Raw genomic sequence first — 576716 nt, 5'->3', positions numbered from 1 at the left:
CACTGGTCGGGATGGCAGGGGCGGGAGGGTGGGGGGAACGGGGTGCAGTGTCAGATCTTCACAGCTCCCCGGGATGCGCCTGAGGCTGGTCGGAGATTGCGCGCCAGGACCCGAGTCCTAAATGGCGTGGGGGAATGGTGGCGTCCCAGACCTTCACCGCCCCGCGTCCCTACCAAAGAAATCCCATATGAAATCTGAGTTGTGAAAGGAGGGTCCTGGTGGTCTAGTATTAGTTGGGAAGGTTCTTTCAATGGAGAGACTGTGAGTGGGATAATGAATGATTGCTGCTCTAGAAGTGTGGGGTGGGGGCGGGAGAGAGAAATTCTTGAGAAAAAAGCCTAGGAGGTGCTTCCTCTGGAGCATATTGAGTTGGAAGAAGGGGGTGTGTGCTAAGATCATATTTCTTCCCAGATTCATTCAAGTGTAGAATTCCTTTACGATGTACTTATGAAATTATATGTGCAGTGTAAAAATCAGTTTAGATGATACAGTGAAAGGATGTGCAGTACAACACTTAAACCTTCCACGATGTAACTTAAACACTAAGAAAAGTGTTTCTTTGCAGCAGCAGCAGGCTGAACACTAGGGATAGTTTTAGTTAGTTGAATATAAAACCTAGTGTTCCCAAAGTGTGCCTGTTTAGTTATTTGCTTTTTAAGAAGTGGATGACCTTTTATTTTAGGAGACAGAACAGATTTTGAATGTCTGTCAATCTGGAAATAGAAGGAGTCTCCCGGGAGTTAAAATTGCGGAGAGGGCAAAACATTTAGTCTCGGAATCTCAAGGATTGTTTTCTAGAGACAGATTTGGACCACTTTGCTGGTTAACTCTTTATCTAGTGAAAACAGTGGCTTCAATTCAGTCGTAAAAAATAATTTATCCGTTTCAATCTATAGATACAAGCTTTCTGATAATTTTTCTCACTATCTTTTGTAGCTATAAATTTGCAAGGGATAACCTCTCTTTTGATTATGTAACTGGATTTTTCCATGTTAAGCGTCACAAATTCCTTAATTAGAATAATGGATTTTAAATCCTTCTAGAGCCAGCCTTGATGTAGTTAGTCATTGAACCTCTTTATTTGATATGTGTTAGACTAAAACTGTTAATTCGTAATGTCAGTAGCTAAACTTTAAAGTATAAGTGCTTTTCTGAGGCAAGATAAAGCTTTATGTGGTTGGGTCCAAAAGATTTCTGCATGAATTTATTAATGAGCTTTACTGAGTTCTTATTATGTGTAGAGTACTGTGTAAGGCGTTGCAGCGGGGAAAAAAGATTAATTTATTTATCCATTCAACAAACATTTATTGAGACCTACTTTGTGTCTGATTGCTAAGCCTTCAGGATACAAATACAAGTAAGTCTTGCTCTCTACTTTGGAATTGCTCAGAGCCTAGGAAGGAAGAGTGATAGAGAAACAAATAATTACAATATAATAAGCACAATATATAAACATAGGCTTATGAAACAAGGTTCTGGCCCTGAGGAGTTTACATAGTAGTTGACAAGACTAAAAAGGAAATAAATTTTTTTCTCCCAAAGGAAGTAATTTAAAAAATTACAAAATATTTAGCAAGTTCTAAACTGTATGCTGGATCAATAAAACATGTATTAAATTTCTCAGAAGATATAAAAGTTAGAATGGAAGCCTGAGGAGAAAATTCACGGGTCAGTTCATAATTTAATAGTCTTTTTTTTGTACTTTTTTTTTATGAGGAAGATTCACTCCGAGCTCACATCCATTGCCAATCCTCCTCTTTTTTTGCTTGAGGAAGATTAGCCCTGAGCTACCATGTGTACCAGTCTTCCTCTATTTTGTATATGGGATGCCTCATCAGCATGGCTGATGAGTGGAGTAAGTCCATGCCTGGGATCAGAACCCACAAACCTGGCCGCCAAAGCGGAGCACGTGGAACTTTAATCACTTGGCCACTGGGCCGGCCTCCTTTAGTACTCTTTTAAAATGAATATCACTGGACATTCTTAGCTCAATATTAGTAATAAGCATAATAGCTAACATTCATTGGGTGATTATTAATGTGACAGGCACATATTATCTCACTTTATCTTCCCAACATTCTGCTCTTCAGCTGGTACTAGTACTTCAAATTTAAAGATAAGAAATGGATGACTGAAGCTTAAAAACTGAAGGAAGTTGCCAAAGATCCCAGAGCTAGTAAATGGTAGATTAGGGATTGTAGTTGGAAATACATGTGATTGGAAAAACCTAAGCAGGTTTCCTTTCTTTCGCAGGGGTGGAGTCCTGGGATGGGGGTAAGGGGATCAGAGATTAAAGGTGCAATTGGCCAGAAGACCAGAATTCAAACTGTATTTTTATTTGTAGATTTTTTCCCCCTCAAATATTTACACTATGTATAGGGAACTAATTTGAATATTAGCATGATGGTAAGTGTGTGGTTTGTACTGTTATATAGAGAACCGAGTAAATTACCATATTCATGTATATAATTGTATAGGGAGCTATGCTTGGGAAAATAATTGTAACAAGCAATTGTTAACATCTGTAAGCTTCCAGAAAGTGATCATTTTAATAGTAGAAATAGTTATCTATATTCGTATATAGGGCAAATGTTATTACAATGGCCTTTAAGGGATTGAGTCAGGCTTTTGTACTGTAGTTTTTGTATTGAGAAAAAAATATATACGTGTCCCATGTATTTACATGTTTGCTTTTGGATTTTTTAAATTCTATATTCCAAAATCCAAAATCTGATTTTCTGGTTGAAATTCAAATTTTATCTTAGTTCATGATTTCTTTAAAAATCTAAGTGAGGGGCCTGCCCCATGCCTGAGTGGTTAACTTTGCATGCTCCCCTTCGGCGGCCCAGGGTTTCGCCGTTTCGGATCCTGGGCACGGACATGGCACCGCTCATCAAGCCATTCTGAGGAGGCATCCCACATGCCACAACTAGAAGGACCCACAACTAAAAATACACAACTATGTACCAGGGGGCTTTGGGGAGACAAAGGAAAATTAAAATCTTCAAAAAAAAAATCTAAGTGAGAATTGTAAATACCCTCAGTGAAGTGTTGATGCTTAGTTGAATGCTTAGAGGTCAACTAGTTTAATACATTCCTTTTATACTGAGGAAACTAGAGCCTAGAGAACTTTTAAATGACTTGCCCAAAGTCACACAGATGCAATATACCAGGTGTCCTGATTTCCAATTAAGTGTTCCTTCCACTGTACCACATTGCCAAATTATGTTTAATAATTGCTATATGTAGAGTTATAGATGCTCTCAGCTAACTTTAGGAAACCAGTGTTAGGAGACTACTGATAGAAGACAGAACAAACTGATTACTTGTTTCCCTTCCTTCTTATACTTCCTACTTAGGATAAGTACATTTGGATAATTTATTCAAAATCGTCCTATATTCGGTTTATTATATTACTGTTTCATTTTTCTGTGTCCGGCTGCATTGCTGGCCCATTTTAATAAATGTTTTTGTGTCTTAAAAAAAGTGGATGGCTACGACTCTGTTGTAATACATAATATTCTTAAGAAATACATGCAGATTTGAAGGTAAGTCAATGATGTAGTTTTTTTCATTGAGTTGACTTTCTGCAGCAGTCCCTCATCTGTATAGATTTTAGCAGGAATAGCACATGGTTGTGAATGAGATTCTTGTATTTTCTAACACCTTTTAACTAAGTGGGTTGGGTGCCCGTGTTTTTTGTGTGCATTATTTTTGAGGCATTGAGATGTTTTTCCAGGAAGGGTCTAGAGCAAGAGAATGAGAGGAGAGGAAGAACCTTGAGAGCAGAGAATGAAACTTCTCCACCAAAAGGGTTGAAAACTGAAAAAGTAGTTGAGGATGTGTAAAGAAGATAAGGGCCTAAAAGTATTCCTTAACTCTCACCCTCCACGGGAGAGCCTGAAGAACTTTTCTTTGATACAGATACCCTCTGGAAAGGTTCTATCCATTTACACTACTCCAGGGATGAGTGGGAGAAAGTATTAGTTTCCCAGCGCTTACAGTAGCAATAGTAAACAGACATTGAACAAACCAAAAACAATTTATTCTACATGATAGGTGAAAAGTTAGATCTCATTTTAAATTTCCATTTCTTTGATTTCCTGTGAAGTTGAATATTTTCCCATATTTAGTATTTTTCTTTCTTTTTTTTTATTTAAAGATTTTATTTTTTTCCTTTTTCTCCCCAAAGCCCCCCAGTACATAGTTGTGTATTCTTCGTTGTGGGTCCTTCTAGTTGTGGCATGTGGGACGCTGCCTCAGCGTGGCCTGACGAGCAGTGCCACGTCTGCGCCCAGGACTCAAACCAACGAAACACTGGGCTGTCTACAGGGGAGCGCGCGAACTTAACCACTGGGCCACGGGGCCAGCCCCAGTATTTTTCTTTCTTGACTTCCCTGGTTGTCTTTTTTTAAAACACTTAAAAATTTTATAAATATTTAAATTGTATGCTTAATTTAAAGAAAGAGAAAAAAACAGTCTTTTAAAAAAATAATACTGTATTTAGAGGCTAAGAAGCAAAGATTCCCTTCTGTTTTGTTTTTTTTTCCCTTTTTCTCCCAAAGCCCCCTGGTAAGTAGTTGTATATTTTTAGTTGTGGGTCCTTCCAGTTGTGCTATATGGGACGCTGCCTCAGCATGGCTTAATGAGCGGTGCCATGTCCGCGCCCAGGATCCGAACTGGCGAAACCCTGGGCCGCTGAAGCAGAGCGAGTGAACTTAACCACTCTGCCACAGGGCTGGCCCCTCCCCTGTTTGATGGGTTTTCTTCTAGTCTTTTTTCTATGCAATATATGCAGTTTCTATTTATAATCTATATATCTATGTGTAACGTTTTAAAATCAGTGGAATGATAATATATTTTTTCTCTACCTCTTTTTTTAAAACTTAGCAATGTGCCTTTGAGATCTCATCCTGTCAGTACATACTTTTTAACAGCTGATTGTATTTCAGTTTGAATTACTGTAATTTATTTAACAGTTCCTTTATTGATTAACATCTAAGTTGTCTCAGTTTTTGCAAATTACTAACAACACTCAAATGAACATCAGTTATTCTTGTCTCTTGTGCAAATATTCTAGAATACCGCTAGAATAGGTGCCTAGAATTGTTGCTTAAAGGGTATGCATATTTTCAGCTTTGAAAGATACTGCCAATCTGCCCTTCAGATCGTCTGTGTATCATTCTGCATTGCACCAGCACTTATGAAAGTGCCTATATCCTTACATACTTGCCAACACTTGATATTATCAATCTTGTACATTTTTACTAATATAATGGGCAAAAAATTTTGTTTTAATTTGCAGTTGCCAGATTACTTGTGAGTTTGAACATCTTTTATTTCTTTATTGGCTGTTTATATTTCTGGGAAATTGCTTATTCTGTTCTTTGCCTATTTTTTAACTGGGTTGTTTTATTTTTTAAAGATTTTTTTTTAAAGATTTTATTTTTCCTTTTTCTCCCCAAAGCCCCCCGGTACATAGTTGTATAGTTTTAGTTGTGGGTCCTTCTAGTTGTGTCATGTGGGACGCCGCCTCAGTATGGCTTGATGAGCGGTGCCATGTCTGCACCCAGGATCCGAACTGAGGAAACCCTGGGACACCGAGCGGAGCGCATGAACTTAACCACTCGGCCACGGGGCCCGCCCTAAAGATTTTATTATTATTATTTGTCTCTCCCCAAAGCCCTCAGGTACATAGTTGTATATTCTTAGTTGTGTGTCCTTCTACTTGTGGCATGTGGGATGCTGCCTCAGCATGGCCTGATGAGCGGTGCCATGTCCATGCCCGGGGTCTGAACCAGTGAAACCCTGGGCTGCCAAAGCAGAGCGTGTGAACTTAACCGCTCAGCCATGGGGCCGGCCCCTGGGTTGTTTTCTTTCACCTGTTGATTAACAAGAACTCTTTATATGTATGTAGATACACTACAACTCTGTGTTTTTAAAATATATTGCACATATTTTCTTCAGTCTGTTGCATTATCTATACTGTCTGTTGGTGTACTAAAATTTTTATATTTCATCTAGTCATATCTATCTTTTTCTTCATGGCTTCTGGACTTTGAGACTTGCTTAAGAAGTCTCTCCCCGTCCCAAAATTATAAAAATATTTTACTATAACACTTTACTAGCTAAAAAATATTTAGCTCTTTAACCAATCTGGAATTTATTTTTGTAAGTTTTATGAGGTAATTTTTCCTCCAAAAATATATAATTGATTCAACCCTTTTTATTGAATATCCTATTTTTTCTTCACTAATGTGAAATCTTATCTTTATCATGCTCTAAATTGCGATATATACATATGAATGTGTGTTTGTTCCTGACTCTGTTCTTTTCAGTTGATCTGTCTGTTTATTTCTGGGCCAATACCACTCAGTTTTGATTATTGCTAATTTATGGTATGTTTAAAGGTCAGGTCCCCTCTCAGTCTTAGAATATGTATAAGAACGGATTTTTTTTTCTTTTGGGTTTTATTACAAACAAAAATTATTTTAGAATTGTAATTGGGATCGATTGCAACAAATAGAAAGATTACTTTGTGAGAGAATTTATATCTTTATATTATTGAGTGAGATTTCTCATTTAGAAATAGGATAGTTTCTTTATTCAGGTTTGAAAAAATCTTTTAGAAACGTTTATAGTTCTCTTCATATTGGTCTTGTGTATGTCTAATTTCTAGGTATTTTATAGTTATTTAAAGTTGCTATGGTAATTGGGATCTTTTACTTCATGACATTTAAAAAACTGGTTATTGCTGACATGTAGGAAAGCTATTGATTCTTCTATGTTGATCTTGAATTGGATTATCTTACTAAATACTTTTATTAAATATTATTTTTCATTTGATTCTTTTGGATTTTCTAGATAGTCATGTTTTCTGGCTGTTCATATTTTTGCCAATTTTCATTTTGGCATATACAATTTTTTCTTATTTGACATGTTTTAAAGCTCTTTATAGTAAAAATGTTAATCCTTTATCTTAAAGTTTGCAATTTTTTTTAGTTTGCCATTTGTTTTTATGGGAAGCCTCTTCATCATCAGTGAGTAAAACACTAGAATGGGCTATTGCAATGCTTTGAAGTTATCTTTTTTTTTAAATTTTTTTCCTTTTTCTCCCCAGAGCCCCCTGGTACATAGTTGTATATTCTTCATCATGGGTCCATCTAGTTTTGGCATGTGGGATGCTGCCTCAGCGTGGTTTGATGAACAGTGCCACGTCCACGCCCAGGATTCGAACCAACGAAACACTGGGCCGCTTGCAGCAGAGCGCGAGAACTTAACCACTCAGCCACGGGGCCAGCCCCTGAAGTTATCTTGACACTAGGAAAATTCTAAGAGGGTTAGAATTCTTTAAACAAGTCTGGTGGCTAAAACTGTGAATTAAAATGAGGGATACAAATGTGATTTGGTTATAAAATTCAGAAACTCATTTAATCTTATTTATAGTGATGTGCCATCTGAGTTAAAGGAGTTGAATTTAAAGTTGGGGAGAAGATAGCTGAATAAAATTGATCAGATTGCAAATCCACAACAGAATATATAGATAATAACTATATCTAGTATTTAATGATACATATAGAATAAACTGGTTTTTCTGATTATTCTTACGCTTGGGGAAAAACAAAGTTCTTTAGGAGCAATATACCCTCCACAGCTCTCTTATGAAGGGAAACCCTGACATGTGGACATTCCTGAATTTAGCATTGAGAAGGAGGTTGGCATAGTACAAAGAACATGGGCATTGGAATCAAACAAACCTGGTTCCTGTTTTAGTTGTCAGTTACTAGCATTGTGATCTTTAGCTCATTAAGTCATATCTTCCTCTGTCTAATAGGATATTCAAATATAGTAGCTATTATTAATTTTCAAACTATGATATATCATACCGAATAACATCATCGATTGCTCAGAATTCATATTGCCTTAGAGCTCCATTACATGGTGCAAATATTTGATGAAAGAGAAAGGCATGCTATAAGTTAAGGAGTCTGAATTCATATGTTTGCTGCTGAGCCATCAGTAATGTGGATCCGGTCAGATTAGGGGTTAGGAGAACCAAGAATCTAGGATTAGGACCACCTAAAACATGTTAGAAATGCAGAATTAGAATCTTCATTTTAACAAGATACCCAGATGATTCATATACACCTTAACGTCCGAGAAGCAGTGATCTAATGTGCAGTATCTAAAGGAATGTGGTAACTTCAAGCTCAAAAAGTTCAACTTAGCAGTTGGAACAAAGCAGCAGGAGTTGAGATGATAGGAGTCACAGAAAATTAGACAAATAATCACCTTGTGCTTCCAAATGACTCGTTTATTCACTGTAAGACCCTCTCAACAAGCTGGGGGATACAAGGAACATCTCCCAGGAGAAAGGGCTGGCAAGATCCTAGTTGGGTATCTGGTCACCAGCCAAGGGGTTTGGCGTCAAGTATGGACATTTTAACTGTGTTAATTCTTCCAATCCAAGAGCACAGAATATCTTTCCATTTCTTTGTGTCTTCTGGGGTTTGGCATCAAGAACAACAGCTTTAGTTGCTGCAGGAATCAAGACTAGCTGTGGTGTTAAATACAGAGGCCACTAGCCATATGTGGCTATTAAAATTAAAGTTATGTAAAGGTAAAAATTCAGTTCCTCAGTTGTACTATCCTCATTTAAAGTACACAGTAGTCACATGTGGCTACTATATTGGACAGATATCAAACATTTCCATCAGTCCGAAAAGTTCTATTGGACAGCACTGAGGAATAGGCAGAGACACCAAGATAGAATGTCTGCCTTAAAGGCTGTGTTATAACGGCCAAGTATAGAAGGTGGGAAAAATCCATGACGTGCTGGTCACACATGTACCTCCCCACCCCATTCCAGATCCTTTCCATTGCTGATAGCTGCTGATACATTCCCTGTCCTGTTTAGGTTTGGATGGGTCTGCAAGTGAAAGGCATCAACTAAAAGGAAAGGGAAGGCACAGGCTGACGAGGAAAACATTCTGGGAACTGTGAGTGTTAAGTAAAGAGATTTTCCAGGCATAAAAGAAATTGTTGAGCATTGGGAAGAGTAGCCAAGGTTGGGTATGGAGTTGGGAAAATAATATGAAATACTGAAAGGAACATTTAGCTGCTAGAGAAACAATATTGCTTCTAGAAGAAACAATACTGAAAATGAATTCCAATGTCCAGGTTAATGCCGAGCCACTCACCAACTTGATCATGTCTTCACTAAAGTTTTTAAGTTGGTCTGTAAATATTAAAAACATGGGTGCTGGCCCGGTGGTGCAGCAGTTAAGTTCGCATGTTCTGCTTCAGCGGCCTGGGGTTCGCCAGTTCGGATCCCGGGTGCGGACACGGCACCGCTTGGCAAGCCATGCTGTGATAGGCATCCCACATATAAAGTAGAGGAAGATGGGCGCGGATGTTAGCTCAGGGCCAGTCTTCCTCAGCAAAAAGAGGAGGATTAGCAGCAGATGTTAGCTCAGGACTAATCTTCCTCAAAAAAAAAAGCACACTTTTTTTATGTTTAGTGAGAATTGGTGGGAAAGTGGAATTCACTTTGAGCTTCACTTTTCAGTCATTCTCCCCCACAGAATACATCTATGGAAAAGGCTTATCCAAATTCTATTTAGTTTTGTTTTGGGGACAGTGGTGTATAATAAATTTGTGAATTATTTCTTTCTCTCTTTCTTTATTGATGGTTTATATCAGACACATACATGAATATTTATGTAATTGTAGTATGTACAAAAATGTTTTTAGGGTCTGGCCTAGTGACATAGTGGTTAAGTTTGTGCACTCTGCTTCAGTGGCCCAGGATTTGCTAGTTCGGATCCCCGGTGCCGACCTGCACACTGCTTATCAAGCCATGCTGTGGCAGGTGTCCCACATATAAAGTAGAGGAAGATGGGCACGGATGTTAGCTCAGGGCCAATCTTTCTCAAGAAAAAAAAATGTTTTTAATCTTCTATTACTCTTCTGGAGTGTTTCTTATTTCTTTCAGTTTGGCTATATAAATGTTCGTTATAGACCAGTGGCTTTTAAGAAAAAGCTATTACATTAATTACTTAGCTTTTTGCAAAAAGGAAATATAGCCCTGTCGTTGCTGGTATTGCAACTAATGAACTTTTCTGAAATCCATGGTTCAGTATTTTAGCGCTTTCTGTTAACAATACCTTTCTGTACTATGCTGAAAGTAGAAAACATGTTCTACAAAATACATTTTTCAAATAGCATTTGAGTTTTTGCATGAAAACAAAAGCTGAGGATAAGACTATATTGGACTCTTGCAAAATATATTTTTCTTGGTCTTATTTTGACCTGTGTGTAGGTTCATTGTTTCCTAAGACATGAAAGTAGGTTTTTAGTATAAAGCTGGCAGGAAGTCAATGACTTGTTTGCAATTCCCAGAAGAAAAAATTTTTGTTTGCTCCTAAGAAGAAATTTCTGAATAAGTATCTTTTAGATAACGTAGTAGTTTCATAGTCAGGCTTGTAGCAAAATTCATTCACTATAAAACAGAACTTTCTTGGGGCTGGCCCTGTGGCTGAATGGTTAAGTTCACACGCTCTGCTTCAGCAGCTCAGGGTTTTGCCAGTTCGAATCCTGGGCATGGACATGGCACTGCTCATCAAGCCATGCTGAGGTGGCATCCCACATGCCACAACTAGAAGGACCCACAGCTACAAATACACAACTATATACCGGGGGGCTTTGGGGAGAAAAAGGAAAAATAAGATCTTTAAAAAACAACAACAACAGAACTTTCTCCTTGTTTGTGTACCATTGTCTTATTTCTGACCTGGGCTCAGCTCTTGCTTCTCTGTGCAGATCCATTTCCTTTGTTGGTACATCCTGTCCTGGATGTTGACCCCCAGTGAAAGCTTTATAGTGGCAAAAGAAAGTAAGTTTCTTGATCCTCTTTTGCCATTTCTTTCAGCCTCTTATTTATCTTTACTCATGGTCATTGAAGACAAGAAAGGTGCTTGTGAACAACTGAGAATTCCATCATGTGTTCCTTCAGTGTTGGGGAACCTCAGAGGGAGGGAATATCATTTTAGTCTTGGGTTTTCATTCTTCCTGGAGCCTCCAGCTCTAAGGAAACTTCTAGTTATTTCACAGAATTGAAATAAGAAACTTTGTATTTACAAAGGTAAATTTTAGACACCTCAGAGCTTTAGCATATTTACTGATATTGAGAATACCATTTATATTATTCATGCTTTATCAATCAAGACCAATGTTTAAACCACAAATTGCCACATAGCAGCTTATTTTGAGTAGGAAATCTGTATGAACCAAACTCTGGCCATGATTTTAATTGGGCAAAGTAAAGAAATCTGATTTAGAGTTGTCTTTTCCTATGCCTCCTCTAAAAATCCATGAAAAGAAATAATAACTCCCTTTCTACATTCAGTTTGCAGTCCTTATTCCACAATGACTTTTATCCTTTTTATTCCTCCTTTCAATGGATAGTTACTAAGCACCTGTTTTTAAAATAACAGTTTTATTGAGATATAATTCATATACCATACACTTTACCCATTTAAAATGTACAATTCAAAAGTTTTTAGTGTATTTACAGTTGTTACAATTGTCACTACAATCAATCTTATTACATTTTTGTCACCCCGAAAAGAAATTGTATATCCATTAGCAGTCACCCACTAGTTCCACTCCAAACTCTAGCTCTTGGCAACCACTAATGTACTTCTCTCTCTTTAGATTTCTCTGTTCTGGACATTTCATATAAATGGAATCATAAAATATCAATATGTGGTCTTTTGTGACTGGCTTCTTTCACTTGGCATAATATTTTCAAGGTTCAACTATGTTGTGGTATGTGTCAATATTTCATTCCTTTTTACGGCCAAAAAATATTTCATATTCCACTGTATGAATATAACACATTTTATGTATCCATTCGTGCATTGATAGGCATTTGGATTGTTTCCACTTTTTGGCTATTATAGATGAGGAAAATCAAGTGCTTAGCCTGCAAATAAGGATACTAAGGGTTGTGCAAATCCAGAATTTAAGGAGGCACTCACTCTCAGGGTCAATCAAGTGATGCTGTGTATGCACAATCCTGAGAGTGCGTGCCTCTTTAAGTTTTGCACCTGGGAGCCTTATGTGTCCCACCATAGTCCTGCCTGTGTATTGGCTCTAATAATACTCTCCTTGAGCTCCAGTAAAGACCAGCGACTTTTGAAAACTGAGTAAAACGGTACACTTTGCTCTTTTTCACTTTCCTGTTGATCTTCCATTGATTATCAAAGACTGACCAGTGATTCTGGCTTTATTTCTAGTTAGATTCCCACTATTTTATTCTTTCAGCCGGTCTAAATTACTTTCTATTCCCTAAACAAATCAAAAGTTTTCCCTTTATCCTGACTTCACCTGTGCCGTTTTTCATTTGGAACTGATAGAATGAACAAAATCTGTTTGTGTTGGCATTGATCAAAGTGAACCAACTGTTTGAGCCTATGGCACTAATCTTGTTCATACTGTAGTTCCCAAGTATTAGAAGTAGATTGCTTTCTCTCTGGATCACAGATATTTTCCAGGAAACTAGTTAGGAACTTTCTAAGTAAATTTCTTACTCAGAGTGCTGAAAGACATAAGTGTCCCTAGTCAGGACAAATTCCATAGTTATTGGTTCAAATTGTTCTTTTTCTTACCATTTCCTCAAAGTGCTTTGCTCAGCTGTTGCCTAGCAGTGCCCAAGGGGATTACTAACATTATGCAGCTGATTTGTTTGTGCCAACCTCAGAGAGAAAGCCACGCAAATCTGAAGCTATTAAAAAATAAAATCAGGGCCAGCCCGGTGGCACAGCAGTTAAGTTTGCACGTTCTGCTTCTTGGTGGCCCGGGGTTCGCCGGTTCAGATCCCAGGTATGGACATGGGACCGCTTGGCACGCCATGCTGTGGTAGGTGTCCCACATATAAAGTAGAGGAAGATGGGCACAGATGTTAGCTCAGGGCCAGTCTTTCTCAGCAAAAAGAGGAGGATTGGTGGCAGATGTTAGCTCAGGGCTAATCTTCTTCAAAAAACAAATAATTAAACATACATAAAATGCCATAGATGATGAGTTTTTGGCTCTTTTAAATGCATATACGTCTTGTCCCTTATAGTCTCAATATAGTTATGTAATTTGGGGGGTTAAATCATTTTATGTTATACAAATATTGAACCTGAGCTGCATAATGTACAGTGATTATAATTCTTTTCTTATACAACTTTTTATTTTCCTTAGGCATAATAATTGCCTTGCTTTTTTCATTTGCTCAGCTTTTAAAGTTCTGATCATTAAATCATTCCCAGACTCTTAGCCAGGCCCATAAAACTCTGCTCCGTTCTTCAAATCCAGCAGATAATTTATCAGTCTTTTTTTTTTTTCACCCTTTAGAGACCTACCTTGTATGTCCTTCTACATTCTGCTCTAGTATGGCTTGATTGTTACCTAGGCCTGCTCTATATCTGTCAACCTGGGATTGTCTCTCTCTGTCATCCTGGGAACTCTGTTTCCTGAATTACATGTCATCTTCTTTCTTGGTTTACTCCCTCATTTTCATGAAGTACATATCCTCTAGAAGCTTTCTGAGAGTTAACATTTACAGGGGATAAAATTTTTGAAACCTTGCATATATTAAAATGTTTTTATTTTGCCCTCAAAATTAAATAATACTGTATTTGGGAATAGAATTTTTTGTTGAAATCCTTTTCTCTTCTAATTTTGAAGATATTGTTATTTTCTTTCTTCCTGTGTTGCTGATGAAAAGTCTGATGTGATTCTTTGTATTTTATTTTTATAAGAACAAATGGTAGTTTATTAATAAATAAATAAAGATATGTAATTTCTAGTAAAACAGAGACTGAGTGACATTTGCAATGCATACATTTACTTCAGAATTCTACAGAAAATATAGTGTTTTCATATGGCCTGATTCTTGTCTAGGAGTTGGGATCTGACCAGTGAAGTGATCCATCATTCTTTTTTAAAAATATTTTTTTTTTGTTAAATATACGTAACATAAAGCGTACCATTTTAGCCATTTTTAAGTGTATAGTTCAGTGGTATTAACTACATTTACATTGTTGTGCGATCTGACGCTGTTTCTGATTTCCATTCCTTTGTATAGTTCTTTTTTTTTCCTCTTTCTAGAAACTTACAGAATTTTCTCTTTATCCCTAGTGTTCTGCAGTTATCTGTGCTTAGTGTGGGTTTTTTAAATTTGTTGTGCTGGGGACTTTGTGGTTCTTTTAAACTTGAAAACTTATGATCTTAAAATCTGGGATACTTTTTGTATTTTTTCTCAGATTCTTTCCTCTTCTCTTTTTCTGGAAAGCCTGGACAGATTCTCTGATTTTTAAATCTGTTATCTTTTCTCTGCTATTTCTGTCTTTTAATTTTGCTTTTTGGGGGATTTCCTTACATTTTTTTTTCTGCTTTTTCTCCCCAAGTCCGCCCAGAACATAGTTGTATATTTTAGTTGTGAGTCCTTCTAGTTGTGGCATGCAGGACGCTGCCTCAGTGTGGCCTGACGAGTGGTGCTGTGTCTGCGCCCAGGATCTGAACCAGCGAAACCCTGGGATGCCAAAGCAGAGCGCGAGAACTTAACCACTCAGCCACAGGCCGGCCCCAGGACTTCCTTAAATTTGTCTTTCAAACCTTCTATTGAATTTTTAATTTCTTGTTTTATAGATGCAAAATCTTACCTGTCTGAGAAATACGTTTTATATTTTCGTTTTCTTGGATTCCCTGGATTGTCTGTTTCCTTCCAGCTTTCTCTCTCTCCCTCTCTCTCTCTTTTTTTTTTCTGTTTGAGGTACCATCAGCTGTCAGTATCTATAGGTATTCTTTTGGACTGGTCAATTTTCCCAGATGGAAATCCTCCAATCTCCTGCCTGGAGAGTATAGAGTCTGACTGCCAGTGGTTTGGTGCTGAGAGGGAGAAGGGGGACTGGGGATCTCCCCATTTAGTATATAGACTTTTACTTAATCTCCCCATTCTTTTTCAAGTTTTCACTTTTTATTACAGTAAAAGTTTTCTATTTTAAATAAGGCATCTCACCCAATTTAGTTGTGCCTGGTGTCCCAGAATTATACCGTCTCTGGCTCTTACTCTTCAGAAAGTAGCCTACATTCTTCAGCTGTAGTGGGAGGGCATTTGCCTGGCTGTATTGGGTTGAAAGAGAGAATCTGAAGCATCTAACTGCTTCTTAAACTCATTTTTTAATTGCTGTTCCATTTTTAAGTCCCATCTTAAAATTCCACCTGCAATGGTTTCCAATTCCTGAGCCTTTCCTGGGTTCTGTAGTGGGAGTATGAATGCTTCTGGTTGCCACCATTTACCTTCCAGTTCTTTCTCTGGTATGTTAATCAACTACCACATATTCATCTGCTTTTGTTTCCAAAATTTTGTGTAAAATCTACCTCTGCAGTCTTTTCCCAAGTGATATTAGTGTCTTTGTTATTCATTGTGAGTCCTTCCAGCCACACTGAGTTTATGCTAACCAGGTGACTCCTAGTGTACTCCTGGATAATTTCAAGATAGGGGCTGGTCATGCTGGAAAGACCAACCATGTGATTAGAGGGTTGGGGCTTTGAGCCACGTGATATCAGCCTGACCTCTGGGAAGTAGAGGGAGGCTGGAGACAGAGTTCAGTCACATAGCAATGATCCAATCATTCGTGTCTACATAATGAAGCCCCAGTAAAAACTCTGAACATTGGCAGTCAGTGAGCTTCCCTGGTTGGTGATACACATTGATGTGCTGGGAGGGTGACACATCCTAAGGACACAGAAGCTTTGCTTTTAGGGCCCTCCAGACTTTGCCCTATGCATTTCTCCCTTTTGCTGGTTCAGATTTATAAATTTTTGCTATAATAAAACTGGAATTGTGCGTACTACACATATCACTTGGGAAATTCCAAAAGTTTAGAGGCTTTCCTCCCAGGAACCAGGGACAAAGACAAGTCAAATTCTTTACTATACAATAGTGTTGAAACCCAATTCAGATATGACTTTTTCTAGAAAGCCTTTAAAAAAATCCCAAGAGACTTTGTTCATATTTCTGTTATAGTTTTTCTTTCTCCCTCATTAGATGCTGAACACTTTGAATGTCCCCTGATTTTAGTCATCTTTGCATCTCAAATATTAGCACTGTGGCTGTCTGGCTTACAGTAGATGCTCAGTAAGTATTTAATACATTAAGATATTTAAGATATAACTCATGAGTAGGTGGGAAGTACAGTGTAGAACTGTCTTATCAGACTTGTTTTAAGATCAAATAGAATCAATGGTCTTGCTTCATTCCGTCTTGTTCCATCCATCCTCATGTGCTCTTCTTTAAATATTTTTATTTTATGTGGACATAAAATTTACAAAAGAAATAAAAAGGATGTTTTGCTTTTTAAAATAATTTAACAATCCTTTAAATAGCAACCTTTTCTAATGCATTTAAAATATACCAAATTTCCACTTACACACAGATGGTAGGGACTGCGTTATTATATAATCACATAAACGTTCTCAGGCCTAACCTCTTGGAACCTTAGAGACTCTTTATAGTTCCTTCTTCTGATTCTAAGGGTGAATAGGTTCTAATGCCATCTTGTTTGTCTTGTCTGTGCAAAGGAAATAGTGAGTACTTAATAAAAATGTAGTAGTATTCCCTAAACCATTTTCTTTGTGTTAAGATTTAAAAAAAATATTCTGGATATTTTTATCATGATTTGGGCTAGTTCCTATGAAACCATATTTCACTGGAATGTATCCTTTTTGGAGTAGTAGATACACCAGAAGTTATTTGATGTGATTTGTTTTTCCTTTGTTATGTAATTTTCCCACTTGTATGTGATTTTGTACTACTGATTTTTATTAAGTTCCTATCTTTTCTGTAAACTTTAAAGTAGGTTTTATTTTTAAAAACAGTTTTAGACTTACAGAAAAATTGAGATGATGGCACAGAGAGTTCCCATATACTTCCTCACTTAGTTTCCCTTACTATTAAGCATCTTAAATTAGGGTACATTTATTGCTATTAGTGAACCAGTGTTGATGCATGATTATTAACTGAAGTTCAGATTTCCTCAGGTTTTACCTAATGTCCTTTCTTTGTTCCAGGATTCCATCTGGGATACTACATTACATTTGCTCATAATGTCTCCTTTGGCTCCTCTGGGCTGTGACAGTTTCTCAGTTTTGATGACTTTGACAGTTTTGAGGAGTATTGGTCAAGTATTTTGTAGGTTGCCCCTCCATTGGAATTTATCTGATGGTTTTTCTTATGATTAGACTGGGGTTATGGGTTTTTGGGTGGAAGATCACAGAGATACAGTGTCATTCTCATCACATCATGTCAAGGATACATATTATCAACATGATTTCTCCTTGTTGATAATAACCTTGATCACCTGGCTGAGGTTGTCAGGTTTCTCCACTGAAGTTACTCTTCCCCTTCCCCATTTCCATACTGTACTCTCTGGAGGGAAGTCTCTATGCGCGGTCCTCCCTTAAGTAGTGGGATTTATGCTCCTCATCTTTGCAGGTGGAGTATCTGTATAAATTATTTGGAATTCTTTTGCAAGGGAGATTTGTTCTTCCCCATTTATTTATTCTTTTCTTTATATCAGTATGGACTCATAGATATTTATTTTATACTTTAGGTTATAATCAAACATTATTTTTTTGCTCAAATTGTTTCAGATTTAGCCATTGGGAGCTCCTTTGGTTGTCTCCTGTGTCCTTTGACATGCCTCCATCAATTCAGGATTTTTGTTTTGTTTTGTTTTGAGTATTTCCTTACTTTCTGACATTACAAGATTCTCCAGGCTCATCTTGTATATTTTCTGTCCCAGTCCTAGAATCAGCCATTTCTCCAAGGAACCTTCCTTCCTTTTATTGAAGAGTGATATTAGAAAGTAGGATCTCGGGGAAGCCCGGTGGCGCAGTGGTTCAGTGTGCACGTTCTGCTTCTCAGCGGCCCAGGGTTCCCCGGTTCGGATCGCTGGTGCGGACATGGCACCGCTTGGCAAAAGTGATGCTGTGGTAGGCGTCCCGTGTGTAAAGTAGAGGAAGATGGGCATGGATGTGAGCTCAGGGCCAGTCTTCCTCAGCAAAAAGAGGAGGACTGGCAGTAGTTCGCTCAGGGCTAATCTTCCTAAAAAAAAAAGAAACTAGGATCTCTGCTCTAGGTGTGCTTGTTGCAACGGGGGTGTCATTGATTCTAAGTACTTTTCAGCTGACAGAGCAAGTAAATATACATGTGTATACATATACACATATCTATAAATATTTCTAGATGTAACATCTGTATCTTCATTAAGCTGAACACAAGTTCATATTCCAACTCTAATCCATTACCACATTGATCATTTTAGCTTTTTCCCTGGCTTATCTGTAACCTCCCATTCCGAAAGTCAGAAACCTTCCACCATCTGCCATTCATTTACTTAATTGTTCAATTCCAGTATACATGTATAGTGGTTTCAGAATTGTTAAGCTGTACACCTGTGGGAAATAGCTTTACTAGCTGGAGTATGGTGCTAATATAAAGTTTCTTGTGTCTTTAGTCTTAACAGATTCCAGTCATCTCGAAAGTTACTTAGGTCAGTACCTTTATCCACTACCCCCTTCAGTGAAGTTGTTTCATACGTTTGTATCTTTTTATTATGGGAAATGTCAAATTATACAAAAGTGGGGCCGGCTGGTGGTGCAGTGGTTAAGTTCACATGTTCTGCTCCTGCAGCCCGGGGTTCACCGGTTCGGATCCCGGGTGCAGACATGGCACTGCTTGGCAAGCTCGTGCTGTGGCAAGTGTCCCACATATAAAGTAGAGGAAGATGGGCGTGGGTGTTAGCTCAGGGCCAGTCTTCCTTAGCAAAAAGAGGAGGATTGGCAACAGATGTTAGCTCAGGGCTAATCTTCCTCGAAAAAAAAAAGACTTATACAAAAGTAAGGAGAAGAGTGTAATGAACCCACATGTACCCATCACCAGCTTCATGAATTATTAAATACGTGATCAATCGTGTTTCATCTATACTCCCCTCTAGTCAACCCATAATTATTTTGAAGTAAATCCTATATATATTATTCATCTGTAAATATTCCCAAATGAGACCTACCATAATTTAACCAGTCCATTATTGACAGACACTTAGTTTTTATTTATTACAAACAGTACAGCTATAAATATCCTTGTACATTTATCTGTGCAAACTATAGGATAAATTTCTAGAAGTTGAATTGTTGAAATAAAAGGTATAAGACATTTAAAATTGAAAAATGCTGCCAAATTTATTTTATTCCTATCAAGAGTAAATGAGAATTTACCCTTCTCCACACCCTCACCTATACTGGTTTTATCCAATTTTTAAATATTTGGCAGTCTGAGATATGAAAAATGGTATGGATTTTTCTTTTGCATTTCTTTAATATGAATGAAATAGGACATTTTTTCTATCTTTATTGGTCATCTATTTTTTCTTTCTGTGAACTGCACATTTACATTTTTTCCTTTCTTTATGAGGATTTAATTTTTTTGTGAGGAAGATTTGCCCTGACCCAACATCCGTTGCCAATCCTCCTCTTTTTTTTTGCTTGAGGAAGATTAGCCCTGAGCTGATATCTATGCCAGTGTTCCCCTACTTTGTCCGTGGGGTGCCTCCACAGCATGGTTGATGAGTGGACTAGATCTGCACCTGGAATCTGAACCCTGCAAAGCCTGGGTTGCCAAAGTGGAGCATGTGCAACTTTAACCACTTGGCCACAGGGCTGGCCCCTAAATTGTTTGCTTGTTTAAGAAAAGAAATTAAATTGGCACAAAGGGCCAATTTCCTTTCCCAAACTGTTAATGCTATGCTGTCATGTCTCTCTTTTCCCCTATTCCCAGTTCAGATCACCAACTCAGGAGTGGTGCTTAAATCTTTTTAATAAAGGTAAATACCTGCCCATTTTTTTCCTTTCCTTCAGACCCCTTTTCACTCATCAAAGGTTCATTAACTCTCTGTTTTCTGTGCACCCTGGGTACAGTCAGATTGTCAAACAAATGGTTTTAAATCAGCTTCTGAGTGAGTACTCTAGGGAAACATGCCCAAAAAGCAACAGGAAGGATGTCTATAGGCACGTGGGGGGAATGTTTGTAATTCGTTAGCAAAGAGTGTGCGCAGCAACTACTACTTCAGTCTGCCCTGTTTATCTGTTCTGTCTTTCCACCCAGACACCAAACAGGTACTGTGACTTTTGCTGCTGTGCTATTTTGGTGGCATTTTCAGCCTTATTTTTTTCAGCGTGGATTATCTGTCTCCATCCACTTTGGACATATATGTAATTAATAGTAACACTGTTGTCTTCTTTTTCTTTTCTTTTTTTTTTTGAGGAAGATTAGCCCTGAGCTAACTACTGCCAATCCTCCTCTTTTTGCTGAGGAAGACTAGCCTTGAGCTAACATCCATGCCCATCTTCCTCTACTTTATACACGGGACGCCTACCGCAGCATGGCTTTTGCCAAGTGGTGCTGTGTCTGCACCCGGGATCCGAACCAGCGAACCCCGGGCCACCGAGAAGCAGAACGTGTGCACTTAACTGCTGTGCCACTGGGCCGGCCCAACACTGTTGTCTTCTTGATTAGGGAAACGGTAATCGCATTCTGTCCTGAATTAAATGACAGTGTCAGAGAGTAAGAATGCACTGACAGCCTGATTTTCTTTGCCTATATATTCTTTGAAAACAACTCTTCAACATCTCATACACACAGAAGTTGTTTGCCAAGCACTTGAAGCCATCTAGTTTTACCAGGTGGCAGCTGCTGTTGTTTATGGGGACCTAATTTAAACTACAGACATGAAACAGAGTGTCCTTGTTTTGCAAAAAAGGAACTGTGGGGGCCAACCCCGGGGCCTGATGGTTAAGCTTGGCTTGCTCTACTTTGGTTGCCTGGGTTTTGTTCCCAGGCATGGACCTACACCACTCATTGGCAGCCATGCTGTGGTGGTGACCCACATACCAAATAGAGCAGGATTGGCGTAGATGTTAGCTCAAGCAAAAAGAGGAAGATTGGGAACAGATGTTAGCTTGGGGCAAATCTTCCTCAGCAAAAAAAAGAAAAAAAATGAAAAGGAAACTGTGATTTTTTAAGTAACAGCTTTATTGAGATATAATTTACATACCATGCAATTCACCCATTTAATAAAAGTGTACAATTCAATAGTTTTTAATATATTCACAGAGTTGAACAAACATTATCACAATCAATTTTAGAACATTTTTATCACCCCGAAAAGAAATGCTATACTTGTTAACAGTCACTTTCCATTTCCTTTACACCTTCTCTCAGCCCTAGGCAACCACTAATCTGCTTTCTGTCTCTATAATTTGCCATTTTTGGACATTTCATATATTTGGAATCATATAGTAGGTGGCCTTTTGTGACTGACTTAATGTTTTCTAGATTTGTACATGTATTAGTACTTCATTCTTACAATGGCTGAATAATATTCCATTATATGAGTATACTACATTTTATTTATCCATTCATCAGTTGATGTACATTTGAGTTGTTTCCACTTTTTGGCTGTTATGAATAATGCTGCTATGAACATTCATGTACGAGTTTTTGAGTGACCATATGTTGTAGTTTTTCTTGGGTATATAGACCTAGGAATAGAATTGCTAGGTCATATAGTAACTCTGTGTTTAATCTTTTGAGGATCTGCCAGACCGTTTTCTAAAGTGGTTGCAACATTTTACATTTCCACCAGCAGTGTAGGAGGGTTAAGGTTTTTCCACATCTTGTTAACACTTGTTATTATCTGTCTTTTTGATTATAGCCATCATATTGGAGGAAAAGAGGTATCTCATTGTGGTTTTGTTTTTCATTTCATTGTTTTAATTTACCTAACCTGTGTTTGTTTGATTATTATTACTAATAGACTTTATTTTTTAGAACAGTTTTAGATTTACAGAAAAATTGAGCAAATAGTAGAGAGAGTTCCCATATGGTCCCCTCTGCCCCAAGACGCACACAATTTCCCCTATTATTAACATCTTACATTAGTATGGTACCTTTATTTCAATTAATGAAGCAATATTGATATGTTATTATTAACTAGAGCCCATATTTTATTCATATTTCTTCAGTTTTTATCTAATGTCTTTTTTCTGTTCTAAGTTCCCATCTAAAATTCCACATTACATTTCTTGTCATGTCTCCTTAGGCTCCTCTTGGCTACAGTGGTTTTGCACTCTGTTTTTGTTTTCCCCTGAGGAAGATTTGCCCTGAGCTAACATCCATTGCCAATCTTCCTCTTTCTTTTTTGCTTGAGGAAGATTAGCCCTGAGCTAACACTTGTGGCAATCTTTCCTCTATTTTGTATATGGGTCGCTGCCACAGCATGGCATGATGAGTAGTGTGGGTCCATGCCTGGGATCTGAACCCGCAAACCTGGACCACTGAAGCAGAGTAGGCCAAACTCAACCACTATGCCATGGGGCCAGCCCCTGCAAACTTTGTTTTTGATGACCTTGACAGTTTTGAGGAGTACTGGTCAAATATTTTGTAGGATGCCCTTCTATTGGAATTTATCTGATTCTTTTCTTGTGAGTTGACTGGGGTTATGGGTTTTGGGGAGAAAGATCACAGAGATACAGTGCCATTCTATATATCATATCATGGGTACATATTATTGACATGATTTTTTGTGTCCATATGCCGAAGCACTGTTTGTCAGGTTTCTCCTCTGCAAAGTTACTCCTCCCTCTTTCTATACTCTATCGTTGAGCAGCTTTTCATGGGCTTATTATCCATTTGCATATCTTCTTTGGGGAAATGTCTATTCAGATACTTTTTAAATTGGGGTTTTAAAAAATAGCCATTTTTATTTTTTTGCTGAGGAAGATTTGCCCTGAGCTAACATCTGTGTCAATCTTCCTCTTTATGCTTGAGGAAGATTCACCTTGAGCTAACATCTGTGCCAGTCTTCCTCCATTTTGTATGTGGGTCACTGCCCTAGCATGGCCACTGACGAGTGGTGTAGCCCTATGCTGAGGAACAGAACCTGGGCTGCCAAAGTGGAATGCACCAAACTTAACCATTAGGCCACAGGGCCAGCCCCCTAAAATACCCAATTTAAAATGAGTTGTTTTTATTATCAGTTGTAAGAATTCTTTATATATTCTAGATACAAAAGCCTTATCAGATATGTAATATGAAAATACTTTCTCTCGTTCTTTGGGTGGTCTTATTACTTTCTTGATGGTGTCCATTGAAGCATAGAAGTTTTCATTTTGATGACATCAAATTTAGCTATTTTTCCTTTTTGCTGCCTTGTCTTATCTAAGAAGACTTTTGCCTAATCAAGGATCTTGAAGATATATGCTTATATTTTCTCCTAAAAGTTTTATAGTTTTGGTCATTCATTTAGATGTTTGATCTATTTTGAGTTAATTTTTACAGAAGGTGTGAGATAGGAGTCTAGCTTCATTCTCTTACATACAGATAGCCAGTTGTCTCAACACCATTGGTTAAAAAGACTATTCTTTCCCCCATTGAATTGTCCTTGGCACAACTGTGTGATTTTTAGGGTTCGGTTAAACGTGGGGAAAAATATTGCACGTCTATCTTCATACATTATTAGTAGCTCTACCCAAAATCGGTTGTAGTTTGCTGAAGTGTGTCGGGGCAAACTACACTTTGCTCCAACAAAGGCTTTCACTACAGAAGCTTTCGCTACAGTTAGAGAAGACCAAAAATGATTCAGGAAACAATATTGCCAAAAATATGAATTACTTTGCTGAAAGCTTACCACAATTGTAGACTCACTTTGGTTCTTATGAAATCTTTTAAGGAGTTTTTGCCTTTAGAATCTTGTATTTTAGCACACATAATCAATTCAGTGACAAAGGGAGGTGGTTATCAGAACTGGGAGCAAATTGCTCTTCAGTTTATTCCTGATTTTAGTTTGTGGCCATCCTGGACTTTTGGCACTGTCATCATTTGTCCCTTACTCCTCTCACTTATGCCTGTCCCAAATCTTTATAGATTTGGAGTTAGAGTACTAGTAGAAAGAGCTCTAGAAGTAGTGGTGGGCTCTAAGAGTTTGAAGAGGTTTAGGATAACAGCTATAAGGATACAGCAGGTGAAAATGAGAAAAATAATACATTAGGGGTCATACATGGTATGAGAAAATTGGAGGGATGGTGTCAGATATAGAAGTAGGATAGGGGCAGGCCCTGTGGCGCAGCGGTTAAGTGCTCACATTCCGCTTTGGGGGCCCAGGGTTCGCTGGTTTCGATCCTGGGTGTGGATATGGCACCACTTGGCATACCATGCTGTGGTAGGCGTCCCACATATAAAGTAGAGGAAGATGGGCATGGATGTTAGCTCAGGGCCAGTCTTCCTCAGCAAAAAGAGGAAGATTGGCAGTAGTTAGCTCAGAGCTAATCTTCCTCAAAAAAAAAAAAAAAAACCCAGCATAACTGGGGCTCAATGGCTTCCTCTATTTACAGGAAGTAGTAAATTCAAACTCTGTGTGGTCTCATGAGATCACCTTGACAAGGTTTGTCTGAAATTGTTTGTTCTGGAGTCTATAGAATAGGAATAGGCTGCCAACATAATTTTTACTGCCACTCGATATTTGGTCAGCTTCTCCCCTCCTCATCATTTTCTTCTTTCTTCTTTTTTTTTTAATAGGCATGTCTCTCTTCTTTTTTGATTCTGCCTTAAACTTTCAGGCTTACAGTTTAAAAGAGAATGAGAGATTCATATTTTTGACCACTTTCTGTGAAATTAGCATTTAGGTGGTCCTGTGGAGCACTTTGGAAATATTTCATATTCTTACTGCTCTCTAGGAGCTTTCAGTCTATTTGAAGAAATTTTAAACCCTTGATCTAGAGATATGTTGGCTAATGTTCATAATGACATAATGCTATTTCAAATAATTTTTAGGATGATACAAGATGTAATTGAATGTATAAATTTAAGTAATAATGATATTATAACATTGGAAACCAAAATAAGTGGCTCCTGACTGCCTTTCCTCTATTTCAGAGTCCATTTGTGTGAGAAAAACAACGGAAGTTTTCTTGGATGGTTTTGCTGCTTAGGTCTGTGGTTAACAGCCAATTTCTCCAAAATGTGTCCTTAGGATCGTAGTTTTTTTCCTTCTTTTTTCTTCCTTTCCTGCAATATATGTCTTAGTAATATGCACTTGAGTGAAACAACCAGCTATTTAAGGTACACACACTATTTACCAACAGTGTGAATAAATCTCGGAATCAGAACTAGATACAAATTAGCTATATAGTTTTATTGTTTTCCATTGACTTTCCAGTATATTCTTCCTTACAATCTAGAGTCAAAGGCTAGAATATTTTCTCTTGATTTCCTTGTTTACTAAGATCAAGTCCATATCTTAGTTTCATTTTCCAAAACTACAGTTTAACAGCTCTGAATTAAGCTTTTTTTTTCCTTCCTCTGAGCATATAGCCCAGGGATCAAATGCTACTATTCTATGGGCTTCCACTTGATATAAGGCAGTTTCTACCCTATCCCTCCCTCACCTCAATCCTCCATAGTTTATTTAAAAGTCCCCAGATTTCCTAATTATTCTCTCGGGTGCTAGAATCAAGAGGCTTTTTTTTTTTCCTATCTGCCTCCTACTCTGGAGCCACTCAGATCCTGCCTTTACTGCCAACATCAGTATTACATTAGCATCTCAGAAATAAAAACCAGCAAAAATGATTTTGCTTTGGGGTTACTCCAGGAGGGAGTCACCTTGGTTTTTCTTAGGAAAATTCTCTAAGAAATTAGAGAATTTCTCTTTTGTGGTTTTAAGAGAAGCAAAATGTTCTTTCATTAAATCGAGCATTCTGCTGTACCCTACCCCACTTGCTAGTGGAGACTAATAATGAAAGGTTGTGGGATCTGACCAAGTAGGACTTTTCAGTCTATGTTCTCCCCTCCCCTGGGTTTCTCTTGATTGTTTTTTTCAAGTCTTAGAGGTAGTTTCTCCCTGCTAATAATATTTTTTCAGAGGTCTTTGTCTGTTATGGTCAAAGGTGGGCTATTATGCTATAACATTCCCAGCAAAGTACTTGAAAAACATGACAAGTTTTGTTGAGGCCTGGTTTTACAAAGTACTGTTGTAACCGGTCATCCAACTTTAGGATCCCAGGACATTTAAACCGGACATCTAAATATGTACATCTATAAATATGTAGATATATATTTCATCATATATGTCACTCTCCCTCTTGGCCTGGCAATCATGCCCACAAAAACTCTCCTATAGGCAATTTGGCACTTACCTAACACAAACCTATAATTACTCAATTTATTTTGAGTGGAGAGGCCACCAGTGTTTGACATAGGGTTCTCAATCTATATGAGACAGAATCTCCTGTACAGTCTTAAAAAGTAAATAAGAAATGTCCCCAAATAACTTATACAAAGTGGAATTTGAGTATGTAGAAGAGTTTTATGTGAAATATTTTCTGAGGGGCTTTCAAAAGAGATTATAATATATTAGGGTGAGTTTTCCCTGTGGATCACCTCCCTTGCCTGGCTGGGATATGAAAAATCCTGTTTCTAGTTGCACTGAACCAGGGTTGAAGCTGTGTAACTCTGCCCCAGTACTCTAGTTTTATTTGAGTAGGTCTACAGTGAATATATAACCATCTCTTAACAACTTGATTGGAGAGCTTGACCTAGATATTTACTCATTGTTTCTTTGCTTTTAGCACTGATCAGTAGAAATCCAGTGTTTCACACTGAAATAGCACTAACATCCCCACCCCCACCCAGCACTAAAAGACCTGAGTTAGAATGCTAATGGTTAGCAAAAGAAAAGCAATTATATATATATATATATATATATTTTAATTTTGGCACTTCCCTTGTTGCCAAAGAACCACTTTAGTTTAGCATATTGTTAAAATGTAAGAACATAATTAGTTTTAGGCAATGCCTGCATCTGTTTAATTTTACCAATAAATCTTAACTAAGTCTTTTTAAAAAATCAACTCATTTATTTTCTTTCAACCTATAGAAACACAACAGACCTTCATATTTGGCAAGGATCCTGCTGATGAGTTTTTTCATCAGTCTGCTTATAAAACAACTCCTTTTAATAAAGTTGTTTTATAACTGGGACTAATACATAGATGGGTGTGTGTTGGTCCTCTGGGGCCTTTTTGCCCTGCTTACAGATGTAAGTTCTGGGCTGACTGATCACATGTTTGGGGGCAGGACCCTGCCTGCTGTTTGTTCTTGGTGATATAACTTGGTTTCTTCCTGAAAGAAGGGTGGAGATCTTTCACTGTCCTTGCCTTTGGGGTTGGTAACCTTTGAGATCCCATGCATTTTAAAATTGATTCTTGAATCCAACAGCTCAGTTTACACAATAATTTTCTTTAAGAGTGTGTCTTGTTTAGGACAATTGGAGGAGTTTTGCCTGTTAAAATGATTTAATTTAAGTCTAGACAGTCTTGGAATTCTGAATTAAGGATTCAATGACGTTGTTTTGGTTTTTATCCAAAGCACTAGGAAAGTGTCTTCTAGTGCTCCTTTTGACTGTAGCGGGAACGACTGTTTCTTAGGACTGGCCCTCTGGGAGCAGCTGCCACCCTGCAAACTTTATTGTTACACTGCTGACCTTTGTCATCAGGAATGCCCCTGGAGGAAATAGCCTCCTAATTGTTTTTCTTAAGCCTCTATGAAGTTTGTGATATGTCCTTTCAAGTTACTTTTGATTAGTTTCTTAAGTTTACTTTTTTGCATTTACATGGAGACTCCCTCCATCTTTTTAGCTTTATAGTGAATTGTCAGTGCCCAGTTCCTAGTAGATGGTAAAAAGAATTGCCCTTTCCCTGTTATCCTGTCCTGTGGGAAGCCTTTGTGGTTAGATTCAGTCTCCCATTGTTGCTAGTTGCAGTTGTCTCCTCCCTCCATGCCCTTCCCGCCCCACAACTCTGGCTCTTCCCCTGTCCCTCCCATTCTTGTATCACTTGCCCCACAGATGCCCTTGTGATTGCTGGAGGTTGAGTATGCTGTCTGGTAAGTGTTGTGCTTGTGGTAAAACTGAGTCGATGCGGGGATGTAGGGGACTAGTCAGTCTTTGTGAAGTGTTGCTTTTAACAGCAATAGTTTAAACTTTGAAATTGAGGGTTTAGGACTGTCTTAACATTTAGGAGGCTTCTTTCATGCTGACCTGTTGTTTCTGCTCTTCTCTCTGTTTCGAATATTAAGGCTTTGGAAATCTGATTTTTTATTATTGGTTTAAAAAACTATTCTCCTAGATTTTCTTGAGCTCGTTGGAATTAAAGGTAAGGGTTGTGGGTTTGGTATTTTAAATTTCCTTCAAATAGAGGTTATTTGTAATTTCTTTGTACTTATTTTCAGTATTAACATACTGATAAAAGTAATAATGAAAATATCTTATTTTTTGGCTAAGCTGGAAAGTAGCTTTTACTTCCAGAATCAAAATGATTCTTTTTTCCTCTCACAGACTATTGTTGGCAAAATTAACTAAAATTTTGGCAATTTGTTGTCAATTCTGGGAAATGGTTTGCTAAGTACTTCAGGATAACAGATCCTTCTGGGAATTATTTTTGGGAAGTTAGATAGATTTGTTTATTAGCACCTGCTCCCTTGAAGTGTGAGATCTGTAATCCTTTTCACAGTAAATTATTTAATATTGGGTATTCAGATTGAGTCAAATATCACTTTCTTAATGGGTTTTCTAGTTCCTTGGATTGTTTGTTTTGATCCTGAATAAAGAAACTGTGTGTGTGTTTGACACTGATGGATGTGGACTACCATTTTTATGGTAGACGATGTGAGGGAAAACTTGTTCGTGGGATTTTATTACTGTTCATTTGAGTCACTTAGTCAAGTGGTAGTTGCAGTTGTACAGTAATGATTTCTTGAGCTCCTACTGTGTGGCGGATGCTAGTTTCTATGCTAAGTGCTTTGCATTTACTTCTAATTCCCAGCACAACCGTGCCAGGTAGATAGTATTATCCCTCGGGGAAGTTGTCATACATAGGTAGAAAGATCATGGATTTTTATTTTCTGCAAAATAAGGAAAATAATCCCTACTTGGTAGATTAATTGTGAGAATTAAAGGACATACCATGTATCTGGTGCTTAGCACAGAGTTGGTGTTCACTATGTGGTGGCTGCTATTATTATAATTTTACAGCTGAAAGAGCCAGAGAGGCTAAGTAACTTGCTGAAGGTTTCAGTTGTAAGTGGTAGAACTGGGATTTGACCTGGCCCAAAACCTGGAGTCTCCTAGCACGTTTTTGTTTGAGTACTGTGAAGGCTTTTAGAGTAGATTTCAGTGGATCCCTGCCCATCCTTCCAGCTCCTGCCCCCACAGAGGAGGGGTTCTTTAGAGATGCCCTTCTTTCCTTGGTATCCTCTGTCACCTTCCCAGTCATGTGCTTGGTCTCTCACACTGGAGTTGCTTGTGCCATTCAGTACCAGTGTTCTCCCAGCAGAAATGAGTCAGGCCAGTGCAGTTAGTCTCTTCCCTTCCTATTTTCCTCTTGTTGATACAGCCATCATGCTTTCATTATTGTTTGTGCTGAAATAATTTGGGTAGTGGTGTATTTATAACGATTCATAAATAGTACATAGTTGCAATCAAGCATTTACATTTAAAAAGCCTTAGTGGTTTAAAAAATTAGGGAAAAAGATCTCTGGTTCTAAGTTATTGAACTAGAGGAGAATACTGTATAGGGCAACTTTATGGAACTCATAGTTTTCATTTTGCTATCCTGGGGCCTAAAGTAATTGCTATTGATTCTCTTTCCCTTAACTACCGCTGTTACTGGTTTGGTGTTAATTAGTGGGATGTCTGAGAAAGAATGCTGTGTTTGTCCTACTGGTCATAGAGTGCAGTTGGCCCTTCTTATCTGCGGATGCAGAGGGCCAACTGTAAGAACTTGAGCATCTGCATGTTTTGGTACCTGTGGTGGGTCCTGGAACCAGTCTTCTCCTGCCATCCCATCCACCCTCTACCCCGATACTGAGGGAGGACTGTATCTTTCTTCCATAGACCTTTTGGAAACACAAGGTATGATATAGGTGTGATATGATTGAGGCAATCGATTCAGGGAAAAGAGAGAGAGAGAGATGACTGGTCATGTTTATAACTGAGTTATCTCTAAACTGAAAAATGTGTTTCACAAAACTTAACTCTTCGTTTTTTCTTTTATTTAACAAGTATTAAGCATTTGTTGAGTTTAAGGCAGTGTAACTTTCTACATTGTATTCTAATAAAGTACTAATGTACTGGTTAAGTACTGATTAATGAAGTTCCTGGTGGAAGAGATTAAGCCCCAGTTGATGGGGAGCAGTATTTAGACAGTCCTTTGGGAAAAGAATTAATATAAATGATTACTCCTTCCTGATAATAGGGTGTGACTATCATTAGTCTCTATTACTGTAAGTTGCCAGCAGAATGGCTTCTTCAAACAGGTTTGCTGAGTGGAAAGCGTTACTAGTATTGGGTAGGACTGGGAAGATGGGAGTGAGGAAGAGGGTAATATTCCTTATTGAGCAAAATGCTGGGCGTATACACAGAACAAATCTTTTTTTGTGTTTTAAGGGGAGTAGGGGTGGATGGAGTTGGAAATGTGCATGAGTTGATTGTGGAAGGCCATTTAAAGCCACGGAGTTTTAACTGTATTTTGTCACTGAAGTTTTCTGAGCTAGTAGTGATCAGAGTTCGTTTTTGGCAATATTTTATAGATAGAATTAGAAGAGGAATAATAGTTTGGAAGTTATTACAGTAGTCTAGGTGAATTGTATTGAGAATGTATTATTTTTAGAATACATTTTCCCTCATTTTGATATGGCTTTGGGTTTGTACTATCAATTTTAGTTTAATCTCATAGAATTTTTACTGTGTGTGTGTTTGCTTATGTAAGAGAAAGGGAGAAAGAGGGAGAGAGGAGGATGGGTATAGGGGATGGTCAGTCATCATAATCATAGCTACTATGGAACTGCTATTTTGTACCTATCCCTAAGTATTTTGCATACATAATTTTGTTGAATATTCTCAACAAATTGCATTTATTACAGGAGTAAATGACCTGAAAGTGGTGGAGCAGGATTGGAATGTAGTTTCATTTTCTTCCTCTTCATCATCATCATAATTAAAATATTTATGCCTCACTTACTAAATACCAGGGACTGGGCTAATTATACATCTATGCATTATTTCATTTAATCCTCATAACAGTCCTATGAGATAGATGTTATTTATTAACCTCGTTTTACTGATGAGGTACCTGAGACTTCAATAACTGATTCAATAACTTGGTCAAGATGACACAATTGTTAGGTGGTGCCGTTCATATCTGTTCTACTTTGCTAACTCTGGGTCCCTAAGTTGTATAATTCACGTTGTGTTCTCTGGGAATGGTACCTCTTGGATCTCTACTATGAGTGTGGTGTTTCCTGAAGTTATGCAATGTGGTTTGCCCTGCAGAGGCTGCACTTTGAACCACTATGTTCTTTCCACTATCATGCTGCCTCCCTTAGAAGACAGTAAATTATCTATACACCTCTGGATCTTTATAAGGAGGGGCTAAGTAGCCTGCAATTTTCATTTTTTAGTTCTTAAAGTTTGTAGTTATAACAAAGTGAAACATGTCTTCTTGTCTTTTTATTTTCTTTCCAACTGGTTTTGGACAAATTTGTTGTAAATGACAGTTTCTCTTCTAAGTTCTTATGAAAGAAAAATTGAGCCTTTCTGTCCTTTATTAGCTTACAACTCTTGTTGTACATGATGTAATAATTTGAAGCTGCCAAAGTCCAACCCTCAGGAAATTGTTTGAGTTGAGTAACTGTATTCACTGGGGAGTTGGAGATAACCAGCCCATAAGTCAACAAATAGCTTAGCCTTTTTATGGTTGTAGATGTTTATCTCTCTTTATTTTCAAGCCTGAATCAGAAGCAAATATTGAGTCAATTGACATAGTCTCCATTAGAAAAAGTTGTCTGCAGTATCTCAAGCTAGATATGGACATTTTGGGGGCTCTTTCAGTTAAAGAGAGTCAGAATTTATCATGATGTTAGATTTGGTTGTTCTAGGTACTTATCCCGTCAAACAAAAGGTTTTCTCTTTCAATTAAACTTTCAATGGTTCAATGTCTATTATATTCAACCTCTTTGTGGAATAAAAAGATGTCCTTAAGGAATATATAATGTAGTCCATGTACACAGATAACTGTAACATGGAGGAGGATGGGAATACTGTAATCCAAGCCCCACCTGCAGTGAGAGCACAGAGGAGAATGAAATAAATGAAGACAATGGAAAGGTGAGAGAGGGAGAGGCTTTGATGCAGCTGTTCCTTGAAGGATAGTTGAGTTTTAACAAGAAGAAATGAGAGAAAAGGCACTCCAGGTGGAGGAAATATTAGAGGCAAGGCACTGAGGGAGTACAGAGCATATTCATTATACAGAAAAGAGTCCAGTTTACCTTGAGTGGAGGATGTGAGGAGCACATAATAGGTATTCAGTGAAATGTCTGATCAAAGAATGAGTGAGTAGAAGATGTAGCTAGAAATGGTGGTTAGGTCTAATGATTCTCAAACTTTGTGCAGGTGCCAGACATTTAATTCAATCTTATAAATTAGTAATTAATTTTACTGGCAGAATATGTAAATATAAAAATATGCAATATGAAAATCGCAATCATGAATATGAGTCAATAAGAAAAATGCTATCAAAATAGGTCTGAATGGGGCCAGCCCCATGGCTGAGTGGTTAAGTTTGCAGCTCTTGGCTTCGGCAGCCCAGGGTTTCACCAGTTTGGATCCTGGGTGTGGACCAAGCTCCGCTCATCAAGCCATGCTGAGGTGGTGTCCGGCGTCCCACAGCTAGAAGGACCCACAAGTAAAAATATACAACTATGTACTGGGGGGCTTTGGGGAGAAGAAGGAAAAATAAAATCTTGAAAAGAAAAAAAATAGGTCTGATTGATTGCTTTGGGTTTTTTTCTTTCTTTCTTTTTTTTTTGAGGAAGATTAGCCCTGAGCTAACTACTACCAAATCCTCCTCTTTTTGCTGAGGAAGACTGGCCCTGAGCTAACCTTCATGCCCATCTTCCTCTATTTTGTATGTGGGATGCCTACCACAGCATGGTGTGCCAAGCAGTGCCATGTCCACACTAGGGATCTGAACCAGTGAACCCCAGGCTGCTGAGAAGCGGAACGTGCACACTTAACTGCTGTACCACTGGGCCGGCCCCTCTTTTTTTTCCTTAAAGATTTTATTTTCCCTTTTTTCCTCCCAAAGCCCCCTGCTACATAGTTGTGTGTTTTTAGTTGTGGGTCCTTCTAGTTGTGGCATGTGGGATGCCCCCTCAGCATGGCTTGATGACCGGTTCCATGTCCGCACCCAGGATTCGAACTGGCGAAACCCTGGCCTGTCAAAGCAGAGCCCACGAACTTAACCACTTAGCCACGGGGCTGGCCCCATGTTTTTTTCTTTAAGTTTGCTATTTGTTCATGTTTTCTGTGTTACCAGTAGAATAAGTGGACAAGAAAAAATTACAAGAGAGAAACTTGTGAAAAATCCATCCATTAATTTTCCCCCTTGAGAATTAGAAAAATAGCATTTTTCTCTAGCCAAAAGAACACCCTTCTCTGGGAGGCACTAAAGATTTTTGAAAGGAGGAGTAACCTGGTGGTTTAGGAGTCCTCTGGTAGTCATGTAGAAATGGAGGCCTGGCAATGAGTCAGTACTGTGGTGCAGTAGTCCAGAGGTGAGTATCTGAGCCTTAGCAGCAGCAGCAATGAGAATAGAGTGAAAGGCAATAGATATGCAAATTTGTTATCCTGTTTCTAAATAGGAAATAGTACAGTTATTAAACAACCTTCATACTGTTAGAATATTAGGTGTCTCAATGATTGATTACCTCTGCTCCAGAGTCCTTTCATTCTATTTTTAGGGAAAATGAGTTTAAATACTGATTTTAGTTTTTCTTTAAGTAAGGAAATGATGAATTATGGATAATTTACCTCTGAATTATAAGAAATTTAGAAAATAGAAAAAAGGGGAAAAAATCACCCTATCAAGACTCTTATTTTTTACATTTACTTTTCCTTGATCTTGTAGATTTAAAAACTTTCTAATAGTTCATTCTAATTAAATCAAGCTCTGAGAAACAGGTTCCTGAACTAATAAAACTTAACCCATTAAGTTATGCTGCTATACTGTGATGTTAAACATAGTAAACCCAGAGATTTCACATGAAGACTTCATTGGACTCTAATTTACCAGGATCACAAACTATTTCAATGTGTCTTCTTTTCCTGTAAATCTGTCTTAGTCCACCTACCTTTATATGTACAGATATTAATCCCCCAAATGGCTTTATTCCTGGATGGGCCCAAGGTTCCATCTCCTTCTATGAATTATTTGCAAAATTTAAAAAGTTTTTTGGGGCCAGCCTGGTAGCATAATAGTTAAGTTCACACACTCCACTTTGGTGGCCTGGGGTTTGCGGATTCAGATCCTGGGCATGGACCTGCATGCCACTTGTCAAGCCCATGCTGTGGTGGCGTCCCACATACAAAATAGAGGAAGATGGACACAGATGTTAGCTCAGGGCCAACCTTCCTCACCAAAAAAAAAGTTACTTAATAAAATAAAAAGTTTTTTATTTTGAACCAATTTTGGATTTATAGAAATGTTGCAAAAATGGTACAGAGTTTTCATATATCCCTTACATGGCTTCCTCTAACGTTATCATCTTATATAACCATAGTACAATGATCAGAACCAGGAAGTTAACATTAGTACAACACTACTAACTAAAGCCTTTTTTCAAACTTCACCAGTTTGTCCACCATTGTTTTTGTTCCAGGATCCTGTCAAGGATCTCACATTGTATTTTAGATGTTTTTCTTCCTTAGTTTCCTGTGTACTGTAAAATTTTCTCAGTCTTTCTTTGAAATCTTTTGTAATCTTGACATTTTTGGACAGTATTGATCAGTTGTTTTGTCAGATGGCCTTCAATTTGGATTTGCCTGATATTTTCTCATGATTGGGCTGAGATTATATGGTTTAGCCAAGAATACCACATAGATAATGTTGTGTCCTTCTCAGTGCATTATTACCATGGGATTCATGATGTCAATATGTATTATTGCTGGTGATGTCGACCTTGATCACTTGGTTAAGGTGGTTTCTGCCAGGTTTCTATACAGTAAAGTTACAGTCTTTCCTTTGTAGTTAATAAATACCTCAGTGAAGATAGTTTGATACTGTTATTTGCATAAATGTCATGGAGTTCTCTACAGGTGGAATTAGTAGTGTTTACTTAAAGACCTCACTGAACTTTATTTAATTATTATGAAATGAATTCCCTTAAGAGATCTATCCCCCTCTAAGCTTCCTGCACCTTACACCTGGTGTCATCAAAGGGCGCTCAGGGTCTGCAGGAACAAATCTTTTCTAGTTAATCTTCATTGGTCTCAGTCCCATTCATGTTCCATTCATAATGAAGTCTTCCAATGTTAATAACCTGTAGCTCTCTGAACCTCATTTACCCCCCTGTCTGTTAGGGTGACAGGCTCTTCCTAGCCCAGTGCCCTTCCAGGCCTTCTCTCTCTTTATGCATAAGCCAGTTTCATTTTAGCAAACAATTGAATGACTACTACATTTTTTTTCAGAAACAGAATGACTACTCCAGTAGGGGATAATTAGGGTGGTTGCAGCTGTAGCCTAGGTTATTACTTCGGCCTGAGAAAAATGGCAGCATATTATGCTGTACTGTGTATATTTGTTGTGAAGTAAGACTGTATTTCATTAATACAGAGACATAAAATGTTTTTTCTAAAAGTTGTCAGCTTCTAGAGCTGTACCCCTAATGCTGTAAGTCTTGAGCTATGATCTTTTAAATTTAGCCCTGTCATTTCTACTCTGTCAACTGTGGATCCCTGGTAGAATTATTACAGTAGGCCCAAGAATGCAAAATCCAAATGTGCACCAAAGAGTATAATTTAGATCTGTTTAGGGGTAGCAAAATTATATAATGAATAACGTATTAGATACTGCTTTGATTAATAAAATACAAATTTATTAGTATTACTGAATTTAAAGTAGCTTTTTGAATTATGTAGTTTCTCAAGTAGTATATCCTATAAAAGTCCAGTTTCTGTAATATGATTCAGATTCTATGGGGGTCTGGAGCTTGTATAATTCAGGGGGTGCTCTTTAAGGAAAACTTTTTTCTTTCTTTTTTTTTTTTTGCTGAGGAAGATTTGTCCTGAGCTAACATCTGTTGCTAGTCTTCCTTTTTTTCTTTTTTTTGCTTGAGGAACGTTGTGCCTGAGCTAACATCTGTGCCAGTCTTCCTGTATTTTGTATGTGGGTCACCACTACAGCAAGGCTACTGACAAGAGGTGTAGGTCTGTGCCTGAGAACTAAACCCGGGCCACTGAAGCATAGTGCACCAAACTTAACCACTAGGTTGTGGGTCCAGCCCCAGGAAAACATTTTCTTTAAGGTAAAAATTAGATATTGAGCCTTGAGAGTCTGTTCAAGAGAGGGGCCCTGAAGCTTAATCTTCATTAGTTTCTTCTTAAATCTGCCTCTAGATGTAGGGGTCTTCAAAAAGGTTGGAACCCAGTGTTTTCCATCATCTCACATGTGGAAAGGTTTTTAGCTTGCCCGCAAGATGTTAGTGTGTTGTGATTGGAAACAATGTGGAACATACAACTAAGTAACCCTGCTACCCAAGGAAATAGGTAATAGATGATAAGATGATAGACTTCTTTCCCAGTTTTGGCTTCTGGCTTCCTAGAAGTTAACCTGATGTTAGAGACAACAAAGTAATGCAGACTGTTTTGACTTAGTTAATCCCAGGCGCTAGGTAGTAAAGATAATTAAATAAGTATAAAGAAGGTTAAAGATTTAAAAAAAAATTTTTACTTAAAAAAATTTTATTTTTATTTTTTGAGGAAGATTAGCCCTGAGCTAACATCTGCCACCAATCCTCCTCTTTTTTGCCAAGGAAGACTGGCCCTGAGCTAACATCCATACCCATCTTCCTCTACTTTATACGTGGGACGCCTGCCACAGCATGGCTTGACAAGCAGTGCATAGGTCTGCACCCGGGATCCGAACCAGTGAACCTTGGGCCGCCAAAGCCGAACGTGCGAACTTAACCGCTGTGCCACCGGGCCGGCCCTAAAGATTAAATAAATATAAGAATTTATGTTTAGAATGATGTCAGCATCACGGTGGAGTGAGCTGTTGCCTTAGTCTCTCCCCCTAAGATACAATGAAAAAGACATTTATTAACCAACAGAGGACATCCACACAACAATGAACTAACAGAAAGAGAACTCAAGAATAGAATCCCATTTACAATCGCAACAAAAAGAATTAAATATCTAGGAATAAATTTAACCAAAGAGGTGAAACACCCATACACTGAAAACTAGGAGACATTATTGAAAGAAATCAACGATGACATAAAGAAATGGAAAGATATTCCATGCTCACAGATTGGAAGAATAAACATAGTTAAAATGTCCACATTACCTAAAGCAATCTACAGATTCAGTGTAATCTGAATCAGAATCACAATGACATTCTTCGTGGAAATAAAACAAAGAATCCTAAATTTATATGGAACAATAGAAGACTCCAAATAGTGAAAGCAATCCTAAGAAAAAAGAACAAAGCTGGAGGCATCACAAGCCCTGCTTTCAAAATATACTACAAAGCTGTAGTAATCAAAACAGTATGGTAGTGGTACAAAAACAGACACAGAGATCAATGGAACAGAATTAAAAGCCCAGAAATAAAACCACACATCTAAGGACAGCTAATCTTTTTTTTTTTTTTCTGCTTTATCTCCCCAAATCCCCCCTGTACACAGTTGCATATCTTAGTTGCAGGTCCTTCTAGTTGTGGGATGTGGGACGCCGCTTCAACGTGGCCTGATGAGCGGTGCCATGTCCGCGCCCAGGATCTGAGCCCTGGGCCGCCGCAGCGGAGCACGCGAACTTAACCACTCGGCCACGGAGCCGGCCCCTAGGGACAGCTAATCTTTGACAAAGGAGCCAAGAACATACAATGGAGAAAGGAGAGTCTCTTCAATAAATAGTGTTGGGAAAACTGGACAGCCACCTGCAAAACAATGAAAGTAAACTATTATCTTATGCCATACGCAAAAATTAACTCAAAATGAATTAAAGACTTGAAGGTGAGACTCTGAAATCGTAAAACTCCTAGAAGAAAGTATAGACAGTACACTCTCTGACATTGGTCTTAGCAGCATCTTTTCAAATACTGTGTCTACATGGACAAGGGAAACAATAGAAAAAATAAACAAAAATGGGACTACATCAGACTAAAGATCGTCTGCAGGGCAAAGGAAACCAGGAGCAAAATGAAATGACAACCCACTAACTGGGAGAAAATATTTGCGAATCATATATCCGAAGGGATTAATCTCCAAAATATGTAAAGAACTCACACAACTCAACAACAAAAAAACAGACAACTCAATCAAAAAATGGGCAGAGGATATGAACAGTTTTCCAAAGAAGATATACAGATTTTCAATAAGCCCATGAAAAGATGTTCAACATCACTAATCATTAGGGAAATGAAGATCAAAACTACAATGAGATATCACCTTATACCTGTTAGAATGGCTATAATTACCGAGACAAAAAATAATAAATGTTGGAGAGGATGTGGAGAAAAGGGAACCTTCATCCACTGCTGGTGGGAATGCAAACTGGTGCAGCCACTATGGAAAACAGTATGGAGATTTCTCAAAAAATTAAAAATAGGAATACCATATGACCCAGCTATCCCACTACTGGGTATTTATCCAAAGAACTTGAAACCAACAATTCAAAGAGACTTATGCACCCCTACGTTCATTTCAGCATTATTCACAATAGCCAAGATGTGGAAGCAACCTAAGTGCCCATTGACTGATGAATGGATAAAGAAAATGTGGTGTCTGTGTGTGTGTGTGTGTGTGTGTGTGTGTGTGTATGCAATGGAATACTACTCGGTCATAAAAAAAGACAAAATCATCCCATTTGCAGCAACATGGATGGACCTTGAGGGTATTATGCTAAGCAAAGTAAGCCAGACAGAGAAAGACAAACACTGCATGATTTCACTCATATGTGGAAGATAAACACATGGACAAAGAGAACAGATTAGTGGTTACCAGAGGGGAAGGGGGTTGGGAAGTGGGCAAAAGGGGTAAATGGGCGCATATATATGGCAACAGATAAAAATTAGACAGTTGTTGGTGAGCACAATGCAGTCTATATGGAAATAGATCAATAATAATGTACATGTGCAATTTCACAATGTTATAAACCATTATGACCTCAATAAAAAAAAGATTAAAAATCAAAAAAAAAAAAAGAAGAGTGAGAGAGAGATCTCTCTGTGTGCATGCACCGAGGAGAGGCCATGTGAGGACACAGTGAGAAGGCGGCTGTCTACAAGCCAAGAAGAGAGCCCTCAGCAGAAGCCAAATCTGCTTCCCCCTTGATCTTGAACTTGCCAGCCTCCAAACTGTAGGAAATATTCACTGTTTATTTTTTTAAAACAAAGAATTTATGTTTAGATTTTTTATTTCTTCATGATTCAGTCTTGGTAGGTTATATATTTCTAGGAACTTACCATTTTTTCTAGATTATCTAATTTGTTGGCATATAATCGTTCATAGTTTTTTTTATGATCCTTAGCATTTCTGTGTTATCAGTTGTAATGTCTCCTCTTTCATTTCTGATTTTATTTGAGTCTTCTCTCCTTTTTTTCTTAGTTAGTCTAGATAGTGATTTGTTAATTTTGTTTGTCTTTTAAAAAAACCAGTTCTTAAGTCTATTGATTTTTTCTATTACCTTTCTAGTATGGGTTAATTAACTTGATTATGGGAATCCTTTCACAACATATGCGTATATCAAATCATCACTTACACTTTAAATATATTACAATTTTATTTGTCAATTATACCTCAATAAAGCTGGAGAAAAAAGGAATTTATGAACAAACTTATTTGGCGCTCCTCAGAATCTATTCAGCATTAGTAAAATCTATGTGGCTTTGTCTTTTTCAGAGTTGAGAGCAACACAGTAATAAGATTCTTATCTGCTCTGTCTCTTCCTTCCACCTTTGACTGATTACTGCATAATTTTAGAACTTGGCCAGAAACTAGTAAATGTTAGTAAAGATGATGGTACATTTTCTACAAAGAGTTTGGGAATAAACGGCTGCCAAGTAGCCTGCTGCTTGTGAGTTTATTGTAATCTAGGACTATTCTCTGCATGATGTTGTGAGCCCTTTGCTGCTGCCAGAGGGGCAAAATCAATCAGATAGGAGTAGTACTAGGGTATGAAGCAGTTTTAATTTAAATTTGAATAAATTTGCATACAGGACTTAGTTGCCTTTATCAAGTGGTGGTTGTTTTAGTCATCATCTAACTGACTGTCATTAAAATTAAGCAAGATTCTGTATTTTTTTGAGAAGATTAGCCCTGAGCTAACATCTGCCACCAGTCCTCCTCTTTTTGCTGAGGAAGATTGGCCCTGAACTAACATCTGTGCCCAGCTTCCTCTATTTTATATGTGGGATACCTGCCACAGCATGACTTGATAAGCGGTGCATAATTCTGTGCTCAGGATCCACCCCGTGAACCCTGAGCTGCCAAAGCAGAGCATGCAAACTTAACTGCTGTGCCCACCAGGCTTGCTCCAAGATTCTATATTGAAAACTGTATGTGGACCACTTGTTTGAAACAGATTGCCACTGAACAAATAATGCATGCTCACCAGGTGTTTTTTTCCTTTTTTTAAAATTAAGTATATAAGGATGCATTTGTGCAGAACTACCTCGCTAGGATCTCATCAGTGTTTATATTGATACTCATTATATAAACACTCATCAGTGCCTATATTGACAGTGAGAAAAGCTTAAAGTTTCAACTGAGTCACATTAATATAAAAATATCTTGCTTTTATAAGATGTAGCAATTGTATAGAACGTTAAAAAATACATATTTAGAATCATACTTTTTAGTTAGAATTACAATTTATAAATAGAAAGGTGGATTATCTGACAAAAGAAACTATAGTAAAAATCCCATGATAACGTGTCCCACAATAACAGATGTTTGGATATAATATAAGTGGCTTCTGACCTCCATCCATTCCCCATCCTGAATAGAGTAGGGTAAAGTCCCTTATCCTCTAGGGATGGAAAGGAAGATGAAGGAAGGAGGACTTCAGAAATATTGGCCTATTAGAAACATTAATTGCCCTTAAAATTATAGAAAATTTATATAAGAGCTCAGAAATGGGGAAGATTCCTTCAGGCTTGGGGTGGGCAAGGAATGTTTTACAAAGAGGCTGGGTTACATATAGAGGGGAAGAAGGATATTGAGTATCCTATGTAGGTAAAATGGAATTAATAAGATCACAGAAATGGGAAAACCTTTGTTTGGGAACAAGGTTAATGTAGGGAAATAGAAGGAGATAAATATAAAAGGTAAATTAAGGTCAGATTATGTTATTAAGAATTACGCTAAGAAGTTTGGACATTATTCTCCAGGAAAGACCTGGGAAAATTCTTTGTTTTTTTAGATTGATATTTTAGAACATGCTTTTAAAAATGATTTTTAAAATCTTTGGTAATTTACATAAAATTACCAAAATTTGCATAAAAATACCAAAATCTTTTTGATATAGCTCTCGAATTTTGCTAAATGCATAGAGGTAGTGTAACTACCACCACAATCAAGATATAGAACAGCTTCATCGTCCTAGTACTTCCCTACCCTCATCCCCAACTGTTGGCAACCACTCATCTATTTGACTTTGAATTTTCCAAAATGTTATGTAAGTGAAATCATATATTATTACATAACCTTTTGAGTCTGCTTATGTCACTTAGCATGATGTATTTGAGATTCATCCATATTTTTGTGTATGTCAGTATTCCTTTCTTTTTATTGTTGAGTCTGTTATATGGATGTACAATTTACCAGTAGAAGAACATTTGGGTTGTTTCCAGTTTTTGGTGATTATGTGTAAAGCCACTTAAACACTTGTGTACAGGTTTTTATGTGAGCATAAGCTTTCATTTCTTTTGGGTAAAATACCTAGGAATGGGATTGCTAGGTCATATGGTAAAAAGTGTATTTAACGTCACATGTAACTGCCTACTGCGTTCTGTATTTCCATCAGCAATTTAGGAGAGTTCCAGCTGCTCTGATTCTTCCTCATTAGCAGTTGTTATTGTCAGGTTTTAAATATTTTGTTTGTTTGGTTTTGTGTTTAGCTATTGTAATAGGCATGTAGTATGGTTTTAATTTCCATTTCCCTAATGACTAATAAAATTTAAAATCTTTCTGTATGTTTATTTGCCATCTGTATATCTTCTTTAGTGAACTGTCTGTTTAAATCTTTTGCCCATTTAAGAAAATTGGGAAATTTTTTTTATTATTGATTTTAGAAGATTCTCTATATATTTTGGATACAAGTCATTTATATGATTTGAAAATATTTTCTTCCAATCTTTGGCTTGTCTTTTCATTCTCTTAACAGTGTCTTTCAAACAATAGAAATTCTTGATTATGATGAAGTCCAGTTCTATAATTTTTTTTCTTTTATGAATTGTGCTTTTGTTGTTGTATCTAAGGGTCTTTGCTTAATCAAGGGTCACAAAGTTTTGTTCTGTCTTCTTGAATTTTTATAGTTTTCATTTAGGACTATGACCCATTTTGAGTCATTTTTGTGTAAGGTATAAAGTATGCATCAAGGTTCAGTTTTTTCCAAGTGAGTGATCAGTTGTTCCAACATCATTTGTTGAAAAGACTGTTCTTTCTTCATTGAGTTGCCTTTGCACTTCTATTAAAAATCAATTGACCACATATGTGTAGGCCTGTTTCCAGGCTCTCTGTTCTGTTCCACTGATCTATGAGTCTGTCCTTTCACCAATACCATATGGTGTTGACTTCTGAGTCTTCCAATTTTGTTTTTCTGTTTCAAAATTATTTTGGTTACTGTAATTCCTTTGCCTTTCCATATAACTTTTAGAATCAGCTAGTCAATTTCTATAAAAAGAAGTCCTTCTGGGATTTTGATTTGAAATTGCATTGAATCTATCAATTTGGAGTGAATTGACATCTTAACAAAATTGAGACTTCCAGTTTATGAACATGGCATACCTGTCCACTTATTTAGGTCACCTTTGATTTCTTTCACCAGTGTTTTATAGTTTTCAGCATATAGATCTTACATATATTTTGTTACGTTTATACCTAAGTGTTTCATATTTTGTGGTATTATTGTAAGTGGTACTTTAAAAGAATTTTAATTTCTGATTGTTCATTGCTAGTATATAAAAACACAATTGATTTTTTTTTTTTAATATTCACTCTGTATTTTGGGGCCCTACCAACCTCACTTATTAGTTCTTAGAGGTTTTTTTTGTAGATTCCTTGGGATTTTTTAAATGTAGAACATCATGTTGTCTGTGAATGAAAGTTTTATTTCTTCTCTTCCAATCTGTATATTTTTCATTTCTTTTTCTTTCCTTATTGCACAGGCTAGGACCTCTAGTATGATGTTGAATAGGAGTGGTAAGAGTAGTCATCTTTGCCTTTCTTGGGACCTGAAAATGGTGGGAGTGGTTCTATCAAAAACTTCCTTTGGCTGGCAACTGACATTGCTCTGCTGGTAAGGAACAATTCAAGATTTCTGCCTCTTTGTATAAAATGAGCAGAAATAAGTATTGAGACATGTTAAAGAGAAATATTAATAAAAAAGCTAATTATATAAATGAATTGGAATGGCAAGAGACAGGAGACCAGAAAGACTTATCTATTGTAATAGTTTAAATGGGAGGTAATTGTGGTGTAAAGTAAGGTGATGACAATGGAAGTGAAAAAGAAGGATCAATATAAGAGATTTTGAAGGGAGAATTGACAAACCTTTGTGATGTGAATAGGGAAGGAGGAGGAGGGATTGAAAGGAGACAAAAACTACAGAGATTTTGAACCAGGGTAATTGGAAATGCCATTAGTCAAAAAAAGAGGTGGGGCGGGGAGGGAATCAGAGGAGGAACTGCTTTTGCGGGGAAGGCGATCTGGACATGTTGAACTTGTTCTGAAAGTGGGGCAGTGTGCACCTCATTGGTAATCTGGTTTTAGAGTTCATGAGATTTGTGATTTATCAAACCAGAAGTGATAGTTGAAGTTCCGACAGAGAAGAGCATGAGAACACCATGGGAAGTACTATGGAGAGAAGCAAGAAGGTCTGATTTAAACTTTAGTGTATGCCCACTTTTAAGAAACCAACAAAGGAGAGAGAAAATGAACTGTCTGAACAGTAGGAGAACCAATAATATTCATTTGTCATTCTTTCATTTTATTCCTTCTGTCATTTTCTTATTAATTTACTCAATGAATCCAAGACTGTGTAGCATTAAGGCAGCCAGTATTAGGTACTACAAGAAAGTTAAGAAAAATGAGGCCCATGGAAAAGTCAGTAGGTTTTTAAATTAGGAGATTGCTTTAGAAAACGAATGTTCCATGAAGTAAAATTGTGGCGGTGGAGTGAAGGAGCAGTACCAAGTTCTGAAAAGATTGGTGGTGAACAAGGAGAGGCAGCAGTTGTAAAATATTAATTGTGGAGATATTTAGTAGTAAAAGGTTGAAAAAAATTTAGGACAGGGGCTGGCCCTGTGGCATAGTGGTTAGGTTCAGTGCACTCCACTTTGGCAGCCTGGATTTGCAGGTTTGGATCCTGGGCATGGACCTATACCACTTGTCAGCCATGCTGTGGCGGTGACCTACATACAAAGTAGAGGAAGACTGGCACAGATGTTAGCTCAGGGCTAATCTTCCTCAAGCAAAAAAAGAGGAAGATTGGCAATAGATGTTAGCTCAGGGCTAATTTTCCTCAGGGAAAAAAAAATTTAGGACTGTAGGCATAGAGTTAATAGGTAGCCTTTGTTGTTGCTGTTTTTTTTCTTTAAAGAGTATAGGATATCTGTGTGTGGTTATTTTTAAAGTGGAAAGAGCTAATGAGGAAGGAATGTTTGAAAGGTAATAATAACAACAACAGTCATTTATATAGCAATTGCTTTATGCCAGATGTTGATATTAGCACTTTGCATGTATTAACTAACTTTAATCCTCATAATAACCAACAAGATACTACAGATATGGCTGGGAATTATTGACATGTGGAGTGTACCGAGGAATTGAGGTAATTGCATATTGATTTATTTGTTGAAATATAGTTTCTTAACTAAATTACAAGTAAACTGCGATATAGAAGAACAGAAACTAGAAACGTGATCAACTTTCCTGGCTGAACTGTTTGGATATCTCAATGTAGTACAGTTTGACTTCCTAATGTTTGGGTTACTTTTTATTTTAATCACTAGGGGCTACTGTTCCTTCATTAGAAACTGAGATGCTCTTCATGGTTTTTCCATTTGAATCATTGATCAGTTGAACGTGGTCATTCTTTGCAGACCTTCTAAAATGTTAGTGTATTCCTTGTGAATAGGTTCAGTTGTTTTCCTTTCTAAGTTAAACTTTGTATTTTTAAAATAATTGTAAAATTTAAATGTTTCTCCAGGCACATAGCTAAATTATACTGACATATCACTTATCCTGTGTGAGGCCTGTTGTTCTTTTTATACAACTAGATTTATTCCTGGTGGCTTACAACTTTCTAGTATCCTGAGGTCCCCAAACCAGAGTTTACTTTTTTTCTTTTAGGTATGGCAGTTCACTCATTCAGTGAACTCATTATTCATTCCTTGTATTAAAAACTTGCTGGTTCTTTCACATGACTGTCTCATTAAATCTCAGCCATTGTCTGAAATAGGTATTGTGTCACCATTTTACAGACCCAGACAACAAAGTTCGAGATACCTAAGTAGTTTGGGATTATACAAAGTAGTAAAAATGTGGGAATTGAACACATGTCTTCTAACTCCAAGTCTAGTCCCAGTCTTTATAATATCACAATTACTCTACATTACTTGCTCCTTACAAATTTGACATTATACTGTATTTTGAGCTCTGCTTTTCATAGAAATAGTATTCAAGCTTTATTCCATTTTATTTTGTCGTCATATCACTACTTTTTTGTGTTTGTCTTTCTCTCCCTTTTTTTTTTTTGGTTTGGGATTGCCAGTATGATGTAGCATGGTTAGTATCTAGCTCAATGCTTTTAGTCATGATTTTGCATTGAATCACAAATACTACATACAGTAAAAGGTAATTTTTACATAATTTTAAATTCTTTTTTTATTTTGCAGATATCAGTTTCTTTCAACTTAAAAAAAAATTTAAAACTTACAGAGAAGTTGCAAGAACTAGTACAAAGAATTTCCATATACCCTTCATCTAGATTTACCTATTTTTAACATTTTGCTATAATTTACCATTTTCACTCTTTCCCTCTTTCCATATATATATAAAGATATACACACACACAGATACATACATACATATATGATTTTTTTCTTCTGAATCATTTCAGAGTAAGTTGCTAATTTTATGCTCTTTTGCCCCTAAATACTTATGTATTGCTTAAGAAGTTATTTTCTTCTTTAAAATAGGTTGTTAGAGCCTGTGGGTAGAACTCTTAATTGACTTTCTCATATATCTTTAGTAGATGGCATTGGAGAAGGATTATGTTGTTTTGGTGCTAGACCTGCAACTTAAGGTCTATTTTATCATCAATATTTCTTTGGACCATTTGTTACTGCCTCTCTTGGCTTTGCTCTTTTTGTCTCTCACCTCTAGTTTCTGACACACCTAGAGCAAGTGTGAGAGCTTATTGCCTTACTCTATGTGATGCTGCCATTCAGAGCCTGAGAATCTTTTTTTTCTGCCGCTGCCTTTTTTCCCTTTGCTCCCTGAACTCAGGGGTGTGTATCATAGGGCAGACTGAGTTTCAGTAAGCTTCTATTGTGTATACTGGAAACCCTGCTGCCTGCCAAGTCCTTTTGGCTGTGAGCAAAGTGGAGGCTTGGTACTTGTCATTACTTTGCAGCAGTTGAGCTGAAGGAATGCTGTATAGCTTGTTGGAAGTTGCTTCATGGGCTTGAGTGGGGTGTGTATGAGGGTGTGTGTAGAGAGTTGAGGGTCTTGTAGTCTGTGTGGGAGACATGGGATCCTTGCTGATGTCATGCTAATCATCAGGCAGTATTTATTGAGTGCCTCCTTAAGCTTAGCACTGTGATAGGAGCTTTTGGAATAGTATAATACAATTCATAATTAAGTCAAAGTATAACAGTCAAACAGTTCTAGCTCTGCCACTTATTAGCTTTGATTTGGGCAAGTTAGTGTCTTTAAGCCTCCCTTTACTCTTCTGTGAATGGAACTATGAATACGTACAGGATAGGGCTGTTGTGAAGATCAAATAAAGACTGCAAATAAATAGTGTTTAGCACATGTCTGGCACTAGTTAGTATTTCATTTCCTACAGTCATATTCAGAATATATGACTATCATATAAAATAAGTAGAGTAACATGATACTACCGTGTATAACCAAATATTTTAACTGTGACATGTAGTCTGGGAATTTAGAAAAGGGAAAGAATTTAGAGAAGGGAAAGAGCATCTCCCTTTAGAGGAGGAAAATGGTCTTGTGCAACCATGTAATGTTTCTGTACCTCAGTTTTTCCACTGGACACACTGTGGATAATGCTAAGTGATCTCCCGGAGAATGATTAAGATGTTATAACATTTTCGCTTTTTTAGGTGGTCTATATGATGGTGGGAAGGAAGGGAGAAGCTTGGGGAACTGTTAGAAACCAATTTAACACTTAATATTCTTAATTTTTTCCTGGTGTGGACATGGCAGCCTTATAAGAAAACTTAAAGTTGGAGATTAGAAGCGTTTCCTTCCAAGGAAGATGCTTGCTTTGGTATTTCTCTGTCACCTCACTGGCATTTTAATTAGTTGAAAACTAATGTTGGTCAATTGATGGCCTCTGATTGTGAGTGCCTCAGATATAATCTGAGGATTAAGTGATTTGTAACCTAAATTATCTCTGTGATCCTCTGTATAAATATAATATACAAACAAACAGGGCAGGAGAAGATTTAGTTCTTTTGGACTGAATGTTAAAGACGTATGGTTTACTCACCATGAATGTATCTCTGGGTTGGGACATGTTTACTCATAACTGAGTCCAGACTGATGACTTGGCCTTCTTCCCTTTAAATAAGCTTTGAAAGCCATGCACATGTGAAACACCTTTAAAAATTTCTTTACTTACAACATCCAAAAGAAACTGTTTCAATTCCTAGCTTGGTATGTTGCTTATTTGGTAATTTTTTTGTTAGCCTGATTTTAGAAAGTGTATTGGGTTTTTATTTTTGTCCAGATCAACTTTCTTCTCCTTCTAGAAAATTTCAGAGAAGTTTCCCACGAAAGTTAAGCTTCACACACCTTTTTCTTCCCCCTCTTTCGTTTGATTGTTTCTCCTTTTTGTTGTTGTTAAGGTAGTTTTGGGTTTTTTTGGGGGGGGAGGCATTGTTTGCCAAGGTTTCAAGTTTATAGTAAGAGGTGAGGCAACGTTGATCTTGGCAGAACAGCACAAAGCCAGTAGAGTCATTAAGTGACGCAAGCTTTTGATTTTTTTTTTTCTTTTTGTTAAAGCTCTCTGGCACAGCTGGCTATTCTAGTCACAGGGGAAAAGAGAAGAGAGTTACTGAAGTTCTGGATGGAATGATAGAAGATGTTTGAGACATATTAAAAAAATAGCAGCTGCAACAACAACAGAAGTACCGTATAATTCAAACAAGCTTCTTAGTTTTGTGGGATCCATGTTAGTTGCTTAGAACCTGAGTTTTTACTTCAGAGGATGATGGGACAAGGAAATAGAAGGCAAGAAGGTTGCGTTGGATTCTTGCTTATCTGTCTGCCTCTCCTTCCAGTTGGAAGAATCTTCAATCCACAAGAAGCATTGTAAACAAGCCTAACGAACACGTCCTACCCTGATCTGGATACTGTTGGAGTTGAGGATTACAGCCAGTTCACCAGGATTTTATGGAGGCAGTTCAAGAAAAATAGAAGGAAGCAATAACTTAAGGATTTTTCTGTTTGTATTAGTCCTGTGCTATGTTAAATTGTGGACATTATTTGGAACAAGTAGGAGACGGCTCTGTCATGTGGATCTAAGAAGATACCTGAGTTCCTTGAGCTACATATATGATGTTTGGAAGGTTATAAACTCAAAATCTTTCAACATAAATTCATTAAATTCTGGATTATCTTTCTATTAAGGACTTCACCAGACAGAAACTCCCTCCCCAAAAGATACAAAACCTTCTCTGTGTTTTCAGACTAAATGTGAACAATAATGTCTTGGAAGAGAAATTATTTTTCAGGAGGCCGTGGTAGTGTCCAAGGGATGTTTGCACCTCGAAGCTCAACCTCCATAGCCCCTAGCAAAGGCCTCAGCAATGAGCCAGGGCAAAACAGCTGCTTCCTCAACAGTGCCTTGCAGGTAAGGGTAATTTCTTTCCTTTTGGTGGACTTTGACTTTTAGTTGCTGATGCTGTATTTCTGATAACTTTTTTTTTCTTTCTTTTTTTTTTTTGGTCAGGAAGATTGGCCCTGAGCTAACATCTGTTGCCAATCTTCCTCTTTTTGCTTGAGGAAGATTGTCACTGAGCTAACATCTGTGCCAATCTTCCTCTATTTTGTATGTGGGATGCTGCCACAGCATGGCTTGATGAGTAGTGTTCAGGTCTGCCCCCCGGGATCTGAACCAGCAAACCCTGGACTACCAAAGCAGAGCATGCAAACTTAATCATTATGCCACCAGGCCAACCCCTGGTAACTCTTTTAAATATAATACTTGGCAGTCTGTTTGAGGTTAGCAGCTTGAGATCCTTTTTTAAGTTTATCCGTGTGATCTTAGGCAAGTCACTTTATCTCTTTGAGTGTCAATTACCTCATTTATAACAAAAGGGATTAATTATGATAGTAGAAGTAATAACTGTAACTGCTACTACTTACCTGCCTAAAGGGAGGTGCATGGACTAGATGATCTTACTACTTTTTTATTTACTTTTTTCCTGAACAGTCTCTATTGTTTCCTTTTTTTCTTTTTGAGACCAATGTCTTATCACCCTGATTGTTTTTCTCTAGTATAAAAAGCAAAATTCTTTCAATGAGTCAAAGACCTTCAGGTTTATCATTCTTGTCTCATAATATTCAGGCTCTTAGCACACACACTGAATGGAGTTCACTTTTTGACTGTCTACTTCTTCATCTCCTTCCTCTAAGCTCTCCTCCAGTGGCTCATGATTGGTGTCTGGTCAGACATGCTTGAACAGAGCAAGTGGAAAGTAAAGTCCCCTAAGGTGATTATCTACTCCAGATTTTTCCCTTTTGGTGTTGCTTACCATCTTAGTGGTCTCAGAATCCCAAAGCTTCCTTTCTGTCTGCCCGTTCTGCCTAGTGAGGCTTGTAAGAGTGTTAGGTTCATCCCTCTTGGCCTAACTTTCAAGTAATTACTTTCTCCTCTTTTCTGCTTTTCAGAGTAAAAGTAAATGAAATTTGCCATCCAAGATAATTATGCTTGGGTGAAATACTAGTTTACCCTCACATGTAATGAGAAAATAAGTTGCCGTGAGAGAAGAAGAGATAAGAAATGTATTTAGTGTAAAAGCACCGGACTTAGGGCTGAGGAGACCTGGTTCTATTTCTAGCCCTTCTGTAGACTAGCCTTGTGATCTTGTGCAGGTAATAGTGTTTCAGTTTCTTCGTTCATAATGCAAGAATCTTGTCAAGATTATTTATGTAGTAGAAGTTTCATACTCTCTCTCACTTTTCAAAATTTCTATTTGAAAACATTAAAAAAAATCCTATGCTGTCAAGCCTATAAGAAGAGTTTAAGTACTTTCCCTAGTTACTAGTACAAATTTCATGCAGTTGGATGGGCTTAGTTAGGTTTTTTTTTCCCCAGATGATGCATATTAGGTTTTTGAGTGACTTTGTGTAGACAAATAATACTTTTATAATTTAGAAGCAGGCAAGATAGGGTATTGATGTAGGTGTGTGTGTGTTTACCTTCTACCTCACCATAGTCCTGTTTTTATAATTCTGTTTCTTTCTATATGTTTTATTATACTGTCAGTTGAAACAATGATATTTATGACTTTCTGTTCTAATTTCCAGTGCCATATGGAAGACATACTATACATACATACATACATATATATGTTTCTTTATCCATATTTAAACATTGAGTCATTGATGGTTTTGGAGTACCTATTATAATCATGTTACAAGTTGAAAATAATTGTTTCTATGAGCTAATATTCTAACTTTTGATATGAAAGTTGTGTTTACCACAGATATGTTAAACCCATTACATTTATTATAAAAAGGTGTGACTTGTTTGGGAGCATAGTGTGTTTCAAAGAACTTTTGGAATATATACCTTGAGATACCTAAGTAAGAAGAAGCTCCAGAGGTGTACTGTGAATCTGGGGCTCCAGAGTGTAGTGCCTTTTCCTATATGATGGCATTTAAATGTTTTCCAGGCAACAGGACCTTTGTAAGGCATTATGCTATATATTATGCCGTTTCTTTTTTAACTAAAGCCCATAGTCTATTCAGATTCCCTTAGTTTTTACCTAGTGTCTTTTTCTATTCCAGGATATCACATTTACATTTACTTGTCATGTCTGCTTAGGCTCCTCTTGGCTGTGACAGTTTCTCAAAATTTCCTGGTTTTTGGTGATCTTGACAATTTTGAAGAGTACTAGTCAAGTATTTTGTAGAATGTCCTACTATTGGACTTTTTCTGATGTTTTTCTCATGATTAGACTGGGGTTATGGGTTTTTGAGAAGAAGACCATAAAAGTAAAGTTCCATTCTCATTACATCATATCAGGATTACATGCTATGAGCATGATTTATCACTGTTGATATCACCATTTTTTAAATTCTGTTAACTTAAGGACATCATACCACTCTCAGAAAGGTCCAAAAATTGAGAAATCTGGCAAAGATAAAATTCCACACTGCAATTAAAGCTTCTGAATAAGTTTTAAAATATTCTTGCTTTTCTTATGTGGACCATTAAAATAAACGCTTACTCTGCAGCTTTTAACCCATAAATTTCCTCTTCAGGATCACATTGGATGTATGTCGTACCATATTTTCTCTTGTGACCTTCATTCATGTTCAGATCAATGTCTTTTTCAGAATATGATCATCTCTCCCTCTTGTTAGATACCTTACTTTTTTGACATTTGTTTTAATATACTAGAATGAACTTTTCTCTTGGGAATAAAGATATCTTCTGCAGTCATCATCTGTGTTTGCTTGAACTCTTGAATTTAGAATTAAATGGTGGCTTTTTATAGAGTAAGGAAGTATTTTCCCTTTTCCACCAGGTTTTATGGCACTTGGACATCTTCCGACGTAGCTTTAGGCAGCTTACAACTCACAAATGCATGGGAGATTCCTGTATCTTTTGTGCTCTCAAGGTAAGTACTTCAAATTTGTTTCTTCTCACTACCATTAGGTTGCCAAATGATCAATATTGAGGTGGTTTGGTTAATCAGAGTGGTGCTAAGGAGTTTATTACTGAGTCCTCTGCCTGTGTTTTAGTGCAAAGGATGAGTATGATTAGTTTTGCTTGCTTTAGAGAATTACTACTTGGCTTGGGCAGAATGTTTTTCTCAACCTTTTTGCCCATACACAGCTCTATTTCATGTGATAGGATATGATTCAAATATGCTTAGATTTTGAGTATTTACCTGAAAAACTAATTCTAAATTTTCATTTTGAAAGAATAAACAACCAACTGTTTTTAATGGAATTAGCTATTATCTATTAAAGTTAAATTTAGCAACAAACTCTTCCTGAGAAAAGCCAGTACTAAAATTTTCCTATTCCCTAATGTTTCCCATGATTACATTTAACAGATTATTTATAGCAGTTCTCTACCTCGTAATCTGACTCCATGTTTTTCATTTTTTAATAAAATGAAACTGAAGATTCATGTGGAGACACAGAAAACGGCCTAAAGTGAGAGATTTCTGACTCAGAGATTTTAGATATACTGCTAAAGAGGAAGAACTAGGATGTATATAGGGTCTTGCATTACTTTATTTGCTTTTCCAACATGTAGCTTCTCCATGTGTTCTTGGTCCGGATATACAATGGATTATATGTGGTTGGATGAGTCTGCTTGAGTTCTGAGTAAGCTTCCAGAGTCGTTTATCAGTCTCATGAAGTCTGAATTCTTGGTTTGTCACAGACGTGCTTGGATGTGATCGTTATATGTTTAGTTGCTTTTACATATTAGAGTAAGAATTGTGACCAAAAATTCGAGGAGAATTTTCTAGTTATGTTGGTTATTTGCAACAACTGACTCAAAACGATTTTTTGACGGGCATCACTTTGGAATTTTAAGTCCATGAATGGCAGATATCTTTTTATTTTATTTATTTTTTTTGTGAGGAAGATTGGCCCTGAGCTAACATCTGGACCAGTCCTCCTCTACTTTATGTGGGACACCGCCTCAGCATGGCTTGATGAGTGGCACTAGGTCTGTGCCCAGGATCCAAACCTGTGAACCCAGGGCTGCTGAAGCAGAGCTTCGGAACTTAACTACTATGCCACTGCGCTGGCCCCTGGGCAGATATATTTATTTTTTAATTTAATTTTATTTTTTTTGAGGAAGATCAGCCCTGAGCTAAATCTGCTGCCAATCCTCCTCTCTCTCTCTCTCTTTTTTTTGCTGAAGAAGACTGGTCCTGAGCTAACACGCATGCCCATCTTCCTCTACTTTATATGTGGGACACCTACCACAGCATGGCTGGCCAAGCAGTGCCATGTCCACACCCGGGATCCGAACTGGTGAACCCTGAGCCACCGAAGTGGAATGTGCACACTTAACCGCTGCGCCACTGGGCCGGCCCCTAGGCAGATATCTTTAGAAAGAGATAACTGAGTCTTCTGAACTTTTTGCCACTTGGGTCACAAACATCTTTTTTCTCCACTCTTTCTTTGGAACCATTATAACTTTTAGCAAAATATAGAATATAAATTGTTGATTAATTGGAGAGTTTAAATATGAAAGTTTATTAAAACCAGATCTTTTACAAGATGTAACATTTCTGACTATGCCCATTCAGACAGAAGTCCATCCAAAAGAGTATTTGGCTTGATTCTGAAAGGTACATTGCTATTAAGTATCTAATTTTAGATAAACAAGAAATATAATAGTCCTTTGGTCATCAAGTTTGAGGGAAGTCTGGTTCGTGGCATTAAAACCAAAAAACTAAGGCAAGATACTTGCTAGAGAGATTTGAATCCTACAGAAATTTCTGGTAGAAGAATCTCCTGAAACTGGAAATTCTTAGCTGTACCAGGGAGGGATGATAGAACTTATATGACCCCCTGACATGCCTTTTATTAGTCAGGATTGTGCCATACTCTTTATCAACCCAGGTGGGACTCTGGAGAACTAGCTGTCACAATCTTTTTCTGTTTCCTTTTCCAAAGGGACAAATTGTTATTTTAATGTAAATCAGTATCGTTATATAAGCCAGAGAGATGAAGAAAACCAACCACCAGACTTTATGGGACATCCTCTGAGACACCCAAGTACAGAAAATAAGTCGTTTTTTAACCTGTAGGTACTGAGGATGTATCTTGGGACTCTTTCAGAGAAGCAATTGCTTATGATAGATAGGTAAATGGGCTTAGGGGATCAAAGGCTGTATTCTGGGTCTTCATAACTCTGAAGTTGTGTTGGAATTCTGATATCTTTACTTATCACATCACCGCTTGATCTATTCATTAGATTTCTTTTCCTTCACTGACTCTTTTATTACATTGGGAGTATATTAAAAATTTGATTTTTTCCTCAAGTGCTTTTCAATCCCTCAGCACTATATAAATATAAATAATTAGGCATAGGTTACACAAAGTTCATGTTTTAGGTGGCACTGTTAGCAGTCTTCTAATTATGGTGTGCTTAATTTAAAAATTATAAATAGACTTATAATGCAGATGGATTAATTTGACAGTACGGATGAGCTGAACTTGGTTCTAATAGCTGAGAAATTTAAATTTCTAGAATGGCCATAGTTTCTAAGAGACATTCCTTTCATCCAGACTGGAGGGCTTTATTTTCTGAGAGAACACAGGGATGATGAGTGTATGGAAGAGTAAACCTGGGATGGACCAGCAGCACCTGGACCTTCCCATAGGATATCTCTTTTGTTCCCTATTTTAAAAATATTTTTATAAATATGAAAATAATACAATTCATCATTGAGCTAGGTTCTAGTCAGTATAATAAGATAAGAAAAACAAAGGAAAGATAAAGATTAGAAAGGAAGCAACAAAGTTGTCATTATTTGCGGGTGATGTGATTGGCTATTTGGATAAATCCCAAAGAGGGGCTGGCCTGGTGGTGCAGCGATTAAGTGCACACATTCCACTTTGGCGGCCCAGTTCTCTGATTCGGATCCCGGGTGTGGACATGGCACCGCTTGGCAAGCCATGCTCTGGTAGGCGTCCCACATATAAAATAGAGGAAGATGGGAGGAAGATGGGCACGGATGTTAGCTCAGGGCCAGTCTTCCTCAGCAAAAGGAGGAGGATTGCCAGCAGATGTTAGCTCAGGGCTAATCTTCCTCAAAAACAAAAACAAAAACAAATAATCTACTGATAATTTCAAAATCAGTAAGAGAATTTAGCAGGTTGTTGCCAATAAGATCAAGATATAACGTTCAATTGCATTTAGCAGCTAACAGAAAGCACAATTTAAAAAGAGCTTTTTATAATAGCAACAAAGTATATAAAGTAGATATAAATAAATCTTACAAAAAAGATGTAAGACATTTGTGTAAAACCCCCACAGAGATTCCGTATAATAAGTAATCATCAAGTGAACATCCTTGTAGCAGCTCTTGAGGTGAAAATAGAACACTACCAGTACCATAGACATTCTCCTTCCCGCCTTTCTCAGTGACATCTCCTGCCTTCTCCCAGGGGTTACCACTTTCCTAATGTTTGTGGCAATCACTTCCTTATTTTAGCTGATAGTTTTACTACCTATGTATCCATATTTAAACAATCTAATTTAAAAATGACCTGTTTTTGAAACTTTGTTGTAAATGGAATCACTCTGCATAAACTTGTGTGTATGTGTGTCTTTAGCTCAGCAATATGTTTATAAGATCATCATGTTGTGTGTGGGTTGAGTTTGTTCATTTTCATTATTTTATGGTATTTCATTGTGTAAATAAAGGACTCTTTATCCATTCTGCTGCTGGTAATCATTTGGATTATTTCCAATTTTTTATTTAATTTAATTATTTTTTTATTTTTTCATTGTTTTTTAAGATTGGCACCTGAGCTAACATCTGTTGCCAATCTTTGTTTTTTTTTTTTCTTCTTCTTCTCCCCAAAGCTCCCCACTACATAATTGTATATTCTAGTTGTAGGTCCCTCTGGCTGTGCTGTGTGGGATGCCGCCTCAGCATGGCCTGATGAGCAATGCTAGGTCTGTGCCTAGGATCCAAACCAGTGAAACGCTGGGCCGCCGAAGTGGAACGTGCAAACTTAACCATTTGGCCACGGGGCCGGCTCCATCCAGTTTTTTATTTTTTATGAACAATATTGCCAAGAACATTGTTGTACATATCTACATATGTGTATACATTTCTTTTGCATACATGCCCAGGAATGGATGTACTGGATTGTAGGATATTTATATCTTCAACTTTTTTAGGTAATGCCAACTGTTTTCCAGTATATCCACATGTTTTCCAATGTGGCAGTATTAATGTATACTCTGACCAGCAGATTTTTCCTGAAAGTTGAGAAAATTCAATTCTGAACTTTATATTACAAACAGTGAAGAACAGACAGAACATTCTTGAAGAAGAATAACAAAATGAGCAACTTGCCTTTTGTGTTAGAGTAGGCTAAGTTATGTTGTGGTAACAAACTAAAATCTCAGTGATAAATATATAAAAGATTTATTCTCATGCACATTACTTGTCCACTGTAGGTTAGTAGGAAAACCCTACTTATAGTCACTCAGGAACTTAGGTGCCAAAGCTACAAGCAAGTTGAATATTACTAAGCCAGAGAGAAAAAGAGCTCTGGAGGGTTTTGCACAAGCAATTAAATGTTCAGCAGGTCACTTCTGTTCACAACTCATTGACCAGAGCTAATCATATGGTGCTAATCACAAGGGGGCCAGAAAGTGTGATCCTGTCATAATCCTTGGGAGAGGGAAGAACCAGAAATATTTGGGAAACAGTACTAGTGGTTACCATACTTTATCAGATATCAAGGCTTATTATAAAACTGTAGTAATTAAGACAAAGTGAGGGGTCGGCTCCGTGGCCGAGTGGTTAAGTTCACACGCTCCCCTGCGGCGGCCCAGGGTGTGGATCCTGGGCGCGGACATGGCACCACTCGTCAGGCCACGTTGAGGTGGCGTCCCACATCCCACAACTAGAAGGACCTGCAACTAAGATATACAACTATGTATTGGGGGGCGGGCGGTTTGGGAAATAAAGCAGGAAGAAAAAAAAAGATTGGCAACAGTTGTTAGCCCAGGTGCCACTCCTTAATAAAAAGGAAGATTGGCAACAGTTGTTAGCCTAGGTGCCAATCTTTAAGAAAAAAAAAAAAGACAATGTGGTATCAACACAGTATGACTACTCAATGGAATAAAATCAAGAGTTCAGAAACAGACATGTGGAAACTTGCCTTTTGCCCTGTGAATCAAAGGAGTAAGTGGTGCTTAGATGATTGGTTATCCATATAGAAAAAAGAGGAAATTAGATCTCTACCTCATATTATACCAAAAGTAAGAATTTCACATGGATTAGGAACTAAATTGTGAAAGATAAAATGTTTACAGTATTAGAAGAAAATGTGAGAGAATATCATGACATCAGGGATAGAGAAGATTCATTAAATAAGACATGAAACATACAAAGTTAAAAAATTGATATGTTTTACTATAGAAAACTCAAGAACTACTTTTCATCAGAAGACTCCATAAAGAGAGTAAAGGACCCAGCCCCGTGGCCAAGTGGTTAAAGTTCTGCGTGCCTCACCTTGGCAGCTCAGGTTTGTCGGTTCACATCCTGGGTGCAGACCTGCTCTACTCACCAGCTGTGCTGTGGAGGTGTCCCATATATAAAAAAATGGAGGAGGATTGGCATAGCTGTTAGCTCAGGGCGAATCTTCCTCACCAGAAAAAAATAAAAAAGAGTAAAGACACAAGGCTACAAACTGGAAGAAAATACCTACAATATATATAACCAAAAAAGGATTGGTAATCAGCATAGAACTCCAGAGAAGAACTCCTATAAAGAAAAAGTAAAAGATAAAGGAGTCAACAGGAAAATGGGAAGAAGACATAAACAGACATTTCTCAGAAAAAGAAACCCAAATGACCTTTAAACATGTGAGCGATGCTTACCCTCTTTAGCAATCTAAGAAATGTAAATTAAACCATACCCCTCAAATTAGTAGAAATTTAAAAATTGGGTAAAATTGGGGGCTGGCCCCATGGCCGAGTGGTTAAGTTTGCACGCTCTGCTTTGGTGGCCCAGGGTTTCACCGGTTCGGATCCTGGGCATGGACATGGCACTGCTCATTAGGCCATGTTGAGATGGTGTCCCACATACCACAGCTAGAAGGACCCACAACTAAAATATACAACTATGTACTGGGGGGATTTAGGAAGAAAAATCAGGGAAAAAAAAGAAGATTGGCAACAGTTGTTAGCTCAGGTGCCAATCTTTAAAAAAAAAAAAAAAAAGATTAAAAAAATTGTGTAAAATTGTTACCTAAAAGGTAGAATAATGAGAACGAACTTACATGCTAGTTGGAATATAAACTGATGCCACTACTTAGAAAAACAGTTTGTCATTACGTTTGTCAAGTAAAATTGAACTAGCATATACCTTGTCACTCAGTAATTCTACTCCTAGATATACACTGTAGAAAACTTCCTTGTGCATACATACCAGAAGATATATTTGAGAATCTTTAAAGTAGCATTTTTTGTGATTATGGGAAAATGGAAACAACCCATTCCAACTATAGCAGCATGGATTCAAAAAACTATGGTTTATTCCCAGAGTAAAATACTATATAGTAGTGAAAATGAATAGGCTGCAGCTACATATATCAGCTTGGATTAATGACAAAAATATTACATTGAATGAAAAAAGCAAGTCACAGAAGATTACATAAACTGTGATTTCATTTATATACAAATCAGAAACAGGCAAAACTAAACAACATTTTTCAGGGATACATACATGTGATAAAACTGTAGAGGAAAAGGGAATGATTTTCACAAAATTCAGGATAGTGGTTGCCTCTGAAGGGTGAAGAGGGGAAGATATAATCAATTGAAGAGTCTCAAACTCATTATTAATTTTTCCATTTCTTGGGGCTGGCCCAGTGGCATAGTGGTTAAGTCTGCATCCTCTACTTCAGTGGCCCGCGGTTCGCCGATTTGGATCCCAGGCACAGACCTAGCACCGCTCGTCAAGCCATGCTGTGGCAGCACCCCACATAAAATAGAGGAAGATTGGCTTGGATGTTAGCTCAGTGACAATCTTCCTCAAGCAAAAAGGGGAAGATTGGCAACAGATGTTAGCTCAGGACCAATCTTCCTCATATACACACATATAAAAAAAATAAGTAAATAATTTTTTAAAAACCCTGTAATTAAAAAAAATAATTTTTCCATTTCTTAAATTGTGTCGTGGGCACATGGCATTTATTTATTATTCTTTGGGTGTATGTACACATCATGTTTGTTCTTTTTTTGAAGGATGACTTTTATTATAAATATGGAAAAATACTGCAATCATTCTGGAAACTACACTGAAGTGTAAAGAGTAAAACTGAAAAACTGCCTGAATTCCACCACAGAGATTGTCATTTCTCTTTATGCCTCTACTCTGGTCTATGATAGTTCTAGTAATAAGTGTTTTTGCTCACTGTTTTAGCAAAAAGAGTATTTTTTTTTGCAGACCTGTAAATTGCCTCTCTATCTCTAGTATCTTCCTATTTTATTTGTTCTAACCTAAGAATACCCTGGAATGCTATTTTGAAGTTACTCTCTTCTTATAACCTTTAAGTGGCTCCCAATTGTCTCTTAAATCATTAAAAAAATGCATGATTATAGACATTTAAAAAACTAATTTCACACTTTCTTTTCCCTTCCTTTCCTTCCCCAGGCACTCTCCATTTCAGCTGTGATAGCAGATGGTGCACTTGCTATGCTGGCCTCTTAGATATTGCAGATGTCATTCACTTTGCCTGGATTCTTTGGCACCCAAAACAATAACAACAATAAACAAAACAATAACACATCCCTTTTAAACCAAACCACATCCACCTTTCAAAACTCCACTTAAGAAATTTATCTTCTGATAAATTTGATTTTTTAAAATGAAGTTTTAAAAATACTTTCTCTATCTGGATCCATGATGGTTCAACTTAGAAGTGTTTATCATGGCTGGGTGAATTTTTAGGAAGGTGGCTCAACCTTTTTTCCTTCTTGGTGTTCCTCATAGTACCTGGACCACAGTATAAATACTTAACTTTTCTGAGTTCATATATCCTTTTAGTAGTTCCTGGATTTTAGTTTATGGAGTTTTGGATACTTGCCTTTTCCTTCTCTTTTTCTTTTTGTCTTTTATGCTCTCTCTCACTCTAGTCCTGTTTAATATTTTCATATTGTGACTTTTGGTTTCACACGTTTTTTTAGTAGGTGTACTAATCTAGGCCTTTCTGCTTTATTTAGTAAGAGAAGAGTGAGATATGAGTGTGTATTTGCGGGGGCGGTGTGAGTTTATGGTGGGAAAGATCTTCTGAAGGAAGAGTGAAAGCCTGGGATTCTGTCAGCAGAGCAGTCATCTGGTATCCTGTAGTTAAGTTACATGTTAAGTTTGTGGCATCCCAGTGTGGATGTAATTCTATATATTTGTTTTTCTGTGAGTGTAATTATATATATTTTTCTCTCTTTTTTTTTTGCTGCCTCCTATTTAAAAATTAGAGGAATGTTAAGTGAAGCTAATAGCTCATTTTTGCTCATACTTCGTGTCTGTTTGTATTCTTTAATGCTGAGTTTGATATGTAAAATTATTTCATAGGTTTTTTTTCGAAACAGGAAACTCCACAATTCCTGAATTTGAAGTACTCTATAAAACCTTGCCAATTCTATAAAGTCAGAATTCTTTATGTTGGAGCATAATTGTTTAGTTCTAGAACCCACTATTAAGGACAAAAGGAAACACAAACATCTTGCTAAATGAATCAGAAACTAGCCAACTTTCCCTTAAGCTGATGTTTGGATGAAGGGTTTGCCCTTCTAAGTCTAGCTGAAAGATATGTATCCCTGCTCTTCAGTTTTTTACTTTACCTTGCACCAACCCTTAAAATGCATTTGCTATTGGCCTTACACGAACACTTTTTGGTTCATGTCTTTGTTTAATATTTTTGCTTTTTTCTTCTGCTCTGTGAACAGCTATCAGTATTCCTGTGCCTCGTGATCTTCACCAGGTACCATAGTATATGTTTTATCCAGTCCTTATAATTGCTTTTTGGTGGTTTGTACACAATATTTATGATAATCCATTTCTTTTGGTCCTGCAAAACGTACTGGTTTTTTTTCTGTTACTTGATACAAAGTCCCTAAAGTAATTTCAGCCTCAAAATCTTGCATGCAAATTATTAATGATGGCTTTCATTAAAAAGAATTTGTGTCAGTGTATCTTTCTGCTTACTTTGAACCACAATGCCTTTCAACTCTGACTTAGCAAACAGAAGAGATTTGTGTGCTAATTTCCCCGTTCCTTCTAAAACCCGAAATTTATTCCTATGTGGTGTTACTCAAATATTTTCCAAACCTAAACTATTGTCGTGCTTATAGTCCAGAACTCTTATTTATTATTCATCTTGAATTTGCTCTTACACCCCGAGCCCCCAGAGTATAACTTTACTGTGGAGTTGGCTTATTTATCTCTGTCCAGGGGAGGAAATCCGTCCACTGTACTTAGTATGCCACAAAGATTTTGTTCTCCTTCCAGGGATTGTACTAGAGGCTTTGGAGTGCCAAGATGTAGGACAGAGTGTTTTTTGTTATAGGCAAAGAAGAATGCTGCATTGATTGATTAAATTCAACAAATCTTCTCAGTTAGTAATTTTTCTTTTAAGAATGCTAGTATAAGACTTAAAAGCTGGGAGTGGTGGTGGTGGGGGTGGGTGGGAGGAAACAGGGTTTTGTAGGTAAGGTGTGCTGAAATGTAAGTCTGTATTGTTAGAGCAGTAAGACTGTGCTAAAGGAGCAAGAAAGTCTGTGTTCTGCTGGTAGCCCACTTGTTAATTAAGGGGAAATTTGAGAGTTCAAGGAACAGATACCTCAATATATATATATTTTTTTGGTTGAGGAAGATTGTCGCTGAGCTGACATCTGTGCCAATCTTCCTTTGTTTTGTAAGTGAGACACTGCCACAGCATGGCTTTATGAGCAATATGGAGGTCTGTGCCTTGGATCCGAACCCGTGAACCCTGGGCTGCCAAAGCAGAATGTGTGAACTTAGCCAGTACAGCACCGGGTCAGCCCCTCACTATTTTTTGACTGTGTACCAGTTAGCTGTTCCTGTATTGGGTACTGTAGCTTAAGTTTAGGGAGTAAAACATATAGGAAATTACTCATCATTCATTATCAATCCTGTCCTTTTTTTTGTAGATTATAGGAATGGAAGGATCTTCATTGTCTTGTAGTCATGGCCAGTATCAGAGACGAGTAAATCAATTATCCTGGACTGACTATTTAAATCAAGAAATTAGATTTCTAGTTTATTTCCTGGAAATTTAAGCTAGTAATAAACAGCCCTCATGTAAGGAAGGTGTGTCCTTATGTCTAATGCACATATCATCTACTTGAGTTGAACTTCCTTGTTTTGCTTACCTATGGGACATGAACATATTTGTGTGGTCTTTTGGTTAACCTTTCTTACTCTTGAAGTCCTATTAGGCTGTACCTAAATATTCTCAACTAATTTAACTATTGACATAACTTGAATAGTATAAAATTGAGTCTTTTGTCCTTTTTAAAATTTTACATGATATTCAAATAGAAGGGTATGACGGCAAGGAAAAATATAGTAGATCATCATGATTCTTTCCTTTCCAGAGTTTATGGCAGAACCTGAAATTTATACAATCTCAAAATCTTTGTGCATGTCCAGAAGGGTCCCCCTTTTCATTTCCCCTGTGGGGTAAGTGGTTATAGTATTGATTCTCAAAATTTGATTTGAATACTGGTGGTAATATATAAGGTCCTACATTTTTTTTAACGATTGGCACCTGAACTAACATCTGTTGCCAACCTTACTTTTTCCTTTTTTCTTTTCTTCTTCTCCCCAAAGGCCCCAGGTACATAGTTGTATATTCTAGCTGTAGGTCCTTCTGGTTTTGCTATGTGGGATGCCACCTCAGCATGGCTTGATGAGCAGTGCCATGTCCATGCCCAGGATCCAAACTGGTGAAACCCTTGACCGCTGAAGTGAAATGCGTGAACTTAACCACTGGGCCACGGGGCCAGCCCCCTGCTACATTTTTTATCTTGGCAAAAAGTAGCAAATTGACTATTATATTTTGTAAAATTTAAACATTAGTTTATGGTTTCCCACTAAAAGTAGTATCATTCTCTGGTGAATTTGGCTTGTGTCTGCCTCTGTGTCTCTGTCCAGTGTCTTGAAGTCTTGATGTTTCTCTTTATCTGTGTCCCTGTTTGTGTGTATGTGGATGTCTGTCTGTTTTATAAAGGTAGCAGGAATGACTGTCTTAGATAGCTTATGATAGTCTTTAACTTCACCACTGCAAGTCCAAAGTATTGGATTATGAACTGAGTGCAAATAAAGCCCTAAACAGATGGGGAGATATGATATTGATAACTGAATTTAATTTTAAAAGACTGATATAGGATATGTGGATAATTTTCTAATCAGGAAGTCCAGAAGGTAGCTATTTTCAGACATAAGGTTATGTCTGAAACTAGGGAGAAACTAGCCAGCTATTCTCTGCCTTCCCCAATGTTGTAGCAAGAGTTTCTATTAAACTGACTGGATATTTGATGTTATTAAGGAATTATCGTTATCTTTTTCTGGGTGTGGTAATGATATTATGGTTATGCTCTAAACAAAAAGAATTTTTTTAGAGCCATATCCTGAAATATTTACAGATGAATAACATCTGTCATTTGCTTCAAAATGATCTGGGAGTGGGGTAAGTGGGTGGGTGGTACATAGGAAATGAGATTGATCACAGACTGATAATTGTTGAAGATGGATTATAGGTACTTGGGAGTTTATGTGGTATTTTGTCTACTCCTGTACATTTGAAATTTTCTGCAATAAAATGTTAAAAATCCAATGTTGTTGTTTGGGCTGCCCAAATGGTAAACATTTAGATATTCTTTCCCGTCTTGAAAGAGAACATTCAGCATTCTTTTGAACACAGAAAACTAGTGTGAAAGTTCTCTTTTCCAATGGTCAGCGACCTTCAAGGACTAGCTCCTTTATCTTCCTTTGAGAGAGCTGTGTTTACAAACAGGCTCAATTGGCCACATTTAGGTTTACAGTTTATTTAGGTTTATGGTTTCCAGGAGGTGTGGAGAAAAAGAGCGATTATGAGAGTTAAAATGATGAGCGATTTGGGAAGCCCAGATCAAGAGGAGAAACCGCTAAGAATTGAATTAGTAGCAGTGCATAAAGTGTGTCAGGCCTTTGCAGAGGTGTTGCTGGAGACATCTTAGGGATGAGTTGGACTCATGACTGGGGCACTTTCCAAAGACTTAAGGCCCATAAAACATGAAGTTTAGTGACAGCCCTTCTCCTTGACCCCTATCTTCTCTACTTATGACTTCTTTTAGATGCACGATTAGGAAATCCTGAAAGATAAACAAACAGCTGTTCCCTGCCTAAAGACAAGAGCTATGTTTTAGAGGGAAAAAACTTAAGCAACAGCTGCATTTGTAAATGCCAAAGCACAAAGACTTTCTGTCTTTATGGCACTTCTATCTTATTTACATGGTGTTTTACTAATCCAAATAATTATGTGTTCATCGGGGTAGAATTATTTGCTACTTGATCCAAGAGAAATGGGTGGGGAAGCACCTGCTTTTAGTTATTAAAGTCGTGTTGCTTTTGCACTACATCCAAGAAAACAGCAAACAGACAAAAAGTCACTTGCCTTTTCCTGAAAATGAAAAGGAATACCTTTGGTTTCACCCTGTGAAGAAGAGCAGAGAGAACCCTCAAAGGTGGGTTTTCTCTGTTTATTGAAATGAAACCATCAGAGACCCCACAGGGAAAAGTGATTCCTAGGTTTCGGTTCTTCCTGCCCTTTCTCCCTCCCTGCCATAGAACTCAGCAATTGGAAGAATACCAGTTTTTGTTCCTTATTGGTGCTACCACCTGTTCTTATTGCTGAACTAAATGTTCTTGGCTTTCTTTGCTGTGAACAGGATCTCCCTCTGGGAAAGGTGGGAGGAGGGTGAAAAAGGGAACAGGAGGAGGCCCGTTCCAGCCCTGTGCTCATGTGAGAGGGATACACAGAGGTTAGTGTGCTGCCCTAACAGAGGGGCTTTGTGCTACAGCTTCTTCCAGAGCTGCGGCTCCACAGATGCATGCTGGGCTAGCTCAGCCTGCTTCATCCCTGATACACTTGCTTCTTCCTGACAATAGCAGAGCGAGACCAATAACAATAATTAAAATAAGAAAATAAAGAAGATGCAGGCAGAGGCCATTCTGAATGCATTCAGATAGTCAGTATGCCTGGAGAAAGCTGCCTGTAATTAAGAGGTGAGAAAAGAGTATATCATGGGGAGGTTGGTGCTACTGAACGCAAGTGCCAGATCTGTTGTTGCATATCCACTGTGGATGCAAGCAGAGCTCTGACTAGGTCTTTCCCTTTCTGCGCTAAACCTTTGTTATTTAGGTCAGGAGAAATCTTCCTCTCTTGAATAGGAGCAACAGAATAGAGAAGAGTTTTGTCCTTCCTACCCAGATCTGAGAGACTGGGAAGATAGCTCAAGGTAGAAACATTTCTGACTCAAGGCCCTTCTTCAGCGTAGGTCAGTGGCAGATAGGCTCCTTAGAAACCTAAAATGCTCCCAAATAGAATAATAACAATAGCTAACACTTAGATAGCACTTATCATGCTGCCAGGCATTAGTCTAAGATATATAGATAGACAGTTGGATAGAGATAGAGATAACTTGTTTAATTCTTAAATAACCCTAAGAGGTAAATACTATTCTTAATCCTCTTTTAAAAGAGGAAACTGAAGCCTAGAGAAGTAAAGTAACTTGACCAAAATTATGTAGATCATAGGTAACAGGGCTGGGATTTTGAACCCAGATAGTGTGGTTCCAGAGTCCACGCTAACTATTACTCTATGCCATCTCTCAGTGGAGCCCTGTCCTTTCTCAAATGGGGTCATCTGAATTGCAGAACACAGAAAGTGATTTGAGTGACTATTTTCTTAATTCTGTCTCAAGGATGGTAACAACTAGTGCTATGCATAGAACAGAAGTTAATTCATTAGGAATGTTGATGCCTTAGAGTATTAAGGCTTAATTTTTGAGGAAAACCAGTTGAGAAAGACTAAAGGGGCTGTAGTTTGCAAATATCATATTTGTACAGTATAATCCTGGAACTAATTTCCTGTTGGTTTGTTTTGGGGAACCAGTTTTGGACTCTGGACAAAGGACCAAACCTCCTCCATCCATTGCTCTAGAGATGTAGAGCCTTTGTCAGCAGTAATGTCTTACCATTAACAATTGAGAAGAGCAGCAGTTTGGGATATGATAGTGAGGTGACTTTCTTTCAGCAAATCATCAAGTGGTTAGACTACCATTATTTGCAGAAGCAGTCACTGCTGCTTTTCCCACCTTCATTGTCTTTTGTTTCTCCACATTCCAAGTTTCAGAATCCCATAGGTCACTTGGCAGGTATCCATTTGCCCTCTGGGAGTGTTTAACTATGGACCTAGGCCTTTCCTTTTCTTTTCTTTTCTTTTTTTTTTTTTTTTTTGCTTAAGGAAGATTAGCCCTGAGCTAACATCTGAGCCAGTTTACTTCCACTTTATATGTGTGTGGCTGCCATAGCATGGCTGACGAGTGGTGTAGGTACCCACCTGGAAACTGAACTCACAAACCTGGGCCACCAAACCAGAACATGCCAAACTTAACCACTGTGCCACAGGGCCAGTCCCCTAGGCCTTTCCTTTTGATCTAGTTGAAGAGGTCATTGATAGACATTCTTCCACTTTCAGCAACAAATTATGGAAGGTCGTGCCCTGCCTTTATCTGATCTTATAATAGGCTTGTGAAGAATTTCTAGGTTAGCTCAAAATAACATCGAGTAATTATAATAGATTCCCCCCCATCTCCTAGCTTATTAAATAATACTAAATATGTATTGCTGGTACTGCCTCCTCCACATCATATAGAATCATTTTTAGGGAAATAATAGCAAGTTACGTAGTAAGTTTTTCTTGAGCTGCTGTGGGGATAGATGTTTAATATGTATGAAGAAAAACGATGCTAATGAGAGTAGAATGAGGAAAGCAGTTCTGACTTTAAATTAGTAGAATGAGATTTAGTACAATTTTGCTCTAACCAGTTATATTACCTTAAGAAAAATTTTCATCGTTTCTAGGTAATTCTTTATCTGCTTAAAAAAGGATAGGGGACTTAATAATATCTTCCCTTAGTAAGATCTGCCCATATCACACGATTCATTCCTTTAAAACTAGTTATTGGCTGCCCTCTATATGCCAGCACCATTCTAGGTGTTGGGAGTAAAGCAGAGAAGTAAAAGACAAAAAGTTCTGTCCTCATACTTATATTCTAGAGAGTGTAGTCAGACAATGAATAAGTAAAATATCTGGTATGATAGATGGTGGTAAGTGACACAGGGAAAAATAAAACAGATAAGCCTGGGAGGTTTGGAGAAGAGGTGGTGGAACTTGCAATTTTAAATAAAATAATCAGGAAATACTATATTGAGAAGGTAATATTTGGATAAAAACGTGAAGAGAATGAGTTACTGAGCTGTTGGTAGGTCAAGTAAGATGACCATTCTTGATCTATGACTAGGTTGATGGGGCCTCCTATTCTTAGATCACATAGGTAAGTTTAAAAAGTTAGGAAGTTAAAAAGTTCATTTCTGGTCTTATTTGTAAGTCTGAAAAATAACCCTGGGATTTTTACATATGAAGAAATTACTAACAAGAATTTCAAGCGAGTGACATTCTTTGGCATGTTGACAATGGCATGTAACTCATTGTTGAGTGAGTTGTTTATCTGATTGGTTTAGTGAGGATCTGGGCCACATGAGGTCAAGGAGTACATCCTGACCTCTGTGGGGAAGGTCCGATACCACTTGAGAAGGACTCATCGAGTCAGGTTTGTTTCCATTCTCTGGACATCACATTCAGCATTGCTTTAGATGTAAGTAAAGATGGAGAAGATAGGTATGCTTAATTACTCCAAAATAAAAAACTGCTGCGCGTAAAAGACACCAGAAGACTGGAAAAAGATACTTGCCACAGGACAAGACCGGTAAAAACTAAATGTAGTTATAAAGACTAAAATTAACCAGCCTGCCTTATCCCCATGGTAAGGATTTCGGGAAATTTATTTATTTTCATGCACTGGTGGAAGTATAAGTTGGCATAGCCTCTTTACAATAGCAAAAAATTGGAGACTGCCAAAATGTCTGTCAATAAAGAAATGGATAAATAGATGTGGTATAATCACCTGATAAAATACCATACAGTAGGGAAAAGGAATGAACCAGGTCTCTCTCTCTATATATATGTATATCATTATGGGTAGATCTCAAAAACAATGCTGAATTTAAAAAAAATTAAAAGTCAGTGTGATACTTTTTACATAAACAAAACACACACACAAAAGTGTATTATGTATTATTTAGGGATATATACATACATACATATGTAAAAGTATTAAAAACAGAAGATTATGCAACAAACTCATAAGAGTGAGTGGCTGGTGAAGAGTGGGCAGTCTTAAGCAAGACTTTAGCTTTATGTGTGCATTAGAAGTAAGCATGATAGAAGGTTTATTTCTGGGTGTTAGACATGTAGGTGTTTGTTATATTATTCTTTGTACTTTGGGGCAATTTTAAACTAGCTGAACAGTTTAAAAGAAGGGGCCAAGTTTCATAGGATGAGCCCCCAGAGAATAATTTTCATCCATTTACATATAATTTATACTTGTTGACTATAGACCACCTACCTCTATCTGTATCAGAAGAAATGAGGTAACTGCATTACATTAACACGTGAGGTTAATTGTCTCTCCTAATGTGTTCTTGATGGTGTCACATTCGGGTGGAAGAGCAAGGATTCTTATTAGCACAGAACGTGCCCTTTACTCTGACTCTTGATTTTTTCCTTTTTTATTACTAATTGCAAGCATATCAACTCACGGGAAGTACATTTGGTTCCATAGCTATAAGCATGGAGATGCTAGCATGACAGATGGGGATGTGTGGAAGCTTCATAACAGCACTGTGCTCATTCCCTTGTCTAACCTCTTCCCTACAGGGAATCTTTAACCAGTTTCAGTGTAGTAGTGAAAAAGTGCTTCCATCTGACACTGTTCGCAGTGCTCTGGCAAAGACATTCCAGGATGAACAGCGTTTCCAGCTGGGAATTATGGATGATGCTGCGGAGTGCTTTGTAAGTGCTGGCCTCTGGCACTCTTTGATGTGGAGTGGAACTGCTGATAGTCTCCATCAGGGACTGGCTACTTTCCTGTGGTATTTACTGTGCCCCTTGTCTCTACAGTTACAATTAGGAATTTCCCTGGTTTCTCAGAGCTCTAGGGTGTCTCTTCTAATGCAGTATGAATTGCCTAGTGGGTTTATTCTTTTTTCTTCAAGCTTAGGGTAATTTTGTGCTTGCCATTGCATAAAACAGTGGCTCTCACCTTCAGAGGAGACAGGACTCATTGAAATATAAATTGCTGGGCCCCATCCCCTTGGGTTTCTGATTAAATAGGTCTAGAGTGAAGTCCAAGAATATCTAGCTCTAACAAGTTCCCAGGTGATGCTAATACTGATGCTGCAGGTCTGGGGACTGCACTTTGAGAACTCTTGCATTACTAAGGATAATTAAACAGAGAATAGCTGAATCCCTAGCACAAGTGTGATGTACTATTTAGATGGCTACATTGTTCCCTGGGACTTTTAGTAGAAGACCCTAACTCTTCTGAACTTGGTTCTATCCATCAATCTTCAAAAGACTCTCTGTGCATCATTAAAAACATCTGAGAGTCATATACGTCCCATTACAGGGTAAAGTGTACACCAAAATCAGAGGTACTCCTGAGAAACTGGATCATTGATATATTGCTGGTGGGAATGCAAAATGGTATAGCCACTCTGGAAAACAGTTTGGCAATTTCTTAAAAAACTATACTTGCAAACTACCATACAATTAAGCAGTTGCATTCCTGGACATGTATCCCAGAGAAATGAAAACTTATGTTCGTACAAAAACTTATACATGAATGCTCGTAGAAGCTTTATTTGTAGTAGCCAAAAATTGGAAACAACCCAAATGCCTTTGATGGGTAGATGATGAAACAAACTGTGGTACTTAGATACCATGAATACTGTGCAGCAACAAAAAGGAATGAACTGTTGATTTACACAATAACTTGAATGGATCCAAAGGGATATACTGAGTGAAAAATGTAATATCAAAAGATTATATACTATATACTATCCCATTTATATAACATTCTTGAAATAAAATTATGGAAATCAGAGAACAGATTAGTGGTTGCTAGGGGTTAGGGTTGGGTTTGGGTGGGTAAGGCTATAAAGGGCTAGCATGAGGGAGCCTTGTGGTGATGGAATAATTTTATATCTTGGTAGTGATTCCATGACTCTCTATATGGGTAAAATTGCATGGAGCTATACACACAAATGAGTGTGTGTAAAATTGGTGAAATCTGAAAACTCTGTATTGTATTGATGTCCATTTCCTGGTTTGGATATTCTACTATACTTATGCAAGATGTTATCATTGGGGGAAACTGAGTGAAAGGTACATGGACCTCCTGTATAATTTTTTTGAGACTTCCTATGAATTTATAATCATTTCAAATTAAAAAGTTAAAAAAAGTCAGGGTATTCCTACATTCTAAGAGAATTGCTGTTTCTCTGAGTAAACTGCCAACCAATTTGTACAATACATTTGTATTGTGATTTACTGCTTTTGTTCTTTGCCTATTAGGAAAATCTCCTGATGAGAATTCACTTCCACATTGCTGATGAAACCAAAGAGGATATATGTACTGCCCAACACTGCATCTCCCACCAGAAATTTGCAATGACTTTGTTTGAGCAGGTGAACCTTATCTCTATCTCCATCACTTCTTAGATTTGGGTACGAAAACAGTTAATGACTGTGGCTGCTTGGTTTTGCTTTTTTCTCCCTGGGCCTAGTGTGTATGTACTAGCTGTGGCGCCACTTCTGATCCACTGCCTTTCATCCAGATGGTGCATTACATCTCCACCACTTCCCTTTGGTGAGTCTTACAGGGTTCCCTGATGGTACTCTTAGGCGCTCCTTTAGTTTGGGTTTTAACTGAAGGCATCCAGATAGCTTATATCCTTATTGCTGAGTCTATGCTATATGGTAGGAACCCAGAACAGTAGTTTTAACATAACCTGTATTCTCCTTCTTTCTCCTTCCGTCCCTCACCTTTTCTTTGGCTCAGTTCTGGCCAGCAAAGTGGGAGGAGGAATGGAGATTCTATGAGCTTTGGACTTGGGGACAGGCAGAGGTACCCAGTGTGTTTGTGGGACACTGAGGCTTGTTAGAACAAGGGGCTTTGGTATAGTGGGCAGAGGAAGTCAAACATGTGAGTTAGGAGTGAGCATGAATGATTTATTTGATTTAGATATATAACTCTATACAATTCCCACCATCATCCCACTTCCATTCCCCATCTTGAAGCAATCAGGCTATTTGTATGCTGGAAAGACGAGAAAAACCCTCACCAAGCATGTTTGGTGAGCTGCTGCAGAATGCCAGCACCATGGGGGATCTGCGGAACTGTCCGGTGAGTCAAGTCAGGGGTGGGGATTGGAGTGGTGAGGGGAACCCTAGAATTAGTAGAATTGAGGCAGAGCCAGTGGGAAACATGTCAAACTACCCTTATATATGTATTTCAGAGCAACTGTGGAGAGAGGATTCGGATTCGCCGTGTGTTGATGAACGCTCCACAGATTATCACGATTGGACTGGTGTGGGACTCAGACCACTCAGACTTGGCAGAGGATGTCATCCACAGCCTGGGCACTTGCCTTAAACTGGGTGATGTGAGTGTTAGTTACCTTTATCTCTGACTTAGAGTTCTTGTGTCTTAGTATTGCTCAAGAGCAGTGAACACTGAACACAAAGGTATATCCTAGATGACAAACATTATAGAGCTTTGGACAAATTATACTAGTGTATATGTGTCCACATACAGATGCATGCATGTATATGCTCACATACCTTCTTTGGGTAGGTGGCAAAGACTTTAGAAGAAAAGGGATGACCTTGGCCTTGAAAAACATGATGGGCAGAGCTTAGCTACTGATAAAAATCAAACAGTTTATAGAGTTGTGTGCTCTACTCATTGCTGGTTTATATCAGTCTAGAGTAGGGAGGTGTATTCAACCATGGGAGGTAGTAAGGTCAAAGAAGTGAGCAATGTTGACTACAGCTGCTATGGGAGGTGAAGGAGGTAAAAGTTGGTGACCTTAGCCCTAGAATACGAAATTCACAGTGAAGAACCAGTGTCTGTTGAGAAAGTAATAAAATCACTTGGAAGAGAATTTAGTGGTTTAGAGATTTTCCATGTATCTGTTTAGGGAAATAGGGAAACAGACTTCAGATGTGATGGGGTCTTGACTTTATCAGGTCTGTGCCCTGGTGTAGGTACAGCCAGGGTTTTCCTTCAGTTCAAGAGAAGAACCAGAAACTCTGTGGTTTTCTTTCTACTGGTTATTCTCTGGGATAGTTTTGTGACTAAGAAGATCTCCTGTTGTTTTTTAATGTCATTAAGCCACTAATGAAAATAAATGAACTATCTGAAATCTTGTTTTAGGTCTCCTTCCCAAGTAATCTCTGACATGAGTAGGCTATGCACAATAGAATCTCTTTTTTATAGATTTCTGTAGCCTACATATTCTGTACTGTTCTAGTTTTATTTTTATGATTGTTTTCTCAATCAGATAAGTTCCTCAAGGCAAGAATCTTTTTCTTCAAATTCTTTTTGTATGTCTCTTAGCACCTAGGACAGTCCTGGACATCTAGGAATTGAAATGCTGGTAATCAGCATGGCAGCATTGCTCCTCCTAAGGGCTTTCTTACCCACTACTTAGGGTATCAGCAGGAAATTTATATTTGTGGTGCTAGGTGATAAATAACTTTTGAGACTTGAGAGTTGTTTTGTTTTATTTTTTCAACTTTCCTGCCTCCTCCTATGATAGGACCCAGCCAGAAAATATTATTGAAAGGTATGAAGAAATATCACCACCTTACCAGTTTACTGGCCCTATCTGTCTTGCTTTTCCCTACATTTTGCCTTTTTAGGTTCATTTCTGATGATTAATATGGACTAGCAAAAAAATTGTAGACTGAAGGGTGGAGAAGCAAGTCAGTACCTTAATTAAGAAATGATGGAGTCTGCTGAGAGAAGATGTGAGAGGGTTGAGTATGTGACTGTTCCTTTTCTCTTCTTTCCCAACAGCTGTTTTTCAGAGTGACAGATGACCGGGCCAAACAGTCTGAACTGTACTTAGTAGGAATGATCTGTTACTATGGCAAACATTATTCTACATTCTTTTTCCAAACAAAGATCCGCAAATGGATGTATTTTGATGATGCTCATGTCAAGGAGGTAGGAATATTCAAGCCCTTGTTGAAGTGTTCGGTGACTAAAACAAAAAACTGAGGATAATTATTTGTCTTCAGTGTTTCATTTTTATAATTTTGATGTCTGCCTGCTTATTTTTTGAATTTATGAGAGTATCAGTCTTGTCTTCCCCAATAGACAGCACGTTCCTTGAGGACAGCCTCAATATATCTTCTATTATTTTCTCTGAAGTGCATCACAGTTCTGTATTTATAGTTGACGAAGTATTTTTTTAATGTGTTAATTGGTTGATTTGAGTGAGAACAGTCTAATGCCTTGAAGTAGGTTATAAGGTTAGCACAAAGTTCAGAATTCCAAATCTTGGAATTATCAGTGGGTAATACTTTGTCTCAGGGTGGCTATAAAGTATTCTCTGATTGTTAGCTCCCTAAGGTGCTCTATTACAGCTTAACGTGTTTTGGGATAATATAGAGAAAATAGGGCTATGGTGATGTTTAAAGCTGGAAACTTGGTATTATCTAAACCACAGAGTCTTTGCTGAAGTAATTTAAGTGATCTGCGTGAGTTAGGAAGCCTCTTGTGGTAAAGTTAGCAGCTAGGAGACTGCTGACTATAAGCTACACCAATCCATGGGCCTCAAAACCGTGTGTTCCACAAATAGGAAAGTCTCTGTCAAATTCCCTGACTCTCTTCATCTTCTTCTCTTTTTTTTGCTCTTATAATTTTGGGCAACTTATATAAATTCTTTGAGCTTCAGGTTTTTTATTGAAAAATAATACCTGCCTTATGAGATATTAAATAAGATTTGTATGTAAAAAGCATATGTTTTAGTTAAAATAGTGAAAACTCAGTTACAAATTTACTGAACATCTATTATGAAATGAGCGTTTTGCTAATTGTCTGACTCCGACTAAGAATGTGACCTGGTTCAAGCTTAAGAGAGGATGAGTTTGGGGATTTGATTGAATTGTTGTTCCCATGGCTATTCTGTCACTCTTTTCCACTGCCATGACAACACAGAATCCAACACAAACCTAAGGCCAGGAAGTTCAGCTGTCAATTCTAAGCATTTTGACATTTTATGTCCTGCCATGTGTAAACTCTGAAAAGGAACGTCATTGATTCTAAGGCAGTCTGTGAAAGAGTTTCTGTCTGCTCTTTAGCTTTATAAAAGTGATTTTAATATTTAGGAGAAAATTATAGAAATGCAAACTTCAAGCAAGGGCCTTAATTTGGTGTTTGTAAAAAGAAATTGATCACCAAGACAGCTGAAGCTCCCTCACATAACCTATTCACCTTTGAAAACTTTTATTTATGTTTTACAATTGAATTGATGTAATAAAAGTAATTTTATTCAGCATTCCTATCTCTTACAGGGTTTTAATAAAAGTAATTTTTATTACTTTTTACAGGGTTTTAATTACAGGGTTTTAATGCTTTCTAAAAGGATTTAACAAAAAATTTATTAAGTTTAGTTCTAAGATCTCTTTCGTTGTCTCTTTACCCAGTTCTTTTTTTTTCTTCTCCCAAAGCTCCCCAGTACATAGTTGTATATTCTAGTTGTGAGTGCCTCTGGTTGTGCTATGTGGGACGTTGCCTCAGCATGGCCTGAGGAGTGGTGCCATGTCTGCAACCGGGATCTGAAGCGGCGAAACTCCGGGCCGCCGAGGTGGAGCGTAGAACTTAACCACCTGACCATGGGGCTGACCCCTCTTTACCCCATTCTTGTCTTTTCATCTCTTTTATTTTCTTTAGAAAAACAGAACATGGAGGTATGTTTTGAATTGTGGATATGAAGTATAATTGTCATGTTGTTCTGTTTTTTTCTGATTCAGATTGGACCCAAATGGAAGGATGTGGTGACCAAATGCATCAAGGGTCATTATCAGCCTTTGCTACTGCTTTATGCAGACCCTCAGGGTACCCCAGTGTCTACCCAGGACCTGCCTCCCCAGGTTGAGTTCCAGTCGTACAGCAGGATGTGCTACGATAGTGAAGATTCAGGTGAGCAGCCCAGCTCTTTGCCTTCCCCTTCTCCCCTCCAATGTGATCACTGGACATTTGGGACTCATACTTAATCATGAGCCTAGTATATAACCTAGCTTGGAGAAAGAGGCTCCATTAAAGATAGGAAAGAAGTGCCAACTTATGCTGAAGCCCAAGTTGTGCCAGGCTTTGTTTCCTTCAGCCTTCAAGAATGTGTTGCCTAAATCACCTGGCCCCAGTTCAAAAGTGAGAAGGAAATTATGTTGATTTAGACTGAGATAGTAAGTTTGTGAGGGAAATCTCAGTATTTAACTTCTAATACTGGTAGAGATGACTGATTCTTAACAGTGACTTAAGTGAGTTGTTAAGACCAAGAAAAATGATATATGTTAGTACAAAGCTAGCCATTTTGTTTGAGATAAGAGATTTTTTTTGGTTTTAAAATGCCAAGTGCAATAGCAATATGAATCAGTTGTTCACTTCTAATTCAATTGTTTGGAACTTGTTATGCTTTCCTGTAGAAACAATTTGCTAGCCCACAGAGGCTCATAATATATTAGAAATATAACCCTAAAGGTTTTGGCTTGATTCCTGAAAAGGAGGAAAAAGAATTGTTCTTTTCCTCTGCTAGAACTGGCCCTGAGTATAATTTTGAAAGACAAGACACTTGTCTTTAGAATCTTTGTCGCTCCCTTTTGTGCCTCCCTCCTGCTTGGTACCTGGTGTTCTTCCCATCCTTGTACCTCACCCAGACCTGCCCTACTTCTCCTTCAGTCAAACACTCATTTCCATTCTTGTGCATATTTCAGCTAGGTGTTCAGAAGAGAGTAGTCTGATTGAACTAATTCACACTAAAGTATAAATAACAGCTCCATAATTTCTCAGAGAGATTAAAAATGCTTATAATGTCAATTAAAATCTTTAAAGTGACATTTCTGGCAGTATAGGAGAAAAATTATGGGACAGGGGAACAACTGGTTATGTATGCCAGGTCGGCCTGGGACTCTCCATCTAAGTAGATCTTACTTTTCACAACTTTTTCCTTTCTTCCGCTTCCCTCCCCCCCCCCCCCATAGGTTTTCTAAAAACCCCACAGTTTTTCACAGTGGCAGGCAAAGTGAGGGCTTCAGTAAGGTAGGGGCAGGAATGGGAAGAATTGTTTGTGTGTCTGGGTTATCTGGAAGCTGGGTGTTGGGAAGAATGGCTCTAGTATATCCTTCTCACCCTTCCATCTAGGAAGTTCTTGCCTTATGGACCTTTGTTACCATCCAACTCTTTTCCCCCTCTCTATCACTGTCCTTCTCTCTTACCTCACTTTTGCATATATGTCTCCTCCTTCCCTCAGGGAGGGAGCCCTCCATCTCAAGTGATACTCGAACAGATTCCTCAACGGAGAGCTATCCCTACAAAAACTCCCACCATGAGTCTGTGGTCAGTCACTTCTCTTCTGATTCTCAGGGGACAGTCATCTATAATGTGGAGAATGATTCCACGTCTCAGAGCAGTCGGGACACAGGTAGGGACTTATACAGTGGACCCAGCTAGCCTGATTCAGTTCCTACATAGAGGGTCTCTCAAGAAAAAGAAACTGGGGCAAGTCAGAAATATTTGTCATGCAAAGGGGGAAAGGCACAGAACTTGGGTAATTGAATGGGATGAAAAGAAGCAATGCAATTCTGAATAAATGATAATGTTCCATTCCACATATTCCTGTCAACAGCAGCATATCAGTAAGAACCATTGTGATGTGATTATTGATGTGATTGTTTATTCTGAAATCTACTTTTCTCCTGCTATGCTCATGATCCCTGTCCTTCTCATAGTGCTCCATTAAACCCTTGCGGTCTTGCACCTCATCATATTCTCATGCCAGGCTTTGTACCAAGTGAAGGACTTTGGGAGAAGGAGTATATTTATGGGCAGGGGATACTTGCTGATCGCCTTACAAAAAGCAAAAGAAGGAAAGCTAGCCTGTTTGCTATTGTGGTTCCAAGCAGAGAATGTTCTTGAATTGTTCTGTTAATCTATAGAAGACTGCACCTGTATCATGGAAGAAATCAATATAGGGCATAGGAGGAAGAACAGCAGGTGACTGACTGCTGAGATGAAAAGTTCGTCACTTAAGGCATAGAACAGTGCCCATACTCTTAGAGACTTAGGAATTAGTGAGCACATGGCTTCAGATTGGTGGTTTATACTCTGTGTGTGGCCTTTTTTTTTAAATAGAGAGTTTCAAACATATTCACAATTATACAGAGTAGTATACTGCCCCTCCAGGTGCCCATCACCTAATTTCATAATTATAATTCATGGCCAAACTACTTTTATCTGTACTTTAACCCACTTCCCCACTCCTAGATTGTTTTGAAACAAATCTCAGATGTTATATCACTTTTTCCATAAATATTTTAGTGTGTATCTCAAAAACATAAGAAATCATTTTTTTTTTTAAGGATTGACACCTGGGCTAACAGCTGTTGCCAATCTTTTTTTTTTTTTTTCTGCTTTATCTCCCCAAACCCCCCCATACACAGTTGTATATCTCTTACTTGCAGGTCCTTCTAGTTGTGGGATGTGGGACGCCGCCTCAACGTGGCCTGATGAGTGGTGCCATGTCCGCGCCCAGGATCCGAACCCTGGGCCGCCGCAGCGAGCGCATGAACTTAACCACTCGGCCACAGAGCCGGCCCCATAGAAATCATTTTTTAATATACCATTATCATATTTAAAAATATTAACAATACTTCCTTAAAACCACTAAATAACCAGTGAGTATTCAAATACACAATTATCTTACAAGTGTCATAAGTTTTTAATGGTTTGACTCAGAATCCAAATGAGGTCTACACATTGCAATGAGTTGATAAGTCTTTTATGTTTCTTTTAATCTGTAGGTTTTCCCTCTGTATTTTTCCTTGCAATTTATTGCTGAAGAACTAGGTAGTTTGTCTTGTAGATTCCCCTGATTCTAAATTTTGGTAATTGTATTCCTACGGCACACTTCAGCTTTTTTTTTTCTGTGCTCTGTATTTCTTGTAAATTGGTAGTTGGATTGAGAGATTTGGTCAGATTCATGTTGGATTTCTTTTGGTGACTATTGCATAGATGACTACTGCAAAGTGTGATTTTTTTTTGACCATATTTCTCAAACTGCAAACCAGGGAGAAGCCAAGTCACAGGATAAATAAGGGATATTTTCTGGGAGAGTCAGGTTTATGTTAAGGGTTTGTGAACAGCTGAGAGTAGGGTAGCATACCCCCATTGCTTTAACATTTGTAGATTTAGTTGCTTCAAGTGATTTCCTCCTGTCTTTCTTATGGGCTCAGAGGTAGCAAAGGATCAGATAAAAGTAATAAAAGATTGCATGGGTAATTGATTGAAAATATGTAGCCATATCACTACACTGCTGATACCTGAATATGTACAAGGATTTTCACATACTAACATATGAAAACAAAATTCTCTTAGCTCTCAGTGCATTTGAGAATCTAGATTTTCTCTAAGCCTGCCTTCTAATTTAATTTGCCTCTGACTTCTGCAGCTTAGATGATTGTATCCTTTGAAATCTGACCTTTGCTTTTATCAAAACATACTCATATATTTACATACTGTGGGCATAAAGCAGGGCAAGTTACATGAAAGAGCCCAGATCTCCTGGATTTCCCAGTGATTAGTATTGAGGGACAGTGAAGTGTAATCTCTGGGTGGAGCCGAATTTGGGAAAGCATGGGTTGGGGCCAGGAATGAGAATTATTCAAATTTCAAATGTCTTTTTAAGTGATTCATATTTAAGGTAGGTTTAGAACTGTGGGCAAAGGCTAGGGCACTTGGGATAATACCAGATGTAATAAAAATTAGGCTTTATTGGTATGTATTGCTAAAGAAGTGAAAGGAAAGCTCTGTCTTCTATTTATGAGAGTGAAAATGTATTGGTACATGACATTTTTATACAATCTTTAAAACTTTTGCCTTTTAAGATTACCAAGTGATGTTCCTTCTGGGTCACTGGGAAAGATTATGAGCAGATTGAGACTGCTAATTGCTCAGGAAACACTTTAAATTGGAAAGTTCCCAATAAATACTTGAGTTTCTCTGCATTTATCTATTGAGAGATTGCTGCTACACTTAAAGCAGATAGCCTTGGCCCCTACAGCTTCTGATACATGAATACACTAAATTTGTGGTACCTCCGTGAATCCCAAAGGGAGGCAAGGTTCCCAAGAGGTGGAGATTAGTCTCAGATACCAGCTTACCCCATTTCCTTGTTCTTCCAGGGCACCTGACTGATACTGAATGTAATCAGAAACTCACATCCAAGAAAGGGTCATTGATCGAGCGCAAGAGGAGCTCTGGCAGGGTTAGGAAGAAAGGCGATGAGCCACAGGCCTCAGGGTACCACAGTGAAGGCAAGCCACTCTGCATTGCTTCTCTTTCTTCATTCACTCTATCAAACTTTTGTCACACACCAGACTGGTTTCTCCTTTCTGCTCAAAGGGCTTTCCTTGTTTCTTCAACTTTAGGGTCTGGGTATCCATAATTATTTTAAATATTTATATTTGTTTCATTCTTTGTGTTTTTAGGAGAAACATTGAAAGAGAAGCAAGCTCCTAGGAATGCCTCTAAACCATCCAGCAGCACGAACAGACTGAGGGATTTTAAAGAAACAGTCAGCAATATGATCCACAACAGACCATCCCTGGCTTCTCATACCAATCTAGGATCTCCCTATGGGGGGAGGGGAGGAGACCAGACTGACAAAAAACCCCCTAGGAACCTGCCTCTACACTCTCATGACTGGGAAGTAGAGAGTACCAGCAGTGAGTCAAAATCCAGTTCTTCTAGCAAGTATCGTTCAACATGGAGACCCAAACGAGAGTCTCTAAATATTGACAGTATCTTTAGTAAGGACAAAAGAAAGCACTGTGGCTATACCCAGCTTAGCCCCTTTTCTGAGGATTCAGGTGAGAAGATAATTAGGGAAGAATTGGGCTTTTAAATAAAGTTGATTTGTGTAATTTAAAAAGCTGGGTTTTCTGGTAGACCTGGCAAAGTGCCTTTTTACCCTTTTGGGGATATGAGTTCAGTGAATGAGTAGCTGGAGGGAGGGGTTAATTATGTCTTGATTTGAGGCAGATGCTAAATCTACCTCCTTTTCCATACTTGTCCTTTGATCGGGATAGCTAAAGAATTTACACAAGATGAACGAAGCAAGCCACCTGCTTACGACGTTAAACCTGGTGGACCAAGCCCCCAGCACAAGCCCTGGGGCCCAGCACGGCCAGGCTCTCACCTTTTAGAGCAGCACCCTCGCCTAATTCAGCGAATGGAATCAGGCTATGAGAGCAGTGAGAGGAACAGCAGCAGCCCTGTCAGCCTGGATGCAGCCCTTCCTGAGAGCTCCAGTGTCTGCAGGTATTGTTTGGCCTTTGAATAGCGGCATTGTCCCTTGCAGCAATGTGAGCCACCAGGAGGCTTTTCAACTCAGACAAGTGGAGAGATGGACTTTATTACCATTGTGTGGGCAAGCAAAGTATTGTGCTCTATCAAATTTCTGTGGCAACAGCACCCTCTGCTGGGAGAAAGAGCAAAGGCATTTGAGAAAGGAGATAACTTTTAATTAAATATTATATGTAAAATAATTGTTTAGTAAATTACTTTTAATGAAAGAATGAATTAGTGCAGCAAAACTTATATAGTCCTATGATCAGAGAGAAAACTCAATTGCTATTTATTCTTGCCTTTCATTTTATGATAGGTTCTTTTTTTTCAGGGTCACTGGGGATTCTGTGTTTAATGAAGCCAATGATATTCATAATTCCATAAGATGATGACAGTTTAATAAAGCTCATTGTACCCTGTACATAGGGCCCATTTTGCTATAAATTTCATATCTTCATACATTGTTTTTACTGAGTTGCCACAGAGGCAAGTTTCCTAACTGTACAGCTGCTTTGGAAGGAGTGATTACACCTTCAAGGGTGGCAACCACATCCTCATACTTTCCCATTGTTCTTCCCTGGCCACAGGACCCTATTCAGTTTTATACATGAGAAGATGCTACAAAGGTGTAAGGAAGGAAGGCAATCCATATGAGAGCATTTGTTTATTAATTCATTAAGTAAACTTTGTGCCAGAAACTGTGCTAGATGCACAAAATGTGAATGAGGTGAGATAAGATGAGGGACTGAATGGATATTTCAATTTTTCAGAGGTAGTATAGTGGATACTTTAATTATATTAGTTTGATGTTTTGTTGTTTTTTTGAGGGAATTTAGTCCCAGGAATGTTGCTAGTTTATCACCCTTCTGTTTCTTTTACTGGACCCTGGTTCTCTTTTGAAGGGATCCAAGTGCTAAGAGATCAGCTGGATTGGCACCTTCCTGGCATCACATCCCAAAGTCTCACAGCAGTAGCATCCTGGAGGCGGACTCCACAGCATCCAGGAGTGGTTGGACAAAGAATCAGCCCATTGCAGGTAAGCAAAAGGACCCTGGATTTGGAGTATTGAATTTGACTGCCATTGCTATTTGGGAAACAGCCTTAGCTGAGCACATTTGAAATTAGAGGACAGTTGCACTTTGAATATTCCATCAGAATGTAAATGTACAGGCATGTGGGCTGCTCCATTTTTGGATTTATTTATTTTTTGTTCTCCATCACAGCTTGCCTGATTGTTTTTTTCTACCTTGGAGAGAGCCCTTGTGGGAGCAAGAAGGAACAGAAATATAGTGAACAGTGTCAGCAGCACCTGAATTCCATAGAAGAATAAGTCCTAGGGCTTTCCTTGATATAGAGGCAGCTTCTTGGGAATGGATTTCTTTCTTTCTTTTTTTTTTTTTTATTATGGTCTAAATAGTTTTTTAACATTGTGAAATTTCAGTTGTACATTAAGATTTGTCAAACACCATATAAATGTGCCCCTGCACCCCTTGTGCCCACTCTCTCCCCTCCCCTTCCCCCTGGTAATCACTAAGTTGTTCTCTTTGTCCATAAGTTTGCTTATATTCCACATATGAGTGAAATCATACAGTGTTTGACTTTCTCTGTCTGGCTTATTTTGCTTAACATGATGCCCTCAAGGTCCATCCATGTGACTGTGAGTGGGACAATTATGTCTTTCTTTTATGGCTGAGTAGTATTCCATTGTATATATATACACCACATCTTCTTTATCTAATCATCAGTCGCTGGTTACTTGGGTTGCTTCCATGTCTTGGCTGTTGTGAGTAATGCTGCAATGAACATAGGGGTGCATAAGTCTCTTTGTATTGTTGATTTCAAGTTCTTTGGATAAATACCCAGTAGTGGGATAGCTGGGTCATATGGTAATTCTATTTTTAATTTTTTGAGAAATCTCCATACTGTTTTCCAAAGTGGCTGTACCAGTTTGCATTCCGACCAGAGTGCATGGGGGTTCCCTTTTCTCCACAACCTCTCCACCATTTATTATTTTTTGTCTTGGTGATTATAGCCATTCTAACAGGTGTAAGATGATATCTAATGTAGTTTTGATTGGCATCTCCATGATTATTAGTGATATTGAGCATCTTTTCACATGCCTGTTGGCCATCTGTATATCTTCTTTGGAAAAATGTCTGTTCATATCCTCTGCCCACTTTTTGATTGGGTTGTTTATTTTTTTGTAGTTCAGTTGTGTGAGTTCTTTATATATTATGGAGATTAACCCCTTATTGGATATATGACTTGCAAATATTTTCTCCCAGTTCGTGGGTTGTTTTTTCATTTTGATCTTGGTTTCCTTTGCCTTCCAGAGCTCTTTAGTCTGATGAAGTCCCACTTGTTTATTTTTTCTTTTGTTTCCCTTGTCTGAGTTGACATCGTATTTGTAAAGATCCTTTTAAGACTGATGTCAAAGAGTATACTGCCTATATTTTCTTCCAGAAGTTTTATGGTTTCAGGTCTTACCTTCAAATGTTTGATCCATTTTAAGTCTATTTGTGTGTATGGAGGAAGATAATGATTTACTTTCATTCTTTTGCGTGTGGCTATCTAGTTTTCCCAACACCATTTATTGAAGAGGCTTTCCTTTCTCCATTGTATGTTCTTGGCTCCTTTGTCAAAGATTAGCTGTCCATAGATGTGTGGTTTTGTTTCTGGGCTTTCAATTCTGTTCCATTGGTCTGTATACCTGTTTTTGTACCAGTACCATGCTGTTTTGATTACTACAGCTTTCTAATATGTTTTGAAGTCAGGGATTGTGATGCCACCAGCTTTGTTCTTGTTTCTCAGGATTGCTTTGCCTATTTGGGGTCTTTGGTTGCCCAATGTGAATTTTAAGATTCTTTGTTTTATTTCTGTGAAGAATATCGTTGGAATTCTGATTGGGATTGCATTGAATCTGTAGATTGCTTTAGGTAGTATGCACATTTTAAGTATGTTTATTTTTCCAATCCATGTACGTGGAATGTCTTTCCGTTTCTTTATGTCATTCTCAATTTCTTTCAGTAATTTCTTATAGTTTTCTTTCTATAGGTCTTTCACCTCTTTGATTAAATTTATCCCTGGATATTTTATTCTTTTTGTTGTGATTGTAAATAGGGTTGTATTCTTGAGTTCTTGTTCTGTTAGTTCATTATTAGAGTATAGAAATGCCACTGATTTTTGTACATTGACTTTGTATCCTGCAACTTTGCTGTAGTTTTTAATTATTTCTAATAGCTTTCCAATGGATTCTTTAGGGTTTTCTATATATAAAATCATGTTGTCTGCAAACAGCAAGAGTTTCACTTCTTCATTGCCTATTTGGATTCCTTTTATTTCTTTTTCCTGCCTGATTACTCTGGCCAAAACTTCTAGTACTATGTTAATTAAGAGTGGTGAGTGTGGGCACCCTTGTCTTGTTCCTCTTGTCAGCGGGATGGCTTTCAGTTTTCCCCCATTGAGTATGATGTTGGCCTTGGGTTTGTCATATATGGCCTTTATTATGTTGAGGTATTTTCCTTCTATACCTGTTTTATTGAAAGTTTTTATCATGAACAGATGTTGTACCCTGTCAAATGCTTTCTCTGCATCTATGGAGATGATCATGTGGTTTTTATTCCTCCTTTTGTTAATATGGTGTATCACATTGATTGATTTGAGGATGTTGAACCATCCCTGTGTCCCCGGTATGAATCCCACTTGATCATGGTGTATGCTCTTTTTAATGTATTGCTGTATTTGGTTTGCCAATATTTTGTTGAAGATTTTTGCATCTATGTTCATCAGTGTTATTTGCCCGTAATTTTCCTTCTTTGTGTTGTCCTTGTCTGGCTTTGGGATCAGGGTGATGTTGGCCTCGTAGAATGTGTTAGGGATATTTCCGTCTCCCTCAATTTTTTGGAATAGTTTGAGAAGTTTGGTAGAATTCTCCAGAGAAGCCATCTGATCCTGGACTTTTAATTTGGGGGAGGTTTTTGGCTACTGTTTCAATCTCTTTATTTGTGATTGGTCTACTCAGATTCTCTATTTCTTCTTGATTCAGTTTTGGGAGATTGTAAGAGTCTAAGAATTTACCCACTTCTTCTAGGTTGTCCATTTTGTTGGAATATGGTTTTTCATAATATTCTCTTATAATCTTTTGTGGTTCTCTGGTATCTGTTGTAATTTCTCCTCTTTCATTTCTAATTTTATTTATTTGAGCCTTCTCTCTTTTTCTCTTAGTCAGTCTGGCTAAGGGTTTGTCAATTTTGTATATCCTCTCAAAGAACCAGCTTCTTGTTTCATTGACCCTTTTTACAGTCTTTTTTGTTTCAATTTCATTTATTTTTGCTCTAATTTTTATTATTTTCCTCCTTCTGCTGAGTTTGGGCTTTGTTTGTTCTTTTTCTAATTCTGTTAGGTGTAGTTTAAGATTATTTGAGCTTTTTCTTGTTTGTTAACATGGGCTTGTATTGCTATAAATTTCCCTCTTAGGACTGCTTTTGCTGCATCTCATAAGAATTGGAATGATGTGTTTTCATTCTCATGTGTCTCCAAATATTTTTTGGCTTCTCCCTTTATTTCTTTGATGACCCATTGGTTATTGAGTAGCATGTTGTATAGTCTCTACATTTTTGTTCCTTTTCCAGATTTTTTCTTGTAGTTGGTTTCTAATTTCACCGCATTATGGTCAGAAAAGATAGTAGATGTGATTTCAATCTTCCTAAATTTATTGGGGTTTGCCTTGTTTCCCAATATATGGACTGTCCTTGAGAATGTTCCATGTGCACTTGAGAAGAATGTCTATTCTGCTGTTTTTGGATGGAGTGCTCTCTATATATCTGTTAAGTTCATCTGGTCTAGGTTTTCATTTAAGTCCACTTTCTGCCTGTTGACTTTTTGTCTGGATGATCTATCCATTGATGTAAGTGGGGTGTTGAGGTCCCCTACTATTACTGTGTTGTCATTGATATCTGCTTTTAGGTTTGTTAATAGTTGCTTTATGTACTTTGGTGATCCTGTGTTGGGTGAAGACATGTTTATAAGTGTTATGTCTTCTTGGTGGAAAGTCCGTTTTATCATTATATACTGCCCCTCTGTGTCTCTCTTTACCAGTTTATCCTGAAGTCTACTTTGTCTGATATAAGTATGGCAACACCTGCTTTCTTTTGTTTGCCATTAGCTTGGAGTATTGTCTTCCATCCCTTCACTCTGAGCCTGTATTTGTTTCTAGAGCTGAGAGGTGTTTCCTGGAGGCAGCATATTGTTGAATCTTGTTCTTTAATCCATCCTGCCACTCTGTCTTTTGATTGGAGAATTCAATCCATTTACATTTAGAGTGATTATTGATATATGAGGGCTTAATGTTGTCATCTTATCACATGTTTCCTTGTTCTTCTGCATTTCCTTTGTTTCTTGTCCTGTGTATTTCAGACTACCAATTTGATTAGGTAGTTTTCTCTGTTGGTTTTCTTCATTTTCTTCTTGTTTATCATAAATATCTCTATTCTAATTATTTGTTTAGTGGTTATCCTTAGGTTTGTATAAAAAATCTCACAGTTGAGATAGTCCATTTTTCTGATAGCCTCTTATTTCCTTAGGCTATACTGATTCCATCCCTTTCCTCTTCCCTTCTAAGTTATTTTTCTCCTACCTTTTTCCATCTTGTGTGTTGTGAGTTTGTGGTTAAAATGATGAGATCATTTTTGTTTTGGTGTTTTCTTTTTCTTTATCCTTGATGTTAAAATTAAGTGTTTACTAAGCTGATCTGATAGAGAGCTGTCACTTTCTGATTATTGCCTACCCATTCATCTCCTTGCTCAGGGCTTTGTAGCCCCTTTCTTTCTTTCTTTTTTTTTTCAGGTGTGAGGGCCTTCTTGAGGATTTCTTGTAGGGGGGATCTTGTGGCAATGAACTTCCTTAGCTTTTGTTTATTTGGGAAACTTTTTATTTCCCTGTCATATCGGAAGGAGATTTTTGCTGGATAGAGTATTCTTGGCTGAAAGTTTTTGTCTTTCAGGATTTTGAATATATCATTCCACTCCTAGCCTGTAAGGTTTCTGCTGAGAAATCTACTAAAAGCCTGATAGGGGTTCCTTTGTAAGTTATTTTCTTCTGCTTTGCTGCCCTTAGTATATTTTCTTTGTCCTTGACTCTTGCCAGCTTCACTACTATAGGCCTTGGAGTGGGTCTTTTTACATTGACAATGTTAGGAGATCTGGAGGCCTCTTTCACATGGATTTCCAGCTCCCTCCCCAGGTTTGGGAAGTTCTCAGCTATTATTTCTTTCAACAAGCTCTCTGCTCCATTCTCTTTCTCTTCCCCCTCTAGAATACCTATAATACTTATGTTCCATTTCCTGATTGAGTCAGATATTTCTCTGAGAGCTTCCTCATTTCTTTTTAGTCTTAGTTCTCTCTTCTCCTCCCTCTGAAGCATTCCTATAGCACTATCCTCTAACTGGCTGATTCTCTCCTCCATATTGTGAGCTCTGTTGTTTAGGGAATCCGGATTTTTCTTTATTTCATCCATTATGGTTTTCATCTCTAACAATTCTGCTTTGCGGTTTCAATCTTCTTTGTGAAGAAGCTCCTGAATTTGTTAATTTGTCTTTCTGTGTTTTCTTGTAACTCGTTGAGGTTTTTTAACGATAGCTGTTTTGAATTCTTTGTCATTTAGGTTGTGGATTTCTCTGCCTTCAGGGTTGGTTTCTGGGTACTTGTCACTTTCCTTCTGGTCTGGAGATTTAGTATATCTACTCATACTGCTTGATGGAGTGGATTTTTGCTTCCTCATGGTGCTCTTATCTGATCGTAGCTGCCACGTATCACCACTGGGTGGGGATCAGGTGCTGTGTATTCTGGGTCCAGCACAAGCAGGGGCTCCTCAGCTCTGGCCACTGACTGCTTTTCTCTCTGAGCAACTGATCAATAGCAGATCTGGAGCACTGGACAGGGGGAGGGATACTCCCCAGTGCTTCCCCCAGCCCCTGCTTGTCTCTCTGTTTGGAGCTCTGGGCGATTGTAGGACTGTGCACTTTCCTTTTTCTTAGCTGCTGCTCCCTTGCTCACTACTCTGTGCACCAGGTGATAGTGGAGCTGGGGTGCTGGGTGGGGACAGGGTGCCTCTCCTCACCTGCACACTTTCCCTGCTGCTGCCACCAAGCTCTCTGGGCTGTGCTGTGGGTGATCCTAGGGCTGGAGTGTTGGGCAGGGATGGGGCACCTCCCTCTTCTGTGCACTTTCCCCTACACTGCTGCCACACCCTCTGCACTGTGCTTCAGATGATTCTGGGACTGCACACTTTCCCTGCTGCCCTTTTCACCTGTGTACTTCCTGCTGCCACAGCCTGTCTCTCTCCATGGAGCTCCTGCAGATCAGTTTCCACTTCCTCTGGAGGACCCAGCCCCATGACCACCTTGAGGCGTATGGCTGCCTGGGTCTCTCACACGTCTTTTGTGATATGTATATGTCCTCTGTTGGTGTATGAATGTCCTTTTGGTTGTATCTTCAAGGGGAGAGGCCAAGGGAGAGGCTCACTCCACCACGATGCTGACGTCACTCTCCTCCAATGCTTAATTTCTCAATAAATCAGACATTAACTCAGGAACGGCCAGATGGAAGAGATGCATAGGGCAAGGTGTGAGGAAAGGACGCAGAGCTTCCATGCCCTTTCCAAGTGTGCCACTGTCCCTGAATCTCTCCATGTGTTCACCAACCCGGAAGCTCTGGGAATGGATTTCTTATTGTTTAGTACTACGAATTGAGAGACAAGGTGGAATATGTAGGCTATGGGCAAAACTGGGAAATAAGCAGGTCAAGCCTACCCTTGCCTCTACATCCTGTCCAGTATCCCTGTTTTGTTTTCCATTCTTCAGAGTGCCTTGTGTCTCATACTCCCTCCTTCTCAAAGCAAACTCTCAAGGAATGATCTGACTCCTTCACACTAAATGTGAGTGATGGAAAACAGTTTAAAGAATGCTTTCTCTAAGAGGAACTAGCATTTTAACAAGTCAAAGTCTGAAGATAAAGGGATACTGGAATTTCAGGTGTGAAACACCAAGGGTAGATATTTGAGGTAGTCGTAAGGTTTAGCTACCTTTTACGTTCCTCTCACAACACACATATATACTTACAGTGCATGTTCTACTTAAGTGAAGATGCAGTCCAAATGGTTCAAAATAAATCTTTTATTTAGAACTGAAAATTGAGGTGCTAGCTAGGTAGTGTCCCCAGCATGGAGACTTTTTGCAATGACTGAGGGAAGGTGGTGAGTATACAATATCGTTTAGCCTGCTGAGGAGTTCTGGGAGCTACTTGTCTAAGTTAGAGGTCAAGCTTCTCTGAAAGATACGTTTCATCTTCTTTTCTGCTCTGTTAGATCAATTGGAATAGTGTGTGTGGGCAGAAATCTAACTATGGTCTGATTTGATAAGATTCTCGGTGTAGATCTGTGGCCAGCTTACTAGGGAATGAGGACAGAATACTGTGTGCAGGCCTGTAGAGATGAGACCAGGAACATTATTGGTATGACCAAAAATTCTCAAGATAACTATTGAAAGTTCTTAGAGGTGGCTGGAAGGGAGGTATGCAGCAGTAGTAAAACGTCATGAACTCTTTTAGGCTTGCATGCTATAGGTTGTTGACATCTAGCAGAGCAGAACAATACCTGTAGAAGCAGGTATCTCTGAAATCCTGGGCTGGAGTAGGTTATAGTTAGAAACTTGTGGAAGAAATTCATGCTTCCTAATGAAATTATGCATTTAGTTTATTTCCCACATTTTAATTTATTTCATATTGACTAACATTGCTTTGGGAAACTGTGATCATGCATGAGCCTATTCACCCTTCTCTTTTCTTGAGATAGCTAATACCTTTTCAACACATTAAAAACAGAATCTGATGATTTCTCTAATAGCCCTAATTCCAGACCAGCTGGGTAGATTCCTCAACTGGTAAAAGATATTTAGCAAGGAGTTATAACAAATTCCTCACACGTCATACCACCCCAACATCCTCTTTATAAAGTGAACCCTACCTATGCCCCACAATTTGATCCAGTTATTTTAGTCTGGCACAAAACAAATATTTTTATGTGGTGACTTTGATCACTCTTTTAAAAAATTACAGAAGTAAAATAAGTCCAACAATTCAGTAACCTGCCCTTTGCCTCTTCAAATTGAACGAACCAATGTTACCATTATGGTATATATCTTTCTACATCTTTTTCTATGCTTATACAATTATATAGATAAGTTTATTACTACCATTTTTTAAAAAATAAAATGAAGGGGCTGGCCCTGTGGCCGAGTGGTTAAGTTTGCGTGCTCTGCTGCAGGCGGCCCAGTGTTTCGTTGGTTCGAATCCTGGGCGCTGACATGGCACTGCTCATCAGACCATGCTGAGGCAGCATCCCACATGCCACAACTAAAAGGACCCACAACGAAGAATATACAACTATGTACTGAGGGGCTTTGGGGAGAACAAGAAAAATAAATAAATAAATAAATAAATAAGTAAATAAAAATAAAATGAAGTCATACTATACATATTATTCTGTCACTATTTTTTGCTTAATATATCATGGACATCCTTTTAGATCTATTTGGTTCCATCTGTGAACACTGATAAAATTAAGTTTTTACTACTATAGGTATTTTACAAACTCATTAAAGAGATGGTAGAAATTATGAGTGAGAAATTGACTTGCTTGAAGCTTCCCAGTAAGTCAGTGGCAGCATGTGGCAGAGAATGCTCCCTGATGATTAAGAGCATGGGTTGTGAATTTAACCTATTTGACTTTAATTCAGCTCCACTATTACCATCTGCGTTATCTTGGGCAAGTTATTTATCCTCTTTGTGACTCAGTTTCCTCATTCCTGAAATGTGGGCAGTAATAATATCTACCTCACAGGTTGTGAGAATTAAATAAAATAATATATGTAAAAGAGTTAAAACTATGCCCGTCACATAGTAAATGCTCAACAAATGTTAGTTGTCATGTTATTAAGCATTCAATAAATATTCATTATTATTATTATCATTCACAGTCCAGGTCTCATGCTGAATCTGATATGGAAAATGCTATCCAAAATATGAACTCCAAATTGAAGCCAAGAGTTCCAAAGGAAAAGCAGTGCAGTGGCCATAAATGCAGCAGGTGCTTAATCTTGGTTGTGGAATGCTGGCAACTTCTCTTCTCCCTTGCTTCTATTCCAGGTGGGGAGATATCTTCCAAAAGCGAACTGGATGAATTGCAGGAAGAGGTGGCCAGGAGGGCCCAGGAACAGGAACTTCGAAGGAAACAGGAGAAGGAATTAGAGGCAGCTAAAGGGTTTAACCCTCATCCCAGCCGCTTCCTGGACTTGGATGAACTGCAGAATCAGGGTAATTCTTGGGAGATTAGGTTGCAGGTGGTGGGGACAGAGAGAGGGGGGGAAGAAAAAAAGCGTTAAAGCTTGTAAATTCCCTGTCTTTTTAGCAAAGTTATATTTTATTATAATTCAGCCATTTTAGTGAGAGCTAAAGTAGAAGGTGACAAGCCTGTTGACTGCAGACAGTCACTGATTTGGGGCCCATCTATTAAAAGCCTATAGCCTAGAAATAGTATATTGTTCACAAAAAATATTTCTCATGAACATCTATAGAAGGTGTAAATAAAACTAGTCACAATTCAGAAACAGAAGAAAGGGCAGTGAACAAGCCACTCTGACAGTGAGGGGAATCCTAGTTGCTGGGCAGAAACATACCCTTGAGATTTCCCACCTGTAACTTCAGGAATGTGGATCTGCCAAACAGGTTCTAAGAAACACAGAGCCTGATTGCCTTTTGCTCCTCTGATGATTCATTTCCCAATCTCATACGATTTTCATGGACTTTACTTAAGCTTCCTCAGATGCCCCACATTAGTCACATTTTTTTCTTCAATTGCTTTAGGACATCACTTTGTATCATAAGAGACTAGCCTTCAAAATGTGAGTTCAAAAGGCTGAGGTATTTAACCTTAAATAGGCTCTGAAAACTGTATCTCCATTTTTCTTTCTATAAAATGAATTTATTACTCTATTATTCAGAACCCCCAGTTATCACAAATTGTGCTAAAGAAGTGTAAATAATAGGAGTCAATACTATTTTGGGTGATGACTTTCTACTGATCAATTCCCTCTTTTTATCAACACTTAGAGAAGCTTCCTGGGTTAATTTGGGGCCCTATTTGGGGGCCACTTTTCTCTTCTAATCCTATTGTCTTTTAATTCAAGGCAATTGTTGCCTTATATTTCCCAAGGCGTTATATTTGTTTCCAAATTAGTTTTAAATTCCTAATTCATTCGCTGTCCCTATGTTTGGATAGTCTTTTCTTACTTTTTGTCCTCAAGCTATATCACATTGGTATCTCAAGTTTATATTGCTTCTGAAAGAGGGATCTTGTCATCTCCCTCCCTCGCCTTTATTTCCCCCTCTGTCAGTTGGGTAGTACATTAAAGTTGAAAGGGAATCCTTCTGGCTATATTTCATTGTCAATTCTCCATACTTTGGTTCAGCATCTCCTGGAGGAGCAAGGAATAGAGTGCTAAAATTCTAGAGGGTAAGATAAAATCTAGTATAGTGATTGATCAATTGTAGTTCACCCATATCTCTGTAGGGAACTTTGTTTTAATGGCTCTAGCCACTACCTCAAATTATAAAGGTTGTTTATAGATTAAGTTGATAGATTAAATTGATTTCAATATGAGAAAACTTCAGGCCTGGAGAGTGGGGGACCAAATCTCTGGAGGTGGGCTAGAACCTGAATGCCTAGTTCTTCAGAACCGACTTGCTGCTTCCACTGCCTTCCCATTGCTCTCCAAAAGCCATGGTGAGTTAGGGAGTGAATGTTAGGGATGCGGAAGAACCGTTACTTGGCTCTGTTACCTGGAGGTAAGTGGAGGATGGAGACATTGTCAGAGAAATGACTCTGACATTTTGATTTGTTTTTCTTGTGAGCTTGTGAAAACTCACTGTTAAGCCCAATTGTAGGTCAACTTACATTACAGCTTACTACCAATTTACGGTTAGGAGTGAGTAAAAGGCGGTGGGGGGGGGGGTACATAAACCTGAGGATTCTTTTGCAAAAGTTGCTCTTATGGTACTTTCTCATTTGTTCACTTGGACTCTCCTGCTCCTGCTTTGGCACACATTCACTTTCAGAGGTGTGAATATCTCCACTTTCAGATATTCAGAGGAGGAATATCTCATGCTCACTGTATGGGAAGTTGACTTTTTTTGCAGTAGATTTGGTGAGCAAGGGCATGATAAAAGTAAATACTTAGCAGTGTTGATGAAAGGTATGTGTGTGCAAACCAACAACAAAGACGGTTCAACTGGCCTGGTAGATATATTGAGGTTAGGAACTGTAGATCACCTGTGCCCAAGAAGTGTACTGATTTTTCAGTTGAGGGTAGTGCAGAGTGGACTGTGAATTGATGTAGGAAAGAAGTGTTACAGATGGCTTTCCACAGAGTAGTAAAGCCACTTTTGCCTTAACACAGCAGTGGAGGTCTCAGCAGACATTCTGACACTGGTTGGCAAGATGTGTCTTATTGTGGGAAAGCAGGTCAGTTCCAGGCATAGGAACCCGCCTTTATGGTGTAGACAATAGTTTGTTCTTTCTTTGAAGGACCCCCTACGAGGTCTTGAAGTTGGAATCTGTAGGACAATGACATGCTTCTCTTTCATGACCTTGGTAAGATCTCAGTTAAGGCAAAAATGGGTGTCTTGTGTATTTCAGAGAATTCTTAATAGCAGTGGACAGTTGGAATAAGGGTAGACCAAAGGCTCAGCAGCAAGAATCTATGTGTACTGAAGGGAAACAACAGTACATAGAAAAAATTGGAATGAATTGTAATGAAAATGAAAAGTGCTGGCCCTTTCAGGGAGGAGTAACGGCTTTGAGAGGTCCCTGCAAGAGGCAGATTCAGTGTTTGAAGAGTCGCTGCATCTGGAACAGAAGGGAGACTATGCTGCAGCTTTGGCTGTCTGTAATGAAGCTATCTGTAAGTAACTCTAACTGCTATGGCTATGGCACTTTTAACTAACTTCACAGTAGGTATTATTAGTGTCATCACTCAGATGGGATAAAAACAGCTTTTATGTCTCCTCACTCTCACTCTCCCAAACTGAGGCCCTTTAGCTATATTTGCCCTTGAGATTTCTAAGTGTGCCACGCACTGTCACTGTGGCCTATGGATATGTACTGGAATAACCTCAGCAGGAGTCCACAGATGAACTATCCAGCTGTGCCTGCCTTCTCATCCCAAGATAAAGTTAGACCTCAGGTGTGAGGTTAGTCTACTCTTTCTCTAGTTACTGACTAGTGAGGTGGAGCTTATGGTAGGAAGAAATGAATAAGTTGGCTGTGACTTCCCAGGCCCGTGACTTTGCACTGCATATTTGATTCTTTGTTTCTCCCCTGCTTTCCTGGTATGGCGCACCCTAAGGTTACAGCAAGGGACTAAGGCTTAGAATTTGTATCTGGTTCTTAAATGTGACCCATAAGAGGCTGTGTTCTATAAAGACAGATACAGGTTTGGATCTTATTTCTGCTGTTGGCTGTCAGGAAGAGGGAGTTGGGAGCAGAGAGTGGAGACTAGAGTCGGACAGGTCAGTTGCAAAGGACAATGAGAGTGGCAACCTCTAAGACGGAATCACCAGTTTCTTCCAGACTCATTTTAGTTTAGTTGTTTTCTTTTCATTTGTTTTTTTAAATTTGAATTAACCTCTTTGGCCTCCATGGCTTCTATGAATGTTCTTTATAGCCAGAGCCTGTTCTGTGCCCTGGACAGCATAAGCATGGTCCACGCCTTGCATTCCTGCTGCATATTTTGAGTTTTACTGCATATCTTTGCTCATTTTTGGTTCAATTTTATTCTTTTTATTTTTGTTTGTATTTTGTGTTCTGTTTCTGCTGTATTTTCTTTTGCATTTTAGCTAAACTAAGACTTGCCCTGCATGGTGCCAGCTCTAGCACGCACAGCAGAGCCCTAGTCGATAAGAAGTTGCAAATCAGTATTCGAAAAGCGCGGAGCCTGCAGGATCGCATGCAGCAGCAGCAAGCATCGCAGCAGCCGTCGCAGCCCTCAGCCTGCCTCCTCACACAGGGGGAGGCCCTCCCTCAGACAACAAGGTAGTGCCTGGGAACCACTGTAGTTTATGGATGCCAGGGGAGGAAGTGACCATGGGTGCTCCACAGCCAGAGCTCTCATTGTCTTGGCGCTACAGGGGAGATAGAAGAGTCCTCTGAAAAGATTTCTTCTCTCAGGTCAGACATACAGTGAAAAACTCTTCTCACTGCTGGTCCTTTTCTTTTTTTTTTATTTTGAGTAAGATTAGCCTTAAGCTAACTGCTGCCAATCCTCTTCTTTTCGCTGAGGAAGACTGGCCCTGAGCTAACATCCGTGCCCGTCTTCTTCTACTTTATATGTGGGATGCCTACCATAGCATGGCATGCCAAGTGGTGCCATGTCTGCAGTTGGGATCCAAACCGGCGAACCCTGGGCCGCCGAAGCAGAACGTGCGCACTTAACTGCTGCGCCACTGGGCTGGCCCCTGCTGGTCCTTTTCTTAAGAGTTCCTAGAAAGATGCAGAAAGTATAGCATAATAAGTAGACCACTTGTCCATATTTCCTGTGGGTGAGTTTGTGCCTGGATTATGTAATAACATGATTATTAAGTTTGTATGTATTATATTCTTAGACATGGCAATCTGAGCTACATTTCATATTGCAGGAGAAACTATATGATTTATTTTGGTATTTCAGTGTTTCCTATCACTCGTGGAAGCAGAGAAAGCAGTCTTCCTTGTTCTCTTGAACCAGAAAGAAGAGACACAATGCTTCCCTTTGTTTTGCTTCCCTATAGCAAGGACTAGGAAAAAAGTCCCTGTGGCCATTGGTGTAGTTCCCCCATTTTAGCCCTTGAATTTGGCTGTTACTTAGAATAGATAGATTTAAGTAAAAATTATTTTTGGCTGTTAACAAGCCTGAGCAGCTTTCATAAAATAAATATTATAAAAGCAGCTAAGAGGTTTTTTAACATTTATTTATGCCTTGGCACTAAGCTAGACACTTTATGTTTTATTTTATTTAATTCTCACAATAACCTTAGGAGATAGGGACTATTATTTAGCAATGTTTTATAAATAAGGAAACTCAGGCTCAGAAAGGATAATATAAATAAAGTACCCAGGATTACTCAGCTGGTAAGTGGTAGAAGCATGGAATCCAAACCCACATCTGTTTGACTCCCATTAGTTTCCCATATAAGTATAATATCATATTCTTCATAATGTGGTAAGGGTGACTGGGTGACTATACCCATAAAAGTTTATGGTATATTATCATTCAAATTTAGTGCTTGTAGCTAGGATCTTCCTTTTTCTTCTTTTCTCCTGTTTTATATTCCACTATTGAATGCTGATCCAAGAATCCCATCAGAGATGTGTTTTGAATTTAGGCAACTAAACTCTCCAGAAAACTTATGCCATTTGATGTATGTGAGTGATTGAAGTTTTTTTTTAAGTGCTTCTAATACTGAGTTTTTTAGTTCAGAAGTACAAAGCAATTAGTGAGAAACCAGCTAAATGCAGTTAATCCCTACTTCCACTCCCAAATCTCAAGAGAGTTACAGTGCATTACTTTGGGGAAACATCTCAGTATGTAATACAACCAAATCCAGATTATGAAAACACACTTGAAATGGTTGATTTCTATATAATCTATGAGCCAAAATCACCCTGTCCTGTAAATGTGGCCTTTTGGTGCTTTTGGCTGGTCTGCCTCTCAGGACCCCAGGTATGAGTGATTTCTAGGCTTTGCTTACCTTCCATGTCATCTGCATGTGGGACTAGCAATTTTTGTTTTCTAATCTGTGAGTAGAATAAGATGGGAACAGGACTTCACAGGTAGTGAGGAATATTGGTGAGGGCTTCATGTAATAATATTGTGTGCAACTGTGGTGAGGGCATTCAATAAAGAGGATTAATACTACCTGTTGTTTGGGTGTGAGCTGACCATATGCCTTCTCTTGTAAACCTCTGAATTATTGGCTCTACTTATGCTTTTCTTTTCATTTATTTTCACCATTCCCTCTGTGGATAGCTAGAAATGAGAACTGAGTGAACAGTTCTTTTTGCAAGTGGAATCAAGGCAGCTTATGACTGGCTCTCTCCATTTCTTTCAGTGAACAGCCTATCCCGCTCCAAGTATTGTTAAACCGGGAGGCCCAACTGGAACCCTGCACAACTACAGAGTTTGGGGCCAGTTCTTTCGTCCGCTCACCTGCTTCCTGCCATGAGTTGCGCTCATCACTATTCCCAGAGTCATCTGCCCTGTCTGCTCCACAGCACAATTCCCCCAATAAGTCTGCCTCAAACCTTCTGACTTCAGCTGAGGTGGATAGCACTGACCCCTCTGCATTCCATAGGTCGGGCTTACCTAAAACACTAGGGAGGACTGAGAAGAATTCTCATCATGGTTGGGAACCACTGGTTGTACCAGAGGGTAAGCTGCAAGGCTGCAGGGGTGACAACAGCAGTTGCATCAGGTACCCCCCACAAGAAGGAAGAGGCATTGATCAAGAACAGCTATTCCAAGACAAGAGGGATCCTGCTGACTCATCCCAGGTGATGCCTTGGTCACATCCAACTGGAACAACCACCTCTGAGAGAGGAGATGCACACAGCCTAGGCTGTAGTCCTTCAAGTTCATCAGTTCAGCCCAAACTTCCCCTGTACAGAGGCTGCCACCCCATAATGCCTGCTGCTTACTCATCTGTGCTTCACTCTCCTGATACTGTACAGAAAACTAACCAGTGCTTCCAAACCAAAAGCCTGAAAACTTTGACTTCAAAAGTGGATGGAGGCAATGAGGAGCCCTATAGGCCAGAGTTTCCCAGCACAAAGGGGCTTGTCCGCTCTCTGGCAGAGCAGTTTCAGAGAATGCAGGGTGCCTCCACAAAGGATGGTACAGGTTCCCAGGATAGAAGTTTGCCAAATAGTCTAAGGAAGAACTCTTCTTCTGACTCTAAGCCTCCTTTCCTACAGGGTCAAGGGAAAGGCCATTGGCCTTGGGCAAAACAGCAATCCTCTGTGGACGGTAGGGGCAGACTGCCTTCCTGGGAAAAGCCTGTTGATCATCCTTCTCTTGGCATGAACTCTGGGCTACCTAATGGTGAAACTTCTAGGGGAGGACAGCTCAGGTTGGCAGAGCCAGGTATGTACCAAGGAAAGCCGTCTCAAGTGAGCAATGCTAGGCCTAAGGAGCTGGACAGTGGCATTGACTTGGGGACTTCCTTGCCTTTGGATTCCTGGGTGAATGTCACAAGGCTCTGTGATTCTCAGCTTAAACATGGGGTCCCTGTGCCAGGAATGAAGTCCTCCCCCTACGATTCCCATATCTGTGTAGCCTATCCAGAAATAAACCACATCCATTTGCATCCACATTGGAACCAAGACACAGAGCAGGAGACCTCAGAATTGGAGTCTCTCTACCAGGCCAGTCTTCAGGCTTCTCAAGCTGGCTGTTCTGGATGGGGGCAGCAAGATGTGACCTGGCATCCACTTAGTCTAACAGGTAAGAATGCAACAGGGGCAGGGGGAGCGGGGGACATATGAAAGCTAAAAACAGGGGGGAAAGATCAGAAGGGGGGGTGGTGGTCTGTTCAAATAATATCCCTAGCTTAAGAGGTGGTAGTAGAACTGACTTTATTCATAAAGAATTCAGGACAAGGGCTAGATACTTTTCTAGCTGGAGTGAAGAATGGGGACAGAATCATCGCTCACAGTCTGGTTCCCTCCTTCTAAAGAAAGAGACCAATGAGTATATGCCCAGAGATTCTGTAGTATGCAGTATTAAGGAATGGTTCATAGGTCTTTGAGAGTGACTCAGGATAAGGTGGGGGAGGCTGAGAGGAAAAGTCATCCTTCTGTGGCTTAAAAGCTGAACTAATCCCAAGATCTAGCTTTCAGATCTAACTTGCAACAAGGATGTCTACATTGAGCCAAGTCTCCAATGTGGTATTTCCAGATCATTACTGAACCAGCAATATCAATAGTTTTCCTTGATCCCTTCAGGAACTGCCAGGTTTAGAATTTTCAAGGTGATATGCCTATAGGGTACCTGTTCACTGACTCTCCATGAGATTATATGATGTGAAGAGTGATGTCAACACCTTAAATGCACATCACAGACTTAGTTCTGGAAATTGAAGATATGAAGAATATTTATAACTTAGATTGATGCACTTAAGAACTCCAAAGCCTGGAATATTGTCCTGGCTCCATCATTGACTCTCAGTATAAATTTGGACAAGTCACTAAAATCCCAGGGCCAAGTTTTTACCTGTAAAATGAAAGAATTGATTGAATAATTCTTTTAAAGATACCTTCCAGCTCTTAAAATGATACGTATGATTCTGGGAAATTGAACTCGGAGAATGTTATCTTTAGCTCAGGTATGACAGTTTCCATAAAATGGTACAGGTTGCTTGCATACTGCCAACCACTGTTTAATTACAGCCAAACAACAAGTGTTTATTGAGTACCTACTATGTTCCCAGAGCTGGCAGGGTAGGGGGGATATCACATAAATATAAGATTTGATATTAAGTTTTTTAAAAAATCTGCATCTTAGGGTAGACTTTGCAATAACATTTATAAGTGATCCTTAGGTACATGGGACAGGGCAGTGTGGGAATATTCTAAAAAATGAGGAAGAACTGGAGTCATCCTCAATTAGCTTTCTGTTTAATATAAGGGAGAAAGAAGACACAAATGTCAAGTGTTTTAAGAATAATAATAAACACATATAAAAGAATATATTGCAATTAAAATTGAACTAAGTGAATGTCAAATATTATATTACCCCCCAAAAAACCCCTTATATCACCCAAAATAGCAACATTTTTCATTGTAGACAGTTTTGAAAATATATCAAGTAACAAAAATCATTGATAATCCCACTCTTAATAATTTCATGAGTTTTCTTGTGGCTTCGTTTTTATGCACATATATATTTATTTCATTTTGATTTTACAGAAAGTAGGATCATTACAATATATGTATATAGTTTAGTCCTGTGATTTTCTTACATTATATCCATGAGCATTTTCCCTTTGAAAAAAATTACTTTCAATGACTATAATGTGCTACATATGAATGTTCCATAATATATTCAACCATTCCACTGTGGTTGGAAACTTAGGTTACTTCCAATTTTTTGATAATATAGCACTGTGATGAATATCTATATTCTTAAGTGTTTGGCTACATTTCTGATAAGCTCCTTAGAATAAACTTTTAGAAGGGTATTAACTAGTTGAAGGTTATAAACTTTTAAAAATCTCTTAATACATACTTGCAAATTAGCCTTTAGGAAGATTATACTTCTGGAAACAATATGAAAGAGTACCTACCAACCATTAATTTTGTACTTGATAGTGAACAAGAACTAATTTTAAAAACCCATTTAATAAGTCAGTTCTTAAAATACTTGTCAAACCAAACACATTTTGGTTAGAGTCTCTGTTTTAAATTGAGTCTTTAAGAAGTGACATGAGATAGAATAAGAAGTGATCAGGAGAAATAAATCAGGAAGTAGATGATGAAGGAGAATGCCAAGTAGCGTCCATATATGACAGGATATATCTTTGGGGGGGAGTCCTTTATCTTATTGTAAGCCATGCATTAAGCACCAAATTAGTTTTTCCTGCAGCTTTATTGACATAATTTACAAATAACATTGTGTAAGTTTAAGGTGTACAATGTGATGGTTTGATACCTGTATACTCTATTGTGAAGTGATTATTACAATAAGGTTAGTTAACATGACCAACACCACAGATAATTACAATTTTTTTGTGGTGAGAACATTTAAGATCTACTCTCTTAGCAACTTTGATGTATATAATACAATATTGTTAACTATAGTCATTATACTGTACGTTAGATTCCCAGAACTTATTCATCTTATAACTGGAAGTTTCTACCCTTTGACCAATATCTCCCCATTTCCCCCACCCCCCAGCCCCTGGTAACTACTGTTTTATTCTCTATTTCTGAGTTTGGCTTTTTTTAGATTCCACTTATAAGTGAGATCATACAGTATTTGTCTTTCTCTATCTGACTTTTTACTTTAAAAAAAAAAAAAAGCTTGGGGCTGGCCCTGTGGCAGAGTGGTTAAGTTCGCACGCTCTGCTTCAGTGGCCCAGGGTTTCACTGGTTCGAATCCTGGGTGCGGACATGGCATGGCTCATCAGGCCATGCTGAGGCGACCTCCCACATGCCACAACTAGAAGGACCCACAACTGAAATATATACAACTATGTACTGGGGGCTTTCAGGAGAAAAAGGAAAAAATAAAATCTTTCTTTTAAAAAAAGCTTTATTGATATATAATCTACATACCATACAGTTCACCTATTTAAAGTGTACAACTCTGGGGCTGCCCCGTGGCCCAGTGGTTAAGTTCACGTGCTCCGCTTTGACGGCCCAGGGTTTCGCCGTTTGGGATCCCGGATGCGGACATGGCACTGCTCATGAAGCCCTGCTGAGGCGGCATCCCACATGCCACGACCAGAAGGACCCACAACTAAAATATACAACTATATACCAGGGGGCTTGGGGGAGAAAAAGGAAAAATAAAATCTTTAAAAAGTAAAAATAAAATAAAGTGTACTATTCAATGATTTTTTAGTATATTGACAGAGTTGTCCATCTAGCACCACAATCAGTTTTAAAGTGTCTTCACCCCAAAAAGAAACCGTGTTACCCATTAGTAGTCACTTGTTATTTCCCCCTCCCCTCTATCCACTAGCCCCAGGCAACCTCTAATCTATTTTCTGTCTATAGATTTGCTTATTTTGAACATTTCATATAAATAGATTCATATAGTAGATGGTGTTTTGTGACCAGATTAATTTTGACATGATTATAATTTCTAAAGAGTTATATAAACACTGCCTTTGACTTATATTCTAAATTTTATAATATTTTGAAGCTGGGTAGACATCAGCTTAAAAATACAAAATAACTTTGTTATGGAAAATTTCAAGTATATTCAAAAGTAAAGAGTAAGAGTAAATGTTGTAATAGCCCCCCTGTACTTACCTCTGGCTTCCATAGTGATTATCTTGGCTAGTTATCAACATGTGGCCAATTTTGATTTAGCTGTAGTGCACTTCCCTTCCCCACTGAATTATTTTAAAGCAAATCCCAGAGATTATATCATATATTGTTATATCATTTCATTCATAAATAGTTTGGAATGTATCTCAAATAAGGACTCTTTTTTAAAAGGCAAAACTATAATATTATTACACCTAAAAAATTAACAATTTCCTTTTTTTTTCTTTTTCTCCCCAAATCCCCCAGTACATAGTTGTATATTTCATTTGTGGGTCCTTCTATTTGTGGCATATGGGATGCCGCCTCAAGATGGACTGATGAGCGGTGCCATGTCTGCACCCAGGATCTGAACCGTGGAAACCCTGGGCCACCGAAGCAGAGCATGGGAACTTAACCGCTCAGCCATGGGGCCAGCCCCAACAATTTCTTAATACAGTAACTAGTCAGTATTCAGATTTTCTCAATTGTTCCACTGATGTCTTTTCACAGTTGGTTTATTTCAAATCAGGATCCAAATCCACACATTACATTTTGTGGATATGTCTCAAGGCTTTTTTTTAGCCTGTAAGATTCTTGTCTCTTTTTTCCCCTTGCCAATTATTTATTGAGAAATTTGGTCATTTGTCTTCCACATTCTAGATTTTGCTGATTATATTCTAGTAGAATTTTTCCTTTTTTTAAACATGTTCTTCTAGCCCGTTTTTCCTGTAACCTGGTACTTAGGACTAGAGGCTTGATTAAAATCAGGTTCAATTTTTTTTTCCATTAGGAAGATTGGTCCTGAGCTAACATCTGTGCCAGTCTTCCTCTATTTTGTATGTGGGATGCCACCACACTGTGGCTTGACCAGTGATGCCAGGTCCACACAGGGATCCGAACCTGCAAATCCTGGGCTGCTGAAGCAGAACCTGTGAACTTAACTGCTATGCTACTGGGCTGGCCCCTCAATTTTTTTAATAAGAATATTTCATAGGTAGTGCTTTGTACTTCTTACATCATATCAGGAAGTACATAATGTCTGGTAGTCTTTCTTCTTGTTACTATTGATCAGTGAGTAGACATGTTAACCCTACCTTCTATCAAATCCAGTAATCCCCTCAACAGTACTACTTATGGATGGTCACCTCCAACTCTGCTTAAATATCTTTAAAGGAATCATAGTCTATTCCCTTCAGGAGGTTCCAATGGCCACATCTTTGTCTAGCAATCACACTTGATTAGGGGAGCACCAAATTTTAACCATTACAGCTATGATTCTTAAATCTGGCTCCCCATCATAGTCACCTGAGGAGTGGCTTTTAAAAAAAATAGAGAAATAATTTTATGTAAATAGGATCATATAGCACACATGCTGTTTTTATTATAGACAGTTTTCCTGTTTATCTCTCCTCCCCTTATATCAGTCTCTACTTTTTATCCCCCGCTTTCCAGGTAACAATCTAAACGCATATTTCTGTATTTTTCTGTTCATATAATACTATATAGACCTACATATACTGTGTTTTTTTGTTTGGGGATAATATTACAGATTTCTTTTTTCTTTTTAAATCAACAGTACTTCATGAAAATCCCCCCAGGTCATCTAGTTTTACTCAATTCATTCTTTTTAGTAGCTGGGCAATATTTGATATTGAGGATACCATAATGTTTTTAGCCATTTTGCTATAGATGGATATTACATTATTTCTAGTTCTTGGTGACTACAAACAATGCCACAATATACTGGTATTTTTGCTTCTTATTCCCAGGAGTAGAATTGTTGGGTAAGAGGGTAAGTATATTTTTAATTTTAATGGCTATTTCTAGATTGCTTTTTAGAAAGACTATAACATTTCACATTTCCTCCAACAATGTTTGAGGATATTCTCCCACACTTTTTGGGGAAGCCTCTTAAAAATAAATATTCCAGCCTCTAACCACAAAGATTCTGATTCAGTACATCTGTGGAGAGGTACAAGAAGCTATGTTTTTAAAAGAATCTGAGTGGTATTGGAACCACTACATTTAAGCACCAGGAAACATTAAAAATAACTGGTCAAAGCAGAAAAAACAAAAAAAGAAGATTTGCTGGGCCGGCCCCATGGCCGAGTGGTTAACTTTGTGCACTCCGCTGCAGTGGCCCAGGGTTTCGCCAGTTCGGATCCTGGGTGCGGACATGGCGCCGCTCATCTAGGTCATGTTGAGGTGGTGTCCCACATGCCACAACTAGAAGGACCCACAACTGAAAAATAGACAATGTATACTGGGGGGATTTGGGGAGAAAAAGCAGAAAAAAAAAAAAGAAGAAGATTGGCAACACTTGTTAGCTTAAGTGCCAATCAAAAAAAAAAAAACAAAAATAACTGGTCTCCTAGCTTAGTATCAGCAATATCATGCTTTAGTCAGATACGTATATTAGAATCAAAATATCAAATCAAGATGAATTGGTGATAGACATATATATCAAATGTCAAAGGCACGTGCATTTTCAGAATGGAAGGCTTAATTAGTTGTGTTGGGGCAAGCGCCTTGGGAATCACATATCCAGTTTGGAGCAGCTCTTGTATTAACAGTCTAGCAAGATTTGGAAGAAGAGATAAGCATTGAATGATTGTTTAGAATTTAAGTGATTGAGAGAAGCTAATGCAGGAAATAAAAGAGCATCACATATAAGTAATGTTGTTGAAGAGCTCCTGCTCATAGTAATAGGAAGGTGTGAAAATCAAGAGACTTGAATTTTGATATTGGTCAAGCTACTTACTATCTACCTGTCAGACCCTGGAACTCATTTTCCTGTTATGTAAAATGAGGAGGTTTTATAGATGATTACTATGGTCATTTCAATTCTTAACTAGACTGGAGATAATAGCTCCCTTTGTCATCACAGATACTTTAGAGAATCACCATGTCAGACAATTTCCTCTGTATATTATAAGTCTTGGGCCCAAGTCTGACAAGCAAAGCTGATTGTATTTACAAAAATGAAATGAAGCAAGATGGGAACATTCAGCTATCTGTTCACAGAGCCCCCTCTCTACAAGGTTCTTCAAGGCCCGTATCTGAGACCCATGTGGCCTGTAGGAAACTATCTATATTCTGAAACTCGTGTTTCTACATTCCAGGAACACTTCCTTCATTGGGTTAAGGGATGCATTTTTGTTATTTAATGAAATAAGAACTCCTGAGTTTTGTGTTGCCAGGCTCAGGGTTTAGGATCCAGAAGAAGAGATGGCTTCAACTTGTATTTATGTTTTTCTTCTTAGGCTCTGCAGATGGTATGGGGAGGAGGTTGCACTCAGCCCCTGGCCTTGGTCTCTCAAAGACCCCAACAGCAGAAATGGAGCACAGTCTCCATGGAGCCAGCACAGTGCCTGCTTCTCAGGTAGTAGCCTCAGATGCTAAAGTGATGGGCCTGGGAATGGTGTATTGGGGAAGGAATCGTGGAGAGATATGAATAGTAGGGCTGGTAGTAAGTCAGGGGTATGGTAATATTGGGCTATTAGAAGAGAACAGGTTTATGAGTGGGCTTCTTTTGAGTGAGAGGAAATTGCCACATGGCCAGTACTTTTCAAATATATCTGATTCAGGTCTCTGCTAGTGAGTTTATCCTGTTCTCTCCCATATCCTTGGGGACAGGGTCTGTGGGAAAACCACAAGTCTGGTATTATGTGTCTGCCTGTATGTCTTGTGTGTTTGAAGGCTGCACATTGCCGAGGCCGCAGCAGAGGGTGTGGGAAGGATGATCAGTATGGTGCAGAGAACTTTCGCCGCATCTCACGCAGTCTCAGTGGCACTGTTGTCTCAGAGAGGGAAGAGGCTCCAGTTTCTTCCCACAGTTTTGTAAGTAGGATCAGGGTCTGTCTATTCAGAGTACCCTCTTTTCTTGCTGGGTAAAAATATAGTGCAGGTGAAGGGGCAGGAGAAACTGAGATTGTAATTTGGGGGAAAGCCATGTGCAATCAGCAAAAATGAGGGTACCTAGCCTTTGTTTTATTGACACACATTAAGATTGAGCCCAGAGGAATGTCCTTTCCTTGTAGCAGTTCTGGAAGGTATATCGTTGGGTTCCCCAGGGTGAGAAGAGTCCTAGTAGTCTTGAGAAGAGTCTCCAAGAAGCAGTGGCTGCTGATTGGGTCAGAACCCATTGCACTAATCAAAGGAAGAAGAGGTGGAATAGAGTATTGTTTTGCCTTTTCCTCCCCACCCCAGTAGATGATTGAGTGGGGTCGAGTGTACTTTCAAGCTAAAATGAAGCATGTGCATTAGCAAGTAAAGGAAAATGATTTAAAATCCTCCTCCTTGAGGCTTTTCATATGGAATTAATGCAGTAATCTATAGGCGAAAGGGACTGGGACACTCAAGTCAGCAGAGGTCAACAAACTCAAATAGTTTCAGTGGCTGGGTTTATAAATCTTTCCTTTTGAGAATTTCACACACTTGCCCAAGGTAAGTTGAGTTTTCAATAGAGGTCAGATGCAAAGTACCAGTGCACTGAAGCTTGTTCATCAGGTCAGTTAATAAAAATTTAAAAACAGGTTTTAAATACATGGTACAAAAGTAAAAAGGTATAAAAGGATAAACAATGAAAACTAAACCTGTTCTACCAGTCCTTCAGATCCAGTTTCCCTTCCAAGAGGCTGTCATTTTTTTCCAATTTATTGTTTGTAAGTTCCTAAACACCTTTGAGCAGGTTGCCATTCCTTTTGGAAAAAAGTGGTGTTTTCTGCTCAGCATTTGTTCTCATACACATTTAATGGCAAATTGTTATTTTCCTAGGAGAATTGGCTTTCTTTCTCCTGACCTCTGTTTCATTCATTTATTCATTGATTGCTTCTTTTAAACGAATGCTTATTGAGCTTATGTTCTAGGTATTGTGCCAGGTGCTGGTGATACAGTGGTGAGTGAGTCAGATATAGTCCCTGCTCTCATGGACTTTACAGCCTACCTGGTGAGACAGATAAATAAACAAACAATTACAATATAATATGTTAGAATTTAATGCTATGGGAGCATAATAGAAGGGACATCTAAACCAGGCTTGAGGGGATTAATGAAGGCTTCCTGGAGGAAGTGAAAAGAATACAGCAGGTAAATAGACCTGAAGTAGATATTAACTAAATTAAAAGAAGCTCATTTGGTATGGCAGGATTAGAGTCTGGTGAGGGCAGGATGGAGAGTGTTGACAAGTGAGACTGGAAAGAATATAAACAAGGGTCATATCATGAACCACAGTAAATAGTTTGGGAATATAGAGAGAAGTAGACATATTGGAGAACCAATTAGGAAGTAAAAGTCAATGAGGTTTGGTGTCTGCCTACATGGATTTGAGGAGAGTAGAATCAAGGATGATACCCAGGAATTAGGGTTCAATATGATATATTTGAAGGAAGAGAAGTGTGCAATTTTGGATATATTAAGCTTGAGTGAAGATATCTGGTAGGCCTTTGGATGTGAGACATAGCTTGAAATTGAGATTTGAGAATTGAAAAACCATTAAAAAGAAGAAAAGAGTACTGCAAAAAGAGGCGAGGAGTCAGAACATCTCCCTGAAGAGTATCAGTTTAAGATGGTTCTTCTGAAGAACTCTAAAAGGAGACTTAGTAGAAGAGACCAGAGAGATAGAAGGGAAACCAGGGAAGTGTGGTGTCACTTTCTTTTGTCCGGAAAAAAAAGACTAGTTGGCTGTGTCACTGCTCAGAGGACTGGCACCTGGTCCTTAGGCTGTATGGTAAATGCTTACTATGTGCCAGGGTGTAGGAGGAGTTATGAGCTAACACTGATGAAACAGCACAAATTCTGCCCTTGAATAGCTTACAATTTAGTAAAGGAAATACGATATTCTGGCATATAGATTATTTTATTTAATATATTATTTATTTAGTGCCTATAATGTTCCAGATGCTGTTTAAGGTGCTGGGGTTACTGGAGTGAAAAGAAATGTATTCTACTAGGAGAGAAAGACAATAAATAAGTAAACAAACCCCAGACAATGTGTGATAAAGAAGAATAAAACAAAGCAAGAGGATAAGGAGTTATGAGGTAATAGTAGTTATTCTCAGGGCTATTTTTGATAGAGTAGTGAGGAAAATCAGCTCTAAGGAAGTAACATTTGATCAGAGACCTCACTGATATGAAGGTGTGAGCCATGGGAAGCACATTCCGGGTAACAGAAACAGTAAAGGCCTTGAGGTGGAATGAGCTTGGGGTGTTTGAGGAACTTTAAGAAGAGTGTTAAAAGACACAGGAATGGTAGGAGATAAAGTGAGAAAGATCGGTATTGCCATATCACATAGGAACTCGCAGGCCACAGTAAGGAGGAGTGGGCTAGAGGTAGGAAGATCAGATTGGAAGCTGTTGCAGTGGTCCAGTTGAGTTTAAATATGAAGCCTATAGGTAGAAATGACTGTATTTGGCAAAGGCAACTAACAGAATTGTGGATGAGAAGTACAAAATTAAGGGCAATGTCAACATTTGAGTCTAAGTGACTTAGGAATATGTGGTACCAGGAGGAGGAGTTTGGAAAGACGTTGGTTAGATTTTGGACATATTAACGTTTTAGATGTTGAAGGGGTTATTTCTGAGATTTGCCACAAAAGTGAATGACTAATGGTGTATAGAGCAGGACATAGGGATTAGCGGTACAACCTTGACAGGCAAGAGAGGAGACTGGAATGTAGCAGTGACAGGAGAGAAGATGGCCTAGTAGAGTTCTTCTCGACTGTACATTTAAGGAGATATAGTTTAGTTCCCAATATTTAGAGAATACATAGAATTTTCTTTCTCAATCTCTCAGATTTTTTGAATTTTTCTCTCTCATTTCTTCTATTTTTTAATTTTGATCTCAATCTTTCTAATTCTACTGTTAGAGTTACAGAGTTTGCTAAAGACCTAAATGATAGGGTTGGGAAGGTGAGGGCTATGAGGAAGACAGGTTAAGGGAAGAGGATGTGCAGTTTGGTGTCTCCAGTTCATAGTGGTCAGGATGTTTCCTAGAGAGGCTGATGGGGAGAGTGACTGAGTAAACTGGGTCCCTCTCCAGAACAAGGCATGTTTGTATTCTAGTTCCTTCCATCTCCCTCTGCTTGCCTCACTGTGTTTACCCAACCATATCCTGCTGTGTGTTAATCCTCATCTCTATGGTTTTTTTTGTCTTGTCTCATTATAAGGATTCATCAAACTTGAGGAAAAAGCCTTTGGAAACCGGGCACCGTTGTTCCAGCTCCTCTTCCCTCCCTGTCATCCATGACCCTCCTGTGTTTCTCCTTGATCCCCAACTCTACCCACCCAAACCACAGTTCCTGTCCCCAGATGTCTTGATGCCCAGCGTGGCAGGGGAGCCTTATAGACCCCCAGGTAACTGTCCCCAAATCTAATATCATGTGCCAGAAATGTGGTACCTTTCCAGGGACCTAGAAGGATCAAATCAGTACACTTTTTGGGGGGGAGGGTGTTCCAAGGTGGGATTGTAAAGGGATATGAATTACTGCTTTAAGGTCAAGCATTGATCTAGATGAATTGTGATTGCATCATTTCTTGGGCAACATGGTTCTTACAGTAACCCAACTAAGGATCTAGGTTCTAACACTAAGGGTCTAGACCAAAGCTCCCAGAATCTAACTACCCATGAAAATGAACTGCTTCAGTCATGATAGGATAAGCTTTTAAGTGACCAAGGGGAGTTAATGCCCAGTCTTTAGGATTCTCCCCAACAAGGAGTGAATGGAAGACTTGGAAAGACCCTGTACATGGAATGCCCATGCTATGTGTACAAACCCAGACAATCTTGGGGAAGGTGGGCAGCATCCTCTGGCTTTCTTTGACCCTCCACAGCAAGATTTGCTCCTTTTCCTCCTCATAGGCCGAATCTATGGTTTAAGGCAGTAATTCTCAGTGGGAAAGGGGAGGTGCTACTGACATTTAGTAGGTAAAGGCCAGGGATGCTACTAAACATCCTACAGTGCACAGGGCAATTTCCCCACACCTGCCCCTGCAAACAAAGAATTATCAGCCCAAAATATCAGAAGTGCCAAGGTTGAGAAGCCTTGGCTTACGGATATAAATGCCCTGGGGTTAGGGGGAGGGGATTGTGGTTCTAGAACAGAAGATAATGTAGTATTGTTGATATTTGTGTCCAGATTTTAGGGAGCTTTGGATAAACAGACCTTCTGGATAGATGGACTTCCTATTACACAGTGGAGCAGCCAGGTAGCCAGCCTCCTTTGACAGTTGTTACGGGCATCTGATCAGTCAGCAGCATTTATTACAGCCTGTTCTGCACCAAATGCTGCAGTGAATACAGAGGAGAAAGAAGGCGGCTCCCTGCTCTAAAGAGCTGAGTTTAAATAGTAAATATATATACATATATACAAGAGTATAATGCAGATGTTAATGGGTTATAAAATAAACAATGGAAAGTATTTTTTAGAAGTGACTTTTGAAAAATTAGTTATTTTGTTTCTTTCAAGGGGAATTAATGTATAGAATCTCAGAGAATAAGCAAGAATATAAGCAGAGACAGCTTAACTGGAGTGAAGGTACTATGTTAAGAAAAGCTGAGTTATGTTTTGGAGTGGTGGTTCTAGGAGTAGAGTTGTCACAATGAGAGTATACATTTGCAATATTAAGGAGCCATTCATGAGCATGTGTGTATGTGTTGGAGGAAGGATTATGGTGGAGTAAGGTAGAAGTATGGCAACATCCAGGAGACTGTTTCATTTGCCCAGGTTGGAAGTAAGAGACTTGATTTTGATGTATATTAAGAATTTTAAAAAATGAAATTAAAAGCAAAGCTAGGCTCTTTCCCTCTTTGTGTGTGTATGCTGTTGGAGGGGTGGGGAGTTGGGAAGAACAGCCAGGAATGGTCTTCTGGGAGGAGAATGATTTACTGAAAATGCTCAATCTTTGGGTTTCTTTTCTCTTCCCAGGAACTTCGAGGAGTGTCCAGCAGTTTCTGGCTATGTGTGACAGGGGTGAAACTCCCCAAGGGGTCAAGTACACAGGAAGGACTTTGAACTACCGCAGTCTCCCCCATCATTCCAGAACAGATGCCTCCTGGGGACCATGGTCAGAGACCCACCAGCACATTGGGGCCAGATTCCTGACTACTCCAGGATGCAAGCCTCAGCTAATGCACACTGCCACACTACCAGAAAGACGCCACGGCCTTCAGGTTCCTCATGCTCAGTCCTGGGAGGATCTTTTCCATTCACCCTCCCACCCTCCCATTGTTCACTCCATGTCTCCACCATCAAGCAGTCTTCATGTACCCCTAAGGTCTGCTTGGAATTTGGGTCCTGTTCCAGGGTCTCGAGCCCCTGGTCCTCGAAGAGTAGATATGCCCCCAGATGATGACTGGAGGCAAAGCAGTTATGTCCCGCAGTCTGGGCACAGGAGGACAGAGGGAGAAGAGTTTCCGTTTGTTCTAGCAGATGCCCCTGAAAGAGAGCAGATCAGGGCTAGAGCCCTGCAGCACAGCAGGTGGTAACGGTCACCCCTGTCCTTTCCTGGAGCCACAGCTTTCTCTGTTAAACCGATGTGGCAGAGTTGGTACCCTGCATCTCTACCAGGATTGTGCTAGTCTCATCTCAACATAGAGTTGGCAGTTTCTCCTAGGGGTGCCAGGAACATCTAACAGGACTTGGCTCTTTGAGAGGGAATATTTGAAATTCCAATTTCCATTCACCTAGCAAAAGGAAGCAGCTGCTGTTTAGGGCTTATTTGATCCACTTTAAAGATGAATTCATATTCCTCTGGATACTAGCCATTCCTTAGGATCTTAGGGTTACCATTTTATTCCTGGATACTTTAGGCCTTCACCTGCACCTGATCCCTTATCTAATTTTCCCTGCTATATTACCTACTTCTAGTCTTTGTTTTATCCATCTATCCCTGTTATCTGACCTTCTGTCTTCCCCATACCCCATCCTTTGAGGGACATGTAGTCCCGTGGTCATGGTCCTGACCACATCATTCAGGGCAGCCTACCTGCCCAGGTATTATGGACTGTCAGTCTTCCCTGTGTCCCCAAACCTTAGGTGTAGAATGCAGAGGTGCCAACATAACATTTGCCCCTCTGAACAGATGGAGTCAGGCACACTAACACACCCTCCTGTTCTTAGCAGCAGAGCCATTACTGCTACTTGCTCAGTCGCCATTATAAACCCTCAAAGTCAGCTGAACTGTTTTAGGGTCAAACATACTGTTTTTGTAAAGTATTTTTCATGAATAAATCTGTAAGATAGTTCTGTTTAATTCCTTGTCATTTGTCTATTTAATTCCTTTTGTATGCTCTTGCTCTTTTGTATTGGGGTGGGGAGACCTTAATAAGCAAGAAATACTAATTCGCAGTGGCCTGGGGCTCCCAAAGCCAGAGCCACGGCACAAACATATATATGTATGTGTGTGTGTATATATATATGTATATATATATTTATAGTCGAGAGAGAGAGAGAGAGAGAAAGAGAGAGAGAGACTGAGTGAAAGTGAAGAGCCAAAAAGGATTAGAAGGATATATACTCAAGGTAGGAGTCAATGGGCCCTAAAATGGAGTGACTTTCCTTGTTGTTACTGTCGCTAGTATATTTCCTACCCCTTTCCTGCCAAGAGGCACTCAATACATTACACACTTTCTCCATCCTCCCTTAGGGAGATTTTCTGGGCATTCACACTCCTCTTACAAACTTAGTTCTGTTCTATGTACTCTTGGTGCCCTCCCTCTACAAGTTTGTGATGGGTCTCCTATCCTTTCCTTGTTCTCTTCCCATAGCTGGCCCTCCCCTTCCCTTCCCCTGTGGAATTATTGCACTTCTATGCCAGAAAGATACATTTTCACCCCTGCCTCACTCCCAAATTCTCCTCCCTCTAAAAGATATTTTGTGGGCTCCGTTGGCAAAGAATACCCATTGGGCATTTCCCTCCTCTCTTACCCCAGGTCTCAGAATCATTGAGATTGACAAAAAGAAAGGGTAGAAAGGTACTCTTTGAGACCTTTGGACCAGAGCTTAACCTAATTATCACCATCCTTTATGAACAGATTCTGAGCACGTGTAGTATTGAGCAGGAGGATGGGGAGGAATTTCTCACTTCATCCCACTTGGATCCTATGCTATCACGATAAAGAGATCTTAGTGGTTACACTGGTGGTCCCTGACTCAGTACATCTGGTGTCATACACACTCTCTCTTCTAATAATTATTGATTAATCAGTCAGTTCTTCTCCCACTACCCCCTTCCCCATGAATGTCCATCCCTATAAAGGTTCTATAAGTCACCTGGGCCCAGATTCTGTATGTGCACAGAAATATTTATGAGGAACTAATTTCCAATTCTCCATTTACTCCTCTGCCTTCCAAATCTCTATTTTCTGAGTGAATCAAGAGGGAGGCTGTGTCCTTTTCAGGTGAATTCTGTAGACTCTTTGAACATCTCTTGGTGTCATCCTTTCTCCTTACCTGTTTTGATTCTTAACCCTTGGAGCTAGTCTGCTCTTTCTGCATTCTTATACTGTGCCTTCAGACTCTTGACAATTCCACGCTCTTAAAACAAGGGCCAGATTCTCAAACTCCATTTCGAATGATCACTTCTGCTCTAGAACCTACAATGCCTTCTCTATTCTCCTGTCCCTTACCAACCAAATTACCCAGGTCTGGTAGCCAAATTGTTATACACTTGTTTCTCTATTAGTAGGAGATTCTGAGGTTTGATCACGTCTCCCCATCTTACTGAGAGCTCCAGGAGAGCCGGTGTCGTGTTTAGCACTCCTTCACAGACAGCCCTCTCTCCTCACTCTCTTTTTTTCTGCCTGCTCAGAATTTCAACCTGATCCCTTGGCCTCGTCCTGTTTCTCTCCCAGCCTTAGTAATTTTGCCCAAGTCCCTAGAGCCTGCTCCGCCCCCGCCCCCGCACGCGCGGTGCATGCCGGTCTTAGCCCCTCTGTAGGGAAAGAGGGTCCGCCATGTTCCCCGGCGGCGCCGCCGCTTGGCTCTGGTAGCCGCCGCCCCCGCCCCCAACCCCGCCCGGCCCAGCGCCTAGCCGAGCCCCGGGCCCAGCATGGCCGCCCCGGAGCCGGCCCGGGCTGCACCGCCCCCACCCCCGCCCCCGCCGCCCCCTCCCGGGGCTGACCGCGTCGTCAAAGGTGAGAGGTGGACGAAGCCCTGGGGGCCTGGCCTGAGGAGCTGTGTGTGAGGGCGGGCGGGAGACCGTCCCCTCCGGAGCGGGCCCGGAAGGGCGGGCGAGTGACTGGCTGCCTCCCTTGGGGAGTGGCCCCTGGGCGGGCCCCTGCTGGGCTGGGCCGAGTCGGTGGCAGCGGCTCCGCGGTCTCTCGCTTGCCTTCAGGCCGGGGCGGGGGTTTCGTTCTTGTGGTCTCCTAGCCGAAGGGGTGAGGCTATTGGCCGCAGTGAGCCACTTTCTTTTCCTCCTCGGCCTGTCGAAGCGGCCCAGAGGCCGCGATTAGCTTCCTGCTCCGTGACAGCTGCACGCCTGGCTCGCCGGAGCGGACCGAGGGGCTCGGAGACCTTCAGCCACGCGAGGCCGGGCGTTGAGCAGTCAGAAATCACCTCGGCTTTGGCCCACGCCTGCTCCCCAGTGACAGCCGTTCGCCCTATTCGCGCCTAGTTAGCGCCAGCCCCAGGAGTTCGCGCCCGGCCCTCAGGTGTCACCCCCCGCGGAAATTGGGGGAACCATATGGGATTGGACAAGGGTGAAGGGACGAGGCAGGATTTGGGGGCCCCGGCTTTAATTCCAGAGTAGATGGAGAAAAGCAGTATAAAAGAAGAAAAAAAAAGCCTCGTGGATAGGAAGAAGCATTTACTTACAAAACTGTCAACACTGTTTGGTCAAAGGCCAAAAAGAGTTACCGTTCCCTTGCAAATACACACCCACACACTCCTCCTTGAATAAAAAGTTAAATATTTCTCAGCTGGGGCAGAATTTATGGATGTTTACCGACAGTAGGTCAACAGATTAATTTAAAAGAGAAATTGAGAGTTGCCTAAGATTTCCGTGCTCTGTGGGAGGGCCCATCAACTTCAAACACTGCTGTGGAGGTGAAAAACAGAATTTGGAATGATTTTTCTTTGCTATGTAGCTTGGTTAATAAATTGAACTCATTTTAGAATAAAGCTTTCTTTATTGTATTACGTTTATTTTGGAAAGATAGAACTTTTATTTGTTTTATTTTTTTTCATTCACCTCAAATCTACTGGCACAATGTTTAAACACGGTTAGCCCAGTTTTTGAAATCTGACCAGATATGTTTCCATTAAAATATTTAAAAACAAGAAAAACTTTTCCCTTTGTGTTTTTCAGTTTTAATTTTTCACTTTGAGCCTCCTTTAATAACACTAATTTGTATCCAGGCTTCTGTAGATAATCTTTAAAAGTTAGTAGTCTGTCTGGTTGGGCTAGGTGTTGGAATGAGCTGAATAAAGAGCTATGGAATTCTTGCCCTGAGAAGTCTTTTTAAAAAGAAAAAAATTAGTAGTTCAGGCATTCATCCTATCATGAAATCCTGGAGTTTTGTGGAGGTGGGAACAGGAGACACAGGCTGCTTCTTCATTTTCTGACTATATATCTGTGTTGTATGTTCATTTCCTTGGGCACTTTCCACCCTACTATTAGATGGGACACCAATCACATTCCTGAACAATGGGTCTGTGCTATCCTTACACTTGTGAATCTTCTTGTTTCTTGTCATATATATGGTAATGTTTTCCCTGTACTGATTTAATACATTAAAAATAAGATTCCCAGCATAAGGCATATTCCTTAGGGGTGTGTTGTGAATCCAAGACATAGGCATGTTTGCAGCTTATTGGTAGAATAAAAGTGATTTGATTTAGGTAAATAGGAAAGGAGCTTGTTGGTATAGAAAATTATGGTTAAATAGAGCTTACGGATATAAGATCTCATGTCAAATAATATATTCTTCATCAAGACAAGAAATTTCATTTCTTTATGGAATTTGTTACACATTTAGAATGCCTGATATGGATTACATGTTTAGAGATGGTGTGCAAGAGACTAGTTTGCGCTGCTAGTGGAGTCTCATCTCTGGCTTCCTAGAAAGTTACTGGGAAGTTCCCCTTTCATCTGGAAATCCACTTTTAGATTTCATCTTCAGGCCTCTTTCTTGGCTTCTTCATTCAATAATCGTACTGTAATGTTACATTTGATGACAGAAAACACCATTGCCTGAAGATATATGACCACAGTGCTAGTTCAACTTAAGTTTAAATTGTTAAAATCCAGATTTCTTTTAAGTCCAGTATGTGCTAGTTTTGCATCTGTACGATTTTATAGTAGTAATATTATGGAGACCATTGTTGACATTGAATACAAGTGGTCTTTTACTGCCTGAAACTTTTCCTTGTTGTCTCTAAATTTTATACTCTTATACTCCTAGTCAGAGGCCTATATTTTATGGTGACTTAGGTTTTGAAGGGTGTATAGATCTTTCTGTGTTTAATATCAGATGCCTGAAATTCGCTTCATGTGAAGTTTGAGATCTTGGAATAGTGTAGGTGATTCATGTATAAATGTGATGGTAGCTCTTCATTGAAATTATTAGTGATAATTCCATATCGTTGATTATGAGTGATTAGGTTCCATCATTAGTTAAAGCAAATTCTGTTCTGACTCTTCTCCAGCTGCTGGCTTGGGTCAAATTCTCTTGTTTGAAAGTTGATGTAGCCCAGGTGGTGTAGGTGAGATAGTATGCCCTTTTAACTATTTTCTGTTAAGCATTTTTCTATTTCTTAATTAAGATAAGAAGTTGGAAATAAGAAAATAGAAACAAACTAGGGAAAACAGCTAACTGTATCTGCTTGAGTGTCTTACTGCCACATAAGCAAAATTGGTGTGGGTAATTTAAGCATAAAACCCTGAATTTATGTGTATTGATCTCCACCGCCCCTGAAAATTACTTGACCTGAATTGTCCAGGTATTTCTTTTCTTTCCAGATACTTTAAAAATGTACTTTTTGCTGTATAGGTGAGGTCCCAGATTTGTAAAATTAGATTGTACCCTCGGATTATTAAATCTGTTAGTCTTGGTATAAAAATTCACCTGTATCACTTAAAGGGCATTGTCTATGTTGTGTATATGTTCATTTTAGTACCCACAATGTGACTCACTTTCTTTTGCCTTCAATATATTTTCTTTATTTCCTAGGTTATAGTAACCCTATGTCTTAAATTATCAGACTTTCAGATTGAACCAAAATGCTGAAGTGTATGTGTGTTTTAGGTTTTTAAGGTGATATGTTTCTGATGGGCAGCCTTATGATTCACTTAGGTTCTGTTGCCAGCTGCTCTGCTTATAAATCCGAGGTCATTTGGCTAAAGTGTTTTCCAGTACCTTAGCTTTATTAGGATTGCTTATTTCATTACAGATTTTTAGATGACCCACATAGGTCTTGGGGTCGCATTGCTACTTCAGTGTTTCTTACTAGTTCTATTTCATGTTTTAAAGCAACTTGAATTTTAATTTTTGTTTATAAAACCTGTTTTGTGGACCTAGCTATTTAAAAAGATAACTATTGAAAATGATTTTTCTTTTTCGTTGCACCCCTATTAAAGTATTAAGCAAACTAAAATAAATCTTCAGTACCATGTGTCCTAGAGAAAGCAAAGGAACAGAATATAGTGTGTGTGTGTGTGTGAGAGAGAGAAGAGAAGAGAGAACATTGGTAACAAGTCATCTTAGAAGGAAAATGCCAAGGAGGAAATACACCTCCTCAGTTATGAGGCAAAAGCTTCAGGTTCCAGAGCTATTGAATGAATTGGTAAGAGTTGTAAGGAAAAGTTTGGTGAAAAGAACCTTGGTTTATTAAGTGAGGTGTGTTTTAGTGCCAATTATATGACTTCATTTCATTATAAAAATGTTTACACAGAGATGAAATAAGCTGACGCTACTTGGGCATTTTTTATGGTATGTAAAATTTATTTTGGAACATGAAAGTAATAAAATAGCAAATGTTTATTAAGTACCTGCTGTATGCTAAAAACTGTAGGGAGACAACAGACTTTATAAAAGATGAAATACAGTCTTGGTCCTTGGGGAGATAAGTACTCATTCAAAGTTATTATATATGTCATAAGGATGGATGTGATTAATAATTGCCAGATAAGTGGCAGAGCCGGTGAGTTGTTCGAGTTCGTAGGAGGTCGTAATGACTCTGGACTGAAATGGTCTAGCAAGGGTTTGTATAGGAGGAAAGAGGCTTTGAAGGGTGGGTAGGATTCAAATAGGCAGAGGATTGGGCCATTTATTTGTGCAACATTTATTGAGTACCTACTTTGTACCAGGTGTTATACGAGGCATTCGGGATACAGAATTGAATTACATACATTAAGTAAGACAAATTCTCTTGGAGTGCTGGCACTCGAATGGGGGAGACATTATTGCAAATAAATAATATATTGAATTAGGTACAAAGTGCTTTTGGAGCTATAAAGAAGGAATTGACTATCTGACTTGGAGAGAAAGCATCACTGAGAGGATTATGTTTTGAGGTGGGCCTTGAAGGATGAGAATTTTTCCAGAAATATATTGTCTAAATATATTGTCATTGCTGTGTAAATTAGTGTCAATATGTACAAGTATTTTAGAAACTATAATATATCATTCAGTAAACATTCATTAGTACCTGAGTTCTAATCACTAGGTACGTAGAGATGAAAAACATAGCCCCCTCCCTTCAAGGAGCTCATAAGCTTGTGGGGGAGATGGATATTTATATTGCAGTTGCTAAGTGCCATGGTATAGGTGTGCATCGTATGCAATGCTATGGGATCACAAAGGAGGAGGCACTGTTTACCTAGTCTGTGAAAATCAGGAAAAGTTTTCAAGAATTGGAACACTGAAATGAGGCTTAAGGACAAGGAGAAGTTAGGCAAAAGATGGAAATAGTGTACCCCCAAATGATAGGGCATGCAAAGTACAGAGATTTTAAAAAGTGATGTAATTAAAAATGAAAAAGTGTTTGGAGTGTAGGATGTGTCTGGAATGTGGGGTAGTGGCAAAAGTTGAGGGTTGGAAATGTAGGCAAGGGTCAGATCACAAGGGGTCTTGTATGCCATGTTAAGATAAAGAATTTGGATTTTATATAAAAATGAAGTCAGTCTTGAAAAAGAGTTTTGAGATTTGAATTTTAGAGTGTTTTGAGTATTGTGGAGCATGGTAAAAATTGAAAAGATCGTAATAATTTTAGAAAAAAAAAATCTTTATTCAGACAAACAGTTCAGAGAATTATTTAGGACCTATTGGCCGTGTAGGGTGAGGAAGAAAGAGACTTCTGAGATAACTCCCAGATGGATAACTATTGGTAATGGTTTAGAGGGGAAGAGCATACATTAAATTTTGGACATACTAAGTTTGAGATATCTAAGGACCATCCGAGTGGAGATACTTGATATTTTAATAAGGATCTGGAATTTAGGGGTGGGGTCTGGACTGAGCGATCTGCATATTTGGGAGTCCTCAAAATGTAGATTTTAGTTGAAGCTGTGTTTATGAATGAGATGACTAATTCAGAGTGGTGTGATAGAGGCCAATAACAGAATCCTAGGACACATACTGACATTTAAGGGTCAGGAAAAGGACTAGAAGTCCATGGAAATAGGCCAATCAGATATGACCAGAGAAGTAAGAGAAAAACCAGGTGAGTGATTTCAAGAACCCAAGAGAGAGTTACACTGTGGAGGAATAGAACAGAAGCCAGATAAAGGGATCGAGGAAAATAGACAAAAAATGAGAAAATGAAGTTATCCATTATAGATTACTCTTTCAAGAAGCTTACTTGTCAAAATAAGGGATATATATGGTAGAAACAAGGATAAGGAGTAAAAGAGAGTTACTTGTTTGGGTTCTTTTTAAGATCATAGAGACTTATGTATGTTTATCTGCTCAAAGGAAAGATCCAGTGGAGAATCAGAGGCAGAAGAAACAGAATAGGGCCATGGTGGGGTGGGGAGGGTGATTGAAGTTAAGAGGCTGGGGGAGAGGGATTCAGCACAGGTAGAGCACAGTTTTGGATGGAAGGAATACATCTTCCCTGAGAAAGGAAGAAATGTAAAGATCCATACTGGCATAGGTATGGATAGAGAGAAAATGAAGTTTGGTCTGAAGGCCTCAGTTTTCCCTGAAGTTAGATCCAAAGTTGATTACTGAGTAAGGGATAAAGTGAGTAATGGGTTCAAGGAAGAGGTGACCATTTGAAATCTCCGCTGAGGAGACTGGGAGAGGGCACAGACTAGAATGTTCAGTAGGATTGCTGGGAAGTACCAGTGACTGATTAAGTTGGAGACTATGAATTTGTAGTAGCACTGGGCCATTTTGATGATTTTATACTTAGCACCCAAGTTTAGAAGCTCATCCATCTAAGAATTGGAGAAGGTGTGTGAGCCAGGAACCTGAGTTTCATGTGAGACATGACTAGATGTTTAGTGGATGGAAGGGACCTCAAAGGAGGCATTTTTTCCTCATTGGAATGATTACGTTGGAAGTGGTAATCGGGAGCTAAAAGAAGACTGAAGCCTTCTCTGCTGGGAGCAGTGGAGTGTGGGAAAACTAGCAGTGTCCACTTGGAAAAAAGTATTTGAGAAGTGTTATCCTTCAGGGCAACTACGGTCTAATTAAGCTAGAGAGATGAAGACAACATTCTGTGAAGAGCTAAAGTGTGTGGGGGGGGGGGGCAGAGGGGTGGATTTCTTTTTTTTTTCTAATAATGGGAGTTCTGGAGGCCTCAATGAAAAAGATTGGTAGGGAGAACAGACAGAGGATGGAAAAGAAAGCCTCTAGAGAGTAAAAGAAAGAGAAAAAAGTATAGATGACAAGAGAGACTTTATTTTGGACAGTTGCCAATAGGGCAACAATGAGAAGCACAGGCATCTGAATGATAACTTTGTAGTAAAGTTGTTCAGTTGGCACAGGCTGCACCTCAGTTGGTGTTGGAGTCCTCACAGGGCTAATAGTTGCAGCCTTTGCTTAGAGTTGCACAACAGGATTAGTTAGTTCCCAGAATTCCTTACCCAGTAGTAGAAAAAGTAAGATCTCTGCCCCTCCTGCCATCCTTGTGATCAATTTGGGTCCCTAGTTTATTTTTCCAACCTCCCAAATGAGAGCTTTTCAGGGTCCTTGTTTTTTTAGCCACTCTGTATTAAATCTGAATGAAAATACCTTGTGAATGTTACTGATTACTGTATGCATATGCTCCTCATGCCAAAATTTGGGTTAAAGGAAGTTTTTCAACAAAACAGTTTGGTCAAAATGAATACTACCAAATCAGGTTTTCTAGTGTTGGAAACTTGGTGATTTGAGGTGATTTTGTAGCTCTATAGGTTGTTCCAGTTAATCCTCCATTTTAGCCATTTCAGTTATTTGCCATTTACATTACATTTTACGTACTTTATGTTCTGGTTTTTCCCTATTACAGATATGGAAGAGTAGGAGAAATAGTCTGAAAATAATAAGAAAAAATATATAGGAAGAAAATCCTAGACGAGCAGGAATAATTGGCTGAAGATGAATTAGAAATAAAAAAGAAAACCTTTTAAAAGCCTGAAAATAGATGGAAGCACTTTAAAATGCCTTAGGAGTTGCAAAACAAAGTAGTATCTGAGAATATTAATTTTTTTATTGAGTTCATAATAGTTTACATCAATGTGAGATTTCAGTTGTACATTATTTCTTGACTTGAGAATATTAATTTTTGGTGAAAAAAATTGAACCCTCTATTGACCAACAGGGTCAATAAGCAGCCCCCTGTTAGGCCAAATGCTATTTGGTCAGTTTTCTTTTGCCTGGTCAGATCACCTGCTACGGCTCCTTTCTCTAGCTGGCAAAGAACACATGCCATTTTCCTCTTATTTTCTTATTTACTGATAGATTGAAACGTATTCTTTTGAAACTTCCTATTTTCCACTTTCAGTGTCATGTTAGAATGACACCAATCTCTAGTTTTCATCTACTTTTATCTATGGTAGATGGAGGCATACTTGGTTATAACATATGTAATGGTTTGTTTAATCTTTGGAGAAAAATGTACTTTAACAGAGGTTTTTATTTTATTGGAATCTAGATGTACTATATTTGGGAGAACAAAATGTATTTTAATGCCTTATTCTAGATGTAGGAAAACGTAATGGACATAAATGTGATCTAGTGAAGGGAAAATAAGCAAGTTCAGGTTTTGTTTTACTATGTATCAAAAAAGAAAAAGAAGAAAGCAAGAAGGATTGGTGATTTCAAAGTCTTTTAGAAATGGTTGCCATCCCTCTGCTTTAGTTCTTATCTCACTTCTAAAGGATTGTGTTCTTACTAAATGTTTTTTCCTGCTACAAGGACATGGTTATTTATTATTCTTTCTTAGGTAATACAATTCTAATCCAGCCCCTTGTTTTGAATTACTTTAAGTTGAAATGTGAAGAAACAATTGGTCCTATACATTTCCAGTCTTCTTTATAATAGTTGATAAAGTGATGACCCTGAAACATCAAAAAAATACTGTATACTGTATACTTGAATATAAAGTGAGTTTTTTCTAAAAAAGTTTTATTTCAGGAAAGAGGGAGCTGCCTTGCATTTGAGTCTGTATGTAGACTTACTGTAAATTTCTCTCTTGCCATCTTATTTTGAAAAACAAAGTACTGTTTGGTAAAGAGCCTAAAACTACTTCAATCCAAGCAGATTTTGAATCCATAAAGAGGTCGCTTGTTGGATTCAGTAAAAAAGGAATCAAATAAATTTAACAGATGTATAGTCATTTTTCCTAGGTGTATGACCTCAAAATTGTGCTAGATACCATTGAAAATAGACCTTCTTGTTTCCCATAACGTTTAACAAATACCAGTTTAAAACAGTACAGTTGGTGATTACCTGTGGAAATCATAAATATATACTACAGGAGTATAAAGGCCAACTATTTCGGTAGTTAGAAAAATGGGAACTGTAGCTTAGGATGCATTTATAGTGATAGCATTTTACATCTATTCGAAAAGTGCTGCGTCTCAAACAACTTATGGAGGTGAAGATGATTTGCTTTTGAAAAGTGTTAGATGACTCAAAAAGTAGCTTTATTGATAAGGAATACACTGATGTTGAAGATATGCATAATGATTTTGAATGAAAGTGTTTTGTGAAACAAGAAAGTTGGAGTAAAAGCAGTATTCAAAATTGTCATGATTTGTTAATGTTATTTTAAATCTATATGTGCATCTCAATTAATTTAAATTTCATAAGTAAGCATTTGTGTGTTTTATCTGTATCCCTAAAAGTTTTTGTTCCAGTTGGCCAGAAAGCATTGTTTTTATATTCTTTTTAGGAACATGTGGATCACCTTATATTTGAGATTTCTTTTTATTCAGGCTTATATGGTATTAAGTTATATTTGTTATACTTCATTTAAGGTGAAGAGTATAATGTTTTAAGAGTTCTGCCAAAAAATGTTTTGGCTTAAAGAAAAATGCTTTAGTTATTTTGAAGAAACTTTTAATTTTGTGAGACAATTCATTCCCTAATAATTCTCAACAAAAGAGATGTTATATATAGATTAACAAAAAGTATAATTTGATTACTCTTTTTTTTAAAAAAAGCTTTTTAGAAATTAACTCCTTATCTAATAAATGAAGAAACAAAAACTCCAGCTGTTCAGTTTTTACTCTTATTTACGTAGGTCCACTGATTAGTTTTTATGTTAATGTATTAATAGTGATTTTTTTTATTAATTAAAAAAATGCAGCAGTACCTTTCCCCCCAACACATCGCTTGACATCTGAAGAAGTATTTGATATGGATGGGATACCCAGGGTTGATGTTCTGAAGAACCACTTAGTAAAAGAAGGTCGAGTAGATGAAGAAATTGCGCTTAGAATTATCAATGAGGGTGCTGCCATCCTTCGGAGAGAGAAAACTATGATAGAAGTAGAAGCTCCAATTACAGGTACACTTATGTATGTTTTGGATATTAGTTCTTTATTACACCATTATTTAATTGCCTGGATATAAAGCTGTTTTCTCTTCGTATTGTATACTAAATTAGTATTACATGGACGTTGTCTTGAATTTCCAAATTGTTTTCTGTAATTTTTTTTAGTTTTTGCCTGTTTTCAGTGAATAAATTTGATCCTGAATAATTTGAGTGTAGAAATTAGTATAATATGCTTTTGTGAAGCTTTCATGAGTTGTGTTGGCCACAATTCAATTTGGTTCAACAAATACTTATTTACTTTGCTTTTGATCATTAGGGGCAAACACCTCAATGTCACATCATGTACCAAAGATGATCATTTAGAAGTCAACAGAAAGTATTGAGTTAGAATGGAGATTTTACCACCACCATTATAATTTTGTCATCCTGAGACAAACATGCTTGGCTTCCTAAAGAGGAGCTTCATAAATTTAGATGAAAATTTTGTCACTGACTACAGATTTCATTATTTTTGTTATATCTTGTTCTAAATCTTGAGCACATGAACACTTGGGTACACATCATCCCTATCATGACTCTTCATAGATGACTTCCTTCTCAGACATTTCTTGATAGAATTTATACTCTCTCTTATGTAAAAGAAAGTAGAATTTAAGTAAAATTTATTGTTTTAGAGGGTTTTTTTTCATATCTAATAATTTTCTTGTTTCAGTGTGTGGTGACATCCATGGCCAGTTTTTTGATCTGATGAAACTTTTTGAAGTAGGAGGATCACCTGCTAATACACGATACCTTTTTCTTGGTGATTATGTGGACAGAGGTTATTTTAGTATAGAGGTAATAATCATATACTGTCACTTGATTTGCTTTTAAGTGTTATCATATGATTTCCATTAATTTCTAGTAAAATAAGTTCCTTAAAGTCTGTATATTGGATTCTTTTTAATACTTATCATATTCTGAAGTTTTTAGGTAAAGCTATTATTTATTCTTCTTCTGTCTTTCACACTATTAATTTTCTTGTATTACTCTGTTTATATAATTATAACTGCCGTTTTTCCCAGTGAAAATTATGAGCAAACTGAGGGGTCTTCATTGCTCTGTTATCTAGTGGCTCCAAGAAGCTAGTGCTGTTTCTCTCTCTTGCCCCTAAAACCATTAACCATATGTCAAAAGATTAATTGAATTTTCTCTGATTAAATAAAGCATATTATAATGCTTTTATTGCTTAAACCCTAGTGCCTCTATCCCTCCTGTGGCTATTAAGACCTAAGTATATCATATGGAATCTTTGTGTATTCTGAAAGTATTCATTTGTTTTAAAAAACTTGAGAGGCATTAAAATGACCTGTAGATCATCACCTAACAGTAGATGGTTCTTTTTACTCCTTTTACTTTTTCTAATTATATAAATAAAATAAGATAAATAGAGAAAAATTTGTATTTTCTAATATATTCATTTCTCTTTCTTCCTTTTTAAAATGAAAATGGGACCATCTTATAATATTGTTCTTTAACTTGCTTTTTTCATACATCTCTATACTGTGATGTCTTTCCAGGTCAGTAAATATAAATTTACAGCATTATTTTTAATAGCTGCATTGTATTCCATTGAATAAACAAAGCACAATTAATTTAGTCAGTTCCTTATTGTTAGACACTTAAGTGTTCCCAGTTTTTTGCCATTACAAATGATGCTTCAATGAGACATGTTGCTTGTACATCTTTGCATACTTGCCCAATTATTTCTGTAGCACATATTCCTAGGTAAAATTTCGGGGTAAAAGCTCTACCAATAGATACTTGTGTTGAGCATTTAATATGTTCCAAGCCTGTTCTAAGCACTTAACACACCTTGATTAGTTTAATCCTCACAACAATGTTGTGAGGTAAGTACTGTTATTTTATCCATTTTATAGATGAGGAACCTGAGGCCTGGAGAGGTTAAGTGACTTGCCTGAGGTCACATTGTTAGTAAGTGGTGCAGCCATGCACTCTGACTCCAAGCCTATGCTCTTGAACCACCCTCTCACAGTTTTGAAGCCTTAGCTGGTAAATGTTCATGCTGGTTATTGTTTATATCCCCTTCTCTAGTGTTTTCAACCTCCTTTCTGACGTATGCTAGGATTCCTAGTGGGGAAGCAAGTTCAGGGCTCTGTCCACCCAAATTCCCTAAGGAATTTTCTTATCCTGAGTTGTTCTTCCTTCCATTCATAGTTTCATCATCAGCCCTCTCAGCCTTCCTCAAGACTTTGAGAAAACCAGAAAATGGCACTTCTTCACAAAAAGTTTGGGGACTTTGACAAAAACAAAAAATAAATAATTTTAGGAGGCTTGGTTGGTAATTGAGCATATTGGTTTGTATGTCCTTGTATTGGCGTGTTTTGTGGCTGACTTTCTTCATACCTTTTATTCTTATAAAAGGAAAATAACAAAGAATCAAAATAAGCAAAAAGGACTGGTAGAGTTTAATAGGTAGAATAAGTTTAATTTTTTCTTGTAAATAAAGTGAAGCTGTGAATAGTTACACATTTCAATATACCTTAACTTGTTAAAAAGTTTGTTTTTACTTTTTGTATTTCCATATGAAGTAGTCCTTCCTTTCTTCTTAAGCAAATAAGTAAAATGTGAGTCTTTTTCTTCTAAGTCTATTTAGAGAAAAGCTTCTGCTATACTGTTTGTTTTAATATTCTTTTTAAAAAAATTGCACTTTCTTTGAATCAGTTTGAATAATAAGCACTTACGTTATGTAAAGCAGCAGTTATAACCAACAAAATAAACATAAAACATGACTGTTCCCTTCATGAGGCAGTGTGGGGTAATGCTTAAGATTAGAGGATCAGAATCCTGTCTCCATTACTTACAAGTTTTGTAATTTGCGACAAGTTACTTAAGGTCTTTGCTTCAGTTTCCTCATTTGTAAAATAGAGATTTTATTGCATATTTCATAGGGTTGTTTGAGGAATAAATGAGAGGGGATTAATTATATAGTGCTTGACACATTGTAAGTACTCAGTAAATGTTAGCTGCCTTTATTTTTGACATTGTTATTTTATTTATTGATATAGCTAAGGAGGAGACCAGTCTGCTAATTGTTTTTACAGTAAACAATCTGCAAATCTAAAGTAATTAAACAGATTATTTGACTCATCCATTCCATAAATATTTGTTGCTCTTGTACTATTTGCTGGGTAATTTTCTAGGAGTGGAGAATCAGAAGTGAATAAGATGACAAAGTGCCTGATTTCATGGAGCTTATATTTTAGTAAGGGATGAAGAGAAAAAGATAGTAAAGAGTAATAGAGATTATAAGGATAATAAAGTTAGAGGAAAAAGAGCAAAGATCAAACAACTTAGTTAAACAAAAATATAAAATAAATTCACTGGAAACATTTTCTTTTGCAGTGTGTCTTATATTTATGGGTCCTGAAGATTCTATACCCAAGCACATTATTTCTTCTGAGAGGCAACCATGAATGCAGACACCTTACTGAATATTTTACCTTTAAGCAGGAATGTGAGTACTGCTATGAGAAATATTTTTACTTCCTCAGTGATCTTTTGGAGTGATGTGGGTAGTAGGAGTTTGAAGACTTTACAGTGCAACACGTAAGAACAGATTTTGTGTCCAAACATACAGAGCTCTGAGGAAGATTGTTCAGAGCTCTCTAATGTTTAATGACATTTTATTCAGATGTTTTCATTTCACTGTTTCCTATTAAGTTTGATTTTTACGTATGTATTTAGGAACAGCTTTGAGTTTTGTATATAGTCTTTTGTTTTGTTTTGCTTTGGTAAGGAAGATTGGTCCTGAGCTAACACCTCTTGCCAATCTTCCTCTTTTTGCTTGAGGAAGAGTGGCCTGAAGCTAACATCTGTGACCACTTCCTCTATTTTGTATCTGTGCCACCACAGCATGGCTTGATGAGTGGTGTAGGTCTGCGCCCAGGATCTGAACCCATGAACCTGGGCTGCCAAAACGGAGGGTACCAAACCGAGCCACTACACCACCGGGCAGGGCCCCATGTATATAGTTTTTATGTTAAAGTTTTTTTTTTCTAACAGGAAGAATAAATACCAAAAGCAAAAACAGTTGTTGTTGCTATTACATTGGAGATTTTTGTCCCGCAATATTGAGGCATTCCCATGAAGATTCTTAACAAATTATTCATCCTATCATCATTGCAGATCATTGCAAACACACCGTTAAAGAATTGAAAGTCTTAACCTACAATGTTTATGCCTTTTCTCTCTTAAACTATTATAGCAGTGGTAATCTTAATAGCTGTAAGCAACCATATGATAGAGAGCAGTGTTTGGCCTTTTTTCACACCCTATAGCTCTGTGCTTGTTAATATTCATGACTATATTAAGTCTTACTGCTAAGTTCTAAAAATGGAAATAATTTCAGTGGGGCTGGCCCCGTGGCCGAGTGGTTAAGTTCGCGCGCTCCGCTGCAGGCGGCCCAGTGTTTCGTTGGTTTGAATCCTGGGCGCGGACATGGCACTGCTCATCAGACCGCGCTGAGGCAGCGTCCCACATGCCACAACTAGAAGGACCCACAACGAAGAATACACAACTATGTACCGGGGGGCTTTGGGGAGAAAAAGGAAAAAATAAAATCTTAAAAAAAAAAAAATGGAAATAATTTCAGAATTATCGAGACTCAAAACATGACCCAATAAAGATCATAATAATAAAGACTTCCAGTAAAAGGAGAAAAAATATAGTGATGGGTAATGAAAGAGGTGGCAAACTCATAACTTCAAGGATAAGGTGGGTAACCTAAATGAATATAAGATGAAACCTGAAAAGTGCATGCTTGACCTAAAAGCAATCAAAGTAAAATTTTTATTAAACCACAGTGCTGGAAAACAGGTCTGTTAGTACACTACCAATTTAGAAGCTCTGGTTGCTGGGTATAGATTTTCTCATATTTGAATGCTACAATATTAAAAAGGGAAATAGGAGCTGAGCTCTTTTTTTTTTTCCAGATAGTTAACAAACCACCCACCAAAATCCCAAAAACATAAAATATCCAGAAATTTAAAGATATAAAGAGTAAAGCAATGTATCTGATATATCCTTAAAAGTAAATGAGTTTCATTTGGTGAAGTTTTGTCTTTCTTGTGTTGTATTACCTTCCGGCTTCACTGTCCATTTTAAACGGGCTTTGTAGATGAGAGGAACTCTACTCTTCCGACATATGAATAAGATATTTTCTTTTCCTTTTTTTAATTGGATGGACCTTGAGTTTTGTTGTGGTGATGTGGTGGTCTTGCATGTAACAATGAAGTTGTTACTGACTTTTAGAATATTAAAACTATTTTAGTTTTAAATATAGTTCTAATTTTGTTTACTTGGCTGATAAAGGTGAAGAGTTGAGCTGTTTTTAGATATTTGACTTACTTATTTTTAGTGGTATTTTATGACTATCTGCTGCATACCCAAAATAAATTTAGAGAGAGCAAATATTTTGTCTTCATAAACCCAACAATGTTGCTTATCTTTGTTAATTCTTATAGGGCAAAGATGCTTGCCTTTTGAAAAAAAAAATTGTATACAGTAAAATTCACTCTTTGTGGTGTTTAGTTCTGAGTTTGACAAATGCTTAGAGCTGTCCACCACCACAGTCATGATACAGAAAAGTTTCATCATCCCATGAATTTCCTCTTGCTGCCTTTTTATAGTTATCCCTTCACCCATTCTCAACCCCTGGCTACCACTTGGCTGTTTTCCCTGTCTGTAGTTTTCTTGCCTTGGTTTTAATAGTCAATTTTATATGTATGTTTTCAAAATGATCAACTAGTAATATAATTTTTAATAATTTAATTTTTCGTTTTCTAGGTAAAATTAAATATTCAGAAAGAGTCTATGAAGCTTGTATGGAAGCTTTTGATAGCCTGCCTCTTGCTGCACTTTTAAACCAACAATTTCTTTGTGTTCATGGTGGACTTTCACCAGAAATACACACACTGGATGATATTAGGAGAGTGAGTATATATTTTAGTTTCAAGGGTTGATTCCTATTTATAGTACTTTGTAGGGTAGGGAGTAGAAGCTTCAGACTTCTTCACTGCCAAGATTAGGTAATGGCAAAAATTTATGCACTGATATTTTAGGGAGATATCTTCTAACCATTCAGAACAATGTAGTATGAACAGTATTTAAAGTTGGTACCACTTTCCTATGTCCATTCTATTCTTGCTTTTTGACAAGTTATTTCTCTTCTTTGTTTCTTTCCTTTTCTTTCTTTCACAGTTAGATAGATTCAAAGAGCCACCTGCATTTGGACCAATGTGTGACTTGCTATGGTCCGATCCTTCTGAAGATTTTGGAAATGAAAAATCACAGGAACATTTTAGTCACAATACAGTTCGAGGATGTTCTTATTTTTATAAGTAAGGAAAAATATCCAAGATTAATCACATTTTAGTTGTTAAAATAGCATAAACTTCATATAGAAAACCGTTTTTTTACCTAATCTACTCTTTTTCCCCCACAGCTATCCAGCAGTGTGTGAATTTTTGCAAAACAATAATTTGTTATCGATTATTAGAGCTCATGAAGCTCAAGATGCAGGGTAAGAATTCTGTTTCCCTGACCCAAATTAACACCTTATGTACAAATCAAACTTAGTAACCATGATTGATGCTTTACGATGCATATTAAGCTATTTGTTTTGCAGCTATAGAATGTACAGAAAAAGTCAAACTACAGGGTTCCCTTCATTAATAACAATTTTTTCGGCACCTAATTACTTAGATGTCTACAATAATAAAGGTAAGATGTTGTTGATAAAAAAACTGTTAAACAACTTAGCATTTTAATTGACTTACTTTTTTGAAAATATAATAGAAAAGGGGCATTATTTGAAACTGTGACTATCCAAATCTCATTATAAAAAAGTATAAGATATAAGGGAGGGGAGAGAACAAGAAATAAAAATCCAAAATGTGAAACTTAAGTCATATGTAACCATTCCACAACTTGTCACTCACAAAAGCTGTCTTATAAAAATGCTCTGAGTTAAATACATCAAGCAAAACTAAACATGATTTTCTCAAACTCCCCTTTCTTAAATCTTTTCCCTTATAATCAGGACAATGTTTTCTTGTTTGCATAAAGCTGCTGCTGCTGCTTTGACCGTTTCGTGTATTTGCAGTGTATAGTTGTTTAGTTTATCGTGTTTCTTGTTTTATGTTCACTGACCTTTCCCTTTCTTATTCCCTACTTTTACCTCCACAGTCTTATCACTGCCCCATGAAGATTTATAGTTGAACCTTCTTTGATTAATTCACTGACCTCCTTTCAGGGATCCATTCTTCCCTTTCCTTTCTTTTTACTGCTCTTTCTTCATTTTTTCTTAACCTTCTGTTCCAGTGGTTTCCATTCCCCCTTCTTCCCTCCAAATTTGATCTGTCTATAATAATTGGGTTTCATTTAACTTTGAACATAGCTGATTGACAGATATTACCAAAGAAGCTTAATCTGGTTGTGTGTGTGCCAAGGACATTGAAGATGAGCTTGGATATATTTACGTAGTTCACATTTGAAGGAGAGGAAATTAAGAAGCCAGCTCCTATTCTGTCTTGACGTGTCTGGAATTCAGTTGACTATGCCATAGTTTCCAGGGTCAGATTGGTGTGGATGTGCCAAGAGGAAAGAACAGAAGGTTAAAGACTTTTAAAAGTACCTTTAGAGAGATAATTCAATAATTTGTGGTGTGAGTTCAAAAGAGGAGCAGAATAAGAGTTTTTTGAATAATTGGAGGTGACGGTTAAAAGATTAAAACATTTGCCTGAGATCAAACAGTACCATGCAGTATAATAGCTTTGATACGGAATATGCTACAAGAACTTAATACTGTATTAATTACCAAAACAACTATACCATTGGCGTTAATTGAGTTGCTAATCTTTAGAAGCTAGTATCACTGCAGACTCTAAGGATTATGCCAGGGCTAAAATATTCTTTTAAATTATCTTTTGATTTATAAATTCTGAAACTTCTATAAAGATGCCTAATAAAGTGTGGCTTCCATTTTTGAGGAGAAGCATATCTAAGTTTTGACTCCATTCTCAAGAACAGAATGGAGTGCTACGTTTAACTTTCTACCAGTGTTCTAATTCCTCAACTATGACCTCCCCCTTGTCGATATTAAAGGAGCTAGTGTTCAGTGCTCAGTTGATTACTGTCTTACTGTTTGTCCTTTGTTAGTTTGACTCAGGAGGTTAAGGGATCACTTTTCTTGGTGCTCAGAAAATAAATTCAAACCATTGAATCTGTCTTGTCAAAATCAAATGTCTCTTGATAGTTCTGAGTCTGTACATAGTGTTAATGATTTGAGTGCTTACATGGTATAGGTATGTTTGTAATGTTTCATTCCATCCATAAGGCAATTTTCTAGATTCTCTCCCTTTTTTTCTTTTTTAAAGCTGAAAGCTTAGTATCAGCCCTTAATTTCTCAGGCTAAATTTATAATACTTTTATTTCATGGGAATTTCGTAAAGGAAACAAACAATACTTGTGACTCTGTATTAGCCAGAATTCCAAATCTTGGAATTTAACATCTGCAATTGAATGTTTTTCATTAATTGGAAAGAAAAAAAGTAACTACATAGTTATTATAATATCTACAAAGCATTTTATACTTTTATTTACTTTCATGTGAAATGCGTTCTCTGATCTTAAAACAAACTTCTGAGGTAGGCAAGGTAGATGTTTTAATCCTATTTTATAAATGAGAAGCAGACTAGTTAAATAATTTACCAAGCATTGCACAACTAGTACATGCTGTAGCTTAGATTAGAAATCTAGCCCGTATAACCCAGTGTTCCATAAAATAATATAATCAGTGACTGAAATCTGTATTAGTTAATTTAAGGTATTATTTATATCAACATAGTGAAGCATTAGAAAGATACCTGCAATTGACATGAGTATGTTACCTTTGGGTTATTTGGTTATAATATTTTCTCTTTTAGTATTTTAATAGAATTTTTTTCTAAATGAAGTAAAATATTTCTTTGTGGTAGTTTCACTTGATTTCTCATATTAAATGAAATAAATACATTTATACACTTATAAATAAAATGTTCCAAATTGGTTTTGTTCTGGTTTTTGTTGTTTTTTTTTGTTTGTTTGTTTTCTTTTTGCTTTATTACCATTCAGCTATCCTTTTCAGGTTGCCTGCAACTGAAAAGACTCTCTTAAATTCCTCCAACTTGTATAAACTTTTAAACCTAGAAAATTGCTCTTTGCCATTCTGTGTTTCCTCTAAAAATTGAGTTTTCACAATTTTGGATTTAGTAAAAGTGCATGTTTATCATTGGATTATAAAGTACAACAAACATTCTAGAAAGAATCTGGAAATTTCGTTAATAATAAGTGAAGATTGACTATGGTGTACATAGAAGTGGGTTAAAAACAAAAAGTGAGTTATTACTAAAAATTAGTTCCTACCTCCCTCTGTTAGCACTCATTCCACTCACCCCTTGATTTCCCACCCCCTTAAAAAGATATTTTTCTGCTTTTATGTGTTTTAGACTTTGGAGCTAAAAAACAAGTTGTTACATTGACATTCAAACTTATCTTGCAGCTGCTGTATTAAAGTATGAAAATAATGTGATGAATATTCGACAGTTTAACTGTTCTCCACATCCTTACTGGTTGCCCAATTTTATGGATGTCTTCACATGGTCTTTACCATTTGTTGGAGAAAAAGGTATGATTTTTATTTTAAAAAAATAATTGTTTTATTACTGTTACATTTACTCCAGTTTACTATTGCAGGCACATACTTGCTAAAGGAAGCTGAAGTCTAGTTTCACTGTGGGTACAGCTCTGCTTGTGTCAGTGGGTGTGAATATGAGAGCCTCAAAGATATTTTAGTGAGCTGTTTACAGCCCCCATGTGAGGGTGTCTCGGGGCCTGGGAGAAGACTTATAAATAGCCTGATGTTGTCTTCAGCTGTTGGGTTTTCTTTCTTTTTTTCCTTAGCTTAAATCTTTTATGAAGGAATGGAGGGATAGCTTTGCTTTGGAATGGATACTTTTGCCTATTTTATCACCACTTTTGGGGATGTCTCTGCAATTCATGGTAGAATTTAACAGCCCTTATTTTGGGCAATGTTAGTCATTTTATAGCAGTCCTGCACTCTGAGAAAAATGATAGAGAAATTCAGGTTCTAACCTATATAAAAAATATGTATACAATTTTAGTGGTAGTGCTTTTCTGATAATTTATAAGGATACCCATTAGTATATACCTTATAGGCTTTTTAAGAGAACATAAATGCTATTTAAGAAATTTTCTTTCTGTGTTTTGTTTTGGTTCTATAGAATTCTTAGGATTTCCTTACTTTATCACAGTCGTCTTTTCCATTTTCGTGTTAATTTTTCCATAAGGCAATGCCTCAGTTTCCATATGTGGAAAATGACAGTGTGAGAGTACAGACATGATTGTAAAACATTTTGTTCTATATTCCTCTCTATTTTTTCTCACCTCTTCCGTGTTACAAAATGTTCCTTTCTGTTTAAGACGTTACTTCTGCCAAGGCAATTTTTGGTTCTAAAATTTAGAGTTACTACTTAAACTGCGTATGTTAAAGAGATTTTTGCAGATTGCCTTAGGTCTTTGTCAGTTACTCAATAGGTCAACATTAAGTTATTATGGAGATAGAATTACACACTTTAGCATTTGAGAAGGGGGCCAGTAAAGGGCTTAGGTGCAAGGGATGCATTACACTTATAACCTTCTATCTTTGGTATATGAGAAATAGTTCAATCATAGCATCATCAGGCTAAACGGGAATTTAAGAATTCATCTTGCTCATTCTCCTGCCTCCAGGCTAGACTGCAGCTCAACTATTTTAATGTAATATGAGTGGAGAGGAGGGTGGAGAGAGCAGGGAGGATAGGGTAGGAGGAAAATAGACGTTTCATAGATTCTAATTTGATTCTCTGATGCCTCCACAATAAGAAATATTTCCCTATATCTAATCTAAAGGTTTTTTCTGTGAGTGTTTAAACAAGGAAAGAAATAGAGATAATAGGTTTTCTCACCTAATGTGCCTATCAAAAACTATGACATAGTATTTTAGAACTCATAGTGAGCTTAACAGTTATGCAGTCTAACTCCTTTTGAGAGGTGAGAAAATTTAATCTAGTTTCTGTGGATCTCTTATAAGTGAAGATGAGGAACAGTAGGTTTCTATCAGTGTTCTTGCATTTGAAGTCTGCCCCTGAGTGATCTTTTGTTCTTTTGCTACTTTAAATCATCTTATCTATTATAAGATGAAGAACTATTCAAACCTTTTGACCATTTTTGTTGTTTTTCTGTGGATCGTCTCTAAATTATTCACATCTTCCTAAAAAAAGATGAACCTCAGATTTGACCATTATATGCAAATAGAATTCTAACCAATGTTGAGCACAGTAAGAAAATTTTCTCAAACTCTGCATATTTTTCCATTTTAATACATGTTAGCTGGTTAGATAGCCTAACTACTTCTTGATTCTAATGAAAATTTTCTTTTGGTGTGAAAAGCGGCATATGACATCTCATTTGTTCCACTTAGAAAAAGCCAGTTTTACCCTGATCTAGTCCCTGGAAAGCAGCTAACCTAAGCCAGAGGCTTCCTCAGAAGCTGGTTTAATCCTAAATTTAGATGAAAACTTTTTAACCTTTTTAACCTTTTTGGGGCTTTTTTTCATTTTTTAAAAAAAATCTAACATTGGAAAATTTGTAACATATACAAAGGTAGAGTGAATAATATGATGAATTCCTATGTACCAGTTACTCAGCTTTGACAATTATCAAATCATGGCCAATAATGTGTCATTTATGTCCCCAACCACTACTCCCCACCTCACATCTCAATTATTTTGAATCAAATCTCAGCTATTATTTTTGTTTGTTTTTTTGAGGAAGATTAGCCCTGAGCTAACTGCTGCCTATCCTCCTCTTTTTGCTGAGGAAGACTGGCCCTGAGCTCACATCATGCCCATCTTCCTCTGCTTTATATGTGGGACACCTACCACAGCATGGCTTGCCAAGCAGTGCCATGTCCACATCTGGGATCTGAACTGGCGAACCCTGGGCTGCCGAAGCAGAACGTGCGCACTTAACTGCTGCACCACCAGGCTGGCCCCTATTTTTTTTTGTATCTATAAATATTTTAGAATGAATCTCTAAAAAGTAAAGACTTTTTTTAAATTATTAAACTGCACAAAAATGTTTATTAATTTTCTAATACAAAACACTTTTGAGAATCTGATGAAGGTTACAGACTTTTACCCCAGAAAAATTCGTGTACAAATATATGTATATCTGTACATACACATAACATTTTCAGGATGCTCATAGATCTGACGTGAATTAGTAACCCCCCTCACGTTTATTGGCCCCAATTTAAGAACTTCTGTTCTAGAGGGTCCACTGTGGTGTGATCTGCCATGGAAGGTCAGACATGTAAGATTTATTCATTTACTAGATTTTTTTTGAAAGTCTCTTTTACTCAAGATATTAAGGATACAAAAATACAAGTAAGATATGCGCCTTTGTAGATTAATAAGGGACTTAAAATACATAAATAATGATAAAATGTAATATGGTAAGCACTCCAAGACAAGCATAGTTTTATAGCAATTAAGAGGAGAGAGGACATGTTTGTCAGAGGGATTAAAATAACATTTGAACTGGGGCTTGAAGAATGGTGGAATTGTGCTTGTAGATATGGGCAAAAGAATTTTAGGTAAGAGAACTTCCAAAGACTGAGTCTGAAAGCAAAGAAAGCACTGGTCACTGAGAAATGTTGAGGGCTTCAATCTGATTAGTGAGTAAGATGCATGAAGGACAGTAGTAGAAAAAGAATGAAAAGTTAAGTCAGGGCTAAATCATGAGGATCTTGATCACCACACAAGAGGATTTGGAACTTGATAAATGCTGGGAAGCACCTAAAACAGAATATGACCATGAGAGTCATTTAGAAAATTACTCGGGTGAAAGAGCCTGGAAGGCAGACTAGGGTTTGGGAGACCTGTTATGAAGTTACATCGAGTCAAGGGGAAACATAATGAAGCCCGGTAGCATTAGGAATGGAGAGCACGGGAGAACCCAAGAACTGTTGAAGTAGAATCGGTGAGATTCTTGTTAACAAGAATGTTTAAGGGGCGGGAATGATTAAAGGTGACTTGGATGTTTTGAGTCTGGTAGTGATAGTTCTGTTAAAACTCTCTGATGAGGGACTGGCCCCATGGCCGAGTGGTTAAGTTTGCGTGTTCCGCTGCAGGCGGCCCAGTGTTTTGTCGGTTGGAATCCTGGGTGCGGGCATGGCACTGCTCATCAGGCCATGCTGAGGCAGCGTCCCACATGCCACAACTGGGAGGACCCACAACTAAGAATATACAGCTATGTACTGGGGGGCTTTGGGGAGGAAAAGAAAAAAACTCTCTGATGAAAACCCCTGTTATTCTAGCAAACCTTCACAGCAATTACAGCTGCTCTTCATCTTTGTTAAGATTGCTAGCTTTGACCGTGTAATTTTCTTAGTCAGATCACTCCTTGCCTCTCTTCCTTTTTAACACACCCTCAAACTCCTTTCTCTCTTGCTTTTCTACTTTGTTTCTTCTAAAAATCTTGGCCCCAGTAAAGTCCAGCCATCCATTTTTTCCATTCTTACAGCCAGGGTGTAGAGCGCTGCTGGAGATATTTATACAGCCTTCCGAATTGGTACCACTCTTTGATTTCTAGCATTAGCTGGGCTCTCGATAGTACCCAGACATCCTTTATGTCACTAGTCTGCTTCCTCTTGCATTTCCCTTGGGATATAGTCTAAATTTTCTTTTTTTTTTTCTTAAACTTTCTTTTTCCAGCCGTTTTGCTCACTCTCAGAGAAAAAACATACCGCTAATGAGAGCTTTGTCTACTTACTGTTCCCCTGCTTTATAAACTGCACTCATCTTGAATTCTTGTCTTATTGGAGAGGTGATCCCTCCATCCAGAGCTACCCCTTCTAAGTTGTTCCTAGATTCCGTTGTGCTTCTGCTTTTTCAGGAAACTTGCTTCATCAGTTAGGTCCTCTGTATCTTTAAACTCTCTCTACTAAGCTCTTTCATAAATTGTTCCAATCTGTCTAATCTTTAAATAAAAAATAAATAACATTTTCCCAATCTGATACCTTTCTTTGGCTATTACCATACTGTGACTGTCTTGCCTTTCCTTCCTTCTTAAGTTTCTGGATGAAAAGTACTATGTGCTTAAAAGCTACTATTTAGTATCCATAAATGGCTTCTGGTAGGTTCTAAGATAAATTTTCACCTGTCACACAAGGTCTTTGGACCTTCCCTACTGTCTCTTCAGCCTAATTTCTTGCCTTTCTCTTTCGCATTCTCTATGTTCCAGCTAAAACACAGCACAGCCAATTTCCTGAAAGTGCTCTGCCCTTTAAGTTTCATGCCTTATATTTTTTATTTTTTCATAACAACTTTATTGAGATATAATTCACATCCCTTACAATTAACCTATTTAAGTTGTATAATTCAGTGGTTTTTTTTAGTATATTCCCAGAATTTTGCAACTATGACCACAATCAATTTTGAAACATTGTCGTCATCCTCTCAAAGAAACTAGTGTGTCCATTATCAGTCACTCTCCATTTTCCCCCACCTCTCTTTGCCAACCCTAGGAAAGCACTAATCTACTTTCTGTCTCCATAGATTTGCCTGTTCTGAACATTTCATATAAATGGAATCGTACAATATGTGGTCTTTTGGAACTGGCTTCTTTCTATAATGTTTTCAAGGTTCTTCCATGTTGTAGCATGAATCAGTACTACTTCATTTCTTTCTATGAGCAAATAATATTCTATTATACGGATGTACCACATTTTGTGTATCCATTCATCAGTTGATGGGCATTTGGTTGTTTCTACTTTTTGAGCATTATTAATAATGCTGTGATGAACGTTCATGTTCAAGTTTTTATGTGGACCTATGTTTTCATTTTTCTTAGGTATAGAACTGAGAGTAGAATTGCTTGTTCATATGGTAACTCTCTGTTTGGCCTTTTGAGGATCTGCCAAACCGTTGTCCAAAGCAGCTATACCGTTTCACAATCCCACAGCAGTGTGTAATCGTTTAATTTTTCCATATCCTTGCTGACCCTTACTATGTATCTTTTTCTATTTTAGGTATTGGATATCAAGTAGTTTCTCATTGTGGGTTTGTTTTACATTTTCCTATTGAATAATGATATTGAGTATATTTTCATGTGCTTATTGCCTATTTGCATATCTCCTTTGAAGAAGTATTTATTTAAATTCTTTTTTCATTTTTAAATGGGTTTTCTTTTTGTTACTGAGTTGTAAGAGTTCTTTTTATATTCTAGATGCAAGTCCCTTATCAGATATATGATTTGCAAATGTTTTCTCCTGTTCTGTGGGTTGTCTTTTCACTTTCTTGATGGTGTCCTTTGAAGCACAAGAGTTTTTAATTTTGGTGAAATCGTATTTATTTTTTCTTTTTGTTGCTCATGCTTTTGGTGTCACGTTTTAAGAAACCATTGCCTAATCCAAGTTAGGCATGAAGAATTACCCCTATGTTTTCTTCTAAGAGTTTATAGTTTTAGCTCTTAGATTTAGGTCTTTGATCCACTTTGAGTTAATTTTTATTTATGATGTGAAGTGGGGGGGTCCAACTTCATTCTTTTGCATGTAGATATCTGGTTGTCCCAGCACCGTTTTGTTGGAAAGACTCTTCTTTCTCCACTGAATTGTTTTGGCACCCTTGTCGAAAAGCAGTTGACCTTAAATGTGAGGTTTTATTTCTGAACTCTCACTTCTGTTCCATTGATCTGTATGGCTACTTCATACTTTTTCTAACTTCTGTTTAGAGTACTTTGTCTGCCCTCTCCAACTGGCAAACTCCTACTTCATGATTCCTCTACCAAAGCCTTCCTTTCCTCAGCAGGTCTTTTGTATACCTCTGCATACTTATAGCATATGCTCATCACTCTTGTGATATATGTATTTATCTATCCTTCAGTAGTTAGTAAGCTTTTGGAGGATAGTGACTAGACCTTTTGTATTTGAATCCCAGAGCTTCAGCACAGTGCCTGGCATGTGATGTACTATTCATCTATTTATAGGAGGAATAATAGGGACAGTATTGAATTTTGTTTCGATGTATTCATTTCTAAGTGCTGTCAGGACATCCAGGGGCTAATATTCAATAGCTATTTTTATTAATTGAAATTTGCTTATATCTTTTTTTTAATTTACTCATTTCTAAGGTATTTATTGGATGACTGTCATATGCCAAGCACTGTAGTAGGCTACGGGGATACAGTGGTAAACGAAACAATGCCCTGTACTCATGCTTTCATTCTAGTAGGGAAAACAGACAATATATAAATAGTTTAAGACAGTTGGCAATACAACCAGCAAGGAAATCCAGAGCCTGATTGAGAGGTCAGACATACTGGTGATATAGACTTTGGAATCATCTTCAAAAAGTTGATACTTGAAACTATATAGTAATGGATGGAATCACCAAGAGATTGAGCATATAAAAAAGAACAGGACTGCAGAGAGAATTTTGAGAATATCCAAATTTTGGGAAAAATGGTCTACAAGGTAGGAAAACTAGAAGAGTGGACTCCTGGAAACCAAGGGAAAAAATATAGAGATGGTAAAGGAGAATTAAGCCTAAGAAAGAACCATGGCTTCAGGATGTTAGATAGTCATTACTAATCTTAAGAATTAAGTTTCAGGGGAGTTGCTGGAGCCAGTTGTTTGAGTTTTTTCTTTTCTGTTTTTTCTCCCCAAATCCTCCCACTACATAGTTGCATGTTTTAGTTGTGGGTCCTTCTAGTTGTGACATGTAGGACACTGCCTCAGCATGGCCTGATCCATGTCTGTGCCCAGGATTCGAACCAGTGAAACCCTGGGCTGCCGAATTGGAGTGCACAAACTTAACCACTCGGCCACAGGGCTGGCCCCTGGAGCCAGTTTTTAAAAGATTGAGTCCTGGGACTTCTTTGAAACAGTGGAACTGTGCCGTGATTTTTTTTCTTACTCCTTCATGCTGTATCCATAAATGAAGATTTGAAATGTATACATTTAGATGTTCTACATCTCTATGCCTATCTCTGTGGAACTTTATGTTTTTTTTGAGAGACCTGAAAATTTATTCTATAAAGAATCTCTCTCAGACCTCTTATCTATTGAGTTTCTTTCCTTTGGAAAGCTTTTATCTCTTTTAATTCCATCATTCCTGTTATCAGAATGTGTTAGTCTTCTTGGGTTAAAAATCATTTGACCATTTATATAAATAATTGTTGTGTATACATATAGACAGTTGAATATGGTCAGCTAACATACTTTTTTTTTTGAATAGTGACAGAAATGTTGGTAAATGTTCTGAGTATTTGCTCTGATGATGAACTAATGACTGAAGGTGAAGACCAATTTGATGGTATGATTATTCATTTTACTATTTTTTATTGTGAAATGGTTTCTTTTAACTGCCCAACTTTAATATACACTCTTTAGCAAAATGTAGTCATTGTTCTCAAATGGCTATGCTATTTGATAAGTGACAAGTCACTTTTTCAGGTATTGTTTATTTTAAAATTTTAAAATAATTTTAGTGATTTTTTTTTTCTGTTGGTGTGGGGAAGAAGATGAATTTTGGGAAAGGGGATATTTGGAAGAAAGATCAGAAGAAAAGAAAATTGAAAAGTACTAAAAGGATGTGGTTCTTCATGAATATTGACACTTAGAAAAGGGAGGATAAAAATGCTTTTTTGTTTCATTGGTGGAATATTCCTAGTCCATCAGAAACATACCTGAACCCCCAATGTCATTATGACTTCTTTCTTCCGAAAACCAAAGTAGACTGTTCCCAACTTATAAGTAGTTCTGTTCTAAGGCACCACTTGTTATTTTAGTTTTGAGATTCAGAAAGCATTTTTTCCATAGAAGCAAGGCTATACATGGTTGTTAGTTCTTGTGTAAGGCAATCAGCCTATGTATCTAATGTGCATTTATAGTATACATTAATATCATAGAAACAAAATTCCTTTTATTTTCATTTTGAAATTTTTATTTAAAACTTTTCAAATATTTCCTTAAATTAACTGAGTGAACAAAAATGTAAACAACTTGTAAGCTGAAAACTCTTTATTTCCTTCCATAGTCCTCTCACATCTTTGTTGTAGCATGCTTTTCATAAGTGAAACCAGTATATAAATGTTTCCATATATTCAATGTGGTCTACATATTGGTAAAACTTAATAGCTACATATTTCTAGGTATATTTATATACCAAAATTTTCATAGTTAAGCTCATATTGTTTGACCTTTTGGTTGCTTTAAATTATCCTTATTATGACTAGCATGCAAGAAACATTTGTACAATAGTTTTTATTTTCCTTCTTAGAATAAATTTCTTGACAAGAACTATAGAGTTAAAGAATATAAAGAGTTTTAGCTTCACTATTTTAGCTATAAACTGCCAAATTGATTTGCAGAAGAATTGCACCAATATGAAGTACTTCCAGCAATGAATTCATAGACCTATTTCTCTACAGGCCCATCTCATTGGGTTTTGGTCATTTTTACTTATTTTGCTTGGTGGCTATATAGTAGTAAGTTGGTTTAATTTACATTTCTTTAACTTCTAATGATGCAGAGGAAGAAAAATTACTGTCTGCTTTTCCAGCTGTGTAAACTGTCCATCTCAATCGACCACTTATTAAGTAAAATCTGAATAAAAACTATTTAGAAATTTCTCTACTTACAAATAGGATTGATTCTTAAACACTGTTGTAGCCCATTTGTTGAAAGTACAAAGTGTCTTCTATTGCCGTATGTTGGTAACAGGCAGAGATGTGCTTTTACTCTGACTTGTAATTTGGTTCACTGAAATAAATCATTTATATCAGTTCTTTTTTGGTTTGGATAATAAGCTTTAATGAGTAATATTCTTCCTTATTTTAATTATCTCTCCTTTTGATTTTTCTGTAGAAGTTTTTAGCTCTAACATTTTATCATATCTGTCTTTTCCATAAAATTTTTAAATAGTTTTAATTAAGTATTTCTTTTCCTTGTTCTGCTACCACTTTGTAAGACTAGGTCTGGGTTCAGATTCTAGTTACTCACAAATGGCTATATGGCCTCAGGCGAATTACTTAACCTTTCTGAGCCTGTTTTCTTATTTTCAAAATGAAGATAATAGTACCTACTTCATTACATTATAGGTATTAATATAATGACTAAAATAATTTTTGGTGCATAGTCCACTAATTTTTTCAGATAAAGTTTTTTGTTAATTTGTCAAATGCTATGAAATATCTAGTAGGAGTTTTAATTGATAGTATATTAAATTTTCTCTGAATCTAGGAAATTTTTAAAAAAATAGTTTCCTAAATTTAGATCAAGATCTCTTACTTTATATAATTAGTTCATGTACTATAATTACTCCACTTAATATATTTAATATATGATTATTCCACTTAAAATTACATAGTTTTTATTTGAAAATATGTATTATTAGCAAGTTAAGTTAGTACTTCAGTATTTTGTATTCTTATTACTGTTACAACTGGTATCTCTCTTAACGTATTTTCTGTGTATAAAGGAATTATATCTTTGTGGGTTTATTTTATGTTCAATAACTTTGATTAGCAGAATTATTTCTTATGGTAATTTTAATTTTGTTTTCCTTAACTTTTAAAAATATGTCATTTGCATAAGGCTGATACTGTTATTTCTTTTCAACTTTTTAACCTTTTATTTCTTTTTATTCTTCAAAAATTTGTATCAAAGTGGAGGAAGATTGGCACAGATGTTAGCTCAGGGCTAATCTTCTTCACCCCAAAAAGAAAAGAAAAAAAAATTGTATCAATATCGCTGAGTGTATTAAATAGGAGTAATGATAGATGATGCTTTAGTCCTCTTCCTATGATAAGAAGGAAAAAAGTTTCCCTGTTAAGTTTAATATAGTACTTGGTTTAGAAACTTATGTGAAGATAGACAATCATTTTTTGGGATTCAACCAGGAATAGATAGAAAGTTTTATTATGTTTCTTCAAATGAGATTTATGTACCTCATCAACATTTTCCCTATTAATGGTAAATTATGCTTATTTATCCACTTATTATATCATTCTGGTATTCCAGGAATGAATCAAATTTGATCATTAAAGAGGCAGTATAGTTTAGTGAAAAGGATCAATGGTTTAGGTGTCTTGGCACTACAGTTATACTAGTTGTGTAATCTTGGAAAAGTCACCTAACTTCTCAGGATCTTCTCATCCATAAATTGAGGGAATAGAGAGGATGAAAATTCTTTCCCACTCTTCAGTAATTTAAAAAATTGATAAGCACCGCTTATGACAATGTTTCTATGGGAAAATATACTGAGTTCCAGCTTTAAATACTAGAAATAGATCTCTGTTCATTGCCAACATGGCAGGTGCAATTGCTCCTCATTTCTTCACCCTTTCACTATCAAGTATTAGGAGCAGGGATTCCAAGAAAATTTTAAGAATATGGGTCTGGGAGTTTTCACGGAGAAATGAGAGTGATGTTGGGGAGAAAGAACATTGAGGAATGGAGGAAAGGGGAGGAGATCTAGCATAGGGTAGGGAAAAGAGCTGCTGGAACTAGGTTCATTTCCCTTCCTTATTCACATTCCCGTATTTCTTCTCTTTAACTCCGTTCATCTTTTCTCCTTTCCTTTCACCATGATAGCACGCCTTCTGTTCTCTCCTTCCCCTTTTCCCACTCAGCAGTGGGCCTGGGGAGAAATCTGATTTAGAAAGAAAACTTGGTGGGGTGGGGATTACTGTCGAGGCAGATAAGGATTTAGCTTTTCTGTGGGGATTTCTGTGGGGAAAGAGAGCGGGCAGCATTATAGATTTCCCAGTCGCAGGTAGGAAAGAGTAGTTTTTGCATATTCAAGGCAATGGTCTTTGGTATTCTGTATTGTTTAATGTATGTGAGGGGTTATTTTTAAAGGCAGAGATTTGCATACACATATGGCATGTATAAATGCACATAGCATTTGTAAAGAGGCATTGTTTAATCATTAAAGAGATTTTTTTTAAAGAGAATTTTTGAACTCTGATTTCTGTGATATTTAGAATGCATACTGTTTCTTTCAGATGTTTATCTTTTGTTTTGAGTTTGGTAAAGGAAATACATAATCCATATGTGTTACAGTTTTACTAAATTAAAATTTTACATTTCCTACAATTGAATCATGTGTTTCACCATTCGAATGGAAGATATGGAAAGCTCAAATGAAACATCTCTGCTGCCTACTCTTAGAGCTATTACTTGCTTTGAAACAATCTGTTACTATTTCTGCAAAAAGATGTCCCTCAAACTTCCAGATTGGATTGGGAACAGACAGCACATATTGTTGATCCTGAGTATGTGCAAAAGTTCTATAATTGAGATTCAAGAAATTGTACGCACTTGTTATTATGAAGTGTGGGAGGCTTAGCCTTTCCTTTATTGGGGTGGGTAAGATTTTTCACTGAGGTAGTTTATAAAGTTATCTACATTTCTCTGTATATACTACAGATTTTGCAGACGTTGGTGTCCTTGAAGAACCACATGAGTTTGTATCTCATTTGTGTTATTACCTTTCACTTAACATAGTTCCATGGGTGACACATTTCCTTAGGGGTATCAATATAAATGTGCAATTGTTGTTAGCACAGTCTTTTATGTGTTTTCACGTGTTTTTTTTCCTGTCCCTAATTTGTCTACTTTCATCAAATACTGTAGTCATTCTGTCCATAATTTCTTCTGAACATGTATCTTTTAAGAAATCTTCCCTTTAGAGCTTTACCCAGTGGCATCCCTCTTTCACTTGCCAGTTGCTACAGTACTGCATTTTTCAAATTTCAAATATGAAGGCCTTCATTTTTCTCCCTTTCTCTACATTCATTCTTCAGTACCACTGCCAAGTTAAATCTCTATCTTTTTATTTGTCTCAACCACCTTTTCTCCATCATTCACTTCCTTTTTTCTGGACTCTCCATCTGAAGAACGGCTCATATATGGCAGTAAAAAAGGTACAGACCAGACAGAGTAACATTGTTTTGAAATATGACTTCATAAGTTATCCTCATGTTCATGTAAGTTAGCACATTCATTGAGTAACTATTTATGCAGAGTCCTCTTGGGCCTTGTGCAAATTTAGTTTAAGTTTTATCTAAGTTAGAATTTGATGTTTTTAGAAGTCATATTCCAAGATATCTGTCTTTCTGTGCATGGAAATATTTTTCCCTCTTTTTCATTCCTCTTGTTTTTAAATTTCATTCTTTTGCTTATTTGTAATGTTTTGTACTTTTCCCTGCATGATTAGGGGTGTTTGATTGTCTGTCTTATTCCCCAAAGTAATTTTACTGTGGACATTTACTTTAATATTATGCATGATGTGTTTGTAGACTGATTTAAAATCCTGATTTGTACAGTGTTTTTATATTCCAGTGAATTTTAAAATTTGAAATCAGCATAGTTTACATATCATTCAGTTTTATAGATATATAAATTAAGGCTGAAAATATGAATGTACCTCATTACAGCCATCCTCTCCCATCCCCATACCTTTCCCCCAGTCTAGCTGTTTTAAAAATTCTGTCAATTTTAAAATGAAATGTCTATATTAGTTTGTTTGAAGAGAATTAGACTTACCTTATGTCCTTGAACAAGACACTTAGTAAACTTAGTTTCTTTGTCTATAAAATTAGGAGATTAAATTTTGCAAGATCTCTAATGTCTCTTCAAATTCTAATATTCTATGATTCTGAGACTTATAATTTTTTTGGCATTTTAAAAATACCTGTGTAGTGCCATGATACCTACGCAGTTTTGGACTTGTAAAAACTGTAGCTTCAGTGCTCAAAATATTACCCTTTAGAGTATCATAAATATGGTCATGGAGCCTATTTTCTCTAAAATATATCTTTTGTTTTCATTTTGAAATTGGATTTCTTTTTCTGTTTCTTTGCAGTAAGATCCAGTCATAATCTTAGTTTTTAATTATATGTGTTTGTGAGCTGCTTGAATTTTAAATGAGAAGCTCTAGACCAGAAGACTTAGAGTTGTTCAGACCTCTATATACCTAAGACCCCTTTTGGTCTAGTGTCTTTAGCTTTTCCTTAACCTTCTCCTCAACCATGGTGCTTCCATATGTGTGTTTTCATCATGTTGAAGCACAGTTCTAAGGAACCACACTCTTGGGTCCAGAGTGATTCTAGTTGCTATATATGAGATAACAGGACTGAGATTGTTGTTCTTTCTGGAGGCCAAGGGAAGGAAGATAAAACCTTTGAGGCTTTCTTCACCCAAAGATTCAGTTATTTTGGTATATTCTCTTCTGTATCAGTGATAGGCAGCACAGCTAACCCTTCAGAGATGAAGCATTAGTTATCTTTTAGTCATGTTTTTTTAGGGAGTCTTTTCTCATTGCTCACTCTCCTTGTGTCATACTCACCTAGGGATGTAAGGGTTTTGCATGACCTTAGAGGACACCTGGTTCATGAGGTTGAGATGTACATTGTTGAAATGCTGGTATTGTCCTTAGTTTGGGGTTGCCTGAACAGTAGTCGCTTTGTACCATTGTTTTTAGACCAACTTAGAACAAGGAAGCTCATTTTGTCTTGGTATGATGGGATATTTCCAGCCTGCATGTCAAAGGCTTTTATGATAGTTAAACAGAAGACTATAGGCTATTACCAGTTCTTGTCAATCTGCATGCCAAGGCTCTCATGAGAATTAAACAAAGACCGTAAGATTGTTACCATTTTTTTTGTCCTCTGGTTTATGATACAGGTTGGGCTCTAGTTTCTTTCCCATAGCTATTTGACTGATTAGTCAGTACTGTAAGAGTCATAAAGTTTGTGGATTACTTTTCATTTGTATCTGTATGAGACCCTAGTATTAGCCCAGTGCTGAGCTAAACATTGAAGGAGTGAAAAGCTTTTTGGCATGAGTTCATCTAGTCTCCTCCATGTGAGCTGGTGGCAGGGGGCTTGGTGTTGATTCTGATGAGCGTGGAACAGGCTAATAGAATGGTGCATGTGTGGATACCCTAAACTTGAGTCTTTCTTTCTATTTATTGCATTGAAAGTAGGTTCAGCTGCAGCCCGGAAAGAAATCATAAGAAACAAAATTCGAGCAATTGGCAAGATGGCAAGGGTCTTCTCTGTTCTCAGGTAATGATGTATTTTCCTGATTATTTGTTTTACAGAAATTACTTTTGTTGTATTTTGTGAGAAGTAGTGGCCTGTTTGACATCTAAAAGCAATGTAGTAGTATTCTTCCTATAAAGAAGTTGGTTGTACATTTACCTATTGAAGAAGGGAACGCAAATCCCTTTGAAACTAGGATTTTTGACCCTTGTGATTAATATTGTTCACCTTTTGTATTTCTTGTCCTTCTGTGATGAAAGTACTAGTCTGCACCTTGAAAATTAGAGCAGGATAAGAAGGAAGGGTTACTTTTTAGAATATTCCTGATGAACTTGCTTATCCCTGTAGGAAGTCCCTTTTGCTGGAGCCAGAAATTGTCTTCCAGGGGTTAATTCAGGAAGACCAAGTTTAAGGGTACACATGAAAGGGTCAGTCCTTAAAAATTTGTTCGCAAAACTGATTATATCAGACATTTGAACTTAAAAGCATGTGAAATACCATATTTTCTCAATTGTATAATGCCCGTTGATGATGAATCTCATCACATATTCAATAAAACTTTTCAGGAAAAACAATTTATACCTCAGTTGTAAGGCACAACTTCATGTCTGAAACATTTAGAATACAGAAAAATGTGTATCGTGGCATTGAGGAGAATATAGTAATAACAATGAATGTCATAAATTATATGCATGGCCTATATCTGGGCGCCATCTCCTTTTTTAAACTAAGTACTTGGTGGAAGTCTCTGATGTTTATTATATCTCTCTGCTATAGGGAGGAGAGTGAAAGTGTGCTGACACTCAAGGGCCTGACTCCCACAGGGATGTTGCCTAGTGGAGTGTTGGCTGGAGGACGGCAGACCCTGCAAAGTGGTAATGATGTTATGCAACTTGCTGTGCCTCAGATGGACTGGGGCACACCTCACTCTTTTGCTAACAATACACACAGTGCATGCAGAGAATTCCTTCTGCTTTTTAGTTCCTGTCTCAGCAGCTGACACAGGCAGAATTCTATCTGATAGGTAGTGTCTGATTAATAATCTGACCATGGCAGAAAATTGATAGAGTGGGTATTCCTTTCAATTGAAAATAATGGTCGGTCTCTCAGCTTTTCATGAAATGATATGGGAGAGGCTCATATTATAATGTCTGAAATATTTATTCATTTGTCTAAAGCACCTTTTTCTTTTAAAAACCCTTTTCTTTTAAAGTTTCAGAACGTGAATCAAGGATATCCATATTACTAAAATGGAAATGTAATTCCAAGTTTCCTATTTTTTATTTTTTTAACTTATGTAATTGTATTAGACTATGCTTATATTTTCAGATACTTAATTTTAGAGTTAGCAATCTGCTTGGGCCCCAGAACATTACTTATTCACTTCACTTGCCAAAAGATTTGTGCAAGGTTTTGTACCGTGGTAAATGATGCCAAAGTTTGTTTTCTGTGGTGTTTGTCAAATGTTCTATGTATAATTGACTGTCTGTAACATGCTGTTTCCTTCCTCTGCAGATGTAGCTGCTTTCCTAAACTGTCTGTCTTTCTTTAGGTTAGCTGTATGTCTGTAAAAGTATGTTAAATTAAATTACTCTATCAGACACTTGTCTGTCTTTTGATGTAGAAGCAACTTCGTAGCACCTTGTTTTGAGGTTTGCTGCATTTGTTGCTGCACTTTGTGCATTCTGAACATGAATGTAACATTAGATATTAAGTCATTGTTATAAGGGGTTGAATTTAAATCCTGTAAGTCAAAATTGAAAGGGTGTTATTAAGTGTGCCTTTATTTTGCATGAAAATAAAAAGAATTATACGTAAAGCATTCCTGTAATCTGGCTCATTGAATATTTTACATTTTGAAAAACCTAACTTTTTTTGGCGTAAATATCTGTGTAAATACTGGGTTAACTTTTTGAAAGCCCATTACAGATTAAATAGAAGAGAGTGATGTGAATGTTATAGATTATACACAGTAACCCAAACTCTAGATTTCTTTCCCTTGTGATTGGAAAGCAAAAAATGTGATATGGAAAGCCTTAATTTATATGTTTTCTTGTAGTCACTTTTGACAGCCCTCCAAGGGTCATTGCTTTATTAAAACAGGCAGCAACAGATCTGATGTTTTCCTTAGTCATGATTAACAATTTCTTTTTGGTGTTATAATTAGAGAATTTTTTAAAACAAAAAAAATTAGGAAATTTTAATTTAAATTTTTGAATAAATTTCAATTAGATCAACTTTTCACAATTTCATTTCACTCAGTCTCTTAATAAATGCTTAAATAAATTTGAAAAAGGAATTTTTCCTGTAGACAAATAATTTCAACTTGTAGCCTATACGTGTTCTATTTTATATGTTATTGTGTTGTCTGCTACCACCACTGGTATGTGTGAAAGTACAACTATGTTTTGAAATTATAGCTTCACATTTTCATTCTGAATGAGGTTTCTTTTTTTGATTTTACAAAAAACAAACTGCTTTGATTCTCTTTATGTTTCCTACCCTCCATTTTTCTTGTTATATTGTAAACATTAGAAAAGTGAACTAAAAAGAATTTCATGAAAACAAATTAAGATTTTAAACATTCAATAAAATTAGGAAAAATGTTAATAGGAAAGAATGAATTTTAATAGCTTGAAAAATGTTATCCATTTCCTGCTCTTTGTTCAGAAGAAAATAAAGAAAACCACAAGGATCTCATACTTAAATAAATCTACACTACAGTTGTCTCTCAGTTATCCTTGGATATATTATGACTTTTACGTTATATCCACAGCAGATCTTTCTTTCAGATTTCACAATTAGCACCCGCTAGTTACATGCTTTGTTGACAGCTCGGCTCTTCTATTTATTCTTAATTTGCATGCAGCCTGAAGCTCAGTCTTCCAACTTTGAAATCACCCCCAACCACAGGAAAGGTTTGAAAGACAGGTTTACTGATGGGACTGTCTATTTCCATCATAGAGTGAGTTATTGGATGGTGCTGAGCTTAAGGGGTCTAATCTGGGAAACTAGGTAGCTCCCTAGCTCTACCAGTGATGGGTCTTGATAATATGGTTTGAGCATTTGGTTGAAGTGATTTCCCTAGCATAAGATAAACCCATTTTGAAACAAATAACTCATACAAAAGCTGTATCTGCGTGATTTTTAAAAACTTATCTAACATTTAAAATTTTAGGAGACATGTTCCCCGATGTGAATAACTGAGAGTTGAGTATTGCCAAAAGAAAGTTTTTAAATTCTAAAACCTCAGTCCTATTGTCAGAAAATAAAAATTGTCCTCTCAGTAATTTTAAAGTTAATTTATGATATTTCTCAAGTGTTTTTACAAACTGCACAACTCTCTTTGAGTAGGATTTGATATTATATTTTATGTGAGTTTGTTTTCTTCATAGAAATTTGATTGGGAGCTAGTCCTATAATGCTACCTTCACCAGGACCTATATGGGAAAATATGTGGCCATTTCTGTTTTAGTAATGTCAAATTCCTCTTGATCTGTTATCCTGTGTAGTATTGAGGAACACAGTTTGAGACAGCATTATACTCAAACTTATTAAGGCCATGCCAAAATACATAATAAAACTGAAAACAAATAGAGGAAAAATAGTGCCTTTCAGATAGAATTTGCAATTATCAGATCTCTTTCTTTCCAGCTTAATGTTTAAGCCTCAAATGACCTTTCAATTCTAAGCATTCAAGCCTGACATGGTATGCAGTTTTGAGTGTGATATCTAGTTTTTATTCTGAAAAGGATAAAAGCCTTTAGAGGTCTCAGGAAAGAGCAGAGAATATAATTGACCTAGAAAATGCTTTTACACGTAGAACTAAAAGCCCATAGAATGATTTCAAAAGTATATTGTCACATTTCATAATTTGAAAAACGTATTAATAGACATTTTTTTTTTCTGAGGAAGATTAGCCCTGAGCTAACATCTGCTGCCAATCCTCCTCTTTTTGCTGAGGAAGACTGGCCCTGAGCTCACATCTGTGCCCATCTTCCTCCACTTTATATATGGGATACCTACCACAGCATGGCTTGCCAAGCCGTGCCATGTCCATACCCGGGATCCGAACCGGCGAACCCCAGGCTGCTGAAGCAGAATGTGCGCACTTAACCGCTGCGCCACCGGGCCAGTTCCATTAATAGACTTTTAAACTGTTGATACACTCAAATAGATACAAATTCTTATAGTGATACCAGTTTTATTTTTAATTTATTACCCTATATGATACAAGTTATGAAATATTTCATATAAAATCACTTCTGTTACCACAAGCTCTTTAAAACGTATTCTGATAGGCATTTTATTTTTTCCTCATTCCATTTCTAAATTATAAAGAAAATAGTTCACATTTTGAAGAATAGGAATTCCGGGGCTAATCAAGTAGAGGTGAGTCATTTATCCCATAGTTTTCTGTCTGGGCAAATTCCAAGAGTGTTTTCCAAGTGTACAGGGCTGGATTTTGTTAAATGATGATATGTACAGTGGGTATACAATAAGTATGTCTGCTTTGATTTGTGGTATAATTTAACAGTTAAGGAAAATTAATTTTTCCTTCATTCAGTGTTCATCCTACTTCTTTTGGCTCCCCAATTCACTTTACTGTCTGGTTAAGGTCAACAAACTTGTCTAATTTAGTCTACTTTAATTCCTTGATTCATCAGAGTCCTTCCACATTAATAACTGCTTTGGATAAAATTTATCATTTCTAAATCATTTGTGCTGTTAAAAAGTCATTTCAGGAATGATTATTCTATTTGGCCTTATTGTAGAAGAAGTGAAATAGAAGGGATGGGGCATTATTGGTATAAATAATTCTGAGTGTGTGCACTTTAGATAAAGTGGAGAATTGGCATTATTATCAGGCAATATTGTCCTCTGCAATCTTTGGTCTTGGTCCTGAATGTCAGTGCCTTATACAGTTTGAACCCAGAAATGAGCCAAAGAATCTTTGACTATAAAATGTATGACTAAACATGTTGGGATTCTCTAACTGGAGCAGAGACAAACTATACCAAGAATGCATTTCTCATTTATATGACCTGTATGTATGTCCATATCATGAAATAATTAGGATTTATTGCCTGTAAGAAGTTAATTCTCTCTCTTCATTCCTTTCTAGTTAGTGGATGGGCTTGAAAAGATGCTCAGTAACCTTTCTATCTTCGCTTGAGAATGCGGGCTGTTACTACCTGAGGCAGATTTGAGTTCATGATAAACAACATAAGTGGATTTTTTTTTAGGGCTATAGATGTTAATATCTTTAGATATTTGGAACGTCAATGTTGGAATAGAAAGGAAGTACCTAGTAGACAAGAGGAGTCCTTTTAGGTTACCCACAAAGAAGAGAACTATAGAACTTTTCTACTTAGAGTAACTTACCATGTTTACTGCCCTTAAATTTCACTGTAGCCATACCAACTTTTGCAGCTTATGTTTTGCCCTATGAATTAGAAGTGACAGGAAAGCACTGTTGACCCCTTCTAGTTTATATCTCAGGGAATCAACTGATGATGAGTATTATTTCAATTAGACATGAAGGAAAACAGTCTCCTGTTTGCTCTTCTGCCACAAATCTACCATCATAATTTCACCTTAGAGAACTTCCTTGTGATTGTGATATAATAAGCCTGTTGGAAAATTCTAAGGCCATCAAAATACTGAATTCAAGATGGGTAATTAATATTGGAGTGCATTTGCATGGGTGCTGAGGTGTTTGTGTTTACAATAGGTCTGTGTGTTCTGTGCTCTGAGCGATGTTGTCATAGTGCTGTGTGTAAACTGTGCTGTGTCAGGATTTGGGGAATTGGATGGGACTCTCTAATATGGGTAATATTTATGTTAAATTGTAAATGATGATGTAGTATGGGGTATTGTGATATTTTAAGTGATCATTGCCTTTTCTGCTGTACAATATGACCCTTCTCATCTCTCTCATTCATTTTGCATGCCTCTGCTCACTTCTGTACAGCCACAGTTGAGGCTATTGAGGCTGAAAAAGGTATGATCAGAGTCCTTGCACTGGGCAGAGATCTGTGGTGTGTGGGTGGGCATCAGAGAATGTCCTGTGGGTTTGTCTTATTCCTAGCTTGCACAGGCCATGAATTAGACTCACTGACTCATCAAGTTTAACAGTCACATTCCTCCTTTTTTTTTTTTTTTAAATCACAAGGGCTGATTTCCATAGTGACAATCTGGTTTTTTCCTTTTTCTAGTATAGTATGCAATCAGCAGTTAATGTTCCTGAATTCTTTAAAATTGTTTAGAGTACAGCATGATGTTGTGCTATGATTTAGCATTTAAAGTTGCAAATAAAGATCTATTCCATATTTTGCATGATTCTATGCTATGCAGATAATTTTTTCCTAAGTGAAACCCTCTCTAAATATAGGTTTGAGTTTGTTTTTATTCATTTCCTGTAATTCACTTAAGAGTGCAGGAGCTGTCACTATGATTTTTTTTTTTTTTTTGCTGCAATTTGGGATAGTGTTTGCTGATAATATTATATTTATGTATATAATGTGTTGGCTTGATATATTACACATCACTGAATGCTTTGCTGCCCCAGCCATTTATTTGGTTCACATGCACAGACTCTGAGTCCCAAGGATTGCATATATTAAAGCAAGCAGATTATAACCAGTAGGGTGGAAATTGTTTCTATGCATATTTTAATAATGGAGGATGCATCATTCCGGATGAAGTGAATGAGAAACCATAACAATTAGAGGAGAATTGCCATTTATTTTGATTTTGGTTTCCAAAGAACATGCAGTGAATAGCCAGTGAATTAAGGAAGACAACTCCTAAAATATGGAACTATAAATACTTTTTGCTGTCAGCCAAACACACATCTAACTCCTGGAGGCATTTCCCACCTTTTTCATTTCATATTGGTGGTGATGGCATGATGATACCTTGACCTCCAAGAAAGTTCTCATCTGCTAAATTTTAACTTAACTTTATGTCTTTCTCCTCCCAAGCTCTTGGAACAGATTTGTATGTCGAGGATTAACCTTATTTAGCCTCCTCACTTGCCCCTACTCTTGTTGCCGCCTTACTATGATAGTCATTGGTGATCTTAGAGTCCGAGGTAGGAGATAATTGATGTAGTAGAAGTTAGACTGAGGCCCTGAGACCATTGCTTGGAGGTTGATTGTGGGGGCAAGGGAAGGTTATTTTTGTGTTTTGTTTTTTTTTAAAAGGTTATGTTAACCTTATCGTCTTTGAAGTTATCATGTTTATATTTAGGTTTAAACATTTCACATTTTAAAAGGGAAGTCTGGAATGGGGATAGGATTCAGTAAAGTAAGATTTAAATGTTGCTACATACAGCTAATTTCTTTCTTCTTAAAAATCATTAATTATGTTTTTGAAATCTCAGAAATGTTTTTCAATTACTGACTTATCAAATTTGCATTTTGTTAAGCAATACGAGGATTCTCTCCACCACATAGAATCTGCAGTTTTGAAGAGGCAAAGGGTTTGGATAGGATCAATGAGAGAATGCCACCCCGGAAAGATGCTGTACAGCAAGATGGTTTCAATTCTCTGAACACCGCACATGCCACTGAGAACCACGGGACTGGCAACCATAGTGCCCAGTGACCCACGGCTTCCCAGGGACTCTCACATCTCGGGCCCCAAATGGACAGATCACCCGAGGAGCTGGAGGGGTTGGCCAAGCTGACTGTAAATGTCACAGTCCCTCCGGAGAAACCATTGTGCTTTTGAGACCCCGGCCCCTTCCTAGATGGAGGCTTGAGGGCCCTGGGACATGTTGTGCTATCTGATAAGACTGGGTCATCGCTGCCAATGTGGAGAGCAGTGAGCAAGGGGCTTGGGGCAATTTCCAGTGGAGGGCAACTACACCTCCATTTATGCTTGTGGTTCACACATTTAAGTTTACAAATGAGATTTCTTTTTCCCCTCGGTAGAATTAGATTTTGTTTTTCAACCCTGACTTCAAATGCAATCGTAGTAGCTCATGTGGACTTTTCCCCCCCATGAAATGTCTTTAAAGGATGAATTAGCATGGTCTTAAAATACATTTCTGAGGTTACTAAGCTGTATTTTGAGTTATGGGCAAAATGCTGAGAAACCCAGTTGGCATTTATACAAAATGCTGACGTCAGGTTTATAGTTCTTAAATGTGGCTAATTCTGTAATATAGTCTTGGTATTTTTGAATTATGAATGCATAACCTATTTCTAGGCAGACTCTGTTACTTGAACACAAATCCAAAAACCAATTTAGAATCTTTTTTTGCCCACATCTTTTGAGATTTACACCCCAGAGATTTAAGAAGAAAACCTCTAAATTTCAAAATTATAAAGAATTACAGAATTAATCATTTAAGGTACTTTAAAAGAAGTTTGTACATTGTCAAAGTAAATTTTAATTCAAATCATGTCTGTAAAACTTGACGTATTTTGTGTATGCATGTTTTCATTTTGAAAATATTTAATATATAGACCTATGATGTACAGGTACGACATGTATAGGTTACCTAGATGTTATGAGAAATTTTAGTTTATTGTGAGTACTCAAGTTGCTTCAATAGCCACCAGGGTGATTTGCTGCTGGCTTTCTATCATTTTTATGTTTCGATGCAAAGGAAATTTTAAAATGTTCTGGAAGTGTTTTTGGTTAAGCAATGCAGCATAGAACCAATGGTTCTGTTCAATCATTCAAATGTTAGTGGAAGCATAAAAGTCAAGACTGCATGTTGAACATTTTCTTTTGATAGTTACAGAACTGCTTGGTTAAACTAAATGGAATCATGTGCTAATTTTTCACAATTATTGATCTGTATTGATTACCACTGTAGTTTGGTATTTCCCTTTACTTTGGTGGCCTGCTTCCCTCATGCCCTGGAATACAACTCAGAGCTCCAGGCAGCGGAACCATCTATTGTTTTGTTTGCCAGAAAGTGCACCCTGTATGGTCTCCTGTCTAAGTTGGAAATATTATGCATGTGCAGGACTATTCAAATATTTTATAAACAGTAGCACACAATAAATTCCATGCATGGGCCGCTGCTCCTATCTCTGTCTTGGGTTTTATTTGGAAGATGTAGTCTAACTGGACCTTCTTATGCAAATCAGAAAATCCTGTTGATGGAACTGGGATGCATCCTTCAGAGAAGATTACCTCATGGATAGTTCATGGTAATTTGATGAATTAAATTCTTTTATTTTTTTTCCTCCCAAAGCCCCAGTACGTAGTTGCATATTCTGGTTGTAAGTCCTGCTAGTTCTTCTTTGTGAGCTGCCGCCACACCATGGCTACTGATAGATGAGGGGTGTGGTTCCACACCTGGGAACCAAACCTGGGCTGCTGAAGCAGTGAGAGTGAGCAGCTTTAACCACTAGGCCATCAGGACTGGCTTGATGAATTAAATTCTTCTAAATTTTGCACCTTTTTTTCTAACTTTCGTCGCACTTCTTTTAGATGAGCATTGGTAACTGAGCATGAGAGAACTTTGGGTGCCTATTATAGGCCTCCTAAATTGAATAATTAAAATCACTGTTTCACTTGAGTTTTAATTGAAAGAAAATGTTTTGGCTAGAATTTTGTTACTCAGCAACAAGATGTTAGCTCAGCAACAATCTTCCTCAAGCAAAAAGAGAAAGATTGGCAATGGATGTTAACTCAGGGCCAGTCTTCCTCACACATACACAAAAAAGATTCTTCTTAATGTTATTGTTTTATGAAAACTATGCATGTCTAAATTAAGAGTTTAGTATATCAGGTACCAGGAACTTCTTTACCTCTTAGGTCCTTCACTGGAGTTGTATAATGTTTGTGGGAATCATGGGCAAACTTAAAGCATCATTGGCAAACTAGAAGAATTATGAGTTGATGGTAAAGTTTAAAAAGAAGAAGTAAAAGAAAGGAACGGAACTCAGAAAAAGTGGCACATGTGAAGGGTGGTAGCAGTGCCTCATAGACCGCTTCCTCCTTGTTGAATAGAAACCTCTTTGTAGGCTTTCTTCATAACTGGTTTCGCAATCAACTATAAAAGTATTTTTTAAGGTTTTTTTTCAGTGTAACTCATGATGAATGCAAATTGTGAGAAGTTCAGATCTTTCTAAATTGTAAATTTAAATGTCTGCCAGACAAGTAGTAGTGATGGGAAAATGTAAATTAATATTCAGTATCAAATTTTTTTCTATGTATTATCTCCTCTTATATTCAAAGGTGACACTCTTCAGTTAGAAAAGATAATCTCTGACTTCTTATACCTTCTGCAGTTCAGCCATTATTAACAGAAATCATAACCTTTACATGTTCTGCCAGTTAAATTTGAAATTGGCGTGAAGCCTTTGCTTAAATGAATCACCCCTATTTTATTCAGGAATTTTGTCTGTTGCAAGTGATTTTCCTTTGTCCACAGCTATTCTACATAATGTTATCTAATGTTTTGTTGCATCCTTAACACTTTCCTTTCACCTTCCCTGCTTGTAGCTTGTGCTTTCTACAATTTGGGGTTCCTTTGAAATCCATTCTCTGCATCTGTTCATATGTAGATTTGATTTGTCACATTCCAGGACCTCTTTGCAAGTGGTTCTGTTCCCCAGTTTGAGGATGTTCACAGAAGCAGGTAAGTGACATAGCTGGGGCCCGATGTAAGCAAAAAGTCAGGTCTTGCAGCCATATGGAACCACTACCCTAACAACTTCTGATAGGTTCTGGAGCTTGACAGTTCTAAGTGAAAAGGAGCCTGGAATGTGGATGGATCACATCTATTACAGGAAGAAATGAGAAGGTGTTTGGGTTGATTCTTTTCTATTTTCTGTTCCTAGAAATAGTATGCATTTTTAGTCCTTAATATTTTGGTCTTGTTTACTTTAATATTCCAGAAATATTTATTCCTCTTTTGAAATACACAGACAAGTGGAGTGCCCCTGATTATAATGACTCAGAAAGTATCTTGCTCTCCTTTCAGGGAAAGTGAAATTTACAAATTAATTCTGGATGTTTCCCCTAAAATTGATTTCCTTCTATACCATTAAGTAACCATTTCTATTTTCCTTTCCTGGTTATTATATTTGTGCTTAAGCCTAGATTGGTCATTGTTGAGTTGTGTTTGAGCAGTGTTTATTATGCTAAAAAGGACTTTGAGCTTGGGGGAACTCATCCTGGGTCTAGATTGACATCCAGAACTCCAGGGGTTCCTGTTCCTCTGAGCTAGTGCCTACTAATCCCAAGGGTTTTTTCCTGATGCTCTGGCCTGAAAATAGAAATACTGCCTTAATGAGAGGGGTTCAGGAAACAGTAGGCTTCATTTTTCCTCAGCCTGCCTGGTCTTGGGTGAGTTCAGGAGTGTTGAGAGAGTTCTGAGCCTTCCTGGCAGAGAAGGAAGGTCAGAAAGAGACAAGTCCACAGGCAGGGGGCCAGGTCCCTACTTGCCTCGTTAGGGAGAATTCAGCGTAGTCTGTCTGGTTGGCAGGGCACACCTAATGACAGAGACTCAGCATTTCAGCAGTTTACAAAGGAAAGTGATATGAAAGGACAGCTGCAAGTCAGCCACAACCTAGACCTGAGAAGATCAAGCATTCACTTCACTTGGAAGAACGAGCAGGAAGGAAGCCGAGGGCTTAGCAGGGTAAGTTACTTTTCCATCATTCGTCTGCTTGCTTAGTTTATAGTTGAGTAAAGCATTTATCACCCTAGGGAGTGTTAATCACTGATTAAGCAGCTGAATGTGCTCGTAATAGCAATGTTCCTAATATATTTCTCCTTTTCTCTTTCTCTTTCCCAACCCCTTTTGAGAATCCCCAATGACTAACTTCGCTTCACCTTCTCTTCCCCACCTCCCCAAAGATGTTTTGTGTTTGCTGGTGAGTTAGAGAAAATTAGATGGACCTTCCTGATCTGGAGATGGTGAGAAGATGACTGTGGTTTAGGTGAAACTTGAGGCTTTTGGTGGTAAGGAGGAAGAAATATGAGAGACCCAGGTCTGGGACTAGGCTAATATTTTAGGGAATTTGGAGATGAAGGATAAGAATTTTTCTAGGCATCCAGTTCATGTCTCCTCTCCTCTCCAGTCCTTGGTGTTGGTGTTCTCTGTCTTAGTCACTGGGAATGGTTAGAAAAAAGTTAAAGCGATTCCCTTTCGAGGTGGGGTAGACTCTGAACTCTGGAAAATTCTGAAAGTTTTCTAATTCTTTCCAACTTCTCCCTTGTCCCGTCAGTTTTTTGCCTTTGTATCTCTTCAGTTTCCCATGCCCCACCCCTGCCTTGAATTTAGAGGATCTTGGGGCTCACTGCAGGAAAGTTAGGACCAGGGAACCTGCCTCTGGGCCTGGGATATACAAAGTCAGACATGAGCCTGATGATATATGTAGATGCAAATGCAAAGACCTGGCTCCTCATTCCCACCTTCTTACCTTACTGTCAGAAATTTAGTTCATTTGTATTGTGAGCTTGCTGTAGACACAAGAAACTATGACATCAGAGATTTTACCAGCACTACTCGTCTCCAAGCTGTGTGATCTGTTGAATTTTAGCGAGTTGAACCAGCCCCCAGAGAGCCAAGAGTTAATCTTCCCTTGGAGGAAGACCTCTCTTTGGAAAGGCAGCTAAGTGAGGCAGTACCTTTCTGGTCTTAATTGGCTTCCATTACAGCATAAAGGCTTTTGGTTAAACATCAGGAAGATATTTATTGTTACATCTGGTTAAGACTCTTGAGTTGTCTTGAATCCGGATACTTTTCCTCCATACCTAAAAAGAAAAGATGAGTCCATTCTTTCAGTTTAAGAAGGTCTTATCTTGCCTGAGGGAGCTGGGTAGACAGAGCAGATAAATGCTGCTTCTAGAATCACAGTGATTCTGGAAATGTGATGAGAATGTATGGTGTCAGGTCAGTTTTAGGAAAAGGAGTCCTAAGGTGTGAAGGCACCCTTTAATAAAGAGACATGACCCTTAAATCCTAAAATAATCTACTGACTTTAGGTCTAATTTCTTCTTTATTGGTGGGAACAAAAAAGATATGGTATGCAGATGAGCTTAGCTATCTCTGTTCTGCTGGCTCCGAAACCATCCATTCATCAGTGGGACAAGGGGAGAGATTAAAGGGGTAGAATGAAAGGATAAGGAGAAAGAAAGTATAAAGGAAAATATAAATTAGTTCCTCCATTAACCTGAGCACAGGGGTTTGCAAGAGCCATGGTATAAAATAATAGATATTAGCTGGATGATTCTTGCAGGTTTTTTCCTAACAGATCTGGTCCAGAAGGATTAAATATCAGACTATTTTTGTAACAAAACATGATCCCTGATTTGAACTTTTTAATAGTTAACTTCATTCACAGTAAAACCAACCACTGTCAGCATTTTTATCCTCTGTCATTTACCTATCCCTGGAGGCAGTTAAGCTGGGGGTTAATTTTTTAGCTTTTCAGTCTCTATTGGTACCTTTCTTTCTTTCCTTTGTTTCAACTGAAGGAAAATTAACATAAAATTAATCCTTTTAAGTAGGCAATTAAATAATATTTGTTACATTCACATTGTTGTGCATCCACCACGTCTATCTAGTTTCAAAACATTCTCATCACCCCAGAAGAAAATCCCATAACCATTAAGCAGTTATTCTCCATTCCCCCTTCCACCCAGCCCCATGAATCTGTTTTCTGTCTCTGGATTTACCTATTCTCAATATTTCATTTAAATGGAATCATATAATGTGACCTTTTGTGTCTGGCTTCTTTCACTTAGCATAATGTTTTTGAGGTTCATCCACGTTGTAGTGTATCTCAGTACTTTATTTCTTTTTATGGCTGAATAATTACATTATATATATATTTTGTTGTTGTTGTTGTTTATTACTTCATCTGTTGATGGACCTTTGGGTTGTTTCTACCTTTTGGCTCTTGTGAATAGTACTGCTAATGAACATTTGTTTTAAGCATTTGTTTGGGTACCTGTTTTCAGTTATTTTGAGTCTATACCTAAGAGTGAAATTGCTAGGTCTTATGGTAATTCTACATTTAACTTTTTGTGGAACCAGTATACTGTTTTCCATAGCAGCTGCACCATTTTACATTCCTACATCAGTACCTGAAGGTTCCAGTTTTTCCACAATCTTGTCAACACTTGTTGTTTTCTGTTTTTTTAATTATGGCCATCCTAATGGATGTGAAGTGGTATCTCATGGCTTTGATGTGCATTTTCCTAATGCTTAGTGATGTTGAGCATCTTTTCATGTGCTTATTGACAATTTGTCTATATTCTTTGGAGAAATATTTATTTAAGTTCTTTGCTCATTTTTTAATTGGGTGGTTTGTTGTTGAGTTGTAGGAGTACTTCACATATTCGATGTTATTAATCTCTTAACAGATATGATTTGCAAGTATTTTCTCCCATTCTGTGGGTTGCCATTTCACTCTGTCCTTTAGGGCACAAAATTTTTTGATTTTGATGTAATCCAATTTATCTATTTTCTCTTTTGTTGCCTGTGCTTTTGGTGTCATATCCAAGAAATTGCCAAATCCAATTGGAAGCTTTTCCCCTATGTGTTCCTCTAAGACTTTATAGTTTTAGCTCTTACATTTAGGTCTTTAGACTTAATAATCATACCCAAACCATTCTATTTCATTAATTCCCAGAATGTTCCCAACTACATTACTTTCTTTCTTTTTTTTTTGAGGAAGATCAGCTCTGAGCTAACCACTGCCAATCTTCCTCTTTTTGCTGAGGAAGACCGGCCCTGAGCTAACATCCATGCTTATCTTCCTCTACTTTATACATGAGACGCCTACCACAGCATGGCTTTTTGCCAAGCGATGCCATGTCCACACCAGGGATCTGAACCGGTGAACCCTGGGCTGCCTAGAAGCGGAACATGGGAACTTAACTGCTGCGCCACCGGGCTGGCCCCCCAGCTACATTTCTATTCTCATGCTCTTCTCTGTGCTTAGAATTCCTTTTTCCTTATCTTTATGTATTCAAAAGTATTAGCATCTTTCATGGTCTATTCCTACTGCTTCCTGCTTGATAAAGTCTTCCTGTACCTCACCAACTAAAGAGACTCTCTTCTTCTGATCTTTCATTAGTGTTTCAGTTTCACTTTTCTTATAGGATTTATATACTACCTTCTATTATAATTTATAATTTTTATAATTTTTATATTTGTAATTTTAATTCCTCTATAAGACATTTAGATGTTAAGTATATTTTTCATATTTGTTTCCATTGTAGTATTTTGCAAATGATTTTATCTGTTTATCAATAAATATTTGTTGAATGAATGTATTTTTTATTGTTTCCAATATCGTCCCTTTTGTTTACTCAGTCCTTGTGGAAAGAATGGGAGAAGTCAAGCCAGGGAAAGAGGACATCATAGAGTTCCTGCTAGGTAGTGGGTGGGTGTGGGCTTAGTTCTACTTCAAAACTCACTACTTTAGGAAATTTTCCTCATAATTTGCGTAACTTGCTTTGACTATGCAACTCAGCATTGTGGTGCTCATTTTGTCTTGCATTTAATTTCTACTTCTTGGTTTATTGCTTATAAATGTGACGATAGGTCTTTTAAAATGAATGTTTTACTTCCCCAATTAGATTAGATTGACTAATTCTCCAACTAGATGGTAGTTTTGGACAGCCAAAACTTCTGTTGCTTTTTCTTCTCTTTCAAGTTGATTTTTAAAATACACTAATAATATGTGAATCTATTCTTTGTATAAAAAAGTCAGACATTACAGATAAATCTAAAGTCCACTTTAATCAACCCAGTTCTCATCCCAGTGCCTCTTCCTCTCCTCAGAGTTAATCACTGTTATTGGTTTTATATGGTCCCTACAGAACTTTTTATATGCATTTATTTACTTATATATTTATATTATATATGGAACTTCATATGTAACACATATATGTATAATTATATATAATTATTCCTCACTATTTTTCACAACTGCCTGTGGTGATCAATTCTAGTCAGTAGATACTAAATAAATCTTACTGATACTGGGATCTGAGAGACTGGAATGAGAAGTAAAAGGTCAAACATATGAAAACACATATCCAGCTTGTGAAATTCCATTCCATATCTGTTCTATATATAGTCCCCAGATATCAGTGGACAGGCCATGGCTCCACGGTCCCGGCGACGAAGGCACAAGAAACCTCCCTCATCAGTGACTCCCATGGTTGTGACCCCACCCACAGTTGTGACCTCTGTGCCTGTGACCCTCTCAAAACCTGGCCCTAGCATTGATGCACTTGGCTTCTTCTCCTTGGAGAATAATGTTCCTGGCCTATCCCAGCTGATCCTTCAAAAGCTGAACATGAAAAGCTATGAAGAATACAAGTGAGTGACTAGCTCTATGAGAGAGTGATATATTATCTCCGGTAGAAGTGATTTCAGAAGGTAGGGAGGGAGTAACTTGGAGAATATACAAATGAGGGGTTCTTGGAGTGAGGGATTTTCTCATCCTAACTTTTGCTAGTTTTATTACTATAGAACAAATATAATTTGCTTAAGTGAGAAATGATGGGAGTAGGTTACATGGGAGTAGGTAGAAATATATAGGAGGCAAGGTAGGGTTCATGAGAGATTTTGGAGATATTCTTTTTCCTATTATCACTCCTTCTCCATGCTGTCTTTTGCAGGTTGGTGGTAGATGGGGGTACTCCTGTGTCAGGCTTTGGATTTCGATGCCCTCAAGAAATGTTCCAGAAGATGGAGGACACATTCCGATTCTGTGCTTACTGTAGAGCACTCCCTAGTGGCCTCTCAGACTCCAAGGTCCTCCGGCAGTGCAAGAGGTGACTAGTTGGGGGCTAATAGGGGAGATATCCAGAAATGATCCTGTTCTAAGACCTCATTGCTGGAGGAAAGTTCTGAGAGTTTTCAGAATAACTTAAGGCCAACTCCTCATTTTGTGTGATTCAGGCCACAGAGAGATTAGAAAAGGGTTGGGCTCCTCATTTTTCATGTTATGGAAAGGTCAGACAGAGACCACAGTACAATCTTCTCTACCTCCCTCCTCTTGAGTACTCAATGGGTAAAACCATATCTATTCTAGGGAGGTTGGGGTTGAGCCATACCTGTGATAAGAGGGCAGCTACAAACTCCTGATTTTGTTGTTGTTGTTGTTGTTTTTTCCGTCAGGGATGTAAAAAATAAGTTGTTCCAGAAAGAGACTGAGTTGTCACTCTGACCCAAGAAGATAATTACATTCCCAGTCTCTATTGCGTCACCTACCCAATAATAGTCCCCAAATTTCGTGCATCAGCTATTATTCCTCTCCCTACCTTCCTTACTCAGTGATCTTTCTTCCTAGGTGCAGGAATATTAATTCCCTCCCAAAGACTCTCCCAATCACCTTTGAGGTATAGGAACATTATTTCTGGGACTCATTCTCTCAGGTGCAGAAATGTCTATTACTGTGGTCCAGAGTGCCAGAGGTCAGACCAGCCAGCACACAGGAGGGTTTGTCAAGAGCTGCGTCTTGTAGCTGTGGATCGTCTCATGGAATGGCTTTTGGTCACAGGTGGAGTGGTGGTTTTGGGGAACTTTGTCATAATGGTCATAGTTAGTCATACTAGGGGAAAGATAGGAAAGCATATTGTTATGAGGAACTGGGTAGGGCAGGGGAGTGGGGCACTCCTGGTCACACGTTGGGAGAGTGGACATGGAGGGAATATTGAAGCCAGGGAAGGATTAGGTCATTACTTATTCTTTCTTTCCTGCAGGTGATTTTGTCCTACCCTCAGGACCTTGGCCATGGCTGGCTGAAGTTGTACAGGGCTGGGACACCTGGTTTTCTATGCGGCATTTACAACTAGATGCTGCACTGGATGCTGTGCTACGTAGTCATGCCATGACCACCCTCTGGGCCAGTGTAGGACGGCCAAGGCCAGACCCAGATGTCCTGCAGAGCTCTTTGAAGCGGCTGCTGACAGATGCCCTGTCACGGCCCTTGACACTGGGCCTTGGGCTTCGGGCCTTGGGGATAGATGTTAGGAAGATTGGGGGAAGCACAGTGCATGTGGTTGGTGCTTCCCATGTGGAGACATTCCTCACTCGCCCTGGGGACTATGATGAGCTTAGCTACATGTTTCCTGGACACCTTGGCCTCCATGTAATCATGGTGGGTGTAGACATAGCTGCTGGCTTTTTACAGAGCACCTCAACTTCACCCTTGGAACCTGGCACAGTTCAGCTTAGTGGCCATAAGGGCCTCTATCATGACTTCTGGGAGGAGCAGGTAGAGACTGGGCAGATAGCCCGTCCAGATTTGGTGGTGGCATTCCATCCAGGTAAGAGGCATTGGTTCAAGGGAACACTGGGTGGCTTCTCTGGGAATTTTCTGTCCTGACTCTTGTGTCTTCTATCTTTGGAACCTCATTCATTTGGTCATGTAAAACAATATAATGATGACCTTGGTTGGTCATTAGCCGTATGTGCTACACCTATGTTCAGAATTTTCCATTGAAGAACCTGGGGTGGGTGATGGTGGTAAACAAGGTGAGGAGTGGGGTGGACACAAAGAAGTATCTTGCTTAGGGTCTACCTAAGCCTTTCCTCTCTCTATTCCCATTGCCATTTTTGTTCCATAGGTTTCCATGCTTCCCCAGACTTGATGGAGGCTTGGCTGCCCACCCTCCTGCTACTTCGTGATTATGAGATCCCTACGTTGATTACTGTTTACAGGTTTTGACCTCTTCCTATTTGTGATACCTCCCTGATTCACTCACACCTATCTTTATATAGATGAGCTCATTTCTCTCCCCTTTGCTCATCTGCCTTCTGGTGAAGATTTTCTTCCTTCTCCTAGTTGACATTCTCATCCCCTTGGAACAAAGTACTGTGCTAGTTAATTGGATAATTAGTGAGACATTTGGAAGGGAGGGTTAGCTCTTGCCTAGTCTAGCCTGAGGTAGTTTTTGGGATCGCTGAGTTTAGAAATGTCAAGTTCTGAGCAGTTTCTCTCCTCTCTCTCTCATAATCAGCAGGCCAATTTTTCTTATCTGTCTCTTATAGCCATCAGGAGTTGGCAGCCTCTTTGCAGATTCTAGTGGACCTGGATACACACATCACTGCCTATGGAGCTAACCCTTTTGCATCTCTCAAACCTGAACAGGTCTATTCCAATCCCAACAAGCAGCCCGTATACTGCAGTGCCTACTATATCATGTTTCTTGGAAGCTCCTGCCAGCTGGATAAAAGGCAATTGGAAGAGAAAGTAGATGGTGGGGTTTAAATAGCTTAACCAGATCCTGACTGGATGTCTAGAAAATGGAGAGATTGTGATGAAATTACCCTGCTGATGCCAGGTTGTTGCCAACTTTGAAACCCACTATTTTCTAAACCTTTTCACTTGTCCAGGTAAAGATTCTAAGCTGAATGGGAGCTCCTGTATTATGTGACTCATTTCTAAGAAGTTAGCCACAAGTGCCTTCTAGAGACAGCATTCTAGATTTATTGCATGGCAAGAGGCCCTGATGTCAGTCTTTCCAAAGCGTAGAGTTCTAACTGTTTCCTTTATGAGAAAGTTATACCTTTTGACTTGAACCAGATGGCACCAAGGAGAAGAATAGCACCTTATTCTTCTGAAAAAGACTTTCTTCTTATCCAGCAGTTTGGGCTAAAAAATGGAGAAGTGTTAATGACTTGAAGTGGTGTGAGAATGGGCAAGTCAGAGAAATGGTTGGGAACAGGGAGGAGGTTGTGAGGATTGGCACACTGTTCTATTTCCTGGCTTTTTTGAGATAAATGTCTCAATTTCCTATTTTCTCCTGGGGACTTCTGACCCTAGAGCAGCTTTTTGTCCTGGTGTTGTATTTTAGATATCCCAGGGTATATCAGACTTGACTTTACTATACTGGAGTTACTTGTTATCACCTGATCTATACTGCAGTAAGCTCAATTTGGGGCTGCTTAAGTCACTTGTTTTATCTTATTTCCTATTCACTGGCATGTATTACTTGTCTACACACAACACCTGAAGAATGAAAGTTTCTCTCTTGCCAAAGGAGTGATAAACATCAGCTCTCTGTTTGGGCCTCCACTTTACCATACCCTATTTCCACGTCATCCTTCTTTTGTCATAGTCTCAGGATTAGGATATTCCCTAGGTATTCTTTCCTGCAACCTTCCATGACCTCAAGCCTCCACCTCCAACCCTAATACATATATACATTCTTATTGCCCATTCTGATAGGGATAATGTTAGAATTCATTTATTCATTCAAGACAGTTAGTACCTACTATGTCAAAGGTACTGTATTAGGGCTTTGAGGAGATACAAAGGTGAATAAGATATGGTCCTTATTCTTAACCTAGGAGGAGAAATAATATGTATACATAGTTACCTTTATTACAAGATGTAATGTGGAATAAGAACCATGAGAGAGGCTTGTAGTACTAAGGGAATAGCGTGAAAAGAGAGATCACTTTGCTAAGTGATGGTGAAGGTTTTGTGAGTTAGAATTTTATGCAACAGATGGAGGGCAGAGCATTTCAGATGGAAAGAACAACAGGAGCAGAAGTTCAGAGGCAGAAAAGCATGGAAATATTTTAGAGTACATTGGGGGATTAGTATAAATTAAGTCTGAAACGTAGATTGGGACCAGATTATAGAAGAAGCATAGCCTACTGGTTACCTTTAGATTTATATAGTTCTGAATATGAATCCTAGGACAACCACCAAATATTTTTGTGCCCATAGGAAAGCTAAACTTCTCCAAGTTTCCTTAGTTTCCTCATCTGTAAAATGTGAATAATGCCTAGTACCCAGAGTTACATTAAGCATTAAATGAGAATGTTTGCAAAGTGGGAGGACTGACACATCCCAATTTCAAAATTTGCTACAAAGCAACAGTAATCAAGACAATGTGGTACTGGCATAGGATAGACATATAGATCAATGAAATAGAATTGAGAATCAAGAAATAAATCCTTACATTTATGGTCAATTGATCTTCGACAAGTGTGCCAAAACATTTCAATGTGAAAAGAACAGACTTTTCAACAGATGCTGCTGGGACAACTGGATATCCACATGCAAATGAATAAAGGTGGACTCTCACCTCATACAATACACAAAAATTAACTCAAAATGTATCAAATACCTAACAAGCTAAAACTATACACTCTTAGAGGAAAACATAAGGGTAAATCTTAATGAAGTTGGATTGGGCAATGGTTTCTTAGATATGATACCAAAAGCATAAGCAACCAAAATAAAAACAGGTAAATTAGACTTTATCAAAATTAAAAAATTGGGGGCTAGCCTCGTGGCTGAGTGGTTAAGTTCACACGCTCTGCTTCTGTGGCCCAGGGTTTTGCAGGTTCGGATCCTAGGTGCGGACATGGCACCACTCATCAAGCCATGCTGAGGCAGCGTCCCACGTGCCACAACTAGAAGGACTCACAACTAAAAATACACAATTATGTACCGGGGGCTTTGGGAAGAAAAAGGAAAAATAAAATCTTTTAAAAAAAATTTAAAAGCTTTCTGCTTCAAAGGACATCATCAAGAAAGTGAAAAGAATGGGAGAAAATATTCATAAATCATATATCTGATAAGGGACTTGTATCCAGAATATATGTAAAGAACAGTTACAACTCAATAAAAAAAAGGAACAATAACCCAATTTAAAAAATGGGCAAAGGATTGAATAGATGTTTCTCCAAAGAAGATATGCAATTGATCAATAAGCACATGAAAAGATGCTCAACATCATTAGTCATCAGGAAATACAAATCAAAACTATAGTGAAATAGCATTTCACCCACTAGCATGACAATAGTCAAAAAGATAATAACAGATGTTAATGAGGATGTAGAGAAATTGCAACCCTCCATACACTGCTAGTGGGGACATAGAGTGGTACAACTATTTTGGAAAACAGTCTAGCATTTCCTCAAGAAGTTAAACATTGAGTTACCCATTTGATCCAGAGATTCTGCTCCTCAGTATGTACCCATGAGAAATGAGAATATGTACACACGTATTTATAGCAGAATTATTTCTAATAGCCAAAAGGTGAAAAAAAAAAACACCAATGTCCATCAACTTGATGGATAGACAAAATGTGGTATATCCACTGTAATGAAATATTTGGTCATAAAAAGGAATGAAGTAGTGATTCATGCTACAACATGGGTGAACCTTGAAAACATGTTCACCTATGTTCATGTTAAGTGAAAGAAGCCAGTCACAAAAGACCACATATTGTATAAGTGCACTTACATGAAATGTCCAGAATAAGCAAATCTATGGCGACAGAAAGTAGATTAGTAGCAGCATAATGATGAGGAGGGTGAAGGTTTTGGGGGTGATGGCTTAATGGTATGGGCTTTATTTTTGGGGTGATGTTCTAAAATTGATTGTGGTGATGGTACAACTCTGTGAATGTATTAGAAACCATTGAATTGTACACTTTGTATGAGTGGATTATATCAATAAAGCTATTGCCAAAAAAATTTTTTCAATCTTAGAGAACATATAAAATGAGAATATTAATTGCTTAACATACTGCCTAGCACATAGTATGTACTTAATAAATGGTAGCTGTTATTGAATACATACCACTTTGAATTTTACTTAGCAACATAAACAGATGGAACTGGCAGTACTGTGTAAGATGGTTTGATGATGGAAAAATAGTTGGGACGCTATTGTCATAGTTCAGGCATGATAATCGGATGTCAGCTAAGGTGATAGTAGTGGGCATGGAAAGGAGGTAATTTCTAGCTATAACAAAGTAAATAAGTAGGTAGTGACATTTTATAGGTAGAACATGAAAGTAAAATCTCTTGAGTTTGGTTACTGATTGTGATGGATTAAGGGTGACATATCTATCAGACCCTTATCAAGAGACAGAAACCACGCAGTAACAGGTGACACAAAAATTTCCACCTTAGTAGAAGAGTAATGGTAGTACCTGAAAGTCTAAATGCCTAGCTTCATGCTAAATGCTGAGGATTCTAAGATGGCTTCTGCCCTTAAAGTATTTACAGTTTAATAGAAGACTGACGTAAGCAAGAGCAATGTAATGGAGTTATATTTTTAAAGTAAGCAAATGAAGTGAAAAAAATTGTATTTTCAAAACTACATTGAAAATCTCTTAGGATAGCACTACATTAGATTCCAACATATCCTCCTCTCAACAGGTCTATTAGAGTTTGTTTTTCCTCCAGTATTCAAAACAAATCTTTGTTTATTTAGTTGATCACCAGATGAAATAGTTGGCTTGGGTTTTGGGGGCTGTGTTGTAGTCAATCAGATATTTATTGAGCATTTATTACTAGACTCTAGGGATATGCTTGTTCTCAAGGAGCTCACATTCTAGTGAGGGAGACAAACAGTAAACACAGAATCTCAGATGCTTTTAAGTGTTATAAAGAAAATTAAGTAGGGGAATGAGTGTGTATAACTGGTAGTGGTGGTGGTGGCAGTGGCAGCTACTAATGCTACAATGTTCAGGGAATACCTACCTCTCTGAGGAGATGGATGACATTTGAGATGATACATACAGTGAAGAACATAGTAGAAGGAACAACAAGTGCAAAGATCTGAGAATCTCTGGTGTATTTGGTCACAAGCTTGGTATGTTTGCACAGAAAGCCACTTTGACCAGAGTAGTGATTGAGAAGGAAGGTGAGGAGGGATGAGATCAGAGAGGTAGGCAGGGCCTAATAGACTATGACCAGGAGTTTGGACTTTATTCTGGTTCCAGTGGGAAGCTATTGGAGGAGTTTAATCAAGGGAATGACGTGACCTTTATTTATTCTTTAGAAAGATCACTCTAACTCAGGGTTTCTTAACCTTAGCACTATTGACGTTTTGGAGTGAGTAATTCTTTGTTATAGGGAGCTGTCCAGTGCACTGTAGAACATTTAGTAGCATCCCTGGCCTCTACCCATTAGATTCTTGTAACACTCTCCCCCCATGTTGTGACAACCAAAAATGTCTCCAGACATTGCCAAATGTCCCCTGGGGCACAAAATTACTGCTATAACTGTACAAAAAGTATATTTAAATACTAGACTCTGACACAATGGGATATTCACATTGGGAAAAGCATAATGACTCCTACTTTACATGAACATATGATGACCTTCATAGGTGTTTTGTTTTTGCTAAGTTTATGTGGTTGAATGCAGGGAAGTTAAATGCTCATGTGTTATGACTCCACTGTTAAATGTGCTACAGTGGACATCTATAAAATGTGTAGTTGGGCGCAAAAAGAGAGTAAGTCTATCCAAGGGAAGGTAAGGGAAAGGAGGAGGTCAGGAAAAGTTTCTTGAACCAGGAAGGAGATGGGCAATCTTTGAATTGAGTCTTTTTTATTTTAGTTATTTTATTGAGGTCTTATTGGTTTATAACACTGTGTAATTTCAGGTGTACATTATTATATATCAGTTTCTGTATAGATTGCATCATGCTTACCACCAGTAGTCTAGTTTTTATTCATCACCATATATATGTGCCCCTTTACCCCTTTTACTCACCCTTTCCCACCCTCTTCCCCTCCAGTAATGAGTTGAGTCTTAATAGATGAATAATTGTTCAAAGGTGGGAAGTACTTTCTAGGCAGAGGAAGCATGAGGAAAGGGCCTCTGATCCTGGAGGGCCTTGTATGTCAGGAAAGAAGGGCAAGTTGAAAGAATGAAGGGGGAAATCTAGTGGTAGTGTTTGAACAACAGACTTGGATATTTGGGCCAAAGCTCAGGAAAGTGGGCTGGAAATAGGAGGTGTGGAAAATAGCCGCTTATGGTGATAGTTAAGGCCATAACTAGAGAGGGAGAGAGGTGGGGATGAAATCACCAAGGGAGTAGTGTGAAGAGGGGACAGGCTTCTTAGGGAATGCTTAAATTCTGGAGGTCTCTAGGGAAGAATGTACTGAAAGGCCCCTTATTTGCCAGGTGGACAGACTGGCAGGAGCTGGGAAATGAATGCTGGGTACCCAGAGTGTTGTGCAGTTTTGTTTAAATTTGTTAGTGACCTTCCTCAAGTACCTTCCACTTCACTCCTGTTTTGGGGCCATGTATATCTTACTCTTCCCATTTAAAATTTAATTCACCCTATCCCACCCCCATGAGGAAGCTTTTGGGTGGAAAAGCATGCAGAGTAATAGATTAATGGTTCTCAAACTTTAGTGTGCCTCAGAACCACCACAGATTGCTGAGCTCCACCCCTAGAGCTTGATTCAGTAGGTCTAAGGTGGAGCCCAAGTATTTGCCTTTCTGAAAAGTTTCCAGGTGGTGTTGCTGCTGCCGGGCTCGGGACCACTGTAAACGGTAGCTAACAGGTTTTTGCTCGGGAATACAAATTTCTTAATGAGTTTAAGATATTGGTCTGGGCCCTTGAAATTGCTTCAAATGTTTAATGCTAGTATGAGGAGAGCCTAGAATCACCTAACTCCCTGTGGAGTGGTTTTGGTTAGTATATTTCAAGTTCCGACTATCCGACTAAATATTAATTCATTTCATAGGGGGCTAATAAAAGACACTGTCCTTGTCCTTATAAGATACCAGGGAGGACGGCATATTAGAGGCGGAGAGGCTGCACCTGGCCTCCCAGTCTCAGCCTTTCTCTGCCGCCCACCACTGAAGGGGCTCTGGAATTCCTTAGAACCGCCGCAACTTCCCAAGTGACGTGAGAGAGCCCAAACGGGATTGGAGCATGGTCCTTGAGACCGAAAAATGTGGTAAAACTGGCTGGTCCACCGAAGGGAGAGTCTTTTGCGGTAGGTGGAGCTGCGGGGCGGGGACGAAGGGAAAGCCTAGCTCGGGTCCTGCTGGCCGCCTGGGCCTGCCGGGCCCCGCCCCCTTCTGTCCAGGGACGTTCCCGGCTACGAAGGCAACCTAACGGGCTTGGGCGGTGGCCCCCGGCGCCCCGCCCTCTCTGAGCCCGCCCCCGGCTCCATCTTGCCGGAAACCTGGTTGGGCTGTGACGCTGCTCCCCGGGGTGAGGTGAGGAGCGGAGCCCCCTACCCTTCCCGCCCCTCGTCTCCCTGGGTCATGTCGCCCCGGTGCGCTCTGAGGCCGGACGTTCAGGAGATGGCGGGGCCTCGCGTGTGTCCTCGCGTTAGGGTGCGGTGGAGGGGCCTCTGGGCCTCCGGGTGGTGGGCGACTCGCTGTGCGCGTCTTGGGACCCGGGCAGCCCGGCGGGGGCGTTAGGACGGAGGCACGTTGGGATGGGGTAGGTGCAGCGGCCAGCCGGCCGGCTGGGATCATAGAAAATATGTTTGCTGATCCTCTATGCCCTTGGGCTGTCCGGAGATCTGAGGGAGCAGTGACGCCCCGCGCGGAGGCAGTTGGACTACAGGTGGAGGGAGAGGCCGGAGAATGGCTCTGCTGAAGCGACCTCAAGGAGGACTGAGTAGGGAAACCAGCGAGCAGCGCCGAAAGCTACGTCTGGATGATGACTAGACTTTCCGGTGACATAGCAAATTTAGGGGAAATTGGGAAATTTATTCTGTGCTTAGTGAACTGTTGGAGAGAATGCGTAAGCCTAAAATTGTACACTGGCTCAGGTTTATAACTCTTAGAAACTAGGAAATAGGATTCCGGATTTGATTCCTATTCTCTGAACAGCAGCAAACGTGCGGGTATCAGCCCATCCTGTGGGAATACTTCTTGTACAGAGGGAGATGATTGATGTCCACCGTAAGCTGACAGAAATGAGAAGTTGCACAATGTTTTTTAAAAAAATGTTTTCTTCTTCCCAAAGCCTCCCAGTACATGGCTGTATATTTTAGTTGTGGGTCCTTCTAATTGTGGCATGTGGGACCCTGCCTCAGCGTGGCCTGATGAGTGGTGCGAGGTCCATGCCTGGGATCTAAACCTGCGAAACCCTGAGTGAAGTTCCGGGGGGGAACTTAACTGCTGGGCCTTGGGGCTGTCCCCCTAACTCCGTAATTTCTGCCAGCTGTTAGGGAGCTGATCTGATAATCTGTCCTAATTAGATAATGAGTTACCACTCAGAGAAGGAGTTTTAAGCACCAGATAGGTAGGAAAGTAGAGAATTTTGGCCACTGGAAATTTAGGCCTCTTTTCAGTTCTCACCGTGGTGGCTGCCTACTCTGTCCAAGCAGAGGCTCTCTGTGCCTCTTGTTCTTTATCCAAGGACCCTGCTGACTGATTTAAGTGGTCCTTCCTAACCAAGAGACAGGTTTTAGAAAATTGTAGTATCTGCTTTGGCCGTCTTCAGTCACTTTTCCTGTTCCATATTTGTTTCATAAATTTGCAACAGTTGGCTTCTTGTGTTACTGGGCTTCTTGCCATCTTGATACTCCCCTAGTGAGACTCACCCTTTTAGTAACTGACTCACTGGGTGGAGATGGTTTGGAAAACCAAGGATGATTTTTTTAACGTTTAAAAAATCTTTTAAAAGCAGTCTTTTAAATCTTTTAAAAGAAAATAAAAGCTCTGGTTCACCAGTATAGTCTGTTGTTCCGTGGATAAAGTGAGTAATTTGTTGAGTCGCCCTGAGGTGTGTTTTGCTTTTGACAAAAACTTTTTTTTTTTGGCGTGAGGAAGACTGGCCCTGAGCCAACATCTGTTGCCAGTCTTCCTCTGTTTTGTATGTGGGATGCGGCCACAGCATGGCTTGATGAGCGGTGTGTAGGTCTGCACCCAGGATACCAACCGTGAACTGCTCCACTGCTGAAGTGGAGCCTGAGAACTTAACCACTACACCACTAGGCTGGCCCCTACAAAAACTTGTTTAATCTACCTTTTGAATTGATGATACGTGCACAATTCCAAAAGGTTCATTGAAAAGTATGTCTCCTCCTCATTATGCCCCAGCTCTCCTCCCTGGAGGGAGCCACTGTTTCATACTTCCTTGAGTATATTTTCAGGGATATTCTCTACATATACAAGGAAATAAATGTATTTTTTACGTGTATGGTTGCAAATGATCTATGCAGTTTTTCACCTTACTTTTTTTTACTCTTAGTGATTTAGAGATGGTTTCACATATGAGTAAAAGAAGGGCTGGCACCTGAGCTAACAACTGTTGCCAATCTTTTCTTTTCTTCTTTTCTCCCCAAATCCCTCCAGTACATAGTTGTATACTTTAGTTGTGGGTCCTTCTAGTTGTGGCATATGGGACGCCACCTCAGCATAGCCTGATGAGTGTTGCTATCTCTGCGCCCAGGATCCAAACCAGCGAAACCCTGGGCCACCAAAGCAGAGCACAGGAACTTAACCACTCGGGCACAGGGCCACCCCCAAGATGCTCATTTTTAATAGCTGCATAACATTTCATTGTATGGCTATCCATAATCTATTTCACCTGTCCCTTATCGATGGACTTTTAGGTTGTTTTTAACCTTTTTCTATTACAAATAGTGCTGCAATGAATAGCCTTGTACAGACATAATTTTGCATTTGTGCAAGTATTTCTGTAAGGTACATCCCTGAAAATGGAATTATGTTCCAGTCCTTTATATAATTACATTCTTCAAAATGCACTCACATTCACTTTCTTAAAATTGCTTTAAGTTTTCTCATATACAGAGAATATTTACTTCATTTTCATTCTGTTTTGAAACTCTTGTTGACATAATTCTTCTAGGCCCTTAAAGGTAAGATTTAATATAGTAGCTAAAGAATGTAGAAGTAGGACTTTGTCACTAAACAATTCCTGAGATTTAGAAATTTAAATTGCTTATGTAGCCTTTGGTACTGTAATTACTTGTTGCCTTTAAAATTATTCTTAATTTCTCTCATGAATTATTTTCAGATTTTTTTCCCTTTCTTTTGACCCCAGCCTCTTTTGCTGTTGGACCATCTGACTGTTCTTAGGTACTCTTGTCCTTCCTTTACTCCTTACACCAACCAGGTTTAGAAAAGAAGAAAGCGAAAGCGATATAGCCTGTTTCTGTTTTTACATCCATGACTTTGGATCCCAAATGATTATTTTAGAACTGACTGGAACAGTTTTCTTATTATTATCTTTCTTATAAACTTATAACTTTGACTCAATATATGCCCATTCATTTTCAGTTTAGCAAGTTTTTAGCTTCTATCCTTTGATTATGTCATAGGGACACTAAAAGAACTTAACTTTATCATCTCATTTTCCTATACGTACTCAAAAGGCAGGATGCTTTTCCCCCTGTACCTAGGACAGTGCTTAATACATAATGGGTTTTCATAAATGTTGAATTGGATTTGTTTGAGGTCTTGATATAAAAGATATACAAATCATTTACAGCTGTTTTGGGGAGATGAGCCAAAACATTTATTGAAAAATTTAGCAAATTATATGGTAGATCCAGAGATGCCAAAATATTTTGATACTAAAATATGATTCACGGACCAGCGTTATTAGCGTCTCCTGTAAGCTTAGTTAGAAATGCGGAATCTCAGGCCCCATCTCAGAACTACTGAATGAGTCTGCATTTTAACAAGATCCCCAGGTGATTAACATGCATATTAAAGTTTCAGAGGTACTCTTTTGTCTAGTACATTGTTCAAAAGAGGGAGAGAGAAGATTTGAGCTGAATAGGTTGGGAGGGGTGAGTGAGCTCAGGCTTGAGGACCAACTCAGTTAATGATAGCAGTGGCGGAAGCAAAGGCATGTTGGGAATGGTTCAGAGATAGAGATTTTGCATTGGAGGTTAGGTATTGGTAAGAGATAAATTGAATAGATAAATTGGAGCCAGTACTAAGGAAACCTGAATGTCGGGCTGATGAATTTTCATTTGATATTCCAGCAGTAGTCACTGAGGAGTTTTGACCTAAAGAGTAATGTGTTGAAAGAGCAGCATTTTAGGAAAGTTTATCTAATGATGGTGTCCAAGAAAACTGAAAGTGTGAGAGCATAAGCAAGGATATGAATAGAGAAGTAATTTTAGTAAAATAGGCATCAAGTAATGACAGCCTGATCTAAGGGGTATGGCCATGAGAATTGAAATGACAGGAAGGAGAGGCATTTCAAAGGAAGAAAAGAAAAATACTGGGTTACTTAACTATACTGGAGTAATAGTAACTGAAATTGTGGTAAATACCCTGCCCCTTCTTTTTCTGTTTTGATGACCATCTTACAGTTCTGTCCCACCTTTTGCTTACACCTGACATTCTTCTTCTACTTCCTTGTCAATGTGTCCAGCACCTTAAAACCTGGTTTAAACTTTTGGTAGTTTCTTTACTTTCCGGACTCAGTACAGTGTTTTATGGCAGATGCTAAACAAAAGATTGTTGACTTTATATAGATATATTAGCCAGGTATATTACATTTGATCACTAGTAGTCTTTTAGATTTGATAAAGCTATAGAAGAGTATTCTTTTGAGCGTTTTTGTCTCTTGTTTATTTGCATTTGCTTTAGCTTAGTAGTGTTTTCTTCAAATGCAAAAGGCATATATCTACAGGTAGATTTGTTTGTGGTTTTTTGGTTCACCCTAGCTCCATTTGTTTTATATGAGCAGTCTTTTAAAAAAAAAAAAAAAAACTTTTTAAGTTTAAACATGCAAAAGTGGACAGAAGAGTGTGATGAATCCCTATGTACTCATCACCCAGGGTAAACGAGTATCAACTCATGACTGATCTAGTTTCAACTATACTCCCACACAACCCCTTCATGTTATTTTGAAGTGATTCCCAGCCATCATATCATTTTATCTGTAAATATTCAGTGTGTAGCTCTAAAAGATCATGGTTCTTTATGAAAATCACAATACCATTATTACACCTAAAAATATAATAATTTCTTAACATCACCAGATGTCCAGGTGATTGTTTGCAAAATCTGGTGCAGACTGTGGTTCCCAAAAGATATTTCCAGTGTTATGTTTGCTGATCAGAATACTATCAAATCTTCATCACTATGCATTATCACAGAATAGATAATCAATGTGTGAGTGCCTCTTTAATCCCAGGTAAACTGTACTATACTACCATACTTTCTTTTCCTGTCAATCAGAGAACGTACACAAATTTAAAAATTAGTCTAAGACTATTAAAATTGGGAATGCATTAGCAAATATTGGTAATATATGTAGAGTGGTATCTGTACAAGGCTATTCATAGCAGCACTGTTTTTAAGAGTAATGTCTTTAAAACACAGTAATTTGACCACACATTCATAGTGGGATATATTCCAGTATAATAATCTGAATGTTTGTGTCCCCCCCCCAAATTCATGTGTGAAATCCTAACCCCCAAAGATGATATTATTAGGAGGTGGGGCCTTTGGGAAGTGCTAAGGTCATGAAGGCAGAGCCCTCATGAATGGGATTAGTGCCTTATAAAAGAGGCTCCAGAGGGATTCCTTCCCCTTCTGCTGTGTGAGGACGCAGGGAGAAGGCACCAGCTATGAACCAGGAAGAGGGCCCTCACCAGAAAATTTGACTATGCTAGTACCTGGTCTTGGACATCCTAGCCTCCAGAACTATGAGCAATGAATTTGTTGTTTATAAGCCACCCAGTTTATGAAATACTGTTATAGTAGCCCTTATGGACTAAGACACCCAGGGACCAAAAACAAATTGCAAAAAAGGATTTTTAATTGTTTTTTAGTAAATGTGTTGTTAGTAACAATATGGGTATTTGTACTAATTTCCTATGGCTGCTGTAACAAATTATCACAAACTTGAAGGCTTAAAACAACACAGGTTTATTCTTCCAGAGTTCTGGAGGCCATAAATCCAAAATCAGCATCACTGGGCTAAAATCAAGGTTTTGCCAGGGTTGTACTCTCCCAGGAGGCTCTGGGGGAGCAGCTGTCCCTTGCCTCTTCCAGTTTCTGGTGGCTCCCAGCATTCTCCAATATCTGTCTCCATGGCCACATTACTTTCTTCTCTTTACTAAATCCCCCTCTGCCTCCCCTTTATAAGGATACATAATGTGACTGCATTTAGGACTCACCTGGATAAGATAATCTCCCCAGTTCAAGATCCTTAACTTAAGCACATTATTTTTGCAAGATAAGGTAATATTCACAGGTTCCAGGGATTAGGATATCTATTGGGAGGCCATTATTCAGCCTACTAGAGTATTACTATTCTGAAACTCAGAGTAGAATAAAGCAGGTGGTTGTGTTAAGGCATTAGGAAGTAAGAAGTTCAGTGTAAGGGAAAATATACATAAATATAAAATCAAATCAGTTAAATAAAAAAAACTTGTAATCCTAATTTTGAATTGGAAATATCAGTATGAATGTTTTCTTTGGAGAAAAAAAAAAGTATTACTAGCCCTGTTTCACACTGAAAAGGCCTAGAAGCAATGATCAATTAGTAGTAGTGAGCACCCCTATTACCCAAGTTGTAATTTTTAAAACATTTATCATTTCCCAAGAAAAGTGAAGAAGGCTCCTTCTTCAGAGAGTAGACTGATTCCAGGTCTGGGGCAAGAAAAGTACAGGATAAGCCTGGAATATCTTGTCCTATAAAATGGCAGGGAAACTATCCAAGAGATCTGAAGTTGTGTCAAAACAACTCATTAGGCAATGTAAAGAGCCTTCTCTTGGCCAAAGATGGGAGAAATTGAGCAATAATAAGAAGAATAAGTGGATTGAAATATATCAAATATGTTTACATCTTTGAATTAAAATTGATAAAAAAATTAGTCATCTTGTATGCTATGGAACCAACTCATTTTGAAAACTGGAAAGGAAAAGAAAAAAAAGCAAATATCATGTCTTTCCTATATAGACTATTTCAGGAAAACCGTATAGTTGATAAGGGGAAATTTCTCAAGAAGTATTCCAGATAATGAAGAATGATAGAATTAGATCTAGGCATCAATCATCAGCCACAAAAAAGAGTGACAGCTGGTCATTATGTGTTTCCTGATGGAAGTACAGAAAACACCTGTTGAGTATTCTTGCCAGAAAAATTAACCTGAATATGACCAAGCTTCTAGATCTGACTACTAATTTATAGGAAATAACTGTTAAAGAATATTATGGAGATTCAGTCAGCAAAATCTAGATGTGAGAGATTTCAGAACAAACTGCCTAGTTTCTTCAACAAACTGTAAGGAAAAAGGAGAAGGGAGGCTTATCGATTAAAAGAGACCTCCAAGAGACACGTCAATTGATTAGAATATGTGGACCTTATTTGTATACTGATTTGAACAAACAAACTATAAAAAATATTTTGAGACAGTTGGGGAAATTTGAACATTGACTGTATATTTGATGATACTAGGAAATTGTTAAATTTTTAAGGTACGATTTGGTAAATGGCTATGGTTTAAAAGAGTCCTTGTCTTTTTACATATACTGTATTGAAGTTCTTATGAGTAAAAGGATATGATGTCTGGGGATTTGCTTTAAGATTATCTAGGAAAGGGTAGTTGTTGGGGTACAAATGAAATAGGATTAATCATGATTTGATAATTGTTGAAACTGAACATGAAGGTTACGTGGACATTCATTATATTAGGTTGAAACAAGAATTTTTTTTGTATGTTAAAAACAGTTGAATCTCAGTAATGCTGTGTAGTTCAAGCTAATACTGTTCTCTCTACTTTTAAATGTTTGAAATTTTCTATAATAAATTAAACAAATATAAAAAACAAATATTTAAAAGATAATTGGAAATTTTAACACTGACACATTGATGATATTATGATTATATTTTTAAAACAGCCCTGTTAATTAAAAAAAAGTTATGTTTTTAGTGATATGTACTTAAGCATATATAGGTTAAAATGATAGATTGTCTAGTGTTTGCTTCAGAATAACCAGTGAAGTGATGGGGAGTGAGTGAGAGTATTGAAAAAACAAGACTGGCCATGAATTGGTAACTACTGCGGCTGGGTGATGAGTCCATGGAGTTTCTTATACTGTTATCTTTACTTTTGAATAAGTTTGAAATTCTCCATAATCAAAAGTTTATACAAAGAAAGAAAGCCAGGGTTTAATCCAGGTATATATGACTACAGATTGTTAACTCTTAACCATTATATCATTGTTACCTATGATATGGTTGTATCACCATGTAAGGAGATTTCTATGGCACCTAGGAAGCATTTATTTTAATATTTATAGATTCATTTTAATGTTACCTTGTCTTTGTGGAAGAAACTGTTGCAGGTTTTCCATTTATGGAAGTGATATATAGCAAACTTTTAAAATAGATTTAAGTGAAAAATTAATTGACTTGAAGAAAAATATTCCATAAATAATAGTACCAGTAGTATTCAGATATGACAAAAATTGTGTGGTATGAGGAAAATGAATTACCGCACTATACTGCCTCCATTGGTACGAATAGTGAAATGAAGAAACATAGTATAAGCTTTGCTTATACCCCTAATATCTATATTTGAATGCCTGTCACTCTTGAAAGGTGTATTTTGTATAGAACTCCATGATAATATATATCTTCAGAGGCTTTAACCCTTATAAGAAATTACAGAAGACATTTTTTATTTTTGTTACAGAATGTCATACCCAGGGTATCCCCCTACAGGCTACCCACCTTTCCCAGGATATCCTGTAAGTATTGCCACTTATAATACTAAAATAGCTCATATCCTTGGAATAGGTGTTGTGTAGGACTAGCCCATGACAGATCTTACAGATATGATACAGCAGGGGTCATAAACTCAAATGCCCGGAGATCCTGAGTAGAATAAGTAACTGAAGGCAGTTGTTGTGGGGAACTAGAGGGCATTTGCCTTACCCATGGAAAGCCAGCAGCTACTCAGCTGTAGCCTGATGTGGCCATGCCAGGAGGCCAACCAAAGTTGCTAGATATTCCATTTCTTCAGGTAAAGCCAGAACTGTGGATTTTATGTGATATTGCCCCAATTTTTTAAATTGGGAAATTAATTTTTAAAATGTTAAATGCAGGCCAGCTCCAGTGGCCTAGTGGTTAAGTTCAGGGCGCACTGCTTTGGTGTCCCGGGTTCAGTTCCCCAGCACAGACCTACACTGCTCTGTTAGTGGCCATGCTGTGCTGGTGGCCCACATACTAAAAAATAGAAGAAGATTGGTACAGAAGTTAGCTCAGGGTGAATCTTCCTCAGCAAAAAACTAAAAATAAATAAAATGTTAAATGCTGTATGAGCCAATAAAACATATATGTGAGCTAAATCCATCTCATGAGTCACTGTTTTTTAATCTTTGTGTTAGCACGTTTAAAATAATTAAGAAGGACTTGATTCAGAGATAACAAGTTGTAGCGGATTTGTAGTTTGAATATTTTTAGTATTTGGAGTGCATTTTATAAATGTGCTACCAAGTTCTGCCTTGTTGATGTCTATCTGAGGACTAAACTCACAGCTGAAGCATAAGTGAGAATTATGCATTTCAATTTTATATTCATAAGTATGTAGGGCATCTTTCTAACTCAGTGAGAATAGAAAGAGGGGCCTATATAGATTAATGGTAATGTGTGTATCCTATGTGAAGTGAATATGTAGCTCTCCTGAATTTATCATAGGAGAGATGAGAGTTATGAATATGTTCCCAGGTCCCTATGTACTAACGGGATTCTGGCAATCATTTCAGTCAGTGTAAGCTAATTGCTGAAATACAACTCCAACATCCCAATGACTTAACACAATAAAAACTCATTTCTTGCTTACTTTAGTCTCCTGGAAGTCAGTGGCAGGGGCGGGGGTTGGGGAGTGGGCAGTCGGCAAAGCGGCTTTATTCCATGTAGTCAGGTTCCAGGCTCCTTCTGTGTATTGGCTCTACCATCCTCTAGTGCCTTGGAGTCGTCCACTGGATCCTGTGCTTCTGACTGGCAGATGAAGGAAGAGAGAGGGTAGAGGACTGGGCAGGAGGTGTTTAAGGGCCAGGCTGGAAGTGATTTACGTTTCTTCTGTCCACATTCATTCACCAGTATTCAGTCATGTGGTCCTACCTAACTGCAAGGGGATCTGGGAAATGTACTCTAGCTTTGTGGCCAGGGAAGAAAGTTCAGTGAACAAGTGACAGTTTCTGCCACACTTAGACATAGTTCTGAACTGAGGTCCAAAATATCACACCCCATGTGTGACACAGGTCACCTTTTTTTTTCCCAACTATGCAAAGATCCAGGTGTGTTGCAAGAGAGCCATGAATTCCTCTCTTTAGGGTAGGGAGGCGGGTCTTTCTCATGTTTCCAGGTGCTAGGAAAGTGAAGGAACTAATGAGCTTTGTGAGTTGTTCCTGAAGCCTTGAGGTTTGGAAAGAGCCTGGGTCTTACTCCTGAGTAGAGAAACAGACCCCTCTTGCCTGACACAGGTAGAATTAAATTTAACTGAGTTCTGACAAACTTGTGTCCTGACAAGCTAGTACTGTATACTTGTAAACTGGTATAAGATACCAAGACTTCTAATGAGACTTTTAATATGTAAAAGAACAAGTTAGACCTTAACCGTTGCCTCTGTTCCTTTTTTTAGACGGCTCATATTCCTCTATGATCATTTGAAAATTTTTCTGGTTTTTCAGCCTGCAGGTCAGGAGTCATCTTTTCCCCCTCCGGGTCAGTATCCTTATTCTAGTGGCTTTCCTCCAGTGGGAGGAGGTGCCTACCCACCAGCACCAAGTGGTGGCTACCCAGGATCTGGAGGCTACCCTGCCCCTGGAGGTTATCCAGCCCCTGGAGGCTATCCTGGTGCTCCACAGCCAGGGGGAGCTCCATCCTATCCCGCAGGTGAGTTATGGGTTGTGGTCAGTCGTGGTTTGGAATTGCTGTAGCACTTTTTCCTTCTCAGCTTTATTCTCATCATTCCTGCTTGTTTTGTGTGAGGTCAGAGTTGCTCTTAGCCTATTCTCTCCCTTAGATAGTAAGGACTAGCTGGCGAGATAGAAGCATAAAGGTTCTCAGGGGGCGTGAAAGGTGGGAGCAGTCTCAAAAATTCTGTTGTGAAAGGAATTGGAATAAATCTTATGGTAATAAAGAACCAATATATAAAACTTTGCTTGATTATTTGTAATCTTAAGAACTGACTAAGACACATTTCAATTAGCATGATTGTGACCTTTAGGACAGCTTTCTCCGAAGGTTAAAAAAAAAAAATTACCACTTTTGTATTGTACGTTAGTAAGGCAGATGAATGAAGTAAAAAAATTTCAATTTCTTTTTTAATGGGGAAGGAATTGGTGAGAAGTTGAATTTAGATGAAAAGGGACAGCTATTATAGCATTAATAGCATATTTTTTTACACTGTTAATAGTAGATAATTTTCTAAAGTTTTCTCTTCAGTCATGAGAACTGTCACTATAGTTTGTTTATTCTTTTCTCTAGTTCCTCCAGGCCAAGGGTTTGGAGCTCCACCAGGTGGAGCAGGCTTTTCTGGCTATCCACAGCCGTCCTCACAGTCTTATGGTGGTGGCCCAGCACAGGTCCCCCTACCTGGTAGGTACCAGCTGTCCAGAGAAAAGCAATCGCAAATTATTTTGAATTTTTCACTTGTCATTAAGACAACTTAGTTTATGTTTGGGATAGTCTTCCGTAAACGTTTATACTAAGTACTTCTATAAGTAATTTTAAATACGTGAATGGTTTCATGAAATGTATTAATTTTATGGAAAAGTTTAATCAGTAAGTTGGAAATAAGGACCCGCTTTTTCAATGAAAAAAGGAAAAATCTGTCCCAAAGCCATAAAGCAAAACCTTCAGGAGCTTCTCTGTTCATTTCTGTACCAGAAATAAAACAACCCCCAGAACTGTATCCTGATATCCTTTCCAGATGGAATCAGAATTTAATCTGGTACAAGTGTTTAAATTAAAAAGAGGTATTATTCGTTAGGAAATTATGTAGGACATGGATATTTAAAAGATTCTTAAGACCAAAGTTGGTTTTAGATCCAGTAAATTATATTGAAAAATTACCCTAGTGATAATATAGTGTGAATATTCTCATATGTTTCCATATTCATAATAATCAATGCTGTTTTGAAAAATTAAATCATATAAGACCTGTTTGTATTTTTTTTAACACGTAGGTGGCTTTCCTGGAGGACAGATACCTTCTCAGTATCCTGGAGGTCAAGCTCCTTACCCTAGTCAGGTATTTTTGCTCCTACCTTTTAAATTTAGTCTGGGTAACTGGATAATGCCAAGAAGGGCACCACTCCTTTGCTGCCGTTAGAGGTTTCCATGAAGCAGAGGAGATGGTCTATAATAGTCACTTAAGAATTTAATCTTTGCTTCTGAAAGACTCCATGCTATCTTTGGTCCATCTGCTTTAAGTAGTGTCCTGATGACTTTTATCAGAGAAGCATAGGTCCCTTCTTGAGGATGATGATCTCATAACTTTTTCATAGAGATTCACTTGGGTTCTTGGCATTGGTTTTAGTTCTTTTTCCTCTTCCTTTGTTGCCAGTTATAACTATGAGCTTGGGTGACTGAGTGATTGGTATTTCCAGCAGTGTTTTATGAAGTGAAGTTTCATTTTCTATTTTTACCTTTATAACTTTCCACTCTTCTTTCAGATCAATACAGAATCCTTTCCTTCTTATCCTGTTTTCTCTCCTGTTTTTTTGGATTATAGCAGTGAAGTGAGTAAGGTTTTCTAATGTTCACTAATCACTAGGTCCCCTATATGTGTTTTCATTTGTTTCTGATTTCTCCTGTATTTGTCTTTCACCACTTCCTTGAGGGCTCAACTGTGTCTGTTTTATCTTTATGTCTGTGTAGTGCTTGGCACAGCTTTAAACGTGGTAGCCAATTAATGTCCATCAAATTAATTTCTCAATGGCCCTAGAAAGTCTCCCATTTATCAAATCTTTGCCCCATCTCTGTATGGCTCCTTATTTTAATATTAAGTTTTATTCTTTAATTGCCTTGTTAATTCTGTTATATTCTGTGCAAGTTACTAGGAACATAAGCAGTATACTTTCATGCTTATCTTTATCTTGATTTTCTCATTTATTTCCATACTGTCTATTCATAAAGATCTAGCATTTTCAAGTTTCTTTTAGGCTTGGATGGAAGAGGGATTACAGTCTTGGAAGAGAAACACCTTAGCCATTTTTTGGCTTATTTCCCTCATTTGATGAATTTGAGCTCCAGAGAGATTAAGAAACTTGTTCAGGGTCCCACAACTAGTGAAAGACAAAGCTGAAACTAGATCCTACGTCTTCTGACCCCCAGACCTGTGTCTCTGTTATACAATGCTTCTTTGCAGATACAGTAAACAATATTCCTCCAAAGCACATAGTAAATTGCTTTCAATCCTCTTTTTTATTGTTGAAGTTGATTTTTAATTATGTTATAAATCTGTGGCTATTTTAATCATTTGTTAAGAGAATTTTGATTTTAGTTTAAGCATGCATATAATTTGAGACATCATTTTATGGCTGAATATAAAAGATTTTTAAACATAAAACACTAAAAGTAAAACACACATACAGTGCAACTTCTTTTGTGTAACAATTACCACCTTAAGATAGAACTAAAACCAGTAGGGGGAAGTTAACAGAGTGTTAGATTTTGAAAGGGGTTTTAGATGGAAGTGGAGGAATAGGCTCCCTTGTGAGGAGTAAGCTCCCTGTCACTGGAAACCCTCTGGTAGAGGCTGGTTGTGCATGTATGTGTCAAGGAAGATGTAAAGAAAATTTGTGTCTTGGTTGGGCAAGTGGGCCAGGTGACCTCTCCTGGTTGAGCCAATTCTAGTTCTATGGCAAATTTTCAAGAGGAAAGTTGGAATCAAGTGGGTGTCAAAGGATGGAACTTTTGGTGGCAGGTAGTGTGGGCTTTACTGTGCTGAGAAATCTCCCCTAGTTAGAGTTTTGACCTCAAGAATGTGGACCCTGATTTCTTTGAATTCAGTATAATGCCTGGAGGATGATAGTATTCTTGATGAAGATTCACTTCAAACTCAGACTTTTAACAAAGAACAAAACAAAACGATTTTCCCCTACAGATGAAAAATGGGGGGCCTGCTGCATGGCTGAGTGGTTAAGTTTGCCCGCTCTGCTTTGGCAGCCCGGGGTTTCGCCAATTCAGATCCTGGGCGCAGACCTGGCACCGCTCATCAAGCCAGGGTGAGGGGCATCCCACATGCCACAACTAGAGGCTCTCACAACTAGAATCTACAACTGTGTACTGGGGGGCTTTGGGGAGAAGAAGAAAAGAAAAAGATAAAAAAGAAAAGTGGAATAGGTTTGTTTTTTAGGAAAGAAAAGGATGACAGAAAATGAGAATCATCAAACAGTACATGATGAGGGTTAGTTTCTCTTACTATCTAGTTCAGTGTATTATAAACAAAGGTTTATGCCCTGCTTAGATTTTAGCGACAGTGGTTATATCAAAGGAAACTTTCTTAGTTTCTCACTACAGTAAGGCTCATGTAAAGACAGTATGTTGAAAATATTTTTATTCTTGAATGTTTGCTACAAGTAGAATAATTTTAGTTTTTCCTTAAAACCGTATACAAATATTTCTTGTTAGTTCTCTGCTTACATTTCTAGCTTAGAAACTAGCAAAGGATAGTTGTTAAGGCTTATTGGGGGCCGGCCGGGTGGCATAGTGGTTAAGTTCGCATGTTCCACTTTTCAGCGGCCCAGGGTTCACCAGTTTGGATCCCGGGTGCGGACATGGCACCGCTTGGCAAGCCATGCTGTGGTAGCCATCCCACATATAAAGTAGAGGAAGATGGGCATGGATGTTAGCTCAGGGCCAGTCTTCCTCAGCAAAAAGAGGAGGATTGGCAGTAGTTAGCTCAGGGCTAATCTTCCTCAAAAAAAAAAAAAAATAAAGAGAAATGGTAAAAAATGAAAAAGAAAGGCTTATTGGTAGAAGAAAATGTTAGCATAAGAGTATAGATGAGTGGGAGGAATTGTTGATCATAAAACTGTTTGCTGGAAGGTGGTCCCGCCCCCTTTTCCCCATTTACTTCGACCTCACAGGTGCTGGCATATTGCTATATTCAATGTGTGTAACTCTAGGACAGTTTCAGTTGCCTGAAAAGCAGTTGCATCTTTTTTTTCCCTTGAGGAAGATTAGCCCTGAGCTAACATCCACTGCCAATCCTCCTCTTTTTGCTGAGGAAGATTGGCCCTTAGCTAATATCTATGCCTATCTTTATCTATTTTATATGTGTGTGTCGGTCCGCACCCAAGATCCAAACTGGCAAACCCCGGGCTGCTGAAGCAGAGCATGTGTGAACTTAACTGCTATGCCACCAGGCTGGCCCCTGAATCATTTTATATTTTGAAATGATTTTGATTGCATGTTTAAATGATATTATAGAGATACTGGGTTAAATAAAACATATTACTAAAATTAAATTTTTGAAAAATGTAGTGAGATATCATCTTGCTTCATTTCATCCCTCTTACGCCCTGATTTGAATATTTTAGGAAAATTATTAAATTGTTTCGTAGCTTTGTAATTTTAAATTTTTTTAACTTTTAATTTTGAAATAATTTCAGACTTAGAAAAACGTTGGAAAAATTGTACATAGAATTCCTGTACCCTTTACTCGGATTCTCCAAATGTTAACTTCTTATATAAACACAATACAATGATCAAAATCAGGAAATAACATTGATATGCTATTACCCAACCTGTAGACCTTATTCAGACTTCACCAGTTGTCCCAGTATTGTCTTTCTCTGGTTCAGGATCAAATCCAGGATGAAACATTACATTTATTGTCATGTCTCTTAAGTTTTCTTTAATATGAAATAATTCTTCAGTCTTTGTCATTCATGACCTTGACACTTTTGAAGAGTACCACCAGTTATTTTGTAGAATATTCCTTAGTTTGGGTCTTATATTTTCTCATGAATTTGGGTCTTATATTTTCTCATGAATTTGGGTTATGACATTTGGCAGGAATACCACAGAATTAATGTAGTGTCCCCAGTGCATCTTAACAGGAGGGACTTATTGTTGACTTATTCCATTTCTAGTGATAATTGGTTCTGATCACTTGTTTAAGATGGTGTCTGCCAGGCTTTTGCTTTCTGGTTTATTTTCTTACAAAATCAATGGATATTGTACCTCCTGGAATCTCTAATCATCATTTTCATTTTGTGCTTTTCTTATTTTAAACTGTTTTATTTCATGTTTAATAATCAGGGCCCATAGAGGAAATGAAGAGCTATTACCAAAATTGTATTGCTTGTTCGGAACTTCATTGGGCAACTCATATTCTACTTCACTAAAGCCATTATGATAGTCTTTAAATCAAACACTGACTCATCTTCACTATCCAGGGATCAATCTTTTTTTTTCTCCTATTTTACCAAGAAGGAGCCCAAGGCATAGGAAGATTGTGACTAATTTCACAAGCTTGACTATCTTATCTCCTGAAAGTTTGGTGTTTGGTTGTCTATCAACAGGAGGGAGATAGGTCTTTTCTGCCTGTTCCAGAATGAACCCTGATAATAAAATGTTCATATTCTTGTCCTAAAACCCAAACACTGGCTTCCTTGCCTAAGAGTGATAACTGGGGAAATCTTAAGTTGTCTTCTTGTCAGCAGGGAATCCTGATTTGGATTTTTTTTAAATTTGTATTTCTTTTATTAAAGAAGTTGAACATCTTTTTCATATTATTTCTTTTTTTCTCCAGTTTTATTGAGATATAATTGACGTATAACATTGTATTAGTTTTAAGTATTCAACATGATGATTTGACACATGTATATATTGTGAAAAGATTACCACAAGAACTGACTTGGATTTTATGCCTCTTGTCCTCAGGCTGCTGCGATGACTCAGGGCTCTCAAGGAACAATCCGACCAGCTGCCAACTTCGATGCCATGAGAGATGCAGAAATTCTTCGTAAAGCAATGAAGGGTTTTGGTAAGGGAAACAAATTTTTGTCTTATTTATAATAAGTTCAAGTGATTGAATCTAAAATAAAAAAAATAAGCTTTATATTGTAAACCAAGTTTATTTGAGAGCCTGTATGCACGTACCTCAGTTTAATCTGGCACCAGGTACCTTGTAAGCATCCAAGAGATGTCCTCAAGGCGAACCCAGCACAGACTTCATCCTTACTTAAACATGTATGGTTCTTTCAGGGACAGACGAGCAGGCAATTGTGGACATTGTAGCCAACCGTTCCAACGATCAAAGGCAAAAAATTAAAGCAGCTTTTAAGACCATGTATGGCAAGGTATGTTTGTTTGTTTTCTTTTTCTTTGCTGGGGTCAGCATGAACAGTGGCCTGTAGTCCCTGCATTCTTGTCAGGTTGGATACTATCTTTTTATTAGTACTGGTAGTACAAAGTAGAGACAACTAGACTTGAGAGACTCCAAGGGAGGTGTATTCACTATTTATTTCTCATAAGAGCCTTTCTAATTCTAGAGTAGTCTTTGATCTCATAGTCATACCTTATACTATATCTGGTATGTGATAGATGTTCAGTAGAAAATAGATTATGACCACAATCATGATCAGTACCTCGGTTCTCAATCTTCTTCTTACAGTGGGATTCAAGGACTTATTATATAGCCCCTGCTTATTCTTGGTCCTTGGCATCATCTCCCACTACTCTCCCTGCCTCTAAACATATCCTATATTAGAATTGTATGCAACTTCTTGCCATTCCCTGCACACACCATGATCTTTTATATTTCTGTGCTTGGTTTATGTTGTTCTCTTAGCGTAGAACACTTTTCCCTCTTTTTCTGCGTGGGATGCAACTTCTCCAGGTTTTGGCTTAAATAGCTGCTCTGTGAAGTTTCTCTCATTGCTCTGGGCAGAATTTAGCTGCTGTTTCCACTGTGGTCCCGTAGCACTTTGTAAAACCTCCGCTATAACTAATCTCACTGGCCGCCTCCGGAAACTGAGCTCCTCTCATGCAAACCATGTCATATTCATCTTTGTATTTATAGCACCAAGTATAGGAACAATAACAATAGCCACGTGTAATGTTTGTTGAATGGATGATCAGGACTAAATCCAGCAAGATTCCATGGCTAAAAAGTACTTCTCAGATATAAAGGGAAAAGCTGAGTAGCATTGGTTTGCCATTTAGATAGGAATCCCCAAAATTTCCTAACATCATCTGGATCCAGTTTACTTTTCTCCGAGTGGGAGTAGAGATCCCTCAGTTGGTCCCAGCTTGCCTATTCTACTCTGCTTTTCCCTCTCCGCCTAGCGTGGATCCACTTCTTTAACCTTAAGGCTGATTAAGCAACACAAACTCTAGATTTCCCATGACTCACTCTCTCCCCAAAATATTTACCATATTATGAATTTCTTTAGTTCATATATAGTCTGTGCTATACTGTCCTGCATTTTCTCATATATTGCTTTAGAATTAAAACTAAATTCACAGCCTATTTTCCTTACCCTGAGCCACGTTTTCTCTTGACTTCCTAATAATTAATAAAAATACTATTCTTCTAGCCTAGGGTGGAGTCTTCTTTGATTCCACATTCTTCTTTATCAGTCAGTCAGTTAGTATTTACTCAGTGCTTACTGTATACCACGCACTGCTTTGTCCTAGCAATTGATTATTGACTATGTCTTGTTGATCTAATCTGTAAAAGGGCTCTTTAAAAATGTGTCTTCTATCTCCTTTTTTTCTTTCCATTTCCATTGCCACCACTCAAGTTCAAGCCTTTATTACTTCTTACCTAAATATTTCAGTAGCCTAAATGTTCTCATGTGTACCCTCTTTGTCATCATGGTCCATACTGCCTACTGTTGCTACATCGATGTCATTTTCTTGCATAAAAGTTTCCAGTAACTCCTCCTAGCATGTAAAATCAAATCTACATTCTTTAGCTTGGTATTCAGGGTAACAGTCCAAGCATATAGTTACAACTTAGTTTTACTAATCTGTGAAAACATTCCCACCTAACAAAATTGGTTATCTTACTGTACCATTGAACAAGATTCTCTCATTCTTGTCTCTATACTAGTGATTCTCAACCATAGCTGAACATCATAATCTCCTTTAGAACTTAAAATCACGTGCAGAATCTTAGTATTTGTCCTTGACATGATATTTTTTTTCTTTTCTTTTTTTCTTCTTAAGATTTTATTTTTTCCCTTTTTCTCCCAAAGCCCCCCGATACATAGTTGTATATTCTTAGTTGTGGGTGCTTCTAGTTGTGGCATGTGGGACGCCACCTCAGCGTGGCTTGATGAGCAGTGCCATGTCTCTGCCCAGGATTCGAACCGATGAAACACTGGGCCGCCTGCAGCAGAGTGCATGAACTTAACCACTCAGCCACGGGGCCGGCCCGATATTTTTTTTTCTTAAGAAAAATTCCGCAGATGATTTGAATGCATAGCAAAGGCTGGGAACCACTTTTCTGTTCCTTTTTTGTGTTCCTTCTTCTTGCCTAAAATACCTTTCTCTTTTTCCCTCTTTACCTGCTAATTTTTACATGCTCTAAAAGATAGGAACTGAAAGCTTTCTTTGAGCTCTCTAGCCCACTTTAACTTTTCCTGTTTCAACTTTCTGTTATTTATTTCTGTATTACTTACTTGTCTGGTGCTGGAGTGCAGGCTGCCTTATATTATCTCTTTTTAGATGTTTGTCTTATTTTTATAAATAAGAACCTGATGATGATGCTTTCTGCTTCCTCATAGAACAAGAACAATTTCTTATACTAAGTAAATATCTGCTTATCATTTTGTTAATTTGAATTATTCTTTGTTTCATGTATCTTTTGTCTTTGTACCTGGGACAGTGGTACAGCTATAGTAAGAATTATTGTTAACTGTTTATTGATAGAATGAATAAAATTCATCTGCTTGAGTGTAACAAACTTCAAATGTATATTTTGTTATTTCTTAGTCTATAATATTCAGATTTGAAATTTAGGTTTTCCTAAAGCAATTCAATTCCATTTTTCTGTTAAAAAAATTAAGCAACAAAATTTGGAGAGCACATATACCTAGTTTGTATTTGTAATCAAACAGGATTTAATCAAAGATCTCAAATCAGAGCTAAGTGGAAATATGGAAGAACTGATCCTTGCTCTGTTCATGCCTGCTACGTATTATGATGCCTGGAGTTTACGGAATGCAATGAAGGTACTATATGTCATTTATTTTGAATATTCATCCTATTTCAAATGTCAAACCCCATAAATTATGGCAGTTCTGAATTTACAGTGACAGCTAAATCAATACATTATTTCATAACATTTGAATATATAGAGCTTTTCAGGTCTGGAGGCCAAAGAAATATTTGATGGAACTGTAAGATTTATATACTTTAAGAGATTCCGTTTTCCTTTGTATAATTCTCCCTTTCCTCATTTCACACAGGGAGCAGGAACTCAGGAACGTGTATTGATTGAAATTTTATGCACAAGAACAAATCAGGAAATTCGAGAAATTGTCAGATGTTATCAATCAGAATTTGGAAGAGACCTTGAAAAGGACATTAGGTCAGATACATCAGGCCATTTTGAACGTTTACTTGTATCCATGTGCCAGGTGAGTATAGCATCAATGTGTGTTGTTGGAGGGAACGTTCTTTACTGCCCATTGCCAGTTACCATTCTTTATTCTTTGTAATATTTAGCTATCTTGGAATCTTGCCTTCTTTAAGAGGGTTAACACAGAATCCAGTGTGTAAATTTCTTTGTAGTCATTATTGAGGTTTATTTCTACAGATCTGGCTTTTGTCAGGAATCAGAAATTAACCTCTTTAAGGTTATATAGAATCAGAAATCAGCTGGAGGGTCTGTCTTAGAATGGGGATGAATCTACACTTAAGCTTAGCATTGTACTGCCAGTTAAGTTGGACCGTCAATGAAGATATGCAGGACTGCTGTTGAAATGCTATGGGAGGTGAGAACTGTGTGAAGAGAGCCAGAAATGCAGAAAAACATTTCAGGGTTCACAGTAATATTGTGATTAGCACTTTCCTCATTCTGATTCCCGCCAGATGTGCTGGAGAAGTGACAGAAAATTCTCCAAATAGGGTATTTGGAATGATATTATAAACACACGTAGAATGGGATGATGAGGGTATATTTATTTGAAAAAGATGATGCCAAAGACTAGCACACTGCTTCAGTATCTGGAGTTATCGGCTATTCTGTTAGTGCACAAGGTTGGACAGTCTTGAGGGTTCTAAAAGTAGAGGAGAGGCTCTTCAGAGCAAAGGGAGGTAGTTGCAGAAAAGATAGTTTGCCAAAGTGAGTGGATGTGTAAATGAGAAAAGAAAGTAATAGGTGGGAGGAAATTAAATTTACCTACAACAGAGTTATAAGCAGGAGAGTAGGTTAGCATTTAAAAAGAAGAAGAAGAAGAAAACAGGCAGGCACAGAGATTTAATGCTAAAAAGTTATTATTAAGACTTTATATGAGGTGCTGAGTATCTCTGTATGCAGGGTTCAAGGCCCAGCCATTTTATAGAGTAAAGGGTCCTCTTCCGGGGAGTGAGCAGAGGAATGGCTTCCTAGGAAAATGGGGCTGTATTGTGTGTTTGGCTCCAAAGACAATAATCTGGGAAGATTTTCCTGCGCACCTTTTTCTATGCTATATTCAGTCACCCATTTAGAATATGCTTCTATATATTCCCTGTGCCCAGTGCCCTTCAGAAGACAGTTTCTCACCTTCAGGAAACACCTCTCCATTTTGTTCGCCAGACACTGAGACTCTAGAAGGCGGCCTTTGCTTCATTTGTGTTTGTGTTTCTATTTTGGGGAGAAAATAACTGCCCCTCTAAGCTTCAGTCTTGCTCAGGCCCAGAGCTTTCTCTCTCCCTCTCTCCTTCCTTCTCTCTCCTCCTAGGGAAGGGTTTGGTATACAAATTGGCACAGATGAGCAGAACTTGAGTTATTTATAGCTTCTTCTAAAGAGCTCATGTGGCATATTTATGTATTCATTTATAATAAATACTTATATATTAAGATTACACTTGGATGAGGGAAAGGAAGTTCTTGAAGCCTCCATATTATATGTTCCCTTCCTTGACTTCAATCCCTTGAAGGTAGGGACCTTGTCTTTCTTGTGTCCCCACCACCTAGTACATCCTGTTGGTTTTGTTTCTCTGGAGAACCCTGACTAATACAGCCTGGCACAAAGCAAGTGCTCCATACCTTTTGGATGCATGAATGAATACAAAGTGGAACTCTGCACAATGCATATTAATCTTAAATTCCGGCTAAGGAGAATTATAATTTCTTATTTGAGTGGTAGTTTATATCTCTTAATAGAGATATTTTTCTATATGTGCTTATGTATAATTTCTTATGGAAACCTTGTATGGTTTAATTTATCTCTCAAAGCCCTGAAAACCTGTCATTTTAACATAACCTCACTAAACCATGATCATATATTATAAAATCCAACGTTGGTAGTGTAATAAAGTACTAGTTACACTAGTACAGTTTCTTTGGAAATGAAAGATATGCATGATAAACTTTATGCATTAATCTTTAACAAATTGTCCCTTAAAATCCAAAAGTGACTAGATTGCAAAAAAATTTTTTATTGAACTTGTATCTCTTCCTTCCAATTTCTGCCTTTCTCTTTTGCAGGGAAATCGTGAGGAGAACCAGAATGTTAACCACCAGTTGGCTCAGGAAGATGCTCAGCGTCTTTATCAAGCTGGTGAGGGGAGACTAGGGACAGATGAGTCTTGCTTTAACATGATTCTTGCCACAAGAAGCTTTCCTCAGCTGAAAGCTACCATGGAGGCTTATTCCAGGGTATGAGCTTTTCTTTTCAAGATTTGGCTTCTTTTTTAAGGTATGAAAATATTTTAACCACTGTACTTTTTGTTTGCAGATGGCTAATCGAGATTTGTTAAGCAGTGTTGGCCGTGAGTTTTCTGGAAATGTTGAAAGTGGTTTGAAGACCATCTGTAAGATACTTTTGTATTTTGCTTTGTTTTGTTTATAAATGAGTGAGAATTTAGATAGTTGTTCCCATTAAGTAACGATAATTGATACAGCCTCCCTGGAATCTGCTTAGGCAGAGGCAGAGCTAAACCTTTGTTTTTACGTGCAATTCCCTATGAATGGCTGGGGGTGTGATCAGTTCGGGTTGTTTGGGAATTATTTGGACTTTGAGGACTATGTAAGAGATAAGTTGTAGCATTTCCATTAAGGTGAATGGGAAAGCATTGAGGAACTACAAGTACCACCACACAAAGTATCATTTTGAGCCCCCCAAAAAATACCTCTCAACTACTCAGCCCACTGAGACTCTTCCCTTTTGAAATTAAAAACTCAATTTCTGGTGTCCTGGTGTTCAGATGTCTAGTGAAATAGAAATTTCTTTCTCATGGAGAGTGTAGCACTAAAGAGAGTATTAGTAACGCATTGGTATTAGCAATTGAATGTCTTACAAATATTACTATAGTAATTGTAGCTAAAGTAATAATGTAAAGTTAGTATATCTCTACCATCTACAGGAAGAGACTTAGCTAAGTAATTTTTTTTAATAGAAAATGTGACAGATTTCTTATTCTCAAATCTTTGCTCAGATCTGTGTTTTCTTTTTTATATTGGAGTGTATCTCATATCCTTCTCTCAGCCAAATGAGATATTTGACCTCTAGAATTCAGATTTTAGTCATTATTCCTTTTAAGTAAGACTTTATGAGGGCACAGTTGCTACGGATCTTCCCACTGAAAGGGGTAAAATGTAAAGAATCTAAGCTACTGCATCTGTGGAGAGAAAATGGTTTTTTTCAGCCAGAGAGAATCTAGAATTGAAAGTAGCCTGTCTGATGCAGCTACAAAGAAAGATGGATGCTGAGAAAAATCAAGGGGGAGAATACCTTTCAACTCACCTCATGTGTTTCTGAGATGATTACATAGAAAATGATCAAAGAGAGGGTAGACGTGCTAAATGAAGCTGGAGCGAGGACATTTGTCAAGTCATGATTCCATGTCTGAAGCATCTCTAACTTGCAGTGCAGTGTGCCCTTAACCGCCCTGCCTTCTTTGCTGAGAGGCTCTACTACTCTATGAAAGGTGCTGGCACAGATGACTCCACCCTGGTCAGGATTGTGGTCACTCGAAGTGAGGTGAGGCTTTATCTTGTTGTCCGACCTTACTTGATTTTGAGTGTTGATTTATTTTTTTTTCCCCTCCCCCCTGAATGTTGATTTCTTGAAAGTTCCTCAGTTGGTTGTCAGTCCCTCAGGAATGATGTTAAGAAAGAGCTCTCGGGGGCTGTCCCCGTGGCCGAGTGGTTAAGTTCACACGCTCCACTGCGATGGCCCAGGGTTTCGCCAGTTCGGATCCTGGGTGCAGACATGGCACCACTCATCAGGCCACGTTGAGGCAGCGTCCCACATGCCACAACTAGAAGGACCTGCAACCAAGATATACAACTATGTACTGGGGGGATTCGGGGAGATAAACCAGGAAAGAAAAAGAAAGATTGGCAACAGTTGTTAGCTGAGCTGCCAATCTTTAATTAAAAAAAAAAACAAAAGAAAGAGCTCTCTTTGTCGCTGCTGGTAGAGGTTGTATAGTTCACTTTTCTCATGTCATGAGAGAGGCTTGCTGTAGTGAAACAGACCACTGTACCTCAATGAAGCCGGTGCCAAGAGATTTTCCTACTTGAGAAGGTCTGTGGAGAATACTAGTTTATGGCAAGCTGGAAGATATTTAACTTTTGGTTTTCATTTTGCTTATGTAAAAAATTGTATGAAAGACCTATGCAGATTAATCCTTTTTATTGTTAGTGCTGTTGAGTCGATTCTGACTCCTAGTGACCCTGTGTATAGCAGAGTGGAACTCTACCCAGTCTTTTTGTCCCATCCTCTTACCTTCTGGTGCTGTATCACACAGAAGTTCCTTTGCTATTGATAGGGTTTTCATGACCAGTTTTTTAGAAGTGGGTGACCAGGTCCTTCTTCCTAGTCTGTCTTAGTCTGGAAGCTCTGTTGAAACCTGTGAAACCTGTAAACCTCCACTGGTATTTGAAATACTGGTGGCATAGTTTTCAGCATCACAGCAACACGCAGCTGCCACAGTATGACAACTGACAGATGGGTAGTGTGGTTCCCCATCTGGGAAATGAACCCCGGCAGCATTGGTGAGTGTGGCAAATCCTAACCACTAGACCACCAGGGCTGGCTAGATTAATCCTATTGGATATAAAAATTCTTGAAAGTTAACCTACCTTGTTAATTATAGAACAATTTTTAAAGGAAATTCATCTTTATCTCAGTACCTAAATATAGCCTCAAATGTTTTCCTTTCTTTGATTGTGTGTATTTATTGGACTGTTTTTTAATTGAAAGAAAACATACATTACTACATTATACTAAAGAAGGCAAATCATTTTTAAAAAGGAAACCAGAAAATGATGTTTTAAAAAAACTTTTTGTATGTTTGTTCTTAGACCTAAATTTTCTAAGCAGGATTTTTTTTAATTGTAATAAAATATACATAACGTAAAACTTACTGTTTTAACCATTTTTAAGATTACACTTCAGTGGCATTAAGTACATTCACATAGTTGTGCAGCCATCCACCACCAGAACATTTTCACCTTGCAAAACTCAAAATCCATACTCATTAAACAGTAACTCACCGTTTTCCTCTCTCCCCTGCCAGTACCTGGCAACTACCATTCTACTTTCTGTACCTGTGAATTTGGCTACTCTGGGCACCTCATATAAGTGGAATCATATAGTGTTTGTCCTTTAGTGACTTCTTTTACTTAGCATAACATCTTGAAGTTTCATCCATGTTGTAGCATGTGTCAGAATTTTCTCCCTTTTTAAGACTGAATAATATTCCATTTTATGTATATATCACATTTTGTTTATTCATTCTGCCATGAGTGGACACTTGGTTTTCTTCCACCTTTTGGCTGTTGAGAACATTGCTGCTCTGTGCATGGGTGTACAAATATTTGAGTCCCTTCTTTCGCTTTTGTGCATAAACCCCGAAGAGGAATTGCTGTATCATATATTAATTCTATTTTTTTTTTTTTGAGGAATCATGATACCATTTTCCACAGTGGCTGCACCATTTTACATTCCTATCAGCAAGGCATAAGAGTTCCAGCTTCTCCACATCCTTGCCAACACTTGTTGTTTTCTCTGTTTCTCATAATAGCTATCCTATCAAATGGTTTTTAAATGACTAATATTTTTGGAATAATAGATGAAACTAGTACCATTCTTATCCAACGTTTTTACAGAACAGTGAATCAGACCTTCATTGGGTGATGCTAGCACTAGTCTGAAAGCTAGCTGTAAAATGTCAATCATGTGGGTGTTTTCCCCCTCTGCTTTGATTATAATTAGGATCTTTTCACTATTAAGAATAATTCTAATGAATACCAGTTTTCTTTTAACAGCTTTTTTCTAACATCAAAATATCATCTCTTGCATGCAGATTGATCTTGTACAAATAAAGCAGATTTTCAGTCAGATGTATCAGAAGACCCTGGGCACAATGATTGCAAGTGACACGAGTGGAGATTACCGAAGGCTTCTTCTGGCCATTGTGGGCCAGTAGGGGGGATTTTTTAAATGAATGAAGCTATTCAAAGCTTATCCTTCAACACAATGACCTGCATGCAGCAATATCAACCATCAACCATCGCCTAACCAAAAGAGCTTTTTACCAAGGAGTGTGTCAGGGTATTGTGCTTGGTTTGCACATGGGGTTATTGCCTTAATTCCAATGTTATTTTTTCTCTATACAATTACTGTAAAGCCATATCATAATGATATAGTAATAATGCAATGTTTTTAAAGCACAATTCTCACTGTTCTTATTCTAATCAGGATACAAAATTGAATAAAAATGACAACAATCTCTAATTCTGTGTAATAATATTGAATTAAAAAAGGTTGCTGAAAACTCTGCCTTCCAAAGTCTTACTCGGTCCATTGGACAGGTATAGTTGGTAGAATGTCAAAACTGTATTACTTGAAAAAGAAAATTCAGCTCTTTGACCTAGAAGAGTATTTCACATCTTATTTTACATAAATTGGTATTTTATCTTCAAAAACACTAAACTTTCCACATTTTCCACATAGTATTGCTTGTAACAACTTTTTAAAAGGGGTCAGATGTTTATATGTATAAAATATATAGCCTACTTTTATGTCTACTAAAACTCGCTAAAGATTTTTATTGGCCCTTGATTTAAAAAAGATATTTATGAAAGACTTTAAAATTAATTGCAATTTAATCATGATTCAAGAAAGTGAAGCTTGACACATAAGAGGTGCTCAATTAATGAGTGAATGAGGCTTAAAAGCATCTCCCTGGGAGAACTGAATGTTAGCTCTTTGGAGAAATAGTGCAGGACGTCAGTTAGTGGTACAGCAGGGTGATTTCAAAACCCACTGGTTTATCCCCAGTACTGAGCAATTACTTACTGAGTATGTTGAGCATTACTATAGGTAGTCAGGGAAAGGAAGGAGATTAGTAATCCAGTGGGAGTTCTAAACAAACATTTAGGATGCAAAGAAATAGTGTTAGACAGTAAATTCTGCTGAGTGTAAGAACCCTATTCGTTCTTTGTGCCAAGCTCCCTGGCACATAGCGGATATTTAATATAGATTTGATGAATGATTGTACTAAAAATTGAGAGGAAGAATACTAAATATCAATTATAATTCAGTGAATATTTGTATAAGTACCAAGTCGCATACAATGCGATATAAGACACAACCTTACTCTTAGAAAGATAGACCCATGTACAATTGTAGTATGAGGCAAAAGCAAGATACACGGGTAGAAGGACAGTGGGCTAAGATAGGTGTAATTACTTTTTAAAAGTTTCACTGAAAAATTTTGGTTTTGATCTAGGTTTTGAAAAAGTAACAGTGGTGGAATTTGGAAAAGATGAGAAAGGAGGGTAGGGTATTAGGGAAAGAAAAGATATGAGCAATATATTTTTAAACTTTTGAAAAATCGAGATATAATTCATATACCATTCACCCTTTTAAAGTATGCAATTCAGTGGCTTTTAGCATTTTCACAAATTTGTGTAGCTATCACCACAATCAACTTTTGAACATTTTTATCGCCCAAAAAGAAACCTTATACCCTTTAGCCATCACTCCTGATTGTCCCTGCTCCAGCCTAGTCCCTGGCAATCCCTAATATATTTTCTGTCTCTATGGATTTGCCTATTTGGGGCTTTTCGTATGAATGGAATCATACAATATGTGGCCCTTTGTTTCTGGCTTCTTTCAGTTAGCATACTGTGTTTAAGGTTCATCCGTATTGAAGCATGAATCAATACTTCATTCTGTTTTGTGACTGAATAATCCATTGTATGGATATACATTTTGTTTGTCCATTCATCAGTTGATGGACATTTGGATCATTTTCACCTTCTGGATATTGTGAATAATGCTGCTATGAACATTCGTATACAAGTTTTTGGGTGGACACATGTTTTCAGTTCCTTTGGCTATTGAACTAGGAGTGGAATTGCTGGGTCATATATCTTTAACTTTTTGAGGATCTGCCAAACTGTTCTCCAAAGCACCTGCACCATTTTACAATCGTACCAGCAATGAATGAGCCTTCCAGTTTCTCCTTATCCTCACCAACACTATCATTGTCTATATTTTTGATTGTAGTCATCCTAGTGGATGTGAAGTGACATCTCATTGTGATTTTGATCTGCACTTCCCTAATGACAAATGAGCATATTTGCTGTGGTTATTGTCCATTTGCATACTTAAAAAATGTCTATTCAAATACTTTTCCCATTTTTAAATTGGGTTGTCTTTCTTTTGTTGAGTTGTAAGGGTTATCCATGTATTTTGGATAGTAAACCCTTATCAGATATGATTTTGTTTTGTATTCTTTTATTAAGTAGTCAGTCAGGGGTGGCTACAAGAGGAGACACAGGAGAGGCTCAGGAAAACAATTTATTATACTCAAACCTCCTAGAGACAGGAGGCACTGCACACACACAGCCACATGGAAAAGACACCAGAGAGGTCAGGAGGCTGGGGGGAGTGCTTAGGCCATGGGCTTTATTGGAGTTTCCAAAGGAAAGGCAAGGCAGGACAGGGCAAAGAGTTTAGGACTGCCTAGTTTGAATAATTTAGGCAGGCTTTGGGCTATATGTGTGGTTTCTAGTTACCTGGTCCCTGGCCCTGGGATGATTAAGGTAGAAGAATATTGCCTCCTGGGGTGCAGGGACAGATACAGGAGGTATGGCTCTAGATTGTTTAGTTTGTATATCAAAGGCATCCTCCTGGCTGGGCCTTTTGCTATCACTAAGAATTGGCTACCCAGGGAAGTGCAGTCTCTCCCAGCTAGAAGGTTTTTTTAAGATGTAAAAACAGCATAATATACAGACAATTATACACATACACAGTACAGTTTTACAAATATTTTCTCCCATTCTGTGGGTTGTCCTTTTCTACTTTCTTTCTTTCTTTTTTTTTTTTTTTTTTGAGGAATATTAGCCCTGAGCTAACATCTGCCGCCAATCCTCCTCTTTTTTGCTGAGGAAGACTGGCCCTGAGCTAACACCCATGCCCATCTTCCTCTGCTTTGTATGTGGGACACCTGCCACAGCATGGCTTGACAAGCGGTGCGTAGGTCCGCATCTGGGATCCAAACTGGCGAACCCCAGGCTGCTGAAGTAGAAGGTGTGAACTTAACTGCTGTGCCACCTGGCCGGCCCCATCTTTTTACTTTCTTGATGGTGTCCTTTGATGCACAAAACTTCTTAAATTTTTATGAAGTCCAATTTCTCTTTTCTTCTTTGATTGCTTATGCTTTTGGTGTCATGTCTAAGAAACCTGCCTAATGCAAGCTCACAATGATTTACCTCTATGTTTTCTTCTAAGACTTTTATAGTTTCAGCTCTTAGATTTAGATTTGTTGACATTTTTGGTTAATTTTTATATATGGTGTGAGGTAGGTATTCACCTTTTGCTTTTGGATATCCAGTTGTCCCAGCATTGTTTGTTGAAAAGGCTATTCTTTCCCCATTGAGTTGTCTTGGCACTCTTATAAAAAATCAATTGACCATAAATATAAAGATTTATTTCTGAACTCTCAATTCTATTCCATTTATCTATATGTTTATCCTTAAGCCTTGATTACTGTACTTGATTACTTGATAACTGTAGCTTTGTAAGACTGTAAGAGGAAGTCTGAGTCCTCCAACTATGTTCTTTTTCAAGATTGTGTGGGCTGTTTGGTCCCTTCCATTTCCATATGAATTTTGGAATCAGCTGTCAATTTCTACAAAAAAGCCCTCTAGGATGTTGATAGTGATTGCTCTGAATCTGTGGATAAATTTGAGGGTGAGCAATATATTTGATAGTATATTGGATGTTGTCAAAAATAAATTGACTTTGGAAATAACCACAGATTAGCTAATTAGAAACAAATCTTTAGGAGTAATGAGATGGGAGTTTGTTGAGATATTAGTGAAGGTCTTTGAAACCCAGACTAAGGAGTTTGAATTTTATTAGATTTTATAGCTTGTTTTGCCCCCAAATTGGTTTGTATATGTAGATGATTTAATTCTGATTCTCAGTCCTGCTGTATTTTCTATAGCACTAAGGAGGGCCTTTTTTATGTTTCCATATGCAAATTGATACTTTAAATCAGTCAAAAAACATTTGAATGCCTTTCCTCATAAAGACTATGGGAAATGCAAACAGGGTTGTCATGGCTAAGCCCTGTAGGAGAATAAAAGAGTATAACGAGAGGTTTTGCCCTCCAGTACCCTATAGTCTAATGAGGATTAATTATGTTAAGGAAGTGACACCTGTTACTTATCATTGCTTGCCTAGGCCTTGAAACAAAAATACTAAGTAGACCAAGATCATGAGTGTTCTAAAACAGTTCCCTAGAAAGACTTGGCCCTAATCTGAGCTTATTTTGTAGAAGAAGTATGTCATCCGCAAGGTAGGATGGCTGTCTGAGTGCAAATTCACTCACAGTCCTCACTTGAGAAAAATCCAGAGAGAAATGCCTTAAGTCAGTAGTTCCATAGTCTTATTTTGAGAAACCTTTTATTACTTATAACACTGCAACTTTTAAAAATCTTTTTTCTTAATTTTTATAATTTTAATGTTTATTAGCAGAAATAAAATTTATTTTTTAAATTTGGCTCTGGTAACTCCACGTCCTAAGCAAGGAGTTTCCATGGAGAGTGGTGTGTGCGTGTGTGTTTAATCATTTGTTTTGAAATAATTCCAAGTCCGTAGAAAAGTTGCCAAAACGATGCAAAGAACTCTCATGTCCTCTTCTCCCAGATTCTCAAATAGTTAACATTTTCTTGCTTCATTGCTTACTCTGTGTGTGTGTGTGCGCGCGCGCCCGCATGCAAGTGCATATATCGCTTGTTATTAGTCTTTTTCTGGGCCTTATGAAGGTTGAGAGTGATGGGGTTCAGGGCAGGCCACCCCAAGATGTGCCACTCTGGTGATGTGCCACAATAAAGGCTCAAAAGACTCAGGAAGAGCATCCAACCTTCCCCCCCAAAACTGCCTACAGGACTTTAACATAGAAGGCCTGTTCCAGGAAGGAGCTCATATCATGTGATAGCTATAGTATGATGGAAAATAGGTGTGAAAAAAGGACACCAATAAACCCAGTTTTTGGGCCCAGCAAAACCTGTTTAACAAACATTTGCATTTCATCTCTCTGTAAATTGTCTTCCTCCCCTTTGAAGTCCCAGATCACTAACCCCAATGTCCTCCTTGTCTGTAACTGAGGTTACTTAAACAGGTGGACTCAGCCAGATGGCTGAGTTACTCAGTTTCTCCTGGGTTTCTCCCATGTGTACATGCTATTAAATTCTGTTTGATTTTCTCTTGCTAACCTGCCTCTTTGATTATTTAACCAGCCATAAGAACCTTAAGGAAAAGCAGGGAGGAATTCTCCCACTTCCCCGACAAGAGCAAACTGTGGATATGATGTCCCATCACTCCCAAGCACTCCAGTGTGTATTTTCCCCCAAACAGGGACACTCTCCTACCTAATGGCAGACAACCTTCCACATCAGGAAACAATATTGGTGCAACACTACCATCCAATCCACTGAGCCCATTCAAATTTCACCCACTATCCCAACAATGTCTCTTTTCCTCTTTGGTCCAAAATGCTATACAGGAATATACATTGCATTTAGTTGTCACGCATCTTCACACTCCTTTCATCTGGAACAGTTCCCAGTCTTTTGTGTCCTGGACAGTTTTAAAGAGTACAGGCCTTTCTATAGGATGGCATGCAAGCTGGGTCCTTCTAATGGCAGGAATACCACAAAATGATCCTTTGCTTCTCCCAGTGAGTCTCATCAGGAGGCATGAAATGTAGACTCCTCCCAACACTGGCGATGTTAAGTTTGATCACCTGATCATGTTGGTTCCCTCAGTTCACTGTTTTCCCCTTTGTAATTGATTAGTATTCCAAAATCATGCCAATATTCTCCTCTTCATCAAACCTTCACCAACCAACCTTAGCATCCATTGAAGATTCCTGCCTGAATCATCCATCTCTATAGCAGGATGACAAATGGTAATTCTCTATTTCCATCATTTCTTATCCATTATTGGATTGGCATTCTAGAAACAGCTTTCCTTTCTATTTATTTATATCAATGTGAACTTGTGTATTCCTATTTTATTCAATGGATTGTAATCCATTATTACCATTGTTTATTTTGATGCTCGAATAGTCTAATTTGGCCAGTGGGAGTCCCTTCTGATGCGGGCTTGGTGAGTCAAGGAGTCGAAAGAAAGATTTCTTGGACTCTCAAGGTCTGGCAGTAGTGCTCTTTTATTCAGAGAATAGTACGGAATAGCATGAGGACAGGACCCATGGGCAATAAAGAGCTGCTGCATGGGGACAGGACCCATGGGCGGTGAAGAGCTGCAGGCATGGGGACAGGACCCATGGGCGGTGAAGAGTTGCTGCAATGTGTTGAGCGTTAGGGCTACATTTATAAGGCATGGGTACGTTGACTTATTTTTACTAGAAAAAGAAAAGATGATGTAAAAAGTCATTAAATGGTTTGAGTGCAGATGGGGTCTGGTTATTGTGTGGTCGTATAACTTTAGATATGAATCTGGTCATATAGATCAGCATGTAGGTAAGGATGCCCTGGGCTTCTCTCCCTGGGGCAGCCCTAATCCACACCATAAAATCCATCGGGTCATATAGATCAGCATGTAGGCCAGGACACTTTGGGCTTCTCTACCTGGGGCAGCCTCGATCCACATCACCTTCAAGCTGGGTCTTCACATTGCAACATTTTAAAGTACGTATATTGCTAAGATTCATCCATGTTGTGAGTAGCTGGAGTGCATTCATTTTGACTGCTTTGTAATATGCTGTTTTGTGACTATGTATCACTTTATTCATCCACTCTTCCTTGGATGGGCACTTGGGTTGTTTCCAGGTTTTTGCTATTGTATTTTGCTATTCCAACTCTAAAGTAATGTTGAATTTCAAATGTATTAAAATTTTGCATTAACATCATATACTTCGTCTGTTTATGCTATAAACATTGAGTACTAGAAGCATCACTGTTTTGCCCTCTCACCAACAGTGTGTGAAAGTCAATAAAATACTGTCTTATCTCCATCTTTGACGGAGAAAGATTTAAATGATCTATTTTCAAAACCGTTTAATAAAGGCTTTTATTTTGTATTTAAATTTCCTTTTGGTTTTTCTTCTCCTATTTGTGGAGGGCTACTTAAAGAAAAGGGTCGAGACAGTAAAATCGAAAGGTAGAAAATCCTGCCCTTAAAAATAATTTTTGCCAAGGAAAACTAGCACCTGCGGAAACAGAAGACACCCCAAGGGCGGAGGCAGACACTCAACGGGCACCGTTCCGCAGCGCAGGCGCAGAAACTCACCCTGCGACCCGCTCCTTGTTTCCCTCCCCGAAAATGTTATCGCGATTCTGGAGAGAAACCTGTGGTGACTGCAAAAACTAAGTTCTCGCGAGAGATAGTTGGTTGCTATAGTTGCGAAAAACACGACTGTGGCTGCCGGAGGTAAGACAGTTATCATTCCTTAGAGAACCTTCTCTTCCTCGTCTCTCCACCACGGCCCTGCGGCCATCCCCTGTCACTTTAATCTATGCTCCCTCAGCTACGGCCAGGCTGAAAGGCACAAACCGCATCCCTTGCACCGCTGCACTCCGGCACAGACCTAGTCGCCATCGACCCCGCTAGGCGTGGACGCTCCCGCCAACCCCAGGCATCCCACCCGAAGCCAGACGTAGACTTCCTTCCCACTTTGCGCCAAGATCCTCCGGAGTAAGCGCAGACTGCGCATCTAGCCCCAGATCTCACCCCGTCACAGCGTCTCCATCTAACCTGTTCCTAATTTGACTCTGCCCCTGCATCTTCTTCTGAACAGATGACAAGAAATGTGTGCCTGTTGGGGGCAACAGTAGCTCGCACCTGACTGCCCTGACCATAACTTGTAACTCGCCAGAGTTTTTGCGCTCGTTATTCAACAAATACGCTGTCAGTGCCTCTTGAAGACAGGTGTGGTGCCAGGCATTCAGAGGCTGTAAGTATGAATGACAGATTACTTGTCTTTAAGGGGTAATTGAGCATTCAGGAAAAGCAGTGCATATTAATAATACCATTTATACAGTGCTTCATACGTTAAGTAGTTTTATTATTTTAGTGGATATTCACAACAAATATGAAACAGGTCAGAAATTGTATTATCCTTTATACAGAAGGTAAAACTGAGGCTCAGAGAAGTTAGGCATTTGCCTAGGATCGGTCAGGCTAGTGAAGGCCTAATTCATGTGGTCCTATTATTGAAAAGGAAAGAAGGAGACTGATGCAAAAGGTCATTTCAAATGTAAACTTGATAAGAAAGTTGTCAGGGCCACTTAGGCCCTAAATGAGCCTGGAGACTTGGTGTTACACAAGTGATCTGAGACTTTTACGTGACTGAGAAAATAAGAGAGTCGGTGGAAAGAGGCAGAATAACCATAAAGTCTGGGGGCAGCAAAATATCTTTTTTGTTTTTGTACCACCAGTCCTGGACACACTTAGAATAGTTGCATTTAGTTCTACTTTGAATTGAGTCATAAAGCATGACCTTTTAAAAAAAATAGATATCCAATTTATTTTTGAAATTGTGTCCTTAATGTTGCAAAATAATTAGAAAGTATCTTTGACTAAATAAGACATATGTCAGAACTTTTTCCAGTGGATTAACTTCCATGTGGCTGCTTCTTTCCTGTTATCAAAATATATTTTTGTAAAACTGAGAGATTAAATAACCCTGAGGGGAGCTTTGCACATCAAAAAAAGCTACCAAAGAACACTACGAAAGATGTAGGGGATGGGAGGCGGGGAGATGGCATTCCTACCCTCTTTGTCTTGTGATAATTTGTGCTTAATGGATTAGTTACCTGTATAAGGATCTTTTTAGCAGTAGTGCTCAACTTTTTAGCACTAACCAGTGGAATCATCCTTGTGACCAGCTCCCTAAAGCACTGCCTATCACTGCGAAGATTAGAAAGGGCACAAAACGATGTGAGACTGTGGCATTTCCCTAGGTTCTCCCCTGGTATTGGTTATGATGTAATGTGGGTACTTGTAAGGGGACAGGTTCACTCTTTATGTTTACAGAGACCAAAGAAGACTTTGCCCAAGTGCCAGTATGGAGCAGGTGTCATCAACAGGCAAACCCGTGCAGATCACTGTGACAGATGGATATGACTTGGTAAAGTTATTTTTGGAAATCCGAAAAGTCCCTAGTTTATTCATTCTTCTTTAAAGTACGTTTGCCTTTGGGCTCAGGTCTCCCTGTCAAACATCTACCTGCGGGTGAGGCTAAGATGTGTTGGGAGCACCAGTGGGAGGAATGCAGTTTTGCATCATCCGATACCACCAAACCTGCTGGCTTACATAGTTGCTTTCCAATGTTCCTTATTGTTAGTCTGTAATCAGCAAGTCACATTACTATATGTATAAAATACCTGGCAATTTGAATACTAAATTTAACAGGGGTGAAACAAGAAGTGGTTTTCATTTTCGTAGATAGCAATTTCTTTCTCCTGAAGGATCTGAATTCTTCTAGAGTTTCTCTTGTGATTAATTTCATTTCACGAATTTAAATAATAAAACTATAATATGATGTAACTATTAAAAATTATGAGAATAATGATATTGCAAAATATTTGTTCACTATTATGAAACCAAAAAGCCCATTCCAAAACAGGTTTTAATAAATGATCTCTACTTCGTTTTAAAAGGTATATATTAAAAAGTATAAATAAATGCATGTGCGTATACACACACACACACACATACTTGTGTGTATACACAGCAAAACACTAGAAAATATATTCTACAGTGTTAATACTGCTTGCATATTACAGTGAGATTACAGGTAATTTGTTAGGAATGTGCTTTTCCCACTTTTTCAAATGTACCATAATATAATTTTATAATCAGGTAAACACAATAAATGTTATTTTTCAAAACTCCAACATAATGGCATTTAACTAGAATGTTGCATTCGGTTTGTTTAATGACTTTCTACGTACCCCTTTTGTATTTGTGATATAGCTTGTTAGGAAAACATAGAAAATGCTATTTAGTCCAAGTCAAAATGGGTTGCCAGATGGGTAGGAAAATCCTCTATTTGAGTATATTTGTAAAGTGGTATGTTTCTGTCAACAGAAAGGTTTTAAAGGAGATACTCCAGTTACCTTTGTTCGTGCAGAATTCAATCAGGTGGTTCTGGGAGACTCTGCAAAGATTACTGTTTCCCCAGAAGGAACTGCAAAATACAACTTCACTAGCAGTTTTGAGTTCAATCCTGAAGGAGGAATCACTTTAGATGACCTCGCCCACAAACCTGTGTTCTGTAAGTCCTTGTGGTTCTAAAAATCTTAATTCTATAAGTGTGTTATGAGGAGATTCTGCGCTATTTAGTAGCTGTTGTTGGGACAGATGAACACACCTTACCTTCTGAATCTAGGAATAATGCAGTATACTTTGAGTCCTACCTGCTTCTGGCAGCAGTCACCATGGCCTACTAATTTTAGTCTTTTTGTATCAAAGACCTTTTGACATATGACTGAACTTCACAGCCCTTATTTCCTAGACTGAGTTGGAAACTTTTCCTTGCTATTCTTGTATTTAGGGTTGCCAGATTTAGAAAAAACAACAACAAACCCCACAAAATTGGGGACATACTTATTCTAAAAAAGTATTCATTGTTTTTATCTGAAATTCAAATTTAATTAGGCATCTTGTATTTTACCTGGCAACCCTATCTGTACTTCTGTATACTCACCATACTGTATAGCAATTATTAATTTGCCTCCCTTGCTAAAGAAGGCACTTTTTGAAATCAGGGCTGTATCTTATTTATTTCAAAATTTCTAGTGCCCAGAAATATCTGGAACATAAAAGAGCTCATAAAGTGTTTGTTGATTGAATGGATGGATAAATGGATGGATGGTTTCTGTATCCACACTTTTACAGTTTCTAACTACACAGTATTATTTTTTTTTTAGTGGCACATCTCCTAGGGTATTTGCCAAAAACCATAGATTCCAAGATCCTAAATCCAGAGAGGTGGGACCTGGGAATCTATACGGTATTCTAGAGCAGTGCTTTCCAAACCTTTTTTCCCTTAAGAGTTACCAGAGGCTCTGGGAGAAAATAGTCTTCAGGTTCCCACCCCAGACCACTAAATTTGCAATTGCCAGGGAAGGGCCCTGGGGAGCTGCACCTTGGAACAAAAGTCTCAAGTGCCTCCTAGGAAACACTGCTCCAGAACAGTGATTCCTAGCTCTGGCCTAGCTGAGAATCAGTCACCCGTGGAGGCATCTGTCTGATCCACACTCTCTGACCACTCCCTTCTACTTCTTTCCTCTTTGCTCTGTGCTTCTCTGTCACCCCAAAATAGAAGAATGTCCTGATTGCCTTCCTCCCTAACATGTTGAATGGGAAAGGCAGAACTGGAACGTTCTTTTAAATGTGTTCACTGAACTCATGAGAAAGAAAGGGCAATCTCTTTGTCCAGAAAGCAAAGCAAGGATTGAAACCTGGAACTCTTGAACAGCTGCCATTGGTGTGTGGTGGTGTGAGGGGACAGGGCAGTAGTCCAAAACCTAGGGGCTTGGGTTTTAATGCTCTTAAAGGGACAGAGACCTTGGGCTGCTGTAGATGGGGAGTTGAGACTGAGACCACCACCCTCACCACAAGCCAAGACTCTCAAAAAGAATGGATAGAAAAAAAAAATCCACTGATCATATCTGTCTAGACCTTAGGTAAAGGAAAAAGTCTTCCCTAAGAATTACTAATTATAGGCTTATGCCAATCATTAATATATTTTTTCTTAAAACAGACAAAGAACATTTATGTAATAAAAACTAGCCACATACTAGGCCATAAATCAAGTCCTGTCATATACCAAAGAATCAATAGCATACAGACCAAGTTTTATGACCAAAATACAACAGTCAACAAAATTAGAAATCAATAGCAAAAAAAGAATCCTTTTGAAAATTTTAAGACACACTTTTGACTATTTCATGAGACAAAGAAGAAATAATAATAAAGACTGAAAAACATTTAGAATGAATCAACAGTAAACACCAAATATCAAAACTTGTGGAATTTAGTTATAGTAGTACTTAGAGATACACTTATAATCTTAAGTGCAGTCTTTGGAAATCAAAAATGATTTAAAACAGAACTTCTGCTTCCAAGAAGATGGAGTAGATATACTTTTCTCTATTCCTCTTACTAAGTTCAACTACAAACCCTGGACATTACATATGAAACAAACATAAAAGACTCTGACAGGTAGAGAAAATAAGGAAACTTGAGACATGAGGAATGACATAGTAGTGAGTTCCTTGGGTTTTCTTTTTGCCTCATATATCCCAGACTTGATGCTGAAGAAGCTAGCAACCTGGAAACACTAAGGAGTGCAGATCCAAAAAAAAAAAAGAAGAAAGAAAGAAAGCCCATCAAAAGTCTAACCAAACGACCAGGAAAGGGGCAGCCTAGCAAGACAGAAAACTTTTAGACAGTAACTACTCCTCCAGCCAAACACCACAGAAAAAATTGTGGCCCCACCCACACCCAGGTGGAGTGGGGAACCTAGACTTCTACTCTCACAAAGCTGAAATTAATTGCCCCAACACCCTGGCTAGGTGGTGTCAGAGAAGACCAAGTAGGGAACCAAGACTTTTATGCCTTCTGGGAATGAGCCCCTCTCTTACGGTGTGGTTTTAGTGGAAACCACATGGGGAGCCTAGACTTCTGTCCCAATATGGCAGTAACAAAGTGCCCCTCCACTCCCACTGGGGTGGTGTTGGAGGAGGCCTAGTATAGGGTAGAGACTTTCACCATCACCTGGTGGTAATGAGTCTACACCCATTTGTGGTATATCAGTGGAGAATAAGTAAGGAGCCAGAAGTCCTATTCCTCCTTAGCAGTGAAAAGGAGCTTTCCCCCTCAGGTATCAATGGAGGCTGAGTGGGGAACCTAGATTTCTGCCTTCACCTGGCAATAATGAGGCATCACCCTTCCCTTTCCTCTGTTGGAGTGATGTCAAAAAAAGCCAGCTAAAATAAGGTTTAAGGAAGATTCAGAGTTTCATAACATCATACAAAATGTCCAGGTTTCACTTGAAAATGCCTCATCATATCAAGAACAAGAAGATCTCAAACTGAATTTAGAAAGGCAGTTGTACTTGTCAACACCAAGACAATAGATGTGTTGGAGTTATTAGAAAAAGGTCTTGAAGAAGCCCTGATAAAAATGCTTTAATGAGCAATTGCAAACAAATGAAAAAATGGAAAGACTTAGAAGAGAAAGTCTCAGAAAGAAATTGAGGATATAAAGAAGAACCTAATATAAATTTTAGAACTGAAAACTACAACTACTAAGAAAAGCTTAGTGAATGGGCTCAACAGCAGGATGGAGGAGACAGAGGAAAGAATCAGTGAACTGGAAGATGGAACAATAGAAATTACCCACTATAAGTAGTATAGAGGAAATAGACTAAAAAAAAAGAACAGAGCCTCAGAAGCCTGTGAGACTATGACAAAAGATCTAACAGTGTCATCAGAGCCTCAGAAGGAGAGGAGAAAGACAGTGGGGCTGAAAAGATATTCAAAGAAGTAAAACCTAAAAATTCCCCAAATTTGGCAAGAGACATAAACCTACAGATTCAAGAAGCTGAGCAAACTCCCAACAGGATAAACCCAAAGATATCCATGCTAAGAAGCATCATAATTAAACTTCTGAAAACTAAGGACACAGAAAAAAATCTGAAAGCAAGGGAAAACAATTAGAATGACAGCAATTTCTCATCAGAAACCATGGAGGCCCAAAGAAAATGGCATAATATTTTCAAAGTGATAAAAGAACTGTCCACCTAGAATCCAATACCCAGAAATTAAGGAAATCAAGACATTCTCAGAGGAAAGAAAACTAAGAATCCATCGCCAGCAGACCTACCCTTAAAGAATGGCTGAAGGAAGTTCTAACAGAAAGGAAATGACAAAAGAAAGAACCTAGAAATATCAAGAAAGAATATGGCAATCAAAAATTTGGATAAAGTAAGCTTTCCTACTCCTTGAGTTTTCTAAATTGTGTTTGACATTTGAAACAAAATATAACACTATTTAATGCAGTTCTAAATGTATATTGAGAAAATATTTCAGGCAATTATAAACAGAGAGGGCAAAGGGACATAAAGGGGTTAGATTTCTGTACTTCACTCAAACTAGCGAAATGATGACACCAGTAGGCTGTAATAAGTAATGTATATATAATGCAATACCTAGAGCAATGACTAAAAAATCTATACAAAGAGATACATACATTCAAAAGTATTATAGATAAGTCAAAATGGAATTCTAAAAAACATTCAAGTAATCCACAGGAAGGCAGAAGAAAGAAAACAGAGAAATGAAAAAGAGAGGACAAACAAAAAAACCCCAGCAGACTTAAGCCCTAATATACTAATAGTTACAATAAATATATCAAGAGACAGAGAAATTGCAGAATGGATTAAAAAACATGACCCAACCATATGCTGTCTACAAGAAACTCGAAATATAACCGTGTAGTCAGGTAAAAAGTTAAAAGAAAAAATATATCATGCACACATAGATCAAAACAAGGTAGAAGTGACCATATTAACATCAGATAAAGTAGACTTAGCAAAGAAAATAAACACAGACAGAGAAGTTTCTTATATAATGATGAAAGAACAATCCACCAAGAAGGCACAGCAATCCTAAATACAGATGCGCCAAACAGAGTTTCAAAATATGTGAAGCAAAAATTGATAAAACTGAAAAGTGGACTAGAAAAATCCACAATTGTAATTAGATACGTAGACACCCCTCTCTCAACAATTTATAGAATAACTAGATAGAAAATCAGCAAAGGTATAGGAAAACTCAATACCATCAATCAACAAAATCTAATCAATATTTATAGAATGCCCAACAATAGCAGAAAACTCATTATTTTCAAAAGCCCACAGACTGTATACCAAAACCATATTCTAGGTCATAAACCTAACCTCAACACATTTAAATGAATTAAAATAATACAGAATGTGTTCTCTGACAATAGTATCAAAGTCGAAATCAATATTAGAAAGATAACAGGAAACTGTCCAAACACTTGAAAACTAAAAGACACACTTCTAAATAATCCATGGATCAAAGAGGAAATCTCAAAGGAAATTAAAAATACATTGAACTGAATGGGAATAAAAAGTACAGTATATCACATTTGTGGGACATAGCTAAAGCACTGATGAGAAAATTTATAGCGCTAAATACATACATTAGAAAAGAGGAAAAGTCTCAAATCAGTAAGCTCTCACTTCAAGAATCTAGAAAAAGATGAGCAAAAGAAACCCAAAGCTTCCCAAACAGAGGGAAGAAAATTATAATGATGAAAGAAGAAACCAATGAAATGCAAAACAGAAAAACAATCGGGAAAATCGATAAAACAGCAGGCTATTTGAAAACATCAAAATCAACAAACCTCTAGAAAGAATAACCGAGAGAGAGAGAAGACACCACAAATTATCGATATTAGGAATGAAATGGAATAACACCACCGATGCTGCAGACATTAAACGGATAATAAAGAAATATGAACAACTCTACAAACATAAATTTGACAACAAAATCGACCAATTCCTTCAAAAATACAAACCACAGCTCATCCTATATTAAATAAAGTTGCTCTATAACTATTAAGGAAATCAAATTCATAATTTGGAATCTCCAGCACCAGATAGTTTTCACTGCAGAATTCTACCAAAAGTTAAAATAATAACTAGCACTAATTCTACACAATCTTCCAGGAAATAGAAGAAGAGGAAACACTTCATTTTATGAACACTTCATTTATTCCCTGATACCAAAACCAAACAGTACAAAAAAAGAAAGTATAGGCCAATATCAGTCATGAATATGGACATAAAAATTCTAACAAAATATTAGCAAATAGAATTCAGCAATGTATAAAAGGAATTATACTCCATTATGAAGTGGGGTTGATTCTGGGGTTTCAAGCTAGTTCAGCATTAATCAATGGATTCCACCATATTGATAGTCTAAAGATAAAGCACATGATCATATTGATCAAAACAGCAAAAGCGTTTCACAAAATTCAGCACCAATTCATGATAAAAACCCTCAGAAAAATATGAATAGAGGGAACTTACCTAATAAAGGCTAACATTATGCTTAATGGTGAAAGATGGAATGCTTTCCCCCTAAGACTGGAAACAAGTCAAGGAGGTCTGCTCTCACCACTCTTATGAACATAGAACTGGAAGTTCTAGACAGTGCGATAAGGTAGGAAAAGGAAATAAAGTTCATATAGATGTGAAAGGAAGAGATAAATCTGCCTCTGTTTGCAAATGACATATTAGTCTATGTAGAAAATGTCAAGGAATACACAAAACTTCTAGAAAGAAAAAGTAAGTTGAACAAGATCACAGGATGCAAGGTAAATATATAAAAAATTATATTTCTAGAGGCCAGCCCCGTGGCCGAGTGGTTAAGTTCGTGCAGTCTGCTTCTGCAGTCCAGGGTTTCGCTGGTTCAGATCCTGGGCGTGGACATGGCACCGCTCATTGGGCCATGCTGAGGTGGCGTCCCACATACCACAACTAGAGGGACCCACAAATAAAAATATACAGCTATGTTCCGGAGGGCTTTGGGGAGAAAAAGGAAAAATAAAATCTTTTAAAAAATTAATTATATTTCTATATACTAGTGATAAATATATGGACACCAATATTAAAAATCAATACTATATACTATTGCTTTTTAAAGTGAAATGCTTAATGTAAATCTAACAAAACACATATAGGGCTTATGTGCTGAAAACTAGATACTGTCGATGAATGAAATAGAAAAAAATCTTTGTAAATGGAGAGACATACTGTGTTCATGGACTGTAAGACTTAGCAATTAAGATGTCACTTCTTCCCAGATTGATATAAAGGTTGAATGTAATTCCTATAAAAATCCAAGAAAAACTTTCTGTAGATATGGATAAGATTATTCTAAAATTTACATGGAAAGGCAAAGGAACTAGAATAGCTAAAACAATTTTGGAAGTGAATAAAATGGGAAGAATCAATATACATGATTTCAAGACTCATATGGCTACATTAATCAAAATTGTGTGGTGTTGGTAGAAGGATAGACACATAGATCAATGGAATGGAATAGAGAACCCAGAAATAGATCCATCCAAATATGCCTAACTGATTTTTGACAAAAGTGCAGAATCAATTCATTGGAGGAAAGGTAGTCTTTTCAACAAATGATGTTAGAGCAACTGGACATCCATAGGCAAAAAAGTGAACCTCAACTTAAGGCTCATGCCTTATACAAAAATTAACTCAAAATGGATCACAGACTTAAACATAAAATGTAAAGCTACAAAACATTAAGAAAAAAATAGAAGATCTGTAGGATCTAAGGTTAGGCAAAGAGTTCTTAAATTTAACACCAAAAACATGAGCCATAAAAGAAAAAAAAACTGATGAATTGGACTTCATCAAAATTAAACTCTTGGTCTGTAAAAGACCTCATTAAGAGGATGAAAAGGCAAGCTACAGAGTGAGAGAAAATATTTGCAAACACAATCTGACAGAGTACTAGCATCTAAAATATATAAAGAACTCTCAAAACTCAACCATAAAAAAATTCCAAACAATCCACTTCGAAAATGGGCAAAAGACATGAAGAGACATTTCACCAAAGAGAATATACAGATGGCCTATAAGCATATGAAAAAGTGTTCAATATCATTAGCCACTGGGGAAATGCAAATGAAAACCACAGTGAGATATTACTGCACACCTATCAGAATGGCTAAGATAAAAAATAATGAAAAGACCAAACACTGGCGAGGTTGCAAAGAATCTGGATCACTGATGATACATTGCTGGTGGGAATGTCAAGTGTCAAAATTTCTGGTGGGCATTTTGAATCACACTCTAGAAAGCAGTTTGGTAATTTCTTTAAAAACTAAGCACACAAACCACCATATGATCCAGCAGTTGCACTCCTGGGCATTTATCTCAGAAAAATGAAGACTTACCAACACAAAATCAGTACATGATTGTTTTTAGGAGCATTATAGTAAAAAAAAACTGGAAACAACAGGGGCTGGCCCTTTGGCTGAGTGGTTAAGGTTCTGCACACTCTGCTTCGGTGGCCCGGGTTTGTGGGTTCGGATTCTGGGCACAGACTGACACCAGTCATCAAGCCATGCTGTGGTGGCAACACACAAGATAGAGGAAGATTGGCACAGATGTTAGCTCAGGGCTAATCTTCAAGCAAAAAAAACTCCAAAACACTGGAAACAACACAGATGTTCTTCCGTGTGTTAAACAAACAGTGCTACATCCATACCATTAAATGCTACTCAGCAATACAAATGATCAAACCACTGGTACACACAACAGTCTCAATGCATCTCTAGAGAATTATGCTGAATGAAAATGCCAATCCTAAAAGGTTACAAACTGATTCATTTATATAACATTTTTGAAATGACAAAGATTAGAAATGGAGATCAGATTAGTGGTTGCCAGGTGTTAAGGAGCGGGGAAGGTAGTGGAGATGGCTGTAAAAGAGTGAGATGGGTTGAAAGGGTAACAGCATCCTTGTGGTGATGAAAATGTTCTGTATCTTGACAGTAGCAAAGTCTATCCTGGTTGTGATATCTTACTATGTAATTATGCAGTGTGTTACTATTAGGAAAAACTGGCATACAAGATAGTTCTCTGTATTCTCACAAGTGCATGTGAATCTGAAATTATCTCAAAATAAAAATTTTAATTTGAGACATTAAATTTATTTTAAAGGGCAAAAAACATCTTTGGTACTGAGAAGAGTCACAAAACCCAACACCACTAGGTTGCTCAGTGCTGTAATGATAGAGCATCACTGTCTGCTCAAGAGGGAAAGAAAGTACACAAATTAATGTCAGCCTCAAACCACCCCTCCTCTGCATAGAGCCCACAAATTAGACTGAAAGCTATGAAAACGGAAACAAATTATTTCTGGAAACGATGGATGCGCTGCAATATAGAGTCTGTCATCTTTCCCTTGGATTCTTCTTGAGAGAGACCACTTCATGCCGAGAACTTCATCTAGCCAATTTATTGAGTTAAACTGTATAAAAGAAAGTTTCTGCTTTGCTAGTCGGAGTTTGTTAACAGTGCATAAGTCTTATCAGAAGGTGAAAGAGGACTTGGACGACTTCATTTTTGAAACTCTGAGTGTATTAAAAAATGAACACATGCCCGAATGATTACAAAAATGTTTGATTATGGCATATTTTAAAAGTCTGTCTTTATGGGGCCGGCCCGGTGGCGCAGCGGTTAAGTGTGCACATTCCACTTCAGTGGCCCAGGGTTCTCTGGTTTGGATCCTGGGTGTGGACATGGCACCGCTTGGCAAGCCATGCTGTGGTAGGCGTCCTACATATAAAGTAGAGGAAGATGGGCATGGATGTTAGCTCAGGGCCAGTCTTCCTCAGCAAAAAGAGGAGGATTGGCAGCGGATGTTGGCTCAGGGCTAATCTTCCTCAAAAAAAAAAATTTTTTTAAAAAGTCTGTCTTTAATAAATTGATTCCCTTGATGAACATAAAAATATTAAGAGCAAAGGAATTAAATGTTCAACTCAAGAAGCTAGAGAAATAACAGAGAACCCCCAAGAATGTAAAAAGGAAGAAATAATTCAGGACAAAAATTAATGAAGTGGAAAATAACCACTAGAAAGGATCAACAAAACAAAAACCACTTCTTTAAAAGACTAACCAAATAGACAAACTTATGGCATGATTGAGGCAAAACAAAACAAAGAAGACAGTGTTAGGAAGAAAATGGAACTTTACTATACGTAGAGAATAGTTTAAAAAATTATAAAAAGAATATTCTTGAAGATTCTGGAAAGATAGTGGAATGGGAAGCACCCCTACCTAGGCAACAATTACACTGACAGAATCTGTCTGATAGAACTATTTGGGACTCTCAAGTCTGTTGATGGCTTGCAACTTCCAGGGGAGGATGTGGATGGCAAATTGTGATTAATTTTGGTCAATTTCGGATCTTAGCACACTAGCAACTACACATCCCCCACCTTCCAGGCATGTGGCAGGGAGCTGTGTATGTGTTCCTGTGGCAGCTTGCACACCGCTTGCAGGAGTAAGAGTGGGCAAAAAGGACCCTGTCCTCCAAACATCAGGGATCTGTGCTCTGATTGCTGCTTCTGATCACAGAGGTGCAGACAAAGAGGTGATCAGCCATTGTTATTGCACCTCCTTCCATTGTTGCAAGCCCTTTAGCCTCTGGTTGAAGAGGCTACCAGGGAATTTAAAGGAAATATAGGTATCTTTTTGATATCTTGATTTCATTTCCTTTGGATAAATATCCAAAATTGGGATTGCTGGGTCATATTTTAATTTTATTTTTAATTTTTTGAGGAACCTTCATACTGTTTTCCATAGTGGCTTTACCAATTTACCATTCCCACCACCAACAGTGCACGAGGGTTCCTTTTTCTCCATATCCTCACTAAGACTTGTTCTGTCTTGTCTTTTTGATGATTAGCCATTCTGATAGGTGTGAGGTGATATCTCATGTGGTTTTAGTTTGCGTTTCTCTGATGATTCATGATGCTGAGCATCTTTTCATGTACCCATTGGCCACTTGTATGTCTTCTTTGGGAAAATGTCTATTCAGTTCCTCTCTGCCTTTTTAAAATTGGATTGTTTGGTCTTTTCCTATTGAGTAGTATGAGTTCCTTATATATCTGGGATATTAACCCCTTATCAGATAGATGGTTTGTAAACATCTTCTTTCATTTTCTAGGTTGCCTTTTCATTTTGTTGATTGTTTCTTTTGCTGTGAAGAAGTTTCTTATTTTAATGTAGTCCCACTTATTTATTTTTGCTTTTGTTGTTGTGTTTTTGATGTTGTAAAACTAATGTATAGGAGCTTTTCCCCTGTTTTCTTCTAGGAGTTTTATAATTTCAAATCTTATGTTTTAAGTCTTTAATCCATTTTGAGTTAATTTTTGTGAGTGGTATAAGATAAGGGTTCAATTCCATTTTTATGCATGTGATTATCCTGTTTTCCCAGCACCGTTTATTGAAGAGACTGTCCTTTCCCCATTGAGTATTCTTGTCTCCCTTGTCAAATATTGGCTGACTATATATGCAAGGATTTATTTCTGGGCTGTTCAATCTGTTCCATTGGTCCATGTATCTATTTTTATGCCAGTACCATACTGTTTATTGTATTGTTGTCTATTTCTCTTTTCAGATCTGTTAGATCTGTTAGATCACATTTGCTTAATATGTTTAGGTGCTCCAATGTTGGGTGCATATATATTTATGATTGTTATATCTTTTTGATGACTTGACCTTTTTATCATTATGTAATGAACTTTTTGTCTCTTGTTACTATTTTTGGCTTAAAGTCTATTTTTTCTGATACTCCTGCTCTCTTTTAGTTTCCACTTGCATGGCATATCTTTTTCCATCCCTTTGATTTGACCCTTTGTGTGTCCTTAATGCTGAAGTGATTCACTTGGAGGTAGCACATATTGTGTCTTTTTCTTTTTAAATCCATCCAGCCACTCTATACCTTTTTTGGAATATTTAATCCTTTCACGTTTGTAGTAATTATTGGTAGGTAAAGGCTTACTAATGCTATTATTGCTTTCTGGTTTTTTGTAGTTCCTGTTCCTTTCTCCCTCTCTTGCTGCCTTACTTTGTGAATTGACGATATTCCATAGTGGCATGCTTTGATTCCCTTCCCTTTATCTTTTGTGAATCTACTGAAGGTTTTTATTTTGTGGTTACTTGGAGGCTTACATAAAATATCTTATATATTTAACAGTCTATTTTACGCTGAAACGACTTGACTTTGATCACATACAAAAACTCTACCTTTTTACTTTCCCCTTTTATGTTTTTGATGTCACAATTTATCTCTTTTTATATTGTGTACTCATGAAGTTATTGTAGCTATAGTTACTTTTTATACTCTGTCCTTTAACTTTTATACTAGAGTTAAATGGTTAACACACCACCACATTATGCTATTAGAGTATTCTGAATTTGACTATATATTTACCTTTACCAGTATGTTGTATATTTTCGTGTTAATAATTGGAGTCCTGTCATTTCAGCTTGGAGAACTCATTTCATCATTTTCTTTTAAGTGAGTCTGGTGGTGATTAACTCCCTCAGCTTTTTTTTTTTTTTTTTTTTTGCATAGAAAAGTCTTTGTTTCTCCTTCAATTCTGAAGTACAGCTTTTCTGGATAAAGTCTTCTTGGTTGGCAGGTTTTCAGCACTTTGAATATGTCATCTCACTGTCTCCTGGCCTGTAAGGTTTCTGCTGAGAAATTTGATCATAGCTTTATAGGGGTTCCTTTGTAAATTACAAGCTTCCTTTCTCGTGCTGCTTTTCAGATTTTGTGGGCAGGGGGTCTTTGATTATTGAAGATTTTATTGTGGTGTGCCTTGGAGAGAATATTTTTAAGTTGAGTTTATTTAGTGACATGTGAGGTTGATCAACTTGGATATCCAAATCTTTTCCCAAATTTGGGAAATCCTCAGCCATGTTTTTTTCTTTTGCTTTCTTTTTTTTTTTCCTGAGGAAGATTTTCCCTGAGCTAGCATCTGTGCCAATCTCCCTCTATTTTATATGTGGGTCACCGCCACAGCATGGCCACCAATGAGTGGTGTAGGTCCAAGACTAGGAACCAAACCCAGGCCACCAAAGCAGAGAGCACCAAACTTAACCACTAGGCCATGGGGCCAGCCTCAGCCATTATTTCTTTACATAAGGTATCTGCCTCCTTCCCCCCTCTTCTTCTTCTGTAACGCAAATATTTCATAAATGTATATCTTTTGATGGTAACATATAGATCACATGACTTTCTTCACTGTTTTTCATTCTTTTATCTTTGTTCTCCTCTAACTGGATAGTTTCAAAGTTCCTGTCTTCTTTTTTTTAATTAATTAATTTTTTTATTGCAGTAACATTAGTTTATAACATTATATAGCTTTCAGATGTACATAGTAATATATTTTGAATTCTATGTAGATTACATCATGTTTACGACCAAAAGACTAATTACAATCCACCCCCACACATATATGCCTAACCACCCCTTTCACCCTTCTCCCTCCCCGCTTCCCCTCTGGTAACCACTAATCCAATCTCTGTTGCTGTGTGTTTGTTTGTCATTGTTTCTATCTTCTACTTATGAGTGAGATCATGCAGTATTTGACTTTCTCTCTCTGACATATTTCACTTAGCATAGTACCCTCAAGGTCCATCCATGTTGTCACAAATGGCTATATTTCATCATTTCTTATGGCTGAGTAGTGTTCCCTTGTGTACATATACCACATCTTCTTTATCCATTCATCCCTTGATGGGCACCTAGGTTGCTTCCAAGTCTTGGCTATTGTGAATAATGCTGCAGTGAATATAGGGGTGCATGTATCTTTATGCTTTTGCATTTTCAAGTTCTTTGGATATATACCCAGCAGTGGAATAGCTGGATCATATGGTAGATCTAATCTTAATTTTCTGAGGAAACTCCATACTGCGTTCCTTAGTGACTGCACCAGTTTGCACTCCCACCCGCAATGTATGAGGGTTCCCTTCTCTCCACATCCTCTCCAACACTTATTGTTTCCTTGTTAATTATAGCCATTGTGATGGGAGTGAGATGATATTTCATTGTAGTTTTGATTTGCATATCCCTGATAGTTAATGATGTTGAGCATCTTTTCATGTGCCTGTTGGCCATCTGTATATTTTCTTTGGAAAAATCTCTGTTCAGATATTTTGCCCATTTTTAAATTGGGTCATTAGGGGGTTTTTTGTTGAGATGTATGAGTTCTTTGTATATTTTGGATATTAACCCCTCATCTGATATATGGTTTGCAAATATCTTCTCCCAGTTATTAGGTTGTCTTTTTGTTTTGTTTATGGTTTCCTTTGCTGTGCAGAACCTTTTTAGTTTGATGTAGTCCCATTTGTTTGTTTTCTCTATGGTTTCTCTTGCTGGGTGTGACATGGTATTTGATTTTTTTTTTGAGGAAGATTAGCCCTGAGCTAACTGCTGCCAATCCTCCTCTTTTTGCTGAGGAAGACTGGCCCTAAGCTAACATCCATGCCCATCTTCCTCTACTTTATATGTGGGACACCTACCACAGCATCACTTTTGCCAAGTGGTGCCATGTCCGCACCTGGGATCCAAACCGGTGAACCCCAGGCCATTGAGAAGCGGAACGTGCGCCCTTAACCGCTGTGCCACTGGGCCAGCCCCTGACATGGTATTTGAAAAAAATGCTGCTAAGACCGATGTTGAAGAGTATACTGCATGTGTTTTCTTCTAGTTGTTTCCTGGTTTCAGGTCTTACATTCAAGTCTAATCCATTTTGAGTTGATTTTTGTGCACAGTGTAAGATAATGGTCTGCTTTCTTTCTTTTGCAGGTGGTTGTCCAGTTTTCCCAATGCCATTTATTGAAGAGACTCTCCTTTCTCTATTGTATGTTCTTGGCCCCCTTGTCAAAAATTAGTTGTCCATAAATGTGTGGGTTTATTTCCGGGCTCTCAGTTCTGTTCCATTGATCTGTGTGTCTGTTTTTGTGCCAGTACCATGCTGTTTTGGTTACTATGGCTTTGTAGTATATTTTGAAATCAGGGAGTGTGATACCTCCATCTTTGTTCTTTTTTCTCGGATTCCTTTGGTTATTCAGGGTCTTTGGTTGTTCCTTATGAATTTTAGGATTCTTTGTTCTATTTCTGTGAAAATTGTTGTTGGAACTTTGATAGGGATTGCATTGACTCTATAGATTTCTTTAGAAACTATGGACATTTTTAATATGTTCATTCTTCCAATCCAAGAGCTTGGAATATCTTTCCATTTCTTTGTGTCTTCTTTAATTTCTTTCAACAATGTTTTATAGTTTTCAGTGTACAGATCTTTCACCTCTTTGGTTAAGTTTATTCCTAGGTATTTTATTCTTTTTGTTGCACTTGTAAATGGGATGTATTCTTAATTTCTTTTCCTGCCAGTTTGTTGTTAGTGTATAGAAACACAACTTATTTTTGTATGTTGATTTTATATCCTGCAAATTGACTGTAGTCATTTATTATTTCTAAAAGTTTTTTAGTGGATTCTTTAGGGTTATCTATATATAAAATCATACCGTCTGCAAATAGTGACAGTTTCACTTCTTCCTTTCCAATGTGGATCCCTTTTATTTCTTTTTCTTGTCTGATTGCTCTGGTTAGGGTTTCCAATACTATGTTAAATAAGAGTGGTGACAGTGGGCATCCTTGTCTGGTTCCTGTTCTTAGAGGGATGGCTTTCAGTTTTTCTCCATTGAGAATGATATTAGCTGTGGATTTGTCATATATGACCTTTATTATATTGAGGTATTTTCCTTCTATACCCATTTTATTTAGAGTTTTTATCATAAGTGGATGCTGTATCTTGTCAAATGCTTTCTCTGCATTCATTGAGATGATCATCTGATTTTTTTTATTCTTAATTTTCTTAGTGTGATATATCACGCTGATTCATTTGTGGATGTTGAACCATCCCTGCATCCCTGGAATAAATCCCACTTGATCCTGGTGTATGATCTTTTTAATGTATTGTTATATTCAATTTGCTAGTATTTTGTTGAGGATTTTTGCATTGATATTCATCAGTGATATTGGCCTGTAATTTTCTTTTTTTGTGTTGTCCTTGTCTGGTTTTGGTATCAGGATAATGTTGGCTTCGTGGAATGAGTTAGTAAGCTTCCCATCCTCTTCAATTTTTGGAAGAGTTTGAGAAGGATAGGTATTAAGGCTTCTTTGAATATTTGGTAGAATTCACCAGGGAAGCTGTCTGGTCTGGGAGGTTTTTGATTAGTGGTTCAATCTCCTTGCTGGTGATTGGTCTATTCAAATTCTTTATTTCTTCTTGATTCAGTTTTGGAAAGTTGTATGATTCTAAGAATTTATCCATTTCTTCTAGATTATCCAATTTGTTGGTGTATAGCTTTTCATAGTATTCTGTTATAATCTTTTGTATTTCTCAGGTGTCCATTGTAATTTCTCCTCTTTCATTTCTGATTTTATTTGTTTGGGCCTTCTCTCTTTTTTTCTTGGTGTGTCTACCTAAAGGTTTGTCAATTTTGTTTATCTTTTCAAAGAACTAGCTCTTGGTTTCATTGATTTTTTTCTATTTTTTTTTTAAGTCTGTATTTCATTTATTTCTGCCCTGATTTTTATTGTTTCCTTCCTTCTGCTGATTTGGGGCTTTGTTTGTTCTTCTTTTTCCAGTTCCTTTAGGTGCACTGTTAGATTTTTTTATTTGGGATTTTTCTTGTTTGTTTAGGTAGGCCTGAATTGCTATAAACTTCCCTCTTAGAACCACTTTTGCTGTATCCCATAAATTTTGACGTGTCATATTTTCATTTTCATTTGTCTCCAGGTATTTTTTTATTTCTCCTTTGTTTTCTTTATTGGTCCAATCATTGTTCAGTAGCATTTTGTTTAACCCCCACATATTTTTGGCTTTTCTGATTTTCTTCCTGTAGTTAATTTCTAGTTTCATACCTTTGTGGTCAGAAAAGATGCTTGGTATTATTTCCATTTTCTTAAATTTATTGAGACTTGTTTTTTGGCCTAGTATGTGATCAATCCTGGAGAATGTTCAATGAATATTTGAAAAGAATATGTATTCAATGGTTTTTGGATGGAATGTTCTATATATATCTACTGAGTCCATCTATTCTAATGTGTCATTTAAGGCCAATGTTTCCTTGTTGATTTTCTGTTTGGATGATCTATCCATTGGTGTAAGTGGAGTGTTAAAGTCCTCTACTATTATTCTGTTACTGCCTATTTCTCCTTTCATGTCTGTTAACAATTGCTTTATATATTTAGGTGCTCCTATGTTGGGTGCATAGATATTTACAAGTGTTATATCCTCTTGTTGGATTGTTCCCTTTATCATTATGTAGTACCCTATTTGTCTCTGGTTACAGTTTTTGTTTTAAAGTAATTTTGTCTGATATAAGTATTGCTACCCCAGCTTTCTTTTCTTTGTCTTTTGCATTTTGTATCTTTTTCCATCCCTTCATTTTCAGTTTGTAAATGTCTTTAGGTCTGAAGTGTGTCTCTTGTGTGCAGCGTATATATGGATCTTGATTTCAGTATCTGATCGGCCACCCTCTTGATTGGAGCCTTTAGTCCATTGAAATTTAAAATAGCTATTGATAAATATGTATTTATTGCCATCTTGTTACTTTTTTTCTGGGTGTTTTAGTACTTCTTCTCTGTTCTTTTCTTCTTCTCTTGCGATTTGATTGATTTCCTTTCTTTTGTGTATTTATTATAGATTTTTGATTGCTATGAGGTTCATATATAATAATCTCCATATATAGCAATCTACATGGGGTTGATAGTCTCTTTAGTTTAACCTCTTTCTAAAAACTACTCTTTTACTCCCCTCCTCCCACATTTTATGTTTTTGAAATCATATCTAATCTCTTATTTTGTGTGTGTCTATCCATTACCCTCTTATCATTGAAATGGGTAATTTTAGTACTTTTGTCTTTTAACGTTCATGTTATCTTCATAGGTGGTTGATCTGCTACCTTTACTGTACTTTTGCCTTTACCAGTGATTGTATTGCCTTTTGCTTCTGATAATTTTTCTTATTCCTATTTTTGGTCTTCTCTTTCCCACTTAAATAAGTCTCTTTAGCATTTCTTGTAGAACTGGTGTATTGGTGATAAACTCCTTTAATTTTTGCTTGTCTGGGGAACTCTTTACCTCTCCTTCCATTCTGAATGATAACCTTGCCAGGTAGAGTATTCTTGGCTGTACGTTTTTTCCTTTCAGCACTTTAAAGATTTTATTTTTCTTTTTCTCCCCCAAGCCCCCCAGTACATAGGTGTGTATTTTTAGTTGTGAGTCCTTCTAGTTGTGGCATGTGAGATGCTGCCTCAGCACGGCTTCACAAGTGGTACCATGTCCATGCCCAGGATCCGAACTGATGAAACCCCAGGCTGCCAAAGCAGAGTGCATGAATCCAACCACTTGGCCACGGGGCTGGCTCTGTCAGCACTTTAAGTATATCATGCTACTCTTCTAACCTGTAGGGTTTCTGCTGAGAAGTCAACTGGTAGCCTTATGGAGTTTCCTTTGTATGTCACTTGTTGCCTTTCTGTTGCTGCTTTTAGGATTCTCTCTTTATTTTTAATTTTGAACATTTTAATTATAATGTGTTTTGGTGTGGGCCTCTTTGGGTTTATCTTGTTTTGTGCTCTCTGTGCTTCCTGTACTTGGATGTCTGTCTCCTTCCTTAGGTTGGGAAAGTTTTCAGCTATTATTTCTTCAAGTAGATTCTCTGCCCCTTTGTCTCTCTCTTCTTCTGGGGCATGTATAATGTGAATGTTAGTGTGCTTGATGTTTTCCCAGAGTTCCCTTAGATTGTTCTCATTCTTTTTAATTCTTTTTTTCTTTTATCTGTTCAGCTTGGGTGATTTCCTCTAGTCTTTTGTCTAGCTTGCTGACCCATTCTGCTGTTTCGTCTACTCTGCTATTGAGCCCCTCTAGTGAATTTTTCATTTCCAGTATTCTTCATTTCTAATTGGTTCTTTTTTATATTTTCTAGTTCTCTGTTGATGTTCTCACTGTATTCATCCAGTCTTCTCCCAAGATCAGTATGCATCTTTATGACTTTTTGTTTGAACTCTTTGTCAGGTAGACTGCTTATTTCTGCTTCATGTAGTTCTTTTTCTGGGGTTATGTCCTGTTCCCTTGCTTGGGACGTATTCCTTTGCCTCCTCATTATGCCTCTTTCTCTATGCTTTTATCTATGTATTAGATGAGTCAGCTATGTCTCCTGAACTCGGAGAAGTGGTCTTATGTAAGAGATGCCTTTTGAGGCCCAGCAGTGTGCTTCCCTCTCATCACCAGTCCAAATGTTAAGGAGTGACCCCCCCCCCCCATGTGGGCTATGTGTGTCCTTTTGCTGTGGCCAGGTTGCTCTTACTGCAGGTACCCAGAGAGTTGAGGCTTTCACCCCCAGTTGGCTGTTTTGTAAATTGGGTTTGGGGAGCCCCAGTGCAGTTGGCTACAATGTCTAATAGCACACTCCAGTTGCAGTTTTTCTGTTAAGTGAGTAGCCACGCCCTGTGGCTGGCTGCTGGGCTCAGGGGCTTACACTTGCTGTAGGCCTCATGCCTGCAAGGCTGTTGTGAGCTCTCTTAGGATTGCAGCTGAGTGGGGCTGGCCCCAGGCATGGGAGCACCCAATTGTTTCAGGCTTTGGAAGGCAAGGCCAATCCCCTTTGTGGCTGTTTGTGAAGCACAAGTCTTCTGCCCCTGATAAGCCCCTCACCCCATAGGTCCACACACACCATCAACACAGTCCTGGCCTGTGTACACTTCCCAACCCCTGGGAGCACACCCAGTCACCCCAATACACAGGCCCCCACACTCTCCACCAATGACCTCCACACGTCACCTGCTCCTTATACAGGCCCTGCCCCACAGAGGTGAACACACTCACCTGCCTGCAGAGGATCCAGGCATCCAGTCTATGCAGGCAGACAAATAACCTGAGGGCTTGCTGTTGGGTGGGACCAGTCCCTAGGGTGGGCTGCCTGTCCTGGCTGAGCTGGATTAAATTGGCACTCTAGTGGGTGTGGCAGAGCCCTTGGCTAACAGGCTATGGGAAGAAGTCCAATGGTGTCTTCCAGTGTCTGTGTCAGCACGCCTGTACTAGGTCACAACAATGGCTGCTGTCAATGTCTCAGTCTCAGGAGAGGTCTCATCTCTCACCGAGATGCACCCTTAGCCTACCAGGTGAGTCTCCTTTCACCAAAGGACTGTGCACCTTTCTTTCTGGTGATTTTAGGTTGCTTTCTGAGATGAGTGAATTTGTGCATGGGCCCTTTTAGAGCTGGGTTTGTCTGCTTATGTCTGATAGCTTTTCTAGGGGTATTCCCCATTGTAGTTAATAGCCAACAAAACCAGATATTGTGACTCTTGACTCAGTTGTGCTGAGTCGGAAGTATGCTTGTGGCTGTAACACACCCCTGCTCAGGTCCCTGCTCCTCTAGGGATAGCTGTGTATCTTAGGGCTGCTCCTACCTGTCTCTGAAACTCTGTGGCTCACAAAGGTGGCTTTTCTCTCCAAAGAGGAATTTTTGCCTACTGCCTCAGTCAGGTCTGTTCCTTGTTGTGGGAGGTCTTTTTATCCAGTTTTCAGTTCTGTCTCCAGGATAGTTGTTCCAAGAATAGTTGTAACTTGGTTGTGTTTGTGGGAGGAGGTGAGTTCAGAGTCTGCCTATAGTGCCATCTTAATGAGATGCCCCCAATTTCCTGTCTTCTAACTCACAGGTTCTTTCTTCTGCTTGATCCGTCCCTCTGTTGATGCTCCCTATTGCATTTTTTTTCATTTTATTCATTGTATTCTTCAGTTCCAGAATTTCTATTTGTTTTTTTTTTGTGCTTTCTATCTCTGTTAAATTTCTGATTTTGCTTGTGGATTGTTTTCCTAATTTCCTTGAATTGTCTTTCTCTGTTTTCTTGTAGCTCTTTGAGTTTCCTTAAAATAGGTATTTTGAATTCTTTATTGGGTAATATACAGAACTGCGTGTCTTTGGGATCGGTTACTGGGAGATTATTGTGATCCTTTTGTGGTGTCATTTTCCTTGATTTTTCATGTTCCTTGAGATTTTGTGTTGCAGGCTTCGCATTTGAACTAGCAGTCACCTCCTCCAGTCTTTACTAACTGCCTTCCAGAGAATAATACCTTCCATTTGCCCTGCTAGGGATTCTGAGGTTTTCTCAGACCGTCTATGGATACATATACTCCATACTTCTTGCTTTCTTGTGGCAGAATTCTTAAGCTTGTATGCATTCTCTCAATCCTGCAAACTACCAGACTGAGAGCTGATAGCCTCCTTTTTGTTTTCTCAAGGGTAGCACTAAAGTTCAAGCTTGTGGTATGTCCCTGGCCCACAGATTCAGGCAAGCTTTTTGCATGTACTCACCAGCCATCTGCCAAAGCTCACTCTTGCAGGTGCTGTTGAAGGTATGTGCAGGAAGCCAGCCACTGGATGGGAATGTGTTTGGGTGAGGCATGTGGAGTGCTGGGAGTGCCTGTGAGCCAGTTGGGGTGATCCACAGGCAAGGCATCCTCTGTGGATGGTGTGTGGGCTTCTTGATGGAATCTGTGACACAATTAGTAGGATCCACATAACTTTATTGTTCTCTGAGAATCCTATCTACTGCTTTCCCTGATTCTTCCTGCCGCCAGGCATGCAGCTCATGTGTCAGTACTCAAAATTGGCCTGTTTGGCCTCATCCTGCACAGCTGGGGAAACAGGTGCTCATTCACACACTTTCACTTTTCCCCACAGGAGAAATCACAGGCCAAGAAGATCTCTCTTGTCCCTGAGCAGTGCTGCCCTGGGGGATGCAAGTAAAGTCAAACTGTTCCTATTCCCTCTCCACTGCATCCAAACTCATGTATTTTTGCTCCAACAATGTGCTGGAACTTCTATGCAGGAGTCCTGTACTTCCACAAAGGATCACTCATCTGTAGATGATTGTCTAAGACAGTGTTTTCCAGGTGCACTTGGACTTCAGCTGAGAGTGGCTACAGCTGGCTCATGTGTGAGTGCAGGGTTCACAGCTGGGACCTAAGTCTGTATGCCTAATACTTGACACAGGGTGTGTGATACTCCTCCTGGGTCCTTTTGCATATGGTGCTGGATCCTAGAGCTCCCACAGAGGGACTTTTGTGTGTATATGGATGCTAAATTGTTGTTGTTGAGACAGGGACACCATAAGGGATGTCTTATTCAATAATTTTGCTGATGTCACTCCTCTCACTTTCTCAAAATCTCAGTAAAGGTAAATATGTAGGCAATTATAAAAGCTAGTATTATTTTAAGATGATTTATAACTGCAATTTTTGTTTTCTACATGATTTAAGAGACTAATACGTTAAAAGAAAAAATTATTATTAGTGTAAAAGCTAGTATTACTGTAACTTTGATTTGTGCTTCCAAATCTTATGTTCTACATAATTTAAGAAACTAATGCACTTAAAAGAATTATTAGTTTGTGTTTTGAGGCACATAATGTGTAAAGATGTAATTTTGTGACATAAGCAACTGAAAGGGTTGGGGATGGAGGTGTAAAGCAGCAGAGTTTTTGTATATTCTTGAAATTAAGCTGCTATAAATTCAAATTACACTTTAGCGTGGTCATTGTAATCCTTATGGTAACCACAAAGAAAATAGTTATAGAATCTACACAAAGGAAAATGAAAAAGGAATTTAAGCATGTCACTACAAAAAAGCAACTAAACACAAAAGAAGACAGTAATACAAGAAATGAGGAACAAAAAAGCCATAAGGCATATAGAAAACAAATAGCACAGTGATGGAAGTATGTCTCTCATTATCAGTAATTGCTTTAAATTTAAATTGATTAAACTCTTTAATCAAAAGACAGATTGGCAGAATGGACAAAGATACAGGATCCAACTATATGCTATCTAGATGAGACTTACCTTAGATCCAAAGACAGAAACAGGTTGAAAGTGAAAGGATGGAAAAATATTTCATGCAAATTGTAACCAAAGAAAGCAGGAGTGGCTCTACTAATATCAGACAGAATGGGCTTTAGATCAAAAAAAGATTACAAGAGACAAAGAAGAACATTATATATTAATAAAGGTTCAATACAGCAAGAAGGTATAATGATTATAAACTTTTACTTACCCAATGGCAGTCCAAGAAAATATACAAAGCAAAAACTGACAGAATTGAAGGGAGAAATAGATAGTTCTACAATAATAGTTGGAGACTTCAATACCCTACTCACAATAATGGATAGAACAACCAGACAGAGGATGAGTAAAGAAATAGAGGACTTGGGGCCAGCCCCATGGCTGAGTGGTTAAGTTTGTATGCTCTGCTTTGGTGGCCCATGGTTTTACTGGCTCAGATCCTGGGCGCAGACATGGCACCACTCATCAGGCCACACTGAGGTGGGGTCCCACATGCCACAACTGGAAGGACTCACAACTAAAATATACATCTATGAACTGGAGGGATTTGGGGAGAAAAAGCAGAAAAAGGAAAAAAAAAATTGGCAACAGTTGTTAGCTAAGGTGCCAGTCTTAAAAAAAAAAAAACAGAAATAGAGGACTTAAACAACACAATAAACCAACTAGATCTAAATGACATATACAGAACACTTTACCAAACAACAACAGAATACACATTCTTCTCAAGTGCACATGGAATATTTTCCAGGTTAGGCCAATATATTAGGCCACACATTAAGTCTCAATAGATTTAAAAAAATAGATATCTTGCAAAGTATCTTCTACAAATACAGTCGGATGAAGTTAGAAATAAATAACAGAAGGAAAACTGGAAAATTCACAAAATTGTGGAAATTAAACAGCACACTTTTAAATAACCAATGGATCAAAGAAGAAATCACAGGGGAAGTTAGACAGTGAAAACAGCGTACCAAAACTTGGGAGATGCAGTGAAAGTGGTGCTAAGGGGGAAATTTATAGCTGTAAATGCTAACACTAAAAAACTAGGATGATCTCAAATGAATAATCTAATTTTGCAACTTAAGAAACTAGAAAAAGAAGAACAAACTAAATGCAAAGCTCACAGAGGGAAGGTAATAATAAATACTAGAGCAGAGATAAACTAAATACATAATAGAAAAATGATAGAGGAGTGACATCAGCAACATGGCAGGGTGAGCTGTTCCCTTTATGAGAGACCCATGCAGCTACACATCTGAAGGTGGATGGACTGACCTCTGGAACGTGGAGGATATAGGTGAGCCCTCCCCTGCCCTTCCCTGGCAGCCCTGTGCATGTTTGCAAACAATTTCCTGGCTGATGCGAGCACCCCTAATGCCACTGCACCTCAAAAGTGAGAATGCCCCTTGGCACAACTGTAGGAAGAGGTGGTGGCAGCTGTTAGCCCTCTTGTGATCACTTTCCTGGTGGTGATAGAGCCTGCCATGCTGGTGTGGCCCCAGGGAGAGGCCCAGCCTCGGATCCTATGAGGAAGCCCCACCTACCAAGCGCAGTGGCTGGTGTGACTGCAAGAAGAGGCAGCAGCAGATCTACACACACGTCCGAACACTCTCCTGGCTAGTGCAAGTGCTCACAATACCTCCACAACTTCCAGCAAGCAGGGTGGGATCAGAAACACAGCTCCTGCTTCCCTCTAGTGGTAGCAGGTGAAATCTGTGACCTAATACTACCACAAATGATCTGACAAAGATTAATTTATCAAACACCATAAGAAACTACAGCAACAATTCAGAACAGAAGGAAAATGACAGTTCTCCAGAAACCAACGCAGAAGGCACAGAAATTTGCAATCTAAATGACAGAGAATTCAAAATAACTGTCATAATGAAACTCAAGAAGTTACAAGAAAACTCAGACAGTTCAGTGAGCTCAGGAATAAAATCAGTGAGAAGGAATACTTCACAAAGAGACTGAAACTGTTTAAAAAAAAAACAAACAGGGACTGGCCTGGTGGCATAGTGGTTAAATTTCACACTCTGCTTTGGTGGCCTGGTGTTTTCTGGTTTGGGTTCTGGGCACAGACCTATGCACTGCTCATGAAGGCATGCTGTGGCAGCATCCCACATAGATGAACTCAAAGGACTTACAACTAAGATAGACAGCTATGCACTGGGGCTTTGGGGAGAAAAAAAATTTAAAAGAGGAAGATGGGCAACAGATGTTAGCTTAGGGCCAATCTTCCTCACCAAAAAAAAAAAAAAAAACCAAAGAAAAAAAAAACAAGCAGAAATTCTGGATATGAAGAACACAATTAATGAGATAAAAAATAATCTAGAATCCTTAAAAAATAGAACTCATGTTATGGAGGAAAGAGTTAGTGATTTAGAGGATACAAATATAGAAATGTTACAAGTGGAGGAGGAGAGAGAACTAACATTTTTTTAAAAATGAAGGAATTCTTCAAGAAATATCTGACTCAATTAGGAAAAGCAACATAAGGATTATAGGTATTCCAGAGGGAGAAAGGAGCAGAGAGCTGGTTGAGAGAAATAATAAATGAGAACTTCTTAAACCTGGGAAAAGAACCAGGTTTACAAATACATGAAGCTAATAGAAGGCCTAGTTACATCAATGCTAAAAGACCCTCTCCAATGCATGGAATAATAAAACTGGCAAAAGCCAATGACGAAGAAAAATATTAAGGGCAGCAAAATAGAAAATAACCTACAAAGGAACCCCTATCATGCTTTCAGCAGATTTCTCAGCAGAAGCCTTACAGATTAGGAGAGAATGGTATGGTATATTCAAAGTAGTGAAAGACAAAACTTTCAGCCAAGAATTCTCTATCCAGCAAAACTATCCTTCAGATATGAAAAGCTTTCTCAAATAAACAAAAGCTGAAGGAGTACATTGCCACAAGACCTCCCTTACAAGAAATGATCAAAGATGCCTTCATACCTGAAATAAAAAGGCAAAGGTCTACAAAGCTTTGAGCAATGAGATAAATAGACAAAATCAGAAAACCACAGCTCTCTTTCAGAACAGGGAAGCCAATACTCAATTGTAACTTAAAGGGAAGAAAAGCATCAAAAGTAACCATAAACACTTCAACTTGGTCACAAACACAAGATGAAACAGAATAATTTGGGCCTGGCCCCTTGGCTGAGTGGTTAAAGTTCCACGAGCTCTGCTTCAGTGGCTGGGAGTTGCCAGTTTGGATCCTGGCGGAGACCTGCTCCACTCATCAGCCACGCTGTGGAGGCATCCCACATACAAAAAATAGAGGAAGTTTGGCACAGATGTTAGCTTAGGGCTAATCTTCCTCAAGCAAAAAAAGAGGAGGATTGGCTATGGATGTTAATTCAGGATGACTCTTTCTCACACAAAAACAAAAACAGAATAATTTGTGACAACAATAACTCAGAAGGGGAAGAGGAAAGGAATGGAACCTGCTTAGGCTAATGGAGATAAGAGGATATCAGAAAATTGACTGTCTCACTTATGAAATCTTTTATACAAACCTCACAGTAAACACTAATCAAAAAATAAGAGCAGAGCCACAATTCATTAAAAAAGAGAAAACTGAGAAGATCTGCACAGAAAACCACCAACATGAAATGGCAGTCAGAAATACACAGGAAGAGAAACAATGGAACAGAGAACAACTGGAAAACAAGAGATAAAATGGCAGCATTAAGCCCTCATAGATCAATAATCACTCTAAGTGTAAATGGATTGAAATCTCCAATAAAAAGATACAGAGTGGAGGCCTACCCAGTGGTGTAGTGGTTACGTTTGTGTACTCTGCTTCAGCGGCCCAGGGTTCGTGGGTTTGGATCCTCGGTATGGACCTACACACCACTCATTAAGCCATGCTGTGGCGGCATCCCACATACAAAGTAGAGGAAGATTGCCACAGATGTTAGCTCAGGGACAATCTTCCTCACACACACAAACACGCATACACAAAAGACACAGAGTAGATAGATGAATTAAAAAACAAGACCCAGGGGCTGGCCCCGTGGCCGGGTGGTTAAGTTTGCGCGCTCTGCTGCAGGCGGCCCAGTGTTTCATTGGTTCGAATCCTGGGCACGGACATGACACTGCTCATCAAATCACGCTGAGGCAGTGTCCCACATGCCACAACTGGAAGGACCCACAGCGGAGAATATACAACTATGTACCAAGGGGGGCTTTGGGGAGAAAAAAAAAAATTAAAAAATTAAAAAAATAAAAAACAAGACCTAACAACATACTGCCTGCAGGAAAAGCATCTTAGCATCTCAGCTCTAAAGACAAATATAGGCTCAGAGTGAAGGGGTGGAAGACAATACACTAAGCAAATGGCAAGCAAAGGAAAGCAGTTGTTGCCATAATTATATAGACAAAGCAGATTTCATGATGAAAAAGACAATGAGAAACAAAGAGGGGCAGTGTGTAATGATAAAAAGGACCATCTACCAAGAGGACATAACACTTATAAATATATATGCACCCAACACAGGACCACCAATATATAAAGCAACTATTAACAGACCTAAAGGAGAAAATAACAGCAACACAATAATAGCAGGGGACCTCAACACCCCACAGCCATCAAGGGACAGATCATTCAGACAGAAAGTCAACAAGGAAATAGTGGATTTAAATGAAACACTTGATCAGATGGACTTAATGGATATAGACAGAGCATTCCATCCCAAAACAACAGAATACACATTCTTCTCATGTGCACATGGATCATTCTCAAAGATATACCATATGTTGTGAAACAAGGCCAGCCTCAATAAATTTAAGAGGATTGAAATCATATCAAGCATCTTTTCTGACCACAATGCTGTGAAACTAGAAATCAACTACAAGAAAAAAGCTGGGAAAGTCACAAATATGTGAGACTGAACCACATGCTGCTGAACAACTGTTGGATCAATGAAGAAATCAAAGGATACATTAAAGAATACCTGAAGACAAATGAAAATGAAAACAACATACCAACTCTTATGGGATGCAGCAAATGGTTATAAGGGAAATTCATAGCAGTACAGGCCCACCTCAACAAACAAGAAAAATCTCAAATAAGTAATCTTAAACTGCATCTAACAGAACTAGAAAAAGAAGAACAAACAAAGCCCAAAGTCAGCAGAAGGAGGGAAATAATAAAAATTAGAGCAGAAATAAATGAAATAGAGACTTAAAAAACAGTAGAAAGGATCAATGGAACAAAGACCTGGTTCTTTGAGAAGATAAACAAAATTAATCAAGCCTTAGCCAGATTCACCAAGATAAAAGAAGAGAAGACTCAAATAAATAACATTAGAAATGAAAGAGGAGAAATTACAATGGATACCGCAGAAATACAAAGGATTATAAGAGAATATATGAAAAACTATATGTCCACAAACTATAACCTAGAAGAAATGGATATTTAGACTCATACAACCTGCCAAAACTGAATCAGGAAGAAATAGAGAATCTGAATAGACCAATAACAAGTAAAGAGATTGAAATGGTAATCAAAAACCTCCCAAAAAATGAAAGTCCAGGACCAGATGGCTTCTCAGGAGAATTCTACTGAACATTCAAAGAAGATTTAATACTTATCCTCCTAAACTATTCCAAAAAATTGAAGAAGACAGAATGCTTCCTCAGTCATTGTATGAGGCCAACATTACCATGATACCAAAACCATACAAGGACAAAACAAAGAAGGAAAATTATGGGCCAATATTGTTAATGAACATAGATGCAAAAATCCTCAACAAAATACTGGCAAACTGAATATATCAATACAAAAACATCATACACCATAATCAAGTGGGATTTATTCCAGGGACGCAGGGATGGTTCAGCATCTGCAAATCAATCAACGTGATACCCCACTTTAAAAATGGAGAATACAAATCACGTGATCATCTCAATAAATGCAGAGAAAGCATTTGACAAGATCCAACATTCAGTTACGATAAAAATTCTTTATGAAATGGGTATAGAAGGAAAGTACCTCAACATAATAAAGGCCATATATGACAAACCCACAACCAACATCATACTCAACGGTGAAAAACTGAAAGCCATCCCTCTGAGAAAAGGAACAAGACATGAGTGCCCACTCCTACCACTCTTATTCAACATAGTACTGGAGGTTTTGGCCAGAGAAATTAGGCAAGAAGAAGAAGAAAAAGGAATCCAAATTGTAAAGGAAAAATGAAACTCTCACTGTTTGCAGATCACATGATTCTATATATAGAAAAACCTAAAGAATCCATCAGAAAACTATTAGAAATAATTAACAACTACAGCAAAATTGAAGGGTACAAAATCAACTTACAAAAATCAGTTGCATTTCTATACACTAACAACAAACTAGCAGAAAGAGAACTCAAGAATATAATCCCATTTACAATCATAACAAAAAAAATAAAATATCTGGGAATAAATTTAACCAAAGAAGTGAAAGATCTATACACTGAAAATGGTAAGAAATTATTGAAAGAAATTGAAGAAGACATAAAGAAATGGAAAGATATTCCATGCTCATGGATTGTAAGAAAAAACATAGTTAAAATGTCCATACTATTTAAAGCAATCTACAGGTTCAGTGCAATCCCAATCAGAATCCTAATAACATTATTCAAGGAAATAGAACAAAGAATTCTAAAACTTATATGGGACAGCAAAAGACCTCGAATAGCCAAAGCAATCCTGAGAAAAAAGAACAAAGCTGAAGGCATCACAATACTTGACTTCAAAATATACTACAAAGCTATAGTAATCAACACAGCATGGTACAGGTACAAAAACAGACACATAGATCAATGGAACAAAATTGAAAGTCCAGAAATAAATCCACACATCTTTGGACAGTTAATCTTTGACAAAGGAGCAAGAACATACAATGGAGAAAGGAAAGTCTCTTCAATAAATGGTGCTAGGGGGCTAGCCTGTTGGCTCAGTGATTAAGTTTGCTTGCATGTTCTGGTTCGGTGACCCGGGGTTCACCAGTTCAAATCCTGGGTGTGGACCTATTCACCGCTTGTCAAGCCATGCAGTGGCAGGCATCCAACATATAAAGTAGAAGAAGATAGTCACAGATGTTAGCTCAGGGCCAATCTTCCTCAGCAAAAAAAGAGGAGGATTTGTGGCAGATGTTAGCTCAGGGCTAATCTTCCTCAAAAAAAAAAAAAAAACTGATAAAAAAATAAAATAAATGGTGCTGAGAAAACTGGACAGCCACATGCAAAAGAATGAAAATAGACCATTATCTGACACCATACACAAAAATTAACTCAAAATGGATTAAAGACTTGAATGTTAAGACCTGAAACTGTAAAACTTCTAGAAGAAAATATAGGCAGTACACTCTTTGACATTAGTCTTAGAAGCTACTTTTCGAATACCATGTCTACTTGGATAAGGGAAACAAATGAAAAAATAAACAAGTGGGACTTCATCAGACTAAAGAGCTTCTGCAAGGCAGAGCAAAACAAAAAGACAACCCACCATCTTGGAGAAAGTATTTGCAATCATATTTCCTACAAGGGGTTAATCTCCCAAATATATAAAGAACTCACACAACTCAAGAACAAAAAAACAAACAACCTGATTGAAAAATGGACAGAGGATATGAACAGACATTTTTCCAAAGAATATATGCAGATGGTCAATAGCCCCATGAAAGGATGTTCAACATCACTAATAATTAAGAACATGCAAATCAAAACTACAAGGAGATATCAATTTACACCCATTAGAATGGCTGTCATTACCAAGACAAAAAGTAACAAATGTTGGAGAAGATCGGGAGAAAAGGGAACCTTCATTCACTGCTAGTGGGAATGGAAACTGGTGCAGCCTCTATGGAAAACAGTATGGAGATTTCTCAAAAAATTAAAAATAGAAATACCATATGACCCAGCTATCCCACTCCTGGGCATTTGTCCAAAGAACTAAAAATCAACAATTCAAAGAGATTTCAGCATTATTCACAATAGCCAAGACGTGGAAGAAACCCAAATGCCCTTCAACTGATAAATGGATAAAGAAGATGTGGTAGATATATACACAATGGAATACTACTTAGCCATAAAAAGACAAAATTGTCCCATTTGCAACAACATGGATGGACCTTGAGGGTATTATGTTAAGCAAAATAAGCCAGACAGAGGAAGACAAACACCACACGATTTCACTCATATGTGGAATATAAACAAACACATGGACAAAGAGAACAGACTAGTGGTTACCAGAGGGGAAGGGGGTTGGTGGTTGGCTTAAGGGGTAAAGCAGCACATATGGTGACTGACAAATAATAATGTACAACTGAAATTTCACAATGTTATAAACTATTATACCTCCATAAAAAAAAGACAGAATCATCCCTTTTGCAACAACATGAATGAATCTTGAGGGTATGATGTTAAGCAAAATAAGCCAGACAGAGAAAGGCAGATACTGTGTGATTTCACTCATATGTGGAAGATAAACAAATACATTAAAAAAGAGAAGAGATTAGTGGTTACCAGAGGAAAGGGGGTTGGGGGGGTGGGCGAAAGGGATAAAGGGGCACTTATGTAAGATAAAAATTAGACTACTGGTGGTGAGCATGATGAAGTCTTTACAGAAATGGATAAATAATAATGTAATGATTTCATTAAAATAATTGAAAAAAAGAAAAACAATAGGGACAATCAATAAAAGGAAAAGTTGGTTCTTTGAAAAGTTCAACAAAATTGACAAATCTTTAGATACATGGACTAAGAAAAAAAAGGAGAGAACACTTGAATTACTAAAGTCAGAAATTAAATTGGGGACATTACTACTAATTCTGCAGAAAATACCAGCAAACCAAGTTGAACAGCACATTAAAAGGATTATAGGGGCCAGCCCCATGGCTGAATGGTTACATTTGTGCACTCTGCTTCAGTGGCCCAGAGTTTTGCCAGTTTGGGTCCTGGGCATGGACCTACTACTGCTCATCAGGCCATGCTGAGGCAGCATCCCACTTAACAGAACCAGCAGGACCTACAGCTAGAACATACAACTATGTACTGGGGATCTTTGGGGAGAAGAAGGGAAAAGAAGAAGAAGAAGAAGAAGATTGGCAACAGATCTTAGTTCAGGTGCCAATCTTAAAAAAAAAAAGAATTATAGACCATGACCAAGTGGGATTTATTCTTCAAATGCAAGGATGCTTCAACATATGACTCTGTCAGTTTCATACACCAAACCAACAGAATGAAGAAGAAAACCCCGTATGATCATCTCACTTGATGCAAAAAACGTATTTGACAAAATTCAATACTCTTTCATGAAAAAATCACTCAACAAACTAGGAATAGATGGAAACTACCTCAACATGATAAAAGACACTATCCACAGCGTAAAAAGGCAACCCACAGGATGGGAGAAAATATTTTCAAATCATATATCTGATAAGGGATTAATATCCAGAATATATAGAAAACTCCTAAAACTCAACAACAAAAAAACCTGTTTCAAAAATGGGCAAAGCAGGGCTGGCCCCATCGTGTAATGGTTAAGTTTGGCATGCTCTGCTTCGGCAGCCCAGCTTTGCGGGTTCAGATCCCAGGTGCAGACCTATGCCACTTGTCAACCATGCTGTGGTGGTGACCCACATATAAAGTGAAAGAAGAATGGCTCAGGGCTAATATTCCTCAGCAAAAAAAAAAAATGGGCAAAGGATTTGAATAGACATTCCTCCAAAGTTCTACAAATGGCTGATAAGCACATGAAAAAATGCTCAACATCATTAATCATTAGGGAAATGCAAACCCAAACTACAATGAGATACCACTTCGTACTATTAGGATGGCCTCTATCCAAAAAACAAAACAGGGACCAGCCCTGTGGCTGAGTGGTTAAGTTCATGGGCTCCATTTCAGCAGCCTGGGGTTTGCTGGTTCGGTTCCTGGGCACAGACCCGTGCACCACTCATCAAGCAATGCTGTGGAGGCATCCCACCTAGAACTAGAATGACCTACAACTAGGATATACAACTATGTGCTGGGGCTTTGAGAAGGGGAAAAAAAGGAAGATTTGCATTAGCACAGGGCCAATCTTCCTCAAAAAGTAAAAATAAAACAAGTGTTGGCAAAGATGCAGACAAATTGGAACCCGTGTGTACTTTTGGTGAGAATGTAGAACGGTACAGTCACTGGGGAAACTAGTGGTTCCTCAAAAAATTAAAAATAGAATTATGATATGACCCAGCAATTCTACTTCTGGGTATATACCCAAAGTATGGAAGGCAGAGTCTCAAAGAGATATTTGTACACCCAAGTTCATCACAGCATTATTGACAATAGCTAAAATGTGGAAGCAACCCAAGTATTCATCAATGGATGAATGGATAAGTAAAATGTGGTATATACATAGGCTGGATTATTATTTAGCCTTAAAAAGGAAGGAAATTCTGACATATATTACAACATGGATGAAATCTGAGGATATTATGCTAAATGAAATAAGCCAGTCACAAAAAGACACCGTGTGATTCCACTTTTATGAGGTGCCCAGAATAGTCAACTACATAAGGACAGAAAGTATTCTTGTGGTTGCCAGGGGAAGGGGAGAACGGCGAGTTATTATTTAATGTGTAGAGAGTTTCAATTTTAGAAGATGAAAAGTGTTATGGAGATAGATGGTGGTGATGTTTGCATGAAAATATGAATGTATTTAATACCACTGAACTGTACACTTAAACATGAATTAGGATAGTAAATTTTATGTAATGTGTGTTTTACCACAATTTTAAAAAGACATAAGAAAGGATTTTCTGCCATTTCTTATGATAATTTAGATAAAATGGACAATTTCTTAGAAAAATAAAAATGGGAAAAATCTAAAGAAATGGAAGGAGAACCTACAGAGTAAAAGAGATTTAAGAGACATTAACTAAGCACAATGTGTAGACGTTATTTGTATCCTGATTCAAATAAACAAAAGAAAATGATGTTGAGAGACACGAGGTTGAACAAAAGGAAAGGCATACCATGTTCTTATAAAGGAATGCTCAACATTATAAAGATGTCATTTTCCCTAAGCTTGTCTATAAATTTAATGTGAACTCTATAAATCTGCCAACATTTTTTAAATTAGACTCTTACAGAAAAAACTTTTTAAGGTAAGTATAATCAGGAATTTCTGAAAAGGAGGTTAGTGAGGGGTTATTAGTCCTTCATGATAGTAAAATGTAATATAAAATCACAATAAAACAATGTGGTACTTGGGCATGCATAGACTTACAGATCATTGGGACAGACTAGAAGGTCCAAATATAGTCACCAGTACTTCTAATAAGTTAGCATAGTGATTGAGATGACATTTCACATCAGTAGGGAAAAGATAGACTATGTAATCAATGATGTGAGGACATGTAGGTAGCTATCTGGAAAAAAATGTAACTAACATCTCAAAATTATACCAAAATAAATTCTATATGGATAAAATATGTGTACAAAATTAACCATGTAAGTACCATAAGAATTCATGGAATTAAATAATCAGAGTAGTGAAGACTTTCTAAGTATTTCACAAATGCAGAAGCCACAGAATAAAAAAAATTAATACATTTTACATAAGTAACTATAGAAGATGAGTCACAAACTAGGGCATAATTTGCAATTCATTTCTACACAAAAGGCAAATTTCCCTTTAAAGAACTCCTGTATATCAATAAGAAAAATACTAAGACTCTAACGGATGAATGTACAAAACGTAGGAAAGAGATATGAAAATTCCACAGAAAAGAAACTATAACTGGTCCTTAAATGTATGGAAAAATGTTCAACCTCACTTTAATAAGATAAATAAAATTATGCTGAGATGCCATTTTCATGATTACAAAGATCACAGAGTTTGATAACATACCATGTAGGTAAGTATGTTATCAAATTGTATTATCTTTGCCAGAAATGGTGAAGGTGAATCTAAGTGTACAGGAAACAAGGATTGAGAAACAAATTAAACAGCATAAGAAAAAAAAAACAAGACAAATCCAGAGGATGAGACAGTCTATATAACAACTGGCCTGATGATTTTAACAAATCAGTGTCATAGAAAAAAAAGCATATGGGAGGAGGGACTGTTCTAAATGGAAAAGAAACATAAGAAACATAACAACTGAATGCAACATGTGGTCTTTGATTGGATCCTAGTTTGAACAAACCAGCTACAAAATAAATTTTGGGATAATTGAGAAATGTTCAGTGTAGACTTGGCATTAGATGAATTAAGGAATTATATATAATGCTATTATCACAACTTGCTAGATGTGATAAAAGTATTGTGAGTTTGGAGGAAAATGCCATATTTGGGGTTTGTATACTTTAGTATTTAGGGGTAAAATGTCATGATGTCTGTAATTTACTTGAAAGTGTTTCAGCAAATAAGAATAGATGAAGTAAATATGATGTTAACTTTTGTTAAATCTAGGTGATGGTTATATGGATATTCATCGTACTATCTCTCTACTTTTTTGTGTATTTGAAATTTTCATAATAAATTTTAAGCACATACGCAGAGTAATGTTGCAGGGAAAAACCTGCTGCATACCTTGCGTGCTCTGTAAATGACTCCAAGGTCTGCTAAGCCCTATGCTAGGCAATGTGCAAAGATCTAGAAGGTGTTTTTCAAACTGCAGATTGTGACTTTAGTCATTCCTAAAACTGAGGAAGATCATGACCAGTAATTTTTTATACATAAAATAGAATAGAAAATATGTAAGGGTTTTAAGCTAGTAAGGATGAATACTATATGAAACTTTGTTCTAATTATATGTATCAGTTACTTTTATACAAATATGTGTACGTGATTATGATGTAAAATACATTGTTGATAACTTGCATGCAAAAGTTTCAATAGATCACTGAGGTGCTCCAGTATTTTGTATCAGAGTCACCAAAATTGATACCTTCTTGGGTTTCAAATTCATTTCTCTTAAATTTCTTTAACAGTGCTTTGCTTGGTTTTCTGATAGATGAGCGAGGCACGTTCTCATTTGTTTGTTCTGATTCTTTCAGTAACCGTGACTGAGGTTTTACCAAAGGAAAAGAAACAGAGAGATGAGAAGACCTCAATTCTCGGGCAAGCCGTGGTGGACCTTCTTCCTTTACTGGAAGGTCAGATGTGTGATTTGCTCGAAAGCAGAAATAGAAAAGCTCACAAAATTTAGCTCCAGAGAAGTGCAAAACTCAGCCTCAATGAATTTGAGGAATTTGATGAAAAGATGAGCACATTTATCTCTGCTTAACCCTTCCTTTGGCTTGACTTGGCCTTCTTTTCGCAGGGGAGAGTTCATTTGAAACAGTGGTCCCATTGCACCCTGTGCCGGGCTCGCCTTTAGAACCTCTTCGATCAGGTGTTAAGGTAATCAGAGTTTTAACCCTTAACACTGCAGCCTGCCATTCAGTCTAACAAGTCTGTCTGCTATTAAGGTTCAATTCAGTTGAGTCCATTCGTCAGGCGCCTTCTTTTCACAGGCACACATAGTGCTAGGTTCTGGGAAACAAAGATAAATAAGGCAGAATCCTACTTTAGGAGTCCATAATCTACATATTATGGATTAAAATCCAGTGTGATTAAATGGTGGGGTGGGGCACATAGTAGGTATTGGTTACTTTGCCCAGGAGTAGATGTAGGAAAGGCTTAACCATGGAAATGTCTCTTGAGCTGTGTCCTGCTGGATTAAATTCAATAGTACATGAATGTACCTAACACAATTTCAGGCATGGTAGCCTGCTTCTGGTAGTTGGAGGAGGGGAAGTATGAATTGGTAGGCTCTGTCACTGTTTGTTTTCTGGGCTGTTTCCCAATTCTTCTGGGGATCAGGAGCTTCTTGGGGCACTGCTTTGCCACTCTGGTGCAAGTGCACTCACTCTCAGCAGATACCACAGCTGCCTTCTGTTTTGCACAAGTAAAGGAGAGAGGAAGGCCCAACTGACCCAGCTATTCCAAATGCTGTTCCCTAGTTAACCATCGCTGTAGGCCCCTTCCTGCTTCTTGTTAATCCTGAGCTTGGAGCTGCCACAATCCATTATTTTAGGATGTGGTTGGTTTCTTCTAGTTTTTTTTTTTTTTTTTGTAGATCTGATTTAATTTGCTTCCTATCTTTCAAAGATTCCTAAAAATATATAGTCCAGTGATGGCATTTCTTGTTTTCTAGGGCCATTATAGCATTATCTTTTTATTGGATATAAATATATCATTTAATATCTTTCTGTCATTCCATGTAATTTGCTCTGGAAAGAGCTATATATTTGAGCTCAGTCTGCCTTCCTTGGTCCAGTCTGCTAGCCTATGTATTGTTGATTTTCCTTAGATACCTATAGAAGAAAAGTTAGTCAAATGGATCTCATGATCTTTGCTCTTAATATTCCTCCTCAGTCCTCATGATTAGTCCTCATGATCTTTGCTCATAATATTCTTGTACTTACTTATTTTACGTACTCAAGGAAAAAATATATGACAATTAATGTCCATTTGCTTGAGAGTTCTCACTAATTTTATATTTAAGCAAGTACACTGGTTTATTCTCAAAACTCAGAGACTAAAATGACATAAACCTGTACTTGGAAAGGAGATTCCAATTCATCTTCCAGTATTCCCTGTCTTGATGGAGTAATATAAGTTAGAAACCTTACGGACATTTTCCTTATCCTCTCAGAGACATATTGACCAGAGGTGTCACATTCTTCCATGCTTCTCTTTCTCAAAACCTTTTCTCCCTTTTGTGTTCTATTTCCTGCTTATTGACTGTACTTTCTCAGGTTCCCGAACCAGATCTCTTTCCTTTGCCTGTCCCTTAAGTATGAAGCTTCTAACCTTGGCTAACTTTCTTTGTCTGTGTTCATACTCGTGGTGACGGGAGGTAGGGAGGTATGGTGGGGGAAGGGGGTTGGGGATCATCCATGATTTTGACAGTTACCAGTATGTTGAAGACTTCTAATTCAACAGCTCCTGCCCAAACTCCTCTCCTGAATTCCGGAATGTCAAATGTCAATGTCAGCATTCCAAAACTGAACTCAGCATCCTCCCTCAAACCTATTCTTCCTTTTATCTTAGTTATTTTCACTAATGGCATCACACCTCTGTGAGATCATAGGACATACATAGAACCTACGTTACATCCATGACTGCTCCCTCAGACCCTAACTGCAACTAATACCTAAATCTGCCTTTCACCCAATCCAGCCTTTTCTATCTTCTAAGTGCCTTTGGGCTGTCTCTTCTTAGCTTCATTCCTATTCTTTATTGCCTTATAATCTCACCTGGAACCTTACAAGTAGCTCTGTAACTCCCCTTGCCTCCTTCCAGTTCAGCCTTCCCATTGCTTGCAGAGTGACTTAAAAGTAAATATGATCACCTCTCTTCCCTTATTTAGTACTGTGTGGTTCCTAGATTCACCACTGCTTACATCCTAAAGTCCAGATCCTTTAGCAGGCACACAACAACTTTTATGATAGCAGCCTGTCCCTTGTCCAAGCTCATCTCTCAGGACTGCCTCCTTGTGCATTGTGTTCTAAAATACCTGAACTGAATATACCGTGCTATTTCAATCCCCTTTTACATAAACTCTTCTTTTCGTCTAGAATTATTTTCTCTTTTCTTTCTCTGCTTATCCAGATTGCAAACTCCTATTTATCTTGTAAAAGTCAATTCAGATGTCACCATCTCTTATTCCTCCTCACCCCGGTAATTAGTTATTCACTTCCTCTTGGGTGCCCCTTGACTAGGGCATTTTGTACAAATCTCTATTATAGCATTTATCATAAATAGTGGAATTATAATATGAATTCCATGATGAAAGGGGCCATGTCATCTTCATCTTTATAGTCCTGGTGCTGTAGTAAGGTGCCTAGCATATAATTAGCAATCAATACACATTGTAAACCTACTTTTTCAATGTATCCTGTGTGAAAATGTCTATAGATTTGTCTATATCTCTATATATGGGTATATATGTATATATTTGAAAAAGCATTTTCAAATTTCTATTGGAGACATAATTTGGGAATTTCTCATTAGTAGGATACTTAATTCTTTAACAATAATGTTAATTATTCTTATTAATGTTGATTCCTAAGAAATAAAATGAAAATGAACAAATTCTTTTTTTCTCTCTAATTAAAAAAACACTAGCTGTCTTGACTACTCTACTTGGATACATTGCTAACATCAAAGCTTTTGCAGCTCTTCTAAAAAATTTGTTTCTAGAGCTTGTTCATGCTGTCAAAAATATTTTCTCGCCTTTGCAAAATAGAAATATATTGAGGAATATGATTTTCAAATATTTAATAACAAACCTAAAAGTTTTTTTAAAAAATCACATTTAAATTACAAAAATAATAATAAAATATAGGCTAGCAAAAAGGCACCCCAATCTCACTCACTCACTTGTAACTACTATTAACATTTCAGTATAGAACCCTCCAATTCCTCTCCTGTTTGTGTTTGTAAACATACTTGACCTCAGTATGTTAGAGGGGAAGGGCTCTAGCTTAGGGGTAAAGTTTTCTTCTTGGCTTTGTCTCTAACATGTGGGACCTAAAGAAAGTTATTTGAATCTCCTGTATGGAAATAATTAAACTTGACTTTTTTTTTTTTTTTTTTTTTTGCTGAAGAAGATCTGCCCTGAGCTAACATCTGTGCCAGTCTTCCTCTATTTTGTATGTGGGTCATTGCCATAGCATAGCTGCCAACAAGTGGTGTAGGTCCACACCTGGGAATCAAACCTGGGCCACCAAAGCAGAGCATGCCAAAGTTAACCACTAGGCCATGTGGCTGACCCTAAACTTGACTTTCTTACCTTGAACAGTCATGTGAGATTAAAATGAGATAATGCAAAAAAAGGGAGGCCTCTGGCATTTCCAAAATGCTGTATAATTTTGTTCTTTTCCAGCAATGCAGTCTTGAAGTTAAAGTATTTGTGTCGGAACCCTTATTGACCCCAGCCCAGATCTCAGGAGGCAGTCTACTGAAAGTCACATTGGAGGCTGCCTACTCTGTGCCTGAATCCTTCATTCCGATAGGGCCCCTGCAGAACTACATGGTTGGTCTGCAAGTTCCATCTGTTGGAGAGGTAAAGCGCCACAGCCAGATATTTATATGGATTTAGACACTCATATGGCCATCTCTTCCTTACCTGCTAAGATTTCATTCAAAGCAAGCTTTATTAATGGCTGAGATTTATTTTAGGTTTAAAAAAATAAAGTTTACTTCTGTTTTATATATAGATGTTTATATTTATAGTTTATATATTATATATAATATACATTACATATAATTTATATCAATAAATGCATATTTATGGTGGAAAACGTAAAACATTTTAAACTTAACAATTTTTTAATGTATTTCTGCACAGATTACTTTTATGCACATATTTTATCGATTTTGTATAGTGTACTTTATTATATAAAACTTTATCTTAATTCCAGGTTTTTTTCTTAGTTCAAATTTCTATAGAATGATTGTATATGGGTCTTTTGAGCCTCTTGATAGAGATTTCCAAATTGCCATTTTACATTTTCGGTGTAGAACCCTCCAATTCCTCTTTGCCACTTTATATTCTCACCACAGTGCACCAGGGTTCTAATTTCTCCATACCCTCGCCAACACTTATTTTCTGTTTTTTGTTGTTTTTTGATAATAGCCATCCTAATATATGTGAAGTGGCATCTCCTTGTGTTTTTGATTTGCATTTCCTTGAAGACTAATGATGTTGAGTATCTTTTCATGTGCTTATTGGCCACTTGTACATCTTCTTTAGGGAAATGTCTATTCAACTCCTTTGCCCATTTTCCCATCAGGTGGTGTGTTTTTTTTGTTGTTGAATTTTAGGAGTTCTCTTTATATTCTAGCTATTAATCTCTTATCAGATATGTGATTTGCAAATATTTTCTCCAGTTCCATGGGTTGCCTTTTTTTACTGTGTTAGCGTCTTTTGATGCACAAAATTTTTAATTATGATCAAGTCTAATTTGCCCATTTTACTTTTGTGTTGTGTGTCTTTGGTGTCATAACCAAGAAATCACTGCCAAATCCAATGTCATGAGGCTTTCCGCCTGTATTTTCTTCTAAGAGTTTTATGGTTTTAGCTTTTACATTTAGGTCTTTGATCCATTTTGAGTTAATTTTTGTGTATGGTGTCAGATAAGTGTCCAACTTCATTCTTTTGCATGTGGATAACTAATTTTCTCAGCACTCTTTGTTGAAAACACTGTTCTGTCCCCATTGAATGGTCTTGAAACGCTTAATTTTGACAATTTTTGCCAGCATTCTTGTTGTTTTTATGGAGGAACAGATTTTTAGAAGTCCTTACTATGCCAATCCAGAAACGCCCCTCCTTCATGAAAGGTTTTAAACTTAACCCACAGAACTAGAATAGGTGAGTTATAGGGTATACCAATTTTAAATTTTACTAGAGACTGCAAAATTGCTTTCCATAGTTGTACCAGTTTACATTTCCAGCAACTAAGTGTAAGAATACCATTCCCTTCACAATATTGTCAATACTTGATATTTTCAGACTTTGACTTTCCAATCTATGGTTTAAAATGGTATCTTATTGTTTTAATGTGTATTTCATTTATTATTAATTATATCTAGCTTGTTTTTATTCAATTGTTGGATTTTCTAATTTCTTTTTCTATAAATTGCCTATTTATATCTTAACCAATTTTCTATTGCAAGTATATTTTATATAAATTATAGATATGAAATTGCCTATATTTTTAGCTCTTTGTCAGATTTGAGTTTGTTTTTTAAAAGGTACATCATGACTCTCAAATAAATATAAAATGACAAAAAGGGTTTAAACCAGTTCAAAGGAGAATCTGAAGAAATGACCCATTGTCTGTTCGACAGTACCCAGCATTTCATTGAAAAGACACTTCTGTAGTCTTTTTTGTCCATTTCAAAGTCTTTTACAAAATTTTCTGATGTATGGTGTTTATTTCTGTAGAAGGACTATCCCATTTTGTTTAAGAATGGAACTCTGAAGCTTGGAGGGGAAAGAGAACCTGTTCCCCGGCCCAAAAAATGGCCTATTGCCAACATTCTGGCTCCAGGAGCTAATAACATTCCTGATGCATTCATCGTCGGTGGGCCCTATGAGGAAGAAGAAGGGGAACTCAACCACCCTGAGGTGAGAGAATTATGCAGTTTTTGTGATAAACTCAGTGTACTGACATATGACAAAACATTTTGTGGATCACTGTGATTTATATACATCCATCACCTATTAAAATAAAACAATTACATGTCAAAATAAAAGTTATCTAATTCTGATTAAAATGTTCTCCTGATGTCTTAAGTCCAGCAAACAACATAATTGATTTAATTCAAATTTACTCTTTATTTTGTTTTAAAGGTAATAATACAGTCACAGGTCAAAAGAAAAAATTAAGAGATATGCAGTTAAAGTCTCCCTCCTACTCCATGTCTCTTCCTCCTAATTCCTTCCCAGGTTATCATCCTAGTAGTCACCTTTGTTATAATTTCTTGTGTTTCCTTCCAGCTACTTTTTTATGCATATAAAAACAAATATATATAGTCAAAGGGAGACTCAGAAACAAAAACATTTAGAAAAGTAAAGTTTTCTTGCAAATAATGCAAGGGAGTCAGATTTCAGAAAGACTGGCCCACATACATAGCGTAGTAAAAGTCAGGAATAAAATTGTTTTTCTTTAGGGAGTCCAGATTTATAGGCAATATTCAAAGTCTTGTTATTTTCAGAACTAGAACACGTCAGGAAGATACTGCTATTTTTGCCTTATCTCAGGGTATAAAGTTTTATTTATTTTTAACTGAGTGTATAAAGTGCTTAATCATATTGGAAGCAGGGAAAAATATCAGTTTTTGCTTCATATATACACACAAATATATACATACACATATTCTTTCCCTATCATGTTTTACACAAATGGTGGCATACTCACACACACTGTTCTGCAACTTGATTTTTTTGCATTATGCTATATCTTAGAGATTTTCCCACATCACTGCATAAAGAGTATTCTCATTCTTTTTCTTTATTTACCTGCACTTGCTGTATGATATGACATTGTATGGACCTACTTTAATTTAATTAACCAGTCTCCTATTTTTAGGTTGTTGAAATTCTTCTTTTTTTTTTTCTCCTTCCCTCCTCCTTCCCCTTTTCCTTCTTTCTTTCTTTCCCTCCTCCCTTTTCCCTTCTCTCTCCCCTTCACTCCCTCCCTCCCTCCTTTCTTCCTTTCTTTCTAACATGTTTTATTACAACTTATATTTGTCAAGAGTATAGAAAATGCTATAAACACATTTGCAAATGTTTCTTGAATGAGCTGATAGTCATTAGTGGAAACATTTGATCACATAGTTTGTAAAACAAGGATGGTTGAATTCTTTCAGTATCTGACTCTAGAGATTTTAAGTAATAGAGATAAGGCTAGCAATATTTGAAAAACATTGCGCAGTGTCTTTCTCATCATTGAGATTAGTGAAAATTTATACTGTTCTTAGATTTATATTTTCATTTAGATCAGATATTTTATTTCAGGTAAAAGATTTTATTTCATATTTTAAAAAACTATATGTGTGTGTGTGTGTGTTTGGTGAGGAAGATTGGCTCTGAGCTAACATCCGTTGCTAATCTTCTTCTTTTTGCTTGAGGAAGATTGTCCCTGAGCTAATGTCTGTGCTAGTCTTCCTCTATTTTTTATGTGGGATGCCGCCACGGCATGGCTTGATGAGCAGTGTACATGTCCGTAGTGTACATGTAGGGATCAGAACCTGTGAAGCCCGGACTGCCAAAGAGGGATGCACACACTTAACCACTATACCACGGAGCCAGCCCCTAAAACAACATTTTTTAAAACAATAACAATGGCCAAGCCCTAACCCAGATCAATTACATGAGAATTTACTTTTAAAATAGTACTAATGCCCTTCTTTTTTGAAGCACTCAGATAATTCTAATATGCATCCAGGGTTGAAAATCACTCATTGAGGTTATGTGAGTAAATATTTGGCAGTTAGTACTGGATTGATGGTAAGGATAATGTAAGTAATTTATCCTATGTACTTTATTAATAGTAAAGTACCCTAAAATTTAAGATGGTGGTAGTATTTACAATAGTACTTCTACTTATAGTAGTAGTAATAAAAGTATTGTGATCAAATCCATTAAAAATGCCCTACAGATTAAGCAGGATAAAGCCATGGCACACTGAGAGAACAACAGTCTCTATCTTATTATTTTATAGGACAGAGAATTTAGGAACCAAGCAGAGTGCATAAAGAAAAGAATTATTTGGGACTTGGAAAGCCGCTGCTACCTTGATCCTCCTGCAGTGGTCAGGTAGGAAAAGAAAGGGAATGTGTTTAACCAACAAAGACTGTAGGTGGGAGGAAATGTTACTTTTGTTAATTTTATCCATGTTTGAGTTAAGGTAATCTGAGACTCTCTACCACCACATCTGCTAGTAACGGAGGCTTCTAGTGATGGTAGCTTAACCAAGGTGGGTTCTTATTTTTCTTTCATATAAAAGAAGTCCAGAGCTGGTGTGTATGGTGGCTACACAATGTTATCAAGTATCAAGGCTCAATCTTTCTTTTTGCTCTACTTTCTTTAACATGTGTCTTCCATCCACAAGGTTGTCTCATGGGCCAGGATGGCTATTGAAGTTCCAGCCTGCACATTCACATATTCCTGGTGGAAAGTTGGAAGAGGGCAGTGTTTATGGATTAAAAAAAGGACACATGCTGGCTGTCTTAGCCCCTCTTTTTTTTTTTCTTTTTTTCTCTGAAAACATCTTTATTCTACCCACATACTTAATTGATATTTGGGTTAGCTATAGATTCATAGATTGGGACCCATACTCCCTCCGAAGTTGTTTTTTTTTTTTAAATTTGAGTTCATAATAGTTTACATCATTGCAAAATTTTAGTTGTATATTATTTCTTGTCTGTCACCACTTAAGTGCTCCCCTTCACCTCCCTTCCCCTGGTAACCACTGAACTGATTTCTTTGTCAATGTGTTTGTTTATATTCCACATATGAGTGAAATCATCTGGTGTTTATCTTTCTCAGGCTGACTTATTTTACTTAGCATAATTCCCTCCAGGTCTTTCCATGTTGTTGCAAATGGGATGATTTTGTCTTTTTATGGCTAATTAGTATTCCATTGTGTATATATATATATATATATATATATATATATATATATATATATACCACATCTTCTTTATCCAATCATCAGTTAATGGATCCTTGGATTGTTTCCATGTCTTGGCTATTGTGAATAGTGCTGTAATGAACATAGGCGTGCATATGTTACTTTGGATTGTTGATTTCAAGTTGTTTGGGTAGATACCCAATAGTGGGATAGCTCGGTCATATGGTAGTTCTATTTTTAGTTTTTTGAGGCATCTCCATACTGTTTCCCATAGTGGCTGCACCAGTTTGCATTCCTACCAGCAGTGTATGAGGGTTCCCTTTTGTCCACACCCTCTCCAACATTTGTTATTTTTAGTCTTAGTGATTATAGCCATTTTAACAGGTGTAAGGTGGTATCTTAGTGTAGTTGTGATTTGCATTTCCCTGATGATTAGTGATGTTGAACATCTTTTCATGTGTTTATTGGCCATCTGTATATGTTCTTTGGAAAAATGTCTGTTCATATCCTCTGCCCATATTTTGATTGGGCTGTTTGTTTTTTTGTTGTTCGGTTGTGTGAGTTCCTTATATATTATGGAGATTAACCCCTTACCAGATATATGATTTGCAAATATTTTCTCCCAGTTGGTGGGTTGTCTTTTTGTTTTAATCCTAGTTTCTTTTGCCTTGCAGAAGCTCTTTAATCTGATGAACTCCTACTTGTTTATTTTTTCTTTTGTTCCCTTGTCTGGGAAGACATGGTATTCGAAAAGATCCTTGTAAGCTTGATGTCAAAGAGTGTACTACCTATATTATCTTCCAGAAGTTTTATGGTTTCAGGACTTATCTTCAAGTCATTGATCCATTTTGAGTTTATTTTTGTGTATGGCGTGAGATAATGGTCTACTTTCACTCTTTTTGCATGTGGCTTTTCAGTTTTCCCAACACCATTTATTGAAGAGACTCTTTTCTCCTTTGTACGTTCGTGGCACCTTTGTCGAAGATTAGCTGTCCGTAGATGTGTGGTTTTATTCCAAAATCTGTGTCATATCTGAGTCTAGTTCTTAGGTAGCTTTGTCTCTTGAGATTGTTTTTTTCCTTGCCTTTTAGCATTCCTAGTAATTTATCATTGAAAGCTGGACATTATGTATTGGGTAATAAGAAATGAGGTAATTCAGTTTTTTAGTGTGAGGTTTTATCTTAATCTGGTTGGGAGCTGGGCTGAGTTTAATGTTTGCTCTAGCTATAGATGCTAGAAGCTTCAGTTTCCTTTTTTCACTCCTCCCTAGTTGTCTTTGGGTTTTGCTAGGAACTCTTTCTGAAATAGGGTTTCTATTCTGCAGCCTCTCAGTTATAATCCATCCACTCTTATTGTACTGGAACCCTATTGATGTGTTAGTAAGGTATTGTGGAGGGGAAGTATTATATAATCCTGTGATTAAATCTCAGTATTTTAGTGAGTTTGAGTCCCTGGGGCTGTGACCTTCAGAAGTGTTTACTAGCCTTTTTTCCTTCCTCTCCTTATGTGAGACAGGAACGCTAGACAAGACTGGAGTTGTCTAATTGTCCTTTCCCTGGGTCACATAAGGCTCTGGTAAAGTACTTTACCTTAAAGGATGGGCCTTTGCTATGGAGAACACTCTGGGCATTTTTCAGAATGGTTACTTTTCCCTTCTTCCTGCCTAAGTGGATTTTTCTCCTATATTCACCATGAAAGTCTGATAGAGCCCCTTGATTTAAAACTCAAGAAAGTATGGGGACCCCTAATACAAGGCCCCCAGGAACTTTTAACTCTCTGGCTAGTTCACATTCAGCTTCCAGCAGTTTGTCAAAATTACCATTAAAGTGTTTCTTCTGGTTACTGGCTCCAGTGATTTCTGCTGCCTGTAAGCTAATCTCAGTCGTGATTCTCTGTATGTGCCTGTCTCTCCATATTTCAGGGTGGCAATTTGCCCTATGAAATTAATTCTTACATGGATCTAAGGAAAGTCATTGATTTTCAGTTTCATCAGCTTTTTCTTGTTATGAGGACAGGAGTCACAACTCCTAAGTTCTTTACATATGGGAGCTGATAATGGAAGTCCTACTCTATTTTCACAGTAGAAATAAATATATTTTATACTATTTTATAGTCTGATTATTTCTTTAGAATAAATCACTAGAAGTGGAATTTCTGGGTCAAAGATTATGAACATTTTAAGGCTTTTGATTCATATTGCCAAATTGCTCTTAAAATTTTACAATTTGCCTCTGTTAGCAGTACACTAGATTTATTTTGGGAATTTTATAGATTTGAGAAAGTTTAAAAAACCCATCTTCCTAATACAAATTTTTATATATATGTATTCCATTACTTTTTAAAAGAGAGGAATACTTCCCTTTAACTTAGATTATACTAACCCCATTTTTGGATATAATGCTAATAGGCTGACTCTTGATTTGTAGTTTTCAGAAGCGAATTGCTGATTGCCGATTTTGGCCTGTAGAGATCACGAGAGTTCCTCTGATTATTGCACCCAAAGGGAAAGCTGCCAAATTTGATAAGGTAGATTTGTTCACTTAAAAATATTTATGTGAGAAATGCTGGATCAGACCCAACTTGTCATTCTGCTTCTAATTCTGATACCAAAGGAAAATGTAAACTGATGTTGCTGCTCTCTAGGGTGACCAACTCATCCTGATTTGCTAAATAGTTTCCTGGTTTTAGCACTGAAAGTCTCATGTCCCAGGAAACTCCCTTGTCCCTCGCGAATTAGGATGACTGGTCACCCTTGCTCCCTATTGTTCACTAAAAATTATTTAGCCTTTATTTCCAGATATCCTATTTCCATTTAACCCTTCATTACAGTTTTACTGTAGGTAAAACTGTACAAAATAGCCATTTTTATAGGTCATAGAAGTTAAATATTGGTAATATGGTTCAACCTAATACATCTTTCTGAATTTCTTTTAGACTTACCTACTTGAAATGTTTTAGCCTGCTAATTAGAGCAACAGGGTTCATAGATGTGCTGCTCTTCTGAAAACATACAGCTTTGATGAGCCTAGAACATGTTCTCTATTGTTTTACTTGTGTGTGTCTGGTCTTCTCTGCTTTTTTTTAAACTCCCTGAGGGTGAGGACCCTATAGCAGACTGCTTTGTATCCTCCACAGTACCTAGCATGATTCATGGCATAGAGCAGATACTTAACAAGTACCTAAGTTGTTTTATTGATTTTTAAAATAGGCTTTTTTTGCATAATAAAAATAGTACTATGGTGTAACCACTTCTCCCTTTGCAATATATAATATGCATTGGCTAACTTTCCTTATGTTTCTAAACAGAAGTGTTATCACATGAGCATAGGACTTTTTAATCTAATTTCTAATTATTATAATAGGTGAAATCAAAGAGATTACTTTTAATTTTGTAGGAGTTAAATGTATTTTCTTTTACTAAATTGATTTTTTCTTATAAAAGTTTTCTATGAGACACCATACAGCTATTAAAAATAATGTGAATGGGGCCTGCCCAGTGGTCCAGTGGTTAAGTGTGCATGTTCCACTTCAGTGGCCCAGGGTTCGCCAGTTCAGATCCCAGGTGTGGACATGGCACCGCTTGGCAAGCCATGCTGTGGTAGCCATCCCACATATAAAGTAGAGGAAGATGGGCATGGTTGTTAGCTCAGGGCCAGTCTTCCTCAGCAAAAAGAGGAGGATTGGCAGTGGATGTTAGCTCAGGGCTAGACTTCCTAAAAAAAAAAAAAACTGATGTTAAGGGGCTGGCCTGGTGGTGTAGTGGTTAAGTTCATGTGCTCCACTTCGGCAGCCTGGGGTTCACAGGTTTGGATCATGGGCACGGACGTAGCACTACTCATCAAGCCATGCTGTGGCAGCATCCCACATAAAATACAGGAAGATTGACACAGATATTAGCTCAGCTACAATCTTCCTCACACACACACACACACACACACACACACACACACACACATAAAATGATGGTAAGATATATTTATTGACATAGTCTTTTTCTTTGTAATGGGAGTTCAGATGAGATTAGGGATAGCAAGTACATGATGACAGACTGTCATTCACCCGCCTTCATCCACGGCAGATAGTACCAGTCAATCAAAGCACTCTTTCCTTCTGAACCCAGATAAGACATAGACTCTTTCTCAACATAGTACTCTAAAACACCTCCACCAATTGATTAGAATTTAGGCATAAGTTAAAACCTGTTTGTCATCACTGGTCCAGATGACTTGGAAGGCCCCTCTCATTCATACAAATCTGTGAACTAAAGCTAAAAGTTACAGCTTCTGATTTCTTTTAAGTTTTTGTTGTTGTTATTATTATTGTTTTTTTACAAAGCTTCACTTTTTCCTAAGAAGCAACATGATGAAATTGATTTTTTATTTGAATATATATAATCAATTAATTTGAGTATGTGTTGATTCAGCTACTGCCTTTACTATTCATTAACACTGTTTATGTGCATTATCTCAATGATCATGGTATGATTAAACCCATTTTGAAAATAAAGAAAAGGAGACCCAAAATGTCTTTGTAACTGGCCCACAGTCAACTGGTTAAGTAGTATAGCTAGTTCCTAAAACCTGGTCTTTGAACTGCTACATTGCTCTATAGCACTAACAGCTCTCTGGTTTTATTCCCTTAGACTGATGATGAAAGTCAACTTTCATTTCATGGTGTGGCTTATGTTAATATGGTCCCATTGCTGTATCCAGGTGTGAAGAGGATTCGGGGAGCTTTTCATGTTTACCCTTACATAGACAGTTCAGTCTATGAAAAGGTAAAAAGAAATTGTTTAGAAGACATAATCCTAATTTATCCTTTATATATGTGTTTACTTACATCTTTAGCATACACATGTTTGCAATTGATATTTGGAACCAGTTGATACACTTGGATGTTAAATATAGAGCCTTGCAGGCATTCTGCTATTGAGCCTTAAAAACCTCAGAATAATAAAAAGCCAAAAACTAGAAACAACCCAAATTCCCAACAGGTTAACAGAAAAACAAATTGTGTGGTATGTCTATACAATAGAATAATGCTCAGCAATCAAAAGGAATGAACTATTGATATATGCAACATGGATGAATCTCAAATGCATAATGCCACATGAAAGAAGCCAGACAAAAGAGAGTACATACTGTATGATTCCATTTAAATATAATTCTAGGAAAGTAATCTATAGGGACAGAAAGCAGATGAGTGGTTGCTTGGGAACAGGAGAAAAGAAGGGATGGATTACAAAAGAATGTGAGGAAAGTATTAGGGATGATGGAAATGTTGCTTATCTTGATTGTGGTGATGGTTTCACATGTGTATAAATATGTCAAAATTGATCAAATTATATACTTTAAATATGTAATTTCTTATATTTCAATTTTACCTCAATAAAGTTGGATACAATATCTTTAGGATAATGAAAGAAGTCTTTTGTTTTAATTACGCAAAAACTGGGGGGAGGGCAAAAGGAGGGATTAGGCATATATGTGTGATGATGGATTATAATTAGTTTTGGGTAATGAACATGATGTAATCTACACAGAAATTGAAATATATTACTATGTACATCTGAAAGCTATATAGTGTTATAATCCAATGTTAATGCAATAAAAAATAAAAATTAAAAAAAGTTTTTCTAAAAGTATGTGAAAACTTAAATCCATATGCCGATTAATGAGCTACAATACGGTTCTTTCAATTTTCAGGTGTTAAAATCATCAATGTATCTATCTATCTATAGAGAGAATATATACATATATGTATATATTCAAGCAAAAAGTCAATTTATCATATTGCTTCTTAGGAGAAAGTAAAGCTTTATAAAACACAATAATAGTAAGAAGAAAAAAAAATATGACTATTTTGTCATCATCAGGACAGCTATTTTTCAAAAAGACCCCTCATCTATTTGCAAACCAGTTGAGTAGTAAACTCTTTCTATATAAGTGTCCTTTGAATCAGAAATTGCACTTATAAGGATTTATCTTAAGGAAACAATTTAATAGCATCAAAACTGCCATATTTGTGAAAACTTTTTGGGATCTATAATAGCAAAAAACTAAAAATAAGGTTAAATGTCTAATAATAGAGACAGACTTAGTAAATTATTGTAAAGAATACTGATGGAATATGCATCCATTAAAAAAGATAATTATTAATGCTCTGTAGATAGTTAAATGGCAAAAAGAATGCAAAAATCTTACATATAGTATAGATCAAAATAAATTTCAAATGAGTTTATTAAAATAAGTTAAATGTGAAGACCATAAAAAACAGAAGTGGCTATTAATTAAATATATGAATTAAAAGAAGACTTCCTAGTCTTGAAAGAAATAAAAGATATAAAAGATTTAGATTACAGGGGGCCAGCCCTGTGGTGCAGCAGTTAAGTTTGCGTGTCCCACTTTGGTGGCCCGGGGTTTGCCAGTTTGGATCCCAGGTGCGGACCTATGCACCGCTTGTCAAGCCATGCTGTGGCAGGTGTCCCACATATAAAGTAGAGGAAGATGGGCATAGATGTTAGCTCAGGGCCAGTCTTCCTCAGCAAAAAGAGGAGGATTGGCAGCAGATGTTAGCTTATCAAAAAATGGAAATCATCTCTATATGAAAGAAACCATCATAAACAAAATTACCATGTAACTGAAAAAGTGGGGAAAATATTTGAATACATATCAGAAAGATGGCTACCGTTCCTAAAATATAAAGCACTTCATCAAATCAATAGGAAAAATACATGTTTTTTTTTAATGGGCAAAGTACATGAAGTATCAGTTTGCAAAAGAAGAAATGCCAATGGCCAATAAATATAAGAAGAAACATTTGGCCTTATTTATAGTCAAAGAAATTCAAATTTAAATAACAATAAAATATTTTATTTTACCTGTAAAATCAGACAATTCTTTAAAATATGATAATACCCACTGGTGGCAAAGATAGGTAAAACAACTTTCATTCACTGCCAGTAGAAGCATAAATTAGTACCAAGTGTCTGCAAAAAAATTTTCTGTCAGTATGTATTAAGAAGCTTAAAATACTTATATCCTTTCCCATAGTACTCCTACTTCTAGGAATCTATTTTAAGGAAATAAGTAGAATAGTATCCAAACTTTACTGCATGAAAATATTCCGGTGAATCTGAGGGAAACAGTATATTGTAATTGAAAGGTTATGGGCTTTGATGTCAGGCAGCCTCTAGTTTGAATTCTGGAGCTGCCATTTACTGACTGAGTGACTTTGGCCAAGTGACTAAATTTCTCTTTAGTTTGTCAGTAAAATGGAGACAGTGCTTGTTTCCCAGAATTGTTTTACATATTGAATGAGATAAAATATGTAAAGCACTAGGGATATAGTTGGCACACAGACATTTTTACCATTACTTTTTTTATACTCATATGATAGGAGCGATTTCTTTGTGTGTACATTAAAAATTATCCTGATGCAAAATTTAAAAACATGAGAGGATGCATGTGATAGTCTGTTAAGTGAAAAATCAGGATTTAAAATTATATTCAATATGATCTCAACTTTTAAAAAAATATATAATCATAATTTTTAAAATATATAGGAAATATTGGAGAGGAAATATTTCTGGCTATGTCTGAATGATGAGGTTGTCAAATTTTCTCCCCCTAATCAGCTATAAAGCTGGACAAATCGACAAAAAGCCATTTCAGCGCTCTGGAAATTGACCAAAGGCATCAACAAAATTAGAAGTATTAGTGCATGAAAAACTATGGAGTTTGAGGCATTCTTGCCTAGGGCTGCTCCTGAACCACTCCTCATCCCCCACTCCATTCCTTTAGCTTCATCAGAGCAGTGATTCTACTAGGGCAGGCTAGGCTGTGAGGACCAGCAACTTTGTTTCCACAGAGAGGGCTCACACGATTTGGAGCAGTGGATGAAGCACCCATGCCCAGTGATGCTGTTGGTTAAAATGGAGATCTTTGTGGAGAGCGACCAACATAATTGTAATGAGAGTCCCTAGAGAGAAGAGATAGAAAGGGGCAGAAAAGATAAATGAAGAAATAGTGTCTGAAAACATCCCATGTTTGATGAAAACATTAATTTACGTATCCAAGAAGTTCAGAGAATGCCAAATAGGGTAAACATACAGAGATCTACAATATACACATCATAGTGAACTGTTGAAAGACAAAGAGAAAATCATGAATTCAAAAGGAGAAAAACAGCTCATCATTTACAGGGGAGCACTGATATGGTTAACAGCTGATTTTTCATCTGAAATAATGAAATCTAGAAGCCAATCGTATAATATATTCAAAGTGATGAATGAAAAGATTATCAACCAAAAACAAAGGCAAAATAAAGACATTGCCAAATAAACAAATATTGAAAGAATTTGTTGCTAGCAAACCTGTCTTGCAAGAAATACTAAAGGAAGTTCTTTCAGCTTGAAAGATTATGACACCAATTGCTAACTTGAATCTACAAGAAGAAATGAAGAACATTAGAAATGGTTGAATGTAACAATATAAAAGATTTTAGAAATATATTTTTTCTCATTTTATTCTTAAATTATTTGAAAGACATGATTGTACACAGCATTAATTATATTATTGGATTTATAACATATATAGATTTAGTTTATATGATAGTAGTAGCATGAAGGGGAAATGATAGAATGGAACTATAGTGCAGTGAAGTTTCTACATTTTACCAGAATTGTTAATATCAATGTGAAATAGATAGTGATTAGTTAAGATGCATATTATAATCCCTAAAGCAACCACTAAGAAAATTGTGTGTATACATATACATACACACAAATATATATGTGTCTATATGTATATAAACATATATATATATATATACACATCTTCAGGTACACATATATACACATATACATAAACAAAGGAATTAAATGAGATATCACAAATATTTAACATAAAAGAAGACATTTAAAGGGGGAACAGAGAAACAAAAAAGACAGAAGATATATAGAAAACAAATAGCAAAATGGCAAACATAAATGTTAATTTCAACAATAACATTATATGTGAGTAGTCTAAACATTCCCAATGAAAGGACAGAGATTATGAGACTGGATTAAAAAAATCTAGACTCAGTGATATGCTCTCTAAAGCAGATATACCTTAGATTCAGACACACATAAGTTGAACTAAAAGGATGGAAAAGGGGGTTGGCCCTGTGGCATAGTGCTTAAGTCCAGCACACTCCACGTCAGTGGCCTGGGTCAATGAGTTTGGATCCTGGGCATGGACCTACATCACTTGTCAAACTGTGTTGTGGCAGTGACCCACATACAAAATAGAGGAAGATTGGCAACAGATGTTAGCTCAGAGAAAATCTTCTTCACCAAAAAAAAGAGAAAAAAAGGATGGAAAAAATAAACTATGCAAATAGAAAAACAGAGCTGAGTGGCTATCTTATATCAGACAAAACAGACTTCAAGACAAGAAATATTACTAAGATTTAGCGTGACATGTTATAATGATTAAAGTGTCAATTAATCAGGAATATAGAGTTTATAAATTATTATAAATAATATTTATATAAATTATAATGCATACACACCTAACAACAGAATCTCATAATGCATGAAGCAAAATCCAACAGAACTGAAAGGAGAAATAGATAATTTGACAGTAACACTTAGAAATTTCAATATTCTACTCTCAGTAGTTGGTAGAACAACTATGCAGAAAATCTTTGTTAAACATAAACTTATCACACACCCCAGTAAATCATACTTAGGAACCTACCCAGGAGAATTGAAAACTTGCATTCACACAAAGACGTGTATGTGAATGTTTATAGCAGCATTATTCATAATAGCCAAAAACTCACAACAGTCCAAATGTCCACAACTGGTGACTCAGTAAACAAAATGTGGTGTATCTATACAAGGAAATACTATTTAGTAGTGAAAAGGAATGAGTTACAAATAATGTGATATGCCAAATCATTGAATTTTGGGTACACTTTCAATGAGTGAATTATATGGAATTTGAATTATACGGTCATGTGCCACATAATGACGTTTCAGTCAATGACAGACTACATATATGATGGTGGTCCCATAAGATTAGTACCACATGGCCTAGGTGTGTAGTGGGGTATACTGTCTAGGTGTGTGTAAGTACACTCTGTGATGTTCATACAGTGACAAAATCACCTTATGACACATCTCTCAGAACGTATCCCTATTGTTAAGTGAAGCCTGACTGTATCTCAATAAAGCTGTTTTAAAAAAGGAATGAACTACTGATACATGCTATAACGTGGATGAACCTAAAAAACATGCTAAGTGAAAGAAGGTGGACACAAATAACTACATATTGTACATATTGTTCATATAAGTGTATATGAAACGTTCTTGTTTCCTACAGATGTTAAAATTTGAGAAAGTTTGTATCTTAAAATCTATGAAATACAGTAATTATGGTAAAGGTGGTAGAATTGCGAGTGATATTTGGTATTTACAATTTTTTCTTCAGTATTGTTAGACTCTCTTTTTAGCAGTTTTATTGAGCATAACCAACATATAATAAACTGCATACAGTGTACAATTTAAAACTTTTGACATAGGTTATATCTGTGAAACTGTCACCATAATCAAGATAATGAAAACATCCATTGGCCCCCAAGTTTTCTCGTGTCCCCTGTTATCCTTCTATCCCACCTCTGTCCACTCCTCACCTTTGTTTTTTTTCTTTTTGGTCTGGCTGATTTCACTCAGCATAAATTATATTTAGATTCATCTATGTTGTTTAATTAAAAATTGTTATAAGAATCTTTTCCAGTCATTTATCTATAGTTTGAATTTTCCCATACAAAGTTTTTACTTTGAACTTTAAACCTGTGTTAGTCTCCCAGTTATAATTGATGGGCCAAGTAGTAATTAGACAGGTAATATTTCTTGTACAGAAATAAATTCTACCACTTAAAGTTAATTTGGAACTATGTGTCAGAAATTAAAAGCTTTCTGGTAACAAGTTCTGAGACACCAAAATCAAGCCAGGTTGAAAGGTCTCCTCTTAATAATTTAAGTAATAGTGCAGGCAGCTAATTTTCTGTGATGGTTTCATCTGTTATTTTTTTGTTTCTTTTCAGACCAAGTGTTTATTTAGCTTGTTCCGGGATACTGGCCATCATTTGATTCAGAATAATAAAGTAGGAGGTGTTAATTCCCCATTGTCCAAACCAGTTATTTCTAAGAACCTGAAAGAAGATAAAACAGTCAAAGAAAAGGACATAGAAGGAAAGCCTAAGCCTGGGGATGTGGTAGGTTTTTGAGAAGGTGATGATTTTGCTGGTTTTGCTACATTCCAGAAGCTTGCACTGATTTCTCCTTTGGTGAATTGCCTCAAGTTCATTTGCATTTTGATGCAACATAATGATCATTGTTCCTGCCCTTGTGAAGACCATGTAAGAATTCAGTTTTTGAGGTGTGCTCATTTTCTTTCAGCAAGCACCTAGTATAAAATCTCAGAGCTCAGATACTCCTTTGGAAGTTGAACCCTCTCTATGCCACAATCCAGAAGGACAGGTAACTATGCAAAAAGAATTGAAAATTAAGTTTAAATTCATCAGTCCTTTACTGAGCAAGATAGTATGGTATAGTTGAAAATTCTTAGGAAAATGCTCATTATCTGAGTTACCATTCCACACTTGCCATGACTAGTTTATGACCTTGGGTAAATTTCTTTGTCTCGTTGAGACTCTCTAAAATGAGTGGGTACCAGATTAACTTTAAGGTTCTTTCCAGGATTAAAGATTTATGTCTTTTATTAATTCTACCATATTAAACACTAGGAGGGATGCAAAGATGCATTATCTGCAGCATTTATTCATCTGCCCTCTGGACACTCAATAGTCTGGGTGTAAAACAGACTGGCACACAGCTAACTGTGATACAGAATGTTGATGAGTGCTATAGGAGAGGTACAAATAAAAGTGCTGTGGGGCTCAAAGGAGACAGATTAATAGCTACTAGGATGGGGCAGTCTCAGGAGGCTTCACGAAAGAGGGCATCTGAGCTGAGTAGTGAAAGATGAAGAGAACTCTGCCAGATGAAGATGGAAAGAGGCCAGGGAACAGCTTGAGTCAAGGCACAAAGAAGGTAGCAGAACTCGGGGTGCATCAATTAGTTCAGTGCATGGTACAGAGAAATGAAAAGAAAAGAAGAGGTTCTAAAGAAAAGAAAGGAGAGGTTCTAAAAGGAGTTGAGAAAGAAGAGAGAGGCTGAGTCCGGTTGTAGAAAGACTTTGCAAGCCTTGTTAAAAAGCTTGGGCGTCATTCTATAGGTGATGAGGGACTCATAATAAAATGACTCATAATAAAAGTTTTTAAGTCGAGGAGAAACCATGCCTCGTGTGTGCTTCAGGGTAGAACTCTTGCAAAGATGTGAAAAAGATTTCTGGGGTAGGGGCTTCAGATGTCAGTTTATAGGTTTTTCTTGTAGTACAGATGAGTGTTGATGACAGTTTGATTTAGGGAAGGGCTTGTCATAAAGTCAGAAACCTGCAGAGGCAAAGCGTAGAATTGGGAAGTTTTGGGAGTGGTGAGGAAGAAAATTAAAGATAACTCAAGTTTCAAGCCTCACTTTCTGGAAGGATGGCAAAATCATTAAGAGAAAAGCCAAAAGAGAGGTTGATACAGAGGAAAAAAGTTCAATTTTGGACACATATTTAGGATGCTGGCGAAAATCTGGGTAGAAATGACCTTCAGTTTGCAATTGGTAGATGGTGGTAGGAAGCTGTGAGTGGGAACATCAGAAGGGTGTGAGAATATTTCTGCAGGACTCATGAAAGGTTCGGTGGGAGAAAGAATGGCATTCACTTAAAACAGTCCAAGAAAAGTATTAAACAAGTTAAACAGCGCTTCAGCTGTGGTACAAGTTTCGAAGAATAAAATCCCTTTTCTGAAAAAGATAACCACTGTTGCTATTTTTCTTTCCAGTTGTTTTACTATGTAAAAAATGTTTTAATAGTTGAGATCACACTATATATGTAGTTGTATATGCAGTTTTCTCACTTATTAATATTGTGAGCATTATCTTATGTTGCTAAAATTTTTTAATAAATATGTTCTTCTGGAAAGAATAAATTAGAGAAAAATGTCTTTACAGCAATATGTAGAAGCAGGAACGTACATTGTATTGGAGATTCAGTTGGACAAAGCTTTGGTTCCAAAGCGAATGCCTGAGGAGCTAGCCAGAAGGTATGTAGCAATGGTTCTCATACTTGTTTTGCAAAAACAATTTAGATATTAATAGAAGGAAGTCATTTTGTCCCCATAAATGTAATTTCCCCCGGGCTAAGCAGCAGACAGTTTTCCATTTTTTTCCAGATGAAGTTTCTTTTGTTAATTGTTGTTTTCTTATTACAAAGGCAGTTTGTGCCCATTACAAAAAATTTGAGAAAATTGAGATCAGCAAGAAAGCACATAAAAACGCTCAGATTTATGGGGCCAGCCCTATGGCATAGTGGTTAAGTTTAGCATGCTCTGCGTTAGCAGCCCGGGTTCCTGGATTCGGATCCCAGGCACAGATCTAAACCACTGATTGTCCATGCTGTAGTGGACATGCTTTATATGTGGGGGACATGCTTCCTGCACATATAAGGTGGAGGAAGATTGGCACAGATGTTGGCTCAGGGCTAATCTTCCTCAGCAAAACAAAACAAAACAAAACAAAAACACTCAGATTTCTACTCACCCGGTGATAACCACTTTTACCACCTTAGTATTTATCCTTCTGTAATGTTGTAATGCCTCTATATTACACACACACACCACATTATGTCTAAATATATGTAATTTTTAAAAAACTATTTTTATATTGTACCATAGTGCTTTGATTGTGTTTCTGGGAAGTTGTCCACTTCATCTAGCTTATCCAATTTGTTGATGTACAATTGTTTATGGTATTCTCTTACTATCCTTTTTGTCTCTGTAAAATGGGGAGTAATGTTCCCACTTTCCTTTCTGATTTTAGTAATTTGAGTCTTCGTTCTTTTTTTCTTGGTCCATCTACCTAAAGATGTATCAATTTTGTTGATCTTTTCAAAGAACCAGCTTTTTGGTTTTGTTGATTTTCTCTTCTCTGTTTTATTTATATTTAATCTAATCTTTATTGTATCCTTACTTCTTCTAGTTTTTGGTTTAGTTTGTTCTCCTTTTCTAGTTCCTTACAATGTACAGTTAGGTTATTGATTTGAGAGCTTTCTCTTTTTTAATCTATGTGTTTAGAGCTATAAATTTCCCTCTGAGCCCTTCTTTCATTGCATCCCATAAGTTTTGGTATGTTGTGTTTTTGTTTTTATTCATCTCCAGGTATTTTCTAATCTCCCTTCTGATATCTTCTTTGATATTTAGGTTATTTAAAACTGTGTTGCTTAATTTCCACATATTCGTGAATCTTCCAGTTTTCCAATTTCCTTCAATTATTGATTTCTAGTTTAATTCCATTGTGATTAGAAAAGATACAGTCATGTACCACATAAGATGTTTTGGTCAATGACAGAGTGTATATACAATGGTGGTCCCATAAGATTATAATGGAGCTGGAAAATTTCTATTGCCTAGTGACATTGTAGCCATTGTAATATTGTAGCCCAATGCATTACTCACGTGTTTGTGGTGATCTGGTGTAAACAAACCTACTACTCTACCAGTCATATAAAAGTATAATATTTACAATTATGTACAGTACATAATACTTGATAATGATCAGCAACTGTGTTATTGGTTTATGTATTTACTATATTATACTTTTAATTGTAATTTTAGAGTACAGTTTTGCTACTTATAAAAAAATGTTTACTGTAAAACAGTATACCATGTTATGCTGGCAGCAGCCTCATACATCTCATGTTTACTGTGTCTCTTGATTGTGTCATTTTTCTCTTATGCTTGGTTTAATTTGATGTCGTTTTGTTCATCATGGCCCCCAAGAATACAAAATCCACTGCTAATGTTGCCAGTAAGGGGCTACATTGAGTGATTGACCCGGAAATGAAATGAAAAGTGATTAAGGACTACGAAGGTGGAAAATCAGTGATGATTATTGGTCATCAGTCAGGCATGTCCCATTCCACCACAGTTACAATCTTGAAGAACAAGAACAAAGTGATGGAAGCTGTTAAAGGATCGGCTTCATCAAAGGCAACAAGATTAATAAAACTTTGAGAAGGGCCTTGATCAGGCATGTAGAAACTTCCAATGACCTGGATTGAAGACCTGTCACAGAAGTGTATCCATTTCAGCACCACGATGATCACAGCCAAAGCAAAAAGTTTATTTGTGATGTTGAAAGAAAAGGCTGGCCCTGACTATGGTGTTGAATTTACTGCTAGCTCTGGGTGGCTTAAACAATGCAAGAATCGTTATTCATTACATAATGTGAAAGTGATTGGTGAGTCTGCAAGTACTGTTGTAAAGGCAGGTGAAGAATTTTTGGAAACTCTAGATAAGCTGATTGTGGAAGAAAATTACCTGCCAGAGCAAGTATTCAACATAGATGAAACCTCCTTGTTCTGGAAACTGATGCCTGAAAGGGCTTTTATCTGTAAGGAGGCCAAGTAAATGCTAGGTTTCAAGGCTTTTAAGGACAGGATAATAGTCTTCCTTTGGGGTAATGTTGCAGGCTACAAATTGAAATCCTTTGTGATCTGGCACAGTGAGAGCCCCAGGTCTGTCAAGCATATCAATAAGCACACACTACCAGTGTACTACAGGAACAATAAGAAGTCATGGATAACCCAGTTCCTCTTCCAAGATGCCCTCCTGAATTGCTGTGCCAGCGAAATGGAGAAGTATTGTTTGGAGAATAACATCCCGTTCGAGATTTTTCTTATTGTTGATAATGGTCCTGGACATCCTCCTTTTATTGGTGATCTTCATCCCTACATCAAAGCAGTGCTTCTTCCTTCAAACTCCACATCTTTAATCCAACCAATGGATCCAGAAGTTATAGCAGCTTTTAAGGCCCTACTACTTGAGGATTACCTTTTCCCAGGCTATTGCTGCAACTGAGAAAGACACTGAGAAGACACTGATGCAATTCTGGAAGGATTCTAACATCTGTGACTGCATCAAGAACCTTGCTTGGGTTTTGGGTGATGTCACCAAGGAGTGTATGAGCAGCATCTGGAAGAAGACACTCAAGAGGTTCATCCATGACTTCTAAGGATTTGCCAAGGATGAGGAGGTTGCGCAACTCAACAAGGCTGTGGTTGAGATGGCAGACAACTTTACACTGGGTGTGGATGAGGATGACATTGAGGAGCTCCTAGAAGTAGTTCATGAGGAATTGACTAATGAGGAGTTCTTAAACTAAAATAGAAGCACATAGCTGAAGAAGAGGCAAGAGAAAAGGAAACTTCAGGAGAAGAAAAAGAAGAACCCCTAAGAAAATTCACACTGAAGGGCTTAGCAGAAGCTTTTGCAGACTTCAACAAGCTCCTTAAAAAGTTTGAAAACATTGTCCCCAACACCAAAAGGTTTTCATTAATAGAGAAGAATGTTCATGGTGCATTATCTGCTTACAAGCAAATCTATGATAAAAAAAAAAAAGAAAGAAAGAAACCAAGCAAACCACCATGGACATATTTCTGAAAAGAGTGACACTCCTCAAGAAGAGCCTCAGGCAGGTCTTTCAGGAGATATTCCAGAAGAAGTCATTGTTATCATAGGAGATGACAGCTCCAAGCATATTATTGCTACTGAAGACCTTCTGGTGGGACAAGATGTGGAGGTGGAAGACGGTGATAGCTATGATCCTGACCCTGTGTAGGCCTAGGCTAATGTGTGTGTTAGTGTCTTAATTTTTAACAAAAATTTTAAAAAGTGAAAAAAAAATTAATAGAAAAAAGCTTACAGAATAAGGATATAAAGAAACAATATTTTTGTACAGCTGTTGGTGTTTTAAGTTAAATGTTATTACAAAAGTCAAAAACTTAAAAAAATTAAAAGTTTATAAAGTGGAAAAGTTACAGTAAGCTAGGTTTAATTTATTATGGAAGAAAGAAACTTTTAAAATAAATTTAGTGTAGCCTAAGTGTACAATGTTTATAAAGTCTGCAGTAGTGTACAGTAATGTCCTAGGCCTTCACATTCACTCATTACTAACTCACTGACTCACCCAGAGCAACTTCCAGTCCTGCAGGCTCCATTCCTGTGAAGTGTCCTATACAGATGTACCATTTTTTATCTTTGACCATGTTTTTACTTTACCTTTTGTGTTTATATATGTTTAGATACACACATACTTATAATTGTGTTACAGGTGCCTACAGTATTCAGTACAGTAACATGCTGTACAGGTTTGTAGCCTAGGAGCAATAGGCTATACCATATAGCCAGGGTGTGTTGTAGGCTATACCATCTAGGTTTGTGTAAGTACACTCTGATGTTCGCACAATGACAAAATTGCCTAACAATACATTTCTCAGATTGTATCCCCATTGTTAAGTGACACATGACTACTTTGTATGACTTCAGTTTTTAAAACTTTATTGACTTTTTTTGTGACCTAATATATGGTTGTCCTGCAGAATGTTTCATGTGCATTTGAGAAGAATGTGTATTCTGTGGTTGTTGGGTAGAGTGTTGTGTATATGTCTGTTAGGTCTAATTGGTTTATACTGTTGTGTGAGTCCTCTGTTTCTTTATTGATCTTCTCTCTGGTTGACCTATCCATTATTGAAAGTGGGGTATCGAAGTCTCTATTCTTGAAGAACTGTCTTGTTCTCCCTTCAATTGTCTCAACTTTTGCCTCATATATTTTGGGATTCTGTTGTTACGTACGTATTTATTTGTGATTGTTATGTTTTATTGCTGTCTGGAAACTTTTTTCTATAAATAATGTTCTTCTTTGTCTCTTATAATCCTTTTTGATTTAAAGTCTATTTTGTCTGACAGTAATATAGCCTCCTCAGCTCTATTTTGGTTACTAGTTACATGGAATATCTTTTTCTATCCTCCTAGTTTCAACCTCTTTGTGTCCATATGTCTAAAGGGAATATCTTGTTGACAGCAGTTAGATGAATGCTGTACTTTTTTTTTTAATCTGATCTGCCAAGCTTTGCCTTTTAATAGGAAAGTTTAACCCATCTACATTTAATGTGATTACTAATGAAGGATTTACTTCTACCACATATCTATTTGTTATCTGCATGACCTATATGTTTTCTGTTCTTGAATTACTTCATTATTGCCTTTTTTATATTTGATTTTTTTTTACAATATACCACTTAGATTCCCTTCTTCTTTCCTTCTCTTTATATTTTTTTAGCTATTTTTTTAGTGGTTACCTTGGGGATTACAATTAACAGCTTAAACCTATAACAACCTGGTTTTAATACTATCAGCTAGATTTAATACTATATACCCTGCTCCTCTATGTCTCCATTCCTCCCTCTTTATATTATTATTGTCACAGGTTATATTTTTATACATTGTGTTCCTATTAACAAAGATTTATAATTTTTTTTGCATTTTCCTTCTAAAAAAAGAGATAAGGAGGAGTTACAAATCAAAAGTACAATAATACTGGCTTTCATATTTACTTTTGCCAGTGTTCTTTATTCTTCATTTACCTTCCAGTTGCTGACAAGTGTCCTTTCATTTCAGCTTGAAGGGCTCCCTTTAGCATTTCTTATGGGGTAGATCTCAGTAACAGACTGTCTTAGCTTTTGTATATCTGGGATTGTCTTAATTTCTCCTTCATTCTTGAAAGATAGTTTGCCAGATACAGAATTCGTGGTTGGCATTTTTTTTCTTTCAGAACTTTAAAGATGTTACCCCAGTGCCTTCTGACCTCCATGCTTTCTGATAGGAAATTATCTGTTAATCTTATTGACATTATTGAAATTATCTGTTAATCTTATGTGACAAGTCACTCCTCTCACTGCTTTTGAGATTTTCTTTTGCCTTTGGCTTCTGACAATTTGATTCTAATGTGTTGTATGTAGATCTCTCTGAGGTTATCTTGCTTGGAGTTTGTCAAGCTTCTCGTATGTGTACTCCTCATCAAATTTGAGGAGGTTTTGGCCATTATTTATTCAAAATTCTTTCTGTCCCTTTCCCTGTCTCTTCTGTTGGAATTCCCATAATGTGTATGTTGGTTATGCGTATGTGTATGTTGATGGCATCCTGCAGATTTTAGCCTCTGTTCACTTTTTTTCATTTTTTTTTCCTTTCTGTTCCTTAGACTGGATAATTTCAGTTGTCCTATCTTCGGGTTTTCTGGTTGTTCCTTCTGTTGATCAATCTTGAACCCTCTAGTGACTTTTTCATTTCAGTTATTGTACTTTTCAACTCCAGACTTTCTATTTATAATTTTTATAATTCTTGTTTCTTTACTGATATTCTCATTTTGTTAATACATCATTTTCCTGGTTTCTCTTAGTACTTTGTGGTTTCCTTTAGCTCTTTGAGCATGTTTAAATTGGTTTATTTAACATCTTTTTGTTGCACGTCCAATGTCTGGGCTTCTTCAGGGACGGTTTCTGTCAGTTTCTTTTTTATTTTGAAAGAGCCATACTTTTATGTTTTTTTGTACATGTTATTTTTTTTGTTTAAAACTGACCATTTGGGTACTATAATGTGGGAACTTTGGAAATCAGATTTTCCTGATCCCCGGGGTTGGCTGTTCTTGATTGTTGAAGTTGTAGCTTGTGCTCAGCCAGTGTTTTGACTGAGACTTTGTTGAATGCTAGTATCTTAACGTAAACAAACTAGTAAACAAAATCTCTTTTTCTGTCTTTGCAGATGGCTCTGTGCCATGCCATTCTTTTAACTCTTAACCAGGCTGTTTATAATTCTGCCTTAGCTTTTACTTTCTGCTTGCACTGAGACTATAGATCAGCTTAGGGTCTTCTCAGGTCTTTTCTGAGCATATATCCTGTCTTGGGCATGTATGTGGCTTTCTAAATTTCCCAGTGTATGCAAGTACTTTTGAATACCCTAATCTTCCAAAAAAACTCTCTGGCTTTTCCCCCTAGGCCTTAAGTGGTTGTTGTGTGTTTTAACCATAATCTTTTGTCCCACAGAGCTATGGGTTTTTGATAACCTTAAAATGTTTTTGAGTAGTGCCCACCCACTGCTTTTCTACACTGAATGGGTTTTAAGTTAGGAGAAATAGAATCAAATGCCTTATGTCAGTCCTTCAGGTAGTCCAAGATAGGTTAGAACAAACATGGTAACTTGCAAATAAGGTCTCCTTTGCTCTTCCAGAATCAGGGACTGGTGTGCCACACTCGAGATGTGGGCTGCCATCTTCAAGACTGCCACTGAGTTGGGGATGGGGGCAGTGGGGCAAGGGCAAGTAAAAATACTGCTAAGCTTTCCTGCTATTTTTTAATTGTGTTTTTCTTGATTTGGTATTCACTTGGTTGCCGTAAACCTTTACCTGTCTTCCAGAGTTCTGACAAAGTTGGTTCTGACAGTTTCTGGTTGGTTTTTCAATGTTTCTGTGGAGGGATAGGAGTATGGAGTTCTCTACTCTGCCATTTTGCTGATGTCTAGACCTCACCTCTTGATGTGACTTGCACCATGCTCAATGAAGGATGAAAGGAAATAAAAGCTTCCATGTTGAAGACTATTTATTACAGATATTTTTAAGGCTTTTGATAAATATCCCCAAATTGCCTTCCAAAAGGTTTGCAGTTCCACAAGCAATATATGAGACTGCTGTTTCTTCATACATTCACCAACACAATAGTTTTTTATTTTTGCTATTTTGACAGGAAAAGAAAGTTTCTAATTTTAACTTTAATCCACATTACAAATGTTTTAGTGAGATTAAACATTTTTTTTCACATATTCATTAGTCATTTGGAAGTCTCCTTTTGAGAATTACCTGCTTGTAGTGGCACATTCATCTTTTATACCAGAGAGTTCTTAAACTTTTTAAAACTTTTCAGTTAGTCCCTTTCCAGAAATAACTTGAGACTATTTACCATAAATGATATATATAAAATAAGGTTGATAATCTAGAAATAGAAAGTTAAGAACTTAAGCCATGGAAACAAAAAGGAAGCAAGTGTTAAATAGAGCTGGCAGGAATAATCATCAAATCTGAGTTGTCTAACAAAAAGGGAATCCCTGTAAGTTATGCAATTCTAATCATAGAGGAGGATGCACACTAGACCCAAAAGAGAACAGATTTTTTTTCTTGGCATTAAATTCTAAAACAAATTTCTCTTTTGAGCTCTCACATAGGGAATACTGAGTGACAGAATAATAGCATTGTTAATGAAAGTTTTATAGCAAATGCAGAAGCAATATTTTATTGAAGTATAATTTACATATAACATATTAGTTTCAGGTGTACAACATAATGATTTGATATTCATATGCATTGTAAAATTATCACCATAATAAGTCTAATTAACATAGTTACCATACATTGTTACAAAAATTTTGTTTTTCGTGTGATAAGAACTTTTAAGATCTATACCTTAGCAACTTTCAAGTATATAGTACAGTATTATTATCTATAGTCACCATGCTGTATATTGTATCCTCATGACTTATTTATTTTATAACTGAAAGTTTGTACCATTTGACACTCTTCACCCATTTTACCCACTCCACACCCATAGGTCTAGCAACCACTGATCTGTTCTCCATCACTGAGCTCTTTTTTTAATCATTGTTTTTATCTCTGACTTTTTATCAATTTAGCTTGACTATATATAGTACTTTTTAAATTATGCTATATCAACTTTTAAATATTCTTAGACTTTTTTAGTGAGAAATAGTTATTAGCTGTAAGTTTTTTCTTTGGCTGTAAGGAGGTAGAAGGCAGATTTCTCCTCCAATATATAGTGTAAATATGAAGATATAAATATATATAGTGACAATATATAGTGCAAAGGCCGATTAGAATGACTAGTTAGTGATAGAAAATAGGACCCAATATTCATAAGAGATTATTTGCCTTTGGTCTCTGGCTGAGGCATGTGTGTACCAAACTGCTGAATCTATGTCAATGTATAATAATACATATAAATTTAATTCATTCTTAAACATGAAACGAAGTGCAATTACTTTCATAATAAAAGAAATGCAAATTAAAACTACTCTGAAATACCTTGTTTTTTTTTAATTGCAGAAGATCAAAAAGGCTTGATAACTCATTATGTTGTTGATAAGAATATTTAGAAACAGGTCCTCTCATACGAGCTAGTGAGAGCATAAATTGGTGGTACAACTCCTGTGGAGGGCAATTTGGTAGTAGCTATTAAAATACAAATGCATGCATCTTTGAACCTAGTAATTCACTTCCAATAACTTGTCTCTGGGTAATAGTCTCAGCAAGGCTGTTAATGACCACCACATTGTTAAATCCAATGGTCTGCTCTCAGGGTCATCGTGACCTGTCATCAGCATTTAACTACTCAATCCTTCTTGAAGCACTTTCTTTACCTGGCTTTCAGGACACTATACTCTTCTGGTTTTTTCCCTCTCTCTCTGGCCTTCTTTATCTTTCCGTCCTCTAAATAGTGGAGTCCCTCAGAGCTCAGTCCCTGGACTTCTTTTCAATCTACACTCACTCCCTCGGTTTCCATCCAGTCTCGTGGCTCTAAATACCATCTATATGCTGATCGCTCCCAAATTTATATATCAAGCCTGGACCTGTCTCCTGAACTCTGGATTTGTATATCTAATTTTCATAAACTTTCTGCTCAGGGCCATAGTAATCTCTCACCTGGTGTCCCTGCATCTACTATTCCACCCTTCAGTTTATTATTTTTTTCTAAAATAACAGCTTTATTGAGATATAATTCACATAGCATTCAGTTCACCCGTTTAAAGTATACAATCCAATGGCTTTTAGTATACTCACAGAGTTGCACAGCCATCACCACAGTCAGCTTTGTAACATTTTTGTTACCCCTAATAGAAACATGTACGTTAGCAGTCACTTTATGCTTCCTCCCAACCCTTATGCCAATCCCCCAGCCCTAGGCAAGGGCTTATCTACTTTTTGTCTGTATAGATTGGCCAACTCTGGACATTTCATATAAATGGAATCATAAAAATATGTGGTCTTTGTGACTGGCTTCTTTCATTTAAGATAATGTTGTCAAGGTTCATCCATACTGTAGCATGTATCAGTACTTCATTTCTTTATTGTTGAATAATATTTCATCACATGGATATACCATATTTTGTTTTCCTGTTCTTCAGTTGATGAATATTTGGGCAGTTTATTCTTAATACAGCATTCTATAATGGTTGTATTGAAATGGAAGTCAACTCATGTAACTCCTCTGCTCAGAAACTACCAGTGACTCCCCATCATACTCTGAGTAAAAGTCAAAGTCCTTACAAGGACTTTGTCCTTATATATTCTGCATGTACTTTGCTCTCACTTTTTCAGTCCAGCCAAACTGGCCTCCCTGCTGTTCTGCACACATGCCAGGCACACTCTTGCAGCAAGGCCTTTATGCTTGCTGTTCCTTTTGCCTGTTATTTCCTTATCCCAGATATCTACATGACTTGCTTCCTTACTTCCCTCAGGTCTTTACTCAAATGTTATCATCTCAGGGAGGCTTTCCTTGGTGAAATATGCTCTCCCAGTCCACCACCTCCAGCCCCCAGCATAGTCTGTCTGCCTTCCTGTATTATTTTTCTCCATGGTATATATCACTAACATATTTATCTTTTTATTTTTTTAATTGAGTTAATGATAGGTTACAATCTTGTGAAATTTCAGTTGTACATTAATGTTTGTCATTCGTGTTGTAGGTGCACCATTTCACCCTTTGTGCCCACCCCCCACCCCACCTTTCCCCTGGTAGCCACTAATCTGTTCTCTTTGTCCACATTTTTAAATTCCTCATATGAGTGGAGTCATACAGAGATTATGCTTCTCTAACTGGCTTATTTCATTTAACATAATTCCCTCAAGGTCCATCCATTTTGTTGCAAATGGGATGATTTTGTTCTGTTTTGCAGCTGAGTAGTATTCCATTGTATATATATACCACAACTTCTTTATCCATTCATCTGTTGATGGGCACTTAGGTTGCTTCCATGTCTTGGCTATTGTAAATAATGCTGCAATGAACATTGGGGTGCATAGGACTTTTGGAATTGCTGACTTCAAGCTCTTTGGATAGATACACAGTAGTGGAATGGATGGATTGTATGGTAGTTCTATTTTTAATTTTTTGAGGAATCTCCATACTGTTTTCCATAGTGGCTGCACTAGTTTGCATTCCCACCAGCAGTGTATGAGGGTTCCATTCTCTCCACAACCTCTCCAACATTTGTTACTATTAGATTTAGATATTTTTGTCGTTCTAATGGGTATAAGGTGATATCTTAGTGTAGTTTTGATTTGCATTTCCCTGATGATCAGCGATGATGAGCATCTTTTCATGTGCCTATTGGCCATCAGTATATCTTCTTTGGAGAAATGTCTGTTCATGTCTCCAGCCCATTTTTTGATTGGGTTGTTTGATTTTTTTGTTGTTGAGTTGTGAGAGTTCTTTATATATTATGGATATTAAGCCTTTGTCAGATATATGACTTGCAAATATTTTTTCCCAGTTAGTGGGTTATTTTTGTGTTTCAACCCTGTTTTCATTTGCCTTGAAGAAGCTCTTTAGTCTGATGAAGTCCCATTTGTTTATTCTTTCTATTGTTTCCCTTCTCTGAGAAGACATGGTGTCCGAAAATGTCCTTTTAATACTGATGTCAAAGAGTGTACTGCCTACGTTTTCTTCTAGAGGCCTTATGGTTTCAGGTCTCACCTTTAGGTCTTTGATCCATTTTGAGTTTATTTTGGTGAATGGTGAAAAAAAACGGTCAATTTTCATTCTTTTACATATGGCTTTTCAGTTTTCCCAGCACCATTTGTTGAAAAGACTTTCTTTTCTCCATTGTTTGCACTCAGCTCCTTTGTCGAAGATAAGCTGTCCAGAGATGTGTGGTTTTATTTCTGGGCTTTCAATTCTGTTCCATTGATCTGTGCACCTGTTTTTGTACCAGTACCATGCTGTTTTGATTACTTTAGCTTTGTAGTAAGTTTTGAAGTCAGGGATTGTGATGCCTCCTGTTGTGTTCTTTTTTCTCAGGATTGCTTTAGCAATTCGGGGTCTTTTGTTGCCCCATATAAATTTTAGGATTCTTTGTTCTAATTCTGTAAAGAATGTCATTGGGATTCTGATTGGGAGGGCGTTGAATCTGTAGATTGCTTTAGGTAGAACGGACATTTTAATTATGTTTATTCTTCCAATCCATGTACATGGAATGTCTTTCCATCTCCTTATGTTATCATCCACTTCTCTCAGAAAGGCCTTGTAATTTTCATTGTATAGGTCCTTCACTTCCTTAGTTAAATTCATCCCGAGGTATTTTCTTCTTTTTGTTGCGATTGTGAATGGTATTGTGTTCTTGAGTTCTTTTTCTGTTAGTTCGTTGTTAGAATATAGAAATGCTACTGATTTATGCAAATTGATTTTATACTCTGCAACTATACTATAGTTGTTGATTACTTCTAAGAGTTTTCCAATGGATTCTTTGGGGTTTTCTACATATAAGATCGTGTCGTCTGCAAACAGTGAGAGTTTCACTTCTTCCCTCCCTATTTGGATCCCTTTTATTCCTTTATCTTACCTGATTGCTCTGGCCAGGACCTCCAGTGCTATGTTAAATAAGACTGGTGATAGTGGGCATCCTTGCCTCGTTCCTGTTTTCAGGGGGATGGCACTCAATTTTTGCCCATTGAGTATGATGTTGGCTGTGGGTTTGTCATATATGGCCTTTATTATGTTGAGGTAGTTCACTTCTATGCCCATTTTGTTCAGAGTTTTTATCATAAATGGCTGTTGGATCTTGTCAAATGCTTTCTCTGCATCTATGAGATGATCATGTGGTTTTTATTCCTCAGTTTGTTGATGTGGTGTATCACGTTGATTGATTTGCGGATGTTGAACCATCCCTGTGTCCCTGGTATGAATCCCACTTGATCATAATGTATGATCCTTTTGATGAATTGCTGAATTCTGGTGGCCAAAATTTTGTTTAGAATTTTTGCATCTATGTTCATCAGTGATATTGGCCTGTAGTTCTCTTTTTTCGTGGCGTCCTTGTCTGGCTTTGGTATCAGCGTGATGTTGGCCTCACAGAATGTGTTAGGAAGTGTTCCATCCTCCCTAATTTTTTGGAATAGCTTGCAAAGGATAGGTATTAAATCCTCTCTGAAAGTTTGGTAGAATTCCCCAGGGAAGCCATCTGGTCCTGGGGTTTTATTCTTTGGGATGCTATTGATGGCTGTTTCAGTCTCTTTCCTTGTGATTGGTCTGTTCAAATTGTCTGCTTCTTCTTGAGTGAGCTTTGGGAGATTGTAGGAGTCCAAGAATTTATCCATTTCCTCTAGGCTATCCATTCTGTTAGCATAGAGTTTTTCACAGTATTCTCTTATAATCCATTGTATTTCTGCAGAGTCTCTTGTTATTTCTCCTCTTTCATTTCTGATTTTGTTTATTTGAGCCTTCTCCCTTTTTTTCTTTGTAAGTCTGGCTAGGGGTTTGTCAATTTTATTTATCTTCTCAAAGAACCAGCTCTTTGTTTCATAGATTGTTTCTACCACCTTTTTCATTTCAATAGTATTTTTTTCTGCTCTGATTTTTATTATTTCTCTCCTTCTGCTGACTTTGGGCTTTATTTGTTCTTCTTTCTCTAGTTCAGTTAGGTGTAGTTTAAGATTGCTTATTTGGGATTTTTCTTGTTTGTTAAGGTGTGCCTGTATTGCGTTGAATTTTCCTCTTAATACAGCTTTTGCTGTATCCCATATGAGTTGGTATGGCATGTTATCATTTTCATTAGTTTCCAGGTAATTTTTGATTTCTTCTTTAATTTCTTCAATGATCCATTGCTTGTTCAGTAGTGTATTGTTTAGTCTCCACATCTTTGTGCCTTTCTCAGCTTTTTTCTTGTAATTAATTTCTAGCCTTATAGCATTATGATCAGAGAAGATGCTTGTTATTATTTCAATTTTTTTAAAATTTGTAGAGGCTTGCCTTGTTTCACAACACATGGTCTATCCTTGAGAATGTTCCATGTGCACTTGAGAAGGATGTGTATTCTGCTTTTTTAGGATGAAGTGATCTATATATGTCTATTAAGTCCAATTGTTTTAGTTTTTCATTTAGCTCCACTGTTTCTTTGTTGATTTTCTGTCTGGATGATCTGTCCATTGATGTGAGTGGGGTGTTGAGGTCCCCTACTATTATTGCGTTGTTTTTAACATCTTCCTTTAGGTATGTTAATAGTTGCTTTATGATCCTTGGAGCTCCTATGTTGGGTGCATAGATATTTATAAGCGTTATTTCTTCTTGATGAAGTGTCCCTTTGATCATTATATATTGTCCCTGTGTGTCTCTCTTTACCTGTCTTATTTTGAAATCCACTTTGTCTGATATAAGAATTGCAACACCTTCTTTTTTTTCCTTGCTATTAGCTTGAAGTATTGTCCTCCACCCCTTCACTCTGAGCCTGTCTTTGTCCTTGGGGCTGAGGTGTGTTTCCTGGAGGCAACTAATTGTTGCATCTTGTTCTTTAATCCATTTTGCCACTCTGTGTCTTTTTATTGGAGAGTTTAATCCATTTACATTGAGAGTGATTATTGATGCATGTGGACTTAAAGCTGTCAATCTATTGCTCATTATCTGGCTTTCCTGCTTTTCTCTTCCTGTGTGCTTTATCCTACCCATTCGATACTGCAATTTCTTATGCTGGGTTTCTTAGATTTTTGCTTATTTATGTTTTGTGGCTCTGTTCTGTTGTTTAGTTTAGTGGCTACCCTGAAGTTTGTATTTAGAATCTCGTGTATAATATAGTTTATTCTCTGGTGGTCTCTTACTTACTTGGTCTAGACTAATTTAGTCCCTTTGCTCTTCCCCTCCTAAATTATTATTTTCACTTCTTGTTCCAACTTGTGTTATGAGTTTGTAGTTAGAGTGATAAGATCCTCCTTGCTTTGGTAGATTCCTTACCTTTACCCTAATGCTATAGTTGAATATTTGCTATCCTATTCTGGTTCTATTTATCTGTCTCCCTACTCTGTGGTTTGTGACCCCGTTCTCCCTTTTTTCAGGTATGAGAGCTTTCTTGAGGATTTCTTGTAGTGGAGGACTTTTGGTTACAAATTCCCTTAACTTTTGTTTGTCTGGAAAAGATTTAATTTCTCCCTCATATCTGAAGGATATTCTTGCTGGATAGAGTATTCTTGGCTGAAGATTTTTATCTTTTAAAGCTTTGAATATGTCACTCCATTCTCTCCTAGCTTGTAAGGTTTCTGCAGAGAGATCCGCTGAAAGTCTGATAGGGGCTCCTTTGTAGGTAATTCTCTTTTGTCTTGCAGCCCTGAGTATTCTTTCTTTGTCATTCCTTTTTGCCATTTGTACTACTATATGCCTTGCAGTAGGTCTTTTTACATTGACAAATCTAGGAGATCTGAAAGCTTCCTCTACACACATTTCTCCCTCAATCCCTAGATTTGGGAAGTTCTGTTCTATAATTCCATTAAGCACACTTTCTGCTCCATTTTCCTTTTCTACGTTCTCGGGAATTCTTGTGATCCTTAAATTCTTTCTCCTCCTTGAATCCGCTATCTCTCTAATACTTTCCTCATTCCTTTTAATCCTTAGTTCTCTTTCTTCCTCTGTCTCGAGCCATTCAGCCTGTCTATCTTCGATTATGCTAATTTGCTCTTCTATGGAATCTACCCGGGCATTCACGGAATCTGTATTCTGTTTTATCTGGTCCATTGTGTTTTTCATCTCTAGTAATTCTGTTTGATTCTTCCTTGTAATTTCAATCTCTTTTGTGAAGTAACTCCAGAACTTGGCTTGTCTATCTTTCTCTCTACCTCATTGAGTTTTTTTATTATAGCTGCTCTGAACTCATTTTCATTTAGTTTACCTAATTCCAAGTCCTCAGGACTTAATTCTTTGTTTTTATTGTTTTCCTTCTGGTCTGGGGCTTTTATAAATTGCTGGATGGTAGAGGAGCAGTTTTTTCACATGGTGGTAGAATTCAGTTGCAGTTACAGCCTGTCGCCACTAGATGGGGGTCGAGAGCCGCGTGTTCTGATCTCTCCGCCTTCCGGCAAGATGTCGGTGCCCAGTGCACTTTGCCAGGGCGGGGGTGGGGGCGGTTTCTCTCACGCACCGATCTGGATTCGATCAGTTCTGTTCTCTGGTCTCCCGGGGCCCTGCGTTTATCGGGTCCCCGCGCACGGAAGCTCTCCCCGTCAGCGGGTTTCCACTGAACCAGCGGCAGGAGTCCTAGACGATCCCCTGGTCGTGCGGCCCCTCCCCTTCTCCTTCCTGGACCCACGCTGCGATCCTGGTTTCTAGGGGATGGAGGGATGTTCTCTCCTACCCCGTTCCAGCTCCTCCGAGGCAGGCAGTAGGCGCTCCGTCTTCTGTCTTTTGATACTGTAGGTCTCTGAGTCCTGGCATTAGGTTCATTAGCTGAAATTCAGGTTGTTTTTTCTTTTTTTTTCAGTCCTTTGTTGTAGTTTGGAGGGGAGAGAGTCCCGGGTCTGCTTACCCTGCCTTTTGCTCCGCCTCCTCTCCATTCCCTCTAACATATTTATCTTAATTATTTATCTTGTTTATTATTCTTGTTTCCCCACTAGAATGTAAGCTCTGTGAGGCCAAGAATTTCTGTCTATTTTGTTTAATGCTCTATCCTCAGGACCTGGAAAAGTGCCTGATGGATAGTAAGCACTCAGTATATATTTTGAATGAATGAATAAATAACATTGTCTTTCCAGAGGAAATTGGGTTCTGGACAACAAGGTTGGAAGGAGACTGTTTATTATATGTTATTTTATACCTCAAGTTTTGAATGATAAGGATATATTCCTATTAAAATGCATAAAATTAAAATTAGAAATTATGAGCTGAAGTATACAATTACATAGGACCTATAGAAGAAAAGTTGAATTTGTGAATTTGATTGTAAACTTCAAGGTAGTCCAATGTATTTCAATAGTAATCTGACGCTATAAGGAGAAAGAGCTATAACTTAATTTCCTCTAGGACCTTGTAAAGTCTCCTGAAAATAGAAGGTACAGTTTTTGCATAAGTAGTTTGACAGTGACAAAATGTATTTTCTTACTCACCATAAAGTCTGATATAATTATCATAATTTAATTCAGTCTTATAAATTATCGCCAAGATTACACTTCTTATCATAGATGGCAAGGAAAGAAAAGCTTTCACTTCCCTTTACCATTTAGATTTCCAAAACTTTGTGCTTTCATAGACTCTACTGAGTGCACCTAAAATCATAGCCCCCATTTCTTTCTAGCTCCCGAGTCAAGCAGCCTCTTGTGCATAACAATGGTTTTTAAAAATGTGTAAGGGTAGAGCCAGGGCTCAAATTAGCCAAAAGTACAACTTAGCTACTCTCTGAGTAGCTGCTTCCTGGCTTCCTTCCTACCTGCTCCATAGACATATACTGTTCTGGGGTTCACATCTAGGCTTTTACATGAGAGAATAGCACAGTGCTCAAGTGTAATGGGAGTGCAGAACTTAGATCTACCCCCCAGTCTCTTTGGAGGTGGGAAATAAGAGAACATAAATCTGCAGATAATAAACTTGTTCTTGTTGTTTTTCTGATACAGGGTCAAGGAAATGATTCCTCCAAGGCCACCTCTTACCCGTTGGACAGGAGGAGCTCAGAAGGCAAGTGCCAAAGCCAAGGTGAAACTTTAATGTTATAAGGTGTTGAGTGCACTCATTTGAAAATAAGGCAGGGACTCTTCAGTATGTTTTCCAGAAGGGGTGAGAAATTGTAGCTTCACATATTTTCCTTCCTGGTTCTGGTTGTGACTAGTGGGGTACAGTGAATAGTATAGTGTTTAATCTTTTGTTGGTAGTCTCTGAGCTGAAAAGAAAAGGGCAGTTTATACCTAAAGTATTGTTGAATGTAAAACCCAATCTAGTTTCAGACTTGCGTTCTGTATCTTAACCTCCTTAAGGCCTCTTTACCAGACATTTTGTATTTTCCTAGGCCGTGAGTGACTACCACATGCAGATCAAAAACATTTCTAGAGCCATTCTGGAAGAGTATCACAGGATGTTTGGAAAACAGGTGGCCAAACTAGGGAGTGATATGGATAGTGAAACCCTGGAGGAACATAAGTGCCAGCTCAGCTATGAACTTAATTGCTCTGGAAAATACTTTGCTTTCAAAGAACAACTCAAGGTAAATATTCATTTATTTAATTATTCCATAGGTTTTTATGAAGCATCTTCTCTACAGACCCAGTTACTTTTTTTCTCCGATTATGCTCAGCTATGCTTCCACCTTTCTTGTTTTTGGTGCAAAGAGCTGTGTTCTCTATGATAGAATGTCAAGAGAAGCTCCACTCCTGCAGAGCCTTAGAATGGTTCAGTATCTATTCTGAGTGTGAGCTTTTAACAAACTAAGTCTTTACTTGAGGCTAGGCCAGATTTGGGGCCGGATTTCATGTTGCTTTACCAGGCAGAAGCTCTGTAACTGGTACTGATTCCATGACTAAATATCTGTTTCCCATTAACAAACATTTCCCTAGTTCATAGAATCACTATCATTTGAGAAACACTTACTTAATAATGATTTCCCAAATAATAATGGTTAACATTTATTTTTTGCTGTAAACCAAATTTTTAAATGCTTTATATTTTGCTAATTTAATCCTCACAACTACTCTATGAGGTAGGTACTCCCAATTTTATAGATGGAGAAATACAGTTAGTCGGTTAAGTAATTTGCCCAAGGTCACAGAGCTAGTAAAGATCAAAGATAGGACTCAAATTCAGGCAGTCTGACTCCAGAACTCACGTTCTTAACTACTACATTGCCTGTCACCTCTCTATGCACACTTACTTTGTGCCTTGTACTGTACTAAACAGATACAAAGAAAGCGTATGGAAATAATAAAGTGAAAAACAACTATTGCTCGTGGAGGCAAGAGGCTGTTCTCAGTAGGCGGCATAGGCACATCTCAGTTTGATTCCTGGTTCCATCACTACTAGCCTGATGACCTTGGTCAAGTGACTTTACATCTCTGAGCCTCAATTTCTTTGCCTAATAATGAGGGATAATGTTAATATTATCACGTAGAGTCATTATGAGAATTAAATAATATAATGCATGGAAAGTGCTTAGTACAAAACCTGGAAATAATGTTAGCTGAGGGGAAAAAAAGAAGAAACTGTCCTGGCTACAGAAATATGTTATTTGTATAGCATTTTAAGCTTCACCACCTGTTATTTCTCTTTAGCTTCTCAGTCATTTTCTGAAATAAGATAGTAATACCAAAAGTACATATCTGTTTAACAAATGAGGAAATCAAGGTGCCAAGTGTAAAATAATTTATGAGGTTGTACAGTGGCAGGGTTAGAACCAGAATTCCGTTCTCCAGACTCTCAAAGCAGGTCTTTCTCCCTTTCTCCCTTGAATCATGTGGTCACCATGAGAGATATACTACATAAACTTAATACAAAGCTTTTCTTTGGCTTTATGGCTCTCTTCACACAGTTTGAGTCCTGCATCGACCATGTTAGTGATGATGGTGACGTCAAGAAAAGAAGTCACGTAGAGCATGTTGTTTGGAGGAAAAATCAGAGAGGTGATAGTCTAGCAGTTACCAAGGGAGAAATCAGTCACCTTCTGAAGTGCTGCTGAGCCTTAGACCAGAAGCTCAAGGGAGGCCTGTGCTGTTAGCATGGTGCTGGACTGTTATCAGATGGGTGACCTGTGTCTCTTGCAGCATGCTGTGGTAAAGATTGTGAGAGAGAAGTACTTGAAGACAACATCATTTGAAAGCCAGGAGGAGCTGCAGACATTTATCAGCGAGCTCTATGTGTTCTTGGTGGATCAGATGCATGTGGCCTTGAACCAGGTAGGTGCTCAAGAACCAAGAGCATCAGGGCATCAGGGTTTCCTCTGAATGATTCCTTCCTTGCTTCCTTTCTTCCTTAATTCTACGAACATTTATTGAGGTGTCTGCTTTCTGCTGGACATGGAAAACACAAAGATGAATAAGAAACTGCCTAAATTATAAGACTAATTTTGAGAACAAGCAGGTGTGCTCTTTCAACTTCCTAGAAAAATAAATTTCATAACTGTCATAAATGTGATGGATAAAAAAATAGATAAAATCGACTATGTAAATTGTGAAACAAAAATTATTCTGTTTATTCTGTGAATGCGTGCAATTCTCAATTTTTTATTCAAATGAAAAACTATGAGTTTTCAGATATTATACCTGAATGAGAATGACACTTCAGACGTGCCTTTTCTATTTGACTGGTGGTCTGCTTTCCTTCCACATGTCTGTTTATATCTATATTTGCACAGCTTGCGTCTTGCCTTTATTTGTTCATTTTTAGAAATTATTTTATTGAGGTCATGATAGTTTATACCTTGTGAAATTTCAGTTGTACATTATTATTTGTCAGTCGCTATATATATATGGAGCCCTTTATCCCTTATGCCTGCCCCCGAACTCCTTCCCCTCTGGTAACCACTAATCTGTTGTCTTTGTCCATGTGTTTGTTTATCTTCCACATGTGAGTGAAATCATGCAGTGTTTGTCTTTCTCTGTCTGGCTTATTTCGCCTAACATAATACCCTCAAGGTCCATCCGTGCTATTGCAAATGGGACGATTTTGTCTTTTTTTATGGCTAAGTGGTATTCCATTGTATGTGTGTGTGTATATATACCACCTCTTCTTTATCCATTCATCAGTCAATGGGCACTTGGGGTGCTCCCACATCTTGGGTATTGTAAAGAATGCTACAATGAACATAGGGGTGCATAATTCTCTTTGAATTTTTGATTTCAAGTTCTTTGGATAAGTATCCAGTAGTGGGATAGCTGGGTCATCTGGTATTTCTATTTTTAATTTTTTAGGAAATCTCCATACTGTTTTCCATAGTGGCTGCACGAGTTTGCACTCCCACCAGCAGTGTATGAGGGTTCCACTTTCTCCACATCCTCTCCAATGTTTGTTATTTTTTGTCTTCATAATTATACCCACTCTAATGAGTGTAAATTGATATCTCCTTGTAGTTTTGATTTGCATTTCCCTAACGATTAGTGATGTTGAACGTTCTTACATGGGCCTATTGACCATCTGCATATATTCAGAAAAATGTCTGTTCATGTCCTCTGTCCGTTTTTCAATCAGGTGGTTTATTTTTTTGTTGCTGAGTTGTATGAGTTCTTTATATATTTGAGAGATTAACCCCTTGCCAGATGTATGATTTGCAAATATCTTCTCCCAGTTGGTGGGTTGTCTTTTCGTTTTGTTGCTGGTTTCCTTTGCTTTGCACAAGCTCTTTAGTCTGATGAAGTCCCACTTGTTTATTTTTTCTTTTGTTTCCCTTCTCTGAGTAAACAGAGTATTTGAAAGATGCTTCTAAAACTGATGTCAAAGAGTGCACTGCCTATATTTTCTTCTAGGAGTTTTATGGTTTCACATCCTACCTTCAAGTCTTTAATCCATTTTGAGTTAATTTTTGTGTATGGTGAAAGATAACAGTCTACTTTCATTCTTTTGCATGTGGCTGTCCAGTTTTCCCAACACCATTTATTGAAGAGACTTTCCTTTCTCCACTGTATGTTCTTGGCTCCTTTGTTGAAGATTAACTTTCCGTAGATGTGTGGTTTTATTTCTGGGCTTTCAATTCTGTTCCATTGATCTGTATGTCTGTTTTGGTACCTGTACCGTGCTGTTTTGATTACTATAGCTTTGTAGTATATTTTGAAGTCATGTATTGTGATGCCTCCAGCTTTGTTCTTTTTTCTCAGGATTGCTTTTGCTATTTGGGGTCTTTTGTTGCCCCATGTGAATTTTAGGATTCTTTGTTCTATTTCTGTCACGAATGTCTTTGGGACTCCAATTGGGATTGTAGTGAATCTGTAGATTGCTTTAGGTAATATGGACATTTTTAACTATGTTTATTCTTCCAGTCCATGTGCATGGACTATTATTCCATTTCTTTATGTCATCATCGATTTCTTTCAATAATGTCTTACAGTTTTCATTGTATAGGACTTTCACCTCCTTGGTTAAATTTATTCCTAGATATTTTATTTTTCAGTTCTGATTATATTCTTGAGTTCTCCTTCTGTTAGTTTGTTATTAGAGTATAGAAACGCAACCGATTTTTCTGAGTTGATTTTGCACCATGAAACTTCACTATAGTTGTTGATTATGTCTAATAGTTTTCCGATGGATTCTTTAGTGTTTTCTATATATGGAAACAGTCTGCAAACAGTGACAGTTTCACTACTTCCTTGCCAATTTGGATATCTTTTATTTATTTTTGTTGCCTAATTTCTCTGGCCAAAACCTCCAGTACTATGTCGAATAAAAGTGGCGAGAGTGGGCACCCTTGTTTTGTACCTGTTTTCAGAGGGATGTTTTTCAGTTTTTCCCCATTGGGTACAATGTTGGCTCTGGGTTTGTCATATATGGCCTTTATTATGTTAAGGTACTTTCCTTCTATACCCATTGTATTTAGAGTTTTTATCATAACTGGATGTTGGATCTTGTCAAATGCTTTCCCTGCATCTATTGAGATGATCATGTGATTTTTACTCCTCATTTTGTTAATGTGGTGTACCACATTGATTGATTTGCGGATGTTGAACCATCCCTGTGTCCTGGTATAAATCCCACTTTATCATGGTATATGATCCTTTTAATGTATTGCCGTATTTGGTTTGCCAATATTTTATTGAGGATTTTTGCATTTATGTTCATCTTTGATATTGGCCTGTAATTTTCCTTCTTTACGTTGTCTGTTGGCTTTGGGATCAGGATGATGTTGGCCTTGTAGAATGAGTTAGGAAGCATTCTGTCTTCTTCAATTTTTCGGAATGGTTTGAGAAGAATAGGTATTAAATCTTCTTTGAATGTTTGGTAGAATTTTCCAGAGAGGCCATTTGGTCCTGGACTTTTATTTTGAAGAGCTTTTTGATTACTGTTTTAATCTCTTTACTTGTGATTGGTCTATTCAGATTCTCTATTTCTTCTTGGTTCAGTTTTGGGAGGTTGTATGCATCTAAGAATTTATCTATTTCTTTTAAATTGTCCCATTTGTTGGCATATAGTTTTTCATATATTCTCTTATAATCCTTTGTATTTCTGTGGTATCCATTGTAATTTCTCCTCTTTCAGTTCTACTTTGATTTATTTGAGCCTTTTCTCTTTTTTTCTTAGTGAGTCTTGCTAAGGGTTTTTCTGTTTTCTTTATCTTCTCAAAGAACCGTCTCAGTTTCATTGATCCTTTCTACTGGGTTGTTTGTTTGTTTGTTTGTTTTTTGCTTTCTATTTCACTTTTTTCTGCTCTAATTTTTATTATTTCCCTCCTTCTGCTGACTTTGGGCTTTGTTTGTTCCTTTTTTAGTTCCGTTAGGTGCAGTTTAAGATTACTTATTTGAGATTTTTCTTGTTTGTTAAGGTGGGCCTGTATTGCAGTGAATTTCCCTCAGGACCACTTTTGCTGCATCTTACGCGACTTGGTATGGTGTATTTTCATTTTCAGTTGTCTCCAGATACTTTTTGATTTCTCCTTTGATTTCTCCATTTATCCATTCATTGTTCAGTAGCATGTTGTTTAGTCTCCACATGTTTATCACTTTTCTAGTTTTTTTCTTGCAGTTGATTTCTAGTTTCATAGCATTATGGTCAAAAAAGATGTTTGATATGATTTCAATCTTCTTAAATGTATTGAGGCTTGCCTTGTTTCCCAACTTGTGGCCTATCTTTGAGAATGTTCCATGCACACTTGAGAAGAATGTGTATTCTGCTGATTTTGGGTGGAGCATTCTATATATATCTACTAAGTCCATCTGGTCTAGTTTTTCATTTAATTCCACCATTTCCTTGTTGAATTTCTGTTTGGGTGATCTATTCACTGATTTAAGTGGGGTGCTGAGGTCCCCTACTGTTATTGTGTTTTTGTTAATTTCTCCTTTTACGTCTGTTAATAGTTGCTTTATGTACTTTGGTGCTCCTGTGTTAGGTGCATATATATTTATAAGTGTTATGTCTTCTTGGCGAAGTGTCACTTTTATCAATTTATACTGCCCTCTTTGTCTCTTACTGCTTTTTTTACCTTGAAGTCTACTTTGTCTGATATAAGTATGGCAACACCTGCTTTCTTTCGTTTTGTTTTTTGTTTTGGTGAGGAAGATAGGCCCTGAGCTATCATCTATGCCAATCTTCCTATATTTCATGTGGGATGCTGCCACAGCATGGCTTGACAAGTGGTGCTAGGTCCACACCCATGATCCAAACCCGTAAACCCAAGGCCACCAAAGCGGAGTGTGCGAACTTAACCACTGTGCCACCAGGCTGGCCCCAACACCTGCTTTATTTTTTTTTTTAAACATTGGCACCTGTGCTAACATCTGTTGCCAATTTTTTTTTCTTCTCCCCAAAGCCCCCTGGTACATAGTTGTATATTCTAGTTGTGAATGCCTCTGGTTGTGCTATGTGGGACGCCACCTCAACATGAGCTGAGGAGCGGTACCATGTCTGCACCCAGGATCCGACTCAGCAAAACCCTGGGCCACCAAAGTGGAGTGCACAAACTTAACCACTCAGCCACGGGGCTGACCCCAACACCTGCTTTCTTTTGTTTGCCATTATCTTGGAGTATCGCCTTCCATCCTTTCACTCTGAGCCTGTGTTTATCTTTAGAGCTGAGATGTGTTTTGTGGAGGCAGCATATTATTGGGTCTTGTTTTTTAATCTATCCTGCCACTCTCTGTCTTTCAATTGGAGACTTTAATCCATTTACACTTAGAGTGATTATTGATGTATGAGGGCTTAATGCTGCCATTTTATCTCTTGGTTTCCAGTCGTTCTGTAATTCCTTTGTTTCTTGTCCTGTGTATTTACAATTGCCAGTTGAATTTGGTGTTTCTCTGTGATGGTTTTCTCTTTTTTTATCATTTGTGTCTCTGTTCTGATTTTTGTTTAGTCGTTAGCATGAGGTTTGTATAAAAGATCTCGTAAATAGTCCATTTTCTGATAGCCTCTTGTTTCCTGAGTCTAAGCAGATTCCCTCTCCTTCTTCTTCCCCTTCTAAATTATTGTTGTCACAACTTATTCCATTTTGTGTTGTGAGTTTGTGATTAAAATAAAGTGATCATAGTTATTTTTGATGCCTTCCTTCCCTTTATCTTTAACATTATAATTGTGTTTGCTAACCTGTTCTGATTGAGAGCTGCAATTTTCTGATTTTGTCTGTTTTTTGATCTCCTTTGCTCAAGGCTTTGTAAACCCTTTCTCTTTTTTTCAGGCATAAGGGACTTCTTGATCTTTTCTTGTAGGAGGCAGGGTTGTTCTTGTGGCAATGAACTCCCTCAACTTTTGTTTATCTGGGAAAGTTTTTATTTCTCCATTGTATCTAAAGGATATTTTCAGTGGATAGTTTTTGTCCTTCAGAATTTTGAATATGTCATTCCATTCTCTCCTAACCTGTAAGGTTTCTGCTGCAAAATCCACTTAAAGCCTGATAGGGGTTCCTTTGTAGGTTTTCTTATGCCTTGCTGCCCTTAATATGTTTTCTGTCATTGACTTTTGGCAGCTTTAATAATACATGCCTCGGAGAGGGTCTTTTTAATTGATGTAATTAGAAGTTCTAGTGGCTTTGTGTACTTGGAATTCTGGTTCCTTCCCCAGGTTTGGGAAGTTCTCAGCTATTATTTCTTTGAACAAGCTCTCTGCTCCTTTCTCCCTATCTTCTCTGGAATACCTATAATCCTTATGCTGCATTTTCTAATGGTGCTGGATATTTCTTGGAGAATTTCTTCATTTCTTTTTAGTCTTAGTTTTCTCTCCTCCTCTATCTGAAGCTTTTCTATACTTCTGCCCTCTAAATTACTGATTCTGTCCTCCATAATATCAGCTCTGTTATTTAAGGACTCCAGATTTTTCTTTATCTCATTCATTGTGTTTTTCATCTCCAACGTTTCTGATTTTCTTTTATAGTTTCCTTCTCTTTTGTGAAGAATTTCCTGTGTTCATTAATTTTATTCCTGAGGTTATTAAACTGTCTTTGCAAGTTTTCTTGTAACTCATTGAGTCTCTTTATGATAACTATTTTGAATTCTCTGTCATTTAGATAGTAAATTTCTGCGACTTCAGGATTGATTTCTGGGTACTTGTCATTTTCCTTCTGGTCTGGAGTGTTAATATACCACTTCATACTATTTGATGGAGTGGACTTTTGCCCTTGCATAGTGGTAGTATTTGGTCACAGATGCCACCTGCCACCACTGGGCAGAGGGTGGGAGCTGTGTTTTCTGAACCCTCTGCAACCCCTGGCAGATGTGCCTGTCCATTAGAAGCTGTGCTGACAGGGTCTGTCTGCATTTGCCTGCTGGCCACTGCTGCCTTACCCATGTATGCAGAGGTGCTCTGGCAGGAATCCCCTGCTCTGGCCAACTGGCTTAGCGTGTGCACCAGGCGGGAGTGGGGAGAGGGATGCTTTCTTTTGTGTGTGCGATCTCACATGCCCCAACTCTGCACTTACTGTCTGCCCACCTGGGCTGCTCAGCTTGGTGTGGATGCCCCCAGGATGGCTTACTTGCTTTGCTGTGGAGAGTTCTCACAGGCTGGGACGCAACTCCGAGAGTGCAAGTGTTCTTGTCTAGGGCTGCCTTTTCCCCTTCTCCTCTCAGTGCTGCGTGCTAGCCACTGCATGATGTCCTGCACCCTAGATTGCTGCCACTTGGGAGGGAGAGGAGATCCTCTTACCTCCTTCCACTGCCTCCCAGGGGGTCCAGCACCCCCACCTTTAGATGTATGGCTGTGTGGATCTCTCTCAGATGTCTATGGTGTTGCGTGAATGTCCTCTGTTGGTTTATGCATGTCTTTGTATCTTAGGGTGGGAGAGACTATGGGAAGAGCTCACTGTACCATGATGCTGACATCATTCCTATTTGCTCTTTTTTTAATGTATGTAGTAGTGGTTTGTTTGAAAACAAGGATAAAGTCAAAGTCTCTTTGTCCCCTTGGTAGTCTCTAACCAGCTATACCTCCTCAAAGCCTCTATTCTATTTCCTCTTTCCTTCACTGTTTTTTCTTCTCTGCCATCATCACTTTTTCTTTCACCTTGTTCAGCCCTCCTGGAAGAGGTAGGAGAGGAGTGCCCAGTATCCTAGGATTAAGAGAAACAATCTTGCTTTGGGCACAAATGATTTGGATGATTTGATTTGGAAAGCAATTGAGACTTGAGTATGAGATGGTAATTATTGTTGTCCTATGTCCCCAAGGAGCCCCTGTCTAGTTGAGGAGATAGGCACAAAATACAAATCACTGCAGTAGAGTGAGGTAAGTGCTGTAATAGAGGTGTGTCCGTGGTAAAGCAGATTAATGGATAATTTAAAGAAAAAGTGATCAACTTCACCCTGAGACCTTTCAGGGGAGGATTCACAGAGGAGCTGTGACTTGAGTTGGGCCTTGAAGGCTAAAAAAATGTTCTCCAGGTAGATGTTCAGAGCATTTGAGTCATAGGGAACATCACAAAGGCTAGGAACCTTGAAAGAATATGACATATACAGAAACTGCATATAGTTCAGGAGCAGAGGTTGATGTGGTTGAGGGACAGAGAAGCAGGAGTTGAAGTCAAGATCAATTCCTAATATGGAATTTGGGAGTGCGGAGGGAGGCCTTGTATGCCATGCAAAGAAGTTTTGACTTTTCCCCTTATTGGTAGTTAGCAGCAATAAATTGAATTATTTTATACTGAAGAATAGTGTGATCAGATTTACATTTTACAAAAAACGTTCTGATAGCAGTATTATGGGTTAGAGGTATTGAAACTAGCGATATTGACTGATTATTAAATAGTAAGGAGGAAAAGGAGTCAAAGATTCTTAAGTTTAAAATTCAATAACTGGGTAGCTGGTAGTACCATTGACCTCGACATGAAATACGACATGAGCAAATTTGGTGGGAGGCAGGTGTTGTTGACTTCAGTTTTGAACATTTGCTCTAGTGGAGTTTTTCTCAAAAGAGAAATCTGAGCTAAAGATGAGATTTGGGGGGCCATGAGTACGTAGATGTTAGTTAAACTAAGGTCATAGATGAAGCTGCCAAGAAAAACATGAGTAGAGAGAGAAGTGAGCTGGTGGTGGAACCTTAGGAAACACCAATATTTAAGGGATGGATGAGTAAAAGAATTAATGAAGGAAACAAGTGAATTATTAAAAAGGCAAAAGAGCCAGAAGAAAGTGGTGTCACAGAAGCTAAGGGAACAAAATTTTAAGAAGAAAAAGTGGTCAACGTTGTCAAATATTACTTGGAGTTCAAGAAAAACAAAATCTGGGGTGGGGGGATGGGCAATTGGAGAAAGGTGGTCAAAAGGTACAAATCTCCAGATACAAGATAAATTAAGTACTAGGGATGTAATTACAGCCTGATAACTATAGTTAACCCTCCTGTATGATACATATGAAAGTTGTTGAGAGTGAATCCTAAGAGTTCTTCTCAGAAGAAAAAAATATTTTTTTGCTTTCTCTTTTTATTATATCTATATGAGATGATGGATGCTAACTAAACTTATGGTAATCATTTCACAATATATGTAAGTCAAACCATTATGCTGTACACCTTAAACTTATACAGTGATGTATATAAATTATGTCTCAGTAAAACTGGGGGAAAAAAGAAAAAGAAAATCTGAAAAGTTTTCTTTGGATTTGACAATAAGGATGTTATTGATAACCTTTACATAGAAATTTCATTGGCTAATGGAATGGATACAAATTATAATGAATTGAAAATTAGGGAGCAGGTGAATATAAATTCAAGAAGTTGGAAGATGAAGGGAAGATGTGGGAAAGTAATAGCTAGAAGTTACATAGATTTTCTTCTTAAGATGAAAAACCTTTTAGCATACTTTAGTCCACAGGTTTGGGAACAAGAATAAGAGGCTGGAGAAGTTGAAAACAGGGAAAGGGGATAATTGATGGAAATCCCAGGGTGTACAAGTGGGAAAGGATCAAGAATTTAGATTGACTGCTTAGCCTTGAAACAGAGAAGGATGCAATGCCTCTTCCTCTGAGGCTGAAAGTAAGGAGATACAATGGATACAGAAATAAACAATTTAGGAGTGGGGTTCAAAAGTTGAGGGATTTCTTCCCTAATGTTTTCTATTTCCTCTAAGAAATAACATCTGTACTGAAAGTGAAGGAGATAAAAGTTAAATGTAAAGCTTGAATAAAGAGAAGAAAATATAGATACTGCATAACATTATGGAATATGTTGTTGAACAAGGACAAATACATAGATTGCTGAGAGTATTAAAGACCTTCAGCTAGGACTGAATGCCAGAAGAGTCTGTGGCAGCTCAGATATCTCTATGTATATGCAGTTTGCCTTAGGACCAGTTGGCAGACTTCAGATTGTAGGATTGCTTTAATTTAGAAGTTTTCAGGACAAGTGCAGGAGAAGGACAAGGATGCTTGGGACTTGAGTATGCTGGTGAAAGAGTAATATGAGTGGTTGATTGTGAGGCTTATCCACTTGGGAAATGATAGGCATATTGGAAGTGAAGGAAATAAAGTCAGAGAACAGTTTTAAGGGGACTAAGTGACAAAAGGCAGAAAGCTTGTAACCATGGGTTCCGGGAGTGGGATATTATAGAGGTACAGTATTTCTGGTTTGGGCATGAAAGTGTGTTGCTGGAGGGATTTAGAGGTCAAGATCGTCAAAATTAAAAAGGACAAAGAACAGAAACATTAGTCAATAGTCAGAAGCTTTCTGTGGCCCATCTCAAATTTAGCTTTACTCCACATCTCTTAGCAACTCTACTTGTTAAAATCACTTACATTATTTTTACTTCTAATTTAAGAATTTGGGGGGGTCTTCCTTGGTCATGGCCTCTGACTCAGGAGATTACTTGTTATACCAGGCCTACTTTCCTATCTGGGTTTATAGGATATATTATTTTTCTGGGTTTCTTCCTACCTTTCTGGCTATTTCTATAATGTCTCCCTTGCAGGATCTGTCTTGTCTATATATCCCACTAAAAGTATAAATGTAACTTCCAAAGCTTTACCCTTAGACTCCCATTTTCTTGATGTTTGAAGACCCTAGCTAGTGTTTTCCAACATCTTTCATGTCATGGGACCTGAAAAATGATATTTGTCCTGTACACTAGAGAAAATGAAAGAAGCTGTTTGATGTTAGAGGCGACTTGCCTAGGGATTCGAACTGCCCTGAGAGTTGAGGACAGCAATTCTGCCCTAAGGAATTTTAACTCACTTCCATGAGTTCCGACTGTTGGTATTCATACATTGGCGCTTCCCTTTCACTCTTGATATTTCTCTCTTGGTTCACTCTCACTCTCTTACTGTATTGGCAAGATTGTAAGAAACATCAATATCATTTTAGACCTCATGAATCCATGTCTGGTTCATTTTTATAAAACTTCTCTACTTATAATTGCTTCATTTTGTCTGCCTAACATCTTGATGTTGACAAGACCATACCAGATGATGTCCAAGGTGCTGTTTCAACCATTTATACGACTAGTGAACAGCTTCGACTCTTTGCATTTGAAGCAGAAGTCAATGAGAACTTTGAAATGGCTGCAGTGTATTATGAAGAGGTAATTAAACATCTTCCCAGTGGTTGTTGTTACTATTATTTGTACAATATGGGTATAATAAATAGTGGTTTTTGATTGTTTAAAATCCAATCTGATTGGTGAAATGATAGGCACATAGGTCAATAAAACAGAGTCCAAAAATAGGTCCATACAAATAAGGCCATTATATTTTTCACAAAGGTGTAAAAGAAATTCAATGGAAAAAGGGTAGTGTTTTCAAAAAATGGTATTGAACATTTCATATGTCACCCATGTGCAAAAAATGAACCTCAACCTAAACCTCAAACATTGTATAAAAATCAACTCAAGATGGATCATAGATCTGAATGTAAAACATAAAACTATGAAACTTTTAGAAGAAAACAGAGGAGAAAATATTTATGACCTGGAACTAGGTAAAGAGTTCTTAGACATGATGCCAAAGCACAATCCATCAAAAAAAAATCTGATAAATGGAAGATCATCAAAATTAAAAATGTAGCTTTGTGAAAGGCACTGTTAAGAGAAAGAAAAGAAAAGGTAAAAACCAGGAGAAAATATCTGCAAAATGTATATCTGACAAGGATTTGTATCCAGACTAAGAACTCTCAAAACTCACTAATTAAAAAAAAATTAACATGGGCAAAGGATTTGAAGAGGCATCACTAAAGAGCACATAAGTATGATGAATAAAAACATGAAAAGATGTTCAACATCATTAGCCAATAGAGATTGCAAATTAAAACCAGAATGAGATACTATTGCACTCTTATTAGAATAACTGAAATGAAAAATGCTGACAATAGCAGATACTGGTGAGAGTATAATGCAAATGGAACCGTCATACTTTGCTAGAGGAAATGTACAATGATACAACCACTCTGGAAAATAGTTTAGCAGTTTCTTATACACTTATCGTATGACCTACTGCTGGGTATTTACCTTAAAGAAATGAAATCTTATGTACATGAATGCTTATAGCAACTCTATTCATAATTGTGCAAACCAGAAGCAACTCAAATGTTCTTCAAAGGGGGAATAAACTATTGTCTATCTATACAATGAAATATTATTCAGCAATAAGAGAAATAAACTACTGATACACACAACAACTTGGATGAATCTCAAAGGCATTATACTGAGTGAAAGAAGCCAGTGTCAAAAGGTTACATGCTGTACAGTTCCGTTTATTTGACATTCTAGAACTGACAAAACTATAATGATGAATAACAGATCAGTGGTTGCCAGAGGTTATGGATGGGGCAAGAGAAAACTATAAAAAGACAACATGGGGAAGTTTTTTGGGGTGGTGAAACTGTTCTGTATTTTCATTGTGGTGATGGTAACATGAAGGTATACATGTGTTAAACTTCATAGAACTGTATACCAAAAGAAAAAAATGTTATCTTTATTGTAAATAATTTAAAAAATAACATAAAATTTGTGTTCAGAATATTCAGCAAACATTTACTGAGCCCTTACCATGTGTTATGAATGACAATTAAGTTCTTTAGTTCTGTTAGTACTGCCTACCACTGCATGATGGGTTGAATAAACATATATGAAGAATGGTCTGAACTTCTTTCTGTTTTTTTAATTATTGAGATATAATTCACCTGCCATAACATTCACCCACTTAAAGTATACAGTGGTATTTAGTATCTTTACAGAGTTGTGCAACTGTCACCACAGTCTAATTTTTAATAGACTTTTTTAGAGTGGTTTTAGGTTCACAGTAATACCACAGTCTAATTTGGAGCATTTGCATTACCCCAGAAAGAAACCCTGTGCCCATTAGCAGTCATTCTCCATTTCTTTTCACCCCAGCCTGACACAACCACTAATTTACTTTCTCTATATATAGATTTGCCTATTGTAGACAGTTCATATAAATGGAATCATACAATATGTGGTCTTTTGTAACTACCTTCTTTCACTTAGCATGATATTTTTGAGGGTCATTCACATTGTAGCATGTATTAGTATTTTATTCCTTTTTATGGCTGAGTAACATTCCATTATACAGATATACCACTTTTTGTTTTTTCACTCATTAGGTTAATGGGCATTTGACTGGTTTCCACTTTTTGGCTGTTATGAATAATGCTGCTATGAACATTCAAATATAAAGTGTGTAAACTTTTGTAAGAACATATGTTTTCGGTTTTCTTCAGTATATATCTAGGAGTGGAATTTCTGGGTCATATGGTAACTCTATGCTTAACTTTTTGAGGAGGTGCCAAACTGTTTTCCAAAAGGCTGTACTATTTTACATTCCCACGAGCAACGGATAAGGGTTCCATTTTTCTCCATATTCTCACTAATACTTGTTATGGTCCATCTTTTTTTTACAGCCATTCTAATAGGTGTTAAGTGGTATCTCATTGTGGTTTTGTTTTGCGTTCTCTAATGAATAGTGAGTTTGAACATCTTTTCACATTTATAATTTTTTCAAGAGGAAAATATGTTCCAAATTCTAAATTAATTAACAGGGGAACATTTAGACTACGATAAGTTCAAAACATCAGTCTATATAAATAAATTGTTATGTCTTTTTGTGACTGTCTTATTTCACTTAGAATATGTCCTCAATTTTCAATCCATGTTGTAGCATATGTCAGAATTTCCTTCCTTTTTAAGTCTGAATAATATTCCATTGTATATATATATCGCATTTGGCTTATCCATTTATCTCTCAGTGGGCACTTGGGTTGCTTGTACTTTTTAGCTGTTATGAATAACATTGCTATGAATATGGATGTACAAATATCTCTTTGAAACTCTGCTTTCAGTTCTTGTGGGTATCTACAGAGAAGTAGGATTGTTGTATCGTGTGGTAATCCTACTTTTCATTTTTTGAGGAACCACCATACCGTTTTCGAAAGTGGCTGCACCATTTTACATGCCCACTGTGTATAAGAGTCCTAGTTTCTCCATATCCTCATCAATAATTGTTATTTTCTGTTTTGTTGGTGGTGGCTATCGTAATGGGTGTGCGGTGGTATTTTATTGTGATTTGATCCCCTGATGATTAGTGACGTTGATCATCTTTTCCTATGTTTGGCTATTTGTAGATCTTTGGAGAAATGTCTATTCAAGTCCTTTGCCTATTTTTGAGTCAGGTTGTTTGATTTCTTGTTAGTGAGTTTTAGAAGTTCTTTATGTATTCTGATTTGAGCCCCTTGCCAGCTACATGATCTGCAAATGTTTTTTCCTATCCTGTGAGTTACTTTTTACTCTGTGATAGTTTCTTTGATGTACAAAAGTTTTAATTTTGATGAAGTCCAATTTGTCTATTGTTTTCTTTTGTTGCCTGAGCTTTTAGTATCATATCTAATGTTGTGAAGGTGTTGCCCTATGTTTTCTTCTCAGAATTTTACGTCTTACGTTTAGCTCTTTGATCCATTTTGAGTTATTTTTTGTATATGGTGTTAGGTAAGGGTCCAGCTTCATTCTTTCGCACGTGGATATCCAGTTTTCCTAGCACCATTTGTTGAAAAGACTGTCCTTTCCCTATTGAATGGTCTTGTCACCTTTGTCAAAAATAATTTGACCATTTATTTCTGGGCTCTCTATTTTATTCCATTGGTCTGTTTTTATACAAGTACCACACTGATTACTGTAGCTTTGTAAGTTTTGAAATCAGGAAGTGTGAGTCCTCCAATTTTGTTCTTTTTTTAAAAGATTGTTTTCACTATTCAGGGTCCCTTGAGATTCCATATGTATCTTAGGATGGGTTTTTCTATTTCTGCAAAAAACATTATTGGGATTTTGATAGAGACTGCATTGAACCTGTAAACTGCTTTGGGTAGTATTGACATCTTAACAATATTAAGTATTCCAATCCATGAACGTGGATGCATTTCCATTTATTTATTTCTTTTTGAATTTCTTTCAGCGATGTTTTGTAGTTTTTGCTCATTTTGAAATACTTATTTAAAATGTGTTGTAGGTAAACTTTATTTGCCATCTCAAGACTATGACAGAAATGATAATTTATGAATCTTTAAAATGAACCATAAACTGAATCTTTTGATTCCCAAGTAATTGGAGAGCTTATGTTGACAGAACACTGACACTAGGAAGCAATGACTTGAGGATTCAATTTTTAAAAGATTTTAGCAAATATTTATTGACCACGTACCATAAGCCAGAACGGTAACTGTACTAGGTATTCAGAATTCAGTGGTAAGCAAAAAAGAAGTCATAGTTTCTGCTTTCATAGAGCTTATGGTATTTATGGAGTGGCCCACTGTGTGATGTTATATGCATTAAAAATATGACATAGTGTCACAATAACCTTGGTCCTCTTGATGTTTTGTTTGGTAGAGGTTGGTCCGTGAGCCCCAGAACCTGGAACACTGGCTAGACTATGGTGCTTTCTGCCTCCTAACCGAGGACAACATCAAAGCACAGGAGTGTTTTCGGAAAGCCCTTTCCCTCAACCAGAATCATATCCACAGGTATGGGTGAAGGGAGATGAGGAATGAGTAGGAGCAGATAATCTTCTATATGAAATTATCTTGATTCCATGACTGTGACATGGGACCATGTTGTTAGTCATGTTGGTGGTCTCTTCTCAGCTTGTTGCTGTGTGGTGTCCTGGCTGTCCTGATGGAGAACTATGAGCAGGCAGAAATTTTCTTTGAGGATGCTACTTGCTTGGAACCAACTAATGTTGTAGCTTGGACTTTACTTGGTATGGTATTTTCCTGTGATCTGAATGTGTTTTCTTTCATTATAAGATTCTCCCTTCCTCTTTCCATTCTTTAATGGCTCATCATGTAGTTCTTAAACTTTGGTAAAAATGTGGGAAATGTAAGTGAAATGTTGCAATTCTTCAGTATATGATAGTGGGAAATTAGTCACATTTATTTCAGCATCTTTCTTTCTTCAGGGTTGTACTATGAAATTCAAAATAATGATATTCGAATGGAAATGGCATTTCACGAGGCCTTCAAACAGCTTCAGGCACAAGCACTTCAGGCACGAGTAACAAAGCAGAAGAGCACGGGTACTGTAGAGTACGTTGAAGAAGGAGGGAAAGTAGAATCCAGTTTAGGCCCATGGGGCGTCGCTAATGGTTCTTCTACAACAGCAATCAAGGTGGAAGCCCCAGCAGGTAGGATCAGGGAATGGGGATGATGAGTGGCTATGGGGAAAATTACTGGCCTCGTGAATAGGACCTGGCATATAGTAAGTACCCAGTAAATATTTGTTAAATGAATAAGTATAGTTTCGAGTTGTTCCAGGAACACCAAGAAAGACTCCTTCTAAATATTTCCTCATTCGTATGATTGGAAGTCTGAAGCTCCTACTGTTGTTATTCAGTTTTGTGAATCTTAGAGAACTTAGTGTCTCCATGTACCCCTAAAAAGGGGTTTCATTCTAGCAGAGTAAATTTCTTTCTTTTTCTTCTCACCCTCTTCCCTATCTAAGGTCCCTCTCTTGTGATTCTTAAATTTATTTATTTATTTAGGTACTTCTTTTTTCCCTGTTCTTCATTGCCGTTCTCCTTTCCTCTACTTAAGAAAATCAATCATTCTAATCTGTTTATTATATGTGTTTTTGTTTATGTGTTTCCTGTATATGTTATTTTGTTTATGTTATTCCATATTATTATTTCGTATGCATATATTTTCAACAGCTTGTCTGAGGTATAATTGACATTTCATAAACTACACATATTTAACATGTACAATTTGATAACTTTTGACGTATAAACATACCCTTGAAAACATCACAATCAAGATAATGTACATATCCCAAATCCCCAAAACTTTCCTATGTCCATTCATAGTCTCTTTCTCTTGCCCCCATTTCCAGACAATGCCAATCAGCTTTCAGTCATCATTTTAGAATTCTAGAAAGTTTCTAGAAATTTCTAGAATTAAACAGAATCACACAGTATATTTATATTTAATTTCTAGAATTAAATAGAATTGCAGTCTTTTTTCACTAATGATAATTATTTTGAGATTCAATCATGTTGTTACCTTTATGTATAACAGCAATTTATCCTTTTTATTGCTAAATAGTATTCCATTATATGGAGATACCACACTATTTTTATCTATTCACCTGTTGATACATATTTGGGTTGTTTCCAGTTTGGAACTGTTAAAATAAAGCTGCTATCAGTCTTTCATCTACAAGTCTCTGTATGGACATATACTTTCATTTCTCTTGGGTAAATACTTAGGAGTTGAATGGCTGGGACCAGGCGTTATCTAGCAGTATGTTTTTTATTTTCTAAATATTTTGGTATTTTTCCAGATATCTTTGTTTTTTATTTCTGATTTAATTTCATTGTGGTTAGAAAACATGCTTTGTGTGATTTGAATCCTTTTAAATTTATTTTGACTTGTTTTATGGTCCAGCATGTGATCTATCTTGATATATATTCCATATACACTTGAAAAGAATGTGTATTCTGCATTGTTAAGTGGGGTTCTATAGACATCAATTAGGTTTAGTTAGTTGATTTTATTGTTCAGCTCTCCCATATCCTTCGCAGCTTTGTGCCCTTGAAGCTTTGTTTTAATAGTTCTTCCTGCCTCCAGTCACATTTTCTTCAATGAAGTTTATAATGTTAGTTTGACATTTAGATCTTTAACAGGATTCCGTCTTTGAATGTGATACTACATAGGCATCCTGGTTTTTTTCTCCATATAAGGATGTAGTTTTTCTCAAAATCATCTATTAAACAATCATCTTTTCCTTTTGACTTAAGGTATATATGTCTCTGAGCTCTCTATTCTGTATTTTTTGTCTGATCTTAAAACAATATCACACTCTTTTTATTGCTGTGGTGCTGTGGTATGCCTTAATATCTGGTATATCAGGTTCTCCCATTTACTTGCCTTTTTTATACCTGCCTTACCTATGCATGGATCTTTATTCATCTATAAAAATTTTATAGTGAGTTTATCAAGTACATTAAAAAATCCAGTTGAAATTTTTATTTGGACTGTATTGACTAATTTAGGGATAATTAACATCTGTATCTTATTAAACCATTGAATCCAAGTATGTGGAAGATCTCTCCATTTACTCAGATCATTTTCTATGTCCTTTATTAAAGTTTTAACGTTTTTTTCCATTGAGGTCCTGTTTAAGTAATTCACAGACATTTTATAGATTCCATTGATACCATAAAAGTATCTTATCTTAATTATATTTTCTTGTTAGTTATCTCTGGTATTTTTTAATTTTTGCTATTGATTTTCTACATTTTAGGTTTCAGTGTATACTATTGCTTTTTAGATTGCAATTGTATATGACAATCTTGTTTGACTGTTATTGATTCTAATAAATTATTAATTCTATTGGTTTTTTTCTAGAATATGATTATCATATCATCCGCCAATAATGATAGTGTTACCTTTGTCTCCCAATCCTCATACTACTCACATATTTTTATTATCTCCAATAATATGTTATATATTAGTTATAGTGGTCAACCTTGTCTCCTTTCCTATCTTAAAGAGAATGAATTGAAAGTTTGTCTATTAAATATAAAATATGCTATAAGCTTTTTCTAAAAAACCTTTACAGAATTAAGGAAGATCCCTTCTATTCCAAGTTCCCAAAGAATTATTTTTATTGATAGGTGTTGGACTTTATCAAATTGTTTTTTTGCATCAGTTGAAAAAAATTAAAATTATTTTCTCCTTTCGTCTATTAATGTAGTAAACTACATTGATAGATTTCTTTTATGCTGAACAATCCCTGCATTCATGGGATAAATCCTATTTGATCATAATGCATTAATGTTTAGTATACCTTTGGATTTGAATAGCTAATACTTTATTTTGGATCTTTGCATCTATGTTTATAAAGGAAATAGCCTATTAGTTTCTTTTGTCATCTAGTTTTATAATCAAGATTATTAGGCAGCTTTTGTTCTTTTGCTATTCTATATCAACTTATATATGATAGGAATTGACTTTGACTTGAGAGCTTGGCAGAAATCAACCGTAAAACAACCAGGGCCTGGGTTTTTTAGCAAGGGAGGAGTTTGACTACCATTTCATTTTCTCAATATTTAATGTATTCATGTTCTGTATTTCTTATTGTGTTATTCAGACATTTTATACCTTTTAGGAATGCATCAGGTTCATCTAGGTTTTGAAAATTTATTAAAATGTTTATTCATATTAATCTTTTGTTTTTTAATAGACTTTGTTTTTTAGAGCAGTTTTAGGTTCACAGAAAAATTGAAGGGAAGGTATAGAGATTTCTCCTATACTTCTTGCCCCCACACATGCGTAGTCTCCTCCGTTATCAACATTCCTGACATATGATGTGAAGAATCTTATCATATGCTTATGTGCTGTCTGTATATCTTCTTTGGTGAGGTGTATATTAAGGTCTTTGGCCATTTTTTAATCAAGTTGTTTTCTTATTGTTTAGTTTTAAGAGTTCTTTGTATATTTTGGTTGTCTTTTATCTTATGTGTCTTTTGCAAATATTTTCTTCCAGTCGGGCTTGTTTTCTCATTCTCTTCATATTGTCTTTTGCAGCGCATAAGTTTTTAATTTCAGTGAAGTCCAGCTTCTCAATTCTTTCTTTTGTGGATTATTCCTTTGGTCTAAAAAGTTATCACCATACCCAATGTCACCGAGGTTTTCGCTTATGTTATCTTCTAGGAGTTTTATAGTTTTTGCATTTTACATTTAATTCTATGATCCATTTTGAGATAATTTTTGTGAAAGGTGGAAGGTCTATGTCTAGATTCATTTTTTTTTTGTATGTAGACATCCAGTTGTTCCACCACCATTTGTTGAATTCCTGTTGAATTTTGTCAGATGCTTTTTCTGCATCTATTAATATGATCATGTGATTTTTCTTCTTTAGCCTTTTGATGTTATGGATTACGTTAATTGATTTTTTAATGTTCAACCAGCCTTGCATACCAGGGATAAATCCCATTTGTTTATGATATGTAATTCTTTTTACATATTGTTGGATTCAACTTGCTAATATTTTGATGAGGATTTTTAGGTCTACGTTCATGAGAGACATTAGTCTATAGTTTTTTTTCTTGTGACATCTTTGTCTGGTTTTGGTATTAGGATAATGTAGGCATTATCATTCTCTTTATAGAAGGAGTTAGGAAGTATTCCCCCTGCTTCTGTCCTCTGAAAGATATTGTATAGAAATGGTATAATTTCTTCCTTGAATGTTTGGTAGAGTTCACCAGTGAAACCATCTGGTCCTGGTGCTTTCTACATTGGAAACTTACTAATTATTGATTCAATTTCTTTAACAGATACAGTCCTATTCAGATTATTTCTTCTAGGATAAGTTTTGGAAGATTGTGTCTTTCAGGGACTTGGTCCATTTCATCTAGGTTATCAAATTTGTGGGCAGAGAAGTCTTCATAATATTCCTTTACTATCCTTTTAATGTCCATGAGATCTGTAGTGATCTCTCCTCTTTCATTTCTAATATTAGTAATTTGAGTCCTCTCTCTTTTTTTTCTTAGTTAGCCTGGCTAGAGGCTTATTGACTTTATTGATCTTTTCACAGAACCAGCTATTGGTTTCATTATTTTTCTCTATTAATTTCCCGTTTTAGTTTGATTGATTTCTGCTCAAATTTATATCTTTTCTTCTTCTAAAGTTTGTATTTAATTTGATCTTCTTTTTCTAGTTTCCTAAGGTGGAAACTTAGGTTGTTGATTTTAGATCTTTCTTCTTCTCTAATCTATGCATTCAATGCTATAAATTTCCCTCTAAACATTGCTTGTACTGCATCACACAATTTGATAAGCTGTGTTTTCATTTTCATTTAGTTCAAAATATTTTTTTTGTTTTTCTTGAAATTTCTTCTTTGACCTGTGCGTTATTTAGATGTGTGTTGTTTAATCTCCATGTATTTTGGGATTTTCCACCTATCTTTATGTTATTGACTTCTAGTTTAATTCCATTATGGTTTGAGAGAAGACATTGTATGATTTCTATCCTTTTAATTTGTTAAGGTATATTTTATGGCCAGACTCTGGTGAATGTTCTGTGTGAGCTTGAGAAGAATGTGTATTCTGCAGTTGTTGGATGAAGTAGTCTTTAGATGTCCATTATATCCTGTTGATTGATGGTATTGTTGGGTTTAAGTATGTACTTCATGATTTTCTGCATGCTGGATCTGTCCATTTCTGGTAGAGGGGTGTTGAAGTCCCCAACAATATTAGTAGACTCATCTGTTTATCCTTGCAGTTCTATCAGTTTTTGCTTCACATGGTTCGACACTCTTTTGTTAGGTACATACACATTAAGGATTGTTATGTCCTCTTGGAGAATTGACTCCTTTATCATTATGTAATGCCTCTCTTTATCCTCATAACTTTCCTTGCTCTGAAGTGTGTTCTGTGTGAAATTAATATAGCTACTCCTGCTTTCTTTTGATTAATGTTAGCATGGTATTTGTTTCCCCATCCATTAACTTTTAATTTATATGTGTCTTTATATTTAAAGTGGGTTTCTAGTATACAACATATAACTAAGTCTTGTTTTTTGATCTATTCTGACCATCTCTGTCTTTAACTGGTGCATTTACACCATTGACATTCAAAGTGATTATTCATATAGATGGATTAATATATGCCATATTTGTTACTATTTTCTAATTTTTGCCCTTGTTCTTTGTTCCTGTTTTTGTCTTCCAGTCTTTTTCTGTCTACTGTAGTTTTTATTGGGGTATAATTGACATATAATATGTTAGTTTCAGTTGTATAACATAATTTGATATTTGTATATATTGTGAAATGATCACCACAATAAGTCTAGTTAACATCCATCACCACACATAGTTACAATTTTTTTCTTGTGATGAGAACTTTTAAGATCTATTCTCTTAGCAACTTTCAAATATACAACAGAGTATTATTAACTATAGTCATGCTGTACATTACATTCCCATGACATTTATTTTGTAGCTGGAAGTTTGTACCTTTTGACCACCTTTACCCATTTCATGCACCCCCTAACCCTCCAGCTCTGGAAATGCAATTTACCACTAGAATAGCTAAAATTAAAAAGATTGATAATATCAAGTTATGGCAAGGATGTAGAGTAGCTGTCACTCTCAAACATTTCTGGTGGGAATGCCAAATGGTACAACCACTTGGAAAAACTGACAGTTTAAAAATATAGTTAAACATACATGTGCCAGCAGTTTCACTCTTGAGTATTTACCCAAGAAAAATGGAAACATATATCCTTGCAAAGACTTGTACACAAATGTTAACAGATTTACTTATAGTAGGCAAAATCTGGAAACAACCCAACTGCCTATCAATAGGGGAACGGATACTAAATTTTCTTTTATCCACACAATCAAAAACCACTCAGCAATAAAAAGAAACAAATTACTGGGGTTGGTCCCATGGCACAGCAATTAAGTTCACACGTTCCACTTCAGTAGCCCGGGGTTCACCAGTTTGGATCCCGGGTGTGGACATGGCACCACTTGGCAAGCCATGCTGTGGCAGGTGTCCCACCTATAAAGTAGAGGAAGATGGGCATGGATGTTAGCTCAGGACCAGTCTTCCTCAGCAAAAAGAGGAGGATTGGCAGCAGATGTTAGCTCAGGGCTAATCTTCCTCAAAAAAGAAAAAAAAAGAAAAAAACCAAATTACTGACACAGGAGCCATCCTGGTGGTATAGTGGTTAAGTTTGTGTACTCCGCTTCAGTGGCCCCAGATTTGTGGGTTTGGATGTCGGGCACAGACTTACACACTGCTCATCAAGCCATGCTATAGCAGCGTCCTACATACAAAAAAAAAAATAGTGGAAGATTGGCACAGATGTTAGCTCAGTGACAATCTTCCTCAAGCAAAAAGAGGAGGATTGACAACAGATGTTAGCTCAGGGCCAGTCTTCTTCACACACAAAAAAAATTACTGATACTACATGGATGAATCTCAAAAACAGTATGCTAAGTGAATAAGCCAGATGTAAAAGAGTACATACTGTATGATTCCATTTAAATTAAATTCTAGAAAAGGCAAAACTAATCTATATTGACAGAAAGCAGATCAGTGGTTGCCTTGGGCTAGAAGTTGGGGATTAACTACAATGAGCATGAGGCAGATTTTGGGGGTTTAGAAATCTTTTGCATCTTGATTGTAATAGTGACTACATAAGTTATAAATTTGTTAAAATTCATTGAATTATATACTTAAAAGGGAATACTTTAGGGTCCAGCCTCATGGCCTAGTGGTTAAGTTTGGCTTGTCCTGCTTTGGCAGCCCAGGTTTGGATCCTGGGTGCAGACCTACACCACTCATCAGCCATGCTGTGGTGGCGACCTACACGCAAAATAGAAGATTGGCACAGATGTTAGCTCAGGGCAAATCTTCCTCAGCTAAAAAAAAAAATAAGGGGGGAAGGGGGAACACTTTATTATATGTAAATTATACCTCAGAAAAGCTGAATATTCACAGTGTTTTTCCATTAAGATCATCACTGGGGCCGGCCGGGTGGCACAGTGGTTAAGTTTGCACATTCCACTTCTCGGTGGCCCAGGGTTTGCTGGTTCGCATGCTGGGTGCGGACATGGCACTGCTTAGCAAAAGCCATGCTGTGGTAGGCGTCCCACATATAAAGTAGAGGAAGATGGGCATGGATGTTAGCTCAGGGCCAGTCTTCCTCAGCAAAAAGAGGAGGATTGGCAGCAGATGTTAGCTCAGGGCTAATCTTCCTCAAAAAAAAAATAATCATCACTTAACTCCTCAATGATCAGTCTGCTGTATTTAACCACTTTCTCCTTCCTGAAATACATGTTGGATTGTCTCCTACATCTTCAACAGTTTGGGTTTCTTTCTTTTTTTTTTTTTTTAAATATTTTATTTTTTCCTTTTTCTCCCCAAAGCCCCCCAGTACATAGTTGTGTATTCTTCGTTGTGGGTTCTTCTAGTTGTGGCATGTGGGACGCCGCCTCAGCGTGGTCTGATGAGCAGTGCCATGTCCGCGCCCAGGATTCGAACCGACGAAACACTGGGCCGCCTGCAGCGGAGCGCACGAACTTAACCACTCGGCCACGGGGCCAGCCCCCAGTTTGGGTTTCTTTTGTTAACTTCTTTTTCTTGTCACACTCATTAGATGTAATCATTTCCCAATAATACAGTCTTACTTTCTAAGAGCTCACCTACCCTCACAGTCTCCATTTCACTACTTATAACTCTCAAATTCAAATAGTTAGCTCACTACTTCCATGCTTTTGCCAATGGCACGCCCCCAGTCTTAAATGCCCCTCCCTCTCTGCCTGTCCAATTTCTACCTGTTTTTCAAAGCCGTATCTTTTGCTCTAGCCAAGAATGACCTCTTCCAATTCAGAAGCAGCTAGCACTGATCATTTCCTGGCTGGCGTTGATTTTTATTTTTATTCGTCAAGGATTTGTTTATTTGAGAAGCATGATGGCATGTTTAAGAGGGTCAGCAAATTATTTAACTTCTCTGTGACTCACATTGTTTAAAGGAGCATAGTAAATAAAATATTTCATAGTGTTGTGAAAAATAAATGAGATTATGCGTTAAAGTCCTTAGCACAATACCTGGTATACAGTCATGCTCAGATATAGCTGTTACTGCTGCTGCTACTATTATTATCATTATTGTTATTATTATTGTTATTGTTAAGCACTGAGATAAGGTGAATAAAATTCCTGTCCTTCAGGGGTTTTAATACTATTTAAAAATGTATTAAACTTCTCAACTGGATTCTTGAGATTCTAGGTTTAGCAACTAACTTTTATAATAGGTGTCTGTTTGGCATTATCATGACTAGGGATAGGAGCAGGATTGGACTGGGGGCCATAGAGACAGAAGCTGTGCTATCAGTTTAGCTTGTACTCTTTAAATTTTTCAGAAATATAAAGAGTCTGCAAAACAAGTCTGTCCTGCAATATTTAGGGAATATATTTCTTATGCTTTGAAAATTAATTATATTTTACCTTCTGTAATAAGCTTTTAATATCCAATGTAGGAAGATTTTATTTTTTTCTCATTAAAATTTAATCTATTTAGGACCAGGAGCTCCATTATCCGTTCTAGATGAATTTCTGGAAGAATCCTCCAAACTGCAGTCTGATTCACGAGAACCTCTTTTGTCTATACAATCACAGGATCCAACTATCAGCCAAAAACTATCTAACATACTTCTCAAGGAGATACCAGCAAAAAAAGGTAATTAGGAATAAAGATTTCCACTTTAAAAAAGGATGTAAACAAACTAGACAAGGATGAAAACGCCTTTGATTACAAAACGGTGATCTTGATTGAAGTTGATTCGTTTATCAGTGATATTGCCTAAGTTCCTTCATATGAGGCTAGACTCTGAAATCCAAACTCAGTAATGCAACTCTTTCAATAAGCAAGGATTTATATTAGCTCAGAGAAGTAGCCAACTACAGACCTATGATTTTCTAACAATGATTCTTCATTTTTAGAATATCTACAGATTGTGTTCCACGTTCAGGAAGATCTGAATACTTTAAAAAACCCTTTTGTTTGGTTATGACTTGCATTTGGACCCACCAGTAGACTAACCTTGAGAAGTTTTGAGATCTCCTCTTTGGGGACCATTGCTATGGAACAATCTGTTGCTTTGCAGATTATAATCTCTCTCGTATATTACATTAGAATACTCTCCCAGCTACGTTAGTGTGTCTGAGCTTCTGACATTTTTTCCTTTACATTTAATCGTCTATTCTTTTTTCTTTAAGTAGTTTTATTGGGATTATAGTGGATTATACCATTGTGTAATTTGGGGTGTACATTATTGTTTATTAACTCCTGAATACTCTTCATCATGCTCACTCCCAGCAGTCTAATTTTTATCCATCACCATACATATGTGCCCCTTTGTCCCTTTCGCCCACCCCCCAATCCCCTTCTCCTCTGGTAACCACTAACCTGTTCTCTTCATCCATGTATTTTTTATCTTCCACGTATGAGTGAAATCATGCAGTATTTGTCTTTGTCTGTCTGATTTATTTCGCTTAACATCACACCCCTCAAGGTCCATCCATGTTGTTGCAAATGGGATGATTTTGTCTTTTTTATGGCTGAATAGTATTTTATTGTGTATATATGTACCACATCTTCTTTATCCATTCATCTGTAGAAGTGCACTTGGGTTGCTTCCACATCTTGGCTATTGTGAATAATGCTGCAATGAACACAGGGGTGCATAAATCTGTTTGGATCATTGATTTTGAGTTCTTTGGATAAATACCCAGTAGTGGGATGGCTGGGTCATATGGTAGTTCTATTTTTAATTTTTTGAGAAATCTCCATACTGTTTTCCATAGTGGCTGCACCAGTTTGCATTCCCACCAGGAGTGTATAAGTGTTCCCTTTTCTCCATATTCTCTCCAACATTTGTTATTTTTTGTCTTGGTAATTATAGCCATTCTGACTGGTGTAAGGTGATCTCATTGTAGTTTTGATTTGCATCTCCCTAATAATTAGTGATGTCAAGCATCATTTCATGTGTCTGTTGCCCATCTGTATATCTCCTTGGAGTAATGTGTGTTCATGTCCTCTGCCCATGTTTTGATTGGGTTGTCTGGGGTTTTTTTTTTTTTGTTGAGTTTGTATGAGTTCTTTATATATTTTGGAGATCAACCCCTTGTCTGATAAATGATTTGCAAATATTTTCTCCCAGTTGATGGGTTGTCCTTCCATTTTGTTCATGATTTCCTTTGCTTTGCAGAATCTTTTTAGTCTGATGTAGTCCCATTTGTTAACTTTTTCTTTTGTTTTCTTTGCCTGAGTAGGCATGGTGTTTGAAAAGATGTTGCTAAGATCAATGTCAAAGAGTGTACTGCCTATATTTTCTTCCAAGAGTTTTAAGGTTTCAGGTCTTACATTCAAATCTTTAATCCATTTTGAGTTAATTTTTGTGTATGGCGAAAGATAATGGTCTACTTTCATTCTTTTGCAGGTGGCTGTCCAGTTTTCCCAACACCATTTATTGAAGAGACATTCCTTTCTCCATTGTATGTTCTTGGCTCCTTTGTCAAAGATTAACTGTCCACAGATGTGTGGTTTTATTTCTGGGCTTTCAGTTCTGATCCATTGGATCTGTTGGTCTGTTTTTGTGCCAGCACTAGTGTTTTGATTACTATAGCTTTCTAGTATGTTTTGACGTCAGGGATTGTCATGCCTCCAGCTTTGTTCTTTTTTCTCAGGATTGCTTTGGCTATTTGGGGTCTTTTGTTGTTCCACATACATTTTTGGATTCTTTGTTCTATTTCTGTGAAGAAAGTCATTGGGATTCTGATTGGGATAGCATTGAATCTGTAGATTGCTTTGGGTAGTATTTTAACTATGTTAACTATTTTAACTATATTAAAATGTTATTTAACTATTTATTAACATATATTTAATATGTTTATTATATGTCAAATATATATTAAATATGTATTATATTTATATTAAATGTTTTATATTATATCTATGAATGTATTAAATATATATTAAATATATATTTAATGTGTTAACATATATTTTAAAATGTTAGCATTTTAAATATGTTTATTCTTCCAACCCATGAACATGGAAAATCTTTCAATTTCTTTATGTCTTTTTCAATTTCTTTCAATAATGTCTTAGAGTTTTCAGTGCATAGGTCATTCACCTCTTTGGTTAAGTTTATTCCTAGGTACTTTATTTTTTTAGTTGCGATTGCAAATGGAATTCTATTTTTGAGTTCTCTTTCTGCAAGTTCATTATTGGAGTATAGAAAAGCAACTGATTTTTGTAAGGTGGCCCTGCAACTTTACTGTAGTTGTTAATTATTTATATTAGTTTTCCAATGGATTTTTTTGGGTGTTCTATATATAAGATCATGTCGTCTGCAAACAGCGAGAGTTTCACTTCTTCACTGCCTGTTTGGATTCCTTTTATTCCTTTCTCTTGCCTAATTGCTCTGGCCAAAACCTCCAGTACTATGTTGAATAAGAGTGGTGATAGAGGGCATCCTTTTCTCATTCCTGTTTTCATGGGGATGGCGCTCAGTTTTTGCCCATTGAGTATGATGTTGGCTGTGGGTTTGTCATATATGGCCTTTATTATGTTGAGGTAATTTCCTTCTACCCCCATTTTTGTTAAGATTTATCATAAATGGCTGTTGGATCTTGTCAAATGCTTTCTCTGCATCTATGAGATGATCATGTGGTTTTTATTCCTCAGTTTGTTGATGTGGTGTATCACGTTGATTGATTTGCGGATGTTGAACCATCCCTGTGTCCGTGGTATGAATCCCACTTGATCATGGTGTATGATCCTTTTGATGAATTGCTGAATTTGGGTCACCAAAATTTTGTCGAGAATTTTTGCATCTATGTTCATCAGTGATATTGGCCTGTAGCTCTCCTTTTTTGTGCTGTCCTTGTCAGGCTTTGGTATCAGAGTGATGTTGGCCTCGTAGAATATGTTAGGAAGTGTTCCATCCTCCCTGATTTTTTTGGAATAGCTTGCAAAGGATAGGTATTAAATCCTCTCTGAAAGTTTGGTAGAATTCCCCAGGGAAGCCATCTGGTCCTGGGGTTTTATTCTTTGGGATGCTATTGATGGCTGTTTCAGTCTCTTTCCTTGTGATTGGTCTGTTCAAATTGTCTGCTTCTTCTTGAGTGAGCTTTGGGAGATTGTAGGAGTCCAAGAATTTATCCATTTCCTCTAGGTTATCCATTCTGTTGGCATATAGTTTTTCGTAGTATTCTCTTATAATCCATTGTATTTCTGCAGAGTCTGTTGTTATTTCTCCTCTTTCATTTCTGATTTTGTTTATTTGAGCTTTCTCCCTTTTTTTCTTTGTAAGACTGGCTAGGGGTTTGTCAATTTTATTTATCTTCTCAAAGAACCAGCTCTTTGTTTCATTGATCCTTTCTACTGCCTTTTTTGTTTCAATAGCATTTATTTCTACACTGACTTTTATTATTTCTCTCCTTCTGCTGACTTTGGGCTTTGTTTGTTCTTCTTTCTCTAATTCAGTTAGGTGTAATTTGAGATTGCTTATTTGGGATTTTTCTTGTTTGTTAAGGTGTGCCTGTATTGCGATGAATTTCCCTCTTTAATATAGATTTTGCTGCATTCCATATGAGTTGGTATGCCATGTTATCATTTTCATTTGTCTCCAGATATTTTTTATTTCTTCTTTAATTTCTTCAATGGTCCGTTGCTTCTTCAATAGCATACTGTTTAGTTTCCACATCTTTGTCCCTTTCTCAGCTTTTTTCTTGTAATTAATTTCTAGCTTTATAGCATTATGATCAGAGAAGATGTTTGTTATCATTTCTATTTTTTAAAATTTATAGAGGCTTGCCTTGTTTCCCAACATATGGTCTCTCCTTGAGAATGTTCTGTGCGCACTTGAGAAGAATGTGTGTTCTGCTGTTTTTGGATGGAGTTTTCTATATATGTCTATTAAGTCCAACTGTTTTAGCTTTTTGTTTGATTCCACTGTTTCCTTGTTGATGTTCTGTCTGGATGGTCTGTCCAATGACGTGAGTGGGGTGTTGAGGTCCCCTACTATTATTGTTTTATTTTTGATATCTTCTTTTAGGTTTGTTAATAATTGCTTTATGAACTTTGGTGCTCCTGTGTTGGGTGCATGGATATTTATAAGCATTATTTCCTCTTGATGGAGTGTCCCTTTGATCATTATATATTGCCCCTCTTTGTCTCTCTTTACCTGCCTTATCTTGAAGTCTGTTTTGTCTGATATAAGTATTGCAACACCTGCTTTCTTTTGTTTGCTATTAGCTTGGAGTATCATCTTCCACCCCTTCACTCTGAGCCTGTGTTTGTCATTGGAGCTGAGATGTGTTTCCTGGAGGCAACAAATTGGTGGATCTTGTTCTTTAATCCGTCTTGCCACTCTGTGTCTTTTTATTGGAGAGTTTAATTAGTTTACATGGAGGTTGATTATTGATGTATGAGGGCTTAATGCTGTCATTATATCACTCGTTTTCCAGTTTTCCTGCATTTCCTTTGTTTCTTGTCCTGTTTGTTTTGGTCTACCCATTGGATTATGCAGTTTTTTATGCTGTGTTTCTTTGTTTTTTCCTTATTGATTTTTTATGTCTCAGCTCTGCTTTTTAGTTTGGTGGCTACCCTGAAGTTTGTATTCAGAATCTCATGCATAACATAGTCCATTTTCTTTTCTTTTCTCTTTTTTTGAGGAAGATTAGCCCTGAGCTAACTACTGCCAGTCCTCCTCTTTTTTGCTGAGGAAGACTGGCCCTTGGCTAACATCCGTGCCCATCTTCCTCTACTTTATATGTGGGACACCTACCACAGCATGGCATGCCAAGCGGTGCCATGTTCACACCCAGGATCCTAACCGGTGAACCCTGGGCCACTGAGAAGCAGAACATGCGAACTTAACCACTGCGCCACCGGGCCAGCGCCAACATAGTCCATTTTCTGATGGCCTCTTATTTCCTTAGTCTAAACTGATTCCATCCCTTTCCTCCTCCCCTCCTAAGTTATTATTCTCATATCTTATTCCAACTTGTATTTTGAGTTTGTGATTAAAGTGACAAGATTGTCTTTCTTTTTGGTGTTTTCCTTTCCTTTAGACTAATGCTATCGTTGAATATTTGCTGTCCTATTCTGATCCATTTGTCTCCTTACTCTGTGTTTTGTGACCCCTTTCTCCCTTTTTTTCATTTTTTCAGGTATGAGGGCCTTCTTGAGGATTTCTTGTAAGGGAGGGAGTCTCGTGGCTACGAAGTCCCTTAGCTTTTGTTTGTCTGGGAAAGATTTAATTTCTCCCTCATATGTGAAGGATATTTTTGCTGGATAGAGTATCCTCAGCTGAAGACTTTTATCTTTTAAAGTTTTGAATATGTCATTCCATTCTATCCTAGCTTGTAAGGTTTCTGCAGAGAAATCTGCTGAAAGTCTTATAGGGGTTCCTTTGTAGGTTATTTTCTTCTGCCTTGCTGCCCTGAGTATTCCTTCTTTGTCATTCATTTTTGCCAGTTCTACTACTATATGCCTTGCAGTAGGTCTTTTTACATTGGCAAATCTAGGAGACGTGAAAGCTTCCTCCACACACATTTCCCTCTCATTCCCTAGATTTGGGAATTCTCTGCTATTATTTCTTTGAGCACGCTTTCTGCTCCATTCTCCTTCTCTTCACCTTCTTGAATACCTATGATTCTTATGTTGCATTTCCTCATTGAGTCAGATATTTCTTGGAGACTTTCTTCATTTCATTTTAGTCTCAGTTCTCACTCCTCCTCTGTCTGGAGCAATTCAACATGTCTATCTTTGATTATGCTGATTTGCTCCACTATGGTGTCCACACGAGCATTCAGGGAATCCATATTTTGTTTTATTTCTTCCATTGTGTCTTTCATATCTAGTATTTCTGATTGATTCTTCTTTATAGTTTCAATCTCATTTGTGAAGTAGCTCCTGAATTCGTTGAATTGTTTCATTATATTCTCTTTTACTGCATTGAGTTTTTTGACGATAGCTATCTTTAATTCATTGTCTTTTAGTTTACTTATTTCTGAGTCCTCAGGACTGAATTCTGGGTATTTATGGTTTTCTCTCTGTTCTGGAGATTTGATGAACTGCCTGATATTGGAAGAACAGGGTTTTCCCATTGTGATATTATTCGATTGCACTTACAGCCTATCACCACTGGATGGGGGTTGAGAGCTGCATATTCTGGGCCCTCCGCTTTCAGCTGAGATGGCACAGCGTGGGTTTGGAGAGGGGTACTTTCTGCTGTGGTCCCATTTCCCGATTAGCTCTCACTATCTGGTCTCCTGGGGTCTTGGCTTGATGAAGTCACCCCTGCGTGAAAGCTTTTGCCCCATTAGAGGGCTTCCCCCTAGGCTGCAATGGCCCTAGGGACTCCTGGGGGATCCTGCAGACGTGCAGCCCCTCCCCCACTCCTTCCCTCACAGAGCCTCCTGAGGCAGCGGCCATAGTCTTTAGGAGAGGGAGCGGAGGGAGCGAAGTGAGCGAAGTTCTCTCTTACCCTGTCCCAGCTCCTCTGCGGGGGGCTCCAGCCTCTCCACGCTCAGTCGTGTGGCTGCCATGACTCTCCGAGGATTCCTGTGCTTTTAGGTTATTTTCTGTTGGAATATGGTTACTCTTTTTTGTTGTATGTTGGAGGGGAGAGAGTCCCGGGCAAGCTCACTCCACCATGACACTGACATCACTCCCTAATATTTTTTTCTTTATCATTAACTTTTGCCATTTTTACCATTAAATGCCTTGAAGAAGGTCTTTTAGCATTGATGAAGTTGGGCATTCTATTAGCTTCATTTATTTCTAAATCCTGAACCACCCCCACGTTTGGGAAGTTCTCAGAAATTATTTTGTTGAACAAGCTCTCTGCTCCTTTATCCCTCTCTTCTCCCTCTGGATTACCTATAATCCTTATGTTGCTTTTCCTTATTGAGTCAGATATTTCTCAAAGAATTCCTTCATTTTTTAAAAACCTTGGTTCTGTCTCCTCCTCCACCTATGGAATTTCTACATTTTTATCCTCTAGAAGACTAATTCTTTCCTCCATAAGATCTGTTCTATTTCTTAATGATTCTAGATTATTTTTTATTTCATTATTTTTTTTTCATATCCAGAATTCCTGCTTGATTTTTTTTCATAGTTTCAATCTCTTAGGTGAAGAGATTCATTTTACTGCTGAGCTTCTTGAATTGTCTTTCTATGTTTTCTTGTAAGTCATTGAGTTTCCTTATGACAGGTATTTTGAATTCTCTGTCATTTAGGTTGTAAATTTCTGTGTCTTCAGGGTTGGTTTCTGGAGAATTGTCATTTTGTTTCTGGTCTGAATTGTTGCTGCAGTTTCTTATGGTGCTTGATGAACTAATCTTTTGTCCAGGCATTTGTGGTATTCTTAGGTCAGAGATTCCACCTGTTACCCCTAGCGGGAAGCAGGAGCAGAGTTTATGGCCCCACCCTGTCTGCTGGAGGCTGTGGGTCTATTATGGGTGCTTGCCCTAGCCTGGGGTGTGTTCAGGTGCTTGTGTGGACTGTGCTTGGTGGGCGGGGCTTCCTTGCTGGACAGAGCTAAGGCCACTCTTTGGTGCCTCAGGGGCACTATGAACTCCCCCACCCCACCAGGAAAGTGATCACCAGCAGGCTAAAAGGTACCGCTGCCTCTTCCCACAGCTGCCCAGGACACGTTCCCTCTTTGGGGGCTCAGCAGCACTATGAGTGCTTGGGCATGCAGGCCTGGGCTGTGTTTGCCCCAGTGTATAGATCTGTTGCGATCTCTCCTTGAGGTGCACAGGGCTGCCGTGCTTGGCAGGTGGGGCTTTCTCTCTGGGACCCAGGCTAGGGCCATTCCTTGGCACTGCAGGGGCACAATGAACTCCCCTTCCCCACCAGGAAGGTGAACCCCAGCAGGCTCAAGGTTGTGGCACCACTTCCCACAGCCTCCCAGGACACATTCCCTCTTTCAGGGCTCAGCAGCACTATGAGTGCTCACTTGAGCCAGGGGTGTGCTTGCCCTATTGTGTAGATTTGCTGTGGTCTCATTTGCAGTCCATGGGGCCACTGTGCTTGGTGGGCAGGGCTTCCTTGCTGGGTCCCAGGCTAGGGTTGCTCCTTGGTGGCACAGGGGCCTGGTGGGCTCCTCCTCCTCACCAGGAGAGCAAGAGTGATCACGAGTGCAGGCAGGGGTTACCACCGCCTCCTCCTACAGTCGCCCCAGTGCTTGTTCCCACTTTTGGGGTGCTTGCACATCAGGCTGAAAAGCAATTTGTGTGTGCACAGGGCTACTTGGGGAGAACAGGGCATGCTCACCTATCTCTGCCACTTCCTGGGGGACCAGTCCGTCCACCTTCAGATGTATAGCTGCATGTGTCTCTCAGTTGTCCTCTTGTGCTTTGTGGGCTTCCTCCATTGATCAGTGAATGTCCATGTAGTTGTAGTTCAAAAGAGGGGGAGACAAAGGAAACAGCTCACTCTGCCATGTTGCTAATGTCAATCCTCTAATCGTCTATTCTTATAATATTTTCAGAAACATCAAAATGTCAAGATTCATCGACTTTTCTGCATCCCACCACTTATGGTATTTCCCAAACTCCTACTACCATCTTCATGGAAACCATACGCTTCTTGATGAAGGTCAATGCTGTGCAGGTCAGAATATTTGGAAAAGAGCAAACAGATGGAAAGATTTTAGTGAACTACTTATTCTATCCATAGTGCTATCTTTGCAAGCTTAAATATATATGATGCAGGCACCAGCCCTGTGGCCAAGTGGTTAAGTTCGCATGCTCTGCTTCGGTGGCCTGGGGTTTTGCTGTTTTGGATCCTGGGCACGGACATGGCACCACTCATCAGGCCATGCTGAGGTGGTGTCCCACATAGCATAACTAGAGGCACTTACAGCTAGAGTATACAGTTATATACTGGAGGGCTTTGGGGAGAAGAAGAAAAAAATATATGTATGAGGCAGAAATCAAATATGCTTTTGAGAGCACACCGTAGGCCCAATGGGATGAACATCAAAATATGAATCATTCTCTGCAGAGAGCATCAAAAGACTTCATTGCAAGCATACTCCCTCTAGAATACCATCAGAAGCAAAATCAGACTCTAAGTCATATGTAGCCTGATGCCACTTTATTACAGGAACTTATATGAGTGTTGGGGGTTCATAGGAGCCTAATTGTGCCCTTCTTCCCTTCTAGGTTCTGAGCCAATTGGAAACAGATACACAGTGCTGTATGGGGGCATAAATATATTAAATTTTTTTATTGGTAATACTGGGCTAGAGATGTGGTTGGTTCCAGATTTGACTTACCCATGCAGTCACAGGTGGAACAGCTGGAGAATTGCAGCCTCCTTCCTCTCAGAGAAGAAGAGCATCCTGTGAGGTCTACCTACCATATGGGAAACAAAAATATATCCATGAAGCAAGAAGTAGGAAAGAGAGAAAGATCCAGGAGCCAAGAGAGTTTGCCCTGCAGAGTGCACGCTCCACTTGAGGGTAGACAACCTCAAGAAAGGGCAAGAATTATGAACTGCACAGGAGTGGGCCACATTAAAGCTTTCCCAATAGAGACACAGGCTCTCTGCCTCCCTTATAAGTCAGTATCCACCCATGTCAAACAGCCACAATGCAGGTAGAGGGAACAGCTGCTGAGCCTCCTCCTAATATTTTCCAAAGAAGTGTTAGCGGAAATTTCAAATTATAGGCTGAGATGGAAACAGAGAGGCAGGAAAAGAAGGATTTCCTTGTCTGCTTAGCAAGGACATATGATTTTGTCAAATTTGCAGGCCTTATGTAGTATTAAAAACAAAGAATAGCCCAAAGTATAAAACTGGTGAACATAAGAAATGTTTGAGAGTGTGTCAGAAACAAATATTTATGCTTCTAAGATCCTAAGTCTAGAATTTTAGAAAGGAAAGTTTTGCCTCACTTAAGTTTCCTTACAATTACAGCTTCCCGAAAATGTTACCTCATGTGTAAATGGGGTGGTTGATGAAGTGCCTTTGTCTGTTGCATAACAGATACAGGCTAAAACCCATCTAGTGTGATGGCCAGCAATACCAGAATGGTGCAACACTGCAGATTATTCACTTGGAAATGCCTACATTTGGTGACTAAGTGAATAGCTGGTAAGGGAACCATGATATGCTGAATGTTTATAATTCACCTCTAACCTTTTGAAGTTGATAATCATTTCATTCTATAATATGTTCCTTATTTTATTTTATTTTTTTGAGGAAGATTAGCCCTGAGCTAACTGCTGCCAATCCTCCTCTTTTTGCTGAGGAAGACTGGCCCTGAGCTAACATCCATGCCCATCTTCCTCTACTTTATATGTGGGACGCCTACCACAGCATGGCTTGCCAAGCAGTGCCACGTCTGCACGTGGGATCCGAACTGATGAACCCCAGGCTGCCAAAGTGGAATGTGTGCACTTAACTGCTGTACCACCGGTCCAGCCCCTATAATATGTTCCTTATTATTTATTACCAGAGACAGAATCTTCAAGCACGACAACTGTGGAACTGACATAATGCAGCTATTTACACGTTCCTCATAATGTGATTTTTTCCTTGCAGTATGTGCATAGAGTGCTTGCACATGAACTGTTATGCCCTCAAGGAGGCCCCAGCTGTGAGTATTATTTGGTGCTGGCCCAGACACACCTTCTCAAGAAGGACTTTGCCAAGGCAGAGGAATACCTTCAACAAGCAGCCCAGATGGACTACCTGGTAATAACTTTTGCTAGGGCCCCTTGAGTGTAGTTTGGAGAAGGGGCAAGCAAGCTTTCTTAAAGGTGGTGATGTCACCCACAGGTAGATTTCTGGTTACCAGAGGTGTGGGTCATCAGCTGTCAGAAAACTCATCAATCTATTTCCTCCCATTTGTTTTTATTAAGCAATCATGAGTTTTGCAAAGGGCAGAGAAAAGGCTAACGACAGCTCTTTATCAGATGGTTTATCTATTTCAAGTTTTCTGGATTTCTGTTTTCTCATTATGAATACTATCATGGTTATGCTTGAATGTTTTTCTCAATATTTACCCCCAAGACAAAATGGCTTTGAAAAATGCAAGAAAGAAATGAGAGGGCATACCTAGAAAAATATCTCCCAATGCTGAATGGCCCTCTTTCTAATTGAGTGCTATTAGAAAAAGAAAATGGACTTAATCTAAATTTAAATGTTAAACAAAGATCATTAATGTACTTGTAAATATCACCTCATCTCATGTACTACTTGTTCTTCACTTTCTCAGAACCCTAACGTCTGGGGCGTGAAGGGCCATCTCTATTTTCTGAGTGGAAATCATGCTGAGGCCAAGGCATGTTATGAGCGAACCATTAGTTTTGTAGTGGATGCTGCTGAGATGCACTTCATCTTCCTGAGACTGGGGCACATCTATCTGGAAGAGAAAGAGGTGAGGGATAGAGGATAGAGAGTAACTATGTAAATCAGGTCATGGTCTTGGACCTGATAACACTTCAAGCATTAACATCCATCTATGTGGACTAAAAATAGTAATATGATAATGACAGTTTTACATCCAAAGGTAAAGTGACTTGCCCCACATCAGATAACTACTAATTAATAGAAGCAAGATTCAAACCCAGGCAGTCTATTACTAGAGTCTGTGGTTTTAACCATTATGCTACTAAAAAGTTAAGACCTCAGTAAATGTTATTTTAGCTAAGTTTCTTTTATTAGCAGTAGTAGAAACATTCTTAGCTTGAGTTAACTAACAAAGTTTCATGGGCTTCAAAAGAACTTCTCCAAACTTCCTCCTCAAAACGAAGGGTTACATTTAACTCAGCTAAACCCATTCCACAGGGCACTCTGACCTGGCTCTTTAGCAATTCCTCTCCATATTTTAGGAAGTACCCCAAGGTCTTCTAAAAGAAACTTTCTTTTATGGAAAATTTCAAATACATACAAAGAAAACACAATACAGTCATTCATTGCTTAATGATGGGGATATATTCTGAGAAATGTGTCATTAGGCGATTTTATCGTTGTGCAAACATCATAAAGTGTACTTATACAAACCTAGTTGGTAGAGCCTACTACACGCCTAGGCTATATGGTACTAATCTTATGGAACCACCATCGTATATGTGGTCCGTCATTGACTGAAACATTGTTATGCAGCACATGACTGTAGTAGGGTGAAGCAACATGGACACATCATCCCACTTCAGTGGTTATCAACATTCTGCCAAAGGCCTTTTGATTCCATGCTTTTGTTTTGATTTCATTTCATTTCTCCCCACATGGCACCCAAGCCTCTTTCTATTTAAAATGAAACAAAAAGAGCAAGAAGAAGTTACAGTGCCTTATAATTTAAGTAAGAAGCCTCACATAGGCTTGAGAGAGAAAAATCACTATCGTATTGCAGTGAAGTAAATAAGAAAAAGTTTTCTTCTGATGTCATTGCAAGCTGCATCTTCACAGAGCTGCTGACTTACACAGTCGCTTTGCAAACAGTTCCTAGGCTATTTGCTGAGGCTCAGCTATAGTTCCATCTCTCACATTGGAGATACAAGACAAGGAGTGGTCCTTTGAAGCCTACCTCTTTTGGAAGATTTATTTTTTTCATTTTTCTAAATGTCTCCTACTACTGAGAGCTTCTAAGACCTTTTAGAATAAGAGAACAGACTCTCAGAATAATGAGCCTCTATCAACTATACCCCTTAGTTCAGAGTTTCTATATCTGTCATCCCACCATATGATGTCACTTTTAGTTTAAAGGTGGTAATCCACAAAATCTGAGTAGAATTCAGGTAATCATTGTGGTTACCCAACACTGTCAATGTAACTCCATGCCTCAACTCTTATAAAGACTATGAACATCTTTGGAACTGCTTTCACATCAAAGTCTGCCCTTTAATTTGGTCTATCCTTCTCCTCACACAAGTCTTCTTGTGATGGCTCCCTTAAAATAGACGTAAAAATATAATCCAAGTCCAGAATAGCCAACACAATATTGAAAGAGAAACAGAAATGTGGAGGACTGAACCTACCTGACCTCAAGACTTACTATAAAGCTACACTAGTCAAGACAGTATGGTATTGCTGAAAGAATAGACAAATAGATCAGCAGAACAGAATAGAGAACCTGGAAATAGACCCACATAAATATAGTCAACTAGTCTTTGACAAAGGAGCAAAGGCAATACAATGGAACAAAGATAGTCTTTTCAATAAATGATGGTAGAACAAGCAGACATCCACACAAACAAAAATGAATCTAGGGGCCAGCCCCGTGGCCTAGTGGTTAAGTTTGCATGCTCCACTTCTGTGGCCCGGGGTTTCACTGCTTGGGATCCTAAGTGCAGACATGGCACCGCTCATCAAGCCGTGCTGAGGTGGAGTCCCACAGAGCACAAGCAGAAGGACCTACAACTAGAATATACAACTATGTACTGTGGGGCTTTGGGGAGAAGCAGCAGCAAAATAAATGAATCTAGACACAGACCTTACACCCTTCACAAAAATTAACTCAAAATGGATCATAGACCTAAATGTAAAATGTAAAACTATAAAATGCCTAGAAGTTAACATAACCTACATGACATTGGATATGGTGATGACTTTTTAGATACAACACCAAAGGCATGATTCATGAAAATAAATTGATGTTGGACTTCATTGAAATTAAAAATTTGATGTTCTGCAAAAGACAATGTGAAGAGAATGAGAAGACAAGCCGCAGACTGGGAGAAAATATTTGCAAAAGACACATTTGAAAAAGGACTGTCATCCAAAATATACAAAGAACTCTTAAAACTCAACAATAAGAGAACAAACAACCTGATTAAAAAATGGGACAAAGACCTTAAAAGACACGTCACCAAAGAAGATATAGAGACAGCAAATAAGCAAAAACACATTCCACATTATATGTCATCTGGGAAATGCAAATTAAAATAACAGTGAGATACAACTACACACCAAAATCTGGCCAAAATCTGGAACACTGGCAACATCTAATGCTGGCAAGGATGTAGAGCAACAGGAACACTTATTCATTCCTGGTGGGAATGAAAAATGGTATAGCCACTTTGGTAAACAGTTTGGCGATTTCTTACAAAACTAAAAATATTCTTACCATACAATGCAGTTATTTTGCTCCTTGGTATTTACCCAAACGGGTTGAAAACTTAGGTCCACACAAGAGCTTGCGCACAGATGTTTATAGTAGCTTTATTCATAATGGCCAACTTGGAAGCAACCAAGATGTCCTTCAGTAGGTGAATAAATAAACTGTGATACATCCAGACAATAGAATATTACTCAGCACTAATAAGAGATAAGCTATCAAGCCATGAAAAAACATAAAGTAACCTTAAATGTATATTACTAAGTGGAAGAAGACAGTCTGAGAAGGCTACATACTGCATGATTCTAACAGTATGATATTCTGGAAAAGGCAAAGCTATGGACACAGTAAAGAGATCAGTGGTTTCAAGGGGTTGGGGGAAGTGCACTGATCAATAGATGGAGCACACCAGATTTTTATGGCAGTGAAAATACTCTAATGATGGAACATGTCGTTATACGTTTGTCCAAAGCATAAAATGTACAATACCAAAGATGAATCCCAAGATAAACTATGGATTTTGGGTGATGATGATGTGTCACTGTAGGTTCATTAGTTGTAACAAAGGTACCACTCTGGTGGGGGATATTGATAATGGGAGAGGCTATGCACGTGTGGGGACACAGAGTATATGGGAAATCTCTGTACTTTCCTTTCAATTTTGTTGTGAACCTAAAACTGCTCTAAAAATTGTCTTAAAAAACATATAATCTAAGGACTCATTTAACTCAGATTAGTCTGGAGTGCAACTACAGAAGTCCCATTATTATCCTAACAATGCAGTGTTTGAAGCTTCCAGAAGAACAATAGCTTAGTGGTGCTTTCTTCCTACAGTATGAAAAGGCAAAGAAAACCTACCTGCAAGCCTGTAAGAGATCACCTTCCTGCCTTACCTGGCTTGGACTGGGAATTGCCTGTTATCGGGTAAGAGGATAAAGGCTTGAGACTAGGCCTTCACACAGCTGACCTTGATTCCTTGGTCTTCCAGGCACCCTGGGAATTTGTGATGATGGTGGGATGGCAATCGGGGCAGCCTTCTCTGGTGAATAGTTGCTCTTCAAAGTTGTTCAGTAGACTGAAGGTCAAGATGAACTAGAAAAATAAAACATTCTTTCAAAATCCCACAAAAGCCTGAATCAGGAAGCTATGTAATAAGAAGTTTCATGTTATTTGGTACAGAAGCTCATAATTTTATGATGTTATCTGTAAGAAAAAAAGTGGTATGAGATCCGAAGAATCTACTCAATTTAATTAAAGAAATTAACTGGCATTTCTTAAGCTCTGTGGTCCTTCTGTATTCAGGAGGCGCTGCTGCTACAGCTTTTGGTAGGCCTTTTGCTCCACCTCCCCTAAAACTCCCTAGTCACTCTTCCCTCCTTTCCTCCAATCTTTGAAAGAGGCATACGTCCTGCTGTTCTTGTCTAATTTCTTCATGTGTATTCTTGATTCTGTCTCGCTCCTTTTTTCCTAATACTTGATTGTCTTCATTTTTTTCTTTCTCCTTGATTTACATTTTTAACTTTTCCTTCTCAATCAGCTGTTTCCCCATACTTTTCCCTAATTAAACAACAACAATAACAACAGCCTTCCTGGTTCTCACCCTTAACCAAGAGTTGTCTGTATTCTTTGTCTCCTCTTCCTCATTGCTGTTTTTTTAGCCATAAAGGTAATATATGTTCATTATAGAAAATTTGGAAGATGCACAATATGAAGAAAACGTAAATGTATTCATAATCCCACTACTCAGTGATAGCCACTGTTAACATTTGAATGTATTTTCCTCCAGTCTTTTATCATATATATATGAAGGCAATTTTAATGTATAAAGTTGTAAATAATATATTTACTGCTTTGTAATCTTTTTTCTTCTTAACAATATGGCATTCGTATCTTCTCACATCACCAAATAGTCTAAAACATGAGTTTTGATGACGGCATAGTGTTCCCTGGTTTTGATGTTTAAGTAAGGTGACCATGTAATTTTTCATACAAACCCAGACATTTCTGAGAATGAAAAGGGAGCTATTAATAATTACACTGGGACACAGAAGCTGTCCCAGGCCAACTGGGACATGGGGTCACTTATGTGTATGCCATGTGCCTCCCTGCTCGGCCTTACAAGAGAGGATGTAAAATATTTGTAGCTGTTAGAAACCTGACAGCATTGTCAAAAGTACAAGAAACCAACTATACAAATTATTCAGCATAAGTCATACTCTATTTGAGTAGTGTAAAAAATATTTTCATCGAGGGTCAGCCTGGTGGCATAGTGGTTAAGTTTGCATGCTCTGTTTCAGCAGCCCAGGGTTCATGGGTTCGAATCCCAGGTGTGGACCTACATACCACTCATCAAGTCATGCTGTGGCGGTGTTCCACATACAAAATAGAGGGAGACTGGCACAGATGTTAGCTCAGGGCCACTCTTCTCCAGCAAAAAGAGAAAGATTGGCTATAGATGTTAGCTCACAGCCAATCTCCCTCACAAAAAATAAATAAATAAGGATTTTCATTAAGACATAAACAAAAAAACTTGAGTTAAGCCCTACCTCTAAGATGTCCAAGTAATCTCTGGCTACTCCCCTCCAATCAATGTTTGAGTTGTACTATGCCTATGTGTGGATATGCCATAATTTATTTGACCAATTACTTATTATTGGACATGTTATTAGTTTCTACAATCATACTATTATAAATAAAGCTGAGATAAATATTCTTGGACATAAATCTCTGTGCTTAATTTTGATTATTTCCTTAGGATACATTCTTAAAAACTTTTTAAATGTCAAAATTTTTTAAAGTCTTTAAATTACAGTGTCAACCTGCCTTCTAGAAAGGCTATATACTTATTTATACTCTGCCAGAAGGTAGGAGAATCCATTTTACTGTTACCTCATCAACAATGGGCATTACCATTTGCTGATTTGATAGGTATTTGCATTTTTATCACTAATGAGGTTGAAATCATGTGATACGTGTTTTTCTCTACTTATGAACTATCTATTCATTTCCCAGGTCCCATTTACCCTCACTCCATTACAATTAGGTGTGTACTTCTTACTGCTTTGCTGAAACTTCTCTGGTAGAAGTCCCCTATAACATCCTAGTTGCTAAATGCGGTAGACACTTAGATGAAGTCTCTGTGGCACTTAACCCTGTTAACCACTTCCTTCCTGAAGCCTTCTCTTCCCTTGACTTCCACAATACTGCTTTCACATCCTTCCACTTCTGTGCTTTCTTCTCTGGTAGCTCATTCTCAGCCTTTTTTGCTTGTTCATCGTCTTTTACCCGCCATAAATCTGTTGAGTCTCCCTGGGATCTATAGTTAGCCCTCTTCTCCTGTTATCTTATTTATTGTCCCTAAGAAATATCATCTACCCCAGTGTTCTTAACTACCATTTGTGCTCATGAATATTAAAGCTTCAGTTCACAACACTTTTCAAGTTCTGATGCTTATATTGAACAATGTAATGGACAACTCCATTTGACAGTTATCTAGACACCTCAAAGTGTAAACATATCCAAGATATAACCTAACTTATCTCTGAAGGATTCTCACATTCCTTAAGCCTGTACTGTTACCACACAAAGGGCACGATCTCCTCACCGCGAGACAAAAGCCAATTGTCAAGAGGCAAGATGGTGGCAGAAAAAGCATTTTATTACAGCTTGCTAGCAAGAGGGAAGATGGCTGACTAATATCCAAAAGAACCATCCTAAGGGGGCACAGAATCTTGAAGCAGTTATATAGGCCAGTGGGTTATAGGGAAGGAGATTAGGAATGTTGACCCTCTGGTGTTACAGACTGGGAGTGGCCACACCAGATCTTTCAGTTTTCATTGATGATGGCTGTCAGCATAGACTCTCTGTTTGTGGGGTCGTCACGTTCCTAAGGAACTCAAAAGAATAAAGTTATCGTCTTGTTGCAGCTGGGAGGTGTATGCACTAGCAGGGGTCATGAAATCTACAGAACACATGGATCTCCTGGAGGGTGCAAATCCAGCTGGGTTAGTCAGAGGTCACTCAAAGTTACAACGTGGTCTCTTTTCTACAATATGGCTTCCCTTATGTCAACCTTGTGTTGAGCCAGTTTCAATACCTTCTCCTATATTCTCTATCTTGGTGAAGGGGACTATAATCAACCCAATCAGCCAAGCCAGAAACTTAAAAGCTATCCTAGTCTACTACTACTATTACTTTTAATGAGGCATCAAATATATTATTGATTTTGTCTCCTAAATGTCTCTTGAGTCTATTGTCTTTTCTCCATCCCTCTTTTACTGCTCTAATTCAAGCCTCATCCCCGCCTGTCCTCCCTCAATTCATTTCCCTCATTGTTATCAAAGTGGTATTTAAAATATGCAACATAATGTTACTCCCCTACTTAAACCCTTCAATGGCTACCTGTTTCAGAATAAAATTCAGATTCCTTTGAATGAGTATATACGATCTGGTCTCTGCCTAACTCTAGTCTTAGCAGTTCCTTTATTTTCCCTTCTCTCTCTCTTTTCTCCAGCCACACAGGCATACTTAAGAGTTTTCTGAGCACGCCAGGCTCTTATGTCTCCATGCCTTTGTGTATGATATTCCTTTACCTAGAATGCCTTTCTTCACTTTGTATAGCTAACTCCTATTTATCCTTCAAGATTCATTTTAGCAGTGTTTCTTCTCAGAAGCCATCCTTTAATCTCAGGGTAGAATTATTCCTATTTTCCTTTGTCCCTTTGCTAGATCATATATATGCATTTATTACAGAAATTTTTATTTATTTAGAATTTATATAGAACATTTATATAGAAATGTTTATTCTGTATTGGAACAATTTATATGTTTGAGTTTTCATTTTGTTTTATTTTTTAACATATCTGTCAGTGAACTCTGAGGGCAGAGATTGTATTTTATTTTTTTATTCCCAGTATCTAGCATACTGCCTGACACAGAGTAAATCCTTAGCAATATTGGTTGATTGAATAATGAATCAATATCTCAGGGATGTTTAAAGTGTGGGCCAAGGTATGGGCATTGCTGAAAGGCCATTCTTCATATTGTCTTGGGCCTAGAAACCCATTATTTTCTTTCCTAAAACAGAAAAAATGAAGAGCTACTTTACTGGGGAGAGGAAGACCTTGTTCTTTCTTTAGGTAGCCTTTTGGAAGATTTTACAAAGCAAACTCACAGTTTTAGGAAGCAGTAATGATATTCATGTTCCCAGAGCTCAGGAAGCACCCTAGAGTCTCTGAATATTGTATTGCTTCCTCAAGATTGTGCTTAATGACTAATTTTAGGGTAAAGGAAGCTTTCTGAACAACAATATTTTGACAGGCTAATAGGACTTTAACCTTAAGAAAGGGATGCATAACATAAAGGAAAAAACTACAAATGTATTTGGCAACCCACGGTGCATGGGGAAATCACTGAATGATGCACACATGATAGTGAGGACTTCTGACTTTCCAGCCCTGGCACCTGAAGCTCTGTGGTTCATGGATGCCCAGATGTGCCTGCTATAAAGATAAGGAGGAACACAGGGGTATAAGATGAAAGCCTAGCAAGCAGGGCTCCAGACTCCTATCTGGCTTTTTAATCAGAGCAGTTCTACTTTTACTATTTTATATGCTGAGCCACCACATAATATTTTGCTTGAAGAAAGATATCCATTGCTAAAAATAAAATAAGTTGAAAACTGTTGGTATAGGTCACGTACACCAATGTTATTTGGATGTAGTGTTTTCAGCTAAGCTGACTCAAGCTGGCTTAAGTAAAAACCACTTTGACTTAACAACTCATATGTCTTTTTTTTTTTTTTTTTTGTCAAGCTGGAGGAGCTAACAGAGGCTGAGGATGCTCTCTCTGAAGCCAATGCATTGAACAATTACAATGCTGAAGTATGGGCATATCTGGCTCTGGTCTGCCTGAAAGTGAGTGTTTATTATTCTCACACAGTGCCCTTTTAGGGCAAAGATGTGAGGGACCAAATAGAGCAAGAGATAGTGGGATGGCCATTAATAGATAGTGGGATGACATGATAGTTGAGATTTGTTGAGCTTCAGATTTAGTTATGATACTGATGATGAAGGACAGGCCGTGTCTGGGAAGCCTCAACTTGGAATGTGCTTAAAAATCATATAGTCCAATATGTTTGTCTGGAAAGGAGATTCTAAAAATGGGAATGAGCCATTTGGGCTTGGTGGTCGTGGGTGAGCAGGAGTGGGGTGGGCCAGGGCTGACTGCCAGTCTGGGGTTCTGGGTGGGGTGGGCTCCGTCAGCACTTTAGAGCTGCTCCACAGGCCCCAGCCCAGGCTCTGCTAACCAAGCCCAGGCTGGTGCGTGCCCTGCCTCAAGATGAAGGAGGATGTGGGGATCAGAGCCTGGCTTAGGGTTGACATTGGGAATGCTGAATGGGGAGCTATGCATGGGCAGTAACTACAGTACAGTGGGATGGCAGATTAGACTGGGGGGTGGTGAGCAGTTCTCCTTCTGCCTTCTGCCCTCCTCAGCACCTCTCTGCCTGCTTATGCTCTCATGCTTAGGAGCTCAAGCCTTGGACAATGGTATGCATTCCTTGTATAGTCATTCCAGTTATGCTCTAGATCTACAAAAAATTCCTGGAGCCATACATATACCCTCTGATCTCCCCTTTTGTTAGTCATATTTGGCCTAGAAAAGCTATATAAGAATCCAGTGATAAAAATAAAGGCAAAGTAGACTATAATGGTGCAAACATAAATGGATTATCAACAAAAGGACTAACAGAAATCTGGTAGACTAAAGTGATTTTCCCAAAAGATCCTATTGTTTTAAAAATGGACCTGATCCTATAAAGCATCTTCTTTCTAATTGTTGCTGACATTTTCCTCTGAGACCAGACAGAATTTGGGATAGGTAGTTTAGATATTTACCTGATACTAATCAGGAAATACATGGTATTTATATTTAAAATGTATTTAGTTATATTTAATGACCTCATTTCTGAGTTGCTTTTTCATTAAAATAGTTTTCATTTCAAAAAAATAAATGTTAGGGTTCCCATTCAAGACCTGTATGGATAAAACTTTAAAACTTTATTGACGGGCATAAGAAAATATCTAGGGGCATAGTGGTTAAGTCCAGCACACTCTGCTTCAGTGGCCTGGGTTCATGGGTTCAGATTCTAGGTGCAGACCTGTACCACTTGTCAAGCCATGCTGTTGCAGCAACTACATACAAAATGGAGGAAGACTGGCACAGATGTTAGCTCAGGGCTAATCTTCAAGCAAAAAAAAGAGGTAGATTGGCAACAGATATTAGCTCAGTGTGAACCTTCCCCCCACACACACACAAAGATCTAATTAGGGATAGCATGTTCATGGACAGGAAGTTTCTGTAACACAAAGATGAAAAATTTCCCCAAATATCTAATTTAAATGCAATCTCAATAAAAATAATGATAGTTTTTTGAGGAATTTGATAAGATAACCCTAAAATTCACTTGGTCAATAAAAGCCAAAAAACAGCTATGACAATATGAACAGAGAAATAAGGAGTGGGGGCTTTCCTACCAAATATCAAGCCTTATTATGAAGCTCTAATCATTAAAACTGAGTGGTATTAGTGTAGGAATAAATAAGTGGAACATAATTAATAGACCGAAATTGATCCACATATATGAGGAGACTTAGGTTTTGATTAGATGGTATTTGAAAATAGTTGGAGTTTTCTAGAAATTTGCCTTGAAAAATATTCCTGCAAAAATTAAAAAACGCATACGCACAAGGTTATTGATTACAGTATTAATGCAATTGCAAAATATTGGAAACAACACACATAGGAGAATGTTTGAATAAATTATGGTGTATGCACATAATGGAGTACTATGCAGCTAAAAAAAATAATGAGGAAGATCTCTATGAACTGGTGTGAAGTGATTTCCAGGATATATTGTTCAGTGAAAAAAATAAAGTGCAAGATTTTCTATAGTATACCACCTTTTGTATAAGAAAGAAAGACAAAGAGGAAATTATACACGGATTTGCTCATTTGTGCAAAAAAAGCAGATAAAGGAAAAACCAGAGATTAATGAGAGTGGGTCTCATACGACATGGCAGGCACAGGATAGAAGGGAGGGAGGGAATGAGGAGGTGACACTCTCTGATTATACCTTTCTGTACAGATCTGACTTTTGGAACCTTGTTAATGTTTCTTATGTTTTTTAAAAAAGAAATAAAATCAACAAGAAATAGGGAGATCATATAATTCATATCATAAACAAAAAACCAAAACTATTTCCAATGAATAACATAATAACACTGAAGGTGGGAAAATAACTCAAGATACTTTTAAAAAGTTATTTGAAATATATACCCTCAGACTAAAGAGAAAAAAAGACTCTATACAAATATTAGACTTTAGTTAGTAGGGTTTTTTGCAGAGTCATGAGTTAGCAGTTCTGAAATTATTAAGTATTCTATGATTTACCAAATAAGTAATTATATTGTGGATCATGGGAGCCAAGTTTCTCATGGTCAGAGAAGTGAGTAATAAATATGGAAACAGGGGAGATAGAATGACCTTGTAGTGGTGGATTAGAATTGGAGATAGTGGTATGGTCTCATGATTTGATAGATAGATTTTATATATGTCTATATATTATATATAGTTGGGGGCCATGAGTACATCTAGTGCTCAGGTCTTGGTTTCTCAATCCATTAGAAGAAACTAGGGCGTTTGTCCAGTTTAAAAAAACAAAGCAATCAGAGGCTTCTTGGAATATGGCTGATTCTAGGACTGGGAGAGGTAAAGTGCAAGATAAGTCTGGAATATCTTGTTGAGTCAAAGTAAAAAGTGCTCAAAGAAAGATTGAGACATATGAAAAACACACAGGGAAGAAAGAAAAGACAAAGGAGCTAGCTTAAATGGGGGGCTCCCACTGGCCCTATCTGGGACAATTTGACCATCAAATTAATTATAATAAAGGATTACGAATGAGAATCTATGGGCCCACAGTGATATAATTAAACAAACAAATAAATAGTAGAAAAGGAAAGCTTACAGTAGAAGGCCAACTATTCAAAGTATAAGGAATTATGGAATTAGAAAATCACAATATGGAAACCACCATAATAATAATTCAGGGAACAGTCATCAATGTATGCTGAAACTATGGATGAATGTTTAAGGAGAAAGAAGATATTTACACAGTCTCAAAGTATTTCCCCACAAGATATTTATTAATTACAAAGGGGAACATAGTAATGTTATAGTAGAAAAACCTGGCAGATAACAATCTAAACAAATGATCAGTATTACCATCACCAGTATTGGGATAAACAACATGTACCTCCTGATAGGACACACTTAGGAGAACACATCATTTTTGTGGTGTTCCTGCCAAAAATTCATAACCTGATATAATCATGAAGAAACATCAGACAAACACAAATTGAGGGATATTTTACAAAATAACTGTCCAGTACTCTTCAGAAATGCCAATGTCATGAAACAAAAAGACTCAAGAACTGTTCCAGAGTAAAAGAAACTGAAGACATGAACATTGACTGCAAGGCATGATCCTGAATTTTCTTTTGCTATAAAAGACATTATTGGGACATTTGGAAAATTCTGAATGAGTTCTATAGATTAGATAAGTAGAATAATTAGTATTGTATTTACACTGATCTCCTGATTTTGATCATTGTACTTGGTTTTGTAAGAGAATGGCCATGGGGGTTGGCCCAGTGGCCGGGTCGTTAAGTTCGTACACTCTGCTTCAGCGGCCCAGGGTTCACCAGTTCAAATTCTGGGTGCAGACCTACACACCACTCATCAAGCTATGCTGTGGCAGCATCCCACATAGAAGAACTACAATGACTTACAACTAGGATATACAACCATGTACTGCGGCTTTGGGGAGAAAAAGAGAAAAAAAAGAGAATGGCTGTGATTTTAAAAAACATAGTAAAGTCTAAAATTGCATCACGTCTGCAATTTACTCTCAAATTGTTCAGGAAAAGTTAACATATATACTGATGTATGGGTGTGTCTGTGTGTGTTTATACAGAGAGGTGAGAACTATTATTGTAACTTTAATCTGAAATGTCAAAAAATTTAAAAGATACTTTATTAAGATAATGCAAATTAACACCACACTACATACCCACTAGAATGGCTTAAATCAAAAGAATTGACAATACCGAGTATTGACAGGGATGCCGAGAAAGTAGAACCTTCGTACATTGCTGGTAGGATTGGAAATTAGTACAACCACTTTGGAAAATAGTTTGGCAGATTCTTAAAATGTTAAACATACACTTCCCATATACCCAGCAATTCCACTTCTTGGTATCATAGTGAAAACATATACCTACACAAAAATTTCTCTATTTCATTGCAGCATTTAATAAAGCCAAAGACCAGAAACAATTAAATGTCCATCAGTGAATGGATAAACAAAATGTGGTATATTTACACAATGGAGTACTACTACTCAGCAATAAACATGAAATTATGATTCATGCAAAAATATAGATGAACCTCAAAAACACTACACTAAGTGAAAGAAGCAAGGCACAAAAGATTATATATTATCTGCTGCCATTTGTATGAAATTAGGAAAACTATAGAGACAAAAATAGATCAATGGTTCCCTAGAGCCAAGGGTAGGAAGGGGGATTGACTGCAAACAGCCATGAAGGAACTTTTCAGGAGTAATAGAAATCTTCTAAAAGTGGATTGTGATGATAGTTGCACAATTGAAGCTTAACATTAGTGAATTTTATGGTATATAAATTATACTTCAATAAAGCTTTTTTTTGGTGTGGAAGATTGGCCCTGAACTAACATCTGTTGCCAATCTTCCTCTTTTTGCTTGAGGAAGGCTGTCACTGAGCTAACATCTGTGCCAGTTTTCCCCCATTTTGTATGTGGGATGCCACCACAGCATGGCTTGATGAGCAATGTGTAAGTAGATGCCTGGGATCCAAACCTGTGAACCCCAGACCGCCAAAGTGGAGCAGGTGAACTTAACCACTATGCCACTGGGCTGGCCCCCAATAAAGCTATTTTTAAAAGACTATATAACCTCCCAAAATAAGGAACAAATGGACTACTCAGTAAATAGAGGTGGAGTCACTGGCTATCCATATATAAAAAAAAATTAGTTCCTTACCTCACACCACAAACACACACAAAATTCTAGCTGATTTAAAGACCTAAATCTTAAAACTTTAGACTGTTTAGAAGAAAATATAGAGAATACCTCTATGTCCTCAGGGTGTGCAAGGTTTCTTGTGACTGTAAAAGCACAAGCCAAAACTAAAATATCAATAAATTAACAACTTTAAAACTGGAAACTCATTTATAACAAAAGACACTAAAATAAAACTTCTGGACTTTATTATAAATATTTGCAGCATTTATAACTAATAAAGAATTAATATCCAGATTATATAAATAGCTCCTACGGTAAGAAAAAAGGTTATAGGATAGAAATATACAAGCTGCCAAAGTGGAAATTGTAAAAGTCAACAAATATATGTAGTAATCATGAAAATACAATTTAAAATAATGATGTGAAGGAAATTCCCATCCGTCTTGGCAAAAACTAGTCTGATAATACCAACATTGACAAAGAGTCTCATAATTGCTAGTGAATGTAAATTGGCATAACTCCTTTGAAGTACAATATTAGCATTATCTAGTCATATTCATATCTACAACTTAGCAATTTTATATCTAGATACATTCTTAAGAAAATTACCAGAAGACATGTACAAGGATGTTTACTGCAGCATTTTCCACGATAGCAAAAAAGAAAAAAAAGTCATTCTTTTTCAAAATTGTTTTGGCTGTTCTGGATCCTCACATCATTTGGCCCTCTGCCTCCCTGTGGCAGAAGTGAAACAAGGCAATAGTGATAGGAAGGAAGATGTGCTGGAAAATGCCCCTGGAATTCAGTGAACTTCAGGTGGGAAAACTTCAAAGTGTAGATATCATAGGAAAGTCTTTTGCATAATGGAAATTTTGTGAACCAGTAAAAATTTACCATGGACTAGCACTTATCAGGAAATTAAACTAGATATTCTCTAAGCTCCGTTCTAGCCTGAACATTCTGTGGTTCTCATATTTATGTATTCTAGCTTTCCCCAGTGACTTTTCATACTCTAATTTGTTATGCAGAAACTTGTGAAGTATAATAGTGAATTTATATTATTCTCATTGAACTGCTAGATCAGTGCTTCACACAAGAATAACTGGGAAGAGTAGTTAGCATTCTTGTCTCTTATCCAGATGTACATGGAATTCCAGTATCTGCTTTTTCTAATGCATAGAGACAGGATAAAGTGTAGTAGGTAAAAACTTGGACTCTGGGGCTAGATTGCATTGTTTTAAAACCTGGCTCCTCCGCTTATTAGCTTCATAACTCTGGCAAGTTATTTATCCTCTCTGTGCCTAAGTTTCTCTATCTGTAAACTGGGAATGAGAAATAATAGTAGTCATCCTTTAGGGTTGTTTTGAGGATTAAAAATGAAAGTATGTACTTAAAACAATGTAAATTACAAAGTAAGCACTATATAAATGTTAGCAATTATTAACAGAATGGCTTCTGTCCTGCCTGAGAGGAACAAACGGTGCTTTCAGGGGAAAAAAAAAATGAGAGGTCAAATTGTCTTTAAACTTTTTGAAATGAAGAAGGGATTTTTTACATATATATATATATCTAAGAATCTGACTTTCCCTACTACCTTTCATTTTCCTGCTTCCCCTTTGAATTCAGAGGTGTGGAATCCTCTGCTTTTGGTAGAAATGTTGTGGCAATGTACTTTCCTACTATAATGTTTATGATATATCATCATCACCAGCTGCTGCTCTTTTTCTCAGGCTGGTCGGCAACTGGAAGCTGAGCAGGCCTACAAGTACACGATGAAGGTATGATGCAGATGCCTTCACTGTACTCTATGTTTATTTGTCTATACTCTACTGAGGCTAGGAAACTGGGAGGAAGGTGCTGGCTTAATTCAGGACTTTACAGCATTTCATGATGTGAATATTTTTCTAGAGTCTTTTCTTACCATCTTTGCCATTATCATGGGACTGCTGGGTTTGCAATAATAACCCACATGCCACCATGGGGGATCTATGTTCTGCCTCTTTAGAGAATATGGTTTAATGGAAAGACAGATGGCCTGGGAGTCAGTAGACCTGAATTATGGTCTTCGTTTTGCCATTAACTTACTGTGCTAACCTCTGGGCCTCATTTTCCTCATGTGTAAAATGAAGGTGTTGGTTTAGTCCAGGGGTCAGCAAATATTTTCTGTAAAGGGCAAAATAGGAAACAGTTTAGGCTTCGTGGGCTAAACAGTCTCTCTTGCAACTATTACACTCTAGCTTTACAGTACAAAAGCAGCTATAGACAATAAATAAACAAATGAACATGGTTGTCTTTCAAATAAAATTTTACTTACAAAAACAGGCAGCAGGCTGGATTTGGCTCATGAACAGCAGCTTGCCAAACCCTGGTCTATTCTGTCATTTATGAAGTGCAAATAATTTGACTTGAAAGATGGTAGTGTAAACAAATTAGAAATTTTATTTTTCTCATTTAATGAAAGTCCAGGGTTGGTGCCAGAATGTCATCAGGGACCCAAACACTTTGTCTTTCTGCTCCACCATCGTAGCATGCAGTTTCCATCCCTCATAGTTGCAAGACAGTGATTGTAGCTCCAGCCACCATATCCATGTTTCAGGTACAATAAAGAACAAAAAGGGGGAAAGAATAAAGAGGCCAAGCTAGCTATTTCACCTCCCAATAAAGAGCAGTGACTTGGGGCCAGCCCAGTGGTGCAGCAGTTAAGTGTGCACGTTCTGCTTTGGCAGCCCGGGTTCACCAGTTCAGATCCTGGGTGTGGACATGTCACCACTTGGCAAGCCATGCTGTGGTAGGCACCCCACATATAAAGTAGAGGAAGATGGGCACAGATGTTAACTCAGGGCTAATCTTCCTCAAAAAATAAAAAAAATAAAGAGCAATGACTTTAGCTTACATTTCATTTGCCACTTTGGTCATAAGACTACTCCTAGCTGCAAGGGAAGCAGGAAATGTGGCTTTTTAGCTAGCTACATTGCTGCTCCAAAAGAAAAGATTTGTTATTAAGTAAGGAGAGAGTCTGGGGGTGGGGGAGGGGCAGCCCAGTGGCGTAGCAGTTAAGTTCGTGTGCTCTGCTTCAGCAGCCCAGGGTTCACTGGTTCAGATCCCAAGTGCAGACCTATGCACCGCTTATCAAGCCATGCTGTGGCAGGCATCCCGCATATAAAGTAGAAGAAAATGGATACTGATGTTAGCTCAGGGCCAATCTTCCTCAGCAAAAAGAGGAGGATTGGCAGCAGATGTTAGCTCAGGGCTAATCTTCCTCAAAAAAAGAAAGAAAGAAAGGAGAGCGTGGGCATTCAGTAGGAAACTCAATGTCTCTACTACACATCTAGATTCTAAAATTAAGTTCTGATCTATTGTCTTTGATTCCTCTCTGTCTCTTGCCAAATGGGAATTTATACATTGGTCAAGATATGTTGGGTGATAATGTGAACTCTTAAAAATAAACTTTATTAAAGTTATTTTACAAAAAAGTGTACAAATTATGAGTGCTCATATCATTTGATGGATTTTCACAAGGTGAACACATCTATGTAACCAGTACAATATTCTGAGGTCTTTTAATGGAGTTACCATGAAATAGGGGATATAGGAAGAATGAATCCCATCCCAAAGAATTATGTTGTTAAGCTGTGGCCTTGCAAATGAGGGGTCTACACATAGGTATATCATGTATGACGTGTTCTTCCCTTCCTTCCTCTTATGCAGCTGAAATTGAAAGATGAGGCTCTGCTTGCAGAGATCCACATGGTACAGGAGACGGTTGGCTTTGGAAACCCATCTTTCTGACATCCTTCTAGCTGAAGAATTTTCTGTATAGAACTCTGAGCTCCTTTCCTTCCCAGAGAAATTAAACCCTGGAAGTTTCACCATATGAAACCTAGGGATGGAGAACAAAAGAATCTTCACCATAAACAGAAACCCATTCGTTTATTTCCATTGGCTATCTTACTGGATGGCTATGTTACTGGATAACTGGATTATAATAAAAAATGGAAATAAGAAATTCAAAATTCATCAGTATGGTTCTGGAGTTAATGAGGTATACTGAGGTACGCATAAGAATATAATCACTTATATATATAATTAAGTTATAGTGGGTTCATTATTACGGTTTCTGATGAAAGCTTATCAGGATCACTCCTGGAGGGGGTCAACTGCTAAGGTCCTTGGCCAGGTTACTTACTGGAACTTGGGAATTAAGGCATCATTTTTTAAGATGGGCCTAAAGGAAGACTGCTATGCTGGGTCAGTATATTAGAGCAAAGAGGGTATTAGTTGTGTCCAGGCCCTTTGGATCCAACAGAGAAGCTGAACAGAGAGGTCTTTGCTGAAGGTTGAAGTACTGACTCCCTCTATCCATGGGTATGTTCATGGATCTAAACCACAAGGGCTCCATTTAGAGTCCATTATGCTGTAATAGATGCAAAATTCCTCACAACTGAGGCCATTATTCCAGGGCTAGAGATGGCAAAAAAAAATCATGCTTCACCCCTTGTCCTCCTGGATCACTGCACATCAGAATCAGGAATAAAGGCTCCCCTTCCTTTATTTTTTAAAGGAGGAGGTGGAGAGAATAGGAGGGAAGGCAAAAGGCATATATGGGGGACTGGAATTGGCCACCCCAAGATATGTCCTTTTGGCATGAAGATTATTTGGGGCTGGTTACTTTTTAAAAGAACTGCAGATATGAGAGAAACTCTGAGAAGTAGAAGTTACCCTTTGTTAAGAGACATTTACATTTGTAAAGGAAATTTCCATCTGTAAATGTGTCTCCCTCTCTTTACCAGGAAGAAGGGGGGATGACCTTACCTCTAGAAACTCTTATCAATGCAGAAGGCAAGGACTTAAATCTGCATAATAATCTTACGCGTTTACTGTGCTTTTCTGGTGATCTCCCATAACTGACTCCCCCCACCCCCAACATCCTCCTCTGTGTTTAGCTGTGGCTGGTATTTAAGGTGAGAGCTTCCGCCATCTTGGAGAGTTGCTCAGTTCGCCTGAGCCTGTCCTATGTATTCGTGTTATAAAGCTTTGTTCAATTTTTCTCCTGTTATTCTGTTCATGTGAATTTAATTAGTTGTCCGGCCAGAAGGACCCAGAGAGGGTAGAGGAAATGTCTTCTTCTCCTACACATATTAGTAAACAGAAGGGGAAAATAAACTCTACATTCATTTACAGTCCTTCTCTAGTCTGGACCCTAATGCTACCTCCTTTATGAAGTCTTCCTGAGGCACCAAGGAAGTATCAGGGCTACCATCTCTGCTTTCCCAGGACTGTGTACTGACCACTCCTAGTTAATCTGGTGTAACCTCATCGTCTCCCCACCAGACTGTGAGCTTCCCGGGGCAGGGACAGCGCCTTTTCATCTCGCGTTCAGCACTGTGCCTTGGCCCTAACAGGTTCTCAGAAAACCTCTAGGGGAAGGGTGGATTTGCGGCGCACTTCAGCACTTTTCCTAGCCGTCCCCGGGTTCTCCCAATACGGACTCCACGCTCCCCCAGGCACGCCCACTCCAGAGAGGGCCCAGAGCGCCCCCAGGGCCGGGCCCGCAAACCGAGCGCGCCTTTCCGCAGCAGCTTAAGGTACGTTGGCGCTCGCCGCGCGGCGTTCGCGGAAGCGGAGGGGCGGGGAGCGGAAGAGGCGGGGCGAGCGGGCCGGCTGCTGGCTGCGCGGCGGCGTTTGGACGCGGGTCGCAGTGGGGTGAGGTGCGCCGCCCGGCAGTGCTGACAGTCCGCTGCAGGCCGAGGAGCTGTTTGGTGCGGGCGGCGGGAGCCCGTAGACGCCGCAGCTGGCGCACAGGGCCCGGCGCACGCCGGCTGCGCCATGGTCCGGCTCAGTGAGTGATCGGGGTCCCGAGAGAGACCTTCCGGGCGGTCGCGGGGGCTGGGGGCGTGCGGGACTAGTGGGCCGCGCTCTCCTCAGGTGAGCTGGAGGCAACGCGAAGGGGAAACCGCACGCTGCCCTACATACGATCCTCCTCTCAATGTTTTCTCACTTAGTCCTCGCTCAGACCCTGAGATCAGTGGCATTCGTTTTATAGATACGCAGCTGAGGCTCCGACATGGTTACGGAGCAAAGACATGTAAGTGGCAGGCCTGTGCTGAGAGGATTGGGGGATGAGGAGGAAGTCATTTCCGGCTGGAGTGGATCAGAGGAATGTCATAAAACAGTATCTAAGCCAGACTGACCAGAACTGGGTGGAAGCGGGGCGGGCCCTGTGGCCGAGTGGTTAAGTTCGCGCGCTCCGCTGCGGCGGCCCAGGGTTTCCCCGGTTCGGATCCTGGGCGCGGACATGGCACCGCTCATCAGGCCATGCTGAGGCGGCGTCCCACATGCCACAACTGGAAGGACCCACAACTATAATATACAACTGTGTACTTGGGGGCTTTGGGGAGGAGAAGGAAAAACAAAGAAAGATGGCAACAGATGTTAGTTCAGGGCCAATCTTAAAAAAAAAAGAATTGGTTGGAAGTGAGGACATTTCAGTGGAGGAAAGGGATTGTTTCGTTTACCTCATTTTGTCCATTTTTTGCCCTCGGTTCTCGTGTCTGAACTACTTATTTCTCTGTAGGCACTCTCCTCTGCAAGGCCTACCGTGGAGGCCACCTAACCATTCGCCTTGCCCTGGGTGGCTGTACCAACCGGCCTTTCTACCGCATCGTGGCTGCTCACAACAAGAGTCCCAGGGATGGCCGTTTTGTGGAGCAGCTGGGCTCCTATGATCCACTGCCCAACAGTCATGGAGAGAAACTCGTTGCTCTCAACCTGGAACGAATCCGGCATTGGATCGGCTGTGGGGCCCACCTCTCTGAGCCTGTGGAAAAGCTTCTGGGTAACTCAACTCTAGCCTTACGTCAGTGAGGGGATTTTAAATTGAAGTCAGTTCCAGGATGGTGAAAATCAAGAATGATTTTTATCACCTCCAGGCTGCTCAGGTCTGGAATGAGAGCTGAAGTTGTGATCTAATTGCCATTTTGAATTTGGAGACCCCTTTTGTGGACTCCTTTATGAGACTTTCTGGGTGACTTGTGTTTTATGGTAAAAATGGAAATAGTGTGTCTTGAATGGCCATCTGTCAGTTTGTCTTTTTTTCAAGTAAGGATAATAGCGTTAGGAAGTAGACAACATCCCTTGTCTCCTTATAGTATAGAAAATGGACGGGAGGTGGCTGGGGAGAGGTAAGACAGGTTGTCAAGTGAGGAGCGTGTTTAAATGCATGCTGTAGGTCAGGTCTCTGTTAGACCTCAGCTCTGTGAGGCTGAGTTCCCAGGGAAACATTGGCTTGTACCGTATTGTAATGAATGAAAATCCTGTTGCTTTTAGGTCTTTCTGGCTTTTTCCCTCTGCATCCCATGGTGATCACAAATGCTGAGAGGCTGCGACGGAAACGAGCACGAGAAATTCTCTTAGTGTCTCAGAAAACAGATACAGAGGCTGTAGAAACAAAAGCGAGCTGACTTCAGTGAGCAGTGGGAGTAAGGTCAAAGTCTTCTTAAAACACTTGTGCAGAGCTCTTAGTTTTATTAGATTTAGAGGTCAATAAATGGAGTTTTCTAAGTCACCTATGCTCTTCTGGCCTGTCCTCAGCAGGGCCCAGGGAGAGATTTGTCTGACGTAGAGCTTGGTACTAGGTGCTTTTTTAGCCTTCGTCTGGGGAAAGACAGTGGCTGTGGGGTGGGTTGTACTTTTGGATTGGGCCCTAGGTCTCTTGGACAACTTTACAATCTGCTGCCTTCTACGACATTCCTGTTTCGAAGCCCCCAGTTAGCATGTCCAGGGCCTATCCAAGTAGTTCCTTCCGTAATCATTTACGGTCATCCTCCCAGCTCAAGAACACGGTTACTTCGCTTATTGTTTTTGTAATTGCAGATTTATATTGTCTTGCTTGACACATAATGTTAAATTTACAAAGGTAGGTTTGTTATGGGTGTAATAGCCTACTTTCAGGCTATAATAGCCTACTTTTCTTTTTTTTTGGAAGATTATCCTTGAGCTAACGTCTGCCTCCAATCGTCCTCTTTTTTGCTGAGGAACACTGGCCCTGAGCTAACATCCATGCCCGTCTTCTTCTACTTTATATGTGGGACACCTGCCACAGCATGGCTGGACAGGCGGTGTGTAGGTCCGCACCCAGGATCTAAAGCAGCAAAGCCCGGGCCACCGAAGCAGAATGTGTGAACTTAACCGCTATGCCACTGGCTGGCCCCAAAGGCTTACTTTTTAAGAATGAAAAATTGGAAGAAAGCTAATATTGTGAAGTCCCTACATACATTCTAGGCCCTTTACAAACAAAGTTACTTGTGAGGATTATAAGGTATCATGAAAGTAGGTAGGATTATTTCCATTTTATAGATGGGGAAGCTGAGATTCAGAGGTGGAAGCTTGCCCCAGGCCACATAGTTTCAATATTGAGCAGAGCTAAGATTCAGACGCCAGTGTGCCTACCTGGAGGGCTGGAGAGCCTTTTCTAACATATTGGTGGTGGGGGTTGGAGGGTGGAAGTAGGGGGGGAGCATAAGCAAAGATGAGGAGCTTTTCAAAAATCACCTTAAAAAGTCAATGATAGAATCAAGTTTAGGTATCATGAGTTTGGTAATACAAATGACTGGCTGTGCCAAAAAACCCAAAATAATTACATTATTTATACTCCGTCAGAACCACAGGATTCTACAACCACAAGCATGGATTAGATGGTTTTAGTGCACACTCTAGATGATACAGATTTCAAATTCTGGTGGAAGACTAGAATATAGGAAATGTATAGAGATTTTAAAGTCCTATCAATGTACCAACTTACTTTATTCTCTAGTTTTTATATTCTGAGAACAATTACCAGCCACTTCAAATTCTGAGGTCATCAACGCTTCCCCCAGGGTTGTCACTGGTTGGCTTCCACTTGCTTTGCAGAAACTTTGAAGGCAGTGTAGGCAAAGAGGAACTGACTTTGCTGGGTGTAATCTTGGATCTGGGAAAGAGAAATGCTTTGAAAACCAAAAGAATTCTGGCAATTTATTTATTTATTTGAGGACGATTAGCCCTGAGCTAACTGCTGTCAATCCTCCCCTTTTTTTTCTGCTGAAGAAGACTGGCCCTGAGCTAACATTTGCTGCCAATCCTCCTCTTTTTTTTTTGGCTGAGGAAGATTAGCCCTGAGCTAACATCCGTGCCCATCTTCGTCTACTTTATATGTGGGACGCCTACCACAGCATGGCATGCCAAGCAGTGCCACGTCCACACCTGGGATCCACACCAGTGAACCTCGGGCCGCCAGACGCGGAATGTGCTCACTTAACCTCTGTGCCACTGGGCCGGCCCTGAATTCTGGCAATTTAAAAGATATTAATCTACCCTGGAGAGTTTGAGGTCTTTGGAGAAGCTTTAATTGGTAGAACAGAGGGAGAATGTGATTCTGAAAAGTATTGACCAGTGAGGGGAACTGATGTGAAATGGATTAAGGTAAGGTATTATTTTGAGCTACTGAGTTTCTGCCAACTCAAGTACTCACTTTTTGCCCTGGTCTTTCCTTTGTCTAAGATCTGTATACCCGTTTCTTTTGTGAGCTCATTCTCTCCCTGATTTCCAGAGTTTTCTCTAGCCCTAGCCTTGCTTTGGATCTCCAGGCCCAGATTTCTCACCATGTCTTTGATAATTGCATCAGCCTATCTTGCTACCACCCAACATGCTCAAACTCAGCTCTGCACTTTAGAAAACATTTAAAATGTTTTGAAAGAGCCTTTGCTTCAGTAACTTGTATATTTATTAAGGTGAGAGTTTGGGTCATGTTATCTCCAAAATGGAAGGTGATTCAGGAGCTGGAGGGTGAATGGGAATGAGTCTAATGTCAAATCTATAAATACTATCAGATAAAGAATTTTTAAAAGGCGAGTATTTTGTGTTTTTTGTTAGGCTTTTTTCTTGGAGGGCTCAAGGGAAGTATCTACCTAGCAGTCCCAACCTGTAGGTTGCAAAATTATTTGGGCCTTAGTGCTCTGTGTACTCTTGTTAGGGTCATCTTTGAAAAAAGAACAAATCTATTTAACCATGAGGTTGAACCATGTGAAACTGCCAAATGCCATGTTACACCGTTTTTTACTTAAAAACAAAACAGCAGTGGACAGGTTCAACCTAATATGGACGTGCCATATATTACTGAATGAGCTTCGGGGCTGGGACCCTGAGGAGAGGACGGGCGCCGGATTTCCGGACTGAGTGGAGGAGAGGTCGTGGCGGCAGCTGGGATACCCCTGCGTCTCCGCAGGAAGAGCTTCCCGCGCTGGGAGAGACCTGGGCCGCCAGCTCCGCCCCGCTGCCTTCCACGCCTACGCAGGGCTGGCCGCGCCCCATTTTGCAGCCGCCGTAAAGCGCAGCGCCTTCGCCCCGCCCTTTCCCGCGCTTGTGACTGGCGCCCTGGGCTGTCTACGCGGGAAAAGGAAGCGGCGCGGAGCTCTAGCCGGTGCTTCTGGGGCAGGCAGCTTTTCCCCGGCCGCCGCCTGCTCCGCGCCTCTGCCGACCATGGGGCTGCTGGAACTGTGCGAGGAAGTGTTCGGCACCGCCGACCTTTACCGGGTGTTGGGCGTGCGACGCGAGGCTTCGGACGGCGAGGTCCGACGCGGATACCACAAGGTGTCCCTTCAGGTGCACCCGGACCGGGTGGGCGACGGCGACAAGGAGGACGCCACCCGTCGCTTCCAGGTACGCGAGTCCCCGCACCACCGAACGCCCGGGCTTCTCTCCGTCTTCTGGCCGCCCGGCCCTGCCCCGGTGGAGTGCGCTAAACCCAATCTGGAGTTTTCTAATCTTTATTTCTCGCGGCGCGGTTTTCAGTGAGGTGCAGGGGTGACTTTTGGATACTGTTTCCTCGCAGATCCTCGGGAAAGTCTATTCCGTTCTAAGTGACAAGGAGCAGAGAGCACTGTACGATGAGCAGGGAACAGTGGACGAGGATTCGGATGTGCTCAAGCAAGATCGGGACTGGGAGGCGTATTGGAGGTTACTCTTTAAAAAGGTAGAAGACGGGAGATTTATTTGTGACTATTCCCATCATTCATTCGACAAACAATTATTGAATGCCTCTAAAGCCTTGCATTTTGTTCTGTAGGGGTGAGGAATTTGTCCTCGAAAGGTAGATAAATATATATACATACGTATAGGCATTTCTCAGGAGGTATACGTGTAACTTTTTGAAAAGCAGATCTGTTTAACCCGTTAGGTTGAACCCACGGTATATGTGTGTATATATACATACATGCACGCACGCACACTCTTACTGAAATGGGTCTTCAATTTCCTGTTGGAGAGTTGATTGTAGTGAAAGGGGGGGATTTAGTTTTTTACAAGATATGCTTTATTTTACATATCCAAATGTAAGTCGTGAGTATTTTTCTGGGTCTCTTCCCACCTTTGGAAACTTCACTTAAATTTTTCTGGTCCATGGTTTTACAGTTGTGAAGATTGGACCACAGAGACCTCTGGAAAAGCTTTGTCAGAGAAAATTTGGTTCCTTGCAACAGTTTCAACTCAAGCAACTAGTATTTGGGGAGAAACATTTCAACATCTAAATCTAGTTTTATTAGTATAGTATTTGTTTATTTATTTGCAGGGGAAGATTCACCCTAAGCTAACATGTTGCCAATCTTCGTCCCTTTTTTTTTCCTTTTTTCTCCGCCCTACCCCCAAAGCCTCAGTACATAGTTGTGTATGGTTCTAAGTTCTTTTGGTTCTTTTATGTGAGCCGCTGCCACAGCATGGCTACTGACTGACCTAGTGGTGTGGTTCTGCACCTGGAAACTGAATCCAGCTACCGAAGCAGAGCGTGCTGAACTTTAACCACTAGGCCAGCAGGGCTGGCTCACTATACCTTTTATTTAAAATAAAATTCTCAAATTTAAAGCATATGTCTCATATTTGTTCAGATATCTCTAGAAGACATTCAAGCTTTTGAAAAGACATACAAAGGTTCTGAAGAAGAGCTGGCTGATATTAAACAGGCCTATCTGGACTTCAGGGGTGACATGGATCAGATTATGGAGTCTGTGCTGTGTGTGCAGTACACAGAGGAATCCAGAATAAGGAACATTATTCAGCAAGCCATTGATGCTGGAGAAGTCCCATCCTATAATGCTTTTGTCAAAGAATCAAAGCAAAAGATGAATGCAAGGAAAAGGAGGGTAAGATTTTGAATGCTATTTATTTATATTTCGACTGTGTACTAAAAGAATTTGAGGATGTTTACAATAATGGAAATATATTTGAGACTGCTGAAATAAGGATAAGGGTTAACTTGTTATCTAGTTCTCATCTAGTAAAATGAGCATACCAGTTCAGCCGGAGCAACTATTTTTTCCTGGTATATTGTACACAAGGGGATTTTACTACGTGGATTGTTTAAATAATATCATCTTAAAGTAACATTGATATATTCTTCATATGGGCCAAATTCTTGTAGCTTCGCTGAGGCATTCTTCCGGAGATAAAGTAATGGCTAGACAGTGATACAGATGAGTTGGCTAGACAATGGTTCTCACTCCGTTACGGGGTGGAGTCAGTGCGACAGAGACTGTCTTAACACAGATTCTTTTCCTCTTGCCCAGACTGATTCTTGAGTTGGACCCAGAATATACATTTTTTAAAGAAACGATTTAGTTCATTTTGTTGAAGGTGTCTTTCCAAACACTTTGAGGAGCACATTTGTGGAGAATCAGAGATTGTGGCCTGTGTGTCCTTTATACCTATATTAAACTGTGGAATTGGTGAGGTAGGGATGATGGCAAGGGGAAGGAACTTAAGGACAGCTGGGGTTCTGGAAGGGAGTAAATTCAAGGTACCAAACATCTGTGCCTCTAGTCTTTTGGAGAAGACACTGGTACCGAAGTGACCATTGCCTCAACCTGGCTTGCATAATGGGAGCTCCGTGGAGAGCAGACAGTGTACGATTTTAGATACTAAAGTAGTACCTTATTTTGTTTGGCTGAATTGGGGGTGGAGGTAGGTGTGCAGCTTTTAGATATAAGATAGAAGGGAAAGCTCGTGTGTGTGTGTGTGTCTATGTATGTATGTGTAGTTGAGAGAAGTGGAATGTGTATCAAGATCATCATTTTGCCTCATAGGCTACATCTGTTTAGACTCAAGCTGACAGTTTTAAGTTGGTAATCATTTTCTTGGGCGCAACTGAGCACACCTGTTTTCATTAATAGGCTATTAGTTTGAGAAACTTGCCTAGAGTTTGGAGGGGGATGGTTTTGAGAGAGACTCCAGCAAACCTGGGGAGGAGTGAATACAATATTTAAAGAAATAAATTGAATAGAAACACTGAGAGACAATAGAAACTGTCTCTCTGTATTGGAGTAATAAGCTCCTAATGTATCATTATTCTCAGTATTAATAGTATTCATTGTTATTTAGAAAGTTCACTGGAGGTTGAGGCCTCTTATAGTCTTAGTTGTTGCCCTGAAGGAAAGAACAAACTTACTAACTTTCCCAAGGTATTTTTGTGGTATTTTGGAATCAGCGCCCTAGGGAAATTTGACAAAAGAAGGTGGCTTTGAAATCAGGTGAAGAAAGGTTAAAACTGAATTTGTTACCATTTATTCTGACTACTTGGGGAATTTTAAACCAGGTTGCTCTCAAGGCTGCCACCAGTCACATGTAAATTGGGTTTCCAGATGAGGAATCTGAGGTGCCTGTATCCTGGCAGCATTTTTGAGGGCATCCTTAGTTAAGTGACCTTTCCTAGCTCTCCTAGCATTTTGTTTTCCTTCCTGCCACCAGGTGGTTTATGAATACTAATCTACTTTGCTACCCCTAGCAAGTAGAAATGGGGAAGACTCAGAAATGCTTATTGGAAACAGAGGGTCTACTACTTGCTGTCAGCAGTGTTGCATTTTAATGAATGACGTATTTATGTAATTTTATCCTTTTTATCTATATAATCCTCAAATTGCAAAGGTCTCACAGATTTGCTTTTGTGAAAGAGGGTGTATTTTTAGCATTTGCCTGGTTGCCAAGGAGTCTCACTTGAGTTTCTGTTTTAGGCTCAAGAAGAGGCTAAAGAAGCAGAAAAGAGCAGGAAGGAGTTGGGGCTTGATGAAGGAGTAGATAACTTGAAAGCAGTCATTCAGGTAAGCTTGGCCAGGTTGTGAAGGTTGCCACCACTTCTTTCATGTTCTGATTCCTACTGCTAAGATTTTCTTTGGAGTGTATGTATAGTGTTGTGGGTATTTCGTTTTCTTCCTTTAAGACAGAATTCACATACCATGTATTCATCCTTTTAAAGTGAACAAGTCAATGGTTTTTAGTATATTCATCAAGTTGTACAAGCATCGACACTAATTCCAGAACATTCTTATCACCCTGAAAGGAAACTCCTTGCCCATTAGCAGTAACTCCCCTTTCTCCCCACTAGCCCCTGGCAACCACTAAGTACTCTTGTCTCTATGGATAGTCTTGTGTTTTGAAAACTTGTGTTTTAACTTCTCAAACAGAGAAGACAAAAGGATCGGCAAAAGGAAATGGACAGTTTTCTGGCTCAGATGGAAGCAAAGTACTGCAAACCTTCCAAAGGAGGAGGAGGGAAAAAAGCAGCTCTCAAGAAAGAAAAGAAATAATGGAATTTTCTCTTCAGAAGTCCTCAGGTGTTCATTGGTGCCATTGCAGGCAAGGAGTCAACCCAAGCCGTGAGAAAAGTTGTCTTTCCCGTCCAAATTATATTCAGATTGACTATGTAAACTAAGCAGAATCTCTCAACCTGATCCTAGTGTATCCTAGAAATCCCCTGACATTCTGTGAGGTCCTTACATGAAGGAATTTGGTGTAGTGATCATTGAGGGAAAAGGCAGAGTGTGGTATACTTTCTGACAGTACTTGCCTCTATGGATCTTCTGTACAAGGAACTCTGTCTACAATGCGAGTCTTCCTTTAGGAGTTGTCATTTTGCCACACAGGAATGAGCTACAGAATATTTGGAGTGATGTGTTTATTAGAACAGGTACTCTACCTAGCTGGAATGCCTCAAAACACTTGCCAGACATCTGTCTTCCAAATACTTGCCAGTTTGCTTTCAGTCTTAGTATTCTTTCTTTTCACTCAACCAGGTTTTGTAGTCTTTGCTTGTATTATAGGAGAAACAGGTGTTCAGGTTACTTCAAGCATCTTTGTAAGACTTACACATGATTAAATAAACAAGTAAAAAATGAGTTTAGTTCTTTTTAAATGATCACTGGGATCATTTAAAATATGATCTAGAAAAAATATGAATGGTGTTTAGGATAGAGAAGAGAAAAGAAAAGTAGTCCTAGTTGGTGTTACCATAGATAGACCGGTTTAAGGAGCATAAAGAGATGTTGTGGTCCTGCCTGTAACTACTGAATGTCTTTAGGCAGGTCACTGAGCATGTCTGAATTTGTTTCATCGTCTATAAAAGGGTAGTAAAGTTGGGCTAAATGTCTTCTTAGAGGCCCCTGCTGACTCTTAACTCTAACTTTGAAAGGCAAGCTGTTTGATCCAATGGTTTGTTGTCATGCATTCATGGTATTGATTTGTGAAAATAGTACAGAGATTTTCATTTATATTCAGTTGAATTGGTATGCATTCATTAGAATACATGCAAATATTTTAGGGATTGTTGAACTTAAAATCTCTGATATGTAGACTAATATATTTAATACCATATGCATAAAACAAGCCTTCTGTTACTGAGCTTTGTGTATCATAATTTATCTGAACTAAGTACATGGCATGTTTTTGGTTTGTGATTACAAACAGGTTAAAAAATACTCTTTAATTATATTAAAAATATTTAATGCAGGTTGTTTGAAGCATCTGTTTTCATATGATAGCATTAGAACACTATGATATAATTTAAAAGTTACCCCAAATTATGATCATTTGAATTTATCCACTCTGAATATTAACAATAAGATCTAAACTGGTATGATCATCAAAATTAAAGTTCAAGGAAATTGAAATAAAATAAATTTAAGCCATAGTTAAAACCTTTGCTGCATTCATGATTGCACTCAGGAAAAGCTCCATGGTAAAATCAGAAGAAGGCCAGAGTTCTCTACTTCTCTCTAGGATATGTTTATACTGGACTAATTGCCAGGGTTTCTGAAGTTGTAAGAATTGCATCTTGCTGACTCACTAGTAGAAAGATTCTATAAATTTTTTAATTGACTTTCTTAGAGCTACAGGAGAAAATCTGGCAAAGTGAGCTTAATATTTGGGGAAAAAACATGACCACTAAAGTACTTTAAGAAGAAGTATAACCTGATATCAAGCAGGTATTGTGAGGTTGAGTTGTCCTGTCTGAAAAACACATGCATTATGATTTATTACAGAAGTTACTTTACATCAGTGCTCAACATTTATGCCTTTAGTTACTCCTTCCATCTCTATCTGCCTATGGGATTGGACAGCTCAAGAGACAGTTTTAAGAATGACATCTGTTTGATGAGTAGCTCAGCTTTTTGACAGCACTATCTATCTCCCAAAAATGACTTCAAACTGAGTACAGCACCCCAGAAATCAGTACAAGCAGAAGTATTCCAAAGCCAGTGGTGACTTAATGCTATTAATTGCTGTTTTTTGTGTATGTCTAGTCTCATAGATCCTATAATAATTGATCTGATCGTTGTTAACAGACAACATGAGCAATGGTTTGGGGGTAATTATTCATTTGTTACATCTTTGGGTACAAGCTTTACTGTCCAGTGGAACAAGGTTAACTTATGCTGAAAGACGACAATAACTGGAGATACAAACAGTACTCATGTAATCTTTGGCAGATATTCTGTTTTTTTTCTCAGTTGAACTAAAATAACTCTTCAGGAAGATGGTTTCAAGTTGTCTCTTGTGTACACGCTCTGCATCATGAGATAACTGAACACTGATTCACGAAATCTTCCCATGTGTTTCCAGGAGCCTGAAGCAGGTTCTTCTCATTTGCCTTCTGGTCCCTGCCTGGTTCTAGAGACTGGTCCACCTCTGTTTTGAGATTTTGTAGACCCATGTAACTGAGGACCTGTCAGACAAAGATGACATTATAGGGTCTAACATTAGTAGACATTCTAGATTTGGTAATCTCAAGTTCATATCTAAGGGCTTTTTTGTTCCAATTATCAGTTGGACTTTAAATTTGGAGACCGGGACTACTTAGTAAAGTATATATTTACCAAGGCTATAAAAACCACATTTGCATATTTTTGTCATGTAAAAACAAAAAAGTTTATATTAAGATATGAAAGCAGTGACCTAGTTTTAGAGAAGAACCCACTAATTGAAGACTAAAATAGTCTGTTTCACTTACCTAAATGTTACACTAGTTACATGTGACCGTCAACATGGCTGATGTAATAACGATCTCAGAGGCAGCACTGCTTCTCTATGAGGAGTGATGCAAGAATAGAACCCACTGAAAGCATTCAAACGCTACCAAATAGTGCTGCTAGGAATTGAACTAAGAGAATTTATTTGGACTAAGAGATGGTTTGAGGCAGATTACTTTTTAATGTACTTGCTGATTAATCTCATTAATAGGAAACATTTCAACTGCCCAATACTTCTAAATTTCATCTACAGCATAATGAGAATGACCCTGATGGTGGTGAGAAGACAATTATAAGAATTCAGACATCCTTAAATTTTCTCCCATCACTCCTATGAAAATAGAATCTATAGAATATAACTTGGAAATCAAAAAAATTAATGGCATAGAATCAGACTCAGCATATCTTAACATTTTAAAGTTTCTTTTCTTTCCTTGGCCTAGCAGGTTAACTGACCAAAGCAGTTTAATCTATAGCTATATGGATTTTGCCTACATAATAAAATCCATGCAGTGTTTGAATGTTATGAAAACAACTTAATTGGCTTACAGTTTTTGGATTAAAGAAAAAGTACTATTTATTTGGCAGACTGGTGAGAAGTTAATTTACACTTGAGAAAACAGAAATCTGGAACTTTTTGGCTCTGAGCAATAGAGCCCTCCTCTATCTTTTTATTATATCCCATCTTCCAAAATGAATTTGAAGTGATTAACAAAATGTAGGAAAATGAAACATAATAAAATCCAGAGGAAGGGAAAATAAACTTAGGAAAAAATAAGACAAAAGTAGGGTCTTAACGTAGCCACATAGTAGTAAAATAAGAGCCATGGCCCCACCTGTCCCTGCAGATCCCCTGCTAGGTCGGGCCTGATGAGGATATTCAACAGCACATGAACGACGATACTGTGTATCCGGCTGAAAAAGAGAAAAAATGAGACACTTCTTACAGTGTGACTTCTCCCAAAGGATAATACATTGGTAGGTTCACAAGGGAAAACCTTGAAATTGGACAATAATATAAACGGCATCGTTTGCCAATCTGAGGGACAAGTTGGCTGAGTGCACTCTGTTATATTCCGTGTGAAAAATCCCAAGCCAGAGGCTCACAAAGCCATTTGTCAACTTGTAAAAATTGTAAGTTCTACAACTTTAAAATATGCCTTTAAGAAAATCTTAGCATTTATAAATTCAGATGGTTGAATATTTCTAAATATAATTGGCTGCCAGGGGATTTTTCCCCCATTTCTATTACCTGCTGTTTAAAACAACAGAACAGAGCCTTTTCAGCAACATTGAAACACCCATGACTTTACCTCCATACTTGAAATGTGACCCAACATGAAATTCAGACATAGCAAAATTACCTCATGGAATTTAAAGATTTTTAAAATCAGACTGAAATATTAAAATGCAAATATCGAAAAAAGAGCTATTAATGTCATCCCACTGATGCTTCCAGAATAAAACACATCCCTCTCAGTTCCCTGTCAGAGCACTGGATTAAGGAGATTTCAGGAATATTTTTCTGGTGAAGCTTCATGTTTTTGATCAGGGGTCAGCAAACGTATTTTTTGTAGAGGGCCAGATAGTAAATATCTTAGGCTTTGTGGTACATACTGTCATTGCACCTACTCACCTCTGCTCTTGTAGTGGGAAAGCAGCCATAGACAGTACATAAGTGAATGAGCGTGGTGGCTGTCTGCTCTAATAAAACTTTGTTTACAAAAACAGGCAGTAAGCCAAACGGCCCGTGAACCATAGTTTGCTGACCCCTATTCTAGATGAGAGCACCAAGGAGCAGAGTGCTATTCTGGCAGTGCCAGGCACAGGACTCAGATCCAGTGCTCTCAGTTACATTGAATTACTGACTCCTTTGTCATGACAGCAAATTGGGAGAGAAATGGCTAAGGCAAGAAATTTTTACTTTTGTTATTGTTATAAAAATCTGAAAAAAAAATTTTGAAATGTGTTTAGTTTTATTTCTAAGGCAATCAAAAATTAAATGTGCAGTAGACAATCTAGCTATAGAATATAATCATCAAACACTAAATGTCCTGGATCAGATTATGAGAAGACAAATTTAATAGAGGTTCTCAAACTTCCTAGGATTCACACTGAGTAAGAATCAGAAGTGCTCACATTTCCTTTTTGCCCTTGTTTTTGGTAAATCTCCCCCTAAATCAAGCCTCCTGAGGTCTACTGGGTTGAATAGTGTCTCCCCCAAAATTTATGTCCACCTGGAACTGTGAATGTGACTTTATTTAGAAAAATGATCTTTGCAGATGTAATCAAGTTAAGATGAAGTCATGCTGGATTAGGGTGGGCCCTAAATTCAATGACTGGTAGCTTTATAAGAGGGAAATTTGGACAGAGACATGGAGGAAGGCCATGTGAAGAGAGGCAGAAACTGAGTGACGCAGCTGCAAGCCAAGGAATGCCAAGGATTGCTGGCAACCATCAGAAGCTAGAAAAGAGGCAAGAAAAGATTCTTCCCTAGAGCTTGCAGAGGCAACATGGCTCTGCTGACATCTTGATTTTGGACTTCTAGGTTCTGGAACTAAGAGAATAAATTTCTATTGTTTTAAACCACCCAATTTGTGGTCATCTGTTATGGCAGCCCTAGGAAACTAATAAAATGTCCCATTCATTTATTAGTCTCACCACTCTTCTAGTGGAGGAAAGATTGTACAGTGCTTCAGGCTGATACAGTTCAAGTGTTATGAGTTGGGATAAGTGAGTGGCTTATCTCAACTGCAAACACCACCATCCTGACAACTGGTATAGGATGTGGAGCCCTGGTTCCTGGGCACTAAGTGTGGCCCCAGCCACTTCCCCAGGCTCTCCAAGTCTTCTTCCCACAAAGCAAATGAGGTGGAGCAGAGCTCCTGGTCTACAATTGGGCAAGGTCAGTGCATGACCTCCAATCTCCCAACCAGGTTTTTTCTGTTACTTGTTTAAAAGTAAAAGGGCTAGTGGGGCCCGCCCTGGTGCAGTGGTTAAGTTTGGCGTGCTTCACTTTGGCAGCCCAAGTTCTCAGGTTCAGATCTCAGGCGTAGACCTACACCATTCATCAGCTACACTACTCGTCAGCCATTCTGTGTTGGTGGCCCACATACAAAATAGAGGAGGATTGGCACAGATGTTAGCTCAGAGTGAATCTTGCTCAGAAAGAAAAAAAAAAAAGTAAAAGGGCTACTAAATGCACATTAAAGATTTTATTTATTTATTTTTTTTCCCCAAAGCCCCCCGGTACATAGCTGTACATTCTTTGTTGTGGGTCCCTCTAGTTGTGGCATGTGGGACGCTGCCCCAGCGTGGCCCAACGAGCAGTGCCATGTCCGCGCCCAGGACCCGAACCAACGAAACACTGGGCCGCCTGCAGCGGAGCGCGCGAACTTAACCCCTCGGCCACAGGGCCAGCCCCAAAATGCACATTAAATGGTAAGGCAATGTCAGCATTTCAAACACCAATAAAAAAAATGAAAGTCCTAATTCACCTATCCACCAGTCTACATCATAATATGATACCACTTTTCATGTAACTCCATAAAAGCAGTGTTAGAGAATGAAGTTATACTAATCTGATGGGGTAATGCACTGGAGTTTAACTTTCTTTTGCTTATTTTCAGAAATAACTTTAAATTCTTTAGAATTTGTAATTTATATATAAGGCATTTTTACCTTATTCTTTTTACAAGTTAAAAGAACGAGTGGCAGAGACCCATTAGAATTTCAACAAAATGTACTTAGAACACTATTTTTGTTAGAACCTCAACTTTTATTCTTGGTTGATTCAGCCACTATGTAAAGTCTTAAGTCTGCTGAAACTAGGTTTTTTTCTTTCCCCAACTATCAAGACCATAGAGGAAGTAAATGTCACTCTACCAAAAATGACTGAGTTGTGTTGGGCCTGGAGAAAAAGTCAGGTAAAAGGAGCCTCTCCTGGGGCTGCTGATGGTTAGGCTCATCCACCACTGCGCTTCGAGCTCGACTGGAATCACCATGGGTTTTCTGTAGAGGAGTTAAAAATTACAGAAAAAGTTTAAACAATTTGTAGTGGGAACTGTGCATATATGGTAACTGCAGGCCAAGCAGCTCCAGTTCCATTGCCATAAATTAGAGTTCAGTTTGTACTTTTAACAAAACATAGTATAAATCAAGACCAGAATACAGATCATGCAGAATTACTGCCCATGAGGTTTTAAGCACATGGAACGGCAACAGGAAAGAGACATACCATTTGCCTTTGTGGCCCCACAATGCTCAAGTGTTCCACTTCAGCTGTGCCAATAGGTGGCAGCAGATTATTTCGACTCAGAGGCATTGGTGAGGGAGAGGAGAGCGATTCGGCTGCCAAGGGGCTGCAGATCCCACCAGCGAATACCAAGATAAGAAAACACAGAGTTATAACAATACAAGAAAACTGATTAGAATCAAATAAATGAAGCAGGTGAGTTTAATGTCATGCACAGAAAGCTTTAAAGCTGTTTACATTTTTAAGTAAAGAGATCTCAATGAGAAGATTTTGGAAAATTAAGAGTTTTGGGCTTTTTTCATAGTATTTTCTGATTTTTGTTGAAACCTTATCCTGGGCACACAGCAGAGGTTGACCCTTTCTCTCACAGAGAACTGGAATAAAACAATTTTCCCTATCTGGTGTTGCACTTCTCTGCCAACTATGGATTTGTAACTTCACATCTGATGGAATTCTCCAGCTCTAGGCTTTATGGTTGTCCTTTTCACTTTATTATAATCACTATAATTCCCAGGTAAAGTTCCTAAACTTTCATTTACTTCCATGGAATTTGGAGCAGTTTGCAGTATTACTCATATCCGAGACAGTAACTGAAACTGAAGGGTATTTTCATGTTCCGGAAGAAACAAAGCAACCTATTTTTCCACTTTGAAAAAAGTACTGTCGGAAGGGATAAGACATTAATTATATATCAAGACCACTTATCCCCCCAAATGAATTAATCTATAGATGTATTGGTGTAGATATAGCTATAAAAACATAATAAAGTGAAAGGTGAACCTTGGTGTCCTGACAAAGATTTTTGGTGGTTTTGGACATCTCGTTTAGTGAGTCTATTGGGATAAATTATAACAAGAAACTGAAAAATCAAAATCAAGAAATAACATGTTGGGAGAGAAATATAGTGACATGCTTAATTTAGAAGCTGAATTCAAAACGCAGTTATGGCCTTATTATCTCATATCCTTGATCATGGTATTAGAAATCAACAACTAAAGAAAGAATTTTATTCAAAAAATTGGCTCCTAGGTATTTTTTGCACAATGATGTTCAGAGTGTCTAGTGAATGAACGGTGAGAAAAGAGAAAATATTTTCAGTGTTATTTCCTAAGAAGTGCTAAGGGACATTCTTCCTGGTACATAAGCAAGTACATATCTGATGTTATAAAGTTTTCATTGCCAGTGAGATAAGCAGATCTCAATGGTACAGAAAAATATGAAAGGAGAATTAATTATTATTTTGGGGTGAATTTCACTGAGTATGTTCCCACTAAGGAAAATGTTTAATAAAATACATATATCTTTTATTCTTTTGGTAAATCGCACTGAAGTATTCCAGCCAACATTTTATTTGTAGAAATATAAATCTTTAGCTAAATCAACAGAAAGATCCAGTATCTGTGTTTCATTCAAATTTAACCCCATCGTTTTCTGTATTGGATTTAAACAAGTGAACATCATAAAAATATGTAATGATTAGTTTCTAGGCATGTATTTCAATCTTACATTTAAAATCACCCTCTATGTGACATTCTTCTTTAGTTTTACCACAGTTTCTAGAAATTCTGCTTTTGAAACCTACACTCGGGATCCTCTGAGGATTTCTTCCACAGGTCTTGGCGTTCCAGCACGTGAATGGCTTGTGCTTATGGGATGAAGGGTACGTGGTGGGGGGTTGCGTCTCCTGGCGGACTGCACTGTATATGACAGAGATGATGTACTAAGCTCCAGGGCTCGATTTGGCCAATTTCGGGTTGAAAGGATGGTACTGGACCCAGGCCTCATTAGTAGCTTGTCATCAAGATCTCTAGTGGCCAAATCAGAAACCCACAGTGAAATCAAGATTGCTGTGTATAAGGAGACAGGACTCAAAGAGTAAAAAGACTTAGACTATAAAATACATTCAAGGGAGAAAAAAGCAAAAGTAAAAACTGTTCAATAAGTAACTTAGTTTCTAGAAGTTACATAATCTAGCTCAGGCATGAGAATGCATTCTTAAAAGAAGGACATTTCAGTCATACACATAATTTATTAGAATGGAGATTTGCAAAAGCAAGTCCATTATTCACCTGCCATCACAGTCACTCCGTCAGTTACTAGTGAAGACTAACCTGAAGAGTACCTACTCCAAAGTGCTTCCCAAAAGTTTATCTCAGGGACTGAGATTCTTACTGTATTTGAGGCATTCTTTTTTTTTTTAATTTTTTCTCTTCTCTTAAGCTATTTTTTTTTTAAGATTTTTAAAATTTTTCCTTTTTCTCCCCAAAGCCCCCCCGGTACATAGTTGTATATTTTTAGTTGTGGGTCCTTCTAGTTGTGGCATGTGGGATGCTGCCTCAGCGTGGCTTGATGAGCGGTGCCATGTCCGCGCCCAGGATCCGAACTGGCGAAACCCCTGGGCTGCGGAAGCGGAGCACGAGAACTCAACCACTCGGCCCTGGGGCCGGCCCCTGAGGCATTCTTTTGTGCTGAAGGAATGTCACCAGAAAGAGTTGAAAGGCAAATATTGCTGCTTGAGAGCAGTGTAGCACCAGTGTGGCTCCCACTGCAGAGATTAAAATGCTAAGCTAGTTGGACCCTGCAGGGGTAGGGGTGTGGGTTCCTTGGAAAGCTGGGAGCAGGCGAGGGGTCCAGAGCCTTGTGCTGCTCAGGGCAGCAGGACCACAGTGGATCCCCATTTGCGTAAACAAGTGTGAAATACAACGCTTTTCTGGAATTACTTTGTTAATAAAATACTATGCCCAAACAGTTGGGTAGCTTAAACTCTGCCCTACAGATCCAGCGCTTTTTTTTTTTTTTTTTAAAGATTTTGTTTTTTCCTTTTTCTCCCCAAAGCCCCCCGGTACATAGTTGTGTATTCTTCGTTGTGGGTTCCTCTAGTTGTGGCATGTGGGACGCTGCCTCAGCGTGGTCTGACGAGCAGTGCCATGTCCGTGCCCAGGATTCGAACCGACGAAACACTGGGCCGCCTGCAGCGGAGCGCGCGAACTTAACCACTCGGCCACGGGGCCAGCCCCCAGATCCAGTGCTTTTTGAAAAGCAGATGAGGGCAAGCCTGGTGGTGCAGCGGTTAAGTTCGCACGTTCCGCTTCTCAGCAGCCCGGGGTTCGCCGGTTCAGATCCCAGGTGCGGACATGGCACTGCTTGGCATGCCATGCTGTGGTAGGTGTCCCACATATAAAGTAGAGGAAGATGGGCACGGATGTTAGCTCAGGGCCAGGCTTCCTCAGAAAAGAAGAGGATGACTGGCAGTAGTTAGCTCAGGGCAAATCTTCCTCAAAAAACCAAAAAGAAAAGCAGATGAGAGGACATTTGACTCTATTGTAAGGCACTTAAGAGACAGTATTTGCACAGTGAAGTGGAAGGAAAGTGAAAGCATAAAGCTCTGTCATGTGCTCTTTTGGCTTTTAGCAAGTTCCTCAACCTTTCAGGCCACTTTGGTGTCCTCTAGTGCAAAATATGCCTCCATGTTTGGAGGACTTGGAAGGGGAAAATGCCTGTCAAGGAATAGGGCTAAACCTTGAGCATTACTCATATGAGATTTTTCTGGTCTTCCTACCTCCCTAACCATTCACTTAGACCTTTTCTTTACACGCCCTGCTTTCTAATTACAAAAGGTTTAGGTCTTAGCTGCTCTATGCTCTTGTCTATTTTGTCCTCTGGACTGCTCGTTCATAATTCTGGATTCGATTATCACCTCTAGTCAGGTGGCTTCTAGATCAATCTCCAGATCTGACGTCTTCCATATTTCCAGCGAGATGGCACATCATTGTAAACTCAACAACACCCCAAACCAAACTCACCTTTCCCCACCAAACAAGCTTCCCTTGAGCTTGAAATCTCAGAGTTGACTTTGACTCTCGTATTGTTTAGAGAATTTGATTTCTTTTACAGTATCTCCTAAAATATTTCATTCCTTTTATATCCTTTGCTACAACCTGAGTACAGACCCTTAGCAGCTCATGCTTGAACTCCTGCATTAGACTCCTTACCTTCAGTCCTTCCTGCTTGATTCAATCTATGTTCTATTGCTGTGAAATCTTTCAAATTCCTGATTTAAATATATGTGCTCCCCAAGTGAAACTCATACATTGCTAGTGGGAGTATAAAACAGTGCAATTACTTTGAAAAACTGTATGGAAGTTTATTATAAAATTAAGCATACACTCACCTATCCTATGACACTTTCACTTGTAGATCTTGAACTAAGAAAAATGAAACCATAGTCCACAAAAAAACCTGTGCAAGAATATTTATAGTGCCTTTATGCATAACAGCCCCAACCTGGAAGCAGCCCAAGTGTTCATTAACAGAAGAATGGGTAAACAAATTGTAATGTATTCTTACAACAGAATACTACTTGGCAATAAAAGAGAAAGTCACATGCAACGACATGGATGGATCTCAAAAACATGGCATTCAAAACCCTCACAGTCTGGTCCCATCCTTCATTAATTTCATAGGATCTTCTTTCCCACTAATTACACCGTGGTCTATTTTAATTCTAGAAGACTGTCAATGATCTTTGGTCAGAAGCATGAAAGTCCTGGCCTATCTCTTCCTATCCTACTATAGCAAAAATGGTCTGCTTTCTCTTCTAAATATTTTGATTTTTCCCATCTCCAAATCTTTCCCAAACCATTCCTCGTACCAGAATAGCCTTGCTGCTCTTTTCTGCTTATCCAAACTCCCATCTTTCAAGGACAAGTTCAAAACCTACACTTACCCACCAAAATGCCTCCCTTCTTTGGGGCTGCCATAGCACTCACTTGGTACCACACACTTGGCACTCATTCACAAAAATGCCCTAGGTCTCTTTTTACCCATGTGTCTCTTCTCTTTCCAGTTATATTACCAGCTCCTTGAGGGTGGAGACCATTTCCCTTAGATGTTTTTACTCCCCAGATGTCTCTGTGGTTGCTTAGGAGGTACTCAATACATGCACGTTGATTGACTGACTTTGCTTTCCTTTTATTTCTCAGTGATCTATTTAAACTTTATTAAAATTTTATACTTCTTACAGGAGCTTGTCCATTAGGGAGAGATTTCTTGGCTGTAGAGGCATCCCATGAACCAAGAGACCATTCACATTTGGCTGATGACCACTTGCTGCTTGACAGAGACTCATCTACATGTCAAAAGAAGATGTTACTCATTATTTGTTGTTGAAGATACCTGCTTGGTTTCCCAACTTTGCCAAAAGTTAATATTTCTAAATGCATTTTTATCCTATGCCTTAATTTTTTGTAACATCTTGGCCAGTGGCCCAGCTAGGGCCCCAAGTCCACTGTCAAGATGACAGAGTCCTTTCTTCTTCATTTCTAAATGACTGCAAGTGGGGGAATTCTGATCAACCCAGATGAAAGCAATTAGCCACTCTCATAGAAGAGAGAGGGTCTTTATTATTATCATTATTATACACATTACATTAGAAAAGAAAACACAAAATATGGAAGAAAAAATAAGTGGAAACTCTAACATAATCTCTTTCACCATCACACAATTCTACACTCTGCACAGACTAATCCCTTCTCCTTCATTAACCCCTGGAGCAGTCAGCTCTCAATGATAACCTAAATTCTGAAGATTGTTTATTAGAGGAGAAAATTTTATTTGTTCTAATGTTAGCAGGATTTAATCTTACTTGGACTGACATCACCACCTTAGAAGCCTGTTTATTTTCTCTCTCAGGTCATCAGTTAAGTGTCCTTTCTGGTCATTTCCTTCTCTGCCACAGCATGCATTTTTCTCCTACTTTCTCTCAAGAATATTTGGATTAATGCTTTTCCTTCCTTTGATCATTAACAACCAGAACCATTTACGTTAACTACTCAGGGCTTAGGCTACCTAAACCATAGCCAAACCAGTTAACATGTAGAAGTATTTTATTACCACCAAAGGAACATAGTTCACCTGATTTATCCTCCAGTGTGATAAGGTAAGGGCCTTATTAATTTTATTTTTAAATAACCCTTTTGTAAATCCAGCTGCACAGTATCTGGCCAGTATACCAATAAAGCAACCACTTGATCTGGTAGTAGATCAGGGTTGATGAACATAGCCCAAGGATTAGAATCCTCCTTTTCTTTCTTTTTTCTCCTCTCCACCCCCACTACTTTGCCACAAGTCACACTGGGAAACTATCATGTAGGAACTAGGACTACATAAATCATTACACAGGGATGAGACCAGGTTCATCAGCCTTCTGCAAGAAATGGCCATCTTAATGCTTGTCCACAGACTTAATTGAGACCGATTTCTCCTATCTGGTTTCTCTTTTACAGTTGGGTTATGAGTACTAAACATCCAAAAGGCAAAAAAGTCAACAGATTCAAATATTAAAAATTAAACAAAAACCAGGTAGACTGAGATAAGAGAAAAAAGGAAAGAGTGAAAAGGAGAAATTCAAAGGAGAGAATGTTAATTAAGGCCATAGAAAATTGGAGATTGGTACCTCTTTTCATTGTATCCTTCATTCTTCCCAAAACAGACTTAGGCTGACCACATAGTTGATTCTAGCCTGCACACCTTACGGATGCCTTTTCAAAAGAGCTGACTGAGAATTACCTATCAACCTTAATTGGCTATTAATTTTTTAAACTGAAATTAAACCTATCAATACAAAGTCACTGGGATTATTGTGATAAACACATAACAGAAAACAAAATTGAGTCATAAATAATACAATTAAGGCAAATAACTCTGAGCAAACTTCCTCTGGCAAGAACAGTCCTAGGTTCTCCAATACATTCCCCTGTGGGGCTTACCGGATTAGAGGTGATGGACAGCACCTTAGACTGTGGCACTCGAGGTAAGACCAAAGGTTGTGGTTCACTCAGCACACAGGGGCTTTCTGAAGCTGGTCTGGTGATTGCAACATTACTCTCATCATCTAAGCAAAGGAACAGAATCTATTATCCATGGGTATCTTCACACCCATGGCAACAGTACTGTGAAAAAAATTCTCCCCTGAGAAGAATTCATAATCTCAAGCTAGGCTTCACTCATCTGTGCAGCCCAATTTCATACCACCTGCATGGTTCAAGAAAACTCCTCAAACCGGGAATTTAGTTTAAAGTGGTTTCCCAGGCTAACAATGCCTATCGGTACCTGGCAGCAGGAAAAGCAAAAGACCTCTAGAGCAAAGGTGTCCAACAGAACAACCAGAGTTGATGGAAATGTTCTACATATGTGCTGTCCAATATAATGGCCTCTGTGGCTATGGAGCACTTAAAATTTAGCTAGTGTGATTGAGGAACAAAATTTTAAATTTTATTTGATTTTAATTAAAATTTAAATAGCCACATGTACTATTGACTAGTGTATCAGACAGTGTAGCTCTAGGGAAACCTTCAGATCATTAATCCAGGCTTCAAAGAACTCCCATACATAAAGTTGCAAGATTAAAATCCACTTAAAAATCATACAATCCACAAAGAAACAAGACACTGTGAGAAAGAGCAAGCAGAAACAACATATCAGCAAAGACTTGAGAAATTAGAATTATTAGGTGCAGAATGTAAAACAAATGAAGCAATTGAAAATATGAGTACAGACTAAGACAAAAATGACCAAGCAGATTCAAAAAAGAAAAAAACGAAAGAACTAAAAAACTCAGCAGAGGGGGGCTGGCCCCGTGGCCGAGCGGTTAAGTTCGCGCACTCCGCTGCAGGCGGCCCAGTGTTTCGTTGGTTCGAATCCTGGGCGCGGACATGACACTGCTCATCAAACCACGCTGAGGCAGCGTCCCACATGCCACAACTAGAAGGACCCACATCGAAGAATATACAACTATGTACCAGGGGGCTTTGGGGAGAAAAAGGAAAAAATAAAATCTTTAAAAAAAAATAAAAAAACTCAGCAGAGGGCTGGCCTGGTGGTGCAGCAGTTAAGTGTGCACATTCTGCTTCCGCGGCCTGGGATTCACTGGTTCAGGGCTTGGGATTTGCCGGTTGAGATCCCAGGTGCAGACATGGCACTGCTTGGCAAGCCACGCTGTGGCAGGCATCCCACATATAAAGTAGAGGAAGATGGGCACGGATGTTAGCTCAGGGGAGTCTTCCTCAGCAAAAAGAGGAGGATTGCCAGCAGATGTTAGCTCAGGGCTAATCTTCCTCAAAAAAGAAAAAAAAAGAAAACTCTGAAGCAATAATGGCTGAAAACTTTCCAAACAATAAAACGACAGATCCAAAAAGCTCAACAAACTCCAAGCAGAAGTAAATTGAAGAAAATTACATCAGAACACATCATAATCAGAGTGACGTCAGCAACATGGCGGCATGAGTGCACCAGGGACTCTCTCCCCTCCAAATTACAACCAAAAAGAGCAACTGCTTTCCAACCAAAAAAGAAATCTTAAGAAGAGAAATCGTCAGAGACCCACAGCAGCCAAATGACGAAGTGCGGAGAGGCTGGAGCCCCCCTTGGAGGAGCTGGAATGGGGTAAGAGAGAACTTCATTCCTTCCCCTAGAGACTGGGATTGCTGCCAGGGGCGGGGGAAAGAGTGGGGGAGGGGCCGCACATCAAGGGATCATGGAGAACTCCCACTGCCCGTGCAGTGGAAACCCTCTAATGGGGGACAGCTTTCACGTGGGGAAACCCCAGCAAGCCAGGGCCCCAGGAGACCAGAGAGCGAGTTGATCCGAATTGAGGTCGCTGTGCATGAGAAAGTGCCCCTCCTCCGGAAACCCATGCTGCCTGCCACCATGGTGGCTGAAGGTGGAGGGCTCAGAATGCGTGGCTCTTGACCCCCATCTAGTGACGACAGGCTGTAACTGCTACCGAAAAATAGCATCATGCACAAAAACTGCTCCTCTACCATCCAGCAATTTATAAGAGCTCCAGTCCAAAAGGAAAACAATAAAAACACGCAAGTATGTCCTAAGGAATTGGAAATAGATAAACTAAGTGAAGATGACTTCAAAACAGCTATCATCAAAATGCTCAATGAGATAAAGGGAAATATAGAGAAACAAGTCAACGAGCTCTGGAGTTACTTCACAAAAGAGATTGAAACTATAAAGAAGAATCAATCACAAATACTACAGATGAAAAATACAATGGATCAGATAAGACAGAATACGGATTCCCTGAATGACCGTGTAGACACCATAGAGGAGCAAATTAGCATAATCGAAGATAGACAGGCAGAATGGCTCCAGACAGAGGAAGAAAGAGAACTAAGAATTAAAAAAACTGAAGAGGATCTCTGAGAAATAGCTGACTCAATGAGAAAATGCTACTTAAGAATAATCAGTATTCCTGAGGGCATGGAAAAGGAAAATGGAACAGAAAGCGTGCTCAACAAAATAATAGAAGAGAACATCCCAAAGCTTGGGATTGAGAGAGAAATGTGTGTGGAGGAAGTTTTCAGATCTCCTAGATTTATCAACGTAAAAAGACCTACTGCAAGGCATGTAGCAGTAAAAATGGCAAAAATGAACGACAAAGAAAGCATTCTCAGGGCAGCAAGGCAGAAGAAAATAACCTACACAGGAACGCCTATCAAACATTCAGCAGGTTTCTCTACAGAAACCTTATAAGCTAGGAGAGATTGTAGTGACATATGCAAAACTTTAAAGGATAAAAATCTTCAGCAAAGAAAACTCTATCCAGCAAAAATATCCTTGAGATATGAGGGAGAAATTAAATCTTTTCCAGACAAACAAAAGCTAAGGGAATTCGTAGTCACAAGACCTTCACTACAAGAAATACTCAAGAAGGCTCTCATAACTGAAAAAAGAAAAAAAGGGAGAAAGGGGCCACAAAACACAGAGTAGGGAGACAGATAGAATTGGAATAGGAGAGCAAATATTCAACTATAGCATTAGGATAAAGGGAAGTAAATCACCAAAGCAAAGACAATCTTATCACTCTAACCACAAACTCACAACACAGGTTGGAATAAGAGATGAAAATAATAATTTAGGAGGGGAGGGGGAAAGGGACTGAAACAGCCTAGGCTAAGGAAGTAAGAGACCACCAGAAAATGGACTGTTATACACGAGATTCTGAATACAAACTTCAGGGTAGCCACTAAATTAAAAAACAGAAGAGAGACACAAAACAAGTAAGGAAAAATCTAAGAAACCCAGCATAAAGAAATTGCAGAAGTGAATGGGTAGGCTAAAACACACAGGACAAGAAACAAAGGAAACACAGGAAAACCGGAAAACGAGCAACAGAATGACAGCATTAAGCTCTCATGCATCAATACTGACCCTCGATGTAAACAGATTGAACTCTCCCATAAAGAGACACAGAGTGGCAAAATGGATTAAAGAACAAGATCCAACAATTTTTTGCTTCCAGGAAACACACCTCAGTTCCAAGGACAAACATATGATCAGAGTGAAGGGGTGGAAGACAATACTCCAAGCAAACAGCAAGCAAAAGAAAACAGGTGTCGCACTACTTAGACAAAACAGACTTCAAGATAAGGCAGGTAAAGAGAGACATAGAGGGCCAATATATAATGATCAGAGGGACACTTCATCAAGAAGAAATAATGCTTATAAATATCTATGCACCCAACACAGGACCACCAAAGTTCATAAAGCAACTATTAACAAACCTAAAAGAAGATAACAAAAATAACACAATAATAGTAGGGGACCTCAACACCCCACTCACATCAATGGACAGATCATCCAGACAGAAAATCAACAAAGAAACAGTGGATCTAAACGAAAAGCTAAAACAGTTGGACTTAATAGACATATATAGAACACTCCATCGAAAAACAGCAGAATACACATTCTTCTCAAGTGCATATGGAACATTCTCAAGGCGAGACCATACGCTGGGAAACAAGGCAAGCCTCTATAAATTTTAAAAAGTTGAAATAATAACAAGCATCTTCTCTGATCATAATGCTGTAACGCTAGAAATTAATTACAAGAAAAAAGGTGAGAAAGGCACAAGGATGTGGAGACTAAATAATATGCTATTGAACAAGCAATGGATCATTGAAGAAATTAAAGAAGAAAAAAATACCTGGAGACAAACAAAAATGATAACATGCCATAGCAACTCCTATGGAATACAGAAAAAACTGTATTAAGAGAAAATTCATTGCAATGCAGACACATCTTAACAAACAAGAAAAATCCCAAATAAGCAATCTTAAACTACACCTAACTGAATTAGAGAAAGAAGAACAAACAAAGCCCAAAGTCAGCAGAAGGAGAGAAATAATAAAAATCAGAGCAGAAATAAATGCTATTGAAACAAAAAAGGCAGTAGAAAGGATCAATGAAACAAAGAGCTGGTTCTTTGAGAAGATAAATAAAACTGACAAACCCCTAGCCAGACTTACAAAGAAAAAAAGAGAGAAAGCTCAAATAAACAAAATCAGAAATGAAAGAGGAGAAATAACAACAGACTCCGCAGAAATACAACGGATTATAAGAGAATACTACAAAAAAACGACATGCCAAAAAAACAGATAACCTAGAGGAAATGGATAAATTCTTGGACTCCTACAATCTCCCAAAGCTCACTCGAGAAGAAGCAGACAATTTGAACAGACCAATCACAAGGAAAGAGAACGAAAGAGCAATCAAAAGCATCCCAAAGAATAAAACCCCAGGACGAGATGGCTTTCCTGGGGAATTCTACCAAACTTTCAGAGAGGATTTAATACCTATCCTTTGCAAGCTATTCCAAAATTAGGGAGGATGGAACACTTCCTAACACATTCTACGAGGCCAACATCAACGCTGATACCAAAGCCTGACAAGGACAGCATGAAAAAGGAGAAATACAGGCCAATATCGCTGATGAACACAGATGCAAAAATTCTCAACAAAATTTTGGCCACCAGAATTCAGCAATTCATCAAAAGGATCATACATCATGATCAAGTGGGATTCATACCAGGGACACAGGGATGGTTCAACATCCGCAAATCAATCAACGTGATACACCACGTCAACAAACTGAGGAATAAAAACCACATGATCATCTCATAGATGCAGAGAAAGCATTTGACAAGATCCAACAGCCATTTATGATAAAAACTCTGAACAAAATGGGCATAGAAGGAAACTACCTCAACATAATAAAGGCCACATATGACAAACCCACAGCCAACATCATACTCAATGGGCAAAAACTGAGCACCATCCCACTGAAAAGAGGAAGGAGACCAGGATGCCTTCTATCACCACTCTTATTTAACATAGTACTGGAGGCTTTGGCCAGAGCAATTAGGCAAGAGGAAGGAATAAAAGGAATCCAACTGGGAGGGAAGAAGTGAAATTCTCACTGTTTGCAGACGACATGATCTTATATACAGAAAACCCCAAGGAATCCATTGGAAAACTTTTAGAAGTAATCAACAACTACAGCAAAGTTGCAGGGTATAAAATCAATTTACATAAATCAGTAGCATTTCTATACTCTAATAACGAACTAACAGAAAAAGAACTCAACATAACACCATTCACAATCGCAACAAAAAGAAGAAAATACCTCGGGTGAATTTAACTAAGGAAGTGGAAGACCTATACAACAAAAATTACAAGGCTTTTCTGAAAGAAATGGATGAAGACATAAAGAGATGGAAAGACATTCCATGTACATGCATTGGAAGAATAAACATAGTTAAAATGTCCATTCTACTTAAAGCAATCTATAGATTCAACGCTATCCCAATCAGAATCCCAATGACATTCTTTACAGAAATAGAATAAAGAATCCTAAAATTCATATGGGGCAATAAAAGACCCCGAATTGCTAAAGCAAGCCTGAGAAAAAAGAACACAGCTGGAGGCATCACAATCCCTGACTTCAAAACATACTACAAAGCCACAGTAATCAAAACAGCATGGTACTGGTACAAAAACAGGTGCACAGATCAATGGAACAGAATTGAAAGCCCAGAAATAAAACCACACATCTGTGGACAGCTAATCTTCGACAAAGGAGCTGAGGGCATACAATGGAGAAAAGAAAATCTTTTCAATAAATGGTGCTGGGAAAACTGGAAAGCCACATGTAAAAGAATGAAAATTGACCATTCTTTTTCACCATTCACTAAAATAAAGTCAATGTGGATCAAAGACCTAAAGCTGAGACCTGAAATCATAAGGCTTCTAAAAGAAAATGTAGGCAGTACACTCTTTTTTTTTTTTTTTTAAAGATTGGCACCTAAGCTAACAACTGTGGCCAATCTTTTTTTTTTTTTTTTTCCTGCTTCATTTCCCAACTCCCCCCTGGTACATAGTTGTATGTCTTAGTTGCAGGTCCTTCTAGTTGTGGCATATGGGATGCCACCTCAACGTGGCCTGATGAGTGGTGCCATGTTTGCGCCCAGGATCTGAACCCTGGGCCACCGCAGAGGCATGCACGAACTTAACCACTGGGCCACGGGGCTGGCCCCTGCAGTACACTCTTTGACATCAGTATTAAAAGGATCTTTTTGGACACCATGTCTTCTCAGAGAAGGGAAACAATAAACAAATGGGACTTCATCAGACTAAAGAGCTTCTTCAAGGCAAAGGAAAACAGGATTGAAACAAAAAAACAACACACTAACTGGGAAAAAATATTTGCACGTCATACATCTGACAAAGGCTTAGTATCCATAGTATATAAAGAACTCACACAACTCAACAACAAAAAATCAAACAACCCGATCAAAAAATGGGCTGGAGACATGAACAGACATTTCTCCAAAGAAGATATACGGATGGCCAATAGACACATGGAAAGATGTTCACCATTGCTGTACATCAGGGAAATGCAAATCAAAACTATACTAAGATATCACCTTACACCCATTAGAATGACAAAAATAACTAGAACAAATAGTAACAAATGTTGGAGAGGTTGTGGAGAAAAAGGAACCCTCATATACTGCTGGTGGGAATGCAAACTGGTGCAGCCATTATGGAAAACAGTATGGAGATTCCTCAAAAAATTAAAAATAGAACTACCATATGACCCAGCTATCCCACTACTGGGTATCTATCCAAAGAGCTTGAAGTCAGCAATTCGAAAAGTCCCATGCACCCCAGTGTTCATTGCAGCATTATTTACAATAGCCAAGATGTGGAAGCAACCTAAGTGCCCATCAACAGATGTTTGGATAAGGAAGATATGGTACATATAGACAATGGAATACTACTCAGCCATAAAAAAGAACAAAATCGTCCCATTTGCAACAACATGGATGGACCTTGAGGGAATTATGCTCAGTGAAATAAGCCAGATAAAGGACAATCTCTGTATGACTCCACTCATATGAGGAATTTAAACATGTGGACAAAGAGAACAGATTAGTGGCTACCAGGGGAAAGGTGGGGTGGGGGGTGTGCACAAAGGGTGAAGGGGTGCACCTACAACATGACTGACAGACGATAATGTACAACTGAAATTTCACAAGATTGTAACCTATCATTAACTCAATTTTAAAAAAGTAATAAAAAAACACATCATAATCAAATTGCTCAAAACCAGTGATGAAGAGAAAATCTTAAAAGCAGCCAGAGAAAAAAGACATGTACACAAGAACAAAGATTGACATCAGGTTTCTTGTTAGAAAGAACTGGAGTGAAAAGAAAGTGAACAACATCTTTAAAGATGAGAGAAAAACTGTTTACCTAAAATTCCATAACCTGCAAAATTATCTTGCAAAAATGAAAGCAAAATAAAGAAATTTTCATATTTGCAAAGAAAGAATTCATCACTGACAGACCCATATACAAGAAATGTTAGAGGACATCTTTCAGGTTGGAAGGATTAAAAAAAATATGTTTTTAGGGCCAGCCCTGTGGCTTACTGGTTAACTTTGGTGCGCTCTGCTTTGATGGCTTGGGTTCTGTTCCTGGGCATGGACCTACACCACTGGTCGGCAGCCATGCTGTGGCTATGACCCACATACAAAATAGAGGAAGACTGGCACACATGTTAGCTCAGGACAAATCTTCCTCAAAAAAAAAGACGAAGATTGGCAACAGATGTTAACTTGGTGTGAATCTTCCTCAGCCAAAAATAATAATAATAATAATAATGAGATAAAATTAATCATTTTTAACCATTTTACAGTGTACAATTAAGTGGTTTTTAGTATATTCACAGTGCTGTACAATCACCCTCAGTATCTAATTTCAGAAAATTTCCCTCCAAAAAGCAACCCTGTACCTCCCAATTCCTCTCTTCCTTCATCTCCTGGCAACGACTAAACTATTTTCTGTTTCTAAGGATCTGCCTGTTCTGGACATTTCATCTGAATGGAATAATACAATCATACAACATATAGCCCTTTGTGTCTGGCTTATTTCATTTAATATTTTCAAACTTCATCCATGTTGTAACATGAATGATTACTTAATTCCTTTTTATGGATGAATAATATTCCATTGCATGGTGTATTAGTTACTCAGGCCACCATGACAAAAGCCCAGACTGGATAGCTTAAACAATAGATCTTTATTTTCTCACAGTTCTGGAGGCTAGAAGTCCAAGATCAAGGTGCTGTCAGGGTTGGTTTGTGGTGAGACCTCTCTTCCTGATTTGTAGACAGCTGCCTTTTCACTGTTGTTCTTACATGACCTCCTCTCTGTGTGTGCACGAAAGAGAGAGCTCTGATGTCTCTTCCTCTTTTCTTTTCTTTTTTTTAAAAGATTGGCACCTGAGCTAACATCTGCTGCCAATCTTCTTTTTCTTCTTCTCCCCAAAGACCCAAAGTACATAGTTATGTATTCTAGTTGTGAGTGCCTCTGGTTGTGCTGTGGGACACTGCCTCAGCATGGCCTGACAAGCGGTGCCATGTCCACACCCAGGATCCAAACCTTGAAACCCTGGGCTGCCAAAGCAGAGCATGTAAACTTAACCCCTTGGCCATGGGGTCTGCCCCTCTTCCTCTTTTTATAAGGATACCAACCCTATAGGATTAGTGCCCCACCCTATGACCTCATTTAACCTTAATTACTTCCCTATCTCCAAACACAGTCATATGGGAGTTAAGGCTTTAACATATGAATTTCAAGGGGGACACCATTCAGTCCATAATACATGGATATATCAAATTTTGTTTATCCATTCATCAATTGATGGACATTTAGGTTGGTTCCACTTTTTGACTGTTATGAATAATGCTGCTGTGAACATTCTGCACAGGCTTTTGTGTAGATATATGTTTTCAGTTCTCTTGGTTATAGACCTTTGAGTGGAATTGCCAGGTCACATGGTAATTTTATGTTTAACTTTTTGAGGAACAGCCAAACTGTTTCCACAGTGGCTGTACCACTTCACATTCTCACCAGCAATGTATGAGGGTTCCAATTTCTCCACATCCTCACCAACATGTTATTGTCCTTTTTTTTTTTTTTTTTAATATAGCCATCTAGTGGGTATGAAATGGTACCTCATTGTGGTTTTGGTTTTGATTTGCATTTCCCTAATGAATAATTATGGTGAACATCTTTTTTTTTTTTAAAGATTTTATTTTTTCCTTTTTCTCCCCAAAGCCCCCTGGTACATAGTTGTATATTCTTCATTGTGGGTCCTTCTAGTTGTGGCACGTGGGATGCTGCCTCAGCATGGTTTGATGAGCAGTGCCATGTCCACGCCCAGGATTCGAACTGATGAAACACTGGGCCACCTGCAGCGGAGCGCACGAACTTAACCACTCGGCCACGGGGCCAGCCCCGATGCTGAACATCTTTAATGTGCTTATTAGCCATTTGTATATCTTCTTTGGAGAAATGTCTATTCAAGTTGTTTGCTCATTTTTTAATTGGGTTGTTTGTCCTTTTGTTGTTGAGTGTAATTCTTTATATATTGTGGATACTAGATTCTTATCCACATGATTTGCACATATTTTCTCTCATTTTGTAGGTTGTCTTTTCACTTTCTTGATAATGTCCTTTGATACGCAAAGTTGTTTATTTTGATTAAGTACAAGTTATCTACTTTTTCTTTTGTTGTTTGCCGTCTTGGTGTCATATCTAAGAATCTACTGCCAAGTCAAGCTCATGAAGATTTACTCCTATGTTTTCTTCTAAGAGTTTTATAGTTTTAGCTCTTAAATGTGTGTCTTTGATCATTTTGAGTTGATATTTTGTATATGGTGTGAAGTAAGGGTCCAACTTAATTCTTTTCCATGCAGTTATCCAGTTGTTCCAGCATCATTTTTGAAGGGACTATTCTTCCCTCATTGAATGGTCTTGGCATCCTTGTTGAAAATCAATTGGCCATAGATATGTGGGTTTATTTCTGGACTTTTGATACTATTTCATTGATCTATATGTCTGTCCTTATGCCAGTTCCACACTGTTTTGATTACTATAGCTCTGTATTAAGTTTTAAAATCAGGAAGAGTGAATCCTCCAACTTCATTCTTTTTCAATATTGTTTTATATATTCAGGGTACCTTGCATTTCCATAAGAATTTCAGGATCAGCTTGTTCATTTCTGCAAAAAGGCAGTTGGAATTTTGATAAGGAATGCACTCAACCTGTAGATCTACTTGGGGAGTATTGCCATCCTAACACTATTAAGTCTTCCAATCCATAAACACAAGATGTCTTTCCATTTCTTTAGGTCTTCTCTAATTTCTTTCCATAACGTTTTGTAGTTTTCAGTGTACGAGTCTTGCACTTCCTTGGTTAAGTTTATTCCTAAGTATTTTATTCTTTTTGATGCTATTTGCAATACTGTGATTTATAATAAATATATATTTGGTCATTCAGATAATCAAGATATATTTCTTATATACAGGCATACCTCATTTTACTGTGCTTTGCTTTATTGCACTTCACAGATACTGCATTTTTTACAGGACCCTCCACCAGCAAAAATATTACAACTTGCCATAGGCTCAGATGATGGTTAGCATGTTTTAGCAATAAGGTGTTTTTCAATTAAGGTAGGTACATTTTTTTTTAGACAATGCTATTGCACACTTAATAGACTACAGTCTAGTATAAACATACTTTTATATGCACTGGGAAATCAAAAACCTCGTGTGACTTGCTTTATTGTGATATTCGCTTTATTGTAGTGGTCTAGAACTGAACCTGCAATAACTCCAAGGTATGCCTGTATGTTTGGTCTTTGTCCACAGTTCCTGGTTCACAGCTCCCAAAACTCTTGGAATTTCCCAAGTGTTGAGAGTAATAAAGGCATCTTTCATTATGTCAATGAGGTGATTTTTGGAAAATACCTAAGGTTAGAGGGTTGGAACTTTCAGTCCCACCTGCTGACCTCCAGGGAGGGGAAAGGGCTGGAGATGGAGTTCAATCATCAGTGGCCAATGATTTAATCAATCATATCTATGTAATGAAGCCTCCATAAAAACCCAAAAAGACAGAGTTCAGAGAGCTTCTGGGTTGGTGAACATGTGGAGACTGGGGAGAGTAACATGCCCTGTCTTGATACCTCACCCTACGCAACTCTTTCATTTGGCTATTCCTGAGTTATATCTTTTTACAATAGTAATCTATAAGTAATATGTTTCTCTGAGTTCTGTGACCCACTGTAGCAAATTAATCAAACCCAAGGAGGGGGTTGTGGGAACCTCTAATTTACAGCCAGTTGATCAGAAGTACAGGTACCTGGACTTGCAACTGGTGTCTGAAGTCAAGGAGGAAGTCATGGGGACCGTCAATCTGTAGCTGGTGTGTCAGAAGCACAGGTAATAACCTGGGCTTGTGACTGGTATCTGAAGGGGTGGGGGACTTAGAGGACTTCAGTCTTATAAGACTGAACTCTTAATCTGTGAAATCTGATGCTATCTTCAGGTAGTCTCAGAATTGAGTTGAATTGCAGGACACTAAGCTGGTGTCCCAAGAATTGCTTGTTGGTGTGGGGAACTCTCTCCCCACATGTTGGAATTAGGCTTCAGAACACCCCAAAGACTATTATAAATGAATTTTCTTAATTTCATTTTTGATTATTCAGTGACATAGGCTGGAAGAATTTTGACAAGCATGATAGAGAAGGCATAAATTGCCTTGAACAGACATAGTGGAGATATGATTTGGAGGACGCTGTAGGGGAGGGCTCAGAAGGAAACGATGAACATGCTATTAGAAAGTGGAAGAAGAGAGATGCTTGTTATTTAGTGGCAGAAAGCTTACTGAAATGGTCTCTTGTGGTCATGTGGAAAGCAGAACTTTTAAATGATGATCTTGGTTATGTAGCTAAGGAGATTTCCAAAGTTTTGAAGGTGAGGCCTGATTTTTTTCTTGCTGCTTATAGAAAGACAAGAGATGAGAGATTAATTGAGGGAAAAACTATTAAACATAAAGTAACCAGGACTTAATTTTGAAAATTCTTAGTCTCTCTAGATGGCAAAAGATTTTAATTGAAAGAAGGCTGTCAGACCCCCCAAATTCTACTGGCAGGAAGCAGCCTGATAAAACTACTTAGCTGCAAACATGTGCTACCTTTCATGACAAAGGATGACTTAGAGGGCGAGACCAAGAGCCCAAAGGGTGGAGCAGAGAGTTGAGAGGATTACTTCCAGGCCTGAAACTTAATGAAGGAACTCCCAATATTTTCCCAGCTGGATTTCAGAATTACTATGGACCCTTTTTGACCTTCCATTTGCCCTCCTTTTTAACTGTAATGTCTGTAACTGTTATCCTTTCCCTGGCCCCCTATCGTATATTGGGTATGTTGGGGTCAGATAACTTGTCTCTAGGAGTGGAATGGCTGGATTATATAGTTAGATGTTTATATACCTGTGTATGTAAGCTTTAGTTTCACAGGTCTATAAAAAGAAAGGAATTATGCCCCAGTAAATTTTCTTGTTTTTTTTTTTAAAGATTTTATTTTTCCTTTTTCTCCCCAAAGTCCCCCTGGTACATAGCTGTGCATTTTTAGTTGTGGGTCCTTCTAGTTGTGGCACGTGGGACGCCGCCTCAGTGTGGCTTGATGGGCGGTGCCATGTCCACGCCCAGGATTCAAACCGGCAAAACCCTGGGCCGCCAAAGCAGAGCGTGCGAACTTAACCACTATGCCACGGGGCCGGCCCCGCCCCAGTAAATTTTCTTAATGTATTATATCCAGGAACTTCCGGCAATAAAAAGGAATAAACTCTTGACACACAATAACATGGATCAATCTCAAAATGATCATGCTAAGTGAAAGAAACTGACAAAAGAAGAGTAAATACCATATGATTCCATTTATATGAAACTCTACGAAATAAAAACTGATCTATAACGACAAAAAGAAGATTAGTTGTCACTTTGGGATTGTGGGTTGGGGAAAGGCAGGAGGGAGGGATTACAAAGGTCATGAATTTTTGGCGGTGATTGTTTACTATATTGACTGTTTCATGGTTTCATAGGTGTATACATAGGTCAACTTGTCAGATTGTACACTTTATATCAACCATTCTTCAATAAAGCAGTTTAAAAATGTATTTGCCACTCGTACATGTCTTTTTCTCACAAATAATTATATTCAAAGAGAAAGCACAATCTCTATTTATCATAGACTAGGCCTTATTACTCATCCACTCATTCTCAAATATTTTCTAAATATCTGTTAGTTTCTGTGGGAAATACAAATATGAATCTTTTGCACTAATGAAGCATATAATCTAAGACACTGGTTATGGTTTGGAAATCATAAACAATTATTTTTTTATATTGTTTTCAAAAAGATCCTTACCAGAAGCAAATCCCTCCCAGTGACTACGCGTCAACTGCTCCATACAACTCAGAACCTTGCTCCACACATCGTCAAACACATAAGCAAGGACATCTTCTTTCATGCAGTAAAATGGAGCAATGGGAGGGTACCCTAATTTCTGTTTCTCTGTAGCTGCTTCTGATTTCTTTCCATGAAGCTCCTCTTCCCTGTAAGAGAAGTAAGAGGGAAAGACTTCATGGTTATTTTTCACAGAGTGTTCACCACAGGCCTTTGTACTTCTTAGGAATGTGATTTATGCCCCCTACACTACCCTTTGCCAGGTATATGTAGCACATTTATTAAGTTGCCTGCATTTCCCTTTTTACCCCCTTCCCACCCTACCACTCTGCCAAAAAATAGAACCAAAAAAAGAAGACTGAAAATCACTGTACATTTTTTAGCTTTAAACAGATGAGTACTGTCAATTGAACAACAAACTATGACAAGCATACAGAAATACTCTTTTTGTTGTAACTGGATAACATTTAGATTAATATTAATGTGACACATGTAACTGTGATATGCCGCATAATTTTTTTAAATGTTTTTAGGAAGATTAGCCAAGCTAACATCTGCTGCCAATCCTCCTCTTTTTGCTGAGGAAGGCTGGCCCTGAGCTAACATCCATGCCCATCTTCCTCTACTTTATATGTGGAACGCCTGCCACAGCATGGCTTGCCAAGCAGTGCCATGTCCGCTCCCAGGATCCGAACTGGTGAACCCCAGGTCGCTGAAGCAGCACGTGCAAACTTAACTGCTGCGCCACCAGGCTGGTCCCTATGCCACATAATTATTTGAGGTAATGATTCATTAGAGAAGTAGTCCCCATACATTATTGAAATTAGTATAGTTTTACTAATCCAAGTAAACATTTGGTAATTGGCTGGAAAGGAAAAGGAGGGGAGCCCGACAGCACAGGAAGATACTCTGAAGCTCTTCTGGAGATGTGTATCTATAAGCCAGAAACTCCCAGTTAGCCAAGTCTTTCTCTTCTCTCGCAGGGAGTGCCAATAGCCCCAGAATTCTGGGGAAAAAAATCTAGCTCATGGATGTGCTTACCTATGACTAATGTATTAGAAACTAAGACAAAGCAAATTCTGGAACTGGCTAGGGGTAGGGAAAAATATCTCCCAGGCTCTACAGTGAAAATTACCCCTAGGGCAGCACAGGTCTCCAAAATTAAATAGAAAATAGGCAGGAAAGGAGGATGCTAAGAGGTTTATGCAGGGCAGCCAAAGATTCTCTTTGCTTCTCTTTTCCCAAGGAAGAGCGAGCCTGGCATTAAGTGGGGGAGGAGGCTGATTAGTATTAATTGTATTTCACTTTATATTTCTTTTTAGAGAAGATAACACATTCATAAGACAAAAAAAATTCAAATTGTACAGAAGGAAATGTATGTATGTAGTGAAAAATAAGTCCCCTACATCTCTATCCTCCAGTCGCTATTCCCAGAAGCAAACATTATACACTGGTCCAGAGAAATAGTTACATTATACACTATATTACACCTTGCTCTTTCATTTAACAATATATCTTGGCCTTTGATCCTGATCAATACTTATAAATCTCCCTCTTTTAAAAAACAGCTGCAGAGTATTCCATTGGATATACCATAATACGTCTAACTAAACAGTTATTGATCAACCAACCCTTTGCTCTTACAGTCAATACTGCAATTAATATCCTTGTATGTAGTTCTTTGGCAACATGTGTATTATATCTGCAGGATAAATTCCTATAAACAGAATTTTTTTTTTTAAAGATTGGCACCTGAGGTAACATCTGTTGCCAATCTTTTTTTTTTTCCCCTGCTTCTTCTCCCCAAAGCCCCCCAGTACATAGTTGTATATTCTAGTTGTGATGCCTCTGGTTGTGCTATGTGGGACGCCGCCTCAGCATGGCCTAATGAGTGGTATCACGTCCACGCCCAGGATCTGAACCAATGAAACCCTGGGCCACCAAAGCAGAGTGCGCAAACTTAACCACTGGGCCGGGACCAGCCCCCTAGAAATAGAATTGTTGAGTCAAGGGGTATATGCATGTCAATTTGAAAGATATTGCCCACTTTCCACTAAAGAGGTGATATAATTCTTCGGTGGTGAAAGAATATGCCTATTTTCCCATTCAAAAAATTATCAAACTTCTTTATCTTTTGTTCTCTGCCAGGTCTGACAGAAAAAATAGTGTATCATTACAGTTTTAATTTGCATATATAATTGTGAATGAGATTGAATCTCATTTCATATATTTAAAATTCATTTTCTTTTTATATGAACTATTTATGTTCTTTGCTTGTTTCGTCCTTAGTCTTTTCCTTATTGATGTACATATTAAGGAAATAAAATCTTTGTGTATGTATGAACTGCAAGTATTTTTGCCACTTTATTTGTCTTTTGACTTTATGATTTTTTTCTATGCAGAAATTTCATTTTACGTAGTCATTTTTAAGAATTTCTTAAATGACACAAATTTCATGCTATGATTAGGAAGGATTTCCCGATTCTCAAATTATTTTTTAAAAAACAATCTTTCATATTTTTTTCTTTTTTTAAAATTTTTTTTTATTGAGTTAATGATAGGTTACAATCTTGTGAAATTTCAGTTGTACGTTAATGTTTGTCAGTCGTGTTGTAGGTGCACCCCTTCACCCTTTGTGCCCACCCCTCACCCCACCTTTCCCCTGGTATCCACTAAACTGGTCTTAGTCCATAATCTTAAATTCCTCATATGAGTGGAGTCATACAGAGATTATCCTTCTCTCGCTGGCTTATTTCACTTAACATAATTCCCTGAAGGTCCATCCATGTTATTGCAAATGGAATGATTTTGTTCTGTTTTGCAGCTGAGTAGTATTCCATTGTATATATGTACCACTTCTTCTTTATCCATTCGTCTGTTGATGGGCACTTAGATTGCTTCCATGTCTTGGCTATTGTAAATAATGCTGCAATGAACATTGGGGTGCATAGGACTTTCAGGATTGCTGACTTCAAGCTCTTTGGATAAACACCCAGTAGTGGGGTGGCTGGATCGTATGGTAGTTCTATTTTTAATTTTTTGAGGAATCTCCATACTGTTTTCCATAATGGCTGCACCAGTTTGCATTCCTACCAGCAGTGTATGAGAGTTCCTTTTTCTCCACAACCTCTCCAACATTTGTTACTATTTGTTCTAGTTATTTTTGTCATTCTAATGGGTGTAAGGTGATATCTTAGTATAGTTTTGATTTGCATTTCCCTGATGATCAGCGATGATGAGCATCTTTCCATGTGCCTATTGGCCATCCGTATATCTTCTTTGGAGAAATGTCTGTTCGTGTCTCCAGCCCATTTTTTGATTGGGTTGTTTGATTTTTTGTTTTGAGTTGTGCGAGTTCTTTATATATTATGGATATTAAGCCTTTGTCACATACCTGACTTGCAAATATTTTTTCCAACTTAGTGGGTTGTTTTTTTGTTTCAATCCTGTTTTCCTTTGCCTTGAAGAAGCTCTTTAGTCTGAGGAAGTACCATTTGTTTATTCTTTCTATTGTTTCCCTTCTCTGAGAAGGCATGGTGTCTGAAAAGATCCTTTTAATACTGATGTCAAAGAGTGTACTGCCTATGTTCTCTTCTAGAAGCCTTATGGTTTCAGGTCTCAGCTTTAGGACTTTGATCCATTTTGAGTTTATTTTGGTGAATGGTGAAAAAGAATGGTCAATTTTCATTCTTTTACATGTGGCTTTCCAGTTTTCCCAGCACCATTTATTGAAAAGATTTTCTTTTCTCCATTGTATGCCCTCAGCTCCTTTGTCGAAGATTAGCTGTCCACAGATGTGTGGTTTTATTTCTGGGCTTTCAATTCTGTTCCATTGATCTGTGCACCTGTTTTTGTACCAGTACCATGCTGTTTTGATTACTGTGGCTTTGTAGTATGTTTTGAAGTCAGGGATTGTGATGCCTCCAGCTGTGTTCTTTTTTCTCAGGATTGCTTTAGCAATTCGGGGTCTTTTATTGCCCCATATGAATTTTAGGATTCTTTATTCTAATTTCGTAAAGAATGTCATTGGGATTCTGATTGGGATGGCGTTGAATCTGTAGATTGCTTTAGGTAGAACGGACATTTTAACTATGTTTATTCTTCCAATCCATGTACATGGAATGTCTTTCCATCTCCTTATGTCGTCATCCAATTCTTTCAGAAAGGCCTTGTAATTTTCATTATATAGGTCCTTCACTTCCTTAGTGAAATTTACCCCAAGGTATTTTATTCTTTTTGTTGCGATTGTGAATGGTATTGTGTTCTTGAGTTCTTTTTCTGTTAGTTCATTATTGGAGTATAGAAATGCTACTGATTTATGCAAATTGATTTTGTACCCTGCAACTTTGCTGTAGTTGTTGATTACTTCTAAGAGTTTTCCAATGGATTCTTTGGGGTTTTGTGAATGGTATTGTGTTCTTGAGTTCTTTTTCTGTTAGTTCATTATTGGAGTATAGAAATGCTACTGATTTATGCAAATTGATTTTGTACCCTGCAACTTTGCTGTAGTTGTTGATTACTTCTAAGAGTTTTCCAATGGATTCTTTGGGGTTTTCTGTATATAAGATCATGTTGTCTGCAAACAGCGAGAGTTTCACTTCTTCCCTCCCTATTTGGATTCCTTTTATTCCTTTTTCTTGCCTGATTGCTCTGGCCAGGACCTCCAGTACTTTGTTAAATAAGAGTGGTGATAGAGGGCATCTGTCTCGTTCCTGTTTTCAGGGGGATGGCATTCAGTTTTTGCCCATTGAGTATGATGCTGGCTATGGGTTTGTTTATATGGCCTTTATTATGTTGAGGTAGTTTCCTTCTATGCCCATTTTGTTCAGAGTTTTTATCATAAATGGCTGTTGGATCTTGTCAAATGCCTTCTCTGCATCTATTTAGATGATCATGTGGTTTTTATTCCTCAGTTTGTTGATGTGGTGTATCACGTTGATTGATTTGTGGATGTTGAACCATCCCTGTGTCCCTGGTATGAATCCCACCTGATCATGATGTATGATTCTTTTGATGAATTGCTGAATTCGGGTTGCCAAAATTTTGTTTAGAATTTTTGCATTTATGTTCATCAGTGATATTGGCCTGTAGTTCTCTTTTTTCCTGGTGTCCTTGTCAGGTTTTGGTATCAGCGTGATGTTGGCCTCATAGAATGTGTTTGGAAGTGTTACATCTTCCCTAATCTTTTGGAATAGCTTGCAAAGGATAGGTATTAAATCCTCTCTGAAAGTTTGGTAGAATTCCCCAGGAAAGCCCTCTGGTCCTGAGGTTTTATTCTTTAGGATGTTTTTGATTGCTGTTTCAATCTCTTTCCTTGTGATTGGTCTGTTCAAATTGTCTGCCTCTTCTCGAGTGAGCTTTGGGAGATTGTAGGAGTCCAAGAATTTATCCATTTCCTCTAGGTTATCCATTCTGTTGGCATATAGTTTTTCGTAGTATTCTCTTATAATCCATTGTATTTCTGCAGAGTCTGTTGTTATTTCTCCTCTTTCATTTCTGATTTTGTTTATTTGAGCTTTCTCCCTTTTTTTCTTTGTAAGTCTGGCTAGCGGTTTGTCAATTTTGTTTATCTTCTCAAAAAACTAGCTCTGTGTTTCATTGATCCTTTCTACTGCCTTTTTTGTTTCAATAGCATTTATTTCTGCTCTGCTTTTTATTATTTCTCTCCTTCTGCTGACTTTGGGCTTTATTTGTTCTTTTTTCTCTACTTCAGTTAGGTGTACTTTAAGGTTGCTTATTTGGGATTTTTCTTGTTTGTTAAGATGTGCCTGTATTGCGTTGAATTTTCCTCTTAATACAGCTTTTGCTGTATCCCATATGAGTTGGTATGGCATGCTATGATTTTCATTTCTTCCCAGGTATTTTTTGATTCTTCTTTAATTTCTTCAATGATCCATTGCTTGTTCAGTAGTGTGTTGTTTAGTCTCCACATCTTTGTGCCTTTCTTAGCTTTTTTCTTGTAATTAATTTCTAGCCTTGTAGCACTATGATTGGAGGAGATGCTCGTTACTATTTCAATTTTTTTAAATTTGTAGAGGCTTGCCTTGTTTCCCAACATATGGTCTATCCTTGAGAATGTTCCATGTGGACTTCAGAAGAATGTGTATTCAGCTCTTTTAGGGTGAAGTCATCTATATATGTCTATTAAGTCCAATTTTTGTAGTTTTTCGTTTAGCTCCACTATTTCCTTGTTGATTTTCTGTCTGGATGATCTGTCCATTGATGTGAGTGGGGTGTTGGGGTTCCCTACTATTATTGTGTTACTTTTAACATCTTCCTTTAGGTCTGTTAATAGTTGCCTTATGAATCTTGGTGCTCCTGTGTTGGGTGCATAGATATTTATGAGCTTTATTTCTTCTTGATGAAGTGTCCCTTTGATCATTATCTATTGTCCCTCTGTGTCTCTCTTTCCCTGTCTTATTTTGAAATCCACTTGGTCTGATATAAGAATTGCAACACCTGCCCTTTTTTCCTTGCTATTAGCTTGAAGTATTGTCCTCCACCCCTTCACCCTGAGCCTGTGTTTGTCCTTGGGGCTGAGGTGTGTTCCTTGGAGTCAACAAATTGTTGGATCTTGTTCTTTAATCCATTTTGCCACTCTGTGTCTTTTTATTGGAGAGTTTAATCCATTTACATTGAGAGTGATTATTGATGCATGTGGACTTAATGCTGTCAATCTGTTGCTCATTATCTTGTTTTCCTGCATTTCTTTTCCTGTGTGCTTTAGTCTACCCATTTAATACTGCAATTTTTTATGCTGGGTTTCTTAGATTTTTCCTTATTTATGACTTGTGACTCTGTTCTGTATTTTATTTTAGTGTCTATCCTGAAGTTTGTATTTAGAATCTCGTGTATAATATAGTCTATTCTCTGGTGGTCTCTTACTTACTTGACCAATACTGATTTAGACCCTTTGCTCTTCCCCTCCTAAATAATTATTTTCATTTCTTATTCCAACTCATGTTATGAATTTGTAGTTAGAGTGATAAGATCGTCCTTGCTTTGGTAGTTTCCTTACCTTTACCGTAATGCTATAGTTGAATATTTGCTATCCTGTTCTGGTTCTATCCATCGGTCTCCCTAGTCTGTGGATTGTGACCCTTTTCTCCCTTTTTTCTTTTTTCAGGTATGAGAGCCTTCTTGAGGATTTCTTGTAGTGGAGGGCTTTTGGTTACAAATTCCCTTAACTTTTGTTTGTCTGGAAAAGATTTAATTTCTCCCTCATATCTGAAGGAAATTCTTGCCAGATAGAGTATTCTTGGCTGAAGATTTTTATCTTTTAAAGCTTTGAATATATCACTCCATTCTATCCTAGCTTGTAAGGTTTCTGTAGAGAAATCCGCGGACAGTCTGACAGGCGCTCCTTTATAGGTTATTCTCTTTTTTTCTTACTTCCCTGAGTATTCTTTCCTTATCTTTCCTTCTTGCCAATTTTACTACTGTGTGCCTTGCACTATGTCTTTTTACATTGACAAATCTAGGAGATCTGAAAGCTTCCTCTACACACATTTCTCCGTCAATCCCTAGATTTGGGAAGTTCTCTTCAATAATTTCGTTAAGCACACTTTCTGCTCCATTTTCCTTTTCCACATTCTCGGGAATTCCTATGATCCTTATGTTCTTACTCCTCATTGAATCCACTATGTCTCGGAGATTTTCCTCGTTTTTTTTTAATTCTTAGTTCTCTTTCTTCCTCTGGAGCCATTCAGCCTGTCTATCTTCAATTATGTTAATTTGCTCTTCTATGGAGTCTACACGGCCATTCAGGGAATCCATATTCTGTTTTATCTGGTCCATTGTGTTTTTCATCTCTAGTAATTCTGTTTGATTCTTCTTTATGATTTCAATCTCTTTTGTGAAGTAACTCCAGAACTCGGCTTGTTTCTCTATCTTTCTCTCTACCTCATTGAGTTTTTTTATTATAGCTGCTCTGAACTCATTATCACTTAGTTTACCTAATTCCAAGTCCTCAGGACTTAATTCTATGTTTTTATTGTTTTCCTTCTGGTCTGGGGCTTTTATAAACTGCTGGATGGTAGAGGAGCGGTTTTTTCACATGGTGGTAGAATTTGGTTGCAGTTACAGCCTGTCGCCACTAGATGGGGGTCGAGAGCTGCGTGTTATGAGCTCTCCGCCTTCGGGCAAGATGGCTGCGCCCAGTGGCTTTGCCGGGAGGGAGGGGCTGCTATTCTCGCGAGCCGATCTGGATTCAGATCAATTCTGTTCTCTGGTCTCCCGAGGCCCTGGGTTTATGGGGTCCATGTGGACAGAAGCTTTCCGCCCGTCACCGGGTTTCCACTGAACCAGCAGCAGGAGTCCTGGATGATCCCCTGGTCGCACGGCTCCTCCCCGGCTCCTTCCTGACCCGCGCCGCAGCAATCGCAGACTCTAGGGCAGGGAGCAATGTTCTCTCCTACCGTTCCAGCGCCTCCAAGGCTGTAAGCAAGGTTTATGATCTCTGCCTTCTTGGTATTGTAGGTCTCTAACGTGTTGGCATTAGATTTATTCTCTGAAATTCAGTTTTTCCAATCCTTTCTTGTATTTTGGAGGGGAGAGAATCCCGGGTCAGCTCACCCTGCCATTCTGCTCCGCCTCATTGTTCCTCAGGCGCCAATCATTTCTAGGGCTCCTGGGTCCCCTGAGTCCTTCCTACAAGCCACAGGACAGGCACAGTTAAAAGCCTGACAGAAGCCGCAGCACACCCACCAGAGAGCAGCGAAGCACACGGCACCATATTTTTTCTTCTAAACTTATATATCATGTGTTACATTTAAATTTTCTATATGTGTAAAATTTATTTTATGTAAAAAATAAGTTAAGACCTTTATTTTTTCCCAGATGGTTTGTTTTTCTATGTTGCACCAAAATCATTTGCTGAAATTATTGTACATACTCATTTCATGTAAACATAGTTCACACCTCTTCAACTGCTCTTTTAAAAAGTTTCAGAGTTTCCAAGAGTCACTGGTGATAATTTACAGAGGGTAAAATCAAAATATGTGGAGAAAAAAAATTAACTTATTTAAAAATGTTTAACCTCAGGTAGAAGCAAATGACATGTGGAAGAAGAAAATACACAAGGAAGTCTGGTATGTGGAAGCAACAGGAATTTATATCAACTAAGCACATGAACTCTGGAGACCTGAGAACTAATTAGAAAATAACAGAAATTGATATAAATCTAATTATAAGTAATACTGGTAGTATACTTTAGAAAAAAATAGATATTAATACACAAAATAGGAGGGGAGTAAAAAGCTTAAAAGACATAATACTTACATATCTGTGTGGTCGAATGCTAAGTATTCCTCTATTATTCCTTCAGAGAAGATTACACAGTCTCTCTCTTCTCTTTCCATAGAACACAAGCTAGGTGATTTGGCAATGGAAGATGCTTTATGAGCATAAGAAGATGAAAGATGTAACTTCTTTCCCCTAATACCAAATCTGGGAGAGGAAAAACAGTATTCATTAGGTACAACATAAACAGTTCTCACAGCAACTCAGTCACACGAGTTTCGACTCAAAGTCCCTTGCCGTGGTGACACCTTCCTGGCCTACTCTAAGCCTTAATACCTATTATTTCTCAGAACAGGAAGAATAAATACTAGCCTTAGACCTACTCTGCTTAGGTGTATCATGCAGTATCAAATACTGCTTTCTATCTTTTCAGATGCAACAGCTATGGCTATAAAATAAGTTCTTAAAAAAATCTATGAATTTTCATAATTATATCTTTAAGGTACCTCAGGAGGTTATATGCTTATTTCAATAACTCCATCATTATTCAAAATGCTCCTTAAGGGCAAGGATCTTCTCTATTTATATTTAAATTTCTCTTCCTACTCAGGTATTCAATGAATATGTGATGACTCATTCATTCAGCAGGTTTACCGTGGAGAAAGTCAGTCAAATTTGAGCATTTTTTATTTTGAGGAAGATTAGCCCTGAGCTAACGTCTGCTGCCACTCTTCCTCTTTTTGCTGAGGAAGACTGGCCCTGAGCTAACATCCGTGCCTATCTTCCTCCACTTTATATGTGGGACACCTACCACAGCATGGCTTGCCAAGCAGCGCCATGTCTGCACCCAGGATACCAACTGGCGAACCCCGGGCCGCCGAGAAGCGGAATGTGCAAACTTAACAGCTGTGCCACAAGGCCATCCTGGAGCAATACAATTTTTAAAAATGGCTCTCAGTTTAACCAAATATTAAACACAACCAATATACGCTTTGCGTTATTCTTTATACTTTTTTGTACCTTAAATATTTCTTTTTAATGGGGAAAAAAGAATAAACCTATGGCACTTTTCAGCAAGGCTAGTAGGAAAATCTTACTCATGGACATTTTGGAAATATGTATCAGAAGCCTTAAAATAAACATACCCATTGATTCACTGGTTTCATTTGTAGGAATTTCCTTCAAGGATATGACCTACAAGATTTAGCTATAAAAATTATCATCACAGAATTGTTTATAATTGTCAAAAATCAAAACTAGCCTGTTTCAAAACACAGGATTGGGGATTAGTTGTTTAAATAATGGTATATTCATACAATAGAATACTATAAGATCATTAAATTAATAACGTGAGAGAAAATGGAAGATGCCTACAATAAAAGGGCAAGAGTAAAAAGATTACAAACTATGTATAGTAATTTCATAAAGTTACACAATTAGGTGGTAGAGAATGCTAGATGCCCCCCAGTATCCATGCTCCCCTTCTTTCCTAGTAAATCATGCCAATTTAATTCAGGAGAGCAATACATCAACCTCAAAGACTACATTTCCCACTAACTTGCAGGCAGATATACCCAATGAGATATGAGCAGAATTGTTATGTGGGACTCTGGGAAGGCTGTTTAAAGAGCCTAGGCTATAAGGGGTAGCCTTTTACCATTCTGCCTTTCCTCCTTTCTGCTACCTGGGAAGTGAATGTCATGTTTGGAACTCTATCAGCCATCTTGGACCATGAAGAAAACTTCAGGAAAAACATCCTGGGCTAACATGGTCTAGCAGAAAGAAGAAAGGGTCTAGGACCCAGAAAACACCATACCACCACGACACTATCTTTAGATACCCTTCCTCCAGACTTCTTTTAAAAGAGAAAAAAACCTTCTCTGTTTTGTTAGCCATTAAATAAAGTGTATGGTTTGTAGGAAGTGGTTGGAAAGGTATGATGAGGCCAGATTGTGAAGTACTTTATGTATTAATTTGGGCTAATTGATAGCCATGGAAGGTAATTAAAGTTTTAAAGAAGGGGGATGACAAGATCCTTGCTTTAGAAGATCACTGTGGTAGTGATGAAGAGGATAATGTGGTTAGGAGGCTAGCAAAAAAAATGAAGCAAGAGCTGCTAAGCTGAAAAGAGCCTAGACCATGGCAGAAGGCATGGGGATGGAGAGATGGTAAGAGATGAGAGAAACAGTCTGGAGAACCATCATATCTAAACCAGATGGTATCACTGTTTATAAACGTCTCTAAATTTGAGACTTAAGGTTTTTTAAGTCTCTGTTCTGAAATTCTAAAATAGTGATTCCCAAATTCCAGTCAAAAGATTTTTGCCAATCCATGACAAAATTTTTACTGATCTACATCAAAATGAGCAAAATACAGACAATACCCAGTAAGACTGCCAAATACCTTGCTTAAAAAGGAATGTCCTTATTTTGAAATTATGTACTTCATGCATTTTTGTGTTAATATGTCTTTTCTTTTATAAAATAGTTTTTTATAAGAAAGTTTTTTATCATAACATGACAAAATTTAAAGCTGTCAAACTCATATCAAAACACTTCATTCCCAACATTCCATATATTATTGTGCTATTGTATCATTCCATTTATATTATTAACCAACCATTTTTTAAGTCAGTGGTAACTAATGGAATTATTTACTTTGAGGAAAAAAATATATACTTCCTAACAAAGTATAGGCCTTTCTGTTAGTAAAAAAAATTTCAGTTAGATGAGACAGAAAAATGTTTCCATTTCCCCTAAAGCTGCATCAAAAAACACATAGTATTCTACATCATAAAACTGTCTTTGCAAATGTTAGTTCTAACAAAGGAATTTTCTAAATCATCAGACTTAAGCGATTACCATGTCTGGAAAATAACCCTTATCTCCTAAAATGTTTGTAATTCTTTTTCTTACTAAAATAATAACAGTAGTCTTACCTAATAATGTATTGCCCTGGTAGTAGTATTTAAGTTGAGATCTGTTTTCTTGTGAGAGGAAAAAAATCATTGGCACTTTATTCTTCTCCCACATGCCTGGAGGATAGAATAACTTTGCTAGGTTCCTTATTTAAAAAAAATTGGAGCCAGCCCATCCAGATGCAGGCCTTAGGAGGTGGAATTCTGCAGCCTTCTTGGAGGTGATCACTGCAAGGCCCTCATGGGTGGTTGCAAGAAACAAGTGGCCAAGAGCTCTCCTTCCTGACTAGGATCTGAAAAGTACAATTAACCACTCTCAACTCCATTTCAGAGCAACCTTATCTCCCAGTGGACCTCTAGAAATGACCTCTGGAAATTACAAGAAGTTGTGATTTCATGATGCCAAAAGGAAGAAAACATAACTTAGTACACTGGAAAGGAAATATAATTGTGGCTGGTCCTTCCAGTAGAAGAAGTGAAAGAGTATCTCCATAGCTTTGGAGAGCTTCTGAAAGATCTTTTTATTAATTGGCTGATTTCTTTATTTATTTACTTTTTGGAGAGGAGATTGGTCCTGAGCTAACATCTGTTGCCAGTCTTCCTCTTTTTTTTCCCTCCCCAAAGCCCCAGTACATAGATACATATCCTAGTTGTAGGTCATTTTACTTCCTGTATGTGGGATGCCACCATAGCATGGCTTGATGAGTGGTGCAAAGGTGCACCCAGGATCCAAACCGGTGAACCACATGCACGAAAGCAGAGCACACAGACTTAACCACTCAGCCACAGGGCTGGCCCCTGGAAGATCTTCATGTCTAAAAAAAATCTGATTTGTGATTAGCTTGACTGGTTCTTGCATTTAAGACAGTTATTTAAAAAAAAAAAAATCAAAGAAAATGAAAGCAAAAGCTATAATTTTAATGAGTGACATGAGGGAGGTGGGCTTAGGACAAATAGCAGCCATATCATATCACTTTAATGATTTTTTTAAATTGTGGTAAAAAATATACATTAGTTCATTTCATGTAGTTTATCATATAAATATGATGTTTTAATTTAGTAAAAAAAAAAAAAGTAGAATGCTAACCATGTTCTAGGCACTGTGCTAGGGATTAGAGATACAAAGAGGAAGACACAGTATTTTTGTTTTGTTTATTGTACCACTTTCCTCTGGCTCAAGAACTCCTCAAGAATGGAAACTGGACCAAATGCCTTGTTTAATACATTTGAGATCAGAAAGAAAGCCAGTGGGAGGATTAGTGAATGAGAGAGAGAGAATGACAGAAGATAAAGACAGAGATGTAGGCTGGGGCCAGCTTATGATAGAATTTTAGATTTTAAGCTTAAATTCAGTGGAAGCTATTGATGATTTTTAAGTGGGAGACAGAAAGGATCAACCTTGAATTTTAAAAGGAAAATCTGACATAATGTGGAGAGGCAAGAATGGATATAATTTGAAATGTTATTTTTGTAGAAAGTCTCTGTAGTTGACAAACCTCATATTTTATGGCAAACTGATTTGTTAAACTGAAACAAGTCAAAATGAATTCATGACACATTTTTCCATACCTATTACTACCAAAAGTGGCAAAATAGCAGCAGCAGCACTAACTTACATACCTTCACTACCCAAATTTTGTTCTCAAATACTATTAACCGCTCAAAGTAATTAGGTCTTCTTGAATTTCAGCTGATTCAATGTCTTAAAGGAAGAAAAAATTGAGGATGGGAGTGGAACATCCTACTGTAACCAGAAAGCAAAGATACAGTCAAGACAAAAACAAAGGAACCAGCTGGACATGGCCAAGTTTTAACAATTTGAGCATTGATAATAATTACGGTTAATTAAAATATGTTAATATTTTGAAATGCTATGAGTTCATAATGGTACTCAAGAGCGAAAATATCAAGTGTAGACAAAGTAGTAGTTACATGAAAGAAAATATCATGGATTACGTTTAATTTATTATTGCTTTTCAGAATTAGTGGTATGCTAATAGGGCTGGATAATTTATTTCATCTAAGTATATGTCTCTGTATAAAGTATAGATAGGTATTTGTTTTATCTGTATACTAATTATTGAAAACTGTCAGTCAAATAATCCAGAAAAGCAGAATCAAAAATAAGAAGGGCCAATCAGTAGTGGTGGTAGCAGGTAGAAAGGAAAGAAAGGAGGTCTGCACTATCTTGCAGAATGATGATTTAGCCAGATGCCCTAAACAAGGAGGAGCTAACTGCTCAGACTTGATTCCTTATTTCCTTGGAGATGAGATCTCTAAATGAAACTACTACTTGTAGTTATAAAATAATAAGGCAGATATAAAGTTTATACTAACAGATCAGGTAAATATCTTAATGACAGGACAGTAGTCATATAATTTGGCCAGTGAGAATTAAATAATACATCATTTATGTGGGAGACATTAGTTTGTAAAAAACCTGAATTTATATAAAAGGAGAAAACTTATAAGGCTTATTCAGAGTGACATCAGCGACATGGTGGAGTGAGCTCACCTGGGACTCTCTCCCCTCCAAATTACAACCAAAAAGATCAACTGCTTTCCAACCAAAAAAAAAAGATCCCAATAACAGAAATCGTCAGAGACCCACAGCAGCCAAATGACGGAGGGTGGAGAGGCGGGAGCCCCCTTGGAGGAGCTGGAACAGGGTAAGAGAGATCTTCACTTCCTCCCCTAGAGACTGGGATCGCTGCTGCAGGTGAGGGAAGGAGTGGAGTAGGGGCCGCATGACCACGGGATCGTCCACACTCCCACAGACTCATGAAGCGGAAACCCTCTAATGAGTGAAAGCTTTCACATGGGGGGTCCCCCTCCCGGTGGGGCCCCAGGAAACCAGAGAGCAAGAGCTGAACAGAATCCAGGTCTATGTGCGAGAGAAAGTGCCCCTCCTCCTCCAACCCATGCTGCGCCCTGCCATCGGCTGAAGGCAGAGGGCTCAGAACGTGCGGCTCTCGACGCCCATCTAGTGGTGACAGGCTGTAACTGCAAGAAATAATAGCATCATGCGCAAAAACCCCTCCTCCACCATCCAGCAATTTATAAGAGCTCCAGTCCACAAGGAAAACAACAAAAACACAGAAGTATGCCCTGAGGACTTGGAAATAGGTAAGTAAGAGAAAATGAGTTCAGAATAGCTATCATCAAAAAACTCAATGAGGTAAAGGGAAATATAGAGAAACAAGTCAATGACTTCTGGAGCTACTCCACAAAAGAGATTGAAACTATAAAGAAGAATCAATCAGAAATACTAGAGAAGAAAAATACAATGGATCAGATAAGACAGAATACGGATTCCCTGAATGACCGTGTAGATACCATAGAGGAGAAAATTAGCATAATCGAAGATACACAGGCTGAATGGCTCCAGACGGAGGAAGAAAGAGAACTAAGAATTAAACAAACTGAAGAAGATCTCCGAGAAATAGCTGACTCAATGAGAAAATGCTACTTAAGAATAATCAGAATTCCTGAGGGCATGGAAAAGGAAAATGGAACAGAAAGTGTGCTCAAGGAATAATAGAAGAGAACTTCCCAAATCTAGGGATTGAGAGAGAAATGTGTGTGGAGGAAGTTTTCAGATCTCCTAGATTTGTCAACATAAAAAGACCTACTGCAAGGCATATAGTAGTAAAAATGGCAAAAATGAACGACAAAGAAAGCATTCTCAGGGCAGCAAGGCAAAAGAAAATAACCTACACAGGAATGCCTATCAGACTTTCAGCAGATTTCTCTACAGAAATCTTGCAAGCTAGGAGAGATTGTAGTGACATATTCAAAACTTTAAAGGATAAAAATCTTCAGCCAAGAATACCCTATCCAGCAAAAATATCCTTCAGATATGAGGGAGAAATTAAATCTTTTCCAGACAAACAAAAGCTAAGGGAATTCGTAGTCACAAGACCTCCACTACAAGAAATACTCAAGAAAGCTCTCATACCTGAAAAAAGAAAAAAAGGGAGAAAGGGGTCACAAAACACAGAGTAGGGAGACAAATAGATAGAATTGGAATAGGATAGCAAATATTCAACTATAGCATTAGGATAAAGGGAAGTAAATCACCAAAGCAAAGACAATCTTATCACTCTAACCACAAACTCACAACACAGGTTGGAATAAGAGATGAAAATAATAATTTAGGAGGGGAGGAGGAAAGGGACTGAAACAGTCTAGGCTAAGGAAGTAAGAGACCACCAGAAAATGGACTGTTATACACGAAATTCTGAATACAAACTTCAGGGTAGCCACTAAACTAAAGAACAGAACAGAGACACAAAACATAAACCAGGAAAAATCTAAGAAACCCAACATAAGAAATTGCAGAAGTGAATGGGTAGGCTAAAACACACAGGACAAGAAACAAAGGAAACATAGGAAAACCGGAAAATGAGCAACAGAATGACAGCATTAAGCCCTCCGGCATCACTACTCACCTTCAATGTAACCGGATTGAACTCTCCCTCAAAGAGACACAGAGTGACAAAATGGATTAAAGAACAAGATCCAACAATTTTTTGCCTCCACGAAACACACCTGAGTTCCAAGCACAAACATAGGACCAGAGTGAAGGGGTGGAAGACAATACTCCAAGCTAACAGCAAATAAAAGAAAACAGGTGTCGCACTACTTAGACAAAACAGACTTCAAGATAAGGCAGGTAAAGAGAGACATAGAGGGCCAATATATAATGATCAGAGGGACACTTCATCAAGAAGAAATAACGCTTATAAATATCTATGCACCCAACACAGGACCACCAAAGTTCATAAAGCAACTATTAACAAACCTAAAAGAAGATATCAAAAATAACACAATAATAGTAGGGGACCTCAACACCCCACTCACATCAATGGACAGATCATCCAGACAGAAAATCAACAAAGAAACAGTGGAGCTAAACGAAAAGCTAAAACAGGTGGATTTAACAGACATATATAGAACACTCCATCCAAAAACAGCAGAATACACATTCTTCTCAAGCACACATGGAACATTCTCAAGGAGAGACCATACGTTGGGAAACAAGGCAAGCCTCTATAAATTTTAAAAAGTTGAAATAATAACAAGCATCTTCTCTGATCATAATGCTGTAATGCTAGAAATTAATTCCAAGAAAAAAGCTGAGAAAGGCACAAGGATGTGGAGGCTAAATAATATGCTATTGAACAAGCAATGGATCATTGAAGAAATTAAAGAAGAAATAAAAAAATGCCTGGAGACAAATGAAAATGATAACATGCCATAGCAACTCCTATGGGATACAGCAAAAGCTGTATTAAGAGGAAAATTCATCGCAATACAGACACATCTTAACAAACAAGAAAAATCCCAAATAAGCAATCTTAACCTACACCTAACTGAATTAGAGAAAGAAGAACAAACAAAGCCCAAAGTCAGCAGAAGGAGAGAAATAATAAAAATCAGAGCAGAAATAAATGCTATTGAAACAAAAAAGGCAGTAGAAAGGATCAATGAAACAAAGAGCTGGTTCTTTGAGAAGATAAATAAAACTGACAAACCCCTAGCCAGACTTACAAAGAAAAAAAGAGAGAAAGCTCAAATAAACAAAATCAGAAATGAAAGAGGAGAAATAACAACAGACTCCGCAGAAATACAACGGATTATAAGAGAATACTACAAAAAAACGACATGCCAAAAAAACAGATAACCTAGAGGAAATGGATAAATTCTTGGACTCCTACAATCTCCCAAAGCTCACTCGAGAAGAAGCAGACAATTTGAACAGACCAATCACAAGGAAAGAGATCGAAACAGCAATCAAAAGCATCCCAAAGAATAAAACCTCAGGACCAGAGGGCTTTCCTGGGGAATTCTACCAAACTTTCAGAGAGGATTTAATACCTATCCTTTGCAAGCTATTCCAAAATTAGGGAGGATAGAACACTTCCTAACACATTCTACGAGGCCAACATCACGCTGATACCAAAGCCTGACAAGGACAGCATGAAAAAGGAGAAATACAGGCCAATATCGCTGATGAACACAGATGCAAAAATTCTCAACAAAATTTTGGCCACCAGAATTCAGCAATTCATCAAAAGGATCATACATCATGATCAAGTGGGATTCATACCAGGGACACAGGGATGGTTCAACATCTGCAAATCAATCAACGTGATACACCACGTCAACAAACTGAGGAATAAAAACCACATGATCATCTAAATAGATGCAGAGAAAGCATTTGACAAGATCCAACAGCCATTTATGATAAAAACTCTGAACAAAATGAGCATAGAAGGAAACTACCTCAAAATAATAAAGGCCACATATGACAAACCCACAGCCAACATCATACTCAATGGGCAAAAACTGAGCATCATCGCCCTGAAAAGAGGAAGGAGACCAGGATGCCTTCTATCACCACTCTTATTTAACATAGTACTGGAGGTTTTGGCCAGAGCAATTAGGCAAGAGAAAGGAATAAAAGGAATCCAACTGGGAGGGAAGAAGTGAAATTCTCACTGTTTGCAGATGACATGATCTTATATACAGAAAACCCCAAAGAATCCATTGGAAAACTTTTAGAAGTAATCAACAACTACAGCAAATTTGCAGGGTATAAAATCAATTTACATAAATCACTAGCATTTCTATACTCTAATAACAAACTAACAGAAAATGAACTCAAGAACACAATACCATTCACAATTGCAACAAAAAGAAAATACCTCAGGTGAATTTAACTAAGGAAGTGGAAGACCTATACAACGAAAATTACAAGGCTTTTCTGAAAGAAATGGATGAAGACATAAAGAGATGGAAAGACATTCCATGTACATGCATTGGAAGAATAAACATAGTTAAAATGTCCATTCTACTTAAAGCAATCTATAGATTCAACGCTATCCCAATCAGAATCCCAATGACATTCTTTACAGAAATAGAATAAAGAATCCTAAAATTCATATGGGGCAATAAAAGACCCCGAATTGCTAAAGCAAGCCTGAGAAAAAAGAACACAGCTGGAGGCATCACAATCCCTGACTTCAAAACATACTACAAAGCCACAGTAATCAAAACAGCATGGTACTGGTACAAAAACAGGTGCACAGATCAATGGAACAGAATTGAAAGCCCAGAAATAAAACCACACATCTGTGGACAGCTAATCTTCGACAAAGGAGCTGAGGGCATACAATGGAGAAAAGAAAATCTTTTCAATAAATGGTGCTGGGAAAACTGGAAAGCCACAATGTAAAAGAATGAAAATTGACCATTCTTTTTCACCATTCACCAAAATAAACTCAAAATGGATCAAAGTCCTAAAGCTGAGACCTGAAACCATAAGGCTTCTAGAAGAGAACATAGGCAGTACACTCTTTGACATTAGTATTAAAAGGATCTTTTTGGACGCCATGTCTTCTCAGACAAGGGAAACAATAGAAAGAATAAACAAATGGGACTTCATCAGACTAAAGAGCTTCTTCAAGGCAAAGGAAAACAGGATTGAAACAAAAAAACAACACACTAACTGGGAAAAAATATTTGCAAGTCATACATTCGACAAAGGCTTAATCTCCATAATGTATAGAGAACTCACACAACTCAACAACAAAAAAATCAAACAACCCGATCAAAAAATAGGCAGGAGACACGAACAGACATTTCTCCAAAGAAGATATACAGATGGCCAATAGGCACATGGAAAGATGTTCACCATTGCTGTGCATCAGGGAAATGCAAATCAAAACTACACTAAGATATCACCTTACACCCATCAGAATGACAAAAATAACTAAAACAAATAGTAACAAATGTTGGAGAGGTTGTGGAGAAAAAGGAACCCTCATACACTGCTGGTGGGAATGCAAACTGGTGCAGCCACTATGGAAAACAGTATGGAGATTCCTCAAAAAATTAAAAATAGAACTACCATACGACCCAGCTATCCCACTACTGGGTATCTTGAAGCTAGCAATTCCAAAAGTCCTATGCACCCCAATGTTCATTGCAGCATTATTTACAATAGCCAAGACGTGGAAGCAATCTAAGTGCCCATCAACAGATGATTGGATAAAGACGATATGGTATATATATAGACAATGGAATACTACTCAGCCATAAAAAAGAACAAAATCGTCCCATTTGCAACAACATGGATGGACCTTGAGGGAATTATGTTAAGTGAAATAAGCCAGATAGAGAAGGATAATCTCTGTATGACTCCACTCATATGAGGAATTTAAACATGTGGACAAAGAGAACAGATTAGTGGCTACCAGGGGAAAGGTGGGGTGGGGGGTGCTCACAAAGGGTGAAGGGGTGCACCTACAATACGACTGACAGGCAATAATGTACAACTAAAATTTCACAAGGTTATAATCTATCATTAACGCAATAAAAAATTTTAAAAAAAGGCTTATTGATATAATACATGAGGATTAAATTTAAAAATCTCAGCCTAATGACCAGGAGCTTGAGTTTAAATCACTTTGAGAAAAGCAAACAAATCACATTCTATGACCAAAAATCAGTGAGTTGATAATCCAGATCCCATAACCCTAACTAGCCTAAGACAGTAATGTTTCATGTTGTGGTCTGATGAAATTACTACAAGCCCAAAAAGTCATCAAAAGTAAGAATTACTACAACTCTTAGAAGGCATCAAATAAATAAAACTACAGTCTTAGGAAAAAGTATAGGAATAATTAAAAAATGAATTATAACTATCATATTTTATAATAGATTTAAGAGTAAGCATAGGTTTTGAACTAATCCTATTTTAGTACTACTTAAAGAGTTTGAGGTGTTCAAAAGAATTAGCCATTTTAACTAATATACTAATTACCCATTTTAAGCTAATTAACAGCAGTTTAATTTCTGTAAAAAGATTAAGTTGCAATTAATATTTCATGTTTAAGAAAAATCACTTTTTCAAAATTCTTTTTTAAAAATTTGTAAAGCCTGTTCTTAGACCCCTAAATTTCTTTATACCAGTTTATCTACACATTATTCCAAGAGGGAAGTGCCTGCATTTATAGATAGATACAGATCTATATATATATATAGATCTGAATAACAAATATATCCCTAAACCCTAGGAATGTCTTGATTTTGAACAAAAAAGTTATATAACAGAATTCTAATATGCATAAAGACTATGGTTAATCTTAGAGAATTTGCTGTGCTTTATTAAATACCAATAAGCAGGAAGAAGTATTTTAATCCCTTAGTATAACTGGGTAGAACATAATACGTGCACATTAGGATACATAAATACTTACATATTAGAATACTTACATAGGAGAATGTCTTTCTTGAGACAGTGTTGCCTCATGTGAAGCTGAAACAGCAGAAGGGGATCTAGGATACAGTCCGTAACCTTCACTTGGAGTGATTATCTGCCTACCCAGAATCCTTCAAAATGAAGACCATAAAGAGACAATTAAGTACCTTCACCTGGCATACATACAAAATGTAGACATTTCTGAAACAAATCTGATGGCTCTACATAGAGGTCCAGTACACAGTTAGTCTGTTACTGATTAAGAATGATTCTTGAGAAAAAAAGTGAATCCATAGCCTTGTTACAGGTATATCTCTTTTTCATAGAATGGAGATGGAAAAGATAAAGCTATAGCCCCCCAGCCCCACCCACCTGAAAAAACTGAGCAAATGTTTGCAATTTGCCCTTCACCCTCTATAATAATCTTCATTAAATCTGCCAAAATGGGTGAAAGCCAGCTAAATCAGTGAAGACTATGAATTATATTCTTAAGAACAAGAAGCTTTATAAATTTTAAGTATGTAAGGTACACTAATGTGGTTTCTAAGGGAAGCTTCCTAACAGCCTACGTTTGCTTTCAAATATACATAAGAATTTTTTGCAGACAACAGTGTAAATAAATACATTTTCTGAACTTCTTCAAAAGAAAGTCTTCTTGGACAGCTGCAATACACAGATCTTAGCTACTAGTATAGAAATGTTTTACTCGGTTAGGATGACATATTGGTAGTTACAAACACTCTGAGAAACCTCCATCAACTTGAATTTTCTCTCAACTGAGGGTTTATAGCACATGGCCTTATTTACATTCATCAAAATCATGCCCATAACGATTTCAGAACACAAGTTTTTTTGAAATCTACTTTTTAAGTTTTAGTATTAGCTATGAATACAAGTTAACTCTAGGGCTTCAATACCTGAGATGAGGAAAACTACATGTCCACTGTTGGCACTCTTCTTGTAGACTCTTAGTATGTACACTCAACTTCTGCTCATACAAGAGCTCGTCAATGGCTGTGAACATTGCCTGGACTTTTTCAGTGGCATTTTGATCAAGTTCCTAGAAGAAAATATCACCCCAAAATATTTAGGTGAGGTTTAATCTCTGTTAAAAATGGTAAAGCTTGAAAGCAATCAGATTTTGTCTTGTTTTCAATATTTAGTACATTTGAAATACTGCTGAATTTCTGTGAAAGAAAAGTTAAGTTACTGAGTTTTCAGATCTTAGAATATTCAGCTGTCCTCCCTATTCCTATTTAAAGAAAATTTATAGAAATATCTACTTTTAAAAGTAATATTTTCTTCATCATAAAAATACTGTGTTTATTGTAATCATTTTGAAAAATCTGGAATAGTATAAAGGAAAAATAAAAATTACCAATAAATCTACCACTCAATGATTGCTAATTTTAGTATAGTTGCTGGGTTCCAGCATATATTTAGAGCTTATGGTAGATAGTCAATCTTACTTTGTAGTCTGCATTTTTCACTTAACAATTTAGGTTATGTCCTTGCCCTCTGTAATTCTATTCTTTTTTTTAAAGATTGGCACCTGTGCTAACATCTGTTGCCAATTTTCTTTTTCTTCTCCTCAAAGCAGCCCCCCCACCCCAGTACATAGTTGTATATTCTAGTGTGAGTGCCTCTGGTTGTGCTATATGGGACACCGCCTCAACATGGCCTGATGAGCGGTGCCATGTCTGTGCCCAGGATCAGAACAGGCGAGACCCTGGGTCACCGAAGCAGAGCATGCGAACTTAACCGCTCAGCCACGGGGCCGGTCCCTGTAATTTTCTCCTTCAGCAGCAGCCAAAGGGATGGCTATAAAATCTGAATATGATCACATTATCATGTTATCTGATTCTTTGCTTACTCTCTACTTCATCTGAATTTATGCCCCCTTTTACATTCCAGTGGAAGAAAAGTTATACCTTCTTTTAAAAGCATAAGATGAGAAATACGTATTTTTCACTCTAAGAATGAAAGTCAGCCTCTACCCAATAAAAAAAAGGGCTTCCTAGGTAGATATGAAGGTTAACTTTAAAGACTCAATGCAAATATATTTTAAACATTTATTACTGTTTTCAAGCTCCTGGGGGGTGAGATGGGACTTTCCTAGTCTCAGTGAAATTTGTTATTCTTTTCTATTAAATATTTATCTACTTAAATTCTTTCTCAGCCTTCTTTTGTTGGTATTTGCCTGTTATAACTTTTCCCATCCTTTTGTTTTCAACATTTGGGGGTGATTCCATTTTTGACATGGTGGTTGTTGTTGTTGTTGTTGTTGCTGTTGTTTCTGGTGAGGAAGATTAGCCCTGAGCTAACATATGTGCCAATCTTTCTCCACTTTATATGTGGGTTGCTGCCACAGCATGGCTGACAAGTTGTGCAGGTCTGTGCCCTGGATCCAAACCTGTGAATCCAGGCCACCAAAGCAAAGCGTGCTGAACTTAACCACTACACCATGGGGCCCCTTGACATGTTTCTTTAAATAGCATGTAGCTGGATTTTTAAAATCCAATTTCAGAGTCTCTTTTATAGGTAAATTTTATACTCTTATAATTATTGTAATGTGCAATATTTGGACTTATTTCTACCATTTATTTTATGTTTTCTATTTAAACTTTTTCTTGTGTTTTTTATTCTCGCTTCTTCTGTTACAGTGAGTTTTCCTTATTCCCCCTATCAATTTGGAAGTTATTCATTATGTTTATATTCTATTAGTAGTTATACGTAAAATTTTGGCATCCATACTCTGTTTTTGTAATGAAGTCTACAGTTTTTCAGGATTTCTGTCCTCCACTAAAAGAAAGCAAGAACTTTGACCATTTCACAATATATATATACATATATATATTAAATCATTACATTGTACACCTAAAACTAATACAATGTTATGTGTCAATTATATCTCAATTTAAAAAAAGAAAAAAGAAAAGGAGAACAGATATAAGACACAATGGAAGGATAGAATTCACAGAACTTGATGACTGATTTGATAAGAGAGATAGTTATGAAGATGGTGAATCTGAGCCTTCTAGTCTGGGTGACAGAAAGGATGATGCTAGTAATAAAAGTGAACATTCATCAAACAAAATATTCTTAGCTGAGAAGATCTCAAAGATCTTTATACTAAGTAACCAATCTCTATCATATCTTTTTTTGTTTAACTTTCTATTTTCACCTAGTTTTAGACTTAGTATCATATATTTTTAAAGCAGTAAACACTTAGGACTTCTCAGGAAACTCTCTTACCAGTGTTTTTCAAGCTTTAGGATAGTGTGGGTCATGAAATGAATTTAAATTGTTATTAGAAAATACCAAAAAGCAGAACAGAACGTAAAATATCATAGTGATCACTCATATAAAGACTATTACTTTGTGGAACTTTGTCTTCTGTTTTATGTAAACATACTCGGTCACAATGTCAACATGTCAGTTTGAGTTGTAGTTTAAAAAGTTGGAAAGTCAGTGATCTAGACAGTGCCCAACAAGTCATCTTTCTAGTCTAAACCCTCCCTCCTCCAGTTTACAGGATTAGAGTAACGACATGAACAAAAAGGGATGGAGGGGCTTGAGGCATCTTTTATCAAGTTGACAATGAACAACAATTATGTAAAACAAAATTCTTAAAAAAGGACTTTAGGGGCCAGCCCCATGGCCGAGTGGTTAAGTTCGCGCGCTCCGCTTCAGTGGCCCAGGGTTTCACTGGTTGGGATCCTGGGTGCGGACATGGCACCACTCATCAGGCCACGCTGAGGCGGCATCCTACATGCTGCAACTACTAGGACCCACAGTTGAAATATACAACTATGTACTGGGGGGATTTGGGGAGAAAAAGCAGAAAAAGAAAAAAAGATTGGCAACAGTTGTTAGCTCAGGTGCCAATCTTTAAAAACAAAACAAGACTTTAATATGCTTTAATTTTCCTCTAAGCATCTTCCATATTATTTTGAATTTTATTATGTGTTGTTTTTAACACAAAATGTTATTATTTGTTTTAGTTATTACTTAGATTTACCCATATGCTTTGTCAATGACCTTGCTCTCTGTTGCTTCTTGTATCCCATCCTCTCTTCTGGCTTTATTTTTCTTCTTGCTGTAGTCTGTCCTTTAATAGTTCTTTCAGTGAGTATATATGGATGGGAAACTATTGTTCTATAGATGTTCAAAATGTCTTTATTTTGCCTCACTATTAAATGATAGTATATCTTGTATATATCATTTATCATATGTATCACATATATTATAATATATAATGTATCTCATTTTTTCCTTAGTAGTTGGAAGATATAATATCATTATCATCTGGTATTTATTGTTAATTGTTAGCAATCTGTTATAAGTCTGATTTTTACTCCATTATACATAGTCTGTCTTTTTGAATAGCTTTAATATTTTTTTTTTTTTTGATTTTCAGCAGTTTCAGTTTCTCTGGAATATTTCTGGGAGGTTTTTTTGTTGTTGTTGTTGTTTTGCAGGGAAAGATTTGCCCTGAGCTAATATTTGTTGCCAATCTTCATCTTTTTTTCTTTCCTCCCCAAAGCCCCAGTGCATGATTGTGAATCCTTCTAGTTCTTCCATGGGAGCTACCACCACAGCATGGCAACTGACAGATGGGTGGTGTGGTTCCATGACCAGGAAATGAACCCAGGCCACTGAAGTGGTGAGACCAATGAACATTAACCACTAGGCAATCAGGGCTGGCTGTGGATTTTTTCGTTTTTTTAAAATTTTGTCCCTCACTTGATATATTTTTTTCAACATAAAGACTGTTGTCTTTCTTCAATCCTTAAAACAAAAAATCAGTGATTATTTAAATATTGCCTCTTTTCCATTCTTTCTTTCAAAAACTTCTGTTAGATATATATTGCAGCATCTTAATCCATCTTCTATGTCTCCTAACTACTCTTCAAATTCTCAATGTCTTTAGCTCTCTAGTTCTAGGTGATTTTCTTAGTTCTATCATTCAATTCACTACTATTCTGTTTCACTGGGTCCAGTTTACCGTATCTATTGAGATATTTCAAATGCTATTATTCATTTCCAAGATTAAAAAATTTTTTTTGATTCTTCTCCCCAAAGCCCCCCAGTACATAGTTGTATATTCTAGTTGTAGGTCCTCTTGGTTGTGGCATGTGGGATGCCACCTCAGCATGGCTTGATGAGCAGCACCATGTCTGTGCCCAGGATCCAAACCAGCGAAACCCTGGGCCACCAAAGCGGAGCACGCGAACCCACCCACTCAGCCACAGGGCCAGCCCCTTTTTCCAAGATTTTAAACCAGCTCTTCATATCTATCTGTTTTTAAATTAAATTCTCTGCGCGCTTTGTTTTAAAACCTCCAATAATTTTAATGGATGCTATCTTGTCCCTTAACTCTTGGAGTATTTAAAAAGTTTAATAAGCCTTATCAAGGAATAATTTACGTATAATGACATTTTAACTATATACAGTACAATGAGATTTGACAAACATATTCACCCAAGTAACCACCATTCATTTCCAAATATAGAAAATTTCTATCACCCCAGAATGTTCCCTCATACCCCTTTGCAATTGAAGTCTCCCATTCCCCATGCCAGGAAACCAGTGACCTGATTTCTATCACTATAAATTAGTTTTGTCTGCTCTAAAACTTCAAATAAATAGGATCATGCAGGATGTACTTTTTTGTGTCTAGCTTTCTTCACTCAGCAGAATGTATCTAAGGCTCACCCATGCTATTGCATTTGCAGTATTCATTACATTCTATTGCTGAAAAGTATTTCAAGAATATGCCACAATTTTTTTTATCTATTCTCCTGTTAAGGGACATTTGCATTCTTTAAAATTTTGTTATCATGAATAAATCTAATATGAACATTCATGTATGAGTCTTTTTCTGGACATATATTTTTATTTCTCTCGGATAAATACCTAGCAGTAGCATTGCTGGATCTTATAATGAGTGTATGTTTAATGTTAAAAAAATTTACTAAACTATCTTGCAGAGTAGATATACAATCTAGCACTCCCAACAGAAATGTGTGAGCATTAAATTTGCTCCACCTCCTGGGCGATACTAGGTATTGTCAGTCTTTTTAGTTTTAGCAATTTTAGTGAGGGTAAAGTGGTATATCATGACAGTTTTAAATTTGCATTTCCCTGATGATTAACCCTACTGAGCATCTTTCTATATGCTACTTGGCCATTCATATATCTTCTTTCACAGAATGTCCAAGTCTTTTGCCCATTTTTTCAACTTGTCTGTCTTCTTAATATGAAGTTTTAAGTTTTGGATAAAAGTCCTTTGTCAGGTATATTGATAGGCATATCTTGTTTTGTTTTGCTTTACAGATACTGCATTTTTACAAATGGAAAGTTTGTGGCAACCCTGCATAGAGCAAGTCTATCAGCGCCATTTTTCCAACAGCATTTGCTCACTTCATGTCTCTGTGTCACATTTTGGTAATTCTCTCAATATCTCAAACTTTTTCATTATTATTAGATTTGTTATAGCGATCTGTGATCAGTGATCTTTGATGTTACTATTGTAATTGTTTTGGGGAACCAGGAACTGCACCCATATAATATGGTGAACTTAATCCATAAATGTGTGTTCTGACTGCTCCACTGACCGGCTGTTCCATCTCTCCATCTCCGTGGGTCTCCCTATTCCCTGAGACACAATATTGAAATTAGGCCAATTAACAACCCTACAATGGCCTCTAAGTGTTCAAGTGAAAGGAAGAATCACACATCTCTCACTTTAAATCAAAAGCTAGAAATGATTAAGCTCAGTGAGGAAGGCATACTGAAAGCCAAGATAGGCCAAAAGTTAGGCCTCTTAAGCCAAACAATTACAAGTTGTGAATGCAAAGGAAAAATTCTTGAAGGAAACTATAAGTACTACTCCAGTGAACACACAAATGATAAGAAAGTGAAACAGCCTTATTGCTCATATGAAGAAAATTTTAGTGGCCTGGATAGAAGATCAAACCAGCCACAACATTCCCTGAAGCCAAAGCCTAATCCAGGGCAAGACCCTAACTCTTTTCAACTCTGTGAAGGTTGAGAGAAGTGAGGAAGCTTCAGAAGAAAAGTTTGAAGCTAGCAGAGGTTGGTCCATGAGGTTTAAGCAAAGAAGCCATCTTCATAACATAAAAGTGCAAGGTGAAGCAGCAAGTTATCCAGAAGATCTAGCTAAGATAATGACGGTGGCTACACTAAACAACAGATTTTCAATGTAGATGAAACAACCTTCTCTTGGAAGAAGATGCCATATAGGACTTTCATAGCTAGAGAGAAGTCAATTTCTGGCTTCAAAGCTTCAAAGGACAGACTGATTCTCTTGTTAGGGGCTAATGCAGCTGATGACTTTCAGTTGAAGCCAATGCTCATTTACCATTATGAAAATCCTATGGCCCTTAAGAAATATGCTAAATCTACTCTGCCTGTGCTTTATAAATGGAACAACAAAGGCTGTATGACAGCACATCTGTTTACAACATGGTTTACTGAATATTTTAAGACCTAATGCTCAGCAAAAAGCATTCCTTTCAAAATATTACTGCTCATTGACAGTGCACCTGGTCACTCAAGAGCTCTGATGGAGATACATGAGATTAATGCTGTTTTGATGCCAGCTAACACAACATCCATACTGCAGCCCACAGATCAAGGGGATATTTTAACTTTCAAGTCTTATTATTTAAGAAATACATTTCATAAGGTTATAGTGCTATAGATAGTGCTTCCTCTGATGGATCTGGTCAAAGTCAGTTGAAAACCGTCTGAAAAAGATTCACCATTCTAGATGCCATTAAGAATATTTGTGATTCATGGGAAGAGGTAAAAATATCAACATTAACAACAGTTTGGATGAAACTGATTCCAAGTCTTATGGATGACTGAGGGGTTCAAGACTTCAGTGGATAAAGTAACTACAGATGTGGTGGAAACAGCAAGAGAACTAGAATTAGAAGTGGAGCCTGAAGATGTAACTGAATTGCTGCAACCTCATGATAAAACTTTAACAGATGAGGAGTTGCTTCTTAAGGATGAGCAAAGAAAGTGGTTTCTTGAGATGGAAACTATTCCTCGTGAAGATGCTGTGAAGATCATTGAAATGACAACACAGGATTTAGAATATTACATAAAATTAGTTAATAAAGCAGTAGCAGGGTTTGAGAGGATTGACTCCAACTTTAAAAGAAGTTCTACTACGGGTAAAATGCTATCAAACAGCATCATACGCTACAGAGAAATTGCTAGTGAGAGGAAGAGTCAGTTGACGGGGCAAACTTCATTGTTATCTTAAGAAATTGCCACAGCCACCCTTCAGCAATTACCAACCTTTAGCAACCACCACCTGAGTAGCCAGCAGCCATCAACAACCAGGTAAGACCCTCCACCAGCAAAAAGATTACAAAGGCTCAGATGATGGTTAGCATTTTTTAGCAATAAAGTATTTTTTAATTAAGGTACGTACATCATTTTTTAGACATAATGCTATTGCACACTTAATAGACTACAATATAATATAAACATAATTTTTGCATGCACAGGGAAACCAAAACATTTGTGTGACTCGCTTTATTGCAATATTCATTTTATTGCAGTGGTCTGGAACTAAACCCACAATATCTCCAAGGTATGCCTATACAAAAGAAATTCCAAGTGGTTTAAAGACCTAAATGTGAAAATTGTGAAAGTTATAAAAGCTACATACCAGGAAAAGATACTTGCAATACATTTAACAAAGGATAAGTGTATCATGATTAATTGCATTTAGTTACTACTAACAAAAACAGTAACAGTGGCTTAAACAAGATAAAAGTTAATTTTTTTCTCATTAAAATTAGTCTAGGGTTAGGCATTAACAAGCTGATATGGTGGCTCCATGGATATCAAGGACTCAGTTTTTTCTATCATTTGCATCCTCAGCGATGCTTCATAGTACAAGATGGCTGCTGTACCTTCAGTCATAGTTCCGTGTTCCAGGCAGGAATTCGGAGAAAGGAGGTTAAAAAAAAAAAAAAGCATTCCAGAAAGCCCTATCTCCTGACTTTTGTGTGTAACTCATTAGCTACCCCTACTTGTAACAGAGGCTGGGAAATAAATTTTCAACTGGGTGCAATACCCAAAGTTCTGTAGTTCTTGAAGGAGAATAGATATAATATACATATATAACAGTCTCTGTTATAAGTATCTAGAACAGGGGTCAGAAAACTATGGCCAGTGGGACAAATGTGACCCACAGCCTGTTTTGTAAATAAAGTTTTATTGGAACACAGTCACACCCATTTATTTACACATTGTCTATAGCTGCCTTCTTACTACAGTGACAGAGTTAAGGGTCCTGACAGAGGCTGCCAAGCCTAAAATATTTACTATCTAGTCCTTTACAGACAAAGTACACCTACTCCTAATCTAAAAGAACTCCTACTAATTAGTATGAAAATGATAAATTAAAAAATATGAAATATAAACAGGCAATTCACAGACTACAAATATGTGCGACATCATGTATGAACTCTCCAAACATAATTCTGAGCAAAAGAAGCCAGATACAAAGAATACATATTGTATGATTGCATTTATATGAAGAACAAGAACAGGCAAAACTGGTGATAGAGGTCAGAATAATGGTTATCTTCGGGGTTGGCAGACAGCATCTAGGAACCTTGTGGGGTGCTGATTGTCTATGTCTTGATCTGGATACTGTTTTCATACACATACACACACATACATGCACACACACAATACGTTAGTTACGCAGTTTTCTGTAAGTTGTACAGCTTTTTTTTCTAGCCACCCCCGAGATTGCATCAGGTATCTTTTTTTAAATCTAAAGGTCTGGCAAAGATTTAAAAGTTAGACAATTCACCATTTTGGTCAAGAGTGTTGGAAAACAGGCTCTTCCATGTTCCTGGTGAGACAACAGATTGGAATAACTTTTACAGAGGTCAATTTGGCAACAACTTTCAAAATTACAAAAGCACATATCTTTTGACCAGCAATTCCACCTCTAGAAATTTATCCTCAGATATATTCACATTTATATAAAATAATATATACGCAGGGTTATAAATGACACTTTTTTTGTAATAGCAATGGCTATGCAGCCATTAAAGAACAAAGAAGTCTTTTATAATGTTGATAGTCTTCAAAATATATTGTTAAGTGGAAAAACAAATGGCACTGAACAGAGTATAAAATGAGAAACTTTATGTAAAAATAAAAATAATTTAAATGTACAAAGTTAGTAAAGGAATCAATTAAATTTGTCAATAAAGAATTCCTATCTGGTTACTTATTGAAAAAGCTTTAGTGTTTTGCCATTTAAACTGATACTTGCTATTCAATTGGCAAATGGTCATTATCAAGTTTCAAGGGTTTCCTTCTATCTTACTGAGAATTTTTATAAAGTATGATTTGAATTTTATCAAATATCTTTTCAGCATCTATTGGTTTGATCATATTTTTTCCTTTAATTCACTGATGTTAAACATATTAATACATTTGCAGATATCCATCTTCGTACTCCTAGAAGATACCTTACTTGCTTATTGAAAAAAAAATCAAACCATATAAAACTAAAATAGAACAGAATTGGGGTAGCTATAAAATTTTTAAATAATAGAATAAAAAAGGAAAGTCTTTCTTCACATCATTATATTAACTTTGAATTTTAAAATATTACTTTAAAATAAATAAACCTAAGAATATAAACTCCAGAATGATTATGAATAAAAAATATATTCATCAAAGCAGTAGGCCATTAATTAAATTGGGGGGAAAAGTGTATTCCTATATACCAGTGACAGCTCAAAAACACTAAGACTGTTCACAAGTAAGTAAAATGAACAATTAAATGCTAAATTCAATTTTAATATGAATTGTAACTTACAACAAGAGATTTACTCAAAGTAAATAATAAAATGATAAAGAAGACTAAAGGAATATCTATATAAAAGAAATATATTTCTAGCTAGAATACTAAGTTCAGTTAAGATGACAAATGATTGAAATGTGTATAGAAAGTACTTAGCACAGTGCCTGGCATCTACAAATATTCAATAAATTTTAGTTCTTTCTACACCTTCCCTAATTTAATATAAAGTTATAATGCACTATCAATTAAATCCCTGATGAATACTTTATAAAATTTGATACAAGTGAAAATAAAATTTATCTGAAAGAGTAAAGAGGACACAAACTGGTAGATTTGCCCTAAATATTTTCAAAATATCATGAAAACCATATGATATAAGTCAAATATAGAAAAATGGTTCAAACAAAATAGGTTCAACAGCGTAAGAACTTAATTCATACCTCACACCATATATTATTAAAAAGTCTGGTGAGTTAAAAAGCTTAAACTTGCAAAATTCTATTAAAAAGCTCTGAAGAAAAATATTATTCCATTTTTCTAAAGATAGAATCCTGACTAGTAAAGAAATGAAGGTCAACAGTGATATAATTGTATTTTAATATTAAAAAAAATGTTACAAAATAAATACCAAAAGGAAAGCAAGGGAATGGGAAATATTTGTATGACATTCCTAACTTATAAAGAGATACTAATTACAATATAGAGACAAATGATGGAAATATACAGTCAGTACACTAAAACCTCACAATCAGCCATCAAATTAACTCATTCATCCCCTTAGGATAAAATTTAAATTCTTTACCATGGCCTACAATGCCTTATGTGATCTAGTCCTGCCTACCTCTCCAATCTCATTTGTGCTTTTCTCCCCTAGTATACCATCCTCCAACTATCTTGACCTTTTTTTAGTTCTAAGAACACACCAAACACTTTCCTTTGGACACATAAAGCTCTTTTCCTCCTTAGGGCTTTGCGTATGCTGCCACTTACCTGTCTGGAAAGCTCTTTTCCTCACTCTTCATGTAGTTAACTCTTCAATCTTCAAGTCTCAGATCTACCCTACCTGATAACCCTATCTAAAGTGAATTCCCCTTATAATGTTCTATTTCAGCACTTTGTCATCTTCCTTAGAGCACTTACTGCCTTTTGTAGTTATTTTGTTTATTTGCTTTTGTCAGTCTCCCTCATTAGACTATTGAATCATGTAAGTTGCACTCACTTCATATGCCCCAGTACAGTATCTGACAACAAATGTGTTCAATAAATATTTTTGAATGAATGAAGGAAAACTGAAAACCCAAGTATCAGATAATAAGGGAAAGCTCTATTTATGATATATTAAAACCAGGAAATATAACTACATATAACTATTCAAGTTGACAGGTATGGAAGTAGTAAAAGAAAATGTCTGTATGAAATAATAGAGAATGAAAAAGCAGACCACAAAATAGGATGCACATATTTCGCACAACAATGTAAGGAAGGTACACATACATCCAAATTAAAATGACTGGAAAATAACTAATGGTGCTAATAATAGGTTTTAACAATTAGCAGGTTTTTGTTAAAAAAGCAGGTTGCTAACAACAACATTATATAAAGTGAGTATTGTGGAAAAGTGCTCACAAAATAACATTCAATGAAAAAATTGAGCATAATATTGTATGTACACCATGATTATAGCTAGACCAAATTAAATACACATTGAAAGAGCACACAGAAAAACACCTATTGCACCAAGGCAATAAATAAGCATAAAATTTCTTTTAAAGTTGCTAGTCTTTTAAAAATAATATTTTATAATGGGAGATAGCCATAAATAAGTGAATAAATGAATGAATGAATAAATAAATAAATCTCATTATCTCAACAGCCAATTAATAACGACTGACTAACATTTTGGGTAAATATCTTTAGTCATTTTTTCCTACTATATATAAGCACAAAAGTTTGTAAAATAAAATTAGAACCACACTATACATATTATTTTTAACCTGCATTTTTTCATTTAACAATATATCATAAACATTCTTGCAGGCTATAAACTTAATAATAAACTTTCAAAAACTTTTTGGGGGCCGGCCCTGTCACCAAGTGGTTAAGTTTGCGCACTCCACTTCGGTGGCCCAGGGTTTCGCTGGTTTGGATCCCGGGCATGGACCTAGTACCACTCGGCAAGCCATGCTGAGGTGGTGTCCCACATAGCAGAGCCAGAAGGACTTAGAATTGGAATATACAACTATGTACTGGGCGGGGGGGGGGGGGGGGGGGGGTGGAGAAGAGAAAAAAAAGGAAGACTGGTAACAGATGTTAGCTCAGGTGCCAATCTTTAAAAAAAAAAATTTAAACAACGAGGTAACATTAGTGGTGGAGAGACACATCAGTGGACTAAGCATAGCAAAAGGAGTAGATTCAAGGGCTAGGTCCATACTAACTTGCAACTGTTTAAGTCAAACACCAAGCATCTCTAAGGATCAACTACTGTATCCATAAAACAAAGCAAATAGTGAAAGAGGGTGAAGACTGATGCTTCTTTACAATTATTATAAAGTGTGGTAAATTTAAGTATTAAAATGTAAGGAGTGTAGGAGAATGAAGGAATGAAATATACTGACAAAACTGACAAACCCTAACTCCCAAAATAGTCTCCCAACCATTTCATCAGACTGATAACATACAACTCACACCATATCCCCAGGAGAAGTCCGAGCTGCCTTCAGTAGAGATCCCTGTGCCTGTATAACTTGGAAAAGCAGACCTTGAATTCCCAGTGTCAGCAGATGTAAAAGGTGATTCTAGTGTGATGTCGGACTCACTAAATGCACAATTTGGAAGGAAGAAAGAAAACAGAAAAATTCTTATATTTCTTCAAGTTTCTGCAGCATTAATTACTCAGTAATTTATTAGGTGATAAGTAAGTGCACAAATATATCCACAGAGGCAAAAATAAATGAAGAACTTGAAGTCTGAGCATGAAAGAAAAATCCTACCTAATTCCTATAGAATTGATGTTAGCCATTCTAAATAATTCTAGTCATAATTTACAATGAATACTTTAACATTCCACTTATAGCATCTACCCTTGACAACTAAAGACACTTGAGAAATATTAATAGCAGTATCTGAACTTCTAGGGCCCTTTTACAGTTTACCAAGCACTTTTACAGATAGTAATCCTATTTTATCCTCCCAATGACCTGGTAATGTAGAACTCAATTAACCTCATCTCAAAGACAAAGAATCTGAGATTTAGTACTAGGTTTTATGACTATGGTTTTTCTAGGATACCACATTGCTTCTCAGAACCCTCTGTGCAGCTATAGTCTCCTCTGTTCTATTTCTTAAAATAGTAAGTACAGCTAATATTTACTCAGCATTGACTACATGCCAAGCATTGTGCCATGTTTTACATACTTTATCTTATTTATATTCACCAATCCTTGAAGAGATACTATTATCAGATAAGTAACTTCCCCAGTGTTACTCAGCTAATAAGTGGCAAAACCAGGATTAAAAATCAGATCTGTCGGACTCCTCCTGAGTCTATGCTTTTAACTACTTCATAATACTACTTTTCAAAGGTTTTAAAAAGAAGTATGATGTTGTTTCCATTAGCTGTTCCAGAATGAAAGTTGAATGGTACTGAAAACATGATAAAAATTCTTGCTTTGTTTCATTAGCACATGACTTGATACCAATCCTAAACCAAAAAATAAAACTTGCTGTTATCAGATATAATAAGCAAACAAGTACAATTTGTGTTATTACCTTTGGGAACATGTGTCTTTTCCATGGCTGTCATTGGTAGAGGAAACTTCATCCAGCTGCTCTGGAAGGGGATGATGATTAAGAGCATATTTCGTTATTCCTTTCCTGTGAAAGATAAAAACAAAATTATATTTCCTGTAAAGAAAAAATATATACTTTTCAGTAATTTGATGTACAAGTTAGTCACCTACTAATTACTGCTCTGGAATTGCACTGTCCAATATGGTAGCCACCAGCCACTAGCAGTTAAAATGAGGTTGGTTGGAAATGAGATTCACTTTAAGCGAAAAACACACAATTTCGAGGTCTCAGTACAAGAATGTACAATATATCATTATTTTACCTTGATTACATGTTAAAATATTTTACATATACTGGGTTAAACAAAATATATTCTTAAAATTAATTTCTCTGCAAGTTGAAATATAAGTTATAACAAGACACCTATTAGAATAGCTAAAATAAAATAGAGTAAAAACACTAAATGCAGGTGAGGATGTGGAGAAACTGGATGTCTCATACACTGCTGGTGGGAATGTAAACCAGTACAGCCACTCTGGAACAGCGTCATGTTTTCTTATAAAACTAAACACATGCATTTACCATAAGATCTAGCTGTTGCACTCTTGGGCACTCATCCCAGGGAAATGAAACTTCTGTTCACACAAAAATCTATACTCACATGTTCACAGCAGCTTTGTTTATAATTGGAAAAAACTGGAAATAACTGAAATGTCCTTTGATGGGTGAATGGTTAAAATCTGCTAATATCCACACAACGAAATATGGTTCAGCAGTGAAAAGAGTGTACTATTGATACATGCAACATCTTGGATGGATTTCAAGGGCATCATGGTTAGTAAAAAAAGCTAATCTCAAAAGGTTACATACTATATGATTCTATTTATATAACATTCACAAATGACAAAACTATAGAGGTGGAGAAAAGATTAGTGGTTACCAAGGGATGGACAAAGGAGTGAGTGGATGTGAGGGTTACACAGGGACGTTCCTTGGTAGTGATGAAACAGCTCTCTATCTTGATTGTACTGGTGGTTACACAAACCTATAAAGGAGACCAAATTGCATAGAACTATGTACACACATCCACACACAAAGGAGTGGATACGAATACTGGTGAAAACTGAATGAGGTTTATAGTCTAATTAACAGTATTGTACCATTTGTTTTTTGGCTTTGAAATTATACTTTAGCTACGTAAGTTGTCATCATTGGAGGAAGCTGGGCGAAGGGTTCATGGGACTCTATGTACTATTTTTGTAACTTCCTGTGAGCCTATAATTATTTCAAAATAAAAAGGTAAAAAAAATAATTTCACCTGTTTCTATTTTTTTTTTTAAGATAGAGTAAGAGAGTGTGTTTCTTTTTTTCTTTGCAGGGAAAGATTCACCCTAACATCTGTTGCCAATCTCTTTTTTTTTCCTTCCCCAAAGCCCCAGTGCATGGTTGTATACCCTAGTCATAAGTCCTTCTAGTTCTTCTATGTGAGCTGCCACCACAGCATGGCCACTGACAGATGGGTGGTGTGGTTCCATGCTCAGAACCGAACCCAGGCTGCCAAAGTGGAGCATGCTGAACTTTAACTATTAGGCCATCAGGGATAACTCTCTCTACTATTTACTTAATGTGACTACTTGAAAATTTAAAATTACATATGTGGCTTGTATTATATTTCTATTGGACAGTGCTGCTCTAGAGAGTTCAACATGTGCACTAGAATAAACTATGGGGTCAATTATTATATATTCTAATCCTAATCATCTACATCTACATTTCTTTCCCCACAAAATTCTGTAGTCAAATAAATTTTGGAAACTTGACAGGTTAAACAAAGTTACACAGGTTTCTTTACAAGAGGTCTTCCCAGCTCCTTTAATATGCAAATGCATATTATAAATCTCTAATACTCTTATTTCACAGGAAAAGAAAGTGAGGCATAGACGGATTACTTAAGCAGGTTACTTAAGGTCATATGGCTTAGTAGGTAATGGAGCCAGGATTCAAATTCAAGTAGTCTGGCTCCGAGGCCTCTCAGAGCAAACGGGTAGTTTGAGATTTTAGTGAATTATATCATTTTGTACATCAAGATAAAGCTAAGGGCCTTTAAAGGGGAGCTTGTACTTTAAATTATTTCTCAATGGTGGGGATGGATTTGTGCAGTTATTTGTACCTCTCTCATTCAATGATCCTATAACCAAAAGCTTGTCTTCGAGACAGTAGTGGAAATCAGAAATGCAGATTCCAGCTACAAAGTAGAAACTTAAGACAGATTTAGTCTGTCAGAGAAATCTGATCATGAAGTGATAATTAGATAACACCAAAGAAATATTAAATTTGATCACAGCATTGTGGCTACATAAGAAAATGTCTATAATTTTTAGAGATGCCTAATGAAGTATATAGGGGTGAAATGATAGTGTCTGGGATTTTGCTTCCTTATTTCACAGATGACAGACAAAGAGGCTGAAAAAAGATAAAGACAATAGATGAAGCAAATATATTAAAATTTTGACAACTGTTGAATATGAGTGATGAGTGGTTCAGTATATTATTCACTGCACATTTATGTTTGAAATTTATCATTAAAAAATGTTAAGCTGTATGTTGAAAATCACTGTTTCCCAAACTTTTTTCAATGTCTATACTTTGAAACTATTAGGGAGAAAACTAAAGCTATTTCTTCAAAACAAATTATCATTATAACACCTAAAGTAAAAATTGCTTTTAATTAACTGTCATTAAGATGCATATAATCTTCATTATCTTCATTATTCACATCATCCTGACTCATCTAGAGAATCACCTTTTGGGAGAGTTATCTTTAGGGAGTATTAAATCAACAATAGAGAACAAGGAACATAACTATACTGGGTCAATAATTCCGGCCCAATTAGTTCCTATTAAGAATTTTTTCCCATGAAATATATATTTTTTAATTTTCAGAATGGTCAGAATTAATTATAAAAGCAGATTTTTAGTTAAGCCCTGTGCACTTTGTTGGTAAATGAGTTTCTTCTTCCTAGTTCCTAAAAAGCTTATTATCTGAATGGCTACTGTGTAGATATCCTATTACTTACTAGATAATAAGCTTCTAAAAGGCAAGGAGAGACCATAGACTGATTTTCTTTGTATGGCTATTGTACCAAGTAAAGGTGGAAAGGGAAAAGGAAATGACCGTTTACTGAGGATGTACTTTGTGTCAAGCCCTGTGCTACTGCTTTAGATATGCTTCTAAATAAGTCTTATTTCTATATTACAGAAACAAAGCCTCAAAGATTCAGTAATTTGCCTAAATGTCACGTGGCTAGAAAAAAGTCTAGCCAGAAACCCAACCGTGACTAAAACTACCATGCTTCTTATAACCAGTTAATATTTAATTAACAAACGTATGGTTACTAAAATTACAAAGCTCAAGGGAGAAAAAAATGATGGGTATTTGGGATTAAAAAGTCCAAGCTCAAAAACATATTAGTTATATAATCTTAAAATGTGTAACCTTTCTGATACTTCATTTTCTGAAAAACTGAAGATAATCATACCCATCTTACAGAGTTGTTACAAGGATCAAGATGTGTAAGTCTTTTTGAAAGTGTAAAGTATTAATAAACATACATTATTATAATTATTACATTACTATAATTTAAATATTACATTATTATAATTGTGTAATTATAATTATATATTACAAATATATTATATTATTAATAAACATACATAATTGCTAAATTACAACACCTCACTAGGGTAAGAGGTGCGTCTTTAAGCCATCTCTCTAAAGATTCTAAAATCTCAAAAGCAAAACTTATCCTTAATGATTCTGATGCTTAATTACAGAGGTGGGGAGGCAGTAGTGCAAAGGTTATGACCACAGGCTTCAGAAATCAGATAGACATCAGGTTTGTACTTCAGCTCCACCACTTTCTGACCGTGTAATCTATGGTATGCTACAACCTTTAAACCTGGGATCTCTATCTGTAGAATGTGCAAAATAACAGTCCCTATCTGGTATCCTTGTCAACACGATTAAGTGGGCTAACGCTTGTAAGCAGCTTTGCACGGTGCCTGGCACTAGGTCTATTCAACTTGACGACAGCACTTAGTCAGCTATTAATACCTTCTGGAGTCTTCAATAGCCTTCGACAATGGGGCATGAAGCACTGGGGAAACTATAAATGCCCGAGAAGACCCAGTCCCTCCGTTCAGGAAGTGGAGCCCAACAGGGCCAAGTCCTGGGATAACAAGGTGACATGCCCTCAGCTAGAGATGGAGATAGAGGCGGCAGCGTCCAGCAAGGCTGGAAGGAGTGAATTCTGAAGAAAATTTTCTTTCCCCTGCCCTGGGAAAGGAAAAGAGCGAGGGACTGGTCAGAGTGGGTCCCTAGAGCGCCTGTGGTCCGCCTTGGCCTCCCCCGGCCCCAGCTGGGGTTGCTGAGCAGTCCACTCACAGCTCCAAACTCTGTGGCACCGCCTTCCGAGTGTATCTGGAGACCATCCTCCGCTTCCTCCTTAGCCGTGGCTGGGGCGGGCACGCCAGGGTGGGGGCCACCGGGCCTGGCCCTCCCGCAGGCTCCGGCCCGGCCCCCTCCCGCCACCTTCCGGCCCCGCCACGCCCCGTCGCCTAAACTCCGAATCGCCACCCTACCCAAGCGTCCCCCACCTCTCCAGTCCTCCGCCCTCCCTGCTTCCCCGCGGGAGCGGAAGTGACGAAGGCACTGGGGCATCCACCTAAAGCTCCCGCCGACGCTCAGCGGTGGTGACGCTGGGCGTTCCGGGGCAGAGCAGTTTTCTGGCTTTCAGAACCTCCGCTGGCCTCGGGTCCCAGAGAGGCTTCCGGACCAAGCGTGGGCCAGGCTTTGGAGGCTGCCGGCAGCTCCTGACCAGCTCACGCGGTGGGAGGGCGGCTGAAGAAACGTGCCGCAGCAGAGACGTGCCAAAGAGGCCGTAGAACCGTGAGCAGATTGGTTTCATTTTGTCCGAAAGGAAGGAGGGAGACTGGTCTGAGTGAAGAGCACTAGACTCCAAGTCAGGCCTCTGCTGCTCAGTGGCTTCTCTTTCTGTGCTCCTGGCTCTCTCATCTATACAGTGAGGAGTTAGCCCGAGGATCTCAAAGTCCCTTCCAGTTCTGACACTAAATTCTTCGTACTAAGGTGTGCTTGGCATTCTGGGGTGCGGGTGGGTAGGATTATTATCTGTCCTTCTCGTTTGAAAGGTCAAATGATGGTTTGGACAGACTGTGGTGGGTGTCTAGATAGAAGATGCAGGTTCCTCTCAACCTCATTCTATTAGTCCGTTAGAAAACAGAGTAAGCATAAAATCGAATTGCTGCCTTACAGTGGACCATCCAGTGCAGGGCCTTTATGCACTAAGCTTCATCTGGCAGCAACAGTAAGCTAGTACTTTTGTTTGTAAGAGAAAACCCTTAGAAAATAAAGACATATCTACCACCTCTTAATATACCAAAGCTATACCCCCGAGACCTGAAAAGGGGACAAATTTAGGACAGATAGTTATAGGACCTAGAGCTATGGCAGATTATTTCGGGGTGAGATGATAGGACATGAATGTTTTGTAGTTTTGAGTTCCTCTATCCCATACAATGTTCATAAAAAGCAGAGGTTTAACTTCTGCAGAGTAAGGGAGATTGCTCTTAAGAGGGTTTAAATAATAAAAATTTAAACTAGGGAAGGATTTTAGAGATGATACAGTAACACTCTCATTCTGCAATTAAGGAAAAAGCACCAGAAAGAGAAAGTGAAATGCCCAAAGTGACACAACTCATTAGACCTGGGACTCTTGACGGTATTTAAACAGATGACGTTACTGCAGTGTTTCTCAAAGTGTGTTACACACACCACTGCTAATACAAGGGCAAGCATTTTTAATTTATTCTTGCATACTTATTACTTAATTGGGAATGTGATACTAGATTTCCATTCACTGCATTATATCAAAAGTTCCTTTAACATAATTTTAAGTATAAAGAACATAATTTTAAGTATAAAAATGCCATTAAAAGAATATTAGATAGGGGCCAGCCTGCTGGTGTAGTAGTAAAGTTTGCGTGCTCCTCTTCAGCAGCCTGGGGTTCATGGGTTCACATCCCGGGTTCAGACCTACACCATTCATGAAGCCATGAAGCTGTGGCAGCAACCTACATACAAAATAGAGGAAGATTGGCAAAGATGTTAGCTCAGGGCCAATCTTGCTCACCAAAAAAAAAAAATATATATATATATATATATATATATAAAATAAATGTTACTATACTTGGTACGTGTTCAAGGCAAAAATCATGATGATGGTATGTGGTAACTAAATTTTGAAAAACAATGTTAATGGAATTGACTAGAATAGTTCAGGGAATGAGATTTTTCTTCTGCATTATTTTATATGGTTTATATTATTGAAACTTTAAATGTAGTTTTCAAAGAAGGATGGAGGAAAATAAGAAGCTTGCTATAGTGGAAGACACTGTGAAGTACTGCCTGTTCCTGATACCAGATGAACCAAGAGATCCAGAAAAACACAAAGAGATTCTTCAAAAGTATATTGAGAGGATAATGATCCAGTTTGCACCTGTGCTGGTCCCCTATATCTGGCAGAATCAGTCTTTCAATCTCAAATATAAACCTGGGAAAAGTAAGGCTCTTTTACTTATTTTGATTTGATATGTGTGACTTTCAATGTCCTTCTGACAACAGTGATCATAATAGTCCATAGTTCATTCACTGTTTTCAGGAGATTTAAATCCTGAACTTTTTAGATTAGTGATGCTTGCCTATATTCGGTTAAGCCCTTAAACTTGAAAAAGAATTTTTTCAGTTCATATTGATGAAAACTAATAGTCATTGCCTTAGTGTATGTTCTCAACATTATTAAAACCTGGCTATTCTTTTGAACTTTAATTGCTTTGCTGTGCTATGATCTATCTAGGTATCTATACTAAAGAGATTCAGGCATCTGGCTTCCTTAACCATAGTTCCTTTAGCTGTTACTCTGTATTCCTCACTCTTGATAATGTGTGTAGTAGGCTGCCTTGTTTCATATAGTTGTTTGGTGGGGTTCTGAGAATAGCTCTTCCTGACTTATAAAGAGAAATAATTGGTCTTTATGACCATTATTTGTCACTCAGAAGCATTTTGAGGTTTCTTCACTGCTTCCCTGTGTTGTTGGTGCTTGAGATCTAACCTCTGGCCAAATATGGCACTTTGTCCTATCATTTCTTATAGTTTTACTAAAATGAATCATGGATGGGTGACCAAGGCCCAACTCTTGCAGTGACTTGTGTGGGGTCTTGTTTCAGATCAGGAGTCTGACATCTTGTGATACCATCAATCTGGCTCTCAATCTAGTTCTTATTTGTTATCTTTTGGCTAGCAGTTGCCAAATGTGTTCCCTACTGTTAATTTTATTGAGCTCCTGCTCACTGAAACGTGATATTTAGTGGCAAGAACACTGTCACATTAGCACAGCACATCCAAAACCAACTCCTTATCTTTTTTCTAGAAATTCATTTTTGTCCAGTGTTTTCTCATTTTCCTTAATGGCATTGCTATCCACGTAGTTATCCAAGCTTGTTAGTAATTCAAAATGATACACAACTCTTCACCTCACCATGTTCAGTCAGGCACTAAATCCTAGTGTGGTTACTCCTAAAATATGCCCCTTCTCTACATCTGTTTGGCTATAGTCTAGGCCCTCTTTATCTCTTCACCTGAAAGACTACAGTAGCCCCCTAACTAACCTTTCCGGTTCCACTGTCTCCAGTTTCTCACACTGTTGCCAGTTACCTTTGTAAAGTACAAATTCAGTCACTTCACTCTCCTGCCTACTATCCTTTAACAGTTCCCCATTGCCTCCGGATGAAGTTCAAATTGAAGTTTAATACATAAGGTAGATAAAAATAGACACTCTTAATTGGACCTTCTCTAGTTGAAAAAACTTGGGAGATCTGGGGTGGGAGAAGAAGAGTTGGTTGGGCTGGTCTTCCCACTTGTGTTTTTTCTTTGCCGTGGCATCTCTTGAAACACTCCACAATGCACTTGTTTGATCTTCATTCTATTAATGTGGGGTATTATATTGATGGATTTTCGTGTGTCAAACCATCTGTGCATTCCAGGAATAAATCCCACTTGGCCATGGTGTACAATCCTTTTAATGTGTTGTTGAATTTAGTTTGCTAGTATTTTGTAAAGGATTTCTGTATCAATATTAATCAAGGGTATTGGTCTATAGTTTTCTTGTATTGTCTTTGTCTGGCTTTAGTGTTAGGTGCTGGCCTCATAAAATGAGTTTAAGTGTATTCCCTCCTCTTCAATTTTTTGTAAGAGTTTGAGGAGGATGGATTTTAATTCTTCTTTAAATGTTTGGTAGAATTCTCCAGTAAACTAATCTGGCCTTGGGCTTTTCTTTGTTGGGAAGTCTTTGATTACTAATTCAATTTCCTGCAAGTTAAGGATCTGTTCAGATTTTCTATTTCTTCACAATCCAGTCCTGATAACGTTGTGTGTTTCTAGGAATTGACCCATTGCTTCCAGGTCATCCAATCTGTTGGTGTACAATTGCTCATAGTGTTCCCTTACAGTGTTTTTTTATTTCTGTGGCATAGGTTGTAATATCCCCTTTCATTTCTGATCTTAGTTATTTTAATCCTCTCTCTCTTTTTTCTTTTAATCTAACTAATGTTTTGTCAGTTTTGTTGATTTTATAAACAAACCAACTCAGTTTAATTGATGTTTTTCTATTCTCTATTTCATTTATCTCTGCTCTACTCTTCATTATTTCCTTCCTTCTGCTAGCTTTGGTTTAGTTTATTATTTCTTTTTCTAATTCCTTAAGGTTTAAAGTTAGGTTGTTGATTTGAGATCTTTTATAGTTATAAACTTCCTCTTAGTACTGCTTTTGCTGCATCCCATAAGTTTCAGTATGTTGTGTTTTTGTTTTCATTTGTCTCAAGATATTTTTTATTTCCCCTTGTGATTCCTTTTTTGATCCATTGGTTGTTTAAGAGTGTGTTGTTTAAGTCTACATATTTTTGGATAATGCACTTGTTTGAAAATTTCTGCTCCATCTATATCTACCTTCCTAATATTCCCAGAACACTCCATTGTGTGTTATGCCCCTTTGCCTTTGCTGTTCTCTCTTTCTGGAAAGCCTACTTCTGATCGTTCCTCCAGATGAGCATAGTTCAGATATCACATCCTTTATGCTCACATAGCCCTCAATGCATGCATGCCTCTGTTCATCATCTTGTTTTGAGATGGCTTGGTTGTCTATCTCCTGTTGTCTAGACCCTCAGCTCCTCAAGAGTAGGCTTCTTGTATCTTGTTCAGGATTGCAACCCCAGCTCCCAGTATAGTACCTGGAGCATAGGCAGTCAATGAATGTTTGATTGAATGATTACTTATATTTTTATTTGCACTGACAAATTTATTTGGTTATATGATTGCTTTTCTCTTGTTTTTAGGAGATGTTCCTGCTCATATGTTTGGCGTGACAAAGTTTGGGGATAACATTGAGGATGAATGGTTTATTGTTTATGTAGTAAAGCAAATTACAAAGGAATTTCCAGAGTTAGTAGCAAGGTATTATAGTTACTTTAATAATTCTAAAGGAATTCTACTGTTGAAACTGACCATATTTTTATCTATTTAGTAACTTTTTTTCTGTAGTCTGGTGGAAATTTTACAAATTTGGGACATAAATTTTAAAGTGACTTCTGTGTTTTCTTCCTTTTCTCTTGAAATCAGTGAACAATTCTGTAAAAAGTAAAGTAGATAACACTGCATTCTAATTCCATTTTTAAAATGGGAACTGATAGTTCTCTGTAATTACCAAGTTATGCCAGTAGAGGACATTTCACCCATTTACCCCATGTCCTAGTTTTCCCCTTCAGTCCCCAAATTCTGATCTTCTTCTACCCACCCAGCCTCTTTCCCAGAAGAACAAAAAGCAAAAATCACCAACTTTGAAAACTTATTATTATATTGAAATTTCAAACATACAGAAAAGTAGAGGGAATGAACTCCCATGTATCTGTCATCCAGCTTCAACAGTTACCAAGCCGTGGTCATTCCTATTTCACCTCCACCCTTCCCGTACTCCCCATCACACAGCAAGATTGTTTTAAAGCAAATCTCCAATTCTACGCCATTTGATTTTTAAGTACTTCAGGATGTAAACTTAAGAGATAAGAACTCTTATTTTAAACACTGTTGTTACCACATCTAAAAATAATTAGCAGTAATTTCTTAATAAATGATAGAATTTTAAATGAACAAACACAAAAATGGTAGTTTCTGTCTTTACAAGGATAATAAAGAGGGGGCAATACATTTCATCTGTGGATTCTGATGTTTATATAATGATGGTTAATAGGCATCCTCTGTCTTGTCAGTATTTTAGAAAACCAATAGAAAAAGAAAAAAGGTCTTCCTCTATGTCTTTGCCATATTAATATTCATAAGGTAGAGCTCTAACCATTTTATTATCCTGCTCTAAAACCTTTCCTTCTTTTTGTTTATAAAACTAAGCTCATTCTCACTGAGTTTGCCAACATTTAAAGCTCTTCAAAAAATGAGTTAACTGTGCTTTTCTAGTCTTGTTCTCTACTAGGTGTCATTCTCCAAATATCTACCTTAAGTTGCCACGCCCTCTCCCAAGAACATCTCTGCTTTTCTCACTATATCTCCACCCATTAAAAGTGAAAAAACCTAGAACGGTATATATATTATGTTACTTTTGTGTGACAAGAGGAGAAAATAAGAATTTCTATTTCTATTAGCTAGATTATGCGTAAGCAAACTCTAGAAGGATAATAAGAAATAATAGTGGAAGGGTAGGAGTTGGGCGTATAGGGACAAAAGTAGGAAGGAGACTTTCATTGTGTAACTTTTTATGTATTTTTTAAAAGTTTTAACCATGTAACTGTATTACCTATTCAGAAATTTAAATTTTAAAGTGATACAAATGAGGCAAAACAAAATTATCTTTCAACGCCCAAATAATACCTCCTCCAGAAAGGTTTTCCTAATCTAGGCTATGTGAGATTTTTTTTCTTTTGAAACCCTATAGTACTTTGTACAATTTTCGTGTTTTTGTCTACTGTTATTTATGTACTTATTTTCTCTCCTTATCTCCCTCCAACTCCTCCTTACAATCTTATAGTCTCCTTCAGTGCTTAATGGTATCTTAAACATTTTGCTTTATTATAGCAATCTACACGTGGTACGTACTCAGATATTTACTAAGATGAAGGAAAAAATGTACTAGAATAAATATGTTTTGATGATTAGCAAATATGTGCTTTTTGAATACAAAATTGGAACTTCCTTTGTATTAGGATTGAAGACAATGATGGTGAATTCTTGTTAATTGAAGCTGCTGACTTTCTCCCTAAATGGTTGGATCCTGATAATAGTACCAATAGGGTAAGTATACCCAGGTTTGGAAAATTTACAGAGACGAAATCAGCTTGCAGCATTTTTCATATGTACCTAGAGTTTGTCAGTTTCTAGTATGAAAATTAGAATGTGTCATTTTACAGGTGTTTTTCCACCATGGGGAGTTGTGCATTATTCCTGCACCAAGAAAACCTGGAGCAGCATCCTGGTTGCCCACCACACCCCCAACAATCCCACAAGCATTGAATATAATCTCAACACACTCAGAAAAAATTTTAGCTTCAGAATCCATACGAGCTGCTGTGAATAGGCGCATCAGAGGGTAAGAAAAGTAACACTTTCATTGCTGGTCAAGGAGCCTTTTAATTTAGTGCAGCTCAAGTCTTTCATTGAATGTAGAATTTCTTTCACCTAGATTAATGCTAATTTTCTTTTTTTTTGCTGAGGAAAGTTCACCCTGAGCTAACACCTGTGCCAATTTTCCTCTATTGTGTATGTGGATTGCCGCCACAGCATGGCTGCTGATGAGTGGTGTAGGTCCTCGCCTGGGAACCAAACTCAGGCCACTGAAGCAGAGTGCACCCAACTTAACCACTAGGCTGTGGGGCCGGTCCTGATTAGTGCTGATTCTCGTTCTCTCTTCATCCTTTGTGAAATTGACTAACAAATTAAACTTATGTACTTTAAAATAAACAGATGTAACTTTTAATTCTCATTCAAAAGTGTTATCTAGTATTTTTGCATTTATTTACCTTAGATATTGTGGCTAAGTATTATCTGTATCCATAGATAAAAATTTTGAAATCTTTAGAAATGAAAACCTAAGGGAGCACAGTGTGCTCAGGATTTTTCTGTGGAATTCTTTGACCTATGTGGAACACTGTAGGCTCTATTTAGAAGAGAAGGCCTTTTTAGCCTAATAACATGTTAGTTCAGCCATTTAAATCTGAGTATCTATGAAATGTTTATCACCATTCAGGTCTTAACAATATTAAAAATCTCTTTTGGCTTTATTTCAGTGTACTTTGTACCATTTTTTAGAAGAATAATCTCTGATTTTATTTTTCGTTCCAAAGTATTAGTGTTTTCGTGTTTTTTATTGAACCGTGTTTAATCCCTTTTCTTTATTTTCCATCTCTTCCCACTTTCTCTCTTTCACTCTCTTCTTTCTTGCAGTCTTCAGTGTATACAGTATCTTTATTTTCACCTCTCTTGTCACTCTCTACATTCTCACTCTTCGTAAGCCAAGACAAGATAAGATGTTAAGGGGAAAATAAATGGTATAGGAATTGTATGTATTTACACATCATAAAATAAAAGTAATTATGTTATATCTCATAGATACCCAGAAAAAATTCAAGCCTCCCTTCATCAAGCACACTGCTTCCTTCCAGCTGGCATTGTAGCAGTGCTAAAGCAGCGCCCCAGATTGGTGGCTGCAGGAGTCCAGGCATTTTACCTACGGGACCCTGTTGACCTGCGAGCCTGTCGTCTTTTCAAGATATTCTTGCCTGAAACACGAATAATGACATCAGTAAGACATCTCTCGGTCATTTAGTTTCTGTTACTGGAAAGAGAGTTGAACTTTATTTTAATTGTTCACTAGAAAAAATTGGAAATAACAGATTTCCTTATAGCAAGTTAATATACTTTTTTCTTTTTTCTTTTCTCCCATCCAGTGGAGGAAGATTTCAAGAGACCTGACTCTCTATTTTATATCTTAATATTTCCTAGCTATTTCTGACTGTATTTTCCCTTTTTGAGAATTACTTCCTTCTTAACAATAAAATATTTCATTTCTTCCAGAGAGTTAAGAATTATTTTTTATTTTCTACCCACCAAAATTGCCGTGTGATGTAACTAATGATAAAAAATTCCATTAGTGATAATTAAAAAGTAGGCAGTGAAGATAAATTTTATGGTATGTGAATTATATCTCAATAAAGCTATTCCTAAAAAATGTAGGCAGTGAATAGGTTGGATCTTTTCATTTCATATGAACATGAAGCTCGTGCATGAAGTTATTGTTATTAACTATGAAATGATATTCAAATTTCTAATTTCCGGAAAAGACTCATGAATTTTTGTGTCCCAATGTCCAGGTCACTTTCACTAAATGTCTGTATGCACAGTTGGTGCAGCAAAGGTTTGTGCCAGACCGGCGGAGTGGATACAAGCTGCCTCCTCCATCTCATCCCCAATACCGAGCCCATGAATTGGGCATGAAGTTGGTAATGTTGAACCAGAAAATTTTATTTCTTGTTTTATGTAAGAGGGCTCTTAACAGAATAATGGCACAACATAGAAAGTCTAGAAATATACCCTGTTTACATGAGAATGTAGTAAAATGTGGCATTTCAAATAAGAAGGAAAAATAGATTATTTAGTAAATGATGATAGAACAACTGTGTAAGCATCTGAAAAATTAAAGTGGATTCCCTCACACCTTTACCAAAATAAATTCCAGTTGGACCAAATATTTAAATGAAGAAATTGAAACCGTAAAATCTGAAAGAAAACACAGGAGGAGTTTTGAATATCTGAGTAGGAAAGGCCTGTCTAAGCATGACTTGAAACCAAAAGCTATGAAAGAAAATATGGATAAATTTGATTATGTAAAAATTAAGCATTTCTATGTGGGAAAGAAAAACCCCATAAAGTCAAAAGATAGTAAACCTGGAGAAATATTATATTTGCAATTTAAATGACAAAGAGCTTATTTCTCTAATATATAGTATTCTTACAAGTCAATATGAAAGAAAGAATACTAATGAATTAATAAAAAAATGTTCAGGGACCATAAACAGGAAGTCCACAGAAAAGGAAATATAAATGATTTTTAATTTAAATGTATGAAAAATGTTGACCACTGCTCATAATAAAAGAAATGCAATTTAAAGCTACAAAATAGTGTTTTTTAACCATTTAATTGGCAGATATCCAAAAGTTTGATAGTATGTACTGGATTGGTGAAAATATATAGAGAAAAAGATACTTTCAAACATTATTGATAGGAATATAAATTGATTCAGTCTCTTAGAACAAGTTTTCAATATCCATCAGCATTTAAAATGCAAACTCTTCTGCTTTGCATTTTCACTTCTAGAAATTTATCCTCCATATATTTTACATGTGCGCAAAGACGTAGGAGGATACCTGTGACGGCATTGTTTGTAGCAGCAAAAGATTGGAAACTACTTAAATGTCTATTAGGAGGAGAGTAGCTAGATAAACTATGGTTTATCCAAGAAGTGAGATTGATAAATTTATATGTGCTCATATGAAATGATATCCAAGTAATATGACTAAGTGAAAAACCAAGGTTCAGAATAGTGTGTATGTTGCCATGGAGTGACAAAAGGGATGGAGTAAGAGGATATACATACACAGACATACACATATCTGCTTGAGTGCGTAGTTTAATTATGAAAGGATATGCAAGAAACTGATAACAGTAATTTCCTCTAGTGTGATCAGGGAAGCGCCTTGTTTGAAAGATTTGCTGTGTGCATTTATTATGTATATTTTTTGTTTTAATTTTATTGAGGTCATAATCGTTTATAACATTGTGAAATTTCAGTTGTACATTATTATTTGTCACTCACCATATAAATGTGCCCTTTACCCCTTATGCCCACCCCCCAACTCCCTTCCCCTCTAGTAACCACTAATCTATTCTCTTTATCCATGTGTTAGTTTATCTTCCACATATGAGTAAAATCATACAGTGTTTGTCTTTCTCTGTCTGGCTTATTTCGCTTGACATAATACCCTCAAAGACCATCCATGCTGTTGCAGTGGGGTGATTTTTGTCTTTCTTATGGCTGAATGGTCTTCCATTGTATGCATGTACCACATCATCTTTATCCATTCATTAGTCGATGGGCACTTGGGTTGCTTCCACATCTTGGCTATTGTGAATAATGCTGCAGTGAACATAGGGGTGCATAACTCTCTTTGTATTGTTGATTTCAAGTCCTTTGGATAGATACACAGTGGTAGGATAGCTGGTCATACGGTATTTCTATTTTTAATTTTTTGAGAAATCTCCATACTGTTTTCTGTAGTGGCTGCACCAGTTTGCATTCCCTCAAGCAGTATACAAGGGTTCCCCTTTCTCCATATCCTCTCCAACATTTGTTATTTTTTCTCTTGGTGATTTTAGCTATTCTAACAGGTGTAAGGTGATATCTTGGTGTAGTTTTGATTTGCATTTCCCTGATGATTAGTGATGTTGAACATCTTTTCATGTGCCTATTGGCCATCTGTCTATCGTCTTTGGAAAAATTTCTGTTCATATCCTCTGCCCATTTTTGGATCAGGTTTTTTGTTTTTTGTTGTTGAGTTATGTGAGTTCTTTACATATTTTGGAGGTTAACCCTTTGTTGGCTATATTATTTGAAAATATTTTCTCCCAGTTGGTGGGTTGTCTTTTCATTTTGTTCCTGGGTTCCTTTGCCTTGCAGAAGCTCATTAGTCTCATGAAGTCCCACTTGTTTATTTTCTCTTTTGTTTTCCTTGTCCAAGTAGACATGGTATTCAAAAGATGCTTCTAAGACCAATGTCAGAGAGTGTACTGCCTGTATTTTCTTCTAATAGTTTTATGGCTTCAGGTCTTACCTTCAAGTCTTTGATCCATTTTGAGTTAATTTTTATGTATAGCAAAAGATAATAGTCTGCTTTCATTCTTTTGCAGGTGGCTGTCCAGTCTTCCCAACACCATTTATTGAAGAGACTTTCCTTTTTCCATTATATGCTCTTGGCTCTTTTATCAGAGATTAGCTGTCCGTATAGATGTGTGGTTTTATTTCTGGGCTTTCAATTCTGTTCCATTGGTCTGTGTGTCTGTTTTTGTGCCAGTACCATGCTATTTTGATTACCATAGCTTTGTAGTATATTTCGAAATGAGGGATTGTGATGCCTCCAGCTTTGTTCTTTTTTCTCAGGATTGTTTTAGCTATTTAGGGTCTTTTGTTGCCCCATATGAATTTTAGGATTCTTTGTTCTATTTCTGTGAAGAATGTCATTGGGATTCTGATTGGGATTGCATTGAATCTGTAGATTGTTTGAGGTAATACGGACATTTTAACTATATTTGTTCTTCCAATCCATGTGTGTGGAATATCTTTCCATTTCTTTATGTCATCATCAATTTCTTTCGATAGTATCTTATAGTTTTCATTGTAAAGGTCTTTCACCTCCTTGGTTAAATTTCTTCCCAGATATTTCATTATTTTTGTTGCAATTGTAAATGAGACTGTATTCTTGAGTTCTCTTTCTGTTAGTTCCTTATTCGAATATAGAAATGCAACTGATTTTTGTAGGTTGACTTTGTATCCTGCAACTTTTCAGTAGTTGATTATTTCTAATAGTTTTCCGATGGATTCTTTAGGGTTTTCTATATATAAAATCATGTCATCTGCAAACAGTGAAGTTTCGCTTCTTCCTTGCCTATTTGGATTCCTTTTATTTCTTTTTTTGCGTAATTTCTCCAGTACTATGTTGAATAAGAGTGGCAAGAGTGGGCAGCCTTGTCTTGTTCCTGTTCTGAGAGGGATGGCCTTCAGTTTTGCCCCATTGAGTGTGATGTTGGCTGTGGGTTTGTCATAAAAGGCCTTTATTATGTTGAGGAACTTTCCTTCTATACCCATTTTGTTGAGAGTTTTTATCATAAATGGATGTTGGATCTTGTCAAATGCTTTCTCTGTGTCTATTGACAGTATCATATGGTTTTTATTCCTCATTTTGTTAATGTGGTCTATCACATTGATTGATTTGTGGATGTTGAACCGTCCCTGGTATAAATCCCACTTGATGATGGTGTATGACCCTTTTAATGTATTGTTGTATTCAGTTTGCCAATATTTGTTGAGGATTTTTGCATCTATCTTCGTCAGTGATATTGGCCTGTAATTTTCCTTCTTTGTGTTGTCCATGTCTGGCTTTGGGATCACGGTGATGTTGGCCTCATAAAATGTGTTAGGAAGTGGTCTGTCTTCTTCAACTTTTTGAAATAGTTTGAGACGGATAGGTATTAAATCTTCTTTAAATATTTGGTAGAATTCTCCAGAGAAGCCATCTGGTCCTGGACTTTTATTTTTTGGTAGTTTTGTGATTACTGTTTCATTCTCTTTACTTATGATTGGTCTATTCAGATTCTCTATTTCTTCTTGGTTCAGTTGTAGGAGGTTGTGTGAGTCTAAGAGTTTATCTATTTCTTCTAGATTGTCCAATTTGTTGGCATATAGTTTTCATAATATTCTTTTAAAATCCTTAGTATTTTTGTGGTATCTGTTGTAATTTCTCCTCTTTCATTTCTATTTTTATTTATTTGAGCCTCCTCTCTTTTGTTCTTAGTGAGTCTGGCTAAGGGCTTGTCAATTTTGTTTATCTTCTCAAAGAACTAACTCTTAGTTTCATTGATGCTTTGTACTGGGTACTTTTGTTTCAATTCGTTTATTTCGGCTCTCATTTTTATTAGTTTCCTCCTTCTGCTGACTTTGGGCTTTGCTTGTTCTTCTTTTTCTAATTCTGTTAGGTGTAGTATAGGATTACTTATTTGAGATTTTTCTTGTTTGTTAAGGTGGGCCTGTATTGCTATGAATTTCCCTTTTAGGACCGCTTTGCTGCATCCCATATGAGTTGGTATAGTGTATTTTCATTTTTTTATGTCTCCAGATATTTTTTTATTTTCATCTTTAATTTCTTCAATGATCCATTGATTATTCAGTAGCATGTTTTTTAGTCTCCACATATTTATGACTTTCCCAGCTTTTTTCTTGTAGTTGATTTCTAGTTTCATAGCATTATGGTTGGAAAAGATGATTGATATGATTTCAATCTTCCTAAATTTATTGAGGCTTGCCTTGTTTCCCAGCATATGGTCTTTCTTTAAGAATGTTCCATGTGCACTTGAGAAGGATGTGTTTTTGATGGAGTGTTCTATATATATCTTTTAAGTCCATGTGGTCTGATTTTTCGTTTAATTCTACTATTTCCTTGTTGACTTTCTGTCTGGATGATCTATCCATTGATGTAAGTGGGGTGTTAATGTTGCCTGCTATTGTTGTGTTGTTGTTAATATCTCCTTTTAGGTTTGTTAATAGTTGCTTTGGTGTTCTGTGTTGGGTGCTGTATATTTATAAGTGTTATGTCTTCTTGGTGGAGTGTTACTTTTATCATTATATACTGCCCCTCTGGTCTTCTGGCTTGATGAAGACACCCTTGCAATAGCTTAGCCTCCTCTGTGTGGTTTCCCATGGGCTGTGAGGGAACTTGGAGACCAAAGGCGTTCTGCGGAGAGCCACCCCTCCCCTGTCTTTTCTCAGAGCTACACCTTGTCCTACACCCTGGGTTGCTGCCAGGGAGGGAGAGAAGATCCCCCTTACCTCCTTCTACTTCCTCCCCAGGGGCCCAGCACCTCCATCTTCAGACATATGGTTGCATGGGTCTCTCAGATGTCTTTAGTGTTGTGTGAATGTCCTCTGTTGGTTTATGAATGTCCTTTTCTTGTATCTTAGTGGGGAGAGTCTAGTGGGAAGAACTCAGTCTGCCCTGATGCTGACATCAGCTCTTTTATTATATTTTTTAATGAAAGGACTCTTATAATTAAATGACGTCCTCCCTTTACTGTGTCTGAGATCATGCTCAATTCATTTATAATTTCTATTAGACAAGAAATCTTTTACAAGCCTTTTTTTTTTTTTTTTTTTTTTTGCTGAGGAAGATTGGCCCTGAGCTAACATCTGTGCCAGTCCTCCTCTATTTTGTATGTGGGTTGCCACCACAGCTTGGCCACTGATGAGTGGTGTAGGTCCACGCCCGGGCCTCTGAAGAGGAATGCACTAAACTTAACCACTAGGCCACAGGGCTGGCCCTTTGCAAGCCTTTTTTAAGCAAACAAGGCATAAGTTTAAATTTCTGGTTTTATAATCAGCAAGAACAGACATCTCTTTTGACGAGAACAGGCATCTTTGTTTTGTATTATTTGCTGTCCCTTTAAAATTTGTAATAATCTGTAGAGATTGAGAACCTTGGGAATAAACGCAGATTTTTCATAAAATTCAAAGTGTTATAAATGTCCACATGCCCATGTGTCTGTTCACCTAGTTCTTGAGTGTGGCTAGATGGAAAGTAACCTAATACTAAAAATTCTGTCTATTCCATGTAGGCTCATGGATTTGAGATCTTATGCTCCAAATGTAGCCCACATTTTTCTGACTCCAAGAAATCCCTCATGACTAACTCACCACTCTGGGCTGGCTTCCTTGAAAGTCTAAAAAAGAATGACTATTTTAAGGTAGGACTTGCAATGCATTTTTAAAATTGTACAATCCGGGGAAAAGTCAAGCCAGAGATTTAAAGTCCTATGGTTCACATTGAATGTGTAACATAAATATAGGAGCTAGAGTTAAAAGGGACCATTCTAAATGGTAATGAGGATGTGTCTTTGAACTATTTCTAGTATTTTAGAAAGAGTAATGACATTTATATAAAGTGATAAAGTTATTTGTATTAGATGAACAACTTGCACAAATCTGTAAAGCAAACATGAAGATACCAAATAGAAAAATTATCAAAGACATAGATTAAAAAATTACAAAATGACAACTAGTAAATTTCTCTTAAAATCTTCACTCTCAGAAGTAGTAAAGATATACATATGAACACAATAATAAGGACTGTTTTTCATGTATGTAAAAAAGGATATGAATGATATTCAGTGCTGTTGAGAGTATAGTGAAATTAATACTCCTATACATTGCTGATTGTAAATTGGTAGAACCGTAACTGGAATATAATTTGGTAGTATGTTCCAAGAGCTATAGAAAGGTTCAAACTCAGAGCCTTCACTTTGAATAATCTATTTTAAGGAAACATCCAAGAAGTAGAAAAGTCTATAAGAATAGGATGATTATAAAGACAGTGTAGCAATATGGAAAAGTGCTTATAGTATATTTTTTAAAGAATGTAAAATAGTAAGTATGAATGCCACTATAAACATGTAGGTGATAAACAGAAATCCTATCAAGATAGGATTGTGCTGTTTTTTTGGTTCTATTTGTACTTTGTTTTATAAATTAATTACCAGTTAATCAATTATTTCTTAATAACTAATTAAAATAATAGGAAATGGTAGAAAACCTTCCAAATTGGAAAGAGACCCTTAATGGTGAAAAGGATTAGAAACATCTGCATCTAACTTAGTCCCCTTGTTTGAAAAAACTAGAGCCCAAACAGGTACATTAATGACAAAACAGGGACTAGGACTCAGGCCTCATGATTCCTGAACAATATATTTTATCATACACTGTCTCCCTGAAAGTTGCTGTTGAGCAGGTTATTTTAATGACATTTTATATTTTAATGACATTATTTTCTATTTAATGACATTTAATGTCATTTTCATGACAGCATATAAATAATGTTCTGATAGGCCATTATTATTTTTTTAGGGACTGATAGAAGGTTCTGCTCAGTACCAGGAAAGGCTAGAAATGGCAAAGAACTACTTTCAATTCTCAGTAAACCAGCCAGAAAGGTGAGTTTATCACTACCTAAAAATGCAGCAGAGTGGTAACTTGTCAGAAGTTAAGTGGTAACTTGTGTTGAGATAATTGCAGAAATTGGAGTTTCCATATTTAAGCAGTTAATGGCAAGGATCATGACTACCAAAGGGGCTGAGGTTGAGGGAGAGGAGGTGTGGCTACAGAAGATCGTTGACACTGGCAGCTATCATCATCATCAAACAGCTAACATTTATTGAGTACTTACAGAGTGTAGGCCACTTTAACTCGTGTAATCTCCCTTACAGCCCTGTGAAATAAGTATGATTATTATTGTTCGAAATTTACAGCTGCGAAGCTGAGGCCAGGAGAGATTATATAATTTGCCAAAAGTCACACAGCTAATATGTGACAGACCTAGGATTTGAACTCAGGCAGTTTGGTATTGAGCCATGTGCTTAATTCCTATAGCAGTTCTGGGCTGTGTTTAGCTATTTTAGGTGAGTCTGAAATAGAGGATGAGGCAGGCATTCAGCTTCCAAATCAAATCATCCTAATCCGCCATTCATTTCCTGGGGGACAAAAAAAGCGAACACAGGGTTGGAAGAAAATGGCACCCCTTTAAAATTTAAGAAAGTTGAGTTTCAGTTCTGGTAATGGTGGAGTAGCATGTCAGACCCTACCGATAGCAATTATAAAGCCTGGACAGAATATAAAGAACAATTATTTGAAGACACTATAGAACAACAAAAGCAGACAAAAGTTGGAGGGAATAAGACCCTTGAAAGAAGAAAATCACAATTGATGAGGTCTCCATTTATCTGACTTGTCCCGAAGGCATTTCCTAGTCAGTGTGGTGTGAGGAAAATAGAGCCCAAGCAGAAAGTCTTACTGAGCTGAGGAATCAAAGGTTAGAATTTGAGTATTAGAAAAAGATTCAATTTATGTTTGCAAAATTGAATTCGAGATACTTAAAGCTATTAAATAACATGAAAGAAATAGCTTTGTGTTTTATGGTTAAAAGGTCCTAAGTTGTGTGTGAGTGTGTTTTTTGTTTTGTTGTTGGGCTCTTTTTTTTAGTCAAACTAATCTGGTTTTGAACCCCAGTCATTTTGCCAACATCTCAAACACCACATATTTGTGTAATCAACGTTCTTTGAAGACTGCATGTAGCAAAGTTGATGCTGAAAGAACTCTAAGCTCAGTTGTCTGTGAGATGGTAATGACTTTACAGCAATCCTTCCTCTTTCATAAGTGTCTAGGGGTGCTGTTGTCCCATTGCCATCAGTTTTACGGCAGTAATTGGTGGAAAAGAGGATGCCTTCTTAGGATATCATTTAAAAAAACTTGGGAAAGAGAGTCAGGAGAGTGAAGGAGGTGGTTAGGGGTCCCCTCATAGTTAGGGGACTCTCCCCCAGATGATTCCAGTCTGCCTCTAGGAGGCCACTCCTCTATTCAGGAGTGTTACCTTACAGTCTTGGATTGAAGAGAAGTTAAGAAACTAGAGAGACTCATATGTAGGAGAATTAGGGCTCCTCCCACAAAATAAGATAGATTGACAGTTCTTCTCTATAAATAATGAAGTTTGTTACTATTATAAAAGTAGCATATTCATTCATTATAGCAAATACAGAAAGATGTAAGAAGGAAACAATTTATACCATAGTCAAACACTGTAATTATTCTGATCTACTGCCTTTCAGGATTTTTTTTCCCCTATAGCCAGTTGATTTTTAACAAGGTTTTATATTATACAGAAATTTTGTATCCTGTCCATAATTTTTACTCATTATAATCTTACATTTTCCTATGACATTAAAAAGTCTTTATAAGCATAATTTTAAATAGCTGCTCAGCATTTCAGTAAATGTATGCACCATGATTTACTCAGCATTTTTACTATTGGCAAAAAAATTGCAGATAGCTTAAATGTCCAACATTTTAATTAGTCTTACAGGAGAGACTCTCAATCCCTAAACCAGGATAATTTCTAAACAGTTTAAACTCACATCTCCTTCCAGACCTATTCTTGAATTCTCAGTGTTTCTTTGTTTTTGTTTAACAGCTGAATTAATATCATAGATTGTTTTCTACTGTCTTTTAATAGTATCACCATCCTCCTTATCACCCAGACCTCCTGGCTCTCCTTGGGTCCAGTCCCTAGATCCGCTTATTATTATCTTGCGTCTTGCATTATTCTTTCTCACTGCCCAGCTACTCTAGCTACTTATTTCTTGAACTATAGCAATACCTAAACTTGTTTCTCAACCTCTAGTGACTCTTTGCTTCCAATTCAACCATTAGAGCCGGGAGAATCTGCTTGCAGCATGGCCTTAATCGTGTCACTCCTGTCTCCTAAAAATTATTAGAGATTGTCATACTGAAAAATTATAATCTAAGTGTCCATCAATAGTAGATAAATGAATTTCAATGTATTTATGTGATAGACTGCTATCCACTGGTTAACCAGAGATTAGCTAAATATACATATATTTAATTCAGGATTTCTCAACCTTTCCACTGTTGACATTTTGGACCAGATAATTTGTTGTGGAGGACTGTCCTGTGCATTGTAGGATGTTTAGCAGCGTTTCTGGCATCTACACAGTAAATGCGGTAGGACTGCCCTCCTACCCACCAATTATGACAACCAAAAATGTGACCAGACCAAATGTCCTCTGGGGGACAAAATTGTCCCCAGTTGAGAACCACTGATCTAAATTAATAGATTTAAAAAACATAATGTTGAGTGAAAAAAGCAAGTTATAGGGGCCAGCCCCGTGGCATAGTGATTAAGTTCATGTGCTCTGCTTTGGTGGCCTGGGGTTTGTGGGTTTGGATCCCGGGCATGGACCTACACACTGCTCTTCAAACCATGCTGTGGCAGCGTCCCAGATATAAAGTGGAGGAAGATTGGCACAGATGTTAGTTCAGGGCCAATCTTCCTCACCAAAGGGAGAAAAAAAAAAAGTTGTAAATATGTACAATATGGATGCTATACATATATAATGTAAAAATACACAAAATGCCATATATTACTTATAGATTCATTCATTCAGCAGATATTTATTGAGTATATTCTATGTGCCAGGACCTATTCCAGGCACTGGGGATACAATAAGTGAACCCAAAGTCTCCTGGCCCTTGTGGAGCTTACATGCTAGTATAAGAGAAAGACAGTAAACCGTTACGTGATGTCAGATGGTGATAAGTACTTTGAGGAAAAAGCAGTGTATGGGGAAAGAGAGATAGAGGCTGCTATTCTAGATAGGTTGATCAAGGAGGCCTTTCCAAGGAGGTTGTCTTTGAGAAGAGACCTGAATGAAATGAGGGAATGAAGTATTCAGGTACTTAGGGGAATAACATTCCAGGTAAAGAGAACAAACAGCAAATACAACATAGAAATACAGATAGACTCACAATCTCAGTGGCCCAGAAGGATACTTGTGAGAGCGGCCACCTCTGGGCAAAAGAGGAATGGATTGGAACTGATAGTGTTGGTCATCAAAGGAAACATTAGCTTTATCTATAATTTTTTTCAAAGTACATTCACATGTTACTAGTTTATTTTTGTGTTAAATGTATAAATGTGATATATTTAGACTAGAAGTAAATATAGCAATATTATAATTCTGAGTGGTAGGGATATGGACATTTCTTATCTTTTGGTCTTGTCTATATTATTTAAATCTCTTACAACAAAAATTAAAAATAACAAGCCATCAGTGATCACCCACTGCTTATTTCCTTGAGTCCAAACTTCTTAGCCATTTCAGGCTCACTGTGCTCTCATCCCGGTCCATCTGTTCAGCCTCATCTTCGACGCTTAAGCCAAGCTGAACGCCATTTGCCTTCTCAACATGTTCCTCACTTCCCTGCCTCCATACAAATGCGCATTTTTCCCCTTGCCTAAAATTTCTCTCCCCTATATTACCTCCCCATTCTTTAAGGCTTAACTCAACTACTTCCATTATATCTTTTTTTTTTTCCTGCTTCCTTTTTTTCCCAAATCCCCCCAGCACATAGTTGTGTATTTTTTAGTTGTAGGTCCTTCAAGTTGTGGTACATGGGACGGTGCCTCAACATGGTTTGACGAGTGGTGCCAGGTCTGCGCCCAGGATCCGAACCAGTGAAACCCTGGGCCACAGGAAGCGGAGCATGTGAACTTAACCACTCGGCCACAGGGCTGGCCCCTATCTTTTTTTTTTTTTTTAACTTCTCTTCCCCCACCGCAATTAATGTGATTACCTTCTTCTATGACTCTCCGTAGCATTTGGTATTGCTATATGACTTTATGTTTTGTAATTTTTCATGATTATTTGTATATTTCTTTTTTCTCTCCTAGTAAGATTTACATAACATGGAATAGGGACAATTTCCTATTACCCACCTGATTTAGCAAGTTATGCAAATGTTTATTAAATGAATTTAAGTCTATTATGTAACTTGATTTGCTCCATTCTAAATAGTTCAGACAGGGTTTCATCAATTTATATAACAAGTCACATCAACATCGTAGAATAACTCACTCATCATGTAAATAATCTCTGTGCATATTTTGTCATCGGTTTATAGTAGCAGGAGCACAAAATAGCATCAAAATACTTGATTTCAAGCCTTTGCTCTGTCCAACTAAGTGACCTTACAAAAGTTATAAAACTTCTCTGGGCTTTGGTTTTCTCGTCTGTAAAAGAGGATTATTACCTCTTCTTAATAGTAATTAGAGGACTAAATAAGAAAATATATTTAAAGTGCTAGCCTATCATAAAATACATGTGAGATTAATTTTGATTCATACTTTCCTCTGGGTTTTCTTTTCCTCTTAAATAAGATATGTATAAATTGAAAGAGTTGTACTAGATCAGCAGCTTCATAATGGTGTTCCATGGAGCCTGCAGGAGAGCCAAAGGGGGCGGCAGAATGGGTAGGTCTCTCAGCCTCCAGCCTCCATTTCAATCTAAGCAGTTTTTCTTTCTTCTTTTTTATTGGCTTTGTTGAGATATAATTGACAAAATTGTAAGATATTTAAAGTATATATCATAGTGATTTGATATACATTGTGAAAGGATTTCCACCATCTAGTTAATTAACACATCCATCACCCTCACATATTTATCTTTCTTTTGGGGGTGGGGGGATCGGGTTAGAACATTTCCTACTCTCTTAGCAGATATCAATTACATAATACAGTGTTATCAACTATAGTCACCATGTTTTACATTAGATCCTTGGACTGTATTCACCTTACAGCTGAAAATTGGTACCCTTTTACCAACCTCTCCCTATTTCTCTCACCCCTTAGTCCCTAGCAACCACTTTTCTACTCCCTGTTTATATGAGTTTGACTTTTGTTTTTTAGATTTAACGTATAAGTCATATTATGCAGTATTTGTCTTTCTCTGTCTGGCTTATTCCACTTAGCATAATGCCCTCAAGGTGCCTCCAATATGTCATTACAAATAGCAGGATTTCCTTCTTTCTCATGACTGAATAATATTCCATTGTATGTATATATCACATCTTTATCCGTTCATCTGTTGATGGACAGTTAGGTTGTTTCGATATCTTAACTATGGTGAATAATGCTGCAGTGAACATGAGAAGAGATAATCTCTTTGATATCCTATTTTCATGTCTTTTGGACATATACCCAGAAGTGGGATTGCTGGGTTATATGGTTGCTGTGTTTTTCATTTTTTGAGGAACCTCCATACTAGTTTTCCATAATAGCTAGACCAATTTACATTCCCACCAACAGTGTACAAGGGTTCCCTTTCCTCCATATCCTCGCCAACGCTCCTCTCTTGTCTCTTTGATGATAGCCATTCTAACACCTCATTGTGATGTGATATCTTATTGTTGTTTTGATTGGCATTTCCCTAATGATTAGTGATGTTGAACACTTTTTCATGTACCTGTTGGCTGTTTGTATGTGTTCTTTAGAAAAATGTCTATTCAGTTCCTCTAGCTATTTTTTAATCAAATTGTTTGTTTTCTGCTTTGAGTCTTATGAGTTCTTTATAAATTTTAGATATTAAGACCTTACCAGATATGTGGTTTGCAAATATTTTCTCCCATTCCATAGGTTGCATTTTCATTTTGTTGATGGTTTCCTTTGCTGTACAAAGCAGTTTTTCCTTGAGCTCTTTTATATTTTAGAGTTCCTGGTGAAATTTTATTTGAGAAAAAGGGATCTGAATCCTAAAACAAACGTTTAAAAACAAATTAGACTAGATAATCCCTTCCAACTTTAAAATACTATGTTTTTATGATTGTTATTCTGAGCTCTCTTATAAAAGAATACCATGTCTTATTTTTTATAGCTCTCTTGCTATGAGCCCAGGTGAAGAAATATTAACCTTGTTACAGACAATACCATTTGATATAGAAGAGCTTAAGAAAGAAGAAGCTAATCTTCCCCCAGAAGATGGTAAGTGGTGGACCAGGATAGAACAGAAGGGTTAGAAAGATTAAAACATTCCACTAAATCTCACAGGGTTCTGGCCCGAGAGTTCCTGTCATGTGAGTGTAGTATGGCAGTATCATGCTGTCTTCTTTTCAGATGACCAGTGGTTAGACCTCTCACCACATCAGCTGGACCAGCTACTGCAGGAAGCTGCTGGCAAAAAAGAACCAGAGCCCATTTCCAAGGGGGAGAAGGAGAACTATGACTTAACTCAAGTCTCAGAGAGCATGAGAGCTTTCATATCCAAAGTCTCAACCCACAAAGGAGCAGAGTTGCCTCGGTAATTTGTATTAAAATATAAATATCTAAATATTTATAACCCAAATGTTGAAGTTATCCAGTCATTGCTAGTTCTACTCTTGTTTTTTTTTTTTTAGTAAATGATTTGTATTGCTTTGTTTCCCTCTTTTGGTGCCTAGTGCCGTGATAACCTACTTATCTAGAGTCAGATTTCTAGTAACCTGATCCTCTGCCATCTTTAAAGTAAGCCAGAGAGACCACTCAGCGGATCTAAAAGCCATCATCCCAGGGCTGTGCAGGGCAACCATGTACTTTACTCTTTAGATTTTTACTCAGAACCTTGTGGACTGTGAACATCTAGCTCTCAGCAATCTCAGACTTCTGATCCCCCACCCACCAACTCAAAAGAGAGGGATAAAAGGGTTCATGATAAGAAGAAATAGTAACAGAAGAAATGGGAAGTTACGTTTGGCAAGAAATAGGAAAAAAAGGTGGATGGAAGTTTGCTTGCATAGCAAATCTGTGTCTTTTTTTTTTGAGGAAGATTAGCCCTAAGCTAACGTCTGCTGCCAGTCCTCCTCTTTTTGCTGAGGAAGACTGGCCCTGAGCTAATATCCGTGCCCATCTTCCTCTACTTTATATGTAGGATCCTTACCACAGCATGGCTTGCCCAGCATTGCCATGTGCCCACCCAGGACCTGAACCGGCGAACCCCAGGCTGCCAAAGCAAAACGTGCACACTTAACCGCTGAACGACCGGGCCGGCCCCCCACAAATAGGTCTTTAGTGTTGATATTGTTGAGCTTCATGAGAAGATTAAATTTTTTTTTTTTTTTTTTTTTAAGATTTTATTTTTTTCCTTTTTCTCCCCAAAGCCCCCCGGTACATAGTTGTGCATTCTTCGTTGTGGGTTCCTCTAGTTGTGGCATGTGGGACGCTGCCTCAGCGTGGTCTGACGAGCAGTGCCATGTCCGCGCCCAGGATTCGAACCGACGAAACACTGGGCCGCCTGCAGCGGCGCGCCGAACTTAACCACTCGGCCACGGGGCCAGCCCCGAAGATTAAATTTTATATTCAATATTCTCTCTTTAAGAAAGCAGGTTTAGGGGCCAGCACAGTGCTTAAGTTTGCATGCTCTTAAAAAAGAAAAGCAGGGATAAAGGAAGTTTGTTTTTACTTATTTTTAAAGATTTGGTTCCTAAAGAGATAGATTTTGTTTAAATTAACTTGGATAAATGATTTCTTTTGCTAATGCTAGATATATCTTGTGGGAGGTGGAGGGTGGGTAGGTCCCTATATCAGCATAAGTTAAATGTTCATAAACAAAGTGCAGTTTTGTTTTGTTTTTTTCCAGGAAGATTGGCTCTGAGCTAACTTCTGTTGCCAATCTTCCTCTTTCTGCTTGAGGATTGTCGCTGAGCAATCTTATGTTAACATCTATGTTAGCATCTATGCCAGTCTTTCTCTATTTTATGTGGGATGCCACTACAGCATGGCTTGAGGAACGATGTGTAGATCTGCACCCAGGATCCAAACCTGCAAACCCCAGGCTGCTGAATCAGAGTGCACAAACTTAACCACTACGCCACTGGGCCGGCCCCAGCAATTTTTACTTTTATTTCATCAGTCTGTCCCGTTTCTGTTGCCCTGAAAGATCAGTAAGCATAAGGATTTTTTAAATTTAAACTACAATTTTATTTTCTGTGCTTCTTTTGAGAGTGTATCTCTGGTAATGTTCCTAAGAATGGCACCACTTTAGAAAAAGTTTCAAAGAGTTGTATTCAGGATAAATCGTCTTTTTCCTTTAATCTTGCAGAGAACCTTCTGAGGCTCCAATCACTTTTGATGCAGATTCTTTTCTTAATTATTTTGATAAGATTTTAGGTAAGTTACAGTGTGACGTTTATTTTCATTTTGAAACAGAAGTAGTATGGCTGTTGCTAGAGCACTGGAGCATTGGATTTCTCAGAAGTCAAGATACTGCTTTCTCTTCATGATTCTGAGTTGATTTCAACCATGGATTACTGCCCTATTGAGTGATTTTGCAGAGGATGCCTAACTCAGTGGCTGACATTGTAGCTGCTCATTAAATATTTGTTGAGTGCGTGAATGCTCTGTGGTTAGAGTTTTACCTTGTCTCCCATATTACATTGTTTTTTCTCTTTTAGACTTAATTCACTTACACACTAGTAATAAAAAGACAAATAGCCCAATTAAAAAATCAACAAAAGATATAAACAGGCAGTGCCTCAAAGAAGAAATATAAAAAGTCAATAAATATTTTAAAATAGTTAACTGTTTCTAGTAAGCAAGTAAACACACAATAAAAATAAGGACTCTTTTTTTTGCCCATCATATTGGCAAAAGCTTAAAAGATTGATAATAACCAGTTTTCTCAAGGGTTGGAAAAATGAGCACTCTTCATACTGTGAGGGTAGAAGTGTAAGTCATCTTTTCGCAGGGCAGTTTAGTACTCTAGAATGTTCATAACCTTTGCCTTAGCAATTTCACTTCCAGGAATTTACTCTATGAAAAATATATGTGCAAAGATGGTGATTGCAGCATTGGAGTAGCAAAAAATTGGAATATTCTAAATGTCCACCAAGAGAGAAATGGTTAAATAAGTCATAGTACATCCATATTATGAAATACTGTGCAGCTTTATTGAAGAATAAGTTCCATCTATAGGTTTTGACAGAGAAGGACCTCCAAGACATATAAATAAGTGGAAAAGCAAACGATAGTTCAATATGTATAACTATGTTTTAAAAGAAAGCTATGTTTATATATGTATATGTACAGAACTGCATAGATAAAGGTCTGGATACCCACCAAACTGTTAAAAGATGGTTGACTCTGGGAAGAGTTAGATGTGAGACAATTCTGTATGGCTTGAATGTTTACATCAAAATGTATTCATGTATTATATAGTTTTTAAATTTTTAGGTAAAAAATTTTAATTAATTAAATTCACATTAAAAAAGAAAAAGGTGAATCTTTCAGCTCATCCTGTGTACTTTTCTGCAAATACCTGCCAGCAACACCATTTTCTGGAAGGGGTTTTTGTTAAGTAGTTTGCCTATGTATATTGATTTTTTTCTGCAGATAATATTCTAATTCTCTTGAGAGGTGTAATCACTCAAAAAAAAATTTACGAAGTGGCTCTTTCTGTGTTGGGGTCTGTGTAGGGCCAAGGCCTCATGAGTCAGACTCTGATGATCTGGATGAAGACGACTTTGAATGTTTAGAAAGTGATGATGACTTGGATCTTGAAACACAAGAGCCAGGGGAAGAAGCGTCTGTAAAAGGAACCCTTGATGATCTCCAGTCATACATGGCGCAGATGGACCAGGAACTGGCACATACCAGCATTGGCAAGAGTTTCACTACCCAGAAGCAAATGGTATGTCTGTGTTTAACCTCTGTCTCCTTCTGAGTTTATTACAAAGGATAGCTAAAACCATATTTTATCTTAGTTTTTCTTTTCTTTTTTTTTATTTGTGATAGGTTTTTTTTGTGATGAATTTGATTTTTTGATTTGAGATAAATAAGAATGTTAATTTTTTCCTAACTCTGGTAGGATGAAGGATTATTAACTTTATTTTCCTAAACATAAGCTTAATTATATTACTTATTCTATTATCTATGAGGATTTAAAATAAAAAGTCATATGATGTATTGATATTAGTATGTGGTTGCATACTACTACTAACAGCTTAAAGTGATTTTTAAAAAAGAGAAAGGATCTTAAATTTCCAAATAATTTTCAAGTCTTAGTAGTGTTTGTTTCATTTATTTCCCTATTTTAGAGCCAAATGTAGAATTCATCTTCCACTCATGTTTTTATCCTAGTTTTTATACCAGCACTGTCTAATCCTAGACAGAGACATTATGGAAAGAGAATGGACTCTGGAGTCTCATGGATTAGGGTTGGAAATCCAGCTAAGCTATCCACTGTCAATGTAGCCATTAACCAATAATCTTCATTTCATAGAATTAACATGAGAACCAAATGAGATAATAGTAAAACCCATAATGGGCCCTTAATTAATGTATTTTCCTTGCTTTGATCATCTAAACCACATTTAAAACTATATTCACTACCAGTATTGCCAAAACCTAATAGAAACCACACATTAGATGTATCTAAAGCAGTGTTTCTTAAATGTTAATGTGAATACGAACCACCTAAAGATCTTGTTAAAACATAGATTCTGGTTAAGTATGTCTGGAGTGAGGTCTGAGATTTTACATTTCTAACAAGCTCCCAAGCGATGCGCATGCTGCTGGTCCAGGGACCACAACTGAGTAGCAAAGATATAAAGGTCTAAAGATCAAGGTACAATCTTTCAAATCCTTTCCCCAACCTGTGAAATCAGAGGCTCAAGTAACAATTCAGAGTCTTTGTGGTTGGACCTCAAAAGCCTCAAGTTTTTACTTGAAGTTTTTTCATTGGGAGGAAAAAAGGAAATCTAGATTCTTTCGTTTAGAGAAAAATTTAGATTTTTTTTTAATGTTCATTTTTTTAAAAACTCTTAGGCAAGCTATAAATATACCTCCTTAACCCTGGTTATCTTCTTTGGCCTATTTCAAAATAGAGAAGAAATCCTTTCAATTTGTAGAAACTTTTCCTAGAAAGAAGTGTATTATAATCTTTGGAACCAAATTTTAATATGTATGTTAAGTTACATAGTTTATTAGATCTCATTTTTACCTTCTATCAGGAAGGAAAAGAAATTTCCTTTTAATTTGGAATTCAATTTTATATTGTTGCTTAGTTAGCTTTTTATTGTAACCACCATCCAACCTAATGGCATATTATTCCATGATTTTGTTTTCTCTTCATGAATAAGGAAGCTCTGTCTCAGACTACCAATAACAATTCAGATGAGGAAGATTCTGGTGCAGGAGAATCTATTATGACACCAGTGGATGTAGACCTGAACCTGGTTTCAAATATACTGGAATCCTATAGTTCCCAAGCTGGACTGGCAGGACCTGCTTCCAACCTCTTACAAAGCATGGGAGTGCAGCTACCTGACAACACTGATCATAGACCCACAAGTAAGCCAACAAAAGATTAACCAGCAAACCTAGCCTCTCTTTTTCATTCCTTAAATAAATATCGAGTCTGATTGTGCTCATGTCGAGTTTAAATTACTCATTTAGTAAAAATGTTTCTTCATTACAAGTTTCGCAGATTGACTTCTCCTCTATGAGCCCCAGATGTTGCCCTCTGTGCACAAGTCTTTGTGATCTCAACAAGGTTTTGAAGTTGGCAGAATAGAGAGAATAAAGGCCCTGGATAGCCCCTGAGATGAGATTTACACACTCTTGTGTTTAGGACATTGTTTATCTTTATTGAGAATTAAATGTTGGCTAGAGAAAGGAAAGTAGATAGGCAAAATTAAAGAATTCTTGAGTTGCTTTTTCATTCCAGTTACCCATGATGACCTTGAGCCAGGCTAATTCTGGTGACAAATACATTTGTTTGAACATTTTACTTATTTTTACTATTCTACTTCATGGACCCAGTGGGTTCTTTTTATCCTTAGCACCTTCACAATTCATTGCCACATAAATATTCTGAAGCCAGATAAGCCCTGTACCAAATTTTCTCTTATTTATATGTCATTCTTCGGTACCCCGGCCCTACCCACTTTTGCCTCAGCTTTCAGAAACCCTTGGAGTCCTGAGAAGTAAAGCCCTCGTTCCACTCACTGTTGGGAAACAGAACTCAACGCTGCAGATCCTCCTGTTAGCCACTGTTGGGAAACAGAACCCAATGCTGCAGATCCTCCCGTTAGCCACTTTCTTCTTTTCTTTCCCAAAACAACACATTAATCCAAAAGCAAACAGTTGCTCCATGGTATGTCTGAGAAACTCGTAACCAGGAGTCCTGCACACTCCCCTTTCCATCAGTATTTTCAGACTGGGGATGTGTACACATGTGCTCACAAACACACCCACATAGAGAGAGAAGATTGGGAGATAGTAATTCACATGGACCCTGAACTGTTTTCTTCTAACTGCAAGATATGAAGAAATCTCAGGTCCTCTCTTTCAAGAGTGTTTTCCCTTCTACATGCTGGGTTCAGCTCAGGTCAGGGCAAGCTGCCAATCTAAGAGGACAATCAAGTCCCATCACACATTATCCCTCAACATTTCCTGCTGACGGCACTTTTGATTTCCCCAAAGCAATGATGGTTTGCTGGCAGTGGGGAGAGCAATGACCTTTTGGGATCAAGAGGAAATTCAGTGCTTCAACTTTTCTAGTTCTAGAATCTCTTTTCCTTAGTCCTGTGGGACTTTGATGTGTAAATAATCTTAGGGTCTCTGACACTTGTGTCTTTAAAATCATCTGAAGATATGACTCTTTCCCCAGCCATTCCTCTTTTCAAACAGACCTCTAACCATATTTCTTCTGCACATTGCTTCAGTCGTTCCACAGACTTAGAACCTGAACTTTGACGTTTGTCACACTAATAAAAGGATTTCTTTTCTCCTCCCACCTTAAATTCTTACTTTGCACAAATTCCTAACTTCATAAGACAGAAAAATACATCTGAATGAAAGTGTGGAAATTTATTTTATTTCCTTCAGATAATTTTTCTCCCCATGACAAGGTATAGGATGGCATATATAAATGATGACAAATCCTAAATTTAGTTTATCCCATAAAACTCAAAAAATGGTTCATCCTCACTAATCCCTTAGTTGAAGTTACAACACTTACTGGATGTGCAAATGCAGCAACCATTTTACTTAGGAAAACAGGCATGGCAAAATGATCATCTTTTCCTTGGGTCACAAACTGAGCAAGTAACTGCAAAAAAAACCTTCCCATCTTGAGCCCCACTGGGATGCAGTTACCTCAACAGAACATCATTGCCTCTGATATATTATAGAGTACTCTGATGAAGGCCTTAGCTCCCATTTTCCTCATCCCTTCAGCTGACTTAAAGAAATATGACTTTAATTTAACTACCATGTACAAAATAATTATCTGTATATGAATTAAAAAATGTTATCTTGTGCTATTTTTCTTAACTCTATGAGGATAAAAAGTAACTCAGTAGTGGGCTGAGATTTGCTCTATATTTTCAATACTAAGATAAAAGTTTTAACCAAAATTATGCCAGGCACATTTTGGCAGTTAGTATAAACCTAGTATTAACAAGCCACATGCCAAAAGATGTCTGCTTCCAAGGCCTAGGAGAAATGGATGAACAAAGACCTACATCTAAACTAATGCTTCAGCCTTCCCTCTGATTTTGACAATTGTCATCTCATCAGTTTTGGCATTTTTGATTGCCTATGAGTAGGAACTTATTTCATTAACACTGCTGGTAGAGGTGTCTCGCTGTAGGCGGCTCACCTTCTTCTCTGCCTTATTATGAGGTTGGCCTGAAGATGGCCTTTTGTCACCTCCCTTTTAGCTCCTTATCTCTGATATGTCCATCTGGGATACTGAGAGAGGAGTCTAGGTGGCCTGATCTGAATTAAGCAGGCAGGGCAGAACAGGTTGGTTTTTCTACCCACTCCTTAATCAGTTGGTGAGCAATGGCTAACTTGGGGGGCAACCAGAATGGAAAAGTCCCATTCTGTTGCTGAGTATATGGGTTGTTTCTCCTCAGGGCTGTAGCCACCTCATCGTGACTGAACCAGGCAGCTGCCTCTAGTTCTCTCAAGTTCACCTGGATCTGAAAGACATAAGGAAAAACAGGATGTACAGTTAGGAACTACAAAATTTAGAATAATGTGGCCAAACTTGAGAAAATGGTTCCAGAACTGAGCAATCTTAGATGATAATACTTGGGAGCTACAGGCTGGGAGGTACTCAGTTCTAGATACTGCCCAGAAGCAAAGGAGGCATAATTAAGATATAAGAATTAAATATATTTTTTAAATAGTTAAAAAAAATAATAATAACATTTTAAGAATCCTAGGAGTATAAATACTAAGATTTAAGAGTGGTTAACATTGAGGGGTATATTATGAATAATACTTGTTTTTCTTTGTGCCTCTATTGATGGTATAACTTTCAGTTAAAAAAGAACATGCAGGGTCCAGCCTGGTGGCACAGCAGTTAAGTTCACAAGTTCTGCTTCAGCGGCCCAGGGTTTGCTGGTTCAGATCCCGGCTTGTCAAGCTATGGTGTGGCAGGCGTCCCACATATAAAGTAGAGGAAGACCTTGGGCATGGATGTTAGCTCAGGGCCAGTCTTCCTCAGCAAAAAGAGGAGGATTGGCAGTGGATGTTAGCTCAGGGCTAATCTTCCTCAAAAAAAAAAAAAAAAGAACAGACAATGGCTGGCCCAGTGGCATAGTGATTGAGTTTGTGTGCTCTGCTTTGGCCCAAGGTTCATGGGTTTGGATCCTGGGTGCAGACCTACACATCACTTGTGAAAGCCATGCTGTGGCGTTGTCCTACGTGCAAAGTAGAGGAAGATTGGCACAGATGTTGGCTTGAAGCTAATCTTCCTCAAGCAGAATGAGGAAGATTGGCAGCAGATCTTAGCTCAGGGCCAGTCTTCCTCACAAACAAACAAACAAACAAATGTTACTCTTCTTTAAAGGATAAGGGTTAATTAATGATAATCAAAAGCCTAGTATCTTCTTTGCAAGAAGCAAAGTAATGCAAACTGCAGCCACAGGAATCTGAGACAGATTAGATATTATTCATTCTATAGAGACCAAAACACACAGTAGACAAACTTTGGCAGATAGGGACCACAAAGCCTCTGTCAGGGATGCTACAGAAGAGCAAAAGGAGGTTGGATAAGACAATATCTAAGTCCCTTTCAACCAGAAGTTGCTATGATTTTATGTTATTAGTCCCCAACATCCTGGCTGACTTAAGCAATAAGACAATCCTGAAATCAATCATTAAATTTTATATATTTATTGTGTGCTTACTCTATGCAGGAATCTCTAAGTCTTGATGATAAAAGATAAATTGTCTCATGATTGAGAGATATACAAGGAAGAATGGTGATCATCTTGGCACTACCAATTTTCATAGTGATTATTTGTTTCCCTTATGAGATTGCAAGTTCCTTAAGGGTATAAATCATATCTTAAACATCTCTGCATAGACAATGCTGGACTAGACAGGGGCTTACTAAGTACCTACTGACCAGCTTGGATGAGGCAAAGGAAATATCACAGCATGAGGAAAGAATCAGAACTTACCTCTGTTTGCCCTGGTTTCACAGTTGCATGACAGGCAATCATGAGTGAGCTATTAGGAAAGGGCCAGTGCTGGGATGCAGAGTACTGCAGTCTTTCCACCTCCAATCCCACCTCTTCTGCAACTTCTCGCCGGACAGCCTCTTCCAGACTTTCACCTACAAGCACTCAGATTAATTCAGGACAGCTCTGCAGCAGGAAGGGTGATACAGATGCCCATTTGTGAAAGGAGTACCAAACCGGCTCTAAAGTTTCAATGAAATACTCTTGGGAGAGCCCTAAATCTCCGAGTCTTTACAACAATAGGAATCAAATCTGGAGTTGGGTGTTGAACTGCAATACTTAAACCTACTAGGTTAGTTATAATGCAAAATAAGAGTGGCAGTGGGAGAGGCGAGTGTTGCCCCCAGCTTTAATAAAATTCTAATGCCATGTTTCATCATTTGCAAGTTTTACCCCAAGAGACTGAGAAAAAAACCTGTAAATAAATTTTGAATTCTAACTAATAGTATGCATGCTGAAATATTTAGGGAGAAGTGTACCAGTGTCTGCAATCTCTGCATCCAAAAATATGGTAGATTGATGGATGGATAGAGGAATGGATAGATAGGTGATAAAGTAAGTGTAATAAAAAATTATAGAATCTAGGTGGTAGGTGTATTGGTGTTCACTGTATAATTCTTTCAACTATGCTGTATATTTGAAAATTTGCCTAAAATATATTGGAAAATTATAGTACCAGAAGGCAGTTTTGGTGGGGGTTTTTTCAGTTATTTTATTGAGGTCATAATGGCTTATAATATTGTGTAGTTTCAAGTGTACATTATTATTTATCAGTTTCTGTATAGACTGCATCGTGCTTACCACCAATAGTCTAATTTTTATCCGTCACCATACATATGTGCCCCTTTACCCCTTTTGCTTCCCTCCCTCCCGCTCTGGTCACCACTAGTCTGTTCTCTTTATCTGTGTGTTTGTTTATCTTGCACATATGAGTGAAATCATGCAGTATTTGTCTTTCTCTGTCCGGTTTATTTCGCTTAACATCATACAGAAGGCAGTTTTCTTGACGTGATAAAGAACAACGTCCTTGAGACTCCAAGCACTGTGGCAGCAAGACAAAGAAATACCTTCTATTGATAAGCTTTCTTGTCCTCCAGTATCATCCCTCCATGCCCTAAACTCCTTACCTATATCACAAAAACCTGCCAAGGCAGAATACATTCCCTTGGGAAAGGAACTCTGGCGAGCAAGCAGGCATTGAGTCCCATCTGACACCAGAGTGATCACCACGGGAGCCATCTAGGAAAAGGGGATGGAAACTTAAACACTAGGGCTTTGGGGCCTGTTAATGGGATGAAGGAAAAGATAACTAAGGAAAGCCTTTTAACTGTTCAGGCTTCCATCCACAGGACATAGTGCACAGTAATCCACTTCACAGATTACTGTCCTTTTAAAGCAATGCCTACCTGTGGATAATAGATGATCTTATTGGAAGGGCACACACGCTTGCTGCCAGCCATATTCTTCTTGCTGGGCTGCCCACTTCTGCTGCAGAACTGATGGGCATCATGCCAACGGAGAAGAGCCTGAGCCTAGGAATACAAAGATGGGCCTGGTTTCATTGGGGAGAATGTGGGGCTCATCTGTAACAAGCTGGGCCTAGTATTTAGAGCAACTCAAAGGGAAATGCCAATACCTTTCCAGCTCACCTATTTTAAATGGTTATTAACTGTTTAAACTTTAAAATAAGGAAACTATCTGACCATATTCCTCTAGCGTCTGAAATATGAATAAAAGCATACTTTTAAGTGTATTATGAATTATTTAAAATATATAATATATAGGGGCTGGCCCTGTGGCCGAGTGGTTAAGTTCGCACACTCCGCTGCAGGCGGCCCAGTGTTTCGTTGGTTCGAATCCTGGGCGCGGACACGGTACTGCTCATCAAACCACGCTGAGGCGGCGTCCCACATGCCACAACTAGAAGGACCCACAACTAAGAATATGCGACTATGTACCGGGGGGCTTTGGCGAGAAAAAGGAAAAAAAAATAAAATCTTTAAAAACAAAAAAATGGTGCAAAATATATAATATATAAAGTATTGAACAGCCATTTACTTATGATCCAGCTTAAAAATAAACATTTCCAATATAGTTGAACACCCCAACATATACTGCTCCTCAATAAAGGTGGAATTTTTTTTGCAAATAAAGTGTTCAGAGGTTATCTCTTTAAGTTAATGGACAATCAAAAGCACTTTAGCAAGTAAAATCTAAAGCTGTGAGGACGAGTCATTAAAGCAATATAAAATAATTTCTCATAGGAAAAACATGATGACATATGTCATGCTGTGGGTCCTTAAAAATGTTTATGAGGCTAATAGATCATTGCCAGAGATTTGCATGCCCTTAGGAGAAAATGGTCCTGACAGCAGTCCTGCCAAGGGCGAAAGAAAGAAGAAGAAGTAATCTCCCTACAGCACGTTGTCCTTCTGCCAAGGTTTGTAGGAAGGACTATGATCTGCAAAAAAGGAATCAAATGTCACTCTAGCCTTGTGTTATGCACGCATGTATTCACCCATTATACACTGCTTTACTAAATTTCCTACAGAACTGAGAAATCAGAATCTACCGTGGATAGTAAGGAGGCATCCTTCTCATTCAGCTGAAAGAGAGCCTTCCTTAGCTCAATGAAAGACCCCTTGAGCTCTGTCTCCATTTGAGGTTTCTGTAAGGAAGCTAGAAAATGAGAAAAGGGATGAAATGAAACAAACGTCACACTTTGCCTCAGGGTCCCTCTCAAGTATATCCTGTTAGACACTGTTTCCCAAACTCACCTAATAAGACAACTAGGGAAAATAAAAAATACACAGGTTCTCAAGCCCCTACCTGGAGATTCTGAACTGCAGGTAAGTGAGGCCCAGACATTTTTATTTTTTTAACAAGCATCAGGTGATTTCTATATTCAGGAAAATTTGGGAAACATTAGACCATAGTATTTCTCAAGAGCCTCTTCAGGGCAAAAAGAACTTTTGCACTAGCCACACACTATCCTTGGAAAAGAGATGAAATGGGACCTCTGAGCTCCTACCTGAACCTCATTGCAGCATCATACATTTACACCTACAACCCTGAAAGAGAGAAGGAAAGCCTGACAGGAGCCATGAGCCTATAGCAAACTGGTTCCCAAATGCAAGCCTGAAGACTCAGAGCTACTCCAAGGTAGCATGTTTATTGACCTGTATTGATAAAAGAAATAAGAACGATGTCATGAATTTTAAAACATTTCCTATGAAATATTTAAGATATATAAAATGTATAAAAGTACAGAGAATAATACAGTAAGCATATGTGTACCCACCACCTACCTTAGAAAGAAAGCGTTAAGATGTCCTTTATTTTCTAGTAAATGATGGATGATACCAGATGGTAGTATTTTTTTATTTCCTAACTTAAAATGTATATATATATATAAAGTTGATAACCTTTCTGTATTCCCAAAATTTTCTTTGAAATTATGTGAAGCCCCAAAGTCTGAGAACCATTGGAAAGTCCCCACTAGGAATAATGTTATGTACCGTTTATGGGAGAGGAGCTGTTGAGAACCAGATCCAGAGCAAACCATGCTTCATGCTTTTCGGAGCAGCCAAGCAGCACCGAATCTTCTATTCTTTGTGTGTCCTGTCCAAACTTAGCCAGGAGCTTTTCCAACTCTAAGAAATAAAACAGGTAAGAAAGAAAAAGAAGTGTTTTAATTAAACCACCAGAGCCATGGTAGACTTAAAGGAAATCATCTACTTCAGCTCGAATTAGGTACACCTGGCTCCCAGTCGCTACCCTGTAGCTAATTAGCTATGTAATCTTGGTCTAATCACTTAACCTCTCTAGGCCTCCACTTTCTCAGCAGCAATCTGAAGAGTTTGGACTAATGAAGGAATTCTTTCTGTGTAACACTGTGACACTCTATGATTCTATCATGAAAGGAACATATCCCTTAGTTCGAAAGCTACATGATATTTAACTTATGGCACTGAAGAAAAAAAGGCACACTTAAAATGGTAGAGACCAAATCGGTTATATAATTTAGTCTCCAGAGTATGCTGCTTTAGTGGGCCAGGGTAGAACACTAATGTGAGATCCCAGCCTGTATAAGACAAGTGCCGTATAGGGAGAAAACCTGTCCTCTTGTGCATGAAAGACTCACGTTTGTTCATAATGCAACATAACATTGCTAAAGCTCTAAATAATGTTTAGTGCCTTCTGATGGCATCTTTATATTCTTCTGCACTGCTAGGAACTACCTATGCAAGCACTCCAACATCTGACCCAATGGAGGAAATTCACTGACAATGTATTTAGAAGTTAGTTTATAGTGATATCATATAAAACTGAAAGTATCTTGAATGCCAAATCCCAGTGACTTAGATATCTTTAGTTATATACCCTAAAAGAGTTCTCAAAACAAATTAATTTTAATTCACTTTTAATTTTGACCCTTCTAGGAGAAATGAAGTCATGATGCAAATCTTAAACAGTGTAACAGTGTGCAACTCCATGGAGGCTGGAAATCACTGGTCTAAGGTAGGGGTTGGCAAAATATTTTAGGCTGTTGAGTCATATGGTCTCTGTCACAACTACTCTGCTCTGCCATTGTAGTGCAAAAGCAGCCATAGACAATATATAAATAAACAAGTGTGGCTGTATTCCAATTATTTACAGAACAGGTGGCAGGTTCCAATTTGGACAGCAGTTTTGCCGGCCTCTGGTTAAGGCAGTAGTGGTTCATACCATCACACCAAATACTATTTGGGCAACTCAAGTTCATACACTAAATAATTAATTGGCAGAAGCAGTTTGAAAAATCTGGGCTTTAAAGTCGGAGGATCCTTCTCAGGATTCAATATGGACTGAATTCTGCTTAGAGGCTACAGGCTGGTCTACTCTACTGGTCTGCTTTGGGCTTACCTGATAGGCTATGCTGGGGGGCCAGGTACTGATGTTCTGATTTCTGAAGCAAAGGAGCCAGGCTATGAAAGAGGTAAAATGCTCCCGTCTGCTGGGCTGTTTTGCATGCATCATCATCTTCCTTCAGTTCTAATAAATACCTGTATTTTGGAAATAAAGCATTACAAAACCACCTTTAGTTACTTGTACAGCATTCATCTTTGAGAATTCTGTTCCCACATCCCTCTCCTACCACGGCTTTTTCCTTTTATTTATTTACATCCTAAATTGCTCTAAAAAGGATCTGAGGTGGCTTTAGGCAATCATTCCCTCCTTTACACTACTGTACCTTGTCCATACTCCTGTGGTTGCACTTAACGTTGTACTATTTGTTAATTTGTCTGTCTTCCCTGAAAGACAATGGTCTCCTTAAGGGCAGGGTCTGCCTTAGTTCTGTATCTGCAGTAATTAGCATATTGAATGGCTCAATTCAATAAATATTTATTTATTCAAGGGTAATAAATATTTACTGAATTGAACCTCAAGGTACTCTGCCAATATTACACTGTGAGGCAAGAATTTACATGCAGTGGATTGAAAGGAAAACAATACTGTGATAAAACATCAACCACAGATGCCCAGAGATGAGAGCAGACTTCATTATTGCAAAGAGCAAACACTGTGCCTTCAGTAACTCTCATTCAGTCTAGGGAAGATAAAGAGCAAATTTTATCTTCAATGCACCCATGTCTCATACATCTAGTCCCCTAAGTGGACACCATTTGCTCCTTATCTCTACTGAAGGGACCATCGATGGGAAAGAGAAACCACTACTTGACTTATTTAATAAGTGTAATATTTTCAGTAGCCCAAATAAAAATATGTAAAAGAGAATATCCTATAATTATCTTCTATAAAAGAAATAGTACTGGGGCAAGTTCTAGGCTTTTCCAGGACCTTCATTGAGGATGGTCTAAATCCAGCCCTTCAAGAACCTTGAGAATCAGATCAGGGGCCACACGATTCAAAGGGGACTGAATGTGGATTCTCCTTCTGGGGCCTAGAGTTAACCATTTTGCCTGTTGAAAGCCCTCAAACAGACTCTCAGAGATATGGCATATTTTGTCACCTAAGTGGGAAACACAGTTTGTAAGATATTTTCTGTAGGATCTGAGAGTTTTTGTAACACCAGTAGGCAGGGTTGGCTCAACATGAAACTACAAAGCAAAATGATAAACGCACTACAATGGCATCTTTAGAAACCTATTTTTGACTGTGTGATAAAAGGGGTTACAATGAGCTCTGTATAAACAAGAGAAAAGAAACCTGAGATTTTAATACTCGTGATATTTTTAAACTTATTATGAGTGATTGCAGCCTCCTGGGGCAAAGACTCAATGTATGTCAAAGGAGAGACATGTGCCACTCAGAAGTTACCAAATACAAACAATAGAACAAACACCGCTGCCTTCGTAAAACAACAGTAAGCACAGTACAACCTGTACTTTGCCCTAATGACCCTAAAAAGCAAAACACCCAGGTTAAGGTCTTAAACCTGGGGCCTCATTGGAACTGGAACTGAGATCCAAAGTGTTCCTTGCATTCTTCTTGATCAGGAACACTTTAAAAATTCATTTTCTTCCTTTAGTTGTAGTAGCATGGAAAACAACAATACTAAGATTATCAAATGTAAACTGTTTTTTCCTTATTATAAAAGTAATAAATAGTCATTTTATAAAAATCAGAAAATACAGTTATCAATTTTTTTAAAAAGGGAAACCATCAAGAATCCCACCATTCAGAGATGATCACTGTTTATACCTTGGAATTCTCCAAACTATTTATTAATATTGTGTGTGTGTGTGTGTGTGTGTGTATAGGTATATTTAGAATCATACCTACTAATTTATAGCCTTTTTTCTTAAACATATTAACATCTTTTCACACCATATTCTTTATTGATAGAATTTTATTTTCTCATGATTTTTGATATGCTTTTTAATATATTTAATCACTTTAACATACCCATGTTTTAGACTTTCAATAATTCTGTTTTCTCAGAGTCTCAGCCTGAGAACTTCAGTAACATAAATGCCCAAAATATCTAAAACAAGTATTGCAATTCTGTTGTTTTCTCACTCTTGTTCATGTAAGATTGTATGCTTACGTGCCTTTAAATTTTGCGCTGGGCAGTGATGTTTGGCAGAGCTTCCTCTGTGGGAAGCCCTGGTTGTAAGTGTATCCCTCTAGAGGAGTTTTACATTTGCTTCTGCAAGGTGCCCCGGGGATATTATGTCTAGGACTACTACTGAAATTCTTTTCTTAAGGCCAGGGGTGGGGCTGGCCTAGTGGCGCAGCAGTTAAGTTCGCACATTCCGCTTCTTGGTGGCCCGGGGTTCACCGGTTTGGGTCCCTGGTGCGGACATGGCACCACTTGGCAAAAGCCATGCTGTGGTAGGCGTCCCACATATAAAGTAGAGGAAGATGGGCATGGATGTTAGCTCAGGGCCAGTCTTCCTCAGCAATAAGAGGAGGATTGGCAGTAGTTAGCTCAGGGCTAATCTTCCTCAAAAAAAAAAAAAAGAAAAGGCTGGGGGTTTGGGGACCACACCATATAGATGGTGCAAATTTAAACTCCAAAACTGTATGAGAGCAGGCTAGTGATTTCAAATTTGCTCAGGCTGTAGAAGTCCTTTATCATTGTCTTGTACTAGTGTAGATTTTTTTTCTAGTCTATCTTTCACTGAAATTTAGTTCTTCAGGGGAGTGGTAGACATCCAGGGATGGGAGTTATCTACCTTATTTTCAGGAAACTTCGTGAACTGTTATTTAGTATAGTTTTTAATGCCATCATACGGGTGTACTATAATTTAATTAATTTTTTCCTTACTGTTCATTCATCCATTCAACAATACTGCAGTGCCTGCTATGTGCCAGGTACTGTTTTATGCAGTAGGGGTACCACAGTGGAAAAGACAAAGTTCTTATCTTAATATAACTTATATTTAAGTACATCAGACATTTTAGATACTGTTAGAAATTTAGTTTGTTTAGAATTTTTCCAATTATAAATAATTTGTAATGAACATCTTTATATGTAAATCTTAATCATACATCCTTAATCTTCAATATAGGATTTTGAGATATTTATAATTTATAATTTAATGGGAAAAAGATAGAATAAATCAGAGCTCAAGTTGGTCAAAACTCACCGGGTCTTAGTGACATAGGTTGACAGCAGTCTATAGCACCATAAAGATTTTCTCCTGCAAGCAATTCCACAGTACAGGGACATTGTCAGATCCTTGAAGGAAAGAGGAGTTAAAAAAAAAAAAAGATCATAGTATGCAAATTTAAAGTAATGAATCACCAAAAGTGTTATACTTTAAGCCAGGATAGGCTTACTTTTTAATATTAAGGAAAGAGAAACTGCATAGGAGTCAGATGATCTGGTTTCTAAACTGCATTTCTGCTACTAATGAGTTGTGGGATTTCAACTTTGCAGTGCCTCTTTCCTAACCTACAAAACTGAAACCTGTTCTGTGAGAATCAGCTAACTATCCACAAAAAATATGTGCTCCTCCTTACATACTGTGGAATTGGTGCTGGGAGGTAGCTGCCAAGTTAAGGCCTACATTTTTCTCCTCCCTTGTATCCAAGTAGGGCCCAAACTAGGTCTTAACAATGGAATGTGAGTGGAAGGGATGTGTATCTTTTCTAGGCTAAAGCAGTTATGAAGTGGGTATGCCTTCTCTATCCTCTTTTTCCTCTTCTGCTTGGAAGACTCTGGAATAGCAGAGCCATTAGGTGGAGAACTGGCTCCTTGAATCACTACATGGAGAAAAGCCACCCACCAATCAAAGTCCCTCTGCCTCAGCTATTTGTGAGTAAGAAATAAACTTCTGTCCTATTAAGCCACTGAAATTTTGAAGTTTGTTATAGCAGCTAGCATCATAATAGACCAAGTAAGCCTGGAGTGTCTCCAGAGTAATGGAGCTAAGTTTCTCAGACTACATGAAAACCAAAGTCTCTCTGAGAATGAAGCAGGAGGAATCCTGTAGATAAGAAAAATATAAAATTACAGTCATTAGGAAAATATTTCAAAAGCCAGCTATGAAAATCTAACGTGGGTCTAAGATATTTTCTATTTTTTGTATCTCATTGTGAGCAAAAAAAATTCTCTATCTTAAGAATCCGTTCTGCAGAAGGTGATTCCTTTTAAATTGTATACCAGTAAATATTTTATTCCCCATGAAAAGAACATTTCACATTAGCAATTAAAAAGTCAAGAAGTTCCACCAAAAGGAGAAAATCAGTACAGTTAAATAACCAGCCGCTCTTTCAACTGTGCCCAAGGTTAGCAAGCTAACACTAAATCACTGAGGAAAGTCTAAAGTTTAGGCCTACTTCTTGGTTACATAATTATGAATCACTGATGACTAATCCTTGGACAGTTTTGGCTACAATCTATGTCCTAACCAAGGGTAAAATATATATGGCAAACATTCAGTGAAGTATTTGTTGAGTACTGACTTTACTCAAGGTCCTTTAAGAAACACAAAAATGTACAGGATGAAAATCCTGCCCTCAAGGGACTCTATCAGGAGAGAGAAAACAAATATGTAACTTTCACAGAAGGCAATATGTGATTACAAAGCATTCTAGGAGAGTATTAAAAGTATAATTCCTATTTTAATAACCCACAGACTTGTGATATACTAGAAGAAATGTATTTAAGGTTAATATTTCTCTCTCATATACAAGTCTGAGGATTTAAATTGGTATAATATTTTTGGAGGGCAATTTGGTAATATCTATCAAAATGTTAAATAAGCATCTCTTTTACCTAGCAATTTCACTTCTAGGAATTTTTCCTAAGGAAAGGATATGTACAGGAATGTTAACTGAAAATTACGATAAAAGGGTATAATACACAGCTGTTCAAAATAAATAGGAAATAAGACGACAGTGGAAAAGTATATATGTAGTAAGAGGGAAACATATTCAGAATATATTATTAAGTAAGAAATGCAAGTAGTATTTGGTTGGCTTAGCATGAGCTAATTAATTTATGAAGAAAAGGACATATACATACCAGAATGCATAAATTAGATATGTCTTTATTTATATTTTTTAAGTGACTAGAAGTACACATACCAAACTGTTAACAGTGACTAATTTGGCAGAGTGGGATGGAGATAGGGATCAAGAAGGGTACTTGTAATTGTTACTTTATGTATTCCTGTACTTAAAAATAAATTTAACCATGTGTACATACTCCTTTAACAAATAAAGCATAAAAACATAGTAGTTCATGGGACTAACTCTACAATGAGGTACATTGTTCCTAGTAGCACCTCACCACATTCCCTGGGAACCAAAAGGAATTCCTTTGGTGAGTTCCTTGAACCCTGAGAACTGAAAGAGCTGTTTGGTTGTAGTTATGACTACCAACTAGCCTGTGTGGCTGACTGTACTTGGCTGCCTGACGTTTCGCCCAGCTTCTGCTACTAAATTAACCGTAGCCAATTGTGGATTATCATGGCGTGCTGACTCATGGGATGGTGGTCAGAGCTGGTAGAAAACGTAAAGTTCTTAATGTAGCTTTGGAAAAATATCATTAATCAAGAGAAAAACCAGACTTATTTTACCTGAGAATTGTACCTTCATTGGTACAGTCATAAACCTAGCAGATAAAGATTAAGTCTAATTCTTTTTCTAAATGGTCCCTTACATATTCTTTTTTTACACATCTTATACAAAAGCAGTCTAGAAACTATTTAAAAGTCAAGAGAAAATGATTTCCTTAAAATTCAGTTTTAACTGTATTTTTCTCTTTTAAATAGATCATTTAAGTTATAAAATTAATATAACTACATTACAGGACATCTGGAAAATGGAATTGTGAGAGCACCCATACTATTACCACATAAAGATAACTAATAATTTAACATGTATTTTCTAGTCTTTTTACATATTTATAATCAGAGGACACATTTTTTCAACTTGCTTTCATGAAACATGTCATAAGCAGTTTTCTATGTTTTTGTATAAACTTCATAATTTTTTGGCTGCATAATATTACATTCAAGTAGATTCATCCTGATTAGCTAAACATTCCTCCGATTTTAGACATTTAGGTTGCTCCAATTTTAAATTATCAGAAATAAAACACCACAAATACCTCTGTGCCAATATTTTCAAGTTACTTTTTTAAGTTTCCCAAAGTAGAATTATAGGGATGAAATTTATTTTAAAATCATATGGCTCTTCCTACACAATGTCACACTTGCAAGATTCAATAGTATTTGGTTAAAAAAAAGAACTTTTATTTTATATTCCTTTGTTCACTCTAAAGATTGAAAGTGTTTTCAGATTTAATAGTTCTAGTTCCCCTTTTGTAAATCGTCTGTTTGGTGTCCTGTGCTCATTCATTTATTGTGGTTTTACTTTATTGTGACCATTCAAATTTTTAAAATATTATAGTGCATTTACAGCATTTTCCACAATATGATCATCCAAATGTACTGTAGGAACCAACTGCTGTATGTATTGCCTTTCTCTGTGAAGCAGTCATTCTGACTGAAATAAGACTGTAATAAGCTCAGGCCTGCCTTCTATTTTGTTTACAGTGCACATGCATGTCTCTAAAGCAAGAAAGGGACAAGGAAGTCTGAAGAGACTCATGGACTTTTTATTCCTGGCTCTCCTACTATCTGAATTTGTGACCTGAGGCTGTCACCTAACTTGTCAGAGCTTGGTTTCTGTCTTACTTCTCACAGTGTGAGGAAGGAGAAAATACGGATCTAAAGTGTATTACAACTATGTCAGGTTTTAACATACCTAATTCTCAGATCTGTTGGACTATAAAATCCTTAAGAGTTGGGATTGCATCTTCCTTATCTACAGCACCTAGCACAGTCCCTATCACAGTTTGAAACACAATATATATGAATGAATGAATGAATTTATCCCATTTTACAAGTGAGGAAGATAAAGCTTTGAGAGGTTAACCAATCTGACATCACAATCTAGACAGCAGCAGATTCAAACTCAGGGCCATCTGGCTCAAAAGCTCACGTTTTGATAAGAAATACATGGGATAGCATTTTCCAACATTCATTTACTATTTATGTTTTTAAAAGTTGAAAGACTGATTGAGATGAAAGGTAATATTATTTTTACTGAAACTATTAAATGATGAGGCAAGGTCCTTAAGAGTAATGATTTCTTTGAACCGCCTGTAATAAATGATTCACATGTGTTTTTCCTCCTGTTCATCTTAACAGAAGAAAGATTAATTTATAAAGCACTACAGCATGACAAAAAAAGCCCATTTTGAATCTCTGGGTTACTTTGACCAAGAAGAGGCCAGGTCTGTAGTTTGAAAGAGCACTTTTCAGAGAGTCTGTCTTTTCATGACTAAGGACCTTAACGGGATGGGAAATAAGCAAAATTGAGAAGCCACTGGGATACAGATTTCAAGGTCTCGCTGACCAGCTTTATGGCTGGCTTTCTAAAAAATAATTTTTCCTCCCTTAATTCAAAAATCATTCAGGCACAATGCAGAAAAGCTGGCAAATTCCATTTTTAAACGGCTCTCCAAAGAAGTATCAGAAAATTATTAGCAGTAGTTAATAAGATAGCTCTGCAAGTTATGATGCAAAACTGTGGTCATTCCCTGGTTTCTGGAAGGAAGACGGACTAAGCTAAAATGGAAAAATGCTGTGACTGAGAGCTTTCTTCAAGGTCTGATTATGCCTCCCCATAAAAATCCTTCCCATACTTAGAAACTGAAGAGGTTTTTGTTCCGCTGCACTCACTCTGAATTCTGTTGGGGGCGCCTTCCCAGGCCTCAAGAATCAGCGGAAACCAGGAAATTCCAAACGTTCCTGGGAAGTTGGGCTTCCCTTCCCCAGAGGAACCACTGCAACCTCTGCCACACTTCCCAGAATCCTCCTAGCCATGCATTCTGGGAAATGTAGTTCAGTCTTCATGCCAGCTGCTAAGCTCTCTGAAATTAACCATGGTTGTCAATGCCTCTGCCACACTTTCCCAGAATCCCCAGTTGCACTCTGGGAATTATAGTTCAATCCCCAGGCATGCTGCTGTGCCCTCCAAATGCAGTTAACCATGGTTATCAAAAGCATGATCTTCCAAGATCTTCTAAATCGATTACCAGAAGAACAGCTGTATCTTTTGAGAAGGTAGAGTAGCATTCGATCCATTTTTGAGTTACAAAAGGATAATGTCATTAAACCCTCCTCATACAGAGAAAGTATATTTTGGTGGGGGAGGGAAGGAGTATTGGGGCAGGAAATCAGATACCTTTCAACATTTCTGTAGCTCTAATTCTATCTCTGTCTGCCCACTTTAGAACTAGCGCTAACATTTCATGAAATTCTGTCAATTTAAAAGGACAAGACTGTGTAGGTGTGTTTGAACTTAGAATGCATTCCTTGATCAACCAAGGCAAGAGGATTCTGTCTGACTGAAAGCAGTCTCCCAGCAGAAGTACTTTGGTGCTGCTCTCTTCTCTTCTTAATATTAAAGTTATTTGCTTATAGGAGAAGACAGTTTTGAAGGCAGGTCAACATATATTTAATGAGTACCAAATGTGCCTGGGACTGTTACAGGCACAGGATACAGCAGAGAACAAAACACATGAAAATTTCTGTCCTCGTGTAACTTACATCCTAGAGAAGGAAACAAACAAGCAAACAAGTAAATATACAATGTGTCAGGTGGTTATAAGTGCTAGGAAGAAAATTAAAGCAAGCTAAGAGGAGGGAGGATTTTGCTATTTTATATAGAGTGGTCAGCTTCATTGATAAGGTGATATTTGAGCAAAGACCCTGAAGGAGCTGAGGAAGGAAGCCAAGAGGATATCTATGGGAAGAGATTTGTTAGCAGAAAAAATCAGCAAATGCAAAGGCCCTGGGGTGGAAGGGTGTCTGGCAGGTTTGAGGAAAGGCTAGGACAAAGTGTGGTGGTCAGAGATGAGGTCAAAGAATAAACAAGCACCAGATCATGTAGGGCCTTACATGTCTTACAATTCTTATAGGGCCATTATAATGCTTTTAGTTTTTACTCTGAGAGGGATGGGATGTTACAGAAGAGTTTGAGCAGCAGAGTGAGAAGATTTAACTTACAGAAGAATCACTCTGGGTGTGGAGATTAGACAGTAGGGGATAAGAGTTATTAAATCCTGAATGTCATTGTTGATATGTACCTAAGATGCAGGGGTAGGAAGAGCAGTAGCTGTGGTTAGTTGACCAGCCATTTCTTTTGAACCTTTGCATTAGCACATGAACCCAAGCTTTTTATCAGATTGATTCATTATCCTTAAGGGAGGCACAGAAAATTTCAGGGAAACAAGATATAAAGTCAGCGAATTCCAAAGAGATGAGGAAGCATGTTTAGTGAAAGTTAGAGCTCTAATAATTTTTTTAAAAATCAAAATAGGGGTCAGCCCAGTGGTGTAGTGGTTAAGTTTGCACACTCCGCTTCAGTGACCCAGGTTTGCAGGTTCAGATCCCAGGCATGGACCTACACACCACTTGTCAAGCCATGCTGTGGCAATGTCCCACATACAAAAAATAGAGGGAGACTGACACAGATGTTAGCTCAGGGCCAATCTTCCTCACCAAAAATAATAGTAATAATAATAATTCAAAATAACTATATTTTTGAGCAATTAAGTGTTAAGTGCTGTAATAATAAAAATAGCTCTGAATGTTTGCATCCCCCCAAAATTCATATGTTGAAATCCTAATACCCAATATGATACTATCAGGATATGAGGTCTTTGGGAGGTGATTAGGTCATGTGGGTGGAGCCCTCATGAATGAGATCAATGCCGGTATAAAAGAGGCCTGAGAGAGCTCCCTTGCCCCTTTCACCATGTGAGGATATAGTGAGAAGTCAGCAGTCTGCAACTTGGAAGAGGGTCTTCACCAGAACCAGACCAGAACCTGACCATGCTGGTACCCTGATCTTGGACATACAGCCTCCGGAACTGTGAGAAGTAAATTCCTGTTGTTTATCAGCCACCTAGTCTGTGGTATTTTGTTATAGCAGACCAAATGGACTAAGATAAATAACTAAGATTAATTGAGCATTTACTGTATTCCAGACACTATGGAAAGTTTTCACATGTTTATCATTAATCATCACATCCTATGAGATATGTATTATTATTTGTACTTTACAGATGAGAAAATAGAGATTTAGAAAAGGTAAACAATTTTTCCCTATTTACACAGCTATTCAGTAGAAGGGTTGGGATTTTTAACCCAGACGGAACCTGTGCCTTTGACTACCATAATCTACTGTAGACCTGAATTATATCTCTGACTGGGTATGGGGCAGAGAAGCTGAACATAAATATTGGAAAATATTGGAATGATGCAAATAATCTCATGTTCATAGATTGAAAGACTTAATTTTGTTAAGATGGCAATATTCCCCAAATTGATCTACAGATTCAATGTATCTCTACCAAAATCCTAGCTAGCTCTTTCTTTCTTTTTTTGAGGAAGATTAGCCCTGAGCTAACTACTGCCAGTCCTCCTCTTTTTGCTGAGGAAGACTCGCCCTGAGCTAACATCCGTGCCCATCCTCCTCTACTTTATACGTGGGACGCCTACCACAGCATGGTTTTTGCCAAGCGGTGCCATGTCTGCACCTGGGATCCAAACCAGCAAACCCCAGGCTGCCGAGAAGCGGAACGTGCGAACTTAATCGCTGCGCCACTGGGGGGGGGGGGGGGGGGGGGGCCCAGCTAGCACTTTTGTACAAGCAACAAAAGAAAAAATAGAACTTCATCAAAATTTAAAGACTTTTGTGTTACAAACAATACCATCAAGAACTTGAAAAGACAACCCACAGTATGGTAAAAATTATTGCCAGTCATACATTTGATAAGGGACTTGTATCCAGAATATATAAAGAACACTTAGAACTAAGTAATAAAAAGATCACTGAATTTCAAAATGAGCAAAGGATCTGAACAGACATTTCTCTAAAACAGAAACAAAAATGACCAATAAGTACACGAAAAGACATTCAGCATCATTAGCCATCAGAGACATGCAAATCAAAATTACAACAAGATACCACTATACCCACTAGGATGGCCACAATCATAAGGGCAGATAATGACAAGGAGTGGTGAGGGTGTGGGGAAAATGAAATCCTTATATACTGCTTGTGGGATTGTAAGCAGTGTAGCTGCTTTGGAAAACAGTCTGGCACTTCCTCAAAAAGTTAAACATAGGGGCCAGCCTGGTGGTGTAGTGGTTAAGTACATGCACTCTGCTTTGCGTCCCGGGTTCGGATCCTGGGCACGGACCTACACACTGCTTGTCAAGCCATGCTGTGGCAGCATTCCACATACAAAACAGAGGAAGATTTGCACAGATGTTAGCTTAGGGGCAATCTTCCTCACCAAAAAAAAAAGTTAAACATACAGTTACCATATGACCCAGCAATTCCACTCCTGGGTATATATCCAAGAGAAGAGAAAACATGTGTTCACATAAAAATTTGTACACAGATTTTCATAGCAGCATCATTCAAAATAGCCAAAAAGGAGAAACAATCCAAATGTCCATCAACTGATGACTGGATAAACAAAACGTGGTATATCCATACAATGGTATTTTATTTAGCAATATAAAGGAATGAAGTACTGATACATGCTACAACATGGATGAAGCATGAAAACATTGTGCTAAATTAAAGAATCCATCACAAAAGATCACATATTGCATTTATGTAAAATGTTCAGAATGGGCAGATCTGTAGAGACAGAGTAGATTAAAGGTTGCCTAGGGGTGGGGGAGGGGGTAGCATTGGGAAGAATGGGGGGTGACTGCTAATGAGAACAGAGGTGGTTTTTTTCTTTTGAGGTGATGAAAATGTAAAACTGATTGTGGTTATGATTGTACAATTCTCTGAATCTACTAAAGATCATTGAATTACACACTTTCGATGGGTAAGTTGTATGTTATTTGAATTATATCTCAATTAACTGTTAAGAATATTCAACCAAATAATTAATTGTGTTAAACAATTAGACTGCATGGTTAGTAAATACAACAAATATGGTATAAATAACTAAAAGCCTCATACTTTTTTTAGGTCATGAGGTAAAAATGGTCTTTCCTCAGATATGCTTAAGTTCAAAGCAATGGCTTTTGCTTAATCATGTAGTAATGTAATAAATTAATACTGTATACTTTTTTTTTTTTTGCTGAGGAAGATTTGCCCTGTGTCAGTGTCACAATCCAATGTACACATCAGGATAGATGCGGAGAGGGCTGATGGCCACTCTGAGTTTATTATAACCAGCGTTTCAATATATACATAGCTTACATCTGTTAAACATACACAGGTGTTCTGGATGAAGTAATTAGCAAATGCCAAGAATTCTTAGTGATTTCTCAAGAAGCCCTCCCTTGCCTCTGTTTTGATATTATCATGTCATTGCTGTGCTCCTATATTTTTATCTCGGAGCAGGCAAGGTCTCTTAGGCAACGGTCCCTCCTGCTCCCGATATCGATATCGTTTCTCCATCTGTGCCCCTGGGCAGCCGCTGCCTGACTTAGGTTGCGCCCCCTGGAGGTCTTACCCGTCATTGGCTAACCGGCCTTCTCACCTCCGGGTCACAGTTTGTTGGCAAGCCTTTTCCAGTGATTATTAACCCTTCCTGTGTCAGGGGTGGCTACACCCTGAGCTAACATCTGTGCCAATCTTCCTCTACTTTTTTTAGTATGTGAGCTGCCAACACAGCATGGCCACTAACAGAACAGTGTAGATCTGCACCAGGGAACCGAACCCAGGCCTCTGAAGCAGAGCGCGCTCAACTTAACCACTAGGGGTGAGCTCCTGTACTCTCTTTTAAGGGTACAAACTGAGCCTCAAGTCATTGAATCTCAGTGTAGCTTTAGATGGTGAAAATAACAATGTATTTAAAGACGTGTATTAATTCGTTGAACAGATACTTATTGCAAACCTATCATGTGCCAAGCATCATGTTAGAATTAGGGATACAATGGTGAATAACATATTGTCTCTACTATCAAAAATTAATTATGCATATACATGTATGTATGGGATGTGTGTATGTGTGTGTGTGAATACATGAGCATGCAAGCATGTGAGACAACAGCCCATTTACTCAGTTTTTGACCAGTTACAGGAGTGGACATTAGGATGTAGGGCATACCTGAGCAAACTTGGAGAGCAATTACAAGTTCATTTTGAAGCAGGCTTAAAGTTGGATATTGCCTCACTTTATGTGGAACAAGAAATAATCTTAGCAGACAGGGGCAGGAAGAGGTTTACATGAGGGCCCCTTAAATAATAAGTCACTGGCAAAGAGTCCTGTCTGTTTGCATGGCCAGTGGTACTATAAATCACTGGTTTCCTTCTACTCCAAACATGGAGTAATGTTTAACACATAGCAGCGAATAGAACAAAGACTGAAGGCCATACTCAGCTGGAAGACAAGATGAAACAGAACAATTAGGGTATACCAAGGTCAAAATTATTTTGAATACATGATTTTGTCAGCATAAGGCAGTCACTAGACTGAGTATGGGTTTCTATTTCCTGTTAATTGAACTCTTACTCTTTTCCTCTTCACCCATCCCTTTTAAAAAAAATATGATTACCTGTGGGCCATTTCATTGTAGTCAATAGTAATTCCATCAGAAATTTGACAGAAGTTAAAAAAGAAAAAGATACAAAATCATCAGTTTCACTATCAGTTTAAAGATCTGTCAAAAGGCTTTCAACAATGGGTTATAACTATAGCTAACTTTCACTTCTATAGTGTCTTGTATAGTTTCATCTTTACCCCAACATCCAGAGGAGTTCAGAGTATTTGACGGTGTACACTGTGTGTGCTTATATTCCCAAAACAAATGTAATTTTTTCTGTTACCGAATCCGGTGATGATTTCAATTCTCCAGGCCTCAGTTGGAGATATCCCTAAATCTCTAATATTTTATAATGAAAGAATTATAAAAATACATGATCATTAAGTTTTCAATGTTGGATGAAAAGAATTTGGAGATTTTCCCCTGATTTACATTATCCATACTTTGTTCCTAACTAGTTTCCTAATTTTCAACGCAAATTTAGGAGGTAGCTGTTATTAGTTATCTATTGTCAAAATAATGATTCATAAACAACCACAAAATCACAGAGACATACAAGTGTTTATTTATTATTTATTTATTTATTTATTTTTTAAAGCTAAATTGTGGAACATCCATAGACTATTTTTTTTTTAAAGATTTTTTTTTTTTTCCTTTTTCTCCCCAAAGCCCCCCGGTACATAGTTGTATATTCTTCGTTGTGGGTCCTTCTAGTTGTGGCATGTGAGACGCTGCCTCAGCGTGGTCTGATGAGCAGTGCCATGTCTGCGCCCAGGATTCGAACCAACGAAACACTGGGCCGCCTGCAGCGGAGCGCACGAACTTAACCACTCAGCCACGGAGCCAGCCCCCTTATTTATTTATTTTTTATTGAGTTAATGATAGGTTACAATCTTGTGAAATTTCAGTTGTACATTAATGTTTGTCATGCGTGTTGTAGGTGCACCACTTCACCCTTTGTGCCCACCCCCAACCCCACCTTTCCCCTGGTATCCACTAAACTGTTCTTAGTCCATAATTTTAAATTCCTCATATGAGTGGAGTCATACACAGATTATCCTTCTCTCGCTGGCTTATTTCACTTAACATAATTCCCTCAAGGTGCATCCATATTATTGCAAATGGAATGATTTTGTTCTGTTTTGCAGCTGAATAGTATTCCATTGTATATATGTACTTGTTCTTTATCCATTCTTCTGTTGATGGGCACTTCCATGTCTTGGCTATTGTAAATAATGCTGCAATGAACATTGGGGTGCATAGGACTTTCAGGATTGCTGACTTCAAGCTCTTTGGATAAATACCCAGTAGTGGGGTGGCTGGATCGTATGGTAGTTCTATTTTTAAGTTTTTGAGGAATCTCCATACTGTTTTCCATAGTGGCTGCACCAGTTTGCATTCCCACCAGCAGTGTATGAGGGTTTCTTTTTCTCCACAACCTCTCCAACATTTGCTACTATTAGTTTTAGATATTTTTGTCATTCTAATGGGTGTAAGGTGATATCTTAGTGTAGTTTTGATTTGCATTTCCCTGATGATCAGCGATGATGAGCATCTTTTCATGTGCCTATTGGCCATCAGTATATCTTCTTTGGAGAAATGTCTGTTCAACAGAGACATACAAGTGTTTACTACTCACACAACTTGAGTGGTTGACTAGGTGAATCTGCTGATCTTGGTCAGACTCATTTACATGTCTAGGATTGGTGCACTGTTGGATAATCTAAAATGGTCTTGGCTGGGACACTGGGGATGAATTGGCTGTGCTCCATGTGTCTCATTTTCTAGCAAGCTAGCATGGGCACATTCTTTTGATGATGATGGCAGAGGGCAAAGCACAAGTGGAAAAATGCAAGTCTCTGTTTGCATCACAGTCAAAGCATATCATACCGTCAGAGTTACAATGGGAGGGTATTACAAGGTTACGTGGCAAAGGATGTTGTGAGGGGTTTAGGCCAACTACAAAGTTAGAGAGAACGGTCCCCACAAGAGATCACCTTCATTTCTGATACCAACTGCAAGTTGAGATGTTCCTCAAACCATTCGTGGTTTCGATAGAAGGACCACAGAGCTCACTGAAAGCTATTATACTCGTGGTTATGGTTTATGGTTATGGTTATGGTTTATTACAGGGAAAAGATACAGATTAAAGTCAGCTTCTTTTACAGCTTCTTTTAATTCTTTCAGATGAAAAGAAGCACTTAAGGTGGAGTCCGGGGAAGTACTAAATGTGGAGCTTCCATTGTTCTCTTCCCATAGAGTCAGGATGCTTTGCTTTCCCAGCATCAATGTATAACAATACATACAGGATGTTGCCAACCAGGGAAATTCACCCAAGCAGTGGTGTCCAGGGTTTTTACTGGGGCTCCATTACCCAAACCCCCTACCCTAAATCACAGTGTTAGACTATCCAGTTTGACCCAAGGCCTCCAGGCAAACAAAAGCGCTTCTATCAGGCATGAGATTACCTCCCAGAAACTGAGGGCAAAAGCCAGACCTCATTTTAGGCAAGGTAAATTTTTTAACTACACAGGAGTGGATACAGGAAGTAGGGAAGACTTGGGACTATTACTGCAATCAATCTACCACCGTAGCTCTATTAAAAGTATTCCTTAGGGGCCAGCCCGATGGCGCAGCAGTTAAGTGCAAACGTTCTGCTTTAGCAGCCCAGAGTTCACCAGTTCGGATCCCCAGTGCAGACATGGCACAGCATGGTAAGCCATGCTGTGGTAGGTGTCCCACATATAAAGTAGAGGAAGATGGGCACGGATGTTAGCCAGGGCCAGTCTTCCTCAGCAAAAAGAGGAGGATTGGCAGTAGTTAGCTTAGGGCTAATCTTCCTCAAAAAACAAACAAACAAACAAAAAACTTAAAAAAAATTTTAAAAAGTATTCCTTAGATTGGTATAGGATATGCAGTAGTGTTCTTTAACTTCAGGATTGATTTAAGAACGAACATTAATCATAGGCTAATTATAGATGTGATAAGTAAGCATCCTTCTCTTTACGCCTTGTACCAATTAAGATTAGAACTAATCATTACATTTGATAATTTTTTTCAAAGTCATTAAAAAATGTGTAAAACTCATCAACTTTGGCTCTATGATTAAAAAAACAACAAAACAAAACCTCACACAATTCTATATGATAACAGCATCCGATGATGATTACTCATATTAATGTAGTACTTCAGACTTTTCCAAGAATTTTCAAAACAACTATCTCAGTTGATTCTCAAAATGTCTTTGTGCGGTTAGTAGGGCAAATATTATTATGGTCATTTGGTGGATGAAGAAATTTCAGCATAAAAGTTAAAATAATTCACTCCGGGATACCCTACTATACTGTCAATGGTAGACTAGGACCTGGGCTCACTGATTCTACCAGTGCTCCTTCCAGACCCAAAGTTTTTCCTCCTACCAAATACTGTAATTCTGTGACTGAATGAATTCCAGGTCTTAAACTCTGAGTCTTGTTTCACCAAACAAAGTTGAGATTTCTGGCATTCTCGCCTGGTTTGTTTGGGCTCTTGACAAGTTTACTTGGGTGGCAGAATGCATGGACTGGCCAAGCTCTACAAATCTTTCAGACAACAAAGTCAGATGCTGTTTGTTTATAAACAGATGCATTCTTCTGAAATGTAACATTATTTTCAGTGAAATATTTAAAAAATTTGTAAACATTTCCTATGCTTGACAGAATAGCTGTTGGGATATTCCCCTGCAAGCTATAGCACTTGAAAATATTTAATATTTAGGACTTAAACTATTTATATTCAAAGAATGATACATTGCTAAGGAAAGATTCTAGAAAATGGGAAAGAAGCAAATGGAGTCTGATACAGCTATCATCCTATTCATAGATCATTCACAACCAAAATTAATAAATAACTGTGCCTTAATATATTTCCAAAACCTGACACAATGCCTGGAATATTGTAGGTGCTCAATAAATATTTGTTGAATGACACAACAAGTGAATAACTAAAATAGGCTTCCTTATTACATCAGTAGCTTGGTAAAAGGTAATATTTTCTTGACACCATTATTTTCCTTTGGGAAAACAAGTGTATCACTTTTGGGAATTCGAAATTTGGTTCAAAACAAGAGAACAGTTGAGAGCTGAGTTGGAGCCTTCTCTAAAATGACTCGTAATACTAGTGCTAGCGTACTACATCAGTTAGATGTGTTTGGTTACGTGCAACTGAGATTTGAGCAAACTTAAATTTAATTTGCTTAAACAAAGGGAATCTGTTAGCTTCCATAGCTAAAACATCCAACTGTTGTTCAGGGCTCAGATACCATTGGATTAGGATTTCACTCAGTTTCTCTCAGCTCTACCCTGTTTCATGTGCTGGCTTTGTCCTCAGGCTGGCTTCCATCACGGTAGAAAAATGGGTGCCAGAAGATCTTAGGGCTATTTACTTTTTTTGTTCCTATCCAGGGAGTATGTCTACCTTCAGCCATGAAGCACTCGATTTGGATCAATTTAGGTTACAATCTCTACCTTCTGAGCCCCTAACCAAACAATTCTGAGGTCAAAGGAACGAAATGAATTGTTTGGGACCTGGGTTAAGTGCTCATCCCTAAACCAATCACTGGCAAGACAGGTTGTCACATTACTGATGTGAATTAGGCTTATCAGGGCAAGGGGCCACCCTCGATTTGAGAGTAAGTAAGTAAGTTTCTTGGAACTGCAGTTTGATGTAGTTTATTATTTTTGGAATTATTTCTGTTATTATCTCTGCTAATATCTCTAAAGCCCCATTTTCTCTTCTTTTTCTGGGACTCCAACTATACATATGTAGGATTGTTTGATATTGTCCCACAGCTTTTGGATGTTCTATTTGTTTTTCACTTTTTTTTTTCCTCTGTGTATATTGGTTTGGATGATTTGATCTTTTCTCAGCTGTGTTGAGTACACCAAGTCCAAAGAGAATTATCTCTGAATATCATGGGATTTTTTCCCCTAGCATTTTCGTTTGACTCTTTCTTATAATTTTCATCTCTTTGCTCAAATTCCTCATTTGTTCATGCATGCTGTCCACTTTTTCACTAGTTAATTTTCACTAGTTAATTTGAAGTCTTTATCTGATAATTGTTCCAACATCTGGCTCACCTCTGAGTCCATTTTTGTTGCTTACTTTATATCTTGACAATGGGTTGTTTGTTTATTTTGTGTATCTCATGGCTTTCTAATGAATTCTCAACATTGTGTGTAGAACAGTACTCTTTTCTGGTAAGTAATGTCCACACCTAGCAATGAACACACCTCCTCTTCTTTCAGGTCATTAATGTAGGGGGTTGGATCAATCTAGTTAGAAGGTGAGCTAGGGCTTTGTTGTTGCTAGTTACCTTTATTACATCACAGACTTCAAATTCCTTTAGCAGGAGGGTGCTGTTTCATCGTGCTTAGTGTGGGAGCTGGGGTGCCAGAGAGTTTTTCTCAGTGTTCCTGCTTCCCCCTTGGCTTTCAATTGTCCCTAAGTTCTCATGCCACAGAGGAGCTCTCTCTCTCCACATTCAGCATTAAATTGGGTTTGTGATGGAGATTCTTTGTTGTCCTGGTCCAGTCACAGTCTTAGGCAGTTCCTGTGTGCCTGGGCCTTAGGAAGTGGGACTTTTTCAGTGTCGCCTCCCTATGGCAGCCAATTCAGCCTTTTATCTCTGCTTGGTCTTGGGCAAGAGTTTCCTGCTCCTCCCTCAGCAATAGTGGACCTCATCTTCCTATCAGTTTAGGATCGAGGGTCCAGGTGGGTTTCCTGCCTCTCCTCCAAAGATAGAGGGCTTTTCTTCTATACTTCCTCCATCCACAAGGGATCTTTGCCTTTGCCCTGGGGGCCAAAGGGTTTGCTGCCCCTTATCCAGTGGCTTAAGGCTTTTGCTTCATAGGAAACAAGAATCTGAAGAAAAAGGACTAGGAGAGGCTTTATGTCCAACTCCTAGCCCCTGCCAATTACCTCCTTTATGACTGCACCATTCAGGGGCTCTTTGTGATCTCCTGCCCTGCCTCCAATTTTTCATCTGAGCATCACTTAGCTTGTAAGAAGAACTTGCAAGTGCGATCTCCCCTTGTGTCTGAGGCTCCCAAATTACATGCTAGCCTACAACTGGCCTTTAACAATTCATTAAAATTTTTGCTGAGTTTTTTCTTGCTCTTCCAAAGGTCTAAACTGTGTGTCCCATTTCTTCTTGGAACTCAGGTTAATTGGTTGCCTTGCAACCTCAGCTGTCTGATATGGTCAAGAAAATTTATGATTTTGTAGATCTTCTGGCTTTTTTCTCATTGTAAGGGTAGGAGCAAAATTCTTTGCAGTTTTCTACATCCTAAGAAGTAGAAGTCACACCCAAGCTAAAAGGCTGGGCAATTTGAAAAGCTTTAATAAGGCTGACGAGAAGGGGAATGAATACTAGGTAGGCAGCCCACAGTATCCATTCCAGGTACAAATATAATCAATAAATCCAATCCTGGGGGGCAGCCCATTGGTGTAGTGGTTAAGTTTGCAAGCTCCGCTTCAGTGGCCTAGGGTTCATGGGTTTGGATCCCAGACACAGAACTACACACTGCTCATCAAGCCATGCTGTGGTGGCATCCCACATACAAAAAAATAGAGGAATTGGCCTAGATGTTAGCTCAGCAACAATCTTCCTCAAACAAAAAGAGTAAGATTTGCAACACATGTTAGCTCAGGGCCAATCTTCTGCACCAAACAACAACAAAATATATATATATACACACACACATAAATAAATAAATAAATCAAATTCTGGTAATAGGTTTTGTAAAGGAAAAGCTTGACTTTCTTTGTTTAGGCAGTATCTAAGTTAAGATAGACTAGGCAATGCTGCAGTTATAAACAACTCTAAGTTTTAGTGAGTTAACATAACAGAAGTTTATTTTTCACTTGAGCTACATATCCAGTGGAGGTTGTCAAGGCAGTAGTAGAGAGTTTGGGGCTTTGTTCGTTGTAGGAACTCAGACACCTGGACTGATGAGGGCTTCATCTTGATATGGGCTTCCGTGGTAACTGCAACAGTGGGAAGGGAACGTGGTGAAAAGCATTCTGATTCTTAGACATGCCACTAGCATTAGCCAAAGCGAGTTAGTTGGCCACAACTAACTTCAAAGAAGATTGAGAAGAGCAGAGCTTCCGTCCGGGAAGGGAAAGATCCCGGAAGTATTTGGTGAGCAACACTAATGAACACCGTGGGAAGGTATCCTTGCCTTACCAACCAACAGCAGAAAGATATGTGCAGTTAATGTGTGACTGACTCAAGCTGAACAGAGTTAAGTCCAAAGAAATCACGGATCAATTTTAAATAAGAACTGCAAGTAGAATCAGAATTTTTAGCCTTTATATCAGTTTTTATTGTGATGCGGAAATCTGCTTTATATTGACAAACATTATTAATTGGCAGAGTAAGTTTGAAGTCTGTGGTGGCCCTTGTCATTTCAAATCCCCTAAGATTCAAAATCCAACTCTTCAGCTTCTCTACAAATTCGGCTCACTTTTCCAACTTCCTTGTTTTAGTTGTTGATACCACTATTGTGACAGTTTTCCAAACTAGAGACCATGCTACAATTTTCATGCAACTAATATGTCCTGCTTTACCTGTTGGAGGGTACAATATGAGGTCATATGCCTTTTAATATTAAAATTAAAGGTCTTAATGCTCCTGTACTGCTTATTGAGAGAAGATCTTTTTTCCTCTCTGTAGCCCTCTTCCTCAGATAATTCTTGTGATTTCAAGAATGCTTATCTAATGTGAGGGTTCATTCCTAATTACTACATTCACCTCTAGGAGAGAATATTAGGAAATTTACTCAGACCCTTGAGGATTGTTATTGTCTTCAGCCATTGTTTCACTCATGGTCATATAAGTGAGTGTATTAGTTTCTTATTGCTGCTATGACAAATTACCATAAACTTAATGGATGAAACAATACAAATTTATTCTCTCACAGCTCTGTAGGGCAGAACTCTGCCACGGGTCTCACTGGGCTAAAATCAGAAGTATTAGCAGGGCTGCATTCCTTTCTGGAGGCTTTCGAGGAGAATCCATTTCCTCGTCTTTCCCAGTTTCTAGAGGCCTCTCACATTCCTTGGCTCATGGCCCTCTTTCTCCATCTTCAAATCAGCAATGTAGCAAATATCTGACTTTGCTTCCATCCTCACATCTCTTTCTCTCATCACAGCTAGGAAAAGTTCTCAGCTTTAAAGGACCCATTTAATCAGATTGGGCCCACCTGGATAATCCAGGCTAATCTCCCCATATAAGGGTCCTTAATTTAATTACATTTGCAAAGTTCTTTTGCTGAGTAAATAGTCACATGTTCTAGGGATTAGGATGTGGACATCTTTGAGGGGTATTATTCCGCCTGCCAAAGCGAGCATCCCCACTGAGGCCACATGATGTAGGTGGTCTGGCAACCCCATTGCAGCCACTTTCCTCAATGCCATAGCAACAGGATGATAGTGACTGGAATGGTTTCCAGTTTCAGCTACATTCTAGAAATACCTCATCTCTTGACTTTCATGTCCCTACTCATGATTAAGGAGGAAGTCCCTATGACTCCTACTACCAAGGCCCACTCCCATGTCCAGTGACATGGAAAACTCATATTCTCCCCTGCATTTTTCCTTTGTTAAAGGTAAACAACATAGTGTTACTTCACTGTTTAAAATACTTCAACGCCTTCCCATTGTACTTGTTACACTACTAAACAGGCCCTGCATGATTTAGCCTTTGCATACCAATCATAGCAATTTCTCCGTTGCTTGTTGCACCACAATCGCACTGAATTTCTTTCAGCTTCTCAAATGCACCAAGCTTTCTCTTGCCACATGGTCCACACATACGCCGTTCTCTGTCTTTAGAATGCTCTTATTCACACACTTCATCTGGCGAACTCAGGTCTCAGCTTCTGTCATTTTTTTCAGTGACCCTTTCTCTGTGTTATGAATCTAAATTACGTCCTTCCTATTATTCTTTTCCATAGCACCTTGTTATTTTCCTTCATTACACTCACCAATACTTATTTATTTATTTAGTATATTGTTTGTTTCTTTCAAAAGACTCCAAGTTCTACGAGAGCGGAAATCATATACCTACCACTTAGCATAGTGTGACTCATAGAGGCATACTTTGGCTCATATAGGCAAATATTTATTGGAAGAATGAATTCCCATTGTCACAAGTGCATGCTTTAACTCTATCCAATAAGATTATAAACTCTTTCAAAGCAGAGACTGTCTAATTAAAGTTTGTTATTCCACAGCCCAGTAGCAGTATCTCAGCCACAGTAGGTAGGTATTCCATAAATATTTATTCAATGGATCTTGGATAACTAGACTCTACTTTTTTTCCTTCTAATTTACATAGCATAATATTTCTAAAATATAGGTTCCATCATCTTAATCCCCTGCTAAAAGACCTACCTACTATTACCTGTTTCATCAAATTCAACTTCATTCTTCTAACTCTCAAGTAAAGTGTGTAGTATTTTATAATCCTCACAACATAATTCAATGCTTATCCATTCTCTCAAATGATTTCTAATTGTTTCATATGTGTGAATGCAATTTGATTAAAGCTGCTTTCAGTTACAGGGTTTATGTCTATTTGGCTTCCCTTTTTGTTGGGCACACAGGTGCTCAATGTTGAAGGAAGAAACTATCATTCAAAATGTGAAATAAAAAGCTGATTTATTATTTTCTTTTTTTAATTGTTTTTTTTGGCTGACGAAGACTAGCCCTGAGTTAACATCTGTTGCCAATCTTCCTCTTTTTGTTTTTTGCTTGAGGAAGATCAGCCCTGAGCTAACATCTGTGCCAGACTTCCTCCACGTTATATGTGGGTCGCCGTGACAGCATGGCTGATGAGTGGTGTAGGTCCCGTCCAGGATCCAAACCCACGAACTCAGGCTGCCAAAGCAGAGCATGTTAAACTTTAACCACTATGCCACAGGCTGGCCCCCTGATTTATTATTTTCTATGTGAGGAAGCACTATGCAGCAGACACATCTCTCTGCCGATTTTACACAGCATTTTGTGAAAGGTGGAGTTCAGGGATTGGCTGACTTTCAAGGTGGGAGTGGGTTGACATCAGCTATAGAAGCATGATTACTTTGGTGGAGAAACTGTTGACAATTGACTGATTTTCAAAGATGTATTAACTACAGTAAGGCTGTTGCCATTTGGTAACTTTAAAAAGTGGGAGCCTGTTACTGATTGGCTGGTTTGTTAGAGGCTTGGTGACAAGGTTGAGTTGCACTGATCTATTAATTGAGTTTAAAATCACTTCTGGGGCCAATCCAGTGGCTCAGTGGTTAAGTTTGCATGTTCCGCTTCGTTGGCCCAGGGTTCGCCAATTCGGATCCTGGGCGCAGACCTTTGCACCTCTTGTTAAGCCATGCTGTGGCAGGAGTCCCACATATAGAGTAGAGGAAGGTGGGCACAGATGTTAGCTCAGGGCCAGTCTTCCTCAGCAAAAAGAGGAGGATTGGCAGCAGACGTTAGCTCAGGGCTAATCTTCCTAAAAAAAAAATTAATAAATAAAATAAAATAACTTCTGCTTATTAGTTGTTACCATAGCTACATAAGAGACTGTTCCTAAGAATATAGGACTTTTAATATTTTCTTCAAGAAATATTACTAATTGATGGGCACATTCAACTTTTTCAGATGCAAGAAGAAGAGATTTATTGGGGGTTTATAGTACAGCTACAGCAGCTCTCTTCTAACGTTTGACCTTTCAGAGGGGAGTCATATCATTCTTTGTCTGTTCCCCAAGGTATCTCTCATCTTCATTCTAACCAAGCAGGGATGATCAGGTTCAATAGTCATAAGTAGATTTGATATGAAGTGTCCTTTTTTGGGCCATGATATTGATAGGGATAGGTTAGAAGTTTCTTTCAGCATCACAACTCATCACTCATAATATAGTGTAAATTTTTAGGATTGTTGTCACATTTGGGAAAATCGCAAATAAAGTTATTTAGTATATGACTTGAAAGAGTTCAGGGCACATCAGTTTTCCTTAAACTGATGACACTCTAACTAGTTTGTTGTGGATATCCTTATTAAATTCTGATAGAAAAGAACTTCCTTTTGTTGGCTAAGCATTGGTAAGCACTAAACGTTTCATTAAAATTTTACACATCCAATAAATGGAAGAATTTCCCACAGATTAGCTTCAGACTCCCTAAGTTTCAACTTTGCTTCTCCTCTATTATCCATATATTTTTGATGCTAGGACAAAGGGCACATTCAAATAGGTATAAGATGTCTGGCCCTGCACCTTTGTTTTACAATGCTGGGTAAGTGGGCCAGTGGGCACAATGGGTGGTAGGAGTATTCTTGGATGCCATTCCTACACTGGGACAGCTGCAATATCTTAACTATGTATGGAAGTGACTGAATTACAAAAACATATCCTACTAAACTCAAACCACATGTATTCAAACTGAATTTCCCTTCAGCTAAATTTTAAAAATGCCTGCTAGCTACTCCAACACACTAGACAAGGGGAAGTGTGACAGAAGAGAAATCAGTAAGGAAAGAATTAGCAGTCTAAAGATTGCAGTTAAAATTTTTACTTTTACAAATTTTACAAAAGCTTATGACCATATAAACATATTGCTAAGGCCCCTTCCAGAGCCTTGTAAAGGGCTAGTGCAATGAAATCCCCTGAAGCTGAAGTTTTCTTAGCTTCAAAGCAAATCTGCCTCAAGGTCTGGAGCCATTTTATTTATAGGGTGAATTGTCAATTTTCAGAGTCAGCTGTATATAGGGCTAGTAGATACATTGATTACAGCTCCATTCGAGGCAAAGATTTTCTAACAGGAAGACATCTTTGCCTCTTGTGTCAAAGGGCTCCCTGCTATTTGTTTAGGTTAGCTGTTCTCAAACTCTGGTCTCACTCCTAAAAAGTACTGAAGACTCCAAAAAGCTTTTATGTGGATTATATTTATCAACATTTACTGTATTAGGAGTTAAACATGTAAAGTATTTGTTTATTAATTCATTTAAAAATAATAATAAATCTGTTACACATGAACATAAATATTTTTAATGAAAAATAACTATATTTTCCAATGCAAAAAGAGTTTAGTGAGAAGAATGGCATTATCTTGCATTTCTGCAAATCTCTTTAATGTCTGGCCTAATAGAAGATTCTCACATCTCCTTCTGCATTCAATCTGTTGCAATATCACAGGACATGTAGTCTCTGGAAAACCCCATTGTACATTCATTAGGCTGAAACGGCAAAGACTGTCTTACAATGAAATAATTTTGACCCTGTGGACCCCCTGACCACATGAGAACTGCTGATTTTAGACATCACTATATCTACTTTCTAGTTGCCTAGGGCTCCCAGAGAACCCTCTCTCTATTTCTGTATCTGAATAATCAACCCCACCTCCTAGATAAGAGTCAAATGTTAATTTTTGCTATGTTTTTTAGCATACATGGAAAATTCTGAAAACGATTTTTAATGAATAACAAGTCTTAGAGAAGTCATTCTTCCCTTTCACAGACAAGGGAAAAATATCTCTTTCATTGTCCTCTCACTGATACTAAGGTTTTCTTCTTTTAAGATTATACTGACTAAGCCAAATCTTAGACTGAGACCAAACACAACATTGGGTGCCTTATATGCTACAACAACACAATCTAATATTTACCGAGTCCTTTCTGTGTGCTAGGTATATGCTAAATGCTTTACATACATTATCTCATTTAATTGTCACAATAATCCTATGAGGTACCTACCGACATTCCTATTCTAGATGAGAAACTGAGATACTAAGAGGTTAACGCCCAGCGTTATACTGAACTGAGCTGGGAATTGAACCCAGAAAATGCGTCTCCGGAGCGCGCAGGCCATTATCTACTCATAGAGTATAAAGGTAGGAAATGAGCCAGATTCGTATAAAATGACAGTAGACGTGAGAGACGGAGGTTTGCAAAGCAAAAAGCCTCAGGGCCAAGACAGCTGAGATATCAAGCCTGGAAGCACTGTATTCCCATCCGAGGCTTCCTTTCTGCTTTATTTTCTACGCTTCTATGTTCCTCTTCTCACATTTAAGATATTTCATTACTGGTGGCTTCGTCGCCAAACCTGAAATTAAGGCACTAAACCACCCGACAAAAGCGAGCGGAGCGAACCCGAGCTAACCGCGGTAGCGGGGGCTGGGCTGCAACCCTGCGCAGTCGCGTTCCATCCGAGGCCCGTCTACCGGCCCCGCCCCTCGGCCTTAGACTCCCCGCGGCCGGTGGGGAGTAGGGGTGTGGGCCACGGGTGGGGGCGGGAGAGCGGCCGAGGCTGGGCGCCTGCGCAGTCGCGGGGGCGCTGGTGTGATCGAGCTCACGTAGCAAGGGCTGCAGTCGCCTCCTCCCCAGCGCTGCTGTCGCGGCCTAGAGGTTATAAAAGGGCTAACTGGCTCCCTCTGCTGCCCAGTCGTGCCGCCAAGCGGGCTGAGGGAAGGGAGTAGGTAGCCAGCTCGTGTGCAGGCGACAGGGGACTGAAGATCGCGCCGCCCCCCGGTCCCGCTTCGCAGGTAAGATGCTCCCCCGACCTTGGGGACTGAGGCTGAGGCCCTTGGGCAGCCCTGGCCCTTCCCGGACGGCTGTGGCGGTCCGGTCCCTGTCTCCTCTGGTGGGATGGCTTGAGGGTGGGGGGTTCTCCAGTTTACCACAGTTTACCACAGCAGCCCAGTACCTTCTCTGGAGACTCGGCCTCTCGCCCTGCGCCCCGCGACCCCCGGCTGCCCCAAAGGCCCTTCTGCCCTTCTCCGTGCTCCCCTTCCCACCTCTTCCCTGGTCGGCGCCCCTGACCGTGGGCTCTGCTGCAGCCTCTGTCCCCGCCCCGGGGACTAGGAGTTTCTTGAATATTCCTTCCCGCGGAGTCACACTGTTAATTTTTCCCGAGCTTCTCTCATACCTGGTCCTCCTTACAAAGCTGAGGGTGATGCGGGGGTGGGGCGTGGGTTTTTGGCCTCCGTAGCAGCAGATGGCTAGCCTGTGGTAGTGGAGCTGAAGCACCCCAGGCATATTTGCCCTATCGAAAAGACGTGGGTCTGGGAAGTGGACCTACCCAGAGAAGTTCAGACGTAACTCATCTGTTGCGCGTCGGTGCTGCTGGAACAGCTAGACGTAGCCCCGGGCGGCGAGTTTCGGGCTGCGGAGTTGAGGAAGTCGGCTGTCAGGTCACCCTGGTGTGGGGGAAGCTAGTCGTCTTCCTTCCCTCTTCTTCCACATGGTTTTTTTAAAGGCACATGAGTTTTTCCCTCTCCCCTCCTGTCTTTCTCACCAGAGAGTTTGCTGCTTTTACAAGTCCACATCAGTAAAACGAATTCCACAGTTGTGTGAGAGCTTTGAGTTCCCAGATTACATGAACGGTCCCCAGATGTATGTTTTAAGGGGCAGGAAGAATGGTACCATAAGTATGAGACTATTTCTCTTAAATAATCGAATGTATTAAATACAATTCAGTTCTTAGACACTACCATCCTATGCGTTCCTAATAGAGGGGAGAACACTTGAAATTTTGCACTGTTTACTTTAAGAAAGGGATGAAGAAACAGCTAGATCTCCTTTTAGGAATTGATCTGAAAGGCCAAAGAGGCTTGCCAGTTTCAACTTAACTCTTTCTGGTTTCTCTGAGAGCTGTGGCTCTTCCACTTTCCCTTGGAATGCACTCAGAAAGGATGAAATAGCCTCTACGTGAGTGGGGGAGGGGAAAAGACGTGGCAGCAGTGTTCTTTCATCAACTTTTTGCTCATTTTTTTAAAGGTTTTGAGAAGAAGCATATTTCCCCTTTTAGGTTTAGATGTAGCTTATGAATGAGGCTGGTCTTTTCATAAAATAATCAGATGAAATATGCAGTCCGCATGGCAGGAACACTGGAACTTAATTTATAAAACATATTAAAGGGATTTTTCTGATCAAGTTTCTATGGAGAAAATGGATACCTTAAGCAGGATATATTTAAGAAGCTGAAAGTGAACAACCTTGCGTATGCTTTGCCTTGATTTGAAATTTAAGTAGACATTCCGTGATTTTTCTTTAACTTTGGCTTTTAGCCTGTGAAATATAGTTTCAGTCTTAAGTATGACCTTCAAATTTTACCTTTTCTTTCTTTGGGAAGCATAGGTTTTGTCACTTACCTTTAGAAGTCATGACAGGTTTGGTTTTGGAACATTATGCCAGTGTTTTAGATAGCCGATGGCAAATGCTTCTTATAGATTTAACATAGACTAACTTGGAAAAGGACTACTTTCTCTCTTTTTGGATGAGTAGTGCTGTTTCCTTTGACATCTTAACATGAATTTTATTTTGAAGTACTGAAAGTGAGGATTTTAGTAAGCAGATAATTATATTGGCCATTTTGTGTCTGGGTAACTAAGGTAGTAAAACAGATTAAAAAATGTATACAGCTTTTAATTATTGCAGAAAAATTTACACAGTGCAAAAGATTTGAAAAAAGAAAGTTTTATATCACCTAGGTAGTAGTCCAGGGTGTTGTAAGTGAATCTTGGCTTTTTGGTAAGGAGATGTTAACCTTTTCTAATACTGCAGAGTGGGTTGTATACTGACAAGAAGTATCTTTCATAGGGCAATTAAGTTCAGATTCCTGCTTTTATTGCAAGAGTGCAGCCATAAAGCTTGTGAGCCTTCATTTTTGTGGAAGGAATGCCTTATTTTATTTAGCAATTAATTATCAACTGGGATATAATTACTGCTCTTAGATTTGGAAAGTGTACCCTGTGAGATACATAGTAGCAGTTCTCAATCTATTTTGAGGTCATGAAATCTATTGAGAATCTGATAGAAGACGTGGACCCTGGGTCAGCAAATACAAGTTCACACATCTGCTTGGAATTTTATATACATTTATAGATACTCTCTCCCACTCCTAAGTGCATCTATAAACTCTATTATAAGAACTAAAAAATAGAAGAGATATGAAATTAATTTTTAAGGATATCTAGGTATCTTGAGGCAGAATTTCTTCAATATTTCTGACAATTGAGCTGGACTTGTAGATCTCACTGGACTTGAGTATATAGATGACCCTAATGAACTTTTGCTAAAAGGGTTTTGACAAAAGTTAATAGATTGGTGGGAGAATAATTGAATTGCTAAATTGTTTAGGCAATAATACATCATGTTGGCCTTCTCCCTTCCTTCTCAATATGTTGTAACATATCTTTGGTTCTATTCTGAAAGTGGAAAATGCGTGAAAGTAAACAAAAATAAATTGCACAGGCCCTTGGCATTAAAGTTTATTTCTCTTCTTACAGTGGGATCTTGAATCTTATAATTAAATCATAATGATTGTGTGTGTGTGTATGAATATATGAGACAAGCCAAATAAAGTGTGTATGGATATTTGTGAAACTAGTTAAAGCTTTGTTCGTGTTTCTACTTGATGAAATTTATTTGTATAAATTGAGCTATCCTCTCATTAGCTTTCCTCTAGCCAAATATTGTACCTCAGTAAAAACTAATGAAACTCAGAAGACTTCTTTAAGTTTACTCCAGCAGTTTTTGAACTTGATATAATGAAAAGCATTCCTTTTCCTGATGTTTCTTTGGATGATCACTGTGACTATTAGTGTATTTGGTTGGTTATTGGCAAAAAATACAGTTTAGAGATTGATGCTTTTTACATAGTGGTCATCAGTGAATGAATAGTATCTTGGACTTCTTCCTCTTCCCGCTTAGAGTTTCATATGAGTGTGTCCGTGTTTTGGTGGTTTACATTTTTTCATTTAAATAGTAATATTATGATATGTCAAATTAACATACTCAGCCTTTCTCTCTTGGTTGGGCATTTGAGTTGATTACCATCGTAAGTAGTACAAAGAGGAGGCTGTAATTTAGTGGTTTATTTTATCCACCTTTATAGCTGTAGTAAACTTTAACCAGTTTTCTTTCTATCTGCATTTTTCTTAGGAAACGAAACATGTGACAATAACATCTTACATCAGTATTTTTTCTTCCCCCTAAAAGAATTTTCTAGGAGGATTGAACTGGGCTCTAAAAAGATTTTTTTACTCTACCTGATAACAACTAAAGCACTTTATAAAGTGTTCTTTCATATATTGTATAATTTGATCCTTAAAATAATTCTATGAGGTAGTTTTATATCATCACCATTTTATGCATGAAGAAACTGACGCTCAGAGAAGTCAAGTAATCTGACCAAGAATATAGTAAGTGGCAGAACTAGAACTTGGACCCAGGTTGTTGTCTGTTTTCTGATTTCCCGCTTCATGTGACTTCATCCTTGGTAGTTGGTCAGACTGACTTGGAAGTAATGGAAGTAATGAAGTAATGGAAGGAAAAAAAATCAATTCAATAGCATATTACCAAGGTATTAGAAATGTTTTCAACATCTAGGGTTGGAATAACATAGGGTTCCTGGTTAGTAGTAATTAACTTTGTCATTCCACTTGATTTAATTTAAAAGCATTTATAATGTGCCCAGTAGACTATGGGAGAATCCAAGGAGTGGTAAGAAGTGTTTCATAGGAGAAATAGGATATGAAAGTTACATGGCATGCAGCCATGTTACTAACATTTTACTTCATGTTAAATCTGAATAAGTACTGAATGGAAACCCATGTCTAGATTCACATCCTCTGCAACCATCAGTTCGTTTTTCCTTATTCTAGTATATGTGGTTTTATTTTGTATATCTTTTCCTCAGCTTGACAGCTTGGGATCTGGCTTTAGAAAAAAGAAGTAATTGGAAGAAGAGGGAGACTAGGTTAAAGAGAAATGAAACTTTTGCAGAAGAGCCTTGGGAGAGATGAAGTTAGGGTAAAGTATACCTGGGCCTCAGAGGTGTAATCCATCTATTAGTAGGAGAGGGGCTGCTAAAGCCAGTTTGAAGTATTCTGTTCTGGACTAATGGGCCTTGGCCTGAATGGATCATGGTCAGAGATTAAAAGTATGTATAACCTCTTTTGTATTAGGAATGATCTTTAAGAAATACTATAGGTACATATGGGAATTTGTTCTTATCTGTGCAGAGTGGGTTAAACAAAAGTTAGTTTCTCTAGATGTTTTCCATTCCAGGTATCAGAGTTACGTTATTTTGGAACTACAGTAAGACGCAAGAATTAGTAGTCAACAACTATAAAATAAAAAGCCATTGAACATTGATATGAAGCATCAAATAGAACAGTCTCTCCTGTTGTGCATGTCTATAGCAACAGCAGACATGGACTCTATAAGCATATTGTTAACATTTTGGGAGAAGGTGCTTTTGTAAGATTTCTGAGGAGTAAGTAATAGAAATGGAAACTTGCAAAGTATTAATCATTAATTTTCAGATGTCTATTTTAATCTATTTTCTGTGTTTTTCTGAGTTTATATTTATAAGATTCTTCACCTCAGTACCTAGCTCTATTGCCCTAATGATTTCTCAAGCTTTTCAACCATGAATTGTTTTCTGAAATTTTTAAAGAATTTTGGTTAAGAAGGGAAATTTGTATACAAAGCCAGGACTAGTGTTTAGTTTTAGAGAAATGAGAAAAATTATCCTGAAGGTGTTTTCCTTGATTCTCTTTTTTTTTAAATTGAGGTAACATTGGTTTATAACATTATATAAATTTCAGGTGTACATCATTACCCACGATTCTGTATTGTGATCATTATTTATTGAGCATTGTTATTATGTACTAAACATTGTGCTGGAAGAATCAGGATAACTTCTTGTTTGAAATAACATACATAATGGAGGACAGTTACATAAGATTATGTTTGTTTTATTTGAGAGTGTTTAGTAAATATTGATTAGCTGGGTTTAAGTAGACTCAAGACTTCTCTTACACTTTAATCTTATATTAACTGAATTTGCATATTTAATTTCTTCAAAAAATGACCAATAAGTGTTTATTTTAGTGTTTCTAAAACCTAGTTATCCAATTTAGGACCTCAGAGCCTTACTTGCTGTGTACATATGGCCTTTATTCTTGCCCACTTTTTCCAACAACCTCACCTCTTTTTTTTAAGCCAGGCAAGATTTTATTCATATTCAAAAGTTGCATGAAGACATTCTCAAATTTACATGGTCTCAAATTTACCAGTCTTTTAACATCAAAGATATTTGGAGACTAGATCTCAATTTACTGTGTTTAAGTTAAAAAAATCTTAAATAATGATTTTTTTTGAAAACAGTGGACAGTGATCATAGCTACCAAGTAATAGAGTTTTATAAGTAAATAAAACACCAATGTTTGGCATAATAAGGGTGATTATTAATAACTTAAAGTAATTGATATATTTTAACAACTTTGTTGAGGTGCAATTGATAATACAGCAAACTGCACATATTTACAGCATACGGTTGACAAAAGTATATACTCATAGAAATGTCAACACAATCAAGGAACATATCCATCACTCTCAAGAGTTGCCTCATGCCTCTTTGTAATCCCTCCCTCCTCTCCTTCCTGCCCTTTCCTCATCCTTAGGAAACCAGGATCTTTTTCTGACACTTAAGATTAGTTTGTATTTTCTAGAGTTTTCTATAAGTGGAATCATATAGTATGTGCTCTTTTTTAGTCTGGCTTCTTATACTCAGCATGATTCTTTTGAAATTCATCCATGTTGTTATGTGTTCATTCTTTTTTAATGCTGAGTAGTATTACATTGTATGGATATACCACAATTTTTTTTTTGGTCCATTTACCAGTTGAGGGACATTTGAGTTGTTTCCAGCTTTTAACTGTTATAAATAAAGCTGGTATGTGCATTCCATACAGTCTTTGGAGGGATATATTCTTTCTTTTCTCTTTTGTAAATATCTAGGAGTAGAATAACTACACCATGTGTGATAGGGAAATGTTTTTTCCCAGTCCCTGGCTCATCTCAATTCTTTTAACAGTGTGTTTCAAAGAGCAGGAACTGTCTCTATTCACAGACATTATGTCTGTGTAGAAAATCTGAGACATGGTTCAGAAAAGCTCTTGATCTAATAAGTGAATTCAGCAGGGTTAAAAGACAGAAAGTCAATATATAACAATCAATTGGATTTCTGTATATTAGCAATGAACAATTAGAAATTAAAATTTAAAAGTACCATCTCAATAGCACCAAAAACAATGAAATATTAAGTATTAACTTTACAAAATGTGCAAGATTTGCATACTGAAAATTAGAAAACAATGATGAGAGAAACCAAAGAAGACCTAAATAAATGGAGAGATATACCATATTCATGAACCGGAAGACTCAATATTGTTAAAATAACTATTCTTCCCAAACTGATGTATAGATTCAATGCAGTTCCAGTCCAAATCCCAGCAGGATTTCTTATAGAAACTGACAACTCATTCTAAAATTGACGTGGAAAAAAAAGGAACTAGGAAAGTCAAAACAATTTTGAAAAAGAAGAAGAAAGTTGGAAAAATCCACACTGCCTGATTTCAACTTTACTATATAACTGCAATACTCAGGACAGTGTGGTATTGAAGAAAAGATAGATGTACAGATCGGTGGAACAAAGTAGAGGATCCAGAGGCATAAAAATGGTCAATTCGTTTTTGACAAAGGTTTAAAGGCAATTCAATAGAGAAAGGATAGTCTGGAATAGTTGGTTATTCATACTCAAAAAGAAAAAAAATCTCTGTTTTATTTGGCACTTAGTATCCCCCATTGGAAATTGGGCAACCCTCCTGCCCAGGGATTTTTGTAAATGTTGGGACAAATGATACAAAGGCACCAATGGATATGAAATATGAAATAAAATTTACTCAGTAAACTGAAAAAGGGTTCCTCAGGACAAGGGCTTAGGTTTAGTTCAGAATGAAGCCAGAGTGAAGCAGGGTAGTTGCTTATAGTTCTTTTTTTTTTTTAAAGATTTTATTTTTTTCCTTTTTCTCCCCAAAGCCCCCCAGTACATAGTTGTATATTCTTCGATGTGGGTCCTTCTAGTTGTGGCATGTGGGACGCTGCCTCAGTGTGGTTTGATGAGCAGTGCCATGTCCGCACCCAGGATTCGAACCAACGAAACACTGGGCCGCCTGCGGCGGAACGGGCGAACTTAACCACTCGGCCAGGGGCCCAGCCCCTGCTTTTAGTTTTTATTGTAGCTAGGAGGAGGGATCTTTATGATAGTTCTCACGTGTGGGATTTACATGGTTTCAGCTTCTCACCGACAACAAGGGAGGGAATGGCTTAGCTTTCTTTCTGATTTACCCACATGTGGAGCAAAAGGAGGAGGGAAGTAGGGCTTCATAGCAGTCAGCACTCAAACATCAAAATAGAATCTTTTTTTTTATTACAGCCTCCTTGCAAAAAATACATTCTATGTAAAAACTAGTTCAAAATGGTTCATAGACCTTGAGGTAAGACCTAAAGCTATAAAATGTCTTGAAGAAAATATAAGACAAAATGTTTTTGACCTTGGGTCAGGCGAAGATTTCTTAGATATGACACCAAAAACATGATCCATAAATAAACAAATTGATAAATTTGACTTCATCAAAATTAAGAACTTCTGCTGTTTGAAACATAGTGTTATGAGAATGAAAAGACAAGCCACACAACAGGGAGTAAATATTCCCCCATCACATATCTGACGAAGGACTTGTATTCAGGATACATAAAGAAGTCACAAAATTCAGTGATAAGGAAACAACCTAATTAAATATTTGGCAAAAGATTTAAGTAGAAACTTTACCCAAGAAGGTATATAGACAGCAAATAAACATACCAAAAGATATTAAACGTCATTAGTAATTATGACATTGCAAATTAAAACCACAATAGATACCACGATACACCTGGTGAGAAAATTAATTATTAAGAAACGTGAAGGAAAAAAAGAAAAACAACAATACCAAGTGCTGATGAGAATGTGGAGCAATTGGAGCTTTTATCCACTGCTGATGGCAATGCAAATGTATAGTGACTTTAGAAAAACATTAGCAGGGCCGGCCAGGTGGCGCAGCGGTTAAGTTCCCACATTCCGCTTCGGTGGCCTGGGGTTCACTGGTTCGGATCCCGGGTGCGGACATGGCACCCCTTGGCACGCCATGCTGTGGTAGGCATCCCACATATAGAGTAGAGGAAGGTGGGCATGGATGTTAGCTCAGGGCAGTCTTCCACAGCAAAAAGAGGAGGATTGGCAGCAGTTAGCTCAGGGCTGATCTTCCTCAAAAAAAAAAAACAGGAAAAGAAAAACATTGGCAGTTCTTCCTAAAGGTAAACACACACTTACCGTACAACCTGGCATTCCTACTCCTAGGTATAGCCCACTGAAATGAGAATTTATGTTGATTTCTTTTTTAATTTTGCTTTTCATTTCAATTTTATTAAAATATGCTGAGTCAATAAACAAATCAGAATTTTAGAGCAAGAGGATATGACGTTTATCAAAAAACATTATGTACTGCTAATCCGTTGATATTCACTCAAGTTAGATATGACACGTTACACATTCATTAGACTCATTGGGATTCACATGAACAAAACAATTACAAATAAAGAATCCAAGATGACAAGTTAAGAAACAAATAATAGACTTAATTGAGAGAAAGTGGGCTGTCTTGAATTTTTTTCAGTAGGAGAGATTAGTCCTTGACAAAAGCAAAATTCTATATTAAAAAAAGTCTTTATTGGAGGCAGGACAATCACCTGGACCAAGTAATCTGAAGAATTGCTCACAAGTAATCTAGCTAATTGAAAATTTAATCTTTAATATTAATCAACAGATGATATTTTCTAAATATCTTCTCTTATAAAATATATGTTGTAATTTCTAAAACAATCTACCAGTTTACACATGTAATAATAAATATTTTTTCACTTATCATTTTTACCTCATGCCAACACCCAAGACACACTTGTTCATATATATAATGTTTTGCATTCCAGTAAAGATAATGCAAATGTGTGGTGATAGTGCTAGACATTGTTCATTTATAAGTATTGTAGGAGCAAGTGATGAAAACTAAACAGCTAAAATGAAAGTATATAGCTACTAAAATAATTCAGGGGATCACCTTGCTAGATTGATGCAATTGTTTTGGCAAATAAATAATGTACTGGGAGATATATATATATATATATATAGGTTCTGTATCTGATTGTCAAGAGAAATTTACAGTTAATGTGCTGGAGGAGGAGTCAAAATTATCATGGTAGTAGACATAAGGACTAAATGTAATATGGTATACTAGATAGGATACTAAAATAGAAAAAAGGACATTATTTTAAACTATGTATTTTAGTTAATAATTTATCAATATAAATTCATGAACTGTGACAAATGTAACATACTAATGTAAGATATTAATAATAGAGAAACTAGGTATGGGGTGTATGGGAACTTTCTGTACCTTACAACTTCACAATATTTTATAAATCCAAATATATTCTAAAACAAAATGTCTGTTAAAAGGAAAACAGAAACAAAACACTTGCAATACTTTGATTGCCTAGTTGGGTGTGTATGTGTTTAGTTGCTGTTCTGATTTCTTTTTTTTAAAGCAGCTTTATTGAGAGATAATTCACATACTATACAATTTACCTTTTAAAGGGTACAATTCAGTGGTTTTTAATGTATGCAGAGTTGTGCCACCATCATAATGATCAATTTTAGAACGCTTTTATCACTCCAAAAAGAACCCCCAGATCCATTAGCAATCACTCCCGTCCCCTTCCCCCTACCCCAGCCTTTGGCAACCACTAATCTACTTTTTGTCTCTGTAGATTTTTTTCACTTAGCATAATGTTTTCAGGGTTCATTTGTGTTGTAGGATGTATCAGTACTTTATTTCTTTTCATGGCCAACTAACATTCCATTATATGGATGTACCATATTTTGTTTATCCATTCATCAATTGGTGGACGTTTGGGTTGTTTCCCCCTTTTTAGCTATTTTGAATAATGCTGTTATGAACATTCATGTGCAAATATTCGTGTGGACATATGTGTTTTCATTTCTTTTGGGTATAGACTTAGGAGTGGAATTGTTGGGTCATATGGTAACTCTATGTTTAACGTTTTTTAGGAACTGAAAAACTGTTTTCCAAAGCAGCTACACCATTTTACGTTCCCATTAGCAATGTGTGACTGTTCCAATTTCCCCACATCCTTGTCCACATTCGTTATTTTCTGTCTTTTTTACTATAGCTATCCTAGGGGCTGTGAAGTGGTATCTCATTGTGGTGTTCATTTGCACTTCCATACTGATTAATGATGTTGAGCGTTTTTTCATATACTTATTGCCATTTGTGTCTCTTCTTTGGAGAAATGTCTCTTCAATTCCTTTTCCCATTTAAAAAAATGGACTATATGTATTATTTTTATTGTTGAGTTCTATATACATTCTAGGTACTAAACCTTTATTAGAGATATGCTTTGCAATTTTTCCCCCCATTCTGTGAGTTGTCTTTTCACTTACTTGAAGAACAAAAGTTTTAAATTTTGATGAAGTCCAATTTATCTGATTTTTTCTTTGGCTTCTTATGCTTTAAGTGTCATATCTAAGAAACTATTGCTCAGGTTTTATGTCTAATTGCCTAATCAAGGTTATGAAGATTTACACCTATGTTTTTTCCCTAAGAGATTTATAGTTTTAAACTTCAAAGTAGTGTTTGACCCATTTTGAGTTAATTTTAGGGTCAATTTAAAGTTTTCTTAAGTTTATTCCCAGGTAATTCATGTATTTGTTGCTATTGCAAATGAGATCATTTTTTATTGCTTCCTGTGATTGGTTATTGTTTGTATAAAAAGATCCATTTTTAAAGCAATGCCATTTTTTCCAAATGATTATTTTTCAGGTAGTATAACTTGATTAAAAAAATTCAGTCTTTAATGAAGTTTCATTGAAAATTCTGCTTTTAGAGTAGTTTGCCTTCACCTCGTGTTCCTTATTTAAGCTTAAAAAATCTAGAATGTATATTGTACAAAATTTTACTTTTCATTTGTATCCTTAGGGTGGTGAAGACACTACAGTTGCCTTATCAGGACTTCCTATGTAAATCAAAAACAGGTGAAATTTGTTTTGGAGCAAAAGGGATTGTGGGTGTCATTATGCCAGCTGGAGCTCCACAGTAGAGCTGTGGAGTTGGTCACTTGGATTTTGCTAACTCTGTCCATGATTTGAATTTGTCTGTCCACTTTAGTGCTACTTTGACTCTTTTTTAGTTCACTTATTTATTTATAGAAACAGAAATTTTGTATTAAAATATGTTTATTAAAGAAAACAAAGAAGTTGAGTGAAGAGAAGTGGCTGTGATCCCACCTCTTACCATTGTTAACATTTTTTTGAGTTCTTTTAATTACAGTATAAAGTCTTTATATATATATATGCAAATATATTCTTTAAACTTAGAAATAAGGCTTTAAAGCTGCCTCATGTATATATTTAGCACTATCCAAATTAGAAAACAAACCTAGTTTTAAGAGTTGAAAACTCTAAAAAGTTGCTGGTTTTTTATATTATTGCTTTTTTCAATACTCTAACCAATATTTATTGATATTCATGTTATGGAATATACACAATTTCATTAATTTAGTCAGTTTATACAACCATGAGAAGATAACTGCAAATTCTTTCTTAAAATCAGAAATATATAGACTATGTTAATATTTGGAAATACCAGCATTTGTGAGCAACAGGGAAAGCATGTATAATTTAATTTTTACTTCTTTTCCTTCTTCCCTTCCATTGCCTCTGTCCATTGTCTTCTCCCACTCAAATTCCTCTGCTAGTGGATTTGGCTACTTACCCCTTCCCATTCTCTTAGCCTAGGGTTGAGGTTGCCTGGGCTTCCCACCATTCTCCAAGTCTTCTTTTTCCATGTCCCTTGAGGCACCCTTTACAACAAGTCCAGCTATTCTTGAGTTCTTGCTGCACCTCTAAAAGTAACATTTCGTAAGTGTCTTCTGTGTGATGTGTGGGGTATCATACTAGGCACATTCATCTAAATTACTGCTGGTTTTTTTTATTACTTGCTGGCAGTCAAATTTGGTGTCATATTTTGATACCTTACCTTTTTGCTTATTCTGCTTCCTGTTAAAGGGACCACCAAATAAAGGTGGACATTATTGATGAAGCTTACTCATTTGAGGGGCTCTAAATTTCACTTACAGTATATTTTTTATAGTCTCTATCCTGGAAACAGGAATCCTGACCTTTTTTCCTTCATTGGGAAATAGATGCATTTCTAACTAAAGTGTTTGAAATAGTTGAGAGGTATATTACATAGTTTAAAATATACAGTTTAAAAGTCAGTGATGAATGACACCATTTTAATAACAGTAAGATTCATTTCTTTCTCAAGCCTTCTTCAGCTTACATTTATTCGTAAAATGTTTCAGGTTTAGGGGAACTTCACTTTCCTAGTTGAAGCAGAAACTTTAAACATTGAGTTTAACTTCACTTTAAATATGTCATGCTGTTCTCTTCTCACCTGTAGGGTTTTGGCTGAGAAGTCCACTGATAGCCTTATAGGCTTTCCTTTATATGTCACATGTTGCCTTTCTCGTGCCGCTTTTAGGATTCGCTCTTTATCTTTAATTTTGGACATTTAAATTATAATGTGTCTTGGTGTGGGCCTCTTTGGGCTGATCTTGTTTGGAGCTCTCTGTGCTTGGATGTCTGTTTCCTTGCTTAGGTTAGGAAAATTTTCAGCTATTATTTCTTCAAATAGATTTTCTGCCCCTTTTGTCTCTCTCTTCTCCTTCTGGGACATCTATAATATGAATGTTAGTGTGCTTGATATTGTCCCAGAGTTCCCTTAGACTGTTCTCATTCTGTCTAATTCTTTTTTCTGTTCAGCTTGGGTGATTTCCTCTAGTCTTTCGTCTAGCTTGCTGATCCGTTCTTGTGTATCATCTACTCTGCTATTGAGTCCCTCTAGTGAATTTTTCATTTCCAGTATTGTATTCTTCATTTCTGATTGGTTCTTTTTTATATTTTCCAGTTCTTTGTTGATGAGCTCACTGTGCTCATCCAGTCTTCTGCCAATATCTGTCAGCATCATTATGAGTTTTTGTTTGAACTCTTTGTTGGGTAGGTTGCTTATTTCTGCTTCATTTAGTCCTTTTTCTGGGGTTTTATCCTGTTCTTTATTTGGAGTGTATTCTTTTGTCTCCTCATTATGCCTCTTTCTCTGTGCTTATATCTTTGTATTAGATGAGATGGCTATGTCTCCTGATCTTGGAGAAGTGGCCTTATGTAAGCGATGCCTTTTGACACTGAGTTTAACTTCAATTGTAAATCCAAATTCCAATTTAATTCTTTTAAAACATGGATTAAAACCACATTTATTCTTAAACTCTGTAATCTGTGATATAGAAGTAGCATTTATTGGATCTCTAACAGTTGAGCAAAAAAATTTTAAATATCATTGAAAAGTATTGCTTTCTGGTGGTAGGGAATAGAGAGGGATAAATACATGAGGATTATTTAACTTATTTTGCCTATAAAAATATTAACTAGGGGCCAGCCTTGTGGCATAGTGATTAAGTTCGCATGGTCCACTTTGGTGGCCCAGGGTTCACAGGTTCAGATCCCAGGTACAGAACCTAGCACCACTCATCAAGCTATGCTGTGGCAGCATCCCACATAAAATAGAGGAAGACTGGCACAGATGTGAGCTCAGCGACAATCTTCCTCAGGCAAAAAGAGGACCATTGGCAACAGACGTTAGCTCAGGGCCAGTCTCCCTCACTCACACACACACAAAACCTCAAAAACCTAGAGGGTTGATGAGAGAAACTCTTAATTAGGGCTGTGGGTTAAACAGAAATTCAACTCGTACTAGCACATAGTGGAATTTATGTAAGTATTGTGGGACAGGGAGTTGTCTTAACAACTGAATTCAGGAGTATGATTAGACTTCAAGAACAACTGGAACATCAGAATATTTTCTTCTCTCACTTGTCTTCTTCTCTGCTTCATTTTTTAACCTTGTAGATACTTCATTCACTTTTTGACCTGTATGTGAAAACTTGGTTCTCCTGAGTTTTATTTCTATAGTTCAGGCATTCAAAGAGTGCCTACCATTTCTTTCTCAGTTTCATTTTCAAAATTTCCAGGAAAGAACTTTGAATAGCCACTTGATTAGGGAGAGGTATCATGCTATATAACATGACTACTGAAAGTATGGGGATGAATTAAAGGTAGAGTGGAGTGATAAAAAAGCGGAAGGGAGCAGTTTCCAGAAGAAAGAGAGCAGGGGTGGTAGAGGTGCCATATAGGCATAAACAGAGGTGTGTGTTTTTGAAATGATCTTATCTTCAGGTTCTTTCTGACAGAGAACACTTTGAACTTTGGAAGAACTTCCAAAAAGATAGCCTGTGTAGCACTTTCAGTTAAGGGCAATATCTTGATTTAGAACTTCTTCCCAGCCGAATCTTGAAATGCTGTTCAATTGGAATTATACTGATGACTGGAGTTCACTGCTCAGATATGGAAAGCTGTGGGAAAGAGGCTAGTATATCTTCTGAATTTTTGATGGAAAAGTTGGTCATACCATTAAAGTAATTGTCCATCAGATTGTAAATATTAGAGGTGTAGTTCAGTCTCTTTGGGAGCAGAAGTATGACTGGAATTCATGGAGTTAAGTTAAAACAAATGGCAATTTGCAGAAGGATTATAGGGAAGAACAGAAATATAACTAGTTCTGTTAGTAATCCCTCTTAATCGTCTTGGAAAATCCATCCTACTTATGTGGAAGAGACATGCCAAGTCTTGATATGTACTACATTGTAATGGCCTGAATTAGAAGCCTGAATTTGTGTTGGTCTTTTGCATTGACCATAAAAACTATCAAAAAGACTAAAGTCTAACACAGATGTTAGGAAGACCAACAGTTGAATATGGGATTTGTATGAGGAAAAATCAACTTAAAGCTAGAGCCCTCAAAAAGAAGATTTTGAACAGTTGTGGAAGGTATGAAGAAGCTGTTAGAAGGAGCCCTCTGGAAAATTTTTAGTGCCAAAGAAAGTTTAGAATATCAAGCATTCTTTAGTCTGCCTTATTAATTTTTGAATGATTTGTCTGGGAAAGACAAACTTTTTTAAATGTAGCAGTTTTTTCCTTTGAAGAAAAATGTTAGACCAAAAGGCCGGGAGAATTATTTGCCAGGTGCCCTGTTCTGCTAATTCATTGAATACCTTGTACATACAATTCAGTGAATTGTAACTCAGAGTTGTAAATATTTACAATGTGGTACAGCTGTTTTAAAATCTGTTCCAGTTTTGATTGACCTGTGAGTATGTGGGACTGGACTTTCCTAGAAGGAAGACTGAAGGAAAGTTTTGGATAAATAGTACATTTTGCAATTTATTTTTATCCAGGCCTACCTGAGAATATGTTTCCCCGGAAGATTTCTTCCATACTGTTTTTTTCCCAAGTTTCTAAAATATAGTATCATGCATATCAAACATTATATGTAATATACATGTATGTTATAAAAATTAGATAATAAACACTCATTAACCTGCCATCCAACCAAAAACCAGAATATTATCAGTAATTTATCCATACTGTTTCAGCACTGGATTTTATTCCAGTATAAATTTCTTTGTATCTTTGACTTTTCTTTGGCTGTCTTTTCTTTCCTCCTCTCTCCCTTTTCTTTCTTTCTTTTAATTGAATCAGGTCATCTTAGGGAGCTGAGATTTACCTTTCTTTTAAAGGAGATGGCATCCACTTTTACCCATTTAAATTTTGTTTCAAGCTTATTTGAGGAATTAGAACAGGAGACATTTATGTCTTACTATTTTTGATAAAACCCTAATGTCTTTTGGGATGCTTATAGTGATTCGCTTTGCAAGCTGCTAACTGAATGAAGGTGGATATAAATGGAAGTGAGACATAAGGAAACCATTATGTTTTTAAAATTTGTGCTTGATAAAGATAGGCTTGCCTATTAACATGTCGCTTAAGGTTTCTGAAAGAATGTGGATGAGACATAGTATTAAAACAGATTGGAGGAACCATTCTATAGAGTAATTAGAAATTCGCTGATATTTTTCAGAAAATAAGTTGAAGTAAAATCTATTTTAAAGGCAGAGAGCACTTTTTGTGTGATTCAAAGAATGTTTGTATCCAATGGTTCTCAAAGTGTGATCCCCAGACTAGCAGCATCAGCATTGCCTGAGAACTTGCTTAAATTATCTAGATACCTCAGACCTTTAGGTGATTCTGATATAGCTAAAGCTTGAGAACCACTGCTACACAGGGATATCTTCATTTTTATTAACTAGCTTAGGTTGGCATGGTAGTTTGGGGTAATGCTGTATGGGTCTGAACTTTCTATTGCAAGTGACAGAAGTCCGTCTTGAATTAGCTTAAGAAAAAGGGAAGTTACAGGCTCCGTTGGCTGGATTGGAAGATTATTGGGGTAGCTGACAGATTCAAATAAATAAATAAGTAAGTAAGTAAGTAAATAATAATTGGAAGAATCAAGGCCATGGAGGTTGGAACTGCTTGTCTGTGTGACTTTGTCCTGTTTATAGATGGGGTTCCTATATATCCTTAACAAGTGAGAAAGATGGTCACAGGCAGCTCTAAATTCACATCCTCTGAGCTTAGCAATTTCAGAAAGACCTGCTTTTTACCATTTCACAAGCCCACCCCTTAACTATTGCGTTCGTGGGAATGAGGCCTTAGCCCGGGTCATATGTCTATCTCTGGGAGGAAGGAGAATAGAAAAGTGTGCTACTCTGACAGTGTGGTTCACTACTAGATATCTGGGTTGTTTTCAAATAAGCTTGACTATCTTTGAAGCAGAGAGAGAAATTTGGAGGCTTTATAGAGTTAGAAAATGGAACATGCTCAAATGTGTATAGCATTTGTTAGCTACTTTTTTGTATTAGAGAGTGGTTAACCACTTCATTAAAGGCTTAATATGGCATCTGTTGGTTTAGGTTTATTATTTTGTATAGAGTTAATTTTTTGTGACTATTAAATTATATTTATGCTAGGGCATCTGGAAAATATGGAGAAATAGATAAAAATCACCTAATGTTCTGGTGTCCAGAGACAACTACATTTTGGTGAATTTCCTCTACATATTTTCTTGCATAGTTATGATCATATTATGGTGTTAATTTTTTTCTTTGTTTTGATAAGTATTCATTAATAACTTTCTGTCAGAGTAGTATAAACTTAATCTTACCCAACACAGATTCCACCAATGTTGTATGATTCTAGTATATTTTTTTTAAGACTATTTTTTTAGGGCAGTTTTAGGTTTACAGAAGTTTCCCATGTAATCCCTGCCCCCACACACGCATACAACATCCTCCACCAGAGTGGTACATTTATTAAGTTGATGAATCTACCGTGACATGTCATAAAGTCCATACCTTACATTATACATTCACTCTTGGTGTTGTATATTCTACTCTCAGTGTTGTATATTCTATAGGTTTGGACGAATGAATAATGACATGTATTTATCATTGTGATCTCATACAGAGCATTTTCTTTTTTTTTTTTAATAAACAATTCTTTTTTTCTTTTTTGTTTTTTTTTTGGAGGAAGATTAGCCCTCAGCTAACTACTGCCAGTCCTCCTCTTTTTGCTGAGGAAGCCTGGCTCTGAGCTAACATCCGTGCCCATCTTCCTCTAGTTTATACGTGGGACGCCTACCACAGCATGGCTGCCAAGCAGCGCCATGTCCGCACCCGGGATCCGAACCAGCGAACTCCGGGCCGCCGAGAAGCGGAACGTGCAAACTTAACCGCTGCGCCACAGGGCCGGCCCCTCATACAGAGCATTTTCACTGCCCTAAAATTCTTCTGTGCTCCACCTGATCTTTTTTACTATCTTTATAGTTTGCCTTTTCCAGAATGTCGTATAGTTGGAATCATACAATATATATAGCTTTTTCAGATTTGCTTCTTTCACTTAGTAATACACATTTAAGGTTCCTTCATGTCTTTTATGGCTTGATAGCTCATTTCTTTTAGCATTGAATAATGTTCCGTTGTCTGGATGTACCGTAGTTTATTTACCCGTTCACCTACTGATGGACATCTTGGTTGCTTCCAAGTTTTGGCAATTATGAATATAAAGCTGCTATAATATTCATGTGCAGGTTTTTGTGTAGACATAAGTTTTCAGCTCCTTTGGATAAATACCAAGGAGCACGATTGCTGGATCATATGGTAAGAATATGTTTAATTTTTTAAAGAACTGCCAAACTGTCTTCCAAAGTGGCTGTACTAGTTTGTATTCCCACCAGCAATGAATGAGAGTTGATGTTAATTTTTAAATCTTGTTTTTTCATTTAAATTCACAACTTAAAGGATATGTTCATTTTAAGTTACTTGATATATAGCACCATCATTAGATATTTTTAATTGTTAATTTGTTAAATTTGTTTAATTGTTCACTTGATGGGCAAAAAATGGCTATCTTATGTCAATTTTCTGTGTCCTTAATTACTAATGAGTGAACTTTTTTTTTTATTTAACTATAGTTTCTCTTTTGTGACTTTCTGCGCACTTACTCCACTTATCTGTTAACATCTTAGTGGTTTTCTTACTGATTTTTATGAGTTCCTTAAATGAGTTCTATTTACTTTACTTTACTAGTTTGTAGTTTATAGGTTTTTAAAAAATATATAAACCTAAATTATTTTGTGTATTTAAATTCATCTGACTTTTTTTTTTAATGTTTTATTTTTCCTTTTTCTCCCAAAGCCCTCCCGGGTACATGGTTGTGTATTTTCAGTTGTGGGTCCCTCTAGTTGTGGCATGTGGGATGCTGCCTCAGCATGGCTCAAGGAGCAGTGCCATGTTCGCGCCCAGGACTCGAACTGGCAAAACCCCAGGGTGCCAAAGCAGAGCACACAAACCCAACCACTCGGCCATGGGGCTGGCCCCTTTTTTTTTGAGGAAGATTAGCCCTAAGCTAGTATCCGCTGCCAATCCTCCTTCTTTTGCTGAGGAAGATAGGCACTAAGCTAACATCGGTGCCCATCTTCCTCTACTTTATATGTGGGATGCCTGCCCCAGCATGGCTTGATAAGTGGTGCATAGGTCCATACCCGGCAAACCCTGGGCCACTGAAGCAGAGCATGCAAACTTAACCACTGCGCTGCTAGGCTGGTCTTGAAATTCATCTGACTTTTGATAGGTTATTTGTTTTATCATTTTTAAGTTCAGAAATTCTTTTCTCCTTTCAGGGATCCAATAACTGTTCTGTTGGTATTTTATTTTTTGTTGATTGTAACTCTTTAATCCATCTAGAATTTATTTTGCAGCGTGATATAAGGTGAAGGTATATTTATTCTTCATGTGATTAGTGCTTTGAACTTTTACATAAGTTCTTTCATTCTTTTATTTTTTTGGGGGAAAGTTTAGCCCTGAGATAACATCGGCTACCAGTCCTCTTTTTGCTGAGGAAGAGCTAACATCTATGCCCATCTTCCTCTACTTTATATGTGGGATGCCTGTCACAGCATGGTGTGCCAAGCGGTGCCATGTCCGCACCTGGGATCCGATCCGGCGAACCCCAGGCTGCTGAGAAGTGGAACATGCGAACTTTACTGCTGCACCACTGGGCCAGCCCGAAGCTCTGTCATTCTTAAAATGCAGTTTTCAAGCTTCTTTGTAGTAATTTCTGTATGCTAATGGTTCTTGACTCCTTGTGAGGTTTAAGGATGATGAAAGATGACAAAGAAACTTTAGTGACAATATATTTTAGCAATGGAAAAATGATAACCTCTTATCTGACAAATCTAAACTTTCTCATCAGAGTTAAATATTTAGACAACATTTCTGATTAACCTTCTGTTAGTATAGCAAAAGTATTTTTATTTTCTGGGAATAACGTTTATTCATGAAGAAAATTATGACAGAAATCTGCTTAAACAGTGAGAAGATTCTAGACTCTTTAGGCAGCCCAGGATTTTGAAAAAGCCTTGTGCTTTGGCAGGAGCCCAGGGGAGGAAGTGTCTGCATCTGCTACATCCTAGAAGCCTTCCCAAAGAGTTACTGTAAAGCAGCCAAGAGAGCAGTGTATTTTCACTGCTGTGGAGTTCTGGAAGTATCTGGAAGTTTGCAGCAAACTTGAGGGAGGAGACTTAGGAGTACTTCCAGGATGTCAGTTTCTGTGATGATCTATTTTTATTGAAATTCAAGTTAGGGGAAAGTGGGTTTTTTGTTGTTGTTGTTGTTGTTTTTTGCAGAATAGGGAGCTTTCCAATATGGACTTGAACCTGTTGATTTAGGTGAAGTCACTTGGGAAGAGTCAGAGGTGACTGCACAAAGAGGAATAGGGTGACAAGTCAGAGTAACCAATGGGAGCCTGTTACTGGGGCAAACGGTACTGTAATGGTAACTTATTCTCCTCTAAAATAGTAAGAAGGACTTAAAGTCCATTTACATGGTGGAGAAGGAACAAGAGAAGAGTGCTAGCAGGGCATATGGAAAAGCAGGGTAAAATCTTTCTGCTCATTAGTTATCTGTAACCGCCATGAAGAATCCTTTCTAAAAAAGACAACACTACTAGGGACAAAGAAAAAAAGACAGAAGGGCTTTGCTGCCAGGTTTTAAGAAAAATGCCACAGCTATGTACTGGGCTAAGGATTTTTTACATAGAACACAGTAAATAAGAGGGAAAGCTCAACACTGGGTCTTTTGAGAGAAATTACTGGCTTAAATCGACAGGCCTGTTTATTCTTTTTGGACTCTGTACAACTTTTTAAAAACAACAGTGTTACTGAGATATAATTCATATGCCATACAGTTCACTCATTTAATGTTCATGATTCAGTGGTTTTTAGTACTTTCAGAGTTCTTCAACCATCAATCGCCATAGTCAATTTTAGAACATTTTCATCACCCCCAACTCTACAACTTTTAATTGAACTTATTTTAAAATTTAAAACTATATAGAGAAAAGATGGAACAAGTTAGGAATTTAAGGGATTAATCAGAAAGCTTTGAAAGCTTTTTTTCCCTTTAACGCTTATTCTAACATTTCAGAATATATTTTGATAATATTTAAATTGTTACTTTAATTAACTGGTATATTTTTATGGGAAATTCATTGTTTAGATCTAGATCACAGATAAAATTTATTTTTCAGGCTATATGAAAGAGGTATTACTATCCAGTTAGTCTAATTATGGTAGTAACTAAGGAGAAAAACTCAGGTTGATTTTTTAAGCATAGATTATCAGGTGATAACAAACATGTCTATTTTTCTTTAAATAGTGATGAAATGAAAAATGAGATAGTAGCTCTTATTAAATTATTATATCAATTTACAAGAATTCCGTGGGCAACATTGGAGTCTGATTTACATTTTGTTCATAGGAAAAATAGGTAGGAACTTTTCCTACACTTCCTTTTTTTTCTTGTAATGCTCATATTTCTCTTGTAGGTGTGTGAACCTGTAAACTTAAGTCTTCCAAGATGATCGGGTATATTTTAATTGTAGTGATTCTACTTCCCCAGTCTTTGGCCCATCCAGGCTTTTTTACTTCAATTGGTAAGTTTTAACTGCTTTTTGGTTTGTATTGTCTTTGTATTGAAAATTTTCCATTTTTTAGTATTTTTAAATCAGTAAAAACAAATGCAGTGTATTCCCAGAGACTGAAGCATTTTCAGTCCCTGCCCCCTATCAGTCTCTTTTTAAAATTCACTTTTGTTTCTCTTCAAATTAGTTTTTTCTGATAGCAAAAGCAATACATTTTCAGGTTAGAAATTTATGAAAATTTAGAAAAGCGTACCAAAGAAAATTCTCTGTTAATGGATCCACCCAGCAAATAATTTAATGCGTATACTTAGTCTTTTTTAATGCACAGATACACAAATAATATAGTGCACACTATTTCATAACCTTTTTCTATTTAAGAATCTACTGTGAACACATTTTTTGTACATGATAATTTTTTGAAAATCTCTAAAAATATCACAAAAATAGCATATTGGTTAAAGGGGAAGAATACAGAAGTACATAGAACATCCACATAGCCTCTTTCTCCGGTAATATTCTTCATGGTTTGATTTGTATATTTTCCTATACGCATACTTCATCTGTCTTCAGTGAGATGTTTTCCTTCATCCAATTGACCAGTTTTACCCGTGTGATTGTAGAGCTAACTAAAACACAAGTATTGTATTTATGACACCTGATTTCAGGATATAAAATGATAAATCCTCTCATTCCATTATAAATATGTTAAAATGGATGATTTGAATTTCAGTTGTGAAGTATACTTTTTGTTATTGAATAAAAATTTACTTCTAATTAGTCTCAAAAACAAAAGCTGAGGGGGGAGGTGGAGAAGAAGAAACATTGATCCTTGGAAAGTAGTGTTGTTTTGTAATTTAAAAATAAACTTTTAGATGAAAAGACAGTCTTGCCAGTATCATCCAAGCTTGCAAAATTAAGTAACTTGACAATTAGAATTGGAACACATGATTAGAAAAGTTTTTGGCTTTATTTTTATTTATCTGGTAAAAAAAAAAAAAGAGGAAGATGCACTCTGCAACAGAACTGATTCCTTCCAGTTAAATTCTCTCATAGAATGAAGCATTCTCGATCATTCTTAATCTATTCTAAAATACTTGTGTTGACGAATACGGGTATTTGATAACCTTCTTTTCTTCTCCTTTCTAGGTCAGATGACTGATTTGATCCATACTGAGAAAGATCTGGTGACTTCCCTGAAAGACTATATTAAGGCAGAAGAGGATAAATTAGAACAAATAAAAAAGTAAGCAAAATGTTTTACTTATTATGACTCTGACACCACCAGGATGTTTTCTTTCCAGAGCTAAAACATTCTCTGAGTGGAAATGAAAGCCATCTGTCAATCTTAAAAAGCTAGCTGAGATGGTTAAAATAGGAACACAGAAAATAAGAGTTAGAGCTGGGCCGAGAGTTCACATGGAAGAATATGGATTGAGATAAGAATATAAGTGGTATGGGGGGGCTGGCCCTGTGGCCGAGTGGTTAAGTTCCCGCGCTCCGCTTCAGCAGCCCAGGGTTTCACCAGTTCGGATCCTGGGCGCGGACATGGCACCGCTCATCAGGTCATGTTCGGGTAGCGTCCCATATTGCACAACTAAAGACACTCACAACTAGATTATACAACTATGTATCGGGGGTCTTTGGGGAGAAGAAGAAGAAGAAGAAGAAAAAAAAAAGATTGGCAACAGATGTTAGTGCGGGTGCTGATCTTTGGAAAAAAAATATATAAGTGGTATGGGTTGTTGACTGACAATTTTTGAAAATGGTTGCTAATATTTTATGTCTTCCTCTAACCTCTTCTGGAGCAATTTTTCAGTTCTATTTATCTTTCACTCCTGTGGTTCATTCTAGAGATTACAGTGATAAGTATGGTTAGTATTATTTAATTGATAGAGTTTTTCTTCAAATGCTAGTTTATTTTTAATTGATTCAGGTTCATGGTTAATGCTGACCTGAGAATTCCTCTCTTTTGTTTAATGAGAAGCTAAGTATTCAACATTTTTTGTTTTAAGATATAGTTTCTGGGTACTGAATGTAAAATTTTGGTGTAAGTTTGATTTAAATGAACATGTAACTGAATTTGGATTGGGCTAATTTCTGCTTTGTAATGATCAATTATTTGGCTTTCTGGACCTGTGGGGAAATGAATGTTTAGACTCTTACTAGAGAGAACCAGTCATAACTTTTACTAAGAAGCTTTTACTAAGCTTCCATTTACTGTAACCCTTTGGAAGAAACAAAACTAAAATGAAAAGTCTTATAGTTATATTTTGATTCTGCCAAGCTATATTTTATTCATAAGAGCTTTTTGCTGTTTAAAAAAACTTTATAATTTTACTTTAAAAATAATTTTTAGATATAGTTTTAACTTAGAAACCTCTAATCTAGTCTTTTTTTGTGAATACTAAATTGTGTTTTTCTTTATTAAGTGTATGTATACTCCATTCATATGTCTTATATATATAGATGGGCAGAGAAGTTAGATCGGCTAACCAGCACAGCGACAAAAGATCCAGAAGGATTTGTTGGGCACCCTGTAAATGCATTCAAGTTAATGAAACGTTTGAATACTGAGTGGAGTGAGTTAGAGAATCTGGTCCTTAAGGATATGTCAGATGGTAAGTCAGATGGTAAGACTAATGAACTCCCCCCTCCCCGCACCCAAAAATGTAAGTCAGTATTGCTCCCACCTATAGAAATGCCAAAAGTAGTGATAAATTCATTTCCCAGAACATAAAGTGTTCAGTGTTGTAACTGAAGGGTTGTGTTTGATTTGTGAATTTAGCGTTAATTTAGTCTAGATCCTGAATTCCTTGATATAAAAAATATAAGATGAATGAAAACTGGAAACAAAGAAATAAAAATAAAGCTGTATTGTAAAAAAAAGGAAGTAATTTCTGCTGTTGATGACTAACACTGGTGCTGTTTGCTTTGAAATCTATAAAAAATGAATCAATTATTTGGCATATAGTTTCATTTTTAGGGTTATCAGTTTCATTTTAGGATTACTTTCAGACTAAAAATTTATGGGTAAATCATGTTCTAATCAATTTTTAATGTATTGGGAGTGGTACTATAAGGAAAAATGTTAGCTGTGTTCTACATAGTATACTGAAGCTTAGGATTGTGTTACTTGATGTAGATAATACATTTAAAAACTGAGGTTCGGAACAGTAATAATGAACGTCTTTCTAATTGAAACAATAAAATTGTAGTTGGAGTATTGAGGTGTTTTAGATATTTTAGTAACAGACGCTGAAAACTAAGTCTGGAATTATGCTTAGTATGCAGTAGAGGCTCACATATTTGCTGAATGACTCAAAATGGCAAAAAAAAAAAAGGGGGGGAGAGAGGGTGAGAACTAAGGTAGCTATAGCTATGTAGATGAAATACTCCAAGGGTGCTTACAAGTGTTTGTGAACAGTAAAGTAAACTATTAGGCATAGGACAGGAAACCTTGAAAAGAAAAATTAAGGCAGGCACTTATGAATACTTCTTCACAGTAGGAGGGAAATACCTGTGATTGTTTGCTTGCCTCTGTAACAACAGAGAACGTTTTTAAAGTGGTGTGTGTGTGTATATACGTATACTTATATATACATGTATATACACACATACATATTTATTTATTTATTTTAAATTCTCAGGTAATGACTTGTATAACCTAAGTTCTTTTATAAGGTAAACCTTGAGACTTTGGTGTTTTAATCTGTGATAGTCATCCCATAATGCTATAATATATGTATTTTTTCTCTTTTTATTAGAGAGGATTTAAGCAGCATCACAGTCTTCTATAAAACTTGTAAAACTTGCTTGTAAAATTCCACGTGGATATTGTGACTGAGAGTTGGTCTTAAAACTGAGAAACATGCTTGATATGAACTTTAGCCTTCTTCCAGCTAGTTGTTCATTCATACATTTCCATTAACATAAAAATGCCTGGCTTTTTGCTGATCAAAATCTACATAGTTGATTATAATTAAATAAGAGGGGTGGCACGTCTCATATTTAACTTTTATTTGCAAGTGATGACATGTATATTATTAAAATTTTAAATCACTTTTTGTTGTTTTATTTGCAAGTGATGGCATGTATATTATTAAAATTTTAAATCACTTTTTGTTTTTGTTGTTTTGGTTCCTAAGGAGTATTTAGCATCCATTCTCCTTAGAGGTTATAAAGTTATCAGTAATTAGTTTGATTTCTGCTATATTTTATATAAAACCTTTTAAAATTAAAATTAGGTTTTATATAGAGCAAATCTTGATTGATGAACACTATATTCAATAATTAAACAGATCTAAATATATTTTAATAAACTAGTTTACCTGATGATCTTAAATAAATAATTAATATCTTTTTTCCTTTCAAAGAATTCCACCAAACTTTATATATTTACATATTTATGTGATGGGCAGCACATGGAAGAAGACAGAACTTTATTTAAGAGCATACATTTTACTTACCATCTGTTATCTGAAACTATAATTGGTTGCCAATGAATGTCATTTTCAAATCCATGAATTTGTTCATTTTTCAAGTTTAGTGGAGGCTATATTATGTAACTAAAAACTCAGTCATTATGTTAGTTGATCTTTACCTACTAATACAGATTTAATTTATGCAGTGACCTCAGATTACTTAAACAACATTAGAAAGTATTGGGGAAGATTAAACAAGTTAGAGGTGTGTCAAGTCTCATTCAGTGTATTTAATTTTTTCCTGTTGAGCATGTGGAACTTTGATGATATGGTGGGAAATTATCATAAAATAAATTTTGAAAATCCTTGTAAAGACACTGTATTGGAAATTGGAAGTCTGTGACTTTCTAGAGTCTTTTTTTTTCTTCCCTCCCATTTCAAGGCTTTATCTCTAACCTAACTATTCAGAGACAGTACTTTCCTAACGATGAAGATCAGGTTGGGGCAGCCAAAGCTCTGTTGCGTCTCCAGGACACCTACAATTTGGATACAGATACTATCTCAAAGGGTAATCTTCCAGGTAAAAATTCTTCTAGTATATAAAACACCTATCACTTGGCTTCTCTGGTCAGTCATTAGGACAATGTTAACGTAAAAAAGCCTTTTGTATTTCAAGATTTTTAACTTTAGTTTATTTTACAGCCTTTGAGAACAAAACAACCCTCCTTTCTCTAGGGCTTAAAAGTTATGGATAAGCTTCTAGCTTGTTACTTTGAAAGCTCATAATTATAGGGACTAACTTAAGTAGGCAATTTTAGCATGTAAGAAAAGAAACAATCATTTTTCCAAATATTTTTCTTTAGAACACCTAGTGTTTGTGTGTAAAGTTATAGCGAATTGGTAATCAAAGTTTATCAGTTCAATAATTTAAAAACCCAGACATGTTGGTTATTCACAGCTTTTTAAACTATTTTTCAGTATGGAAAATCCTGCTTTCTGACCTATTTTTGGCAAAGCCCTCTTTTTTTTAAGTTACAGCTGACTTCATAATTTGCTTAAAAAATTTTTTTTATTGTGCAAAACATAACAGAATTTACCATCTTAATAAATTTTAAATGTGTAGTTTAGTGGCATTAAGTACATTCACATTGTTGTGCAACTGTCACCAGCATCCGTCTCCATAGCTTTTTTCATATTGTAAAACTAAAACTGTACACCCATTGAACAATAACCCTCCATTCCCCTCTTTCCCCAGCCCCTGGCAACCATCATTCTACTTTCTGCCTCTGATTTTGATTACTCTTTAAGTACCTGATAGCCAGCCCCAGTGGTCTGGTGATTAAGATTCAATGCTCTCATTACCGTGGCCTGGTTTGTTTACCAGTCAGGGAACCCCACCACCCGTCCGTCAGTTGTCATTACTGTGGTGGCTGTGTGTTGCTGTGATGCTGAGAGCTCTGCCACCAGTATTTCAAATACCAGCAAGGTCACCCATGGTAGACAGGTTTCAGCGGAGCTTCCCAACTAAGACAGATTAGGAAGAAGTACCTGGCCACCCACTTCCAAAAGAATTGGCCACAGAAACCCTGTGAATAGCAGTGGAGCATTATCCGATATAGAAGGAAGGTGAGAAGATGGCACAAAAAAACCGGGCAGGGTTCCACTCTGCTGTACACAGGGTTACTAGGAGACAGAATTGACTTACCAGCTCTAACAACAACAAGTATCACATAAGCGGAATCATGCAGTGTCTTTCTGTGACTGGCTTATTTCACTTAGCATAATGTTCTCAAGGGTTATCCGTGTTGTAGCATATGTCAGGATTTCCTCCCTTTTTAAGGCTGAATAATAATCCATTGTATGTTTATACCACATTTTGCTTATCCATTCCTCTTTTGGTGGACACTTGGGTTGCTTCCACATTTTGGCTATTGTGTGAATAATGCTGCTATGAACATGGGTGTGCAAATATCTCTTCAAGATCCTGCCTTCTGTTCTTTGGGTACATAGCCAGAAATAGAACTGCTGGATCATATGGTAATTCTATTTTTAACTTTTTGAGGGAACTGCCATACTCTTTTCCATAGTAGATATACCATTTTACATTCCCACCAACAGTGTACAGGGTCCCAATTTCTCCACATCCTTGCCAACACTTGTTATTTCCTCTTGTTTTTTTAGTAGCCTTCCTAATGGGTGTGAGGTGGTAACTTGTTGTAGTTTTGCTTTTGCCTAATTGTCGGTAATGCTGGGCATGTTTTCGTGTGCTTAGCAGCCATCTTTATATCTTCTTTGGAGAAATGTCTATTCAAGTCCTTTGCTAATTTTTTAAGTGGGTTGTTTTTGTTTGTTGTTGTTGAGTTTTAGGAGTTCTGTATATATTCTGGATATTAATCCCTTATGAGATATATTATTTGCAAGTAGTTTCTCCCATTCTGTGGGTTACTGTTATACTCTGTTGATATTGTCTTTCGATGCACAACATTTTAAAATTTTCAAGAAATCCACCTTGTTTCTTTTTTCTTTTGGTGCTTATGCCTTTAGGGCCATATGCAAAAAATCCTTGCCCAATCCAATGTCATGAAGCTTTTGTCCTGTGTTTTCTTCTAAGAGTTTTATTGTTTTAAGTCTTACATTTAGGTCCTTGATTCTTTTTGAGTTAACTTTTACATATGGTGTTGGGTAAAGATCCAGCTACATTCTTTTGCATGTGGTTATCCAGTTTTCCCAGCACCATTTGTTGAAAAGGCTGTCCTTTTCCCATTGAATGGTCTTGGTATCCTTATCAAAAATCATTTGACTTCTATGTTAGGGTTTATTTCTGGGCTCTTCATTCTATTCCATTGATTTATATGTCAGTCTAGATGCCACTACCACACTATTTTGCTAACTGTAGCTTTGTAGTAAGTTTTCAAATCAGGGAGTGTGAGTCCTCCAGTTTTGTTCTTTTTCATGATTGTTTTGGCTATTCAGGATCCCTTGAGATTCCATATGTATTTTAGGATGAGTTTTTCCAGTTCTTCAAAAAAACATCATCGAGATTTTGATAGGGATTGCATTGAATCTGTAGATCACGTTGAATATTATTGACATTTTAACAATATTAAGTCTTCCAATCCATGGACATGGAATGTGTTTTCGTTTATGTCTTCCTTCTTTCAGCAATATTTTGTAGTTTTCATTGTACAATTCTTTCATTTTCTTGGTTAATTCCTAAGTATTTTGCTCTTAGAATTGTTTTAGTAATTTTCTTTTCAGATTGTTCGTTGTTAGTCTATAGAAATGCAACTAATTTTTGTGTGTTGACTTTGTATCCTGCTACTTAGCTGAATTCATTTATTAGCTCTAACAGTTTTTTTTGTGGAATCTTTAGGGTTTTCTACATGTAAGATAATATCATCTGCAAACAGAGATCGTTTCACTTCTTCCTTTTCAACTTGGATTGCTTTTTCTTGCTTAATTGCTCTGGCTATAATTTACACTACTAAGCTGAATAGAAGTGTCGAAGGTGGGCATCCTTGTTCTTGACTTAAAGGAGAAGCTTTCAGTCTTTCACCACTGAGTATGTATGCTGTGGGTTTTTCAGATATATCTTTTATTATGTTAAGATAGTTTCCTTCTATTCCTAGTTTGTTGAGTGTTTTTTATTATGAAAGAGTGTTGAATTTTGTCAAATGCTTTTTCTGAATCAATTGAGATGATCATGTGGTTTTTTTCCCCTTATTCTATTAATGTGGTATATTACATTGATCAATTTTCGCATGTTGATATATCCTTGCATTCCAGGAATAAATCCCACTTGGTCATGGTGTATAATCCTTTGAATATGCTGCTGAATTCTGTTTGCTAGCATTTTGTGGAGGATTTTTGCATTGATGTTTCTAAGGGTTATTGGTCTGTAGTTGTTTTTCTTGTAGTGTCTTTATCTGGCTTTGGTATAAGGGTAATGCTGGCCTCATAGAATGAGTTAGGAACTGTTCTCTCCTCTTCAATTTTTTAGAAAACTTTGAGAAGGATTGGTATTAATTCTTCTTAAATGTTTGATAGAATTTTCTAATGAAGCCATCAGGTCCAGGGCTTTTCTTTGTCAGGAGACTTTTGATTATTGATTCAGTCTCCTTACTAGTTATAGGTCTAATTAGATTTTCTATTCCTTTCTTAGTCTTCATATGTTTTGTGTTTTGAGAAATTTGTCCACTTCATCTCAGTTATCCAGTTTGTTGGTGTACAATTTTTCATAGTACTTTCTTATAATCCTTTGTATTTCTGTAGAGTTGGTAGTAATGTCCCCACTTTCATTTCTGATTTTAGTAATTTGAATCTTCTCTCTCTCTTTTTTTTTTTAGTCCTTTTAGGTAAAGGATTGTAAATTTTGTTGATCTTTTCAAAGAATCAACTTTTGGTTTCATTAATTTTCTCTGTTGTTTTTCCATTCTCTATTTAATTTACCTCTGCTCTAATATTTTGTTTCCTCTGCTAGCTTTGGGTTTAGTTTGTTCTTGTTTTTCTAGTTTCTTAAGCTATAAAGTTAGGTTGTTGATTTGAGATCTTTCTTATTTTTTAATGTCAGTATTTATAACTAAGTTTCTCCCTTAGTGCTGCTTTCACTGTGTTGTGTATAACTTGTGGTATGTTGTGTTTTCATTTTCATTTGTCTTTAAGTATTTTTCAATTTCTCCTGTGACTTCTATGATCCATTGATTATTTAAGAGTGTGTTGTTTAATGTTCACTTTTTTTTTTGTTTTTTTAAAAATTTTTATTGAGTTAATGATAGGTTACAATCTTGTGAAATTTCAGTTATACATTATTGTTTGTCATTCATGTTGTAGGTGCACCCCTTCACCCTTTGTGCCCACCCCGCACCCCACCGTTCCCCTGGTAGCCACCAATCTGTTCTCTTTGTCTACATTTTTAAATTCCTCATATGAGTGGAGTCATACAGAGATTGTCCTTCTCTATCTGGCTTATTTCACTTAACCTAATTCCCTCAAGGTCCATCCATGTTATTGCAAATGGGATGATTTTGTTCTTTTTTACAGCTGAGTAGTATTCCATTATATATATATACACCACATCTTCTTTATCCAATCATCTTTTGATGGGCACTTAAGTTGCTTCCACATCTTGGCTGTTGTAAATAATGCTGCAATGAACATTGGGGTGCATGGGACTTTTCGAATTGCTGACTTCAAACTCTTTGGATAAATACCCAGTAGTGGGATAGCTGGGTCATATGGTAGTTCTATTTTTAATTTTTTGAGGACTCTCCATACTGTTTTCCACAGTGGCTGCACCAGTTTGCATTCCTACCGGCAGTGTATGAGAGTTTCTTTTTCTCCACAACCTCTCCAACATTTGTTACTATTTGTTTTAGTTATTTTTGTCATTCTAATGGGTGTAAGGTGATATCTTAGTGTAGTTTTGATTTGCGTTTTCCTGATGATCAGCAATGATGAACATCTTTTCGTGCGCCTATTGGCCATCCATATATTTTCTTTGGAGAAATGTCTGTTCATGTCTCCTGCCCATTTGTTCATCGGGTTGTTTGATTTTTTGTTGTTGAGTTGTGTGAGTTCTTTATATATTATGGAGATTAAGCCGTTGTTGTATGTATAACTTGCAAATATTTTTTCCCAGTTAGTGGGTGGTTTTTTTGTTTCAATCCTGTTTTCCTTTGCCTTGAAGAAGCTCTGTAGTCTGCTGAAGTCCCATTTGTTTATTCTTTCTATTGTTTCCCTTCTCTGAGAAGACATGGTGTCCAAAAAGATCCTTTTAATACTGATGTCAAAGAGTGTACTGCCTGCATTTTTTTCGGGAAGCCTTATGGTTTCAGGTCTCAGCTTTAGGTCTTTGATCCATTTTGAGTTTTTTTGGTGAATGGTGAGAGAGAATGGTCAATTTTCATTCTTTACATGTGGCTTTCCAGTTTTCCCAGCAGCATTTGTTGAAAAGACTTTCTTTTCTCCATTGGATGCCCTCAGCTCCATTGTTGAAGATTAGCTGTCCATAGATGTGTAGTTTTATTCCTAGGCTTTCAATTCTGTTCCATTGATCTGTGTACCTGTTTTTGTACCAGTACCATGCTGTTTTGATTACTGTAGCTTTGTAGTATGTTTTGAAGTCAGGGATTGTGATGCCTCCAGCTGTGTTCTTTTTTCTCAGGATTACTTTAGCAATTCAGGGTCTTTTGTTGCCCCATATGAATTTTAGGATTCTTTGTTCTAATTCCGTAAAGAATGTCATTGGGATTCTGATTGGGATGTTGTTGAATCTGTAGATTGCTTTAGGTAGAATGGATATTTTAACTATGTTTATTCTTCCAATCCATGTACATGGAATGTCTTTCCATCTCTTTATGTCGTCATCCATTTCTTTCAGAAAAGCCTTGTAATTTTCGTTGTATAGGTCTTCCACTTACTTAGTTAAATTCAACCCGGGGCATTTTATTTTTTTTGTTGCGATTGTGAATGGTATTGTGTTCTTGAGTTCTTTTTCTGTTAGTTCGTTATTAGAGTATAGAAATGCTACTGATTTATGTAAATTGATTTTATACCCTGCAACTTTGCTGTAGTTGTTGATTACTTCTAAAAGTTTTCCAATGGATTCTTTGGGGTTTTCTGTATATAAGATCATGTTGTCTGCACACAGTGAGAATTTCACTTCTTCCCTCCCTATTTGGATTCCTTTTATTCCTTTCTCTTGCCTAATTGCTGTGGCCAAAAGCTCCAGTACTATGTTAAATAAGAGTGGTGATAGAGGGCATCCTTGTCTCGTTCCTGTTTGCAGGGGGATGACGCTCAGTTTTTGCCCATTGAGTATGATGTTGGCTGTGGGTTTGTCATATGTGGCCTTTATTATTTTGAGGTAGTTTCCTTCTATGCCCATTTCGTTCAGAGTTTTTTATCATAAATGGCTGTTGGATCTTGTCAAATGCTTTCTCTGCATCTATGAGATGATCATGTGGTTTTTATTCCTCAGTTTGTTGATGTGGTGTATCATGTTGATTGATTTGCGGATGTTGAACCATTCTTGTGTCCCTGCTATGAATCCCACTTGATCATGATGTATTATCCTTTTGTTGAATTGCTGAATTTGGGTTGCCAAAATTTTGTTGAGAATTTTTCCACCTGTGTTCATCAGCGATATTGGCCTGTAGTTCTCTTCTTTCGTGCTCTCCTTGTCAGGCTTTGGTATCAGCGTGATGTTGGCCTCGTAGAATGTGTTAGGAAGTGTTCCATCCTCCCTAATGTTTTGGAATAGCTTGCAAAGGATAGGTATTAAATCCTCTCTGAAAGTTTGGTAGAATTCCCCAGGAAAGCCATCTCATCCTGGGGTTTTATTCTTTGGGATGCTTTTGATTGCTGTTTCGATCTCTTTCCTTGTGATTGGTCTGTTCAAATTGTCTGCTTCTTCTTAAATGAGCTTTGGGAGATTGTAGAAGTCCAAGAATTTATCCATTTCCTTTAGGTTATCCTTTTTGTTGGCATATAGTTTTTCGTACTATTCTCTTATAATCCATTGTATTTCTGCGGAGTCTGTTGTTATTTCTCTTCTTTCATTTCTGATTTTGTTTATTTGAGCTTTCTTTCTTTTTTTGTTTGTAAGTCTGGCTAGGGGTTTGTCAGTTTTATTTATCTTCTCAAAGAACCAGCTCTTTGTTTCATTGATCCTTTCTACTGCCTTTTTTGTTTCAATAGCATTTATTTCTACATTGATTTTTATTATTTCTCTCCTTCTGCTGACTTTGGGCTTTGTTTGTTCTTTCTCTAATTCAGTTAGGTGTACTTTAAGATTGCTTATTTGGGATTTTTCTTGTTTGTTAAGATGTGCCTGTATTGCCATGAATTTTCCTCTTAATACAGCTTTTGCTGTATCCCATAGGAGTTGCTATGGCATGTTATCATTTTCATTTGTCTCCAGGTATTTTTTTATTTCTTCTTTAATTTCTTCAATGATGCATTGCTTGTTCAATAGCATATTGTTTAGTCTCCACGTCCTTGTGCCTTTCTCAGCTTTTTTTCTTGTAATTAATTTCTAGCTGTATAGCATTATGATTGGAGAAGATGTTTATTAATTTCCACATATTTTTTAATTTTCCAGTTTTACTTGTGTTACTGATTTCTAACTTCACGAGACTCTGCTCTTGCCTTTAGGGTACTTATAGTCTTATGACAGAGTATGATGAATGCTAGATGAGGATAATTTAGGATACTGTGAGAGCTTATAGAAGGAAACTTAATTCTGGACTTGATAAGAGGTGTAAAGATAGACTTCCTGGAAGACACAACATTAAAAACAATTGAGATATAATGGGCAAGGAATTAGCCAGGAAAATAGGGGAAAGGGGAAAACAGTGGACTTGAGGAAAGTAATCTAAGCAGAGAGAACATGTATAAAGTCCAGAGAGGAGAGTGCATATTAAATCAGATATCTGACAAGTAGTTTTAGAGGTGAGTGCATGAGGCGGGGATGGGCATTTGGTTTTGTGAGAGTAGTGAGAGATAACGCTAGATAGGTAAGCAGAAGCCATCCCTTAAGGGGCTTTGTAAGCCATATTGAGGAGTCTGAACTGTTCTGAGAGCAAGGAGGAGCCATTGAAAAGTTTTAAGCAGGGAAGTTATATGATTCTCATTTTAGAAATATCATTCTGGCTGCAGAATGGAGATTGGATTGGGGCCTGGGGGTAGGGACAAAGAAATTAGGGAAGAGGTTGTTGTCAAAATTTAAGTAAGAGATGAAAGTGGTTGCCAGTGGGTATGGAGAGAAATGAATAGGTTATCAAGCTACTTAGAAGGTGGAATGGTAGAATTTGATGGTGGACTTGATATGGGTTTCTGGCTTGAAAAACTAGATGGGTTCCATTCAGCAAAATAGACAACACAAAAGAAGCAGGTTTGGTGTGTGCGGGGATAATGAATTTCATTTAGTTTACAATATTTCTTTCTGTTTAAAACTTTATTATTGTCCCATCAAAATGGCATTGAATATTATTTAATCCTGATTTTGCTGTGTTTAGTCTTAGGAAATTAATTGGGTCCCCTGAGTACATACCCTTTAATCTAGAAATCAGTTGGTAATACTTTCATAGAGAGTGGCTGAAAATAAAACACTTCGAGAATATGTGTAATTATTTTTCATTGGGGCAATATTCATCCTTTCTCACGCACTTTTTAGCACTTATTGACTTTTCTTCCTCTTCAAGTCACTGTTTTGGGCTAGTTCTTACTGACTTTTCCTTTCAGGCAAATTCCTTATAAGTAGAGTGACTAAAATTTCCTAAGAGTATTATATCCTATAAATGGTAAAAATAATACTAGAGACAACTACTAAGCAATTTTTAGGCTTTTTTTGTTCTCCAAAACTTTCTTTGTTGTTGACAATCAAAGATCACAAATATGTGTGAAGGCTCCTTGTGCATCTTTCCTTCCTTATTAGAGGTAATGATGATTCTGAACTTGACGTGTATTCTTCCATCTTTCTACACTTTACTACATATATTGTATTGTTGTGTTTTTAAATTTTACACAAATAATATACTCTTTGTATCTTTCTTGCAACCTTTTTCACTCAGTATTTTTGAGTAAATTTATCCATGTTGATCATAATCATCTAACTGCTATATGGTATTATATAACACAATTGATTTATTTTCCACACATTCTTATGTGTGTGGATGGACATTTAGGTTATTTCCAGTCTTCTCCTATGTCAAACAAGTTTTCAGCAAACATCCTTGTTTATGTCTTTTTGTGCCCATGAACACACATGTATGAGTTTCTCTAGGGTATAAGAAGTCAGGGTATATGCTTCTTGAACTTTACTAGATGTGGCAAGATTGTTCTCCAGTATAGAGGCACCAGATTATACTCTCACCAGCACTATATGAGAGTTCCCATTTCTTCATATCCTTGTCAACCCTTAGTTTTGTCAGACTTTAAAATTGTAGCATTCTAGATGTGAAATAATAGAGTGAGGGTTGGGGAGAAGGATGATTTGCTTTTAAAATTATCTCAAAACAAAACAAAAAAATCACAAAAATGCTTATTTCAGTGGATTTATATTGATTCCGTGTTACTCCTCGATTAGTTTTGTCTGTTTCTTCCTCTTGTTTGGGCCTATCTTTTGAAATGCTTTGTTGATATTTTAATAAAAATCTGATAAGTTATATGCATTTTGGCATCAATGTCTTTATAGTTCATATAGACTGTTCTTTAGTTTCAGGTTGTTCCTAACCCTGATTTGTTGAGTAGCTACATATCTTCCAAAGACATCATGCATTTTTTTTAGCTATGATTTTTTTCTTTTTGGTATGGAAAATGCCTTGTATATAAAGTTCAGTTTATTCAAGTAGGAGTTGAATGTTGTTCATACTCCTTGTCACTTGCATCACTATCTTGGCGAGCTGGTAAGGCTACTTACGCCAAGCAGTGGATTCTCCACACATCTCCAGAGCTCACTCAGCCAAGAGTGTACCATATTGCCTTAGATGCAAGACACCAACTTCCCAAGTGTATGCATTTTAAACATATTTCTCCGTTACAAATCAAGTTTTATCTACTAAGTGTTGCTGTAAAGTGTAAGGATTTTTAAATTAAATGTCCCAGTTTATGGGTGAACCACAAAAATGTATTTCTAAGTAAGTTTTTCCTATACTGTCATACATTATAGTTTATATTGTTATAAATTAGAAGGACTCTTTTTGGTATTAATTTATTTTAAATTTGGATTACAGCATTTAGTTTGACATGCTAATGTCAGTCATCCATGCCACTTCCTTTTAACCAAAGGAATTTACAACTCATTCTTTTTTCTCATCAAATTCTATTTGTGGGAGCTGGCCCGTGGCTGAGTGGTTAAGTTTGCGCGCACCGCTTTGGTGGCCCAGGTTTTCCCTGGTTCGAATCCTGGGCGCTGACATGGCAATGCTTATCAGGCCGTGCTGAGGCAGCATCCCACATAGCATAACCAGAAGGACATACAACTAGAATATACAACTATGTATTGGGGGACTTTGGGAAGAAGAAGAAGAAAAAAAAGATTGGCAGCAGATGTTAGCTCAGGTGGCAAACTTTAAAAAAAAAAATTCCATTTGCCCTTTTTATGAAAGCTTTTTACACTTGTTTTCTGCAAACATCACTTTCCTTATTTTATTTTCTTCGTCTTCTTGCCCATTAACTTGCCCATTAGCACTTGAAGTAGTTCTTTTCTTTGTGTGGTTATGCCCTCAATTTGTTAAACTGTTGGGTTCATTCATTTCAATATTTTCTTCCAACTTTTAGGGATTGTTCTTTTTATTTTATTGTTATTCTTTTAATTATCATTATTATTATTTAATATTTTTGTTTCTCTTGATTAAATACCTAAGAGTGAAATGGCTGGGTTGCATGGCAGATATATATTTAACTTTTAAGAAGCTGCCAAATTGTTGTATCATTTTATATTCCTATCATCAGTGTATGAGTTCCAGTTCCTCCACATACTCACAAACACTTGGTATGTCCAATCTTTTTAATCTTAGCCAGTCTAATGGATGTATAGTGGTGTCTCATGTGGTTTCAATTTACATTGTTATACTTTTGTCAAAATTGATAACTAATGATGTTGAACATCTTTTCATGTGTTTATTGGCCATTTGTATCTCTTCTTTGGTGAAGAGTCTGTTCATATTATTTGGAGTTCTAAGAGTTCTCTATATATTTAGGATGCAAGTCCTTTATCAGATAAATATGTTGTGAATATTTTTAACCAGTCTTTTGTCTTTATGTTTTCATATTAGTGCCTTTCAAAGAGCAACAGTTTTAAATTTTGGTAAAGTTTAATTATCAGAAGTTTATTATTATTAGAAGTTTCATAGTGTAAGATTTCACATTAAGCTATAGGATACGTTTTGAGTTGACTTCTGTGTATGATAGGCAGTAGGGATTGTTGTTTGTTTTTTAAAATATGAATACTTAGTTGGTTGAACAACATTTATTTAAAAGACTTTCATTTCCCTATTGAATTGCCTTGGCCTCTTTGTCAAAAATCACTTGATCTATTCCTTTACTTGATTCTATTCCATTGATCTTTATGTCTATCCTTAAATAATAGCAAACACTCTGAATTACTATAGCTTTATAGTAAGTATTGAAATCAAGTAGACTAAGTCCTCCAACTATGTACTTCATTAAAATTTCTTTGGCTATTCTAGATTCTTTGAATTTCCATATAAATCTTAGGATCAGTTTGTCAGTTTCTAAAAAAAGAGTACCTGTAGGAATTTTCATTGTGATTTTGTTGAATCTTAGGGAGAATTTGGGCAGCATTGCCATTTTAACAATATAGAATTTTCTACTCCATGAACATGCTATGTCTCTCCATGTATTTGGGTAGGAGAAATTGGAGTAGAAGACAGGCTATTTTGACACTAATGTTAAACCACCATGAGTCTCACAATTACTGTTCGACCATTGGTGTCAAAATTTGGAAAAAATTTCTCCTCTCCTCCTTCTCCTCTTCCTCCTTCTTTTTGTTCTTCTACATCTTTTTCACAGAAGCAATTATATCACAGGATCAGGTTTTAATTTATATTCTATCTTTGTCCTCTTCTAGTATTCAAAATTTTTATATTTTGGTTTCTAAATATCTGTTATATTTACAAATGTGTTGACAAATGAAGCATGTTAACACGTGGTCCAATATAGGAACATGAAACTGTAACTAGCATAGTGGACAGTATTCAGTTTGGGGCCTGACATAGTACCTTTTTTGTTGAATTGCCATGAAGATCAAATGAGCTAAAAGCATGTGAGAGCTAAAACAGCAAAATGCAGTTATTAATGTTTTTATTTAAAAGGAATCCCCAAATAACCTTTTTTAAAAATTAAGATATAATTGACATATAACGTTGTATTAGTTTTAGGTGTACAACATAATGACTTGATATATTTACAGTCATTTGCTGCTTAACGACCTTTCAATTCATACCGGACTGGATATATGATGGTGGTTCCATAAAATTAGTACCATATAGCCTAGGTTTGTAGGAGGCTGTACCATCTAGGTTTATATAAGTACACTCTGTGATGTTCACAGCAGTGATGACATTGCCTAATGACACATTTCTTAGAATGTATCCTCTTTGTTCAGCGATGCATGACAATATATATTGTGAAATGATTACCATAGTAAGATTAGTTAACATCCTTCACCACACATAATTACAAAATTTTTTTCTTGTGATGAGAACTTTTAAGATCTACTCTTTTAGCAACTTTCAAATATGCAATACAGTATTGTTAACTATAGTCCCCGTGCTGTATGTTACATCCCCAGAACTTACCTATCTTCTAACTAGAAGTTTGTGCCTTTTGACCACCTTCACTCAATTCTCCCATATTATTTTTAATTACTTAAAACTTTTTATCGTCTTTCAAACTCCAAACTGTACTAATAAATTTCATTGACAGAACTTCAACTTTGATTTCTGTACTCTTCAACCTTTCCTTTCTTCTTGTATGTAACTACGATTTTATTAGTTTTTCTGTTCCCATTGTTTCTTTTTGAAAATATAAGCAAATGTATATATATTCCTATTTCCTCTCAACATAAACACAAAAGACAGCATGGCATAAATACTTTCTGCACCTTAGTGTTTTAGTTTATTTATATGCCCTAGATATCACTTCATTTCATATATAGAAATCCTTCTCATTTCTTTTCACAGATGCATGTTACTCTCGTTTGTGGAGGTATCATAGTTTATTTAACTAGGCCCCTATTGATGGACATCTGGTTTGTTTGCAGTCTTTTGCTGTTATAAAGATGCTGTCAATAGCATTGTGCATATGTTATTTTGTATTTTAGCTAAGTGATCTTTGGAATTTCTTTTTAGAAATGATGCCACTGGAATCAAAGAGTAAGTGCATGGATAATTTTTCTATTATTGTCCCAATTTTCCTCCATAGTGGTTGTATCATTTTGCATTTCCACCATCAATATATGAGATTGCCTGTTTCCCCACAAGATCACCAAAAAATGTCAAACTTTGAGAGTTTTGCCAATCTGAAAGTTCAGCTTTTCTTTAACTTAGATTGACTCATATGTCTACTAATTTCTTTGTTTATCATTCTTTCTTGTACCTCAAACTTCCCTTTCAGAATTATTTTCCTCTTCCTTGAAACACAAACTTAAGAAGCCCTTATATGTACTATGTTTGGCTTGGGATTCTTTGTGCTTCTTGAATCTGAAGTTTCATGTGTTTTAATTCTGGAAAATTGTCCACCATTATTTCTTTAAATAGTGCCTCTCCCACATTTCTCTCTATTGTCTTCTCTGGAACTCCTAAGTAGATACAATTAGACATTCTTATTTTTTCTTCCTTGTCTTTTAACTAGCACTTCATATTTATTCCTCCTCTCTCCTGCATCCTGGGTAGTTTATCCTATGATAATTTGTTTAGCTCTTTCTTCTAGGTTTATTATTCTCTTTTTTTTCTTGTGTCTAACTCGCTGTTTAACCTGTCCAAAAAGTTTTTATTTCATTGATTATATTTATCATTTCTGGAAGTTTTATTTATTTATTTATTTTTTTAATTTTTTTTTTTTTGGAGGAAGATTAGCCCTCAGCTAACTACTGCCAGTCCTCCTCTTTTTGCTGAGGAAGCCTGGCTCTGAGCTAACGTCCGTGCCCATCTTCCTCTAGTTTATACGTGGGACGCCTACCACAGCATGGCTGCCAAGCAGTGCCATGTCCGCACCCGGGATCCGAACCAGCAAACCCCGGGCCACCGAGAAGCGGAACGTGCGAACTTAACCACTGCGCCACCGGGCTGGCCCTTCTGGAAGTTTTATTTTTTCCCCATTCAAATCTGCCTGGTCTTATGTTATCTGTTCATATTTTTGTTTGTTTGTTTGTTTGAACATTTTAATAGTAGTGTTTTTGTATTCTTAATCTGGTAAAAAAAACAATATCTGAAGAACTTGGGGGATGTCTAATACTGTTTTTTAAGAGTTTCTGCTGATTTTGCTCATGGTGGCTTGTGTCATCATGTACTTTGTAATTTTGGATTGTGTACACTTCTTCAGATTGTATGTGGGAATATTGCAATACCTGAGATGAGGATGCGTTATGCAGAGTATGTATGTTGCTTCTGCCAGATGTCCTATGATGTTACCATCATATGACCACTTTAAGAGAATTTTTTGGCTTTCATTTCCCAGACCATGAAGATAGCATAAGTTTGAAATCAAAACCTCCCTGAGGGCCTGCATGTGGAATTCTAGGTGATTTTTCCCCCTACCTCCAGTGCAGACTGAGAAAAATAAGTTCTTTTGTTGTTTCTGTTTGTCAGCTGACAGGGTTTTTTCTAGTTCTTTCTTTCATTCAAGATGTAGTTCTTCAAGGACCTGGTTTATTTGGGGTTCTCAGGACCAGCTTGCCACTTTACATGGGCCTGAGGCTTTATCTCCTTTCCCTTGCTTGGTGGTTAAAAATCAAGCTTCTAGGTTTCTGATTTGACGACTGCTTCTAGGGTCAACTTCATCCTCTGCTTACCTCTCTGGGCGTCAAGTTCCTTTTTGGTTTTGGCCCCAAGAAATTTGCTTAGTTCTTGTGAACTTGGCTATAGTATGAGTGGATAATTGTTATATTTTACCCAGCATTTCTAGGTATTTTATATCAGAAGCTTCCCCCCACTGCCCAGCATGTGTGGTCCAGAAGTAATTCTCTCTCCATCACTTAACATGATATAAACCAAAAACAACATAAAATACTCAGGCCTTAAAAATCTCCACATAACTCATCTGATTTACTGTTTATAAAGATGGAATGTTATATGGTTGCTGTCATTTTGTATGTAACATTGAGTTATACTTTTTACATTTCTTTCTTTCTCTCTCTTTTCTTTGTTCTTATGAAAGTAATGGTAATTTTACAATATTTGAAAAGGTAAAATGTATAAAGATTTAGGAAACAACTTACTTGTAATCCATCCCGCAGGGTAATAGTTTAACATTTTGATGTATTTCTGTCTAGAGTTTTCTGGCTTTCCTATATGGCTGTTGAAATTATCTTTCTTAATGAAAAACACTATTTCATTATGTTGACCTATCTGCCTTATACATTTCCTTGCTTTTAGCTTATTATAGTTTTTAGCTATAATATTTGGTTCAGATACAAAAGTCAGGTATACAAGGTGTTTCTTTCCCAACCCCTAGTATTAACTCAAAAAAATAATTAAGGGGTGGGCCCGGTGGTGCAGTGGTTAAGTTCACACGTTCCGCTTCGGTGGCCCGGGGTTCGCTGGTTCGGATCTTGGGTGCGGACATGGCACCACTTGGCACGCCATGCTGTGGCAGGTGTCCCACATATAAAGTAGAGGAAGATAGGCACAGATGTTAGCTCAGGGCCAGCCTTCCTCAGCAAAAAGAGGAGGATCGGCAGCAGATGTTAGCTCAGGGCTAATCTTCCTCAAAAAAAAAAAATTGAAATGATATCAATTTATAAGGTATAAAATTATTTTTCTTGTCTCATATTGCTGAATGTATTAAAAGTAAAGTTACCAATTTACTACTCCTTCTGCCCATTAAATTTTACGATTTTATGGTATAATATTAGGAGCACAAACTTCTGGAGTCATAATCTGCAGATTCCAATTCTGGCTCTTAGCTGTATGACTTACAGCACAATAGTTAACCTCTCTTTACTTTAGTTCCTCATCTGGATTGCTTTGAGGATTAAATGAGTGACATGTGTCATTAATAAAGCATTAATAAGTAAGACCTCTATAAATGTAGGCTATTGTTTAAAAATATTTTTCTTAATTGTTTTAATTTCATGTTTCTTTCATGATTAGTGAGGCTAAATATTTTCCCAGTGTTTTGGTTTTCTATTTTATCTCATGTGAACTGTCAACTATCTCCTTTTCTTAAGATAGAAGTTTCATTTCAGAAACCAGTTGACATACCAACAACAAAAGCACAAGTGATAAATGAAAAGATTAATAAGTTAAGCTTCATCAAAATTAAAATTTCTGTGCGTTAAAGTACACTGTCAAGAAAATGAAAAGACAGCCCACGGAATGGGAAAAAAATATTTGAAAATCATATATATGATAAGGGACTTATATTCAGAATATATAAAGAACTCTAACAATCAATAATAAAAAGACACATAGCTGGATTTTTAAATGGGCAAATGATTTGAATAGATATTTTTCCAAAAATGTTATACAACTGGACAGTATTCATGTAAGAATATAACTCAATATCATCATTAGGGAAGTACAAATCAAAACCACAGTGAAGTACTACTTCATACCCACCAGAATGGCTGTAATAAAGAAGATGGACAATAACAAGTATTGGCGAGGATGTGGAGACATTGGGACCCTTGTACATTGCTAGTGGGATTGTAAAATGGTGTAGCCACTTTGGAAAACAGTTTGACAGTTCGTGAAAAGCATTGAGTTGCCATAGGACCCAGCAATTCCCCTACTATGTACATGCTCAAGAGTAGTGAAAATGTATGTCCACACAAAAACTTGTACATGAATGTTCACAGTATTATTATTCATAAAAGCCGGAAGAGTGGAAACAACTCAAATGTCCATCAACTGATAAACAAAATGTAGTCTGTCCATTCAATGGACTATTATTTGGTAATAAAAAGGATGCTACACCATGGATGAACCTTGAAAACATTATGCTGAGTGAAAGGCCAGTCACAAAGGACAATATGTTATATGATTCCATTTATATGAAATAACTAGAATAGGAAAATCTGTAGATACAGAAGGTAGATTAGTGGTTGTCTAGGGCTGGGGCAGGGAAGGGGGCAGATAATGAGTATTGACTGCTAATGGTTACAGGTTTTCTTTTTGGGTTCATGAAAATATTCTAAAACTAGATTATGGTGATGGTTTTACAACTCTGTGAATATACTAAAAACTATTGGATTCTTTAAATGGATGAACTTTATGGTATGTAAATTATATATCATTAATGCTTTGGGGAAGAGAAAAAGAAGAGGAAGGGAAAGGGGAAGGAGCCAGTTAAAGGTTTGCCTCTCGTCCTGTCTATTCCTCTCTTGCCCAGATTGTTGGTTAGCAAAAGATAGATATATCTCACATGGTGATTCCTACTGTGTTAGAAAATTGTATGCTTCAGCTTGGTTGATCTTTCATTTTGGTATAATGGCTGATAGTTGAAGTCTTGGGTTCTCTAGGTCCCATGTACCCTATTAGCTGTGTGATTCTTGCTGTGTTTCATTACCTTGCAGATTGTTCCTTTGTTTATAAACGTGGGATAATGCCTGATTTTCCTACCTCAGAGGATTGTTGGGAAGTTCAAATGAAAGTAAAATAGCACTTTGAAAGCTATATAGTCCTAAATAAACATAGGGTCTATTAAGATTCCTAAAATTCTCTGTATTTTCTTTCCATAGGAGTAAAACACAAATCTTTTCTAACAGTTGAGGATTGTTTTGAGTTGGGCAAAGTGGCCTATACAGAGGCAGATTATTACCATACAGAACTGTGGATGGAACAAGCACTAAGGCAGCTGGATGAAGGCGAAGTTTCTGCCATTGATAAAGTCTCTGTTCTGGATTATTTGAGCTATGCAGTGTACCAGCAGGGAGACCTGGATAAGGCCCTTTTGCTCACAAAGAAGCTTCTTGAACTAGGTATGTTAACTTGGCCTAATTCAAGGTTACAGATATATTGGGGGATATATATTTTATTATAATTATACATGTGATAATTATAATAATTATATACTTAATAAATATATAATTATATTGTATTTGTAATAATTATAATAATACATATAAAAAGTACAAAAGTTATATGATGATATATATGTGTAATTCTGAGATATATGTATTATTCAGATATATGACAATATATCTCATCATATAGCTTTGGTACTTTTTGTTTGTTGAAGTTGTGAGCCTTGGGACCAGCCCAGTGGCGTAGTGGTTAAGTTCACATGCTCTGCTTTGGCAGCCTGGAGTTCACCAGTTTGGATCCCAGGCGCTGACCTACACAGTGCTCATCAAGCCATGCTGTGGTGGCATCACACATACAAAATAGAGGAAGATTGACACAGATGTTAGCTCAGCAACAATCTTCCTCAAGCAAAAGGAGGAAGATTGGCAACAGATGTTACCTCAAGGCCAATCTTCCTCACCAAAAAAAAAGTGACAAGCCTCATCTATCAGATGTGCTTTATCCTCTTTGTTTATCCTCTAAATAAATGGCAACTGATTTTTCTCACCTAATAGTTCTATAATGTCGACTGTGTTTCTCTGCTCTGTACTCTTCAGGAATTTCAAAAGTGGGACCTAACCTAGCTAACTCAGTCAAAAATGTTTATTTACCATGTTACCATATTAAATATTAACCAGTTTCCTTTCAAGGGTTTTTTTTTTTTTTCTTAAAGATTGGCACCAGAGCTAACAACTGTTGCCAATCTTCTTTTTTTTTTCTGCTTTATCTCCTCAGACCCCCCCATACATAGTTGTATATCTTAGTTGCAGGTCCTTCTAGTTGTGGGATGTGGGATGCTGCTTCCACGTGGCCTGACGAGCAGTGCCATGTCCGCGCCCAGGATCCAAACCCTGGGCCGCCGCAGCGGAGCACGCGAACTTAACCACTCGGCCACAAAGCCAGCCCCACAAGGGTGTTTTTTGTTTGCTGCATTTCATACTCCAAAATAGTGATTTGAAATAAATAGATTTAAAATATGTTTGTCATATTCAAATGTTAGAAAAATGTGATATCTTATGAGAATTTTACCACTAGTATTTTGAACGGAGATGTAGTGTATCTCTATGATCCAGAGGCCACGTGCATCAGAATTACTTGGATACTTATTAGAAATGAAAATTTCTTTTATTTTTTTATTTAAAATTTTTTTTATTGCAGTAACATTGGATTATAACATTATATAGCTTTTAGATGTACATCGTAATATATTTCGAATTCTGTGTAGATTACATCATGTTCACCACCCAAAAACCAATTATAGTCCATCACCACATGTGTGAGCCTAATCTCCCCTTTTGCCCTGCCCCCTCCGCCCTTCCCCTCTGGTAACCACCAGTCCAATCTCTGTTGCTATGTGTTTGTTTGTTGTTGTTTTTATCTTCAATTTATGAGTGAGATCATATGGTATTTGACTTTCTCCCTCTGACTTACTTCACTTAGTGTAATACCCTCAAGGAGCATCCATGTTGTCACAAATGGCCGGAAGAAATGAAAATTTCTTGATCTCTACCCCAGACCTACTGAATCAGAATCTCTGGAGGTGGAATTGTATGCTCATTTAGGTGGCCTTGGTATATAACAAAGCTTTAAAACTTTAAAAAAATTAATTTTTATGAATAGGTAAATATGTTTATGTTAGAAGAGTCAAACAGTTCAAAAGGATTGGTCATCTGAAAATAAGCTTTTTTTTTTTTTGAGGTAACATTAGTTTATAACATTATTAAAATGAACTTTTGATAATTATTTCTTAGTTGAGTGAATTAATCAAGATGTTAGTTCAAATACCCTTTTTTAATATTTTTTTCTCCTGACTTAAAAACTACTTTACTCATTCTAGAAAAATTTTAAAAATAGAAAAAGATATAGAAGAGTCGTCCATAAGTCAATCACCCAAAGATCCCGACAGAATTTTTTTTCCCTTAATATACACTTCCTTCCCCCAACAAACTTCTTTCCCTTTAATTTACAAAATTAGGCTCATGTCGTATATCACAATATATATTGTGAGCAGTTTCTCAAAGACAAGAAATATTTTACAAATGTAAGGCTATATTTCCTCAATACTTCAGTTCATGTCACAAGTGAAGTTTCTACACTGTTGTGCCTTTCTTATTTGTGTATATGTGTGGTTGTTTGGATTATTTTTTCCTCTCGGATGGGTGGAGTAGTCCTCTTTTCCCCCTAAAAGATAGCTAAAAATTCTGACTACCAATTCAGAGGCAGTTAGTGGATTCTGGCTTATTTGAAAATTATATCTTTAGTCTCTCTTCTCCGTCTCACTTAGAATTTTGGGACTGAAGTCTACTCAGCCCTCAAAAGTAGGCTATGTTCTATGTTTATAATGTATTCTGTGGTAAAGGTTGCCTTTGAACTGTATGCTCTGTTTTCCCCATGGTGATTACATTTCAGTCTCAGAAAAATCTTTTCTGTTGCTTAAAGTAAGTAGAATGAGTAATATTTTAAAATTCATTTGACATCAAATTGATCATAGTTCCTTTGGCTGATTAGTAAGTTCTCAAAGTAGAAGCAGTAATTGCTGCTTTGAAATAAATGGCTGTTTCCATCTCCAGAACTCTCTTTATATGGGGTGACTGTATGAGCTGATTGACTGGAGGCAGTACTGGTTTATACCTTTTGTTTTGGTATAATAATTTTTATTAGTGCCTCCTTTCACTCTCAAAAGCATCTGATTTGGAAGGTAAATTGTATGATCCTCTGTTTTTATAATATTGTATTCTGATGCTTGAACAACTGTAAACTTACTCATGGACACGCTCTTTCTCTTCTAATAGATCCTGAACATCAGAGAGCTAATGGTAACTTAAAATATTTTGAGTATATAATGGCCAAAGAAAAAGATGACAATAAGTCTGCTTCAGATGACCAATCTGATCAGAAAACCACACCAAAGAAAAAAGGGGTTGCTGTGGATTACCTGCCAGAGAGACAGAAGTACGAAATGCTGTGCCGTGGGGAGGGTATCAAAATGGTAAAGTGGAAAAGCCAATTGTGTGTGTGTGTGTGTATGTGCTGTATGTAGTTCTGGAGAGAATCAGAGTTTTTTTGTATTTAAGCTTACGTGATAAAAATCAGAATTACTGCATAAAGTGTTAGAGTATGCCACAACACCTTATTGTGGGTGTCACACTTAACTCTGTTAGTAAAATAGCTTTAAAATAAATCTTGTGAATCATGTACCATTACATGTATTTTTGGTAATGTCACTCTTTTCATAGATCAAAAGAGGCTTGTTTTTTTAAGGTGAAGGATCAGATAATTTAAGGGAACTGATAAAGTGTTTTTTTAATGTCTTAATGCAAAAAAGGTTTCAACAGTCCTGAGTAGAAATAATATACCATTCTAAGTCATCCTGTGAAACAATGGATTCATCTATGCCATAATCTCTTGTAGTTTTGCTCCTAGTCAACCTTGACAAGATTGCTTAGTGAGATATTTTAGTCTGTTTAAGAAATACTAAAAATGCAGAAAGACTCTCAACAGATTTTGGCTTTAACATTTATTCTTTAAAATACTTAAATGTGTCTATAAATCCCTTTGTTTATTGTATATTGTATTTATATATTTATAACTGAGTACCAGTGCTTCAGGTTGTTAATAGATAATTAAACCAAAAAAGTTCAAGTTTAGGGAACATAGGTTTTTTTCAGCTCAGAACTTTTCATGATAATGTACATTAGGGATATGATACACATTGTTTCCCAACATTAATTGATCATGGAACCCTTTTCTAAGACGTATCATGTGGTACCTAGTGTTCAGTTGAATGCAGGCATATATAGAAGGAGTTAGTGAGTTTTTGAAGTAAGCACTTTTAAGTGTAAACATTTGAATAATGTTTATCTTTTTCGCTACTACTAATAAACTCAAGCTGGGCTTTGTGTTTTATATTGATGACTTTTTGATATTTGATGACTTACTGTTGACATCCTAACCTCTAACAGCAAATAAGTAGATCATATCTATGTTGATACCTTTGATAGCTAAGTTCATGGAGTCCTGCAGGAACATGCTTACTTTTGCTTTGAGAGCTAATGAGTGAATACAAGGATAATGACACCCTGTTAGACTCATGAAACATTTTTTTTTTATTTCACATCTAAATATTTTAGTATGTATCTTTGGAGGAGAAACACTCTTAAAAAGGAACCACATACCATTATAACACCTAAAAAAATCACAGTAGTTGTATAATATCATCAAATATCTAGTTAGTGTTCGAATTGTGAGTAGTAAGCAGATATTTTTTATTGTCCTTGATAACTCTTAAAGAAGAGAGCGAAGTAGAACTACAGGTCTAAAACAGAAGTTTGCTAATTTGCCAGTGTGTTGGTGTGACACGCACATGTCAACTCTGCCCAAGATCGAGGGAGCATCCTTTTTCTCAGAATAGTTAAATCCTTCTCATCATTATATAAAAGACTTAGTTGATGTAAAGCCTTGGATTTGACTCTTAGGTAAATAAAATACATGGAGACTAAACATGAATCATTTGTTTTAGTATGTTAACTAATAATTAAAACAAAAACTAATATTATTCCTACTTCATAGATGACATACTTGTTTAATCAAGAGAAGAATCAGCAATGGAATAACTTATTTAGTTAATATAATACATAGATGATTGACAGGAACATTTATTTGTTTTGTTGACTGCTCTATTTTTTTTTTTTTTTTTAAAGATTTTATTTTTTTCCTTTTTCTCCCCAAAGCCCCCTGGTACATAGTTGTGTATTCTTCGTTGTGGGTTCTTCTAGTTGTGGCATGTGGGACGCTGCCTCAGTGTGGTCTGATGAGCAGTGTCCGCGCCCAGGATTCGAACTAACGAAACACTGGGCCGCCTGCAGCGGAGCGCGCGAACTTAACCACTCGGCCACGGGGCCAGCCCCTTGACTGCTCTATTTTTAATACGCACTAATAAAAGCACCTGGCTTCTTTGCTTAACAACTTCTTTTCTCTTTTTCAGAGCTACTCATTTTCATCTTTGCTTTTTAAAAAAATCCTTTTAATTTTTTTTCCCCACAGGCATTTAACTGGGAGATATTTAGGAAAACCTGGTTAGATTTTGTTTTGTTTTGTTTTTCCTTTTAGAAACTTTCTGGTGTTGCTTCCCAGTTACTTTTTGAAGTTTGGAGCAATGCTGGTCATTCATTTCATATTTCCATAAATACTTCATTATTTCTTTCATATTTATAACACATGAACTTTATTTTGACAAGAGATGGGTTAAAAGAGAAACTCTTCCTTTTTTCTTCTTTAAAGCCTACCATCTCTCTCTCGACAATAATTATTAATAAAACTTTCAAAATCTTGAAGGTCTTGTTTGATGCAAAATATTTGCAGAGTCCTGTTTCTTTTGTATATTCTTCCACAGATACTCCGTGTATATACAAGCATGATTATTGTTTCTTATCTGCATAGGAACAAGTATTAAAAATATTATTACTCTAATATATTTATCATTTTATTAACTTTACGTTTAGACTCCTCGAAGACAGAAAAAACTCTTTTGCCGCTACCATGATGGAAATCGGAATCCTAAATTTATTCTGGCTCCAGCCAAACAAGAGGATGAGTGGGACAAGCCTCGTATTATTCGCTTCCATGATATTATTTCTGATGCAGAAATTGAAATTGTCAAAGATCTAGCAAAACCAAGGGTAAATAATTATTTTTTCCTTTATTCTCTCCTCAGTTTACTGTATTTGTGTATCAGTTTTTCCTTTGCAAGATTACAGAAATGATAATTGATATGGCAATAACCCCACAGGTAGTTTTACATATTGTTGCTGCAACATAATGGAGTTGTTAACTAAACTCTTTTTGTAGCAGTTTTTCTCAGTACAAATAATGTACCCAGGGCTTTAAGCACTTAATTATGAAAATCATAGATGATATTTTTATTTACACTTAACAAATTTGTGTTTCAGCATCTTCCTGAAAAAGTTATCTATATACTTTGGAGCCCTTTAATCTCAGAAACTAATCAAAGACCAACTTTTTTATATCTTCTAAACTGAAAGAATACTTAAAGTACTTTTATTCTCTTTTTGGCACATTATTACTAGAAAGATATAATTGGGCATAAGCATCATGCTAATTTGACATAATGACATCATAGTTTTCTGACTTTAACCCACTACATTTATCTTACTAAGAAAAACAATTTAATGTAAACACAATCCTATAAACTTAGTGTTTAGCATAGAAATTCTTCTTTTGTGAGAAAGTGATAAAGACTATCCTTTATTCTCTTGCCTTTTTTCCCATCAGCTTGTTCTTAAAACCTATTTGATCTTATTGATAGTAAAATACAAACTGCCATAACTTTCATAGAGATTGTTAAATAAACACTGGGCATATTTTTGCTCTTTTATTACACAGGAGTTGGCAAATTTTTTCTGTGAAAGTCCAGACAGTAAATATTTTTTAGGCTTTGTAGGCCATACAGTCTGTGACGACACTCAACTCTGCCATTGAAGTGCAAAATCAGCCATAGAAAATGCATAAATGAGCCTGGCTATATTCCAATAAAACTTTATTTCCAAAAGCAGGTGTCAGGCTGAATTTGTTCCATGAGCAATAATTTGCTGATCCTTGTTATATCTTGAAGGTTGAATTATCCGGATATCTGTACTGCAAAATAAACTTAAAGTCAGAATTTTTGTTGTTAAGTTTTACTACTTTTCCAAATTGGTACTTTTTGTTACCAAAGATTACATTCTAAATGGAAAAGACTGGTCTAAAAAGTATGGGTGCTAGCCAAGAGAATTCTTATAAATCTCCCAAACAGAATGCTACTTACTCTGTCATTCTCTTTTGGATTTCTATTTTAGCCCATTATTTGTGGTCAATAAACCCAGTAAACCAAAACATCTTGGTAGAATATTTATTAAGAATTCATTTCACCTTGGAAATCAGTCTTATATCTCTGGGTTTGGAGGCCTCGGTCTTCAAGGGAATGCCTCAGTTGGATTATTTTGATCAAGAAATTCAATGGCAATAAAAATTTCATACTCTTTTGTTAACCTCAGAATCATCCTCCATTTAAAAAAAAAAGTTTAAAATCATTATCTTGGCTGTGATCCCTTTCTTACTGTTTTTAACATTTCTCAGTTCTTTTCATCTCCCTTTCTGCTCAGTCCAAGATTATTTCACTGTATATGTGAAATATGTGAGCAGATATCTCGAAGGAAGAAAAGATTGACCTTGAAACAAATTTTGAACAATATTAACCTTTGCAGACAAAGTTCCATCACTGAAAAAACTTAAAATCTAAAGTTTGGGATGAATCATTAACTGCAAATAGCTATTTGTATAACCATAGGTTAGACTTCAAATTTTAGAAATTTCTCTTTTCCTCACTGTCACATCCTCTAACCATTGAAAGAAGTTTAATTTCCAATCTCTTTTATTTGTTTATCCTTCCTTCATGCAAAACAAAACAAAATTTTAAAAACTAACTTTTGAACAATACAAAAGCCTAAAAAACCAACTGGCTTTCAAGGCTCAGCACAAGGTGTCTGGAAGTCTATGGAGTTATTTTCTCTTTTCCGCCTCCTTTGTAAAAATCCCAGAATTCTGACTGGTTGGATAAATGTGATTCCTTTTTTTTGTTTTGTAATGCAACTATTTTGATGGTTGGCTTCACAGCTGAGGCGAGCCACCATTTCAAACCCAATAACAGGAGACTTGGAGACGGTACATTACAGAATTAGCAAAAGGTAAGAGATGTGTATGCTGCATATTTTGCCCTCTAATGATTGTTTTGTACATCCTACAGGTATTATTCATTTAAGGGACATTGGTCATTTTCAGTCGACAGCTCAAGTCACCGCCTATTTATATACGCATGGATAAACTGCTTTGTGTTTCACAGGTCTTTCCCTTTAACTAGAAGTTTTGTTATTAATCTTGAATGGGTCTGTTACTTTTAGGGAATTGATATGCTTTGCATCTCTCTTCAGGTCAGGAATCAAATATCCAGGAAATGGTTTGGTACTTGTTTTCTTTTCTCTTTTTCTTGCCAAAGGGGGAAAAAAAGAAAAAGAAACAGCCTGGATTAATCTGAGAGTGGTCTTTGTTTATGTAGTTCTCTCACATTCGTAAATGCTGCAGTGAATTCATGTCATCCTTCATGGTGATTGTGTTGGCATTTGTTCATATATCTTGTAAAATACCATTGTCATTTTGGAGTAATCTGTATTCCTCCTGTTGGAGTTTCTCTTTTAAAAACTCACTGACTTAAAAGAATGGACAGTTGACAATGGAAAGAATATGCTTTTGATCTCAGTCTTCCAAACTGCTATTACTTATGAACTTAGTTGCCTGTTACTTCACCAGAGAGACTCAACAACAGTTTCATCTCAGAGTTTTAAAAAGTGAATTTTAAAGAGACTACTAAGTATTCTTTGTCAAAATATTTAAAGAACATTAAACTTCTAGATTGAGAAAGCTCCTGTGAAACCCAGTGCTATAAATCATTTACATACAACTTCAAATGATTTTTTTAAAAAAAGTGAAAGGACAATAAATCTACAACAAAAATCTGTCAACCCCTTTTCTCTTGATTTGGAAGTGGCTTTTCTTACTGCCACCTTTTTAAATGTTTTTGCTGATTTGAAACCATTACCTACCATCCAGACCAATCTGAACCCTTCCAATCACCTGTGGCTTGGCAAAACAAAACAAAACAAAACAAAAGCCCAAAATTGCCTGCTACGTGAGTAAGTCCTTGTCCTTTCTCTTTTTTTGTAGCTGAGCCGAGCTACAGTACATGACCCTGAGACTGGAAAATTGACCACAGCACAGTACAGAGTATCTAAGAGGTAAGGGAGTAATGGAGAGAATTTTAGTCATATTTGGACCACTTTCTTTCTTGAGAATCTAATTTTCATAAAACCCATGGTGTGGTTTCTGAAACCTAGGCTGTAGGCATAGGTATTTGATGACTACCATGCCTGAATTTTCATGATGGACTAATAAACAGACATGGTTATGGGGCAGTTAATAGAGATTTTCCAGAGTCGCTTATTAAATTTCAGAATGCCTGCTGAGACTCCCCAAACCCTACATGATAAGTGAAATTGTGTTCTCATATTGAGGTACCAGAAGTTGCCAAAGACCTTTTGTAGAACAGTGCTTAATTTGGCCTCTGTGGTAAAGCAGGGGTTTAAAAATCTCTGGGTCACCCACTAACTATAGGTATTGAGAAAGTGAATACCTTGAAGGATTAAGTAACAAATCCTTTGCAAGTCAACTGGTTTCAAAGTCTTTGCTTTTAACAATGTTTAAAGAGAATCTACTTAAGTTATTAACTAAAAAATCACTGAAATAATTTTTGATAGTAAATCACTGTGCAATTTATGTATATAACCTAGGAGGAGATCACAGAATAAGTGACGTTGTTCCCACAGAACTTGTTTTTCATCTACTTATTTATGGAAAGAAGGTTTTTCAGCTCTCATAAAAATGAAAATAGAAATATTATTGAGCTGAATTTGGTCTCATTCTAACAATAAGTAATATGTATTCACATATACAATATCTAGTTGAAAATAACAAAATAAGCCCACCCGTCTTATTAGGAACACTTTAATGTATTTTCACTTTTTATATTTGGTAATGATTATTTAATCATGTTATTTAGATTAACGGATACTACTTGTAGTTGTAATAACTCATTCCAGAAGACATTATTTTTAACACTTAGACCTTTATGTTATAGTAAATTTATATTTTTATCAACTTATATAAATATTTTTGTCGTAGAGAGGTATAATGTGATGAATAAAAGACTTCTAGACGTGGAAATAGATCACTCTAGGACAGGGCTTCTCCACCTCAGCACTATTGATATTTTGGATCAGATAATTCTTTGTTATTGGGGGTTGTCCTGAGCTTTGTAAGGTTTTTAGTAGCATCTCTGACACTCACTAGATACCAGTAGCACCTTTCACCCCAGTTGTGACAATCAAAAATGTCTCCAGACATTGCCAAATGTTCTCTGGAAGGCAAAATCCCTACGACCACCCCAAGGGACTCCATCTCTTTACCTCTGTTGAAAACCACTGCTGTCAGATAAGATTGGAATGAAAGTACAAGTTCAAGGGGAAAAAAAAAGAACCATGTAAAATATCCAAGTATTAAAAACACTTCATTCATGTATTTTTTTAAGTGGGTAATGGTGGGCATCAAATCATTATGGTATTTAGATTCCACTGGATACGTTAATAAAGTAATCATTTTTCAGGAATTACTGCTATTTTCAATATGACATAATTAAATCCTTTGAAACTATTATGATGTAAAACTTTGGTTGTCAACTAAAAAATTGTGCAAAGGAGTACCTAGATTTTAACAACTGTTTTAGGAGGTCCTCAAACAAAAAAGTTTTGAATATTACTGCTGTAAGTCATAGAAAATAGTACTCTGCGGCTGGACAGAATGCATTGATTCATTTCCTTACTCTTTTTGGACAAAGCTATATGTCCTTTATATATTAACCTTCAACATCTCCACATACCTGGCTCCCTAACTGTCTGCCCTATACCAATACCTTCCTCCTGGCTGCTTAGAAGACATGAAGAAAATTGTTTTTTATAATATGATTTTGATTGCAGGAACACTGATCGATGGTGAGGATTTGCAGAAACTAATTTGGATAGACATATTTTGAGACATGATTTATAATGCTTCTGTGCATTTTAATTAACTCTAATTTTAAGTTAAGCTAATTTTCTATTTTATTATAGAATGTTATTCATGTCTAAAAAATTAACCCTTTATCTATTTTTTAAAAAAATAACTTTATTATATAATTCATCAGAGATTATTGCATGGTTTTAGGCATTTTTACTGTCATAAGCCTTATAAGTGTCTAAGTTGCCCAGATTTAGATGCTTTTAGGAAGCATATAAAACAAAATTTTCATGAACTTAGTGTTTTGTAAGCCATTTTTGGAAATTTTCTTTATATGCAATGAACCTTTTGAAGAAATATCCAGCTCACAGAGTCATTGGACATTTATAGCAAGTCAAAGTAAATTACTCTTGGAAAGGTGATCTACAAACGTGTTTTTCTTTAAGACCTAAATATTTCTAAGCGTTTTGAGCTTATTTTTAAAATAGTCTAATTTTATAGCTCAGAGAAGCAGTTTCACTGGATTTTTGAGAAAGGCGCAACCATGCTTTATATTATATAAAGCAGCAAAGGCATTTAGCCAGTAGTGTTAGAAGCATTAAAAGGCTGAGTAACATCAGAATACATTCACCCTGTCTTGGCAAAGTATGCAGAGTGTGTTTGTGTGTCTGTTTTTGTGTTCAAAACAACCTAGTAAAAAAAGAATTCCATAGCACAGTGATTTTCATGTTTACTCATAAGGAAAATTGTTTAGCAACTCTTTTAAAAATAGAATATATATTTTGAGAGAGAGGCCTTAACTGTTAATGAAGGCATCTGCCCCATAAAATATCCAATACATTTCATATTTTAACAAATAAAAAGTTTTACTGTTTTGGGAATTTAATAGCTATGTCAAGATATTTTCTACCCATTGCTGTAAATCTGGATTTTGAAGATTCCCACAAGTGAAATAAATGAGTGTTTTATGTTTCCTTCATAAATGACACCTCTGTAAAAGGCATCTCAAATGCAAAATAGAAGGAAGAATTTGGTACTGTTATCAGTTAATGTAATCCCTTTTGCTCTAGGAACATCTATATTTTGAGAAAGTCAGAAGAGAATTTCAAATATCTGTCTTTTGAGAAATTTCTAAGTGATTGCATCATCTTCTGTGGAAGTAAAAATATGTTGTAGCATTCTAGCAAATAGAATTTTCTTTGGGCAAAGTGTGTGTGGAAATCTATTACTGTTTAAAAAATGTAAAGCTTTTATTTACTTTATTGCATATCTGAACTTTTGGCAAGTCATCTCTGTCTTTTCCAGTATTTCTTTAAAAATCAAAAAATTTGCAACAGCTTGTTAATGGAGAAGGTAATAATTTTGGCTAAATCAGAGAAATGGAATTTTAGTTTTTTGAAGGTGAACGTTTAGTTATGTTCTCCGAAAAGACAGTTTGGTTGTATGAGCTCAGAAAGTCCAGTTAAAGTAATATAAATAATGAGATATGCAAATAAACAGTCTATTTAGTGTGGTAGAAAAAGCTTGTTTGATTCTGGTGGGTTATTCTTGAAAGTGGTTTTCATTTTTTTACCCTGACGTATAATTGCCTACAATATGATATTTTATTATGCTTAAGATTTAATTTACTCATGTTAATAAGGAGCAAATACAGTGTAAAAGTATATTAATATTTTTACAATATAGAGGCAACTAGAAGCAGCTTTGAATGATTTCAAGTTTTTTTTTTTTTTTTGAGGAAGATTAGACCTGAGCTAACTACTGATAGTCCTCCTCTTTTTGGTGAGGAAGCCTGGCCCTGAGCTCACATCCATGCCCATCTTGCTCTGCTTTTTTTTCTATGTGAGACGCCTACCACAGCATGGTGTGCCAAGCAGTGCCATGTCCACACCCAGGATCCGAACCAGTGAACCCTGGGGCGCCGAGAAGCAGAACGTGCAAACTTAACCACTGTGCCACCGGGCCGGCCCCACAAGTATTTTTTAAAAATTGGCATAACTTTTTAAAAAGTTTCTTATTTAATTTTTGGTGAGGAAGGTTTGCCCTGAGCTAACATCAATTGCCAATCTTCCTCTTTTTTTTGCTTGAGGAAGATTACCCTGAGCTCACATCTGTGCCAGTCTTCCTCTATTTTGTATATAGGATGCCTCCACAGCATGGCTGATGAGTGGAGCAGGTCCACCCCCGAGACTGAACCTGCAAACCTGGGCGGCCAAAGTGGAGCACGCGGAACTGTAACCACTTAGCCACCGGGCCAGCCCAAATTTGGCATAACTTTTAACAATATTGCTCTTTATTGGGTTGAACAGTGTTTTTCAGATTGAGATAACAGAAATGGGTAAATGTTTAGTGTTATTGCATCATTATCCTACTAAGAACCAAAGAGACTGGAGAAATTCCCAGTCTAGATGATTAGCTTTCTTTGTTAACCATCAAACACTTAGAGAAGACTTACTTAAAGTTTTGCCCTCTGAAACTGGCACTTTGGGCCCTGAATTATCTTTTGCCTCTACTAAAAATCACAGTGATTTTATATTAGCTAATTGTGAAATGTTAATTTTCATGTGTGTTGGGTTAGAAGAAGGAGGTAGGGATGGTAGTCACATTATATCACTCATCTTTTCCTTTGGAAATTTTGTAACCATCTGTAAAACCTCCAAAATGGCATTGTCTGTATGTTTACTTGAGCATGCCTTCCTTACTAATGTATTAGAAATACAGTCATGCAGTGTGAGAATGTTGCTCCTTACTGAAGTAAAGAATTCCCATGAGATTTTTTAAAAAATCATACATTAAAAGAATAATAAAGATTTTAAGAGCAGAAATTCATTAGAAACGTTACTCTGTGTGTACAACTTAGCTCTCAGGTTCTTGTCATTAAGACCAAAAGGAAGATATTTTGGGTTATCTAGTTATTAATGGAAAAAGGGGACACATAAAATTATCTGCAGAAAGAGTTCTGTTTTACTCCTGGCACTAGATTATGTTTTATGGAAAAAATACTGTGTAACTTAGTTGACATTTTCAATTAAAAAAGATAAATATTATTCAAATGATTTTTCCTGTTGCAGTAAATGCTATAACTTTGTATTCTAACTCAGTTAAAGCACTGAGTACTAGAAGAAAGGACTTTGATTTCTGGTGATTTAATTTAATGCAGGAATAAGACTTCCAGATACTAAAGAATAGACAGTTAAAATATAGTACATTATCATTGTCTCCACTGAATCTTTAGCAATGTAAATTCAGAGTTAATTTTTTAGACTTCCTGATAGTTCTACAATAATACTGCTGAAGACAGATTAGCAGTAATGGTTTAAGGATGGGATCCAGATGAATAATATCTTTTAAATGTATGGAATTCTCCAGCTAAGGAGAATCTTAATTATATTTTGAAGAGGTTTTCACATGAAAGTCAAATTAAGTGAAATAACTTCTCATGCATCAGTAGAATTCCTTTTCCTCTCTAACGACTATAACAGAACCACATTAAGATAATAGTTTTTTTAAACTTTCCATCATCAATGACTTTAACCTCTAAGCCTCAAACCTTCCATTGAGATCATTTATGAAATAACAAGAAGTGCAAATTAAAATGTTTTTAAAAATTCAAACAGTTAAAATTAAAATATTTTTGCCTCTCAGGTTGTCAAAGATTCAAAAGATTGATCCTGACAAGAATTTTATGAAATGGGCTCTCTCATAAATGTAAGGGTATAAATCACTACAGCTTTTTTTGGAGGGTAATTTGACATAGTTTATCAAAATGTAAAAGTTGTCTAGCAGTTCCACATCTAGGAATTTATCCTACAGAGATATTCTCACAAGTATGGAAAGATATACATAAATTTTCTTTACAGGACTGTTTGTAATAGAGAAAGATTAGAAATAAGCTTACTTAACCAGTGCGTTTTTGATAGACCACACGGTCATTTTGGAATTAAAGGTATTTTATTTTAAAAAGAAAAGGACTAATTTAAAAAGAAATGAAGAATGGGAATGTGAAAGTGGTACGGTTGCTGTGGAAAACAGTCTGGCAGTTCCTCAAAAAGTTAAACATAGAATTACCATATGATCCAGAAATTCCACTTCTAGTATATACCCAAGAGAATTGAAAGGAGGGACTCAAACAGATACTTGTACAGACCCCCCACCCTTTTTTTTTTGAGGAAGATTAACCCTGAGCTAACATCTGCTGCCAATCCTCCTCTTTTAACTGAGGAAGACGGGCCCTGAGCTTACATCCGTGCTCATCTTCTTCTCCTTTATATGTGGGACGCCTGCCACAGCATGGCGTGCCAAGCGGTGCCGTGTCTGCACCTGGGATCCGAAGCAGCAAACCCTGGGCCGCCAAAGCAGAACGTGTGAACTTAACTGGTGCACCACCAGGCTGGCCCATACACCCATGTTTATAACAGCATTATTCACAGTAGCCAAAAGGTGGAAGCAATCCAAATGTCCATTGATGGATGAAGGATAAACAAAACGTGATACAAACATGTAACGGAACATTATTCAGCCTTAAAATGGAATGAGTTTCTGATACATGCTACAATTTGGATGAACCTTGAGGACATTATAGTAAGTAAAATAAGCCAGATAACAAAGAACAAATATTGTATGATTCTACTAATAGGAGGTACCTAGAATAGGCAAATTCATACAGACAGAAAGTGGATTAGAGGTTACAAAGGGTCTGGGAGAAGAGAGAAGTGGCAAATTATTGTTTAATGGGTACAGAGTTTCAGTTTGAGGTGATGAAAAAGTTCTGGAAATAGATAGTGGTGGTGGTTGCACAGCTTTCTGAGTATACTTAATGCCACTGAATTGTACACTTTAAAAATGGTAAGTAAATCTTATGTATATTATACCATATTTTTTTTAAATGGTTAATTTTATATTTTGTATTTTTTACCACAATTATTTTTTTTAAATGAAGTAGTGCTATACATATTGAATTGGAAAGATGTCAGAAATATTATCAGGGGAAGAAGCGCATATGTGTATATTGGAGTAGGAGATTAGAGAGTGGGTGGAGTCCTATTTTTAAAAAAATTCTGTGGGTGGGTGTGTTTATACACAGGGGAAAATGTGGAGATGATATATACCTATTTGTTGATAGTGTTTACCTGTGAGGAGTGGGACTAAGAAAGGGACTTCATATACTTTTGTATTGTTTGAAATTTTTATAATAAAAAGTATTTCTTTTTTTAAACAGCTTTATTGAGATAGACACATGATCATACAATTCACCCATGGGAAGTGTACACTTCAGTGGCTTTTAGTATGTTCAGAGTCATATGTCCATCATCAAAATCAATTTTAGGACATTTTCATTATCCCGAAGAGAAATTCTGCACTCCTCAGCCATAAACGCCCAATCCTCAGTCCTCCGCCACCCCCTGCTCAGCCCTAGGCAACCACTAATCTACTTTCCATCTTTATGGATTTGCCTATTCTGGATATTTTATACAAGTGGAGTCATAATATGTAGCCTTTTGTATTTGGCTTCTTTTGCTTAGCATAATGTTTTCAAGATTTATTCATGTTGAAGCATGTGTCAGTACTTTATTCTTTCTCTTGGCTAAATGGTATTCCATTGTGTGGATATACCACATTTTATCTGTCTTACTCATGTGTTGATAGACATTTGGGTTTCTTCGACCTACTAGCTATTGTGAATAATACTGCTCTGAATATTCATGAACAAGTTTTTGTGTGAGCATAAGTTTAAATTTCTTGTTATATAACTAGAAGTGTAATTGGTAAGTCATACAGTAACTCTATGTTTAACTGTTTGGGGGAACTGCCAAACTTTTCTAAAGTGGCAGCACCATTTTACATTCCCACCAGCAATATCTGGGGGCTTCCAATTTCTCCACATACTCACCAACACTTGTCTGTCTTTTTGATTATGTGGGTGTGATGTGGTATCTTGTTGTGGTTTTGATTTGCATTTCCTGGGTGGCTAATGATGTCAAGCATCTTTTCATGTGCTTATTGCCCATTTGTATATTTTCTTTGGAGAAGTGTCTATTCAGATCTTTTGCCCATTTCTTTTGTTTTGGTGTTTTGGGAGGGTTTTTTGCTGAGGAAGATTAGCCCTAAGATAACATCTGTTGCCCATCTTCTTCTTTTTTTTGCTTTAGGAAAATCAGCCCTGAGCTAACATCTGTGCCAATCTTTCTCTATTTTGTATGTGGGTTGCCATCATAGCATGGCTGATGAGTGGTGTAGATCTGTGCTTTGGATCCAAACCTGTGAACTTGGGCCACCAAAGCAGAGCACGGCAAACATAACCGGTAGTCCATGGGGCAGCCCCTCTTTTGCCCATTTATAAATTGAGTTATTTATCTTTTATTTAATTGTGATAGTTCTTTTTTTTTATTTTTTATTATTCTTAAAAATAGTTCTTTATATATTTTAGACACAAGTCCTTATCAGACTTTTGATTTACAGAAATTTTCTTCCACTCTGTGAGTTGTCTTTTTACTTTGTTGATGGTGTCCTTGGAAGCACAAAAGTTTATTTTGATAATGTCCAGTTTATCTATTTTTGTTATTTGTACTTTTGATGTCTTAGCTAAACCACTGTCTAATCTAAGGTCACGAAGATGTACGCCTATGTTTTTTTCTAAGAGTTTTATAATTTTAGCTCTTACATTTTGGTCTTTAATCCCTTTTGAGTTAATGTTTTTATATGGTGTGAGGTAGAGGTCTAACTTCTTTCTTTTGCATGTGGTTATTCAGTGTCCCATGGCCATTTGTTTAATATGATAAGCATTTCTTTTATAATTTTAAAATTGTAAAGTGAAAGATTGGAATGGTAATTTGCTAGAATGGCAAAAGTTGAAGATGTTCTTCTTGGTAGCAGGAGAGTTCAGGCTGGAGAGTATGCAAGCATTGTCATGGAAAAGATAAAAAATTAAAAGGGAGGCAATAACTGCTGGAGTAAGGCCTATGGAATTAGAAAGAGTTGATTCAAAAGCATAGATAGAAGATCCAGCCTCTACTAAAAGACAATGCTTCTACCAAAGTACAAGAGAAAAAAGGTAAAAATCGATGCCTGAAAGTTGGTGGTAGCAGGGAAAGAAGTTGAAGGTATCAGAAATAGAAGACATATTCTCTTTGGGTGATAGGTTCCAGAATGGAATAGGAACATTTATCTTAGGAAGATGTATCTTATGAAGATATAATATGAACAATTATTTTATGTAGATTAACTTTATTAGAACACTTGCCAATCTTGCATTGCAGTCATCTGTAACAATCAAGTCAGTAGTTCGTTGCTTATAAAATTCAAAAATCTATCAAATTGTTGCCAGGCAGAAAAGATAGATATATTGACATACTGGATTAGTTCCACCAGAAACTTGGTCAAAATTGGGAGATATAAGTTCTTAGTATATTTATCAGCTACATCCTTTATAACAATAAAATTCTTGGTCATTCCTATTTCTGCCACACTGAGGAATTCTGCTTAGTCAGTCCTTATAAATTTGCAAGAGATCACCAGACAAATGATTATGGTAAAATAGAAATAAATCTTGGATTAGGTCTAGCAAGTCTTTATTCATTCATTCATTTAGCAAATACAGTCATGTGCTGCATAACGATGTTGTGGTCAGTGATGGACCACATATACAACTGTCGTCTGGTAAGATTAGTACCATACAGCCTAGGTGTGTAGTAGGCTATACCATCTAGGTTTGTGTAAGTTCACTCTATGATGTTTGCACAATGGCAAAATCACCTAACGATGCGTTTCTCAGAACATATCCCTGTCGTTAAGTGATGCATGACTATATTTATTGAGCCTCTACTATGTGACAGGCACTGTGATAGGTTCTGTGGATATAATGGTAAGCAAAACCCAGCAGAATTTGTATGTGTTTGGAACTGATAGTTGAATGAAGATGTCTTACTTTAATCAAATAACAAATTAATGTACAATTACTGTGATATATGCTACAAAGGAAGGATATATAGAACTGTAAAAACATATTAGGGGCAGCTGCCTTCTCTACTTCCAGGTGCATGGAAGTAGCCTCTCCCAGATGTGCTTCTGGCTGCAGGCAGTTGCCAGCTTTGAGATTAATGGAGGGCTGTGAGAAGCACGGCTTGGTTCTAGGGGTACAGCTCCCACCACCCTCCGCTCTTCCAACCACAAGGGTATCATAGTAGTACCCAGCAAGTGCCCACCAAAGTCACTGTGATCCTGTTAGATATTGAAGGTACCACAAGGTTGATTGCTTTGCTTTTGTGAAGAACATTTTATTTTCTTACATCAAAGAAAATGTTAAGAGTATCTACAAAGATGCTTCTTTTCTCTTGGAAAGAAAAAGAGTGCCAGTAGGACCTCAGTCTTTGGGGAAACAGGCTGAAGACTATTCCCACTGGGATGGGGTAGATGACCCAGGCTGTGGTAATGCTGGACTGAAAGACCATGGTACTGAAACACCTGCAGGGCTACATGTGGAGGGCAGTTTTCACAGGTGGATCCATGAAAGCAGCATTTTTTGAAGATGTAGTTCTAGCAGTTAGGAAATGGAGAGAGGCTGGAATGAAGGTATATATCTATTCTTCAGGGAATGGAGAGGCACAGAAACTGTTATCTGGGCATTCTTCAGAGGAAGATATTCTTGAGCTTGTTCATAGTTACTTTGATACCAAGATTGGGCACAAAGTGGAGAGTAAGAGTTATTGAAAGATTGCAGGCAGCACTGGGTACTCAGTCAACAGCATCCTGTTTCTGACAGACGTTTCTCTAAAGGCTAGTGCTGCTGAGGAAGCAGACATTCATGTAGCTGTGGTGGTAACACATGGCAGTGTGGGATTAACAGATGATGGAAAGGCTACAGCGTCATCAAATCCTTCAGCAAACTGTACTTGCCCTCCTCAACCTAGAAAAGGATTTCTAAGGAAGACAAACTGTTCCCCGTAGTTGTCCCTGTTTTATTTTAATGGTAAAAGTAACTTACTTTAAAAATATGTATGCAAATATGTGTGTGCTCAAATTACCTTACACAGGTACATGAGTGAAAAAAACCTCAGTTCAGTGAAATGAAACTTTAAAAAATTTATTATTTGTAAAAACTGTATGAAACCACAACATTAACTCTTATTGAAGGAATAGTGTAGTCAATAGAATAAATTACTAAATACAGATCAAATGTGCCATGTATCAGGTCATGTACCAAAATGGAAAGTTAATTTTGAGAAGTTATTGAGAAGCCTTGCTATTTAAAAAACTGAAGTGTTTCAAAGGCTTTTCCCTAATAATTATTAATTGCCCCTGTTTAATTTTGAGGGAATAAAATTTAGAAGATTACAACAGCTGCATTTCATAATATTTGCCTACCTATATACAACGATATTTGCTTGTCCTCCAAAAGAGGGCAGAATTAAAAAAGAAAACTCACTTCAGTCTTAAACAATTGAGTATATGTTACTTAAGAAGAAACTTGCTAATGATGTGGCACCTACAGCAAACAATTGCCTTACCAGTGAAAAAGGTGCATTGATGTAACAGCTAAAAGAGAGAAATAGTTCTTAATGTTTACACAACAGTCCTAATCCTGTCAATTGTTATCATTATAGATTTTATAGTAGCCTTTCTGGTAACTTCTTAGCACATTTTGAGAAAATATATTATTTACTATTTTAATAAATTATTTTACTGAAACCAGCCCATCAGATCAAGAAGAATCCTAATATATTTTCCTCTGAAATGGATGTGAGAAATGTAAATTTTATAACAGTATTATTTATCCTGGTTCAGTTCTAATACCATGTCATGTCAATTTCACATTGTGATTAGTAAAAACTTCTGCCTCCTCCTTCTTCCTCTTCCTAAAAAGAAAAGGAAAAAAAGGTTAGGAAACTTTGACCTAATCTGGCACGGGGAGGAATCAAGGAAGGCTTCTCTGAAGTGGAGATGACTAAAGTGATAATCCAGAGCCTTAACTTTACCAAGTGAAACACACAAATATTCTGGGCAGAGAGAAGAGCATGTGCACTAGCCTTAGGGCTAGAGGAAACATGTTCTTGAAGAAGTGTTGCTAGGGCACTGGGAGAGAGGCAGAATGTAGTGGCAGAGGCTATTAGGGAGATCAAGATGGAGCAGCCAGAGAGGCTGAAGGAGTACCTGGAGAATGAATGAGGGAGGAGGAGAGTTTCAAGAAGGATGAACATTGTGAAATGTTACTATAAGAGCAAATACAGTGAGAATTGGATAATCTTATTTGATTTAGTAGCACAGTAATGTTATGAGTGATACTAGCAAGAGTAGTTCTGGTGGAATGATAAGCTACTAAAGCTAGATTGGAATGGTTTGAGAAATGAGGAGTCTGTGAAAATGTTGACTTGAAGAGGGAGGAGAAAGGTTGGTAGCTGGAATGAGATAGAGTGTTGAGGGAAAGAGTATTTAATACTTTTTATTGATTGATTGAGATAGAGAGACTTAAACCCAGTTAAAAGCTGTGGGAGGAATTATTGAGAAGGGAAGTTGATTATATAAGAGAGAGAAAAGCTAATTGACGATTTACGGTTCCTAAAATGGCAGGAGATAATAGAATCTAAGGCAGAGGATTAGCTTTAGCTAATGGAGAGAAATCTGTTTTGAAACTGGAATGAAGGAACTGAAAGGAACAGATAACATGCAAATATAGGTAGATTTTATGGTTTCTATTTTCTCTGTGAAGAAGGAGGTATGTTGTCTACTTAGGGGAGGGAGAAACTGAGGTAGGTTGGGGTTCAGAGTAGAGGAGGGAGGAAGACTAAGGGCCCACTTGAAATTGGTGTTCATTAATTTTTAGAGGAACATATCTGTCCTATTTCATGACTTTCTCCAGTATGGTTTGGTGACACAGATATAAGCTTGGAGAAGAATTGATTCAGGATTGTATTTTTGCCAAGATAGCTGAATTTAGGCTTTTAGCAAGAATGTTGTCGAAATGATGGATCATGGAATCAAAACTTGATGAGAGAAGTGAGGAAAGAAAAAGGCTGATAGACTGGGAAAAGCATATGTAAAGGAGATAGTTGGGTTTGGGGGTACCTTTTTTTATTGAGCTATAGTTCCCATACTATAAAATTCACCCTTTTAAAGTATACAGTTAAGTGGTTTTTAGTCTTTTTTGGTTGTGTAACCATCACCAGTATCTAATTCCAGAGCATTTTCATCATCCCAAAAAGATATCCTGTAGTCATTAGGAGTCATTCTCCATTCCCTCCTTCCCCTGGCAACCACTAATCTACTTTCTTTATCTATTGATTTGCCTATTGTGGACATTTCGTATAAATGGAATCATAATATGTGGCCTTTTATATCTTGCTTATCTTACTTAACATGTTTTCAAGGTTCATCCATGTTGTGGCATGTATCAGTACTTCATTCCTTTTCATGGCACAATAGTCCAGCAGATGGATATATCACATTTTATGTATCTATTCATCAGTTGACGGACATTTGGATTATTTCCACTTTTTGGCTATTATTCATAATGCTGCTATGAACATTTGTGTACAAGTTTTTGTATGAACATAGATTTTAATTTCTCTGGGGAATATACCTCAGAGTGGAATTGCTGGGTCGTATGGTAAGTCTGTGTTTAACAATTTGATGAACTGCCAAACTGATTTCCACAGTGGCTGCGTCATTTGACTTTCCTACCAGCAACGTATGAGGGTTCTAACTTCTTCACATCCTCGCCAACAGTTGTTGTTGTCCATCTTTTTTATTATAGCCAGCCTACTGAGGGTGTTTGGTTACCCTTTAAAAACTTTCTCATGCAAGTAATACGCGGATTTTTTTTTTCTTATAAAATATTAGCGTTATATAAATCAGGCTAAAAACCCTATGACCTCTCAGTTCCTATACCTTACCTAGAAGGAACAATTGTTTTCAATTTGGTGTATATTTTTCCAGAATTTAAAAAAATTCTCAAGGTAGATAGCCTAGATAGCCTTCTTACATTAATCCAACTGTTTTCATAGAAACTGTAATAAATGAGACTAGTTTGTTCCTTTGCAACCTCTAATTGTAGAATGTAACATCTTTTACAGCATTCATTAGTAAAAAACATATCAAATAAGCAAATCAAGTAAATGCCTATAGATAAAGGCTTACTGTCTCATATATTATGGCTTTTTAAATGACAGCTGTTGGTCTTCATGTATTAAAACATTATCAGCAAAACTAATATTTTCTTCTTGTTCTTAGTGCCTGGCTCTCTGGCTATGAAAACCCTGTGGTGTCTCGAATTAATATGAGAATACAAGATCTAACAGGATTAGATGTTTCCACAGCAGAAGAATTACAGGTAAGTAATCACATTATCCTTAAATTATATGCTATCACATTATTCTTAAATTATCTTTATACTTCCTCAAAAGATGCTTCAGATGTGATTTCCTAACACTTTACAGGCAGTACTCAATTTTCGTGATGGTGTGGGACTGTAAAAGTGAATATGCAGGCTAAAACCATTCAAAGTGATCTTAATGGGAAAAATCATGATTGTTCTTTGACCTTTAACATTTTTGTCAAAACATTAAAAACTCTTACTATCAAGTATAAATTTATAGGGAAATGAAAAATATGTAACACTAATGTTTATTAAGTACCCTGTAATTTTTTTTCATTCTTAGGTCTGTCAGGCGATTGGGGCAATTTTTTTTTTTAATAATTTCTTTTCCTCTTTTGTGTTGAGATATAATTCACAAAGCATAAAATTTACCCTGATTTTATTATATTCACATCGTTGTGCAACCATCATCACTATCTAATTGTAGAACATTTCATCACCCTCAAAAGAAACACCATATACTTTAAGTATTCACTCTCCATTCCCCATCCCCATCTACTTTCTGTCTATGAATTTGCCTATTCTAGATTTTTCCTATAAATGGAATAATATAATATGTGGCCTATTGTATCTGGCTTATTTCACTTAACATAATGTTTTCAAGGTATATTCGTGTTATAGCATGTATTAGCACTTTATTCCTTTTCATGGCTGAAGAATATTCTAGTATTTGGATATACCACATTTTATCTATTTATCAGTTGAAGGACATTTGGGTTGTTTCCACTTTTGGCTATTATGACTAATGCTGCTATGAACATTTGTGTACAAGTTTTTGTACAAACATTTACATTTCTCTTGAGTATATACCTACCAATGGAATTGCTGGGTCATGTAGTAACTTCAGTTTAAAATTTGAGAAACTGCCAACTGTTTTCCAAAATAGCTGCATGATACTACAATCCCATTACAATGTATGAGGATCCCAGTTTCTTTACATCCTTGCCAATACTTTTTCTTGTCCATTTTTTTAAATTATAGACAATCTACTGAGTTTAAAGTGCCATCTCATTATGGTTTTCATTTGCATTTCCCTGATAGCTGACGATGAACATCTTTTCAAGTGCCTGTTGACCATTTATATATCTTCTTTGAAAAAGTTTCTGTTCAAATCCTAATTAGGTTGTCTTTTTATTGTTAAAAATGTTCTTTATATGTTCTAGATACTAGACCTTTATCAGATATATGGTTTGCAAATATTTTCTCCCATTGTGTGGGTTGTCTTTCACTTTCTTGATGATGTCCTTTGGCACAAATTTTTAAATTTTGGTGAAGTCTGATATTTTGTTGTTGTTATTATTGTTTGTGCTTTAGCTGTCTAAGAAACCATTGCCTAATCCAAAGTCGCAAAGATTTACACTTGTATTTTTTTCTATGTATTTTATAGTTTTATCTCTTACATTCAGGCCTTTGATCCATTTTGAGTCAATTTTTGTATATGGTATGAGGTTACTGGTTCAGCTTCATTCTTTTCATATGGATATCCAATTGTCCCAGCATCATTTGTTGAAAAAACTATTCCTCTCTGGTAAATTTTCTTAGCAGTTGTCTTGGTAATTTAAAACATTAGAACTGTTGAGAAAGCATTTTATTTTTTTGTAAACATTTATCAAGAATAGTTTAAACATTACTTTCCTCTTTCTCATCATGAAACATGATACAGAGTGAGCATCTTTTCTCTGCCTTTGCAAATTGTCATACTTTTAAGTTTGTATCAGCTTTCAGCATTTTATCCTTTGTACGTTCAATGTAGTTAAATATACCTGAGGGATCTTTTATTGTGAAAATTTTTTTCTAACGTCACTTCCTTCAGGACATCTTCATTCTTTTCATTATAATCACTTTCCTTATGTTAATGAATTTGCCTCCCCCAAGTCCCTCTGCTGCATATCTAGAGTATCTTGAACAGCAAAAGTGAAAGCATTCCCCTTTTCAGCTATTTCTTCTATATATATCTCCACTTAAGTTTGATTTGAATTTCACTATAACATTATCATTTTCCATTTCTCTGCTGTACTTTATCTTTGTTGGCCAATTCCCTCTTCCAACTATCCATTTTTGTAAAATATCATACGGATTTTCACTGGGAGGTAAGGAGGCAATACAACTACATGCTTTGCTGCTTGAGCCTGAACTGAATACAGATGTGCAGTGATCAGTCACTGACAGACTTTGAAAGAAGTGATGTGACTGGTCATTGATCATGATGTGCAGCTGGTATTTACATAGTAATTTGTGGACTGAAGACCCAGCAGTGACATTTATACTTTATGCAATTACTCACAGTTAATATGCGCATGGTAACTGAAATTTCAACTGTGTTTTTGGGGGTCTGGTATGTTAATTGTTAGCTAAACTATAGTATCTGAGATTTGTGCATTTTGGAACAGTGCAAGGCAGGACTGCCTATATTTAAATTTGCTTAATGAAGTTGTCATTTGTTCCATGGTAATCTACAGCTTCCTTGGTATTCATTTTATTATTAAAAACTCTTTGATGTGTCTTTTTGTTTCCTAATCTGTATTTATTCTCACCTGCTTAACCATCACAGGCTCTTTCAGGCTACTTTATGTATTTCTACTTAATAGGCTGATCCATCAGAAATAAAATATCCAGGGGCTGGCCCAATGGCGCAGCAGTTAAGTTTGCATGTTCCGCTTCGGCAGCCTGGGGTTCACCGGTTCGGATCCCGGGTGCGGACATGGCATTGCTTGGCAAGCCATGCTGTGGCAGGTGTCCCACATATAAAGTAGAGGAAGATGGGCACGGATGTTAGCTCAGGACCAGTCTTCCTCAGCAAAAGGGGGAGAATTGGCAGCAGATGTTAGGTCAGGGCTAATCTTCCTCAAACAAACAAACAAACAAACAAAAAAACCAAAAAAAAAAGAAGTAAAATATCCAGAGTAATAATAATTTACATAGGACTTGGACTTTGCTGTGGGCAATTACTCTTTTAATTATGTTCTCCTTTCATTTCATCAGCAGTGCTCTTTACATTCTCCTTTCATTTTGTCAGCATTTTGTCATGTTGGGATGGAAGGAGGGAGTTAAGGAAGGTATCGATTTCTTTATATTATAAATAAGAAAACAGCGATTGTATCCAGAGTTACATATATTATGACTAAGAAAGCTGGAACTTGAACTCAGAACAAATATTTTTCTTACTTTCTTTTGCTGCTTCGCACTGGGACGTTGTCATAGCCAACTGAAGTTGTTAGGGCCCTCCAGCAGAAATAATTAAGTTGGCGTTAACTTATCCCCTTTTTTGCCTTAGTAGGGAAAAAAATATGTAGGAAAATCAGGATTTTATTAAAGTAGATTGGGAGTTTGCCAGAATTTTGAGCTTTGAAAAACATGAGTCTTGATTTAAATTCCAAAGTTTTTAGTGAAAATTAATAATAGAAATCTCAAAATTCTAATTCTAGAAAATCTCAATTCTAAAATTCTAATTTAAATTTTAGTTTAAGTTATGTATTAGGGAAAAATGTGTCCCCCAAAAGTTTGCTAAAGAAGAGCATACTAACTAAGGTTCTAAAATAGCGTGTAGTAGCTATCCTTAATTTTTCATCCTTGGTTCCTTAGGAACTCTCATTGATTTAAAATGCTTTGCTTCTCATTTCTCTAGAAGTACCTACGCATGATAATATAAGAGGCCAAAATGGGCTCATAGATTTTTTTGAATAGTAATCTTGATAGTTTTTTCATTCATGCTTTATTACTCTCCTTCAGGTAGCAAATTATGGAGTTGGAGGACAGTATGAACCCCATTTTGATTTTGCACGGGTAAGTAAAAAAATGGAGAATGTAGCAGTTCCAGTGAAGCTTAGACATAACTTTTTAATTCTGTTCTTTTAGTATTAAAAATTCCTGGCCTATTTGGAATTCGTGTGGAAGCATGGTGGAAGAGAGACTCTGTAAAGCTTTTTTAGCAGTAAAAAAACACCTAGACACACAGTAAAAGAATTTTAAATGCATTGCTGAGCCTGGAAGAAAGTAAAGGAAATTCTCAAAAGCAGGCTGAACAAAGAAAACCTAGAGACTAAAGTTACAGACTTAAAAGGGGGCAAGAAAGCTGAGGCTGGAGGCATGTACCTTCAGGAATCTAGAGTTCTGGAGATTAACTGCTCTGTGAGAGGACCTGCCGCAGTGCAGGCTACTGAACCTGAGACCCCTGTGTAAAACCTAAATCTCCAAAAGGATAACACCTTTAGAAAAAGAAAGACTGGCCTCAAAAATCATCTGCTTTGAGTCAGGAGACTTGGAAAATAATCTGTTTAAGGAGAGTTGCCTCTCAACTTGTGGGATGTATGGGCAGCGTCTTCTGGGAGCTGGAAAGCATAGGCCTGCCCTCTCATGAATGTTGAATTTGAATTTTTACTACCCTGGAAGAGGAGAAATTAATTTAAAGTTGTTCAGTTTAGTAGTGCTCCTTGATACCTGGCAGAAACAAACTCATATCCTCCCTGAACAGAAGCATCCTCATTCTAGCACTTCAGGAAGTTTAAAGATTGTTTAACTCAATATGAACTCATTTAAAAAAAACTACTAATTGTTAATAAAACACCATTGGTGAGACTGAAGCAACCACCAGATTTAGACCTGCCAGGATGTTAGAGACTCGAGCTATCAGATACAGAATATAAAACAACAAAATGTTTAAAAAATAAAAGATAGAGTAAACATTAACAAACTCTCAAATGATGTAACATATTTGAAAAATAGAAGCTCTCGGTAGAAAAAAGTAATTGTTGAAATTTAAAATTTAACAGTAAATTAAGACACATTAGAGAGAGCTCAAGTGAATTAGTGAATTGGCTGAAAATCTGAAGAAATTACAAGAATAAATTTTGAGAGACAGGAAGATAAATATAAAATAGATGTAAACACGTTGGAGAATAAATAATACCGAAATGGTTTATTAAAAAGCTGTCCTTACCCAAGTACTCTTGTTTAAGATTAATAAATATTGGACCATTTTTGTTTCTTTAACATATTGAGCTATAAATTATGGCATTACCAAGGCTTAATTTAAGCTTTATCATAATTGCATGAATTCTAAGGAATGTGTCAGGTATTTTAGTAAATTTCTTGATCTATTACCATTTTTAAATAAGGGTATATTCTTTTGAAAGAAAATATAGTCTGTATTGTGTATAGCTCTTGACTGACTGAATCTCAGAATCCTAAACTCTTTTTGTATGTAGGCCAGCAAGGAATCTATTTTCAGTTTCTTTTCCTTCTATTTTCATTTACTAAAAATGTCTGAGGATCTTGGATGACGTGAAAGACTACAGTTCAGGCCTTGACATTAGTGTAACTAAATTTATTTTCCTTAGCTTTTTATTTTGAAATAATTATGGTTTCCTATGAAGTTTCAAAGAAATGTAGAGAGGTCCCATGCACTCTTCATTCAGTCTCCCCCAGTGTTAACATCTTGCATAACTATAGTACACTGTCAAAACAAGGAAACTGGCATTGATACAAGCCACAGAACTTATTCTTATTTCACGAGTTACCCTTGCGCTCATTTGTGTGTGTCTCTGCAATTTTATTCCACGTGTAGCTTTGTGTAACTACCACCGCAATCAAGATACATAACTGCATCATTGCTGCAAGCTTGTAGTATATCTCTATAGCTGCATACACCCTTCTGCCTTCCATCCCAAACTACTGGTAACCACTAATCTGTTCTTCTCTGTAATTGTTATTTCAAAAATGCTATATGAATATTATAAACAGTATGTATCCTTTTGAGATTGTCTCTTTTCACTCAACATAGTTCCGTTTAAGTTCATCTGATTTATTACAGAATGTATCAATAGTGTGTTCCTTTTTATTGCTGAATGATATTCCGTGGAATGGATGCACCACAGTTCGTTTAGTCATTCACCCATTGAAGGACATTAGGATAGTTTCCAGTTTGGGGTTATTAGAAATAAAGATGTGTATAAATTTCTGTGTAAAACATGCATTTTCATTGTGGGAGCATAAATGCCAAGAGACTATTCTGTATTTTTATTTAGATTTAAATAGCCAGATGTGAATTCTCTAGCCAGACTAAAGTGCTGACTGTCCAAAAGAAAGACAATCATAGTAGCAGTAAACATTTGAATAGATCATGAGTTCAAAGTAAATCTCAAGGTAAAGTTTTTACTTATAGAGAATAGACTTCACGAATGTAGCTAAGAGGCTCTCATGTCTCTTGGTTTTTTTTGAAACTAAAACTATAGGTATTAATTTTTAAAGTAATTGGTAGAAAGTAGATATTGTTTCTCATTATATAGGCTAATAAATCTGACACACCCCTGTCCCCGCCACACACAAATGGTCTTAGAAATATTTGGTGTACAAGCTGAATCAACAACCAACAAATATTTGAGTGCCTGCTGTATATAGTGCACTGGACATTATATTCCCTTTTGGGGTTGTTTTTGGCATACCCTTTGACATATTACTGATATTTAGTTGCTGCTGGAGAATTTGCAGTACTGAATTTTACACCATTGAATTAGTTGTGTTTTATTTACAGAAAGATGAGCCAGATGCTTTCAAAGAGCTGGGGACAGGAAATAGAATTGCTACATGGCTGTTTTATGTAAGTTATAGCTAAAATTTTTAAGTTGGGACGTGACCGCATGATATTTATTTTGATGAGTTCAGATGTTTGCTCTGCTTAGTCTTATTTCACATCCTAGTTCAAAGTCTTTACAACTGAGTAAAGGGAGTTAAGAATTTTTTTTTGCATTTGTCACTTTTTCAGATAGTAATATTATAACTTGAAGAAGAAATTTAAAATTACTGCTAGTCCTACTATTTGGAGACAATCATTATTTATTTTGGTGTATGGACTATTTAGTCATCTATCATATGTATATATAATCGTCTCTGTATGTATTTATATGGGATTATATGTTAGATTATTTGATTATGTCCTCCCCGAGTTAAATAACATTTTGATTAGATTAGTATTCATTTTTTCTCTTGGGAAATACTATTCCTAGAATTTCCTTTTAATTTCTCCAAAGTTTGTTTTTTCATTGCTTAAGGGCTATTACATCTTTGTAACTGATTATGTCCTTATCGTTATAAAATACCCTTGTTTTTTCACTTAATGCTTTTTACCTTGATTTAAACCACGTCTGATGTTAAGGTCAGACTCTTTTCTTTGGTGTCCATTTGCCTGGTGGGTCTTGCCTGTCTGTGTCTGCTGTCTGTGAGCCCTTGTCTAGTGTGGCTCGTGGACTGGCGCACAGTTCGGGTTTGCTTTGTGACGCAATCCGCGTCTGTCTACACAGTCTAGTTGTGTTGCTTTAGAAGAAATCTTGATTATATGATCTGTGTTTCCTCTGCCTCGTTTTGTGCATGTGCTTCTTCAGTTAAATTGGAAAGGTTATTGTTTTGTTCCAGGTTGCCTTTATAACTTCACGTAATCCTATAATCTAATTTTCAGCTAATATGTGTTGATTTCCTACCATGAGAAATTACAAAACTGATTTTAGTTTATTTTTCTCTTGGTGAGAAATTCATTTATGTAAATATTTGAGTACCTGCTGTTCTTGAGGTGCTATTCTAGACATTAAAGCTCGGCAATGAACAAAACGTGAAAATTTCTGCCTCCATGGAGATTATTTTCTAGTGCAATCTTATTTATACCCCAATATTGTTTGATTTATCAGTTTTAAATCATCTCTTTTTACCTCTGGCTATAAAAGAAGTGCCTATCCAAAATTATATCCTCATCTCTCTTCCTGATTTTATCATTCCTTCGCCTGTTTTTTCTTTTACTTAAGTAATGTAAACCTAAACAGCATCTTGGTTTTTTTTAAAAAACTGAGTAGTATGCGCAAATTCATCTCAATAGATATCCAGATGTTCTTATATTCTAGCATTCAATATCATATCCTCCCCCACAATAGCATGTTTAACTTGATTCTACCAGCACTTTTGATAATACTCTCTCATCTCTTACAGATGAGTGATGTGTCAGCAGGAGGAGCCACTGTTTTTCCTGAAGTAGGAGCTAGTGTTTGGCCCAAAAAGGTAAACTTGGTTTGTTTGTTGTTTTAATTTTTTTGTTCTCTTTATATTTTTCCCTGAGGAAGAGATGCGTCTTTATTTCATGGTTTAATTAATGAATTACATTTTTTAAAGTAGTATACTTAAGGACTACATTATCCTTAGGTAAAATTTTGGATATCTTTATGGTGCAGTTTACCATGAGTACCTAGAGGTGATGAACAACCAGGGATTAGTATTTAAAATTTTTATTTCTGAAATGGGTTCCATATGATGTTTGCCCCCCAACTTACTATTGTAAAATTCGTTAGGTTTGTTTTGGCAAATACCCTTTTTTTGTCAAGCAACTTTGTGGTATTAATGTTTTCATGTGATCACCAAAATTTTGTGAGTTATATTAGAGGTAGATATAACGCTTCCATAGAGTAGTAGTTCCACAGGAACAGAGGAAAATATAATTACTGCAAAAAGTAATGACATGATGTTTTATTTGGGAATAATTTTGCATTCAGCCAGCCTTGGTGGTCTAGTGGTTAAGATTTGGTTAAGGTTTGTCAGGGAACCACAACACCCGTCTGTCGGTTGTCATACTGTGGTAGCTGCATGTTGCTGTGATGCTGAAAACTATGCCAGTCGTATTTCAAATACCAGTAGGGTCACCCATGTTTGACAGGTTTCAGCTGAGCTTCCACACTAAGAAGACTAGGAAGGAGGAGCTGGCCACCACTTCTGAAAAATTGGCCACGAAAACCCTGTGAATAGCAGCATAGCATTATCTGATACAGCAGCAGAGGGTGAGAAAATGGCACAAAAACACCAGGCAGGGTTCCATTCTGCTGTACACATGGTTGCTAGGAATTGGAATTGACTGGACAGCACTAACAAGAACAAATTTTGATTGTTCTCTACAGGGAACTGCTGTTTTCTGGTATAATCTATTTGCCAGTGGAGAAGGAGATTATAGTACACGGCATGCAGCCTGTCCAGTGCTAGTAGGAAACAAATGGGGTAAATATTTCCTATATTGTCTGAATAGAATTTGTGATTTTTGTCTTATATTTTGAAATTAATCTACATCTTAAAAGAAAATGAAAACAAAACTCCTGATTTGCCTATAACTTTGACATTCAACCAAGCAAGTTTCAGGATCTTAATTTAAATTTGCTTTCAACAGATCAGAATTTTGATGACAGATTTTACTTTTAACACTATTTCCACCTGTTATTATAGGAAACATTAATTGACTTAATATTGAATAAGTCAATATCTTCTCAAGGGGTTCACAATTGTCTCTGAGTATTAGTATATCTCTGAGACATACTAATGGATACATTAGAGTATAGTCTAGTACATACTAATACAAAGATGTAAACAGAAGATGGTGACTCCTTACATTTGGGGAGGTTTCTTCAAAGCTTAATTTTTAAATTTTGTCCTGAAGATATAACAGTAGTTTTCCAGGCATGTGAGGGACCAGGGCCAGGACCACTGCAGGGCTAGAGAGACATTCACTCTCATGCAGGTGCAAGCATTGGCCACATTAAAAAAAAGGAAACAGGTGAAGTTATTTTAATGTATATTATTTAACCCCATATATCCATTTCAATATGTGTCACTAGCCATATTTCAAGTGCTCGGTAGTGTTGTGTGTCTAGTGGTCACTGTATTAGACATAGCACGATTAAGGAGTAAGACCTGATCATCAGGATTTAGAAGATCTCCCCTGATGATTATGTTTGAGAACCACTGGACTAGAATGAAGAGAGGCTGCTGGAGGAGAGATCAGTTTAGAAGGCTGTTTTAAGTGGGTGACGACGAAAGCTTGGACTATGGCAGCAGCAAATGGGTTGAAGAGCAAAGAATAGATTCAAAAAATAGATTAGGAAAATTGACAGAGTTTGATGAATAAAACATTGGATGCAGGGGTTGAGAGAAGTAAGAGAGTAGTTAAGAATTACTATGGGTCCGAGTTTAGATATTTTGTACATATTTCATGCCATTGATTGGGTTCTATGAAACAGCAGAAGGAGTATAAAATTAATTTCTTTTGGGGTACATTTAAAACCAGTATCTTGGAACCAAGGAAACTTAATGAACACATAGTAGTAGTGATTTATCATAGAATTGCTCTTTTAGAGTGGAGACTTTGTGTTCATTTTTAAGCCTTTGTATTAGAGGTTGTATTTTGCAAACTGGTAAAAACAAAGTTCTGTTCTATCTGTTCCTACATCTTAATTTCCTTTGTGTTTCACTTCAATCCTTACATTGAACATTAGAAACTTTAGGAAATGCACATACATAGACTCTTAAATGTACATACATATATATAAAATCTTCTGTGTTTCCAACATATAGTGAAGTTTTTAAAAGACTGCATAAGTAGCATCTGCCTTTATCTGGTTTTGGTTTTGAACTTTTAACGCATGTAGAAACTTTGTTATAGCCTTAGCTTTTAGAAGTTAATTAAATGCTAGTTAGATATTGGGGAAAATTAATATATTTTTTTCTCTCATAGTATCCAATAAATGGCTCCATGAACGTGGACAAGAATTTCGAAGACCTTGCACCTTGTCAGAATTGGAATGACGAATAGGCTTCCCTTCCTCTCCTGTTGTACTCTAATGTGTCTGATACACATATTTCCCAGTCTTAACTTTCAAGAGTTTACAATTGACTAACACTCCGTGATTGATTCAGTCATGAACCTCATCCAGTGTTTCATCTGTGGACAGTCACTAACTTTGTGGGTTTTTTTTCTTTAAAAAGTGACATAAATCATCATATTGTACATATAAAACCTTAAAGTTCAGTTGGTATCACAGAGGACAAAGCAAGGCAGAGTTAAAAATGAAGAATGTTTGCATTTATGTTATATTTTAAAGAACTTTTTGGTTGGATAAGAAATACAATTTCAGCATCTGCTTATACTGTCTGTGTAAGTGTTATGTTTACCTAGTCTCACTCCTTGTTTTCTGGATGTGCCTGAAGACTAGGAATAAACTGGGCCTCTAATCTGGTTTCCATATGATGTTTGCCCCTCCATAAGCTATTCTAAGTTGATTTTTTTCTTCCAAAGTCCTTTTTAAAGAAGTATAAAGTATTTTACCAACCGCCTTCTCTCATAGCTCCTCTGTGGTGAACTAAATCTGTTTGAGTTAAAATACTTTGATTAAAACAATTTTTGTAACATAAAGTCCTGCATAACCACACTGGGCTTTCTAACTAAAATGATCATCACTTAGTCTTTCTCCTTGTTCTTGAGTGACTGATGATTTTGTCCATAAAATTTGCTGTTTTTCCTAGTGCTAATACCTTGCCTCTTATTCCTGCTACAGCGGGGTGGTGATATTAGCATTCTGATGAAATAAATATCGTGCCTTACGAGACTGGAAATTTTAAAATGTAGAAGTCCTTTCAATGATGAGGGAAATGATAAAAAAAAAAGGAAATTTTTTCCTAAAAAGCCAAAATGTTTGTTTTTTCAATTCTGAAATATGTTGTGACAACAATGACCTATTTATGATCTTAAATCTTTTTAAAAAATGTTCCTGTTTTCTGTGTGGTATTTTTCATATTTGAATGTGAATGCATGCTATAGCAGTAACAGGTTATTTCTGTTTATGTTATTTCTTTAGTATGTAGGACTTAGGTTTATCCTCTTAATTTTCATTCACTCTAACATCACATTGTTATGGTAGAAAAATTTAGGCTCTCTGAGTAATCAAAATATATTTCCTTCAAAGGGAGCTCTACAACCTTACTATGGGTTATGACAGTAACCCATAGGTTATGACAATAGTTATGACAGTAATGGTACTTACTCTTATTCAAAGAGACTTTCTCTTATTCAGAAATATGGTGTGATAGTTTAAAGCTGTGACCGTAATGAAATATGTTAAATGACCCTTTAGACTAACTTTTTACATTTCCTATGCTGAATTCTAATTCATACAGGGCTGTTTATCCTTTATGCAGTATTTAAATATTTAAGGAAGAATTTGGTTAATACTCTGGGAATGAAGGTATTACCTTTACCAATTTTTAAAAAAATCAAATACAATTCTTTTTTCCCAACTACCCTTTGTCCATCACAAGTATTTTAATAAGAAATGTTGAGAATTAAGTTCAGTACTTTAATCTACTAAGATTTTTGTGACCATAGATTATTTTTAAAACCCCTTTTTTAGATGGAAGCGACATAAATTCAAAAGTGTAGAAATAAAATGGGGGTTCAAAGGATGGAAACTGCATTTTAACAAGTAGAATAAAAATATCTATTTCAGAAGGAAATGGCAAATTCCATATCTTACAAACTTCCTCATTATATTCAACCCCAAACCCCATGTGGGAGTTAATAAACTCTCTTCAGTGTTAGATCTTACAGAACCCTCCCAAATTTCATCATTACCAACTATCTTTCTTTACAAATGAAAAGGAGAAAAATATTCCAGTGTAAATCTTTAGGTCCAGTGGTCATTGCAATCCTTTTTTTCTTCTTTTATGGTGAACTTTAAAATAAGTAAGGGCTAGAACTATCATGGAAACTGGTTTCTTCATCAACCCTAAGTGCCTATCCTTCAAGACTGGAAGTTTCATCATTCATTAACTTTAAGTATGGAGTTATCACCAGTATCTATCACCAACATGGGGTTAACTAAAGAATCCCGCAAAGAGCCAGAATTATTATTGTAATACCTCCTTAAAGCCATAAATGTAATGAAACTCCAATGCAACGTAGATTTTGTATAGGTTTGGATATATTGGGTTAATTCATATTATTTAAAATAACTGCATAATAGTTAACTTCTGATAACAGATATCAGTCTTATCCTTTGAAATCTGTATAATAAAACATGGGGGTTGTTATTGGAACACAATGAGATAAGGAGATTACATCAAAATGTAAATAATCAACAAGTGCATGGTTTTGTTCAGTTGACTGTTTTCATAGCAAGATTTTCAAGACGAAGAAAGCTATGTGTTATTTACATTGTGGTCCAAACTCCTTATCTCAATGAGAACCAGGTTTAAATAGCATTGCTCTAAAACAGTACAAATTGTTCGATTCTACAATTTTTTTTTTAGGAAGATTAGCCCTGAGCTAACATCTGCTGCCAATCCTCCTGTTTTTGCTGAGGAAGATTGGCCTTGAACTAATGTCTGTGCCCATCTTCCTCTACTTTATATGTGGGACACCTGCCACAGCATAGCTTGCCAAGTGGTGCCATGTCCACATCCAGGATCTGAACTGGTGAACCCCAGGCTGCGGAAGTGGAATGTGCAAACTTAATCGCTGCGCCACTGGGTCAGCCTCTGATTCTACATTTCTAAGAGCACTGAGAGAGTTTTATATCTGTGGTTTGGATTGATTGGGGTAGCGAGAGCAGACTTTATAAAGTCTTAGCATAATGGGATAAGCAATTCAGAATAATTGTTTAGCGTTACAAATAATGTATCAAGGAATCAACATGCTCAAATTTTAGCATTCTGTCCTTAGCGTGATAGATTCGGACAACATTTCCTCTAGTTTTAAGACCACTTAATGTTTAAGAACCACTTAGGTCTTGTTGGTATCAGACACTGAGGAACATAAGTTTGAGAGGAAGATAGCAGACTAGGAAACTCCAGGCCCTTGTTCACCCACAACAAATGTGAAAGAAACAACTAGGGCTTGGGTAAAATAACGTTATAGAGGTCTGGAAAACAGGCTAAGGTTTACAGTAACCAAGTTAATGCCCAGTCAAGAAAAAGCCATGTCAAAAATGGTAGGAAATTACTTGGTGGTTTTACTTACTCTTGACCCACCCAAACCTGGTGCTGCACAGCTGGGAGGAATTAGCTGCCCAGTTCCCTCTCTTGAACCAGAGGGAGCAGAGCAGACCTTGTTTGTAATGTTCTAATCTGTTTGGAAGGTGCCTGAAGGACAGCTGTGTTTCACCTAACTCAGAGCTCAGATAGGGAAAATAAAACACCTGGAAAAAGCCCTGAGAAGCATCAGACACTACTTGTTAAAGTTGCAGGGCGACTACAGACTTGCAGATACCAGAGGCAAGAGATTACAGGTAGTGGAAGACTCTGAAAACAGGCTGGGGTGAGACTTCTGGAAAATTAAGACATTTAAAAGCAGCCGTGTGTATGGGGAGATGAAAAAAAGCACAAACACAGGCTGGAGCAAGTCAAGAAAAGACCTTAAGCCACCACCCCAGGCTGATCCCAAGGATCAGAACGTGCCCTGCTAATTACCGAAGGTCTTCCTCAGCATGGAGCCAGTCTGGAAAGACTAGGAGAGGTGACTTTTTTCAAGTATCTAATTTTCAACCAAAAGGAGAAATCACAAAGCATACAAACAAATAAGAAAATATGACCCATTCAAAGGGAGAAAATAAAGTGAAAGAAACCATCCCTGAAGAAACAAGACACTGGATGAACTAAACAAAGACTTTAAAACATCTATCTTAAATGTGCTCAAAGAGCTAAAGGAAAACTTGGACAAAGGACTAAAAGCCAGGAAACAACATATAAACAGAATGAGAATATCAATAAGAGGATAAAAATTACTTTGAAAAGAACAAACAAATTTCTGGAGCTGAAAAATACAATACAGTTACATGCTGCATAATGATATTTTGGTCAATGACAGATCACATATAGGATGATGGTTCCTTAAGATTAGTACCATATAGCCTAGGTGTGTAGTAGGCTATACCACCTATGTTTGTGTAAGTATACTCTATGATGTTGGCACAACAATGAGATCATCTAACAACACATTTCGCAGAACATATCGTTAAGCAATGCATGACTAACTGAATCAAAACAATGCACTAAAGGGGTTCAACAGCAGGCTTGAATAGGCAGATGTCACTAAACTTGAAGACAGGTCATTTGAAATTATAAAGTCTGAGGAGCAAAAAGATAAAGAAGAAAAGTGAACAGAGCCAGAGGGACTTACAGGACACCATTAAGCAGTCTAGGATACACATTATATGAATCCCTGAGGAAGAAAGGAAGTTGCCAAGAAATCATTTGAAATAATGATGGTCAATAATTTCCCTAATTTGAAGGTATGGATCTACAAACTCCAGAAGCTTAAAAAATTCCAAGTAGGGTAAACTCAAAGAGAACAACACTGAGACACATTATAATCAAACTCTTGAAAGCCAATGACAAAGCAACAATCTTAAAAGCAGCAAAAGAAAATTGACTTGTACAAGGGATCCTGAATAAGATATCTGCGGATGTCTCAGCAGAAACCTAGGAGGCCTGAAGGTGGTGTAATAATAGACTTATAGTGCTAAAAGAAAAAAAAATGTCAGTTGAGAATTCTTTGTCAAATCTGTCCTACAAAAATGGAGAAATTAAGATATTCCCAGATTTAAAAAAAAAGCTGAGGGAGTTCATTACAAACTAGATCTGCCTTATAAGAAATACTTCAAGGGAAGAGGAAAGGGATGAAACCTGCTTAGGTTAACAGAGATAAGAGGTTATCGTAAACTGGACTATCTCATTTGTGAGATCTTTTATACAGACTTCATGGTAACCACTAAACAAAAAATCAGAGCAGAGTCACAAATCAAAAATAAAGAGGAAGCCATCACAGAAAACCACCAAACTGAAAAGGCAGTGAGAAATATAAAAGAAACTTAAAATAGAGAACAACTGGAAAACAACAGATAAAATGGCAGTATTAAGCCATCATCTATCAATAATCACTCTAAATGTAAATGAATTAAATTCACCAATCAAAAGACACCAAATGGCTGGATGGATTAAAAAACCAATACACTGCCTTCAGGAAACAAATCTCAGCTCTAAAGACAAATATATGACTCAGATTGAAGGATTGGAAAATGATACTCCAAGCAAAAGACAGCAGGTGTAGCTACACTTAGACACAGCATACTTCAAGATAAAAAAGGTAATGAAAGACAAGAAGCAGCAGTATGTAATGATAAAAGGGACATTCTACCAAGAGGACACTAGACTTATGAATATATATGCACGTAACACAGGAGGACCAAAGTAAATAAAGCAACTAATAACAGACCTAAAGGGAGAAATTTATAGCAATGCAATAATAGTAGGGGACCTCAACACCCCACTTACATCAGTGGATAGATCATGCACACAAAAAGTCAACAAGGAAACAGTAGCCTTAAACACTAGACCAGATGGACTTAATAGATATATAGAGAACATTTCATCAAAAACCACAGAATACACATTCTTTTCAAGTGCACGTGGAAGACTCTCAAAAATAGACCATATGTTGGGGAACAAGGCCACCTCAATAAAGTTAATAACATTGAAATCATATCAAGCATCTTTTCAGACCATAATGCTATGAAACTACAAATCAATTACAAGAAAAATGCTGGGAAGGTCACAAATATGTGGAAACTAAACAACATGCTACTCAACAACCATGGGATCAAGGAAGAAATCAAAGGAGAAATGAAAAGATACCTGGAGACAAATGAAAATGAAAACAACATACTAACTCTTTTGGGAGGCAGCAAAAGCAGTACTAAGAGGGAAATTTGTAGCAATACAGATCTACCTCACAAACAAGAAAAAAATAATCTTAAACTACACTTAACAGAACTAGAAAAATAAGAGCAAAGCCCAAAGTCAGCAGAAGGAGGGAAATAAAAATTAGAGCAGAAATAAATGAAATAGAGACTTAAAAAACAATGGGAGGGCTCAATGAAAATAAGAGCTGGTTCTTTGAAAGGATTAAAAAAATTGACAAACCCTTTGCCAGAATCTCTAAGGAAAAAGGAGAGAAGGCTCAAATAACTGAAATCAATATTGAAAGAGGAGAAATTACAATGGACATCAGAGAAATACAAAAGATTATAAAAGAATACTGTGAAAAGCTATCTGCCAACAAACTGGATGACCTAGAAGAAATGGATAAATTCTTAGAATCATACAACCTCCTAAAAATGAATCAAAAAGAAATAGAAAATCTGAATAGACCAATCACAAGAGATTGAAACAGTAATCAAAAACTTCCCAAAAAACAAAGTCAAGGACCAGATGGCTTCTCTGGTAAATTCTACCAAACGTTCAAAGATTTAATTCCTATCCTTCTTAAACTATTATGAAAATTGAAGAAGACAGGCTGCTTCCTAACTCATTCTACAAGGTCACCATTACCCTGATACCAAAACCAAACAAGGACAACACAAAGAAGGGAAATTATAGGCCAATATTGCTGATTAACGTTGATGCAAAACTCCTCAAAAAATATTGGCAAATCAAATACAAAAATACATTAAAAGCATTATAAACCACATTCAAGTGAGATTTTTTCCAGGGATGATGGTTCAACATCTACAAAACAATGTGACACATCACATTAATAAAATGAAGAATAAAAGTCATATGATCATCTCAATAGATGCAGAGAAATCATTTGACAAGATCCAACATCCTGTTATGATAAAAACTCTCAATAAAATGGGTATGGAAGGAAAGTAGCTCAACATCATAAAGGCTTTATATTACAAAGCCACAGGCAACATCATACTCAACAGTGAAAAGTTGAAAGCCATTCCTCTGAGAACAGGAACAAGACAAGGATGCCCACTCTTATTCAACATAGTACTGGAAGTTTTAGCCAGAGCAATTAGGCAAGAAAAAATAATAGAAGAGATCCAAATTGCAAAAGAAGAAGTAAAACTCACTACTTGTGGATGACATGAATCTATATATAGAAAACCCTAAAGAATCCATCAGAAAAATATTAGAAATAATCAACAAATACAGTAAAGTTGCATGGTACAAAATTGACATACAAAAATCAGTTGTGTTTCTATACACTAGTAATTAACTAGTAGAAAGAGAAGTCAAGAATACTATCCCATTTATAATCACAATAAAAAGAATAAAATACCTAGGAATAAATTTGACCAAGGAGGCGAAATGCCTATATACTGAAAACTATAACACGTTATTGAAAGAAATCAAACATGACATAAAGAAATGGAAAGATATTCCATGTTCATGAGTTGGAAGAATAAACATAGTTGGAATGTCCATATTACCTAAAGCAATCTACAGATTCAATGCAATCCCAATGAGAATCCCAATGACATTCTTCATGGAAATAGAACAAAGAATCCTAACATTTATATGGAACAACAAATGACCCTGAATAGTCAAAACAATCCTGAGAAAAAAGAGAAAAATTGGAGGTATCACAGTCCCTGACTTCAAAATATGCTACAAAGCTATAGTAATCAAAAGAACATGGTACTGGCAGAAAAACAGACACATAGATCAATGGAACAGAATCAAGAACCCAGAAATAAAACCACACATCTATGGACAGCTAATCTTTGACAAAGGAGCCAAGAATATAAAATGGAGAAAGGAAAGTCTCTTCAATAAATGGTGCTGGGAAAACTGGAGAGCCCTGTGCAAAAAAATGAAAGTAGACCATTCTGTTATACCATACACAAAAATTAACTCCAAATGGATTAAAGACTTTAATATAAGACCTGAAACCATAAAACTCTTGGAAGAAAATATAGGCAGTACACTCTTTGACTTGGGTCTTAGTGGTATCTTTTCAAATACCATGTCTACTCAGGCAAGGGAAACAAAAGAAAAAATAAACAAATGGGTCTACATCAGACTAAAAAGCTTCTGCACAGCAAAGGAAACCATCAACAAAATGAAAAGACAACCCACCAACTGGGAGAAAATATTTGCAAATCATCTATCTGACATGGGGTTAATTTCTAAAATATATAAAGAACTCATACAACTCACCACCAAAAATTGAACAACCTGATCAAAAAATAGAGGGGCCAGCCTGGTGGCGCAGTGGTTAAGTTCACACGTTCCCCTTTGGCACCCTGGGGTTCACTGGTTTGTTTCCCGAGTGTGGACCTATGCACTGCTTATCAAGCCATGCTGCAGCAGGCATCTCACATATAAAGGAGAGGAAGATGGGCACAGACATTAGTTCAAGGCCAATCTTCCTCAGCAAAAAGAGGAGGATTGGCAGCAGATGTTAGCTCAGGGCTAATCTTCCTAAAAAAAAAAAGGATATGAACTGACATTTTCCAAAGGAGATACAGAGGTGGCCAACAGGCACATGAAAAAACATTTAGCATCAGTAATTATTAGAGAAATACAAATCAAAACCACAATAAGATATCACCTCAGACCAGTCAGAATGGCTATGATTAACAAGACAAGAAATAACGAGTGTTGGAGAGGATGTGGAGAAAAGGGAACACATACACTGCTGATGGGAATGCAAACTGGTGCAGCCACTATGTAAAACAGTATTGAGATTTCTTTAAAAATTATAAATAGAAATACCATATGATCCAGCTATCCCACTACTGAACATTTATCCAAAAAACATGAAATCAGTAATTCAAAAAGATTTATGCATCCCTGTATTTACCACAGCATTTTTCACAATAGCCAAGATGTGGAAGCAACCTAAATACCTATCAACAGATGAATGGATAAAGAAGATGTGGTATGTATATACAATGGAATACTACTCGGCCATAAAAAAGATAAAATTGTGCCATTTCCAACAATATGGATGGACCTTGAGGGTATTATGCTAGGCAATATAAGTCAGAGAAAAACAAATTAACATATGATTTCACTCATATGTGGAAGGTAAACACATAGATAAGGAAAATAGATTAGTGGTTAACAGAGAAGGGGGTGAGGATCAGGCAAAAAGGATAAAGGGGCACATATCTATGGTGACAGATAAAAACTAGACTGTTGGTGGTGAACACAATGCAGTCTATACAGAAACTGAAATATAATAATGTACACCTTAAATTACACAGTTATAAGCCAATATGACCTTAATAAAATAATGATAAAAAAATTTCTATGTAATTTACCATAGTACCAGAGGAGAGAAAATTATATGATCACTTCAATAGATACAGATAAAGCTTTTGAAAAAATACAATAGTATTTGTGATTTAAAAGTAAGTAAAGCAAACTAGCAAGAGAGAAACTTCCTCAACATGATAAAAGGGCATTTATAAACCCTACTCTATATCATCATATATAAATGGTAAAAGACTGGATATTCTCCTATGTTTGGAATAAGAGAAGAATGTCTGCTTTCCCCATTCCTACTTAACATTGTGTTGTGGTCCGAATGTTTGTGTGCCTTCCAAATTCATATCTTGAAATCTATGTTATAGTATTATTAGGTGAGGCCTTTGGGAGGTGATTAGGGCATGAAGGTGGAGCACTCATGAGCTGGACTAGTGATCTTCTAAAAGAGATCCCACAGAGCTCCCTAACCCCTTCTCCCATGTGAGGATACTAGAACTCTGTGACCTGGAGAAGGGCCTTCACCCAACCATGCTGGAAGCCTGATTTCATACTTCCTGCCTCAAGAACTGTGAGAAATAAATTTGTTGTTTATAAGCAACTTTGTCTCTGGTATTTTGTTATAGCAGCCCAAATGGACTAAGACACATCGTCAGTGCGATAAGGTAAGAAAAAGAAGTAAAAGTCACATACGTTGGAAAGGAAGAAGTAAAGTAGTCTCTATTCATAAGAGACATGATTACGTTTGTAGAAAATCATAGGGAATCTACAAAAAAGCTTTAAAACTAATAGAGATAAACAAGAGTGCAAATTCCATACATAAAAACAAATTTGAAATTGAATTTTAAAAAACAATGCATACAATAACATAACAATGTTAAACTTAGAATTAAATCTAACAAAATATGTGCGAGACCTATATATTGAAAAAATATAAAACATCATTGAGCAATGTTAAAGAAGCCCTCAAATAAATGGAGATATAGCTCATGTTCACAGATCAGATGATTCAATATTCTCCCCAAAAATTAATCCATAGATTTAACACAATCCTGGTCAAAATCCAAGCAAGTTGGTTTTTTAAAAATTGACAGGCTCATTCTTAACTTTATATGGATGTACAAAGGATGTAGAAGAGATAAAACAATTTGGGGAAAGGGGAACAAAGTTGGAATATTTACATGACCTGATTTGAAGACTTTTTATGAGGCAACAGTAGTCAAGATAGTGTATTACTGTTATAAGGATATATACATAGGTCAGTAGAACAGAACAGAAAGTCCAGAAGTAGACAAAAACATGTATAGTCAGTTGATTCTTGACAAAGGGACCAAGGTAATTCAATAGGAAGTTGGTAGCCTTCTCAACAAATGTTTCTGGAGCAATTGGATATCTACCCATCTATCTACCTACCTACCCACTACCTACCTATCAAGTCTCAACCTTTTCCTCACACTATACCAAAAAAAAAAAAAAAAAAAAAAACCAACTTGAAATGGATTATATACCTTAATGCGAAAGGTGACACTAAAAATTTAGGGAAAAACATAGGAGAAAATCTTTGTGATCTTGGTTTTGACAAAGATTTCTTACAACATAGAAAGCATTGACCACAAAAGAAAAAAATAATTTTGACTTCACCAATATTTAAAGGTTCTGTTCTTTGAAAATACTTCAGAAAATGAAAAGGCAAGCTACAAACTGGAAGAAAATGTTCACAAGACATATCTGAGAAAGGATTTATATCTAGATTAATAAGAAGATAGCCCAATTTAGAAAGGGCAGAAGTTTCATAGACACTTCGCCAAAGAAGATATATGAATGGCCAAAAGGCATATGAAAAGATACTTAAGATCGTTAATCATCAAGGAAATGCACATTGAGACCACAATAAGATACTACTACATGCCCACTAAAATGGCAAAAATTTAAGACTGTCAATGCTAAGTGTTGGTGAGGATGTAGAGCCACTGGGACTCTCATATACTGCTGGTGGGAATATACAACCACTTTAGAAAACAGTTTTACAGTTTCTCATAAATCTAAACATATGTTTACCATATAACTCATTAATTCTGTTTCTCAGTTTTTACCCAAGAGATTTAAAAACATATGTCTATGAGGACTTTCTATGAACGGTCATTGCAGCATTGTTCCTGATGTTTAGAAACTACAAACAACTCAAATTTACATCCACAGGAGAATGGCAAAGTGTGGTATATCCATTCAATGGAGTATTTCTCAGCAATAAAAATGAAGTGAACTAGTGATATATGCACTGACATGTATAAAACTCTGAACCATG

General features: G+C 37.4%; 11 protein-coding genes, 1 long non-coding RNA gene and 1 pseudogene across 108 annotated transcripts in view; 10 read left to right on the top strand and 3 right to left on the bottom strand.

The window, feature by feature from the left end:
* The window catches only part of USP54 (ubiquitin specific peptidase 54), a 113401-nt gene extending 572 nt beyond the window's left edge, over window positions 1-112829 (top strand). The window contains exons 1-24 of one of the 50 annotated variants that reach the window (XM_070227056.1): window positions 27946-28048; window positions 48692-49541; window positions 50327-50403; window positions 52447-52539; window positions 69704-69838; window positions 71402-71515; window positions 71614-71696; window positions 72128-72233; window positions 72346-72492; window positions 73911-74060; window positions 75872-76040; window positions 77368-77538; window positions 80297-80428; window positions 80603-80983; window positions 81203-81434; window positions 82364-82497; window positions 91661-91828; window positions 94354-94473; window positions 95408-95603; window positions 97658-99048; window positions 105842-105960; window positions 106278-106418; window positions 109745-109931; window positions 111503-112829. In XM_070227056.1, the coding sequence (XP_070083157.1) occupies window positions 50344-50403; window positions 52447-52539; window positions 69704-69838; window positions 71402-71515; window positions 71614-71696; window positions 72128-72233; window positions 72346-72492; window positions 73911-74060; window positions 75872-76040; window positions 77368-77538; window positions 80297-80428; window positions 80603-80983; window positions 81203-81434; window positions 82364-82497; window positions 91661-91828; window positions 94354-94473; window positions 95408-95603; window positions 97658-99048; window positions 105842-105960; window positions 106278-106418; window positions 109745-109931; window positions 111503-112062 (4989 nt within the window). In that variant the 5' untranslated portion in view covers window positions 27946-28048; window positions 48692-49541; window positions 50327-50343 and the 3' untranslated portion in view covers window positions 112063-112829. Of the gene's footprint in view, window positions 1-27945; window positions 28049-48691; window positions 49542-50326; window positions 50404-52446; window positions 52540-69703; window positions 69839-71401; window positions 71516-71613; window positions 71697-72127; window positions 72234-72345; window positions 72493-73910; window positions 74061-75871; window positions 76041-77367; window positions 77539-80296; window positions 80429-80602; window positions 80984-81202; window positions 81435-82363; window positions 82498-91660; window positions 91829-94353; window positions 94474-95407; window positions 95604-97657; window positions 99049-105841; window positions 105961-106277; window positions 106419-109744; window positions 109932-111502 lie in introns of those variants that run through there. The other 49 variants (XM_070227064.1, XM_070227061.1, XM_014733254.3 and 46 more) reach the window with 49 other exon arrangements.
* LOC138916276 (uncharacterized) lies at window positions 111442-115211 on the bottom strand. Its single transcript, XR_011423309.1, has 2 exons — window positions 114699-115211; window positions 111442-112012 (listed from the first exon to the last, which is right to left on the bottom strand). It is a non-coding gene; the product is annotated as an uncharacterized lncRNA (long non-coding RNA).
* PPP3CB (protein phosphatase 3 catalytic subunit beta) lies at window positions 114473-157767 on the top strand. Of its 7 annotated transcripts, none has more exons than XM_023645207.2 (15): window positions 114479-114711; window positions 124316-124516; window positions 125217-125341; window positions 127910-128021; window positions 130352-130497; window positions 130766-130905; window positions 131010-131087; window positions 131193-131287; window positions 134106-134231; window positions 141904-141981; window positions 146570-146596; window positions 148660-148741; window positions 149495-149592; window positions 154692-154721; window positions 156150-157767. In XM_023645207.2, exons 1-15 carry the CDS (start codon window positions 114627-114629, stop codon window positions 156326-156328), a joined length of 1602 nt encoding a protein of 533 aa, XP_023500975.1. In that variant the 5' UTR covers window positions 114479-114626; the 3' UTR covers window positions 156329-157767. The 7 variants fall into 7 exon arrangements, with proteins under 7 accessions (XP_023500992.1, XP_023500975.1, XP_023500968.1 ...); XM_023645200.2 differs by having other exon boundaries at window positions 114492-114711; window positions 148657-148741; XM_023645224.2 differs by lacking the exon at window positions 146570-146596 and having other exon boundaries at window positions 114473-114711.
* Window positions 157768-157907: 140 nt separating this feature from the next.
* On the top strand, window positions 157908-171160 carry MSS51 (MSS51 mitochondrial translational activator). Of its 3 annotated transcripts, none has more exons than XM_014733357.3 (7): window positions 157908-160331; window positions 164788-165032; window positions 165335-165490; window positions 166094-166218; window positions 166421-166987; window positions 167288-167381; window positions 167712-171160. In XM_014733357.3, the coding sequence occupies exons 1-7, from the start codon at window positions 160230-160232 to the stop codon at window positions 167929-167931; spliced, it is 1509 nt and encodes a 502-aa protein (XP_014588843.1). In that variant the 5' UTR covers window positions 157908-160229; the 3' UTR covers window positions 167932-171160. The 3 variants fall into 3 exon arrangements, with proteins under 3 accessions (XP_014588843.1, XP_014588844.1, XP_070083564.1); XM_014733358.3 differs by having other exon boundaries at window positions 166009-166218; XM_070227463.1 differs by having other exon boundaries at window positions 167812-169645.
* A 3169-nt stretch (window positions 171161-174329) lies between these two features.
* On the top strand, window positions 174330-201308 carry ANXA7 (annexin A7). Of its 4 annotated transcripts, none has more exons than XM_003363481.5 (14): window positions 174353-174653; window positions 183083-183137; window positions 185082-185286; window positions 185881-185991; window positions 186582-186646; window positions 187071-187136; window positions 191290-191392; window positions 191614-191708; window positions 194475-194588; window positions 194826-194996; window positions 197051-197221; window positions 197301-197376; window positions 198433-198545; window positions 200878-201308. In XM_003363481.5, exons 2-14 carry the CDS (start codon window positions 183084-183086, stop codon window positions 200998-201000), a joined length of 1467 nt encoding a protein of 488 aa, XP_003363529.2. In that variant the 5' UTR covers window positions 174353-174653; window position 183083; the 3' UTR covers window positions 201001-201308. The 4 variants fall into 4 exon arrangements, with proteins under 4 accessions (XP_001503911.3, XP_003363529.2, XP_070083584.1 ...); XM_070227473.1 differs by lacking the exon at window positions 174353-174653 and adding an exon at window positions 174882-175120; XM_001503861.7 differs by lacking the exon at window positions 187071-187136 and having other exon boundaries at window positions 174330-174653.
* Window positions 201309-208291: 6983 nt separating this feature from the next.
* Window positions 208292-343144, top strand: CFAP70 (cilia and flagella associated protein 70). 19 transcript variants are annotated; one of them, XR_011423227.1, is made up of 30 exons: window positions 208306-208484; window positions 208852-209007; window positions 210090-210183; window positions 211146-211332; window positions 246655-246753; window positions 246921-247000; window positions 250533-250712; window positions 252597-252779; window positions 254878-254972; window positions 258216-258315; window positions 260432-260566; window positions 266884-267054; window positions 267239-267319; window positions 268901-268992; window positions 286430-286508; window positions 286819-287013; window positions 288563-288694; window positions 299308-299433; window positions 303742-303875; window positions 303996-304111; window positions 304310-304534; window positions 313443-313601; window positions 315364-315418; window positions 322432-322553; window positions 324489-324641; window positions 325165-325326; window positions 328840-328929; window positions 333819-333920; window positions 340858-340905; window positions 342836-343144. XR_011423227.1 is itself a non-coding variant. In XM_001503856.5 (29 exons), the coding sequence occupies exons 3-29, from the start codon at window positions 210121-210123 to the stop codon at window positions 342914-342916; spliced, it is 3372 nt and encodes a 1123-aa protein (XP_001503906.2). In that variant the 5' UTR covers window positions 208292-208484; window positions 208852-209007; window positions 210090-210120; the 3' UTR covers window positions 342917-343144. The 19 variants fall into 19 exon arrangements, 18 of the variants coding, with proteins under 18 accessions (XP_001503906.2, XP_070083416.1, XP_023500778.2 ...); XM_001503856.5 differs by lacking the exon at window positions 315364-315418 and having other exon boundaries at window positions 208292-208484; window positions 286430-286490; XM_023645010.2 differs by lacking the exon at window positions 315364-315418.
* Window positions 343145-344825: 1681 nt separating this feature from the next.
* Window positions 344826-346691, top strand: MRPS16 (mitochondrial ribosomal protein S16). The gene is made up of 3 exons (XM_001503852.5): window positions 344826-344966; window positions 345702-345962; window positions 346454-346691. The coding sequence occupies exons 1-3, from the start codon at window positions 344954-344956 to the stop codon at window positions 346585-346587; spliced, it is 408 nt and encodes a 135-aa protein (XP_001503902.1). The 5' UTR covers window positions 344826-344953; the 3' UTR covers window positions 346588-346691.
* A 2317-nt stretch (window positions 346692-349008) lies between these two features.
* DNAJC9 (DnaJ heat shock protein family (Hsp40) member C9) lies at window positions 349009-354931 on the top strand. The gene is made up of 5 exons (XM_023645004.2): window positions 349009-349822; window positions 349995-350135; window positions 351043-351297; window positions 353161-353247; window positions 353611-354931. Exons 1-5 carry the CDS (start codon window positions 349643-349645, stop codon window positions 353731-353733), a joined length of 786 nt encoding a protein of 261 aa, XP_023500772.1. The 5' UTR covers window positions 349009-349642; the 3' UTR covers window positions 353734-354931.
* FAM149B1 (family with sequence similarity 149 member B1) lies at window positions 354909-422053 on the bottom strand. 5 transcript variants are annotated; one of them, XM_070227388.1, is made up of 15 exons: window positions 421915-422048; window positions 421585-421806; window positions 417450-417554; window positions 416369-416496; window positions 403720-403862; window positions 402817-402933; window positions 390657-390824; window positions 381339-381526; window positions 367474-367598; window positions 365728-365834; window positions 362289-362513; window positions 360689-360812; window positions 360337-360462; window positions 357288-357366; window positions 354909-356147 (listed from the first exon to the last, which is right to left on the bottom strand). In XM_070227388.1, the coding sequence occupies exons 4-15, from the start codon at window positions 416369-416371 to the stop codon at window positions 356065-356067; spliced, it is 1488 nt and encodes a 495-aa protein (XP_070083489.1). In that variant the 5' UTR covers window positions 416372-416496; window positions 417450-417554; window positions 421585-421806; window positions 421915-422048; the 3' UTR covers window positions 354909-356064. The 5 variants fall into 5 exon arrangements, with proteins under 5 accessions (XP_070083489.1, XP_001502947.1, XP_023500695.1 ...); XM_001502897.5 differs by lacking the exon at window positions 421585-421806 and having other exon boundaries at window positions 416367-416496; window positions 421915-422047; XM_023644927.2 differs by lacking the exons at window positions 416369-416496; window positions 421585-421806 and having other exon boundaries at window positions 421915-422053.
* Window positions 422054-422113: 60 nt separating this feature from the next.
* On the top strand, window positions 422114-450227 carry ECD (ecdysoneless cell cycle regulator). 4 transcript variants are annotated; one of them, XM_001503827.6, is made up of 14 exons: window positions 422114-422616; window positions 423891-424108; window positions 426936-427053; window positions 428811-428898; window positions 429015-429193; window positions 430213-430405; window positions 430974-431102; window positions 437042-437170; window positions 438327-438412; window positions 444701-444807; window positions 444940-445123; window positions 446900-446967; window positions 448272-448486; window positions 449937-450227. In XM_001503827.6, exons 2-14 carry the CDS (start codon window positions 423904-423906, stop codon window positions 450165-450167), a joined length of 1932 nt encoding a protein of 643 aa, XP_001503877.1. In that variant the 5' UTR covers window positions 422114-422616; window positions 423891-423903; the 3' UTR covers window positions 450168-450227. The 4 variants fall into 4 exon arrangements, with proteins under 4 accessions (XP_001503877.1, XP_014588520.1, XP_005602521.1 ...); XM_014733034.3 differs by having other exon boundaries at window positions 422184-422616; window positions 449941-450227; XM_005602464.4 differs by having other exon boundaries at window positions 422216-422418.
* A 1426-nt stretch (window positions 450228-451653) lies between these two features.
* On the bottom strand, window positions 451654-487150 carry NUDT13 (nudix hydrolase 13). 9 transcript variants are annotated; one of them, XM_001503824.5, is made up of 9 exons: window positions 486987-487150; window positions 462434-462525; window positions 459243-459382; window positions 457856-457990; window positions 456910-457016; window positions 455744-455869; window positions 455465-455576; window positions 454278-454432; window positions 451654-452786 (listed from the first exon to the last, which is right to left on the bottom strand). In XM_001503824.5, exons 2-9 carry the CDS (start codon window positions 462514-462516, stop codon window positions 452586-452588), a joined length of 1059 nt encoding a protein of 352 aa, XP_001503874.1. In that variant the 5' UTR covers window positions 462517-462525; window positions 486987-487150; the 3' UTR covers window positions 451654-452585. The 9 variants fall into 9 exon arrangements, with proteins under 9 accessions (XP_001503874.1, XP_005602519.1, XP_023500755.1 ...); XM_005602462.4 differs by lacking the exon at window positions 486987-487150 and adding an exon at window positions 467045-467192; XM_023644987.2 differs by lacking the exon at window positions 486987-487150 and adding an exon at window positions 467008-467138.
* Window positions 486078-566121, top strand: P4HA1 (prolyl 4-hydroxylase subunit alpha 1). 4 transcript variants are annotated; one of them, XM_005602463.4, is made up of 15 exons: window positions 486078-486450; window positions 508269-508376; window positions 509511-509607; window positions 510831-510982; window positions 513228-513365; window positions 531210-531449; window positions 534327-534523; window positions 537036-537212; window positions 540310-540380; window positions 554416-554515; window positions 558290-558343; window positions 561090-561155; window positions 562532-562600; window positions 563488-563584; window positions 565092-566121. In XM_005602463.4, exons 2-15 carry the CDS (start codon window positions 508301-508303, stop codon window positions 565160-565162), a joined length of 1605 nt encoding a protein of 534 aa, XP_005602520.3. In that variant the 5' UTR covers window positions 486078-486450; window positions 508269-508300; the 3' UTR covers window positions 565163-566121. The 4 variants fall into 4 exon arrangements, with proteins under 4 accessions (XP_005602520.3, XP_023500719.1, XP_014588522.2 ...); XM_023644951.2 differs by lacking the exon at window positions 540310-540380 and adding an exon at window positions 539206-539276 and having other exon boundaries at window positions 486150-486450; XM_014733036.3 differs by lacking the exon at window positions 513228-513365 and having other exon boundaries at window positions 486222-486450.
* Window positions 549808-551236, top strand: LOC111772772 (enolase-phosphatase E1 pseudogene; annotated as a pseudogene).
* Window positions 566122-576716: the final 10595 nt, after the last annotated feature.

This window comes from Equus caballus, chromosome 1 (genome assembly GCF_041296265.1).
Source record: "Equus caballus isolate H_3958 breed thoroughbred chromosome 1, TB-T2T, whole genome shotgun sequence".
Classification (NCBI taxonomy): Eukaryota; Metazoa; Chordata; class Mammalia; order Perissodactyla; family Equidae; genus Equus; species Equus caballus.
This window is presented reverse-complemented; position numbering and strand designations above follow the sequence as displayed.

Bases quoted from the DNA above. Each gene is read 5' to 3' on its own strand.
- PPP3CB (XM_023645200.2), top strand. From the start codon at position 114,627: ATGGCCGCCCCGGAGCCGGCCCGGGCTGCACCGCCCCCACCCCCGCCC. The intron at 130,906-131,009 runs GTAAGGAAAAAT...TTTCCCCCACAG, and splicing joins GGATGTTCTTATTTTTATAA to CTATCCAGCAGTGTGTGAAT. The intron at 146,597-148,656 runs GTACAGACCAGA...TTGCATTGAAAG, and splicing joins CATATATGGCAGTAAAAAAG to TAGGTTCAGCTGCAGCCCGG.
- MSS51 (XM_014733357.3), top strand. From the start codon at position 160,230: ATGAAAGGACAGCTGCAAGTCAGCCACAACCTAGACCTGAGAAGATCA. The intron at 165,491-166,093 runs GTGACTAGTTGG...TCATTCTCTCAG, and splicing joins GTCCTCCGGCAGTGCAAGAG to GTGCAGAAATGTCTATTACT. The intron at 167,382-167,711 runs GTTTTGACCTCT...TGTCTCTTATAG, and splicing joins ACGTTGATTACTGTTTACAG to CCATCAGGAGTTGGCAGCCT.
- ANXA7 (XM_003363481.5), top strand. From the start codon at position 183,084: ATGTCATACCCAGGGTATCCCCCTACAGGCTACCCACCTTTCCCAGGA. The intron at 185,992-186,581 runs GTAGGTACCAGC...TTTAACACGTAG, and splicing joins AGCACAGGTCCCCCTACCTG to GTGGCTTTCCTGGAGGACAG. The intron at 191,709-194,474 runs GTATGTTTGTTT...GTAATCAAACAG, and splicing joins TTAAGACCATGTATGGCAAG to GATTTAATCAAAGATCTCAA.
- CFAP70 (XM_023645010.2), top strand. From the start codon at position 210,121: ATGGAGCAGGTGTCATCAACAGGCAAACCCGTGCAGATCACTGTGACA. The intron at 210,184-211,145 runs GTAAAGTTATTT...TTCTGTCAACAG, and splicing joins TGACAGATGGATATGACTTG to AAAGGTTTTAAAGGAGATAC. The intron at 288,695-299,307 runs GTAGGTGCTCAA...GATGTTGACAAG, and splicing joins TGCATGTGGCCTTGAACCAG to ACCATACCAGATGATGTCCA.
- MRPS16 (XM_001503852.5), top strand. The intron at 345,963-346,453 runs GTAACTCAACTC...TGTTGCTTTTAG, and splicing joins GCCTGTGGAAAAGCTTCTGG to GTCTTTCTGGCTTTTTCCCT.
- DNAJC9 (XM_023645004.2), top strand. From the start codon at position 349,643: ATGGGGCTGCTGGAACTGTGCGAGGAAGTGTTCGGCACCGCCGACCTT. The intron at 349,823-349,994 runs GTACGCGAGTCC...GTTTCCTCGCAG, and splicing joins ACGCCACCCGTCGCTTCCAG to ATCCTCGGGAAAGTCTATTC. The intron at 351,298-353,160 runs GTAAGATTTTGA...TTTCTGTTTTAG, and splicing joins TGAATGCAAGGAAAAGGAGG to GCTCAAGAAGAGGCTAAAGA.
- FAM149B1 (XM_001502897.5), bottom strand. From the start codon at position 421,961: ATGGTCTCCAGATACACTCGGAAGGCGGTGCCACAGAGTTTGGAGCT. The intron at 365,835-367,473 runs GTAAGCCCCACA...TTTGACATGTAG, and splicing joins TGTCCATCACCTCTAATCCG to ATGAGTCTCTGTCAAGCAGC. The intron at 360,463-360,688 runs GTATGTCTCTTT...ACTCCTCTACAG, and splicing joins TGGGGCCACAAAGGCAAATG to AAAACCCATGGTGATTCCAG.
- ECD (XM_001503827.6), top strand. From the start codon at position 423,904: ATGGAGGAAAATAAGAAGCTTGCTATAGTGGAAGACACTGTGAAGTAC. The intron at 438,413-444,700 runs GTGAGTTTATCA...TATTTTTTATAG, and splicing joins TCAGTAAACCAGCCAGAAAG to CTCTCTTGCTATGAGCCCAG. The intron at 445,124-446,899 runs GTAATTTGTATT...TTAATCTTGCAG, and splicing joins AAAGGAGCAGAGTTGCCTCG to AGAACCTTCTGAGGCTCCAA.
- NUDT13 (XM_001503824.5), bottom strand. From the start codon at position 462,516: ATGTCCCTGTACTGTGGAATTGCTTGCAGGAGAAAATCTTTATGGTGC. The intron at 457,017-457,855 runs GTACATAACATT...CTCATTTTCTAG, and splicing joins CAGCTCCTCTCCCATAAACG to CTTCCTTACAGAAACCTCAA. The intron at 455,577-455,743 runs GTAGGCATTGCT...CCCTTTTCCTAG, and splicing joins AGATCATCTATTATCCACAG to ATGGCTCCCGTGGTGATCAC.
- P4HA1 (XM_005602463.4), top strand. From the start codon at position 508,301: ATGATCGGGTATATTTTAATTGTAGTGATTCTACTTCCCCAGTCTTTG. The intron at 508,377-509,510 runs GTAAGTTTTAAC...TCTCCTTTCTAG, and splicing joins AGGCTTTTTTACTTCAATTG to GTCAGATGACTGATTTGATC. The intron at 554,516-558,289 runs GTAAGTAATCAC...ACTCTCCTTCAG, and splicing joins CCACAGCAGAAGAATTACAG to GTAGCAAATTATGGAGTTGG.